Source organism: Triturus cristatus, chromosome 10, assembly GCF_964204655.1.
Source record: "Triturus cristatus chromosome 10, aTriCri1.1, whole genome shotgun sequence".
NCBI lineage: Eukaryota > Metazoa > Chordata > Amphibia > Caudata > Salamandridae > Triturus > Triturus cristatus.
The window spans coordinates 540,111,333-540,623,650 of NC_140593.1; the positions used below are offsets into that span (position 1 = coordinate 540,111,333).

A 512,318-nucleotide genomic window follows, 5' to 3' on the forward strand; every position below is an offset into this window, starting at 1 on the left:
CATAGCACACCGGTGGATGTACTGGAAAAAGTATGAGGCCCCTCTTGACTAGGGGTGAATGTTTTGATTTGTTTTGCATTCCGTCCATCTATTGTGTGTGTTTTGCTTCCTTGCCCTAAGTGTGCCGGGTATGCCCAGACATGGGTCCCGGGCTCACTGTGCCACTGGATTCAAGCTATCCTGGCTGATGAGGGGAGCAACCCCAAAACCGGTCCTAGGATGCTTGTTTCCGGTCCAGGGAGGACCTGGCTTGGCAGTTCGGGCTGGACTGTTCCCATGAGGCATGGGGTCAAGACTGATTTGCATATGGCCAGGTCTAAAGTGGGGTGGGATGGTGAGCAGAAGAATGATGGATTTAACCCAGATCTCTTGACTGGGGGTGAATGTTTTGATTTGTTCTGCATTCCGTCCATCAATTGTGTGTGTTTGGCAAAAGTATGAGGGGCAGAATAGCCCTGTAAACTAGATGTGGAGATCTGCTGCATTACGGTTCGAATAGGAATGAAAAAGTCGGGAGCAGGCGGGGGCCGCCCGTGGCTGAAGGCCTATATGAGGCAGTTCCGCACTAGCCCGTTGGCATGCTTCAAAAGGCCACGTGAAACAGTGGTAGTAAGCTGCCACATGGTAAGTCAGATGGGGGTAGCTGGGCATAAGCATGCTCGTACTGGCTCTGTAGTGCGCTGGATGGTCGGTCCTCAAGAAATGCGATGCTAAAAGGGTGTAAGTGGGCCATACGTCTCAAGTGGGAGGGCAGCACATGGGGGTGCAATCGGGGGTAGAAACGTGGGCCCCCAGTACATACTTCACTGGGTATTCACGAAGCACAGGACTAAAAAGGCCATGTGGGGAGGTAGACGGAAGCTGCCGCATGTGTATTAGGCCGGGGCTAAATTTCCGTTCCGCTCGCAGAAATTGCGATAATTTGACATTTTCGCGTTCCGCGGAGAGCGCAAAAATGTCAAAATTTCCGCATTCCGCAGCTTAGCGATAATTTGTTTCTTGCTCGCGCTATAAAATAATACATTCTCGCGCGATCGCCTTACCTGAATCCCCACGTTCGCCGACAAGTTTTCCCGATCCGGTCGCGTTCTCCACGAGATGTTGGATTGTTGGTAGCCATTTGCGCTGTCTCGCGACAGTTCGCGCCCACAGTAATGTCATTGGTCGCGCCATCACGTCTTTCTTCTCGCGATCATGCACCGCGAGAAGAGTGAAAACAAGATGGCCGCGCCCGCGAGCAACTGCATGGGTAAGTTGGCGAGCCGCGACCACACAGAAAATACCGCGAACGGGCGGGAAAAAAACTTCTGCATCTTCGCGATATTTCTGCGTGTTTGCGGAGATTTTTAACATTTTCGCGATAATTTGCGAAAGTCACTTTCACAAATTCCGCCCACCCCTATTGTGTATACAGGTGGGAATGGCTAGGCAGAAGGATATTGAGTATGCCGGTGACTGGATACTAGCACCGATTAGTATGCTAACAACACAAAGAGAAGGAAAAAGTGGGACGCCACATGGCAGTTCTATCGAAGGTGGAAGCGAGGGCACCCAGGGCGGCGGAGCTTTCCGAGTACGTAGATGGCGTCTGGTTAGGTGAGCTCCCGTAGCCAACGGAACAATACTGCATTATCCTCTTGTCCTAAGCCCACCTCATCCTGAGAAAGCGTAATGTGCGAGCCAAAGAAGGTAGCGGCTGCAAGATACCCTGAGATTGAACAAACATAGATGAATTGCCGGGGCTGGAATCGAAAGTGCGGCCTACCTACTGACGCGCACATAAAAGCTGCAGCGCCGAGAGGGTAAACGTTCGCCGACGCCTGGAGCATGACCAGCAGCGATAGCCAGTGAGCACGCAGGGAAACCATATCGTGAGTGAAGAAACAGCTGGGCCACATTGTGTGGGAGAGTTGGTAGCGGAGCACCCCCACACGACTGGCACTGAAGAAGGCCGCAGGAAACTGGAAGGGCCTTCGGTGCACAAAGTTATCCGAACGGAGCAGTAGTGCATCAGGTAGGCCGCAGCATGCCACAACACAGCACTAACCACCTCATATAGAGAGAGGCTTAGTAGTGGTCACCATACGGACTTCTAAAGAGGCATCCGGGAGTGGTTGTGTGAAGAGGGATCTTGACGAGACATAGCGTAAGGGAGTAAGCAGCAACTAGCGAGCAACCTACTTCAGTGAGGCATACAGACACCTAGTGGGGGAACGCCCTGAAGCCTGGTCGGACGCCAGTCAGGTAACCACTGCTGAAAAGGGCCACCAACGCTTAAGAGACTCTCTGAGGACACGGTTTACAAAAAACCAGAGCGCTGGGTATACTGAAACTCTCAGTTGCTGGAGGCTGTAAAGTGTACCGAGATGGGCAAGTCAGACAAGCTGCAGTCGAAACTGCAATTCGAACTGCGTAAGACGCCGAGCTCGAGAGATGCCTCCATCTTGGAATCGGAGGACCCACCAGTAGGGGAGGAGACGGATGCGCTAGCGGAGTCTGATTTCAAACAAATATTGTGCGTCATGCAACAGAGCCCTACGAAAATAGACAACAAAATAGAAGCCATCACATACAGGTTGGACAGAATGTTGGAGCGCATAGATAAGCATGGTGATAGATTGGACACGGTAGAGCAAAGAGTATTGAATGTTGAAGATACAATACACACCGAAGTGGAGAAACATAAAACAATAGATAAGCTCCTTAAGGTGCTCCAAACCAAGGCAGATGACTTAGAAGCCAGGTCGCGGAGGAATAACATCAGAATCCTAGAAATTGCAGAGACGACAAGCATCAGCAATATGGAGCAATGTGTGGAGCGTTTACTGGTGAACCACCTGGGCAGAAACGCTTTCTCCGATCTGTTCGTAGTGGAGCACGCTCATCGCTCGCTTGTGCCGTGACCAGCACCAGGAGCAACTCCGAGACCAATCATAGCAAGGCTCCTAAATTATAGAGACCGAGACACGGCCCTGCGGAAATCGAGAGAGCTTGGATCGTTTTGGATGGAATGGATGGAGATCTCACTATTCCCCAACTTCATGCAGCAAGTTCAAGAGGCACGATGCCAGTTTCTCCCAGCAAAAAAGAAGTTGTGAGAACTTAACATCGTATACAGTATGCAATACCTGGCGAAGCTGCTAATACAATCAGAAGGTAGATCCCAGTACTTAACAGATCATCAGAAGGCACTAAAGTATGCAAAACAGTAGGAACGGGATAAAGGCAGACGAAGCCCCTCAAGAGCTACACCGAAAGAGGAAAATAGCGCACAAGCTCTGGAAGAACAGTGAGCCCCAACGTCAAGGCTCATAATAAGGCATGGACTGCTGATTCAAAGGTGCAACTGGCACTAACCTTCATGTCCAGGGGGGTAAGGAGGTTGGGAACATCGACACACTATGGCGCGCCCAGGTAAGACAGATCATTTATTTGGGGGAAGCGTGTAAACCTGCTGGAACTTGGACAGTTCCAGAAACTAAACGAAACAGTAACTGAGCAGGGCATGGCGGGACATTGGGTACATCGGGTACATCACCTTAAGCACTGTGGGTGAAGGGGTGAGACGGTTATACGAAAAAACCAGGAACATCTGCCCCCCAGTGTACATCACTAAAAATAATATAATTTATTTTGTTTAATGATAACGGAATGTTGAAGGGTGGGGGGGGATGCAGAAGGCTATGTAAGTTGGCGTCTTGCATAGCATGGGTGGGAATGTTGGATATGTAACTGATGTAGTGTTAAAAAAGATAGAAAAGAAAAAGGCGAGTCAAGATGTAGCAGCTCTACGGGTGAAAAGATCAGACGTAAACATGAGCATAGTGGGCGATAGAGAAGGCCGACAACTACGATTATTCATGTGGAACATTAGAGGGTTAAATGACAAGAGAAAGATTAGGAAGGTGGTGACATACCTCAAGAGACACAATGTAGACATAGCAATTTTGCAGGAAACGCACCTACACGCAAACAGGAAAGTGCGCATACTCAATAAGTTACAAGGGCAGTGCTTCGCAGCAAGCTACACCTCGCACACTAGGGGAGTACTGATTTGGGTCGAACGCCACTCCGGGGTGGTAATGTCGGGACTATAAAAGGACCCAGGTGGGAGATACGTAATAGCGCAATGCAGGAAAGAAGATTTGAAGTTCCTGCTAGGTGGAATATATGGCCCGAATTACGATGATCCCAACTTTTATCAAACAGTAGAAGCCAGAGTACATCAATGGGCAGCAGTATATGGGGAGGAGATTTCAACTGTATACTCGACCCCAGTGTGGACCGGTCCAAATGCTGTCCCAGGCAACTCTCAGCAGCAGCTAAGGTAATACTAAATATGATGCAGAGGCAGACGCTTACAGACATCCGGAGAAAAAGGTCAGCAGACAGGGCAGGATACACGTATTATTCAGCAGCGTACGATACGCATGCCATATTGACTACTGGCTAATATCCAACGAATTGAGAGTGGGTCTCGGATTGTGAGCACCTCCGCAGAACTTATTCCGACCATTCCCAGTCACACTTACATATACTGCACCTAGAATACCAGCTTTTACATGGAGGTTTCCACCATACTCCCTATTAGACTAGATTAGAGTTGCAGCAAGCTATTGAGGAATTTTTTGAAAAAAACAGGCAGGTTTTGTCCCCAGCCGGAATCTAACTTCAAACCTGCGTACGTTATTCGGAGTCATGCAGCGTCTGAACCCAGAGGTCAAGGCTGCTGTGGTATTCTTGGATGCTGAGAAGGCTTTTGGCTCAGTGGAGTGGAAATTCATGTTTGAAGTGCTCCGTAAGATAGGAGAAGGGGAAATATTTATGAGACTGATTGCAACACTATACACAACACCGACTGCCCATGTGTGCGTCGGGAAGATGGTCTCAGATTCTTTTGGAATCTCTAGAGGCACTAGACAGGGCTGCCCCCTATCCCCGCTGCTGTATGCGGTAGTTGCTGAACCACTCGCATGTGCATTGCATGAGTACCACAGTCACAGAGGACTCTGCTTTCCGGGCTATAGGCTAATTATATTGGCCTATGCTGATGACACTCTCTTATACGTGAACAACCCAAATATTAACCTTACCCCAGTACTTAATGAGGTAGTTCAGTTTGGAGTGTTATCCAGCTTAAAAATAAATTGGGATAAGTCAATCATCTTCCCGCTTACCCCTGTCATGGAGGCACAAGCCTTGGCGTATCCACTAATGTGGACTACAGAAGTGGTGCGCTACCTGGGGATCCAGGTGCATACAGACCCGGAGGTGGTACTATTAGGAAACTATGGGGTAGAAATACAAAAACTGAGTGAAAATGTAGAAAGGTGGATCAGGCATCCACTATCGTTGTTACGCTGCATAGCTGAAATGAAAATGATGGTGCTGCCCAGATTATTATCGCTCTTCCAAAACATACCAATATCTCTTACGCAGCCTGTGTTTAAACGTTTACGCACTTTGGCAGTGCGGTTGGCTTGGGCAGTAAAGCAACCGAGAGTCAAGTCAGAATTATTAACTCTACCATATGAATCGGGAGGCCTCAATGCCCCTGATCTGGAAATGCATTATAGGGCAGCCCAGAGCATCTTTGCCCACTACTGGATACATGGACCCCATTCATACCTTGAGAGAGAGGTATAAATGCAGCACATATTGTAATGAAACCCAACACGGCAGCATGGAGTATTTGACTCCTTGACGACCACGACACAAGCATGGCATGCACTCCTTAACAGACAGAGTGGGGCACCACTGTACTCACAGCACATCCCGCTACACTGGTGTCAATGGTTCGCCCTGGGACAGGATGGAGGGGCGAAAAAGGAATTACGCACTGCAGGCATCAACAAGATAGGAGACTTCTTCACCGAAGGGGAGCTTGACATTCTGGAGAGAGTACAGGAAAGACACCTCTAGCTAAATATCAATAGCACAGAGCTAGGCACAAAAGGCAGGAACTAATGGGGAAAGAAACACAGGAGCCGCAAGATATGGGGGTACTCTCCACAATGATAGTCAGAAACGCTGTGTAAATTAATCACAAAATTTTACACAAGCGCGCAGGAGGCGCGGAAACCATTCATGTTGAAGGTGCGGATAGACAGACAGGTTGACCTAGGAGAGCCTATAAGCGATAAAGATTGGCAATACTGTTGCTCCAAGACTAAATCAATTTCACTAAATGGGCAGCACAGGCTTATACACTTTAAATATCTGCATCAAGTGTATTACACCCCAGAGAAGCAGCACAGATTTGGGTTGCATGAAGATGCACGTTGCAAGCGGTGCTGGAAGGAAGAAGTGGGATTCCTACATTTGGCCTGGATATGCCCAGAGATAAACGAGTATTGGCATACAATATTTCAGGAACTAAGCACTATCACAGGAACAACTATAGTGCCAGATGCAAAAGTGGCACTTTTGGGATATGTTTTGGAGATTGCAAAGCCCATTAGACCTCTGGTAGCTATTGGTTTGCTGCTAGCAAAGAGACGGGTAGCTTTGAGATTGGGGAAAGGTCCGATCCCCAAGACAGATGACTGGCACACGGACCTTCTGTACTGCAACACACAGTCGGGAGTATACAATGAGCTATTGCCTCCGAAAAGTAGACCTAGGAACTACTGGGGCCCATACCAAACGTACCCGATAAGTAAAAAACACTGGAGCAGAGGATGGTGTGGCAGACTATGCAGAATAAACTGAGATGGTAATAATGAGAGGGGACGCTTGCAAGTTGAGAAGTGATCCTACCTGCACATACAAAATGCTGTAATTACGATAAGGAACACACGACGGTGTACACAACCCAAAATGTAGAATGTGATATAAGTACAGAGAAAAGAACAATGTAAATGACGTGATTTGTCGTGCCTTACAGGATAGGAGTAGAAAGTTTTACTGTCAATGACGAAAAGTAGTGTTGCAACGGACAACTGTTATATATGATGTTAACTGGTAATAATGACCGTATCCTTTCATTAAAAACAAAATTAAAAAAAAGCGAAAAGGAGACAAAAATAGAATACCTAAAAAAAAGGAACTGGACAGTCAGTGAAGTTATAGTGCTGAGTAAGAATCGATTAAGCTGGAGACCGTGTAGCATCTGTGCATAAAGAGTAGACAGGCAACTAAACTCAGGGGCTTGAGAACGATACATCGGAACTACATTAGAGAGTGAACAGTGATAAAGATGGGTCCTTGTTGGGTGAATGACAGATGAAAATTCTAACTGATGCCTTTTTTAAGTTCTTTCTTAACTTCCATGCATCTTTCGACTTTTCCATTTACTCGAGTAGTACAGGTGTAAAATAAAATATATATATATATTGTCAGACTGTGCTTTTCAAATCTTTGACATTGTAGAAATAACGTATTCAGGCACCATAAATTCAGAGTAATTAAGGTATGCAAAATGTGAATTACTAGCCCACAAAATCATATGTCCAGAGTCCCACTTTGTGTACCTGCGGCAGGCGCTCTGGGATCCAGTCTGACGTGCGCTGTCCACTCTGGCCAAGAAGACAGTCCGCTCCATCAATTAGCAGAGTGATAGTGAGTTGCCGGCGCATGGACAGTGAGATGCTATGCAGCAAGGAGTTGAACTCAGACACAAGGCCACTAGAGGGAGGGACATGGAGGGCAGAATTACAGATAGTGCAGGAGTGAAGATTTTTCATATTTCTAAGACAAGAACAAATTTACTGGTGGTTACAACCTTATCCCTTAAAGCGCCTGCCTCTAGTGCAATAAGAAAGACGAAATAATTAAATGTAACAACAGTTTACTACCCAGAAAAAAAAGGAAAGAAATGAGGGCACCCAGTACTTACCGAACTAGAGGTTCTCCGAAGCACGGGACTTACCCGCGTCTGGCCGTCACCGGAAATACCTGGAGCAGGATGAGTGCGGTCTTATCCTTGTGTGGACGTAGGGAGCAGCAAGACTAGAATACTCCCGTATACTATAGGGAGTGGGAAAACAGGTGCCATATTTAAAAATAATGACTTTGAAGTTAAACATATCTACAATGAGATGGCACCATTTTTTGAAAATGTTACTTGCTGGCACCGTTACATAGACGATATCATCTTTGTCTGGAACGGTGCTAAGCAAGATTTAGAACATTTTCTGGAATGGATCAATCTTGGTGATCCCAATTTAAGATTCACGGCCCATTTTAGTCATTCAGAGGTCGAGTTTCTTGACATAAAAATCAAAGACGTAGGAAACGTCCTCAATGTTGAACTTTACTCTAAACCAACGGATAAAAACACACTTCTGTTATATGGCAGCAACCATCCACGTTCCCAAAAAGATAATATTCCCTTCGGGGAATTTCTTAGATTAAGGCGCAATTGCACAACTCTGGCAGATTTTTATTACCACTCAGATTTAATGAAGAAAAAATTAGCTGCAAGAGGTTACCCCAAGAAACTAATTAAACATTCCTTCAAAAGGGCGAGATTTTATAATCGCGATCATTTGTTAGAACAAAATAAGAATAAAAACAATGATAAGGTAACAGGACGTGTAGTCTTCGTTTCTCAATTCTCTAATCTCAGTAATCGGATCAAAAACATAGTTAATAAAAACTGGAAGATACTCAACTATGGATCAGAAAATCCACTGGAGAAGCCGTTGTTCTCATTCAGACGCAACAAAACCTTACGTAATGCATTGGTAAAAACATATGACAGTAAACAAGACTCCCAAATCACCTTGAAGGGTGAAAAAGCTATAGGCAACTATAAATGTGGAACTTGCTCCATTTGCCCCCAATGCCTTGAGGCGAAAAACCTAAGCCACAACAATAAAACAATTTGGGCTAGCAGCCTAAATAACTGTAGAAGTAGAAATGTAATTTACTTCTTAATCTGTCCCTGCGGCTTGGCGTACGTGGGAGAAACCAGTAGGGAACTTCGGATTCGCCTATTGGAGCATAAATCCGCGATTAAAACCAAAAAGATCAATGCCCCACTGACTGAGCACTTCATTGAAGCAAACCACAGTTGGGATTCAATCCGGTGGTTTATTCTGGAGAAAGTGACGGTCAATAGAAGAGGAGGTGACGTGGACAGTAAGAGAAAAAAGAGGGAGCAATGGTTTATATGTTTTTTCAATACGGTAGAGAGAGGTCTGAATACTAAAGAGGACTGGATGAGTATCATCAGTTCGCAATAGAATAGGTATTTCCAATGAACAGTAAAATCTTTCTTTATAATGACCCAATAAATTGTGAGATTACAGCTGAGATTATATATGTCCTGGTGTTATTCCTACAAATAGACTATTATAACCCTTTCTGTAATATTATCTATAGTTTCCTTAGTTTTGAGTATCCCATCATGGGCATGAATGGGATTATATTATTATAAATAATCACACACCATAAGGAATACTTATATCATCCCAGCTTTATCTCAAAATGACGCTTGATGGTAATGTATTTATATGAACCGTTATTATCACTGTATTATGGTGAAGTTGACCAGACAAAATATATCATGTAAAGCAAGACTTAAATGTAAGGGTGGGTTGACATCGATGCTTCTATATTTAAGTAATTATGTCGATCTGTGGAGAATTAAAATGTATATCCGACAAGGGTGTGTAAATGCACGAAGACCAAATGCAAATGAAATGTTTGTATAGAATACAAAGAGAAAGATATGATGTCATTTAGCGATTTTTGTAACAAATTGTCGGTGTATAAGTATGTAAAACATGAATGCATAAGGCTGTTTCACTGTATTTTAATGTTACGTTTCGAGGTCAATAGTCTAAAACACACTACAGCTCACCATAAGAAGATTGAGTAATAAATATATAATACGGGACAATAGGAATTAAATTGTCAGCAGTTAGATTCTGAATTAACCGATGGATAAAGTTTTCCCCTCCTCCTTTTTTAAAAAAAACTCCGTGGAAAACACCAACAGCACATGTGATACGAACCATGTGGCTATTTTTAACTAATCAGGATCGGGGTCTGAAAACACCAATAAATAGAGACCTCTCACAAAGAACAGGGAAGCGAATTGAGAAACACTTCCGCGTACGAAGCCGACGGTTTGAGGCCCCAAGGTGAGATTGTAGAGTTAGTCTATACTTTGTTCCAAACAAAAATGGTGATTTTGAGATCGCATTTTAGTCAAGATTAACTTCTATAATAGCACTAATACGAGTGCTTTGACTTTTTGACTTCCCGTAATAGGTGACGAAGAATATAGGAGGAGTAACTTGGACCTCCGTCACCTGGGTTGTAATTGACGACTCCACTACAAGGTGAGACCATTTTGCTCAATGATAGTATTAGCTGGTCCGAACCTTTATAAATATCGGCGAAGGTTCACCACCCCTCAAATAGGAGTAGAGTGTGAGCAGTGCTCATAGGAGCAATTATATATTGTCACTTCCCTCTTTATACATTATAGGTGAGAAGCATTGAAGGTGATATGCCATGTACCTACGGCTTCGAAAATAAGTACCTGTGGCAGGACGAATAAAAAAACTCAGTCAGTAAGTAGATAGTCATATCGAGTTTTTCCAATGTAGCGCGAACAAGTGCTTGCTTGTCTTAATCAAGCTATGACAGTAGTATTACTTATGTTGCAGCACTTAAATAGTCACAAACTGCAATGTACCATTGAGTGGACTTTGAAGTGAAAATTATATCGGAACATTATAATGTTATAATAACGACGTGAAACGCAACCTCACTTTTAATGATTACGAAGTATCAATACAAGTGTAAAGAAGTACATTAAATATTTCTCCCTAAAGAGAGCGAATTAGATATAACAATAAAAGCTATTAGCAAATATATATTATAAAAATGAATCTAATAACATTGATTTCCTTGATGTAGGTCCCTGTAATATAGAGGAGGACCAAAAGCCTACTATATGTCTTGATAAAGATGGAATAACAAGAATAACCATCGAAACGCGTCGACGCATTGAAAAATAACGCAATCTAAGGGAGAACTGTGGTTGACTGCGTGTAGATATAACGGTGTATATATATCACCAACCACAGCAGTTACATGACCCACTAGGATGCGTAATTAATGACAAAGTGTATTGTCTTCAAAATTTCTTCTGTTATGCGGGCTCATAACAGTTTTGTGGATCATATGATGATTTGTATTTGTTATGTTTTGTGTTTTTAAGCTCATGTATTGGTATCATTGATTTTATGAACTGTATGTATATATTTTTTTTTAAATAAATGCCATGAACATTTAATGTCTTTTGTTAATGAATGTTAGAGTCTTGAGTGTGGTACTATTGTGTCAGAGTATAGGGATTGTGCTTTTTCAGGTGTAAGCTGTACCCCATTCCCTTCAAAAGACAAGGGGTCTCTCTCGGTTTCTCCGATAAAGAAATGAGGGCACCCAGTGCTTACCGAACTAGAGGTTCTCCGAAGCACGGGACTTACCCGCGTCTGGCCGTCACCGGAAATACCTGGAGCAGGATGAGTGCGGTCTTATCCTTGTGTGGACGTAGGGAGCAGCAAGACTAGAATACTCCCGTATACTATAGGGAGTGGAAAAACAGGTGCCATATTTAAAAATAAAAAGTGGGTGTCATCTTGAAAAGGTGTATGTAGGAACAACAGGAGTATACCCATAAACCTGGTTGAGATTAGGGTAATTTAGAGTGCATAAACAATAGTATTTCAACTGGTAGTATTTATAAGACTAGTAAAACAGCATGCAGACAACATTGTAAGTGAAGAATATAGGGAGACTCATGATTTAGTTAAACGTGCCAGAGGCATCATATATTGAATTAAGTCAGAACGAAACACAAAGTGTAGAGGGGTACAAGATAATTTAAAACAGTTGTTACAGCACTGTAAGCAATAATTACAAGTGTAACCTGAAGAGTTATGTGCACACAAGTGCTCGTGACACAGTAAGTGGACAGCGCAGGTGACAGGTGGACAGCGGTAAACGTCGCGGGTGAAAAAAGTGACAGTAATTTATAAACAACGTGAGGTTCACAGAAGGGTATTTATATAGATTGATACAAGGTTAAATTGTTTTAGTGAACCAGAGTGACATGCGCCACAAATTGCGCTGTGATGTCGACGACAATTCGATCCAATTGGTTAAGGATCATCATCTGGACCGGGTTACTGAATCAGGGGTGCTGTTCACGGGACTCTGTAGATAAGACAAGTAGAGGGGCCAGTGAAGCTTGGACCCAATGATGGCGCCATCAGGTAAGAGAAGCAAGTTATGATGAGTAAGTCACATCAGCAAAGATTTCAATCCTATGGTGTGAGCCCCGTTGGGTCTCGGGTGAGGGGAGAATTGGCCGGCTCGTTGTAGACACAGTTGATTCAGGTTCGTAGGTAACGGACCAGGGTGGTGGTAGCAGCGCTCTGAAGGCCAGCCTGGGTCTGCGCCCCGATTCGCAGGTGACCGTCTAAGTGATTGGCAAACTGACTGGATGAAGAACAACTGCCTGCAGCTGAATACGGACAAGATCGAAGTACTGATCTTCGGCAACAGCAGCAATACATCGACGACTCTTGGTGGTCACTGAAAAAAAGCTCACCATGAAATCACAGATCAATGCAGTCTCCTCCACCTGCTTCCTCACTTTGCGCATGCTACCCAAGATCTGCAAATGGCTACCCCTACCCACAAGAAGCACCGTGACACAGGCCGTCATCACCAGCCTACTGGACTAGCTCAATGCCCTCTATGTAGGAATCGCCACACACCTCCTACTGAGACTTCAGACCATACAGCATGCCGCAGATGGACTTATCCTCGATGAACCCACATCACACCCCACCTCAGGCCACTCCACTGGCTTCTCATACAGTAGAGATGCCAATTCAATCTGCTGAACAAGGGTCTACACAACCCAGGACCTCCTACATTAACCACCGCCTGAACTTCTACCAACCGTCAAGAAGACTACACTCCGCCTCCCTTTCACTTGCTTATACTCCCTGCATCTGCAGAAGTGGACGATGCTCATTCTCCCACATCGCAGCAAAGACCTGGAAAAACCCTATGAAACTCTGGTCCATCCCATCACTGTCAGAAACAAACTTGATATCAAATTTTCCACAGGAGCAGAAGCTTAACCCCCTGAATCCCTCCGGTGACTGCTGACACAGATCTGAGTATTTTCTTAAGACCTGTGCCTAACATCCAGTAGGGGGAAAGGGGAATGACGAGAGACTGCAATCTGGTCCTGGATTTCTGCCAAAACTATCCCTCTATCATTTCCTAGATGATCTTGCCGAGAACTGGAATACTATAGAAGGACTCTTAGCGGCTACCTGCAGTGGAAGACAAGAGTAATGAATGAATGTGAACTTTATTCGGATAAACATTATATCCATAAAAGTACAGTTAAAAATAACAGATTGACACAATATAAAAAATACAGTTAATACGAACACATCAAATAGCGGAATTATGTCAAATACATAGTATTTCGAGAATATACCGCTGATTTTAAAAAGGATCCAACTCTAAAACACAGATCATCATTGTTGATAGCAAGCACCATGTCATAAGCAATCTTGTAGTCCGAAACACATTGTGACTTAAAATATGGGATCAAAAATTTTTTTGTGAGTGAAGAATAAAAGGAACAGAAAAATAAAAAATGTAACATTGATTGGTTAGAACTATTATTACATGGGCAAAGGGAGGATTCAAGGTTGGCTGTGTAGCCAGTAGGGAATGATAGCAAATATTTCATTGTATCTGTTCTGAGTCTGAAGAATAAGCCCCTTTCCCAGCGACCAACAGGATTTAATAGATATTTAGGCATGTCTGGGGTTACATACTCGATTTGCATATATCTAGCAACCGAAGTTTTGTTATTTTCAGTTGCTAGTCTAATTTTTTTAAAAGATGCATAGAGTGATCTTTCTATGGATTTGATGTTAACGGGGCTATGATCTAAAGGAGTTAAGAACAAATATTCCATGTTTAAGTTTAACAAACTTTTATGGACACCTGCCAGCCATGGTATATCCATCCCTCTGTCACAATTCAAACAGTCCATAATTATCTCTCTGGTCAATTGTGCAGCCTTATTCTTCCAAATTCTTATCCAGAACAGTGTCGGGCGAGCCTTTATAAAATCTTCTATATACGGCAAATGTAATTCGCTATGGCTTGCATATGTGGAAGAGAAGAAAGGAGCTCCTAGAGTTTTGCGACAAAATCTATTCTCTTCACACTGAATTGGTGTGCAGACGGAATTCCCCCAAACCTCTGCACCGTATGTAGCAGTTGGTGCACATTGTAATCTGTAAATTTTAATGATAGATGGAACTACCCCTATGTTTTTCGGCTTTGGTAGCCTCAAGATTGTATTAATAGAGTTGCTAAATTTCCTTTTACAGTGAGCAATGTGATCATTCCATAGACCATTTGATGCGAATACCAAGCCTAAATAAGGAAAAGTGCACGTGCTTAACAATTGATTAGAGTTTAAAACAATTGAAAAATTAGAGTATTTTTTGGACCCACATGACATTAAAAATGATTTTTTAAAATTTGTACATAGGCCCAAGGTTGCCATGAAATTCACAAAGCCGTGGACCAAGGCGCGCAAAGCTTTAGGCGTGCGCCCCATCAGCACGGCATCATCGGCATAAAGCAATGCGGGGATCTTATTTCCCTTGATAATTGGGACGTCTTCAGTTGTAGTTAAAAGTGATTTGGTTAGATCATTGATATACAGTATAAAAAGAAGGGGGGCCAAGACACAGCCCTGTCTGACCCCCCTACCGATTTTGATAGCGTTCGAGATCTCACCATTCCTTCCTATGCGCACCCTAGCTTTCAAGTCTCTATGTAAATATGCCAAAAAAGAGACTAGTTGGTCATCTAGCCCAAGGTCCAGAAGAATTTGCCACAGCCGTGATCTGTTGACAAAGTCAAAGGCTGACGTGAGATCCATGAATGCTAAGTACATTGGTGTTTTTTTAGCTATTGTATACTTGCCAATAATCAAGTTACGGTTAAGGCACTGTTCTACCGTGCCAACGTTACTCCTAAACCCCAGCTGGGATGAGTGCAGAACCTTATTTTCCTCTGCCCATAGATTGATCCTATTGAATATAACCCTACCCAAAATTTTTAGGGTGTTGTCGATCAATGAAATGGGCCTATAAAAACTTGGGTCCGTCCGGTCCCCCTTTTTAAAAATTGGGACTATAGTACTATAAGACCAAGAGTCGGGAATAAGTGAATCAGTAAGATTGTTAAAAATATTAGTAAGAAGTGGTGCCCAAAAGTCGGGTTTATTTTTGATTAGGTCGATTGGAAGACCATCTGGTCCTGGTGCTTTGCCCCCTAAGCTTTGGCTTATGGCATCTTCAACCTCAGTTAATTCAAACTGTAATCCAGAGGTAAGGGTGAATACTCTTTCAGGTTCGTTAGGGATTTGGGAGGCATAGATCTTAGTGAAGTGAGCCTCCCAAGATTCGCTGGATATGTTACATCCAAGCGGTGAGGAGATGTTTCCCACATTTTTCATGTCTTTAACTGCCTTCCAGAAAATCTTTCCGTTTTTTAGGGCGTTTGCCCGCAGAAGATTAGCCCAGTGGTCGTTAGTGAGCTCCTCCTTTCTGCGTGTGATAGCTTTCTTGTAACTACGCCTACGTAAGGTCACAAGGGAGCTTACTCTTGGTTTACTTAGGAGAGCCTTTCTTAATTCTCTATTGGCCACTGAGCATTCTGTATTAAACCAGCCAGGTTCAGAATCAAGTATTCTAGTAGGTTTAGATAGTATTAGTTTAATCCCTTTACATAACTTTGAGAAGGCATCAACTACCTCTATATTTCCGATGCTAAACATCAGACATGTATTAACTAAATTGAAGTGAGATTTTATCACTGTTTCAAAGAGGGCATTATTGTCAATGTTGCGCCAGACAATTCTAAGATTATCTGTAGTTGTCGCTAGATCACAAGCCCCGGGCGTGCGATCGTACACTGGACGATGCGAAAAGCTCAAAATAATGTTAATAGGGTTATGATCTCCTTGTATAGTGGGAATGACTTCAGCCCTTAATACATGGCCTTCTAAAGGGGTAGTAACAAAAATATAGTCAATAGTAGAGGTAGAGCCGCGGCTTCTGTAGGTTGGAATCACACATTCATCTGATAACGGGGTACCAGCAATCTGCATAACATTCACAAAGTTATGCGTACATAAAAGATTCATTAGCTGTTCCCCTCTTTTGTTTGATGATGAGTTAGACAAAAGCCGTATAGCGGAATGGATGTCCTTTGGGATTTTAACATTGAAATCTCCGCCTAGGCATATACCCTTAGTTTGGGTACCACAATTGGCTAATTGTAATTTAAGAATAAAATTAAACAACAAAGAAAAGTTCACATTGGGGACTGATTTAAAATCATCATTATAAAAATTAATCAAGTAAATAGACTCCCCCCGAGTATAGAGGGTTACTTGAAATTTGTCACAGTTTGTGGGTAGAATTTTGGAGCGTCCGCCTGACTTAATATTTATCCAGGTTGATAATCCACCGACGGGTCTTCCGGATATGGGAACGGGGGACAGAGTGTTAATACATTCAAAGCCCTCCATATGCAAATCTTGGGTAGCCCAGGTCTCTTGAAACATGACAATATCTTGAGAATTAATTAACTCTTTCCAGTCTGGTAAATGTAACTTAGATTTCAGACCGGCTATATTCCAACTTAATATTTTGAGTAATTGATCTTCTTTTGTTTTAATTAAATGGTCGGATTTAAGAGGCTGAGAATTGCACATGGTTGGTACTAGTATAGATTGGACCATACTTTCTACTCTTGTTACTAGTGTGGGCAGTCAATCTTGACAGTCTAAGCCTGATAATAATGAGAATTTATTCGAAGTTGGAATAGGACTATGCATATAACGGGTCATTGTCATTGTCTCACATACGGGTTTATAAAAATAACCCAATGGTAAAGTACATATGCTAGTGCTGTGGCTAGTCTGGTCCCTCTGTAATGTCAATATGTTTTTGGCTACCGATTGCCTCCGGAAATTGATAATAATGCAATCACCCTTAATGTTTTTGCGAGATTTTCCTAGCCAACCCACTCGTCTTACCATGATGATTTCACCAATTAGTGAGGGTCTAAATCTCCTGTGTTTAGTGAGCCAATCGACGCATTTACAGCGTAATTGCTCCCAGGACTCTGTTTGATCATCTGTCAAAGGGGGAACCCCCGCTAAGGTCACGACATATGGGCATGCCTCAGGGGGCAAATTTAGTACCACGTTGCTGCCCTCAGTGTTGTCTATATGGTCAGGATCAGTTTCATCTGCTTGCACGGTCCTAACCTGATCATCACTAAAGGGTCTAATGGTGGAGAGAGTAGCGGCAGGTATCATGTTATTTGTTAGTTTGCCGTTATTATGATTGAGTATATAATCTGATGAACCCTTAGCAACCATGTTTTCCCTTATTTCAAAACAGGTACGAATCCTATTACAGGTTACACAATCGTTGGCTCCCTGAGTTTGAGGTTGAGGTACATGAGTATTTAGAAGTGGGGTGGGTACACTATTTATAGGATCGCATGCGATGGGCCTGCTACTGAGGTTGGGATCAGATATAATGTCATTAACCTGGGGCACTTCATTCAAATGCTGCAGTATAGGGTATACTTGCTGGGCAGGAAAGGAATTAACAATACGCTCGCATAAGGAAGGGAGTAAATTATCTAAAGCCAATTTAACACAATCAGTAATAACAGTAGACAGGTAGCTAATATCAATAGCGCTATTTAAATTGGCATTTTCAATGAAGGGGAATAGACATTCACTCTCGGTTTGAGTTCCAATTGTGTAAGTAGATAAGTCAATCGGCGGGGTATGCACAAGAGCCTCTGTTGCTTTTGTGGTTGATGGTGGTGGGTGAATCCATGACTTTAAGGTAGATCTAATGGAGCAAGGACGGATGGGTTGTTTCCTCTTCACATTTACTGGTTTCCCAACTTTCCTTTTGCACTTAGCCCCTAAAAGCGGGGTGGTATTCGGAGTGTTAGTTGCAGAATTTAAATCAGTAAAATCAGATGTGATAACTTCGTTAGCCTCCTCACTGTTCACATCAAAAATAACTGGGGCGCTTGTTGTGGAATCAGTACCTTCGGCAGTATGCCCAAGGGGTGGTGCAAGTTGTCCTAACCCGAGGGACAAACGCCTCTCAGTGAGCTCGATTTCGTTGCTCACAATGCTAACAGCCCTCTCCAACATGTTTTCAATGCACGTTGTGGCCGATTTGGATACAGGAACATTTGTGCGCCTCCCCATCATTATTACGACAGGAGATAACAGTGATGATGCAATACAGGTTGTATCAGTTACTGCGAGTCAATGTGTGACGATAAGCAAAGCTCACCTTTCCTTACATGAAGAGGGTATGGCCAGTCCAGTCTCTTCCGGTCTATGACGGGCAAGGACGGGCCCGCCCTTGGCCCGGGCTTCGCCCGGGCGCTGCCCGCGGGCGTCCCGCGCTGCGGTGGCACCCGGCGGCTTTTCTGATGTTCCGGCCGACCAAGGTGACGTCACCCGCTGCGCCGGAAACGTGGCGCGCTGGAAGATGTAGTTCAGTCTATGCCGTTCCCCTCACGGCGTCGGTGAAGACGGATGGAGCAACCAGGATTCCCCCGCTGGCAGGAGCCTCCCCTACGCAGCAGGTCAAGGTAGGCTTTAGGTAGAAAGATACCGGCGTCTAGGCGCGCGTCCCGCGCTGCGGTGGCACCCGGCGGCTTTTCTGATGTTCCGGCCGACCAAGGTGACGTCACCCGCTGCGCCGGAAACGTGGCGCGCTGGAAGATGTAGTTCCGTCTATGCCGTTCCCCTCACGGCGTCGGTGAAGACGGATGGAGCAACCAGGATTCCCCCGCTGGCAGGAGCCTCCCCTACGCAGCAGGTCAAGGTAGGCTTTAGGTAGAAAGATACCGGCGTCTAGGCGCGCGTCCCAAGAGTAATGTTGCGTAACCCCTTCCTAACTACTCTAGCTAACATCAATCTAAACTATCAACCATTCACACTTCTAACTACCTGGACTTTGAATTGGCTTGCCTCCCTCTTGCATAACTTTCTTTTTGAAGTATCTTGTCATTTTAGCTTATCTTCTTTTTCTAATGTGCTTTAAGAAAATACTGTTGGCAAGTTAGTATTTAAAAAAATATTAGTTACTGAATAACAATATTCTTCACTCTCTCTCCTACTGTCCCTTGACAACTGATGTGGTCAAGTCTGAAGAACCTCTGTAGTCGGTAAGCATCTCTGCAAACTGCACTGAATCTTCTTCAATTGGTCTTGGAAGCGCGATTTTTAAGGACTCCTATTCTAGGGATATTAATTCCCTGGTGTACACCGCTCCGAATTGCACGAAGCCCACAAATTAATTAACCTGACTCAGAGTTCTCCAAACAGGCTCAATGTCATGAACTCTGAATAACTTCTTTACACGGAGCAGACGTCCAAATGTTCACTAAATTGTATCCTTCTGGATTGTGCTCTCTCACAGAGGGCACATCAAACTGAGTACACTCTTCTACCGCCCCTCGCTGATTTCTGACGAGTGTGTTAACAATGTTTACTTAATCCTAAAATAACTATTTAAGTTGTTCTTTCATACGGAGCAGACGCGGCAACATTGTCTCTGTTTCTGCAGTTATTCTAGTCTTTTTCTCTTGAGCGATCGTAGAAACGCTGCCTTCTAGAGAGAAAAGACAGTTGAAGTGCACCGCTTCAAATGCCTTGCACACAGTTGTTAAACTAGCAACAGTGCGAGGTAAAGACTAGAATGCCAACCTTAAACAACATGGCGGCCGTCATGTTGAATTTATGCGCTCCTTACATAGCGCAAGAAACACGGTAATAACCTCCAGAGATGAGGGCATCTTCTAAACCAGCGTGGATATAGTGCAGGAAATATCTGATGATGCTTAATAGAGGGAGAGCAGAGACAAGCAATCGCCTTCCTGACAATCACTTCCGGAATACAACATTTTCCAGCTATCACAACAAGAATTTTTGATCCTATTAAGGACACGGAGGCAAGGATTGAGAGTCAGGACTGTTATTTGGTTTTTGGACACTTGAAGACTGGTTTGCAAAGAAAGAGGAAGCCAAGATGGTGCCTCATTATTTTGTAGAATGTAATGTGTGTTTATTTGTTGTTACAGGAGGCGTTGTTCAAAGCCTCATGGGAAATGAAGTTTATACTAAATGTTACTGTTTTTTCATTGGCTGCTGCGAGTCTGTTAAAGAAATTGAGACAGCATAATCTGAAACCTCCGGTCCTGCTATAGAATTCTGAATGGCTCTCAAGACCTGGCTGCTCGAATAAGCCTCTGGGACCTGAAAGAGCCTGGATACCCTATCGGATGATTAGCCACACTTTATAAATCCTGATAGATTATTTATTTTTTGCAACGTTTAGCAATATTTTGGTCAATAATATTTTGGGTATCAATATTTGTGTATTTACATTATTTAAAGTGCTTTCTCTATATTTGGCTCTATATTTTTTATTGATATTGGTATAGCTACAATACTTTGTTGATACGTTTGGTGTTGATAATTATGTCATCATAGTACCTTAAGAAAGTTTATATTCTGGATATTGTGACAACCCTCTCCCAAATGGTAAAATGCAATACAACGGTACCACTACATGGTAGAAAATACAAAACATTCTTCCTACGTTGACTGTCTTTCTGCACCATGTGTATTTAGAGAACAAGTGTGCATTATAGGTTATTCAAGCAGCATACACTCCGAATTTACTCACTCCAGAACTACAGTGTTAACTGTTTAGAGTGCTGGGTTATAAAAGAGAGAACCTCCACAAGGTGACGCCCACCTACACTTCATCTATTGAAAATATTTTCTTCTCAATCCATGTTTCTCGATACAAGAATCACCCATTTTTGCTAATGAGTGGATTGTCATGTATAGTTGTTTAGGGTAAAACTTAGGAAGTGCTCACATTTTCAACACAGATTAGCTTTAAGAGTGGCGTTAAATAGGAAACTATGATGAGTTAAGGATAATATTGACCAACAAAAATGATCAAGTTGCCTCTACAAGGCTGGATTGATTACCTTAAAAAGGACCTTCAGGTTCAAATGTATACAAGTTGATTCTTACGGAATGTGTGAAAACAGAAGACTACATTGATACCCTCATAAATAAGTGGAAATTAATACCACCATATCATACAAAACTTAGGACACCGCTTTAGAGATGCTAAGGACTTACATCTGCACCAACTCTAACAAAATGTGACACATAGAAAGTACTGAACGTTCAGGAAGTCCAACCCAAAATCCACAAGGACTGAACAGCCAAGATGAAAAGGAACTTCAAAAGATAAATGCCATACTCCAAGGAGATTCTGAGGGGAAGCAGAAAAGCAAATGAGCGGAAAAGAGAGGCGGGTGCGAACAAGATAAGAGTAGGGACAAGCAACAACAACAACCTCAAGACATTGCCATGCGCTGATTCTATCTATTGATTGCTACTTACCGTCTCTAACTGCCTTAACCTGGAAGTGACCACCCGTGTTCCAAATCTTCCGTAGCCTATGATGGTTTGAAATCATAAATGTAGTTTAGGCTTTTGTCCCTTAGCACAATGTATTCTTAGATCGGATTCTGACTGGTGACTTGTATGCCTGACAATAAGCCCCAAATAATTGAGTGCTGATACCAGTACATGCCATAGTTCATTTAAACCAATGGTCCACATTCAGGGAAAAGACTGATCCGTTTTTTGAGTGAAAGTGGCAGCTGTGGGGATCACGTTCATAAATTATAATATATAAAAACAATCTTTTTCAACACCTGTTCATTTGCCTTTATTCAATCATTCAATTACAAGATTAGATTAGCGAAAAACCTCTTACACGACTGCCAATCTGGCTTCAGATCTTGCTGCAAAAACAACAACTGAGGGACAGAATGCAGAACAGTGTCATACATTCAACTCAGTATAGAGATCTGGGCCTAAATCCATCTTTTTTTGCTCACCATGCATTTCCAGTTTGAACCCAGCCATATGCAAATCAGTCTTGATCCTGTGCCCAATGGGAACAGTCCAGCCCAAACTGCCAGGCCAGGTCCTCCTTGGACTGGAAACAAGCATCCTAGGACCGGTTTTGGGGTTTCCCCCCTCATCAGCCAGGATAGCTTGACTCCAGTGGCATGGAGAGCACGGGCCACACGTCTGGGCATACCCGTCCCACTCGGGGTGACAAATATAAAAATAACAATTATTGGACAGAATGCAGAACAATGTCGTACATTCACCCCAGTACAGAGATCTGGGCCTAAGATTTGATCATCCGCCGGGAAGTCTTTGGTGCGGTCAAAATAGAATAACCACGCACGTTTGGGATCCAGATGGTAGAGTCTCTCCTCCTGCTTGGAATGGTGTGAAGGTGGGGAAAAAGGTGGGCAAGGTGATAGATTGTCCTACATGAAATGGTGTAACCACTTTAGGAAGGAACAAAGGCCTAGTTCTAAACACCACTTTATCTGAACGCACAAAGAAGAAAGGGGACTTGGAAGATAGAGGCTGAAGCTCACTCACCCTGCGAGCAGAGGTGAAGGCAACAAGGAAGGCAGTCTTGAGAGTGAGGAGCCTGAGAAGACAGTTATGAAAAGGCTAGAAGGAAGCACACATAAGAAATGTGAGAATAAGATTCAAGTCCTACTGGGGCAATATGAAGGGAAATGGAGGAAACGGATGAGTAATGCCCTTAAAGAATCTGTTAACAATAGGAGACTTGAACAAGGATGGCTGATCTGGCAGCTGAAGAAAAGCAGAGCTAGCCGCAAGATAACTTTTGAGCGTGCCCAGAGCAGAGTCCTGCTGGGCCATAGAAAGTATATACAGAAGGAACTCTGAAAGAGGGGCGAAAGGGGATCCACAGCCTTTGCTGTGCACCATGCCATAAACTTGTTCCATCTACAGGCGTATACCGATTTAGTGGAGGGACGCCTGGCTGCCAAGATGACATCACAGACTTCGGGAAGAAGGTCAAAAGCTGCCAAATGTCGCCGCTCAACCTCCACGCACGGAGTTGGAGACTGGACAGGTTCGGGTGAAGAACCGTCCCCTGCTGCTGCAACAGAAGATACTCCAGAAGAAGCAATCTGATTGGAGGATTGATGGCCATGCTCAGAAGGTCGGGGTACCAGACTCTTCATGCCCAGTCCGGAGCCACAAGAATAACTTGGGCCGGTTGCACCTTATCTTCTTGAGCACTCCAGGCAGAAGTGGTACAGGCGGAAAGGCGTACAGGAGGCCACAAATCCACTTGCAACGAAAAGCGTTGCCAAGCGAGTGGCGCCTTGGAAACTCCAACGTGCAATACTGCTGACATTGCGCGTTTTCTTAGGTGGCCAACAGATCTAACCAAGGCTCTCCTCATCGCTGAAAGAGACCTTGCACCACCTCCGAATGAAGACACCATTCGTGATCGCCTGTCGTCGCGATAGGGGAAGACTGGAACCCTTGAACTGCACAGATGAGCTGCGACCACCGCCATCACCTTTGTGAACACCCGGGGGCACTGGTAAGGCCAAAGGGGAGCACGGTGAACTGAAAGTGCTCATGGCCCACCGTGAACCATAGATAGCGACTGTGGGCTGGCAGGACGGGAATATGGAAATAAGCATCCTGCAAGTTCAACACCAACATCTAGTACCCGGGGGAGAGGGCAGACAGGACCCGAGCTAAGGTGAGCATCTTGAACTTCTCCTTCCGGAGGTAGCAGTTGAGGGCTCGGTCTAGAATAGGACTCAGGCCTTTGTACTTCTTGGGCACCAGAAAGTAGCTGGAATAGAAACTATGACCTACTTCTGGCTCTCTATAGCTTACTTGGCCAAAAAAGCTGAGACTTCCTGGCGGAGCAGTGCCAAATGATCCTCCGACATGCGATCGTAAGGCAGTGGCATGGAGGGAGGGGTAGTCTCGTCGAAGGGGAGGGAGTAGCCCCTTGGACGATTTGCAGAACCCACCTGTCCGACGTGATGGATTGCCAGTGGAGGAGGTGACGGCTTATCCTGCCTCCAAGTGGCTGAAGATGGGCCTGTAACATCAGACTAGGAAGATTTGGATGGAGTGGTGGGGGGGGGCAGATGCTGGACTGGCCCGCCCGCTGGCTCCTAGACCCGCGAGAATGGTGGATCCCTCATCTGCGTCCACGCAGAGGCTGGACAACTTGATTGAACCTGTGGCTAGACTGGAACGGATGTGGTTGGGCGCCCCTTTTGTAGCCACAAAAGGGACGAAAAGCAGACTGGAGTGGATGGGAAGGCACAGTGAGCCCAAAGATCTGGGCGTAGCACGAGAGTCTTTAAAGCACTCAAGCACCAAATCTGCTATGTCGCCAAAAAGACGACGGCCATCAAAGGGCATGTCCATCAAGGTTGGCTGGAACTCCCCCGAAAAGCCAGATGTCCTCAACCAGGCGTAGCGTCTAAGGGCTAACGATGTGGCAATCGCTCTGCCCAGTGAGTCGGTGGTGTCCAGCCCACACTGAATGGCGAATTTGGCTGCGTATCTTCCATCCGCAACTGCCTAGGAGAGAACAGCCCGGGCCTCCTTCGGGCACTGAGGCAGCACCTGCGCAACCGTATCCCACATGGTATGGAAGTAGTGGCCCAAAAGGCACGAGGTATTCACCGATCGCAGTGCCAAGATGGAGGAAGAGAACATTCCTTTCCCAAGATGGTCCAGCTTTTTGGATTCCCTATCTGAAGGAGCAGAATGGAAGGCGCCCTTAGAAGAAGAGGGATGGACCATCAATCTCTCCACAGAAGCCTCTGTGCTGGGCTTGGACCAAGTGCCCAGGAGGACATCAGTAAGGGGCCTCACTGAATGGCAATAGGTGTTCAGAGGAAGAAGCCGCAGCCTGAAGTACCTCTGTCAGGAGGTTAGGCCTGACTGCCGTCGAAGAGCGCTCAAGGCCAAGGACCTGAGCCGCCATTCTCACCACCACAGCATAGGACGCTCCCACCTCCGTAGCCACGGTAGGGGGAGAAAGCAAACCAGTATCTGGAGAGGTGTCCAGACCATTGGCATTACCCAGGTCCTCTCGCTAGTACGGTTCTTCCAGCTGGCTAGTTAAAGGGTCCAGCAACCCCTCACAGTCCTCCTCACCACCCTCTGGTCGATAGGGAACACCAGGGATGAACAAGGGAACAAAAGTACCCACCGGCGTCGGTTCCGACGTTGGTCCGGCTCAGTGTCCAACTTGGTTACGAGGATGGGGATGGCGTCGGCCGTGGGCACAGCTGGCGTAGTAGTTGGGATCGGCGCCAGGGAAGGTCGAGTGAGATCAACTGGCGTCGATGCAGATCCAGGCCTGAGCCACCGGCATCGGAGACCCGGGACCCCCAACCCGCTCTGCAGGGCCCAAAGGCGCACCAGAGGAGTCGGGCTGACCAAAGACGAGGTGTAAGGCCTCGTAAAACTGTCGAGTTGGGCAGGAGATGCTCCCGCTCCAGGAATGGGTGGGCGGCGCAGAGTCATCTCTGAAGCAGGCACCGGAGACAGAGCATTCGAGCAACGATGCTCTGAGTGCCTGTTTCTGAGAAGGTGAAGAGCTCCTGTGCTTCTTCACCTTCTTCTTGTGCTTTGAGTTACCCGAGCACCTCGACAACTTAGAGTAGGAGTGGGGGCTCCGCGAACAGACTCATGACCTTCCTCTCGAATGAGACTGGGAACAATGCAGAGCCGACTGCTGGGCATCCAACAACTTTTGGGACCGCTTCTGCAAAATCTTCGCATTCATGGCCCGGCAGTCCGAGCACAACTTCGGGTGATGGTCGCGCTCCAGACACCACAAGCACACGAGGTGTGGATCCGTCACAGACATCTTGTGACAGGAGCTACAGGGCTTGAAGCTGGTCCAACGTTGGGACATCCCTCGCGTACCAGGAGTCCAAGACTCGAATAAGACATTGACAACAGTTGCATAAAGCTAGCCGAAAATGGCTAAGGGGTAGCTCTCTCCGGATCTGCGTTAGGCCGGCGCAGAAAAAGAAAGAACTGACGTCAGCGCGCAGGGACAGCGTCTAAGTTGGCCCTGCGAAGCCATCCCGGTGGCCACGACACCGACGATGGACGTGGAGTTAACCAACGTCACCTACCGACGTGTAGGGGTACTACTGAAGAACAAATCTCCAGATCGAGACTGACGCACAGGGAAAATTCTAAGGTAAGGAATCTACAACTAAAAGTCTCTATCAGATACTGCCGTTCTGAAGTGACCTTTAAAAATCAAGCAAGGGCTGGGTGGCTTATGTGTCTGGGGGGAGAAAAGGCGGCTGAGGAGAATGTAGAAGGCGTGTCTTGTCCTCTGGTTTCAAGACTGTGTGTAGTACTATCTTAAACATTTTTGGGGCACTGGGTAAGTACTTTCCCTGTTCGGAACAATTTTGAACTTGTAACTGATTTTCAGCTAATTCAAAGACTCCTGATGCCAGACAAAATTAAATTATATCTTAAACCTTCAGAGCTTAGGCCACACAAAAAAATCCTGAACAAACAAGATTCCGAGCCCCTTCATCTAAGAACAAGTATTGCTAAGGCTGCATCTTTTAATGCTTGCTTCTACATTTTTTTGGGTTCGCAACAACAATATTTTACAAAAGTTTCAGTCAGTGTTCAACTACCCTGTTCGCCCTATTGTAGAAAATACACAATAAGGGCGACTTGGTGGATGTTTAGAGTGTACCGAGCAACACTAAATGAAACATATTCCACATATAACTTCAAATTATAGCTTTCCCATATATTTGCGATTGCAAATAAATCCCCCTTGACAACTGAAATTCTTGCTGCCACAGTGAAAAATCAAAGCACTTCAAGGATTTCATTATTGCATCAAATGAAATATGCAAATTTTCTCCTTAATTCTCTTGCTCTGCCTCGACACCCCCTCCCCACCCCCCTTCCTCTGTCTACCCTGCTCATCTAGTCTTTGGCTAGATAGTGACTTCCAACTCTGCTGAATAAGAGAAATAATAGCAGGTCCTGAGATAGGAGAAGGACAGAGAGATAAAGAGAATGGTATAGTGAGACAGGTGAAGAAGAGGAAAAGGGAGGCATTGAGAGGAGGTAGCTAGATCAGTGAGACAGGGAGAGATTAAAGTTAAAGAAAGAAATGGGAGGTAGCCAGAAAGAAAGAAAATCAAACTTAGAAAAAGTAATAGGTAAATTGAGAAAGCGATGTTGAGATAGAAGGTAGGATTTTAAAGTGATTTAGAGAGCGACAGAATAAATATAAGGTGAGAGGTGTGTGGTGCGCTAAGAGGTGTAGTAGAGAGGTAAGACAACAAGAGGTGGAGTCAGAAAGGTAGAGGGACTGAGAGGCAGAAAGGTGAGGAAGGAAAAGAAGTATAGATAAAGAACAGTGTAGCAGGAAAATTGTCAAGAGGCATAGAAAAACAAGTCAGGTAAAAAGAGTAGTGACGAAGAGAGAAAAAGTTGAGGGATAGATAGAGAAGCGATATAGGTAAAAGTGATGAAGCTGAGAGAGATGAGGTAGAGAAAGAGAGGTGAGGTTGATATAGAGGTAAGCAGAGAGTGTGACATAGAGAGGTGTGGGGTAGAGAAAGAGTTAAGGTAGATAGATAGATGTATTAAAAGAGGCAAAGAAAGAGGTGTCGGGTTCAGCAGAGGCCTGTGCGCATGCGTAGATTACCAAAACAAAATAGAAGTCAGGGTCCCAGATCTATGTGAACTTGGACACTCAGGGCAGGGGAACATGCCTGTACACCATGCAGGAGGCATTTCCATCCCAACAGGAAGTAACTGCAGGACGTGGAACAAGAAATTTAGTAATAAATTATCTCATGTAATTTGAAAAGCTCAAGCAGGTCATGTGATTAGTTCAGTCAACATTGTGGAAAGCAATAATCTTTGGGACACAATGAGAGGGCTAAAACTGCTGTGAACTTAGCAGAATGTAAAATTTGATGATACTGATCAAGCTGATGCACAGATTACGACATTTGCCTTAACTTTAGCTGTACCAAAATTACGAGGACCGTCTTTCTGTAACTATTGCTACATCTGTCAATTTCTTATGAATCTTAAGTTATGAAAAGCAGTGTAGGTGAGTGCTTTCGTTTTCAAATCCTAGAGAAAACTACCTAAACTTGTCTTAGTTCGGGGCACATGGTAATGCTTCAACATGGTTTAAAGCCTGCTTCCATGTTATCAACTTTGAACACTCATTCTGGAACCCTTTAAGGAAACAGTGATCGCAAAAATTATGGATTTAAAAATGTTGACTCCAGTTAATGCTTTGCACATGGCAATTATATTACCTAAACAAATACACCCTTCTCAAAGGGTTTTTAAAAGAACGATGGGGCCATTTAAAACATATTTTTTTACTTTATGGATCTTAGCAGGCTTATTTATTGGACAATTGTCCCAGGACAAGAGGTACAAAATAAAGGGGAACCTGACAACCCCAGAGTGGGTGCTATGTAAGCACCCAGAGTGGTCTGGGCGCTTACATAGCTATCTCCCCAAAAATCTCAGAGAGAAATGTTCTGGTAATTATTTGTAATTCCTCTATATAGAAGTTGGTAGTCAAGAGTGATACATATCTCTAAACAATAATAAGTTAGCTCACAGGTTGTTACTAAATGCCACAATATTACATTTTTGAGCAGGATACACCAAATAATTAAAGTTAATGCAACATATGCAGAGAACAGGCAATTTGTATACCCCACACACTATACAATTCCCTAATCAACACAAGACTTGCTAAGACAGGGTTCAGCACTTTATGACATTTATCATATAGAACAGGATGGATTGTCAAAATAGTAGGAATGATACACAATGGCGGAGTGTGTATTTACTTACAGCTGATTTTTTGTAATGTATTAGCTACATTTCTTAACTAGCATTTATTTGCGATTAGTTTAACCCTTTTCATTTAGAGATCCACTCATTCTAAGTTTCTACCTTCATCTAAGTTTGCCGGCACATTAGCAGACTTGCACATATCCCGGTTGTAATTACGATCTTAGTGTATCATGGTTGTCAGCATTATTTAAAGACAGATGGTAGATATTTTTGTTGTAGTATTATGCATCTCCCTTTTAGCACTGGAGTTGTGAGGTATGGCTATTTGTGCCCAAACACAGTCAGTCATTTTGAAAGTGAGCATTGTATTGCTCACTCTTCTAAAATCCAAATCTTCTCAATGTATAGGAATCAGAATTCTTCACCTTTGCTACTCTCTCTCTACCCAATTTATTCTTGTAGCGCAAACTAAAATCACAGTAATCAAAGGTTTTGATACTGAAACGTATTCTGGGAGCTCATTGTGGGATATCACTGATCACATCTTGGTAATTTACTTTAATAACAAAATTGGCTTTACCGTCGGGAAATTATTAGTAGAAGCAGTTCTTAAATAATAACTATTTTACTTTTCTCTAACTTCTCAAATTTAAATTCAATCTTGTACAACAAGAATGGGTTGGTTATGACATTTTGCGGACCAACTTGTTCAGTAATTATCCCTTGTCAGATGCCCTACCTCTTCTGTAAAACACTTATTATTAAAAAAGCGTAGCCTTTTCTTATTTTACAGCACACCAAAGAAACCATAGAAAGGTGACTGGTTAAGTAACATAATATCTACATAAGCTAAACAGATATAGAAAAGAATCAATGGATTACAATTCAGAAACACGCAATTGTGATCTTGTGTAAAGTTATTTCAGCAGAAGTTGCATAGGCTAGTTTTGTTACACCACAGGGGTTATAGAGCACAGGTCCTGCAGGCCTTCAAAGCAAACGCGGAGCTTTTTGAAACATAAAGGTATGCACACCTGAGGACTAAGAATTATATTGACCATATGAAAACCAACAAGGACAACTTTAATGAGGCACTGGATACACAGCGTACCTAAACTGCCCACATTAGAGACACCTTTGTTCCGAAGTAGGACATGCATTGCTGAGGTAATTATGATTAATTTTGGAATTAATTTTAACCCCTTCCATGCTCATGACGGAACGGTTCCGTCACGAGCATCGGTTGAGCTGTGCTCATGACGGAACCGTTCCGTCATGGCCCCGCCCGCGCTCGAACCCTTCAGCACCGCGGAGGAATCCGCGCAGCGCTGAAGGGGTTAAAGCACTTCATGTTTATCAAAACATCACATTGTTTTTGCTAAATATTGATCTTAGTGCACTTGGCTTCCCAAATTCACATCATCTCCCTCATTATGCAAGGTATAATGGTTCAAGTTTGTTTTCCTTTTCTTTTGCTTTTCCCTTTACCATTTGTCTTGTTATGAGGTGAGATGGTAAAGACTGAATGGCCAATGGTTTATATTGTTATTGTGACTGGCCAAATAATTGTCATTTTATTCATGTGATGTTTTTTGGCTGAAGTGATCCGTAACTATACAGTCATTAAGCCATGCTGCTATCTTTTCTACATTTGGTCTCATCAGTCCTTTGTATAATTACAGCTGTGTTCTATAACCAACATATCAGATATGCAAAAACAAACACTGTTTAGTGTGCTCTGGGTAGGAAGGGCTCTTGATAGTAACAGTACGTGAAGACTGTAGGCCCTGAATGACATACTAAGTGTAAAGTTTCCTGCAATTACAATGAGTGATAAATGGATGCAAGCCACAAAGACAGGGTGGTAGCACTGTGTCCCAGGAGCTTTAATTTACATTGCCTCAAGATGCAAATGGCCAAACATTCAATGACCATTAAGTGTTTCAACGTCTTACTATACCATAAAAAAGGTTTACATTCCAACATGTACCTTAAAAATAATATTGAACAACGCAGAAAGCCATTAACGAGTCCTGTGTAATAGACAATTGTAGCCATGCCATTGTCTTTTTTTTTTTTTTTTACATTTTATTCTTAGATTAGAAGAAACAAATAGTATAAAACACTATAATCAATCTCTCATAACACTACATTAGAGTGCATGGTATTCCAATTTTACATTTACACATATAGGATCTCCAACTCCTCCACCCCGCAGACCTCGCTTATTTATCTAAAGTTTGTGGCACGTAATTAGCCTCTATCCAGAGTCTTGATTAAAAGAGAAGAAAATACATTTTACACTTTGATAAACCTCAGGTGTATCTACCAGGTGTCAGCGTACTGTACAAAGAATAACTCTACAATGGCGATCTCTTACAAATAAGCCAATAACTCACTCATACCATAAACTAATAAAAAGATTAATACGCTTAAAGGCATCATCCAAACAAATCTTGTAGCAACAAGGAAAAGCCATATAGGGTAGTACTCAAAATGGAAGGTGAAGGAATGGAAGGCAGGGTATGCGGGCGAAGCAGTGTGGGGAGGAGAAATGAAAAGGAAGGGAAGAAGAGGGCTCCTGGAAGGAGCCATGAAGAGAGGATGGGAGGCACTGTTTAAGTGGAGCGAGTTACTTCTCTAAATTTTAAGTATATTGTGAAGTGAGTTCCACAGGGGGAAGGTTGCGCAGAACCAAGGCTGATTTGAGGCTGTTTGTTGGTTAATTTTTACTTTTTAATTCAAATGTGGAAGTGTCCTTCCTCCTCAGATCCTTCATTCCACAAGAGACTTTCAATGCTTGATGGAGGTAGCCTGGTTGTTGAAGATATAAGACTTTAACATGATGCATGTCGTTTTAAATTTGATTGATTCGTCTCAGGGATGTAAGTCAAGCTCCCTAAAAACAAATGTAATGCAATAACACTTTTTGGTGTCGGATATTAGTCCGGCTGTACAGTGGAGATTTACTAGGGTGCTCATAGTTTATTTCTGTTGCTCAACAAGGTGTCATTGCCATGGTTAATGTAGGAAATGAAAAGCATTTGTGCAGCAAGTGTTAAGTCAGATGTTTGTAGCAGCACTTTTAGTATTGGTTTCTTTTTTTTTGTACAGTCAGTTAATAGAGGGTTAAACCATAAACCCAGAGTTTTGACTTCAGATTCCGTCCATTGATTGAATCTAACTGAATAAACTTTACATAGTCAGTTTACATAATCACTGTTTTTGGTTTTCATGTGCAGAAACATATTTTTAGGTGGGAGTTTGAATAAGAGCTGTGTCAGTTTTTCACGTTTCTGTATTGATTAGGTGTATGGACAATGGATCACACAGTGGTCAGGCTTGGAACAAGTTAATTTCTTAGGGCCTCTCAATTCTCTCTGGACTTTAGAAATGGGTTTTAAAACTGATTATGGAAATGAAGCAAAGGAACAGATGGTATATAGGAACATTACTGGCTGTTTTTATTGGTGTGGTCTAGAGGGCAAGGTACAATGTCTATTTGATGAATCTGACTTGTATACAGCAGAAATGTCATTACTTGGTCAATGCATTTCACTTGACTAAAACATTTGTGTAGCATATATGCTTCCAATACAGGGGGAGGAATCACAAAGTAAAATATAATTTCCCATCTGCGTTTAAAACAAAATCAAACACTTATAGGTCAAAAACTCATTTAGCTTTTAATGCAACTTGTTTATTTCAAATAAATCATAATATAACATACTAACAAATCCAACAAACATTACAAATAAAGGGCTTACAATCTTATACAACAAAAATAAATTATTCCTCCATCAATTAGCAGTCTTTAAAATTACTAATCAGTTTATTCATCTTTGTTATTTTCATGCTTCGTAAATGATTGCCCACAGAAAGCAATTTGTAATAAAAAGCATGAAAAACTGAAGGGAAATCCTGTTAGAAAGAGCAGATGTTAAACTTTAAAAGGCAGAAAAGTTCTTGTGCAAAACCAGATTTTCCTAAACTGAACTAATATAATTTGGTAGCTCAACACCTAGAAATAAACAAATGCAAGAATACATAGTCTGCATACTGCCAGTTGTTAGTGTACAATAAAAAAGACCATTCTTTAAGTGGACAATGATTTATGCTTGCAACATTGTTGATACATTAATAGTCCACAAATGATATGTGGCGATTAAAAACACTAAATATTGGAAAATTGCATATTTTCTCAATATTTCTAAACTAATGTTTACAATTGGTAGTCTTGCTTTGATCAGTTACAGATTAAAACTGTGTTGCTGGTGTTCCTGAGTCTCGGTCTGATTTCTCAATTGACACTCATACCCTGCACGAGAAACTTACATTTTCTCAGTCATTACAGGAATCAAATCACTGCTGATGTATTATTCAATTTTAAGGCTTCGGATTTGGTACAAAAATATATTTCAGTAAATAAATAAGAAGCCTTTCATCAGACAATAGATAAAACAACTAAAGATCATGCATTAAGTAGAAATATTATCGTAGTCAGTCTTATATTCCATATTTAAATATATTAAAATTAGTATAGTATCAAAGTGGCTTAGAATTCACAGGTAATGAAAATATTCGGTTAATTTCAATTGTGACCCTCATTTCAAGATAGGATGAAGATAACTTGTCGATGCAAAGAGTACAAATATAACTAATTTGGAGATGTTTAGCATTTTTTCTCTTCACTGGGATTTGAATTATTTCAGACATTTTACATTTTAAAATAAATACATGCAAATGACTGCAATTTGTTCATACCCACGTGCCTTTCAATTTGGTGATGTGTGAATGGGTCGTTCAAACAAATTGACTGAACAATTACATTGTTTCTTACAGGCACACTTGAAATATATTTGTTATCAACAAATGACACCATAGATGAGCATTTGTTCATATCTTGCAATACAGCAAACCCATGGTGTGTTATACACAATTCAAAACAAGAGCCCAAATTAAAGACATAAGAACATGAATATTGGTACACATTACGCAATTCTCTAAGGACGGGTATACAATCATTATTAATAAGCAAAAACAACAAGATTAAATCTATAACACATTGAAATTAATATTTTCACTTAGACCCCCTACGATTGGCGCCAATAACCAAATTCGAGTTTATGAAAACAAAATGGAAAAAACTTCAGCTATCGTATGCTATTTTCATAGGAAGAATCTTGTCAGGACAAGGTCTTGAGGGGTTTAGGCATTACACCAAACAACTAACTTGTAAATCTCCGGGATGTACATCATTTAGCACTGAAAGTTTGGTTATAATGTCATGAGCAACTCGATATAGATAGTCACACAGGACTTCATGCTTTCTTTAACCCTTTGCATTCTTGTTTTTTTTTATTTTAACAGCTCTGTAAAGCATTCAGTAAACCTCCAACAAAAAGGGCTCAAGCTACGCAAACGTCAGGCTTGCCACTTTAAACATTTACAACATTTCACTTGCCATGACATGGGCTGTAAGGTGCTATTTTAATTGCCTCTTTTGTGTTCTGCAGTAAGTACTTTTGAGTGCTTAAATTGAATTGCTGAATTCATCTATTTGTACTCGCCACATGATGCTATTAATTGCTAGGCATTGAAAAGTCCACAGAAATATTCCTTTGATTTCAAAGTGCATGTTGCAGTCCAAAATTACATTTGCATCAGTATCCAATTTTAGGAGCCATAAGATTTGTTTTTAATCTGCATGCATAAGAGATGACACACATTTAAAATCAACAAATGATGAACTACAAATGAACATACCCAGGCAAGGTTCGCAAAATTAAGTGCTACATATAAAATCGAAACAAATCCAAGTGCTTGTAAAACCAAATACCAAAGCCCAAAGTCCAAACAGTTTGATGGTGCAGGTATCAAAGATTTACTTTATCAAAAGTATAACATATCCTTATCTTTATGTTTAGGCATTTGGAGAGTTTGCAGCTCCTACACTCTCTATGTAAGATAAATATTCTGCAATAACAAGTCCCTCTTCTTCTAGAGTTAAATCAAGATAATCCTCTTCATGCTCTGGGATATCATCCAAGATTTCCTTCACTGAATCTTCTTCTGCCTCTTTTGCACTTTCTTCTCCTTCCTTTGAGGTTCCTAAAATAAAATGTAAAAATAAAAATAAACTATTTACAACTTGAACCCAGAAAATGTCTAAACAAAGATGAAGTTATTATACTAGCACATTTTAAATTCATGCTAAAACAAAAAACAAAATATAAAATACATCCCGGCTAATAACAATAAATATTAAATATCCAAAATGTCCATTTGATGACATATCTTATTGACAGAGCCTATGTTACTTCTAGGTCCAGTGCTTTATTGGGTTTAATTCATAGTGAAAACTACCTGAGATTTTTTCTGTAAAGTTGAGAACCCAAGGTACATTGATTCCTGGTTGGAAAGTGTGCCATACTCTGAATGCGACAGGCTCTGACCTTCAAAGGATAGTTATTGAAGAAAAACACAACGCTGTTCAAATCTCACGTTATGTCCTTCTCTCTTCAAAAGGCAAGTACTTACTTTATATGGCATTTGAAACAACTTGACTAAACACGTCAAGTTAATCGTAAAATGGATATCAACACAGCAACTCCTGACTCCAATGACAATTCATTAATCATTAATGAGTATGTTATTTACACAATAGACATCTGTCCGTGGCATGTAGTGCTGCAGAGTCACATGCTGTGCATACTCCCACCATCTAGTGTTGGGCCCATATGTGTGCAAATTGTTTGTCTTCGAAGAAGTCTTCCGAGTCACGAGGTTTGGTCATTCCTCCTCTTGCTAGTATTGAGCATGGGTGTCAACTCCATTGTTAGATTGTTGTCACCAGAAAGCGGGTGAGTATAGAATATAACGCAAAGTGATGTATAGAGAGATGTCCATGCAAATGAGGAAAGTAATATAGAACTGGCTAAAAACAAGTAAGTAACATTTTACGTTTGAGGCATGTGTGGCTGTAGATACACATGCTGTGCATAGACTGTATAGTAGTCCTCCAAAAGCGGTGGCTAGCCTGTGGGTGTTGCAGTACTTTAAGAAAATGTACAGAGTACTGCCTGGCCAATGTTGGCGGGCTATGAAATTCACACTATAGTGTTTCGTAAAGGTGTGTGGAAGAGACCACATAGCTACTTTGAAATGTCAGCTAATGGAACATTCCCCAGGAAGGCCATGGTGGCTCCTGGGAAGAACAGGTAAGGTTCTCTTAGCTTTTGCATAGCGGGCTTGGAAGCATTTGACTATCCACATGGCAATGCCTGATTTGGAGACGGCCCTCCCTTCTGCCACTGACGCTGGTTGAGGGAACAATACAGAGAGTTCTATGGTTTGGTTCAGGTGGAACTGAGAAACCAATTCAGGAAGAAATGTAGGGTTACTACGGAGGACAATCTTATCCCTGTGTACTTGGAGGAAGGGTTCTTCTAGGGTCAGGGCCTGGACCTCACAGCAACGCCGAAGAGAAGTGATGACAATAAAAAAAAAAAAAACTTTCAGGAGAGGACCTGGAAGAAACCAGGGTGGAGAGGCTCAAAAGGGGGACTCATAAGTCATGTGAGTGTGATATTGATGTTCCATGATGGAGCTGGTGGGGTCCGAGGAGGGACTACCCGTTTGAGTCCTTCCATGAAAGCTTAGATAACTGGTATTTTGAAAAGGGATATTTGTTCCCTATTTTGTAGGTAAGCAGCCACAGAGGCTAGATGGATCCGAATTACCCCTAAGAAAACAACTCATGCCTCTTTTTCGGTTTTCCTAAGGGAGGTACTGAAGGGGTTCCTCCATTTTAACCCAGATGGCTCTGTCATATCTGTTCAAGAGTCCCACAGTATTGGTAATATGCCAGTGGTTTTCAGACTGACCCACAACTCATTTCCCTGTTGTGTCTAATCGTTTCCTTTCCATATCCGGCCGGGGGAGCGTCTCTGGTTGTTTGGGAGTTGGCCCTTTTCCGTGCCATATGAACTATAAGGGAGTAGGGAGGAAGCTGGCCCCGAATATGAACAGGATCTGATGGGGATGATTTATATATTTATATTTTATATCAAGTCAGGGAGTAATTAGAGGAGCCCGTAATGGACCCTAAAAAATGTCACCTGTGTTGTGCAACATACCATATAGCATGGGGAGGTATTGAGTAGTGCATTGTGTAAAGGAGAAGGTCTCGAAAAGGAAATCCTCCTCGTTTGGGTCTGAATAGAGGGGAAGTTTAAAGTAAGCTGCTGCCCTGCAGAGGAGTTCCTTGAATATGGAGGAATAATCTCTGGGGATCAGCAAGCTGGGTAAAGGTCAGGGTCAGTGTCCCTTGGAGAGTCTACGTCATAAGTGTCCCAGGGATCTGGCTGTGGGAAAACATGAATAGGGTCCTCCCCCTCTATGTCTCCTATGCATGGAAGAGGTGACCCCTGTGGAGTGTAGGGTAGAGGGGATCTTTATGAGAGGAGTGTGAAGATGGTGACTTCTGCATTTCCTGTGGTGGTGATGGAGGAGCAGGAAGTGAACTGGTGTCTTTTTCTACTCTCTTCCTTTGCTTGAAAGGTGGAGCAATATCCGAAGCTTCCTGGAAAGAAAGCTTACGTTTTGGAGGCTGTATGGCAATTCCAGGTGGTCATGCGATAATCTGGCCCGTCTGCGGATGGATAGCGAAATGCTTCTGTTGAGCATTTATTTTCTCTTAGAGCCGATGGAGGAGTGGCTCGACTCTTTTGGCCCGGACGGTGGTCGACTTCGACACTGAAGGTTTCTGTGCCGGAGTGGTCTTTGGTGCCAGGACATTAAAAGGAATGTGGATAGCTGTATCCCTGACTATCCAAAAATAGAGCATTAATCTTGGGTCTAGGTTCCTACAATACGGAGAAGTAAGTAGTCTTTAAAATTTTGCTTTTCCTAAGTTGGCAAACATATTTTTTACAGCTTTCCTCAATCATTAAAAGGTTGATTTAGGTTATCATTGGTGATATCACACTCCTGGGTCTCAGACTGGATTATGCTTACTGTGTGAGCCTGTTCATTTGTATACCTGGCCTTCAATTGCTGTGAAGTCTATACACCTGGTATGAGACAGGAAAATATAGTTTGAGCTACCCTCAACAGGTTCCTCATCCTCCATCTACCATGCTTCTTCAGGTAACGAATGATGAGGTAGCACATCACAGAATTGTCTGTATGAATCACTCTGTTGCATGGGATTGCTGATCTGAATGTCTTCAGAATGGGGGTGGGTCGAATGTAGTCTAATGATGAGATAAAGGACTCCTTTTGGCTAGCCCTACCTAGAGAGCAATAGAACACTGGCAAGGGAAGCTTCTAGTGTGGTGCTGTCCACCTTAGGTTCATTTGTCTGCCAGGTGTGATGGTTATGTAAAAATGCTAGCTGGTTGCCTAGTATGCCAGGCAGCTTATTTTGAAAATGATAGAGGCTTGGAGGAGGGTTTAGCGTAATTCCATCAGGCAGGACTGATGCACTCAAAATTCTTTATGCCTTTGATGAGAGGTGCAGCCACTTTCAGAGTGCCTTTCATGGTGAAGCTTGCAGATAGGTTTTCTTGGCAATGTAATATTTGAAGTAGACGAGTAAATGGTGAAACCAAGTGATTTTGTGGTTGCTATCAGATGGGGTTAATTTATCCAAGTCCATGCCAGAGAGCCAGACTCAAACTTGTGATTGTTTGTGACTATTGGTGAACAACAGAAATTCTATTATTGTCGGGTAAAGTTTTAGGAAGTAGCTTCAATTCTAGATAGGAATGAGCCAGGTTTTGAATTGATTGAGGTCATGAGTAGTGGAGATTTTCAGGTAGAGTTGAGTTCAATGCTGTACTAATGGATCATGATGTTGGTGTTAGTAAGTAGGACTTCATGAGATTCCATGTGGGATCAGGAGGGAGTCCTGAGCCAGTCTGCAGGAGAAGAGTAATTTCTGGGGTCTTCACTTCGAATTCCCATTTGGACGAAGTGCTGTAGGTTAGCGAGGTAGGAAGAACTATTGTAGGACCATGTTAGAGAAGCCAGGCATGATGCAGCACATAGATTAGTGCTTGGTGGTCAATGCTGTGGAAGGGCGAATACAGGTTAAGGACGGTCAAGAGGTTGGGTCATTCAAGGCGGCACTGCTTCTGCCACAGATAGATTTAAAACCAGATTGACAGCCCTGTAGGAAACTTTGCTGACCTGATACTGTAATTGAATGATTACATAAAGAAAAAAATAACATGAATTCAAAAACCAATGTTTTAAGAACATCATCCCCCCTCTCACATCATTAAACAAAAACCTCAGAGACCGGTGTCTTCCCTTGCTTTGGCCCATTGGGTTTTACGGATTATAGCTTATATTGATACACTAATATTTAGGTCTTATTGTCAGGTATAAAAGTCTCTACCCACAATTTTTGTGCTGTTCTCCTTTTATGTTCATGTACCTCAGCTGTGAGCAGACTTCAACTTATTTATTAGCTTTACTTTCAAGCTGATTGTGCCCACTGATCCTGGTACCCTCCTAGAGATTTACTGCTCCATTTTTGTCATGGTTTTGGACTGTCACCAAGATGTGGTGTATGTTCTGGTTGACAATAGGATAAATAATGAAAATAACATTAGGCAACACTTGTGGGCTGGGAAGGAAAATCACCAAAAGGGTAATGAAGCGGACAGGTTGTACGAGAGGACAGTGAGATAGGATTCTTTATGTAAAATGTACTAGAATATTTAATTATATTTCAAGAGGTATAGAATAAGTTGAGTTTGAATAATAATTTTACAAGGACCTACTGATGAGCCATGCTTTTGGTCCAGTGAGCTATACACCTTCAGATATCTCCCAAGCCTCTATGAAAGATGCTACTATGCTGGCGAAAGGTTTACAGACAATACACATATCTACGATATGAGAAGAACTGCACTTGTATTTCCTTAGAGACCTTGAGAAACTCACAAAGCCATGATAACAGGAGGAAGGCCGCTTTGGGTAGCTTGATTGTCAGGAGGTGTTGTGAACAAATAGGGGATAATCATCTCCACATTTCAGTTAATATAATTTTAATAATTGCACAGGGTATACGAATGGGCATCAAATATACAGAATACAGGAAAAGGTTTACAAGTGTGAGACGTCAAGTGGAGGAGTGTAGATTTCATCATATGATCTGGCAATATGTTGAGATACAACAATTGTGGGGGGGGGTACAGCAACATGTATTTAATGTAATCTGCAGGAAGATGATGAAGGGCAAATCCAAATTTAGTCTGCCAGGCATCCGGAAAAGGTCATACATCACAGGAGGGTATTTGTTGCTACTGAAGCAGACCTAGCTAGCAGCCATGAAAGATATGGGTATTTTATAGGGAGCAGCTACTACACCCACACTTACCAGATTTCCAGATGGAAGCAGTGAATAGATTATTGTATGATCCTGGAGATGATGGTAAGGAAGCTAAAGTGAATCTCTGAAAGCTAAAGCTTCAATCACTCCAAGATGTGGTGTGGGATTAAGCATTGAGTGCCAAATACCCCTGGTCCTAGAGCTACTTCAGGATTCGAGTGATCTCTCAACAAGAACTCATCTGGTTGTCAACTAGAGGAGAGGACTTGACCAAAGCCATTCGGTGCTTGTCCTTTTTTGTGCCACCTATGCCTCAGGAGAGAGCGAGCTCATACACAAGGACTGGTGGAGACATGCCACTTTCACTTTCTTTCGAGGCAAGACCTCTTGATGCCTGACTCAGCAACATTTTACCTCTCAACAACATCCTATAGTTCTAATCATGGCTTTAACACTAACCTGAAAATGTGATTCTGTGAGTTACTTAATTCTCCTGTGCCTAAAACAGTAAATATGTGGAAATGTATAAAAGTGTTAAATATGTCAAATGTAATGTCATCTAATGATGTTTTGGAGATTGAAGATGTGCATGGCATCCACCAAAAGGCTACCAGCCAGACCCTTTATACATTCTCCACTTACTATGCGGGCTTATATTCCACCACAGGAGCAATAAATCCAACACAGATAGTAGAGTACCCAGAGGTCATTGCATTGGGATGGTTGAGTGATGCCCAGTGTCTATTCCTAATGCAGTCATGTTGGCCACTATCGCTGAGCAATAGCGATGTTAAAATCTTTCCCAAGCTGACTACTAGTTGCTTAACACTCCTCATACAAGAATTGGCAAGTCCAGACTAGTCTGGTTTAATTCCGGGCCGCTCACAGCTCACAATCTGCACACCTTGTCGCCTTATTGCAGCACCTTTATATGAAGGCAATTTGTTTTAAAAGCCTCCAAGGTGTTCGATTATTTTGAATGGGAATATGTGTTCACAATCTTTCAACAGATGGGTATGCCGCATCTATTTTTGCATTTTATCTGACTACTTTACACTTCACCAATAGCAAGAGTGCGCATCAACAATATCTTATCTGAACCTAGTGCGATCAAGCATGGGGCATTAAAGGATTGTCCCTTCTCCCCCATCCCTTTTGCATGCGCCTTGAAACCTCTAGCCGCAAAGCTGCGACAGTTGTCTTTTGAGTATGCATATTGGTACACCATCAGATATATTTTCTAATATCCTTGTATACAGACGACATGACACTATAAATTAGGAATCCTAGTGAGTATCTCAATAATATCTTAAGCAAATATATTCAATTTGGAACATTATCAGGAGTCTTTATCAACTGGAATAAATCCACAAACTTTCTTCTGACTGACAAAACTGCTAAAGTCATACCCGACTACTCATTAGTGGGGTGTACAGATTCTATAAAATAACTGGGAATATGGATCAACTGAGATAGGAAAGTTGGTATGCGTAAAAAAATATAGCACAGTGCTAGATAAAATAAATGATTCAATAACAAACTAGATTTTATTGCCACTTTCACTTGAAGGTCGTTTCAGGAAAATTAAGATGGTAATACTTTTGAAGCATCTTTATCACTTTGTGAACATACCTATTCCACTCTCTTCCTCCTTTTTTCCAAAAACTCAGAACATAACTAATCAGGCTGGCTTGGGAAGGCAAGCAACCTAGAGTCAGGTGGAACACTCTTATTAGCCTTTCGTGGGGGATGAGGTGGTTTGAAGCTCCAAATCTGTAACTACACTACCGCTGTGCCCAGGCTGACTTTGCTATATACTGGCATCAGCCTTCACCCTATTGACCATACTGTGGTAGAAAGGGACGCTGTACCCCCAATCCACCTTTCATCTATGATTGGAATACTAGTCCCACGATATACTCGATCTATTGCCACTACCACATGCACCGCAATTGCCTGGGATAGTCTACACAAAGAAATGGGGTTAAATATTGCCTATTCACCCGCATGTCTCTCAGCCATCACCCACTATTGCTGGTTACCCATAAAAGGAAGGCAATACCACAGCTAACTTTCCTGTGGCTTCATGAAATGGTGGAAGAAGCTAATTTTATCACACTAAGCAAATTTAAGGGAACTAGATCATACACACCTCTTGGTGTGCTTCTATGCTATAGGCTGCATAGTATCTGCAAAAAAAGTCTCCCTATTTCCGTGCTTAACCTAAATATTTCTCTAACCGGGAATTGGTGTTGGGAGCCAAAACCACCAGTCACTTATTATCTACATTATATCACTCGGCACAAGACGAATTGCATTTGCCACTCCTGCGTGGGCTGGGAGGTAGAACTGGCAGATTTTGAAAGAGGTTTGGTGGTTTTGTGGAACAAAAACTAGGATGATCTCGTCAAGCACTAAAGCACAAGTTACTTACCTTCGGTAACGATATATCTGTGAGAGACATTAGTTAGTGATAGATTCCTTACCTTAGAATATCCCCAGGCGTCAGACTGGATCCGGAAAGTTTTCGTCAGGAGTACCCCTGCGCGTCGGTAGGCGTCGTCGTGTAGCTCCGCGTACATCGCTGGCGTCGTAGTCGCAGAGATGACGTCGCTGGAGCTACTTAGAAGCGCCACACCCACGCGCACCGACGTCGGTTCTGTACATGACTTTCCGCGCCAGGAACGCAGAGCCATGCAAGATACTGACCACTGGTGCATTGAAACTAGGGCCCTGAAAGGGATGACCTTAACCCTAGAAATCAGTTCGCAGAACGGGGAGGATGGGTGGGTCGGTAAGGAATCTATCACTAACTAATGTCTCTTACAGATATATCGTTACCGAAGGTAAGTAACTTGTGCATCTGAAAGAGACACGTTAGTGATAGATTCCTTACCTTAGAATAGATCCCCCAGCAATACTAACCCCAGTGGTGGTCACACGGCCAAAGAATCAGTCTCTCCGTACTTGGCTGTCCAGGCAATAATGCTTAGTAAAAGTGTGCAGTGAGGCCCACGTAGCTGCCTGACAGATGTCTTGCAGTCGGACCCCACGTCCCAATGCAGTAGTAGCTGCTGTCGCCGTGGTAGAATGGGCGCGTAACCCCACCGGAGGTTCCTTTTTAGCCAGAGATTAGCAAGCTTCAATACACAAGACGACCCAGCGGGAGATAGTCCTCTTGTGTACAGCCCGGCCTTTCTTGGCGCCTACATAGCCAACAAAGAGCTGGTCATACACCCGGAACGGTTGTGTGCGATTCAGGTAAAATGAGAGCGCACGTTTTGGGTCCAGACGGTGGAGCCTCTTTTCCTCTCTGGAAGGATGCGGAGGCGTAAAGAAAGTGGGAAAGGTGATAGTTTGCCCAATGTGAAAGGCAGTAACGACCTTTGGCAAGAAGGAAGGACGAGTGCGAAGCACAACTTTGTCCGGATGAACAGACAGAAAAGGAGGTTTACAGGAAAGAGCCTGGAGCTCACCCACTCTCCTAGCGGAGGTGATGGCAACCAGGAAAGCAGTCTTTAATGTCAATAAATGAAGAGAACAATTGTGCAGCGGCTCAAAGGGAGCGCACATTAAATAGGTAAGAACCAGATTCAAGTCCCACTGCGGCATCACAAAAGGACTAGGAGGGAAAAGGTGAGTAATGCCTTTGAGAAATCTATTTATAACAGGGGACTTGAAAAGAGAGGCCTTATCAGGGAGCCTGAGAAAGGTCGAGATTGCAGAAAGGTAGCCCTTAATAGTGCCCAGAGCAGAGCCCTGCCGGGCCAAAGACAGAAGGAACAAGATGACTTCTGAAAGAGGGGCAGAAAGGGGATGCACAGCCTTCGCTGTGCACCATGCAACAAATTTGTTCCACCTGCAGGCGTATACCGATTTAGTGGAGGGACGCCTGGCTGATAGAATGATATCACAGACTTCAGGAGGCAAGTCAAATGGAATCAACTGTCGCCGCTCAATCTTCACGCAAGGAGGTGGAGGCTGGACAGGTTCGGGTGGAGTACCGTCCCCTGCTGCTGCAACAGAAGATCCTCCCGAAGAGGCAGTCGGATCGGGGGATCCGCACTCATACTGAGTAGGTCGGGATACCGAACACTTCGAGCCCAGTCCGGAGCCACAAGAATGACTTGGGCCCGGTCGCACCTGATCTTCTTCAGCACTCTGGGCAGAAGTGGTATAGGTGGAAAGGCATACAACAGACTGCAACTCCACTCGTGGCGAAAAGCGTCACTGAGAGAGTGCCGCCTTGGAAATTCCAACGCGCAGAACTGCTGCCATTGCGCGTTCTCTTCGGTGGTGAATAGATCTAACCAAGGCTCTCTTGAAAGAGACCTTGCGCACCTCAGAGTGAAGATGCCATTAGTGATCAATCATGCAACTGCGGCAGAGTTGATCTGCCCTGGCGTTCAAAGAACCTGCCAAGTGTTGGACCACCAAGGAAATGCCTTGACGTTCCAGCCATGTCCAGAGACGCAGGGCCTCCTGACATAAGGTTCACGACCCCACCCCGCCTTACTTGTTGCAGTACCACATGGCAGTGGTGTTGTCTGTGAACACCTGCACTACCCTCCCCTTGACAGAGGGAAGGAATTCCTTAAGTGCAAGTAGGATCGCCCGGAGCTCCAGAAGGTTGATATAGAGCCTGGACTCCGCCAGAGACCAGTGGCCTCTGATCTCCGCCTCTCCCATGTGGCCGCCTCATCCCAGGAGGGACGCATCAGTCACCATTGTGTACTCCGGTTGGGGAAGGGAGAGTGACCTGCCGCTGACCCATTGCTGGTTCGTGAGCCGCCACTGCAACTGTTGTGCAGTGCCCTCTGAGATCTCGACGTACTCGGACAAGTTGTCCTGATGTTGCGCCCACTGGAACTTCAGGTCCCACTGCAGAGTCCGCATATGCCAACTGGCATGATTTGTTAGCAGGATGCAGGAGGCCATGAGGCCCAGCAGCCTCAAGGTCATCCTGACCGGAACCCAGGACAAGGGCCGAAAGATCGGAATCATAGCCAGAATGTCCCGAACTCGCTGTTCGGGAGAATAAACCAGAAACTGCGCCGTGTCCAGAACTGCTCCGATGAAGAGGAGCCTCTGAGAGGGAATCAGGTGCGACTTCGGCTTGTTGATGGAGAACCCCAGCAAATGCAGGAGGTCAGCTGTAGTCTGGAGGTGGGAGACGACTGCCTGGGGTGAGACTGCCTTCAGCAACCAGTCGTCGAGAAAGGGAAAGACTGAAACCCCCGATCTGTGCAGATGAACTGCAACCACCGCCATCACTTTCGTGAACACCAGAGGGGTGCTGGTAAGGCCAAAAGGGAGCACGGTGAACTGAAAGTGCCCGTGGCCTACCGTGAACCGGAGGTAACGCCGGTGGGCCGGCAGGACGGGGATTAGAAAGTAAGCGTCCTGCAAGTCCAACGCTACCATCCAGTCTTGCGGGTCTAGGGCAGATAAGACCTGAGCAAGTGTGAGCATCTTGAACTTCTCCTTCCGGAGGAAGCGATTGACGTTCAGAAGGTCCAAGATAGGACGCAGGCCTTTTTCCTTCTTTGGAATTAAGAAGTAGTGGGAATGACCACCATGACCTGCTTCTGGCGTCGGAACGCGCTCGATGGCCCCCTGGGCCAAGAGGGCCGCAACTTCCTGCTGGAGAAGTGCTAAGTGATCCCCCGACATGCGGTGGTACTGAGGTGGCATGGCTGGAGGGGTAGTCTTGAAGGGGAGGGAGTAGCCCCTTTGGACTATCTGTAAAACCCACCTGTCCGAAGTGATGGTGCACCAGTGGGGGAGATGATCGCGAATCCTGCCGCCCAGTGGCATTTGGTGGGCCTGAAACACCGGACTAGAAAGGTTTGGAGGCAGTGATGGCAGGGGAGGTGGTGGACTGACATGCCCGCTGGCCCCATGACCCACCTCGGCGGGTCCCACGTCCACGCGGAGACTGTTGCTGCGCAGGCCTGTGGCTTTGAAACTAACGTGTTTGAGTGCCCCTTCCTTGACCACGAAAGGAGTGAAAGGTAGACGCCGAAGGAGTGCGTGTAGCCGACAGGCCTAAGGACTTAGCTGTAGCCCGCGAGTCCTTAAAGCGCTCCAACGTGACGGCGTAGCGCCACTGTCGTGGAAATCGCTCTGCCTAGCGAGTTCGGCGGTGTCAAGGCCACAATGAATAGTGAACTTAGCTGCATCTTTCCCCTCAGCAATTGCTTGAGAGAGCACCGTACGGGCCTCCTCCGGACACTGAGGCAGCACCTGCGCCACCGTATCCCACACAAAGTGTGAATAACAGGCCAAGAGGCATTGGGTGTTCACAGACCGCAACCCTGAGCTGGCGGAAGGGAAAATCTTCTTCCCAAATTGCTCCAGTTTCTTAGATTCCCTGTCCGGAGGTGCGGAAGGGAATGCGCTGGGTGTCGCAGAGGCTTGGACAATCAAGCTCTCAGGGGTTGGGTGTTGGGAGAGGAAAATGGGGTCGGCCGGGCGATGGCGTCGGGCCACGTTCCTACCCACAGGAGCCACTGTGCTGAGCCTGGAACAGGTGCCTAAAAGAACGTCTGAAAGTGCGTCATTGAAGGGCAGCAGCTTCTCCGCGGAGGAAGACGCTGGCCGAAGCACTTCTGTCAGGAGGTTAGTCCTGACGGCCACTGTAGGGAGCTCGAGGTAAAGAGCCTCGGCCGTCCTACGTAACAACTCTGAATAAGTACCACCCTCCTCCGTAGCCATGGTAGAAGGAGACAGTGCGCCAGGTTCTGTAGAAAAATCCAGTCCACCTGCGTCCTCCAAACCCTCTTCCCAGTCCGGCTCCAACTCAAATTGGGCTGCGAGAGGGCCTTCAGACCCCTCCCAGTCCTTCCCATCCTTGGTAACCTGCAGAGCAGGTGGGAAAGAAGGTGGGTGGATAAAGGGAAAGAAATATCCCATCGGCGTCGGAATCAGCACGAAGAGGGGTCGTGGTCGCGCCCCAGGCAGTAGAGATACTCGCGGTGCGGGTCTTTCACCGACATCATGCGGGGACAAGCCTCGCAAGACTTGAAACCGGGCATCCCTATACACCAGGAGTCAAAGACTCAAAAGAACAGAGACAAAAAGTCCCAAAAATCACAGTCAAAAATTCACTGGGGGTACCGCTGTCTCTGGATGTGCGCTTGCTGGCGCAGAAAAGGAAAGAACAGACGTCAGCGCACGTGGGCGCCTCTAAGTAGCTCCAGCGACGTCATCTCGGGGACTAAGACGCCAGCAACGCACGCGGAGCTGCACAACGACACCTACCGACGCGCAGGGGTACTGCTGACGAAAACTTTCCAGATCAAGTCTGACACCTGGGGATATTCTAAGGTAAGGAATCTATTAGTAACGTGTCTCTTTCAGATCTGCGCATCATACATTATAACTACCTTCAAACGGCATATTACACTCCAAAGCTACTCTGGAAGCTTGGCCTCAAAGTAGATTCTAACTGTGCACAATCCAGCTCACTGGAAACAGGATTTCTGCATCTAGCATGGTCCTGTGCTGGGGTACATCTTTACTGACGAGAGATCCGGCAGCCTTGACTGCCTTAGCCGTGTGTATAATCCAGCTGGATCCCATAGTAAAAGCTCTAGAATTTCCACACTAGGGGTTTATCACACTGGCTCTCTTACTTGTAGAAACGGCAGGTAGCCTATCACTGTGGAAGAGGCAGATTCCCTCAATTTAAACAATGGCTGTCTGTTCTTGTCTGTTCTTGTCTATTGCAATAAACAGCTAGAATTTCACACAGAACGGATGCCACGGTGGTCCAAGCCCAGGGATATCTGGGATTCTCTTAAAACATACTTGCTCAAAGCTGTTATGAGATAGGATTGCCCGACCTAAAAGGGCAGACAGATGCAAAGCCTAATTCTGTAACATCATGTGCCCACTGTGGTTTGATTAGGGATGCGGCGATCCGGCAGGCCACTAGATTTTACTGTTTTTACATAAATATGTGAACTGTGCCTTGGTGTAACAGATTGGAGACATTCCTCATGCGGGTACTGACTTCCTTAGCAAATACAGTTATTAAAAGGTGCCTCTTTGCAATGACTGATATAACTTTACCGCTGTTTGTTAAAATGGCAAATAAAAGAAATGTAAAATTCACTGTCCAATTTAAATGTCAAAAGCACAAATTTATTTTTACACTCTTGTATTGTTTCCCAGCACCACTATTAATGTACAGTGATCTACTGCTGCCCATCTGGGCACAGAGTTTTTAAAAGGGAAATGGTTGTTGAGTCAGAGAGCAAGAGGTGTCGTCTTAAGAAAAAGTGAAAGAGGCCTGTCTCCATCATTCCTTGTGCATGATCTCACTCTCTCCTGACGCACAAGTGGCTTAAACAAGCATTTGCAATGCAATAGGTCTCACATTTATGCAAGTTTGAGCTATTGACATTGGAAATGACAATGCCTTTTATTTATGTTTTAAAAACGAAAACAAAAAAAAGAAGGCATTGTCATTTGCAATGTCACTAGCTCAAACTCTCGTAAATGTGAGTGTTAGACAGACAGAGTGTTGGACAGACAGACAGTGTGTGAGATAGACAGACAGTTCGATAGACAGCCAGTCAGAGTGTTAGACAGACAGAGATAGCAAGAGATAGATAGATACATACATAAACAGAGATAGACAGACTGAAAGAGAGATAGAGAAAAAGAGAGAGCAATAGATCGATCGATCGATCGATCGAGAGACATCTATGCCGATGTCGAAACTTTATGAAGAAGTCTGACTGATTTCCTTTACTTACTTCAGACCAATTATTATCCCCACCACTTTCAAAAACTACAACCCCCCACACTTTTGAGCAAATGTGACAGGAAGCAGAGGGCAGTGTATGAGCAAGGAAGGCAGTGTTTGTGTGTAGAGAGGATAGTGTGTTGGAAAAATGAACAACATTCTGTAATTGTAAAAGGAAAACATGGCTTACATGTCTCATCCCCTTCCGATTGTAATTCATCACAATTTATATTTAGAATTGTAACATGAGATGCCGCCCCTCAATAATTTTGTGAACCTGGTTTCAATCCCCATTGTACAGAGGCATGATCAGCCATGTCCGAACGATGTCTGAAACAAATAAGAGGGTGATACTAGAAATGGACTGCCTGTGGAGAAACGGAGATAATGGTGGATAGGCAGCTGGCTCTGACGTGGGCGTGTGCAGGGGAAGCAGCCGCATGTCAGGCCTTCCTGACATATGAGTGGATCTTTAACTTTCCCGCCAGCCAACTAAATAAACATTAGGCATTCGCTCCATTTCTTTTATACTATTCTCTTTCCGGATAAGACTTTCAACTAAAAAGAGGCAACAATATAACCAAGTGATCTAATTATGTATGAGAACAACTCGATTTGCTTAGCGCCTGCTAAAGAACTGTTGACCGCTCCGAACTCTATAATTAACAGGTGGACTGTTATTGGAAATAGTCGCACGGTTCTCATTTTATCGACTCCAAGAGATGAAAGGCAGAGTTCCCCCCACTAAGATCTTAACACATGACTTGCAGATGTCACCAGATGTCAGCAGCTAGTGCTGACTGAGCCAATGCACGCTTCGGATTCTAATAACGTTTCAATAAATTAGTGTGTGAAAATCTCTCTAGAACATGTCGGATAATTAGGATGCATAGATTGAAGTTAAACGTATTTGTTGCTCTGTCAAGGGCGGGCTTGCACGAGAAAACAAATCCCATTTAGCACAATATTTTTCTGAAAATAACGTGCCTAGAACAGATGCACGCAAATGAAAAAGAGAATGATGGCTTGTTATTTAGTGATTACTACTGCATAGATTTTCCCTACGTCTAAATACCTTTTAATGATAAATCCTGTTTTCAGTGCACTTCACAAAAAATAAACTGGCCAGTTTTGTAATCAGAAAGTCCTGCCTATATCACGGGCTGCCATAATTAATCTTTATGTCAGCGCTGCGGTATGGCGTCTGGCGAGCTAACTAGCACCTTGGGCCGGAGGTGACAAGTCAGCAGGCCCTCAGGTCCGGCCTTTCTCTGGACAGGGAGACTGCGGACTACCCGACCCTCCCTCGGCAAGTCTCTCAACGCCAGGGACGCGTGTTACTCGTGACAGTGCTCCGTTGTCAATGAGCACATCGCCTCAGTGAAAACCGACCCTCCTGTCTCTGAAACACCGCAATGGGTGACACTGCATCCACCGCGCTGCAAGCGCATTAGCTTTCTTGCTCGTCAGCTGCTCTGGCTCGCACACGCCTTCCGTGGCACAGCATCTCACGTGCACACCCACCTCTGCATAGCATCAATTACATCTCTGCATCACAAACTCTCGCCTCTCTGAACAGCATGAAATTCCCAACCACAGAGCCTTCCTTACACACACATATACATACCTCTGCACAACATTACTACACACAACTGTGTTATACACACACACATATCTTTGTGACGCATTTCAAAGCACATGACGCCGCATATGGCAGCTATTATAAACACAAACAAATAAAAGTCGCACACAGCGTTCCAACAGTCCCCCTGAACCCTCTCCACACAGATTCATTGAAACACACCTCTAGGCACAGCATCTCACAAACACACACCTCTCGTATTAATTTGCTCCACCACCACCGCAGCACAAGTAACACAACCAGAGCGCCTCTAAAATGGAAGTCACTTGGCGTCTGTGTACTTTAGATAAATGTTTGGTTTTCTGCAGCATTCCATACCGCCTAATGATGCTCTTCCTGTGAACCGAAAGGGACTCGGGCCCAGAACACACATCATACATGCAAGCAATAAACACCAGCCTATGTTTATACACACAAGTAACAGACAACCATCAGTGCCCATCACAAGCAACAATAGCGGTGCCATTCCAGAGGTAGTATGATTACAATCCTTATAGCAATCGCTCGAGTAGGGAAGCAATTCGGCGCGTTACTGCTGACGCCTTGAAGGGTCCCCGGGAGCTTCCGATATGATCTGGAGCCGACGGGGGGAGGGAGGGAAAGTGAAAGTGCGCCATGCGCGCGCTGTGTTGAAATGCCAGCCCTACGCGGAGACAGGAGATGTGCACGCGTACGGAATGCACATCTCCTGTCCGTACGCATGCACATGTCCTGTTCCCCTTCGGCCAAGAAACCGACGACAATAGATATCGCCAAGGCGAGCTGCGAATGCGCTGCGTCGCAAGGCGAGACCTAAGAACAGAAACACAAGCACTTAGAAGCTTTGGTAAAGTCTTCCTCTCTGGTTGACAACAAGACTTCTTATTGGGAGATCTCTCATACCCTTGAGCTGCACTAGGCCCAAGAGATATTAGAATGTCCACCCAGAAGTGACAGAAGCTTCAGCTTGCAGAGTCTCTTGATGTCGCGTACCATGATCTCCAAGATCATTCATTAATCTATTCAGTGCTTCCATCTGGAAACCTGGGAAGTATGGGTGTAGCATCTGCTCCCCAATTTACAGATATAGCTGCACTATATAAATACCTATACATACATATATACATACATTGAGCTCTGTCCAAGTTCTTAAAGCACTAAGACAATTAGATCTTGGTGCACTGGTCAATCTAGGACTTCAGGGCACTCACAGTCTCAGGTAACCAAGTACACAACAGATTTCTTCCAATAACTAACTTTTCCAGATGAGTTTGATTTCAGTTTTACTGCTCAAGGCCTCAAGTTATGTAAAACAAAATTAACACTGTATGTTGGGCAATGTACTGCTCTCCAGATGCAACTGAAGGAAATGCAGCAGACTGAATTTTCACAGTTGATGAATGTGTAATGGGGAAGGCAAAGTAAAGTGTAGGAGCCGGGAGGGAATCCTCTTTTTCTCAGCTGCTTGTTAACACACACATTGTATCGTGATGAAGCCCCAACCAGAGTGAGGTACAATACAAGAGATGGAGACAAATAATGGATTGAAAGACCCATTAACAGAAAGATAGACCTAGGTCCATCCTTACCTGCAATGGAATCTGTGGAACTCTCTCCCTGTTCCGGCAATTGCGACAGCATGTTTAATAGTTCAGGTGCAAGAACCCCTTGATTGTGAACCAACGTTTGTGCTGCCAGTTCAACGTTCCCTCTGTACAGCTGCAGAGCTTCCTTTGCTGCCTCTGGACTGAATCCCATGTATGTTAACTAAGAAAAAACACAGTACAATGTCTCAAAAACATTACTTTCATTAAACAAGATAAAATGCATCACTACCGGCACAATTCTGCAGTACGGCAGGTAGTAGCAGTGGGCGATGCTTAAATAGCGTATCTGCTGCTACCCATAAAACAAGTTTCTAAACGTATTTAAAAGTGTTGGTCCGAGCTTTGTAATTCTATTATTCACCGTCTATCAAATATATATCTCAAAATTTTCAAAACAAGGGGTTGATAAACGTTCAAACAAACAGCACTAGCTGTGACAAATTCTTCCTAAAGTGAACCATTGCTTTCATGGCCCAGGGAGCACATACCGTTAGACTTCTTGCTGACTGTCCCAGTTTTTCTTTTGAAGAGAGGACAGTTAGTTAATTAATGCTGGTCAGGGAGATGCTAAAAAGAGAATCAGCTGTCTTCTCTGAGAATTGTCTCATAAATAACTGAAAGTGATTCATTCTTTTAATTCATTCTTTCTGGAGCTATGCTGTGGTATGAGTGTACTTGGTACACACAGGCCATTCCATAATGAGCCACCTTCAAAATAATCCACAAACCTCTCATTTTCTTTGCTCAGTGGGATGGAATACAAGTATGACCCGGTCCTCCTGGTTGTGGGGTAAAGCCTGGGATTGGGAGGTGTGGACTTTTCATTGGAAGTTGGATGATGCAAAAGAAAGATCTGCTCACCTTAATATGCTTGCAAGACGACCAGTGGCGTAACGTAAATTGATAGGATCCCCAGGAAACTGTAAAGAGGAATCCCTTAGTCTGCTATATCTGAAGATGTTCATTGGCCTTGGACTGAATGGGGGCCCCATGCAGAGTTGGGGAGCCCCTGAAAGGGCACCTCACCGCAAGCGCTTGTATTACTCCGCTGAAGATGGCCGTTGGCTGTCACACTGGTGCATGGTGTTACCATGAGAATGCAAAGCGCCCCAGATGATGCGGTTCCACCCAGCACATAGTCATTTATGAGTGGCAGCATCATGGTGTGGTACATATAGGCAAACAGTCAAAAACAGGAGAGTGAGAAAGACGAGCAAATGGATGACTAGAAGAAAGAAGACACAGTGAGATCTCTGAAGGGTGGGAGAAAAAGGTCTGCTAATGCTGAAGACTGCGCTGACCACTGTAGTGATTTCCTCAGAATAGGAACAGAGAAAAGGAAAATGTGAACACGTTTGTTTGTGATTTGGTTGTTTTGGGAATATAGTCAAGGGGGGACTCGAGATTGTGCTTTTTTGGGCTCGTGCTGGGCAGGCGTGCCATCAGACATTACCAGGCTTCAATGCCTTTGAGGCATTGCAGTACTGAATTTGTCACTGTGCAGGGTGAGATTTTGGGCATTGGGTTCGTGGGGGTGACCTTTTCACCATAGATCAGGTATTTGGCTCTGATTTTGATTTTTAAGGGATTTGCCAGGGCAACATAGGCACAAAGACACACATATATGGATCACGCGATGTTCAAGAGACTGCAACGTGTTATATGGGGAGGACAAGGGTGCTACTGGGACTACATGCTACCCTAAACTTTGGGATTCTATTGAAGATCCCAACACTGAGTAAACGCATGTTGGGATGAAGACTAGGTGACCTCAGTGACGGGTGGCTGTATCAATAGTGCTAATTTGAGGCCAAATGGGCAAAGGACCACCCCAGCATCAGGATACCCGGAGAGGCCAGTCCTGTAGCTGCTGCAGTGAGGCATACTGGGAAGCATGCATGGTCTTTGATAAAGGGCATAAAGGATTGGGCCATAAGGTCGCCAAGAGGGTTGGCCTCAAAGAAGCTACTTGCAACCAGACTAGGTCTGTTGATGGGCCTGAATAATGCTGGTCACCGGGTGATTCCAGCTATATAGGGGCTGACACGAGGAATCCCAGGGTTGTTTATCATTTTCCAGAACTGGTAAAAAAACAAAAACTAGGACTCGTCCTAAGGTCTACCATGTAGTTTAAGAACTAGAATAAAACACTCTTTCTAAACTATATGCAATGAAGACATGACAAGCAAAAAAGCGATTGTCCAGGATTAGTACTGGATGCCAGCTTTATGAAAAGGCACAAAGGAGGCACCCATAAACTTACAAAGTCCTGCACTGAGTACCAGAACACTGGTCAGAACACTGGTGCCTTTGTCACTAGTACAAAAGCACAGAAAAATCCTTTTATGAACTCCTTTATTTGTCTACACAAGAACAGAAATGGAGCAGTCTGTTCTCTTAAATGAAGAAATTGTTGCAAGTTGGATTTTTAGGGTGGATTTGGCTACATGTACGAGATATGTTAAAAGCTATGTGAGCTGTGAAGAGCCCTGGTGCATGTCCATCTCCTGGTACTACTGGCAAAATCTATTCCTTATCAGTACATGTATTCAGGTCATGGGATCCAGCTTGATACATCCTGGAGATATGCAGGATTCCAGGTGGTCTTGTAGAGGAGGGCACACATGCTTATGTGGCCCCTTCTATAATATTAATCATGCCAGCACACATTATGAGCGTGCAATCCAATGTGGTGTTTGTAGGAGAGAAGGATCTGCTTCTTACAGTTACCCCCACTTTTTGCTGATGTTTCACTGTTTTTCGACTTAGTCTGACTGGGATCCGGCTAATCAGGACCCCAGTCTATCTACTTTATCTCTAAATTGATTACCAGTACCTCAGGTACACTCCAGATTGTATTCTGGGGTACCCTTATAAGTCCCTAGTATTTGGTATACTATATACCTAGGGCATAGGTACCCCAGAGGCCTCTCAGGGGCTGAAGCATGTATTATGCCACCCCTAGGAGACCATTCAAAATGACACAAGAGGTCTGCTACAGCAGCCTGTGTAAGGTGGCGCATGCACCCCTTACTTAGATATAGGTTCACAATATCTATCCATATCACTGCACATATAAACCTATCAGTCACCCCTATGGCAGGCCTTATCAATCCTGAAGGCAGGGTGCTGGGTTTTATGTGAGAGGGTGCCCATGCATGAGCAGAGCTCCTCTGCAGCCTTCGGAACCTCTATTCTGGGGTTGTTTGTGATGCAGCCATACCATATATACTTAAGTGCATTATAACCTCGCGGTAAATGCTAACTTTAAAACGGCTGCATGAAAACATGCCGTGTTTGGTGTCAAACACCTTTGAATCATACCTCCACACCCGTAACTGGTGTGGGAGGTATGATTCCACCCTACTAGAGGGAGAAATATGACAGCACCGGTACACCTGGTACCAGCTTTGTAAACCCTGGCATCACAAAATGGATGCATCCAGCCACAGACACGAGTCTGCCCTCCTGCTGCTGGACGAAACTCCGTCAGGGGTCGGCTGGACAATAGGTTTCCTGTCACAGGGAGATGTGACCACCTCCCAGACAGGCTTTAGTGAATTGGGGCTGGGTGGGTGCACTCAGAGTGCTTTGATGTCTGCACTGGGGGCACAATCGGTGTCCCTGTGCATAGTCCAGCTCAAACCGGTTGCAGGGGCTACTAGCCCCTGCTCTGGCGCGAAACTGGACAAAGGACATGGGTGTAGCCACCCCTCTGTCCTGACCCTCCTATAGGTCGGTTCCCAGAGTTTGTCCCAACCCTTCCTTGGGCATAAAGTAGGAACCCCTGGCTACAGGACTTTAAATTTACCTGGACGAAATTCTGCTACAGACACCAAGTACTTCAACTATCTACACTACGCTGGATGACCGAAGAATCTCCCTTGAAGTAAAGGAGTTACTCCCCTGCAAGGCAGGCACCTAAAATGCATCTGACCGGTTTGCATCTACGCAGCTCCTGACCGACTCAGTAGATTGTGCAACACAGGAGGTGGGTTCCTAAGCTTCCCCGAGGCCAACCAGTGCTCTCAGCAAACCTGAGATCCGCAGCCCTCGTGGGGACCGTGCAACCCGAACCCCTGGACACAGTGCACATTTGCAGCAGCATATGCTTTTTGGCGATCCCTGAGGCTGTGCTTGGGCTACTTGTAGTCTAGACCCCGAGCAGTAATTCCACTTAAGACTACTGGCCTACACTCCACAAGTGTTCCGTGGGCTGGTATTTAGTGATTGCTCTCGAGGTCCCTTCGCGGTCCCTGGTCCGTCGACCTGAGGGTCCCTGATGAGGGGACTGTAACTTTAAGTGGGCTTACCTGGTTGCTCCAGACCTGCCCCGACTCTCCATTGCTTGGGGAGTCCTCAGGACCTTGCTGGTCCACACCGAAGCATCTTGTCTCTGCCCGCGTGGGTTGCAGTTGCCAAGGCTTGTTGGTCTCCAATCCGGACACTGACCCCCACCAGCACTCGACATCCTAAGTGGAATAGATCGCCTGCGGACTTTGTTCATCGTCGACGTCTCCTGGTCCCCGCGGCTGCAGAGTCAAGCTTCACCTCATCGCACCTGAAACACCCGACATCGGTGGGCATTCGTTTATCGTGCCCCTGGTCACTGGCAAGTGACCCAAACTCTGTCCCCTCTGCTTTCAGGTTCTTCTCATCTTCGATGCAGGCTTGGATCACACCGGACACTTCTCATCTTCCCGGCAGTAGCACTTTGCAGCATCTCGCCATTGAAAACAACGAAGATTCCCGACACCATTTGGAACCTATGCACCCGGCTTCCCTGGGTTAGGTAACACGATTACTCCGGTGCTCACATGGGTGCTGGCCTTAGAACCTTCTAAGTATGAAAGGGTTTGCTCAAAGTCCTCTCCTAAGTGTCCTTATTCTTTAAAATTCCAACCGCGACTTTCCCATAGGAATGTACGGAGCTCGCGGCTGTGTTCTCACACTGCACACATCCCCCGTGCGTCCCCTGTGGCACTACCTTGGGTGGATCCTTGGGGTCCCAGCGATTCTACGTGCTCTAGGCACTGTGTCTAGTCAAGTCGTGGTTCTTATACCACTTTCTTAATATATGGTTTTGTCTCCCCCTGGGGCCCACTGTGTATTGTGCTATTTATTGTCGTTTTAGAACTGTAATATTGTGTGCCTTACTCTCTAATCTCATAAAGAGGTTAGTAGAGAGTGTTTAGAAATAAATACATATATTTTATATATATATATATATATATATATATATATATATATATATATATATACACACCTTGTGTGGTTCTCCCTTCATTTGGTCATTCAGGAGGTTATAATCTGGTAAACCAAGCTGCTTTACATTCCTTCGAGACTTAGCCTGTAGGCTGCTCTCCATAGCTACCACTAGGATAGCTTTCAATAAAGGTTGTCTTTAACCTAATCATCAATAAGGGTTGTTTGGACTGGTACAAGGTGCCCCCTATAACTAGTGGACAGCATATACCAGGCCAACTTCTCACAGTGTTCCTTCATTAACATGAGCGCACTGCCCTAAGCAAATGAGGAAACAATTTGCCTTTGCATCCATGCCGTATTACAGCAGAGGGTGCAGTAGCAAAAATATGTTGGGAAGCACACTGATTGTGCCACGTAGAGGTGGCACACAGTCAGTATGTCCTCCGAGGGCACTTCTACGGAGGGTAACGTGGGGTCTAAGGAAAGCCCCCAGGCATCAATGTCTTTAAACATAGGATGGTGTAGCTCCAGTGAAAAGTCAGAGCTGCAGCTTCAAACCACGGCTCTGCCATTCACTTATATGCTCTCCTCAGAGTAGCCGCAAACTGTCAGTGTGCCAGATACCTAAATCAGGCCAGGTGCTTAGGAACCATGATGTCCGGTGAATAGATTGTGGTGAAAGAATTGACTCTTTCATTAGTAATAATCGGGACTAGATTGGGGCTGCCAACTGATTCATGGCAGCTATCCTTGCAGGTCCACCACCACCATCCAGTCTCCATGGTCGAGAGCAGAGAAGACCTGGGCCAGGGTGAGCATCCTGAATTTCTCCTTTCAGAGGAAGAGATTAAGAAGGCGCAGATCTAAAATGGGCCGAAGCCCTCCTTCCTTCTTTGGCAGCAGAAAGTAGTGGGAATTGAAGCAAATTCCTACTTCCGGCACTGGCCTGCTCTCTATAGCCCCTTTGGCCAAAAGGGTTAGTAGTTTCTGCCTCAAAATAGAGAGATAGTCCTTCGTCAGTCGTGAGGCAGACGGCATAATGTGCAGCGGAGATGAAAGGAAGGGCAAGGCATAAAACATGCAGACAATTTGACGGATCCCTATCTGATGTGATCGCTTGTAAACGTGGATAGAATCAGTGGATTATGCCTTTCACTAGGTGGATGTGACACTGTGAGGGGAAACTAAAAGAGGTTTGGCAGGTGGGGCTACTGGGGGTGGACTGTGGTACGCTGAACTTGGCCAGCGGGGCGGTGTGCACCACAAACTGCTGGGGTCAATGCTGCAGTAGGATAGTCTGACTTCGAGGGAATGCCTCTTCTGAGGCCACAAAAAGACCGGAGGAATTGCTGCTGTTGGGGAGGTTGGGTTAGAAAGGTTGCGCGAGAGAACAGTAGCCTGAATCACCTTGAAGCATTCAAGGACAAAGTCAGCCATGTGCCCAAACAAAGGAGTCCCATTGAACCCCATGTTCACTAGAGAGGACATGACGTCGCCTGAGAACCCAGTAGATTGAAGCCAAGCTTGGTGGTAAATGGCAACACTTGTGCCTATGACCCACCCAACATAGTCAGTGGTGTCCAAGCCACACCAAATTGTGAACTCTGGGAAGGACTTGTGCCACAGAGTCCCAAAGTGCATGGGTGTAGTGACCTACCAGACAGAAGTCATTAACCGATTGGTGGGCCAAGTTGACTAAGGAGAATAGCCTCTTCCCAAATGTCTCCACTCTCTTAGACTCCCTTTCAGGGGAGTGGTCGGGAAATGGTTGGGGTAGGTCTGGCTAGTTCAAGCTTGCACTACAAGACTCTCTGGAGAGGGGTGCTGGGACAAAAAAGACCTTCGTCAGGTTGTCCGTTAACTGGTGGGTCGGTACAAGGCTAAGCCCAAGCTCCTAGGAGGGTATTGGTCAAGGCCTCATAGAATAGGAGAAAAGGATCAGAAGCAGTCTGGCCAGGCGTCAAGGTTTTGGTCAGTACATTTGAATTCAGGAGGTGGAGGTCAATCACTTCTGCCACTCTAAGCAGAAGGTTTGTGTAGAATGCCGATTCCTCCTCCAGGACGGTCCTGGAGGACAGAAAATGGCAATTTCCAGAGGGGTATCTAGCCCACTAGCGTCTTACAAGTCCTCATGCCAATTGTAGTCTATATAAGGCTGAGCAAACTCATCACTCCAGTCACCATCATTGTCTGAATCCATTTCAAGGAGGAAGTGGAAAGAATGTTGTCTGCATTGAGGTAAACTGAATGCCAAGACCTCGGTCTAATTCGGTTGCGACGTATGACCAGATTCGAATTAACATCAGAAACTACGATGGGCGCCATCAATTTAGGCAGCAAAGTCGACATGGGCGTTGATGTAACCGCGTAACTTACTGGAGAAGAGGGCAGAAGTGGCTGGGCGGTTTTTCTGGTGCAACGGGTAAATGCACCTACGGTAAGCCAGGAGGAGGGCTTTTCCGCTCTGTGGGACCCGTAGGAGTGCCAGAAAGAGTAGCAGAGATCCAAATAACTAAAGCATAGCTGCACAGAACTCTTTTATCTTGCACGGTGTGACTGAAGGCCACGGAGATTCGGGTTGTGCAAGGAGCAACTGCAGAATCCGCTCTGAAGTTGGTAGACTTTGCGAGCAGGAACAGGACTGTTGGTGCGGTCTACGTGCTTGGTCAGGTGAGTGGGGATGGTGAGTGGGAATGGACCGGCCTCTAGAGAGGCTTTGGGAACAGGACCGGGTATGGGATTGAGCCTTGGGGCAGGAATTGGAGAGTTCCAGATGCAGCTGCTTCTTGTGCTTGGTGATGTACATTTTTGCCTCTCATTCCCTGATGGCCTTTGGGTTGATCGAAGCGCAGTGTCCCCAGGTCTTGGAGTGGTGGCTCGGACTCAAACACAATAAGCACACCTGGTGGGGAGCTATCACAGACATTTGTTTGCAAAAGTCCCTACAGGGCTTAAATTCTGTTGTTTTAGGAGGTGGTGTCCCTTGCACACTGAGGACATTTGGTCAAAAAGAACAAGTTACTTACCTTCGGTAACGATGTATCTGTAAGAAACATTAGTTAGTTAGATTCCTCACCTTAGAATATCCCCAGGCGTCAGACTGGATCCGGAAGATTTTTCGTCAGCAATACCCCTTGCGCGTCGCTAGGCGTCGTCTGCGGCCCCGCGTCCGTCGTCGGCGTCGTGCGCCGGAATGACGTCGGAGTACTTAGACGCCGCCCTCGCGCGCTGACGTCAGTTCTTGTACATAGCTTTCCGCGCCAGGAACGCAGAGCCATGCAAAGACCGACACCGGTGCCAAAAATAAAATCTAGGGGCCTGAAAAGGATAACCTTAACCCTAGATGTCAGTTCGCAGAACGGGGAGGATGGGTGGGTCGGTGAGGAATCTAACTAACTAATGTTTCTTACAGATACATCGTTACCGAAGGTAAGTAACTTGTTCATCTGAAAGAAACACGTTAGTTAGATACCATCCCCGGTGGTGGGTCTGCGAACCAAGATCACATCAGAAAGTCCTGGAGGACAGAACGGCCAAAGAAGCCATCCCTCCGGACTTGGCTGTCAAGGCAATAATGCCTGGCAAACGTGTGTAGCGAAGCCCACGTCGCCGCCTGACAGATGTCCTGCAAAGGGACACCCCGTCCCAAAGCAGTAGTAGCCGCTGTGGCCCGAGTAGAATGGGAGCGCAGCCCAACAGGAGGGTCCTTTTTTGCCAAGGAATAACAAATTTTGATGCACAAAACGACCCACCGAGAGATGGTCCGTTTGTGCACAGCTTTCCCCTTCTTAGCACCCACGTATCCAACGAAAAGTTGGTCGTCCACCCGGAAGTGCTTTGTGCGGTCCAGATAAAAGGAGAGCGCACGTTTTGGGTCCAGACGGTGGAGCCTCTCTTCCTCTTTGGAAGGATGCGGAGGCGGAAAGAAGGTGGGCAAGGTGACAGACTGCCCAAGATGAAATGGAGTCACCACTTTCGGAAGAAAGGAGGGACGAGGCCGAAGGGCAACCTTGTCCGGATGAACAGAGAGAAAAGGAGGCTTTGAAGATAAAGCCTGGAGCTCACTCACCCGTCTAGCCGAGGTGATGGCTACCAGAAAAGCAGTCTTAAGCGTCAGCAGACGAATAGGACAATTATGAAGAGGCTCAAAGGGAGCGCACATGAGAAATGTGAGAACAAGATTCAAGTCCCACTGAGGCATTACAAAAGGGACAGGAGGAAACGTGTGAGTAATGCCTTTTAGAAAGCGTGTAACCACAGGGGACTTGAAAAGAGAAGGCTGGTCAGGAAGCGGCAAGAAGGCAGAGATGGCAGCAAGATAACCTTTCAAGGTGCCCAGGGCAGAGCCCTGCCGGGCCAAAGAAAGAAGAAAGAGGAGAACCTCAGAAAGAGGGGCGGAAAGGGGATCCACAGCCTTTGCTGTGCACCATGCCACAAATTTGTTCCACCGGCAGGCGTATACCGTCTTTGTGGAGGGACGCCTGGCTGCCAGAATGATATCACAGACTTCAGGAGGCAAGTCAAATGGCATCAACTGCCGCCGCTCAATCTCCACGCGTGGAGGTGGAGGCTGGACAGGTTCGGGTGGAGGACCGTCCCCTGCTGCTGCGACAGAAGATCCTCCCGAAGGGGCAGACGTATCGGAGGATCGGTCAGCATACTGAGTAGCTCGGGATACCAGTACCTTCGTGCCCAATACGGAGCCACCAAGATGATTTGGGCCCGGTCGTGCCTGATCTTCTTCAGCACTCTGGGCAGAAGTGGTATAGGCGGAAAGGCGTACAACAGACCGCAACTCCACTCGTGACGAAAAGCGTCGCCGAGCGAGTGCCGCCTTGGAAATTCCAACGCGCAGAACTGCTGACATTGCGCGTTCTCTTCGGTGGCGAATAGATCTAACCAAGGCTCTCCCCACTGCTGAAAGAGACCTTGCGCCACTTCGGAGTTCAGACGCCATTCGTGATCCATCATGCACCGGCGGCTGAGTTCGTCTGCTCTGGCGTTCAGAGAGCCCGCCAGATGTTGAACCACTAGGGTGACGCCCTGGTGTTCCAGCCACGTCCAGAGGCGCAGAGCCTCCTGACAAAGGGTCCACGACCCCACCCCGCCCTGTTTGTTGCAATACCACATGGCGGTGGTGTTGTCTGTGAACACCTGCACGACACTTCCCCTGACAGAGGGAAGGAAGGCTTTCAGTGCAAGTCGGATCGTTCTCAACTCCAACAGGTTGATGTGGAGACGAGACTCCGCCGGAGACCAGAGGCCTCTGATCTCCGCCTCTCCCATATGGCCACCCCATCCCAGGAGGGACGCATCCGTCACTACGACATGCTCCGGTTGGGGAAGGGAGAGGCTCTTGCCCTTGACCCAATCGCGGTCCGTGAGCCACCACTGCAACTGCCGTGCAGTGCCCTCCGAGATCAAGACATGGTCGGACAGGTTGCCGTGATGCTGGGCCCACTGAAACTTCAGGTCCCACTGCAGAGCCCGCATGCGCCGCCTGGCGTGATGCACTAGTAGGATGCAGGAGGCCATCAGCCCCAGAAACCGCAACACTAGCCTGACCGAAACCCAGGATAGAGGCCGAAAGATGGGAATCAGGGCCTGAATATCCCGGACCCGCTGTTCCGGCGGATAGACCCGGAACTGCCCCGAATCGAGAACCGCTCCGATGAAGAGGAGCTCCTGAGAGGGACTCAAGTGTGACTTCGGCACGTTGATGGAAAATCCCAGCAAATGCAGGAGATCCGCCGAAGTCTGGAGGTGGGAGACGACTGTCTGGGGCGAGCCCGCCTTTAACAACCAGTCGTCGAGATAGGGGAAGACTGGAACCCCCGATCTGCGCAGATGAGCTGCGACCACCGCCATCACTTTCGTGAACACCCGAGGGGCACTGGTGAGGCCGAAGGGGAGCACGGAAAACTGAAAGTGCTCTTGGCCCACCGTGAACCGCAGGTAACGCCGGTGGGCCGGCAGGACGGGGATGTGGAAATATGCGTCCTGCAAGTCCAACGCTACCATCCAGTCTCCAGGGTCTAGGGCAGCTAGAACCTGAGCCAAAGTTAACATCTTGAACCTGTCCTTCCGGAGGAAGGCATTGACGTTCCGGAGGTCCAAGATAGGGCGTAGGCCCCCTTTGCCCTTCTTGGGAACCAGAAAGTAGTGGGAATAACAACCACGACCTACTTCTGGGCTCGGAACGCGCTCGACGGCCCCCTTGGCCAAGAGGGCCGAAACTTCCTCGTGGAGAAGATTCAAATGATCCCCCGAGATACGGTGGTGCTGCGGTGGCATGGCTGGAGGGGTCGTCTCGAAGGGGAGGGAGTAGCCCCTTCGGACGATTTGCAGCACCCACCTGTCCGATGTGATGGACCGCCAGTGGAGCAGGTGATGGCGAACCCTGCCGCCCACTGGCGTGGAATGGGCCTGAAAGCTCGGACTAGGAAGGCTTTGAGGCGGATGCTGCCGGGGTGGATGTGGGCTGACCGCGTCGTCCTCCAGAACCGCCTCGGCGGAAACCACGTCCACGACCGCGCGCTGGTTGGTTCTGCGGCTGGTGGCTAGGCGCACGTGAGGAGGCACCCCTTCCTTGGCCACGAAAGGGGCGAAAGGCGGAAGTTTGCGACCGCGGGGCCGAGAGGCCCAAGGACTTGGCCGTAGCCCGGGAGTCCTTAAAGCGATTCAGCGCACTGTCCGCTTTCTTGCCGAAAAGGCGAGTGCCATCAAAGGGCATGTCCATGAGGGTGCTCTGGACATCGCCCGAAAAGGACGTGGACCGCAGCCAGGCGTGACGTCTAAGCGCCACTGAGGTAGAAATCGCCCTACCCAGCGAGTCCGTAGTGTCAAGCCCACATCGGATAGCATGTCGTGCCGCATCCCTCCCATCGGCCAGAGCCTGGGTAAGTCGTGTCTGGACCTCCTCCGGACACAGGGGCAGCACGTCCTCCACCGTATCCCACAGAGAGTGGGAATAACGGTCCAAGAGGCAGGCGGTGTTCAAAGACCGCAGACCCAAGCTAAGAGAGGAGAACAGCTTCTTGCCGAACTGTTCCAGCCTCTTGGAATCCCGGTCCGGCGGAGCGGTCGGGAAGGAGGATTGGGAGGTAGAGGCCTGGATAACCAGGCTCTCGGGGGTAGGGTGTTGGGACAGGAAACTGGGGTCGCCCAGAGCAGGGCGGTGGCGCCTGGCGACGTTCCTATCCACAGGAGGAACTGTGGAGGGCTTGGACCAGGTGCCCTGCAGAACGTCAGTGAGGGCCTCATTGAATGGCAGCAGAGGCTCAGTGGAGCTTGCTGCAGACTGAAGCACCTCAGTGAGGACGTTAGTCCTCACAGCCACGGCAGGTAGCTCGAGCCCAAGGGCTGCGGCCGCCTTGCGCAGCACCACAGAGAAAGCAGCACCCTCCTCCGAAGCCACAGTCGGAGGAGAGATGAATCCAGTGTCCGGAGAGGTATCCAGACTACTGGCCTCCCCAGTTCATCTGCCCAGTCCTGTGACAGTTGAGCCTGAGCGGCCATAGGATCCTCGGATCCCTCCCAGTCGCCCCCATCATCCGATTCCTGGTATGCAGGAGGAAGGATCGGAGCCGGGCGATAGACAAAATGTGTCTCCAGCGGCGCCGAACGCGGCGTCCATTGATGCCGTATCGGTGCCGGGCCCGGACCGGGGCTGAACCGGGGCTCGACGTCGAGCGGAGCTGGCGTCGGAGGTGGTACCGGTGTCGACGCCGGCAGAGGAGGCGTGACGAGGTCGACTGGCGTCGGCGGGGACTCGGGAACGGGTCCCTCGGGCGCTTACGGCGTCGAGGCCGGAGCCGTCGGCGGCGCTGGGGGCGGAGCCGCCGGCAGGCAAGGTTGCCCAGTCGGGTCCGCGGGGCCCGAAGGCGCGCCAGCGGGCGTCGACGGCGGAGCCAGGCTCCTCATGGCCGAGAGGAAGGCACTGACTTCCGCCGGCGTCGCGTCAGTCCCAGGGACCGGTGGGTATGGGGACTTGCGCGGTGCCTGCGGCTCCGCCGGAGCCGCGGGGGTGGAACCACCCTGACCCTCGGCCGAGTTGCGTGACCGGCGAGGGGAGTCCGAAGAGCGGTGTCGCCTCTTGGACTTCTTGGAGTGCTTCGACTTACCCGAAGACTTGGATACCGACGACCGATGATGACGTCGGCTGCGGCTCCACGACCGATCCTTGGACCTCCTCCTGGACCGGGATCGAGAGGGGCGCGGAGCCGAGTGGCGAATCTCGAGAAGCTTACGGGACTGCTCCCGTCTAGCCTTCGAAGTCAGGGCCTTGCAGTCCGAACACGACTCCGCGTCGTGGTCGAGGCCCAAGCAGTAAAGGCACCGGCGGTGATGGTCCGTAACGGACATCAAGCGGCTACAGTCAGCACAGGCTTTAAAACCAGGCATCCTACCGGCACCGGAGTCGAGACAAGATCAAAAAGGATCGAAAAAGTTAGTCAAAAAATGACTAAAGGGGTAGCTCTCCCGGATCTGCGCTTACTGGCGCGGAAAAAAGAAGAACTGACGTCAGCGCGCGAGGGCGGCGTCTAAGTACTCCGACGACGTCATTCCGGCGCACGACGCCGACGACGGACGCGGAGCCGCAGACGACGCCTAGCGACGCGCAAGGGGTATTGCTGACGAAAAATCTTCCGGATCCAGTCTGACGCCTGGGGATATTCTAAGGTGAGGAATCTAACTAATGTGTTTCTTTCAGATCCATAGGTAAAGTTGTCTCAGAGATGACAGGAAGCTCCGGATTCACGTTTGGTGGCGTGGAAAGAAAGGAACTGAAGTCAGCATGCGGAAGTGGCACCTATGTAGACCGTGCAAGTCATTTCCGGAGCGGAATGGTGTCAGTGTGGAGCTGCAAGGCACCAAATTCCATAGTGCAGAGGAACTATGGAAATATTTCTGGAACCAGTCTGACGCCTAGGGAATATTCAAAAGGTGAAGAAACTGCAGCTAGAACGTTCTATCAGAAGTGCTTAGTACATTTTTGACATAGTTCTCATTCCCTTCCCTATTTGTCATATCTGTTATAATGTCTTTTGTGTAGGAGGTTCAGTTTCTTCCATTTTCCATATTCTCTTCGCTATAGCTGTAAGTGATCAGGGCAGGAGAAATTGTCTCCTAGGAATCTCATAGTTCTCAAAAGTAATCAATTGTTCCACATTCATACAGATCTCCTGCTGAGGCAATACTGCTTCCCCCCCCCCACATCTGTAGGTGCCACTCCCTACTCTTGGTGTGGGATTCAAGGAACTCCCAATTGCAGAATGTTAGGTGCATATGGTATCATCTTGTGTGAGTGCCTAAGGCTCCATATCCAGCCATACTTGAGAACTCTTATTTGAAGTTTTTCTTTAATTAATCTCTCTGGGGGTCTAAGGAGAGCCTTGCAACCCTAGCATTTGAACACACAAAAGGTGATGAGAGGATGCTTGCAATAATTTTAACCGCTGGCAGTCGCTCAGGGTAGCATTCCAACCCATTGTTTTTTCTCTACCATGCTACCTCAGATTAGATCGAGCCATGTACAAATCAGTCTTGACCCTGCTCTAATAGGAATAGTCCAGCCCGAACTGCCAAGCCATATCGTCTCTGACTTGAAACAGAAGCAGTTTCAGCAGTTTGGGCTGAATTGCTCCTATTAGAGCAGAGTCATGATTGATTTGCATATGGCTGGGTCAAAACTTAAGTGATATGGTATGCAACATAACGGTCGATTGGGATACGGCCCTGAGTAATTACCAGTGGCTGAGATTAAGTCAAGTATTCCATCCATCACTTTTTTGTATAGGTCAGTGCTAAACTCTAAGTGGGACTGGTATGCCCAGATGTGGATCCAGTGAACCAATTTATACCCAAATGGTTTAGCCCTAAGGGAGATACTGGTCTTGGGTTGCGTGTATTCCCGCATAGAGAGGACTTGGCCTGGCAGTTCGGGCTGGATTGTTCCCTTTGGAGCAGGGTCAAGACTAATTGTATATATGGGACCAAACTGAAGTGGAATGGTGTGCAAAATAGAATGGGATGCGGCCAAGAGTAATTACCAGTGGCTGAAATTAATTCAAGTATTCCATCCATCACTTTTTTGTATACATTGACTCAAGCATTTGCCCAGTTTTCATAGGATTGCTTAAAAAACTATAACAATTCCCTAAAACAAACACATCCATGGTCCAGTATATAACAGCCTCTGATCCACAACAACTTGTTAGTAGGCTTTTCTTTAAGGAGGAGATTGTGGGTCGTTTTACTCATGGTCTCTGCCAGCCATTCTCAAACATAATCAGATTGTTGCTCCTCTCCAGCTTTGGGCGTCAGTCTCTATAGAGGTAGCATCATGAACCTGTGAACTCCAGTAGTCTTCTGTGTAGCTCATCCGCTGTCCTCTGAGTCACCATGGGCAATGGGTAGTCACTCTCTGTGGTGAGCACTGAGTTTAGGTCTGTACTTGATTTACCTCTGAACATTTCCATCATAGATGTTGAGCCACAAAATGCCAGGGGGTAGCGGAAGTAAGATCATACATCCTTTGACCTTAATGGCATCACAGGGAGTGACATTATCAATACTTTTGACGTTGAATCTTACCAGGAAGTGATGCCACATGACCTTGATGACATCATAATCTTTGGAATGGCCTAAGTACCTTAATAACTACATAATTAATCTAACACAACAAACATTTATTTTAGATACTGCCTATATTAGGGTGCGGATATGATATTCCAGGGGGACTTTACTTCTTTCTCTTTGCACAGACACGGGTCTCAATCGCTCTGTGCCGCAGGACACCTGTGGATATATGCCACAAAACACCGAACAGTACCAGGAGCCTAAATTACTTATGGTATAAAGATTCATGGTAATAGTTACCCTAGTGGATAGCACTATGGGAAATGTATTAGTACACCATGGGGGGATTTTAAAAGAATCAATAGAAGTTAAGTTCACATGTATCCATTCATACGCACCAAATATGGAATATGAATGTTATTAACCTTCGTTATTCATTATTGTCAATACATTATGGTTCATGATCATTTGCAAGGCTCTATCATTTGTGCAAAACACAGAGGTGAAGATTTAATTCACATACATACTTTTGCATGTTTTCACAATAATGAAACAAAGCTACCAGTTGTTAATTAATGTGTTCATTATTTTGTTATTTTTTATTTAATTGGAAGAGCATACATTGCACTGCTGAAATTATTTATTTTGCAAAACCGAAAAACAAATGTCCTGGACCCAGTGAAAGCTGCAGAAAGTAAACATGGCTCATCAAGACACTGTTTATCGTCTGTTCTTGCAGAGGCAGCTTGTGAGTTATGAAAGTAGCCAGGACATAACAGCTGCCCCGATTTGTAGAGAGGGAGTAAAGTGACTGAGCCTGACCACTTCTAAGGGAGAACATTAAAAAAATTAATGGTGTCAAATAGTGCATTATAAAGCAGAATTATGACTTTAATTTGCCTAAAAAGTGTATGCCTTGAAAAGGCACTCATTGAATCTTCAAGTCCTTTCATGGACTACACTTTTTCAAAATGTGCTATGGGTGCACATGTCAAAAAATGCCCTCATAATGCCAAAGCCACCCTTTATTCATGGATGTCCTCCCCCATATGTCATAGGTGTTCCCTTAGGCCAAACATTACATACAATATGCCAGAGCTGGAATTTTACTATTAGTGGTGACCATATACCATAGGTGACCCCTGTGTCAAAAACTACCTCTAGTATGTCAATGTCAAAAGTTTGTCATGGTTTCTCCTCCCTCCATCCAGTGTGCCACGGTTGTCTTTACATAAACCAGGATTTACCATTGGCTACTGCTAGCATTTTGCCATGGGTGACCCCATGCCAAGAATTTGCTCCAGTATGTCAGCAACAGCATGTTTCCCTCAATAACCCTATATGTCAATTAGTACTCTTCCATGTTAGGGCCAGTATTTTGACATGTTAGGTTTTGTCTCTAGAGTGCTAGCGCAAGAATTTACCTTCAGTAAGTCAGGGCCAACTGCAGACTCACAACCTTAATATCAAATTCTCTCTCACACTCATATTTACTCAAACTCGTTCTTTCATACTTGCACTCATTCTTACACTTACTCTTCTTACTCTCACTCACTCTTTCTTATTTATTCTCACATATTGTCATCTTGACTGACCTGTTCTCGTTCTTTTGCACTCACTCACAAATTAATTCTTACTCACTCATACTTACACTCAATCTTACTCTCATTCATTGTCATATACTCACTCACTCTGAAGCATTAAGGTCTTGCTCTCAGTTACTCACTCACTATCATGTATTCCCTTTAGCACTCCTTCACACAGTCTAACACGCTTCACTCTTTATTTTTCATTCTCACTCACTCACCTTCAATGCCAGTAAATCTATCACTCACTCAAACTCACTTAATGACTCTCCATCTCACTCGTCTGCACTCACTACATCTCCCTCATTCTCTTGCATTCATTTTCACACTAACACACACTCACACATACACATCCTCTTTCTCACACAAACATGCTCTCCCAGCACACACGAACACATGATCCCTTGGAAAAAAACATTGTATTCATTAGTATGCTAAACAAGAAAGCCAGAAAACAAAACAAGGAGGGTGGAGTCCTGATGCCAATAGGGTGATTGCCCCCGCGTTCTTGGCAATGTTTTTGCCACTTCGTAGGCCAGGGGGCCACAAAAGCAGTGCCAGGGGTTGCAAAGGTAAGCCAGGGTTCATAACTATGACCCCTGATGACCCCACATCAATGTTCATTTTGCCAACTCTCAGCTCTTCTTTCTATCCAGTTTGCCTCATTACCCCTCTCTCTCACACACATGTATACCTCTCTCTGCCTCTCTGAGCACCCCCACACCACTTTCTCTATAGTACTTCTCTTGCACCTCCCCCCTATTCTCCCGCTCTCTCTTTGAACTTGGTCTCATCCGTCTCGCACGCCTTTTATTTAGATGTCTCACCTGTTGACCCTCTCTGCTGTCTCTATCTAAACGGTTTCTTTGTGGTCTTTGTCACAAATGTCTCTCCCTCTACATCTGTCATTTTTCTGCCGGTCACGTCTCTCACTGGTGTTTCCCACTTCTGTAGTCTCTTTTTAGCCTTTCCCTGTTATTTCTCAACTTACTGGTGTGACCTTTTTCTTTGTTCTAGTCTCTCTACTCCCCCTGGTCGTCAGTAAACACTTCCTTTTGCCTGATCTGTCTTATTTCCTTCTCAACTGACAATGTCAAGGACAAGGAGGGACATTCAGACACCTATGCCACGCACTCTCAACTAGCAACACTAAATTATGTTGCAATTGTTATTTTCAGTTTGAGCACACGCCTTCACAAAACACTAAGGCAGGTCAGGACAGAGCCATCAGTTCAGGGATAGTGGCAACATTTTGTTTCATTGCAGTATGAGTTCCACTGCTGAGTTTATTAGGGTCATCCAAATGTCCCTGTTTGCTGTAGGATAAGAGAGTTTATAATGGCTCACAAGGGCACTGTTGAACTTTTGTTCCTGGCAGCGCTTTAGGGACATTTTAGGGAAGATGTACAAGTGCCTGTGCCAGGTGTTCGACAGGGAAAGCCAGCAGTAGCAGTTGCAATCCCTGGCAACCCCTAAATGATGTTCATGTTTTCCATAATTCCCTCTGATGCGTTTAGGTATTTAGTTAGTCAATTCTTGCTATACTTTTGCATCTGTTGTGTTGGTGTCTTATTTCATGTTCCTCGATGTTAGGTGCCTCTTCCAATGCAGTTGCTTCCAGTTTCCTTTGCCACAGCCATATTCTTCTGTCTATTCCCATGCTACCGGAGGGTCATTAAAACAAAATGTTGTTATTGTGGGGCACTATTTTCAATTTGGCTGGGAAAAGTAAGGCATTCTTCATATTTATTTCTGTGAAGCCATGATTTTAAAAAAACAACAAAAAAATTGAAGAATCTGTACTCAGTCTTTGGAATTTAGTAATCTGGTCACTGGTGGTCTTGCAGGTGCCCCAGGTGGAGGCAGTCTCGTTGACAACCAATGCACTTTCAACAGTGCATAGAACATAGTGCCACAGGTGCCACTGTCTGGTCTGGACTATCACCGCTCCAGAAAGCACACCATGTCAGCTACTTCTGTTACTTATGGGAAGCCCACTCTGCGTATGTAATTTTCCCTTGCACACCCTTCTGAATCGTCAGTCCCGTATTCTAGATATCATACTCTTCCAGTGAGAACAAGTACTTATTCGCAGAGATCTCTGGTTACCGCCTGTAGTTCTTTCATTGAACCCTTTGTCTTTCCAACAAGTTCAGACATTTTCCTAAGGTCATCTCTGTGGAGTCCCTGGTCAACGACTACTGCATCAGTTTTAGGTTCCAGAAAAGCTCTTGTACGTGTTATGGTCACCACTGTTGTGTCTAATTTTTCCACTGTCTACACATTCTTGAACACGCCTGATCTACATTTGCAAGAGTCTTAGGGCAGCCATATCTGCATTACCAGTTTGCGGCAGGTCTTGGACATTCTTTCCCTTTCCCAAATTACTGTAGCTTATTGCAATTTTCAGATTTTTCAGTGTGGTTCTCTATGGGGTAGGGAGTATTTCTCAGAGTGATCACTTATAGTTGTCAGTACATTCTTTGCTGCTCAGGTCAGCTTTTCGGCTATCTTCAGGTTAGACCTTGTGGGCTCCATCAGGCTCAGCCCTCCTCTACTTCACCATTTCTTGTTTCTGGGCAAGCGCTTATGGTGGAAGCAGTGCTTAATTTGAAAAAATAAATAAATGGCAGGGCTTTCGTCAGGAATCCACTGCAGCTTGCACCACACATTGCCCCTGCTATGCTGTCAATGATAGTGACAACACAACTACTAACCATCACACTGCTATAAGTGTGACAATTCAAACTATTTCAGGCCCCCAAAGCTATAAGAAGGGCTTGGGGCAGGTAACAGACATTTTTAATATACATTGAATTAATAATTTATTGTTGTTGATGTCAGCTATGAATTAGCCAGACACCGCCACCTTGTGGCAGACTGTCGCAAGCACCAGTGTTGACAAATCACTGCCAGTGCCGAGCAATAGAAACCACAGGCTCAAATTAAGCACTAGGTGCAGGGTATTCTGGTGCCCTGCTGACATTGCTGCTGCCAGACATGTATTTGGTGACAGTAAATGCTCACCAAGTTATTCCTTCCTCATTGGGCCTGAAGGCGACTCTCTATACCCTAGTCCAGGGCACTTAAACACCTCAAAAGTGTCTTGCTCATTCTACAATCATTTCATATGTCATTTAAATCTATTCTCATAATCATTTTTCTATGTGCTGTCTCCACTATTAGCTCGCAAATTGTCCCTCTACAGCATTGTTCAGCGTGCACTGATGCCTCAGAAGTGCTTCCCCATTTCATTGAAGCTTCTCAAAACATTACACTGCTTGTCCTGCAAGGCATGTTATGCAGGAGGGTACCTCTCCAGCTCCTCATTCATCTCTCGCCACCTTGTAGGTTTGCAGGCCATCTCTGTTTTTTTGCTGGAGGGCTAGTTTGCTTTAATGGAGCTGTGAGTATGTATCACTTCTGTCCTCCCTCTGGCTGCCCAGTGCTTCAGAGGATTGGAACGGTTTGCACGATCCTCTCGCCTTCTCTCTCACTCACTGTGCAGGTGTTCAATGCCAGCTAGCTATGGGACCTGGCCCCCATTTTATTTCTTGGTAGTGCCACTATTGATCAGCCACACTGCTTTCAGGGCCTCAGTCCTGTTTGGATTTCAGTGCCTGCGGTTCCACTCACTTTCTAACATCTGTTCCGGGTGGATGGCTCAATTACATGCAGGATTAGCTATGCTCGGATCAGCCAAAACAGCGCTCCTCAGAAATGTCGCCTCACTGCATGGGTGCCAAGCCAAGTCCCCTTGCCAGTACGCTGTTAATAATTTGTCTATAGCCATCTAGTAAATTAACTTCCACATAAACAGTTTTTGCTGTTGGTTCTATGATTTTCTCCCATGTTTCTATTTTTATTTTGATTCTCAGGCTCCAAGTGAATCTTTTCCCACCAGTGCCTCTTTACCATCCCATTTGTTTTCTAGAGAGGTCTCTTGATCTCTGATGTTGAGTGTTGTACAGTTCCCCTAGCCTAAAAAAAAAAATGATGCCACCAAAAGGGAAAGAGCAATACAATAAAGCACATAATGCGAGTAGGCCATGAACTGGAAAAGGAGATAGGTTTTTAAGAAAGATAATCCTGATAGACTTTTAGAGAGTAGGGAAAGAAGAACCACAAAGTTGGAGGCAAAGGCACAGTTCTCATTGATTGTAGTTTGAAGCATGTCGGCCTCACACTACTGGTAATTTCTGCCTCTCACTTTCCCTAACAATGTTCCTGTTGTCTGCTCTCTTGTCCTCAAAATGGGGTCTAGTAAATGAATAAGCTCAGGGCACATCTTCCGTCACTTCTTCCTAGGGTGGTAAACACAATTACTGTCTTCCTTCTTTGTTTGGTTCTAAAGCGTATGAAGTGTCAGAGATTTTGAGAGAATTCAATCCGCAACTGCTATTACACTCTTGCATTGATGAACAACTCAGGCATGTTTGGCCCTATCCAACCTTATAATTCTTATCTAGTTATAGGATTATAGCTGAAAATGGGTTATTCATTTATCTCACATAAGGCAGCATTGCTTCTTGTGTGTGATCAAAGGGAAGTTAAATTTGAGGCTCTTTCGAAGTTGCAAATTTTAGCAATATCATATGGGGCAGTGAGAGGATTGGGTCTCATCTGCCGTCTCTTCAATTGTTTCTCCACAGACCTATTCATCATAGGGGGATTCAGCAGACTTATCCTTGAATTTCTCATCCCTGGGACACTCGTGACAGAGGTACAGTCTTGTCTGAGAGATACATGGGTGCTGGATTGTAGAATTAAAGCGGTGGAACTAGGAGTTGTGTTCTATAATTAGGTAGTGGTGTAAGCGTGACATGATTAAGGAGCCTTCTGCATTTAGTATAAAACAAATCAATCATCTACCTCAGTGCATGAAGGAGTCTGGTCGCTCTTGGAGCCCATTTAGCCATAGGCCTATAAATCATGGACTTAGAGGATAATGCTCATAATAAAGCTATTCATGTACATGCTGGAAAAAAGGATCCTCCACATTCTGTTCTTCATCTTCTGTTGGTCTTCCATTGACCCTGCTTACTTCAGTCACCCAACATGAGATCAATATCTAGCATGTGAAAGATATGAAGTGGCATGCATAGACCTGAGATATGGGTAGGCGGTTTGACTGACATAAGAAGGTTTCAGTAAGAAGTAGAGGATACCAGCGAAGTTACAGATGCAATTAATGTGTTATGTGCAATTTTCATTGAGAATGTAAGTCTTTTTGACTGCGTTAGCAGGATCATCGATAAAGTGTGCACAAGTGTTTCATCAATGAGGAAATGATCAAGGGCAGGAGGAAAGTCCTGGATGCCATTGGCACAGTTGATTTAGTCAACAAAGATGATCTTGTTACAAATGTGGTGTTAAGGGTGGTACCACTGAGGGTGACTTTGAGGCAAAGAGGATAAACCTTTGATCACAAATGATGGCCCACTCAGTGAAGTGATCAATGACGAGCTGACGTGTGGCTGAACCTATTTTATCACTGACCTAGGATGACAGGCTATTGGGGGGGGGGTCAGGAATAAAAAGGTTTTTAGTACTTAGTGGGGGTTTTCAGGCCTTTCAAATGGAGCTACAAAGCTTAGATAGCGTGGATAGTGTTATGTCCATTATAGCTGCTTTATTCAGTAAAGAAACCCTAACACTTTTAACCCCTTCCAGTGTATCCTCTACATATAGGGGTAAACGAAGTAGGAATAGATGGGGCTGCAGAGAAACAGCACCCTTTAAAACAAACATTAGTCACATATTGCTCTAACTTTGAAAACCCTGGAGGAAAGAACTTACATTTGAACAGTCACTGGTAGATAGCTGGAGGGTGACTGTACATAAACTCTGTGTATGGATCATGTGAAAATATATTATTCAAGCTGCAAAATGTGAATTGTTTAAAAAGTTCTTTGTGGCCTTGACAGGTGTTTCAGTTATGATCTCCTGACAAATATAAAGACATATTTTTCCCTCTCTGTGCAACAAAGATCCAACCATAGGCTCAAAAGAAAAGCCCTAAAGTCGGCCATGGGTACAGTTAAAGGAAATATTAAAACCTCATGCAGAAACGTTTGAAATACTTATTATCTGAAATGTTTGTCCTTTCTTTGATCAAATTCTGTGGTAAACACGGACCAGACTTTCATATGTTGCTGTGAATAACCAGTTTCTGGTGAAGGTCTGCCTCACAAACGAATTACAATAGGAAAAAAAGAGATGTACTGCTCACAGGGGAGAGTTGTTGAGTGCACAAGATCTCATTGGCCGTAAGGTAGCCATTTGCACTTTAACTGGTAGGCTACTAAAGAGACACTGCTGTATTGCATGTGTGCATGTTAATGCTGTTAATATTGCTATTTTGAAATGCCACTGGAGATTCCTAGCTTGACAATAAGGAATTATTAAAGCATATTAAATACCCAGTGCTGAAGAACTCTAATCAGCAGCATCAGCCAAATCACCACATCACAAATCAGCTTAAGACAGTCAGGGAAGGTACTTTATTTCTATGCCCACACAGCTGACTCTCAAAAGTTGCAAAATGAAGAGACAAAGTGTGCCAATACTAGTACATTTATAGTTACAAAAGTGATGACATTTGTGCTAGTACCATTGGATACAGTATTTAAAAGAAAATCAGCAATGACAAAATGGCACATACCTGATCAATACTCTCTTGTGGAACTGTAAATGAGCTACTTAGCCCATCATCATCGTTTGACCATACTAGCTCAGGATGATCAAGCAGAATCTAAAACAGAAACAAATTGATAGTTTACTACAAAAGTCCAAAAGAGGCGTTCTACCACCCTCTGTCAATTCAGAAAGCAACTTAAAATCCACCTCTTCATGAAGCACCTATGCCTGGACACCTAACAGCTCAGGCATTACTCTAAAAAGCCTTCACTGGCCAACATTACCCTCAACACTTTAAATAGACATTTTCTTCCCCTTCGACCCCTCTTCATCCAGTATTGTTGATACTTTTCTTCTAAGAATAGTGTGTTGATTTTGAAACTGGTAAAATTATTTGTAAACCTAGATTTTCAAAATGAAAAATCAGAAATGGTCAAGTAGCAGTTCATCCGCAGTTCAAGGTTTAAGTCGCCCCTGACATATGTCAACAGAACATTACGTACATTTCTCTATTGTATGCACAGAGGACACAAATTTTAGTGTGTGTTTATAATTTTACGGTACTACAAAAATCATCTATAGGGAGGAGAAGCCTAGTGCGCAACCAAGATGGCCGCGTAGGTGCGAGGCTCCCGAGGACCTCCGCAACCTCCTACGTTTATCCTGTCTTCATCCTGCATTGGTTGAGGGGACTGTGTCGGTGAGCCTGAGCCGAGGTGGTACCCGTTTTCCGTTTTTGAATCGGACCCCGGGTGCCGGGGTGAGCACCGACTGAAGTTTGCGGCCTACTTCCCTCCTGACCCCGGATTCGAGTTTGGGGGTAACCCAGTGGCGAAGTGAACAACAACGGCGGGCTGGGCCTGGCGAGTCGCGCACCCCGCACTTTCACTTTCGCTTTTGACTCCCCTTGCCATCATCGCAAGTGGGATTACGGCGTTTCTTTGTGTTGGGGTGGCCTCGCTGGGAGACCCTGCCTGCCTGCCTGCGGTGGCCCGCTCTGCCGTCCTGGGGTGACCCCCGGGGCTCTCGGCCTTGATTGATTGCTTGCTCTCCACTGCGTACCTGGTGAGGTCGCGAGCCACACGACGATGGCCACGAAGCAGGAAGGGGATCGGTTGAACGCCAAGTCTACCCGGCGTGGCACCACGCATCAGGCCAACATTATGGACCGCTACACCCTCCCGAAGGGGTCTCCCGGCGGATCGCACAAGTCCTCCGAGTGCCCCTCGGATGCCCCGGATTTGCCTGCGGATCTGACTTTGCAGGATGTTATGGGCGCCATTGCTGAGATGAAGACCTCAGTGGGCCAGCAATTCGACACCTTGGCACATAAACTCGACGCGGTCCTCATCGACGTCAACCTTGTTAGAGCCGATCTCTCTAAGACAAACGACCGGGTCGACTCTTTGGCCCACACCGCGTCGGGCCTCAGGACTGAGGTAGCGGCCCTTCAGACGGAGGTGCATCGGCTCCGTCAGGCAAGTGCGCTCCTGGATCGGCGCCTGGAGGACTCCGAGAGCAGGGCCCGGAGGAATAATATCCGCATTATTGGAGTGCCCGAGGGACGGGAGGAGTCGGCGGCGGATCTCTTTGTGGAGGACCTGATCTCTACCCATCTCCAGCCTAAGGGGCTGAGTAAATTCTTTGCGGTGGAGAGGGCCCATAGAGTTCCCGGAGGCAGGCCGAAGGTCGGAGCCCCTCCGCGGCCTCTTATTGCCCGTATTTTTAACTTTCGGGACAGGGATGCGATTCTGCAAGCTTCCAGACTGCAAGGGCCGATTAAGCTGGAAAACATGGAGGTGAACTTTTATCCTGACTTCACGCAGGCGGTCCAGAAGCAGAGATTGAGTTTCCTGGGTGTCAAGCGGCGGCTTCGGGACATGAACCTAAAATATGCCATGCTCTTCCCGGCCAGGCTGCGGGTGGAGGCTGATGGTCGCACTCACTTCTTTGACCGTCCTGACATGGCCGGGGACTGGCTGGACACTTTGTCTGGGGGACATGGTCGGGATGGGGGGGGCGAGGGGAGGTGAGCGCTCACCAGACCGGGTCTGAGGTACTGACACCGTGGCTCAACCCGGGTGATGCCACTTTTGGCCATGCTTAGGGTCTTTTGCCTATTGTGCCTTGTTTCCCCTCCATGGGAGGTTGTGCTGGGTCTCGAGGGGGTTCTCCCTCCTCCTCTAGGGGGGTCTTAGTAGTTCCATTTACATAGGGGCGACAGGCACACTGCAAGTTGGGGGGGCTGTTTGGGCTCATGCAGGGGTGCAGGGAGGGGGGAGTTTTGTTGGGGCTGTTGGGTTGGGGTTGGGTATTGTTTATTTGTACCACAAGGCAGATGTATTGTTGTGCTACTTCTACAGTGCTCCCTGGGGGGAGATGGCTCGATTTCGGCTATGATGGGGGGTAGGGGACTGAGTCTTTTGTCCTGGAATGTCAATGGACTGGGGGACAGGATAAAACGGGGTGTGGTCCTGCAGTTTTTAAAACGTATTTCTCCCGATATAGTATTTCTGCAGGAAACGCACCTCATTGGAAACTCCTTTCGTGCTATGAATAGACGGGGCTATCGCCTTATAGCCCACTCGGGCTTCACTTCTGGTTCGAGGGGCGTGGGAATTATGGTTAAAACTTCGCTCCCGTTTGAGATGGATGAGGTGTTCCACGATGACAGGGGACGATACACGGCTCTGGTGGGTAGATTGGAGGGTAGAGTGATTGTTTTAGTTTCTGTTTATGTTCCGCCAGGGTTGCAAACAACTACTTTCACTGATCTGGGACGCCTCCTCCTTGGCCTTCCGGAGGGGATTCTAGTGGTTGGGGGAGATTTTAACGCTGTAGTTTCCGGTACTGAGGACCGTCACCCTCCCAGGGATCTCCCCCGTGCCCAAGCGTGGCTGTCCGGCCTCTTGGATACATTGGGGCTGGTGGATTGTTGGCGGCTGAAACACCCTACGCAGATACAGTACACCTTTCATTCCGGGGCTCATGGCAGTCTTTCAAGGCTTGATTATGTTCTGATGCCAGCGGCACAGGCGGGGAGGGTTGGGGAGGTACGACATTTGGCGCGGGGTATTTCGGACCACTCCCCGCTCCTGCTGCATTTCGACATTGTCCCGAGGGGGGAGGGGAGGGTGGTCCCGGTCAATCCCTGGTATCTGCGTGACCCCACAATTCGCGCAGATTTGGTTAAATCTCTGGAGCGGTATTTTGAAGATAATGTGGGGTCTGTATTGTCTGCGGTCTCTCTGTGGGAGGCGTTTAAGACGGTAATCCGGGGGGAGGCCCTGTCCCTCATTTCCCATTCCCGGAGGCGCGGGCGGGAGGAGGTGAACCGTATTGAAACTGAGATAACTGAATTGGAGGGTGATCTGGAATGTGGGGTAACGGATGATAAACTGCATGCTCTCCGACTCAAACAGGCGGACTACAAGGCCCTAGTCACGGAGGCAGCCAGGGGCCTGAGTAGAGAGCAACAAGGGCGACTGTATGATGTGGGTGATAAGGCTGGTAAATTGATTGCGTGGCTGGATAAAAAGGAGAGAGCGAGTCGAGTTGTCCCGTCGATTGAGAGACTGGATGGTGTGTGTGTCACTGAGCCGGAGGAAATTGTTGAATGTTTCGCTGAGTATTTCCGTGGGGTGTATTCCCCGGTATCTTCCTGTTCGGAAGAGGATTCCCATGACCTGCTCAAAGACATTGCGCTGCCTTCCCTTTCGGAAGAGGATAAAGTGTCGTTGGATGCCGCCCCTACATCTGAGGAGATTGCCCTCGCCATACGTTCGGTCGCTTCCGGCAAGGCCCTGGGTCCTAATGGCCTTCCCATCGAATTGTACAAGCTGCGACCGGATACGCTGGCGCCACATCTCCGCGCTATGTTCCTCGCGGCCCGTTCGGCGGGCTCCCTCCCGCTGGACCAGCGTCTGGCCACTATCGTGGTTATTCATAAGGAGGGGAGGCCGCGGGATCGGGTCACGTCCTACAGGCCCATTTCTCTGTTGAATGCGGAGCCCAAAATTCTCGCCAAGGTGCTGGCTAATCGGCTGGTTAGCGTGGTGTGCGATCTGATTCACCAGGACCAGTCCGGCTTTATCCCTCATCGCAACACCGCGCTTAATCTGCGGCGTCTGCACGGGGTGCTCGCGTGGGTCCCGTTCATACGAGAGCCAGCCGTTTTGGCGTCCTTGGACGCCACTATGGCGTTCGACATGCTTGAATGGCCGTATATTTGGGCGATGCTGGCGAAGTTTGGTTTTGGCCCGGGATTCATTGGCTGGGTGAAACTGTTATACTCCGGACCTCTGGCGCAGGTGGTGGTGAACGGTAGAGTGTCGGCTCCGTTTTAGCTGGGCAGGGGTACGCGGCAGGGCTGCCCGCTGTCGCCGCTCCTCTTCGCGCTTGCCTTGGAACCCCTGGCGGAGTGGCTGTGGTGGGAGCCTTCCATTCGTGGTCTCCGTTGGACCCCTGAGTATGAGGATCGCGTATCTCTTTACGCAGATGATATCCTTTTATACCTTGCTTCCCCGCGTAAATCGCTGATTGTATTAGTGGATGTTTTGCATTCCTTTGGCCGTAATTCTGGCCTAGTCATCAACTGGGCTAAATCCTGTGTGTATGTCCTCTCCGGGGAGACTCCTATCCTACCGCGGGGCTGCCCTATCCAGGTCGCCTCGCAGGGATTTAAATACCTGGGTATCTTTATTACCCTGGATGCTGAGGCCCGATATAGACAAAATTTGCTCCCCCCCTCCAGCGCCTGAAGGAGGACGTGGCGCGTTGGAGGCGCCTGCCGCTCTCGTCGCTTGGCCGTGCGGCATTGTTTAAGATGATGTCGCTGCCACGTTTCCTATATGCTTTACAGAACACGATGGATGTTGTCCCGGCGCGCTACTTTCGCGAGGTAGAGAGTTTGCAGCGCCAGCTATTCTGGGATGGGAGGCCGCGTATCGCCCTTGCGAAGCTGACACTCCCGTGGTATGACGGGGGGGTCGCCCTCCCAGACATAAAACGGTACTACTAGGCCTCCCAGCTGGCCGCGATAAACCACGGCCTTTACGGGCCTGCTTTAAACCCGGCCTTTGAGATGGATAAACTATTACTGCCGGGTGGTGACTACAATCGGGCGCTTTATTCTCGATCGCTCGACGCGCGTCTGACGGGCCCTACGCGGGTCATGGTACGGGTGTGGCACGCGGCAAACTTGGTGATGGGGTGGAAGGATCGATTGACCCGGGCGACGCCACTGTATGCCTCTGAGCGGCTGGGCTCCCTGTGGACCTCGAAGGGCTTTGAGAAGTGGGACATGATAGGCATCAGCAGGGTGGGCGATCTCTGGACGAGGGGGGGATTCAAAACATTCGATGTGCTGCAGACGGAATTCCAGTTGCATGACAGGGAGTACTTTCGATATCTACAGGTCCGTCACGCGCTGGTCTCCGTATTCCCGGATGTTGCCTCCATCCCGGAGTACTCCCCTCTGGAAGATAGAGTGCTAGATGGGCATGTGCCGGATGGCACGATTTCCTTGATTTACAAAAAGCTCATCAATGATCGCTCGGGACTGTTGACTAGCCTTCGTGAGGCGTGGGTCGCCGATAGATTGGAGCTGGACGACGAGGACTGGGTGTCTGCGGTGGCCTCCCCGAAAGAGGTGGCCATACCGGCCCGCCTTCACTTCGTCCAGCTCAAAATACTCCATCGGGTCTATGTTACGGGGCCTGGGTTTGCTGCGTATGGGATATTCCGTGGATGGGTTGTGTAAGCGTGGGTGTGGTTCATTGGGGACCTTCGTCCATATTTTGTGGGAATGTGCGGAGGTGGCGCGATTCTGGCGCGGTGTGCATGCGGTGTTGCGGGCGGTCACACATGTGCCGCTGCTTCCTGAGGCGAGGAGGTGTCTGCTAAATGTGTGGGAGCCGACTGATTACTCAGTGCCGCAGACGTGGTGGGTGACTCTGGGCTATATGGTGGCAAAGCGTGACATAGCGCAACGATCTCGGCATGGAAGGACAACATGGATTGGTGTATGTTTCGGGAGAAAGTGGTGTATGTCGCGAGAGGTAAGCCTGGGAAATGGGTAAAAGTGTGGGGCCCCTGGAACTCCTACCGTGGCGGAATTTGTACCCCGCCGCTGACGCCTGAACTGGCACTGGCCCCGTCTCCCTAGTCTCCTTGTCTCCTTGGTTCTGGGTACGGAGTCCACTTTGTCTACGCTCTGGCCTGTCCCCCCCCGCTTTTCCTGTGTATTGGTAGAGTCCTCCCCGGGGGAGCGCATACTGCTGCTTCGATTTTTTGCTGCCTTGTGGATTTGTTTGTTATTTCTTACATAAAAATGGAACCGCCATCTGGGGGGTCCGGACGGTGTGGCCGCCAATGTTTTTTCTTTCCAACTCCTGTGATCTCTCTCACGCTGCAGCGTGTGTTTCCCACTTGTATTCTATGCTCTTATCGTTTGCTAGCGGCCGGCCCGAAGGTTGTAGGCCCATTTTTGTAACTCTTTTGACTTCTGTAATAGAGGTTTAAAAAAAAAAAAAAAAAACCATCTATAGAATTTAAAGCAATAAAATGCCTCGAATTTTAGAACAAATACCCCATTTGTTTTTATTTCACATCTGGGTTTGACCTTTTATTGTTTGCAGAAATATATCTCCGTTCTTGTCTGTCCAAGTTGCAATATTATAGGAGCAATCAAGGTTAAAATAGCTGTTTAAATCTTAGAACACTACTTTTTTTGCTCATTTTACGTCAGATCTGTAGGTTGATAGAGTGTGCTCAATTGTAGCCAAACCAGACTACTCTTTCTTGTAAATTGGACAAGCACTGGCAAATTCAATAGGTCTGACGTGGGCAAGTGGCACATTTAATATAGTTTTCCAGGTATGTATAAAAGGAGCTGAAAGATTAAAAGTATTTTTTTTTTTTTAAAGTAAAAAGTGGCAGATATAAGGTTGCAAAAAAAATAATCTGCACCCTCACAGCAGGTGGCCATCTTGAAATGGTAGTGCATACTTATAAATGTTATACTGTTCCAAGATGGCCACCATATTTAAACTATTTAGCCCAAAGATGTGGCTTCATTACGGCAATCCTTGGAAATTATGCAATGGGAGATGCTGAAATGGACCAGCCTACCTTTCTCAAGTTCTAGCTTTCCAAGGCTGCCAGGTGGTCATGTGTGCAACCGTTTGCCAATGATGGTGGTTAGGGGACACCATCTTGCATTCTGTAATTTTTATTTTAATATTCTAAAAAATGCCTCGAAATGGCAACATTCGTAGTGTTGTTGGTTCGAAGGCTGGAGAAGACTGTTTGTCAGACAAAGTGTGGTGCCCCTTGACAGCTATAAGCATTCATTTCTCAAATGGTTTTATGTGATTGCATACAAAATATGCATCATGTATCTTACTGTGTGTTCTGGATCTTTTCACAAGTAGGATAGAAAGACTGCTGCAGAAATCACTAGCATTTCTGGCATGAGGAATACTGCGTTAAATCTTGCTACCTCTAGGAGGGAAAAGTTATTAAGGATTTTAAAGGTGCTCCTTGGAAAGCAGTTATAATTCCATCTTTAAATTCTGATGGGCTCAAATTTAATATCAGTATATCTCTAAAGCAAAGGTCTTGACCTTTTACAGATGGAATAATGAAAACAAGTTTCTGAATCCTCTAAAAGTATGGTAGGTGTGCAGGATATACACACATGTGAGAACACAGAGATGATAGGTTGAAGGGATAAGTGAACAGTAAGCACACAGAGCAGTATGCATGTTCTCACAACACACCAGGAACCCTGCATTTGGGGTGCTTACCTGCAGGGCGTAAAAAAAGTAAATTACCACATGCGTGTAGAGAAATATCAAGCAAGAAAATGAAAAAATGCATTTTCAGACATCACATCACATATGCTTTGACACAAAGAATTTAACCACAACTATCACAACCAACCATGAAGATTTTAAACTGCAACAAATACTTTCTAGCCCAAATCATTGCGCAAGACACACACTAGATGTCATATTTGTACCCTTAGTACAAGCCATAGTTACAGACAACTCTCCCATAAGCTGGAGCGACCAAAATATCATCACTTTCAAGATCCACACACCTATCAATAACACTTTCGAGAGAACAAAAACCAACAATAAACGCTCGCACAATGGAAAAAACTGGACAGCCAGACACTCAACGTCCACCTTGAAAAAACCCCAATAAACATGCGGACGAAAGAAACACCTTCTGCAACTGGATCTCCCCTGTATTGGACAAACAGATTCCAACAAAAACCACATCCAGAATTGACCAAAAAAAAAAAAGAACAGATGAGTTAAGGCAACACCAAAAGAATGAAAACACAACTCAACACACTACGACGCAAATTGAGAAAATCAGAATATGAAACAGACAAAAGCGAATTACCACTGGATAACTCTTCTGGACCTGAAGCCAAACCTTATGCGAGAGATCTGCTTAAGGAACTGGCAAATTGGGTGGAAGAAGAAAATTGAATACCCTTCTGTCAGACAGGGTTCAGGCAAAGTGCCTCGACAATTGATACAGTTGTTGCACTTGCATATCTTGCTTGCACACAGAGAGTCCAGAGCCAACCAACCCCAATACTAATGTGCTTTGTAGACTAGTCAGCACTACAATACGCCAACAATCTAGTCATCTTGGATCAAACAACAGTAGGCCTTCAGCAATCGCCAGATGAACTACAGATTACAATAAAAAAATATTGGCTGGTGGTAAACCCAAACAAAACTAAAGTCATGGTCTTTGGGAAGCTCAGGGAGAAAGCAAAGGAAGTTTGGAAATGGATCTCACAAGATTAGAATACTCAAAAACATTCAACTGTTTGGGTAGATAGAGTCTCTACCAGATAAGGAGTTACCGAAGGTCAATAACTTGTTCATCAGATAGAGACTTATAGCTGCAGATTCCTTACCTTAATTTAGATATCCAAGCAATACCTCTCCGATGGTAGGTCAAAATACTTTCACACCAAAAAAGTCCAGCAGGACTGACCGGGCAAAGTGCCCGTCCTGATGGACATTTTGTGAACACGTGCAAAGAGGCCCAAGTTGCTGCCTGGCAGATGACCGGGACAGGGCCTCCACGTGCTAACGCAGTGGTCACAGCCTTAGCTCTGGTGGAGAGAGCACGCAAGCACTTAGGGTTTGCTTCTTGGTCAATGAGTAGCAGATTTAAATGCAGAGCACGATCTAGGAGATGGTCCACTTCTGCATGGCCATACCCTTTTTCGCTCCGACATACCCGACAAAGAGTTGGACGTCCACCCGGAATTCTCTTGTGTGGTCAAGGTAGAACAACAACGCTCTCATTGGGTCAAGTCGGTTAAGTTGCTCCTCTTCTTTAGAGGTATGTGGCAGTGCGTAAAAAATTAGGCAGGGGGATGGAGTGAGCTACATGAAAGGGAGTGACGACTTTCGGCAGAAAGGAAGCTCTAGTGCATATAACCAGCTTCTCTGAGTAGATGTTCAAGTATGGAGGCCTGGATGACAAAGCCTGAAGCTCACTGACCCTCCGGGCACATTTTATTGCCACCAGGAAGGCCGTCTTGATCGTAAGAAGCCCGAGAGGTCAATTGTGCAAGGGCTCAAAGGGAGCGCAAATCAGGACTGTCAGGACTAGATTAAGTTCCCACTGAGGCATGACGAAGGGAGAAGGAGGAAATATATTTTGAAAACCTTTTAAGAACCAATGTACAATAGGGGAATTGAAGACAGATGGCTGGTCAAGTAACCCCAGAAAGGCTGAGCTAGCAGAAAGGTAACCCTTTAAAGTGCCCAGAGCAGAGCTCTGTTGGGCACGGAACAAATTAATAGAATAACCTGAGAAAGGGGAGCAGAAATGGGGTCAACCTGTATTTTTCTACACCCCATACCACATACTTGCCTCAACAGTAGACATATACTATTCGCCTGGCTGCCACAATAACATTGCATACTTTGGGCGCAAGGTCAAAAGCTGTTAACTGTCACTGCTCAATCTCTGCGCGAGAAGGCGGAGAGTTGACCGGTTCAGGTGGAGAACCTTCCTCTGCTGGTGCGACAGAAGATCCTCCTGAAGAGGCAGCCTGTTCGGACGACCGATGGCCATGATCAGCAGCTCAGGATACCAAACTCTCCCAGTTCAGTCTGGGACCACAAGAATGACTTGGGCCCGGTCGTTCCTGATCTTCTTGAGAACTCTGGGCAGGAGTAGTATGGGCAGAAAGACATACAGGAGGCCTGAGTTCAACTCTAGACGACAAGCGCGCAGAACGGATAACATTGCGTATTCACAGCTGTCGCAAACAGATCTAATCAAGGCTTACCCCATGCTGAAAGAGATCTTGCACCACCTCCGGATGGAGACACTACTCGTGACCCGCTAGGCATCTGTGGCTGAGTTCGTCAGCCCTGGTGTGCAGAGAGAAAGCCAGGTGTTGAACCACCTAGGATATGCCCTGATGCTCCAACCATATCCAGAGGCACAGGGCCTCCTGACAAATGGCCCACGACTCTACCCCGCCCTGTGTGTTGCAGTACCACTAGGCGCTGGTGTTGTCCGTGAACACCTGCACTAGCCTTCCCTTGATGGCTGTTAGGAAGGCTTTCAATGCCAGCCAGATCGCTTGGAGCTCCAGAAGGTTGATGTGGAGTCCAGATTCCGCCAGAGACCAGAGGCTTCTGAATCTACCTCTCTCACATGGCTGCGCCATCCCAGGAGTGACACATCTGTCACCACTATCACATCTGGTTGGGGAAGGGAGAGGGGTCTGCCGCTGATCCAATCGCAGTTCATTAACCACCACTGCAGATCTTCTGCAGTTGTCTATGAGATCTGGACCATATCAGAGAAATTCCCCTGATGCTGCATCCCCTGGAACTTCATGTCCCTCTGCTATACCTGCATGTGTCACCAGCAGGATGCCGGAGGCCATGAGGCTCAGCAGCCTCAGAGTCAGACTCACCAAAATCCAGGATAGAGGCTAAAACATCAGTTTATAGCCTGGTCTGACTTGGGAACATGGATAGTGAACTCCAGCAAATGCAGGAGGTCTGCCGTAGTCTGGCGGTGGAAGGTGACAGCGAGGGGTGAGCCAACCTTCAACAGCCAGACCTCGAGATAGGGGAATACTGGCACGCCTGATCTCCACAGACGAGCTGCAACCACCGCCATCACTTTGGAGAACGCCTGAGGGGTGCTGGTAAGGCCAAAATTGAGCATGGAGAGCTGAAAGTGCTCGTTTCCACCGTCAACCGCAGGTAATGCCTGTGGGCAGGAAGGACGGTAATGTGGAAGTATGCATCCTGAAAGTCCAACGCTACTAGTCTCCTGAGTCCAGGGCAGACAGCACCTGACTGAGCATGAACATTTTGAACTTCTTTCCCCAAGAAGAAATTGAGAAGGACCAGGTCAAGAAAGGATGAAGGTCTTTGTCTTTTTTGGGCCCCAGAAATTAGTGGAAATAGCAACCACGCCCTACTTCTGGCATCTGCATCCTCTCTATGGCTCACTTGGCCATAAGAGTCATCCCTTCCTGGTGGAGCAAGGAGAGATGGTCCTCTGTCCGCTTGTCTACAATCAGGTGGCATGGGCGGTGGGCTAGGACAAGATGGGGAGGGAGTACCCCCATCTGGACGGTTTGGAGAGCCCATTGGTCTGATGTTATAGACCACAAGTGGTGCAGATGATGGCATATCCTGCTTCCCACTAGGTGCCCATGATGGTAAGAGGGCAGATTTTAAAGGTTTGGAGGTTGCAGCTGCCGGGGAACTGGCCCAACCTCTGGCTGCCCGGCCCACAGAGTCTGTGGGTTCCGTGTCCTTGGCCCCGCAGAGGCTGGGAAGCCTACGCGCCGCAGTGGCTGGGAGGGCATAGACATGGCAGGAAGCCCCTTTGGTGGCCACGGAAGGAGCGAAAGGTTGATTGGGGATGACGATAGGCCATGGGAAAGCCCAAGGACCAGGCCATATCCCTACTGTCCTTAAGATCGCCAGAGCTGAATCCGCCTTGTCTCCAAAGAGACGGGAGCCATCAAAGGGAATATCCATAAGTGATGCTTGGACATACCCTGAAAAAGTCAGCTGTTCTCAGCCAGGCATGGCACCGTAAGGCCACCGTTGAGGAAATCGCTCATCCCAGCGAGTCAGTGGTATCCAGCATACATCTGATTGTAAACTTAGCTGCATCTCTCCCAAAAGCAACAGCCTGTGAGCCCAAAAGGCATGTATGGTCACGGACTGCAGTGCCAGGCTGGTGGTAAAAAACATCTTCGCCTTTAAGGTGTCCAGCCTCTTGGACTCCCTATCGGTGGGGTAGCAGGGAATGCGGCAGGAATCACATGGGTGGTAGAGGCTTGGACCACCAAGCTCCCTGGGGTAGGGATGAAAACTGGGTCTACTGGGGCGGGGCTGTGGCGGCGGGCAATCATCCTTCTCACAGAAGCCAGTGTGCTAGGCTTGGACCAGGTCCCAAGCAGGACGTTTGTAATGGGAGGTTCTGAGGGGGGGGTCACTCAAGGCTGAAGCACCTCTGTCAAGATGTTCGTCTCGACTGCCACAGAGGGCAGGCTAAGGACCAGGACCTCAGCAGCTCTTCCCACCACCATTGCAAAGGAAGCTCCCTCCTCTGTAGCCAAGGTTGAGGGGAGAAATCATGCCAGTATCTGGAGTGTCCAGTCCACTGGCTTCTGACAAGTACTCACACCAGTCCATGTTTGGGTCAGAAAGCTGGTGTTCGTGATGCTCCAGCGACCCCTCCTAATCCTACTCGAGTCCTAGACCATAGGAATAGAGCTCAGGCTCCTGCCTTCAAGGCATAGATCCAGTCGGTGTCAGACGACGCCTATCTGGCTCAGTGTCAGGCATCATAATAGGGATGGCGGTGCCAGGAGTGTCTGCATCAAGACCGGCACCAGGGAAGGTTGGAGTGGTATGATTGGTGCCGGTCCCGTTCCATCCATGGATCCAAAGGGCCGAACTGGTGAGGGGGACAGAGCTGCCGGTGTGGATCCATTGGGGCTTCTCCCAAAACTGCGGGCCTGAAGGCATGCTGGCAGGAACAGACACTCAAATCTGAGGCGCATGGCCTCATAAAATTCTTGGAGTTGAGCGGGGGTCGCTCTGGCTACTGATAAACTTGAGGAGGAGCGGAGTCGGCCCAGCCACTGGCTCAACAACGTAGCCAGACCTCGAATGTCAACGCTTTTTGGTCTTAAACTTCTTCTTTTGATGGGACTTACCCGAGTGACCCGATGACTTTGAGTGTGACGAAGATCTTAGCCTCTGACACCAATTCCGGGACATTCTTTCGACTGGGATCAAGACCGTCCCGGCGTTGCAAGTCGAGCCGCCAGGAGCTTGAGGGACCACTCCCTGAAGGCCTTTGGATTCATCACGCGACAGTCTACGCAGGTTTTGGCATCGTGGTTGCGCTCAAGGCACCAGAGGCAACCAGGGTGAGGGTCCGTCACCGATCGGATACAGGCGCTGCAGGGCTTGAAGCTGGTCTTCCGAGATGACACCCCTGCCACACTAGGGGAAGTTTCTCTCAAAAAAGACTTCGACAAATGTCGAAAAAAAAAAGCTAGTCAAAAAGTGACTAGGTAGTTGCTCTCTCCAGTTCTGCGCTGACTGGCAATGAAAGAAAATAACAGACACCAGCGCACTGGGGTGGAGCCTATATAGGCACCGCACACATCACTTTGGCATTGACGGTGCCAATGACGCCTCACGGAGCCGAATGACACACCTAACTGCGCGCAGGTGTACTGATCACAAAACGTTTCGGGATCCAATCTGACGCCTGGGGATAATTCTAAGGTAAGGAATCTGCAGCTAGAATGCTCTCTTACTTTTATACAATCAAAGTATACAATCAAGACAAAAGCATGCTAAGGCACTACAACAGAGCCTACAAAAGACTCACCAGAACCTAAAAAAGAAACCACTACTCCATATGCATAACTGAAGCTGACAGCCCTTCCCAAGAACTCCATAACATTCTAAAATAATTCCACAATCCAGAGTGCCTGAACACATACATAACGATCACAAGATTTCCATGACAAAATCTCCACTAAATTAATCTCAAACGTTAGAAAGATTGAAAATTACCAGAAGAAGAACACTGACAACACAACTATAATGCAGGACTTAACCACTACAGAAAGAGAAACCAATAACCATGAATCAATGCATACTTTCAATACCCGGTTACAAAAAGATTGCTTCAATTTTATTATTGCAGTCAGCTCATCAGGACCACCAGCACCGTCAAGAATCTTTAAAAATATAATTTGCTCAACCTGTGCAGGTAGCCAGATGCCTACTAAGCAAGTTCCTGGAACTAGGTTCATTCCCACCTGAACTCAAAACCTCCTACATCAGACATCACCTCAAACAGAAAAACTTTGACCCATCTGATTCAGCAAACTACAGGTCCATATCAAATGGGCCACTGTTAGAGGGTTTTGTAAACACTGCTTTCTCAAACATATTTTCTAACTTTACCAAACATTATGGCTTACTGTCAGACCAACAGTCCAGTTTCAGACCAGGCAGAGGCACTCATATCCATCTGGGATGATCTAAAATTCACAGGGGACAAAGATGGACTAGCTGTTTTATTACTTCTGGATATATCTGTTGGATTTGACACTGTTCATCACTACACACTACTGCAAAGAGTTCATAATATTGTAATCTGTGAAAATGCTTTAAAGTGGATTGCTTCTTATCTCACAGACAAAGTGTAGTCTACATACTTCCTTTCACATCACCTCCTTACTTACATACAGCCTCACCTGTTTCAACTATGCAGATGACACCTAAATCATATAAAAAAGGATAATCCAAGACCTCTACAATTAAAAACTCAATGCCTTTGTGCCATAGACGCATGGATGATGAATAACCATCTAAAGCCAAATATGGCAAAGACAAAGATTATGGCATGCAGACAATGGCAAACCTTTCAGCCTACCACCATATGGCCTAAGGAAATTGAAGCCCCTACAACAACATCAAGAGAAGTTAGAAACCTAGAAGTAACCAGAGATTTAGAACTATCCTTCGTACCGCATGTTAAAAACATCACAAAGGACCTTTTACACCGTGAAAACTCTATGTCGGATCTTCCCATACCATGCAAACCAACACAAACTGCAAGACCCCCTCATGCTCGTAATCTTCAAGCTCGACTATGCATGCCACCAGCCTATACCTTGGCCCACCGCATCCATTGTATGCAACATACAGCTCATCTAAAATGCTGTCGCAAGGCTTCTTCTCCACCTTCAACGAAGAGAACGCATGACTAGAGTTCTGCATCGCTCCACTAACTGCCTACAGCTAGAAGGGCAATGTTCAAGGCACTCTACATTGTCCACAGAGCCTTCCAAGGAAAGGAGAGCTACACCTAGAAGTTAAATTAAAGCAACACAAACCAAACAGAACAGAACAGAACACAGTGCTCCATGCTTGCACCACTTATCATAACACCTTACCATAAGTATCCTTCTCAGTACATGCTCCAAACTCTGGATCACACTGCCAGCCAGCATTAGAACTCTCAGGAGCATATACACTTCTGAAGTTGAAAGCTTGGCTATTTCCTAGATAACTGCACTTCAGCATTCCCAGGAACAGACAGAGCCCAGAAAACAGTTGCACCCCCAAGCGCAAACCTCAGCTTAAAAAACACGAATTGCAAACAACGCAACCAGCAAACTGCTTTCATTATGCAAGTAAGCAAAAAAAGGCTGACCTATGGTTTACTGAGGCATTAGTTATTTCCTTCAATATGTTATGTTAAATGTTATGTTAAAAGCATTTATTAAGCGCACATACACCAACGGTTTCTTGGCGCTCAGGGAAAGGTCACGGCAGTGAGCAGGAGGATTGCTTTAATCGGTGTAGGCCTGAGTGAACAACCAAGTCTTAAGCTGTTTTCAGAATTGGGCCAGAGAAGTCAGAGACCTAATCTCCGCCGGAAGGGAGTTCCAGAATTGTGGGGCAAGAACGGAGAATCTTAGTCCGCCATGCTTCTTTCGTTTAACTATAGGAACTTCCAACAAGTTCAGATGGGAGGATCTAAGATTGCGAAAGGGGGTATAGCGGTGCAGGTGAGTGTAGGAGAGTAGGGTCTGCAATCCTATGATCACCCCAGATTTTTGCTTTTTGCTTCATTGGTTTACGACTTTTCCTGACTGTGGGCCTGCTAATCAGACCCACAGCCTAGCTGTTCTCTCTCTAAAGTGACACATGTACCTTAGGTGCATTTACTAATTGGAACTGGGCCACCTTATCAGTCCCTGTATCAGCATACCTTAGGTATCCAGGGCCTAGGTGTACCCAGGGCCTACCAGGGGCTGCAGCATGTATTATGCCACCCCTGGCTGGCCACCCAAATCTGACACAACTGGCTGCACGACGGCTGGGGCAAGGTGGTGTAATCACCCTTTGCTTTAGGTATAGTATTCCTATGTCTAACCCTAAAATGGACACATGTATTCCTATCAGTCACTCCTATGGCAGGCCTTATCAATCCTGAAGGCAGAGTGCTTGGAATTATGTGAGATGGTGCTCTGGCATGAGCTGAGCCCGTCTGCAGCTTGCGGAACCAAGTCCTAATAGCTGTTCCAGGATAACGCGTACCATCTACTCTTAAAGTGCATTATAATCCTCGCGGTTATTTGCTAACTGTGGTATCGCATTATCAAAGCATGTCGAGTAAGGTGTCATACGAATTGGGATACTAACCCCTCGCCAATTCTGGCTACGGGGTTAGCATTCCACCCTTCTAGAGGGACACGACATGCAAGTAACTGTGAACCCCGGTTAAAGTTGACTCGAGCCTCAGCATCACAAAATGGATGCTGCCACCACAGACACAAGTCTGACCTCCTGCTGCTGGGAGTCCTTCCAGCGGGGAGAGCTTGGACAAAGGGTTTCCTGTCGGGGGCGGTGCCCGGGCCATCCCAGACAGGGTTTTGTGTATTCCAGGTAGGCAAGGCTGAGAGGAAGGTGACTGCAAGTGGCACCCCGGTGCTCACTGTGTATAGGCCGGCTTGAACCAGTTCCAGGGGCACCCCAGCCTCTGAGAGACCGGACAAAGGAGAGGGGTGTAACCACCCCCCCCTGGTCCCACCCATAGGCAGGACCTAGTCACGGGCCAGCCCCTTTTCTTAGAATAAAGGTAGGAGCGGGCCCCCTTCCCAAATTGGATAATTCTGAATCTTGAACTACTTTCCATGAAAGGAACTCTTGACTTTTTCTGAAGACTCTCCCTTGTGGCTAAGGAGTAGCCACCCTGCACCAGCAGGCACCACCTAAGCGCTTGCGGTTTGCTGCACGTCCATCCTCCGGATCTAGACTGACCAGCTCGACGAGACCCGGATTCCCTGCCATCTCTGACCTCTACCTGCATCATCAGCCCAGCTGAGATTCGTGGGTGTGACGAGACCTGCGGGACCGGCCATCATCAAAACCTGCACGACGCTTGCGTAGCACGACCACCGAGGGACCCTCGAGTGAGTGCTCCTGGGGTTTGAGAAGCCCCAACCTTGAGCAGCTCGAGCACCGAAGACCAGCCTCCCAGCATCCCCGAGATCTGCGTGGGGGCCCTTCTGCTCTTTGCCGCTCACCGCGTTGTTCGGTCACTTGCCGTTGGCTAGTGGCCCTCCTAACGACGCACCACGACATTTCCGCCGCTGGTCTGGTTGCTCCAGACTGGCCTTGGCTCCCCTCCAATAGAGGAGCACCCCGGACCCCTCTGGTCCACTCCAGACGCCATCTTGACTCCACCGCGTGGGCTTGCCTGTGCCAAGGGTTGTTGCCCCATCCTGGGTCCAGCATCGCCGACAGCAGACACCTTCGTGGGACAGCTCGCTCCTTCTGCCTGGTCGCCGACAACGCCTCCTGCACCGAGGGACAGCAGAGTCCAGCGTCACTCACCCACCTGATCGCGGTGACTACCTCCGGTGCCATCCTGGTGCCAACTCAATCACTGGCTAGTGATTAAGAACTGAGTCCCCTCTGCTTTCAGGTTATCTCCATCACCGATCCAGGCTTGGATCCCTCCGAATATCGACACTGGTCGCCTGCCAGCAACTTCTTCTTTCAGGCTCCTGAGACTAAAACGAGGACTCCCGACATCTTGCTGAACCTCACGCAGCCGCAGCTTCAGGGCGAGGTAACTCGAGCATTTCGGTGCTCCATCGTAGGTTCGCTCTACAAGTGTCCAGCTCCTCTTTCGTTTAGTGCCACTGATCGGATTTCTCCGGGATCAGTAACTTTAGACTCTAACCATTCGCAGTCCACTTTTAGTGTAGATGGTTTTTCGTGCCCCTCGGGCATTTGTGTAAATTGTGCAACTTGAAGTATTTTCATAAGAGTTTTGTAGTGTGCTTAGCTCCCTGACTCATAAAGAGCCAGGGTAGTCTTGTTATAAATAAATATCCTTTATTTTCATAACAACTTGTGTGGTGTCCTTTCACGTGGTGTTCAAAGGGTAAATGTGGTGGTAAAACAGCTGGCTTAACACGCCCTCTAGAGTTTAGCCTAAAGATTGCTCTTGTCCATGCTACTAGGATAGCTGGTCTATAAGGTTGACTTACAACCAATCATCAATAAGGGTCGGTTGGAATGATACACAGTGATCACTAGAATAGTGAGCACTACATATCAGGCCAACTTCTCACATTGGTGAGCAGCGGTTGGGATTTGAGCTTGCTGTGTTTTGCCACCCACGTATCCTAAGAACATCGGTTGAAAGATAACATAAGTACCCAGGTACATATAACTTAACTTAGAATACTCTGAGTTCTACTGAACCAGCTGTTGTAGTGTAACAGGGAGTAGCACACCCCGACTACAGCTCTTAGCAAGGGATCAGTAGGAAAACACATAGTGTAGGTAGGTGCATCACTTACACCTCACTAGGAAGCATGTCTAACCACGGAGAGTCTTCTGAGACTCCCCTAGTGGCCATTGACCCTCCACAGGTCACGTCCAGATATGCAGCTCTTAGCTTCACGGAGATGAGACAACTGTGTGCCTCCAGGAAGCTAAACCAGGGTTCTAACCCTACCATCACATTATGATGCGAGGAGGGCCTCTAGCACAGGCCCCCCTGATCAAGATGGGAACATGCCCCCCTTAGAGGGAACCCTTGGTGACCCAGACCTCGACCTCCATACAGAGGAGGAAGATGAGGAGGAATTATCAGGAGACGAGGCAAACAAAGGTCCAGTGGTAGTCAGCAGGCTTACGAGGAACAACTTAAGCAGGCATGAGAAGGGAACTGGGGGAGCCCCGGGCCCACGCTCAAGCAGGCCTAACCTTGGGAACGGACGAGCCAGGTCTCTCTCCAGAGGCTCTAACAGATCTGTTCGAACACATGTCTCTCAGGCATCTTCTCAGAGAGGAATGACGTCCCCTCAGAGAAGGGAGCATGAAGCGAAGATGAGGGAAGTCAATCTGAGGATCGAGCGGGAAGAACTTGCCCTCGCCAAAGAAAGACTTGCCTTTGCCCGAGAGCAGAAATTGAGTGGGTCAGACCCCACTGGTGGCAGCATTATCATTAGAGAGAAAGACAGGGGTATAGACACTAGACACCTGAGTAAAATAGTGCCCCCTCTTTAAACAAGGGGACGACATCCACAAGTGGATAACTGCTTTGGAAAGGGCCTGCACTGTCCAGTGCGTCCCCCCAAGTCAGTGGGCAGCTATACTGTGGCTCTCCTTTGAAGGTAAAGGAGGAGACAAGCTCCTCACTACTAGAGCTGAGGATGCTAACAACTACCAAGTCCTGAAGAATACACTGATTGATGGGTTTGGCTTAACAACTGAGCAGTACAGGTTGCTGTTCAGGGACACCCAGAAGATTCAGTCTCAGGATTGGACTGACTTTGTCGATTGTGCCACTAAGGCTTTGGAAGGCTGGTTGCTGGGTAGCAAGGTTACTGATTACACAGGATTGTACAATCTTATCATGAGAGAACAGATTTTAAACAACTGTCAGAACCAATTGTTGCATCAGCACCTTGTCGACTCGGATCTGACCTCTCCCCAAGAATTGGGAAAGAAGGCAGACAGATGGGTCAGAACAAGGGTCAAGCAGAACCAGACTCAGAACCAGGGTGGTCAGAAGAAAGCAGACCAAAAGGGTAGTAACAAGAACGAACAAAATGACCAGAAGTCTTCGACAGGTCCCCAACAAACCAAAGAGGGTGGGGGTCAGGCTTCACAGAAGAAGAAGACTCAAGAAGGCCAGTCAAAAAGGTGGTGCCAATACTGTAAAAGTAAGACTCACTGGTTTAGTGAGTGCACCAAGAAAGGAGGGCAAACTCCTGCCACTGCAGCCCCTAAGGCACCTGCACCCCCTAGTACAGTCAGCAGTGGTAGTGCGCCCCCCAAGGCATTAGTTGGGTTAACCTTGGGAACCGAGGGGGGTGACGACTTAGTCGGCACACTCACTCAGGCCGTCCTTGTCTGTACAGGGGATATGGATATGTCCCCTGATGCCAGTCCCAATACTTTGGGCAAATACAGGCAGACACCTTTGATCAATGGAAAAGTGGCTCAGGCCTACAGGGACACTTGTGCCAGTGTCACGATGGTGACACCTAACTTTGTGGACCCTGGACAGATCATGCTAGGTACCGATTACCTAGTGACCAATGCCAGCAATGTCACTACCAATCACAGTATGGCAGTTGTTGATTTCTCCTGGGGAGGGGTAAGTGGCCCAAAGAAAGTTGTGGTTAGTTCAGACCTCCCCGTAGAATGTCTGTTGGGCAATGATTTGGAAACGTCAAAATGGTCAGAAGTGGAGCAGAGGACTCACATGGAAATGTTAGGCTTGCCAGCACATGTCCTTGCTGTGACCAGGTCACAGGCCAAAAGATGCCCCACTGAACAGGTGCTGGATCCTGGAAGAACGGACCAGACACCTTCCAAGAAAAGGAGCAGTAAGGGAAAGGCCTCGCCTTCCCCCTTGCCCCAGGTCGTGGATCAAGTCTCTGAGGAGGCTGACCTTAAAGAACTGAGGGAAACTGAGCCAAAAGAGCTTGAACCTGGTCAGGTTGAGTTTCTGGGCTCAGGGGGACCCTCCAGGGAAGACCTGGGGAAGGCACAGTTAGACTGCCCCTCACTTGAACCCCTCAGACAGCAGGCGGCTGCTGAGGCTGCAGGGAACGCCACAGGTACCCACAAAGTGTACTGGGACGATGGACTCCTGTACTCCGAGGCAAGAGACCCCAAACCTGGCGCGACCAGGAGGCTGGTCATCCCCTTGTCTCTGAGAGGTTTCCTTCTCACCTTGGCCCACGAGATTCCCCTTGCAGGTCACTTAGGCCAGAATAAGACTTGGGACAGAATTGTTCCACACTTTCACTGGCCCCACATGTCCGAAGATACAAAGGAGTTTTGCCGCTCCTGTGTCACTTGCCAAGCCAGTGGTAAGTCAGGTGGCATGACAAAGGCCCCCCTCATACCACTGCCGGTGGTGGGGGTACCCTTTGAACGAGTGGGGATCGACATTGTCGGACCAATGGAACCCCAGACAGCATCAGGGCACAAGTTTATACTGGTGGTGGTGGACCACGCCACCAGGTATCCTGAAGCTATTCCCCTTAGGACCACTACAGCACCTGTAGTGGCCCGGGCCCTAGTTGGAGTGTTCTCCAGAGTGGGCTTCCCTAAGGAGGTTGTCTCTGACAGAGGTGCAAACTTTATGTCGGGATATCTGACTGCAATGTGGAAGGAGTGTGGTGTCAACTACAAATTCACCACACCCTATCACCCACAATGCAATGGGCTTGTTGAGAGATTCAACAGGACCCTAAAAGGGATGATTCATGGACTACCGGAAAAGCTTCGGCGGAGATGGGATGTCCTGATACCCTGCCTCTTGTTCGCCTACAGAGAGGTCCCGCAGAAGGGGGTTGGCTACAGCCCTTTTGAACTTCTGTTCGGACATCCTGTAAGGGGACCCCTTTGTCTGGTAAAGGAAGGATGGGAGAGACCTCTCAGAAAGCCGGCATCAAACATTGTGGACTATGTGCTCGGTCTCCGCTCGCGGATGGCGGAGTACATGGAAAAGGCATCTAAAAACCTTGAGGCGAGCCAAGAATTACAAAAAGCTTGGCACGACCAAAAGGCTGTCCTGACTGTGTATCAGCCTGGACAGAAGGTGTGGGTGCTGGAGCCAGTGGCCCCGGCAGCACTCAAAGACAAATGGTCTGGGCCCCACACGATCATTGAGCAAAAGGGAGAGGTCACCTACTTGGTAGACCTGGGAACTCCCCGGAGCCCCCACAGGGTGCTCCATGTAAACAGGCTCAAGGCATATGTCGACGGGGAGGGCATGGGCTTGCTCATGGCCACAGATGAGGGACAGGAGGAGGAGAGTGACCCTCTCCCGGACCTGCTCTCTCAGAACCCTGACGATGGGTCAGTAGATGGTGTTGTCTTTTGTGGCAGCCTCTCTGGACATCAACAAAGGGATTGTAAACAGGTTCTTCGATCCTTCCGACATATGTTCTCTCTGACACCCAGTCAGACCAATTGGTGTACCCATGAGGTCGACACTGGGGACAGTCTGCCCGTAAAGAGTAAAATCTATCGACAGCCTGATCATGTCAGAGACTGCATCAAGACAGAGGTGCAAAAAATGTTGGAGCTGGGAGTCATTGAGCCCTCGGACAGCCCCTGGGCTAGTCCCGTAGTTCTCGTGCCGAAACCTCACACCCAGGGCGGTAAGAAAGAGATGAGGTTTTGCGTGGACTACAGAGGCCTCAATGCAGTCACTAAGACTGATGCCCACCCAATACCAAGAGCAGATGAACTTATAGACAGGTTGGCTTCTGCCAACTACTTAAGTACATTTGACCTGACAGCTGGGTATTGGCAAATCAGGTTAGCTGAGGATGCCAAGCCCAAAACAGCAGTTTCTACCCCTGGTGGGCATTATCAGTTCGTGGTAATGCCCTTTGGTTTGAAGAATGCACCTGCCACCTTCCAAAGGCTGGTGAATCAAGTTCTCACTGGGTTGGACGACTTCTGTGCAGCGTACCTTGACGATATAGCTGTCTTTAGTTCCACCTGGGAGGATCACCTGGTCCACCTGAGGAAAGTGTTAGAGGCACTGCAGAAGGCAGGTCTCACTATCAAGGCCACTAAGTGCCAGATAGGGCAGACACAGGTTGTATACCTGGGCCACCTTGTAGGTGGAGGCCAGGTTCAGCCATTGGAGAGCAAGATACAGGCCATCCAGGACTGGGCTCCTCCAACCACCCAGACTCAGGTTCGAGCTTTCTTGGGCCTGACTGGATATTACAGGAAATTTGTCAGAAATGATGGGTCCACTGTGACCCCCCTTAATGACATGACAAGTAAAAAAATGCCAAAAAGAGTTCAGTGGACAGCGAGCTGTCAAAAGGCATTCGATGACCTAAAGCAGGCCATGTGCACAGCACCTATCCTAAAGAGTCCAGACTACTCCAAAACATTCATTGTCCAAACAGACGCTTCTGAGTTGGGTGTGGGAGCTGTTCTATCTCAGCTGAATTTTGACGGTCATGACCAGCCCATTGCTTTTATTAGCAGGAGGCTGACCCCCAGAGAGAAGAATTGGTCAGCCATTGAGAGGGAGGCCTTTGCTGTGGTTTGGGCCCTGAAGAAGTTGAGGCCATACTTGTTTGGCACTCACTTCAAGATTCAGACCGACCATAAGCCCCTCTTGTGGCTAAATCAGATGAAGGGTGAAAACCCCAAACTACTTAGGTGGTCCATTTCCCTACAGGGGATGGACTTTACAGTGGAGCATAGACCTGGCACTGATCATGGCAATGCAGATGGGCTCTCCAGGTACTTCCACTTAGAGCAAGAAGACTCACCTGGTCAAGGTTAGCTTATTGTCCCAAAGTTTGGGGGGGGGGGGGGGTCATGTAGGAGAGTAGGGTCTGCAATCCTATGATCACCCCAGATTTTTGCTTTTTGCTTCATTGGTTTACGACTTTTCCTGGCTGTGGGCCTGCTAATCAGACCCACAGCCTAGCTGTTCTCTCTCTAAAGTGACACATGTACCTTAGGTGCATTTACTAATTGGAACTGGGCCACCTTATCAGACCCTGTATCAGCATACCTTAGGTATCCAGGGCCTAGGCGTACCCAGGGCCTGCCAGGGGCTGCAGCATGTATTATGCCACCCCTGGCTGGCCACCCAAATCTGACACAACTGGCTGCACGACGGCTGGGGCAAGGTGGTGTAATCACCCTTTGCTTTAGGTATAGTATTCCTATGTCTAACCCTAAAATGGACACATGTATTCCTATCAGTCACTCCTATGGCAGGCCTTATCAATCCTGAAGGCAGAGTGCTTGGAATTATGTGAGATGGTGCTCTGGCATGAGCTGAGCCCGTCTGCAGCTTGCGGAACCAAGTCCTAATAGCTGTTCCAGGATAACGCGTACCATCTACTCTTAAAGTGCATTATAATCCTCGCGGTTATTTGCTAACTGTGGTATCGCATTATCAAAGCATGTCGAGTAAGGTGTCATACGAATTGGGATACTAACCCCTCGCCAATTCTGGCGACGGGGTTAGCATTCCACCCTTCTAGAGGGACACGACATGCAAGTAACTGTGAACCCCGGTTAAAGTTGACTCGAGCCTCAGCATCACAAAATGGATGCTGCCACCACAGACACAAGTCTGACCTCCTGCTGCTGGGAGTCCTTCCAGCGGGGAGAGCTTGGACAAAGGGTTTCCTGTCGGGGGCGGTGCCCGCGCCATCCCAGACAGGGTTTTGTGTACTCCAGGTAGGCAAGGCTGAGAGGAAGGTGACTGCAAGTGGCACCCCGGTGCTCACTGTGCATAGGCCGGCTTGAACCAGTTCCAGGGGCACCCCAGCCTCTGAGCCGGGGAGAGACCGGACAAAGGAGAGGGGTGTAACCAACCCCCCCCCTGGTCCCACCCATAGGCAGGACCTAGTCACGGGCCTGCCCCTTTCCTTAGAATAAAGGTAGGAGCGGGCCCCCTTCCCAAATTGGATAATTCTGAATCTTGAACTACTTTCCACGAAAGGAACTCTTGACTTTTTCTGAAGACTCTCCCTTGTGGCTAAGGAGTAGCCACCCTGCACCAGCAGGCACCACCTAAGCGCTTGCGGTTTGCTGCACGTCCATCCTCCGGATCCAGACTGACCAGCTCGACGAGACCCGGATTCCCTGCCATCTCTGACCTCTACTTGCATCATCAGCCCAGCTGAGATTCGTGGGTGTGACGAGACCTGCGGGACCGGCCATCATCAAAACCTGCACGACGCTTGCGTAGCACGACCACCGAGGGACCCTCGAGTGAGTGCTCCTGGGGTTTGAGAAGCCCCAACCTTGAGCAGCTCCAGCACCGAAGACCAGCCTCCCAGCATCCCCGAGATCTGCGTGGGGGCCCTTCTGCTCTTTGCCGCTCACCGCGTTGTTCGGTCACTTGCCGTTGGCTAGTGGCCCTCCTAACGACGCACCACGACATTTCCGCCGCTGGTCTGGTTGCTCCAGACTGGCCTTGGCTCCCCTCCAATAGAGGAGCACCTCGGACCCCTCTGGTCCACTCCAGACGCCATCTTGACTCCACCGCGTGGGCTTGCCTGTGCCAAGGGTTGTTGCCCCATCCTGGGTCCAGCATCGCCGACAGCAGACACCTTCGTGGGACAGCTCGCTCCTTCTGCCTGGTCGCCGACAACGCCTCCTGCACCGAGGGACAGCAGAGTCCAGCGTCACTCACCCACCTGATCGCGGTGACTACCTCCGGTGCCATCCTGGTGCCAACTCAATCACTGGCTAGTGATTAAGAACTGAGTCCCCTCTGCTTTCAGGTTATCTCCATCACCGATCCAGGCTTGGATCCCTCCGAATATCGACACTGGTCGCCTGCCAGCAACTTCTTCTTTCAGGCTCCTGAGACTACAACGAGGACTCCCGACATCTTGCTGAACCTCACGCAGCCGCAGCTTCAGGGCGAGGTAACTCGAGCATTTCGGTGCTCCATCGTAGGTTCGCTCTACAAGTGTCCAGCTCCTCTTTCGTTTAGTGCCACTGATCGGATTTCTCCGGGATCAGTAACTTTAGACTCTAACCATTCGCAGTCCACTTTTAGTGTAGATGGTTTTTCGTGCCCCTCGGGCATTTGTGTAAATTGTGCAACTTGAAGTATTTTCATAAGAGTTTTGTAGTGTGCTTAGCTCCCTGACTCATAAAGAGCCAGGGTAGTCTTGTTATAAATAAATATCCTTTATTTTCATAACAACTTGTGTGGTGTCCTTTCACGTGGTGTTCAAAGGGTAAATGTGGTGGTAAAACAGCTGGCTTAACACGCCCTCTAGAGTTTAGCCTAAAGACTGCTCTTGTCCATGCTACTAGGATAGCTGGTCTATAAGGTTGACTTACAACCAATCATCAATAAGGGTCGGTTGGAATGATACACAGTGATCACTAGAATAGTGAGCACTACATATCAGGCCAACTTCTCACAGCGAGCCGAAATGAAGATCGGACCAATGCCTTGTAAAGCTTTGAAAATGGTGCAACCCATCTTAAAAACGCCGCGCATACTCACCGGAAGCCAATGTAGGCTTTTCATGAGAGGACTAATATGATACCATTTAGGCTGTGAGAAAATCAGCCTAGCTGCCAGGTTCTGAACCAGTTGGAGACGCCTGAGTTGATAAGCTGGGATGCCAACATACAGTGAGTTGGCATAATCCAGGCGAGAGATCACTAGTGCAAGGGTGGCCAGAATCAGAGTCTCCCTGCTCAAAAATCTGCTAATCTTCTTCAATCTGCGCAACTGAAAGAAGCCAGCTGAGACAACCGAGCCGATAGCCTTCATCGAGAGATCATTGCTGATAATGATCCCCAGGCTCTTGGAGGAGGCAGTAGGCACAGGAGGATTACCGAGTTTAGGGGGCCAAAAATTAGAATGCCAAGGGTTTGCGGTACCTCCTGTCAGGATCAGCTCAGTTTTATCCGGGTTCAGCTTCAGCTGATTGTTGTTCATCCAGTCACTTATGAAGACCATCGTGTCTTGGACGTTGGCTTCAGATGAGGCAGAGGTATTAATATTAAACACCAGTTGGAGATCATCTGCATAATTAAAAATTTCAACATTTTTTTTCCTCAATGAGTGAATTAAGGGAAGAAGATAAAGATTGAAAAGGAGCGGGGAAAGAGAGGAGCCCTGGGGAACCCCACAGGTGATGTCCCTTTTTTTAGAAGAGAAACCAGTAAGGAGCACCGCTTGAGACCGGTTGCTCAGAAAGGAGGAGAGCCACCCCAAAGCCATACCCCGAATTCCAGCATTAGCGACACGGCCTATCAGGATATCATGATTGACTGTGTCAAAAGCTGCCGACAGGTCCAAAAGAGTCCGGGCCTAAGGGGCCTCTGAATCCGCCCCCTCCCTGAGCACATCCATAATAGAGAGGATGACTGACTCGGTCGACTGAGCAGGTCTAAATCCGGCCTGGTGGGAGTCCAGGATCTGAAACTGTTCAACAAAGGAGCTCAGGCAGTTGGCTACATGGGTCTCTAGGACCTTACCTAGATAGGGTAGCAGAGAGATGGGACGATAGTTGCTAAGAACTGTTAGGTCAGCGCCCGGTTTTTTCCAAATAGGGATGATTTCAGCTCTTTTGAAGGAGACTGGGACCATGCCTTGCTCCAGCGAGTTGTTCAGAAATGATCTAGGCGAGTCTGGGCATATGGTGAATGCTTCCCGAAGAATATGAGGGGGACAGCAGTCCAGGGGAGAGCCTGAGGTGACCCTATTTAGTAGGGTCAAGAACGTCTCCTCGGGGATGGGAGGAATGCGGTAAAGATGATGTAGGCTCCGCTCGCTGTTGGGATCGTGAAGAACACTAGCCCCGAGAGGGATACTAGCCTTAATGGTAGCTATCTTCTCCATGAAAAATGAGTTTAGAGAGTCACATAGAAGTTGAGAAGGGACAGGTTTAAACGTGACTATCAGATTTAGAGAGTTGGTAAACTACAGAGAAAATCTCTTCGGATTTATTAGAGGCCGTAATTATTTTTTGCGAGAAGGAGTTAGTCTTGGTTTGAATGATCAAATTTTTGAATTCTTTCATCAGGTTTAAATAAAAAACTTTTTTTCTGAAAGATAATGGCGGCGCCATTGGCGTTCGGCTTGTCTGAGTTCCAGTTTCTTTGATTTGAGATCTTCCGAGAACCACCGTTGAGCGTCGTAAGGTCTCACAGTCTTAATTTTTTTTAGGGGGGTGACTTGATCACTGGCTGACTTTAGCCAGAGTTCTATACTCTCTGCCTGGGTCTGGAAATCTTCTAGGACAGAGGGGGAAGTGCTCTTCAGGCATGACCGGAACTGGTCCAAGTCTGCTCGTCTCCAGTTTCTAGATAGTTGGTTCTTAATTAGTTGGAGTTTGGGAGAAGGAATACATCGGAGAGTAAATCGAATCAGATAGTGATCGGTCCAGGCACACAGGATATTAAAGGGGTAGAAATCTCTAAGTTAGAGGTCCAAACTTGATCCAAGATGTGCCCTTTTATGTGGGTGGCCGTCCTCACGTGTGGGGTACAATTCATCCCTGCAAGTAGGTCAGTAAATTCTCTCGAACTAGGACTCTCCCGATTATCGGAGGGCCAATAATTGAAGTCCCCAATTATGAGAACTCTGGCATAGTTGATTACCAGATGAGAAATCATCTCTCCCAGTGCTTGTGGTAAGTTGGGCATATTACCAGGGGGTCTATAGAAAAGAGCACAGATAAAAGGTGACTGAGGAGAATCGAATTTTAAAATCAAAGAATCCGTTGAAGGCAAACCAGTGGCCTCTAGGCTAGAGAACTAAAGTTCCTTACGAATATTGGCAGCAACCCCGCCTCCGGCTCTCCCCAGAGGGCGGTTAGCCTGAAGGATATAGTAGCCATCTGGGACAGCTGCTAGGATGTCTGGGGTACAATCATCGGTCAGCCAAGTTTCCGTTAATAGGAGGAAGTCTGGGGCTTCTGATTGTAGCAACAGTGAGATTTCAGCTTGGTGTTTCACCAAGGATCGGGTGTTTAAATAGCAAACTGTAAGTCCTGTGAATTTCTGAGCCTTAGGAGAGGAAACAGTGGGTCGCAGTATATTTTTAATAGGGTGACTATCCAGAACAAGTTCTGGAAAATCAGTTCGATATATGTAAATTTCCTCTTGTTCAAGAATACGTTTGTTTTCCTCGGTGATTTGAAAATTATCCTGCCAAGCTTTCAATACCTTAGGCGAGTAAGAATGATTAAAAAAATGGGCATTAGGAGTGGCCCCTAGCCCTGGACGGCCACGGACGGGCTTGCCTTAGGCGCGCCCGTCCGCGGCCGCATTTGAGAAAGCATTTCGTTTTTAACTTCCCACAATCCCGCCAAGCAGCTGGCCAATCAGCATGAAGTGGGGGTGGTTCTGGAGGATAGAGGAAGTAAGCCTGGCGCGTTTCTCCGTACAATCGGCACCAGGTAGCCGTGACGGACCGGAAACGTAAGCTCAGGCATGTGAACCGCTGTATATGAGAGCGGGCGTAAAATGAAATTGATTTGTGCAAAACACGCAATTATTTTTAAAAGTGACGATCTTTAAAACAAACATTAACAAGTTGAAAACAGTCAGACACTTATTTGAGAGCGATCCGATGTGACCCAGCCCTGCCAACCGACCTTAATCCGCTGCGCGGAGCAAAGCCTCCCGTTTTTAACTTCCCACCATCCCGCCAAGCAGCCCGCCAATCAGCATGAAGTGGGGGTGGTTCTGGAGGGTAGAGGAAGTAAGCCTGGCGCATTTCTCCGTACAATCGGCACCAGGTAGCCGTGACGGACCGGAAACATAGCGGTACAAAAGGGGGTGGTGATGGACGGAGCATCAGAACCAATCAAACACTCACACCCAGTCAACAGATCAGGGTTTGATCCATCACCGTTCTTTAGTCCACTCTGCCACCCCAGTTCAGACATGGCCATATGCAAATCAGTCTGACCCTGTGCCTCATGGGAACAGTCCAGCCCGAACTGCCAAGCCATGCCTTCCCTGGACCGGAAACAAGCTTCCTAGGACCGGTTTCTGGCATTTCAGCCGTCTTCAGCCAGGCTTGCTTGAATCCCGTGGCAAAGTGAGCAAGGGACTCACGTCTGAGCATACCCTGCCAACTTATGGCGAACAAAGCGGTACAAAAGGGGGTGGTGATGGACGGAGCATCAGAACCAATCAAACACTCACACCCAGTCAACAGATCAGGGTTTGATCCATCACCGTTCTTTAGCCCACTCTGCCACCCCAGTTCAGACATGGCCATATGCAAATCAGTCTGACCCTGTGCCTCATGGGAACAGTCCAGCCCGAACTGCCAAGCCATGCCTTCCCTGGACCGGAAACAAGCTTCCTAGGACCGGTTTCTGGCATTTCAGCCGTCTTCAGCCAGGCTTGCTTGAATCCAGTGGCAAAGTGAGCAAGGGACTCACGTCTGAGCATACCCTGCCAACTTATGGCGAACAAAGCGGTACAAAAGGGGGTGGTGATGGACGGAGCATCAGAGCCAATCAAACACTCACACCCAGTCAACAGATCAGGGTTTGATCCATCACCGTTCTTTAGCCCACTCTGCCATCCCAGTTCAGACATGGCCATATGCAAATCAGTCTGACCCTGTGCCTCATGGGAACAGTCCAGCCCGAACTGCCAAGCCATGCCTTCCCTGGACCGGAAACAAGCTTCCTAGGACCGGTTTCTGGCATTTCAGCCGTCTTCAGCCAGGCTTGCTTGAATCCAGTGGCAAAGTGAGCAAGGGACTTACGTCTGAGCATACCCTGCCAACTTATGGCGAACAAAGCGGTACAAAAGGGGGTGGTGATGGACGGAGCATCAGAACCAATCAAACACTCACACCCAGTCAACAGATCAGGGTTTGATCCATCACCGTTCTTTAGCCCACTCTGCCACCCCAGTTCAGACATGGCCATATGCAAATCAGTCTGACCCTGTGCCTCATGGGAACAGTCCAGCACGAACTGCCAAGCCATGCCTTCCCTGGACCGGAAACGAGCTTCCTAGGACCGGTTTCTGGCATTTCAGCCGTCTTCAGCCAGGCTTGCTTGAATCCGTCCATCACCACCCCCTTTTGGACCAGAAACATAAGCTCAGGCAAGTGAACCGCTGTATATGAGAGCGGGCGTAAAATGAAATTGATTTGTGCAAAACACCCAATTATTTTTAAAAGTGACGATCTTTAAAACAAACATTAACAAGTTGAAAACACAGTCAGACACTTTTTTGAGAGCAATCAGATGTGCCCCAGCCCTGCCAACCGACCTTAATATATAGTAGTTATTGGCCACACTAATACTGAAACAATAATAATACAAAGCTGTCAGCAATAAATTGTAACTGATACCTATTAAATTCACACAAGACATATTTGCAATGAGGGTTGTCCATCACCAGCACTATACAGTCAAACATCACCAAATGAACAAGCATGGAATAAACGGAAGAGATCCGTCACACATTATTGAACAATTTTGGAGGAATTTAATATAGCCCATTCACTGCAGGCTCCAAATATCTATACAATCCGAACGCCTCTTTACATCTAAAAATAGACACTCAGATATGGGATAATAAAATGTCTATCCCATCTATCCGTCCACTTCTCTCTCACTCCAATCATGCCAGGTCAGGACCACTACTAAACACAAAATTTTAGAATGGACACCCCAGTGCAGTAGTCTGTTAAGCACACTGTGCAAACCGCATCTTATGAAATACCATAAAGGGATCGGCAGAGCTGTTCAAACCTACCAGCATGCTGAGAACCATAATTTATTTATTTATTTCAGACACTTAGTATAGTGCACGACTCACACCCGATATACGGGCAGGAATGAAGATGAAGAGAAAGTTTATTCCAGTGATATGAGGGTGCATGAGAGATGAATCTGCCCCAGGTCTTAAAATACAGATGCGTGGGGGTCACCAGAAGCGCCTTATCTTAAGACCCAAGACAACTAGTGGGCAGGTAAAGTTTTAATTGTGTGGACAGATAGGCTGGGTGGGCCTTCTGGAGTGCCTTGTGCGTCAGGAAGCTTAGTTGAAAAATGACACAGCAGTGATGCTTCCTAAGGATCGGAGAGGAGGGCAAGCAAGATGGAAGGTTTCAAATCAGCCGTGTATCAGTGTTCTGGACCACATGCAGCTTAGACCACAAGGCGTCATTTACTGATACTAGCAGAGTGTTCCTGTAGTCCAGGCAACTGATTATAAGAGCTTAGCCAAGAGTTTTTCTGGCAGTGCCTGGAAGCCACAGGAAGGCTTTTTTAAGAGCCTCATAAAACTGTGCGCCAATCTCTTACACCTCATCATCCAGAACACTGCTATGCACTGCATCCCATAACACGTTATCTGCACTGTGGTGGTCATCATGCGCAACACAGAAACACTTTCCACTTGAACAATACTAAAACAACATTCTTCCAACCACACACCCTTCAGGGTGTAGAGTGCTACTAATAAAGGCAAGTGCTTCAGCGCTGCACATAGGCGTAGTAAGCACTATATAACTACTGCAATACAAAGCAATACAATACCTCAGAGCCTACCAAAGTCCTAGAAAGGAAAAGCTAGACACTACCATACCATCACCACCACCACCACAGATGTGCCACAAGACTATATTGTTTGGTGATAAAACCACACCAGACAGGAGTGCAAGAAAGTGGAGGCAGCATGAACATTTGTGGCATTAGGGTATTTTCAAACTGTTGCATTGACAATTCCATTGGTCTGCTTCAAAGATATGACAGGAATCAAATGGAGGAGATGAAGACATTGCTCAAACAATTCCGAGAAGCATACAGCAAAAGAGCAACAGAGATAGTATAGAAGGGAAAGCTCATCTCCAATGCTACATCCGGTTCGCACTGGGCACAGCTCCCAGGCATGTGAACCCCAGCATCCCTCTGGCATCTGCACTGTGGTAGAACACAACCTTATAAGTCTGCCATTTGATGGAGAGCACCTCTTTAGGCCTTAGGTTGATAGGATTCTGGTGAAAATCAAGAAAGGTTACGGACGCTGCTAAAACCATGGGAGTCCTTCAACAATGGAGCCCCCCAAATCATTTTTTTGTCAATAATGCTCCTTGCTGTGGAATGCACAGAAATACAAAAATCCAGGCAGGAACCCCCCCCCCCACACTTGTTTTTGTGTCACATTGTACTTTCACACACAGAACTTGCAGGTGTTTTTGCGTTCTGTTCTTTCCTGGGATTTAGTCTGAACACAGCAGACAAGGTCAAAAACACAATGTGCCTTGTCATTTTGTTCTGGTCAGGTGCTACCACCTAGAAACAACACGAGTGCAGCGGCTGTTTGTGAACATACAAACCTTTTCTTACAGACTTTGAGAGGCTCTCATGTCTTTTAGGATAGTGGCAGGGTCAAGACTGATTTGCATATGGCTGGGTTTAAACTGGAATGGCGATCAAAAAAACGATGGATTTAGGCCCAGATCTCTGTACTGGGGTGAATGTATGACATTGTTCTGCATTCTGTCCATCAATAGTTCTTTTTGCAATTGTCACCCCGAGTGGGGCGGGTATGCTCAGACGTGGGTCCCGTGCTCTCCATGCCACTGGAATCAAGCTATTCTGGCTGAAGAGGGGTGAAACCCCAAAACCGGTCCTAGGATGCTTGTTTCCAGTCCAGGGAGGACCTGGCCTGGCGGTTGGGGCTGGACTGTTCCCATTGGGCGCAGGGTCAAGACTAATTTGCATATGGCTGGGTCCAAACTGGAATGGCATGGTGAGCGTTGGATTTAGGCCCAGATCTGGGGTGAATGTATGACATTGTTCTGCATTCTGTCCATCAATAGTTCTTTTAGCATTTTAGGATAGTCCCGTCATGTATACCCCATTTTTACATACATTGTCCCATCCACACGACAATAACGATTCTAAACAGGTGACCTTTTACCTAGTAGCTTGCTCCTGTCTCTTCGACTCAAGGCTCTAAGCATTCTATCATAATCCCTGTACCTGACGTACATAAACATGTCCCCAGGCACAGCAGAATTATTCATTGTAAGGGTCACCACATTTTTTCATCCTTGGCCAACAACCAGCTGGGCATAATCGCATTTGTTTAGAAAAGCATCGGTGACTGTTTTCAAAACATTTATGATTGTTTTCAAAACATACTGATGCTAGAAAAAACCCTGTAATCACCACTTTAGTATAAAAGACCCTCACTTCCCCCTACAAATCAGAGAATAATTCCTTCCAAGCTCAGACGGGGTCCTGCATGCTGAATCTCCGTCACGCAGCGGTCTGACATCCCTTGTGGTGTGTCATCCTTGACGCAGAGATGGGGTCCTTCGTTATTAACCATCAGGGGGCTGGTTCTTCCGTAGTGGTTTCTTGGCTTCAGATACACATACACATGCTACACATACAGATCTAGGCTAGGTTAATTTAGGCAAATTACTTGGGGCATGCATTTTATGAATATGCAAGTGCTACTGTTTTTATCTGAGCTGTTTATGTTCATCTTATTAGCACTATGGTAGAAATGTATCTACTTTTTACTATATTGGTACTAGCAATCTCTTTCGTATGCTTCTGTCTCCTAATTGTCGCAGCACATATGTTTTACACAAGGTTGTCACTGGACCAATAAATACTTATTGAAACGTCCTAAATCGCCAACCTGTGTATTTTCTGAGAGTAAGCAAGCACGATTATCTGAGCGAAACGTACTGTACTGTTTTTCACGATCCCTGAGGAATCAGGGTTGTCATGTTCAGTGGTTGCCAGAGACTACCTACACCACTGCAGAATACAGTCGGGGGAAGTGGCACTGTAGAGCTAGCTGGTCTAATGGCGGACATATCCTGTGGGGGTGTCCAAAAGCAGTTGGGGCACCAAGCCCTCAGTTTAGGTCATCCAAAACACGCAGGTCCTGGGGGACTCCTAGGAACTACACGACAAGGCGATCACGGCTGTATCTGAGATGGAGAACATCCACCTGTGTATCCTAGGGTACTGGGTCTGCTAATAATCCCAGAGATCTTTATTGTATAATCATTTCGCTTCTGTAGCAGATGTGAGGGGTTAGGCTAATCTGTTTTATAATATGACAGGGCTTTTCATACTATATGGTTTACTAACTATGCTGACTGTATATTCATTAGGCATTTGTTTTCTAATTGTGGCACGAATATTGCATTCAGGAGCACAATAGTTTGAATAAAAATTTCAAGCTTCCTTCATGTCTCTGTTATATCTTATTGTGGACAAGTGTCAGAGCGAAAGGGAGTGTCCTGTTACCATGATCCCTGAGAGGGTCGGGAGTGTTGTATTGTGTTCTGGGGTGTCAATTCACTTGTCTCTGAATATGGTTAGGAGGGCAAGTGAGACACTATAGCTAGTCGGACTCGGGCTCATGGGTACTGAGGGGATATGGTGAATCAGTCCCTGCCTACTGATGTTCTATGGTTCCCAAGCATAGTTCTGTTCCTGATCAGAATCTCTGCAACACCATCTTTGGTCGCCATCTCGAGATTCTTTTATTTTTTTTGTTCCCTCCTTTCATCTTTCTGGTGGAGGTGACGGGTTAGCTTGTGAATACGAAAAAGTCTTCATGCTGCAAAACTACTCTGACAGGTAAGAATAAGTTTTGCAGCATAAATCTTTTCTGGATTCACATGCTGTGCATTGACTTTGTAGCGGTTTGTTACTACAGTGGTGGTTGGGTTGAAAATGAGAACTGATTTCTAAACAGACGTTGCAAAGCCTTTTGTCCCACTTGTGGTTCTTTGTTTATCTGAATATCTACAAAATAGTTTTTTGTGAAAGTCTGCACTGATGACCATGTTGCTGCCATACAAATGTCTTGTAAGGGAGTATTTGCTATGAAAGTAATAGTGGCTTCTTTCTTTCTAGTTGAATGTGCCCCAGGAGTGCATTGTAATATTTCTCCTGCAGTCTTGTGGCTCAACTAAATAGTATGTGTTATCCATTTTGCAATTCTGTTCTTGGTAACTGGTCTTCCTAGAAAACGCTTTGCTAATGACACAAAGAACTGCTTTGTCTTTTCAATGTAATGCATTACCGCATGTCTTGCGTCTAAAGTATGTAATGTCCCTTCTGCGTGAGTCTTTGTTTTCTGAAGGAACCTTGCTATCTGTATACTTTGATTCAAGTGGAATTGCGAGATGACCTTTGGCATGAACAGAGGGTCGGTTCTCATGACAATCCTGTCCTTGTTTACTATGAAAAATGTTTCTTGCACGGCGAGTGCTTGTAATTCACTAACAGCGTAGTGAGGTAGTGACCACTAAAAAGGCACACTTTAGCGTGAGCATCTGCAATGTAGCTTTGTGTAAAGGTTTGAATTTTGCCTTCATCAGTCGTGTGAGCACTACATTTAAATTCCACGCAGGTGCAAGTACCTTATTAGGAGGTGAAATTCTCTTTGCTCTTTCCAGGAATTGCTTAATTACTGGTGCTGTGAAGAAAATTCTTCCAATGTGGACTCTTGTGTACATCGCTATTGCTGCTAAATAAACCTTTAAGGATGTATAGGATACCAAAAGTAGTATCTTTTCCGTTTTGCTATTTAACACTTTCTAGTTGTTGGATTCTTTGCATGTCTTAAGACAACCACTGTATTCTCGGATAGCTTTAGGTGTCCAAATTCTATGTCTCCAGGAGCCATGCTGCCAGGTTCAAATACTCTTGTTCTGGGTGAAGCATACTTCATTCTTTCATTGACAGCAGATCTTGTACGATTGGTATTTTGTGAATACTTTCCTGAGATAGTTGTATTAGTTCTGAGAACCATGTTTGTCTCACCCACTGTGGTGCAAATAGTATCAGGGTCATAAAACTGACCTTGCATTTGCTGAATACTCTGTGAAGTAGTGGTACCAGGGTAAAAGCGTAAACAAATCTCCCTAACCAATCTATCAACAGTGCATTCCCCAGGGGTTCATGGTAATGGTGCCCTGCGTCAAAAATTTGGCATTTGGCGATCTGTGGTGTAGCAAACAGATCGATTTACGGTGTTCCCCATATCTGAAAGATCCTCGAGTAATGTTTGGTTGAGCTCCCATTCGTGGGAATAATGAAGCTTCTATGCTCTGTCTGTCTCCCTCAACAATGTCCTTTCCCGGTAGATGAACTGCTAAGATTTCCATATTCCGATGAATTGCCCATTTACATAGTTCTTGTGCTAATCTTAACAGTGGTAGAGACTGTGTCCCTCCCTGTTTGTTAATATAAAACATTGTGGTTGTGTTGTCCATTGGGGTCAATAATGTATTTCCCCAAACCTCTTTCTGAAATGCTTTTAAGGTTGGGAATACGGTCTTTAGTTCCAGGATGTTGATATGTTGTATTGCATCCTGTTCTTTACGGACTCCCAATTCCTACCTTGAGATTGTTCATGTGTGTTCCCCATCCCATCTGTGAGACATCTGTTGTGATGGTCACTGTAGGAGTTGGTTGTGCAAATGTTCTCCCTTGTGTTATATGTGACCGCTCCATGTTTATTGAGAAGCCCAGCTTGTATAGAACTCTCATTACTTAAAGAATGTGTTAAGTCACATTTCGTGTGTGAGTTTACCCTTACCAGTCAGTTGTCTAGGTAGGGATAAAAGTATATGTCTTGTCTCCATAGGTGTGCTGCCACTGCAGCTAGGCACTTTGTGAATACATTTGGTGCAGATTTTAACCCAAACGCCAGCACCTTGAACTGGTAGTGTCTTTTGTCTACCACAAATCTGATTAATCTTTTGTGGCCTGCATTCGTTGGAATGTGTAAATAAACATCTTTCAAGTCTTTTGTTGCCATGTAATCCCCTACTTGCAATTGTGGTATTACCTATTGTAGGGTTGTCATCTTGAATGTTTGTGTTTTATTTAAAAAAAAAATCTGAACACACAGGACCAGCATTGGCCGCAGTGTTCCATCTACATTTGAAATACGAAAATATGTTGAGTAAGTTTCTTTGTTGAGTGCTGTCTTTGGCACTAGTTCTAGTGCATCTTTTGCTAAAATTTCTTCTACTTCCTTGAGTAGACCAGCTGATTCCTCCATTGAATGCACATTTCTCTTTGGCCCCATGCATGGTGGTGTCTAGTCCAATTCTATGCAATATCTGTATTGTATTATGTTTAAAATCTATTTGTCTGAAGTGATCTTCCTTCACCCCTGAAGGAAGTTTTTTATTCTGCCTCCTACTGGTTTTGTATGTAGAAGTTCTTGGTGTTCTGTTTTTTACACTCTTGGATGTTTGTAGAGTGCCCTTATTGAATGTTGCCAAGTCACTTATTGGCAGGAGGCACCTCTCCCCTTTGTGGCGATCCTCTTCCACGGGGGCCTCCGCGAAAGGATTGTCTTCCCTATTGGTACTGCCAACCTTGTTGTTGACTTGACTGATTACCTCCCTGATATGTTTGTTGGAATGTCTGGTGGGATGTTCCAGGATGGAAGGTGCCCCTTCTTGTGGGTCATTGCGAGGGTACAGATTCCCCCATGTTGCCTCTGAACGGCAGACCCCCGATTGACTTTACTGTCTCAATATCCTTTGTCAACTGATTCAGGGTTTCATCGATCACACTCCTGAAAAGTTGTTTGCCACCGAATGGAGCATTCAGACTGTTTGCACTTCAGGTTTGAATCCTTAAATTCTCAACCAGGCATGGCGTCGCTCTGTAATGCCAATAATCATCTGCCTGCTCTATGTATCCGCTGCATACAAAGCTGATTTTAAACATCTATTTTCAATGTTTTTGCAATTCTATACCAGGTGAGCTGCCCTCGTTTGGTACTGTTCCGGAAGGTGTCTCATAAGCTCTCCTATTTCCTCCCAATGTTAGTATGCATGGCGATTGAGTAGAACATTGGAGTTAGCAATACGCCACTGATATGCAGCACTTCTCTCCACTTATCAACCCATGAGGTCCATCCTCTTGCGCTCCTTGTCTGGAGGAGGTCCTGATGTCCTTGGGACGTTAGCTCTCTTCCTTGCAGTTGATGTAATTATGGGATCTGCTAGAACCGTACCTTTTGTGTATATGGGATCTTTGGAAGAGGGCTTATATTTCTTCTCTGCCCTAGGAATAACTGCTCTACATTTGGCAGGTTCTTTAAAAAACACTCCTTTCCTTGGTCCAAGACACTTGGAAGCATAGGCAAGAATTGACTTCTTGATTGAGTGGGCAGGAGAGTCTCCAATAGAAAACAAGACTGAAGTTTCTGGACCCTGTGCCGATCTTCTGCCTTCTTTATGACCTGATATGGTCTCCCTTTTGAAGGATCCAAGGGTAATGTTCTCTCTGGTCATGACTGTGGTCATAGAGTGCTTCTATGCTAAGGATCCCTTTGAGGATTATAGTGGCAGATTTTCGTGACCCAGGTAACATCTTCAAGGATGATGGTTCTCTTAGGACGGTTCCAGATGTCTTCTTGCCCCCTTTTGTGTCAACGATCAGCAAGTCGACCTACGTTTCACCTTCTGGTCCTTCGGCGACATTCTCCTCTTCGTCGCTTGAGAGACCCAAGTCTCATAAAGAGAGGGGGTGGATGTTGGCCTGCTTATTATAGTGGGCTCTTATCTGCTGCTCTCTTAACCTTAAGGTCTCTGGGGTGAACACCGAACTGGCGTTTGCATCCTGACTTTGGTTATCTACTAGTAGGCAGAGGTTGCAGACCAGATGTTGGTCCTTCTGAGCAAACTTTGTGATGGCAAGTTTTGCAAAACTGAAATGGTGTCTTTGGAGCCCCCTGCACGTAAAATTCTCCGGGTCCGTCAATGAGAAAATTCTCCCTTCTCACGTACAAACTTCAGCAGTAGCTTCTTTAGGTGTTTCCTTCACCCCAGTCGCCTTTCGGTGAACTTCTCATGATTTTCTGGAATCAAATTTCTTCCAATTGTCAGAGTGCCTTCAGCATGCATCCAGACCTAATGGCGGAAAAAAAAGAATCTGAAGATGGCGACCAAACGTGGGAGCTTCTGGAAGAAGCATGATGACATCACAAGAGGACACCTAATGGAGGTCCGTTGACACCCGCCAGCAACAAAAAACAAAAAGAATACAAAGACAAACGGTTTTTGGAGAGAATTCTGGACCAAACTACTAGATGGTGGAATAATATTCTGCAGGTGAAACCAGAAAAGATTCGTGCTGCAAAGGTATATAGTTGTGGCGTGATTCCATTTAGGACAGCCATGCTATCTGTGACCAAAAGTCAGGGACACTAAACCAGCATTTTATTGCATGTGGGCACCATCAACTCACAGAAACCCCAAACATGTGTGGTACCCTTAAGCTCCTCAAACCCAGTGGAACAAAGTTGGTGGTCAGGTTTTTGCAGGGATATGTTTCTGCACAAAGGATAGGAGAGCAAATTACGGTTTATCAAAATAATTGCTAAAAAGCAGAAAAATGCTACGGTCAACGTGTTCTACTGGCCAGAAAGACAGGTCAAGGGAAGTCAGGATGTCACCAATACATTTTTAGGTCATAGAGTATTTGAGAATATATAATTTTTATGCATGTCATATAGTTTTGATTTTGATATCTGTAATCAAATGAACAGTGCAACATAAACAGTGATTCTGTCACAATTTCATGACCTGTGTCAATATCACATAACTGATGGTGAACCCTACATTCAGTTTGAAAACCCACATACATTTGGTATTGTTGGGCTCCAGACTTTCACTGCGATATTTCAATGGTTGGCATTTCAGGCTTTTTGTTATCAATTTGAGAAATGCAATACATTATTAAGAAAATCTGTTAAAAAGGAATGAAACTATCTGCACATTTTTCATTAGATTTTGGTTTGCAACAGTACATAACCCTGAATGCGCCAAGAAACACTATATAATTTGTGTAAGTGCACAGAGAGAGACCAAAGAGGTACATAAGCTTTTATGACCTAATGGCGATTTTTCCAAAGAATCTCAAGCACAGGGTTGTGCAAACTCCCAGACAATCAAAGGGTAGTTTCTGAAAACTTTAAATGGTGCTTTAAATGGTTGGCGTGGAAATGTTTGACTCTTTTGACCACAAGTTTATCTGGCACCTTGTCCCAGCAGATTAATTGGACAGTATGAGCCCTAGACGAGCAGCAACCACAATCCTTGTCACAGTAAGGCACAAGCAAGCCCTAAATAAACCTAGCTCAAACCCTCGGGTAGCTTGTTACAGATCAGTCAGGCTTAACTTAGAGACACGGACTGGCGGGCTTGTGCTTCACTTTGGTGGTCCCCCGTGAGCAGACAATACTGTGGTGCGAAAATTTGGGCTGGCTGCACTTCGAGTTGCTTGTCAGTGTAAGCAGCGTGTTCTCGGTGCGAGCGGGTTGGTTTGCGGTTGTGAAGAGCCCAAAAGTTTGATTTAAGCTCACCGAGCCACACCAAGGGTCCAAGACCTGATGGGCACCACTTCGGGGTCAGGAACTCGCTGAAGCTGGGTCCAGGGGCTGGTTCAGGATGTTTGGGAGGCTTTTATATCCCTGAGGCTCAGATTAGGAGGCCGGAGACTAGCCCTTGGAGTCACTCTGATGCCCTGGGTTCATGATAAAGTTGCAAGTCCAGTTCTCCTTCCCCAGACAAGAGAGCAGTAGGCAGCAGGGCAGGCAGCAGGTTAGCGCAGCAGGACCTTCAGAGCAAAAGTCCAGAAGAGTGGCAGTCCTTGTAGCAGCAAAGCAGTCCTTCTTTCTGGCAGTATCCACAGGTCCTGATGTGCAATGTAGAGTAGGTGTCTGAGGTCCAGTATTTATACACAGTTGTGCCGTAAAAGTGAGGAGAAAATTCTAGAAGCATGCATTTGAAGCACACAGATGCCCTGACTTCCTGGCCCCGGCACCAGCCTAACAACAGGGAGTATGAAACCCTTTGTGTAGAGACAGGAACAAAGCCTATTCAAATATAAGTGGGGTTTGTGCCCAGTTCCTCCTTCCCATCTGTGAGAAAGTGGCTCTGTATATACTGTTCCCAAATAGGTACAGTGTGTACAGAGTCCACAGTCCCCAGAGGTTTGGCAGAGGCTAAAGTTAGATATAACCTTACTCTCTAAAGTGGTAGCTTGGTCGAGCAGTAAGGCAGTATCAGAGGACAGTGTAAAGCATTTGTTGTACACACTCAGTCAGCAAATGGTCTCACACACTCAATAACTGAACTCTAGGCCAATTGTTTATATAAAAAATATATGTTTGTTTTATTTTAGAACCAACAATAGGTATTAAAATATACTTTCTCAGGATGAGATGCTTTAGGTAAATACTTTTGCAATATGCAATTGACTTTTGTAAATACTGGTTACAGGTTGTTGCAATAGGCAACACAATTTCAAACACAATAATGCATTGAGCTCAATGGAAGTTTTAAGTTATTTGCAATAGATTACTTTCAGGATTACTTTTGTAACTCCAGGACTGGATCCTAGATTCAGTCCTGGGACAGTTCTTAGAAACAAATGATAAAAGTCGACTTAGTTACTGTTGTGATTTTTAGGCAATATTTTGCTATTTTAAAAGTTGACAGAAGAAATTTCATAGAAAAACAGTCAATGATTCCCTATGGGAGAAAATTCAAGTTGCAGGTAATGTATGTTCTTGTTACTTTTGTAATCCAGTACTGAGCTCCTAGACTGGGACCTCTATCTAAAACAGGTAAGTAATTAAGTTTTCACAGTTGGTATGATTTTTAAAGAACATTTGTAGTTTGCAAAAATCGACACTTAGAAGAAATTTCACAGAAAAACTGTCAATAATTTCCTATGGAAGAAAATTGGGTTAATGGTAAGTACAGTTGTGAATATTTTTCAGGGTCAGTGCTGGGCACCAAGATCCAGCTTTGGAGCCTTTGGGCGCTCAATGGATTTCAATGTGAAAGCTCCTGGTTGAACAAAGGCTGAAGCTCGGGGACGAAGATTCTTCGGGTGCCACCAGTACTTCGAGAGGTAAGTTGTGTAGTTGGAGGATAGGTAGGTACCCAGGAGTAGGGCACAGGGGGCCGCAGGGCGCCGGGGTGCCTTTTGGTATCGGGAAATCTTACCCTCTGTCGATCGCGGTTGGGGGGTACCTGGTACCGTCAGGAGCGTCGAGGTGAGATCTTGGGTGCCGGATTCGGGGTCACAGTCACCGGGGGGACGTCCTCGGGGTCTTTGTACACTCCGGCACAGGCCAGGCTTGGCGGGTGCAGAGTGTGCAGGTTTCGCGGTTCCGGGCTGATGCCAGGGGTTAAAAGCTGGTTTTGAGCAGAGCCTCTGCTCATGGGAGTCCCAGGTGCTTAGAGCCAAAAGATAGCCATGTCCTCTGGGGTTTGTGAGGTTGCTGGTCACAAGAAGTGCCGGGATGTAGCAGGAGCAGGTTCGAGGGTCGACAGGCCGGTAGGGCTGGGGCCAAAGCAGTTGGTGTCTTCCTCTTCTTAGCAGCTGCACAGCAGGTCTTCTTTCTTCTTGCTCTTCTTAGTTTTTCGGAATCTGGAATCTAAGGAAGGAAGGTTCAGGGTGCCCCTAAATACTAGATTTAGGGGTGTTACAGGTAGGTAAAGGGTACACCCCCTATCCTGCCACCCTTCTGTGGGAGGGGGGCAGTAGCCTAGTCCTGATTGGCAGGGCTTCCCATCATCAAGATGGCGAGCGCCCGGAGATGTGCTTCACCTCGACTCCCCCCACCTGAGGGGTGGGGTTGGCAGGCTGGCACATACCCTGTCCTTTTTGGGGTTTTCGACCAGGCTTCCTGCCAGAGTGGGGGCAGCAAGTGGCCTGGGGAAGCTCACAGAGGCGGCGTGCCTTTGAAGCTTCCCCCTGTCCATCCTGGGGGAGGAGACCTAGCACCTCGCCCAGGATGTGCATTGTTGCAGGCCCAGGAGAGCGGGGGCTCTCCTACCCAGGGGTCCAGCAACATGTCTGCTGTGTGGCAGCCTAGGCAGCTTCCCAGACCAGACGTGGATTGTAGGTTAGGTTTCAGGGGGCATCTCTAAGATGCCCTCTGTGGTGCTTGGTACATTAAATCCCACACTGGCATCAGTGCGGGTTTAATGTGCTGAGAAGTTTGATACCAAACTTGTCAGTCTTCAGTGTTGCCATTATGGTGCTGTGGAGTTCGTGTTTGACGAGCTCTCAGCACCATGTACTCTTAAATGGCAGCACTTCACTTACAGTGCCCAGGAATGGACCTGGGTACTGTAGGGGCACAGGGCTCATGCTCCTGTGCTCACACCACTGGCATAGGGCACCCAGCTAGAGGGGTGGCTGATGTATGCCAGGGCAGTGAAGGTGGTGGGCATGGCACACAGGGATGTGTGCCATGTCGACTCTTTGTTTTGTCTTGTACCCAGACACTCAGCCTGCAAGGGCAGTGTGTGTGTGTTAGGGCACAGGGCCTCTAAGGGTGGCACAATGAGTGCTGCAGCCCTTAGAGGCCTTCCCTGGTCACAAGGCCCTGGGTACCTAGGGTACCATTTACCTGGGGTTGACATGTGGCCAGGGTTTGCCAATTTTGGGTTTGAGGTTTTTAGGGAAGGAATATAGGCCCTGGGCACCTGATTGACAGGAGTCCAGGGCACACTCAGTCAAAGTACATTCAGCAATTCAGCAAAAAGTGGGGACATACCATGCAAGAAAGATGGCACTTTCTCACACCATCCTGTCAGTGATTGCCATCCAGTCACACCTAAGCTCCTCATTGTGTGAGGCTATCTAGGAGGAATATACAAAGCCCAACTGTCAGCTACTCCCAGTCATGTGACCTAGACACAGGCTGCATGCACCAAATGGCTAATCAAAGAAAATGCCAACTTTCTAAAAGTGCCATCTTCAGAATTGCAATTTAAAATCCAACTTCACCATGTTAGGGTTACCAGGACATGTACAACTCAAAAGTACCTGTCCAAATTTTTAAATACACTGCACCCTGCCCTTGGGCTGTCCAGGGCGTACCTTAGGGCGGACTTATATGTATTACCAGCATTTGCAATGCATTAGGTCTCACATTTGCAAGATATTGTGCTATTGGCATTGTAAATGACAATACCTTTAATTATGTGTTTAAAAAACATGCAATAATAAAAGGCATTGTCATTTACAATACCAATAGGTCAAAGTTTTGAATCTGCGAGACCTATTGCATTGCAAATGCTTGTTTCCTTTAAAACGGCTAGAGAATGCTTTTTAAACTGCACTGTTTCCTTTTACATTAAAATAGGGCTGGTAACTGCATTTTATACTACACTATGTCCTTTTAAATTAAAACAGAGCGGATAATTGCATTTCAAACAGCACTGTGTCCTTTTAAATTCAAATAGGGCTGGTACGTGGTGCATTTTAAACTGCACTGTGTCCTTTTAAAGTAAAATAGGGTGGATAAATGCATTTTAAACTGCACTGTGTCCTTTTAAATTAAAATAGGGCGGGTAAATGCATTTTAAACTGTGTTGTGTCCTTTTACATTAAGAAAAGCTTGTAAATGCATATTAAACTGTGCTGTGTCCTTTTATATTAAGAAGGGCTGGTAAAGGCATTTTAAACTGTGCTGTGACTTTTAAATAACAAGCATTTGCAATGCAATAGGTCTCGCATGTATGCGAGTTTAAGCTATTGGCATTTTAAGTGACAATGCCTTTTATTTATGCTTTAAAAAAGAAAACAAAAATAAAAGGCATTGTCATTTACAATGTTAATTGCTCAAACTCGCGTAAATGCGAGACCAATTGCATGGCAAATGCTTGTTCTTTTTCTTTTTTAGCTTTCAGCCATGCTGCACAGCAGCTATGATATTGTACACCATGCCTGAAAAAACATTGACAAAGCCAGTACCTCCCATAAGTGAGACCTACTGGCTTTGCCAATGCTTGTTTTTAATGCACTTCGACCCCAGAAGGAAATGCATCTCCACAAACGTCAGACAATCCGAACGGGTGGATCGCACATTTCCAACTGTATTCACAAATAAACACAACGCAGTATATAGCCCATCTTGCCCCTCAGAACCCACCCCACCTAGCTTTACTCAGTCACTGTAGCACTCATTGCCTTCGAACCTGTACAGAGCTCCGCAGTCTTTTCGATTGGTTCACGCTATTTAAATACCACATGCATGCATATATTACACATTCCAACATGAAGACTTGTTATTGTTAAAGCTACCGTAGAATGTACATTTGTGTTTTGATACTCTTTTAACAACATTTTTATTGCTGTATGGCTCAGCACCAGTAGTTCTAAAAAAGAAGGTACTGAGAGGGGTCCTCATCGGGGTCTCAAGATTTCTTTTTCACCCCGCGGATAATGGTAAAAATTTACTCTAAAGCAGTACCAACATTCACTGCCTTTGAGGTGTCTTCAAAGAGACTCATAGTTCTTTCAGTCTCATTTCAAAACGGAAGCCTTATCATTGTTCTGTAAAACTAATCAATAGTTTTTGCTTATTAATCTTAGGCAACCAACAACCATTGACAAAGTCAATAGTTGTGGCTTGTTGTAGGTGTATTCTTACTTGTTGTATTATGTATCTGGGTACAATGACAGAAGCAGCAAAATACCGTTGGGCCGGTCACTGCTAAGCAAAGATTTTAAGCTTACCAGTTTTTAAGACACACCCTTTTATTATATCAGTCTTACCCCCTGGAGAGACTTACCCTTCCCTCCACACACACAGTTCTTTAATTCGACCTAAAGCGCTGGGTAAAAATATTAAAGGTCCGTACATATAATTACATCAATAATTTAAAACTGATTTCTGGAGACTATCGCAACAGACACTTTAAAACAAAACCAATGGCATGTTTATTGAGCTGAAGAAACAAAGATCCAGTTGAAACCTCAGGATTCAAAGTCAGAACTTGTAGGTTTCTTGTAGTAGTGTGGCACTGCATCACAACATACTGAAACCCTTCCCAGCACCGGAAGATGTGATCAGCAAGCTAAATAAGAGTTCGATTAATTAAAAAAAATATATATATATATATATATATATAAATAATGGAAGGGAGATTCTGCTTCTGCTGTATGTTATTACACTACACGTTTGTGACCTGTAGGTTACACACAAAACTCTTGCAGCAGGCATATTAACCCTGTTGGGTTATTTTACGGCAATTTAAAACCGTGACCTAATTAAACACACAGTTCCCTGCAGAAAATGGATCCAAAATTAGCTACTTTACAAGGATCATATTCCTTAGACCTGCTGGATACAAGTAGATGTATTGTAAAGCAGGTGCATTTTTCCCCTAAAGTCGTCTTTAACTGCTGCCTGTCGATGGCCAGTATCCTAAACTTGACCAGCTTTTTAATCTCATTCTTCCATGTTTAATGTTGTTGGGGGTGGAGCAAGAGCCTTTAAAATTAATACTTATGCGAGCCAAGACTATAAGCTGTCATTTACTGCCTCACGTCTCCGCACTCTATACTCAATTTGTGGGTTGTCATGCAGCCATTTTTCCCCAGCAACGATAGGATTGAAAGTTTAAATAATGCAATATTAAACATTACATTGATTCAGATACACAGCATTAACATGTAGTTGAAAATGTCACTTTGTTGAGAATACTTGCACTAAAACATTATATACAGACGTCGTCACGGACGCTTCTATCCCACCCCTTACCATAGATATCGTAGAAAAGTGTCACCAGACAGACGTGGCTCTACATAAAACAACTCTGGCAATCAGGTGTGTTAAATTGCCCTGTCGTATTTAAAAAATATTCAGAGACTCGCCTTTCAAGAGCCGAACTAGTCGCCCAACCCCGACGTACAAGTTTCATAAGCTGTCACACATGCCTCTCCAAGCGCACACAAGCTCTACCGTTGGCAACAAACAGACAGCTCTCTTCCGCTGTCACCCACCCCATGCATCACCATCCCTCCCCTATGGCGAACCGTTCATCTCGATGTCATAATCCTGCATATCGAGTTTTGCCTTGCGGCCCTTGTTTTACTGGTCTCCAATGCATGGGGTTTCACGAGCCTGTGAATAGTCACTAGCCTGTCACAGCAAGGGCGAGACATCACAGTTCTACATTGGGGCAATACCTAAAGTTTCACGGCTCCTCCGTGCTCAGAGTTGAAAGGGTTAATTCCTCCAGCATCCGCGCACCACCGCAACAAAGTACGGAAGTGATGTAAGGCTCAAGACAAGTGGGCGCTGGCTGTGTCCTTATAGTTTTGAATAGTCTTGGAAATTTAGCGCGGAGAGGGGGCGGGTAAAGACTTTGAATGGGCGGGGCACCAGGGAAGCAGGTAGGTCTCCGCAACAGTGGGGTGAGTATAATGCTTAAAGTACATTCCACTTGACTTGATCAGAATTTAGGACGGTCAGACATTCGCATTAAACGTACGTGCAGTCCAAAATGATGCTGTATACTGTGGTTTCGGGACAAACGGTCTGGTTCGCTTGAGGCTGCTGAAGGAAACTGAAGACCTAAGGTGATTTTGAACGCTTCTTGAGAGCGGTGGGTCTCCCGGAAAGAGAGGTGTTGCTCTGGTCTTGAATTTATTTTAGACACTTTACTTTAACTATCTGTATTTCTTTTGGAAGAAACCTCGAACTATAACAATTGAAAATCAGATATGTTGAATTTTTGACGATTTACCTGAAAACAAACGAATGGTGGCTTTTTGTCTTTTGCAAGATCGAGTTCAAAGTAGCGGAGTACATTAGTGCATGTAATTCCACATATTGTGCGGAAGTTCGGGGCCTTTAAATCACAAAACATTGTGGCTTGTTTAAACGAGTGGTGCGTGCGCGCCACAGCAAGACATGTGGTTTTCAATTATCGCGCCCGTGTCTGGGCATGACAATTGAAACCACATGGCGGCGGTGCGGGTAACCGACACCAATAGGCCATAGGCGGAGCAATGCGCCCGCCTTTGGCCAATTGCGTGTTGTCTTTGATAAAAAGACACACGCAAAGGCCAATAGTGTGACCCAAAAGGGTCAGTTTTCAAACCCCCTACAAGAGGTCTCTCGCTGCGCGAGCAGTGCTACGCACTGCAATGCTAGGCACAAGACCTAAAAAATGGACTGGTAAATGCATTTTAATCTGCACTGTGTCTTTTTAAGTTAAAATAGAGCAGATATATGCATTTCAAACAACACTGTGTCCTTTTTAATTCAAATAGGGCTGGTACATGCATTTAAAGCTGCACTGTGTGCTTTTAAATTAAAGTAGAGCAGATAAATGCATTTCAAACAGCACTGTGTCCTTTTTAATTCAAATCGGGCTGGTACGTGGTGCATTTTAAACTGCACTGTGTCCTTTTAAATTAAAATAGGGCGGGTGAACGCATTTTAAACTGCGTTGTGTCCTTGTACATTAAGAAGGGCTGTTAAATGGCTTTTTTTCCCCCAGAAAATGCTGTGCTGTGTCTTTTAAATTACAAGCATTAAAAATGCAATAGGTCTCGCCTTTTATTAAGATAAAGCCATTTGCTTTGCTATACAATACTATTAGCAAAGCCAATGGCTTTAACTTAATAAAAAGTGAGACCTATTGCATTTTCAATACTTTTTAAATCCTGCATTGAACATTTGTTGGCCTCTGAGACACGTGGCAGCTGTTAATATTCTATTCAATGGCAAGTGGGGTGATACAAAGAAAAGAACCAAAACACAAACTCCCAAAAGCGTTCTCAAAATCCCAAATCCCCGAAATATAAATCACAGAATTAAAATAAAGCTTTCCGTTCATTAACCTTTTGTGCCCTTACTCATAAATTCACCTTTTCAAGGAGGGAAATGCCCTAAAAACACGAATAAATAATCGCATTTATTTTCCTAAATACATAGTGTGACATAATTATCAAAGTCATTAGCATGGCCACACTGGGAAATGCCAAGATGAAAGGCAAAGCTAATCAAATGCGCCTTCTAAGACACCTGCAGCATCGATTCGCCCAGCTTTTTGAACCGGACAGGCCCGGCTCCTCCAGCTGAGCGCTGTTTGTGAGCCCGGGCCTGTTGCCTAGCAACCAGGCTCCGCAGCTGCCATGCGTGGCAGGTCTGAGGGAAAGGAAGCACATGCTTGGGAGGCAGGGTGGGGCCCCAGCTCGGTACCATCCCGCAGCAAAAAATTTACACTGTACCCACGACAAGAGACCATCAGCAAGAGGGCGCCTCGACTCCACACAGCGCTCTCTGCCTCGCAAGGAATCAAAACCACCTGAAACAAAACCCAGCCAGCCCTGAGCACTGCTTTGGATTTAAAAATAGACGTGTGAGTGGGAGAGAGCCAGAAAGCCGCAGCGTTTAAGGCTGCTTAAAAATCGAAGGGTAGGCGGGAAATAAACCAATGGCGCTTGTCACTTCCAGCTGTCTAGATTTGGCAATCCGAATGATGATTCTCCCTTGCTTCTCCATGTGCCTTTTACTCTGTGTTTCAAGCAATAAAAAACGAGCGGTCGGGGGAGGAGCCTAGCGCGCAACCAAGATGGTCGCGTAGGTGCGAGGCTCCCGAGGACCTCCGCAACCTCCTACGTTTATCCTGTCTTCATCCTGAATCGGTTGAGGGGACTGTGTCGGTGAGCCTGAGCCGAGGTGGCACCCGTTTTCCGTTTTCGAATTGGACCCCGGGTGCCGGAGTGAGCACCGACTGAAGTTTGCGGCCTACTTCTCTCCTGACCCCAGATTCGAGTTTGGGGGCGACCCAGTGGCGAAGTGAACAACAACGGCGGGCTGGGTCTGGCGAGTCGCGTACCCCACACTTTCACTTTCGCTTTTGAGTCCCCTTGCCATTATCGCAAGTGGGATCACAGCGCTTCTTTGTGTTGGGGTGGCCTCGCTGGGAGACCCTGCCTGCCTGCCTGCGGTGGCCCGCTCTGCCGTCCTGGGGTGGCCCCCGAGGCTCTTGGCCTTGATTGCCTGCTCTCCACTGCGTGGCTGGTGCGGGTGCGAGATACACGACGATGGCCACGAAGCAGGATGGGGATCGGTTGAAGGCCAAGTCGACCCGGCGTGGCACCGCACATCAGGCCAACGTCATGGACCGCTACACCCTCCCGAAGGGATCTCCCGGCGGATCGCACAAGTCCTCCGAGTGCCCCCTGGATGCCCCGGATTTGCCTATGGATCTGACTTTGCAAGACGTCATGGGCGCCATTGCTGAGATGAAGACCTCGGTGGGCCAGCAATTCGACACTTTGGCACACAAACTCGACGCGGTCCTCATTGATGTCAACCTTGTGAGAGCTGATCTCTCCAAGACGAATGACCGGGTCGACTCCTTGGCCCACACCGCGTCGGGCCTCACGACTGAGGTAGCGGCCCTTCAAACGGAGGTGCACCGGCTCCGTCAGGCAAGTGCGCTCATGGATCGGCGCCTGGAGGACTCCGAGAGCCGGGCCCGGAGGAATAATATCCGTATTATCGGAGTACCCGAGGGACGGGAGGAGTCGGCGGCGGATCTCTTTGTGGAGGACCTGATCTCTACCCATCTCCAGCCTCGAGGACTGAGTAAATTCTTTGCTGTGGAGAGGGCCCATAGAGTTCCCGGAGGCAGACCGAAGGTCGGAGCCCCTCCGCGGACTCTTATTGCCCGTATTTTCAACTTTCGGGACAGGGATGCGATTTTGCAAGCTTCCAGACTGCAAGGGCCGATTAAGCTGGAAAACATGGAAGTGAACTTTTATCCTGATTTCACGCAGGCTGTCCAGAAGCAGAGACTGAGTTTCCTGGGCGTCAAGCGGCGGCTTCGAGGCATGAACTTAAAATACGCCATGCTCTTCCCGGCCAGACTGCGGGTGGAGGCGGATGGTCACACTCACTTTTTTGATCGTCCTGAAACGGCCGGGGACTGGCTGGACACTTTGTCTGGGAGTCATGGTCGGGATGGGGAAGGGGGACGGGAGGAGAGTGCCCACCGGACCGGGTCTGAGGTACTGACACGGGGGCTCACTCCGGATGATGCCACTTTCGGCCAAGCTTAGGGTCTTTTGTCTGTTGTGTCTTGTCCCCCCTCCATTGGAGGAGGTGCTGGGTCTCGAGGGGGTTCTCCTTCCTCCTCTAGGGGGTCTTAGTAGTTCAAATCACATAGGGGCGACAGGCACACTGCAAGTTGGGGGGGCTGTTTGGGCTCATGCAGGGGTGCAGGGAGGGGGGAGTTTTGTTGGGGTTGTTGGGTTGGGGTTGGGTATTGTTTATTTGTACCACAAGGCAGAAGTATTGTTGTGCTATTTCTAAAGTGCTCTCTGGGGGGCGATTGATCGACTTCGGCTATGATGGGGGGTAGGGGACTGAGTCTTTTGTCCTGGAATGTTAATGGACTGGGGGACAGGATAAAACGGGGGGTGGTCCTGCAGTTCCTAAAACGAATTTCACCAGATATAGTCTTTCTGCAGGAAACACACCTCATTGGAAACTCCTTTCGTGCCATGAACAGACGGGGCTATCGCCTTATGGCCACTCGGGCTTCACGTCTGGTTCGAGGGGTGTGGGCATTATGGCTAAGACCTCGCTCCCGTTGGAAGTTGATGAGGTGCTCCATGATGACAGGGGACGATACACGGTTCTGGTGGGTAGATTGGAGGGTAGAGTGATTGTTTTCGTTTCTGTTTATGTCCCGCCAGGGTTGCAAACGACTACTTTTGCGGATCTGGGGCGCCTCCTCCTTGGCTTTCCGGAGGGGATTCTAGTGGTTGGGGGGGATTTTAACGCTGTGGTTTCCGGGACTGAGGATCGTCACCCTCCTAGGGATCTCCCCCGTGCCCAAGCGTGGTTGTCCGGCCTCCTGGATACCTTGGGGCTGGTGGATTGTTGGCGGTTGAAACATCCTACGCAGATACAGTACACCTTTCATTCCGGGGCTCATGGCAGTCTTTCGAGACTTGATTATGTCCTGATGCCAGCGGTACAGGCGGGGCGGGTTGGGGAGGTACGACATTTGGCGCGGGGTATTTCAGACCACTCCCCGCTCCTGTTGCACTTCGACATTGTCCCGAGGGGGGAGGGGAGGGTGGCCCCGATTAATCCCTGGTACCTGCGTGACCCCACAATTCGCGCAGATTTGGTTAAATCTCTTAAGCGATATTTTGAAGACAATGTGGGGTCTGTGTCGTCCGCGGTTTCTCTGTGGGAGGCGTTTAAGACGGTACTCCGGGGGGAGGCCCTGTCCCTTATTTCCCCATTCCCGGAGGCGCGAGCGGGAGGAGGCAACCCGTATTGAAACTGAGATAACCGAGTTGGAGGGTGATTTGGAGTGTGGGGTGACGGACGACAAATTGCATGCTCTCCGACTCAAGCAGGCGGACTACAAGGCCCTCGTCACGGAGGCAGCCAGGGGCCTCAGTAGAGAGCAACAGGGGAGACTGTATGATGTGGGTGATAAGGCTGGTAAACTGATTGCGTGGCTGGATAAAAAGGAGAGAGCGAGTCGAGTTGTCCCGTCGATTGAGAAATTGGATGGTGTGTGTGTCACTGAACCAGGAGAAATTGTTGATTGCATTGCAGAATATTTCCGTGGGGTGTATTCCCCGGTATCTTCCCGCTCGGAAGAGGATTCCCATGTCCTGCTTAAAGACATTGCGCTGCCTTCCCTTTCGGAGGAGGATAAAGTGTTGTTGGACGTGACCCCAACATCTGAGGAGATTGCCCTCGCCATACGTTCGGTCGCCTCCGGCAAGGCCATGGGTCCTAATGGCCTTCCCATCGAATTGTACAAACTACGACCGGATACGCTGGCGCCGCATCTCCGTGCTATGTTCCTCGCGGCCCGCTCGGCGGGTTCCCTCCCGCTGGACCAGCGTCTGGCCACTATCGTGGTTATTCATAAGGAGGGGAGGCCGCGGGATCGGGTCACGTCTTACAGGCCCATTTCGCTGTTGAATGCGGAACCCAAAATTCTCGCCAAGGTGCTGGCTAATCGGCTGGTTGGCGTGGTGTGCGATCTGATTCACCAGGACCAGTCCGGCTTTATCCCTCATCGCAACACCGCGCTCAACCTGCGGCGTTTGCATGGGGTGCTCGCGCGGGTCCCGTTCATACGAGAGCCGGCCATTTTGGCGTCCCTGGACGCCACTATGGCATACGACACGCTTGAGTGGCCATATATTTGGGCGACGCTGGCTAAGTTTGGTTTTGGCCCGGGATTTATTGGTTGGGTGAAACTGTTATACTCTGGACCGCTGGCGCAGGTGGCGGTGAACGGTAGAGTGTCGGCTCCGTTTGAGCTGGGCAGGGGCACGCGGCAGGGCGCCCGCTATCGCCGCTCCTCTTCGCGCTTGCCTTGGAGCCCCTGGCGGAGTGGCTGCGGTGGCACCCTTCTATCCGTGGTCTCCGATGGACCCCCGAGTATGAGGATCGCGTATCCCTTTACGCTGATGATATTCTCTTATACCTTGCTTCCCCGCGTAAATCGCTGATTGTACTTGTGGATGTTTTGCATTCATTTGGCCGCAACTCCGGCTTAGTCATCAACTGGGCTAAATCCTGTGTGTATGTCCTTTCCGGGGAGGCTCCTATCCTTCCGCGGGGTTGTCCTATCCAGATCGCTCCGCAGGGATTTAAGTACCTGGGTATCTTCATTACCCTGGACGCTGAGGCCCGATATAAACAGAACTTGCTCCCCCCCCTCCAGCGCCTGAAGGAGGACGTGGCGCGTTGGAGGCGCTTGCCGCTCTCACCGCTCGGCCGTGCGGCATTGTTTAAGATGATGTCGCTGCCACGTTTCCTATACGCTTTACAGAACACGATGGACGTTGTCCCGGCGCGCTACTTTCGCGAGGTGGAGAGTCTGCAGCGACGCCTGTTCTGGGAGGGTAGGCCGCGTATCGCCCTTGCGAAGCTGACGCTCCCGTGGTACGACGGGGGGGTCGCCCTCCCAGACATCAAACGATATTACTGGGCCTCCCAGCTGGCTGCTATAAACCACGGCCTTTATGGGCCCGCTCTTAACCCGGCCTTTGAAATGGATAAACTATTACTGCCGGGTGGCGACTATGGTCGGGCGCTTTATTCTAGATCGCTCGACGCACGTCTGACGGGCCCTACGCGGGTCGCGGTACGGGTGTGGCACGCGGCAAACTCGGCGATGGGGTGGAAGGATCGGTTGACCCGGGCGACGCCGCTGTATGCATCTGAGCGGCTGGGCTCTCTGTGGACCTCGAAGGGCTTTGAGAAGTGGGACATGATAGGCATCAGCAAGGTGGGCGATCTCTGGACGAGGGGGGGATTCAAAACGTTCGATGTGCTGCAGACTGAATTCCAGTTGCAGGACAGGGAGTACTTTCGATATATCCAGGTCCGTCACGCGCTGTGCTCCGTATTCCCGGATGTTGCCTCCATCCCGGAGTATTCCCCTCTGGAAGATAGAGTGCTAGATGGGCATGTACCGGACGGCACGATTTCATTGATTTACAAAAAGCTCATCAACGATCGCTCGGGACTGCTGACTAGCCTTCGTGAGGTGTGGGTGGCCGATGGATTGGAGCTGGATGACGAGGATTGGGTGTCTGCGGTGGCCTCCCCGAAAGAGGTGGCCATACCGGCTCGCCTTCGCTTCGTCCAGCTCAAGATACTCCATAGGGTCTATGTTACGGAGCCGGGTCTGATGCGTATGGGATATGCCGTGGATGGGTTGTGTAAGCGTGGGTGTGGTTCTTTAGGGACCTTCCTCCATATTTTGTGGGAATGCCCGGAGGTGGCGCGATTCTGGCGTGATGTGCACGCGGTGTTGCAGGCGGTCACGCATGTGACGCTGCTTCCCGAGGCGAGGAGATGTCTGCTAAATGTGTGGGAGCCGACTGACTACTCAGTGCCGCAGACGTGGTGGGTGACTCTGGGATATATGGTGGCCAAGCGTGACATTGCGCAATTGTGGGGTTCCCAGAGGTTGCCAACGGTCTCGGCGTGGAAGGACAACATGGATTGATGTATGTTTCGGGAAAAGGTAGTGTATGTTGCAAGAGGTAAGCCTGGGAAGTGGGTGAAAGTGTGGGGCCCCTGGAACACCTACCGTGGCGGAATTTGTACCCCGCCGCTGACGCCTGATCTGGCACTGGCCCCGTCTCCTTAGTCTGCTTGTCGCCTTGGTTCTGGGCTTTGAGTCCACTTTGTCTCCTATCCCCCCCCGCTATTCCTGTGGATCGGTAGGGTCCTCCCCAGGGGAGCTCATACTGTTGCTTTGACTTTTGGCTGCCTTGTGGATTTGTCTGTCGTTTCTTATATAAAAATGGAACCGCCATGTGGGGGGTCCGGACGGTGTGGCCGCCAACGCTTCTTTCAACTCCTGTGACCTCTCTCACGCTGCAGCGACTGTTTACTGACTGTATTCTATGCTCATACTGTTTACTAGCGGCCGGCCCGAAGGTTGTAGGCCCATCTTTGTATATCTTTTGAATTCTGTAATAAAGGTTTCAAAAAAAAAAACGAGCGGTCTTCACTTTTCAAGCACTCGTGCTTGTGGCGGCATCTTGCGGGAGCGAGCAGCAGACATATGTTTGTAATTAACGTGGCCGCGCCGCTGCTCGCTCCCGCAAGGTGGATGCCGCCACAAGCACGAGGGCAGTGCTTGAAAAAGTGAAGACCGTTGGCTAAAGGCCCTCCTAGACAGCACATGCGCACTGCCTAGGCGAGACCTTAAAAAGGAAGGTTTGGGCTCGGAAAAAGATTTACTTTGCCAGGTCGAAATGGCAGTTTAAAACTGCACACACACACACAAGCTGCAATGGCAGGCCTGAGATATGTTTAAAGGGTTACTTAAGTCGGAGACACAATCAGTGTTGCAGGCCCACATAGTAGCATTGCTGAAAGCCCGAAACCAGTCCTAGGATGCTTGTTTCCAGTCCAGGGAGGACCTGGCCTGGCAGTTCGGGCTGGACTGTTCCCATTGGGCGCAGGGTCAAGACTGATTTGCATATGGCTGGGTTCAAACTGGAATGGCATGGTGAGCAAAAAAACGATGGATTTAGGCCCAGATCTCTGTACTGGGGTGAATGTATGACATTGTTCTGCATTCTGTCCATCAATTGTTCTTTTTGCATTTAATTTACAGGCAATGGGCACAGGTAGTGCCAATTTACTACGGAGTTTCATGTAAATTAAATAGGCCAATTGGGTATAAACCAATTCAACATGTTTTATGGAGAGAGGAACAGCCACGTTAGCACTGGTTAGCAGTGGTAAAGTGCACAGAGCCCTAAAGACAACAAAAATAAACTCAGAAAAACGTGGAGGGTAAAAGGCAAAAAATCTGGAGATGACTCTGCAGAAAGGGCCAAGTCCAGCAAGCACATATGGATACCTATAAAATAATTAGTTTTTTACTCCCTAAAGACCACACACCTACTGATGTACACATGAAAACACTTTAATTTTACCAATATTTACAGTTAAATAATATGTAGTGCAGTGATCATTTTGCACCATTAGAACAAACTTCACATAATGGTCTAGGGGTTCTTACCTATTGTTCTTTGTTATATTACTACATAGGTTGTGGATTTCAAAGCTGAATTCTGGGTGATGAGATTGCCTCCTTTGTCTTGCTAGGTTCTCCCACACATACATGGACTGTAGTTGTGCCCCTGTTCAAGAAGGCAAGCTAAAGGTCTGTTTCGAGCACATACCCCATCACGTGGGGCTAAGAAATAGCAAATGGATTCACACACCAGTTTAAGTAAAAAACGTAAACACATGCAGATTCCTCCCAACTCTTTGCATTAAACTTAGAAGCCTTATATAATAAGCACATGTAAATAGAAAGCAATGGCTAACCTTTAGAGCTTGATCTAGGTCTCCATTTGCATTATGTAGGGCTTCAGAGGCAGTCCGCTCTGAATAGCCCATGCTTCTTAATGTATTGATTTTATCCAGTCTTTTTCTTCGTTTCGCTCGCTCCTCTTTTCTGATTCTTGACTTTTCCTTAAAATTGATAGTAAAAAACAAAGCAGAGTACATTAGTAAACTGAATCCATAATTAGTAAACCAAAGAACATATTTTTCTTATTCATAATGCTGTTATTGTTCAGTTATGTAATTGTGTGCCTCGCTCCAATGCTCTACAACGGACTTTAAAACAATAAGGCAATCAAAAATAAAAGCATTTGTATGTAGAACCGGAAAGCATCAAAAATGCAACTGCTATTATTTATCCTTGGAACACCATCTCATATCTTATTTTGACAAAAGGATGTACACTCCAGGAAGATTCAACATATATTTAACATTATCTCTTTACATTATTTGCATAATTCAAACCTAGACACATATTTGTATAATGCAAGCACAGAGGCTAGGTTAACAGAGGAAACATCACATGAGAGTGCATCGGAAAACAGAATAACGTTTTAAAAATTAGTGAACCTTAGGTCACAAACTACACCACTGGAATGAATAAGCTAAGGCTAAGCTCGATCGCCATGTTAAGCAGCCCCACCAGTTGATTCACTGTCAGGGAGACATTTTGACGGTCAGCCACCACCACAGCTCATCACATATAGAGAGGACTCAGGACAAAATTCTGCCCCGCTTGTTGCAATACCACATGGAGGTCATGTTGTCAGTCAACAACTAGATCGATCTGCCCTTGATGGACAGAAGAGCATTGAGGGTCAGGAGGATGGTGTGCAGCTCCAAAACACTGATGTAATAACACTGCTCCATGGGAGACTAGAGACCTCTGGAGAGACACGTCTTCTAGGTGACCACCCCAACCAAAAATGTATGCATGTGTCACCACTGACCCCTCCAAAGGAGGAAGGTAGAATGACCTATCAAAGCTCAGGTCGGCATCACAGAGCCACCACTGAAGATGGCCCCAATAAAGAGAAGCCATTGAGAAGGCTGAAAATGAGACTTGGCTCACTGATGGAAAATCCTAGAGCAAAAAGTAATGATATTGTCTGATGCTAGCTGAGGGGGGAGGGTAGTAAGCACACTACCAGTCTAGGGACACTATCCAGTGCTCTAGATTCAAGGCCATCAGAACCTGAGCCAGTGTTATTAAGACTCTGAAGTCCTTCTTGCAGACCAGAAAGTACCTGAATTACTCCTTTTGCCAGGGGAACAATTTTGTACAATCCTTTGGCAATTGAAATCATCATGTACAGTGCAACACTGAACGAGCCCTTGCTGAAGTCTTTCCCAGATCTGCAATCAGTCTGAGCAGAATCTGACACCGGTTCTTTTGGAGCTGGGGTCAGCGCCAATAAAGGAACAATCAATGGGGGCCAGTGGCAAAGAAACCAAGGCACAGCCCAGCACTTGAAGCAGAATGGGATGAGGCAGTACAATGTCTTTCAGCACCAAGGAAGGACCTGCTGGTGGAAGCCCATCTTGAGGCCCTGAAGGACCCATTGGCTCTAATGTCACTCCTTCCTGAGGGTCCAGAAGAATTTGTAGAGTTACAAAATGTCCACCATGAAGGCTGAAATGTGACAGAGTCAACGACGGACTTGGGATCTCAGACACATCAGCTTCGGGACCAGAATTAGATCAGAGACAGAATTCATTTACAGAGGTGGGCCTTTAAAGTGCTGGCTAATGGACCACTCACTAACACAACAGTATAAAGAGAGTGAAGAGACCCATTCCTGATTTTGTGTGTTTTCTCTTGAACGTGACTCTCAACCTAGTCTTGGAGAACCAGAGGATGGGGAGCAGGATTGGAAATGAACTCACAACTTGTAGCAGGATCAACCTTAATTTTTATGCATGTCAACATAAAGATTAGCTTCTTGCACCATGATTGTCTTAGGGTCCCTCGTGAAGATTTGTCATAATCGTACAGTTTTGAGCCAGAAACTTGCATAAAGCACAGTTTAAATCCTGCCATTTTGTCAGGCAACATCCCTGGACACTGTTAAAAAATGGTTTAGATAAAAATTCAGAGTTTGAAAATCAAAGAAGCAAGCTCAGGATTCACATCGAAGTGCGTAGTTAAAGAGGAACTAACCTCAAGGGGGGCATCTATATGAAGCGCTGTATCATCTTGTCTGAAGGCAAGACAGACTCACAATGGAGGCCAATAGTGCCACCTACTACCACACCTACCTACCACAGCTATTCTTGCAGAGGCTATTGCAAGAATTCCAGACCCAGTTGGGCACATGGGGAGATTTCACAGGGTGAGGAATCTAGGATTAGAATTAGCCAACATGAAAACAATGACTTCAAAAGGTAGAGATAGAGAGAGATATTTTTATTGAGGTATGTACTAAAAGCACCTACTCTATGCCCTGGATTTCACTGCAAGGACAACAGCATGGGGAAAACTTCACTATCAGCAATGCTTCCCTTTCCTGCTCTCCATTCAGTGAAAGAGTGAGTGGGCTGATGCAATGGATGCCCTCTTGTGCCGCTGTGTAATGCATGCAAGTGGACTGGTAAGGAGATATTAAAGTAATGGGCAATAGCATCAGGTAGTTCGCTGGGAATGCAGAGTGCAAGTCTACAGTGACAGCTTGACAATATTCAACTATAACAGTCACCACCTCACCCCAATGCCCATACAATGCATACCTAAATAATGCTCAGTAAAGCTATACTGAAATGCAGCTAAGCGATCCAACACTTTCTTCGTGAGGGGCCTGGTAGGTCCTTTGCAGCCCTTGCTGTGTCAGTTGACAGCATTTTGATCTGCCACCTGGGTCTCTCTCTTTTTGGGTGGGCTCAAACTGGGACAGGGAGGCAGGCAGCAATAGCAATCATGGAGCAGACAAATAGTGTGGGCCCTGGCAAGGCAAGACTTAATCAGGCATTGGATTGTTGAATATCCAGTTCAGCCTTCTTTTAGGCTTTGTGCTTTCCACTCTCCAGAGGCCCGAACCCTGCCAGTGGGAGTTAGGGGAAGACAGGTATAAACCGGATTCTCACTGAAGTTGAGTGTGTCCCCGCAAAGCGACCTATCCGCCACAGCTTCTGCTTCAGGTATGCACTTACCCTTCAACTAAATCAGATTGTTAGCTGTGGTTCACGTTACCCTAAATGCCCCGGCCCAGGATCAGAAAGTCTGGAGGAACAACAGAACATGAGCCAAGTACCCTTGCCATTGTGACATGTAACCAACCATGTGCAGCTTTCAAATAACATTGTTAACCTCCATCCCAGACCTCTTGTATGTGCCATTCAGAGATTGGAGCCCTCACCTAGCAAGTTGAAAGTGTCATCTATTACCTCCTTGACTTGCCCTGCCCAGTACCTAAAGAGTCTTCAGGATACTTAGGACATAGAAGTGAGCACCACAGGGCAGAAGAGTGCGATTCTGCTGAACAACACACACCTCACCAGTAACAACTTTCTTGGCTTGGGCGTTGAACAAGTTACTTACCTTCGGTAACACTTTTTCTGGTGGATACAGTATCTGCCTGTGGATTCCTCACCTTATGAATACCCCCTGCGCCAGCATTCCGCGGAAATTCTTTCCTAGCTCTCCCACGTCGACGAGGACGTCGCAATAGCACGGCTCAGCTCGCGACACCGTATAACGTCATCGGAGCCATAAGAGGACCTCGTCAGCGTGCTGACGTCAGTTCGACCCATTTTTTCCGTGCCACGAGGCAAACGGGCGGACCGACACATTTTCAGATGTAAACATAGCATACCAAATATGTACACATTTATAAACTCACCAATGCATAATCATTAAAGACATAGAGAAATAGCAACTGAATAAGCATTTCTCATTATTAAAATATCAACATGATTAAGACATATTAAAATAAAACATTTTTTGGTAGAAACAGGTGGACAACGGGGAGGCGGGCGGGACAGTGATGAATCCACAGGCAGATACTGTATCCACTAGAAGAAGCGTTACCGAAGGTAAGTATCTTATTCTTCTGATGGATACTTCTGCCTGTGGATTCCTCACCTTATGAATAGACATCCAAAGCCGTACCTCTCCTTGAGGAGGGTGTCCACCTGACTAGACCAAAAAATCTTGCAAAACAGAACGAGCAAAATGGCCATCCCTCCTAACCTCAGAGTCCAAGCAGTAATGCTTCGCAAAGGTGCAGAGGGAGGCTCAAGTTGCTGCTTTACAAATGTCAATAACAGGAACACCTCTAGCCAAAGCAGAAGACGTAGACTTAGCTCTGGTGGAATGAGCTCTGATACCTTCAGGAGAGTCCTTCTTGGCCAAGTCGTAGCAAATCTTGATGCACAAGATAATCCACCTGGAGAGAGTCCTCTTGTGCACAGCCTTGCCTTTCATCTTCCCAACATAGCCCACAAAAAGCTGATCGTCCAGCCTCAGATCTGTAGTCCGATCCAAGTAAAAGCTGACAGCTCTCTAAGGGTCCAAACGATGCAGTCTCTCCTCCTCTTTGGAAGGGTGAGGGGGAGGACAGAAGGTAGGTAAAGTAATGGACTGTCCCAAATGAAAAGGGGTAACCACCTTGGGAAGAAAAGCAGCCCTGGTCCTTAAAACCAACTTATCCGCAAGAATGGTCAAGAAAGGAGGTTTCGAACTAAGAGCCTGAAGCTCACTTACCCTCCTTGCCGAGGTAATGGCAATCAAGAAAAACGTTTAAAAGAAAAAAGCCTCAACGGGCAAGTATGAAGAGGCTCAAACGGAGAACCCATTAAAAAGGTAAGAACGAGATTCAAATCCCACTGAGGCTTAATTAAAGGTGTGGGAGGGAACTTATTTGTAAGGCCCTTAATGAACCTCATGACAATGGGGGACTTAAACAAAGATGGCTGGTCCGGCAAACAGAGAAAAGCCGACAAGAGCGACAAATAACCCTTAACAGTGGCTACAGTACATCCCTGCTGTGCCAAAGAAAGTAAAAACTCCAGAATATGAGACAAACTGGTCAATGTCTCGCTCTCCGCACCACCTAACAAATCTGGATCATCTGGAAGAGTAAACAGACTTAGTGGAGTGTCGCCTGGACGATAAAATAACATCCACTATATCCGGCGGGAGAGAGAAGGAGCTCAGGTTGCCCCGTTCAATCTCCAGGCATGAAGGTACAGGCTCTAGAGGTGGGGGTGTAAAACCTGCCCCTGCGACTGCAAGAGGAGGTCTGCCCTGAGAAGGAGACGGAGCGGAGGGTGCGATGAAAGGTGAAGTAGATCTGTGTACCACACCCTTCTTGGCCAATCCGGGGCGATCAATATGACTTGGGCCCCGTCTTGGCAAATCTTCCTCAGAACCCGAGGAATCAAGGGTATGGGAGGAAATGCGTAAATGAGTTGTGAGCTCCAATCCAATTGAAACACGTCCCCTAGCACTCCCTGCATCGGAAACTGGAGACTGCAGAACAACGGGCAGTGCGCGTTCTCGTGGGTGGCAAACAGGTTCAACCGCGGAGACCCCCACATCTGAAAGATGCAATGGATCACCCCCGGATGAAGCCGCCACTCGTGATCGGCCGAGTAAAGCCGACTGAGACGGTCTGCACGAACATTCAGCACACTGGCCAGATGATTTGCACTCAAATTCGATGGTTCTGAGCCCAGGGCCAGAGCCGCAGAGCCTCTTGACAGAGACAAAACGACCCTACACCTCCCCGTTTGTTGATATACCACATCGCGGTAGTGTTGTACGTCAGGACCTGAACTGACTGACCACGAAGGGAAGGGAAGAAGGCCTTTAGTGCCAAACAAATCGCCCGCAATTTAAGAAGGTTGATATGAAGCAACCTTTCCTCTGGAGATAAAGACCTTTAACCTCCAGATCCCTCAGATGAGCACCCCACCCTAGAGTGGAGGCATCAATGATCACTGTGGCCACCGGTGGAGGGGGCTGAAAGGGCTTTCCTTGAGACAGGTTGCCCTGCACACTCCACCAAATCAGCTCCGCTGCAGCTTCTCTGGAGATCTTGACCTTCTCCCCGAGATCTCTGTTGTGCTGATACCACTGCCTGCGGAGGCATCACTGGAGTGCCCTCATGTGGCAGTGTGCATGGTTGACCAACAGAATGCAGGAAGCAAACAGACCGAGCAGGCGAAGAACCTTCAGGTCTGGAACAACCGCTCCATCGTGAAATAAAGGAATAATTTCCTTAATGTCGAGAATCCTCTGCGGAGGAGGGTAAGCTCGAAACACAGAAGTGTCGAGTATTGCTCCTATGAACAGGCTGCGCTGAGAAGGCACCAGGTGAGATTTGGGTACATTTATCGAGAAACCCAATTTGAACAACAGATAAGCTGTTACTTGCAAGTGGCCCGAAACCAACTCCGGAGACTCCGCTTTCAACAGCCAGTCATCCAGGTAGGAGAAAACAGGAACCCCTGACTTTCTGAGATGAGCAGCTACCACCGCCATCACCTTTGTAAAGACTCGAGGTGCGGAAGTAAGACCGAACGGAAGAACCGCAAACTGATAATGTTGCGACCCTACCGTGAACCGGAGATACTTCCGATGCGACCTCAGGATGGGAAGATGAAAATACGCATCCTGTAGATCGATGGACACCATCCAGTCTTCCCATTGCAGCGCAAGAAGAACCTAAGCCAAGGTCAACATTTTGACCTTCTCCTGTCTGAGATAGAGGTTAAAAATCCTGAGGTCCAGGATTGGCCTTAAGCGACCATCCTTTTTGGGGATCAGGAAATACCGGGAGTAGCAACCCTGACCCCTTTCCTGCTCCGGAACCACCTCTATCGCAACTTTCTGTAGCAAGGTAAGAACCTCCTGCTGTAAAAGCAGTAAGTGGTCCTCCGAGCACCAACCCTGGCGAGGAGGGTAAGGAGGAGGAAACTCCAAAAAGGGAAGGGCGTACCCATTCTCTAAAGATTCAAGACCCAACGATCTGATGTGATCAGTCTCTACTCTTGTAGAAAGTGGGACACCCGACCTCCAACCGAACCAACAAGTTCTAAGATGGGATCTAGAACTGCTTTCCTGATGTACCAATGGTGGCGGGAGGAGAAGTAGAGGAAGAGGAGGAGGATTGTTGAAGAGCTGCTCCCCTGAGACCTCTTTTATTCTTCCCTCTGAACGACTTGTACAAGGGATTCTGCTGTTGCTGGCCCTGTTGAGATCGCTGGCGGCTAAAAAAGGAAGCAGATCTCCCAAATCAACGATACCGCTTGTAGCCATATCCTCTGGACTGCACCTGGAGGCCTAGAGACCTAGAGACCTTGCAGTAGCCCTACTGTCCTTAAAATGTTCTAAGGCTGAGTCCGCCTTTGAACCAAATAGTTTGACCCATCATAGGGCAAATCCAGCAAAGTCACCTGAACATCAGGTGGGAAACCAGACGATTGAAGCCAACCCTGTCTCCTTGCCGCCATAGAAGACCCCATCACACGAGCTACAGAGTCAGCAGTGTCCAGGCCTGATTGAGTCACCTGATGTGCCGCAGCCTGTGAATCAGAAAGGACTTCCAAGAAATCAGCCCGATCCTCCTCAGGCAACTTTGGAGCCAGCTGCATGACTGAGTTCATCAAAGCATGGATATACCTTCCAAGAAGACAGGTTGCATTAGTGGATTTAAGAGCCATACTTGCAGAAGAGAACACCTTCTTTGCCGCCTGCTCCATTTTTTTTAGAATCCCTATCACCAAGAATGGTAGGGAAAGAACCAGAAGATTGCTTCGAACAAGAAGCCTGGACAACTAAACTTTCCGGCATAGGATGTGAGGATAAAAAAGCCGGATCACCAGGAGCAGGCCTGTACCTCCTAGAGATGGAACGAGAAATCGCAGGAGCAGATAAAGGCTTCTGCCACACCTCCATTATTGGTTTTGTCAAAGCATTCGTAAAGGGAAGCAACGGTTCAGAAGTTGAAGAAGAAGTGTTAAGAATCTCCGTAAGAATATTAGATTTCACCTCAGCCGAGGGAAGCTGTAGACCAAGCAAATCAGCCGCCTTCCTTATGACCATATGATTAGGAGCAATGTCTTGCACAACACCAGCATTCACAGATGGGAGATTATACTCAGGAGAAGTATCCAAGCCACTAGCCTCGCGAAGGCCTTCAAACTCATCCATAGGATCAACAACCTGTCCTTCCTCCTGATTCTGTGCATATTCCTCCTTTTCAAGGAGCCTCTGCGCCTCTCTCCTAGAGCGTTGCTTAGGAATCAGCGTCGGCGGCGCCACACGCGATGCCGGTGAAGGCATCAACGACGTTGACGGAGGAGCCTCAGCTTCGAACCTCGACGCCGATCGAACTGGAGGCGGTGCCGAGTCAACAGCCGAAGGAGTCCGAGGAGCCGGAGTGGAGGACCTCGGCGCCGGGAAATACCAAGCCGGAGGCAAGAAAGGCATAAAGGGTGCCTGGGGATAAAATTGAGGAACAACCAAGTTAAAGGCCAAAGGACCCACGGGGCCCGAAGGCGCACCGGATAGAGCAGAGGCCCTGGCAAACATGCCAAACATCGCATTAAGGAAATGCGACAAATCTGAACCAGGAGCAGGAAAAGCAGGATATGGGTCCGTATCTTCCTGAGGTCGAGGTGGAGGCTGCGGAGCCAGGGACGGCGCCCGCACAGGTGAAGCCACCCGACCTGGAGACGACTCCCTATGCACAGAAGACATCTCTGGAGCCGGTGAATCTTCATGCAGCGAAGAGCCTTTTGAAGCCGGCGATACCGGATCCGGAGATGGAACCGGCATCACCTGAGGAGATGGAGAAACTAAGTCCTTTCTTCGAGGCTGCTCAGCCAGAGTCGGCGACCTCGACCTCAAGGCCCTGGTCTTCGAAGAACGGTGTCGAGAGCCATGTCTCCTCTTGGACTTCTTATGTTTCTTCGACTTAGATGTATGGGAAGACGAAGACTTTGCCCTCTTTCGACCACTCCTCTACTTTTTGGCTTTGGCCATAAACAACTTAGCTTCACGCTCCTTAATAGCCTTGGGATTCATCTTCGACATTCTTCGACGTCAAGATCCGAAGATAAACACCAGAGGCAATCTTCATGCGGGTCCGTGATTGACATATGCCCGCCACACTCTCTGCAGGGTTTAAATCCGGTCTTCCCGGAAGTAGCCATCAGAAACCAACAAGTGATACAAAGTTTTCTTCGAAGAAAATGGAGAGCCCCTAGAAAAACCGTTAAGCGTTGACGGTGCGGAAAAAAGGGAACTGACGTCAGCGCGCAGACGAGGTCCTCTTATGGCTCCGATTACGTCATACGGTGTCGCGAGAGGAGCAGTGCTATTGTGACGTCCACGTCGATGTGGGAGAGCTAGGAAAGAATTTCCGCTGAATGCTGGCGCAGGGGGTATTCATAAGGTGAGGAATCCACAGGCAGAACTATCCATCAGAAAAGGCTGAATATTTGTTCTAACGGGACATGCACAGATGTGCCCCCCCCTCCAAAAAAAACTTCCTGATTAAATGTAGCGAAATCCAGCAAAGTCAGCTGGATTAAAGTACCATGCTCCTCCACTATTCTCATCTTCCTATCTACTTCCATGACTGTTTGGAACTGCTCCTTACATCCCTGCAAACCAGCTGCCCGTGTTGACCAGGGAGGTGGAAAAGAGAGGGGGGACAGAGGCTGCACCTTCAGTTCATGTGCGGCAGTCCTGTACACACAGTTTTAGCACTGGAGCAGAACACAGAGTCTTCTGCCCTCACCAGCACACACCAACAGTAAGATTAATCTGCTTTTGTGATAAAAAAAAAGTGATTTTAAAAAGCATAGGAAGGAGTCAGGGGTGGACTGTATGGAGGGGCTTTGTGGATGGTGCCACCTGAGATGAGGGGATGTCCTCTGACAATCCAATTGGGTTTGCACACTAGACAGTTTAACGATCACGGCTCTAGTTGATGCACAATTTGTCAGCTCCTTGCTGATCTGTCATCACTGTGTTTCTTAAACATGATTGCCCCACTCTAAGCAAGCTGTCCCAAAATGTGAATGACAATCCGATGTTACAGCTAATGGGGCACACTTATAAGTTCCAAAAACAAAGGCTGACAGAAAAGCGTCTACCTTTCCCTGCAAGAAAAGTTACAACTACTAACCAATGAATTGTTGAGCTGCTGTAAATATCTCTGGCGAACAGCTAAAGCTATCACTTTACAAAACTAATAAAATATGCAGTACCCTGCATCACAGACAGCTCTAGTTAGTTTTATAAATGAAAAAGGATTGCTTAGAGCAAGAGATCTCCTGAGAATTCCCTCACTTTAATGTTAGCGAATACATCTGAGTAGCCGGTGACAAAGTTGCTGGTATATACGTGCAAACAAGCCCTACTAGATATTAACATTTTTTCCACAGTGATGGAAAAAAAAAATACTTGATGTACTAATATTTGTATAGCTCTGTATACAAAAGACTAACATGCAGTTTATACTTCTGAAGGACAAGTTACTTACCTTCGGTAACGTCTTATCTGGTAGAGACGTGATCTAGCGGCAGATTCCTTACTTGTGAACTTCCCGGGCGTCAGACTGGATCCAGAAGAAGATAGGTAGCGTCGGTCGACTCCACGTGACGTCGGCATCTCTGTCATTGTGATGTCCACATTGTCTATACAGGTCCCCCCCTTGGTGTGCTGAAACAGTACTTTTCACGACTTTCAATGCCAGAAGCGCAGAGCCATAAAGTTGACTGACAATGGTGTGTTTAGACAACGGAGGTTGCGGAACTTGCGTGGTCCCCTGGCTAGGACAGGCTGGCGCTGCGGGAAGACCCTTCCGTAGCCACAAAAGCGGCGAAAGCCAGATGCAGGTTGAAATGATATACAGACGTCCAGGGACTTTGCCATAGCCCGTGACTCCTTGAAACGTTTTAGCGCCGCGCCAGCCCTATTTCCAAAGAGACGAGATCCATCAAAGGGCACGTCCATAAGGTTGGCTTGGACATCCCCAGAGATGCTAGATGTTCTTAGCCAGGCATGGTGCCCAACGGCCACTGTTGAGGAAATCGCTGTTTGCCTAGTGAGTCTTTCGTGTCAAGGCCACAGCTTATGGTAAACTTCACTACATCTCTCCTGTCTGCAACAGCTTGGGAGAAGACAGTCAGGGCCTCCTCCGGGATTTGTGGCAGCACATACACAACTGTCTCCCGTAACGAATGGGAGTAACGGCCCAAGAGGCATGCAGTGTTAACTGAATGCAGTGCGAGGCTGATGAAAGAAAATATTTTCTTGCGGAAGCAATGCAGCCTTTTATATTCCCTATCCGGAGGCTGTGGAAGGGAACGCGCCACGAGAAGTAGAAGCTTGCACCATTAAGCTCTCAGGGGTCGGGAGAGATATGATGAAAGCTGGGTCGCCCGGTGCAGGGCAACGGCGGCAAGCAATTGTTCTATTCACAGGAGCTCCTGTGCTGGGCTTGGACCAGGTGCCCAGGAGAACATCAGTCAAGGCCTCATTAAATGGCAGCAAGGGTTCCGAGGTGGAGATGCCAGGCTGCTGGACCATTGTCAACACATTGGTCTTGTCCGCCACAGTAAGCAGTTGCTGGTCCAAGACCTCCGCAGCCCTACGTACCAGCATGGCAACAGAAGCTTCCTCCTCCATAGCCAGGTGTGGGGGGGTGGGGGGTTGGGGGGGGGGGGGGGGGAGAGCATGCCTGGCTCTGGAGAGGTATCCAAGCCACTGGCACCACCCGGTTCCTCACACCAGTCCATCTCTTCAGAATAAGGCAGGACTTCTAAGGGGTCCTCCGTCCCCTCCCAATCTTCCTCCAATCCTAGGCCCCTTCAAATAAGGCTGAGGATGCAACACAGATTTTAAGGGCTCTACTGTCGCCAGACTAGACATCGGTGGACGCCCGGCCGGCTCCGTGTTGTCAGGAATGAGACTGACGCGGTCCGTGTGCATGGCGGCGGTGGTAGTGTCGCCACCAGGGAAAGTTGAGAAAGTACAACCAGCGCCACGCCGGATACGGATCCATGAGGAGCGGAACCAATGGAACTCATTCTGCTGAGCCCAAGGGGCCCAAAGGCACGCTCGTGGGGCTCAAAGTCGTACCAGCGGGTTAGGCCACCTAAATATGGCACACATGACATCATAAAATTCCTTTAACTAGGCGAGGGTCACTCCCGGAAAGGAAGGGAAATGCAGAGCCGACCCAGGCACGTTCAACAGAACGAGGCCTCGAACATAGCGACTCCTCCATTGCGTCAGGTGATGGACAGGGTGAAGTTGAAGCATGCTTCGACTTCTTGTTTTTTTGTGTGATGCTTTTTACCTGACCGCTTTGAGGACTGCGAAAGGGAGGATGAAGACTTGGAGCCCCCAGTGCAGTGCTTGGACTTTCCTCTTGGCTGACACTGGGACCTCTGAGGAGAGATCTTCAAGGCAACCGACACCAGGCGGCAAGCAGCTTTAGGGACTGCTCCCTCAAAGCTTTGGGAGCCACGGCACGGCAGTCCGAGCACGACTTTGGGTTGTGGTCGCGCTCCAGGCACCAAAGACACACGAAGTGGGGATCTGTGACCGACATGGCGTGGTGACCTACACACAAATGAAGAAATGCTGACAAAATTTGAAAAAAGTCTGTCAAAAAATGACAGGGGGGTTGTGCTCTTTAACGGATCTGTGCTGGCTGGTGCAGAAAGAAAAGTACTGACGTTAGCATGCCGAGGAGGCGCCTATATCGACACCGTGGACATCAGAATGACGGAGAAGATGACGTCACACAGAGTCGACCAACGCCACCTATCGTCTTGCCAAGATACTTCTCAAGAAATGTTTTCCAGATCCAGTCTGACACCTGGGAAGTTCACAGGTAAGGAATCTGTGGCTAGATGTCTCTCTCAAATATAAAAGGGACGGCTTGTAGCCATAAAACAAGAGAGTTCTGAATTAATAAATATACACTTTTTGAAATGTATTATATGAATACAATATGTTTAATGTTAGTGATGCATGTTCTATAATATACAAGAAACATCAGAAATTACCTCTTTCCTGTTAGCAATATGATTGGCAGCATGGTTCAAATTTCCATCACAAGCTCTCAAACCAAGTCGAGCCTCTTGAGGTGAGCATCCGAGCTGTAACAAACTGTTGACTTTTTCAGGATCTATGTAGAGCTCCTTGTATAAACTGTTTGCCTAAAAAAATAAACCACAGCAGTGAGTACAAAAGTTTATATTAGGGAAAATGGCACTGTCATGCCTTCAACTTACATCAAACAGCTGGGAGAACTTGTCTAAACCACTGGCAATTGATCTGGACAATATTCCAACCCACCTCTCATTGACCTCTGTACCACACTAGACAGAGGCCCGCCTTATGCAAATCAGTATTGACCCTACTCCTCGTGTGAATAGTCTATCCTAAACTTTGGGGTGATGTCCCCTTCAGGAGGGAATTGGTGGAATGGTTTTGGGATGTGGCCTTGAGCGACTGCTGGTGGCTATGATTAATTCATGCATTAATTCCATCACCTTGTTTATTGCAGTTTAAGCCCCAAGCGTGAAGGGCATGCCTTTACGTGGGCCAGTGGGCCACAGAACTCAGGCTATACCTCAATAGCAAGGTTTAAATTGGCTGATAACAGTCTGGGTTGCTTGTGTTCCTATCTAGAAGGGTCCTAACCTGGAAGTTTATGCTGGACTGTTCCTATTGGACCTGTACTAAGACAGATTTGCATATGGTAGGTCTCTGCCTAGACAGGCATAGTGAGCAAAAACAGAGGAATAGAATGTGGTTTGAGCAATCACCAGTGACCAAGATTATTCAAGCATTCATTCCACCACCTTGTTGTTTGTTGCAGTTGATGCCCTACGTAAAACAGGCATGCCAGTATACGGGTACCATAATCACTGTGTGACAGGACTCATGCCATACCTCTCACAAGGCCTGCAGAGACTAAAACTGGTCTTGGGTTGCTTGTGCTCCCATCTGGAGGTGTCCTGGGATGCAAGTTCAGCTGGAGCATTCCTACTTGAGCAGGCAAAATTACTTTTCAGTCACTTAGTGCACTAGAGATGTATTTTGCAACTATGTTTGCTTTCCAGGGGATAACGACATATGTCCACAATAAAGATCACATTTACTGTCATTGTGCCTTTAAAATAGTAGTTCTCTTTCATTTCAAATTATCTCCATTGCACAAGTCCGTTTTCTCATTATGTTCTGACCACAATACAACTTTTTATATGAGTTCTGCTGTTTTAAACATGAGAAAAGAGTAATTGACACAAAAAAAAGATTACGAGAATCTGGTGGAACACAACATCGATCTGTGGTAAGACTTTTTCAGTTTGATGAGAGAATATTAGAACACACCTCCTTGATCCACTAAGTGTCCACCAACGTAGCAATATTTGGCCAGCCAATAAGGGACACTTTCCCTACAGTTCCTTAATTGAAACTTACCAAGCCAGAGAAAAACAAGAGTTGTCAAGCCTTGTTCTGATGTCTAATCTCTTAGTGTCAGCACTGAACATCCCCCTCAGTGCAATAACCTCTGATAAAAGCAAGTGCTTCCTTTGTACTAAAGCTGCTCTTAATGCCACAGAGAAAAGTGCATTGAGGAGGAGCAAGGATTTGCATAGGGAGAATGTGACAGGGTAAGCAGAAGGAGGGCTGGGAAAAGGCATAAGGCTGCTGGTTATGGGTTGCTCCTGGAGTTACTAAAGAGTCTTTACTAATTACTTCTGCAGGAGACGGTGTCTGCGGAGTCCGAAAACACACCTGGCAGATCTGTGCAGTGCTGAGATTTAAGGCCTTTGCTGTAGCAGATTCCTTGGCTAATACAACTCAAGAAGCCCAACTTTAACTCTAATTCTCCAGTTACTTAACAGCCCTTTGTGTTACTCTGCTATACATCCTGCAAACAGGTGTCATGCTGAAGTGGTACAGAGAGCATGAGTTACCCAAATCTGAAGTTGTAGTCACATTGAAGGCAGGGCTGAAACCATGGAGCAATGATTGCACAAAAGGCCAGCACCTACCTCAATGTAAACAACCAAGACATTTGGCGAAATCACCATAAGAATGACAAAATATTAACAAAAGCATAAGCAAAAACAGCAGACTAAAAAGAGAAAACGCTTCTCGAAAGATAGACATTTCTAAGGTGTATGGACTGCAGAGCGCATCATGGACTATAATGGCTATCCGAGAGTAGAGCAAGAAGTCACTTCACAGTGGAGTTGTAAAAAGTACACAGGGTCAAATGCTTACTTTTGGTCCCTTGAATGAATATATATACCTTTTCAGTTTTAAAGTTTATTCTGCAGTCTTGAGTGGTGTCATGGAAAGATTTCAAAGCTCTTCAATGACAGAGGTTTTCTTTAGAGAGAGATTTGCATCTCAAAGAACTAGCACCTGTGCATTATCACGTTTATTTGCGAACAAGAGAATGCCCAGTTGTGAGATTTGTCTGACTTTATAAACCCCAAGACCACCTCGTCCTTCTTTTAATTTTCATATAACAGTACACAGGTGACAAGATCAGAAATCAATAAATAATGACATTTCAAAGGAACTTATGACCAAGTTAAGGCATGGTCCTGATCTACTTAATGATTTGGGAGAAAGTCATTACAATTTAAAGTCTAGAAAGGGATCCCAGCAGACTTGAATCATTGATAAGTAAGTTGGTTTGACTTCCTTAAAGGTGTGCAAACTTTGGAGGGTTCTAGCTATGTAACAGTTTGTGTGAAGGAGTGGTAGGTTTCTGTTGGAAAGAATATGTCAACTAAGAATTTAATTGAGGTGCACTGGAGGGATTGATTTGTATGTAGTTTAAAGAAGCTTTTGTGGAGAAGGGCTACTTCTACTTCTTGCTCTGTCTTTTGCCTTCTGGTTATCTAAGTACACTGTAGTTTTGAGTGAAGTTTTATGGCGAGTTGGGCAGTATGAAGGATACACTGAGACCTCATACAATCAAAGTTTCTGCCTTTGTAAGTATATCAAATGCGTTGCTCTCTTTGGGGTCTCAAACGTCTGATACGTCATTTCTTGCAGAACCAACTTACGTGGATTGCTAGTGAGTGTAGTATCTCTGCTTAGTCATATTAGATTAGTATGTGTTTGATATGAATACTGATTATTATATTTGTAGTGCTAAAAGTATTTTAAAAAGGAAACACTAAAACCTTGTGGCATTGATGTCACGTAACACAGACTCGGTCTCTGATACACAACTTGAATGTGGGTACTTGGTGACGTAGGGCTTGGAGTCTATAGGTGGAACAATAGGTTAAGGTCAGTCGATGGAGGCACAGTTGTCAGCTGCAGAGTCGTTGATACATAGTGTAAGAGTTGATGTAAACTAATCTTTGATCATCTTAATTAAAAGGCTACAAGATGGCCCAAGAACAGCTTCTCTAACGGCACTCATGTAGAAAATAGGCAACATGAGAAGAACCCTCCTAACATGTGTATCCCTTTAGGAAATACACAGTAAGTGGAGAAATAGATTCCTCAAACATGTCCCAAAGGGAACCTGTGCAGGATATTTACATTTGCTTTCTTGCTTTCTGTTTTCTTTGGAGGGTGCAGGAAATGCGAAAGATTGGCAAAGACTTCGGAAAATGTGGAATGCCACTTCAACATGGCACAAGCATCTGATTTAAGAAAATGTAAATGCTAAGAAATTCACAGTAGCTCCAGCATAGACTGTTGAAGGGCAGTCACCGCCTTGCCAGAGTGCAGATGATCTCTGCAATCGAGCCACGCCTATGACATCTTCTTCAGGCCTTGGTTCCGGCAGCTCAGGCTTATATTTGCATCTGCTCTGCATTCCTGAGCAGCCCAAGGAGATTCTAGCAAGAGTAGGTAAGACGTATAGCGAACTCAGAATTCCTGGATTCTTACTTTCTCCTCACTGTTCCTCTTTCAGCGGTCTGGTTTGCTTGGGCCATGTGCGGCTATCTGACTGTTCCCCCGGATTTCCACTGCTGATATCCCTTTATCTCCTGGCACTACTTCAGATAATCCAGAGTGATAATTTATAATTTTTAAATGGAAGCTTTGTCGAAAAAACACATTCTTATCTGGCAGGTGAGTCACACTCCTTTGTGCAATGTGTTCTAGTATCCAATCAGCGCAATAAGCCACACTTGTGATATAAAGAATTCATCTGAGCCCAAGCAGGATTTTTTGCCCATTTGCTTCAATAAAGATGTGATCCATATCTGGTTTTGAGACATAGCTCAATCTCCAAAAGTAGAGTCTTTGGAGAGCTTAAATTGTTTTTACAAGTATGGTGTTGTCTATCACCTATGTTACTAATGCTACGCTGGGGGAGATTTGTGCCAAGAAATATTCCTGCGATCCTAAACATAGGTCTCTGAATAAAAGAATTTTCTTTAAGAAATCCCCAGTGCAGAAAGAGGAAGATGATGCCACGGAAAAGTAGCAGAGGTAGCAGATGGGCTAAGAATATATGCCCAGTACCCCCACCCTGTTAATTGTTCCATTATAGTTAAGAGTCAGATCATGTAATAATGACTACAGAGAGGCCATAACACAAGGAGTTTGGTTGCACACTAGTTACTAATGACACAGGGTAACTCAATATTTCTCGAGTCTGTCAATCAGCAAGATGTTTTCTGGTAAAACATAGGAACAACTGACCTTGAAAGGAACAGTGGACAATTGAGAAAGGATGCGGCTTGAAGCCTATCAGCATCTGGATCCACCAGCGTAGTGGTACTGGGAGTGTGTGGGAGGAATACAGTCAGAGATAGTCAGCATCTAGAGAAAATAATCCTTCTACCCTGTGTTTTAGTCCACCTCAATGTTCCTGCTCTCACACTTGCAAGTGATGAGACTTGATTCAATGGGCAAGCAGCAGTGCGCTTGTCAGTGACACCATAAGTCAATATTGTCCCCTTTTCTGTACACTATCCCTTTGGCCAAACATGGTCTTCAGCACTTCAACAAGACAATTTCTGTCTTTGTTGCCTAAGGGTCTTAGATCCAATGAAAAAAGGTACAGAAACTGAGAAACAAAATGAAAAGTACTGTCCCTGCAAGGACAGAAACACCTGAGAAAATTGTCTACATGTTATGACACCAGTAAACTGAGGCTGCAAACACACTTCTGTTAGCAATAGGATGTGAGAAATAAAAGAAAACGGATGGTGACATTTACGAATAATGAAGAGGGAGCGGAGTTCTGTAAGAGGAATGTGTGTTTGACAAGCCTCTGTCATCTGAGGATTCAGAAGTCATTTATTGTTCTTGTTGTGCAGTGGTATGTTTCCCCTAAGAAAAGAGCAGGACTGAGATAGATAACCTCGTACATTCTGTAAATATATATCACAAATACAAAAGCTGAAAGCAAAAACATCAACAGTATTTTCCGTCTTCTTTATTCCAAATGACATCATGTATGAACATAGGATACAGTAACATGGTCAGTTACCTTCACTAACTCTCTGATTGATACTCAATCAAACTGTGCATTCCTCGCATTAAGGTTATTTCCAGGCACAAGAGGGGATCTAGATTTTCTATAGCAATTGTTTTTGCACACCGACAGGTCACAAGGCCAAACTCCACAAAGACCTTACTCTGCCCCACAACTGATTGTGCGGAGCTGCATGTAAGTGCCAGTCCTGTATGCTGGTATAAGTTTTGCTTTGCACTTTACTAATCCAAGAGTCCACACCACAGAAAAGGCAGAATGGACAGTGATGAGGAATCTGGCTAGAGTACCCACCAAAATAAGCATTACTGAAGGCAATTAACTTGTTCTTCTGATGAATACTTCTAACAGCAGGTTCCTCACCTTTAAAATACATATCCAAGCAGTGACTCCCAAAAGGTGAAGGGTCTGAGGAGTGGCCTAATACCAAAAGTTTGTGCAGAAGCTTGCGGTCATAATGGGCTCTATAGACTTGACTGTCGAGGCAGTGGTGCTTGGTGAATATATGCATGGACACCTAGGTAGCCACTTGGCTGATGTATAGGACAGGAACACCCCTTGCCAATGCCATCGGGGACTGAACCCCTAGAACCTCAGGGGGTTTCTACCTCACCAGGGTAGTGCATGTCTTAATGCACAGGATGATCCACCTGGAAAGAGTCCTTTTTCACACTGCTTTCCATTTCCAACACTAGAAATGTCCCAAAAAAAACAAACAAAACACAGTAGTCTACCGAGTATTCCTTATTGTGTTCTGTATAAAAACTGAGAGCTCTGCTCAGATCAAACCAGTGGAGCCTCTCCTTCTCTTTCCAGGGATGTGACGGAGAGAAACAAAGCAGGAAGGGTAATGGACAGACCCTCCTGGAAGGCTGAAACAACCTTTGGCAGAAAAGAGGCCCGTGTGCTAAGCACCACTAGGTCAGGAAAGAGGGTGGTGTACAAGGGTTGTTTTAATAGCGCTTGCAACCCACTGACATGGCACGCAGAAGTGATTGTGATAAGAAAAAACAGTCTTGATGTTAGGGAGACAGAGAGCAACCTCTCATAGGCTCAAATGACACGCAGATCGGAAAACTGAGAATGAAGCTACAGTCCCAATGAGGTATAATGAAGGTCTTTGGCAGAAACAAGTGTTTCAAACCTTTTAGGAACCTCATCACAGGAAACTTGCATTATCAAGGTTACTCATCACAGGAAACTTGCATTATCAAGGTTAGTCACGCAAACATAAAAATACAGAGAGGGCAGCAAGGCTTTACAGAGGGCTGACATAGCCTTTATCCCCTGGGTCCAATGCTGAAAGATCCTGGGCCACAGTGAACATTTTTTAATTTGACTTTCTGTAGAAAGGTATTCAGAGGGCAAAAATCCAAAATCTGCCTGAACCCTCCGACCTTCTTGGGCAGCAGGAGTAAAACCTCCCACCTTTTTCCAAATCTGGTACTCTCTTGATGGCCCCTTTGGCCAAAAACGACTTGAGTTACAGCAGATGGATCATGAAACCGGAGTAGAAATGGGTGGGATGCAAGGGAGGGATGAAAAGAACGGCAAAGCATATCTTTTATGAACAGTATGTAGCACCCACCAATGTGAAGTGATAGATTTCCAGCTGGTTAACCTTTCCCTTACTGGCTGTGTACAATAAAACAAGGGGATATCAAAGCAGCTTAGAGGCCACTGCAGTAAGGGAGGAGAAGGTGGAGGACTGCTGCTCTTGGTGATGCGCCAACCTCCCCCATAACCATGTTCTATGGAACCGCAAACTGTTACTTGACTGTGACTGTCAACTGCCTAGACTCCTGCATATAGCCTCTCACTTTTCTGTATTACTGGTAGACCTGGCAGCCAGGTCAAAGCAAACCTAGGGAGCTGGCCAAAAAGCAACTGCTGTTGAAACGTGCTCATGCCAAATTTGACGTCTCTTCAGAGAGTCTGGTTCCATCAAAGGGTATGTCCATTAGAGATGTCTGAATGTCACTGGGAAAAACCAGTAGGATGCCTGAGCAAAATACTGATGCCTCTGGACATAGGCTGTTGTGTCAAGGCTGGTCCACAATATGTATTTGGAAAAATCTTGCTAGTCCTGAATTATTTGGGCAAGGGAGGCTCTTAATTTGTCATGGACAGCTAAAAGGATCTCGCTGGCCATGGGTACATATATAACAGCCCAGTAGACATACACAGGAAAAACTGACGGAGGAAAATACTCTTTTGCAGAACTCGTCAATGTTACTTGATGTCCTTTTTAGCAGCACAGAAGGGAATATGTTTGGGTTGGCCATACTCATTGTTTATCACTAAACATTCCAGTGTCGGATGCTGGGTGAGAAAACCTGGGTCACCAGGGGATAGACTGTTTCATCCATCTAGCTGCTGGGCAACTGACAGGGGGAGCCTAACACAGCTCTGTCAAAGTAGCCATTAAGTGTTTGTTAGGGCATTAGTAACAAGCTGCAAGAGCTCTGATGTGGCAGACCCAGGCTGTAAAGTTTGTGTCAGCAAGTTTGGTTTCTTTTCAATAGTAGATATTAGTAAATCAAGTACTTCTGCTGCCCTGCAGACAAAAAGGAGGGAGACGCTATGGATCAACCAATTCTGGAGGCTGCACCGATTTCATTGCGTGACTTGGTATAGTGTGGGCCATTGTTGGCTCAGGCTGTCTGGATCAGCTCCGGAATTGGCATCTGTATGGTCAGGACCAGTGTGGCCTCAGTGGCTGGAGTGGAACGGAGGACTGGAGATGGGAGGCAGCCAGTGCAGTCTGTTGGTGTACAGTAAGGATCTGCCCGCAGAAGCGTAACTGGTGGTTCTCGCGGTTACGTGGGGCCAAAGGCACACTAGAGGGAGCCAGCATCGACTTGACAAATGTAGATCATGGCTTATTTGAAGACCTCTATCTGCTGTGGGAGTTGGTGACAACCCAGGACAATGGGGCGTACCTTGTCCAGCTGTGACTATCCCGCCTTGACTAACCATACTGGGACCAACGAACTTGGGTTTAGGCTTACCAGAAGACATAGATTGAAAAAAGGGACTTGGTGCAGAAGTGGCCTCACGATTTGGAGCACCACCCCTATGATTATTCTAAATGTGACTGCTTCTTGTGCTCTGCGATGTAGAGTTTCGTTTCTAGCTCCAGGATTGCCTTCAGGTGAGTCAGGAGCATTTGTCCCAGGACTCTGAATCATGATCAGAAACTTGGCATCAAAGACAAATATTGTGCAGATCTGTGACCAACATCTCCATTCCTGCATTCGCAGCATGGTTTAAAGCTTGTTGGCTAGGGAAGGGGAGCACTCTTCCCCTTAGCACACTGTATACAATGAATTTTGACAATGGTATAACTGACAAAATTGGGAGCAGAGCTCAGGATCTGCATCGAAGGGCCATCACTTCCGGGCCAGCCAAAGCCTTCACAGAGTGTGACAGCAGCACATACTGCATGTGGGAGCAATTGCTGTTGAAACTCCAGATCCAGTCTGGCACCCTTGAATTTTCTAAAGTTGGGGAATCTGTGTTTAGAAATATCAATTACAACAAGCCGACTAACCTTTGAGAGTGATTCGGCAGACTGATTTCCTTTACCACTGTGATACTGTACAATTCCTTGAAGTAGATGAAGTCTTAGAAATAACACCTTCTCACGCCCATAACTTCCCTGATGAAATAAAAAAAAACAAAGATAAACAATCATACACAGTTCTGGTTCTGCACTTTTTCCCCAAAAGATCTGTACAGTTCACATTTCTTCAGCATTATTTAACTGTTTTCCATTTCCAACAACTGCTAACATGACAGTGTCATACAAATGCGCCTTGGCAGTTAGAAAGTGAAAAAGAAAGAAAAGGAACACAGACTGAAGAGAACAAGGAGTCTCTAGTAGAAAAAAGAATGTAATGATAAAGAGGGCCCAGGTTTAAGGAAAATGAGCCACAACAGTAATGTCTGAAGTAAGTACGTTTGCAAGGCCTGTCTATCAACCTGACAGATTTAAAAGGATGTACTACTGCAAAACTGATGTAGCTATTCAACTTGCGGTGGAATGTGCTATTATTTCTTTATAGACACTTGTTCAAGTCACCTAGTAAGCATGTATTTATACACAGCACTATCCACCTGAAAAGTGTCAGTTTCAAAACAATTCCCCTCTCTTGGATCACCAAACACCATAAATGGCTGTCTATCCTCATGGTATTCTTTATTAAGAAATGAATATATATGTAAGAGACTCTCTGGCATCGGTCCACTGAAATTGCTCCTTTAGTCAACTTGTGAAGATAAACATGAAGGCTAAAACACTGAACCCACATGCTGAAATAACCCAGAACACTTTCCCCAATCAGTAACTAGACGTGCCTACCAATCTAACAAAGAACTACCATTTCTGTGAAGTGTGTGTCATCTATTCAGTAAACACAAACCTAGGGCTCCTTCACAGGTTTAAGATGGGCCACAAAACTTCTGTGACGGTGGAGGTCCCACCACCCCCAGCCCATTGGTGGCCTTCCAACAGCACAGACAAGTCAGGAGAAGAACTTGAGACAAAAATGTAATGTCATGCTGGCCACCAAGGCACAGCAGACAGCCCAGCATTGTTTTTGTTTTTTAGGACCAAACCCAAAAGAGTGTGGTTGTTACTGAAAAACAAAAAGAAATGTCCCAGATGTGCTGGGACTGTTATTCCATTGCAGCACGGACAGTTCAGCATTATTTTTATTTGGGACCATCACATTTTTCATGGTGGTTGATAACAAGAAAAAACAGTATATGAAATCCTGCTACAAAAAATGTGGGCATTTCAGTTCTGTTCAACTGGTGGCTATGTGACAGATGGACAACCAGCAAGTAGTTTCCAAAAGCGTAGCCTAAACAGACAGGAATTCAATGGTTCCATGCCTCTAAATGAATCAGAGGAACCAAGTGCAGTGAGAATGGGGCATTCATTGTTTTCTGGTAAAGTATTTCTGGGCATATATCCCTTCATTTTGCTATTGGCAACTGGGTGGTATCTAGGTATATATTATGTGGTTTCCAAAAGGTCAGGCTACTTTCTGGCTATCCACATAGTTTCTTCCTTTGTTTTGAAAAGAGGACTTTGGTAAGGGTTTCCAGTTAAAACCCAATTTGCTTATTAAAGGCTGATGGTACACTATGCATACCTTTCTAATTAACCAATGGCATATCAGGTTTCTGAAGCAGTAAGAAACAATGGACATTTTTCTCCAGCGGCCCAATTTAATTTTTCTAGTCATCTCTCTGATGTTATTGGGTTGCAATAGGTTCTCAGATTTCTCACTCCTTGCCAGAAGTTGTTTCGTTTGCAGCACCATCTCTTTCATGGATCTGTTGAACTGACTGTTTAAAGAGTTTTGATGCACAAATAGATAATGCGGTTTGCTACCCTCTGTCATTCATATATATTTTTTAAACTTTTATTTATGTTTTTAAAGTTAAGTGCAAACTAACAGTACAGTGCATTATGGGTAATAGGCTACATAACATAGTGACCTGTGCACACAATTTCAGTGTTAATACAACCATAGATACATTAGCGTAAAAGTTAAAGGTGGGCATAACAGCTATAATGGCTGTTTAGGCTACAAGATAGACATTTAAATACATCACATCAACCTGTCACATGTAGTCCCATGCCATATCCAGCATAGATGCATTGTCAGGCAACATTAAAACAGCATTACAGCATACAGAGACCATAACTATTTCATTAGGTGGTTACTCCCTTGGGTGTAAAGGCATCTCCAAATAGCCTCTTAGTGGATCTCGAGTAGCTTTAGGCCTACACGGGTGCAGTTGTAACATTGCATAGCTATCAGTGGAGCCATTCCAAAATGCCGCATCCCGAATCCATGCCATAGCTACTCTTAGACTGGCCAGTAGTAGGAGCATGGCTGCAAGTATTCTGGTTGGTATGGTGACATTCTCCACATATCTCAGAAGTAAGAGTCAACACCATTGTACATCCTGCAACAAGCCGCTGACCCAGAGAGTGTAGAACCTACATTGGAACGCCTCTCTGTGCTGCAGAACTCCACTGGATGATGATAGGCAGAGTGAGAGCTATGGCACTATGTGGCCATCTTGGTGCATGGCTGGCCATGCCCCGCCATAAATTTAGAGATGTGAAGCTTCAATACTGAATGGGTTTTATTGAATTCCAGAAGACAGTGTTTAGGATCACCTGTGGTGGTTGGTCATCCTGTATTTTAGAATCTCTATGGGTACCCCCCCCCCCCCCCAAGTGGTTTGTGGGTCTTCTCATGCGGTGATTTCTAGGAGTACTGGGCTACCAGAAGTAGGTCCTTTATACGGAGATTGCATTGTGCCCTTATGTGTTGTGGAGACATATTCACAGAATGTTTGTACATAAGCACCAATCCTGCCATTTCCTACTATGTAGAATCCAAACTGGTGTTATGGCTGCAAGACAGACTGTTTGACAGGGATGGACCTACATCAAGTTTTGGTAAATCGTGTGGCATTAGGACATGTCCTCCACCCTGACCAGTTTGCTATGTCTTCTACTAGATCCTCGATACACCAAGAATAGCACCCCCTGGGCCATGACCACAGACGGAACTGATTCATATCAATGCCAAGTGAGTACACAGCCGTGAGAACCAGTGAATGACCAGCACTACTTTCCCTCCCATGTCCTTGAGGTGTAGTGATAACTGTGGTGAGACGTATGCAATCTCACCTGTGTGCCATGGCAGCTTGGTCACCATTTATTGTACTACAGAGTACAGTGTAAGGCCACAAAATGAAGAGAGAAAGATGGGCGCTACGGACTTCATTCTCTCATGTCACCCACTGATTCAGTCCATCTGTACAGACACACATACACTTCCCCTCCATTTCCAATTAAACTATTCCAAAGGAAAAACTAGACTATTAGCAATGGAGATAGCTCGCTGGTTATTTTTTTAAAACATGTTTGAACAGAAGACTTTCCAAATGACTGTAGAAGTGTGCAGAGACATAGGCGGTGATGGTACTACAAATTGCTCAACTTACTTTGAAACCTATGCAGAAGACAGCAAAGATTTTGGAGGGCAAAGAAAGGAGGAAGATGAAAAGAAACAAAGAAAGGAGGAGAAAAAAATAACAAAAGTAAGGGGCTGGCGGTTAGCCACATTTAAATGAAGAGGCTACAATTGTAGAACAATGAAGAAATATAGGGAGACCCGGAGAAATCCCACATATTTAAAAATGTAAGCTTGTAAGAACTATGTGCAATCTCTTAGTTGCTCCAAGAGGTCAAGTGAGGTTCATAGAGTGAAAGGCTTTTACAAACTAAGCGATCAACCTGTTGCATGTTCCGGATGTCTAACGCGTGAGGACCATATCCTTTTAAAGATATCCACTTAGACATGCACATAAAACTCTTTCACACTAAGCCATTCAGCAGAGTTCAACCAGCCATTTGCCAAGTGTCTCAGTATGCAGACCTTTCCAACAGCCAGAGAAGTGGCAATGCACCCTTGCCAGTGGGACTTCTTCTGGCACATAAATTCTAATAAAAAGTGAAAACTTCAGATAGGAGTGACCAAAAGGCATAAACATAGCTAGACCATAATTGCATGCAGCCATGTCTTGTAATTACCAGACCTTTTTGGAATTATCTTCTTTTTCATTGCCAAGACACATTTTGATTTAAACACACTTGTGCTCTTGGCCAAGCTTGTCCTGGGCAGACCTGCTTTTCTCTGATGAAAAAATGATCTGCTTGTACAAGCAGCAAAATAGCGATTTATTTTAAAAAGCAGGGCTATCGCCTGCTTGTGCACTTAGAACCCGAGGAAGCACAATATCACCTGCAGGAAATGATGTGGAAGATCCTGTAGAGTTGTCTAGCTCCCTAGCATAAGCCAACTTTACCCGTACAAGCCATTGCAGATGCAAAGATCTAAGGTGTCACCACGCTATTGTGGTACTCATATTATATTGTTTATTTCTGCCCTCCCTGGCTGAACTCTTTGCTGCAAAGTTTACAGGTCACATACTTGCAGACACCTCCTTGGCACCTGGCCACATTTCAAAGAATTGCCACACCAAGGATTCCTTGGGGGACTGTGTTGGTGCAGAAGCCTCTGGATGTTCATCTGAATCAGATGAAGATATCTTTTCTGTTCAAAGTGAAACAGGATAGGTGTACTCTCACCAAAAAACAATAGTGAAATAAAGCAAAATGGGAGGGAATCATCTCCTTCTAAATAAAAACAACCATATAAACCAATCAGAATCCTTCCTTTGGGTGGGTTTCCTCCTATGGACCTCTTTCAAGAAAAAATACTTCCTTTACATCTCCTGTAGAACAGTACACAATCATTCTACCTTAAACAACATGTCTAATGTTCTACTTTGTTCAAAATTGCAGTAAAACACTATAATTAACTCAATTGTAAATGCACGATCTCTGCGAGTTATTTATGAGAGCCAAACAGGAAGTACAGTCCACTCTTAGTCCACGAAGGCGTTGTGCATGTGGCTACTGCGAGTGCCTCACAAGGGCCATCACTTTATTATACAAAATAAATAAATATCCAACCATCTTTTATTCACTACTGTATTATAGATTAGCATTAAATAGCAATTTAAAACATTATAGAAGGCACTGAAATTTAGACCTTTACGATCTCATGAGTCCTGCAAGCATCTCGCGAGAGTAAGGACACCTCAAAAAAAGATTGTTGGTGACAGATCTCAGAATCAGAATTCAAATACCTGAGCAAATAAACCATTTCTATTGAAAAATGTGAATGTATGACGTTACAATACAAATATTTACAACGCATGCCTTTACAACGCAGTTGTTACATCGCAGCATCCATTACAACGCATGATTTTACATCGCATGCCATCACAACGCATTTTTAGATACTACATTTACAACGCATACCATTACAACGCATATGATTACAACGCATATTACTTTTAGGGCAACAGTAGGGAAAGTGTTGGATAGTGTAGGGGTGAAAATTACTATTCCCACTCCAGTGAGTGCAACAGTAGGGTAAGTGTTGGATAGTGTAGGGGTAAAAATTACTATTCCCACTCCAGTGAGTGCAACAGTAGGGTAAGTGTTGGATAGTGAAGGGGTAAAAATGGCTAATCCCCATTATTTACCTCATAATGCGTTGGAATGGCATGCGTTGTAGTGGCATGCGTTGTAGTGGCATGCGATGTAAAGGATGTTGCATTGTAACGACTGCATTGTAAAGGTAGTACGTTGTAATCACTGCATTGTAAAGGTTGTTTCCCGAAAAAGGTATCTGCTTAATTCTCACACACATTTTACAAAGATTTTGCTAGCTATGAACTATATTCTGTTTTGTAACAATTAAAAAAAAACATTTTACTAAAATAATGTCTCCACACAACATATATTATACAGTCATTCTATCATACATACACTCACCCAAAAATAATTTTACTTAAAAAAAAAAAAAAGTCCTAGAAATTCATTGAAAAAACTAAAGGTTAAAGTACAGTCATAGTTAGGTGAATTTCTCAGTTTCCACACCCAGGACATTGCAGTTTGCTATGGATTCCCGCCAAGCCATAGCATACAGTGTGCTCCGCTTTGAGCAAGCGAGAGCATCTTGCTCTCATTTTCTCAAAGCAGAGCACACTTACTTTTACACACACGGAGCTCCATGTAAGCAGCTCCCTATGTGTAAAAGCAATGCCAGCTCCCACAGGATGAGGAGAGACAGCAGGGACCGGGGGTCTTCAGACTCCCCCACGGTCTCCATCTTTGATGAGTGGGTTCCCTGGGTGAGACCAGGGCACCCACATTAAAGGCCGAGTCCCGGGGGATGGGGTCCCTGGGGTCAAAATCAGCCCGGGATGTGGGCTACGCACCTGCTCCCTTGTTTGACAAAAAAAAAAAAAAAGAAGCACAGGCCCAGATGAATGGGATGCCCGGGCCATGATCGGCCCAGGAAAGGGGGGCCCCCCTTAATTTAACAAAATAAAAGAAAAATAAGAAACGCTGGGCCCCGGGGTGGTAGGGTACCCAAGCCGTTATCTACCCAGGGAAGGGGGGGAGGGGAGTCTAGACAGGTCTCCTTCCCTAAAAAATATAAAATACACAAAAAAAAAAAAAAAGCAACCCCGGCAAATCGCCGGAGGCCACAACCTCTCAACCACCACTCTACAAATGCATCTCCCGGCGCAGTGGTGGTTGGGGTATGAAGTCTCCTTGAATGTGGAGGGTCTTTGGGGGCCGGCAAGCTCTCTTGTTACATCCAGTAAGTCCCCTACAGCCAGATTACTGAGAGGACTTGGAGGCCATGCCCCCTTTCTCCACCACTCTGCAAACGCACCTCCTGGTGCGCTTCTGGTTGGGGAATTAATTCCACTTTACTCCTGAGAGCCTCAGGACTAAGGTGGACTTCTTCCCCCAACCAGTAGTGCCCCAGGAGGTGTGTTAGCAGAGTGGTGGAGGGAAGGGGCGTGGCCTCTGACGACCTCTCAACAATCCACCTGTGTGGGTCCTACTGGAAGTAACAGGAGGGGCAGACCCAGTAAACTGTCAGATTATAAGGATTAAATAACAACAAAAAGCAAACATGCCGGGCAGGACACCACATCATGTTACAAGTGGAAACCAATACAAAAATACATCTTCAAAGATCATTAACTCTTCCCACTACATCAACAATCATAAAAACCTGCATTAAAATATTTGCAGAGATTTGTATGTTAAAAGTCAGTACTTGCACTTACTCATTGTGAACTTACTTTTATATGTACAAGTCGCTCGTGGTTTTCACCATAGCATTTTGTGAAACTTTTCTGGGCAATAGTTAACTTTTTTTCTGCATCATCCAGGCAGTCAAGTTGTCCCAAGCGAAAGTAACACCATACAATATCCAGCTGCAGTACTGCATAATTGTCCACGGAGCTCAGAAGTTCAGTACCACATTCACTAAAACAAACATAGTGAATTTAAGAACAGTGTAAATACCAAAAGATTCTTTAATTGTTTAGGTTAACATATATGCCATGGCAATTTATTAATATGTCAACAGAATTAAAAAATAGATTCACATATTAATGCAGAAGACAATATCATTTAAAGATGTAAACCATATTGAAAGACACAACATTGTATTCATTTCAGTTCTATTTTAGTGGTGGTATGTATGAAGGGTAAACTTAGCCCAAAAGGGTAGTAGGTCATTTTACAAGAAAAGCATGAATACAATCAGATGCATCAACAACACAGACTCATTTATTGAGACAGGCAACAAGTAAACATAGAAACATACACATTTAGAAAAATATCACATAGCTGACACAGGGAGGAGTTTGGAGGAGGTGATGAGAAAAGAGGGGGTTCTTGAGTTCTATCCCGAATGCCCAGAGTGTAGAGTGTAGGGGTGGAATCAGGACTGTAAGCAGCAATTAATGTTTTGTAAAAATGCAGTGTCTGCTGGGATCAACAGGGCCTAAAGTCATCTACACTGAATGTATCATTCTGATTAGCATTGTCAACAAGAGGCTTTTTGGATAAAGGATAATATTTTACGTCATTCTCACAATTTAATTTTGCCATAACGTTGCCAGAAAAGAGGTCAGACTAGCACATAATGTTTACTGAACTCCCTCCCCACACAGATTGGGAAGAGTTGGTTTAGGTGTCAGTGCAAGTAGTTAGACTTATTGTAAGTATCCTCCCATCACCATTGTGTGTTTAATGCACCGCTCTATGTGGCCAAGGTATGCCAAGACGTTGGGAACACGTTCTTGGGTTCCTTGTATTCCATTTTGGAGAGGACCTGGACTGTTCCTACTGGAGCAGGGTCAAAGCGGATTTGCTTAGGCGGGGCAAAAGAACAATGGGTTGGAATACTACCTAGAGTGATTGCCAGTGGCTAGATGTACTGCAAGCATCCTCCCATAATCTTTTGTGTGTCTGTTGAACCACTCCCTTAACCAGGAGCCAGGTAACAAGCTGAAACTGGCAGTTCATAAAAATATTATAAACTCTTGTCCGAACCCATTCAGGTGGGCCAAAGGCAAAATACCTCAATATATAACGGTTGAGGTATTTTACCTTTAATATCCCAGGTCCGTTCTTTTATGGCTCTGCAAACTTTAGTTAAGGACTAAACAATCAAAAACAGCACAATAACTGATTGTCCAATCCAGTGCTTTACTTTCAAAGAAGAAAAGTACTTTAATGCACACTAGAACAGAATTTAACACACATTATATGCAAGATACAATGTATTGTCTAGATCAGCTGCACCTCTATTTGCCATCTCTCATGGTTCCCTCCATTTCTGGTCTAAGCAGTTCTCCCCGAAGTTTTAGGTCACGAATCAGATTCAGGTTGACCCTTCTACTGTAAAATGAATTCAGTTTCTTACATTTCAACTGCTCAGTTCTTGCTTAGTTTGGTTGCTCAGTTCTTCCCACTCGTGGTGGATCAGTGTGTTATGGCAGCCACTCGTTTTAGTCTTTGCATACCCACTCCTTCCAGCTTCTGGGAGGGAAAGCCCACAAACCGGCAGCTCCATCAGGATTTCCTCATTGACAGTGGGTATTCCCCTGGCAGACATGTCTACAGTACTGCTGCACATTTCCGATGGCTGTAGGTGGTGGTCTCGCTGGCAGGAAAAGCAGTGACTTTAGTCCCCTCAGAAAACGAGACCACACAGAGCACAGGTAGGCACAGAATTTGGAAATCTTGCAGCCTCATGTGCCAATCTTCACCTGGTTATGCAGCCATGCAAAGGCCTATTTCTGACAGAAGGTGTGACCATGCACCGGCCAAATTCCTCTAGGCAACAAGGCTGCACACAGGCATAACCTCTTCTAGGCAAGGCAGCTTAGTTCAGGTCTCACTTCTTGGCACTAAAGCTTAGGCGAATCAGTGATTTTTCTTGGACCTAGGGATTAGATCCCAGCCCCAAATTCAACGATCTTCGGGCTGAGTCGTCATGGTTTCCACCAGGACTGCATGTGTGGGCTTTTAATTCACCTACTGCACCTGACTGACATCTGCCAAACTAAAAGAGTGCTAGGGGAAAGAAGAAATGCTGGCTTCAACTAAGGGGTCTATTCTTTCCCACCCTTCACCACTACCACAAATATAATAGCAGTGCTTCAGGCAGACTAATCAGTAGCTCCTGGCTCAGCAAAACTCTATAATAGAGCTTTGGGGGCCATTATGATGGTGGAAGGACCGCCACCGCCGGGCTGGCAGTCCTTCCACCATCACATGGTGATTTACCCACCACCAAATTCGGATGGTGGTGGGTACCGCGGCGGACGGAAAGTCCGTCCGCTGTTTTTCCGCCAGAGGCAATCGCACCGATTGCCTGGTGGATGGAGCAGGGCCACTAATATGGTCGCGGTACCTAGCAGGCACCGTCCGCCATATTAGGATGTGGGTTTTAGGAGGCCTTTCCATGGCGGCGATGCTGCCATGGAAAGGCTGGCAGGGATTGGGTTTGCGGGCCCCCTTCAGGGGGGGGGGGGGGGTCGCTGCAATGAGCCGTGCACCACGTGGCAGGCACCGCGTGGTGCATGCCACCTGGTGCAGGGAAATACAGTGCAAGCACCTTTATCATTGCGGATGGTGCTGCAGCCTGCCATGTTATAGGCCCATCCTAATAGCAGTGGTGGGACTGCCGCATGTCTGGCGGGCGGTTCCAAACACCGCTATGGTGGCGGACTTTCCGCCCACCATCATAACGAGCCCCCATGTCACCTCTTTCCTCACTTTAGTCTGTAGATCTCATCCTTCTAGCTACAGGAATGTCACCAATACACTTCTAATTATTTGGTTGCACCTTGACCTTCATGAATGGTTTGAGCAATGGAGCCCCCCACCCCCCCACCCCTCTTCCCCTAAGTCTTCAGGGACTGCAGGCAAATCTTGCCAATTATGTCCCAGAGGGCATAAGTATATCAGCCATAAAGGCACCTGGTATTGACAAACCTCAAGGCTAGGCTGGCCAATGAAAACATGTTTCCCAAATGCTACACTTCTCCTTGATTCTCTGTCTGGGATAGTCAAAGGAAATCATTTGCGGTTCACCTTGCTGATGGATGCTTGAAACACCAGACTATCTAAAGTTGGGTGTTGTGTCAGAAAATTGGGGTCGCCTGGTGTCAGTTTGTGGCATCTGGCAACCTGTCTGTTCACTGAAAAGAGCAAGAACAATGCTTCGCTCAGTTGTCCATCACTGCCTCGTTAAAGGCTTAGTTGAATGGTAGCAAAGGCTCAGAGGCAGGCTGCCCAGGCTATAATACCTGTTTGTGTAAATTAGTCTTTACCTGCGCAGAAGGGTGTTGAATGTCCAAAACCTCCGCTGCATTTCAGATCACCACAGCAAAGGAAGCGCTTTCCTCCACTGGTAATTCATGGGGGAAATCAACTAGGAATCAGGCGAAGTAGCCAGCCCACTGGCCTCTTGGAAGTCTTTCTAGAGAATATTTTCCTCATAATGAGAGGAAAAGTCATCATCATCATCATCTACGAAGACTGACTGACTTGGATTAGAGTTGGAGGCAGAAAATTGGTGGTTCGCCTGTGGGTGGCTGCGTGGCAAAGGCAGTGTTCTATCTTAATCCGACAGGATGCATCAAAGTGAATTTGAGACCCAATCTCGGGCAAGGCAGAGATGATTTCAGCTCTAAGCTGGATACCAGTATAAGTACAGGGTTCTTGTCTGGCAACAGCGGCATCAGGCCTGTGTACATTTTGGCATTGGTACCAAAGCCGGTGTGGAACAATAAGCAGGTTCAAGAAGCACTGAAGATGGCAATAATTTTCACAGAAAAAAAACCCAGTTTTTATATGACGTCAATTGAAGCCTCAAAAAACTCATTCAAAGAACTGTTTGCCACAGTGAAAAAACTTACTAAGCTTCCAGAACCTATAAATGCAAATGTCAGGTAAGGGTTTTGTAAATCTGGCAGCTTTCTATCAGGACAAAATCAAGGCAGTTTATAGAAATTTCTCAAGCCATCACTTTCCTGGGCAATCTTTGTCCCAGAGATTGAAGACTGCTAATTCCAATTAAGACGATATTTCTGACACGGCAGGAGACTATTAACACCCCCCCTCCATCATCTTTTTCACATCTCACCATTGCTCAAGTCAAAAACCTGCTCTATCAAACAAAGTGAGGCCCCCCATTTGACCCCTGCCCCCCTAAAATATTGAATCTAGAGCCTGATACCATCGCAGAGCATCTCCTAACCACCTTCAACCAAATATTTTCTTCTGGCATCTTTCCTACCAAAGGGAAGCTAGGATCAGTTCTTCCACTTTAGTCTAACTTGGACAACACTGATCCAAATAGCTGCCGACCAATTTTCAGACTCCATTTCCCTGCTAAAATGGTAGAAAAGGCAATGAACACAGAAATCTCAGACTTTGAGACTCATGGACAACCTGACCCCACCCAATATGGGTTTAGAAGCCATCACAGTACCTGACCTGCCCTGATCACAGCATTAGAGCAGGTTAGACAGACAGTAGACGCTGGGGGGGAATGCGCAGTGATGCTTTTGGACCTCTCAGCAGCGTTCAATATGGTCAATCACAATACACTATTAGATCGTCTTGCCACAATCGGAATTGAGGGACATGAACTTTTTTAATTGCTCAAATCGTTTCTTGCTGATCGGGAACAATTTGTTGCCTTGGCAGATTTTAATTCACCTACTTTCACACTTCCCTGTGGCGTCGCCCAGAGCTCTTCATTGAGCCAAACTCTTTTTGATATTTACGTCCCTCCATTGGCAAAACTGATCCAGTCCTTTGGGTTCTCAGTTGTATCCTACGCCGATGACACCCAAATCGTAGTATCAGTGGCCAGCAACACCATGGACACTACTAGAAGTTTTCACAACTGTCTGTCAAAGTCAGGAATTTGATGGCCTCAAATTGTCTGAAGCTTAACTCCAATAAAACGGAGGTCCTACTCTTCAGGAACAATGTGTCTTTTTTGTCGCCAACTCTGTGGCCGCAGCAACTCACCTTTCTCCCTACACCAGTGAGCAAGGTGAAGAACCTGGAAGTAACCTTTGATAGGAAACTTTCATTTGAGGGCCACGTTAATACCATTAATTCCAGCGCATTCTTCACATTAAAACTTCTTAGACAGGATTTCCCTTTCATTCCCCAGAATTTACAAAAAATGGTAACCTCAGCCCTTGCAGTATCCAAGGTTGATTACTGCGATGGCCTATTTGTCAACATCAGGAAAAAGTGTCTCACTTAAATTCAGATTGTGCAAAATGCAGCCATCCAATTACTTCTGGGTATTTCGAAGCATGAATCTGCCTCTCCAGCGCTTAGATGTTTACACTGGCTCCCAATGAGGAAATGCATTGACTTTAAGGCTTTGTGTATCGCCTTTAAAGCAATGCATGGCATTGGCCTGAAATATTTTAAGCACATCTTTCAGTGGTACACTCCACCTCAGACGCTGAGGTCTGCCTCAGCTCAAAATCTTGTAGTTGCTAAACCCAAAGAGTCTGGCAGGGTCGGCAGACATTTACTGGTGGGAACCACCAGACTTTGGAATTCTCTCCCCTTGGAAATAAAAAATGAAACTCAGTTGTTAAAGTTCAGAAAAGCGCTAAAAACCTGGCTTTTAATCAATAACTCAATTGTCTTAACTTCTGCGGTCTCCTCCCTGAGTTAGTGCCTAGACACCCATGAGTATTAGACACGCTATATAAATTATCTTTTCATTTCATTACGGTTTTAAAACCAAGCAACAATATAACTCAATTTGGGGGGAAATTGACGCACTGGACACATGTAAGGGCAAATGTTCGTACAGTGAGTGTGTAATATGGTGTGTTGTGGGAGAGTTAAACAAAATATGACAGTATTTTGTTAATAGGCACTTAGGATCTGTGTTCGCATTAAACCTGTACAAGGCATTGTTAACAAGCAACACGTTAACCTACCGCTCTGGTAGAGTGTGTTTAAGGCCACCTGGGCTCTTGCATGGAGGGCCTAAAGAACTCTTCAGAGCCAGGGTAACGAAACCAACATACTACAAGTACACATCCACATTGCCAGGCTGTTTGCAATAGCACCACAGACAGATGTTAAAAGAGGTCCTGCTACCCCTTTCGCTCCCTGTAACTAAGGGGGTGGTACTAGGAGGGTCATGCAAAGGGTAGGGGTTATAATCTTTAGGTCAACATTTGTCTTTGAGGACAACCACTCTCAAAATGTTCACGTCGGCACCTCTTTATTGGTGGAAGAGATACAATGAGGCTCCTGGAGCTTGTGTTTGTCCTTGTGCATGTTCCTGTAATTGGAGCATGTAAATGGGCAAAGGAGATTCTCATTTGCCAATATGTAAAAGAGGATGCCACAAACTTAATTTTCTCCAGCATATTCCACATTACAGAGAGACCCTGCAGTCCTTTGTACAAAACAAGAGCCTGATCAGATCACAGGGTGCAGTCTGTACTTGACGCAGGGGGCGCAGTTCTGATAAAAGAAGAATCTCAAGATGAAGGAAGGTCACACTCTTTGAATCTAATCTGATAGTAGACCCAAACTAGCATGTGAGTAACTGCAAAGATCCATAAGCAAAGGAATATTACATGACTGTGCTACGTTACACATACTGAGAGTTTCTGTGTGAACAACTGCACCATAGTACTTTTGCAAACTATGCACAGTGGTCCAAATGGAGGACTTGAATGGAATAATGTTTTTAAAAAGGGAAACAATAGGCTAACATCAAGTCTGATTATGGAAGGGCTTGTATTATTTCAATGTCTGGATGGTAGCAAGTCTGAGTATGCCATCTTCCTCATTATAACAGAACATGGCTATGGAAAAGGCCCAATTAATGTCAGGCCTTTATAAAGGCTCTTTACATATGGCTTCTGTGTAGACCTGCGTTGTAGGCTATGGAAGGGCTTCAAATACGGCACTATTCTCATTATTCTAGAGCTCTGATCACAGAAGACTTCTGGATATGCTACAGTTCTTATAATGCCATGGCTTGCTATTTTACCACATTGTCTGAGAAGGGAGATCTTGAAAATTGCGAAAGCAGAAGAGCGCGTGGCAGTTTGGCCTGGACAGCTCAATTATCAGCAGGGCCAAGACTGGTGTGGTTGCTAGTGGCTGAGACAATTTGCAAGCATTATACCAATCCCATTTGTGTCTGCCTCAGAGGAACACATTTACCTTAACAATGTCAGTTCACTTTTCAAAATGTTTCTGCAAAAAACTAAATGAAAAAACGCAGAGTATATTTCCTCTCAAGGAGACTGTTACAGTTTGACATTTTCTCCCTCACTACATTGTATAATCTTTGACAAACCCCATCTTCTCACTGTACCTCAGTTCCCTTGTATGTCAAAAGAGTGTTAATTTACCAAGCGCTGAATGAATAACTGACAATATATAGTATATGCATTTCTTTGTAGATATTACTGCATTGCAGGCAAGGTATTCTTTACAAAGAGACAATTGAATTTCTCTGAGAACTTAATGGATTCTTGGGGATCCAGTTACATTAGCTAGGTAGATACTAATCAAGGACACTCCCTGCACTGCCAAGAAGTTGTGCTTTCAGCAAACATGCATGCACTGCTTAAACATTGTTCAATGTTAAACAGCAAGTTCAGAACACTTTGTTATTTAAACAAGCCACGGAAATCAGGTCTCTGCTTTCATCTTTTTGCAATTGGCACAAAGAGCAAGGGTGGGCCTGCTTTTATGTCTCCCATAGCTCCACCCGTTCTCAGCTTTTCAATTAGATGGACATGCAGATATGATATGAGAGGTAGCCACACCTTGTTATACTCTGCAACTCTGAAGCACCAGAGAGGTGACGTGTAGCACGTTATAAACTTCTAGACTAAATACAAAAGGAAATGCACATTGTTTCCACTATGCCATTACTGCAAGTTGAGCTTGGAGCTCACAGTACTTACCCAAACTTCAACACCTTGGCCTTAATAAATCATAGATATGATATTTATCAGCTTCTCCAATTGGATACAATGTATTTTGAACTATGCAACACCGAAATGTTCTTTGATTTTACCATATGGTGGAACCCTGAATTAGTAGAACAGGGTTTATTTCCAGGAATAAGGTATAAGAGAATAGACAAAAGGTGTTCTTGTATATGTTCACAGAAAATGTGCCCTCGGCGTTGGCAAATAAGAATTCTACACTAGGCACAGCACCTTATCAGAAGTCCTTCCTTGGCTTCTATATTTGTTTATATTGATGTGTATAGTATGGGCATTATACCAAAGGATGTTACAGCGCTTTACATGGAATACATGGACGCAAGAAGATAATTTCTTCACAATTTAAAGTGGCTCACAAGTGTTGAATAAATGGATATTAAGAAGTAACAGAAAGTGCAATGGCTCATAGCATAGAAATCAACATCTATAAGAAGTTCAATCGGAGATGGGGGTGACAATGGAAGACACTAGAGTAAGAGCCATTTGTAAAAACTGTATAGTATTCTATGTAGCTCGTTTGTAGATGCATTTCAGAGTGGCTATGAGTGACATGAAGGCATGATAAGCATGCTTGATTCATATCGAGAGAGTATACAAGACCACATCAGAAAGCGGTCAGCATTTTCAGGAATAGGTAATTTTCAGACTTAAAAATAAATAAATAGATGAAATAGTAGTCATGCCTGATACTCGCAAGAATTACATTCTGATTGTTGGAGACAAACTAGGGAAGGAGCAAGTTACTGTGGAGTCTTTTTTTCCAATTTGAGAATGCTGAGGCAGGGATGAGGTCTCCGGGCCTAAAAATACAAGTTGTTTTTCTGACAAAAGTTTGGAATATATTGCAGGCAGATCTGAAAATGCAGGGGGTTTGGAGAGGGAGCCGTTTGAGGCTGGTGAGCATTGGTGTGATAGGTTCAAATGTCCTTCTGTCTTAATCAATCTTTCAGCTGCATAGTAGACAGCATTACATAGGGCTCTCCAGATAGCTGGATAGCAGAAAGGCCAGTGAGAATGGAGACACCATAAGTCCAGTGTGATCAGACATCAGATGTGGCATCTGGACTCAACCCCCAACAAGGAACCCTGGGGTACTGGACTATCACAGACTAGCATTCTAGTGGCTGTGCAGGCCACTTCCTTACTGGACTCAAGAGACAGCTTATAGGAGGGATGGGGTTCTCGATCAGGAGGGGGAAGAGGACGCCGGAGAATGGAGTATCGCGGACAACTACAGCGAGAGAGCAGGAAGCAGAGCGGAGAGACCGGGAGCAGGAGACACGCATCAGAGGGACTGGTACTGATCACCGGAGAACGGGAAAACCTCAAGGCAGGTGGAGAATCTGATACATCGACACGAGCAACCACCGCCATCATCATGAGAGGCAGGAACCATACAAGAAACCCCAGGGAAAGGCGACTTGGATGAGACCACTGTGACTCGAGGACAGAGTCACAGTCTCAGGCGAGTATCGCAGTGGGCTTTACGGTGGTTGGTCTGGTTGTCTCTGACACAGAGCTATCAAGTGGGAATGTAAAACAAGGGTATAGCTACGATGGAGTGGGGTACAAGACGCCTCTTACCCTGAGGAGCATACTGCATGGGGAACACTAAAAGCTGCAGAGCACAGTAAAAGGAGGCTGGTTTTACATGGGTCTCTGGTGAAGGAGCACCCCTCTTTTCCCCTTCCTCTTTATATTTCATTATCCGAACACAGAGACGTCTATGTCACTGACCCTGCACCCCATCAGGAGTCCTGAACTGTTGTAGTGTGGTGGAAGATTCTACAAACCTGGTAGAGTGCTGTTTTCTAAGGTCTCCCCTTGTTTATGTTTTCCCTGAGGGTCTGTTTGGAGATCAAGGGAAGCCTGAAGAGTAGAACCAGCTGGGCCAACGCTAAGAAGGAAGTCCTGAAGAACCAAGCACTCCTAACCCATCTCGAGAACTCCCTAGACCAAACAAAATATGTTTATGCATTAATAAACAATCCTAAACAAACTTGACTGGTCTGGATTAGTCCATGAACCCCATTACATCCAGTCTTGAGATTACAAGTACCTACACAACATTTTCACTACATTCTTTGGGAGTTGGTGTTGAGCATCTTTCACCAATGATTAGGTCTCGCCTGGCGATAGCAGCGCAAGCGCTGTTTCACCATGCGAGTGCCTTTTGCAATCGATTCTCTGAAAGCCGTACATGCACGCGTAGGGATGGACAAAGATGGCTGCTCTCGCCATTTTTCCAAACCTAACAGCATGTGCGTGTACATACGGACAGTGGACAGTCCAACGCCATCTTGTGCCATTAGACATTTCTTATCTGCTTGTTTATTTAAGAAACAGATAAGAAAAGTCTTCATGACGGCTGTGAAGCAGACGAGCTACAGCGCACAGGCATTCCGAGGGCGCCTGTTCCAGCACTTCCCCCTCCTCTCCCACTTGTTAATCTTTCGTCTAGTTATTCCACGTTAGCACCTCCGCCGCACGGACACAGGGCTCCTGTCTCTCCAATGCAGTGCAGAGATGCCTGTGGAAACCTATCGGACTGGCAAGCAGCAACACCGGCAGCCAATGAGGGGCAGGCTCCTGCAGAATCCAGCACATGCTCTCTGAGGCGCGGATACTGTCACCGCCGCCGTTTAGCAGGTTCCTGGGCTAATTATAGCCGTTTCCGAGCACGGGGCTGTGGAGGCATGCACCACCTGCACACTGCGGTTCAAGAATCATTTCCTCTCCTCTTGGCCACTTCCTCATTGTTATGCATGCTTAGGGCTGTGCCCTTCAACTTTCTCCCAAATGGCATGTATTTTTGTTTTTTTCATGGGATCTCATGATCGAATACCTATAGGGAAGTGTGCTAAGTAAAAAGGAAGAGGGGGAGCTTAATCCAGAGCACCTCATGTATTGCCCGCACAAACCTGACGAGCTGACAGAGCAGTGGTCTGCGTGGATTTGAGGGGACCCATTTACTTACAGGGCTAAAGAAGATAACTACCATGTCAGACTGTGGCCCTTCTGTGCTCTCCAAGATGCACAGTTGCATGTCCCTCTGTACCCATTCCTGGCACCATCTTCCCTCACTTCACACAGATGAGAGGGAGTGTGGCACTGATGCGCTCACTCTACACTGACTCCTGACTCCAGCTCCACCTAGTATATACTTATTCGACAAACTGGGCAAGAAACAATGTCGCACATTTAAACAAAGATGGCAGATTTCAGCCCGAAAACACTTTACTCCAAACACAAGAGGTTTTAAGGGCAATAACCGAGAATCCACCACCTTCTGGTGATAGACCAATCAAAAACGAACACAAGCTCTGCTCAAACCGCGGAACCACAAGATAACCTTTTAATCTTCTTCAAACAGAGCAGGCACTGCGGTGGCGGCGCTGTCACCGCCTCCCACGGTTATCTGGGATGATTAGATATACATTTCAAAGGGAAAAATCAATGGCCTCTCAAGCAATTCAAGAAAGCAATCCAGGCTGCGGGTTGTCGACAGAAGTGATCAAATAAGCACTGGCTTTGCAAGGGGTTCATGAGCAGGAAACAACAGCAGCGCCAAGAACGGTGGGTAAGGTTACCACTGAAGTAAACAAGGCAGCAAAGGCCTGAGCTTGCTACCAAGGCGCAATCACTGGCCCCGTTAAAAAAAAAAATCATATTATACTTTGCTTTGGAACTTCTGAAGAATAAACGTGTGACTTGCACATCAAGCACCGATGTCAGTAGAGGCCTCAGCTCGCTGGCTTAGTTCAGACAGCCAGTACTGGGGCTCAATATGGTAGCAGCTTGTTTTCTTAAAAGTAAAAATGTAGATGACCATGCAGATGTCCCAGGTAACGCTAGTAGGATGTCACGCCAGAAACCGTGCTGAAACTCCATGTTTCTCCCCGATAACCATTTGTTTTGGATGTCATAACTAAATATACACTGAAACTTTAACAAGCATTAAAAATGCAATAGGTCTCACCTTTAATTAAGTTAAAGCCATTTGCTTTCTATACAATACCATTAGCAAAGCAAATGGCTTTAACTTAATAAAAGGCGAGACCTATTGCATTTTCAATGCTTGTTTTATATAGGTATTTGGTTGAATCTGTTGCCTCACCCAAGGCCTTAGACATGGCATTCAGTACTATCTCAAAGGGAAGACCTGAGCAAACATTTTGCATTGGTGAACTCAGGGTGAAAGTAGGTTACCATAAATTCTGGTTTCTTTTGATACAGGTCTAACTTCTGCCAGTTCATCCACATTTGCATTATAGAAATGTATCATCTTAATTGGTCAATGAAGTTGTTTTTATGTATACATACATATTTTAATGATGAACACATCTAAGGATTCCTCAAGATGTTTGAGATACAAGTTTAGTAAGTTAAGTACTGAATCTAACGGGACCCCAAATGTTGTTTCATACAGTGCAAGTAGACGTCATATTTTCACCCTCTGGTACAGACCATTGCAATGCATAATTTAAACCTCTGAAGAATCATCCTTACAATACTGGCATGTGAGGAGAGGGTGTTGCGGAATACACCCTAGTCAACCGGATCAAATGTTGCCAATAAATAATGCATAATTAGTAAACCAATTTCATTTTTATTCGTCTTCTGGAAGGTATTAGAGGATGTTGATGGTGGCTTGATCATTGCTACCACTTGAGTAAAAGCCTGAATGCTAGCTCTCTAAAAGGTCGTTTTTTGTACGAACTGATTTAGTTGTTTAGCTACACACTTCACCAATATTTTCTCCACAATAGGTAGCCTAGTGATGGATGGTAGTTTTTGGTGCAGTTATGGTCCGCTTTTGGTTGTTAAGTTCCTGGCTGACTATTCCCTTCTTTAGGGAGGTATAAACAATTAATTTTTTCAAGGGAGGCACTGACAATGTGTTTCCATGAGTGAAATAGGTAAGGGTTTGCTTATTTAGTGAGATTTGTAGTCAAGGTCAGGTAATGATTTTGTTCAGATATCCTTTAGAGGGAGGGATAAAGGATGTTCAGCTGTTAGCTGACAAGTAATTGCTGGTGTGTCTTAACGTCAGTTAGATCAAAGGAAATATCTGCCATCTGCATTCTGATTACCCATTTTGTTTCTCTTGTCCTAAACTAATGCATCAAATTTATTTCAGCAAATATCTTGTTGCTGAGCACTTGCTTTGGATATATCTGTAATTTTAGCTCTCATTCTAACAGTTTTCTGTTTGTTTTTTGGTTGTGTTTATTTGGTTTACAAGGATTCTTTAAAAAATATTTTCTATATCACCTTGGATTTTTTCCGTGGGCTTTTTCAAGATCGCTTTGAGAGTGTAGGCTTGCTGGATAGCTGGACTAAATAGTTTTCAAGAAGGAATGGTAAGTGCTACGAGAGAGGAACTTTCTTTGTCAGTCTAGTTGAGACTGAAGCCACCAAAAAGTGTAGGTGGTTAGAGTACAATGACAATGCTGTGGTAGTAAAGTTAATCAGTTGTTTAATGAAGACTTTGGTGTAGGTTAGGGGAAATGTATAACTATAGAATTTATTAGTCAAAAGATGTAAATGCTACATTTCAAGCTTTAGAAGGATAGGAAGTGTGGCGGTACTAGCAGGGCAAATCTAATGTGAACAATGTGATTTAGGACTACTTGGCATCCATTTATCTGTCTTTCTGCAATATTTTGCATCCTTGTGGAATCATGAAGTCAGTGAATGGGTGAGCTGAGTGTGCAAGGCAAAAAAGGAATTTTTCCTTCAGTTACATATTTCTGGTGGATACATAATCTTCAGGCAGAATCCTCGCCACTTGAATTAGCTCTGCTAGGCATCCAACTGATCTTTAAAAGTTTTCCCTGCCCGACTCACTACTAGAAATGAAATCACTGACGTACATTAGGTGCCAACCTGCCCTCATATAGTTTCTAAACATTATTTATGCCCATCAAATTGTGCAGAGAGGAGTTGAGAGAGCAGTGACAGTGACAAATACATAACATTACGTCAGCATACTTGGCATTTTAGTCATGCTACTAAAAACGCTTACAGGAGAGGAGGAAGGGACACGACGATTTTGCAGAGATTATATATAAAAGACTAAAAAATACCTTTACAGAAGGTAACATTTTCTTCTGAAGGACATCTTCATGCAAATTCCTAAACATACCAATGAGTCACACAGCAAATACTCCCTGGGATCATGTCCGGAACTGCACCAATAAAGGTCGGCATATGAGTAAAAGAAAGGTAGGACTTTTAGGTGTTGATGGTAAACAAGTCATAAATGGACAGTCATTATCTGCTGAAAATGTTTCCTCACCAGCAGGAGGCACTCTGTTTCACTAACCAGTCGTCTAAGTACAAAGGTATATAGACTCCTGACCACCAGTAGTGAACCTGCCACAACAGCCAGCATTTGTGGACTTGCATAGCAATTGTGAATCCCAATAGAAGAACCGTGAACTGGGAGAGCTTGGATCACACCATGAAGTCGTATTACAACTGTGGGTGGGAAGAAGTGGAAGATGGAACAAGGGGTCATGGAGATCTACAGATGCCAACCAGCCTCATGCATTCCGGTCAAGTAAGACTTGACTGTGGTAATGTAAATGAGCAGACTTCCTCAGAGGCAGGATAAGAAGGGTGAGGACGACCCTTCTGGTTAAATGTCTAAGCACTTCAACAGTACCAGTAGTATAACGGGGAAAATTATCAGCCTGTGAGCCCACCTCTGCCAGCCCATAATTATTAGAGATTGTTCAAGGGTCAGAGCTAAAAATCTTCTCCTTCCAAACAAATCTCCGGACCACAGGGTGGTGCTTTACCAAGGGATCATTAAACAAAACGTGTATTGAATAATCATGTCTGCAATTGGTGGTGCCTTACTTATAGCAGACTAGCAGTTTAGAGGAATAACAGTTGGTTAAGTTACAGGGTTTTGATATTTATTAGTTCCCTGCTTTGCCTTATGTGGAAGCAGATACGTAGTCTCTTGTTTGGATATTTGCCGATGCTGTGGCATTGTGTTTCCTGTGTTTTTTTAATCAGTTGGCTGCAGGAAACGTAGGCTTTTATGGTGCTGTAGATGTTATGTGTTGGGTTCTCATGTGTTAAGTCAATTTTGTGAGGGGGAAGAGGAGGTGTTAGATTTGGATTAGTAAATGAAGCAGTCCCAATTAGAGAAGTTGGTTGTGATGGAGTCCGTGATTGGGGGAAATTTCACTCAAAGTTTATTTTGTTTATAGCTGTAACTACATTCTGAGGTATTCAGCTGCTAAAAGGAGTATATTATGCAGTTACATTTGTTTGCCAGGGCTTTAATAGGATCCATGTGCCATGGCTAGACTGCAAAGGTTCTGAATCGTGCCATGTGTCTTAGAAATACCAAATGGAGTGAGGGCTGTTAAGTGAACCTGCAATGAAATTCTTTACATGAGATTGGTCTACGAACTGTACGGTGTGTAGTAGGTTAGTTATATTTTTCTTCTGAATATTTGAGCAGTATCATTAAAGAGTTCAGGTGCCAGGGGTCATTGCGACAGATGTAAGTTAGCTAGCTGCTTTTGGTTGAGCAGGTTGGTTATGGTTGAGTTTGTGTTGACTTGTTCAACATGATTTTGGAAATCTTCCAGCAGGTGTAAGACAAACTGTGACACAATCTGATTGCACTAGGTTTCATAAGTAGACTGCATAGTGTAAATTCTCAGTAAGATGCAGTTTTGTTCAGAATCTGTTGTAAAAGTATTGGGGGCATGGAGAGAATGAGGCAAACGAAAATAAAAAAAATATAGCTATAATGTGTTGGCAATCTTATTCAGGTCTTGGTTTGCAGAAACTGTCATTACGTAAGTCAGAGATATGGAAAGAACATGGTCAATACCGTGGAAAAGTCAAATATTTATATATTTTTTTAAAACATCAACATCAATGTACACATGATTACGCGTTTGTGTGCTTTTGAGAGATCAGCTAGATGAAAGAATGTGTATTGTATCGCAAAGTTTCATCGATCAATGCTGCCACTAAAAATAAAAACAAAGAGGTAATCAATATTACGAGACATCAAGCTTTCTGTTAACCACCGCACTTGCTTCATTTTCTTGGTATTGCATTTATTTGTTAATTTGAAAATAGAAGAACACTAGATTTGAAACCAAGCAAAATAACACAGATGATGGCCAATCAATGTATCCAAAATGCATCAATCTGAGGAACACTGTGAAAAGTAGCACAAGAACAGTCAATAGAAAATAGCTGCAGTAGAATGACATGCTCAGAGAACTATCTTTCAGGGTTGGAAATTTGAAAGAAAATCTCAGCATTGTACATCCATATAAACATTGCCTTAAATATTTTTAAAACATTATCTTTAAAATACTGTTTAAAAGAGAAAAACATTCAGTAACGACACCAAAGCTTTCTTACCAGAAGTGCTTATCAGCATCCAGTAAGAATGAAAGCGCTATTGCATATTCTGTTTTCTTGAATAGTGCTCTTCCTTTTTCATGATAACCCATAGCCAGCATGAGAGCCTAAAACCAAATGACATCAAGGAAACACTCAAATTAACAATTACTGAATAGGATTTATATGCTGCTCCGTGTTTTTCTGCCTGTTTTACAGACTGAACAAATAATAGATTAGAATGTGTGTTGAAAGGTCTTTGCACGTTATGTCTGTGTTATCAATTATTTTTCATTTTGTCTAGCTCAAGCAGGTGGTAAATGTGAACATAGCTGATCTCTCTCTTAATAGGTCCTACTGCCATAGCCAGCACAAATGTTATGGGACGCGCGCTGAAGCCTACTTACTCACCGTGAGGGGAACGGTTGTTGCTGGTGCATCTGTCGCTACTCCTGCCTTGCCCCGCACCGCACCTGTAATTTCAAAAGCCGTGAGGGGAACGGTTGTTGCTGGTGCATCTGTCGCTACTCCTGCCTTGCCCCGCACCTGTAAACTCGAAAGCCGTGAGGGGAACGGCTCTACTGAGGTCGTACTACAGTCCCCAGAGGGCTTTGCGCAGTCAGCGCGCCGACGCAGCTGAGAGGAGGAAAGCCCTCAAAAGATCTGGTCGCCTCCCGCAGCGCGGGACGCGCGCTGAAGCCTACTTACTCACCGTGAGGGGAACGGTGGTTGCTGGTGCATCTGTCGCTACTCCTGCCTTGCCCCGCACCGCACCTGTAATTTCAAAAGCCGTGAGGGGAACGGTTGTTGCTGGTGCATCTGTCGCTACTCCTGCCTTTCCCCGCACCTGTAAACTCGAAAGCCGTGAGGGGAACGGCTCTACTGAGGTCGTACTACAGTCCCCAGAGGGCTTTGCGCAGTCAGCGCGCCGACGCAGCTGAGGGGAGGAAAGCCCTCAAAAGATCCGGTCGCCTCCCGCAGCGCGGGACGCGCGCGGGCTGCGCCCGGGCCAAGGGCGGGCCAAGGGCGGGCCCGTCCTTGCCCGTCATCGCCAGGAGGAGGCAGGGCTGGGCCACCCCTCGTAGATCCTCTTCCCAGCACTTAAGGTACTGTGGTTAAGTTGAGATTGTGAACATTACTACGTGGTGCTTCTAGGATAGTGTGCTACTGGAGTATTACACCCCCTGAGGACGTATACCTGTTCCATTTTCTATCTCAAGTACATTCTGTGAACAATTTTTGGATTCTACACCATTATATGTGGGTGTATTTACTCATGCAATTTTATGAACATTTGTGTTTTAGAGTTATTTTTAATTTATGTTTTTCTCTTTCCAGCATAGTCTTACATTTTAAAGCAGTAAATTGACCCCTTGTACCGTTTTACAGGTTGGGTAATGGCAGGGAAGGGTAAACGCACGGGGGGGGCGGGACAGTTACTGGCACCATGGACCAGTTTATAACGCGCGCTGTTTCAGTTTTAGAGCACAAAATCGCCATAACTGAGCGACGGCTCTCTACTGAACCAACGCTGTTAAGACGCTCATCTATCAGGCCTCTAGCACTAGCTAGATCCCCTTCAAGATTAGTCGGGCCTGTGGTGGGTAGCCCCTCCCAGGTAGAGGACTTTGAGATTCGTCCCTCTTTGAATCAAAGTAATATCAGGATTCTAGAGTCCCCTGCTGAGGATGTTTTGGTAGCTAAAAATTTCTCAAGACTCGGTGGTACACCCCCCCAGACACGGGCTAGTAAGAAATCCAAATGTATGTCTAACCCCAAAAGAAAAAGAGCTGATGATATCCAAGGGGGGAGGCAGCCGAAACTCTCCAAAAAGACTACCAACACAAATACTGTTACTTGTACGCTATTAGAGGGGGACTGTGAAACTAATGGCGTGGGTAAAAAGATCTCTCTTGACCGGTCACAATCTGATGAGCTCATCACCAAGATTGAACAGGTGGTACGCTCGTTACTACTTCCTTTGGCTGAGAGGGTCAAAGTGATCAATACAAAAGTCGAGTCCCTGGAGCAGACGATGCTTGATAATTTCTGCTCCTTAAAAAATGTTATCAAACTCGTAACAAGTGAGAGAGTTAATTCTAACTTTACCCAAATCCCTGTGGCTGTACCTACAATAAATACCATAGATACCCCTGTTGTTGGTCCTGTGATCACCCCTATAGATAGGTTAGGGACTGACCCACCTATTGCCTTGGATAACATTAGCCATACTTTGCCACGTATAAGCTCTACCAAAAGTAATAACGGGGGCAATGACATTGAAGAAAAGAACTCTAATGGGATAAACAGGGGCCCGAAGGCAGGACCCAGCAGTATTATTCGTACAGATCCTGCGAAACCTGTAAATGTTCACCTTCATCTTCCCCCAGCCTCTCTTCCTTATGTAGCAGTATTAACTGGAGTTCCTGAATTAAAGGATGGCAAGTCTGAATCCTACCCAGAACTTAAAAATAAAGTGACCTTCTGGCTAAATAAAAATAGACCTAGGCACTCTGGACTGGATGGTAAGATCCTATTTGCCAGAAGGGTTGACTGGGTTGGAACAAGGCCTAAAGATGTGGAGGGAGACGCCATTGTTGTAAATTTCCAAGATAGACGTATAGTGCGTCTTATCTGTGACGATATTTTATCCGGGGGCCAGTTGGGGATAGGGGTGCGCGATCTTGGATATTTTTACAATGTACCCTCCTACAGCACTGAAAGATTTTTCCACCATTGGGGAGTGCCTAGAGCGCTCCCAGAGACCATTATTCCCCATTCTGATTATTACAATCCTAATTTTAATCGTAATTTAGGTTATTTTGATTGACCAGATTTTCATTCTCAAAGGGAAGCTACGGTAGCGAGTGCTGACACTTTGAATAATAGGGTTGTAGCTGAATTCCCTTTATCCGGGATATCAAATCTTCTTAGCCACTCCCCTTTGCAAACTTATTCAGAGCATTCAAACCATCATGACAGTAGCCCTAATACTACCTGTCAGTCTAATTTGTCGGGAATAGGGTTGGGCTCAATGATCTCGTGGAATGTTGCTGGCCTAAAGTCAAAAATGGATTCCCCGGAGTGGGTCCAATTTTTGGGTAATTTTGATGTCTGCCTCCTTCAGGAGACTTGGTCCTGCGAGCCGCAGTTTCTCCAAGGTTTTCTGAATTTTTATGTTCCTGCATCTAAGGGACCCAAAGTGCGTCCGATGGGTGGGTTAACAATATGGGCTCGCCAAGAATTATTCTTGGTGGTCAATGAAATCAACACAGGCTCCCCTGACATTCAATTGGTCAGACTATCCGCGGGCCCATTGGGTGACGTGGACATCTATAATTTGTACCTGAGGGGGACTAACGGGACGAAGTCCAGGACTCTGGTTGCACTGGATTCCCTTATCGCACAGCACTCAAGTGAGAGGGGAGTGCTTGCTGCAGGGGATCTGAATGTAACTTTCGAACCGCTTTTAAGTTCAGATTCCTGCTGGGGACTTGACCCTGAAGAAGATCAATTATGGGGTATCCCTGGCCTTGATATGGACCCAATAAAACGTTGGTCCGAGGCAGCAGTGCAGGTCAACGCCCTCTGTTATGAAAGAGGCTTGAGGGCTTTGAATGGAAGAACCCCTGGGGATAAGGAAGGGGCCTACACTTTTGATAATGGCCGATACAGGAGCAGAATCGATTACGTACTCTGCAGCATGAGGTTATGGCAATCTGTAAAAGACATGGTTGTAGTACCCAGACCAGAAAGTGACCATAACCCTTTATGTGTAACGCATCGCTGGTGGAAAAGTAGCAATGTAGAACCAGCAGTGGCGTCATCTACCCCACCTGAGGTATTTCCCTCTAACGACATGCGCAGGCTTAAGTGGAGTGCGGTTAGGTCTAACGAAAAGGCAATTGATAGCATTAATATATTGCTGTCCGAAGTTGTTGTGGAGCTTGAAAGTTGCAGGCTCTCCGACCAAGGTGTTATGGCAGCCACCGGCCACCACGAAATTTTCTTCGAGGAACTACGCCAGTTTTTTCTTAAACCAACCAGGAGAGGTAGTCGACCACCCTCTAAACGCTTGCGGTGGTATGACGCTGATTGTAAAAGTGCCAGAACTAACCTAATCACAGCCCTCTCCAGTGGCAGTATTGGTCATGTGAGGGAAGCTCGCCAATTATATAAGAAATGCATAGCTTTGGCCAAAAAGAATTGGGACGAGCAATATTGGACAGACTTGAAAGATGCAAGTGATGCCAGGGACTCACGATTATTTTGGAACATCATCAAGTGGGGCAGGGGAGGGTTGCCAGATAGACCAACAAATCATGTCTCACAAGATGACTGGGTAAATTACTTCAGGCCCCAATATGCATGTGACCCCCAGACAAACCCTACAGGGTAAATATCCCTTGTTTTCTTCTCTAGTGGCCCTTTTTGCATTAAAGACACCCAAATGGCTCTGGGATCTGTAGCAGCTGGGCGAGCTCCAGGTCTTGATGGGATTCCATCTGATCTTTTCCTTGGTAACAAAAAACCCTGGAGTGAATACATTACCCTTTTGGCAAATGCAATTGCTGTTGGTGCTCCAGTTCCTAAATCCTGGGGGGGGGCTGTTATAATTCCCGTGTTTAAAAAGGGTGACAGAACCCTCCCTGGGAATTATAGACCAATCAGTTTAATTAACACAATTCAGAAGGTCATTGGGAGGATGTTATTGAACCAGGTGTTAGCGTGGGCTGATGATATGATTCTCTCCCCCCTTCAAGCTGGTTTTCGTAAGTCAACCAGCACACTGGATCAGGTCTTTAGATTTGTGCAACTCCACTGGAAAGTGGTTACTCTGGGGAAAGGCAGTCTATACGTAGCATTTGTGGATCTGCGAGCTGCCTTTGACCTTGTCCCTCGTCATCGGCTATGGGTTGTCCTCAATAAATTAGGACTCCCGGTAGAAATCTTGACAATGATAAAGAGGCTCCATGAGTCTAATTTTGCTAGGATCCAGTGGGGAGGAGCAGGTGAAGTCACCCCAGAGTTTCCGGTCGAGCGGGGTGTGCGGCAAGGCTGCACCATGGCTCCAACCCTTTTTTCCTTATATATTAATGGGATTACCCAAGCTATGCTCAATGCCACTATTGATGCCCCAAAACTTGCTGGAGTTACTACTCCGATATTAATGTTTGCGGATGATACGTTAATCGTATCAAAAACTCCAAATGGCTTGCAGAGAGCATTAAAAGTTTTTGAGGAATTTTGTCTTGGCCATGGTTTGGAGGTAAACGTGGCCAAGACTAAACTCATGGCCTTCAATCCGCATCCAAATCGTAGAGTGAGTAAGTTTTTCCTGGATGGGCAACAAGTAGAAATGGTCTCCAACTTTGTTTTCTTGGGTATACACATAACTAGTACCAGCAAGTGGGATAAGCACATTGAGGTCGCTGCCCTGAAGCTTAGGCAAATCTCAGGAACCCTGATAAGAGAACACAAAAAGTCTTTTACTAAGCCCGTTAAACCTGTACTTCAAGTTTACGAGGCAAAGGCCCTGGGTTCAGCTTTGTACGGGGCAGAATTATGGGGGTTTAGTCGGCTGGTTCCCCTAACAACAGCAGAAAACTCTTTTCTCCGTAGTATAACAAGCCTCCCGCAGAGTTCACCTATGGTCCCTGTAAGGTATGAGCTTGGCAGAAATGCCGTTGCAGACATCGCCAGATTACGCCCGATTTTATACTGGCGAAGGCTCTGGACTACTCCCGAGCTCTCCTTGTACGCAAAAGGGATTATTGATGTTATAGATCTAGATGTCTTTCATAAAATTGAATGGCTGAGGCAGCTCCGCCAGACCTTAACAGTCATGGGCATGGCGGGGCTAAGGAGTGACCCTAGAACTGCGCAGTTTCCCCCAAAGAAAGTTATGAAAGCTATTTATTGGGAGCGGGTTAACCACCAGGTGTGGAGTTGTATAAATCCTAACGGGATGGCTGGTCGTTATCTAGAGGCGAAGTTCACACCCGCTTTTGAACCTTACTGGGACCTGATCACAAAGCCTAGAGACAGGAAGCTGTATTTTTAGCTGCGAGCAGGTTCTCTTCCAATTAAGTCTCTTACGGGCAGATGGTCTAGTGCAAATGAAGAGATCTGTCCTGCTTGTGGGGTACATGTAGAATCTATTGCCCATCTACTGTTCGTCTGTCCAGCATTAGCTGTTCCTAGGCGAGTGTGGTTGTCACCATTGTGTAGGAACCTGGGTACCATGAGCAGTGCCATTGCTTTAAGAATTCTATGCACCAGCGCTTCTCCAACCATTTCTATCCCATTAGCAAAATTTTTGGGATGGGCATGGAATCTAAGGACGAAAGCCTCTAGCAAACCACAGAATTCCTCCTCATGCAACCCACATCGCTGTTGCCTAGTGTGAAACTCTGTAAAACGTTTTTACAATGCTGTAGTCGATGGGGGTTTATTAATTATATATTGTTAAATTTGTTGTTAGCTCGATTAGTTTAATGCTTTTTTAGAATCAATTTTTTAACTTATTTATTGATGAACTTAACAATTTTAACGTGTTTCTATATGCAATGTTTTGATTTATGTTTGTGTCTTTTATGATTTTGTCAAATCGAATAAAGACTAATGGAATGGATATATTTTTTTAAACACTTTTTATTAAGCGTACAACTTGGAACATCATCTCATACAGAATTAGTTACGTGTATAAAAAGTTAGAGCTTTTGTGCTACAACTGATTTCTCTAGCATCCATACACATTTGTCACGTGATTTTCTTTGTTAAATTTTCCAGTATTTGGTACAACGTTGCTTTAGCTGACATCCAGCGAAAATTCTCCTGGTGGCAGAGTATAAATACTCCCTCTAAATTTGTTCTACCCTCCCCACACACGCTTGCACTTCTTGGGACACCCTATATGCACATATACTGCCTTTTCAGCCACCATAGCCCAGTCCATGTCGTTGCACCACTCCCCATATGTTGGTGCATTTTGTGCCCCCCAGTGTTTGGCAATGTTGCGTTTTGCTATTGCCATGCCCAGTGTCACCCAGTCTTGGGCCTTGCGATTGAGGTCTGTGACTTCCCATATGTTCAGGAGACATCGTTTGTGTTCTGTTGGTACCAGAGATCCGCTGACTAGTGTTATTGTGCTCCTGATTGCTTCCCAGTATGTTTTAATCTCTGGGCACTCCCATATCGTGTGACAGAACGTGCCCACTGCTCCACATTTCTGCAAGTGAGCTGAGTGTCGGCCTTCCCTATTTTAGCTAAGGTTACCCTAGATAGATACATCCTGTGGAGCACTTTGAGTTGTACTAATCGTAGTCTTGAGGGTATTGCCACCTCTCACGAGGATTCTAGCGCTTTCTGTCAGTCAGTGTCATCTAGTTCTCCAATGTCGACCTGCCATTTTTCGTGGATATTCTGTGTAGCGTCTGGTTGGTTATTAATTATTGGTAGGTTAGAGCTATGGCTCTTTTATCTATGTGTTCCGTTAGTAGCCTATCCTCCAGTGGGGAGGTCTCTGGGAGGGTAGTGTCTGGTTGAATGGTGGCCTTGAGTGCATGTCTAATTTGAAAATAGCAAAACAGTTCTGTGAGTGCCATATCATACTTATCTTGAAGCTGTGCAAATGTAATAGCTTTCCCCTTGAGATTCCTATTAAATCCCACTGCTTAAACCCTTTGCAGCTGCTCAGTGTATCTAGTTTTCCGGTCTCCAAGAGTGGGTTAGATTGTGTCATTGTGTTATCCCAGACCAGTTTTAGAAGTACTGTATACCATATTTGGACTGTGTGTGCAGTGGGTCCCATGAGATCTGGCCTGCGAGTTTTGTTGTATAGTGCCCTCATGATCCCTCCCGCTCCCAGGACGTGCCTATCCATGCGGAATGCGGGTTCAGTCTGAAGGGAGTGAAGCCACAGGTTGAGCACAATAAGTTGGGAGGCCCAATAGTATATCTGTGTGTTCGGGAGTGCTATATCGCCATCGTACCAACCTCTGACCAGTTTGTTCATGGCTATTCGGGCTGGTTTCTGGTCCCAAAGGAGGCTGCGTACTTCCGTTTCTATCGCCCTGAAATACGATGGAGGAACCGGGAATGGGGTATTTAGCAAGGCGTAAAGAAATCTGGGGAGTGCCATCATTTTAAAGAGCACAGCTCTTCCTAGTAGAGTCAATGGTAGGGAGTGCCAAGGCTTGGTATCTCGACGTAGTGTTTTCAGGGGCTCTGGGAGGTTTTTACTCATAAAATCGTCTGGGTTCACTGTGATGTAAATCCCCAGGTATTTAAAGCCATCTTCTACCACTCTCACGGGGACCACTCAATACATACAGGATAGACTTGTTCCAGTTGATTGAATACCCAGAGTACCTCCCATACGTCTCACAGATGTTTAAAAGTCTGGGTAGCGAACGTCTTGGGGATGCTATGTACAACAGGACATCATCTGCATACAAGGATATCCACTCCTCCCACTCCTCTGTCCACCTGAGCCCGCGGACAATAGAGTCTTCTTATCTAGGCCGCCAGTGGTTCCAGCACTAGGGCGATGAGGAGTGGGGACAGAAGGCAACCCGGTCTTGTTCCATGTCCCAAGGGGAATTCACCCGACATTCTTCCGTCTCAGACTGAGCGCCGTATTCCTGCCCGGCATAGATCCAAATTGGTCTGGATGCACTAGTTTATGGAGGTGGGGGGTCAATCTGTTGGCCAACACTTTTGCCAAAATTTTGGCCTCCGCATTGAGCAATGATATGGGGCGGTAGGATGTTCAGTCTTGGGTCGGCTTCCCCGGCTTGCGGATGGCCACTATTTTTGCCATGCACTGGTCTTTAGGGAGCTCTCCTTCCTCTAGGCTGGTCTCGTACATAGTCAGTATATGTGTAATTTTTAATATAACTGGATCGAGCCTACTATAATGTTACACTACCAGAATTATGAAAACTCCTGCAAATAAAAAAGAAACATAAAGTGCACCAAATTGCTTATCATTTCACATAAATGATATCTAACTATCTCTAGTCTAGCGCCATTTCAGTCTATCAGGCTGAACAATGTGTGATATATTATTTACTTAAAAAGAAAAGCAACTTAAGGCAAGTTTGAAACACACACCTGCAAAACTAAATTCCTAAGTTCAACAGGATCTAACTCCAGTAAAAAATACTTGAAGTAAGGGACTCTGTCGTCAAAAGTACCAAAGGTTCATAAATCAAAACAGTCTTCACAGGTTCAAGTTGTACACCGCACTTAGTACAAATACTAATAGTACATTTTATGTCCTTGAATAATGTATTAGTGTGTTCCATTGTCCATCAATATCACATGCATAATCTTATTTTCTTTCATACAGTTGAAGGATGAATACATAATTTTCCCACAGTTGAATATGCTACTGAATAGGATTAAAATAATTCTGGAGACCAATGTGTTCATTTATGAAGAAATGTGGTATAGGTATGAACATGGCTTCATGATGGGCTCGAGGTTTGCCTCCCCTTATGTCAACCTATTTATGGGTTGTTTGACATTGGCCTTATCTAGGCTAGTACTTAGGATTTCTGGACATATAAAATATTAGATAGGGGCAGATTTATTGATGATACATACATGATATGAACAGGAACCGAACTGGAGTATATAATAATAGCAATAATATAGAGTTAACAACACCACATGGCAAGATAATTACTTTTCTGAATGTGGAACTGTATTTAAACTGTGTGCAGAGGTAGGATTTATAACAAGATATCATGTAATCCAGAACTGATTATGAAACGTGCATGCCCTAAATTTCAAATCAAGTCTATCCGATATGAGAAAATGATTAGGTTTTGAAGGATTGGTAGGGAGTACTATCACTTTAAAACAGCAGTTTGTGACTTGGTGAAAATGTTCCTCCAGAGAAGTGATCATGACCAAGATATTATACAAGCCAAGAAGAAGATTAACAATGTTAATAGGAAAATAACTTTAAAACAAAAGTTAAAGATGACCAAAGAGGAATTTGATAAACCTATGCTATTGGGCTTTGTACTAATTAAGGTGTGCGGTTTCACCTGTGAAGACTACTTTCAACTTACGTTCAGCACGGGTAAAAAGAGAAAAAAACCTGTTATTGTCGATGGTGAATTGTTTTGCATAGCCCTTTATTAGTTTTTCATAATGGTATCCAATGTACATGTATATGTGAAACTTGATGCAGTGTCGTAATTGGCTGGGAGAGTCTGGGAGCATGGGTGCTTCTTGTGCTACCAATGACGAGTGAGGACAGAGGAGAGGAGTGCGGCGGCGAAGTTAAGTTAATTTTATTTATTTTTTTCATCCCTCCACCCCACCACACCCATTCTGAGGCAGCCGGCACTGAGCTCCATCCCAGAAGTGATGCATCTGCCATGGCAGACAGCTCTGGTTGGGGAAAGGAGGGGGATCTGCCACTGACCCAATCTCGGTTTGTCAACCACCACTGGAGATATTTTGCAGTTCCCGCCAAGATCTGTACCATGTCAGAGAGATTCCTCTGATGCTGCACTCACTGGGACTTTTGGTCCCACTGCAGAGCCTGTATATGCCAAAGGGCACAAGGTATAAGCAGGGTGCAGGAGGTCATGAGGCCCAACAACCTCAGGGTTATTCTTGCCGAAGTCCAGTCCACTGGAATCAGAGGCTGAACTCGCTGCTTTGGAGGACAGACCTAAAACTGTCCAGAACAGCTCTGAAGAAAAGGAGCATCTGAAAAAGAGTCAGATGTGACTTAGGCACATTGATAGTGAATCCCATCGAGTGCAGAAGGTTTGCCATAGTCAGGAGGAATGAGATGACTGCCTGTGGTGAGCCCTCTATCAAAAGTCAATCATCAGGGTAGTCAAGGTAGGGAAAGACTGGAACTCCTATCCTCTGCAGATGAGCTGCATCCAATGCCGTCATTTTCGTGAACACCTGAGGGCCACTGGTAAGGCTGAAGGGGAGCACAGCAAACTGAAAGTGCCCTTGGCCGAACCATTAACCGCAGTTAACATCTGTGGGCAGGCAGGACAGGATGTACAAATAAGCATCCTGCAATTTCAACGCTACCATCCAGTCTCCTGGGTCCAGGGCAAACAGAATTTGCACGATCGTGAGCATCTTGAAGAGACTAAAAAGGTGCAGGTCTAGGACAGGACGAAGGCCTCTATACTTGGACACCATAAAATAGCAGAAATAGCAACTGCGACCTACTTCTGATGCCAGAACCCTCTCTATGGCTCCCTTGGCAAAGATTGCCAGCATGTCCTGACGGAGCAAGGAGAGGTTGTCCTCCGTCAGCAGTCTTAAGTTGGTGACATGGGTGGAGGGGCAGTCAAAAAGGGGAGGGAATAGCCCGTTTTGATGTTTTGAAAAACCAAACATCCCACTGTTACTGACCACCAGCGGTGCAGATGATGGTGTATGCTGCCCTTTACTGGATGCCCATGATGGTCAGAGGGCAAACTTAGAGGTTTGGAGGCTGCGGCTGCACAGGGGGGTGGTGGGGTGGCACGATCTCTTACTACCTATCTAATGTGGTCTATGTGACCTGCGCCCTTGGCCATGAAAAGACTGGGAAGCCTGTTGGCCGTGGTCGCTGGGAGGGTATAGACATAGTTGGGGCCTCCTTCCATGGCCATGAAAGGGACAAAGAGGGACTGAGGGTGACGAGGGGCCATAGACAAACTAAATGACCTAGCGGTAACTCTGCTGGCCATAAAGCAATCCAGCGCCTTGTCTGCCTTCTCTCCAAAAAGACAAAATCAATCACAGGGCATGTCCATTAGTGAGGCTTGGACATCTCCTGAAAAGCCAGTCGTTCTCAGCTGTTGCTCTACTCAGCGAGTCGGTCGTGTCCAGTCCACATTGTATGGTAAACTTTGCTGCATCTTTCCAGTCAGCAATAGCTTGGGAGAGTATGGCTCAGGCGTCCTCCAAGACCATTGGCAGCATTTGAGAAACTCCAGATCGTATGGGAAAATCAGACAAAAAGGCATGCAGTGTTCACCGACCACAGTGCAAGGCTGGTGGAAGAGAACATTCTCTTGCCAACTGGATCCAGCCTCTTGGATTCTCCATTCGGTGGAGTAGTAGGGAATGTGCAGGGGTTGATCCTAGAGGTGGAGGCTTGGCCCACTTGCTCTCAGGGGTGGGTTACTGGGTAAGGAAACTAGGGTCCCCAGGTTCAGGGTGATGATGGCGTGCAATTGTCCTATGCACAGGAGTCACTTTGCAAGGCTTGGCCTAGGCCCCGAGTAGGACATTAGTAAGGGTTTCATTAAAGGAGGGCAAAGGTTCAGAGGGGGCGACTCCCGGCTGAAGCACCGATGACAAAAAATGTGTCTTTATTGCCACAGAGGGTAGCTGAAGGTCTAAGACCTCAGCCGTCCTACGCACCACCATAGCGAAAGAGGCTCCCTTCTCTGTAGCCATTGTAGGAGGAGAGACCAAGCCAGTGTCAGTTGAGGTGTCTAATCTACTGGCCTCCGTCAGGTACCCATAAAAGTTGTCCTCATTCTCATTTAGTGGATGCTGGTATTCATAAGGGTCCTCATGCACCTTCCAATTGACTCCCTCTCCAGGCCTGTCTAATGCAAAAGGGACTTGCTCCGATCCGGAAAGCATGGCTCCAGTCTCAGCTGGAACCGGCATCGGGCAAGGCCTGTTCGGCTCCGTTTCTGAGTCAGGAATGACAATGGGACTGGTGCTACCATGGGTTGTTGGCACTGGAGGGGGCACAGAGAAAGGTCTCGCCAGCGGCTTTGCTATAGATCCAACATGGGAGCCATGCCATGGTGTCCCGATTTGTCCTGGGGCAAACAGACAAGTGTGGATCCAGTAGGTGTAGCTAACAAGCATATGGTGCATAAAGGAGCACCAAAGGGGCCGGGCTGTCCAAATATGAGGTGCATGGCCACATAAAATTACTTCAGCTAGGTCACTTCAGCTCCAGGAAAGTCAGGGAAGTACGGAGCAAACCATGATTCAGGCTCAGCCGAAGCTCTAAGCTTGGAGTGCTTAAGCTCCAGCACCTTGTCAGAAGCCTGATGGGCACTGGGAAGTCTAAAACCCTGTCGACTTCTTGTGTTTGTGGGACTTACCTGACTTCCCAGACGACTTAAGAGTGCGACGATACTCGTCGGGTGTGGCTCCGTCAATGATCCAGGGACATTCCGCACAACCGAGAACTTGAGTGTTGCGGGATCAGCTGACATCAGGCATCGAGGAGCTTGAAAGATCACTCCCTCAAAGCCTTAAGAGTGCATGGCGCAGCAGTCCTCAGAAGTCTTGGAGGCGTGGTCCCTTTGCAACCACCATAAACACACCAAGTGTGGGTCTGTAACAGACATCTGCCTGTGACAAGCACCACATGGTTTCAAACCAGCCAGTTTCTTAAGGGACATCCTGTCACACCTGGAGATAAACTCTCAAAAAAGTGTTGACAAAACTTGAGAAAAAAGTCAGTCAAAAAACGACTGAGGGTAGCTCTAATGGGATCAACGCTATCTTGTGCGTAAGAGAAAGTACAGACGTAAGCATGCCAGGGTGGTGCCTATATAGTTATCGCTAACGTCATTTCCAGCGCATATGACGCAGACACAGAGCCACCTACTGGCCCACAGGGGAATTGCTCAAAAACTTACTGATCCAGTCTGATGCCTGGGGAATATGCTAAGCCAAGGAATCTGTAGCTAGAACTAGCTCTCAGATTTATCGGTTCTTCTGCATTGTTTCACTGGAGTAGGCATTATTAGCACTGAATCTGTTTGTGGCGTGTCAGATAGGAGGATCAGCATTGATCTAGTTCTCAACTACCCTGAAGGGCATTGCCCTTCTGTCGATTGCTTCATTAATGGTGTTTAGCAGTGCTTGGCTTTGGCTCATGCAATGGGTTAACTGTGTGTTTTGCATTGGGACTTCAGTAGCATATGGTCTTGGCTTCCAGTAGCATACTTTTCTTCCATTTTGTTTCGAGTCTATGAAGGGAGAGTTTGTTACCATCAAGGTCTTCTGAGTACCAGAGTAGTAAAAGGTTTGTGCTGCACTTACTTATTGTAGTAGGAGTATAAATCATTTTGAATTGTATTGAAAGCTGTCATGAACACTATGACAGGGCCTTTTAAATCTGTTCTGTTTTTATCAAGGGCTTGTCCACAGACTCTAATCTCTTTTTACTAAAAAAGTGTGAAGTATAGACATGTGCAGAAGTGTTAGCATCGAGGCCCCCTCCTATCTAGGCTGACGTTTTTTGTCGTTTATATTATAGTCAATGCCATGTTAATTTGGATGCTAACAGCAGAGGCTAAAATCTCAGCATGTGAACGCATTTATCACCAGACTTATTTTGTCTTTAATGTCGTCAAGCTTACAAACATGAGAAAAAAATCTATGATCAGGTGCTATAAAAACCCCTGTATTTGGCCATCGCTTAGAGAGGCTTTGCAACGGAATTATATGGCCAGATATCACACCAGTTTGCTGAAAACCAGCCCCTTACGGGGGTTGCTACGAGAGTCCGAGAACAGCACAAAGAACTTACCTTCAGCACAATACTGCTTATCGCTTCTGGGCAAGGGGTATGATAGAGAATAGCTAAACATATTTCTGCCATCTTAATTATTAGCCTTGCTATTTTCGACCTTTGCTAAATTGTAGTGCTTAGTAGTGATAGGGTATTAGGAAGCTACCAACTTGCTAACCATGTTTGAAATGTTCGCATTGTTTTGCTGGCCATGTTATGCATTATTGCATTTATTTTCACATTCTGTGTGGTTCCCATTCCTATTTTATACACCAGACTTGTATTTTAGAAATAAGCATTTTAAAGTTGTATCCCATGACTCTTAGTGCTATTTTGAGAGTGTTATTTTTTTACGAAAGAGGATTTGGAGTTCTGCTGTGTCCTTGAACTCATCTAGAGGGACTAATCGTGACCTGAGAACACCACTCTCTTCAGTATTGTTTACTGGGGTCTGTATGGGTCACAGTACAACTGGATTTCTAATTCATGTTGGGGTATTAAACTAAATCCTCGGCCCAGGAGGTTATAAATCCAACCACAGGTGCTCTGAGGGGGGACCCCCAGATCGTGACAAGATGTAAGTGATGATCGGAGGACCATAGATGATTGAGATTGAGGTTGTCAATGTCATGATCTTTGATGGATCTAAAAGTTTGTTCTCTTTTAGGCTGACCTCAATGTGTTGGTTAAATGCAGAGTATAGAGATGGGGATAGTAAATGCTCTGTTCTGTCCATCTACACAGGATGATTGGTGATGTCCGCACTAGAGGCCTAGGAATTGGGTAACACGGTGTGCCAAGCTATGTTGAGGACATTGAGGAGTATGCCTCATGCCTGCATTTTCTGCAAGGTAAAAAGTCTCCAAGGGTGGTGTGGGCTTGCCAGATGAAAAAGGTAGTCTTAGGCGATCTGATAATTTGTCTAGGAAAACTGTTCAGTCCAGGAGGCCGATAGATGAGGTGAAAGAACTCTGACTAAGTGGCAGTGAATAGGAAGTGGCATGTGAGGCTCTCCATGGAGTTATGTTGCATGCTTATGTAGGGTGATTGTCAGGATGGATGACAGAGAGACAAATGTGACATCACTGATTTTCAAACACAATCACTGGTGTTGGATCTGGAGAATTCAGTGATGTCACTTCCTCTACACAAGGATCTTTGGCTTTTTCTTTTAACAATGGTTTTGGTGGGAAAGTAGTTCGGTCCGTTCAGCCCCAATAATTGTGATACACAGATGCTGACAAAGGGTGTAGCAGGTTAAAGATGTTGGTGTTGTGATATGATTCAATAATTGGGGCAATCAAAACCTTTTTGCTTTTCTGGGTGTCCTTTCTGGTCATAGTTTGAATACCTCAACATTCTTTTTATTTGAAATGGATATGTCAACGTTTTAGGGTTTACCTGAAAGTATTGTCAGAAAGCAACATTCAAGTGAGTGTCAAAAGCCCTCTAATATAATCATTGCAAGAGAACCTTAGGCCAAGAATATTATCAAGGGGATATCAAGTAATGCTAATTGCTCCAGTTATTTGGGATCTACACCCTTAAAAGCCTTGCAGAGCTTGTAAAGGGCTATGAAACCAACCCATATCCCCACAGGTGAAAGTTAAGGCATCATATGAGCTCAGCTTGGATTTTTAGTGTCGGCTCATACTCATGATTAAAAAATCTAAACATATTGCATAATATTCTTGAAAACACCTCATAACTATTTTGAATAACAGAAAGAACCAAACAATATTAAATCTAGAACAGCCCTCAGCCGACTATCTTCAAACATTCCAAGAGTCACACAAATCTATGGTATCCACCACGACAATTTGAAAGTACACCGATTCCCAACTATAAATAATTGGCAACAAAAATGAAATCTTATACCAAACACCTACCAATTGATCAAACTTGAATCCATCATGGTCCCTCCTGTGGTCCCTTGAGTCCACCATGGTCAATAACTAGCTGAAACTGAGCTTCTCCTTTGATAACAGTGCTTAAACATGCAATGCGTAAAATATTGTTCTATGCTGTTGGTGCTAATCATCTAGGTAATGCTTGATTGCACTTTTGGAAACGTGCTATCCTTATGTGTAGTATCAGGGAATATTCCATTCTAAGTGATACTTTTGAAGGATCAAAAGTTAGGTCTTGGCACAAAAAAAATAAAAAATAAATACAAACATAACTTTACAGCAAAAACAAAGTGATGGTGCCATGTACCAGTGCCAGTGACAGTACTGACTACTTCCATATTTATCTTAGCACCACCCACTGTCTGTCATCCAGATTCAGACAGCATAACTTAACACAACAACTTAAGAAAAAGGAAGCCATCAATGAAGGAAAGATACATATGCATAAACAATAAATGTAACTCACTTTTCTTTCAGCATGTGGAATCTTGATGGAATAACCAGTTTGATTTGTAATTTCTAAATATGGAGTTGCGTCTGGATCCATCGCACTGTCATCTGCAACAAAAAGAGGGTATCGTAAATACAGAATTTCTTGGCAAAGATTTGGCATGTTGACTTAGGTTTTGCTTGCCAGTCTAAATAATCCTATCAAAATAACCGTCATATAGCAATATATGCACAATACAATATATGCACAATACAGATAATGGACAAGCATTGGCATAGCCAATAGGTCTCGCCTTTGGGACCTTATAAGTGTTTAGCCATGCAACAGCTGATGTGATTGCACCAAGGATTTTGTGCTGCATAACTAAATACTTATAAGGTCCCAAAAGCAAGACCTATTGGCTATGCCAATGCTTGTTTCCGCTTTCCATGTGCACTGCGTTCTGCAGCACACATAGGAAGAGGAAGATGCCTTGTAGGATTGTTTTACGCACCTGCACAAAAACAATCCTGCCTGAAACAGAGGCACCCTTGCACCATGGTACAAGGGTGCCTGCATTGGCGCTAGGCTCCAAAACGGCACCAGCACAGGCAGAAAGGACAGGAATGCACCATATGGCATAAATACGGTGTATTCCTGCCCTTTCACTTTGGCATAGGGCAGAACAGCAAGGTGCCTTGCAGTGTTGCCCTATGCCAAAATCCCATAAAAGAGGCCTTGAGAGTCTCAAAGACACGTTAGACAAATTATCATGGCTAAAAATAACAGCTGTTGGCAAAAAGACCACTCATCTTTTACTTAGAGAAATCATTAACAATCTGCAGGTAAGAGATGTTTGGAACCTTCAAGTTATCCAGTCACTGTTCAAAAAGGCCGTGAACATCAGCTCCTGGTACCTAAATAGATTAGTGGTCAAAAACAAACTGGCGCGGCTTTCTCACTCCTGGATGAAAATTAACTCTTACATAGAACTGAAAAAAGTCAACCATACCTTACGCTCGGTTACTCAGCATTTATAGAAAGAAAGCTTAAAACATTTCACATAGGAGGGTTACCCACATTGGACCGCACCCCAAAATGGTTAAGAAATGTCAAGGACAACCTGTGCAGGCTTTGCAGGGGCAAAGTGGAAACATTTACGCATACTGGGCCCATTTCACAAAGGTAAAGTTAGACCAAAAGTCTAACTTTACTTCTTTTCGGTACTCACAAAGGTAAGTTACTACTAGTAACTTTACTAGTAGTAATTTTACTGGAAGTGAGTTCACTATTGGTAAAGTTACTAGTAGTAACTTACCTTTGTAAATACAGAGTATTAGTAAAGGTAGACTTTTGGACTAACTTTACCTTTGTGAATCGGGTCTATGGTCTGTATATTTTCAGACGTCCTCAAGGCCCAAAAAGAGCTACTGCGTAAACCATTTAATGATTTGAAGGTTCAGCTGTCCAGACAAGACGTTATACAAGCAATGAACCCAGCCAACATTCTACTAAACATAAGATTGGTCAAATTTATCAAAATAGCTGTGAAGAAAGCACAGCCACCAAGGAAGTAAGCTAACCAAGGTTGATGTGCATCTTCGAGCCTGGGTCAGGTACTGTTTACCTTCAAAGAGCACGTTGAAGATTAATATGAACTGTGGCATTCAGGGCTCTATTACTGCTCGTCAACTTGATTTCATTTATTCCAAATGTTTGACTGTGTTGTGTTGTAAACAATGTATTTGAATAGTTTTTAAGGGATTGATCCTATATAGGAATATGAATTGACTCCTGATTTTAATGTATTCCAACTAAATGCTGTACTTTAATTGTTGTTCTTTCTCTCCGATATATTTTTTATGCAATGATTTTTAATTAATCGTGCATGATTTAAATAAATAAATGTGTTGCTTTATTTTGGGATTTTCTTTCTAGGACAGCTTGAGGCAACAGACACAAAGAGCCCAACTATGACCAAACACTTCCTCTAACAAAAGTCAGACCTAGTCCTGGTTGTTACATTGACCCACTCTCCTCTCTATCTCATGTCCCTTCTTTTATAGCTGCCTCCTTCCAATCAATACTTGTAACGTGATCAGCCTGGAACATGAGCCCGGGGATTCCACACCCAGAGCAGACAGGGCCGTGGCTGACCTCCCGGAGCCCCTGGGGCTGCGCAGGAGGCACGTGCGGTGGGGGAGGGGTGATATAAAGTCAGCGTGCTCGGTACCGGGGATTTATGTCCATGAAGTGGTGCACTCTGCTTGAATAGCACGTCCTGCCAGTAAAGCAAAGACATCCGTTCTGTATGCACAGCCCCCTCGAGGCAGAAGGGACACACGCCTCTGCCCTCTCGCTTTAAGATGGAGCCGCTCCTCCGAGGTGCCGAGAATATGTCCCTGGACATGTCTCACTCTCACACCAATGGTCACTCCAGTATCACTCAACCGACGTCTTCCGTTTGCTGTCGGAACCCCCGCCTGTTTGTCCTTAATAAGATGGGATATTAATGGGGAAGGAATGGGGGGGGGTGGGAGAGTGTGTAAAGAGGAGAGTGGCAGAATCATAGAAAGGGGCTTTATGGACAGAAAGGCATCGGTTTCGAGAGGGCCAGATTCGAGTGAACGGAGAGACAGGCGTGGGGAGGGAGAAGAGAGTCACGAAGTCAATAAACAGACTAAGTAAAGGGAGGTAAGGCAGAGAAAGAGGGTAAGGATGAAACAGTGAAAGGCGGAGAGGTGTGTCAACAGGGAAATGGAAGACAGACTAGGGGGTGAAAGGAGGAGGAAGAAGCAATGAGAGGGGAGAATGTGGGGTAGATGGTAAAAGGTGAAAAACAGAGGGAGTAGGAAAGTGAGGAGAGAGAAGCAATAGCAGAAGGGGACTAGGAAGAAACTCTGAAAGCAAAAGTGATCGCGATCGTGATGACGCACTAAAGCACGCTCGGGATGCGCGCGCCACAGCGGGGGGAGGGGCGGAGGCAGGGAGCAAGGAAGAGGAAAGACAGATGGTGCTGAAGGCTGGTGCAGAAAAGGCAGATGCACGAGCACTCAAGCTTGTAGCCAGCCAGCAAATGCCTGGGTAGCACTTTCGAGATCCCCTTTACTAAAAGTTGAACAACAGCGCATGTGCTGCTCTAGGCTCGACCTAAAAAAAGGACTAGATACTCCAGTCATAAGTAGTGTATTGGATTTGTTGGAGACATTGAAAAATAGATGCCATTGGTTTAGTCCAGGAAGGAGAGTACAACGTTGGTGTATCCCTACACACAAAGAAAAGCAAAGAAGAAAGAGAAACAAAAAAGTGACCCTACCAGACACAATGGTACGTCAGCACTCCAGCTGCTTTTCTAGTTTTAATCTCAAGGCTCGCAAAGCTATGGGTTTGTGAATCGGTCATCTATGTACAGACTAAAGCTCTGAAACTTACTAATACAAAGAAGGAAACTAACAAATCACCTTGCATTACGGAAGGAAGTAAATTCCTGAACCAAATTTGACAATTTCCCAAGCAATCTCCAGTTCAAAATTGATCTTCTCTGAAATTTTCACATAGTGCTCTGTTCCCCCATGTCATCTGGGAAGAATTTCATTTGTGACCTGTAAAACGATTTCCTTGTAGACACATGATGGTTACATTATCGTTGTACCTGACCAACTCGTTAATCACACAAATGGATGCCACTGTTCACTACTGCTCTTTAACACAGTTCTAAAACAACACTAACGATGAACATAACCTGGTATCCGTTCCGTCTTGGTGCCTCGACCAACGACACCAGAGCAACAGACTGAACAAAGACACAAAAATGCTGGAAAGTACTGGCTTGCACCAAGCTGTACCGGGTATTACATTCACTAACTCCGGTTTGCCCTTAATAGGAAAGCATCCATGCAAACAAGCACTGGCTTGTTCTCACCTTCTGGAGAGTTCAACTAAACTAAAGACAGCATAGCTCATCAAAGATAGGTTAATACTGAAGGACAAGCACAACAGAGGTATTTACTTAGGAGCGTAGTCATATAAAAGCACAAGACTATCTTCCAAATTACTTCACAACCCATGCTTCCATCAGTATGCGGCTTCAAGGATGGAACACCTCTCATAGCCTTACATAGAATACTAACTCATCAGACATACACCAGACCACAACCATGCATCCTCCTAACCATACATGCTACCAATCTTGTACTAAATTGGACAGGGGAACAGGTTTGCAAACTTCATGTTAGGGCCATATGAGATAAGATAAAGCAACCTAGCTCCAGCATGCACTTCAACAGACAACACGGCGCTACAAAGCCAAGGCAGGAATATTGAAAACAAATACAATACATACAGTAATATTGATACAGCATAAATATAAGAAGATAAAAAGATCATGAAGCACAATCCAAACAACTGTTTCAGGATAAATAGATGGAGCTGCCAGGGCATTCTTCAAGGGGCTGTGAAGAAGGGAGGAGCAAAACAAAGAGGTTGTGTATCACTGGCTTCAGTCTGCCTGTTCAGTGGTAAGGGCACTATATACTATCTCCCGGTTTAGACCCTTGACTGTCCTACTGAAACATATATAGGTCAAATTAATATTTACCAAGTAAACCATTATGGAATACTTGTACCACATAGGCTCCAGACACAAGCACCAAGTGATGGACTGGTGTAATATTTTGACAACCTCTGTGCAAACATTACAGAAAATATCTTCCAGACTGAGGCAGTGAAGGGATTAAAAGTAAACAGGCTATTAATAGCCTACATGTACAAGAAATCCTTTGGAGGAGATGCACTTAGCCAGTAGCTCAATTGAAATGGTAAACGGGGACGATGTAAGGGAAGAGCCCAGAGAAACACCACATTCTGAATGGTGAGGGAGGTGATGGGTAAAAGGGTAAGAGATTGGAATAGACTGGAGATAAATGATTTAAAGCATGAGTAAGCAGAGATGGAAATCACAACTGCCCATATTCAATCCCACATGATAGACTGATCAATTGTGCCAAAAGTCACAGACCTATCGAGAAAAACCAAGATGCGGACACTTTCATTATCAGAGCTTTCCTTGCCTTGCAAACACAGTTTTTTATGGAGTTGCACTGTAATTTCTGAAACTAGATCAGTGTGCAACCACTGTGCTTCATACTGTGAAAGGATCACTCAGGATGCTGACACTTCAGATGGACGTACACTATAACTTCTCCAAACAAATGCGCAGGTTACACAGTTCTATAGTAAATAAAAAAGTGTTAAGTTCTCAGAGCAGAATACACTTGGCATAGATCAGATGATGGTTATGCTTGGCTTGTTTACAAGTCATCTATGCACAGTTCCAAACATTTTATACAGCATGAAGCGGTCTTAAAGTAAAAGTATTTCTATTCCACTAGGATGTGCTTAGCCCACAAACTCAGAAAATGCTTTTAAAACAGACTTTCCAGACAGACACGCTCTTTGTCCCTGTGTTATACCTTTTCAAGGATATCAGTAATTCAAGAAAATCACTTCTCTAGAATCCTCCAGGTTAGAATCTTTCTTTTCTCTCTCTATCTGCTGATGCTTTTCTGCGTGTAATATCTAAAGTTAAACCTAGTTAAAGCACCAGTTCCTATCTGGTCACAATCTTAATTATTTAAACGAGCAGTACTTGATCCAGCGATACATCGTCTTATTTGTTCCCTTTCACAAGGGGTTGACCAAAATCAGTTTACATTCTCCTAGATCATACCAATGTTAAATATACCTGTGCCAACCCTGCCGATAAGTGGAATTATTAACCAATATCGCTCATCATTGTGGTCGCAAGCTCCTTGAAGACATCACTGAAGGTTCTGTCAAACTCTTACAATATGGGCTGTGGAAATGATGTTGAACCTAATAAAGTAAAGCCCAAGGATAGGTAAACGTTTATCAATCAAGGATACCTCTGCATAATAAAAATGAGAGTGTCCTTTAATATGGGTGGCGTCCAGAAACCTTTCTTAATATTTAGACATATGACAATATGGGAATTTCTGGGTTACCTTATTCACCCTGAACTTAAAATATATAATGAACATAAGCAGGGCCAGCTTTGGCGCAGGTGGTGCCCAGTGCGACAATGTTTGTTGCCGCCCCCACATCCATGGTGGAGGTAGTGACCAGCTCCACCACAGATTCCCTCACCTCCACCTTTTAAAAGTGCCCCTCAATCATACATGTGTAAATCAGTGTAATGGAAATGTTATATAAGCAGGACTACAAGGTGTAGGAGTAGCATGTCATCCATACTGGTAGGCAGTACAGTTTAAGAGAGCTTGGTCTAGAGAAACACAAACTCAGAACAACATAGTTGGAGGCTCTCTTTATTAATAAGAATCGATTTCTACCCAAATTAACCCTTTTTGCAACATTAATATATGCTCCAAGCTATACTTTGCAGTGTGCATGCAGTTCTTTGATGACAGTTAATAATTCACTGATCTATATTGGGATTTTAACTTATAAACTGGAAGTAACAAAAGGATGTCTCTTAGAATAGCAGTCACCCACTCAACGGAGATATGTCCGATAACAAAAAATGTTCTTAGTATCACCATTACCGATCATATTTTGGGTCGGAGTTGCGGGAATCTCTAGAATTTTGGATCCCGTAATACGGGTTGATTCACTCTTATCATGGAGTGATACTAAGAAAAAATGTTGTTATCGGACATATCTCCGTTGAGCTAGGATTTACATTGGATGATCATCAGCGTTATTTCTGATTATCTTACTAAGAAATTGTCCTATGAATATCTATGGAATTATTTATACCTCATGACTCCTGGTGATTGCTAGAAGTACTCCAATTTGCCCTGAAGAAGTTCTTATTTTTAGAACGAAACGCGTTGGCTGCGCTATTACCGCACTTTTTAATATTATAAGAATAAAGGAAATTAAATGGACTTCATTTTGGATTTGGTCTTTTTGCTGGTGCACCTTCCCTTTTGTTTCAAGAAAATCCATTTTAATCATTGAAGACTGGCAAGACAAAAAGGAGAGTAAAAAAGGAGAAGAGATTTGAATAAGCAAAATGTCATCCCTCTTAGATTGTGGGGGGCGGGATCAGACATAGAAACAGCATAACAAGATATGCCACCTTTTTTTAAAAATCAATGGACAGTCCAATCTGAAGACAAAGAAGCTGGTAAGTGCCACTGCTGAGATTTCCAATGTGCATGAGGTGCCCGTGCAGCACTAACGCGCATTAACACGCAGGCTATCCAGGCCCCGTTTGGAAGCAAAGCGCTCCGCAGACGCCTACAGACACAGACAATAATTACCATTTCAACCCGCCTAATTCTAGTTGCTCACACTTTTGTCCTGAAGATGAACTCGATTAATTGAGTTTGAAACGTCGTCGACCCCTTACAACCTGAACTCCTTAAACTGTGCAACAAATCTTTAAAGGAGGTTCTACTACTGTTGTCAATGCGATGTCTTTATTTTAAGTTTACCCTCACTTCACGCTTATTGTCACTTATTGTGTGAGCACCTAAATTCCATCAATATGTAATAAATACTTTTCATACATTGACCTACATGTCCCTCTTTATATGACCTACTGCTCTCTTCTGAGAATTAAGTTCTTATACCTCTACTGACCTCATTGCCCCTTACAGGGTCAATTCTCCCTGGACCTTTTTAGGCCAACTAGAACCATTGTTCCTTTCTACCACGTATGACCCCAGGTTCGCATATTGGGGTTCCCTTGTCCTACTAAAATACTTGACTGAATAGAAAGCCTGCCTTGAGGGGATTGCTTATGGGTATCTACACAAGGGTAGGAAAGGGAGGATTTACTAACAGCCTTCATACTAATGGACATAGAGGGCAGACCAGTCCTCCAGTTCAGTATTAGCTCCTGTACTTAAGAGGACACATTCAGAAGGGAAAGTCTTTCTGATTTAGTAGCATAATACTGTAAAAAGTCATACAGCATCACCCCCTTCTCCTTATTTTATATTGAGACACATAAGTAGAAGAGTGTTCAACCCTCTGGTATGAAAGAAAAAGTAACTTTTAAAGTGTGAAATTTACTTGAACTGTTTAAAGAGTTTATGAATAGGCAACTACTTTGTCAAAATATTTAGGAACTGATTTTTTTTGCCAAATGTCTTAACAAATACTTCTCCACAATTACATCACGTGAAAACATGCATTTCTAAGAAGCCTTACTCCCCAAAACATAATTTTTCCTAGTTTTGAGCTTTGCACTTTGGTCCTCTGTCATGGAAGCCAAGGCATCAGTGTTTAAAGATAGCAACACCGTAAAGATTATACACGTAGCTGTCTGGCCTCACACAGAAGACAGGGGTGCAGCCTTTAAACTAAAACTTCACATATACTGCTCCCTTTTCATACATTCTGGTTTGCACCTTTGTCAGGTGGCACAGTAGCAGGCTAGCTCTGGGAAATGAAAAAGCATCTGGGACATGAGTGTATGATACGAGTAACCAAGGCAAGATGAGGGAAAGGAAGGGGGTCAGAGGAAGGGAAAGCAACAAGCGACAGCGAGTGTTTTACCAACAAGGGCATGAGTAGCCAGAATGGCTGTGCGCAACCCTGTGAGCAACCCTTGTTAATCAAAATGAGCTATAAAAAGATCAAAATGTGTGTGCTGCTCATGCTATTTTCCATGGAACTGCTTGCTGCTGTTCAATTAGTTACATACACCCTGCTTTGCGCCTCATGTCAAGTCAAGTCAAATTTATTTATTGGTTTGATAAAAGTCACAACAATATGAATATACAAACCTGTTTCCTATAATGGAAGAAGATAAAAAACTATTTACACTTTGGCATAAGTCTATTACAGTGTTCAGATTAGTTATAAAAGTAGGATTCGTTGCACATTTAAAGTCTTGTGGGCAGATGTACGACCGTTTTTAGTGGTCGCAAACTGAGTTTTGGGCCGTTCGCTATTACCAACTCACAAAATAGGGTTTGCAAGTCACTATTAAGAAGGTGTGTCAAGGATGTCTCTTCCTAATAGCGAGTCGCAGGGGGATGTGCACTATTTTGCGACCAGAATGCGGTTGCAAAACAATTGCAGTTTACCACCTACTTCAAGTAGGTGGTAAGTCAGTCAAAAACGGGAAAGAGTCCCAGGGGGACCCTTCCTTCTGGTGAATCACAGCAAAAAAGCCTTCTAAGGACCCACGGACCACTGCCCTTCCTTAAAAAATGAAGCAAACGTTTCATTTTTCTTTTTAAAAAGCATTCAGTTTTCCTTTAAGAAAAAAGGACTGCATAAAAAAAAAAAAGTTGCTTTATTTAGAATTTAGAAGTAAACACGGACATGGTGGTCTGCTGTCCCCAGTAGGCCACCATCCCTGTGTTATTGCCCATTCCCAAAGGGTCGCAAATTGTGACCTGCCTCATAAATATTGACGAGGCAGGCCAACTGAGACCCCATAGGAAATCACTAATGTATCTGAGACACATTAGGACATTTCATTTTGTGAGTCTCTAATTGCGAGTCACAAAATATTGCAATTAGAGACTCGCTAAATGGCCCTTAGCGGTAGTAAATATCCTATGGAAAATTAGTGGATTTTTTTTTTTTTTAAAGTCAGTACATGCATAAAGTGCACTTTCTTCCTGTTCCTTCAAACAGAAAACAACAAAGTGAGGCAACGAAATAGAAATAGATACTGTTCAAACCTAAAAGAGCCAAGAAATGAGAATTGAAGAGACTGCTACTAATGGGGGAGGGAAATTTGAGACCCGGTGACCAGTTGCCTGGGCACGTGCGAGACAAACAAGTTACTTACCGTCCGTAGCAACCTTTCTGGCATAGATTGTCTAGTGGCAGATTCTTCACCTTTTGAATATTCCCCAGGCGTCAGACTGGATCCAGAAAATTTTCAGCAGTACCTTAGCGAGCCAGGAGGTGACCCCTTGTGGTTTCGCACTGATGCTGTTCCATTCCAGAAATAATGACGAGCAGGACCTATATATATATATATATATATATAAAGCCTATATAGAGCCGCTCCCTGACATCAGTTGCTTTCAAGACTGTCCGTGCCCCCAGACGCAGAATCCTAAAAGCAAATTGGTAGATAGTATGCAGATTCCTAGACTTGGGATCTTACTGAAGGATAAAGTCCAATCACAGAACAGATGGTAGGATGGGTGGGTCAGAGAGGAATCTGTGGCTAGATACACTGCAACGTACCAATCTATCAGGGACCCCCTATATACCAAGGCCAACCACCACCCCCCTTTTGGCAATACCCACCATACCAACAGGGACCCCCTCAATTCTTTAACAATGGCAACTCCCCTTTTTTAGACAGAGGTTGGGGCAGAGGAAGAGGCTCACAGAAACAGGTCCAATGGCAGGACCAACCCACGGGAGGCATGGACACCCGGAGCAAAACACAAAGCAAGAGGAATTAGTGGTAAATCGGTCTCATCGCATCCTCACAGCCACAGAGCAGGCTGTATTACAGAAAGGCCTGGGCTTTGTCCCCACTCCTAGAGAGGACAAGTTTAGGGATCTTTGTGAAGTACAAAATCTATTTAGCAAAATACGACTGAAATCTTACTTTCAGGATAGACCACCTACTGAACAAAACGACTCGGGACTAAGGAACCCCTCCACTTTCACTCCCAATAATACCATGATCCCAGTAGACATACTGACGTTCAGGAAGGCAGTGCTTAAAGATCTAGCACTAACACATGATCCCTCCTCCTTTCGCAACCTTTCCAAAATTGAGTCACTCACTGCGAGGGACCTTGCAGAAGACAAAACCATAACCATTAAACAGGCCGACAAAGGCGGGGCCACAGTTATTCAATCCACAGTTGACTATGATGAAGAATGCATACGTCAACTGTCTAATGACCAATACTACACCCCCATTACAATCGACCCCACACCTCGCCTCACTACCTCTATCTCTACGATGGTACATGAGGCAGAGATCAATGGTTGGATAAGTCACAAAGAATCAGATTTTCTGGTTGCTAAGGAACCGAGGGTCCCCTACTTCTACACCTTACCTGAAATACATAAAGGTACGACCCCGGTTCCTGGCCGACCCATTGTTTCAGGCATTGGCTCTATACTTGAGCCATTGTCTAAGTTCTGTGACCATTTCCTACAGCCTTTAGTGAGGGAAACACCTTCCTTTGTGAGAGACACTACGGACATGCTCAGAATCATCGAGGAAACTGAGGCCACTGACGAGATCGACCTCCTAGTCACGCTTGACGTGGAGACTCTATATACAAATATTCCCCAGGGAGCGACCCTCACGGTCATAGAATCGGCTCTGAACTCTTTCGATTGGCAAACTCCTACTCCCATCTCTTTTATCATGGAATGTGCGACCTTGGCCTTAACTGAAAATGTCTTTGAGTTCAAAAAACAACTATACCATCAGCGCCAAGGTACTTCGATGGGGAGCACTTTTGCCCCCAGCCTAGCCTGCCTGTACATGGCAGCCTTTGAGAAGGATGTCATCAGCAATGACAACAATCCTTACTATAATAACTTGAAACTTTGGAAGCGCTTCATAGACGACATCCTGATCTTTTGGCACGGTACTCTTGCCACTTGATATGCATTCGTGGAGTGGATAAACCACCAAAAAAACTATTTGTTTGAGGGGAATTTGTCTACCTCCCTCTACAGGAAACCCACTGATCGCAACAGTTTACTCCTGTATCAAAGTCACCACCCCAAAGCGCTTAAAGGATAACTTACCCTTTGGTCAGTTCTTGCACATCAGACGCAACTGTACAACGACCACTGACTACAAAAAAGAATCAATCACGTTAGACGACAATCTCAAAGCTAGAGGTTATCCATCCAGAATAGTTAATGACTATGAAAAGAGCAAGAAATAACCCCAGAGAGTCATTATTTGAGATCCACCCAAAACCCACTACTGACCTGATCACTTGTGTTACATCTTTCACTCCTAATTCAGCCACGACCAAATAAATCATTTTGAAACACTGGGGCATCCTTAACCCAGGGGAACTGCAGATACCGAGGCCTAGATTTGCGTACATGAGAACTCGGAGTTTGAAAGATATGCTGATCCACACAAGACCGAAACTTCAGACGGTCAGTTCACAAAAGAACTTGTGGGACCGGCCACCATTAAAAGGACACTATCCTTGTGGTTCCTGCACAGTGTGGAAATACACGACAGTAACCAAAGAGGGTTCCCTGCTTACCAACTTCAGATGGTCCCTCCACAAACACACCAATTGCAACACAAGACAATGTATATATTTGTTCACTTGCCCCTGTGGTTTGCAATATATAGGGATGACTATGCGAACAGTTAAAACCAGAATAATCGAACATAGGAGCAACATTCGCTGCCAAAGAGTTACAACCAGACTATACAGACATTACACAGAGGTACAACATCCTCCAGATTCAATACACTGGATTGTACTGGAATCCCACCCACAGATTTCTAAATCTTCCCTGTTTAGGATTGAACAGAGATGGGTCCATAGACTTTCATCCCACACAGAAGGTCTTAATGACGATATCCCATGGGGCTCACTTCTCTAAATCATTACCTTCTGTGGCATATATCACACCCATTGCCTTTTTACATAGTGGCTATTCTGGGCCACCCAGACCAAGTGTCTCACTTTTGTCATCTGGTCTTGATGGTCTTAAACTCACTCGACTATTCAACACTGTAATGATTAATTGATCCCCTGTAGTCACCTTTGTACCACTACCTATTGGCCGCCAAACCAGGAATATAGTTGCCATTATTATTCGAATATTAATATTAGTGCCGCCATTAGTGTTTGGTTGTCATGTCTGTCGATATTGTTGATCAAATCCTCTCATCGCCTTTACTTGTAATTCCTTGTGCAAATGACACTGCATCACACTGTGCCCACTATGCTCTAACTCCACTCCAAGATTGCCGCGGGATTCACCACCCCGTTGCATTGATCCCATCGCGCGACCAGGCATGCGCGAGCAACGCCCTGTGTGTAACTCCTCCCACGGCCAGATTAGCACAGACTATATCCGCCCTCCGCCATGGTTACCAGCTACCATCTCGTTTCCTGGCTGCAGGGTAGGTCTAAGGCTTGGCATTACTAATACGCAGGTGAGTACTGGCTACAATCCTTTCATTATGCGGGCTCCGACCCGGTCGCTTCCTGAGCGAGCGCGACCTGGGCGCTTCTCGTGGGTGTCCGGCGCGCCTCCCCTCCCGCTTCCATCCCTTCCGCTACCGTTAGAAACGCGACCAAGTGCGCATCCCGTACGGTCTCTCGGCTGCTGGCATCATGGTTTCATTGATCCCACCAATACGGGGGAACGCGGACCACCTGAGTTGTTCACCCCCGTCGCGCCACTCAAGGCGGGCGTACCACAGAACCAATATTGTGAACCACCCTGCTCCATTATAGCCTAACATTTTCCTTGTTGATTATGTGTTACATGACCCAATCGGTGTCCAGTTTTATGTTACCGCTAGGACTGTTGCTAGCACTTCTAAGCAACAGACCAGGTGAGTCTACCCATCTGTCGCCCATTCCAGTCTTAAGCTTTACCATGAGGTTTTATTGTTGAATTATTGTTTCCATGTATTTTATCTTTTCATTCCTCACCATCCTTATTGTTAGCACTCCCACTGGCACTATAAGGTGATACCACGCTTTTAATGATCATACACAGTACGGGGACCCATGCCTAGATCATTTCTACCATGATTGTGTTAACACCGTACCCCACTCTATTACAATACTTGTGTCCCTAAGGGCAGCCGAGATACGATATGACCATTAATAATATTGTGTCTAACATTCATTCATGTTTACATTTCAGGTCACGGACCTGTGAACGTGGTATGTAGAGTACACTTAACCACGCAGTGTAGATAGGTTTTTTGTTTCTTGATCCTGAAGAAGTGCCCAGATCCTCCTGACTAAAGAGGCATGAAACATGTTGATCTTGAGAGTAGAGCTAGATGACTAGACACCTTACATCTAGTACTCTGCCACTCTCCACCCTTTTAATCAGGCAGTTCACCTTATGAATAAAATAATGGCTAGGATAGACTGACCTGTTTTAATCCACTTTCACTCACATCTACAAACACTAGGCCCCTCACCCCCACTGCACCAACTGGCAGGAACAAAAGATCCCCGCTAAAGAGCCACGGTTCGGGAGCCCGTCGGGTATTGCAGCGCCGACCCGACGAGGGGCAAGCTCATATGATGTAGCATGACACCTAGCTCACTGGGTGTGTGAGAGCCCTAGTTCCACCAAGGGGAACCCCCCCTTTCCGTTCCCCTCACCTTTCAGTATCTCCGCCCTGCTCCCTTTTCCCCTTTTTCTATGGTTCTGAGGAGCATTGTACCTTGTTTGCATATAGTCTCTACAGAAAGAGCACTTCTCATGGTAAGTAACTTGTTCTTCTGATAGAGACTTTTAGCTGCAGATTCTTCACTTTTTGTATAGATACCAAAGGAGTACCTGGCTTAAGTTGTGGATGGAGGTCTGTGCCTTCTTTTAAGTGTTGCGAGAGGAATAATTTCCAAAACTCCTATTGTTTTGTTTCACAAAATATGTTGTTTTTAATGACTTGTTCTAAAAGTGAAATCACACAAGAAAAACAGAAGACACGTGTTTCACCCGGTGGCCTGTTGGCAGAGGGCTTTCTCAGGGTGGAAGGTTCAGTTACCGTTCTAAATCCGAGAAAATAGCCAGCGCGATGTAGTCTCTGCGGTCCCAGGAACAAAGGAATACCTATTGGAGACGGGTCCGTGTAGGCACTCAAACCAGAATATCAAGCAGGACTGAGTAGGCAAAATGCTGCTGTGGGCGACCCAGACTGCCCAGACAATAGTGCTTTGTGAACATGTGGAAGGACGCCCACGTAGCTGCCTGGCAGAAGTCTAGGAGCGGGACCCCCCCCATGCTAACACAGTGGTAGTGGCTTTGGCCCTGGCAGAATGAGCACCCAGGCCTTTTGTAGGCTGCTTTTTTGAAAATGTGTAGCAAAGCTTTATGCAGGGCACAAAACCAGCTGGAGATGGTTCTCTTCTGTGCTGCCTTGTTTTTTTTCGCTCCAGAGAACCCCACAAAGAGCTGATCATCCACCCTGTGTTTTATTGTACCATTTATGTAAAAGCTCAACACTTTCTTCAGGTCTAAGCGGTGGAGTCTTTCCTCCTCCTTAGAGGAATGAGTCGGAACATATAATGCCGACAGGGTGATGGTTTGACCGATGCAATGACATGGTGCATGACAGAAGGCAGTGTGGGTCAGCGGGCATATATACGGGCGCGCAATGGAGCTTCCCGAGTACCAGACAAGAGGAAACCAGGCTAAAAGCTAGCTGTCAAAATCGACATGATACCCTTGGCGATGTGAGTATATCCTTGACTTCGGCTCTAAGGTGAGCGGATGACGCTGGACTTTCCAGTATCAGTTTGCATAGCCTTATTTTGATCTTGTCTCTCCTTTTTGTTTCCTCCAACTATATACTACGAGTAGAGTGGCATGCGAAATTTACTACTTCTGTGACATTATATCATATTCTGATGTTTTTGGTCACATAACAGCTTTTAATTGACTCACCTGACAATATTAAATAAGAAATCTAGAGCCCATGGACTTTTTCTCTATTTCTTATCAAAGTCACACACCTATACAGATGCTCTGCGCGCGACAGACACACTTGTAATGGCAGCCCAGCAGCTTTGCTGAAAGAAAACCTGCAGTGTATGCCTCATGTTCTCACTCACCGAAAAATAGGTAGCACAGTCTTAATACTAGAGACCAGGCTCTTTCAAAAGTATTGCTACTAGAATCCTTTGGTCACATTATAACGCTTTGGCTGATAAAGGTTTCCTTGCATTGTTGGCTCAGGGTGTCAAAGAGTCAGCTAGCTACATTTAGAGGTCGCAAGTGTGTGAATGTGTCACATAGTGTATCTTAAAAGAGGATCTGTTTTGAGGGGCAGTTAAATCCACAATAGCATAATTATTAGCAGCAACCTTGTTAAATGCTTTGCGCTTATAAAGCAGGCTTAAGAGACTGGTCAGAACTTAATGCTAGTTTGGTGAAAGTTGCAGATGTTAGTAGCTACCAAGAGAATATCGCTTATGGAGGGAAGAGCAGGAGAAGAGGAAAGCAATAGAGCAGCTGTAGGGCAGAGTCCTTTTCTGTCAATTAGGGGTCAGAGGGGATTGGGATGCGTGCTGAAAATGACCCACTCAATGAGTGTTCGTGTCTCAGCCAGTTCAGAGTACCTGTGTGCTTGTGTCAGTCTTCTCAATGTCCTCAAGGAAATTACCTAGGAATGACCTAGGAAATGATTTTGCTTTCATTACAGAAGAATAACTGGATACCCAAAATATTAAAAAATGTGGCATCTAAAAATTAGATTAGGTGCCAAAAGTACTTGGTTGGTTGCAACTGGCCATAAAGGCAAGAAGTTAGCCCCAAACCTTGCATTGATGATAATCATTTTGGAGTAGGTTGAGAGAAAACCAGTCTGAAATATGTTCAAACTCCCTCTAGAGACCTATCGTTTTAGAATGAAATGTGTTAGTCATATAATCAAGAAATGCACAACTGTGAATGCATCAAATACTCATTCTTAACGTTGTTTTGATCTTCAACCGTTTCTTGCAAATATGATAAGCAAGCGTATGTGAATAAACATATGTTATTTAATCATTTCTGCTGAAGTATATAATTGTTATTCGTTACAAAACATATAGAGCTTCTAGAAGAATAGTGTCTGCAGCTACATTTTGTTTCTCTCAAAGAACATTTTTCAATAATTTGAAATGCCTGAAAAGGCATTGCTCTACTTATTATTGATTGCTTATCCTAACAACCCATCAATAGGTCTCTGCTAAAGCATTATAAGAGTGAGAGTGGAGGGTTGCACATTAGAAAGGAGATCTTCGATTAGAGATACAATGACAGAACCAGCACAACCTCAGCACCGATTTTGGCAGCAAGTGGCCTTCACCGCCTACTTAGGTGATTAAGGGTGCCTAGGGCCTACGTTAGTTCTTTGATACACACAGCTGCGTAGCAGCAGAAATAGTAGCACTGCTATTCAGACAGAACAATAAGTGTGGTTGCTCACAATCAGGAATGGAGTGTGCACTACCTTTGAAAGTTAGGATAGGCTAGTTGTTCACTAATCTGCTAGAGCTAGCGTAGGGCCAAGAAGTAGCAAAGAAAAGTGTTAAACTCTAGAAATACTATATCCCAGTTAGAATATTTCCTCCCGTTCAAGGAATTAATTAATTCACTCCGTGCTTTATTGTTTATATTCTATGTGGTTACAATTCATATACCGGCACATGCATCAAGCATTTTACCAGCCGCAAACGGGCCGTTTCGCAGAATCGGGTCGTTTGCGGCCGGTAAAATGCCATTTCCAATGCATCAAACCCAAAACCCATTCGCAATATAGGTAATCGCAAATCTTGCGATTATCTAAATTGCTAAAGCTATTAGGGAATCGCAAATTGTGATTCCCTATTTGGGATGCATCAAAGCCTTTCCTAAATGAGACTTCGCATTTAGGAAACGCTAATTACCATCAACTGCAAGTTGATGGTAATTTGCAAATACTTTGAAAAATGCACAAAAGGGCATTTTTCAAAGTGCCATATGGTGCACACATATGCCCTTAGGGCATATGTGTGCGCCACATGAGCATACATGCCAAATTTGGGGGTGCAGCAGGGTGGCCTTTAAGGCCCCCTAGCAACCTTCAAATTGCGAATGCAATTTGCGACTACCTTTTTGGAACTCGCAAATTGCGAATCGCTTCCCATTCATTCCTATAGGCCGCTAGGCCCATAGGAATGAATGGGAAGACATTCCTTAATTGCGAATCGCTATTTGGGATTCGCAATTAAGGAATGTGTATGAATCGCAAATATTTTTGCAAAACCTACATGCATAGGCAATTGCGATTCCTTAATAGCGATTCCTTAATAATCGCTATTAAGGAATCGTAATTGCCTAGCTTGATGCATGTGCCTGTATGTATGTACTAGATTGGGCTTTAAAAATTCATGTTTAAAATAAACATTCTGTTTCGCAATGCTCCTAGAGTGTGTGATTTATTTATGAAAAAGGATTTGGGTTTTCACTAAAGTGTTCCTGGCTTGTCTCAAGGGACTGATCATTATCAGAAATACATCTTACACAAACATTGCTCAATGGGTTGTGCATTGGCTGCAGTCCAACTGATCTTCTGGATGTCACATTTACTGAGTTCTTAATGCCTGTGGCAGAATATCAAATCTTGTTGTATAAAAGACTCTAGAAACATATCAAAATGAGCAATTGTAAATCCAATAGGCCTGACTATCTTCAGCAATGCACTGCCTCATATTTCTACATGTTCTACATGTAACTACCATATACCCACGAACAGCCTCCTATTAAAAGGCACGGTTGTCTTCTGTCCGAGGACAAATATCATAAGGCAGGTGCTGCCGCATATGCTCAATTAGAAGTAGAAAAACTGAGTTAAATGATCAAATACTACCATTACTTTCCAAAGGCAATGTCATCATTAGCTAGGTTTCGTGGCTCGGTGGAGTAACGCATGCATTCCAAAGATCTCGGTTTCACCACAGGGTTGAAAGGTTAGAATCCCAGGAGTCACACTCTGGTTTTCATCCTTCTGAGGGTGATAATACGGGCACCACCAAGTTGGATAAGAATAAACACCAGTTATCTGTCAACAATGCCAAGAGACCTCATTGGGGGTAAATGTTGCACTCTACAAATAAGTTAAGCGTTACACTGTGTTTATGTTCTCCAGCAAGTACAACCTCATAGCCTAGGTACAGTCTTCATATGTTAGACACAATGTCAACTGCAAAGATACTGCTAAAACATGGCAGATGCATCAGTATAAAGAGATGCACTGCCTTAACATGACACATGCAGCCCTGTACACAAAGGAACAGCTGCTAAGGCATAATCTCATGCGCAGAGGGAAAGCCATGTATGCACAAGCAGTGCCATTACATGTGAGATGCAATTTAGTAAGTCCATGCACTTCCATCACAGTATCCTCTGCCTGCTGCCACCCTCCGTATGCTCCAAAAAACCTTCAGATTGATCCTCGTCAACATCAGAAAAACTGTCAATCAAGCCTGCTGGACTATGGAAACACGCTCTACGCCGGAATCACAACCCAACTCCTCAAAGAAGTCCAGACTATACCGAACTCAACTGTCAGACTCATCCTCAACTCCAAAAATGCACCCACATCACCCCCCACCTCATGAATCTTCACTGGCTCTCCATCCAGAAGAGATGCCAGTTCAAGATGCTGACACATACCTACAAGGCCCTCCATGACCAGGGACCACCATACATCAACTGCCGACTGAACTTCCATCAACCCACTAGACACATGCGTTCTGCTCCCTCGCACACACTCCCCACATTTGCCGAAGCTGCAGTGGAGGTCGTTCCTTCTCCCACCTCACAGCCAAGTCCTGGAACGACCTACGCCTCCACCTGGCTGTTCAATGGAGACCAGCGAGATCTTAGCGCCTGGATACCCTCAAGGGTAAACAGCTGTGCTTGACAAATACTGACTGACTGATTGATTGATCACATGATTTGCAGAAAGGTCTGCAAAGAAAGGGATATACCTATGTATAACTCAGTAATAAAGACAAGGCAGAAAAACTGAGAATTAGGTTGATGATGGAGAAACCTCCCATGGCGAAGGGAGCATTGTAATTTTTTTCTTTTTTGAAACCCTGTTTAGGATTTTTTTTTTTAAAGAAAAAAGATTGCTGTTTGCTAAATGCATTGTCAGGAGCCGCCGTGACGGCTGTTCCTGCCAGCGTTTTTATAAATAACTACCTGATTGGCGGTCCTTTATGAATTTGGCTGGTGGTCTCTCGGTCTTGGGGACAGAGTAATTAAATCCATCCCCAAGGAGGAATTGCGGGCCGCCTGCCGTTCTATACATCGGGCTCTCTGTCTCTTGCGAGAAAATACGCTCTACATCTGCATTTGAATATGGCCGAACGTAAAGTGTGTGTCGCTCGCCAAACGCACCACAAGTTAGTAGATTAAAGATTTGTGCAGGGATTTAGTTGGATGAGTGCTAACACGTTTGCAAAACAGGAAGGAAAAGGAGTGTTGACAGCAACTGAGATCAGTGAGAGTTAAAAGCCTTAAAGGTCACTGATGAGACAACGTCTGCTATAAAAAGATCAACCTAAAGATAGTAGAAACTCAAACTCTGTAAGCCAAAATTCAATATGTTCACCAAAAGCAATTGAAAATCGAGCCTGAACTTTTTACTTCAACAAATATGTACCTCTCTGGGCAAGAATTTCAAGTCCTTTCTTAGTTCTCATCATCTTTTTCTTAATAGTTTCATCTCTTTCCTCAGCTTCTTCCTTTTCTTTTTCTTGCTCATTAGCCTTCTTCTTGGCTTCCTCTTCTGTGTAATTTAGTTCAAGCACCATAACCTTTACATTATGTGTCACACCTTGCTCTTCAAGAGTTTTCTCTGCAAGTATAAAAGTAATAAAACATACAAATTAACCAAATTCATTTTTGCTAATGATCTACGGAATAACATTTAGAGTTCATATTCAAACGTGAACGGAGCCATCCAAGAGTCAGTGGTATGAGTTAATACATGCTATCCAATTCAAATCACCCACAAACTCTTCTTGAGAAAGCAAATGTGACAAATTCATTAGTGAACCTAACAGCAGAGGAATTTCAGACACTATTGGTAAGCCTTCTATTCATATTCGAGTATGTTCACATTTGAACCTTCAAACTTGTACTTTAAGAAAACATCAGTTCCTAATTGTGAATTTTTCCCCACATATTGGTGAGATTGTAATGATACACAACAATTTTTTGAATTTGTGAATTGAAGATATAGAACATAACTCAATCTTTTAACAATGTCACTAAAATGCTATGCACACAGAATCTGTGTTTTTCATGTAAATTGCACCAGTAAAATGTCTGTGCTGCTAACGTCTGCAGCTTCCAAGTTTTTAAACACAAATAGAACTGAAAAAAATCCATTTCTTACCAATACCTCATAGCTTTTATGTGTCTCCTATAGACAGCTTTTAGATGCCTGTAGGACAAAGCATCGTGTGGATCATCCCAAAGACCTAAAGTAGGATTAGGCTTATTGGTTGATTTTGTGGTTACATTTACTTGCTTTATATTAGTTGGCCTACTTTCTTTTACTTGCGTTTGTTCATCCCCTGCATCATCTTTCCCATCTTTTTAATTGGCTTACTAGTCTCCTTCCACACTCACGTGTTACCATGTCCTTGGGACTTCAGTCTTGCTTCTCCTGGGCCAGTTTTGGCCAACCTACTCTCTTGGAGCTGTAGAAGGTTGAGATGAAAATCTAGATACTTGAGCTCCCTCACTGAAGTGGAGCTCTTCTCACTCCCAGATGTGGAGGCATGGCGTGAACAAACTGTGGTGGCCACACTCTCACTGTTCACCTCACCTTCCTCATCAAAGAGATTTCTGACATCATCCTCATCCCCACTGTCAGGGGTAATCACCTCAGCAAGTTGAGCCTGAGCTCTCCTGCCTTCTTCCAAGGCTCTGAGGGCCTTTTCCAAGTCCTCTTTCTTGGCATTGACCCCAGACTTATTTTTCTGTTCATGCACAGCACCCTCAGATTGTTGATTTTTAGTGTGGGCAAGATGGCCTAGTTGATTTCCATATCCTTTGGAGACTCAGCAAAATTTTACCAAACCTTTTGTAACTTTGCCAAGTTTTTGTGAACTTTACTGCAAGTTGGCAAAATCCTGGAAAACTGACCTTTGATATTCCGAACTTGGCAAAAACTTTTAAAACTTTTTCTCGCCGTCCTCTTGGCGAATTTTCCATGGTTACCATCGTATTAATTATCTGGTACAGCTAAACACAGTTTCTGGATCCCACTGCTGGGAATCAATGTTAGGACTGTGGTGTATTATATGGTGTGCTTGTGCAGCCTCACCATGTAATACATTCTCAAAACCATTTTGGTCCAGTCAGGCTCGTTTGTAAATCCCTTGCTCAACCCTGGGTAGTTGTGGCTTCGAGCAGCAATGTTACTCAAAGGAACTAGTTTAAAGCATTTACAAGCACCAAACAATGAAATAGGAAAGTCATACAGCACGAAAGTAATTCAACACAGATTTATAAAAATAGATATTTTTATCAGTTTTAGACACCAAGATTAGCAAAATCGACTAAAGGATTACGGAGGTATAGACTTTTCAGTAAAACGTAAATCTCAGTTTTTCAGTCCAAAGCGCAAACACGCACTGGTACCAATAAAGTTTGGGATCTTTTGAAGAGTTTTAAAGAGTTGTGTTTGGCGAATCCAGTCGGGAACTGGGTGACGGTCGAGAGAAGGTCAGGGTGGTCAGTAAGTAGTATTTGGACAGTTATCTGGTCAACGAAGCAGTCTTGAGTCAAGGTCCATGCTTTACATCAAAACCACCATAGACTTCAATGAAGTGGTCTTGAATCTGGGGATGCAGCATGCAGAAGATGCTGAAAGATGCCTCTGGTGCTGTGCGGTCAACAGAGGCCTTCCTGGGGTTATTCCTCGGCCCATGGGTAAGGTGGGGCAACTTTGGCAACAGGTGCTGGAGTCCCTCAAAGTTCTCTTTGAGTAGTAGAAGCTCAGCAAAGGCTGGGCTACTGATCCCCGGTCACAGCTGGCCCAGCAGTATCCTTTAGTGAAAGCTAGTGTCCATCTTTGGCAACCAATTCACACTCTGGGGTCAAGCAGACAGGGGTCCAACTTTTGAGTCTTAAGAGGAGGTCTTCTTGGCTGATCGTCGGCGGTCAGCTGTGATTCCATTGGAGATAGCCACTGACTGCCTTGGACAGGCGACTTTAGCTGTTATGGCCCTGGCGCTGGAACAAGGTGCCAGCCGACTGACCCTTGGAGTCATTACTTCGGCCTGTGGCTCGGCAAAGGCTTTTCCATGAGCCAGGCATCACAGGCATAGTCCTCTCTATACTAGCCCAAGGAGCAGCAGGTGCAGTTGAGTGGTTGGTGCAGCCCTCTCTTACCAGTTCCAGGGGTCAGAAGGCACTCCTTCAGTCCTCTCTCCAGTCCAGATATTATCTAAGGTTCAAGGTGCCATATTTATGCCCAGAAAGTTCCCTGGGAGGGGGGGGGATGATGCAGTTACTACCCAATGGCCGACCAGGATCCTTTGCGCCTTATGATTACTTTCGGCTATATGTGGCATCTGGCAATTCCCGAATGCACTATTCTGCCCACTCCCAAAATGTCTGAACCCTTCCCTGAATGTTATGAGCTTGGTAACCCACCCTAGAGGTCTGGCTACCAGTGGACTACACACCCCAGGGAAAAAAACGATTGGAATCTGGTTTTCCCTCTCTGTTCCCGCTGCCAGCCCGTCTAACTGAACAAAAGGGCAGCACTACTAGAGTGTGATCGCCATTTGCCCAATAAAAGCGGCTTCCGCTTTTAAGCGGGCCTTTTGGTCCAACATCCGGTGTGACTTCCTGCAAAGGATGGGTAAAACCTCACTCTCTGGCAGGACTCTATTTTTCCTGAGCTTTGGAGTCCTTTACTCTACTCCCTCAGAGGGCAGAAGCTGTCTGATGGCCAGCAACTTAAAAACGCCACCGGATACACCGGGCAACAGAGTGGCAACTTTCTGAAAGTTGATTTTCCTCACAAATGACATTAAACTTGACTTGGGTATGAAGTCGGCTTTACTGCCACAATTAATTTGATACTGGAGCAGCGTAATTTTAGACTCCACCTTCTATACATCATTTATATGCATTTACATGTGATTCATATTTTCAATGGGTCTAACATTCTTTGAGGTGTGCTCCACTTTAACAAGAATTTTAGTAGGTTATCACTTCTTAGCCTGTTGAGATGTCATACTAGATTGAATGATAATCAATGTAACCGCTATTACAGAATGTACTTACACTTAAAAATAATCGTTTGATTGCTAAGGATGAATAATACTGCAGTGTATTTCCATTTTGATGTTCGTGTTAACTTAGCCTGACTCTGGGCCTTAGATGAGTATTTCACATTTTAAGTTTACCAGTGTCTTGTTTCTCTTTCCTTTGCATGTGGGTTATCGGGTTCCTTGTAAGCTAGAGAAAGGTTTACTGTTATGTATTAGACTGATAGTGAGGACTGGGAAGAGAATACTGGCAGCAGACATGATAAGATGACGGTGAAAGGAGCCTCCTGTACTCAACATACTAGGAAGATGCAACTCTCAAGGACATATGTGTACCTAATTGTGTGAGAGTGGGAATGCAGGGAGTCTACCAGTTCTCGGCAAATGCCGCCACGGGATTGGTCTTGGACTGTGGGAGCGAGATACGGATTTTCTGGAACCTTTGGTTTTGTTTTTAGTAAGTGTTACATAGTTCGAGGCAGTCTCTACCCTGACTTAGAAGATAGCATGTGAAGCCTCTTGAATTCTTTGCATTCTCAATATACTTGAAATGTTAGCTCCCTTTCAACACTTGAAGTCAACAACCAAATGTCCATAAAACCAGTGGGATATTCTGTTTGATGATTTCACTAAGGGACTATGGTTCAAATGTCTATCATGTGATAGCGATCAGAGGACAGTTTGTCACGGACGTCTAGGGAGCTAGAATAACCTGGGTGAAATCTGTAATCGCCAAAGCGCAGTCCATCCCCTGTTTGGAAGATCAGTGGTATTGGAACCAGTTTGAAGGGGTTTGAGGTAGCTGAGGAGTGAGTATAACCCAGAAAGGGGAAATATGAGCACCTTTGAGTCTCAATTTGGTCTTGGGTTGCGGGCGGAGATTAGCATGCACATTCAGAAGAATATAATAGGATGGCAGAACAAGCTATTAGTGGAGATCCTTCTGTATGCAAAATACTACAGTGATGAACAGATAACGAAGCAGAAGCAGCTTAAGGAGAAGTTTATGTTGGCCCAGACCAAATTGGCTCATAAGGGATTTTAGAATGGGCCTTATGTGGGAAATGTTAGTGGAATGCAAAGGCAGAGGCTGCGGTGGTCCTGTTGATCCAAGTAGAGGGACTGATGTGGCGACGGTGAAGAAATCAAATCCATGACATTATTGTAACAAGTTTGGGCATTGGTAACGGGAATGATGCTTGAATCGCAGTAAGGGGCTAAATGACAATCAAGTGTCAAACTTCATTTACCCGCAAATACAGAATGTTAACTTGGTGCAAATGCTGAATAACCAAATACAGAGAATGCAAAAACCTAATATGTCTTAGGCCCCAATGATGCAAGTTGCCCAAGCCCCGATACCACAACAGAATGTGGGGAATCCTAGATTTAACTTTAAGTTCCTCAAGGCAATTCGAAACCTTTGTTCAAACCAGTGCACACCACTCCCCAGCTTGTCTATTGCTTCCCTCACTCCTACCACCTGGCTTTATCTGTTGTTGTAATTTTTTTTTTTTTACCATAGTCTTTAAAGAAACCATGCCTGCCGATGTGTTGCTCCCCTACACTCTATGGCTTCAGTGACTACACTCTGTTCCCACCAGAAACCGCTAACCTTTCCTCATTTGTCCCCCTCTGCAATTTTGTTTTTTTCCTATTTTGAAGGTCTCCGAAAGCTGCAATTTGTTACCGCTCCTTTCATATTGATGACCTTTGCTGCATTTTTGTTTTAAGTTACCACTAGAAGATTGCCGTCCATCGTCTTGGAATGGCAAAATAAATGTGAAAAAAGTGCCTACAGCGTCATGATGCATATATGTGCAAGCCTGCTTATGTAGGCGTGTGTGTATATCATCCTGGTGTGGCGATGTTTTGTTTTCATTGATGCGGTTACTTATCCAACAGAAAATACGTTATTTTTATCCTCATGCAATAAAGCATTGGCAAAAATTAAAAGATTGGATAATGAAAGCTGATAGCTATTAATTTTGAGAATGCTTGTTGTTTGTAGCCATTTATCGTTACAGTTTTCAGAAAGGACAGACTGTTGTATATCTGGAATAGTCAACTTTTTTCCATTTAGTGGAGACTATACTACAAATGGTCAGGGCATTCAGCGTGTTTTTAATTTGCAGCATAATCTCTACAATCTTAACATTGCCTTTTCTACTTTGTAAGGCAGTCAATACATTTTGAATACTTGTGCATTTGAAGGTAAGACGGCCAAAATCACAAAATTAAAATGAGAATTTCAATGTAATCCCATCCTCTGGTGTGCACCCTACTTCAAAGATTGGGAATCGTGCAAATGAGGTAACTGAAGAAAAATGAAAATGTGATCCATGCTTCAGATTTCTTTGCAAAATGTATTATTATTTTAGGTATTTTGTAGGATGCCACAAATTTCCCTGCAAGCGGATTCAATAGTTTTTCGAACTTGGAGCAATAGCCACCTGTACAAAAACACAAACCTCAAGACAGATTAGAAGCAGGTTTCTTTTACATCTTTAAAAATACATATATTGTTGACGTGTGATTCAAGCATAAGGGGATTTTGCATTTCACGTGGTAGGAAAGTGAACGTTTTATAATAATCCAAGCATGTTAAATCTCACATAAGAAATACAATGATTTCAATCAAACAAACCTACCAATTTCAAGTTGTTTCCGATTTATTATAATTTTTATATGATGTTCTGAAAGTCCATACATCTGTGCTATCCTGTGAAAACGGGCAATATAATACAGGAAGTTAGCAAAGAATAACTTTATTGTGTTGATAACATTCATTACAAATGAAAATTTGCAAAGTGGAATCTGGTTATTAACAACAGTTGCATAAATGCCATCAGTATCAATGCCGACTCACCCTCCTTTCATGCACACAATAAGCAGTATTTGTGATCTCTGTGTGCTACAACTAACTGAGCATCAACGAGTAGACCAAGATTTAGGGTGTCTCAACAGTGAAAAATGAGACCACCTATTGACTGAGGGAATGAGGTTTAAAGGATACTCAAAGAGCAAGTGATTGTCCATAACCTATCAACATATGACTAGTGCTGCCAGGTGATCTAGAAAAGTATTTGCACTTGAGCCAGTAGAGCATAGAAACCCAACTTCTTCCATTCGAGGGGTGGTGGCGGGCGCTGCGTAGGTGAAGGGGGCAGGTAGGTTCTTTCACCAGAAAATGTGTAGCCAAATAATGAATTAGGGCAGCTTTATCACATAAATTTGATTAAAAGAAAAACTAAATATTCCCAAATGTGTCTCAAGCAAGCCTGGCCCTCCATAAGAGTATTTGGGGTGCAATTCCATTACAAGCAGAATCTGAGACAACATCGCGCATTTTTCAATTTTTTTCTTATTAATAATAAGTAATTTTAAAAAAAGAATACAGAGGATACAGGCAGTTCACAAAAAAGAATATCACTAGGACAACCAGGTTTCATACAATATTACTTCAGTACTACATTTCCCTTCAAGCCCCCTACTATGAGAGACTCAATTAAAGGTTATGAGTCAGAATTGCATTGGAACAAGCAGGGTTTAAACTTACAAAACTGACCACACCTCATAACCTCAGACAACAGACAGAGTTTACAGGCTCATGTAACAGGGCTATCACTCAGGTTATGTCACCCATCAAAGATTGAACGTCGAGCAGGTCAGAATAATCTTTCAGGTTAGGGTCTCAAACAAAAGTTGTGATTATTATTCTTATGTCAGCTTTAAGATTTGGAACTGTAAAATGTCTACACCCAAGAATCAGCTTGACAGTTAAAAAAAAACTACACGTGCACTAAATTAACAAAATAAAGACAAAGCCCCAAAGAGAAAGCACCAATTGTTTGGGGGTACTTAATCGTTGGCAAGCTCACTGCCACCCAATTCCAGTTTTTATTTTTGTGAAATTCAAGGACTATGACAAAGACAGTATGGTTTGAGAGCATCCCAACCTTTTAAATAAATGACTAAAGACAAAGTAGTGAGTCAATTTAACCATTATGCTTATGTTGTATGAAATATCTTAATTACCAAAAATGTGATCACAGATCTACATTTCTGTTGGAAGGAATGTTTTCAGAATTCAGGAGGCAATAGGTTCAAAGAATAAGCATACTTTTTATTCTTACACCAAAAGTGTACCAAGCGGGGGGGCTTCTGGTTCACCCAGCCTCGTGCCAGAGACTTATGACCAAAAACTGTGCAGCTGACAGTGAAAGGCCAGATGTTCCTTGGAACAGGTTTATTGGTCGCAAGTTCTACAAAACCCGTGCACTGACCAAAATATTAGGGACTAATTTGTTGTGTACACTGGACTATTGTATGGCCTTTACTGCATGCACTATGGGGCCATCCTTTCTAATGTATGCAACAAACAAACATTGGAAAAGGAATCTTCACAATATAAACCACAATGCACTAACCGCTCTATGCAACAACAACTTGATCCCACAGACCAACATGGAGGATGTCAATGCCCCTACAGACTACTACAATATTTCTATGTGGGAAGTCATGGACTCCAGCACACCCCTACAACAGAAAAATATTTCCAATAAAAACTCAAAGCCATGGTTCAATGACAACTTGAACACAGAAAGACGCAATCTAAGAACAGCAGAAAGAGCATGGAGATACTCCCCATCCGTGAAATCGTTAAAACGCTTAAGATCAATGAGGAACATTTACAATAGAAGAATAAGAAAAGCAAAAGTTAATTTTATCAGAACTCAACTCGACCAAGCCAGAAATAGACCCAAAAAACTATTTGAAATAGTCAAACAGCAGTCACGCAACACATCAAACCCGTTAGACACCGGATCCAGCAGCCTGCCAAATTGCGAAGAACTGGCCACCTTCTTCAAGGACAAAAACAACAAAGATAGAGAACAAACTTCAACTAGCGAAGGAACTACTACCGGCTGCACCACTCAGCTTCTCATACAACTCCCAATTTACGGAAGGGAAGGAACCACCCTGGCCCCCCTCCAAAAACAATGCCACTTGGAACACCTTCTCTCCAATCTGCGAACAGGAAATGTACAACATTCTTTCTTCCTTAAACCCATCTAACCACTTCACGGACCCTCTACCACACAGCATATTCAAGGAGAGATCAAAACTTGTATTCTTCCACTATGGTCAAAGATTGTAAACGCCTCACTACGTCAAGGCACTATTCCAGACTGCCTGAAATGCGGGGAAGTAACACCCATCTTAAAAAAAACCTATGGCAGACTGCTCCGATACTAACAACTTCCGGCCCATCTCCAACATCCCCACGCTGGCAATGCTCTTAGAAAAATGTGTACAGAACCAACTCTGCAATCACATAGAAAACATTCCACTACTCGATCAACACCAATCAGGCTTCCGTCAAGATCACAGCACAGAATCTGCCCTTACTCATATTGTAGATGACATACTAAAAATGCTGGATCGTAACGAATCATGCCTTCTAATATTACCTGCTGCCTTTGACACCGTCAAACATGACAATCTACTGAAACTACTGGAAGAATGGGCTTATAAGGGGTCGTATTACCTCCGCAGATTAGGCACCTGCTGGGCCAGGGATAGTAGCCCGGGGCATTCGGTCCATACATCACTTCCAGTCTGATGCCCTTGCCCCCCCTTCTGAGCACCGCGCAACCAGAAGCATAATCCGGAAGTCTTAACCCGCTGGCCCTTATTATTCGATGCTAATATAGACAAAGTGTACCCCTGTTCTACCCCCCAGTTAAGAAGAGTTCAGATCGTTATTCTCAAGTATAGCATCAAGTCACCTACTGGGCTAGCATTGAGAGCTTACGCCCGGTCTACAGTACAGGCCACAGACCATCTCTCATGGACACATGCTCTATACCCATGTACCTCCTTGCATCAGCGATGCTACCTACTGAAATGATGGATGAGTTATACGCTATGACATTGCTATAATTAACACCATGGTGTACAAGTAGCATGATGTTTATTTCTGTGATAACCGATTCATATGTACTGTATTATACAATGAAATGCTAATAAAAACCATTTAAAAAAAAACAAACTAATTCAGGGGTCGTATTACAATGGTTCTCTTCATTCCTCCAAAACAGATCCTTAAGAATCAAAATGAATCAATCTCTCTCTAAGGCCCACGCCATAATACTCTTGGTGTTCCCCAAGGATCCTCTCTCTCACCCGTTCTCTTTAACCTATTAATGGAACCATTAGCAAACCTCCTAAAATCGTCTAACATCCACTACCATATGTACGCGGATGACCGTTATATCTCAAAATTGCCTCTCCTGATGACATTATATCCCTCAATTCCATCCTACAAAATACACACCTCTGGCTCACGGTTAACCACCTCAAACTCAACGCATATAAAACTGAATTTCTGCCGAATAACTAACCACCCCAAGATTGATCTGTGGGTGAATCATCTTACAGCCTTCAAATGCTCGCCCCACATCATAGACTCTGTCAGATCTTTAGGTATTAAATTAGACAAACACCTAAATATGCAGGATCACATTAGTGTAGCCACCAAAGGAGCAAACTACCAAGTGATACCAAGTGAGCATTCTGCGGACACTTAAACCCTACCTACCTCATGAAGATCTAAAACAAGCGATCCAAGCCCTAGTACTACCCAGATTGGATTATGGGGGTGCCACAGCATGTGGCCTACCTAGATACAAACTCTCCCCACAAGGAGCCTCCCTCAACTCAGCAGCAACTCTTGTCCTCGGAACCAAAAGTAATGAGCACATCTCACCAGCCCTCAAAACCTTAAACTTGCTACCATACGAAGCAAGAATCCAACTCAAAAATGCTTACATAACGCACAAAGCGTTACACTTCAACACCCCCAGTTACCTGGCCCAAACGCTAGAAAAATCAGGAAGCAGCAGATCCTCACGAAGTGCGTTCACCTTGCTTCAGAAACCCCAACGAACTCAGAAAAAGATAACTGGGGCTAGAGCATTCTTGGCTATCGCACCCAAGATATGGAACTCTTTACCACCGAACCATCGCCTAATTCACTCTACCTCTGCCTTCAAAAGAGAAGCCAAATCTTATTTACTGACTAAGTTCTTACCCTAAGTCAATATATCAGTGACAATGAAAAGGTATAGATACCCAACTCTTATGTACACTGTCCTTACTAGTACTGGCTCTATTACAGACCCACCACTGTTTATCCTATTGTATTGCATGATAGGTGTTTGGCTCTCACACTTATGTTTGCATGTTGATCAGACCAATGGCTAATTGTATTCTCTTCATATAAAGGGCTCTGATACCCTCTAGAGTCACGTTCGCGCTATACAAAACTTTCTAAATAAATAAATCTATTCGTAGCGTGTAGTGAGGCAGATTCACATGCTATGCATACTCCTGCCATCTACCGTTGGGAACTGGACTCTGAAAGTTGTTTTTCCCTCAAGAAAGTTTTATGATCTGCATTGTGCGTTCTCTCCTCCCCCTCGAGGTATTGCGCATGTTCAATGGCTCCTTTGTTTGAAAATGTTTTTTCCCTTTGCCATACAGGGAGTGAGGATATAGTCTGCTAAGTTAGCTTTGCTGTTGAACATGTTTGTGTATATTTGTCACCATCTAATACCCATGGGGGTGGGGAGATACATGTATATCTGCAACACTACACACTAAGAATAGATTCTTACAGGGTAAGTAACACACTCCTTTTGTAGCATGTGTTGGTTGCAGATACACAAACAAAGTATTTGACATTTATGAAGAGGTTCAAATGGTGGCCCCATGAGTCAAGTTAACACACTGTTTAAGTTCCATGTAGGTACAGGTGGTGTACGAGGGGGAATGACTCTTTTTAATCCTTACATAAAGATTTTGATGATAGGAGTGTGGAAAAGGGATTGCTGCTTCCCGTTTTGTAGATATGCTGCAACATAGGCACATGTAACAAGTAATAAACTAGTGGATGTTCTGTTGGAGAGGATAGATTAATGTTTTGGGACACACAATAGTGAAAAAAAACATTTCCATTTAGCAGCATAGCATGCCTTGTGGTTGGTCTTCTGGTCCCTTTAAAAATATCCATGTAGATGGGAGGAGCCTAGCGCGCATCCAAGATGGTCGCGTGAGCACAGGGCTCCCCGGACCCTCGCTGCTCCTCGGAACTTATCCTGACTTTATCCTGACTTGGTTGACGGATTCTAGAAGATGAACGTTGGCTGAACCCTAAACTCCTTTCAGAAACCAAAACGGACCTGGGAGACCTGATCTATGGTGGTTTGAACTTTTGAGGCCCGGCGGATGGCTGTGCCCGGTGCGGGGGTGAACTGTGGAGCCGGGGCATAGTTGAACAACAACGGCATCGGGGCTGCGCCAGCGGCCGTCTCAGCACTTTCGGTTTCACTTTTGGATCTCTGAGTGGCTGGACAGTGGAGTTGCCTTGTGCGGCTGGGTTTTCACTCGGCCTTCGCTTCGTGTCGTTGCCTCCGCCTGACACCAGTGTGCTCATTGACTTTGATCCTCTCGCACCGCCACACTGCGGTCCCTGGTAGGGCCCGTGTCGGCTTCGCCTGTGCCACTTTGACGCTTCCTTGGTGGTCCCCTTCGGTGAGCGTGGTTCCACATGGGAGGCAGGGGGGATCCCGAGAGGCGTAGGACCAAGACATCCCTACGGGGGGGACCGGTCCAGACCAACAACATGGACCGCTACACTCATGGTAAAGGGTCCCCTGGGGCGGCCAGTGTTCTCCCGGACGACGCTGGGGGTGTTCCGTCGGCCCCTCCGGATTTGTCACTGCAGGACATTATGGGCGCCATTAATGGCATCAAGGAGACCATCGCTAAGCAGTACGAGGCCTTGGCCCGTAAAATCGACACAGTGGCCATTGATGTTACGCTAATTCGGGCGGATCTCTCTAAGACCAATGAGAGGGTTCAATCGCTGGATTTGCGGACGTCCACCCTTGGTACGGATGTGTCGGACCTGCAGACTGCTCTTGGCGACCTCAAGTCGGCCAACGATCTGATGGCCCGGCGGCTGGAGGACTTCGAGGGACGGGCTCGACGCAATAACATCCGCGTCATAGGTGTTCCAGAGACCTCCGACAATCGCCCGGTGGATCTTGTGGTTGAGGAACTCATCCTCAAACAGCTTGCCCCCGCTGGCCTGAGTAAGTTCTTTGCCGTGGAGCGGGCTCATCGAGTCCCAGGCGGTCGGCCGCGACCGGGAGCTCCCCCGAGGCCTATTGTTGCAAAACTTTTTCACTACAGAGACCGCGATGCGATTCCGAGTGGAATACGAAGACCGGACAACCTTTTTTGACTGTCCTGCGACCGTGAGTGACTGGCTGGATTCTCTGCCGGACCGGGGTGACCGGCCTGGGCCTTCTGGTGGTACCGAGAGTGGCGGGCCTCCTTCGGAGTGACTTTTGGTCCTTGACTTTGACATTTTGTTTTGTTCGGCTGGGTTCTACTTCTTTTGTACATTTTGTTTAACTATGATCTGTGTTGGGGGCGGGCAGGGACGGGTCCCTTTCCTCCTCCGGGGTCTTTTCGTAGAATGGGGTTTGTAGGGCGACAGGCACACTGCAAGTTGGGGTGGTTTTCTGGACCGCAGGGGTGCAGGGTGGGGGGAGTTGAATTTGGGGGGGGTTGGTGGGTGGGTGGGGTTGTTTGGATTTGTGTTTTTTTGTTTTCAAGGTGAGGTATGGGCTCTGCTTCAGTTTCTAGTGTCGCGCTATTTGCAGGGGGATCCTTGATCTACTGGAGGGGATGGGGGGGGACGGGTTGAGACTGATGTCTTGGAACGTCAACGGATTGGGGGATCGTATCAAACGGGGTGTTGTGCTGCAGTATTTGCGTCGTTTGACTCCTGATGTGGTATTCTTACAGGAGACGCATCTGGTTGGTAATGTTTGTCATGCCATGAACAGGGGGGGGATACGGACTCGTGGCCCATTCCGGTTTCACCACTGGCTCTAGAGGGGTGGGTATTCTCATACGATCTTCACTTCCGCTAGAGATCACCAGGGTTGTCCTAGACGATAGAGGGCGCTATGTGGCTCTGACTGGGAGGTGGGAGGGACAGTCCCTTTCCTTGGTTTCGGTTTATGTTCCCCCGGGCCTCCAGAACTCCACTTTCTCAGACTTGGGTCGTATGATGCTTGGGCTTCCTGACAGTCTTTTGCTTATGGGTGGGGATTTTAATTCGGTTGTTTCGGGTGATTTGGATCGTCACCCGCCCAGGGCCCTCCCTGCTGCCCAGGCGTGGCTCGGCGGATTCTTGGATACCTTCGGTCTGATGGATTGTTGGAGGTTAATGCATCCGACACAGTGTCAGTACACATTTCACTCTGGGGCCCACGGGAGTCTCTCCAGATTGGATTATTTTCTTATGCCCGCGGCCCAGACTGCCCGGATTCGAGAGGTAAAGCACTTGGCCCGAGGTATCTCTGATCATTCCCCACTTTGGTTGCTTTTCGACACCGGGATGCGGTCCGCTGGGCGGATCGCCCCTATTAACCCTTGGTACTTGCGAGACCCCAAGATTCGTGATAGCCTTGTTAAGTCGATTGATCAGTATTTTCTCGAGAATGAGGGGTCGGTGGTGTCCTCAGTGTCCCTGTGGGAAGCCTTCAAAGCAGTGCTCCGCGGGCATGCCCTATCCCAGATAGTGGAGGCTAAGAGGGTTAAGAATGAGGCGGTGGTGAAGCTGGAGACTGAAATATCGGGGCTGGAGGCAGCCTTGGAGACGGGTGTGACTCAGGATGGGCTTCATGCCCTCAGCTTGAATCAGTTTGAATACAAGTCTCTTGTCACTGACGCTGCCAAGATTATGTATAGGGAGCAACAGGGTAGGTTGTATGATGCCGGGGACAAGGCAGGTAAACTGATTGCTTGGTTGGATAAGAAGGCGAGAGTGAACCGTGTGGTCCCGGAGCTTCGGGTTTCGGATGGAGTGTGTGTGACTGACCCTGGTGAGATTGTGGAGTGTTTTGCGGACCACCTCCGGGCGGTATACTCCCCGGTGTCTGATAGAGATGAGGATGACTCTCGTCTCTTGCTGCGGGATATTGCCTTGCCCGGCCTATCCATAGAGGACCGTGAGCAGATGGATGCCTCTCTGTCTGTCGACGAGATTGCTGCCGCGATTCGTTCCCTCCGCTCGGGCAAGGCTATGGGCCCCAACGGACTGCCGATTGAACTGTATAAACTACGCCCGGATAAAATCGCGCCCTTCCTCCGTCGTATGTTTCTGGAGTCGCTCGAGCGGGGTTCCCTTCCCGACGACCAGCGTCTGGCTACTATAGTTGTTATTCCCAAGGACGGTAAGCCACGAGACCGCTGTGCCTCATATAGGCCTATTTCCCTACTAAATGCCGAACCGAAAATCCTTGCCAAGGTCCTCGCTAATCGCTTGTTGAGAGTTATATGCGATTTGATACATCCAGATCAATGCGGCTTTATCCCTCATCGTAATACCGCTCTCAACTTGCGGCGTCTACATGGCGTCCTCGCTAGGGCGGAGTACTTCTCTGAACCGGCCATATTGGTTTCCTTAGACGCCACGATGGCCTTTGACACCATCGAGTGGCCATTCCTTTGGGCAGTATTGGCGAAATTTGGCTTTGGGGAGGGATTTATTAGTTGGGTGAAGCTCCTCTATGCTGGTCCAATGGCTCAGGTTGTTGTCAATGGGCGGGTTTCTCGGCCCTTCGCTCTCGGGAGGGGTACTAGGCAGGGGTGTCCGTTGTCCCCTCTGCTCTTTGCTCTCGCCTTGGAACCGCTAGCTGCCTGGCTCCGCTGGGAGCCCTCGATCAGAGGGATCCGGTGGGCCCCGGGCTTCGAGGATTGGGTCTCGTTGTACGCGGATGATATTCTTATGTACCTCACCTCGCCGCGGAAGTCGCTCACCGTGCTTTTTGATGTTCTTACTTCCTTCGGGAGAAATTCGGGTTTGATAATTAACTGGTCCAAATCTTGCGTGTATCCTATCTCCGGTGGCCTTCCTCTCCTGCCGCCGCGGCTTCCGCTCCAAACATCTCAATCCGGCTTTAAATACTTGGGGATATACGTTTCGTTGGATCCGGCGGTCCGCTACGAGCAGAATCTCCTGTCTCCCCTCCGGCGTTTGAGGGCGGATACGGCCCGGTGGTGTACGTTGCCCTTGTCTCCGCTTGGTCGCGCAGCACTGTTTAAAATGATGTCCCTTCCCAGATTTCTTTACGCACTCCAGAACTCCTTCGATATCATTCCGGCGGCCTACTTTAGGGAAGTGGAGAGTTTGCAGAGGAGACTGGTTTGGGACGGTCGTGCGCGTATCGCTTTGGCAAAGCTGACTCTTCCCTGGTATGACGGGGGCATCGCGCTCCCTGACATTAGAAGGTACTATTGGGCCTCCCAGCTGTCTGCCATTAACCATGCTACGTACGCTCCTGGCTCGAACCCGGCTTATGAGATGGATAAATTCCTGCTTCCCGGCGGTAACTATAACAGAGCGCTTTACTCTCGATCTGCCGGAAGGACCTTCACGGGCCCTACTAGGATTGCGGTACATGTGTGGAAGGCGGCGATTGTAGCTGTGGGCTGGAGTGAGCGGTTGACGTGTGCTACTCCTCTGTTCGCCTCGGAGCGCTTGGGAAGCCTCTGGACAACGAAAGGCTTTGAGCACTGGGATACGATCGGCATTAGCAGAGTGGGGGACCTATGGGTTAAAGGCGCGGTTAAATCCTTCGCGGCGCTTCAGAGCGAGTACGAGCTTAGTGAAAGGGAGTTCTTCCGCTATGCCCAGGTTCGGCATGCCCTGCTCTCGGTCTTTGGGGAGGGGACCACGGTCCCGGTCTCTTCGCCTCTCGAGGACCGTATACTCGACGGACACGTCCCTGACAGCACTATCTCCCTGATTTATAAAAAACTCATAAATAATCGGGCTGATCTCTTGGTGCGTCTTCGGGAGGTATGGACGGGAGATGGGGTTGAGTTGGACGACGAGGACTGGCAGTCTGCGCTGTCATCCTCTGGTCCAGCTTAAGATTCTCCATCGTGTCTATGTGACGGGTCCCCGTTTGGTCTCGATGGGGTTTTCTGACGACGGGCTCTGTAAGCGTGGCTGCGGTCTCAGTGCCACCTTTCTCCACATCCTCTGGGTGTGCCGCGAGGTGGCGGAATATTGGCGCCAGGTGCATGATGTTATGAAACGAGTCACTGGGGTCGCTCTGCTGCCGGAGGTGCGCCGATGTGTTCTGAACGTGTGGGAGCCCAATGACTATAATGCGGCCCAGGCTCGGTGGGCGGCCCTTGGGAACATGATCGCAAAGAGAGATATTGCGCAGCTTTGGGGTTCCCAACGGCCTCCCGCCGTGTCCGTATGGAAGGAGAACATGGACTGGTGCATGTTCAGGGAGAAGACGGTGTATGTGGCCCGTGGTAAACCCGGGGCGTGGGGTAGAATCTGGGGTCAGTGGAATGTGTATCGAGGGAATATCTGTTCTTCCCCCCTGGTGGATACGTCTGATGTTGCCTTGTCCCCCTGATCCTTGACGGTTCCTTGCTTAATTAGTTCATCTGAGTATAGAGTTGGTTTGCCCGTGGCCCCCCCCTCCCTCTCAGACCCCCCCTTTTTATCGACCACCCTAGGGTGGTCCTGTGTGGAGTTCTTCCGCTGTGGTTAGACGCCCTTTCAATGTTTCTCGCCTTGCTTTTTGTTTTTCTTTACTTTCGTTGATATTTCTGTAAAAAGGGTGTATCCTGACTTTCCTTATGTGCAGCCTGATCTCCTGTTATTTAGCGGAGCCCCCGCGGGCCAGTCATTGTTATTGAATTGCTTGCTCATTTCTGCATACTAGCGGCCGGCCCAGGTGGTTGTAGGCCCGTGCTTGTACCCCTTTTTACCTGCACAATAAAAATTAAAAAAAAAAAAAAAAAAGAAAATATCCATGTATTCTGGAGATAGATTTAAGTATCCAAACTAAGACCCTGCCCCTGCTGTGAGAGAGAAGGTTTGGATAGTTGGGTAGCTTCTCGTGAGGGACTTGGGATAGCTCTACTAGTGTTGTGTACCATGGTTGTCGAGCCCATGTGGGAGGTAGGAGTATCAAGGTTAAAGAAGTCTGTCAGAGTTCCCTGACCACTTATGGAATGAGTGGGAGAGGTGAAAAAGCGTATGCAAATTTCCCTGACTAGTTCATCCATAGTGCGTTCCTCTTGGATTAAGGGTGTGGGTGTTTGGTTGCGAAGCTTTGGCATTTTGAGTTTGACGGTGGCAAACAGATTTATTGTTCGGGTGCTCCGTTGGAAGTATTGTTGTAGTAGTTGCATGTGTATTTCCCATTCTTGAAGCTGTTGCTGTGTACTGCTTAGCAGGTCCGCAAAACATTTGTCCTATCCTGGTTTGTATTGTGCTAGGAGGTGAACTTTGTGACTGTTTGCCCATTTCCATATAGTCTGTGCTAGGCGTGACAGTTGAATGAAATGGAGCCTTCCCTGTTTCTGAATGTAATACACTGCGGTAATATTGCCTGTTCATAGAAGGGCATTTTCTCCTGTTATGTTTGGTAGGAATGCTTTGAGAGCCATGCAAACGGCTAATAGTTCCAACATGTTGATGTGTTATGCCTGTTGTTGTGTGGTCCAGTGTCCCTTCCTTTCAGTATGTTTGAGATGTTCCACCATCGTTGTGCCAGATGGACATTGGGTGAAACAAACACTAGATCGTCCATGATGCCCCCACTTGTGACCAGCGGGATGCTAAGTACTCTTGGAGGGGTCTATTTATTTAAAGAGTTTAATATAGCGCTGGCTAGACCCGAAGGTATCAGAGCGCTTTACATTAGGTTCCACAATGTAACAGAAAATTATCACAATTACACATTATGTCAAAAAATAAGCAATACATTGAGAGAGGAAAGAAAAAATAGTGGAGAGGGAAAGGGAAGGTGAGAAGAGGGAGGATGAGGGAAGAGCGAGGAGAGATGAAAGGAAGTCTGTCTAAAGACCGACTGGGTAGGTGACGTCCAAGGAGGGAATCCACGGCCCGTCTCCCCTTTAGCTAAACAAGGTAACTCCATCGGGCATCAGTCAAAATAGCTGGGTCTCGTGTGTAGTCTTGCGTGAAGCACTATTGCTATGCATGAAGCCATAATCCCTAGAAGGCGCATCACCATTTTGACTGGTAGGCAACAATCAGGCTAAAAAAGTTCCAGTTGGGTCTGGAAAATGAGAACCCTGTGTGGATTGTGGTATACCATCCCCCGATACTGAATTGAGTATCTCTCCAAGATGGGGCGGTGTTTGGAGCCGTTGGAGATGGGACTTTGTTGCACTGATTGTGAAGACCAATTTGTGTAACAGGCTGATTGTGCTTTGAGTGCCTTTTAGACATTTGACTTTGGTTGGACTCTTGATCAGCCAATCGTCTAGATATGGAAATACATGTGTGTTTTCCCTTCTTAATTTTGCTGCTTCAACAGCTAGGCATTTTGTGAAAACCCTTAGGGTTGTTTTCACCCCAAATGGTAGCACTTTGAATTGATAGTGACGTCCACTTACCACAAACCGTAGGTACTTGTTATGTGCCGGGTAGATTGGGATGTGGAGGTATGAGTCTTTCAGATCCAACGCAGTCACAAAATCACCCTCTTGTAGTGGCGGTATCACGTCCTGCAATGACATATGGAAGTGTTCTGACAGTATGTATCGATCGAGCGGGCGTAGGTCTAGGATGGGTCGCAGTCAGTCATCCTTTATGTTCTGAGGAAGTAAAGAGAGTAAACTCCCTTGTTGAGATGTTTTCTTTGGAAAGGTTCTATTGCTCTTTTTTAGTAACAATGCCTTTACTTCTTCCTTCAGCAGATGTAGATGCTGTGAATTTAGTATGTGTCTTTTTGCCAAGATATTCGGTGGCTGTTGAGTAAGTTCTAAGCAATATCCCTGCCTGATTATTTGTAGTACCCAGAGGTCTGATGTTATAGCTGGCCACAAGCGGTGTAATTGTTGCACTGACCCCAACTGGTGCTTTGTGACTGGGGGGAGAAGTGTGGGCAAGTCACTGTTTAGGTGTAGAAGCCCCCTTTTTGGGTGTGCCTCTACCTCTGCCTCTGTTTTTGTATCCACCTCTATAGTGGCCATTGTTTTGCTGGTGGTACGGTTGTTCTTGGTGTTGATATGAGGTGTTGTCACTGGTAGAAAGGTTTGCGGCCCCTTAACCTTGGTAACGGCGAAAGGGCTGCTGCTTCTGAGGTGTGGTTTGTAAGACACCCATTGATTTGCCGGTATCAGTGTATTTTTTTTATTTTTTCAAGCTGCGCATCGACAGCGGACCCAAAGAGGTTTTACCCATCAAAGTTGACATTCAGAATTTGTTGCTGCACACTGAAGTCCGAAATGTGTAACCATGCATGTCTACGCATCATGATGGAGGTATTGATGCCCCTCGCAGCTGTGTCCACTTGTCTAGTGTACATTTGATTGGGGCATGAAATATTTGCCTGCCCTCATTTAAGAAGTCTTCTTCTCGCTTTTTTTATTCATCTGGGAGATGTTGCATCAGTTCCTGCATCTCATCCCACGTTGCTCTGTTATTATGGGAGAGTAGCCCCACTGAGTTGGCAATCTTCCAATGGTTGGCGTGCCTAGTTGCCACCCTTTTGCCTGCAGCATCTATCCCCTTTATTTCTTTATCTGAAGGAGGTGCTTCTCCATTGCCCTGTGCTGCAGCTCTTTTCCTGGCAGTTGCGACAACTAAAGAGTCTGTGGGGGTGACCCCTGATGTATATAGAGTCAGTCAGTGATGATCTATATTTCATGTCAATGTGAGGTGTTAAGACCCTGGATTTGACTGGGTCTTTGAAGATGTCTTTGGATACCTTCTGTACAGATATTATCATGGGCAGGTATTGAAAGGTGCACTCAGTGCGCGAAAGTGCGAAATCCGCTTGTGCAGCAGTGGTGTGCATTGGGAGCTAGTGGTACTCTGACGCTCTCTGAATGACACTGTGATATTTTTTTTTATAAAACTTTTTATTAAACAATCATCGACTTGATCAATATACGATACATCACAATCATGTAAGATTTTTCTTATTCAGGCATGTACAAAGTTAATATCATCATAACATTACCTACACTGTGGGGTAATTCAGGGTGAGGGTATGTCATCCGGGTCTGTATGTAGTGGAGGGGTACGAATATTCCCTCTGTATCGATTCCACGGTCCCCATATCCGAGACCATTTTTTTGGGACATCCCCTGGCCACATAAACGGTCTTCTCATGGAACATGCACCAGTCCATGTTAACTTTCCAGTCTTTAAGCACTGGAGGGGCCGCCGCCCCCCAAGCCTGCGCAATGTTCCTTTTGGCGATCATGAAGCCAAGAGTGGCCCATTGAGTTTAGCATACGTTTAAGTTGGTGGGTTCCCATATGTTAAGCAAGCATCTGCGCACCTCTGGGAGCAAGGGGTTCCCCAGGACCTCTCCCACCACCCGATGAACTGCACTCCAGTAGGACTGGATACGCGAACATTCCCAAATGATGTGTAGAAAGGTACCCAGCTGACCACATCCCCTACGACATTCCCTGGTGGGTGCCCTCCCCAGCAACACCAGTGACACTGTGATATGAGGTGTCATCTGGTGGTGATGCCTTTGATGTTACTAGAGGTTCCACGTCATAGTCATCTCACAGGTCTGTGGGGGTGGTCAATGCCTTGTGCCTCCTGTGAATCTGTCTGGGATCTCCCCCTCTTCATGTGTAGAACATGGTTGTGTTTGTGGGAAGCCAGTTGGGCTAAAAGTCACTGGGCTTGTGGCTCTGTACTCTAGTGCCACTGTTTTTTGATGAGGGTAATGGCAGATCCTGCTGTTGTGCCTGGATTTTGGCAGTCTCTCTACATTTTTTCTGCATGAACTGTTGCAGTCCCTCAAAAACTATGCCCTAGTCCTCAGTCAGCATATGAGCGTGTCTTTTTTTTCTTCTTTGGAGACGGTGGAGTATCCTCAGAAACTATCTGTTGCTTTGTAACCTCAAATGTATGGCTTTTCTTCTGTCCGGAAGTGTGATCATAATGTTTGTCTGTCCTCGGAGCCGAGGGCTGCTTCGTTTCTGAGATGCTTGATCCAGAACTTTTCTACGGATCTGATGTTTTATGTGGAGTAAAGACGATTTTTGTAGCTTTCAGTGCCGATGTGTTTATCGGGGCCAACTTGTGCTTCGGTGCGCATGTGGTGCTGGAGCCGACCCCGTGATGTGGCCTTCTTGACGGATTAGCATCAAGAATGTTCTTTCCCATCTAGGATCCCAGGCATGCTCACGTGTCTACCTGAGCCCGGGGGCTGTGGCACACCGTAGCATGGTGGGGAAGGTGTGTGCAAGATATCCTTAGCACATGATGGATCAACTGTACTCATGGTACTTGGCGTCGCCTTGGTCCTTAGTCCGACACATGATTCAGCGATGGCAATGTGGGCCCCTCGACATATACAGGAGCTTGCTCATCACCGGAGGATGAATCTGAGGCAACAGTGAGGGCTGGCGAGGACTACCCCACCTCCTGTTGGTGCACCAGCCTCAATTTCTTCCTCGTCATCATGTGAGGAAATCCGCCTCGGCTGCCATCTTCATGGTGTGTGCCAGACAACTATCCCTTCGGGTCCAAAGTATCTTTTTGTTTTTAAATGTGCAGGCTGTGCGCTCGTCTTCTTTGTGCTCGGAGGACAAGCACAGATAACGCACTTTGTGAATGTCGGAGTGTGCATACTTAGCCCCGCACTAAGGGCACTGTCCGAAAAGGTCTTTCTTTTCGTGACAGGCATTCTCGACTGGTGTGGATATGTCGCTCGATGGGTACTATCCCCACATTTTGGATCTGTTACACAAGGTGACCTAAGCTTTGCTGACCGCTGAAGGCCGCTCGTGGGGACTCCATTGCCCACAACTCTGTGCTCCCAGGAGGGAGGAGACTACATCACCATCGCGCTCAAAAAGCGCCGAGGAGTACCGCAGCGCGGGACGCGCTACACAAGGTGACCTAAGCTTTGCTGACCGCTGAAGGCCGCTCGTGGGGACTCCATTGCCCACAACTCTGTGCTCCCAGGAGGGAGGAGACTACATCACCATCGCGCTCAAAAAGCGCCGAGGAGTACCGCGGGGCGCGCTACACAAGGTGACCTAAGCTTTGCTGACCGCTGAAGGCCGCTCGTGGGGACTCCATTGCCCACAACTCTGTGCTCCCAGGAGGGAGGAGACTACATCACCATCGCGCTCAAAAAGCGCCGAGGATTACCGCAGCGCGGGACGCGCGTGGGCCGTGCCTGGGCGAAGCCCGGGCCAAGGGCGGGCCCGTCCTTGCCCGTCACAGCCCGGAGGAGTCTGGTCTGGGCCACACCTTTGACAACTGAAGGCAGCCAGCGATCGCTGCGCAGGTGAGCGCCCCCCACCCTCATTTCCACTTCATTTGACTTTGTTACCCCCCTGTAATACTGTTGCACTGTCACTTTGGAAACTATGGGGAAGCGCACTAACGCTCCGGTTACGAAATCAACTACCACTTGTATTGAAAACATGTTGGAAAGGGCAGTTAGCATTGTAAGTAATGAAATTGAACTTACGGAGAGGCGGTTATCTCTTGGTTTGGGACAATCTGCTCCACTTATTGCACCACTCATTGGATTCACTGGTGAAATTAGCGACCTTTCCGCCAATAATTCCGCAGCCCCTGCATCTGTTTGTGAAGCGGCATGTGACACCATTACATCTGATTCACCTGTACCAAACCCAGATGCAAGAAACGTCCTCACATCTATTATGGGGGCTAAACGTAAAAGGAAAGTTGGAAAGACTGCAAGCGTGAAGAGAAAGCAACCTAGCCGCCCTTGCTCCACACGCTCGACCTTAACCTCATGGTTTCACCCACCCACTAATCAAATACCTGAAGAAGTTCCTCTGGTTGATATGATCTCCCGCACGGTTGGAACTCAAACAGACAATAATTGTCCTTTCTCCACTATTGATAATGACTTTGTAAATAGAGTAGTTGACACTAGTTATCTAGTAACTGTTATCACAGATCATATTAAGCCAGTTCTCGATAATTTCCTCTCCTCATTACAAGATCGCATTAACAGCTTCCTGCGTGTTCAATCTCCTAATCCGGCACCACAGCCTTCGAATGTGGTACCTCAAGCAGCCGCCAAGAAATGTGACCGTGCCAATATTGACGGGCGAACTGCTAATATTCCCTCAAATAGTAAATTTACTTCCCAGCCAAATACTGAAGCGACACCTAATCCAATTCCGGGACCTAGTAATTGCGTGACTTGTAACAAGATTCGCACCTGCTTTGATGTGAGAAATACTAGGGATGCCAATAGTCCTCTGGACCATATTATCGAAATTTCTGATAGTAATGCATCAAATAACAAGACACGCACCATAAACGTACCTAGAAACCAAATAAATAAAACTATACAAAAGGCCGATATTAATCCAAAGCCAACAATTAACTCCGTGGGCAATAAGGAGGTGTTAAATCTGCCCCCTGAGGCATGCCCATATGTTGTAATTCTAGCAGGCGTTCCTCCCTTAAGGGAAGATCAGACTGAGTACTGGGAGCAACTACGCTGTAAGTGCGTGGATTGGCTTACCAAACATAAGAGATTTAGGCCCTCATTGATTGGGAACATAATTATGGCACGACGAGTAGGCTGGTTGGGGACTTCACCCAAAGCTATCGATGGTGACTGCATTATTATCAATTTTCGGCGACAATCAGTGGCTAAAACTATTTTGACACCCCAGATGGAACAGATGGGACAAGACACTAATATTTGGGCTCTACCTCTAGGCTATTTCTATAAACCTGTATTTGAAGTATCACCTCATAATATGTATGATTACACTTCAACTTATAACAGATTTACCTCGCTGTCGGGTTTGGACTGTCAAGATTGACTGCTCACCCAGTCAGCGAATGTTTCAAGAACTGATGCCACACTCCTAGTACCAACCCAAGATAGTCCACACGTTCCCATATTGGATATATTACAAACCAGGGAAAATAACCAGACACTTAAAATATTAAGTTGGAACATAGCTGGTTTGTCATCCAAGCTAAATTTAGTGGATTGGCAAGCACTAATCAATCAGCAGGATGTTGTTATGTTCCAGGAGACTTGGGCAACCCAGGAGTTGTATATGGAGGGGTTTGAATGTTTTAATATCTTGTCCCCCATCCCCACATCAGGCAGACCTGCTGGAGGTCTCTCAATTTGGATTAATATTAAGGCAGGTGGTCGTTTCAGAATTATACCTACGAATAGTGACAAATTTCAAGCAGTTCTTTATACTAGAGGAGTTTCAATGTATTTGATTAATTTTTATAACGATGATTTTAAAACTGTGCCCAATATGAACTTTTCATCTCTATTTAATTTTGTTTTAAAATTACAATCTAATAGGTGTGATGACCAAATCATGGGTATATGCTTGGGTGGTGATTTCAATGTTAAGATTCACAAAGACATTTTTTCTGTTATTCGACTTGACACCCAAGTTCCTCTGAGTCAACGAGGGGAACAACTAGTGAATCTTTTAAGTTCCCACAATTTCCTGAATGTTATGCAGATTGCCGACTCCTCCCTCCCCGATACCAGCACAATTCCTACCTATAGAAGCAGAGGCTCCACTTCTATTATTGACTATATATTTGTAACCGCCTCTTTAGAAAGTTATGTGTTAAAGGCAGAGGTGATTCAAACTATGCAAAGTGACCATAACCCGATTAGTACTACCATAAGCTTTTCACGTCGCCCAGCGCATGATTTTGCGCTCGGTGCACGTGATCTGGTGGCATCAAATGATAAACTTAGAGTAGTTTGGCGTAACATTGATAACAACACTTTATTTGAAAAAATGATAAAACACCATTTAAATCTGGTGGACATCTGTTTATCGCCTTGCTTTTATAATATAAAGGTAGTTAACGCCTTTTCAGGGTTATGCTCTGGCATTAAAAATATACTGTCTAAACCAATTAGGGAGCCGAATCATGAGTCTGGTTGGTTTAACGCGGAATGTTCTGCGGCTAATAGAGCATTAAGAAAGGCCCTAGTAAGCAAACCCAGAGTGGCGTCCGTTATATCATCACTCAGGGCAAACTATAAAAAAGTTACAACACACAGAAAGGAAGAGCTTACCAGTAACGATTGGGCAAATCTTATGCAGGCTAATGTGTTAAAAAACAGCAAGAATTTTTGGAAGGCAGTTAAGGACATGAAATCTATGGGCAATACTTCCACACCAATTGCTTGCAACATTCTGAGCGAATCTTGGGAGGACCATTTTAGCAAGATTTATGCTGCCCCAATTTCCAATAATCCCAAAAAAGAATATATACACACTGGTGGGATATTGATTGAATTATATGAGGTCGAAGAAGCAATAATTCAAAGCCTGGGGGGCAAAGCCCCCGGACCAGACGGTCTTCCTATCGACCTTATTAAAAGCAAACCTGATTTTTGGGCGCCACTTCTTACGAATGTTTTTAACTATCTCACCAACTCATTTATCCCAGACACTTGGTCACTTAGTACAATTGTTCCAATTTTTAAGAAAGGGGACCGATCCAACCCGAGCTGTTATAGGCCAATCTCATTAATTGATAACACCCTAAAAATTCTGGGACGGGTGTTATTTAATAGAATTAATTCATGGGCTGAGGATAATAAGGTCCTGCATCCGTCCCAATTGGGTTTTAGGAGTAAGGTAGGCACTGTGGAACAATGCCTGAATCTTCATCTGATTGTCAGTAAATACACTACAGCTAAGAAAACACCAATGTATCTGGCATTCATGGACCTTACCTCAGCCTTTGATTTTGTTAACAGATCCCGGCTGTGGCAAACCCTTCTAATTCTTGGCCTTGACGACTCACTAGTCTCCTTTTTAGCTTATATACACAGAGACCTGAAAGCCAGGGTCCGCATTGGAAGGAACGGTGAGGTCTCTAAGCCAATTGAAATTGGGAGGGGGGTCAGACAGGGTTGTGTCTTGGCCCCCCCTCCTATTCATATTATACATCAATGACTTATCTAAATCTCTACTGCCCCTAACTGAGGACGTCCCAAGCATCGACGGGAATAAAATCCCCGCGCTGCTTTATGCAGATGATGCTGTGCTAATGGGGCGTACCCCTAACGCCCTGAGAGCTTTGGTCCATAGCTTTGTGGAATTTATGGCAACATTAGACCTGTGTACTAATTTTAAGAAATCATTTTTAATGTCATGTGGGACCAAGAAGCATTTTAACCTTTCTATTGTATCTAACTCTATCAGATTGTCTAGCACCAGTACTTTTCCGTATCTGGGCCAGGTTTTCGCATCTAACGGTTTATGGAATGATCACATTGTCCACTGTAATAGGAAATTTACCAATTCCATTAATACAATTCTCAGGCTACCCAAACCCAAAAACATAGAGGTAGTGCCTGCTATTGTTAAAATTTACAGAACACAATGTATCCCAACCGTTACATACGGTGCAGAGGTATGGGGGAACACTGCCAGCTCACCTATCCAACGAGAAGAGAACAGGTTTTGTCGCAAAATACTGGGTGCCCCATTTTCATCATCTATGTATGCTTGCCATAGCGAGCTCCATTTACCTTATATAGAAGACTTTATTAAGGCACGCCCGACATTATTCTGGCTTAGGATCTGGAAAAACTCGGCTGCACAACTGACTAGGGAAATTATTTCGGATTGTTTAAAATGTGACAGAGGGCTGGATACATCATGGTTGGCCGAAGTCCACAAAAGCTTAACTAGCCTGAATTTGGAACATCTTTTTCTAAACCCTTTAGCCCACAACCCTCTAAGCATTAAAACTGTGGAAAAACTACTCTATGCATCCTACAAAGAAACTAGGCTAGCAGCTGAATGTAATAAAACCTCTGTTGCTAGATATATGCGAATAGAGCATGTATCCACAGCCATGCCTAAATACCTCTTAAAACCTGTTGGCTGTTGGGAACGGGGTTTATTCTTCAGGCTAAGGACTGACACCATGAAATATCTACTGTCTTTTCCCACTGGTTATTCCTCGAACCTTGATCATACCCCCTGTCCATGTACCCACAATCTGAAACAATCAATGTTACACTTCTTATTTTTCTGTTCCTTTTATTTAACGCTTACGAAAAAATTTCTGATTCCGTATTTTAAATCCAGATGCGTAACGGACTATAAAATAGCCTATGAGTTGACGCTTGCAATTGATAATGACGAATTATGTTTCCGAGTTGGATCTTTTTTAAAAATGGCTGTACGTTTTCGTAATTCCATGAATTCGGACTAATTTCTTTTATGTTTAATTATTAATAATGTATTTTTAACTGCACTTTTATGGATATTCTGCTTTTATCCGAATAAAGTTCATATTGATTGATTGATTGATTTGGATCTGTTGGATGTAGTTAACTGGATGTCCAGTTGAGTTTTCTTTACCATAGGCATCGAATCTTCGAGAGCTGCAACGCAGTATTTCCGAGCCAGATGGCAGAAAAAAACACTCTAACAGAACCGCAGTTGAACAAGAGCAATATCTCAAGGGGGAGAGCAGATGACGCACAACGCAGAGAAAAAAGAACTTGCTAAGTCCGACCCAACACTAGATGGCAGGAGTATGTATCTGCAGCCAACACATGCTAAGAATATCATATCATTATCACCAACAGCCAAAGCAGAAATTCATGGAGGTGACGCAATACTGAGTGGATTTGAACTATTTCAAGAAAAGCCCTTCACTATAGGGGAGGTGATCTCGCATAAACATAATGTCTGTTTTCTATCCCTTTAAAAAAGGTGTCACATGTTTGGGCACTTATGTACACTTACATACCATCTGAACACTTCAAGCTGAATATTAAGAACTGTGTTAAATAATCATTTTTATGTAACTATTTACTATGTGCGCGTGTGTGTGTGTGTTTTGTGCTGATTGGTCTATAATGATTAGTTAAATCTAAGAGCTCTGTAGTGGGGTGACTATCTCCAACCACCATTACAAATGATAATCTTATACAAACAATTAGTGTAAAATAGTGGTCAATCATCACAAATGTGGACTACATGCCCCCTCCTTAACAATAAATTGTTTGTTCTGCATCCTGAAAATTAATAAAGTGTGTGGCCTATACCAAAAAAATGTAATTGTCCCTTCGTGTTTTAACATGATCAGAGTGTTAGCCACACTCGGTCTCGGAAAAGGTCATTTATTTCTAACAAGAACTAATTGCCAAATGGGAAAAATTATTGCAAGTGAGACAGACCACTGACAATAAATGGCATATCGAATCAGTAGAAAAACAGTACCTTGGTACCAATACTTTCAATGGTGACCATAACAACTGTAATGGAAAAGAACAGACTATGCACTCTATTCAACTAACCGTATTTTTGTCTAATAAAACAATTAATTTTGGGTGCAAACCTACCGGGACTTCAAATCCTTGCCAGAGATGTTTAGCTTAGTCTCCAAACTGTTTTTCTTTCCCTGCGATAAACAGATTGAAAACACTTATAAAATGACTAGGTTTCTAGGACACATAACTATATTAAGAGATTATAGCCCGAATTTTTATTTAAAAGACAAATGTGAATAAAATACTTGCTTTGCATTGCTAGGTCTGGTTACATCATTTATATGGAGCGCTATACACCTCAAAGGTTGCCTGTTTAGGTCTACAGAGCGGGAGAAGGGTTGTGCTTGTAATGTATGCTTGAACTTGAGAAACACTTTTCCAGGTGCAGTGGAGCTATGAGAGAAATCCAAAGCCAGACTTCAGAACCAATACATTGGTCCTCCGTTTAGCTTAAAATATTTCAATGCTCGTCCCAGCCAGTAAACAAAAGGTTAGAGTATAAATAGCTAAGCTTTGACCTAATGACACAATCTGTGCAAAATGCAAAGACTCTTGATGTGGATTCTTGATTACAATGGAAGCCAGCAAAACATGGTCCCGTAGAGTTGTGTAAGGAATTAAGTGGCATGGTCTGCAGTGGAATTATGTGGCTAGTAGTCCACTGATTGCACTGTCTAGCCGAGACCTAAACTTTTATATTTTAGGCAAATCAACAGGACTATGATGTAGTTAGTCTCATAAGGCATCTACAGAAACATGGACAGAACATTATCAAGGTAAAGCTAAGGCCTAGTGTAGTGGAAATGATCTGCTTAATTCCCGGGGTATCTGGATGGTAGAAGGAAGACAGGTGGTTGCTAAGGCTAGCAGCAGCGAAAACAGGACAGGCTCTGTTTTGAACCAATTTTGCTGCAACTGGCTGTGAGCCAAACAAAAGTTCATCTTCTTAGAGCATGTAAATAGTTTATTATAATCAAACTATTCCCGCGTTCGCTGACAATCTGTGCACTGTCCGCTTCAGTATAATAAAATCAAGTTATACCTAAAAACTGGATCCATGATGGGTTGAATGAAAGCAGTGAGGGTGCCCGGGAAAGGGCTGCTTTATGTGGGCATCAGATGATTAAGACATTGAAGGTCCCACTTTGAATGTCAGCTTATGGTACCACCAAGAATGTGAACCAGGACAATGACCCCCTTGTCATGCCTTCCACCAGTTTGAGAAGATTAACCTACAAACGGTCAACCATTCCAAAATCTGGGCAGAACTCTAAAGGATAATTTTTCATGTATCAATAGTTTCTTGTTGAGAAGTCATCCCAGTCTGAAGAGTTGTTATGATAACAATCAGGGTGGATACAAATTTCTTTGGCTCAACAAGTTGAAGCTAAGTGCCCCTTCAATTTACAAAGGACTACTCTTTCCTTTACTTACTAAGAGCTCGATGTACTAAACTATTTAGTAGAGCCAAACAGTACAATTCGCAATATCAGAGGCTCTGTGACTAATAAAAAAGTATATATATATATATTTAAAATTTACTGAAAAAAAACAAAGGATAAAGTAACACTATAGTTAGACAAAATGTTCAGTAACAATGTAACGTTTTAAATTCTATAAACCACTGATATTCATCAGTTATAGTTATCTCAATTAACTATAACTCATGGCCCAAGGTAGCTAAAACTCGTGCCACGCCATGCACATTGATATTGTCAATGATGTCATAGAAAAAGTCATGAGTGGTGTAATACCCGGGAAAATTAACAGTGCATGACGAGGGCATCAGTTATAGCTACCTTAGGGTACGAGTTACAGTTACTTGAGATAAATATAACTGGCAAATTTCAGTGCTTTTTGGGGTTTAAAACGTAAAGTTGTTACTAAACATTTCCCGTAACTATAACTTTACTTTAACTTTTGATTTTTTCAGTGAATTCCTAGGTTTTAAAGAAAAATATTAAGAAATATTTAATTATCATATGTTAACCCAAGCCCCTGTAGCATTCGTACGGACCCGGCCTGTGGCCAGGCCCTGCGGCCAACCCGGTTCCACCCCCTACATGCAGCCAAACCATCGCTGCGCAGGCTATGCAGTCGTGAATAGCAGGGGCTGACAACAAGGCCTGAGGCCAGGTCCTGTTGCCAATCTCCCACATGCAGCCTACCCCACGCTGCGCATGGCCTGGGCCAGGCCCTGTGGCCTACCCCCCAAAAGCCAGCCAACCCCACACTACACAGGGTCTGACCAGCGCCTTTTTGATTCGTTTTTTTTTAAGTGCGGGGGGCCATTGGCACCCCTTCCTAATCCTATTTTGACCCCAATTCCCCAGGGCCCGGCAACATATTTAAGGGAGACGGGTGACGTGTGGCCCTCCTCCCCGGGCCAATTATAGCCTTGGGGGACCCAATCCCCCGGGGCTCAGGACCATATTCAAGGGGGACACGTGGCCCACCAGGCTGATTTCAGGCCAGCACCATATTCAAGGGTGAGGGGGGCACGCAGGCATCTTCCCTGGGCCGATTTTGGGTCCAAGAACTCCATACCCTGGGACCCTGCCAACAAAGGTTGGGTGCCCTGATGCCCACGCAGGGCACCCACCACAGTATCGTTGCGGGCCGTGGGGGGAGCCAAAAGGCCCCAGCTGCCTTGCTCCATCCAGCGTGAGACAGCACTGTTCACACTCATAAGAAGCAGCTCATAAAGCTGCTCCCTGCTGGCGGGAGTACCATCTAGATCTTTTTCCCAGCCGGTATCACTGCAGATCCGCTCCCAGTGGGTGGGAGGATTTTTGAAGCTTCTGCCAGCCGGGAGAGGACCTGGTGTTTTGCTCCCACTTGGTGGGAGATTTGAAATTGCTCCCAACAAGTGCGAACAAACACAGGTTTCCCTGTCCATGCCAGTGTAGGCAGGGAAACTGCTATGTCCCAGGTGTGGGCTACTCGGGAGATAGCCTAAGAGCCAGCCCTGAGGATGGGGTCCCCAGGGCCATTAATGGTTCAGGCAGGGGGGCCCCCACCCTTTACAACATGCGGTGGGCACCGGGGATGGGAACATGGCCCAGGGAGGAGGGCCATGTGCCCCCTTTACAAATGAGGCCAGGCTCCAGGGGATAGTCCCCAGGGCTGAAAGCGGCCAGGGAAAAGGGGCGTACTGCTTCCTCATCCTTTACATATGCGGCGAGCCCTGGGGGATGGGGTCTCCGGTGCCGAAATCAGCCCAGGAACGGGGCCATGTGTCCACCTCCCACTTTACAAATACGGCCGGGTCTCAAGTGATGGTGTCCCCAGGGCAGAAATCAGCTGGGGGGAGGGGGGGGGGGCGTGCAGCCCTCCAGCAGAAAATTGCACTGGGCCCTGGGGGAAGGGGTCCAATGTATTCCTATCCTGTCTCTTGTATCTTTTTTTTTTTTTTTTTTAGGGCTCGGAGTCCCAAGTCCTAAGATGACTGCCACCACTTCTTGGTTGAGGTGGTGGCATCCAATAAGATCTCAGTTTTAGATATGTCAGGATCCGTGTCAGGATAAGCATTAATTGCTCAAAATTTACTGAACAGATTTACACCAAAACACAAAAAGTACTCTTTCGAGACCCAGGTCTAGAGGGCTGCATTTTCATCGTGCTGGGATGCTCTTCTTTATTGGACGATTTTACTGAGAGCAACTGACTTTTTGCTTGCCCTTTAAAAACATCAGCAGGAGAAATTGACGTGTGCGGCTACAAGTTCTATCATACAGGGTGGTGAGATGCTGCAGGAGCGGCTGCTGGAGACTGAATGTCCAGTAATCCCTGAAATGTTTCCACGCTCCATCCATCATCTCCTTGTGTTTGCTTTGTTCGCCCTAAGCTGGCAGGGTATGCCCACACGTGAGTCCCTTGCTCACTTTACCACTGGATTCAAGCTGGCCTGGCTGATGAGACCACCTTTTCCTTACCCTAACCTTGAATTCTAAAATCAAGAGATGTAAAGATATACTCCTAGCATCTGATATTGCAGTACCTAGGAATAAAGGTATTAGTCTCAAGAGGACAGGATGAAGTGTCACTGCTGAAAAAGGTGGTCAAAGCCAATAAAGAAAGTTTTTGGATATGCACAGATCCTGAAGCCCCTCCACCCCGAGATCATAGTGGTGGCCTTTGGCAAGATTACATCAGCCGTATCAGCCAACGTAAAAGTGACAAACAAGGGGACTAAAAAGCAGAATAAAGGCTAATTTGATCACACAGGCTAACCAAAACCTAAGAAAGGCTCAACAGTCAGGTACATGGGACAAGAAAGAGGTCAAACAAGCCTGGATAGCGCTGGGGTATCTGGAGACGCCAAATTATTTTGGAAAATAATTAATTCCCCGCTCTTAAAAGATGATTTAGATCTAAAGATGGAAACAGTTGTGGCTCCGACAGATTGGATAACCCACTTTGGAACATTTTAATCCAAGAAAAGAAGATTCAAGCCATACCATAGGTTAACAAAACTTCTATCCCATTTGTCCCTTTGTAACTGGTTAGCATTGAGCAGGCTACACGTGCTATTACGAATCTGCCAGTGGGAAAGTCCCCGTCCCCGATGGGGTCCCAGTGGATGCCTTTAAATCTACCACTATCTTATGGGCTCCAATATTGATGCTTGTCTGCAATGCAGCAGCCCAAGGATCTATTCCAGCCACATGGACGATGATACGGTCTGTATCATCGTGCAGATATTTAAAAGGGGGACAAGGGAGATGCCAAATGTTATCTCCTTATACCTCTACTGGATTTATGCGCAAAGACAATAGGGAGAATCATGCTTGATAAGCTGGATACCTGGGGAGCCGATAATCATGTGCTAACAGACTCCCAATATGGATTCAGGAGAAACATTGGGACTGTGGAACAGTGCATTAATCTCAATCTTCTCATTGGCAAATATACGTTAGCAATGAATCGACATCATCAGTCTGGATCTGCCCGCCATCCTAATCTGGCGGGCGGTGAATCCACGTTCGATGACGGCGAGCTCGCCACCGCGCGGCTGGCAGTGGCGGGCCTTCTGCCATCGTAATCGGCCCCTAAGCCTTTCAGATGTCGATATTGGTTTCGTACACAGATGAAAATGTTTCTCCTGTCCTGTTCTTGCAACTGTCACCAAATATGTCTAAATATGGCTCATTTGGGTACCTTTTTTAACAGGGTGTCGTCCACTGAGCTAATCATAGGTTTGGTACTTTTGCTGATGTCTTATTCGTAATAGCGCATTCACCTGCTTTGATTCTGAGCCCATTTTGAGGACTTCCTAACAGAAGCAATACAAAGAGAGACCTACATGGGCAAAAGAAACCATGAATGATTGTTATGAGGAATTAAGAAACCATTTCTCATATTTCACAAGAAGATGCTTAATCATGGAGAGATAGTGGACATCCACGTATTGTGGATGAACGGGATTTAAAAACGATAACCAACATTGCCAATCTTGGTCTACAGGAATGACTGTACAATTATGGATGTGGTTGAATTTCTAGAGAACTTCACAACATGAAAAGTTGTATTAGTTTCTTTGAGGCACATTAAATTTCACGTATGCCCAGGCCGCAGCATCAGAGACGGATAAGATTTCAGCACGAGGTTGCAATGTATTATCTTTCTCCTTTGGAATAACTGTAGCCAACATCATTTTCAAGGACCTTGTCTTTGTCTGGTCTCAGAAGGAGGTCAAGGTAATAAAATATCACCATCCACATAGGGGAACAGAGTTTCAGAAATCCATGGCAGGAGGAATCAGAAGGTAAGTGATTCATCTGGCACTTTTAAGTATACCCAATAGTAGTGGCACAATAATTTGCAATTTGGATTTATTGGTGTGCCTCAGTGTCATGCTGGAAGTATGAAATCCTTAATCCTCCACAAGTTCCTAGAAATTTCTTAATCAAAGGAGGTCTCATCTCCCAATGACTGATTCGGAGTAAAATTAGGTTAAGGTTTTAGCTCAAAATACTCTGTGCAACAAAGTATTTTTGGACAGCACCTCTTTGAGAAGGGCTGAAGGAGATTTGATGGTTAGATCACCTTTCTCTATTTTTAAGCAGTTGATAGGTGTAGGTAATGGTACTGCCACCAGGCAATCTTTTGAGGGAGTAATTTAAGTTCCTCTGGTTGCTGTATCCCGCAATTTCATCTAATGAGGAATATGAGCATTTGTCTGGAAAGCTTATTTGTTTGGTGCTCTCATAGAGCCTGGATTTAAAATCAAGAGTAAAACGGCACATACTTTGAATATGAAAACATTCTGACCAAAAGTAAGCATTTGTTTAGTATTTGTTTTCCTTATTTACATTGCCTTCATGTGGTGGATTATCTCCCAGAAATTTGGCCAATACACTGGCGACCAATGATGTTAAAGGCTACTTCATTTGAGATGATATTTGTGACAAAGTGTAAAGTGAGGGCATGAGCAGTGCACTGAGGTGAGCAATGGATGAGCACTTCACACTTTTGGGTGGTCTTAATATCGTACCACACTATACTGAGATGTGAGTAAACAGCCACACATTATTTTTTAAAAGCAAAGCATTGTCACTGGATATATACAGTTAACAGACTATAATATTGCAGTATACCCATCTGTTACAATTATACACGGGTCACAGTGATGGAACAAAAATTTGTCAAAGAAGAAGGTGATTCAAATCAGGTAAAAATGGGTAACCAATACATGAACAAAAATATAAATACTGGAAAAATAGTAAGTTTTACAAATAATTGCCTTTTGCTTCCCCTACAAATACATAATAAGCAGAGGTATGAACTCATCTGTCTATGTCAATGTCCGCAGTATGGCATTAGTTGCCTCAGCAGAATTTATTTTTTATGTACAACTACCTACCTGATTTAACTTTTTAGGCAGGAAAATATCTAGTGTAGCTACGCCTTTTGTTTTAAATGCTTCATTTCCACTTCCACGCTGCACTGCTTTCGACCTCAATTCCTCCATAGCGCACTCAACCTCAGCTGCGGAATAGGGCAGCTTGCTGGAATATTTCTCAGCAAGAACCTAAAAGAAAAATGTATTTTTGTTATTTCATTTAAAACACATTTGTACGCCAGCATGGAAAAACAGATGTTACATTTTTCTACTGAAAAATATTTGTTCTCCAGTCTTACGCCATATTGTTCATCATCATCTTAAATGTAAATTATCTTCACTCCTAGAAGGTTCACATTCATGGGCTAAGTATCTGGCACACAGTTCGAAAAGATGTGTTTTCAAAAGTTTCTTCAAAGATTGCAAATTTTCAAATGGTCGAAGACCTACAGGAAGATTGTTCCATAATGAGATTGCTTTACGGGGGTAGCTTTTTCCCTGGTTTGGACCTATAAATCCTATGTTGAGTAAGAAGCATTTTACTTTTTGAGCAAGACTCCCTTGATCGTTGTCAGATGTGCAGTAGGTAATCTTTCACGGATCCATAAGTTGCTTTATGAGCCAGTGTAAGCATTTTGACAGCCCCAACTACGGGGTTTTCAAGACCTGCATTTTCTGAATAGTGGCTTCAGATGTTCATAAATAGAGGGCCTTCCAGCCTCTTAAATTCATTGCACAAACTATTGGCATACATAGTTATTGAAACTAACCTAGCATTTGTATTAGATATTTGCGGTCTAATCCTAGTTAAATAGAATGAGATCAGTGCCTGAGGAATCTGAAATCTTTTTATCTCATTTTATGTATAAATGAAATAGTCTATCAAAAATGGATTTCCAAAATCTAAAAGATGTTAGCGTGAACACAACTAAACCCATTGAAAGTACTGCCAAGCGTAGAGGAATTGTTTTGCAGCATAACAATACCTGAACAATGCTAACCACAGTTCTTTATCAAACATCAACTCCACCCACACTTTATAAACTGACATTTTGGAAAGGACGCCAGCATAATCCAGGGATACCTCAACGGGAACTATTATTGAAGGTTCAAAATTCATTAGAAAAACTATCTTCTTGAAAATCATGGCTCTGGAGTTCATCAAAACCACAATTTCACAGGATGAGAATCCCGAGATCCTCAGAAAGGCACTGGGCATGTGATGCAGACTTATACATGTTCCAACTGAATTTATCAATTGTTGTACTTGACCAGCTCTCACCTGTAATGATTGTATTTTCTAAAATTATTATTCCCAAAACTTAGCCTCAGAACCTGTTTCATGTCCAAAATGCGTATTTTCTTGCCAGTTTTTTGTTATATTTCAAGACATTTTATTGAAGTATTCTCATACGTATACAAGGAGTGAGCATAGTACAAATATGTCAGTTTACTGTGAAGTATTGTATTATCAGTTGTGGTTGTATTGAGATAAAATCACTGATTCTCTGAGTTTTTTTTCTGAAACTATTTTATTGGCTGTTTTCATAAGTCAACTACAAATTAAAGAACACAAAATACATCAAGAGTGTGAGAAGTCTCCTTCCAGTTGTACATTTGTTGCAACAAATAAATAATTTAAAACAATAAGACAAATAATCTCATAAAACAGGTTCAAACTGAATGGGGGGTGGATGAGGTGAAGAGGCAGTATAAGACACAAGCCAGAGTGCAAGGTACTCCAGTGTGCAACCTTTGAAGAGAATATCTCTTAAGGGAAATATTATTTCAAAGATACCCTTGGCAAGGCACAATGATGGAAAACACCCCTTCTGATGTGCAGATCCAAGAGTTAGAAGTTACTATTGAATGTAATAGAGATATACATTTTGGACATCACCCTTTATGCCGATGATAATAAACATTATACACTAGCCAACTGGGGGAAAAAACACCCATCAAACTACCACATAGTCCTAGGAACAATTTGACATATTGGAAATTCTAAGATTCAGCATGAATTGTTTTAATTTTATTTTTATATAGGAATTTTGTGACCATAAACAAATCACTGCCAAGAGGCTACCCAATGGGTTTAATTCACCAATCCTTGAAAAAGGCATGGATTACCAGTACCAAAAGGGCTCTCTCTGAACACAATACACACACACAACAAGATAAGCTAGTGTGCTTAGTCCTACCAGTAATTAGCTCAAAATACATGAGAACTGCTTTTTTTCAATTCAAGGAATTTTAATTTAAGTGTGATGGGAGGGATTTCTGAACAGGACAATCATTGTATTTCAGTGTGTGCAGCCTACTTTAGGAGAGCTGTGAATATTAAAAAAGTAGTGAAGACTTACATAAGTGCTATGCACCTGTCAATGCAATGTGAAATCTTGCTCTTCTAGGTGTTGTGCCTGCCATTTGTCTGTTAAGCCCATCTGAGTGAACCATTCTTGTGTCTGCTGTGAAAGTTCCACACCCATCTGATCTAAACAGGGAGCTAGCATTCGGTTCATCACAGAGTTTGGTTTGTCTTCAATTAGGTCTCTCTTCCTTCAAGCCCTCTATCACTGTTTCCATGCGTAAGGAGTTTTAACTTGTGTTGTATGCATAGATATTCATAAGACCTAAAATGTGCGCTCACCTCAAAGCTCAACATCAGCCACTTGCCTTGTGGATCCTTCTTGACTCAGATTACCTCAACTTTACTGTGCCACTCTATGAGCACAGCTCATTTCTTCTCTGAACCGCTAGAGAAGAATTGTCTGGGCAATCAAAGGGACCCCAGTTTTAACCAATTCTGTTGTATGAGATGAGTTTCTTGGCTGAAGGAGACATCAACCTCCAGGTATTTCGGTAGGCAATGAATGCCTGTCATTAAGCAGGGCTGTTTAGGCTTTCAATATTCATACTGACAACATTCACCTGGACCGCAGCTGCAGGATGGCATTGACTAGTTTTTTTATTTCAGGGTGTTTTGGTTCTAAAGGATCCAATGTTCAACAAAGTCTAGGGCGCTTAATATGCATCTCTTCCCCTGATGCAGCATCTTTCCCTCACCCAAAATAAAATTACTGTTCAATTCTGTGGTGTCTTTCACTGGGTCTACCACTCTGGTTTGGTACCCTCCCTATTCCCCAAAACCCACCTATAAACTCTTGTTATCAGCTATTTATTGCTGCCAATGTTGTTTCTTTTAGGTCTTATCTTCTTCCTCTTCCGATCTGGCCTCCTCATGCTACTGCGTTGCTTCGGGCTGTTTTTCACGTTGCCCAAGTCTGGTGATTGAAGTCTCTCTTTTCTTTAAGTGTTTTGCAGTGATCGCCGCCCAATTTTTGCCATCCTTGTGACCCATCTCTAACATTGCTTTTGATGGCTGGTGGCCGACTTGTTATTGTCCGCTTGTGGAGCCTTCATGTCTTCAGATGGTTGACTTAGTTCAAAACAATTCTGGTCTCAGAAAGTGAGCTTATAATGTACATTTTTCATTGCCATTGGACTACGGGTCTAAAGAAATGGCCCTAGTCATAAGGTATCCTCTTGGTTCTTAAGAAATAGACTTACTGAAATTTCACTTGCTAAGAGGCCATGGGAGATTTGGATCTCAACACTCTTCATATGAGAGGTCTCCTATCTTTCTTGCAGCCTCCATCAATTTCTCTTTGGCCTGGAATTTGTGTACTGGTGATTAGTTACTGTGTGGCGGTAGGAGGAGAGTTGTCAGTTTTTCATTGTTTCTCTCTTTCATTGGTCATAGCCTCCTTCTTGGGCTTCTTCACACACCTTTGGGCGGTGAATCTGATCCTGTAGAAACCTGCTTACAAAGTTGTCCCTTCGTCTGCTGACCTTAGGGTCACTTTTGAAGCTCTAATTTGTCAGTGCTGAGGGAAATTGTGCAGTTGTTGGTATGAGGGAACAGAGGAGAGAGAATTCTCACCTTCTCAAAGTGCCATTTGGACCAGCCCATTTAATTACATTTTAAAGTATAAAATTGCATAGAAGCAGATGCCACTGTTGAGTTTAGTTCAGATGCACTTTCCAATGAAAAGGTACATTTTGATTTGCCTATACCTTTGGACCCTTTGGATGGATTTGGTTGAAATTTAACAAATCTCTATTTAAAATCAGCCAAGGTCAGGCATGCAATTCACATGAAGATGAGTGCAGGGTTAAAAATGTAAAGGGGTGGGGTAGAAAAAGAAGTAATTTCCTATAATTTTGCTCATGCCTATGGCACAAACCATTTGACTCATTTACACCAAACTTGGCATGAAAGTAGACCTTTACACAAAGTGTGCATTTGTTGGTTCTGTTTAAATCCATTCAGTAGTCTGAGACTCTGGCAATTAAATAGGTTGCTAAGCAGGCTTTAAATGTTTTTCTATATCCCTTCCATTTTAACTCAGAGTCATGACTAGTGAATCCTGTCAATCATATTTGGATTTCATAAGAAAGTTGACTCGGTCAATTTTCAGGCATTTCTAAAATTGTAGCGACTCGGTAGCTGTGTGAGGTGGAAAAACAAATTGCAGAGCTATGAGAACCCATGGCAGTGCTCAGCGGCTTAAAGGCGGCGTGGAAAACTCATACCAGAAAAAAAAACAATGAAAACAGCGACCAATTTGCAAGTCAAGAGAAAATCGTGAGGTCACTATCAGCTATTTTGGGTACTGAATTGAACAGCCATTTTGTGAAAAGCTGCAAGTCGTATGCAAGTTGCATGCTTCAAAAAGGGTGAAAATAAGTCAGGGCGCATACAAGTTAGAGTGATAGGGATGTGTGCAGTGGTGGATACCCACTCTGAGCAGGTAGGGTGTAGGTGTGGCATACCGCTGTGGGGGCTGGGTGCTAGTGGAGGGCCTGCGTCCAAAGGAATGCACAGCTGGGGTTGAGTGCTCGAGGTGGTTTGGGCACAAGCAGGCCAGGTGCCCAACTCCCACTGCACACGACTGAAGGAGGGCTTGGGTGCCATAACTCACAGTTTATGCAACACACGTAACACCAATTTTCAAATATCAGCTATGAAGACAACATCATGGTCGATAACGTAAGTTATGGCATGTGAGGACTATGTTAATAAACTTATCTGCTGAATTTCAGTGTTTTTCTGCATTTGAGCAAGACACACAACTCACTTTTGTACTATGTGTTTTTTCAGCAAATGTGTTTATGTATTTATGCTGAAAAACAGTTAAAATTAAGTTATGGTTCTGGCTCAAACAGGTAAAACCACTGAAATTCGCCAGTTATGGCATGTGTTTGCATCGATAACCATAACTGTTTTTTCTGTGACTTTAATTTTTTTTTTGGATGCATCAAAACTGTTCTCCAATTTCTTTATATTAGGCAACTTGTGACGCATCTAGTTGCCCATTATAAAGAAATGACGCAGCCGCTCAACTGTAATAACTTATTACAGTTGGGTTCCGACGTCACACTCCCTGCAGTAGAGCCAGCAGCCGAGAAGAAAGGCAGGTCAGGTCACGGAGCATAATTAAAGTAGCTGTTTAAAGAACAAAAACAAAATGTGGCTATTCTTCCTTCTGTTCAATTTTTCTGATGAGCAGAAAGGAGATATTTATGGTAATACGTTTTTTATTTGTTGCACTCCTTGGGTAATTATAGAAACGTTTGAATCTGTCTGCATGTTTCTACACATTCAGAGCTACTTCTCCTTTCTTCTTTAAAGCAAAAAAACTTGACTTGTATTAAACTGATTCGGATATCTATATGCAACAAATTTAACTTTGCACTAGAGATTCTATTTTTAATAGTCATGTTTGCAAATATGCTCTCGTTCATTTGAAAGAGCGGCTCACCAAAGATGTATGGGGTTTGTGGTGATGGTGTAAACTACTGCTTTCAGCAAGGGAATGAATATGCGTAGTCTTCATCTTCAAACATGAGGTTCTGTCATAATGACTAGGGATGCCCAAGTAAAATATTGGTCTGAGCTTATCATTCTTCTTCAGAAATACTGAATATATTCCTTGACATTGCTCCAACATGTTCCTCCTCCACAAGTCTTTTTTGGGGCAACACTAGAATTTCATTCATTAACTTAATGAGTTATTTTCCTGAAAGACGTTTCAGTAGTACATTCCTTGATATAGCTAATTTTACTGTAGCATTTAAAGTGCTTATCGTACATCACAAGGGTGAATCCTCAGAGATATTACTGTAAATGAGAAGAAAAACAGATACAGTGTTTGGAGGAACAAATATCTTATCAATAACATTGTCTAAAACCAACAAGCTGAAGTTATTTTAGCTAACATCTTAGAAACCAACTGTGGCTTTTCTTTGGCACAAGTGTTGCAGTTAATGGCAATGTGGCAACTGTGGTTTGGTGTGGAAGACATCCTTCCTTAGTTGTCCTTAAATACACCTGTCTGTTCTTTGGCGGCTGGTTGCCATGTCTGCCGGGCAAGTGGTAAAGTAAATGACTGATAAGCCAAAAAGCTTGGTTTTAAACTGATTTGAGGGCTATTGCTTGGACCTAATTACTCTAGTTGCCACACCGTATTGTATGCAAAAACAACAGTTGGACAGAATGCAGAACAATGTCAAACATTCACCCCAGTACAGAGATCTGGGCCTAAATCCATCGTTTTTTTGCTCACCATGCCATTCCAGTTTGAACCCAGCCATATGCAAATCAGTCTTGACCCTGTGCCTCATGGGAACAGTTCAGCCCGAACTGCCAAGCCAGGTCCTCCCTGGACTGGAACCAAGCATCCTAGGACCAGTTTCCGGGGTTCATCCCTCTTCAGCCAGGATAGCTTGATTCCAGTGGCATGGAGAACACGGGACTCACGTCTGAGTATACTCGTCCCACTCGGGGTGACAAATGCAAAAACAACAGATCTCTGTACTGGGGTGAATGCATGACATTGTTCTGCATTCTGTCCATCAATAGTTCTTTTTGCATTTGTCACCCCGAGTGGGACGGGTATGCTCAGACGTGAGTCCCGTGCTCTCCATGCCACTGGAATCAAGCTATCCTGGCTGAAGAGGGGTGAAACCCCAAAACCGGTCCTAGGATGCTTGTTTCCAGTCCAGGGAGGATCTGGCCTGGCAGTTCGGGCCGCACTGTTCCCATTGGGCACAGGGTCAAGACTGATTTGCATATGGCTGGGTCCAAACTGGAATGGCACGGTGAGTAAAAAAACGATGGATTTAGGCCCAGATCTCTGTACTGGGTTGAATGTATGATATTGTTCTGCATTCTGTCCATCAATAGTTCTTTTTGCATTGGTCACCCCGAGTGGGACGGGTATGCTCAGACGTGAGTCCCGTGCTCTCCATGCCAGTGGAATCAAGCTATCCTGGCTGAAGAGGGGTGAAACCCCGAAACCGGTCCTAGGATGCTGGTTTCCATTCCAGGGAGGACCTGGCCTGGCAGTTTGGGCTGGACTGTTCCCATTGGGCACAGGGTCAAGACTGATTTGCATATGGCTGGGTCCAAGCTGGAATGGCATGGTGAGCAAAAAAACGATGGAATTAGGCCCAGATCTCTGTACTGGGGTGAATGTATGACATTGTTCTGCATTCTGTCCATCAATAGTTCTTTTTGCATTTGACACCGTATTGTATGGCACCAAAATCATTAAAGATATGGTTAAAACAAATGACTGTACAGTCTTCTAGCATGTCGCCTATAGATAAAAATATTGTAATTTGTCTGTGAATGGTTTATATGTTGGTGTCCTTCTTAATCCTATCACTTCATCTACTTGATGCCCAAAGAGTTGTTTCCGTATAAAGGACATGCTGAGAAGGATTGTTAGATCATCTCGACGAAGCTGAATTACTCATAGTCAAAGAAATCTTTAAAGTAAACCTCTGACGACCTGTTAATCTGGCATTGGCTGCATTTATTGACACTCTAATTGATGGGTTAGCGAACATCTACCAAATACATTCTGCTTTTTTTTTTTGTTCTAGTAAGGGTCCTTCCATTTTCTCCCTCTGGTGATTGACTATCTGCTAACCAGTGCAAGAATGTTAATCCTCAAATTCATTACAGTTCCTATCGCCACAAACCTCTCAGTGGTCACTAACTTCTTGCTTTTATCCTCTAGTGAAAGTTCGCCAATGCCACTAGTTTTCTGGAATTTGTATTCATGTGTACTACTACAGAAGCTGCAATAATATTGGTCTTGATATTAGTCTACTGTGATTTTCAATAGCTGGCTTTTAAACTACCTTTTTTGTGCACAAGATTTAATTTGTCTTTTCTACCAGAGTTAGTTTTTCCATTACGAAATTATCCACATATGCATCTGCACTCCATGCCATCATCCACATCCACATATGCATCTGCCTGCCATCAGAGTAACAGAATGATATGACATAAACTTCCCTAGTGAAGACTCACTTCAGGCATCACATACATTTCTAATATTATTCTACAGTTTATTTGATTAGCACAGTATTCACCAATTACATAGTATCTTAGCCCTTTATGTAGAGTTCCCTCAGTATTTGAGATTCATCCTGCAGGACATCCCTAATGCTGGATTCCTATGCAAATTTCAGATTGATACTGGTGGGTGTTTTGCAAGCTGTGGGTTAGAATTATGAAGGTGTTACCCAACGGAGAAAAAGTGGGTAAAATGGAAGGAGTCTTCAAACTTAGAGTGAATGGTTATTAGACAGAGGGTTGTATATGTGTGGTGGCTTGAAGTGAGGGTTTGGGTCTTGTAGCCCTATGCCAAAACGATCTGTTACTATTTGCCAGATGCAGCTATGCCTGATGAACAGAACACATCCATGTTAAATTAGTACAATGGCTAGGTGTGGATAAAGTGAGTAGATGTATGTTGGTGCTTCAACTAACTATTTTAGATTAGGGGTGTGGATCCGGATGATGGGTTAGGATATGGTGTTTAGGGGTCCTTTTGTTTTATTGGTAGATACTAGTTCATGCTTACTTTGGGTCTGGAGTGCCTGGTGTTTACGTAATGAGGTTGGGTGGTGAACCTTGTCCTAGTTTCTAGATATACAAACTATGGTATTTTGTACTTTGAGTTGTTGTGGTTCTTCTGTCAAGAGTGAGGTACAGAAACAAAGGACTCTGGGAAACACTCTCAAGGGATAGCTGTCCAGTGCGACACAGGGTGGAGGACTGAACAAGTTATAAGTTTACTATCTTTGGGAGGAGGGGTTCATTTGGTTCCTGTGTAACTCTATGCCCCATTGGTCCTCACCAAAAAAGTGACTTATCATGGGCATTTTTGAAGACCGGTATTCGTAAGACAAGAATTACACTTGCCTGTAACAAAATAGAGGGAGATATGGCATGGTGGCAAGGAAGCAAGTAGCTGAGCTTTCGAATGGAGCAGGGATTGTTAGTGGAAGGCAAATAGAGAACATAAGCAGTCAGCTACGAATGTGGGTCAGAAGCGATGTTGTGTGAAGTGATCGCTTGTGTTGTTGAACAAAGGTTCGAGAGGTCAGGTTGTGTTGGGCGTGGATAAAGTGGTAGAAGGCAGAAATAGCGTCACATTCTTGTTGGATATCGTGCATCAGTAGATCAGAGAGGTGTAATGTGACAAGGGTGTAAGGGGATGACGTAGAATTGTGGAAGTAGTTAGTAAGTATACTTTTGGTGCAGCATTTAAGCATTCTATGGGCGAGCATTATGTGGGAGAAGTGTTACAATTGGTGTTTGTACAAGTTAAGGTACCGGTGGAATAGTAGTGTATAGGGAAATGTTGTTTTAAGCTTATATCACGGAGGGAGTAAGTGCAGTACTGTGTGATATAATTTGGTGTAGGGCGGATGGTGCACGCAGAGAGCTTGAATGATGGTATGACGTTGAGAACTGGTTATGTTGGTTGGTATGTTACTCATTGTGCTGTATACTGAATTGCTTAAGTGTCATGGAAAGGGATGTGAATGTATAATCCATGGTATGGCATGGTACATTATGTGCAGAATGCCAGGTCATTTTGTAAGGAGTGGTGCCTCTTCAAAATATGTACAGTAAAAGGTGGAGGCGGGATTAGTAGATGGTGTGGAGAAGAGTTGAGGGAAAGGCTTGAAGAGATAAAGATGACATAAGGAGAGGATATGTGCCGGTATTTCATGTGAGCACGGTGGCTTGGAAAGATAGGCTGGCATGCGAGGATGAGGTGATAGAGGATGGCGTCAAGCGACAAGGATCAGGGATACGATTATGCACCTGCAAAGTTATTTCTCAGGAAAATTGCAATGCAATATATTTTCTAGAATACTTCACTACAATAGTCAACTTCTCCATGCTCTTGGTAATTATGTATGAAAGACTATCTTTTGCAGAGATGTACATGTATTTTTGGTCTAAAAAAACCTGGGAATGGAAATGTCAGGCTAAGCTAAATATTGTTACTTGGTGATAGTCCATGATTGGCCACCCTGAACATTCTTTTCATCTTTGATATCTTGCAGTGGTTTAACTGCTCTAGTGAAGGTCTCTTTGTAGCAGAATAATGGTGTTGAAGCCGGTCAACAAGATGTTCCAGGACCTGTTTGAGATCCATGTCTTTACTTCAGCACTGATCTTCCGTTTAGCATCAATTTCAACTCACAAAGTTGTTTAAACTGAAGTCTAATTTGTATCTTTCAAAGACGATGCTGTAGAGTTATCTTTTCGCTTCAAGGCCAATGGTATTAATTTGGTATAGTTTTAAATATGGAAACTTCCACCTGCTATATGAGTTTAGAGAGGTTTGATATAGTCATATTATGCTTGACAGTAGAGGAGCAGGACACTGAAGACCACAATGTTCAATTTAGCCCAAGTATTTGTTTCGTGAGTCCTAACAAACTCAGCCCACTGCCTCGATTACCCCAGTCCAATATCAATCTTTTTTGGGGGGGGACTTTTATATACCGCACACTTGAACCGAAGATACCAAAGCGCTTTACATGAGCACCAGTTGCATTACAGATGGACACTTTAATTTTCTTAGTCACATGGAGATTAAGTGATTTGCTCAGAATTACTTGATGTTGAATGTCCCTGCCGAGACTAACCCAGTTCTCCAGCTTCGAGGTAGACTTCTCTAGCCGTTAGGCCACATCCTCTCTCTAAGATTCTTATGCAGAATCAACTGAGACCTCAATAGCTCTTGGCTCAAAGGTCTTATGTGAATACTCTCATTGGTCCTGAGCTTAGTCTTTTTGTTACGATAGAATGCACATACCATACACTTGCCATTTTGATCCCTTTGCAGACATTTAAGGACCAAATTACTTTCAAAGCATGAAAACAAATAAAATGCATGTTTTTCATTGTTCAATATGGATCTAAAGAGGGATAATTTCTTTTTGTGTACTCAATCATATTACGAGACCTCCTTTGACAAAACAATTTTTAAATCAAACATTCTGGGATCTGAGCTTTCACACTCTTTTGGATTCTATTCTACAGCTACATAAAAAAGCTTAGTAAATAAGGACTCACATCAGATGAGTCTCCTGCTGAAAGTCATACAAATGAACAACACGACAGAAAAAAGATAATCTTAAAATGAAATCTATAAGCACCTATTTGTGGTTTCTGGTCATGTCAGACCCCGTTCGTGAGGGTCAGGGAGCAAGCAGAGACTACTGGGCTTCAACTGTGTGGTTAACCTCTTGAGTGCCCATGACAAGCTGGTCTCGTCATGGGCCGCGGTTGCGCTGTGCCCATGACGAGACCAGCTCGTCATAAACCCCACCCGCTAATGCAACGGCCGGCACAGGGCGGGGAAAGGGGCGGGCACTCAAGGGGTTAAAGTCAATTGCGTTTGATGTCTAAAGGTTCACACTACTATGGCTCTGCAAACTGGACAAAGCACAACCCCTTCAGTATTTGACTCTCAGTGGCAGCAATGGTGGGCAGTCACAGGCTTCTAAGGGAGGTAGTGTGGAGGTGCTCAAGCGAGCTCGGAGCCCAGCAATCACACAGCAGTGCAATAAATGAATGAATGAATGTATTTCTTTATGGCACGATAACTTAAAATCATTACAAAAAATGCATGATAAAAAAATTCTGCAATAAAATGTTGTGATGCACAATTTTACATTCATAAATTCTGTAAAAAGGTGAATCTCACGATATATTAAAATGAATTAGTAAAAAGTCCATAAGGAGCATGATGTTTTTACCCCTATTCTTGACCAGCGTGTTAAAAAGAAAGTGGTGGAGTGTCTCAGGGTACTCTCCAGTAGCTGATTGGGCATTATGCACTAAGAGGGGATCTGTTACGATCTTGTTCTGTTGCAGCCTGCACAAATTTCACAACGCTAGTGGCCAGTTGCGCCGATTTCCCTCTCGACCATGCTTCTAAAGCTTCCGGCAAGTTTGAATATTCAAAGTGCGCCAAATTGGTTGAAGCCAAAATTTCCTTAATATCGCCAACTCCTCGCAGATACATAGCACATGGGTCAATGATTACTCTGCATTTGCACATATGCGGCATCACCGATCGTTCATCTCCAGGTTCCTCCGTCCATAACCCATAGGACTTCAGTGGCACTAGACCAAAACGCAGGCCCATTAGCTCTCTTTTCATTGTAAGGTTGAGGGGCATTGACCCTCGCTCAAAGGTTTGAGGCCAGATTTTTCACTGCTTGTGCGTCCAGGTCTGACGATTTTAACCAAGCTTTATTTGTCAGTAGCTTTGCAAACAACTGGACAGGGATGTAAGCAGAAAGCCCGCTTGAACATAATGGTTGTGCTTCTAAGGACTCTAAAGCGTGCATTAAAAACGTGTGCCAATTTGTTGCTGGGTTGCCTATAACCTGCTAGATTGTATTGCACAGAGTGTGCTACTGTGCCTGCTTTGTTTTGAGCATGCGAGGTGCATCTCGGAAGCTGAAATACTATGCAGTAGCAAGATGACTGTGCTCCACCCAGCCAATTGGTCATTCTGCCTCTAAATAGGAGTGCCCCATACTCCACTATAGCTTCAGGAGGGTGGTTAGGTCTGGAGTATTAATTGATTTTTTCACTTTACAGAATGCCCCTTCAAGTGAATTTGCTACCCCTTGTTGGGCCGTGATATGTGCTGTGGAACGGCCTCTATGGTCTTTGTAGGTGGTCACCACCTCAATGGCCTTTCCCTGGATAAACCATGTCCCCTTTTTGCTTGCTACTGGGAGATTATCACCTCCTTTGTTTTTGCTGTATTCACTTTTAGGTGATTGGCCTTACAATAAACTGTTAACGCCTGGAAAAGTCTCTGGAGGCCAATTGGTGTTTGGTCTATGAGGACCGTATTGTCTGCATACTGGAGCGTTTGGATTTTAGCGCCGGCAAATTTAGGTGGAAATGCTCTCATTGGCGTTAGATGGTCAGGTAAGTAAGCCAAATACAAATTAAATAACAGCGGCACCAATATGCAGCCTTGCTTCAGACCTTTTTTTGTCAGAATTCCACTCATAGTGGCCCATCCGATGTTCACTTTTATTTTTACCCAGGTATCCGAAAAAAAGGTAAAAAAGGCTTTTGAGGGATGTCCCAGTTGCTTACCTTCGCCCAGAGTTTAACCCGAGACACACTGTCAAACGTGGTCTGAAAGTCAACGAACCCCACATACAGGGCCCTTCCCTTAGCGGATAACGTGGTTTCAATAGATGGGAAATACAAAATAGATTGTCCTCTATGTACAAGCCCTTTTCGAACCCGATATGGGACAGGAGGATCAGCTTCCTTTCTTCCACCCGAGTTTGGAGCTCCTAATTTAATATTCTGGCATAGCACTTGCCATTCAGTGTCCAGTAACGCTATAAATCGGTAGTTCCCCGGACCCGATCGCGGGCCTTTTTTACTGATCAGCACCAAGAGTGAGCCCCTCAATGTGTCGGCTATACCTCCTCCTAGTCTGCAGTTCTGTAACAGAGGTGCAATCACTGTGGCCCAACGAGACGGCGTCCACTTGTATACTGTGGCAGGAATGCTATTTGGGCTGGGCGCACCTGCGGCACACATTGACTTGATCGCTAAGGCTACTTGTGCTGAAGTTATTGAAGGGGTATCTTCGCCGTCTGGTGTTGCAACTATTCTAATATCTTCCACTCCATATGGTAGTTTCATATGGCCATCTGTTTTTAACTGGAGATCAGAGCTGGATATGGGCTACTGTTGGATCCACGTAGAGAGGTTTGATGCAAGTTTCCCAATCATCAGGTGCAATGTTTGTAACGGTCGTCCAATGGTTTGATCTAAAACATTTATTTACCCAAAGCCAAAACGTTCTTTGGTCCCTAGATTTTATCACCTCATGTGAGATGATCCACCTCTGAGCTTCTTTTTCCCTCTTTTGGGCAAATTAATGTCTGACCAAGTACTTCTCTTTCTAGATAAAAAGTATGTTAATGCACACTAAAAATGGGACATCGCATACAAAATCATATACAATGTAGTGCCCTTGCAGTTATCAGGTGGTGTTTTGCCTCTAGATCCGTCTTCTGATAACGATGCGGTCTCGCACAGGCCAGTCTTCTCATTATGATGTGCCCATGGACAGGCAGACTTTCTACTCAAGATCACAGAACAGTGTTGATCACAATGTGACTCTTCACGATTCCCACTTGGAACCGCCATGGACAGACAGCAGACCCAGACACTCCAGCGTCCAAAGAATGTTTTCCTCAGTCATCTCCTTCTAGATGCCCCGAAGATGCCTGGGACAATGCTGTACCTTGATCCTCCTGGACATACATTCCATCTGCAAGGCAGGCAGACTCCTTCCCCTCTCAAAGCAAGCTGGCAGCCTTTTAGCCACTTCAGGACAGGTACACGGCTATTCCAGCAAGAGGTCATACTCAGGTGAAGACTCCCTACATCTGGCAAGCATGCGGTCAGGCAGACACCAGCTCTTAGGAGTGCTCTACGGAACCCTGCCTTACTTTGCCAAATAGGACTTGGCAGGGTAACAAGCAGTGGAGTAGCGGGTTCACACTTTTGCACAACTAAACAGACAGGAGACAAGTATCCACTATCTACATCTTCAAAAACAGTTTGCGGGTGGTTCATCTTTTTCAACTGCCCTTTCTATGCTGCTCTCTATGCACAGCCTTTGTTTAGCTTGGTGTTTCTCACAACAGGGAAGACTCCAGTCGGTAGCAACCGCAATAGAGGCACAAAGTGGGTGGAGGTTCCTTGCCTGGCTGTTATCAGTCAACTGATAGTGTAATCAGGTCAAGACAAAAGAGTGGCCTCATCTACAGGTTTCCCTCATCTTGCACAACAGAGTCTGCTGTCCCACAATTCATTCCCACATCCTCAAAATGGCAGTGCTCAGGAAGACTAATCAGTAGCTTCTTGCTAAGCAATAGGCCTAATGAATTTCCAAAACGAGAACGGTCTTTGCTCCCCTCACTTCAGTATCTAGGTCTCCTTATTCAGATTCAAGAGTGTCAGCAATACACTTCCACTGTCTGGTAAAATAAGCCCAAACTACATCTTGTGCAAAGTTCTGGTATTGGGTATCCAAAATGGATCACACAGACCTCCATTGCTGGCTCACTCATACACACCATACATGTACCGCACAGGCTACATACACAAACACGCACAACATACAATTGGGACATTATTGTTAGAAACAGGGTTAGTGCATGGAATAGAACTTTACACATGTGGGTCAGTAGGCTTCCACTCCAGTGACATAAATAGAAAGGTCTGATCACAACTATGAACTCACTTAACACAGTGCGATGCCACCTCCACTCATGTGCTAAAGCCATAGAAGGGACAGTAGTTTACTGTGTTAAGGAGGGCACACTTGATGTGTCCTTTCAGGTCACAGGACCAGTCCAGAATCTTTCTCTGGTCAAGGGGCAGACATAGGCCTCCGTACACACAATAGATTAGCCTCAGGCAAGAGCCAAAATCAAAAACCAGGATACCAGATATTCCAGCTGGGCACTCTCGGCAAGGGAACACGGCTGTACACCAAGGGGGCATTTCCCATTTCAACAAGTCGGCATCAAGGGGAGATATTCTAGAAAAGCCAACAGATAATACCGAAAAAAAATCAAAAGTTGCACTGTCCAAGCACAACCACTGGAGAGTGAAACATGCACAACAGGTGAATCTGTAACAGATTCATGCTGCACAAATTTAGTCCCCCGAGATATGCTAATGCCTCTATTTATGCTATATAGTTAGACCAATCACAATAATGCAAACATATGTGCAAAGTTAATATTTAGAACTAAAACAAACATGACAAAAAATAACCAAAGTGTTAGGTGGCGTGTTCCGATAGCCTGAATAAAGTCAACAAGGTAGCATATTCCTTCTTTTGCTTACAGAGAGGCATTGTGTACAGTCAAATTACAAGATGAAAATACTAGAACTACGAATATCACCTGAGGAAGGTGAAAGGAGATGGGGCAAGTCTTGAGCAGCCAGAGAGGGAAGAAGTCACTGTAGACACTGATGAAAAGGAAGCGATATAGATTTGAGCTAGATTTTGCTGCCACTTAGAAATGCTTAGAAATGGTCCCTTGCAGGTTTTAATTAGCAATCAGCTGAAATTCACATGCAACTATACATATGTCATAAGGATAGCTAAATACCAGAGGCCAAAAATTTCCTCAACAGAAGGATGAAAAGGCTTAGAAGTACAGATATGCAGAAAAATCACTGTAGTCATTATAATCATCATACTAATTAAGCACTGCAACAAAGTTTGCTTATTGCTACAAACAACTATACACAAAACACACTATTTAGAACTCTTGTTAGAAAAAAGAATGCAACTGAAGTACAGCAATGTCCTTCTAGAAAAATGTTGTCAATGTCTTTCTCTGTGTGCATACCACCAGAACTCAAACACAGGACACAAATCTTTGCTTGTTGTAGGGGTTGTTCATTAGTTCAGCTTCCCCTAGTTAGCCTGGGGCAGAGAATTCAGAGGAGTTATGTGTGCTTTAAAAAAGTAGTTCTTAAACATTTGACTTCAGTATACCCCTACTGAATCATTACTGTGAGCAGTGAACTCCTGCCTAGACAACTTCTATGATTTGAGCCTCAAAACAATATATAACAATTCAGAAATAAGTATAAATCAAATAAAGCCACATTCATACAAAACTAATCATGCGAAAATCAAAAGGTTAAGTTTAACAAGAAGGGTCATTTCTAGAAGATGAAGCGAAATGCTAGTCTCTACCATATCACTGTCATTTATTTCTCCTTTACTTGCTCTCTTTTTGTTGAAGCATATCAATGCAGGTTCATTTGGGACCACAAATCATCCACACTAGACTCCTTTAGATCTACTTGAGTTTCTCCCACGAATCAAAATCAGGATAGCAACCTAATTTTTAGCTGCCAATGCCTAATTCTTTCACATTTACGAACATTTTAAAAGTTTCAATTTAGCTTTTTAATGCATAGGCACTTCAATAACCTGCTAATATTAAACCATCAGCCCCCTCCTGAGAATGAACTGTGGAACTCCAGGGTAAGAACTGCAGAGATGTGGGAACGATATAGGTCTGTTCCATTTTGATTTAGTATAAAGCTTATAACTGATCCCTGTGATCCATGCTGAGAATGGCTCAGAAAATTAAAATGGGGGCAAAGAAAATAGTTCATGCCCACTTCCCAGACATTGTAAGTTCAGTGTACACATGTGATGGGATGAGACTATATGAATGGGCGACTAAATCATATTTCTGATAGCCATTCATCTGATAAACATCTGTTATTCAGCGCCAAGATGCCTATGGGTGAACGTGCGCATTACAAATACATGTCAGCTTATGCTATGTTATACAGCTGTAGACAGCGGACAGAGTCCCTTTCCTTTCTGTGTGCACTTGTGGGGGGACATAATAATGAGCAATAACAACGGTTTGTCTCCATGTTAAATTCAGTGTATGGAATTGAGGGTATGTAACCACATGGCTGTGCTGATGCCTTTATTCTGATGCCAGGTGTTAACATATGTTATTTTCCCTTTGCTTTCTCTGTGTCCTTTCGCCATACGCTGGGGCCCACAATTACATGTTGGGAATTAACAGCTGTTGATGCTCATTGGGGACACCAACACTTAATTTCTCTTCTTTGTATAAGGTGGTTGTTATTTTGCATCCAAACAGGTTTGTTTGAAGAAGCTTTAACTGACTTGACAATACCTTTTCTCATAAATAATATTCCTGACGCGTAAGGGAAAAAGCAAGAGACTTGCTTTCTTAGGATCATGCTTTTTACGCTTCAGGTACAGATCAGACTCTTGGTTGAGTGGAATCAATCTCAAAATTAAAAGTTCCGAAAAATGGCAAACTGGCGACCAGCATGATCATCAGTCCTGTGAACTACAATACATGGTTACCAGGTGAAACCACATAACAAATAGATATGACAAACACAAACCTTTAACTCTGGGCCAACTTCATTGTTTTCATTAGTAAAGGGAGGTTTCCAGAGCTGAATTCTTTCCTCCCTTAAAATATTTTTAAGATTTGCCATGAGGTAATTCTTCTGTGCCATCCTGTAAACAAATTAAAGAATACAAAAAGAGGGATTACTCAGTTTACAACGGTAAGGACAAAAGAGGTTTGATCTTGCCTATCTTTGATCAAGGCAGTCAGTATGATGTGTTAATGCAAGCTTTCTTGCTTACATTCATGCCAATCCAGTCAGTGTCATCAATGGAGTATTTACAGGGACTGGCAAAGGCAATTTTGAAATAAGCAGGTAATGGATTCAACATGCTCAATGGTTTAAAAAGCATGACCTAAATAATAGCGTAATATACAGATAAATGGTGACAAAACAAACTATATTTTATGAATTTGAGTGGTGGACCTGTGACTCTTTTAGCTGAATTTAAAAGGATAATGGGGGGAATAGGGGGATGGAAGACGGAAGAGTCTAGAAAGTGTTTATTGGGAGCCCTTAGTAGTAAAGTGAGGTTTGGGATGAGTATAAGGAGAGATGGAGGGAAGAGTCTCTAGAAAAGGATTAGGGAGATCATTGTAGTAAAATGAGTTTTGGGATGAGTCAAAAGAGGGATATGTGAGGGAAGAATTTAGAAGGGTTGTTTGGGAGATCATAGTAGTAAAATGAGGTTTGGAGTGATCCTAGGAGGGATGGAGGAGGGAAGAGTCTAGAAAGGGTTATATTGGAGATCACAGTAGAGAAGAATGAGGTTTGCGATGAGTCAGAGAGTGAAGGGAGAAGATGTGTTGAGAGCGGTATAGGGTGAAATATAAGGTAGTGCATCGGAGAGAGTCAACTTTTTTTTTACAGTAGAATTAAAGTAATAAATACATAGATACACAAGTACATATTTATATCAAGAAATACACATATCCAGATACATATGTATAATCAAATCAAATGTTTATATACACAGAATATGCTGCACATTTATGTTTGAGTATGGTGGTTATGTAGGAAAGAGCCAACGTTTGAGTAGTCTTTTGAAAATAAGATAGTTATCTGTGGATCTTATGTTTGGGAGTAATACATTCCATCTGCTTGAGCAGAGAAATATGTGCCACCCATGTTTTTTCTCTTGTATGGGGGGAGATGCCAATCTGGAGCGGGGGTTCCTTTGTTGAATGTATTTGGCGATTTTATGCCTGATTAATTTGAGTAGGTTATCTGATCTATTTGATCAGTGCAGGAGCTGACTGTTGTGTCACTAACACCTGAACTTTTCAGTGTGCTTACAGCTTTACCTTAATGGTCATCTAGGCATTGCTACAGTGAGAGGATCAAGTAAACAATACTACAAAAAGTGCACAAGGCCATCATGCTGAAGAGATTCTTGAATATCTTCAATTTTAACTATCTAGTCTGAAATAATCCCGGTGAAGAACTAGTCCAGTTCCCAGCAATGGGTAAGTCATTGTGCTTTCTGATCTGTAACTGCCTGACAAATATTTTCTGAGAAATGGCCAGGCAGGTGTTTTCCATGTTCACCATGAATTCTAATGTGGTCAACACATATTTATAAATAGATTTAATCAAAAGGCCTGCACCACTTTAAGCTGACCGCATCAGCTTACTCTGCTAAAGAAATACGTTCTATTGTAAAACCTCTTCTTCTTCAGCAGGAAGCCAGTCGACAACAGAATATTCATTCACAGTAACTGTGATTATTTAGTCATTTTTCAGGAACGAAACAACTACATTTATAGTAATTTTGCCTCCTAACTACCCCACGAATTCCCTATCCAATTTCAATACTACCCCTTCAGCACTCTCCCAACCTTCCCAGCTCTTCTTCCAGTTCCTATCTTGAGCCCTTAGCCCTGCTGTCTGGATGATATTTACTCAAACCTTTTTGTTTGTTCCTCGGGTTCAACGAATGGCCTTTGCACACCACATATCTTGAAGCTAGGTCAGGACACACACAGTCCTTTTCTCTGCCAGCTTTTTAATCTCTTGCATCTGGTACAGTTCCTACTAGCTTGGAACGAGGTAGTATTATTTATTACTTTGCTCAAAAAACCATCTGCGGATCCTTTGGTCTTATCCAACTGTAGACCAATATTGTTGATTCCAGCTATCTCCAAGGTCCTAGAAAAAATGTTGATCACTAAGTTCTCAGACTACCTGGAAGTCAAACACTTGGTAGACTATTCTCACTCTGGACTTAGACCCTCCTACAGCACTGACACTGAATTAGTGGCTGTAACCGAACATCTACCTTCCGTTCTGGACAATGGTGGCTCAGCTGCATGGATTTCATTAGACCTATATGCAGCATTCAATAGAGTCTAACATCTTATTCTTCTAGACCGACCCTTTAACCTGGGGGTCTGTAACAATGCTTTTAAATGCTTTCAATCTTTTCTAGCTGGCCAAAAACAGGAAATGTCCTTACACCATTGCACACCTGACCCATCATCTCCACTATGGGGTCCCTCAGGAATCCATCCTGAGACATACATTGTTCCAAACCTATAGGACCCCTATGGTTAATCTGGTGCAAACATCATTACAGCCTATCCAGACAATACTAAAACGAATAGTTTGATCAGAGGCAACGAAATGGTTACTAACCAGTATTTTTGCAGCTTGAAGAATTTTCTGGATTCACGTGCTGTGCATTAATCCACCATCTGGTGGTTAGGTCCAGAGCTCTTGTCTTGTAGAAGTCTCTCTTTTTGTACCTCATTCAGTGATATGTCACTATTGTAGTTTCAAATCAATTTTATCTTGTCATAGTAAGACGTGTATGTTTATATATGTATGGATAAAGAGACGGCGAGAGAAGTATATATGAATGAGTTCCCCAGATAACAACTAATATAGGAGAGGGACAGGGAGAAGAGAGCACAGAGAATAAATAATAACACTCCTCCAAAAACACGCTCGACGGATGGCAAGAGAGGCACTGGTTGTTGTGACCTGCATGTGTAGCACAGAAATTGGTAAGGAGAAACCATAGAAGAGCTACAGTTTTGTGGCAACTGGATTGATACATCCTAAAAAGCAAATTGATGTGATGAAAACAGTGTTCAGAGCAGTGATTGCAGCAATGGATATTAAGAAGCTTGTGGGGAAGAGTGTGTGAGTGCACAAGTGAGTGCTAATGTGTGAGAAAGTGTATTTTTGTAGGGCCCTGAGATTTGCTCTGCTCATGATTGAGTGAGTAGAAGAGGTTATAGGGGTGAAGACGGGATTGGGTACTTAATTCTTCATATTGCAATGTGTGGGACTCACCTTTTGCTAAAGTATCAAGAATACGGAGGGTAAACAGATTCAGTGGTCCAACTCAAATGTGGTGCTCAGGAGTTGGTGTGATTAGAAATAGATGTATCTTGTTGGCCCTATGGAAAGCAAGGTGTTCATAAATTTTTAGAGCTGGAAATGAATTTTAATTTTGACGTTTTGACAGAAAAAGTAAAGCCTTTCTGTAGAGATCTACTGAAGGTAGGCATTTCTATTCTGAGATGGACATTTGATCGAAAGCTGCATTTAGCAGATGGACGCGAACACGTATTTGGTGTGAAGTGGATCCTTTTTCACGTCAGGGAATGTGAGAGAAGCAGTAGGAAGTTTTTCCTGCTTACAGGGTGCCAGTGCAGAACCTGCAATGATAGGGAGATGTGCGCCCATGACTGAAAATAGAAAATCAGTTTTACTGCAATGCATAATATCCCTTAAAGTCAGTGGAGAAGGTATTTGCGGATACAGGATACATGATAATTTTCATCCCATTGTATCCGTTTAAAGGTCAGCTTTAAAGAATTCTAGGGCAACAAAAAGAAAACAATCAATTAAAAAATAAGGGCGTGTTAACTATGTAGCTAAACAAAGGACAACAGAGGCACAACAAAAATAAATTATTACGTGCAAGGACACACCCCTATCTGTGCCGTACCACCACTGTTTGTTCCTTTCGCCCAGATATGCAATACCTCCCTTCTTGAGCCATATTGTGTGTGAGCTCCTCTAGATTATTAGAGCTATTGAGTGCTGTTGGTCCTGGCCATCCCGCTGTACCTGGTACTATCCCAATTTGGGCAGAAAGACTCCCAAATCTGCAGAACAGCCTCCATCATAATGAGTGGAGAGCTGAGCAACTGAGCAAGCGGGTTGTTGCAAAACATTTTGGACTATCAAAGCAGAACACTCTGGCCTTCCAAGCCTGTATACGTTGGACCTCCACAATGAGGTGTTCTAAGCAGCTGCCGGTCAGAGAAATGTGCTTGGAAAGATTGTGGAGGTTGTTCTACAGACTTGTGCCTCCTGTTAACATTTCTGACAGTCCAATGTGGGATACGCCGTTTTGCCGGCTGCACAGCTCCCCACGTGTTTTCTTTATGGAGGAAGAATTGCTCAATCTTGATGATGATCCTGTAATTGTGATGGCATAGAAACGTGGTCAACACCCGGCACTAGACCAGTGCTAATATTATTACATTTGTGTATAAGGGCACTGTCCATAAGTGATGATACCTGTATTTTGCATCATTGTATCACTGATTGAGCATCGCACACCTTCTCACCTCACTGAACATCAGTTATTGGATTTATTTCTTGAATAGTAATGATTTACAGTTTGAATATTAAAAAGGGTTTGAAAAAGGAATTCCGTTCTCTTTTCTTTTACTGCTTACCATTTGGACCATTGTTTGTAGTAATAGGATATATCTCCGGTCCTTACGGAATCTTGGGTTTTTCCTTGTTTTGGATAACTTTAAAAGATATTACATATATGGCTCCTTCTTTTGCAGCCAAGCGCATATCACAATATGTACCTTCTCGTGCTATGCACTCATCATCAGCAAATTTGAGGATTCCAAGATGTACAAAAGTAAGATCAGTGGGACAAAGTTTTTCTGTGCTGGGACCTTTACTGTGGAACTCCCTTCCAGACCAGCATTGTGCTGAAACTGAGTTTAAGTCTTTTAAATAGCGTCTGAAAACTTGGCTTTTCAAATCGGTATATTCATATTGATTTCAACTAAATCTGGGTTGTGTGTATCGTCATTTCATGATAAATGAAAAGAGATAATTTTAGCACCAAGAAACCATTGGTGAAACTGAGCTAAGGAACTGAGGAAGAGGTGTGGTGCCGCGGCCAGGGCGACTGACTCCGGAATCTGGGGATCATGGTACGATCCCCGGCGCCGGTGGTAGATTAGCCCAGCACCATGTGACTCTGGGCAATAGCTTGCTTAATCTTCCCGACGGCCCCCAGCGCCTTGAGACCCTTACGGGTGATTGTTTGCGCTTTACAAATGTGGGTTATTATTATTATAGCTAGATCAAGATTTGTTAATATGACATGTCTTCCAGCCATGATGTGATGCATCCTGTATATGGCTCAACATACCAACTGGGAGATAGCATAATTTGACTCTTGTGCGAAGGCAACAACCAATTATTCTATTTAATATCTGTAAGCTACACTAGCTGTCAACACTGGTACTGAAGCCTTTAATACTCCTGCAGTCCATAGAAGAACATCTGCTCGGTACATTTCCAGCCTCCACTCTCTTTGTAAATGTCCAAGAGCACATGTAGTTTCTTACTATGCTAGTTGCCTTACGTAGTGTAAACAGTGATGCCATTTGATACGATCACATGCGTAAAGTCATGAGCAGAGCATTATAACTGTTACTGTTGCGCAGTCGATCACATCTAAAGGACTTCAGTGGTATTTAACAATAAAATTGCAATTTTAATGTCAATTCAACTGACGTTTTAAGGTGTACATGCACAAACACTCACATGTCTTATGTAATAGTACATTACAGAGTTATTTTGCGCATTTACCATTTACTTATTCGAAAATGCTAATTTCCTTCTACACCTTTGTAAGGAAAGTGGACTATTAGTTGTGCATGACGTGAGTTCTGCACAAGTAACAGGTCCACAATTATCCCCTCACTGGGAACGCAACACCCCATTGTAGCACTCCCATTCGCTGGCAAGCAACAATACAATTAAATAAATGATTGTTCAGTCTGTGCTTTGTCTTTGAAAAATAAAAAGTACATATATTACACACACTACTCAATTCTAGGCAGTAATATACAAATATATACGCATGGTTGGTGGAAATGCCTATATGTCACATTCTGAAATCATATTTAGCCCCTAAATGGTCATGACCAGTGATCCCTGTAAGGCGTGCGCTTGCGCGCACTGTAGCCTCCCCCAGCGCGCAAACTGAATTGCGAAGCGCGCATATTTCACAAATCATGCAATAGATGGTTTGCTGCTGCTTCTAATAACGTGAAGCTGCATGAAACAAGCATTGAAAATGCAATAGGTCTCAGCTTTGATTAAGTTAAAGCCATTTGCTTTGCTAATGGTATTGTATAGCAAAACAAATGGCTTTAACTTAATGAGGGCAATTTAGTGCAAACCTCTCAGGATGTGCCACTCCTAATCTGGGGTCACACGAAGGAGCAGGACAAAGGCCATCCGGGGGCGAGTGCAGTGTTTGCCCCTATTGTGTGAACGCATTAGAAGGTACTAATCACCCTTAGCCGTCAGCACACACAGACAACCGAGACATTCCAGACAACCCAGGAACGCGCAAACAAGTCTGCAGGAGCAGGTTAGGAAAGCTAGAGGCAGGGGCTTGTTAAACGTGTCTCCCCGGTGAGACTGAAGCCAGTGTGGGGGGCCCCTGGAGCAGGAGCAGGAGGTCTGAGGCCAGAGGGGCCCGATGAAGGCTCCGCTGTGGTTGGCACAAGCAGCAGGACCCTGAGAAGAGGGCTTTCGGATGGCACACGGTGCTTCAAGGCTGGGGGGTGACTGGGACGGTGAAGTGTTTGAAGGTTAATATGTCAGTAAAACACACACACAAGCGGCCGAGGGTGCACCCAGACGTAGGGACCTGCTCTGCGCTATAATACCCCGAGATATTACCCCCTCGCACGGATTAGGTTTGATGGGTGCAACATCCCCTGTCCACCCCACCCCCAAACAGAGATCCTCCTCCATGGTGCAAGCGCACGCCCGCAGAGCCTATAATAAGATTGGGCTTCGCTGCAGCCCACCCCATGCATCCCCACCGGACCAAGAAACATTGTGCATCGCGCCCTGGAGAAGGGTGCGGGGCTTGATAGCCCTGCTATCTGTGGGTGCAGACACCACATGAGGGGTGGGGGTGCCACGCTAAATGCGGGAGGCCGCCCTCGCACACACAGGGGCAATAGGGACCCTGAACACTGCCGATCTCCACACCGGCCGCAGGTGTGCACTGCAGTAGACGAGAGCTGCGACGCCGCCAAGGCCATTCCACGCCGGGATTAATCCATCACGTGCTCGAGATCAGCCGAGACACCACAAAGCGCATTTCACAGCGCTCAAGGCAAAGGTAAGCCGAGCTGTTAACAGGGTAGCCTGTGACCCGGGCGGCCACGGCACCGACCAGTGCCAAAGCTGGCATCAGAGGCACTGCAGGCCTCTGCAATACAGTGCGACATTCAACGCGGTTCTCGCGCCCCTGCTGGCACCGAGGTAGTGCAGGTCTGGTAACAATGGCACCGTAGGGCTCTGAACTAGCATCCGAGGCAATGCAGGGCATGCAGGCAGACTGGCACCAGCGACCAAGCAGGGTACACACTTGTGATGGCACAGAGGCATTGCAGGGCACGCAGGCAGACTGGCATCGAGGCAATACACGACTGGCAACAGCAGCACTGTAGGGCTTCACAGTGAACTGGCACCCGAGGCGACGCAGGGCGCGCAGGCAGACTGGCACCCGAGGCAATGTAACTAAAAGGTGCGATTGTCTGCCCTGAGCTGCAAACTGCTGCTCGTGCTGCTGAAAAGTACAAGCGCGGCACGTCATGGGTGGGACAGAAGATGTGCACGCAGGGATTGGATGCTTTACTGGCGGCGAGAAAAAAAAAGTTCCCAGTGTATCAGGCCGCCAGTAAAGCATCCAATCCCCGCGTGCACATCTTTTGTCTTGTCTCCCCGCGTGCACGCTGGAATCATATCGATTCCAAAAGGTCCTCTGCATGGCAGAGCAGAGCATGCGCTGCTTTTCGCAAGGCCGAGACCTAAAAATGGTCACTTGCATGTTGGAGAACCGGAGACAATATAGTGTGAAGAAGCAGCTCACTGTGGAAGAGGCAGGGTGCGGAGGAGGGGGCCTGCAGAGGGTCACACGCATTGCTGGCCGGAATGGATTGACTGGGACTGCAGAAAGAAACTTTTGATTGTTGTGGGGGCTGGTGTCGTTGTGATGTGATCGCAAGAGGTGTGAGGAAGATGGGAGGAGGGCAAGGGGTTGATGGGGTGCTAACAATTACTGAGGTAGGTCTGTCACAAGGTGCACACATGCTGCTTGCTTCATAAGTTTTGCTGATATAGGCGATGGCTACAGGGATTTACAGGCAGAAGTGGCGCCTCTGATGAATGTATTTTTAACTGCCATGCATCAATTGGCATTATTTTAAGGCCTGTTAAAAATGTTAAGTTTAAAATGCTCTGTGCATTCTTCGTATTTATGTGTCTTTTGCGGAGCATGTCGTGTGCAATACATGCTTTTTGACGTTTAACATACTTGTCTTCTTAAAGGTCAAATTTGCAAGTACAGATTTTCTAAGCCAGTAAAACCTAGGCGCGCATTTACTTTTATTACTTATTATGAGACCTTTGGCTTTAAATATGTGCAGTAGGTTTGTTCCTTGCTCTTTATTAATACCAAGCTGTTTCATTCCTCTTTGCAACCCCCCTCAAGGCTCCCACCACACACGGGAACATTTACCTCACTTCCTCGGAAGTGGCAAACAATCTCCATAGCAATACATATGCCCTTAGCAGCTAATCACCCCCCTTACTCCTTTTGGTCCTGTCTGCCCGAGAAACCCAGAAATCTTAGTGGTGCGTCAGACCAACATTTAATACCCGTGGACTTCTTGTTCCCCATTGTAAGCACTGTCCTTACACAGTGCGCACATTCTTCCAGGACTCAACAGGGCGAGAATCTCTGGTAATAGTAAATGTGTTGTTGCCAGACGGGCACGGTGAACACCTGCCTGTTTCACTAACCAGCCTTAGGAGAAGGGGCCCTGGAGGAAAACAAAGTGCCTGTGAACCAATACAGAAGTGCAACTGTGTTTGGCTGAAAAGGGTTGGGTGGAAGTTTCAATAAATAGAAACATTAGCTCACAGATTCTATGTGTTTTAAGCTCTACAGAGCATGGCGCGTCATGTTTTTTTTGTTTTGTGTATTAATGCCCAAGATTAATTGTTTTGAGTTTTATTTTTACTAAGCCCTCAAATACTAGTGGGTGTCTTGGCAGTAGTCAAATAAGGCAGAGAGTAAATTTGGAGTGTAAACAGATAATTTCTGAGCAGCTTACAAAAAGTAAGCAAATGGGGTGCTGAATGGATAAAAGGTAAAAGGGGAAGTAGACTAGTTCAGGTTAGGGCAGTGGCTGTGGAGAGAGCATAGCTGCCTATGCATGATGTTTTGGAAGAGGAACCACCACAAAAAGAGTTAAAAGAAACAGAATTTAGTAGTACTTTAGTGGTAGTACAATAGTACTACACAATGATATTCACAAACCTCCTAGTGTAAATCTCCACCTCGCCTATCTTTTCTGTAAGGGAGATCCTCACTTATCTAAGTTTACTACTAAGTTGTACATGTGAGAGGAGTCAGGAGAGTGGCTGGAAAAAGGGGACACTTACTGTTAAATGGGAGGGGTTTAGGGAGGAGTAAGGAGGGTTTGGGGCGGCAAGGGAAGGGGTTTCGGGAAAGACATATATAGCAAAAGTACAGAGGCCCAAATACCTGAGAAGGTAGGATTTGATTTTCTAAAGACACCCAGGGTATTTGAATTGTAGTACCTGACAAGTAAGTGCTACAAATGTTTTAGGGTCATTTGGCAAATGCAGAAAGCGCTAGGATTGTGTGGTTTGTGTCAGTGTGCATTGTCTTAAGGCCATCATGATCCTATATATTTATACAGACATACCCTTATATCAATGACCTAACTCAGGATGTACATTAATTTTATTGCATGTGATTACTCTGAGATCGAGACCTACTACCACTACTTTAAATAAGCCTTGACCTCTCAATGTAGATACATTTGGAGAAGCAAGTGTACAAGAGCAGTAACTTGCTTACCCTGTTGCAGCTTAGTAATACCCAAGGTCCTAAGACACTCCTGTTAGTAGACAAAACCCATCATTGTTACAGCTGAGTAAACACCAGCTGCCATTGGGCAACGGCATCAGATTGAGTCACATGGATTAGCTCTGCAGAGGTCTCCATCTGTCAAGGGGGAAGAGTACTCAGCCCTTGTCGATGGCCCTTTATTTCTAAGCTTTCCTTGCAGGGGAGTGGTAATCAGATGTTGGCTATAGTTTTGAGAGCAGGAGAAGTGGCTTGAAAAGTAATATTTTGTTAAGGCTCTCTGCCCTCCTCTATGATATCATAGGCAGAATCTTCCATTCAGAACCCGCCCCAAACTTCACACTGCGCATTACACATCAAAAGGTTTGTCATGTTCATATATGCCTTTAACAGACCCTCCCCAAATTAATCACGCTCTTAGATTTGGCTTAGTCCTTTGTTTTTATCACTGGGTTCTTTGATCATGCTTTCCTTAATAATTCAGAACCTAAAATTTTCTCTGACAATTCAATTGTGATGCAATAGACTTGTGACACGTTTGTGACTTTATGCCACTTACTGTATCATTTCATGTAGGATATTCGAAAGGCTCGGATCTGGTTCAACCCTCCCTATGAATTTCCAGTCTTGCATAGCTCTCTACCTCTCATGCAGCGTGAATGCCAGAGAAAAGCTGCATCACAGAAGGAGTAAAACACAATGCAGGTTTATAAATCTGTTTAGCGTAATAAATGCTAATAAAGAAAAATGTGAGTACCTGCCTGTTTGGCTTAAGTTGAAATCCAGGTAACTCTTGCATGTATGGCCAGTTTCTTGGCGCACATAGCCTTGGCTGCAGTGCACAGAGATGTTACATTGCCGCACACAAAGGAAATAATTTAGATGGAACATTGGTCATGACCCAAAAAGAAAATTACAGTACCCCCCACACCATAACAAATAGCACATTACCATGTAGGAGGATGTCACTTTAAATAAAGCCAGTCTATTTGCTTTGTCAAGGATACCACATACAAATACCAAAGACTCATGTTAAAAAAACACCTCTTTATCACTGAAATGAGTAACCATGTTTTACATGCAATCATTTGAATTGCAATATGTATCACAAATCACTATCAGCAATATGCTCGAATAAAGCATTGTTAAATAACATTACATGTGGCTGTGTCTTTCTTTAATCACTTTAGACCACATAACATGCTGTCATAGGACAAACGACTAGAGGGCCCTGCACTCCCTTGCTGTAGAACAAAAGTTCTAGCCTTAGGAGAGCTTGAAACTTTAGTTTAACAGCTGTGCGTGGAGGGGGAGGGGGGGGGGGGGGGGAGGTCACAGATTCCGTAACACTGGAGACTTATGGTCACCTTTCATACTCCTTTGGGGAGGGGGCTGCTACATTCCTGCTGCCCACCATAACTCTTTTAAGCATTGGTGGTGCCCCTGCCCTCCTGGGGCCAACACAGGGAAAAAAGCTCCCTCCTTAGAGCATGCATACTTAATAAGTGACTTTGGCCAATCGATTTTTGGGTGCGAGGACCTTCGCGCCCCATGTCTTCTTTTCTTTTTGCTTCTTCATTTTTGTTCCCAGCAGACACCCAGGTGTTTTTTGTGTTAGGGGCAGTATGGTGAACCCAATTCCGGCCAGCACTGCTATTGCCAGTACAAGAGAAGGCTGTGTTCTCCCTATCCGCTTTGTGCAGATAGGGTGTTGATGTTGCTATGGACACCCTTTCCCCCCACAGACACAGTCAGGGGGAGGAGGAGGGGTGAGTGCACCGTCATTGACAAGGTATGGGGACGGGGAGAGTGGAGGAGGCAGCACTCTCCCTTCCTTCTGTTGCTTCGGAGTACCAGGGATGGGGTTTCGGGCCCACTCCTTTACCACACCATCTTTTAGTGTCTTCAGGGCCCCACTTGTGCATACAACAGTCCAGGGATGGGGCCCCCGGGCCTAACAGAACTCTAGGGACAGGACCCCACACATACCCCCTCCTGGTTCATAAATAATTAAAAATGCTTGTGCTGACCCCCAGGTCCTGGCCCACCCTGAGGATATTTTGGAAACTTGCGGTAGAGCCTCACACACTCCTCCGCATGAGCTGGGGGATCAAAGGTTAAAACATTTCCCCTTAGACATCTCGGGCACCACTGGGCAGATCTGTGTGATCCTGGACTCATCTTGCTCCTGGTGACAACCAACAATTACCTGGAGTCTTACCAGCTGTGATCCTGGCCTCTAAAGTTGCACACTTTGCAGTGAGCTTGTACCATTCTCTCCCTGCACCAGCTTTTGTCGCTGGTGCTTCTTGCATTCTGCTGGGGTACAGAAGTCCATATCTTCTCACAACTGGTCCTTAGGAGGGGCAAGGGAGGCTGCCTCACTGGCTCTGGAGAGACCAACTGGTCCTGAGATCAGCTGTAGGCAGAGTCCGTAGTCCATTATGTCATCATAGGACTTGTCCTTCCAGCTATCTGTGGTGTTGCAGATGTCCAATTACAATGTCCAACTCTTCTGTCTCTCCATTCTGCATTAACTTTTAAGTGGTGGTGGACAGTTCTAGATGCAGGAACCCCTGGCCATCCTCTGGTACCACATCACCCCTCCACCCCTGTCCCAACACTCCTGCACCACATGCTGGGAAAATCAAAGATGGCACTATCAAATGTTTTCTTCGCACATCTGCCCTGGAGAATTCAGGGTCTACCCTAGCTCACATCAATACCAAGGACTTTCCCAAAACAAATTCAAAGTTGAGCCCCCTCCTGCGCTGGTCCCAGTTTCCTGGGATTCCTCCTTTGTTCAGTAGGCCTAAGCTGTCCCAACCCTGGTACAGTGTGGCAGCAAATTAACTGGTGCACACTTTCTTCCCCAGCCCTTCCTCCTCAGGAGCTAAGTAAAGCACTGTTAATTGTTCTTTTTGTGTGGGGAGGCCTTTGTTTCCTCTGCTGGGGACCAGAGTAATTAACTTCATAGAGCAAGATCTCAAAAGTGCTGGAATCTGATCCTAAGCAGAAACCTTGAAATATGACATTTCTGGACGACCCATAAGGTGCACATGTAGGTTCTTGGGACTTGCACATTCAAATTTGGTGTACATGTTTCACCCCAGTTGGACACCTCTCTGGACTTTGTAGGCTTAGAGAAACAAAACTGCAAATTAAGACAGATTGCCCCCATGTGCATAATACAGTTACACTGCAGATAAACCAGTAGACACTCCTACCCACTAATATCATAAGGCTTACGCCAGGTCAACATCTAATCTTTCAGAGTCCCCTCTTGTGCCAAGCTACCTGTGTTCAATTACTGGGCTGCACACAATGGTAGCCTCACATGTACAGTCCTCACACATGTGCATGTGTAACCAGCCCAGTGCCTGTTAGTCTAGCTGTGTCGCAGCAGCCTGATCTTAAAAGGCGAACACTGGAGGTAACCGTGAAGTCCAATTACCATGTGATTACTGTGGGTGAGACCCAAGAGACCCAACCACAGTTAAAAGCATAAAAACCGAGAGTTCAAAAAAGGAAAAATTAGGTTGGATTAAATAGGCAGAACCCATTTCGCTACAACCTCAAACTTGCAGTAAGGGACATCTAATGCGACTTGTGAGACGAGGGAACCAACTCATGAATTAATAAAAAAAAGAAAGATACAAAAATGCACTAGGGGGTTTTAACATCCAGGGCCCCTTGCACAATCAAGCAGCTGGGACGGAATCTTCTGTGGGTGAAAAATATCCCTCCTTCACAACTTAAAGGTCACAAAATGGTGACGGGGGAGGATTTTACATTGCCTCGCCCATCACCCCTGGAGGGGGCTGATAACGCAACTCCCCTGCCCAAGGTAAAGAGTATAATACCTTGGCCTGCATGGTTAGTGCCACACTTTTTCGAAGTCCCCAGCCCTCACTAAAGAGCTGTTGAGTTTTCACACCCACAGCTTCCTAAGAAGCGCTCTGCTTCACTACCCAATGGAGGCTGGTAATAATTTGTGTGACTCAATCACAATTCGTTGCTTAGCCAAGCCACAATTGGAATTGAAAGGGCACCTCTACACTGTGTCTCTATTTCCCCCTCCACCTCTCTGTATCATAAAGATATGCTACTAAACGTCAAGTAAGCTGTCAGCTCCGGCTAGCCCACTCATCAAGCACTCACTAACCTGTCAAAGAACACTCCTGTTTCCCATGGTTGGTGGTGCTCAATTTCTCCATCCACTCCACTTGAACAATTGGTCGACCAGCGAAATAAGCTGATGGTTCCCACTGGCTGAGAGTCATAAATGTCAACAGTAAAAAACATAAGCCAAAATGAATGCTTTTACCTATCAACTCCTTGAGGGAGCAAAAACAAGGAGAAGGAAATGAGGTGTAAAAGAGGGCAAGGGGAAAATTAGCGGGAGAAGGAAATGAGAGGGGGTGTAAACAAAGCGTTTTGAGAAGCAGGAGTACAGTGTGAGAGTGAGCACAGGAGTCTGCGGCTGGACCAAAAGAAGCGGATGTCCTTGTATGTTGACTGTAAAGGAGCCATGACCTAACTATGTGGGATAATATATTTTTTTATAACTAGGGAATTTGTTGAAACCTTTTACCTTACTGTATAATAAGGGGGCACCCAATATTCCAAACGCATCTGGGTAAAGCAACAATCACAGAAAACAGAGTGATGCGAAGGAACAGATCAAAATGATATTTCTCTCAAAAAATATGAAGGATACCACAAATTACTCCTTCACAACAAGTTACTTATATATTGAAATAAATCATCTATTAGTCATATCATTGTTTGGACACAGTTTCACTTGATAAATCTCTTTATCAACATATCAAATACAATTTCAGATATTCATTTCGAAGAAGGGAAAAACCAAAAACATACAAAACAAAGGACATTTAATCCATTCCTTATTCCCCTACAAAAAATAATAGATGTAACCACTATTATCATGAACATTCCATTGTTTAAAGAGGCCCCATGGATTAGTACTAGGGGGAAGAAACAATTACACCCCTATCGCAATATATTAGTACTATGTATATCTTGATTCAACAAAAAAATTTAAATTCTTCCGGGGCTCTTAGTATTAAACAGTAGTCGACGCGTTTCAGCCCAACTTGCTTGTGGGCCTCATCAGGACTAGGGTATATAAGGATATATCTCCTGGAACAACATCTACAATGTAAACACAAATTTTTTTTTACAATATGTACAACTATCTATATATGTACATACAATGTATACAAAATCTAAAAGATATGTAGAACCTCTCTGGGGGTGGCAGTACCATAGGGTCACCAGTTATCACCAACTATAAAGTTCAAAATAATATATAGAAAGAAAACAACCACCAAGAAAGTCCTAACACCCGTGCAGTGAAATCTCATAGCTATCAGGAAAGCTCCTAATGAAACCAACAAAAATGCCAACCAAGAAAGTAGTGTACTATATACAGGTACGTGGGGACACCGACTACAAAGCACTCAGATTACCAAATCCGCAGCAATCCAAGCAGTCTAATTCTAAAGCAGTCATATATCCATGGCGAGAAGATGGTTCTGAATAGACAAATCTAAATTGAAAAAACGGAGGACTAAATCAGATCTCTTATAAAATTGTAACAGAAAATACTATGAAGACACGCTAAAAAAGCGAGAACTAAAATCTTACCTATTGGGCAAAAGCCTGTGGGGTCAAATTCAATGCGCGCAGGGCTAATAACTCCTGTCGCCGCAAAATCGTCTGTTCATATTTTACAATCTATCGGGGAAGGAAGGAGAAGTGACAGGCTATGAGTACAGGACGACAAGTGAAACGCGGGCCTACCCTGATTCTGAAAGAGAGCCATAGACTCCGTAGCAGGTTGCAGCTTGAAAAATTTGCAGTCTCCCGCTGGCAATCCAACTCTCCGTGCGGTTCCAGATTGGAATCACGGAACCGAAAAACGCGAGAGTTTAAATACTAAAAATGGAGGGCAGACTAGTAGGACGCCAATCCGGGGTCTAACGTGTCTCATGATAGACATAGAAAAAAGAAAATGAAAACTAGGAACATCGCATCCTTACCCCAAAAGAAATTCAAAAATTACGCATTGATTTCGGGCCAGGGCAATGCCAGAAAAATATTATTGCATTAATCAGGAAAATCACACAAATAAAAATCGGGAAAACACCTGATGTAAAATGCACTGCCACCCCGTACAATATTACTGAATGACAAAATAACGGCTATACAAGCATCATCAATGGTGTCAAATAAAATTCCCATGTGGGAATTTCCTTATATGTAACATTTATTACGACTCACAGTATCAAAAACCCAAATACACACAAACACGTGTATTCGTGATGCAGAAAACAATGAGACTTGAAAGAGGCAGGTTACAGAATACCAGCATAAAGGCAGATATCGGTAATATTAGGGATCTTGAATCAGTGACCACATTTCGTCCCTATCATTAAGGCCTAGTGTCGCTCTATGGTACTTCTCTATGAGTCTTGCCTCTGCTCTATTCAGTTTCATTTGGAGAATGTCTTTATTCGAATCTTGTAGAACCAGCAATACAGACCAATGCAAATCATTTTCTGTATGGTTGTGTGAGAGAAAATGTTGGACCAAGGGAGCTCCCTGCGTCCCACATTTAATCCTGGACTTGTGTTGCAAGATCCGTTTTTTAGCAGTCTGAGTCGTTTGTCCAATGTAAAACTTTTCACATGGGCAATTAACACAATATATGATATTACTTGTGTTACAATTTGAAAAAACTCTCTGTTCGTGATTGAATCCATTGATGACTATGTGCTTCGAATCACTAGTCATTTTACACGCAACACAGTTTTGACATCTAAAATGTCCTACCACTGGTGGAAGACTTAGAAGGCCCCTAAGGTCTTTTCTTGGAAGATCAGTAGTTCTTGCAGCCCGCACCAGGTGTTGTCTGATGTTTCTGCCTTTCTTAAATGCAAACAATGGCTTCTGAATGTCTAGAGTATCAATGAGCTTCCAATTCGATAGAATTATCTTTTTGATCTTGTTAGCTTTTGGACCATATGTCAGAACACATGTGAGGGGTGATTTATCTTCGTGTTGTTTAGGGGTAAGTAAGTCTTCACGTGGTGTATACCATGCTCTTTTAAGAGCTGTCTTGGTCAATTTTTTGGGATAACCTCGCATAATTAACTTATTTTTTAGAATTTCAGCAAAAGAAAAATAGTCCTCTTTATTCGAGCAATTCCTCCGAATACGGAGGAATTGCCCATATGGCAGATTTTCTTTCAAAGTGCGTGGATGTCCACTGGTAAAGTGGAACAAGGTGTTCCGATAGGTGGGTTTTGTATATAGGCTGACTTTCAATTGACCATTCTGGTGTTGTACAAGGACGTCTAAAAAATTGATCTTATCTTTGTCTTTGGAGATCGTGAATTTAAGCTCCAATGTTCTAACATTCAGCCAACTATGAAAGTCTGCCAATTCGGACTCGTCGCCACCCCAAATCATAAAAATGTCATCGATATAGCGACACCAAAAACAAACCCGAGATTTGAAAGGGTTGGTGTCGCTATAGATCCACTTTTTCTCAAACTCATCCATAACCAAATTGGCTATCTCTGGTGAGAAGCAACAGCCCATGGCCACTCCCATTATTTGGAGGTACAAAACATCTTTGAACTTAAAAAAATTGTTTTTTAAACATAAAGTAGCAAGCGAGATTAAGAAATCGCCAATACATCTGTACCTTATAACTGTCCAGCTTACGTAACACGTAAACTCAGTATCTTATGCAAACTCAGAAACACCAAAAAGAAACACGGATCTGCTACTTGAAATTCTCAAAATGAAGAAACAAACAAAAAGAACACTCAACCATCCTGCTTAAGGGCAGCACTCAGACTCTGCAATAACAACCTAAGTGACTGAGGACAGCCCTTTCATATATATTCTACAAGAAAGAAACAAAGAACTTGAAGCTAACTGATAAAATATCCCCATACATTGACTCTACAGTTCTGAACTATAATTGCTAGCTCAAACCTTTTCAATCTGATAGGCTTTACAAACAACAAAATAGACCTCTTGCCAACAACCCGAAAACTTGAGCTAAATAAAAGGTATCCCATTCCCTGGGATTCTCATCATGTTTGCGCCACTCCACCACATCAACGCCTGCTTTTCGATCTTAGTCCAAATACCCATCTCTACGGTCATATCCACATACATATGGTTTTCTATCAAGGACAGTACTTACCAGGCTGTTAAAGTTATTTGTATAGTTTATGGATGTGTTTTTTTCTGCCTTTGGTAACCAATAAGAATCAAACCCACATTCTCATGATTTTCTGTAAAAGAACATAAGTTTTCCTTTGCAAATATTTTCCTTTATTGAATTGCCACTTACAAAGTGTGTTGCTTCTACCAAGTGTAAACAACTCAGACCTCAACATGTGGCCCGACTATAAAAATCTTAACAATAAATAAAGGTATATTGGACCTGCAGAGACGTGCTGGCATTGTCACTCCAAAAGCCCAACACATCACCTGAGAAGTTCTGGATTGCCATGTGCAATTTAAATAATACCTATCACCTCTCCTTCATTTGAAAGGAATCGCCCTCTTTTTGTTGATATTTGACGACAAAAAACAAAACAACATGACTATACAGTCATCAATACTGTCACGGTCTTTGCAAACGTGCACCACACTCCTAAAATTCTTCTTCCTAATGGGATCAGTACCACACATTTACAAGTTATACAAATACATTTTAGTGCTGGTGTTCGCCTCACACTAAAATGAGTTAGTCATGTATAATTGAATGAATGAGTGAAACATATTTGTTATAGCGCAACAGCTACTCAAAAAGAGTGTCATGGCGCCGACAGAAACATGTGGCAGGGAGATGGAATACATAGCTAAGTTTTAAAAAGCCACATTCTCAAGAGTTTCTTGAAAACTGAGAGTTCTGAGACGGCTCGCAGAGTAACAGGGAGTCTGTTCCAAGCCTGTGCCCCCAGGAAACCAATTGACCTGCCACCCATCTGGGCCAAGCATACTTTGGGGGTACAGGCAAGGTCAGAGGAGGAAGATCTTAGAGACCATGCTGAAGTATAGCGGTTAACTCGTTTGCTAACGTAGCTTGCTCTTTTTCCATGAAGGGCCTTGAAAAAGACAGCAAGGGCTTTGAATATGATCCTTTCTTTCAATCGCAGCCAATGGAGGGATTTAAGAAGGGTAGACATATGAGACCTTGGTTTGGGTCTAAGGATCGCCCTGGCCGCGGCGATTTGCACTACTTGCAGGCACTGTGTAAGGCAGCTGGGAAGGCCCAGATACGACATATTTGCGTAGTCCAGTCTTGACGTCACTAAGGCCTGGACCACTATTTTCCTAGTCTCTATTGTCAGAAGTGGAAGAATTTTTTTTTAGCATACGCAAAATGCCGAAACAGTTGTCAACCAGAGTTTGGACCTGCGACTTCATGGAAAGGGTAAGTTATTTTTGTGTGATGAGGAACTCCAGCTCTGTGGGGTTATGCAAACGTCAGTAATCATCAGGGTCACTGGAATTATGCGATTGTGTGACTGTGGCTTTTTAGGCATAATTATAGTTGTGCTTAATTTGCCACATAAACCATCACCTGCTGCATAATCTGCAGAATTTAACAAAAAATAGTTTCTACCTCAAACAGTTCAAAAGTTACTGAAAACGCAACAACACGTGTTACTGCACAGTGAAAGGACCTTTGCAAAGGTTGACTGGTCATCTTTCTGTTGCTTATTTCTATGTTTGGGTGTTAAACTGGTACTAAGGAGGTGCAATCCGTGCACAGACAGTGTTAACAAATGTAATGATGACAAAATAATGAAGTGTTACTATCAGAAAAAATGCTGCATTATTTGGCTTTTCTTGCTGCATAATTTAATCAACCCTGTTGCATAATTTGTCCCTCTCCTGCTGCATAATTCCAGTGGCCCTGGTCATCATGTGCTTGCAGCACTGCCCTAGGCCTAGCAGTTACAAGCCAGGCCCAGGTTGAAGGGAGGTGTCTACCTGCTAGGGAAATCGACCTGGGTCCGGCTATGTTGTTTACTTTGTAATTAAATGTCAATAATTCTTCTTAAATGTCACTAATTCTTCTCTGACTGGCCTTAAAGTCTGTTTGTTTTCCACGCTACCAGTAAAGTGTGACTCAAGGTGGAGAAGTTTGGTCGAGCTGCAGCCGAGAGAGGGAACCGAGTCCACTCTTACTTTTCTGGTAAGTTCAGGTTATAAGTGGGTGTTCCTGAAAGAGCACAATTAGGAGCTCTGGAGCAGAGGACCAAGGCAGTGAGGGCTTCTCACAGCACCTATTGGTGGCTTGTTAAGGTGTTTAGAGCACATGTTCATCCAACAAGTGGACTCTCTAAAAAGGGCTTCAACGCATTGTTGGGGCAGAAAGCGCTATATAAGTGAAATTACATTTACTACAACTGCCAAATTTTCCAGGTCTATTAGTGCCATTCTCCTCCAGGCCAGTTTTCTCCTTGAGTTACGGGACTTATAATCCTGTTTTACAATGTAATATACAAGACTACAAGTCATACAATCAAAGAAGAAACCTGGACAGGAGTTGCACATCACGCATGGACCTAGGAAACTTGCCAGTGTCTGGATACTGTAACAGAAAACTTACAGAGAGGCACTCAAATACATGTCATTGCCTTAATTTACACACAAGGTGTCAGACATTTGACAGAAGTATGCCAGTCATACGCCAAATTAAACCATACAAATGTGACATATAAGCAATATGAATCATGGCAGGTACCTCTTAAATATCGTTCTTTATCAGTCTTCACAAGCCAATAGATGTTGACATGTCTCTAAAAACGCATCATCCCTGTTGAGAAGCGCTTAAAGAGTCCCTAATAAAAAATATTACGGTCCTATGGTAAGTGCAGGGATTAAATGTTAACATACTGCATGTTTGCTAAGTGCAGAGGCGATACTGTGTAACTGAAGATATTTCAGTATTTTAAAAATTACATGATGATCTACTACAAGCACATTTTACCTGCGGTAGCCACTTCTCCACTACATACAAAAATCACCGATGAATTCAGCCTGTCTGGTTCCCGTTGTTTTTCTTTTAGTGGATTATGTTTTCCTGCATTTCAGAACTTCCGGGTCGCCCAACAGCCAATCCACTGGTCGAGCATATCTTTGCTGTAGACAGGCAGTGGGAAGAACTCTCAATGTGTGTAAACTGACCTAGAATTGGAGTATCCACAGCCAATCCTAGCGCGCTGGATAAAAATCGGCGTGCTCATTAGCTAGTAAATCCGCACGTGCCTCTGCTGTAAATAAACACATTATCGCGCTGTTGCTTCCGCTCATGATTAGAGGGGAGGGACAAGTGAGGAGACACTTTAGAGCAGGGAAACCCCAGTAAGCCGACAGTTAAAATCAGGGCAAACCCTAAGCGGCGAGAGTAGCGAGAATCGGACCCCTGTTACGCGGATCTGCTGTAAGGTCATTGAATCATTTGAATTCAAATGGACATTAGGGTGCCGAGGATCACACGCTCGTACTATGTGTCTCAAGTCAGTAGGCTTTGACTGTATCGGCGTCTGGTGCACAGTATTAGCCCTGTGTTTTGAATAACAACTTTGTCTAGGGCTGCGCACTTACAAAGAGAACTTTCAGGGTACACCCTATTTATTTATGCGTTTTTATACAGCTCAGACATAATTACCCAGAGGTGCCCGAGCGCTTTACAAATAGAGCGAAGAACATTACCTGAGAAATTAAGACGAGTAACAGGGTAATAGGTGACAATACATATAGCTACTGTAGTGTCCTGTTGGACAGGTGTTAGTGTCTCAGCAGACACTGAATTGGTTAGCCACTCCCTTGGGGGAGTGGACAGACACACACCCACCCCTCATAGACGTCACAAGTGACATGGGCCTGTCAATAAAAGGACACGGGTGCACATGCTCGTGGCTAGTTCCAGTACCATAGTATCGTGTCCGTGTGGTGCTTTACCCAGCATGTGGGCCTAGGGCCCAAGACACAACAATGGCGACGAGGGCGGGTCGGACCCCGCGATTGCTAATCCTCCTAAGGGGAATGTCAACCCTTGTCTCGGGTACCCCCTACACCCGTCACCAGTGCAACAGCTCATCAAAGCCGTACCAAGAGGAAGATCCCCACCAAATGTATGGCCCGCGGCGCTAGGAACACTGCTGTTGCCTGCATATGAACCTACAGCCTGCTAGCTGAAGCCACTCTTTCCTGCACCTACGGCAGTCGTCGTCCTCACCGGCTCTGCGGTGGGCGAGAGAGCCTTGTGAAAGGGAGGAGTCCCGAAGCCAGCACCACAGCCAAGGTGTCTTCATGCTGCCAACACTTTCTGCAAGAGATACGGACCCCTACCATGCTCCGGCAGGGCCTGCATTGATGAAGGGCAGCACTGTGTTTCGAAGTGCTTGCACTCTGTCGTCCGACACAGTGAGAGACTGCCCTGCCTGGAGGTGAGGAAAGCGCTGCTTGGCCCTGCCATGTTCAGCACGAATGCCACCCCTTAGAGCACATTGAACTGGGGTCGGCAAGTAAAAAGGTCCACAGAACTACAAAGGCAGCCATAGCATACCCCCCACGTCAAGCTATCACCCATTAACCTGCAGGTAGCGGCTGCTACAGGGACCGAGGGAGAAAGGATAAGCTGTTTTTCCGCATTGGCGCTGCGTTAACACCCGCACCAGCGCGGCACCGAGAGCCCCGCACCGGCGTCTGCAAACCAGCATTGCCCGCAATCTGACTGCCTGCCCGCCGCCGTGGTGCAAGAAGACGGGGTACGCATTGGCATTAAAAGAAGCTAACAGTAGCGGCCAGCAGTGGGAGAAGAGTGCGCCATAGGAGGCCTTCCGGCTGCCACTCCTGCTGAGAAAGGACAGCCTCCCGCAATTACAGCGCCACCTAACTCTGCAACACCGCACCAGCCAGGGCGTCTGCTGCCTCAATAGGATACTCTTGCCACCTCTGCAATAAATACACAGCCTGCATGTGAGCCCTCGCGGGGCCCACAGTCATAGAAAGCCTGCTGTGGCCGGTAAAAGAAACAAGCATTGACATAGCCAATAGGTTTCGCCTTTGGGACCTTATAAGTGTTTAGCCATGCAACAGTTGATGTTGTTGCACAAAGGATATTGTGCTGCATACCTAAATACTTATAAGGCCCCAAAGGCGATACCTATTGGCTATGCCAATGCTTGTTTCCCTTTCTAGTCATAGTGACTTGTTAGTCTGAGCAGCTTGACCAATCCCTTGCTAATCGTCAAGTTGCCCGCCAATGTATTGCAGTGGATTAATCCCTTAAATAGATGTTGAAAATAGAAATTTGCTTCAGGTGTCCTGCTGAAGGACAGAGAATACATCATCCCCAGTCCGAATTTCTGCTGTGAGCTGAAGTAATATCACCAGCCACAGTCCACAACACTGCAAAAAGGGCCGGAGAGATACTACCATATCATAGCCCATAGCTATCATGCGATCTCAAGAAAGAAAAAAGAAAGCGAGAGCAGCAAAAGAGAGAGAGAAATGGTGAGAGAGAGCAGAGAGAGAGACGAAAAGAGAGAAAGTGAGTGAAACAGTGAGAGAATACAATCCCAGGCCCATAACCCTAATGACCAGACTGGTACTCCCTGTGGAACTGTATGGGAGGTTTAGAGGAGCAACCCCAATAAGTGCTGCAAGCTGTGATTTGAATGAACTAAAACCTACAGATTCTGGTAACAATGATAGGGGGATATGAAGTAGACGAGATATACACTGGAGGATGGAAGTTTGTCTGTTGAAGTTCAGCATTGCATCCCTTTGGCTCTCTCTCAAAGATGGTAGAATAGCAGTGGTAACACAAACGCCAGAGGGACAGCAATTCTAGATATAACAATAAGCAGACACAATTTGTGTATGAAAATAAGTGTATGTTACAACTCAGCAGTGCGTTCTCTTCCGCACGCCGACAACAGCGGGAATTACAAGCCGCGGGCAGCATGCCTTCCAGCAGCGCGTCTTCCCCATAGCTGCCAAGGTTTGTGTGTGCTTATAAGTGACATTACCAAGTGTTCAGTGTGTTCATATGTGACAATTTCATTACATGTGGAATAAGGCAAATCTGAACATGCAATGAGATCATCAGACATGCACTCGTTTTGTCCAATTTTGTGGTTTGAATAAGCCTTAAAATTGTCATAAAGCTTCTTTCAGTTTTGTATGTAGTGTCACTGACCTGCTTCCATTTCAAATATGTTCATGCTTGAAGCATCACTAAATGGACAGATTAGGGTGAGGGTCCAAGCTGCTTCAAACATCCCTCCGTAGCCAGAAGCACTGCTCATTGACTGCAGGTTGACAAATCCATGTTTTTACCTGTGCAGCATTCCTGCCTACATGGATACCTCACTACTGAAGAGTACTGCTTGCTTGCTACTGGAATGCATACTAGCCTAAGGTACAACCCATCCGGTATACAGAGAAAAGATACCATAATCTAGTTAGAAAAGAGAACGCAGGGATCCAATGAAAGACATCAGTAAGATTACCAGATAACTCCTTGTCTGTTGGAGATGTTTAAGAACACAGTGCCACTACGCAGACTCTGTGGTGAGGTACACCTCTTAGTAGGAATGAGCATTCTAGGCAAGCAGAGCAAAGGCTCAGCGGCAGACCCTCTTCTCTGTCGTCAGTAAAATGTGACGGTTTGCACAGACTCCAGCAGCAGACACGCAGCCTCTGCAACATTTGGGATAAAAGTAATGGGCGAATTGTGCACCGTCTGCAACATTTGGTCTCAGCTTACTACAGTGGTAGGCTTCGGTGTGTGGGAGATCTGATGGTGCAAGTGTATAAGGTGAAATAATGGTATGTCAGACTTACATCCCTCACGTAATTCGTCATAACAATCGTCATAACTTCCAAAGAAGCAGAAAGGAGGAGAGCTACACCCACTGCATTATCAGACAAACAGGTAGTCGCTTTGGTCCTTGATATGATAGCAGTATCCGTTAAGTACAGCACTGTCAATGTTAGCACTAACAAATATTTTTTATAGATGCAGTTGGCATGAACCCAGAGTACATGTAAAAGAGCTCTGAATTATGTGACAAATAATTTAAGTGCGGCAATGCAGGGAAGGTAGAGTTCAAGCACTCAAGAGGGCTGCTTCCTTCCTTCAGGAAACCTATCCTATGGCTGCTTGCAACAATAGGCAGACACAATTTCTGTATGTTGCAATGCAGCAGCACGCTCTCTCTCCTGCACGCGGACAACAGCGGGGATCACAAGCCGTGGGCGGTATGGCTTCCAGCTCCTCACCTTCCCCTCCCACTGTCATCAGCAGGATAAGAATAAGTATATGTGGCAATGCAGCAATGAGTTCTCTCACATACACCAAAAGGTGCGGGTGGTATGGCTTCCAGCAGTGCATCTACCCCTGCCGCTGTCAGCACGATGAAAATAAGTGCATGTGGGAACACAGCAGCACATTCTCTCCGGCATGCTTAAAGCCCTGAGCGGTATGCCTTCCGGCAGCACTTCTTCCCTGGTCATCTGCAGGATCGAAATAAGTGTATGTGGCAATGCAGCAGCAAGTTCTCTCCCGCACGTCAAAAGCCACGGGTGGTATGGCTTCCAGCAATGCGTCTTCTCTGGCCATCAGCAGGATGAAAATAAGTGCATGTGGCAAACGAGCAGCGCGTTCTCTCCCGCACACCAACAACAGGGGGAATGACAAACCATGAGCGGTATGGCTTCCAGCTCCTCGCCTTACCTGCCATCATCATCATCAGCAGGATTAAAATAAGTGTATGTGGCAGTGCAGCAGCGTGTTCTCTCACACACAATCAAAGCCACGGGCGTTATGGCTTCCAGCAGTGCGTCTACCCCCACCGCCGTCAGCACAATGAAAATTCCCTGGCCAACAGCAGGATGGAAATAAGTGCAAGTGGCAACAGGGCAGCATGTCCGTTCCCACACGCCGACAACAGGGGAAATCACGAGCCATGGGCTTCCAGCCGTATGTCTTCCCCGGCCTGCCGCCATGAGCAGGAGCAGCCTGGTTTGTGCAGGGTGTACAGACTGCACAAGTGAAGGCAGGAAAGAGAGAGTTGAAACACTTCAGCGGACTTCTGCCGCCCTTCAGGAAAATTAGCCTAGGGCAGCTGGTAACAACAAATATATAAACATTCATTGGCCACGCGGCCGTAAAAGTAACGGCCGCGCGGCCGTGAAAGCGAAAGTGATCGCAGTGAAAGCGAAAGTGATGGCGATCGCGAGGATGCGCTCTGTGGTGGGGGAGGAACAGAGCAAGGTGCGCTGTGAGGGTGCCTCGAGGAAAGCCAGATGGTGGCTGTGCGCATGCTCGCTCGCGTAACCGCAAGCTTGAGGCCAGAAAAAGCATGTGGTCGGACTTTTAAAAGCCCGCTTACTAAATTTCTCGCCAGAGCAACGCATGCGCTGGCTCAGGCGAGACCTAAAAAGAAAAGAAAACTGCAAAGAGCCCAGTGAACAGCAGTGTCATCTAGTGACCAGTAGTAATTGCTGCACCAATGGAAAAGGGAGCAGTCCACATAGAAACAGCCTGCATATGACAAATACTACAGTGATTCATTAAGGTAACGTGGTAGCACCACTTACCATGCAAATCGTGTGCGGCGGCCATGCTGGAAATAGCTACAGCTAGAAACTGGAGACTTCGCCAGCATTGCACATGCCCCACACTGCATCTCAAGCACCTTCCTGCACGCTCCTGCCTGAGACACTTCAACAGCCTGACTGAAATGGTGGCTGCAACACCACCTAGTGGTTGCCTGGTGCACTGCACCGTAACTGAGTAATTAGGCAGCCCGATCAGGTGAACATAATAGAATTGACAAGCTGCAATTTGCATGGACTCAAGCCTTGCAGCATAGCACAGAAGAGTTAATCACACTGACTGCCCGCTGCGGCCGACATCAGCAGTTGAGAGCGGCAGTGCATTGAGAAGTGTGGCTGCAGTGGCACCCAGCAGGTGTCTTTTTCACCGCACCCTGTTTCCTTCACCAGCAAGAAATAACCGTCCCAGCATCCCCTCGCATAAGCAAAAGACCCTACTGTAGGGCAGCTGCCCCAGCACACGAGGTGGCTGCAGCGCAACCTAGTGGTGAAGTATCACAACACGCCAAGGCCCCAGCTTCAATCAATCAATGCTGCTGTGATCTGCATCTACACACGGGAAAGGGTAAGCCAATAGCCTGCTGCCCGCAGGACCTAACAAACTCAAAAATAGACAGACTGTCACGCCCCACCAAGAAGCCCAGGGCTGCACCAGCCCAGACAAGCGTCAATCAGACAAGAAGACAGCAAGCGCTCCAGGAAGTACGGAAGAACATGCACAGTGCGTGCCCACAGCAACAAAGAAGAGCAAACACACCAAGTGCCAGAATAGGGCACCCACGAAGAGGATGAAGCGTGCGAAGTCCAAGGTGCACGGTACAGGCACCCAGAAGTGTGTCAGCACAGGCGAACGCCCAGGAGAGAGAGACCTCTCCAAATAGAAGACACAATTGCTGAAGGCAGCAAGAAGAACATCCACATCTCCACTGCTCCAGCGAAGTCCCGCAGTGGGCCAAAGACAACACAGTGTCCTCCCTCACACTGACCCAAGACAGGCAAGAGGAGAGTTGCACACTCCACGTGGCAAGCAGCCACCACCCCACATTGCTCCAAGGACACGCAACACATGGCCGGACGCCACATGCATACTGCTAACAGGGCTGGACTGGCCTTAGCGGGCACCGGGCATTTCCCCAGTGGGCTGCCAGGGTTGGGGACCGGTTTTGGGCCCCTGGGGGCCGATTTTATTACAGGGCCGTTTTTGCAGCATAGCTACAATATCGGCCGCTGTAATGAAATCAGCAGAAGCCGACCCTGGTAAACAGCTCGTCGAGCACTATGCCAGGGCCGGTTTTGGGTCCCAGTCCGGCCCTGCCTGCTAAGAATGCCTGAACAGAGGCAGAGCCAGACACCACAACCGGAAGAAGAAATACAGAAGTCAAGTGGCTGTACACCAGCCAGTACCCAGGAAGAAGAGAGAAGAGTGACGGGAGGTCTCGCCCACATGGTCCAGAGACTGTTAAAGTTGATAGGCCCAGTTAGCCTGATTGGATGAAGGTGCATGCTATATATAGAACTGAAAAGAAGAGTGACAACCCTCTCATAATGAAGAACCGGACAAACACAGGTGTGCTGGAGAGAACAAGAGGAAAAGCACAAGGACTCGTACCACTGCAAGCCAAGAACGCACCCAGCTGCACCAGACAGTCACCAAGGCGGACCGACGTCACTGGAGAGAGCCCCATGGGAGAACCAAACGTAAGCCGCAGCAAGCGCAAACCGCGTCTCTCCCCAGCGCTTCCCGGTGCGACCATCCATCCCCGATGATCGGCAGCCTAAGTCGTCCAGCATCCCTGCTCCTGACCACAGATGCCATGGGTGAAGCAACAGCCTCAGCAAGGCAGAGGCATGTAGCTGCGAAGTCCCTCCACACATCTCCTCTCCTAGAAGATCATCACTACCTGTTGTCCATGTTCACTGGCAACCACATCATCATTGCCATGTGCATGACACGGCACCCAGCAGGAAGTGTGGAAGAAAGTGTGGGAGTATGACCGGAGGGTCTACACTAAGAATCTGACAACCGACCAAGTTCAGGAGGGGAAGTCATGAGTGGCCGGGCCGGACGTCGAAGAGAACTTGAGCTGCTAAAGGAGCTCATCCCGACACACCAACAGCAAGCAAAGTGGGTGACAATCAGAGAATGGACTGGCGACCGCCCAGCGGGAGACCGAGCGTAAGCCGCAAGCCTGGTTGAACAGAGTCTTATGCCTCACGTTTCCTCAGCGTGTCCATCATGCCACTGTCACCGACATCCCCGTAGCTCAAGAAGTCCAAGTGCAAGGATGCAGATGCCTCCCCAAAGGAAATGGAAGCACCTGGCCACCCCCACTCTCAGCGATCGACTCAAGAACGAAGGCCTGCTACCATCACCGCAAGTCATCACCAACTGCTGTCCAGATTCACCACACACCTTGCAATGCCATCACGCCAGTCCTCGTCAAATGCATCAAACACTGCCATCTCAAGAGTACCAATGGAATGGAGTCCTACACCGTTGCTAAACCAGCCGACAAGCAGAACCAGAGGCTACCTGCTAACCTGGCTTACACCTGAACTGCGGCAGTGAGAGCATATCTTGACCAAGACTCATCCACCCCTGAGGTTTGCCCCCACGTCGGCACATAAGCAGCCCCAGCGCAGCCTACAAGCAGTCCCGTCGCAAACCCAACAAAGGTCCTCCCCAGGAGGGAGAGTTGGACTAGATATTGCCCCACCGATGGGTTACCGGATACAGCAAAGTAGTTTAACAGAGACTTCAGTAGATCAAGCAACACCTTTGTGAACCTTCACCCTGGACTCCAACCATGCTCTTGACGCACCCTGTTTATGAACTGTTAGAACCCACCACAGACCATCTTCAATGCCAGCGAAGGGGAGCAGTTTTCCACTGGTATGCTACAAGAGTGCAGATGACGTCTCCAAGCCAGCATTCGTGTCCTGAACCATTCAGTTTAAATTATGAGTGCCAGCCAAAATTGTCCTACTGCAGTCAGTCACCAGCCCATGTCTGCTGTCTTCCTGCTGCCCGATTCGAGAAACTGATGGACCCTGTGGTGTCTTGTTAATTGTTTACCCCTACAGGTTGGACTGGGGGTTGTTTTGTTTTCCATTAAAATTTGGGAGGAATGTAGTGTCCTGATGGACACGTGTTAGTGTCTCAGCAGACACTGAGTTGGTTAGCCACTCCCTTGGGGTAGTGGACACACACACACCCCACACCCATCCCTCACAGGCGTCACAAGTGACATGGGCCTGTCAATAAATGGGCCCGGGTACACGTGCTCGTGGCCAGTTCCAGTACCGTAGCATCGTGTCCATGTGGTCCTTTACCCAGCATGTGGGTCTAGGGCTCAAGACACAACAGCTACTTCGGTTATTCATGTGAGAATTATGTATTTACAAATTACGTATTTCATTACAGATGGCGCATTTAGAACAGTTAAAGCGAGTTGGGTTACACAAATGTCCCGGTTACTTACCAGTAGTTTTCATTACTCTGAGTATTGTCTTCCTTGCCACATGAGTTACAAAGTGAGCTTCAGCTCCACACCAGAACCCTCCAAAGTAATTTACATTCTATGCCTCCCATCCCTCACCAACATGGCCCCCCACCATCACCCTTGACACAGTACAAGAGGAGGGACGACCCACCCCACTTCCTTTAGAACTACCAAGCCCCGAAAGCTACCTCAGAAGCAGATAGTAAAACAGGGAAGGAGGGATGGGAACTCATTTGGCGAGGAAGACAATACTCGTAGTAATGAAGATTACCGGTAAGTAACCAGGGCATTACCTTCTAGTAAGTCTTCTTGGCCGCCAGAGTTACGAAGTGAGCACATACCCAAGCCCAGCAGCTTCATGATTACTCTTAAGAAGCCGCAGGCCATAGGATAATGCAAACAGCAGGTTTAATCCAAACAACAATACTGAGGAAAAAAAAACAAGCAGACACCCACAGAAGGAGCGACAATCAAGAGCAGGAAGAGCCAGCCTGGAGAACAGCCTTAGCAAAACCCCCCGCAGAAGGACCACCCAACACCACCCGATAGTCATCCATGAATATGTGAGGGGAGGCCCACGTAGCTGCCCTACAGATATCCTCAATCGAGACCCCCTTGAAAGAGGCCCAGGAGACAGACAAACTCCAGGTAGACAGGATCCGGGTCGACACCTCTGACCCCTGGGAATCATAGGCCAGCAGGATTGTCTGCTTAATCCACCTACTCGGGGTGGAGAGAGAAGGCATATGGCCCGATCTCACCAGGCCAAAAGTGACAAACAGACTATCACAGTTGCAAAAGGGCAAAGTTTACTTCAAAATACACCAACAATGCCTGCCGGACATCCAGCAGAGAGAGACCAGCATTCACCCTGTACCCAGGGACCGGAGTGAAAGTAGGCAGAATGACCTCCATGGGAAAGGTTGGCAAACTAAGGTACTTTGGGCAGAATCTTGTGATCGGGCGAAGGACAACCCTGTCCGACAAGGCATGTGATTCAGCGCGAACCCAATAAATTGATCAGGGATAAATACTCAATAACTTCACATAGTTTGGCCCATACACATTCACCAAAATCCCTTATGCGCTGGGATCAAGTTTTGTTATCTTTATTTCAACTTACTTTGTTACTCAAGTTTATATTATTAACATCCTTTACGCATATTTAACTCATGCTAATCGACTTTTCATCTACTTGGTCGATGAACCAATTAGCTGAAGAGTTGATGGCAATGGAAATTCTAAGAACATGAACAATTAATAATTGACTAATATAACCACAGACTCTCTGTGAGATTTAATAATTTTATCTAGTAATAATAAATGCTCATAGCAATCAATTTTTTATAAATTCAAATACTGGAAACCTCATGAGAAAGAGTAACAAACTAATCGTAGCAACAACAGAAATAACATCTCAAATATACGTTGCAAAGAGTGGATAGATGAAGAGACATTAGATGCAAATAAAATATATCGACTTTAATCAACAATTTCGGAGGGATAGATGAAGAGACAAAAGCACAGAGAAAAAAAGCATCGATTCTTATACCCTAAAAATACGTGTCCGTCCCACATTAGTTGCTAACTTCACATTTTGTAGCTAAGGGATTGGTTGGATTTTAGGGGTGGGATGTCACCCCACTATGAAGCCATCTACTTTTGACTACATCATTGTTCTAAATAATTACTTATACAGTCATCAATACAGCTTCTCTCTCATGAGTACACATGTAACAATTTGTTATACAATTTATACAGGTTCCGTTCCAACCCCCTTTTCAATTTTGTGACCTAAATACTGAACTTCCTGTCTGCAGTATTGCAATATAGATGGTGACACTTTATGTCCTCCTTCAGATAAATGGTTCAGTAAAGCAATTGTGTCTGTTACACATGCTTCTCGTGTTTTTGATGCCACCAGTAGGTCATCAATATATTGAACCAAAACCAAATATCAAGGCATAACCAAAGTCTCCAAACATGTTTTCAAGATCTAATTAATGATCAAAGGATTCTCAGTGTACCCTTGAGGAACTCCGCACCATGCCAAGACACGGTTTGCGAACAAGCGAACAAATATTGACTCTCCGGGTGCAAAGGAATGGAGTAAAATGTCTGACACAAATCAATAACGGTGTACCATTCTGCATCACAAGGAATTTGGTAAAGGATTACTGCTGGATTTGGCACTACTGGACAGCATGGCACTACAATTTTATTCACCTTTCTCAAATCTTGAACTTTTCTATAGTTTCCGTTGGGCTTTTTAATTCCAATAATGGGTGAGTTACAGGGACTGCTCATAATTTGCTTTAGAAGTCCTTGTTTAATCATTTGGTTAATCACATGTGTGACTCCAGCAATAACATCTGGACTCATTTTGTACTGTGGGGTATTTGGATATATAGCACCATCTTTTACTGTAATCTGAATAGGATCTACATTTTGCATTAACCCAATCTCTTTTCCTGTAGAATCCCACACATCTGACCTCACTGTACTTTTTAATTCTTCAGGTAAATCTTCCTCAGTGAGGAGTGAATATAATTCACTCACTTCTGTCTCTAGTTGGGCCATCATCATTTTGTACTCAGCATCCTCATCAGGTGTCTTAAATGCCACACCATCCGGTGTGCAATAAATAGTGCAATTCATTTTGCACAACAAATCTCTGCCCAAGAGATTAACGGGACTGGAATCACATACCACAAACTGATGCATGTCTTTAAAATTTCCAATATGAACTTCTATTGGGGCTGTGACAGGAGTTCTTATACGTTTATTTGCAACGTCTCCAACTTGGATTGTTTCTCCCGATGGGGTAGGTTTGTGATTTCTGCTGCTCTCACAGTAGAACAGGAAGCACCAGTATCCAACAAGAAGGTGATATCTTTACCTTCTACCTGTCCATCAATGAATGGACCTGCCTGATCTACCGCTAAATATGCGCCAAGTACGCACTCTTCCTCCCCCCTCAGGCACCGTCATTGAGATGAATCCAAATCACTCTCATTGCACTGCACCAAATACTGCAAAACGAATGGATTTTTACCAAACTGCTCTTCTCCGTGGAATCCAGAACTTGCACTGTACATCTGCATATGAGCATTCACATTACGAGGTATATGAGGTTGAGGCACCTGTAACTGTGGAGTAACTACCTGCTGCTGCTGCTGTTGATTCCCAACCACCTCATTCTGCATCTGTGGATTTAAATTTTGATTTACTTCATTACCCCTTTGACCAGATCTACACTCATTCTTCCAATGTCCAAGCTTTCCGCATGCATGACAAGGAAATTTCTTTTCAGCTTCTTCCTTACTCATTTAAAATTTTCCTTTACCTCCACTGTTTACCCGACCAACCTGATTTTGACCTTGTTGCACGTTGCTATTTTCTTGTTGCTATTCTGCCATCTTCACTTGAGCCCACATCATTTTCTCCTTTAACTTTTTAAGCCTTGAATCAATGCCATCAATACAGTACTTTGCATACCTCTGAATTTCATCTATTGACTTACTTTTCCAACATATCATATGCTGCTGTATCATTGCACTAATCTCAGGTTTCAATCCATATAAGAATCGATACACAAAATGTCCCATATCTTTGTCTCCAATATTCTCAAACCCACTGTACTGCTTAAACACCTGTAGCAATCTCTCATAATATGCGTGCACTGACTCGTTGGGCTCCTGGGTCGTCCTATCTGTTTCCTTAGGGGAAATTTTCCCTTTCAAGGAAGCAATGACCTGATGATACTTCTTCATCACCTCTTCAGATGGTGCACCTGTTTTTGCATCTCTGGGATGTTCATCCTTAGGCCAGTCAACAGTCATTTTACATTCTGTCCACAAATCAGCCGGCACCACTATTTCAAAAAGACCATCTAAATTTTTCAACAACACTTTTGAAACTTTTACAAATCTGTCCACTTGTTTATACCATTCAACAGGTTTCTCTCGCAATCTGGGAAAATCATTGGTGAATGACAATATATCCTGTCTAGTCCAAGGGACATGAACATATCCACCACTTGGAACCTGTCTCATTGGACATGCCCTTTCAACTTGCTCTGTTTCCTTTAACAGAAACATGGAAGTTCTCTTACCAGTAGTTTCTTCTTTCTTTTACATCCATTTACTCCTCCGTCGTTCTACATTTCCCCATGTCTTCAGAATATTAATTAATTTCTTTATCTGTAATCTTTTTCCTGACACATTCAAACTCTCTAAATCCTTGTCAGTAAAAGCCATTCTGTACGTGTTCTGCAACACTTTTGATTTTTCTATATCCACACTAAACTCACTAGCAGCTTCAGATAGTTTCTCATGAAGATGCTTCGCACTCCAAGTAATACTTTTACATAAAAACAGCAGCTCTTCATCACTGTAAGTCCCTAGTCTATCTGGACTCACTGTTTCAATAATCATCTCTTCTAAGTCTACTTTCAATTGACTCACATTTATACTCTGAGATTGAGTTCTTGGCCTGGTCATTTCTTTTATCCAATTATTTAATTGCGGAGAGGGACCTGCCGAACTCCATGCTACTGGAGTAATATTTGGCCCTATTTTTCTTGGGTCTAATTAAATACTTCTCCTCAGGATTTCTGCCAATAAGTCACCGACCGGTAGGTCTAACAATGTGGTATTTTTGTTATCTTGTCTAATTTCATTTGTTACTGACACTATTTCACTCCTTACACTATTTCTTGGAACTGCCAATGTGGGTACTTTTTGCAATGTCATTTTTTTCTCCAAATAATGGAACCACAGGACCAATGGTCACTGGTACCATCAAGGCTTCTCCATTTAAATGTAATTTATTTTATTTCTGTACCTGTTCCATTCTAGCTTTATTCAACAGACTCACTTCATTTTCTCATACTATTCTAGCTATTTCAGTAACTTGAGGAGTTAATGGAGTTACATTTACTATTTGTGGGACACTTGGAGTCACCTCCCCTGAATTTTCTTCATTTGGCGGAGGTCTTTTTGTCATAATCTCTTCTAATAGATCCTCATCAGATTAATCCAAGCCTTCTCTTTATGTTTCTATATTTTTCCTCTTCTCTTTACACTTAGTACCTGTCTAACTCCCTTCTATCAAAACCGGATATAGACCCTCGGTCACTACAGCGCTTCTCCATCTTTTCAGTTGATCTTCTCCCCTCTCAAATGGATATCTAGGAAAAAAAACTCTATATCTTCTACCACTTCTATCCTTTTCTCGCTCAAAGGCTTCTTTTTCCCATTCTACCAACACTTCATACTGGGTAAGTCTAGGATTTGGCTCCAATGAGTTCATTCTATCTCTCAAGTTCTGTAAAATCCATACATTGAACGTACCGAACTCAGGAAAAGCTAACATCCCATCATCCTTCGTATATTTCCTCCAGTTCTCTAACCAAACACACGTATGGTACCCTCGGTCCATCATCATATAAGAGGCAGGCGTTTTTGGGGGAGGAATTGGAATTCCCTCTCTCGTCACAACTGGTCTGTCTTTCTTAAGGAAACTCTTTATTGTCTTTAGCAAACCCATTTTCAGACTCCTTTACTAGTAGTTTTCAACAAACAGAATAATAAAACTTCTCCGTAATTCTCCTTTCCTTATTAGATAAGCTCTGTCCCATACCAGCGCGACTCACACCAACCAACCAATCTCAGCTCACTATGTAACCACTGTCTTAACCAATATCAACGCGATTTACACCAATCAACCAATCTGGGCTTTGTTCACACCCGCTATCTGGCTAATGCCAGCGCGGCTCTTCATGACGTCAGTTTTTACTCCTTCTACTGGCCCTCCCTTTACAATCTGCTTTCGATACACTCCCGCTGGCTTGTCCAATACCAGCGTGGCACTTTTTTGATGTCAGTATCACTCCTGCTACTGACCCCTCCTTCACAAAAAATCCTACGACAATATTTTTCTGAGTTTTCTTAATCAAAATTCTGTTAGTAACAGCATAAAAAGACAATGCTACCTTGTCTGTTCCATTAAATAAAGAGATAGTTTTCACCCTTTCCAAGAAATCCTTACTCTGTAAGCAATAATAACGACCAGTGTTATCTCACTTTTCTAACAAGCTCCGGGGAGACCTGTTACTCCTCTAGGGATAAAGCCGAAGTTTCACAAGAGGACTTTTTTGGCAAAAAAAGATGTCTTGTTACTCCCCCGGGGATACTGCCAGAATTTTAAAAGTGGACCCTTCGCTATTTCAGACACTCTACTTACACACAAAATTTCCCTAAATATAACACTGACAGCCCTACTTAGCTTTTCAGTATTACTATAACAGACAGAGTGTAGTGTGATTTCTTTACCACACTCTTCTTCTGCCTACTTCAGGCAAATTCCTTCCCGGGATTCCTCAGGTAACTCCGTACCTGTACTTCTAGACAACATAAAACAGGACACTAACTCATCATGTTAAAACATATAATCAATATTCGGTAACCATTACCAAACCAATCAGTAATTAAACGGTCCTCTTCTGCCAAGTAACTGATCTAGCGCAAACCCAGTAAGTTGATCAGGGATAAATACTCAATAACTTCACATAGTTTGGCCCATACACATTCACCCAAATCCCTGATGCACTGGGGTCAAGTTTTGTTATCTTTATTTTAACTTACTTTGTTACTCAAGTTTATATTATTAACATCCTGTCTTTTACGCATATTTAACTCATGCTAATCGACTTTTCATCTACTTGGTCGATGAACCAATTAGCTGAAGAGTTGGTAATGGAAATTATAAGAACATTAACAATTAGAAATTGACTAAAATAACCACAGACTCTCGGTGAGATTTAATAATTTTATCTAGTAATAATAAATGCTCATAGTGATCAATTTTATAAATTCAAATACTGGAAACCTCATGAGAGAGAGTAACAAACTAATCATAGCAACAAAGGAAATAGCATCTCAAATATACGTTGCAAAGCGCGTGGATAGATCAAGAGACATTAGATGCAAATAAAATATATCGACTTTAACCAACAATTTCGGAGGGATAGATGAAGAGACAAAAGCACAGAGACAAAAAGACAACTGCACAATATGTCTCTACAATGCTAAATTAGGCTAAAAATACAAACCCAAAGGATCTGTAAATGGAAAACCACCAGCCAGGCCTAGGCAGTAGTGAGGGACCCCTGAACCAAGAGTCAGGGATCAAAGACTCGAGAACCAGGACAGGGACAGGACAGGAACATTTAGGCCTCTCAGCAAACCGACAAACAGCGTCGCACCCCTCTCTCAGACACCTTCAGCCTAAGCGATCTCTAACCACACCCCCAAAGCACCTATTCTTATACCCTAAAAATACGTGTCCGTCCCACAATAGTTGCTAACTTCACATTTTCTAGCCAAGGGGTTGGTTGGATTCTAGGGGTGGGATGTCACCCCACTATGAAGCCATCTACTTTTGACCACACCATTGTTCTAAATAATTACTTATACAGTCATCAATACAGCTTCTCTCTCATGAGTACACATGTAACAATTTGTTATCGACTTTATCAAATTCAGCGACTACAGTTTCCGATCTCACGATGAAACTGGCTTTGACTGGCCGTCAACGTTTTTGTCCTTCACCAGGTCAGGCTTTCTCAGCTTTGCACCGCAGTTCAGTGACTTGGTCACATGATTCCTGCTCGCATACAATTCCACCCGCCCTAAGCTAGGCTAACTTAAAGACATGGAAGACTCGTCCATTACTAAAAGAACGGAAAATAGACATTTATTAATGATATGATAATGAAATTCTCACTATTTACCACACAATTTAGCTCTACTTCATTATTAACGGTTAGCCTAGCATAGCATAAACTGAAAAACTTTATTAATCATTAGGTTATGGCAACACACACCATGCATTTTACTAATACACATGCGGCCTTACCATGAAAATTCTTTAAATTAGCTCTAAACACAAAATTATTACATTTCCGGTTATTTACGTATTAATTCTGGTTAGTTCATGCCATTGGCAAAGTAGGCTTCCCAAATATAGTGTGCACATTAGTTGTTCTAACGCTACTTACTGTTAGTACGTATGATAGGGGTGTTCAATTGAGCAGGTTTCCTTCGCAAAATCCTGCTCCATCACACGCAAAAAAGGAGGAGATCGCAAAAGAGCTCCCAGCTCCCCAATCAGACTAGTGGACACAATGGCCACCAGAAACACCACTTTCATAGTCAAGAATTTAATGTGCACGGACCCCAAGGGCTCAAAAAGAACCCCCTGAAGAGCCTACAAAACCAACAGAAGATCCCAGGAAGGGGCAGGACAAATCGCCCAAGGACCTTGAAAAAAACAACTCCGAAGCAGCCGGTCCACCAAAGGATCTAGACCGTCCAACTGAGGACTGTGTAACGCCCGCAAGAATGCCCACTGAGCCCAAAGCGTAGAAGGAGCCAGGCATAAGGCAAATCCAGTACCCTCATTGGGTCCACAGAACCAGAGTCCAGTCCCTTAGAAACACACCACTGAGAGAAGGACCCCCAGTGGCGGAAATGAGATTGAAGAGTCACCAGACAACAAGAACCATGCAGCAAGTCAACCACCTCCACGGAGCAGCCCCGAGACAAGAGGCTTACCCTCTCAAGAGCCAGGCCTGAAGATGGAGTCTACACAGAACCCCAACAGGAAGATGAGGACCCCATAATGGGTACGTAAGATCGGGGATCGCCCAACACTCCTGGATGGCCATCTCCCTCAGCAGAGGAAACCACAGACGGCGAATCCAACTGGGCACAACCAGCAGAACAAACGTCTTGTCCAGACGAATCTTGCACAGAACCCGAGCAATCAAAGGGATGGGAGGAAATGCGTAGAGCAGGGATTTCGGCCACCGGAATGACATTGCATCCTCCCGCTATGCCTCCGGAAATGAAAGACTCATTCAGAAGTGGGGCAGGTGAGCATTGTCCCTGTCTGCAAACAAATCCACCGTCGGGCCCCCAAAACCTCGACTGCAACACCTGGAACACCTCCCCTGTCAGGGAGATTGAAGACATGGGGGAAAACACTCTGCTCAGCTGGTCCAAAGCACAGTTCTCTCTCCCTGCGGGATAGACAGCCCAGAGGGACAACGCTGTGCCCTCCACCCAGGTCAGAATCTCTTGAGCCAAGAGCCACAGAGACCGAACCTTGCAGCCCCCTGGTGATTGAGGTAACCCATCACAACTTGATTGTCCATCCGGACCAGATCATGATGCCCAGGAAGGGCTGAAGCAAACTCCAAACAAGTCATCTGAGCGACCTTCAGTTCCCAGAAGTTGGATGAGCAACCAGCCTGCAGGCGAGCCCAAAGACCCTGCACAGATTGGGACTCCAAAGTTGCCCCCCAGCCCTACTGGCTGGTATCCGTAGTCACCACCCAGGAGGCAGACATCTGAAAGGGAAGACCCCTGGACAGATTGGACTCCACAATCCACCAACCCAGATCGGACCGAAACTAAGGGGACGCCATCACCGGCAGATCGTAAGCCGCTGAGCAAGGGGACCAATGGGACAAGAGATGGTTCACCAATGGGTACAGATGTAGACAACCTCAAGGCAGTACATATATCGCGGCTGACATCAAACCCTGCACCGTCAACCATTGATGCACCGCAGCATAATCCAAGGCCAGTAGACAACCCAGGTCCCTCATTAAGGTTGCTCTCCTCCCGGACGGCAAAAACACCAAGCCCTTGACCATGTCCAGGTGCTCCCCGATTAACACCAAGTCCTGAGTGGGAGCCAGATGTGACTTTTGTGGTTGATCAGGAAACCGTGCTTCTCCAGAACTTTGCACACCCTTTTGACATGAAGAGTCAACTTAGAAAAAGAAGAGGCAGAGATCAGCCAGTCATAAAGGTACAGGAATCCCCGAATCTCCTCCCTGTGGATGAGCTCAACTAAGGGGGCTAAAACCTTAGCAAAGAGCCTCAGGCAAAAGACAAACCAAAGGGTAGTACCTGGAATTGGAAGTGCTCGGTCCCCACACAAAACCGGAGAAACCGCTGAGATGCCGGGTAAATGGGTACATGGAGGTAGGCATCGAGAAGATCCAAGGAAGCCATCATGTCCCCCTGAACCAGTAAACGAAGGATCACCTGCAAAGAGAGCATCTTAAATTTAACATGAGGGACACATGAGTTCACCCTCTTCAAATCCAACACTGGACAAAAGTCCCCAGTAACCTTTCTCACCAGGAAAAGAATAGAGTAGCCCCCAAGACCCCTTTGACAAGCCAGGACCGTACAAATGGCCCATACCTGCCAAAAGCACCTCTCTCTTTGGCGCGGCTGAAGGCAATGGACTATGAATGAAAAAGTCTGGAGGAGGGGAATCGAAGACAATTGAGTAACCCTGCCGGATAATTCGCAGAGCCCACTGGTCCGGGACCAATTCTTCCCAAGTCTTTATGAAAGTCAACAATCAAACCCCCACAGGAGCTCGATCTGCAGGAACCCACGGATAGCCAGGACTTGGATGAGGGGCGGAACCGCCATCCGACTGCTGAGACCAGGGTTTATTGGAGAACGGGACGCCCCGGCTGCGACCCCTCCCTCAAAAGGGCAAGTCCCTCTAGGAGCAGCGATGGACCAAAGGCTCTCTTGGGACCAAAGAACCTCCCCCTAGAAGGACGGACAAGAGCCAACAGCTTCCTACCCTCAGCCGATATCTTCACAATCTCTTCCAGGGGGGAGCCAAACAGCCTGGTCCCTGAAAAAGGGATCTTCATAAGAAGGGACTTCAGGGCTGCTTCAGCCTTCCTGTGGCGCAGCCAGACCTGGTGCCGAGCTTGAATAGCCCACCCCCTGCAGCGGCCGTGGCCTCCAAGGTATCAAAGGATATATCAGACACACTCTTGTCTGCTGTGCCATGACAGCCAGGGTAGGCAGGACAGTCAGACCCCTGTTCCGTAAGTTTGGCTAGGGATTGAAAATCCTTCAAAAGAGATTCAACTGTGTAGGAGAGGTAGGCGGAGGCTCTGATGGAAGACTTGTCCGCTTCATAAGGCCTTTTAACTGCCGCCTCCACTCTCTTGTCGAGCAGGTCTGAGGGGGAGGCGTCCTCCGAAATGATGGACCCATGAGAAGATAACCCTGCCATTAGGGAGTCAACCTTCACAGAGGGTAAATCTTTCGCAAAACCCTGAATGGCTTAGTTCTTCAAGAGATAGCATGGGAAGGACTGTTTGTCCACTTCCCACCACTCAATGTTAATTACCCTTTTAATAGAAGGGTGCAAGGGCAGAGACACAGGCTCCCGTTGCTGGTACTGCATAAAAAAATTATCCTCCTCTTTTTCCACCACAGTACCTCCTTCAGTTCGTGTCGTTGCACATATCTGCCCCGGAGAGCCTCCTCCTCCCCATCAACATCAGCGCTGGTGGAAGGCTCCATATGCTATTTTTTAGGGAAAGAAGGGCCATCCCACTCTTTAAATGCTGCAGCCACAGCAGCTTGAATAATCTGTTGAATGGCATGGAGCGACGGAGGCTGGGCCCATCCTCCACTTGGGGAGCCTTACCAGGATCAATCCTGGCGGATCGCACAGAATGAAGATAATCCCCACCCCAGTGTGAGATGTAAAATAAATAGTAAAATAATGTAGTGAAAACAAGCACGACCAACAGAACCAGACGGTTGCTAAGGCAACCCAAGGTGACACACGGGAAGCCGGCCGGCCGGCCGAAGCACCACCCCCGTGAAGGCAGGAAGTCTGAGGCGTTGCGAAACATCCGATCGCCTTACCGCAGCTCCGGGAACAAAGAGACACTTGAGAGGGCACCTCGTGGCCAATGTAAGCGGAACCACGCTAGTGCTCAAGATGGCCCCTGGAACAACCCCTCCCGACAGGAAAGAGAGCTCCCAGACGCCGTGAGAGAACGGGCAGACCAAACTCATAAGGAAAATGAGTCCGCTCTGCAGGGCCTCCAAATACTTTACTGAGCTTGCTCTGCCGAGCCTCTAGCAAAGGCAACGAGGGTGTGGGGAGCAATAATCCGAGCCTGCTTCAGCAGATCCTCCGCCCGGGGCATACGGGTCGGCTAAGGCACGACCTCCCCCCACTTACCTGTAAACGCGCTCTGGAGAGTCTGCAGCGCAGAACGGAAAAAAACAGGAGGTGGGGTGGGTCATCCCTCCTCTTGTCCTGTGTCAAGGGTGATGGTGGTCGGCCATGTTAGGGACAGATGGGAGGCATAGAATGTAAATTGCTTTGGAGGGTTCTGGTGTGGAGCTGAAGCACACTTCGTAACTCTGGTGGCGAGGAAGACTTACAAGAAGGTAATACATATTACATATTTACAGGTTTAAAGCGGAAAGGTTTTTATAGCTCTGGAGAGTGTCATGTAAGCATGGGGGCATTTGCCTGGTGGGGAACTTGGCAAGGAGTGTAATTGAGAAAACTGTCTTTGGAAGAAAAGAGTTTAAAGGTCAGTTTCGAAGATCCGGAAAGAGGTGGTGGTGCTAAGGTTTGGAGGTAGTGAGTTCCAAATTATAGTCGCATTACCTGAGAAAGAGTGCACCATAAGTCTTTCCCTTTTGAAAGTTGGTGGTTTGAGCAGCAGATTTTCAGCATTTCATGAAGGGCTAGAGCCACCTGATATCTTAGTTTGTTTGCTAGGTAGCAAAGGGTGGAGGTGTGAATGGCTTTATAGATGATACAAGCAGTCTTGTATAAGGCCCTAGCTTCAATAGGAAGCCAGAGAAGAGTTATCAGCATAGGTATGATATGGTCTATTCTTTTGACTCTGTAGATGAAGCTTCTTCTTTGGGAGGCATACATGTAAATGTACGCAGTGTAGGTGTTTCCGGAAAGGGGAGGGTGTAGGGCTTGAGCTTTGAAGGGACAAATAAATAGGATTATTTGCAGGCAAGCAGCACATTGGCACAGAGGTTGTGGCATTTTAAAGAAAGGCCACCTTTTTCGCTACTTGACTGATCAATGTGCGATTAAAGCACTGCTTTCTGCAGTACTTTGTCAAGAAAGGGTAATTAAGAGACAGGTCTAAAGTTGGAAAGCACTCCATGGTCCAAACCTGCTTAATTAATGATGGAAAAACCAATGCCTATGCTGTTAAAGAGGAATTAACAATGGCTCTTGCCCAACTTAGGTAAGTGTTTTTTGTATAGACTAGCAGGCAAAGGGTCTGCTGGAGAACGAGAGGGTCTCCATTGAATCAATGGAGACAAGTACTCTTTGCCCTTGAAAGGAGAGAATTCAGTGAACGTAGGTTACTTCAATAAACTGTTAGAGCAGGAAACCGTAATTGGGAATGCCTTATGCATTGAAGATTGAATATCTCCAAATTTATGAATGCAAAAGTTGGCAATCTGACTGTATTTCTCATTAGGCGTGGCAATCGTTCCTTGAAGGAAGAGTATTTTGACAGCAGTTTATCACAGAGAACAGAGCCTGAAAGAGATTTGGAGCTTTCAGAATTTTATCCAAATAAAAATCACATTAGAATTCTTGAATCACCCATTAGTAAGCTGTGTTTAACGTAGGGCATTCACCTTTAACTCCAAGATCATAAATACAACGCCACCAGCATTCTGTAGCTCTCAGTGCAACTTTCATGGTTTTTAGTTCTGAGAAAAAACACCTTTTGAAAGGTTAACGTTTCTTGCTAGTTGATGTAGCTGGGGCCAGCAAAACTGTTGCTGTTTGGAGGAGAGTAAAGTGCTTGATGACTACAGTAAAAGCATCATTGCCAAAACCTAAAGTTAGAATAGTATTACATAGATCCTTTGCAGAAACATTCCTCAAGTTCCTGCATGAGATGTTCTCTAATGATGGTAAGACATACTATCTGCGATGGCAGCCTTCCCAAAAGAAAGTAGCACCAATAGAATCAGTCTAAGGTAATGGGCAAGGGATACAAGGCTGGCAGTAAGGAGGATTAAAAAAACCAATGCCTAGGCAATGACCTTGAATATGAGTACTTAAAAGAAGACCAACTTTGAGATCGAAGATGTTGATCCAGGTATTTGATCATGATTGTCAAAGGAGGTTATTCAAAGTGGATATGTAGGTCACCCAATACAAAAGATGTGGATTTACACCTGCATCTTCTCTCAGCGACACCACAGACTCTTATAGTGTGGTGATGGGCTTCAAAGAGAGGGAGAGGATGTGGTCCGTCGGCTAGACTGATGACTTTGGTGCTGGAAACCAGTGTTCGAGCCTCGGGGTCGCGTCCACATCCTGTGATTCTGGGCGAATCACTTAATCTCCCCATGCCTGAATGTGTAATGTAAATACGGTGCTCATGTAAAGCGCTCCAATACCTTCGGGTCGAGTTCGCGCTATATAAATATGCACCAAAAAAAAAAAAGATAGAATAGCCTTCCGGAATAATATTGTATAGGATGTCAGGAGTGACATTCTTGAGCCAAGTTTCAGTAATAGCCAATAAATCCAAATTCAAATCCAGAATTACGTCTCTAACAGAATCAGCGTTCTTAACAGCGAGGAGCCACCAAGAGTCCAGTAAATGAGGCCATGTGGTTGATCTACACTACAGGCAGATAAAGGGTCCAGGACACAAAATAATTCCAGACTAGAGGCTGTAAAGTAAGAAGCAGAGAAATTGGTAAATACTTTCGAGGAGAATGATTCTGCTAGGGCAAAGAGACGGAACAGAAAGCCAAATGTATAGGCACTCGGAACAGGAATGTTCTCGTCCCTTCTGAGAGATAATGACAAAAAAGTCCACCTGGACAGAGTACATAGAGGTGGCCCATTTCACCCGCAACACACTCAGAAACCTCACGATGGGGTGATAAAGTTTAATATTATCAACATTACTTTATTCGGTTGCACAAAACCATAAAAGCACGTATATCATCATAGGCAATAAAATTCATACTTGACATATATGTTTTAAAAATAGATTAAAATATGACAGTTACAATTATGTTGAGCCCGGGAATCCCCACTCACAATTAGAATTTACATCCACCAAAATAAAAAGAAAGAATAAAAACCTCAAGAGAGAACACATACAAGATAGTTATTTAAAAAATAGGAATAAGAGACAATACAGTCTATTTCATATCTTTAGCCCTAATGGCCCAGCTCCATTGAAAATATTTGGACACAGCACATACAACAGATTCTGTAGTTTCAGTGCAAAGTAGCCAGAGTGTTGGACGATTTTGCCTAAATCCCAATGATCCAATTTTCCCGATGGCGAATATAACCTGTGCAGAAAAAAACAAAGTGCGATAAGGATTCTTCTGACTTCAGGCATACCGGGCACGTAGAGATTGCATTACTGTTGGAATGCCTTTTTGAGGTAAAAGATCAAAGGGGCAGGGTACCGTATTGCAGTTTGAGAGGTACATTTCTGGCTTCCTGGGCTACCAAATAATCAAGGAAGGGCTCAAATTCTGTGTTGGGATTTCAATTGCAAAAAAGCATCAGTGAGAAAGACACAGTTAGTCCTTTGCATATTTGTCTCCCAATTCCGTTTCCAAAATGGTCCTTCAGTGCTTCCCTTGAGAGAGGTGGAGAGCCAGCGTCCTAGTATTTGCCCACACCTAGTTCTGTCAGGGAATCTTTCAAACAGACTAGCCATTTAATGGTGCGAGATTTGTCTAAGGTCGCTATGTCTTCTAAGACATGGTAGTAATCAAATAGTTCCAGGGTACTGAGGGGGGGAGGGGGTGGTACTTAAGTCTATGGCAGAAGAGGAGATGCCGTAACTGGGCTTTTGAAGCTACAGGCTCAAGGTGCAAGTCATGTAGCAAGGGTACTAATGGGGTGCTGTTAGGAAGATTAACTGATGTACGGAAAAAGTAGTTTTCAGCTATACTCAGTTCCATTATGTTTGTGCATCCCCAAATCTCTGCCCCATAGAACGCGGTAGTCTCTGCCTTGGCCCTATAAACCTTTCTGAAAGGTGAAACGCGATTTTAGAAGATTTGAAAGGTCTAGGATAGCTGTGGCATGATGTGTCAGGTTTAAGGCACTGTTCTTGACCTAAGTAGATCAGAATTTTTTGGGGGATAGCGTGATTCCTAAGTAATTAAAATCTGTTATTTTTTCTAATGGCTCACCACCAAGTATAATAGAGCCAGTGAAATACCTGTGTGGGCTGATGGTCATAAATGTTGTTTTGTCATGATTGATCACTAGCCCTCTTTCATGACAAAATGCCCCAAATCAGTTAACCATTGTTTGGAGACCTCTCGGGGTCTTAGAGATTAGGAGCGTGTCGTCAGCAAATAGGAGTGGGGGGGGATATTCCTATTTGCCAACTTAGATGCATCATTCATGCAATCTTCCAAACAGAGAACCTAGAACCACACTGTTTAAGTGCATGGAGAACAAAGAAGGGGCGAGGACACACTACTGGCGTACACCCTTATGGATTCCTATCTGATCCGCTAGTTCACCCTTGGAACCCCAGCGGACCTGTGCACTGGTGTCCTGATGTATGTGCCTAATAATGTCCAGGAGGTCTGTCGGCATCCCACAGGCTTTGAAACTTCCCACAATTTAGAGTGGGGGACCAGGTCAAAAACAGTTTTCGGGTCCATGAAAACCATATATTGGTGCAATTTTTCAAAAAGGACAGTCTTCCAATATATGGACGTGAACCTGAAGACCTGGTCAATGGTACTTGTCTGGCTTCTTAACCCCGCTTGCAGTAAAGATAGAGCCGAATGTTCTTCTATCCATTGCACAAGCCGGTACAGAATCTGCTTGCTAAAATGTTTTGGGATTACATCAATAAAGCTGATAGGTCTATAGTTTGCTATTAGTTCCTTTGGCCTTTTTTGTGTACAGGGACAATTTACACCACCTTCCAGCTTTGGGGGATTTCCATTGCATATAATGTAAAGGTGGTTAACATGTTTATATATTTGGCCCAACACTCAATGTCGGATTGGAACAGATCCCGGGAACCCCCTCCTGCTCTGCATATTTGCTTGTAACTAGGGACTTTTGCCCTCACTGTCTCGCTTAAGCCTATAGTTAATGAGCAGGATGAAGGGGCTTGTGAAATATTCAGTAGGATTTCATCACCAAAGCTCTTGGCTGGAATGGGCCCATAGAGATCTCAGAAGTATTTATGCCAGGTCTCCGAGTGACTGGAATCAGCTGGGCGAGTTGTAGGTTGCGGCCCTTTATCGGCTACCAGTTGCCAACATTTCCTAGAATCCTTTTTAACTACAGCATCATGTAAATCGTCCCAAAGCAGGGCGTTCTAGTGATTCTGAGCTTTACATTGGATCTGCTTGTATCGTTTCCTACTGAGTCTGATGTCAGGGACATCCCCTTTCACAAGGGACTTCCGCAATTCAGATTTTGCCCTTCTGCAGTCTTTGTTAAACCAGGTGCGGGTTGGTTTAGGGCCACTACCTGTGTTAATACAGTTGGATGTAAAGCACTCACCCAATTTACTGAATAATGTACTATGTATCACTGGTATTGCGTGCAATCTGCTTTCTATGGAGTGCAACTGTTCAAGCTCAGCTGTAGCTGTGAGCAGCACCCTAATTATTTATCCCTAAAATCTGGATGGGGGGCTCTTTAGCCCATTTAATTCTCCTCCCATCATTAGACTGTTTCACATCTGAGGCACGTGGAGGAAAGATCAACTCAGGCTGTCTAAGGACAATGTTCACGGAGCAATGCAAGGCATTGTGAGCTCTGTCAGATCTAGATAATACCCTTATGTCCACTACGTCATGCCAGATTGGGAGGGCTATCATTATGTATTCTTCTCTGCAAGTGGCGCCAGGGAGATTAAAGGTATGGGATGCTTTGCGGTCCGAAAGAGTGCGACCATTACATGCCCTTAACCAAAACATGGTAGCGAATGATAGGATCTGGTAGGCTACCTCTGTCCAGGTCCTTACCAGGGGAACATCAATAGGTGGAATACCCCATGTTTCATCCTCAACATCAAAATCAGCATAAAAATTGTACAACTACTACTGTACAGGGTCTCATATGTTGTGTTGTGTTAAAGGCCCCTGCAATGATAAGGCTGTCATGTGACACATATGAATTCCTATGAGTGTCAAGCTGGTGCATGGTCTGAGATTCACCACCCCCTCTGATAAAGTTTAATACTTTGTAGAAAAAGTGGTGGAGTTGCTGACCACTTGAGGTCAATGTGTCCTTTCAGACTTTCTCCTGAACTGTATTCCAGAGCATACTGAAAACCAACTTTCAAAAGAAAAATACCTTCACACACTTCATGAAAAGAGTTTGCAAAGACAAAACCTGCTACTGGCATTTGCACTTGGGATCACAAGCAAAACTCATCGCTTTACAGAAAGATCTGAAGCAGCAAAAGTCCTGAATGTTGATCTGTCTCTCTCAGGCCATGCAGACACGTCAGATGAACCATCCCAAGATACCTTTCTAGATCAATCAAATAGAGTGCATGCTCGTGTCAATGACTGTATACCTGAGTGAGTATGGGTTACTATCTGTATGAGTAAGTGGGTGGGTTTGTAACTGGGTGAGTAAGTGGCTGTGTGGTTGACTATATGGATGAGTGTCTAGGTGTCTGAGTAGTTCTAGGGGTGACTCACATAGTTTGTGAGTGCCTGTATGGCTGTATGAGTGAATATGTCAATAGCTGTAGTAGTGAGTAAGTGGGTCTATGAGTGGCAGTATGGGTGAGCAAGTGAATGTGTGTGTAGATCAATTAATGAGTGAGTGGATGTGTAAGTTCTGGTATGGCTCTGTGAATGGGTTTGTGAATGGTTGTGTGGGAGTGGCATTGGATGTATAAAAGATCCTATAGGGGTGTGAGTGGGTGCATCAGAGATGCTTTGGATGATGTCATCAGTGATGTCATTTGAGATGTCATCAGTGATGTCACTGACCATGCCATGAGTGCTGTAATATGTGAGGTCATAAGCAGTGCATTGCGGGTGCGTGAGTTATAGTTAGCTCAGCTAACTATAACGGCTGAATTTCTCTGGTTTTGTATGAGTCAAATGTCAGCCTAACTATCACATCGCTGTAACCTTTTGTTTTTTCCATGAATTTGTAAGGTTTTTAAATGCAAATTTCTAGCTATAAAGTCCCTGAAACCTGTGATTTTTTAGTGAATTTCTAAGGTTTTTAAAATGTGAATTTCTAACTATAACATCCCTGAAACCTGTGTTTTTTTCAGGGAATATCTATGTTTTTTAATTAGCAGTTGCGTTTGCAGAGTGGTCAGGAATTTCGCTGTGTAGGACTTACAGGAGGTACCAGGAGGGCTTCTTGGCCCCGAAGGTCCCTCAGGAGTAAAGTGGACTTCATCCCCCAACCAGTAGTGCGCCAGGAGGCACGTTTGCAGAGTGGTGGAGAAAGAGGGGCGTGGCCTCCAAAATCCTCTTGGCAATCCCACTGTGCTGGATTTACTGGAGGTAACAGGAGGGGTAGGGGTAGTTGGCCCCCAAGGACATCCTTGGGGGCCAACTACCTCTCCTATTACCTTCAGTAAGTCCCACACTGCAGGTTTGCTGAGTTCTGATACCAGCACATGCCCACTTTGTCCACCACTCTGCAAATGCGCCTCCTGGCACGCTCTTGGTTGGGGGATGAAGTCCCCTTCGCTGCTGGGGGTCCTTAGGGGTCAACTAGCCAACCTGTTACCTCCAGTAAACCCCACACAGTGGATTGTTGAGAGGTGGTCACTGGCCACGCACCCTTTCTCCACCATTCTGCAAACATTCCTTCTGGTCTCCTCTTGGTTGGGGATGAAGTCCTCTTGAGGGTCCCTGGGAGGCAACTAGCCCTCCTGTAACCTCCAGTTCGCCCCACACACCTGGATTGATGAGAGGTGGTCAGAGGCCACGCTTCTTTTTACACTACTCTGCAAACGCGCCTCCTGGCACACTGCTGCTTGGGGGATGAAGTCCACTTTAGTCCTGAGGTCAAACACAAGGAGATGATGGACGTAGCGTTGAACATTTTCAGACACTTACCTCAGTCACAGAACTGGGTTGAATCCATCATCGTTCTTTAGCTCACTTCGCCACCTCAGTTCAGACCCAGCTATATGCAAATCAGTCATGACTCTGTACCTCATGGGAGCAATCCAGCCGGAACTGCCAAGCCATGTCTTCCCTGAACCGGAAACAATCATCCTGGGACCGGTTTCGGGTGACACCTCTCATCAGCCAGGCTAGCTTGAATCCAGTGACAAAGTGAGCAAGTGACCCACCAGCAGTGCGCCAAGAGGCGCATTTGCAGAGTGGTGTAAAAAGGGGCATGGCTTCAGACCACCTCTAAGCAATTCCATAGTGTGGGGCTTACTGGAGGTACCTGGTGGGCTAGATGGCCCCTAAGGACCCTTAGGATTCAAGGGGACTTAATCCCCCAACCCAGAACGTGCCAGGAGGCGCGTTTGCAGAGTGGTGCATGGAGGGGGCGGGGCCTCCAGTGAGATGCCGGCTTCTCTTTTCCTTTTTTTTTTTAGAAGGGGGGCTGTGTAACCCCCCACTTCTCTGAGTATTTTTTGGGCCCTGGGGACCCCATCCCCCAGGGCCTGAGCCATTTGTTTTTGTTTTAAACAGAAAGGGGGCAGCGCGGCCCCCATCCTGAGGCCTTTTCCGGCCCCGACTTTGCCTCTTTTTAAAAATTATTTATTTATTTTTTCATGGGAGGGGGCTGCCTGGGTCACTTTTGGCCATGGGGACTCCATCCCCTGGGGCCTGGTCTCATTTTGGGGACTGCGGGGGGAGCCCCATTGCCCCTGCAGTCCCAGCCGGCTTCATGCCTCCTGAGGGAGCCGGGATTGCTTTTGGGCAAAAGGAGCTACTAACATGCAGCTCCCTTTGCCCAAAAGCAATCTGCTTTGCTTTATGGAAGCTAGAGCAGGTTTCCTGCTATCGCTTCCATGAAGGAAAGCAGTGTTTTCTATGGCAGGGTGGGAGCCATGCTCCCGCCCTGCTGTAGCAAACTGCAAGTCCTGGGGGTGGGCACCCCAGGGCATTGCTGGAGCCGGCCCTGGGGGGTAGCGGTCCCCAGGCCCCAGCTCAGCGCGGGCTGTATATTCACACAGTGTGAATATACGGCCCACGCTGATAAAAGAAAATCACGTGGGCTGTTTGAAAATCAGAGAGATTGCCTCCCGTGATCAAGGCTCCTAGAGCTTAACGTTGGGAATAGGAAGCCTCTTGCCTTTGTGTCTTTTCACCATTAAAGTGTTCGACTGGCAACCTAATCAGTGTCGGTGTACCTTCTTTTAATGAAAAGGAGGAATGGTTGGAATTTTTTCTGCAAGCCCCGCAGCAGATGCACTGGCCGCCCTCTGAAGGTTCGGGTTTTTTGCGTGGCAATTGTGGTGGATTGTAATTGTTTGGAGCCCAACCTGCTTGCCCCCTGGGATTGTGTTCCAGTAATGTGGTGAGTTTGGGAGCAACAGGATGAATTTCCGAAGTTGCAGATTGGAGTTGCTCGTCTTTCAAGTGAGTGAAAAAAGAAAAACAAACTGTGCAATCAGGCTGACTTAATTTCTGTGCTCAGGGACAGGCATATTATTATTAAGAAGTTTGGGTGCAACATGGTTATGAAAATGTAAAAGAGCATTAAAATAACAGCACCTGTAACCTTTAAAAGCCGTAAGAATGTTCCCTTTGGGCACTCTGTGTGAATATACGGCCTGCGCTGATAAAAGGAAATCACGTGGGCTGTTTGAAAATCAGAGAGACTGCCTTCCGTGATCAAGGCTCCTAGAGCATAAACGTTGGGAATAGGAAGCCTCTTGCCTTCGTGTCTTTTCACCATTAAAGTGTGCAACTGGCAACCTAATCAGTGTCGGTGTACCTTCTTTAAATGAAAAGGAGGAATGGTTGGAATATATATATATAGATATATATATATATTATCTACTGGCGGTCGCCAGTAGATAGTTATAGTTAGGACCGTGTTTCCATAGGAAATCTGAAAATTCTATTTTGAATAACTTTGGCGCCGGTTGACGAATCCTCGCAAAATTTTCAAAACTAATGGGGCGCTCCGCTCAGCTCCTACCCTGAAAGTCTCGGGGCGATTCGTCAAGTGGGGGCCGAGAAAAAAGGGGGGTCCCAAAACACATTTTCCCCATGCATTTTCCCATAGGACCTTTAGTCGAAGGTACAGCCCGAACGCCTGAACAGAATTACTTGAAATTTGGCAGAGAGGTAGTCCTCAGGTCAGGGAAGGTGTCAATCTGTTCAGTAGTTCCTGAGAAAATAGCATTTAAAAGCATATAAATATCTATAAGCGCGTACCGTGCGCGTACCGTGCGCGCACCGTGCGAGCACCGTACGAGCACCCTAACGTGCGCGAGCGTAATTCTGATTGGTGGTTACATGTTAGTCAACGTTCGAATTGGTCGAAATCAGGAAGTGTCGGCCGCCATTTTGTTTGTTTTCAGTGCGAGAGTGAAAAAGGAAGGTGGCGAACGTGAAAAGGGGGCAGGGTAGAGAGTTCCTGACCCCCTAGCCTTTGTCAGGGGGTCCCTGAAGGACCCCGAAGGCAGAATTTTTAAAAAAAAATTTTTTTTTCAAAATCGAGGGAGTGCGCGCACCGTGCGCGCACGGTGAAAATCAAATAAAAAATAAAAATTAATACGTAGTTTATTGTAAAATAAATATATAAAAAAAATAATAATACATACATAACTTAGCATTTAAAAAAATTTACAAATTCACTGAAAAAACCATAGGTTTCATACACGTTATAGTTAGGAATTAGCATTTAAAAAACCTTGCAAATTCACTTAAAAAACCATAGGTTTCACACATGTTATAGTTAGGTGGATATTTCACTCGTAAAAAACCAATGAAATTCCCCCGTTATAGTTAGTTCAGATAACTATAACTCGCGCGACCGCCACTCTATCACAAGGATGATGTCATCAGTGATGTCATGACTGATGTCACTGACCATGTCATGAGTGATGTAATATGTGATGTAATCAGCAGTGCATTGCGGGCGCGCGAGTTATAGTTATCTGAACTAACTATAACGGGGGAATTTCATTGGTTAATTACGAGTGAAATATCCACCTAACTATAACATGTGTGAAACCTATGGTTTTTTAAGTGAATTTGCAAGGTTTTTTAAATGCTAATTCCTAACTATAACGTGTATGAAACCTATGGTTTTTTCAGTGAATATATCTATATATCTATATCTATATCTATATATATATATATATATATATATATCTCGCTCCAAGGTTTTTCCTCTCTCCCGTCCGGGAAGAAGATAGCTGCACTCGCGGGTTAGGTTGGTAACCAGTTTTTTATTTAGCGCTTCACAAACGCGTTTCGGGTCTTCCCTTCGTCAGTGTGTTGTATGACAGACACAGCGCGGCGCCATTTTATATACAGAAAATACATCACAATCACCATTGCGGTCACTTGAAAGTAAGGAAGGACTTCTGCCACATAGTTTATATGGGCGCCATCTTTCAATGTACATATATCGTATTCACACTTGTTTGTCAGTAAAGTTTTGTACAATATTTACAAAAAGATTTTCAACATAATTCATTCTGTGTCAAGTGTAATTCATCATAGGTTAAATCCTAATGAAATGCATATCTCGCCGTGGATCGGCCTTAGTGGTTCCATCGAACCACCCTATTCCTCCTCACTTTCTGTTATCTCGCCGTGTATCGGCTAAAACCCTAGAGTGTGTGTATTTTATTAAGAGGTAAATACAGTGTCTATCCTTCTCATTTATCACCTAGATCCCCAGGTGCACCGTTAACTCTTCATTGCTATTCAAACCTTTCGGGCTTTTAGTTTGTAGGTCAATTATAAATCTCGACTCTAATCTCCTCAATTTAAGTACCCTGTCCCCTCCTCTGATATGAGGAGGCACATGATCCAGCCCAAAAAATTGAAGTAAGTTTCTGTTACTTTGGTGTTTGATAGCAAAGTGTCTCGCCACTGGATAGCTCATGTCCCTGTTTGTTATGGCACGCATATATATATATATATATATATATATATATATATATATAGAGAGAGAGAGAGAGAGAGAGAGAGAGAGAGAGAGAGAGAGATGCCCTTTATTCCTTATTCCATCATGTGGTTTCCAGTTCCAACGAATCCAACATGTGTCTCACGAAAATCTCACTTGTTCAGGGCTGTCAACGTAAAGTACAGACTTTCAGTATAAGACATAATCATATAATTACCAAATTACCAAAAATCAATATACATTAATAATAAATAAAATAACCATGTAATGTAAATCAGAATAGTACACATGAAACAACATGATATATATGTAAATAAAACAATATTTACCAGCAGTTTTACGTGGTAATGTACAATGTAGTAAACCAATGTATTGTAAAGGTACAATATACTGTAAAAAACACGCTGTACGTTACCACATGGTAAATGACTGCATGGTAATGTCTTACATTCTTCTAGTGAAAGACCCACCTGATCTAATTCACAATGATTAGAGCAAATTTATCAAGGGCAGACACCAATATGACAGTTCACAAAGAGCAATCAACCTGGTAAAAAAACTCAACAAGAAACCAACGCAGACAGTGTTGGTTTCTCTTGATGCAGAAAAGGCTTTTGGCCAGATGGCAAGTCCTTTTTCAAATAGATATTGATATAGATGGGCATTGGCAGTCGATACAGTGACGTGACATAGGCCAACTATCTAAGTCTCGAGGCACATATAGCAGTGATGGTCCATCGCTCATAACCATGTTGTTTTTACAGAGGTACCAAACAGGAGTTTCTCCTATCCCCTAGGTTGTTTGCGCTTAGTATTGAACCCTTCCCTTGCCAGAACAAGACCACTCTAGAAGTTAAGGGGATCTTATTTGGTGCAACTGAACATAAGACAGTATTTTACACTGATGATGTCCTCCTCACATTAGGGTTGCTTGACACATCGCTTCCAGAAGTTGTACAGTGGTGCCAGATTACAAAATAAACCTAGTTACTATGGCTTACCCTCCAAAACAGATAGTAAGCTGTGCAGTGTTCGGTGTGTGTTTTTGTTATAACATTCTATTACTTACAGTGATGCATTGCTAATGAAAATGCAAAGCTACAGGCACTAAAGTTTAAAAGAAAACAGGACTTGATGTTTCTCTCTTCTCCATGGACTATTTGAGATATATGTGCAAATGTATAGTTCTCTGCTTCATAACCAATACAAAGAGTTCAGAAGTAGTGGAAAATCCCTGCTTGGAATGAAAATTGTGGTCTGTATGTAGCATGTTCATGAACAAGTTAGGTTGGTTGCAGAGGGAATAGGTTTGTGAATCACTAATTTTTCTTTGAGTTACATAATATGAAGGTATGCATGTATTGTGTGACAGAAGAGAAACTGACTTTCTAGTGTAGTTCATACTGCTTTATACCATTGTGTACTCACATAGGATGCACGCAAGGTCTCACAGAACATGGCCTGATGAGAGGCAGAAAGGTATAGTGGCTTAAATGATGGCTGATTGAAGTTTAGAGTAGTAGTGAGCCTTTGACAGGGATAATGTCAGAAATATCAGGTCAGAGAAAGGGTGACAGAGAAAAATGAAAAGTGATGCAGAGGTTTGGAATGGAGAGTGATTAAAGGGCCGGGCCCATAGGTTCTAGACTTGTCCCGGGGTCATGATCTGATGGTTCTTTTTAGCAACATGTAAGCATAGAGAGGAGAAAATCATTAATAAATCGCCAATTCACTTAACTGGAATTTCTCTGAACACATAGTAACCACAGACAACTACGTAAAGTTAGTTAGTTTATTACAACACCAAAAATAATTGGGCGTAGACATCTCAAAATGAGGGTGTAGAAATACATCAGAATCAGCATAAAGCCAAATTTGTGTATAAAGTTGAGGTGATGTAACATACACAAAACAATTAGGTCAAGAAAAAGAATACAGAAGACCAGAAAGCATGAGTCCAAGTTCCACTGCATCAAGGTTAGGTGAGTATAGAGCATTAATCTATCCCTACACTAACACTAAGATGACATCTCGTTTTAAGCATTTTCAGGAAAAGATCTAAAAGGTGTCAATCTGCAGAGTTTTTCTAAGAAGTCTCTCCACCATTGATGGGTCAGTTAGCATAAAGCTACTGGAACAGAGTTTGTTCTAAGATGCTCCTTCTCCAAAGACAGAGAAGAAGTGGGCACTGTCCCCACTCTAACATTGTATTATTACAGGTATTTTTCCAAAGAGTCCTTGCAGGTCACACCATCTATTCTGAACACAGTGTCATAGGTAACTTTCCATGGGATAGCAGTGTTCCTGAACTGCAACATGTTGACCTTGATTCCCAGGCCTACTCGGGTGTGAAACACAGTAGTCTCTCTTATCGGCTTAGCTCACTATGTATCTCCTTCTCTCCTTGCCTGACTAATAAAACAAAGGCATTATTCTCACTAACGAAGGTGCTTCTTCTACCTGCAACACAAAACGTGAGAAAGGACAAAATCCACAGCACACACAAAATTCAACTATTAATTCTAAAGCAAGAGGTTCCAGGGAAATTGCATTTCAGGCCTTAAATGGTTCAGCTAACATATGAAACAAGCATTTGCAATGCAATAGGTCTCGCAATTGCGAGATTTTGAGCTATTGGCATTGTAAATGTCAATGCCTTTTATTTATCTGTTTAAAAATAAATGCAGTAATAAAATACATTGTCATTTACAATACCAATAGGTCAAAGTTTCTAAAATGCGAGACCTATTGCATTGCAAATGCTTAATCAATGGATGTGGACTCGTACAAAGAAACGGCTGGTGAACAAGTAAAACTCCACACGACTGACACATTCAACACCCAATGACAGTGAGTGGGCTGAAAGGGACTACCTCACTGCCTCTGTGTACATTGTGTTGACTGTATTAGCTCTTATTTCTTGCACACAGCTAGAGGTGTCTATAGCTAGACTTTAAAAGACGGCTGATAATTGAACTTGCAAATAGTTATTTAATTAGACATTGCAGAGTATACTCGACATTGTAGCACAAATAGTAAAAGCTTAATATATTTAAATAGAATTTCGTGTAAGCTGTCTCAAATGGTAAAAACTAGAAAACATAACAAATAGTCTGTCTTTCACATGGGCCTCTGCAGTCTCCAATATCATTCTAAGTGTAGTTCCTGTAGGTCTAAATTACCACTCCAATCACATCATGGTTCTATTTGATGTGCATCAGTCCTCCCTTCAACCAGATTTGCCCCCGACTTTCCCTATGTAATAAAACATGCCTGGAGTTTCAGTAACACCGTTATTGTGTGCGGGAATCAATAATTGCAATAAACATCTCTGGTGAACTTAGGGAAACAAATACAAACAGAATAACAAAAGCATTTGCAATGCAATAGGTCTCGCATTTGTGGCAACTAGAGCATGCACTGCCCAGTCACGACATAAAAAAATCAGAAAACACTACAGTCAGAGTCATTATCCAACAGCAGGAGGTTAAAAAAAATTCTGAAACACTTCTTATTTCAGCATCACTTCAACATTTGAAATCTCTGGAAAACCAAAACTTTGGATTTAGGTACAAAGGCTTAAGATGTAAATATCTTACCCGATTGACAGAACTGCTTTATTTATTCTGGATATATATATATGTATATATATATTTTTTTTTTTTGGGTGGGGGCGTTTTTGGTGACTTAAGCCCACTTCCCTCAATCTGTAGGACTCCTCGAGATTTCTATGACCCCCAGTGCATAGCTTTCTTTACACTCCCTGAACTTGATCTGTCACTCCGAGGGAGGCCCGATAACCAAGTTTTTGTCGAGCACAGAACGCCAAAAGCCTACTTCCCACCAACCACCCCAAAAAAAGTATCCTGTAGAGGAAAAAGTGAGAGGCCTGGATGTCAAGGGAGGCTCTTATCAGGGGCCAGCTTTTTGAGGGGTCCCTGAGGAGGGTAGTGGCAGAATAAATACGGATGGGAAGCGGTGCGAGAGTGCAGTCTTGACATATAGGCGCCTAGACGTGTAGAGACACTGTCATATCTGCAAACGCGAATATCTGCAGGCAAGTTACAAAGACTGCTGAAACAGGCATCTTTCTAACCTTTACCCAGGAATTTGGGTAATTACTAAGGATGACAGCTGCACATTGTAGCTCATGTGTTGGTCACTGCATGCAGATGGGGCTGTGAAAGGGCTTGCACTGGATGCGTGAGGAACGATTGAGATATTCATTCTACTGAGGTCGATAAAATGATTTTCTGTCACATGACTAACAGCGCCACCTTTTCACTAGAACAAAGGAGCAATTCAGTTTATGGGGCACAGCATATAGGCGTTCAATATGTTTATTTATCCAAAGTGCATGCAAACCTTTTATGAAGTGGCCACTTTGTGGGAGGGACTATCACTTGTGCAAGATTAACAGAAAGACTCGGTTTTAGGGTCCGAAATGAGGGGGTGGGTGTTGAAATATAAGCCGAGATTGCCCCTCCCAAGAAGAAATATGCAGCTCTACATTTTCAAAAACGATCAAATAGTGACTGGCATGTCAGCGAGTCAATCCTTTTCCGAAGCAGTGACTGCCCTAGATCGTATCTGTGACAAAAGCTTCTTTTCATATCAAGAGGTCAGAAGAGGCTGGAGCGCCCACCATCCATTTCCCTTAAACTTCATTTATGTCCATGAAGCGAGGTGTGGGCGAAATGGTTAAACTTTGCCAACTTGAACTGCGTGAAGAAGTTATAACTTCATAAACTGACTGCGCCAACTGCAAGAAGTTTTTTCTAAAGAAGAAAGGTTCAAATAAAGCTGTAAATGAACGCATAATATTTTCAGCGGTGAAATAAAAGTTCATATTTTCCAGGGCTAAAAAATCACTTTAAAAAAACAGCGCTTCGTGCCACACTGCTTCAAAAAACAAAGCACGTCGTTGTGCCTAATGTAGGAGAAACTTAATAAAGAAAAAAGTACACGTACTGTGTAACAACCAAGTAAAGGGGCCAGTAGCCATGGGAGGTTACAAATAAAGACATGGCCGTACTAAGGAGGGACGAACAAGCCTATTTAGGAATCAGAAGCCAGCATTTACAAAGGACAAAGACACAAGCCAATGAAAAATATAGGCGGGGCTTCTCTGCCGTACTGTACTACAACAGATCATCGCCAGAGCAGCGCTTGTGCGCTGGCTCAGGCTCGACCTAAAAATGGCATATAAGCTTAATGAAATGGCATAGAAAATAATGCACATTCAATTAATATATTCACCTATATGAAAATCTTCACAACTAATAAACACTTCTAATTCACGAATAATTGCCAGTTGCATAACACACATTCTTCAAGTTAATGTTTTCTGCTAGTTACAGTTACTTTCTACATTAATTATTTCATGTGACATCCAAATGACCTAAAATACATCACGTTTGGGCTAATACATTTCACAAATCTAGCACTTCATGTTAACATGACAAAGGATTATATGCAATTGTGTTCTTGACGTGGGATTATAATGCACCCCTACAAATAAAATGCAGTTTCCACTACATCAGTGATAAGGAAAATGTAACAGAAAAGACAAAAGTGGCAGGAAGTTCTAAAGAGGAGTAAATGACAAACAATTTGATGAAGTTTTCTTTCAAATCTCAAAGGAACAGCATTGTTGAGAAGCTAAACTTTAAATATTATTACTTCTTGTTTTAACACACACACACCACTGCTTTCTTGGCATTGAAACCTATTTGTGAGTCACGAGAGAAGGCAAAGTAAACATTTGAAAGGTTGTCTAAACAATCAGGCCATTAATCATTCCTATAAGGCAGAATTTTGGATTCTGTTCTCAAGTGAATAGTAGAGAGTTCCACAAGGTTGTGCACAAAAGGAAGACCTCTGCCCTCACATGGTTACATTTGCAATTCTGGGTATTTCAATAAGATGTGCTGAAGCAGAGCGCAGACTGCGAGGACGTATATATCCGTAATTCTGCTTGAGATGAAAGGTGCCAGGTTGTGAATGGCTTTAAATCCTATAGTTTGTGGGTAACCAAAGTAGTTGTTTCAACAAGGGAGAAACATGGGCTTTTCTGGGTAAGTAGTAATCAGTTGTGCTGCTGTGTGTTATACAGTCTATATGTGTTTTTTGTTTTTGGCTAGAAAGCTCAAATATGATGAATTAGCACAATCCAGCTCTCAGCAAATTAAGACAGCTACTGTACAGCTACTGTATATTTAAAAGCATCTGATCAAAAGTATGGTGTAACACTCTTAATCTGACTAAGCAGATAAATGCATTTAGAGACTACTGAGCTTTGTGCTTTAATAGGAATGTTCCCATCAAGCCACTCTAAGGCTCTTTCCTTAGGGTTTTGGAACGGGTGACATTCCTAGTTCAGACTGCCAGTACATAATGGGCTGTAGGTCTGTTTTACTTTTCAACACCATCACCTTGGTATTGTCTGCATTATGTTTTAGGGAATTTAGGCCTAATCAGGGCCAAATATATCCCATTATGTTCTGAAAAATAAGTTGTGAAGTCTGTTAACTTTCAAGTCTCACCAAAATGTGTGAGTCAACCACAAACATGTATTATCTGCAGCCCATGGTAGCAAGATCCTTTGCTTAAGGTTGAACAGATATGCTAAATAAGGTAAGGAGAGAAGAAGGATTCCTGTGGGACTCCACATGTTACAGGTCACCATTCTCACATCAAAAAGGAGAGTTGCACTGCCTGGAATCAGTCAAAAAGGACTAAACTAGTCTTCTGCCAGGCCTCTGATTCCTGCCGTCTTGTCACAATGTAAAAATATTTGTGGTTGATCATGTCAAAGGTGGCTGAAAAATAAAGCAAAACCATAGCATTTGTATGTTGGAGATAATTGTCTCATCTGAGATCATCTAATAGGGACAGCATTGCTGACTGATTGGTATGTTTTAGGAGAAATACAACCTGGAATGTGTCAAGGAAATTAGGCTTTTGTAGAAAGTTGCTTACAAATCTAGCCACATGGGCATCCATTATTTTATTTTGGCACCATATGGGAGTAGGAAATTGGTGTATAATTTTTAAAATGGCAGGGCCAAAAGGCTAATCAAGACATTTTGAGCAGTTGGGCCGTGGCTGACCATAGCGGAAATAGAATAGAGTGAGAGCAAGGATCTAAAGGAGACCAGATTTTATTTTACAGGCAATTTTAAATAAAGATGCTGGGTACAATTGCAGAAATTTGCTTAAGTATTTCTCATTATTCCCGTCTTCCATATGAACAGGCGGAAAAGACCCTTGAAAGATTTATTTCTCAATTGTGCCAATATTATCAATAAAATAGTCACTAAGCAAATGGATGTTCTTGCACCATTTTTAAAAACTCTTTCTTTGTATTAAAGGCATTTTTCATGTTAAACAGCTCGTATTTGTAGCTAGCAATTATTAAAAATAATGTTTTCCTTTCAAACGTAATGCCTGCGACACTGGCGCTCTAAATGACATAGCCTGGTTTTTTTAACCTTGACCACCTCAAGGATAAAACTAATTGTTGGTCTTTACTCTTTTTTAATCTGGTGTCTATTGACAGGAACATGGTTGCATATGGCTGGGTTCAAACTGGAATGGCATGGGGAGCAAAAAAAAGATGGATTTAGGCCCAGATCTCTGTACTGGGGTGAATGTATGACATTGCTCTGCATTCTATCCATCAATTGTTATTTTTGCATTTGTCACCCCGAGTGGGACAGGTATGCCCAGACGTGGGTCCTGTGCTCTCCATGCCACTGGAGTCAAGCTATGATGAGGGATGAAACCAACCCCGAAACCAGTCGTAGGATGCTTGTTTCCAGTCCAGGGAGGACCTAGCCTGGCAGTTCGGGCAGGACTGTTCCCATTGGGCGTAGGGTCAAGACTGATATGCAATCAGATCATGGACCTTTGATAGGAAGCTCATACTTGATAAATCATATCAGGAACGGATGTCGGTCTGGATCCCAGAGTTTTTCGAAATCAATAGCTCCACTGCACCGGTTGGCATAGTCTGGGATACTTTTAAAGCTGCCTTGCGCAGCGAAACTAAGAGAATTGCATCCTATCGCTGACAAACAGAACAACAGACTGTCAAAAGCAGAGTAGCAACGCTCCAACAAGCAGAGCTGGATTTAAGTACTAATACCCGCAGGGGCGAAGCCAAGGCTAATCTTTTGGATCCTCTCTATGAGGACATAGCAGCCAAATATTTCCAATTTCGATCTTCAATGTATGAGGTGGGTGAAAGTGCTGGAAAGGTCCTAGCAAAACGTCTACAGCAAAAGGCAGTAGCTAGCCAAATTCTTAGGGTTAAGGATCAGTCAGGTACAATTCAAGACTCACCTAGGGGCGTTGTAGATACGTTTGTTGATTTTTACTCGATTCTTTACACCGAGGAGTTGAATATAGTTGAGCAGCAGCAAACCCGGCTGGTGCAACTTTTTGAATCACTTGACACTCAGAAGGTCACTGCTGATCAGAACCTAATTCTTGCAGAACCCATTAGCTGGGAAGAAATTGCGGATGCTATAAAATCTCTTTCTAACGGTAAAGCAGCGGGGCCTGATCTTATTCATCTCGAATTCTATAAGACTTTCTCACATTTATTTAAGCAGCAGCTGCTAGAAGTTTTTCAACTCGCCCAGACGGGGGTTATCCCTGATTCTTGGCGGCAGTCGACAATTGTATTGTTTAAGAAGAAGGGTAAGGATGAATTAAACCCTATATCATATCGGCCTATAGCATTAATAAACACCGATAGTAAAATTTATTCAAAGATTTTAGCTTTACGACAAGCGCAAATAATTTCTCCCTTAGTTTCCATCCGTCAGCATGGGTTCATCCCTGGCAGAGATACGACCGATCATATTAGGCGGGTTATTGCCCTCCTAGATTGGGCCAAGGTGACAAATTCTCCCCTCGGGGTGATCCTGTTGGACGCCGAGAAAGCGTTCGACAGGGTCTCGTGGGGGTATCTATAGGCTGTCCTGCATTGGAAGGGTATAGCGCCTGAATTTATTCAGGCTTTACAAACTCTGTACATATCTCCAATTGCTAAAATACGTATCTCAGGAAATTAATCTCGTTATTTTTCCATTAGTAGGGGCACCAGACAAGGATGCCCCTGCTCTCCCCTTCTGTTTGCTCTATTCATTGATCCTTTTTTGTCTCTGATAGAAAAATCCCAAAATATCTCTCCAATTATTGTTCGTGGTGTCGAATACAAGGCATTAGCATATGCCGACGACATAGTGGTATTAACAGACAATGTTGCTGGCTCTTTTGCGGCATTGGAGACCTTAGCAGCCCAATTTGGCTCAATCTCGGGCTATAAGCTAAATATCGCAAAGATGCAAATTTTACAAACATCGACTATGCCAATATCCCAGGTCCCTATTAGCGCACAGGCAACATACTTGGGCATTCAGATTTCGGCTGAAATCGAACAAATTTCCGATTTGAATTATCTTCCTGTCATTGATCTGCTTCATAATAAGTTAGAAAGGCTAGATCATCTCCATCTTTCTTTATTTGGGCGCTGCAATGTCCTTAAAATGTTTGTCCTTCCTAAATTTTTATATTTATTTAGATCTATTCCACTCTTAATTTCTAATCCTACTTTAACAGGAGCTCAAAGGATCTGTCAAAGGTTTTTATGGGCATATCGTAAGCCAAGAAGGGCCACCAAATGGATTTGCCTCCCGCAGGACCGTGGAGGGTGGTCAGTCCCGAATTTAGCATATTATTATTGGGCAGCCATGATACAGCAATTTGCTTTTCCACTATCAGGGGAGACCGCCGAGATATCGCTGCATCTGGCGCCATCAGTATATTCAATTGCACTAGGAGACGCCACAAAAGGAATACTAACACGCATTCTTGAGCCAAGTTATTTTAAAAAAAACAGATTCAAGGTGGCGTGGGCATTATTTACGATTTGACAAAAAGTACGGCGCCATTTTTCTATTCCTAAGCTTAATTATTATACGCCATTAAACGCCTCTGGATTACTTCCAGTAATATTTCAAGAGGGTGTAGTCTCCATCTGGGCCTCTCAGGGTTTGCGGGATATCGGAGATTTGGCTGATTCCGGCCTGATGGCCTCTTTTCTGTTTTTAAAATATAAGTTTCAATTACAGTCCAATCATTTCTTCAAATATCTGCAAATTAGAAGTTTTCTTGATAAAAAATTCTTGTTGAACCCAATCTTGTTTGAAAAAATTCTAATTGTGGAATTAGTAAGAAGGAAAGCAAAAATTGGGATTTTATACCAATCTCTTTTGTCTCAACTCCCAGATGACTTAGTCGATCACAATAATAACTGGGCGATTAAATTTGGCGTACCCTGTATTGATTTAAAACTCCCATTGATGTTAGCTAGGACTGCTTTGGTCTCTGGTACACTTCGTACTCAAAGCTATATGGCCATTTTTAATCTCTTTTACACGCCAGCAAAATTGGTCAGATGGGGGACCGTTAGTGGGGGTAAAAGTTCATTCTGTGCAAGATGTAAACTCCCATCTGCAGATTCCATTCATATGTTTTATGACTGTCCTGAGTTGTCGCTTTTTATTAATCAAATTGAAATCTTTCTTATACAGATCACTCAGTCCTCAATTAAAATCTCTGCAGAAATGGTAATTACTGGCTACCAATGTTCTACGGCCCCTGAGAGATCAAGATATATGCAGGCTTTCTTGTTTATTGCAATGGCAATGGTTAGACTTTGTATTACCTCCCTCTGGATAAATCCTGAGCCTCCTACTTTTTGTCACTGGCAGGCCAGGATGTTGGCTTGGTTCAAATTAGAGACTGCTGTACAAAAGTTCAGAGGAAAGACACGACGTTTAATTGCTTCTAAGAACTGGGCTCCCTTTCAAGAATGGTTGGCAAATTAATAATGTACCTCAGTCTATGTGTTGTTTTCTATGTATATATTTCTGTATGATTCTGCTTTCAGTTTTTAATCAATAATGTATTTCAGTTGTACAATTTTCTATGGACATATGTTTGTATGATTTTGGTTTCATTGCTAATCTCTCTCCCACCACCATGGGGAGAATGTAATCTAGAAATCAAAATAAAATAATAATAAAAAAAAAAGGAAATTCACATGACCATTCAAAAATAGGTGGGCAGACATAGACAACACCTACTTATATGCTCCCCCTGTCCCTTTCAAAGGCTATGACTTTAGATATCAGAGCGATCCTTCTGAAGACTCAAAATTTGCAGAATTAGATATACCAGTGCAGAGCTATACTTAAAGTGCAAAGAACTCACAAGATCAGGTCTCACACATCAAAGCTTTCCCTCAGGTTAAACAGGTCTTGCAAGAATTTGCTTTAATACAACAGAGGTGAAACAGCTTTTACAGGTTTTGCCTTGGAAGGCAGAGCTGTCTCTTCAGTGCCACTGAACTTACATGTTTTGCAATATAGAAGGGGCTTTCTGTGAGGCTATAGGAGTTTGCAGGCTCAGTCTGCTTTCTCACTGATCCAGGTCTTAGAGGGCAGAGCTATCCCACTGGGTAAATTGCTCCTGGCACATGATATGTTATACATAACATAGACTGAGTCAGTTGGCCTGAATCTCACATAGTGTCAGCAAGGAGCTAGGAACTTTACATTTGGCTGTAAATCACAGAGGTGTCTGCTGGACCAGTGATGTTGGTATTCAGAGTTTGCTAGTTTCATTACTTGTATTAGTTTAAATTCACAACACTGCGTTTTAATGCAAAGTATTTATGTGCAACTCTATTTTATCTTGCCGCTCTATTTTGTTGCCATTTGTCTCATCACCTCTCCTCTGTTTCTGCCCTACTCTCTTCTTTTTTCTCATTCTCAGAACTCTCCTTTTAAAGGAGAGTGTCTTCATAACTGGAACCCCACCGTGGTGCTGGAACAATTTTCAGAGTGGGCGTGCTGGTATCAATGTTACATGACTGTAGTCTTTGGGATTGTGAAAAATCCAAAAGTCGCACAAAGAACACGTATAGTAAATGAGCCATACCCATTCAGCAAAGGAGTGGTAAAGGTGTGGTGTGTAGCCGTTGGTGCATTTTGGAGCACGCTGTTGCAAATATATTACGAAAGTAAGGTGTGGTAGGGAACTGTCATTTACCAACAGCATATTTCCATGGAAATGGCCACAAAATGTGCACTAACATGCAGTATTACTGATAAAACAATATAGCACACACATGATAATGCGTGGAAATCGTTTTTCAGCAAATATTTATAATTTGCACATCACCAAATAAAGTGTCTTGATTTGTTTTGATCCTATCAAAATATTGGTTTCCATCACTGTTTCGGATTAGAAAAAACGTGATTCATTTCTGCTTTCCTAACTGCTTTTATTTTTTGAATTATTTGTAGCTATATTACAACTATTTAAATGTTGTTGTGTGTTAGAAAACAACTGAAATCCTACAGCCTTTCCTTTCACAATCCTTGTATACCACCAGCTAGATTATCAGATACTTCACTTTACAAAACCCTCTAACTATTCCGTCAGAGAATGAAAAGTAATGATCAAACTCCATGTTAAAAGAATAAGCAGCAATTTGTCAGAAGACATAGCTGGACATTTGACCTATGTATTTAAATTCATAGTACATACGACAAGATAAAAATAAAATATAAAGGCATCTTTATTGCCCATACAACTTCTGAATTCCATCATAGCTAATTGAAGGTGCCACACCCATACTTCCAGCGCCTATAAACCCCACACCAACCTCTGCAAAAAGGAAGTAAAAGGTTGTTAATCTCAGAGTAAAACAAAGGAGGGGGCATCCAGTAAATTAGCAGATTAAGCTCTCTAGCAGCCACTAGTAGGACTGGCCATTTTAATTTATAAAAAGTTAATTGTACCACATAAAGGCTATTTACTATTAGAAGAGGGAATTATACAAATGGCACATAATCACAAGTATTTTCACCCCTCCTCCCCAAACTTTGTTATGAAATGGGTCCTTCCTTGATGTCAGTGTCCCTGTGGAGGCCAGATGACAGATGATTCGATTCACAACCGACAACTTACCTAAGACTCTGCTGTCCACTGAATGCAGTGCTGGGGCTCAGGTCTGATTGGTGACGGGTGTACAAAGCACAGCATGTGCAGAATATTTCGCATTTAATTACACCGGATAGTCCATTTGTCCATGTGCTTTCTAGCTACGTTTCAACCACCTTGCGTAGTTTACATTCTGTAGGGCAACCGTACACCTAAGGGCTTCCCTGCTGATGTTCATGTGCAGGAAATTGCACTAGTTTGCACTAGTAAATGGTGCATATTTTTCATCTCTTTGTTTTTGCAGTTTCTACAACAAACAACACTTTTTTTCTAGAAAGAGAATAACTGCAGATCTCTGTTCCACCCTATTTCTTTCCTTACCAACAGACACAAAAAATTAATTGTACAATAGATATGCAATTTTTTATTTTATACACCCATTTGTCTACAAAATGGGTTCCTCACTAGAGATTCCTTTTTTAATCTGTTTCATGCTAAAAACTGAATTATATGTAAGTGATGGTAATATTTTGACAACGGCAAAATACTCCTAACGCCTTTTGGTTGATTGGTGGTGAACCGTGTATTTCAGTAACCAAGAAATCATAAATTACAATATGTTTAATAAACTGTAATTCTACATTGAACATATGATGGAGGGGTGTGCTTGTGCACGGCATGTATTAGCAGTAGAGGGTGTTAGTGAGAAATAGATGTTGAGGGGAAGGAAAAAGAGACAGCAAATAAATTAATTTGTTAAAGCACAACAGAATTCTTGTACTTTGAGTAAGTTCAAAATTAATGACATCTCAGTACCTCAATAACTAGATGATTCTAACAACTAGACCCATAACCACTACTCTCTGACTGTCATAGATCAAGCATTTAGACAGAGTACCACAGCTGTGTTTTCTGATTCACGCTTCATACAATAAAATTAATAAGGCTATTGTTGATTTCACTTAGATAATAATAGAAGTGTTCAGGTATGTATTATAGACAACTTTCCTAGAGTCAATGACATCAAACAGCTAATGTCCTATTCCATTTAGAATAGGACATCACTGCTCTCAAGATATTTTCTTGTCATGATGTAGAATAACTGCCCACAGAAGCACAAGTCTATCTAGTGACCTGTTTCATTATCCACATGATCTTTTCCCCTGGTGATGGGAGTGGTTTAACACAATTAACCAACATAGTCTGCTGTGAATCCACCATCAGTGTAGTTTCTGGCATGGAACTCTGATGTCTGTGTTGTCAGAGCGTTGGCGGTGCAGTTGTCCTGTCACTTCACAGGCAATTCTACTGAGATATGGAGTTCCCTACGATTTTTCCATGTTATCACCTCTCTATAATGCCTACAAAAGCTTGCGGCCAATGCTCTTCCTCTTTTTTGATTTTACTCAGTATGCCAGTGCAGATGGTTCATTCAAATTGTGCTTCAACTTAAGTGCTGCTGGGAGAGTACTTAGAGGATACGGACAGAGGTCCATGTTTCAATGGAAGCACAATGAAATCTAAGTTGTAAAGACTGATGACATTTTACAGCTGGGTTGGGAAAACATGCCATTAAGGTGTGTGATGTACTACTGTTGACCAAGTACAGAACCTGTAAATTATCATGGACAACCAACTATAGTAATGGACACAAGATTAAAAGCAAGTTAATGCAGTTTCATTTGGTCACTGGTTATCACAAAAAGTGGTAAAAGTGTACATCTATGTATATGGTATCCAGGACCAATTATATGTTCTGTCTGTTCCATCATGTGAAACCAAACCTCTCACATGCGTTTGCATTCCAACTGTGTCTTTGGAAGGGTCAAATAAATGAGCCATTTAAATTCTCTACTCTTAAGGCCATGGCTTTAATGTCCTCAACAAAGGTGTTCTTCAGTCCTTCTTACTTCCAGAGAAAATAGTGGAGTGAAATGAAAGTTTAATACCAAGGACTGTTGCTCGGGTTTTTGTCTGAGCAAAGCCTTTATGACCTTTGAATTAATTTACTGGCCTTCTCTACAATCACTTGTGGTCGTACCTGCATTTGCCAAAATATGTAAGATTAGATTTCAAATGAAAAACATCTTAGCAATATTGCTGGCTCATTTTTAAGTAGGTGTTTGCACTATATACAGTTGTTTTTATATTGCAGCACATATGAATAAAAAAAGAACTATAAAACTTTAGAGCCCAAAGAGAACCATTACTATGTTGAATATAAATGCTGCTGTCAATGCGACTGTAAGGTGATCACCAGCATGTTCTGAATATGCCCCACATACCAAATTCAGAGAAGAATTGCAGACGCGGGAATGCATTAGGGAGATGATGTCTTCTGCTGTCCTTGTGTTCATGAATATGGTGTGTGTTTGAGAACTGTCTAAGCCTTGCAGTCAGCAAAGGTAACACAGGTTCCGAGGTAAAACGGGGCAAACAGATGCTACAAAAACACAGAGGGGTAGTAATCTTGAGATAAATGACTTTGAAATGTATGTTATCAAATCATGATACTCTTGATAAAAATGAAAAGAAATAAACTTCTATTACAGAAGGAATTGAGGAAATGAGCATCGACTGAAACTCTGAAACAGTCTTTACAACAAAGTCTTGCCCACGCCATGTTTTTATCACATACGTAAGTACCACAGAGGTAACTATTTGTACTTTTGCCACACATGCTTTTACACACAGAAAATTACATATTTCATTTAAATAACATAATGATGTTATTTAAAAAAAAGTTTAAAAGTGGGTAGTGATTAAGGGAGGTAATGGAAATAATAGGGTTTTGGGGGCAGCGGTAAAGGGAGGTTAGGGTAATTTTAGGGTTTAGAGATGGCTGGTGGTAAAGGAAAGTGAGAGTAATATAAGGGTTAAGGGGAAGGTAGCGTTAAAGGGAGCTAATGCCAATTTTGAGGTGGGCAGTGGTAAAGGGAGATAAGGGTATTTTTAGCATTTGAGGTGGGGCACTGGTAAAGAGACATAATGGTAATTTAGGGCTGGGCAGAGGTAAATGGAGGTACCGGTAAATTTAGGGGTAGGCAGTGGTAAAGGTAGGTAAGAGTACTTTTAGGGCTGAGTGGTGGGTAGTGAAAAAGGGAGGTAAGAGTAATTTTAGGGTTTAGGAGGGACAAGGTAAAGGAAGGTAATGCTAATTTTAATGTTTACGGGCGGGTAGTGATGAAGAGAGTTAAGGATAATTTTAAGGTGTAGGGGTGGGTAGTGGTAAATGGCATGAAGGTTAATTTTAAGATATAGAAGTGGTTAGTGTATATGTGTGTATATACATATATATATATATATATATATATATATATATATATATATATATATATATATCTCTCATAAGTCATTTAACAAAATAACTTTAAATATACTTACCATGTGTGCTACAGGCATGTGCGGTAAAATATCTTCCTGTTAAAGGCTGCGTGGAAAAGGCATGTGCTCTAAACACATACATTCCAAGAACCTTTGTGACCTCTACTGGTCTTTAAGAAAAATTAGGATTCTGTCCAGCCGTACCTCCTACTTCGAGAATTGATATCTTCAGTGAGAAAATTAATTATAGGGGAGACAGCATGCACTGTGAAAAAGAAAGAAACCCTAACAATGGCAGAAGGATAAGGGCTATATGGGATACAGAATGACAAACTATTGAGGTCAAACCAGCTGATAATAGTGGTTTCGCAAGTAGGTCGCTCCCCACGCCGCGGTACTGCCTCGGTTGTACTGGTGTTTTCTCATTCTGCTGCACTGCTTTGACTGCTTTGACTGTACTTGTCTTGTTGTAGCTTGCCTAATTTCCTTTTTCCCCTCCTGCTAGTTTATGTGCCCTGCTTGCCTTCTGTACCCCCCCCACCGTCCGTCACCCTTTTTTTCCCGCTCTTCCCGCCGCTGCGTTCCTGCGGCCCGTCACCCTGCTCACCCATTCGTCGCCCCGCTCCCACCTGCTCCTCCCTCCCAATTCCCCTTTTATGGAGGCCACACAGCAGTGAAAGGAGCGATCTTTGACCCTGCTCGCAGGCAGGTCGCTCCCCACGCCGTGGTACTGCCTCGGTTGTACTGGTGCTTTCTCATTCTGCTGCACTGCTTTGACTGTACTTGTCTTGTTGTAGCTTGCCTAATTTCCTTTTTCCCCTCCAGCTAGTTTCTGTGCCCTGCTTGCCTTCTGTTCCCCCCCGCCGTCCATCACCCTTTTTCCCGCTCTTCCCACCGCTGCGTCCCTGTGGCCCCGCCCCCCTGCTCACCCATTCGCTGCCCCGCTCCCGCCTCCCAGCTGCTCCTCCCTCCCAACTCCCCTTATATGGAGGCAGCAGTGCGCCAAAGGCGCGCCTAAGGCAAGCCCATCTGTGCCTGTCCGTGCCTGGACCGCGCCCAGCACCAGAACCCTTGGCCCCCGCAACAGCCATGACGCCTGACACCACTACAATGCCAGCACCCTCCATGCACTCAACACTGGATGATCACACACCTGCTTCCTGGCTGCCCCGAAGTGCACCCACGGACCTTTCACCTGCCGGAACTGCAGCTTCACCAGCATCCGCCCGCCAAACTGCCGACCAGGAAAGAACCCAACTACCTCTGATGCATCCTCCTCAACACCCGCTCCGCCCGCAAACACGCCGTTCAGCTATGGGACCTACTCGACTCAACCACCCCAGACGTCGCCTTCCTGACGGAGACCTGGCTGAACCCCGCCTCGGCACCCGACATCGCCATAGCCATCCCGGAAGGTTACAAGATCACCCACAGGGACCACACCAACGGAGTAGGAGGAGTAATCACCATCGTCCACAGGAACACTCTCAGAGTCTCGACCAACACCGACGACACCCTCAGCACCGCCGAACAGCTGCACTTCCAGATCCACACTAACCCCAACACCACCGTCAGAGGAACCCTCGTCTACAGACCCCCCGGACTCCGACCATAGTTCAGCGACTCCATCGCCGACTTCGTCAGCACACAGGCCCTCGCCTCCACGGACTACATCCTCCTCAGTGACCTGAACTTCCACCTTGAGAACAACAACGACACCAACTCCACCACCCTGATCGACAACCTAGCCAACCACCGACTCAGACAACTCGTCACAACTCCCACCCACTCTGCCGGCCACACGCTTGACCCCATCTTCTCCGCAAGCCCCCACGTCTCCTTCAACCACACCACCGAACTCCACTGGACCGACCATCGCTGCATCCACTTCACCTTCAAGAAGCCCACCACGCACCACGGCACCCAACAGATGCCTCGCCGCTGCTGGAGCAAAATCACCGAAGACCAGCTAACCACCACCCTCGCCCAGAGCCCACCCACCGACCCCCGACACCACTGCCCGCAACCTCAGACAGGTGATTGATGACTGCGCCAACACCCTCGCCCCGTTCAAGAAACTCTCCAACAGACACACCAGCAAGAAAGCCAGCTGGTTCACTGAAGACCTCCAGGCCTCCAAGCAAACCTGCCGAAAACTGGAGAAGAACTGGCTCCGTGAACGAACACCGGGCAGCTATGCAGCCCACAAGAATGCCACCCGCAGACACCATCACCTCATCAGATCCGCCAAAAGGGCCTCCTTCAAAGACCGCCTAGACAGCAACGCACACAACAGCAAAGAGCTCTTCAACATCGTGAAGGAACTCTCCAACCCCAGCTCCAACACCAATGACGTCACACCTTCGCAAGACCTGTGCGACTCGCTGGCCACCTTCTTCCATCACAAGATTGCAGACATCAACGACAGCTTCAACGCCACAACCGCCCCGACAACCACCGAGACCTCCACCCCCACGACCACCATCCGCACCAACCACCTGCTCTCCTGGACCAACATCACCGACGACGACACCATCAAGATCATGAACGCCATCCACTCCGGATCTCTGTCAGACCCATGCCCACACCACATCTTCAACAAAGCCAGCACAGCCATCACACCCCATCTCCGGAAAGTCATCAACATCTCCGTCGAGACAGCAACCTTCCCGGAGAGCTGGACGCACGCTGAGATCAACGCCTTTCTCAAGAAACCCAAGGCGGACCCCAAGGACCTCAAGAACTTCCAGCCCATCTCCCTGCTCCCGGTGAAGGTCATTGAGAAGACCGTCAAGAAGAACAGCATCCTGGACCCTTCCCAGTCCGGGTTCCGCAGCAACCACAGCACTGAAACTGCCCTTATCGCCGCCACCGATGACATCAGGACCCTGCTAGGCAACGGAGAAACAGCGGCCCTCCTCCTTCTGGACCTGTCAGCTGCCTTCGACACGGTCTGCCACCGCACACTACGAACATACCTCCATGACGCCGGGATCCAAGAGAAGGCCCTGGACTGGACCATCTTCTTCCTCTCCGGCAGAACACAGAGCGTCCGGCTTCCCCCCTTCTGCTCCAAAGCCTCCGAGATCATCTGCAGCGTACCCCAGGGCTCATCCCTCAGCCCAACGCTGTTCAACATCTACATGGCACCACTTGCCCACGTCGCCCAACTGCACGACCTCAACATCATCTCCTATGCCGACGACACCCAGCTGATCCTCTCCCTCACCAAAGACCCCCACACCGCCAAATCCAACCTCCACGAAGGAATGAAGGCCGTTGCCGAATGGATGAGGAACAGCCGACTGAAGCTAAACTCGGACAAGACGGAGGTCCTCATCCTCGGATCCACCCCTTCGGCCTGGGACGACTCCTGGTGGCCGACCACACTGGGAACATCCCCAATACCCACCGACCACACACGCAATCTAGAGGTCATCCTCGACTCCACCCTCTCCATGACTAAGCAGGTCAATGCCGTCTCTTCCTGCTGCTTCAACACCCTCCACATGCTCTGCAGGATCTACAAGTGGATCCCCACCGAAACGAGAAGAACGGTCACCCAGGCCCTCGTCAGCAGCAGATTGGACTACAGAAACGCCCTCTATGCAGGAGCCTCGGCCAAACTCCTGAAACGGCTGCAACGGATCCAGAACGCCTCTGCACGCCTGATTCTCAACATCCCTCGCCGCAGCCACATCACACCCTACCTGAGAGACCTGCACTGGTTCCCCGTCAACAAGAGGATAACCTTCAAGCTCCTCACCCATGCACACAAGGCACTCTACAACACCCGAACAGCGTACCTCAACAGATGACTCAGCTTCTACACCCCCACCCGCCAGCTCCGCTCCACCGACCTCGCCCTCGCCACAGTCCCCCGCATCCGAAGAGTGACCTCCGTCGGCAGATCATTCTCCCACCTCGCCGCCAAGACCTGGAACACCCTCCCCACCCACCTACAGCAGACCCAAGACCTGCTGACCTTCAGAAGACTCCTCAAGACCTGGTTTTTCGAGCAGTAGCAGCATTCCCCAACCCCCAGCTCCTTGAGACCCTCACGGGTAAGTAGTGCGCTTTACCAATGTTATGATTGATTGATTGATTGATTGATTGGTTTCAGAATAATATCGAACAATAGCCACAATGTACAAGAGGAGATAAGATAACTTAATGACTTCAAAGGTTTGAAAAGACTGACATTTAATACCACTGAACTATTAAAGAGTTGGTTGGGAGACTAAATGATTTAATGGAAACATGAACAATTGATGAAGATGCAATCAAGTTCCTTCTAGTACTACATCTGATTACAAATACCATTTACTTTCTCACTAAGGTGCATAACAATATTGACAATCCAATGTGACTACCAGTGGTCTTAGTATGCTCACCCCTATTTGAACAGACCTCCATTTATGTTCCTGTCTCAGAAGCACTGGTGACCTCTTTCAACATCTCAAACATGTCACATGGAAAGAAAATCATAAATTCTATCAAGGAATGTGGTAGCTCTTTATACATCCACACAGCACACAAATGATCTAAAAGCCTGTAAATATTTTCTTAATCAGTGGAAATTAACGAATCTGAAATACACAAATATTGTCTTGGAAGTCTACACTATCCATCAGTTATTCAGGCTGCATGCAGTGGCGGCCGGCACGGGTAAGAGCGGTGGTGAGGCGGAGGCAGGGGAGTGAGGGGGAAGTTGACAGATGACAGATAGGTAACAGTAAATACCATTTTTTTAAAAACCACTTACCTTGTGCTCACTGCATCACCAACTTTCAACTACATGTTCCATATTTACAGATCAGAAAAACTGCTCACCTCATTGAAATTGTACATACCATACAAGAAATCAACCCCATTGTTCATATTTGTGGGCTCAGTAAATCGCCACCAATAATTGCGGACTTGTTTGACACACATTGCATCAGCTTTCTCCTCATTGACCAGTAAAGGAAAAGTGAGGTTCTAGCTGTGAATTTCAAATTTATTTTACCCTAAATGTAACAAAGAAAATGGGCTGGCTATTCAAAACACTCATTAAGTCCATGAAAATCTGGACGTCAGTGGGCTGCTTTTACGGGTGGATTGCTTTGGTTTCTTTACCTCATGCAACCCCTGGATCAGACTTGACGGAGCAGCACTTACACTTCTTTAAGACACATATGTGATTTATTTGAGTGGAAAAACAATGAATCTGTGCACTGTACCAGAACATGATTTTCTTTGATATTTTGTGGCATTCGCTTCAGAACTGTCTCTTGGGAATATGGATCTTTAACTAATACATTTGTTAAGTGTGAAGTAATATTGATTGACTGTGTCCACTTAAATAATAAGGTACTTGAACCCCTTAAAAAGATGATCACACATTTTACTGCAAGTTTTATTAATTTGAAATAGAGTTGTAAAATCCCAATTAACTTCCTTGCTCCTACTTCAAGAAAGTCGTATCGAAATATGATCTCCCACAACTTAGATGCTTCCGCAATAAATCAAACTTGGAAAATACTCAAAATAATAATTACAAGCGCTCCTGCTCCAACTGTTAATAAGCCAATCAAAGTCGAATGGTTCCATCATTTTTAGATCTATTTTTAATTTAGCATCATTCACATCCACATCAAAGTGCTTAAAAACTGGTAAAAACTGCTAAAAATCTTGACTTCAGGCCCCAATAGTTAGAGTAACCAACTTTACTTTTGACTCCATTTTCTCAAGGTATAAAATCGTATAACAAAAGTATATAAACATTATGCCATAAATGTTTTATGTCATTTCTCCTTCAAACTGAAAAGATATTCTATCAAATATGAATCCCCATGGCATATCTCCATGGAAAACACATTATTAAAACCTAAGAGAAGGTGCAGAGCTGACAAATTGAGGAACCTTCTTATCGTACTCCATAAGACAAAGGAAATCTATGCATCTAACCTCGTATTCCCAAATCGTTATCATCCACAACCAAGTAACTAAACTGCAAATAAACTAAAGGTTTGCTCGAAAAAAACTATGAAGTCAATAAATCAACTTGCAAACTGTACTTTTACGTGCCATGACAGGAGTGTGTATGCTTTAATAAGTAGCTATCTAGGTATGGATTAAGGTGTCCTCAATCATTGACTTTTAGCAAGTCAAAACTAGAAGAACAATCAATTCTTGCACTGGAGCACACCTTAAAATTGAATATTGCGTACAAAAGGTTCTACAAAAGGTTTCCACCTCCAGACCAAATATGGATTGAAGATTCTACATAGATTGTGTTTTCATCCGTGAGACCAAGCTTCTTGTTTTCCTCTTGCCCCTTAAATCCAGGTGAAGACACCACATGCCAAGCAAACTGACAATTATGCTTATTTTCAAATGCACCCCTAAAACATCCAATATTACATCCCTGTGTAAAGTCTAAATTATTAGATTTTGTTCCAGACCTCGGATGTCTCATGAGTAGCGATGACAGGCACAATCTATAACCATCCACACAAGCCCTTAGACTAGTTTAGAGGTTACAAAATGCAGACAAAGAAGCAGCATAATGTTGCCACTGAGCAGTGGTACCCAATTATTACAAAATGTCTAGAAAACAGCTCTTGTTTAGTTTATAGGGAATGCTGACAAAGCTCAAAATTGTATTTTCCCTGGAGCAATGAAATTCTTTGCACTGCTCTTGAAAAAATACTCTGTGTAATAGTACAAGCATACTTCAGGAACTAATATAAGTGGCTTTGGCATCTCATTAAAGAATGGCTTTCATATATAAAGAAAAGTGAAATAGTGACTCTTGTAGTTTCAAATAATGGATTTCCAGATAACTATCGACTTATTGCATCCTCGGCTGAAGCTTTATTGCCGCAGTTTTAGAAATTATCAAGCTCATGTTATGTAATGTAATGTTATGTTACGGAAATTTATATCGCGCACGGCTACTCATGAGTGTCCCGGCGCGGGAGCCAAATAGAAGACTGTGGGGAACTGTGTGTCACTGCAGATTAAATAAACAATAAAAGTTTTAGTCTCTTCCTGAACAGACGAGGGTCATGAGTGCTCCGCAACTCAAAAGGAAGGGAGTTCCATGCTTTGGCCGCTTTAAAATATAGAGAGCTTCCTCCAACTATAACAAACCAAAAGCGAGGTACCTTGGTAGTTCTACATTTAATTTTACCTTTTTATTTTTCATGCTTTAGGGTTTTCAGGATGAAACCGTTAGGATAGCTTCAACTGTCAGTTAACCATATGTAAACAAATGTGTGCCACCATGACACTTGTGGTGAGTATATGGTCTTTAGCTCATGGATCGGTGTGCCTCTTTGGGAACTGAAGCAAGTAAAGTATTTGAAGATACAAAAAACATATATAGTAAAGATTTAGGTTTAATGGTGGGGCCTCTGTATCAATTTATGCCCCCCTGTACCACAGTGATGACTGCGTCATACCAACTTTAAGCTTTACCTAGTCCAGAGCCTTTTATTAGTTCCTCTGGTTACTTATAAACCATTAATAAAGGATCTGTGTAAATAATAGAAAGCCTGATCCCAACTGTTCAGTACCAAGGGCCTTATAACAAGTTCGGTGGTCTGACCGCTGTAGGGCTTCCTCTGCCCCCGCCAGCAGCACACAGCGCTGGCGGTCCAAAGACCGCCGACGGTGTGAAGGCGGGGATCTTGCAGCTGTGGTGAGTACTATTACCATATATATCGATGCCTGTGTGTGCATTTCAACTGGATATGTGTCGGATACACAAATTTGCATGATATATGTAGAACAATGCCATATACCCATTACCGGGGTTCGGTTCATATGTGGACAGTCCTGGCAGTGGATAGGAAAAGGACTCACCTGTAGATCGACATACACAGGGTCGTAATCCTTGGAGTGAAGATCCTGCTGTGGAGGGGGGACCTGGAGAAAGAGATCCACGTTGGAATCTGCCTGGAAGAAGAAGAAAGGAGCCACTACACTCCCCATATCCTTCGTCACTGCCACCTTAAAGGAGGTGGTTGGACCTCTGCGGTTCGCTGGTGGAAAAGGCAACTCGTAATATGCATGGCGCTGCAGCTCCCCTGTAACACCCTATGGCAACTGCCTTTCTCCGAGTGCGAACCCGGCAGTTGGTGGTCTGCTGGCGATCACAGCGGTCCAGCGGCAGACTTCACAAAGCCGATCCGTCCAACTCGTAATACGCCGGTCAGACCGATGAGCTCACCGCGCTTGGACCGCAGCCGCCAATACAGTGGTCCATGGGACCGCCAAACTCATAATAAGGGCCCAAGAATTTTATTTGATCAAAGAAAAATTACAACATATAGTCTTCCTACATTATATGGTAACAGCTTTTGGTGGTACACTCTCATACTTCGCCTGAAGAAGCAATGACGCATATTGTGGATGCTATCAAGTTGGAACCAACTTTGCAGATGGCTCCCATTCAAAGCATCATAACCAAATCCACCTTCATACACTCACTCACTTAGGCTTTCATTCATGCAGGTAGTGTTAGCAGCAGCCAGAAGACACATCAAGTACCTTCTAACGGGTTTGAGTTTCTTGCCTTCTCTAGGGGTCAGTTTACCACTTTCAACGTCCAACAATCTCACATTTTGTTGGCTAGAGAAAGTTAAGACCTCAGTGCCGCCTTCGACACGGTGAACCACCGTGTCCTCCTGTCTCGTCTTAAAAAACTGGGCGTCAAAGACAGGGCACTCATGTGGTTGGAGTCCTTTCTTGGTGACAGATCCTTTAAGGTCTTTACAGAAAATAGCTGCTCTCCATCAATGCCATTACAGTGTGGGGTGCCACAGGGCTCCTCCCTCAGCCCCACACTGTTTAATGTTTATATGGCGCCCCTGGCAGAAGTAGTTGCCTCCTTTGGGATCCAACTGGTAAGCTATGCTGACGACGCCCAGCTAGTTGTTTCTCTTAATCAGTTGGAATCCTCCCCCTCCAGGCTCTGTCACTGCCTGGAGGCAGTAGCAAACTGGATGGACCTGTCCCACCTGAAATTGAATGGAGGTAAAACGGAGCTGATGCTTCTAGGAAAACGAGCCACATTTGACAACTCGATACATTGGCCCGCCTGTATGGGTCCAGGACCCACTCCAAAGACCGAGATAAAGAGTCTCGGCTTCTGGTTGGATGCAGAGTTGTCATTTAAGATCCAGGCAAGGAAAACAGTAGCCACTTGTTTCGGACTGCTGAAAACAATCCGGAAAATCCTTCCTCAGTTACCCGAGGCAGCAAAGAAAACCATTGTCCAGTCCCTTGTTCTATCCAGGTTGGATTATGGAAATGCGCTCTATCTTGGAGCCCCCGTGTCGGTTATCCGGCAACTTCAGGTTGTCCAGAATTCCGCAGCACGGCTACTCACGGGCACTAGCCATCGTACATCAGCCAGGCCCGCACTTGGCACCTTGCATTGGCTCCCCATAAAGGAGCGAATCTATTTTAAGACCCTCTGCACGGTCCATAAAACACTCTATGGGAGTGGCCCCCCCATTCTAGATGATATGATCAGACCTTACAATCCTACCAGGAATCTTCGCTCGAACCAACAAAATCTGCTGACAGTTCCTAGGATCAGCAGATCCCGCACAGGAGGTCGCCTGTTCTCGCACAACGCGGCTGGGCTGTGGAATGCTCTTCCCCCACCTCTCCGCCAAGAGCCTAACCTCCTTGTCTTTCGAAAAAAGTTAAAAACTCTTCTGTTTCCAAAAAACTAGTTAAAATAACTCTTCATTTTTAACCCATCTCTGCTTGGTTAGTCTTAAGCGCTGGGATGCTCCCGAGTAGCCATGCGCTATATAAGAGCCTTTTAATAATAATAATAATAATAAGACAAATTTAAATAATGTTTGAATATCTTTGCACTGCGTAAGATACACCTTAACTTCTGTTGGACAGCTATGAAATTGGGCAACTACAGTAATCCGTTACTGAGACTAAAACTCTAAGGAAAATAACCTGTCACACCTTGGGGTCCTATTACAGATTAGGGCGATCATGAAAAGGATTGCAATGGCTCCAAAATAGAACGTTATCTCTAGCAGAAGTATGTGATATCAGATGGTAAGATTCTGCAGGGAAGGGTCCTTAGAGTTCCTGCCTTTCTTCAGCCTGCCATACCCAGATGGACTACCTACTCCATCAAAGATCCACTTCAGTATTTCAGCAACCCACAGGTTAGGCAATATAATACAAGTAAGTCCAAAATAGATTTTTAATATACATTTAGATAGTCGACTGTTTGGCGAAATTCAATTCTTAAACAAATATCCAAAAATGTATGTTTAGACTTCTCAGCATAAAGCAATCTTTCACGTTGTGTAAAACATTGCTTTACACTAACCTTAGTATAAATGATCCGTTACTACAAATTACAGTGAGTGTATGCTAATATTTTTGATAAATACATACATACAAACAGGACATAGAATAATGAGGACATTGAAGACTCACCATTTTACATAAAGTGCAAATTTTTTATGTATTGATGCCATACACACATGTATATTATTCATAATTTAACATACATTAAAGGACGAGTCAATGAATTATGCCCTATGCTGTAGAAACAAAATACACTAGAAGATAGTGCTTGAAAGATCTGTTGCTTGTGTAATGGAAAAATCAGTTCTTGGAGATGCTGCTGAATGTCCACAGATCTGGAAATGACCATAAGGCACATTTAAAAGGCTTCCAAGTGAATGAATGAATGATAACACTTATATAGTGCAGTAATACCCAAGAATCTCTTGGTCAGTATATTATTATAACATGAGCAAAAGAAGTACAACGATTCTACAAAATGTTAGTTATTAAGGTCAGTTGTCTCTGAGGTGAGGAGGCTATCTTAAACACGCCCAGTAGTGAATCAATTAGTGTGGCAGAGTTTTTTACATGGGATGTGTCCAACATCAGCCCAGGAAGGCTGTACATTATTTCAGCATTCTAACATAAAAAATATTTACATGCAATGTATCTAAATGGAACGCAATAAGATAGTGGATATCATGAAAATCTGGCAGAGGGTGCAGATATCCTGGACCTAGGTGGGGCACTCCTGTTTTGCATTTTAAAAAACATGGCAGTCTGAGGTGTTAAAATGGAAGTCATATTTGCATATTAATCCCTGGCAACGGTAGGATGACATTCAGAATAATACACGGCAGTTTTACTGTACAATCAAATGGGAGACAACCATCTCCTAGTAGAGAGACAGGTGATAAATGAAGAAGGATTTTAGATGCTGTTAGTATGACACATCAAAACACTGTAGTGAATCCAGGACCATCAGGAAAAAACTAGCATTAGGGTGCTATAGAAATACAAATTCTCCGTAGTGAATCATGAACCAGTGGAAGTTTACTGTTGAAGGCACACCACCAAAAACGCTCTCAGACATGTGTCTAACATCATAAGCACTGTCTTCCGCAACTATTTCCAGTCCATGCTCATGCAACACCTTTGTTTTGGGACCAGCTTACTACCACTCTTGACAAGCATGTCCATCCTTAAACTTCTTGAGTACCTTACCTCTCCAGGCTGTCCTCTCTGTTCTTTAAAGATCCCTCTCATATTTACTTCTCAAACTCTGAGCACACATCACTGCAAAGGGAGTCCCTCAAGGTTCTATCATCGCTACATCCTACCCGTGTACTCAAGCTCTCTTAGTGATATAAAGTTCTTGTCCTAATTTTCCTACCTCATCTTTGCCAGTTACACCCTCCCCATCATCCTCTCCATATAAACATATTCAATCGTCCTATCTTCCCCTCCCAACATCATTCCCCAGTGACCCTCTACCTCCAAACTTGGAGCTCACTCTGTCAGTCAGATTCGAATTCCTCTTTCAATATCTTGACTGACAGCTCTGCCCACTATCACCTGCCTCATATTTGTAAAACCAAAAAAAATCTCAATATCCCAAATCTGAGCCCTACACCTTGTGCCAAAGATCCCACTCCTTAATCAAACACACTTCCTCTGTTCATTATGCCAACACTATCAGAAACCACACTGACCTCCGTACTATGGAGTAGTTTTGATCTTTTTCTCTTCTTGCTCACCTACACTACAATACTCCCCCAACTGATTTAATAGCCTCCACTCTCTTTAACACCTTCCCAAAACCTATCTCCTTTAACTCAAACGTTTTGATGAGGTCCATTCTTCCTACAGATGCAGGACAGTTTATCGGAGAGATAATTGACCGTCACATGTACTGTTTATCAGCAGACACATTTTAGTTGTACCATAAGGTCATCAGTGATTTACAAAGAAATACATAGCACAGATTAAAAAAAGGATGGGAATCATCCAAACACATGTACTTGCCCGCAAATGGTCTTTAATCGTGAATAGGCTCTAATTAAATGCACATTTCCATTCAAGTTCACAAACTAACAGATAAGGCATAGCAATTAATATTCACCAACTCACCAATTTGGACATAGAGACAAACACCTCTAGGCCATCTCGTTTCGCAAAATTGACTCTCATTAAAAGACCTCTCAGTTATTAAATATAAACGTAACTTTCAACGTATGCAGGGCCAAATTTCATGTGAACCTGCTTTTTCTGAGTTAGTAGGCTCTAAGAAAAAATGTCTAAGTGCCTAATTTAGAGTTGGATGGTTATGCAAAATCATCTTATTTGAGGAGCTTAAATCTACAGAGAATTAGCCATCAAAATGTGTTACATGGTGGAGGATTATTCTGCCAGCAAATTCCCCTCCAGCCTTAGTACTTCCTGAACAAATTAGAGAATTTACCAACAAACTCTAAATAAGGTCATGTACCATGTACAGTGCTCACAGATTGTACTATTTTCTTCAGTGGAAACTCTGTTAAGACTCACAAGAGTGCCTTTATAAATCATTCTGGCAGCATCAGTTATATTTCTTCCTTGAATATCTTGCTCTCGTTGGCAAAAGATGACTTTCTCCCCATTTGCATCATTCTCAATGGTCCTTTAGGGTGCTGAATCTGATTCTGTCATTCCATTATTTGCCATCATACATCCTTTCTAACACATTTGATTGCCTTGCTTCATACATCATATACGTGCATCCTTTGTGGTAACTGTCATGCATGAAGAAAGAATCTGTACTGTCCAAAAAAACAAATTACTATATCATCTTTATCCATGTTCCTATAAATGTTATCAGAGTTTAGAACAAAAAACATTTCTAGGTCTAGTAAGATAACAAGCAATCTTTTTAAACAAGTGTCAGGATAATCTGACAGCAATATAAAAAGCTCTTTCAAACACGCTTGTGAACCCAGAACATATACAACACACAACCACACTAAATATTTGTTCTACATAATCATGACAAGGTAACAGTTATTACTATGAATTCAGACTTCATCTTATAGCATCCTAACTAATCCGAAGTCTTTTGGAGTTTGCTGGTGAAGAAATTATTCCTTTTCAATGTATTGAAAGCAATACTTCCACCTCTAGTCATTTACTACACATCTGAAAGACACACACAGAAATGTGAAAATTAATCAGTACACAATGAAGATCCATAATAGTGAAGGAGCCAAAGTGACCAACACAGAATTAATTGTAAAGGAAATCTTGTCGTCTCTGGAATTCAGTTGCTCATGACAACATGAACAACCCAATTTCCTTACCAAGGCATTGTAAAGTTTTTTTAACTGATTTTGATTGTCAAGAAGGTTCAAGTGATTTCCCAAGAGCGAATCTGCATATGCGTAAATGGGAGAAAAGTTTTCCTAGCAACCTGTGTCAAAATAACACAGAAAAACAAAATAGGAGGCAATGTTCAGCTCTGCCATTCAGGTTGTGAATCATTCATGTCTATCCGGATGAACACAAGCACACGCCAACCTTGATGCAGCCAGACACAATGAAAACTACAAAGGCAGCTAGGTAAAAAGTGCCTTGAAAGAAGATCCTAGAATTTCAGGAGCAGAAATCTCTCTTTCCCTTGTTTGTTTTTTGTTGTTGAATAAGATGGTCCCACAAAGGTGTTTTGGCAAACATCAGAGGAACAATGGCTGGCCTTTCTCCATTAGAGCGTTCCACCTTGGGCGTTTCCTGCATCTCACATTTCTTCTTCAAGAAACATTAGACAGTGTTTGCCTAGTTAGTTCAAATATTTGACTGAGTGACATATAATCCAAGACGCCTGGCAGCTTCTGAAATCCTGGGTCCTTTCTTTTGAGGGAAAGGGTAATAATATAGTTTGTTTGATCCTGACATCTGATTAATGGATGAGAGTTGGTGATGTATTAAAGAAGTGGTTGTCAGTGGTTTCCATGAAGGCTTTCTTTGAATACTTCTAAATGGTCCACTCTTTTCTTCGGTGGGACTGTCTATTAAGAGGGGGTGCACAGATTCAGTGTCCCCATTTCCCTCCAAAGTCATCATGTCATCGTCAAAGCTAACCTGTTTGTGTTTATCTTGCACAGGATTGAATGCCTGACTCGGGTGCTCAACTTGAACCAGTCGGTGAATATCTAGATGTATGTGCCATGGATCGATTGGGTCTTGTGAAGTAGCATCGCGCAGTATTTCTAGGGTGACTCCTCTTACAGGAATTCGCTCCTCAAATGCTTTCGGTTTTTGCACCTTCTTGTTTACGGGAACTGTTGTAACCAGTGCTTCCGTGGTCATAGGATCATCCTCACCTGTAGGGAGAGCAATAAAAAAAAATCATTACACACAGAATTAAAGTTTTCATTAATCAACTAAAAGCAGGTGTGCCAGAATATGAGGTACAAGTCAAAATCATGATTTGGTAACCAGAAACAAATAAAAGGAGAATAATACCTCCCACACCATTCCACACCATTTCCCAGACAATCAAGGTAACAAATGTATTCATTCATGTCAGGATTGATTACTGAAACACAATCTAATTAGGAATCACAAAGAAAACCTGAATAGGTTCTACCATATACAAAATGATGCTGCATGCTTGATATTTGGCTTTAAAGGTTTTTTTCAGCATCAGGTGTATTGCAGACTCTACACTGGCTGCCAGTAGGAAAGCAGATACGCTTTAAAGAACTCTGCCTGATCCATAAAATCCATCACACCTCTCAAACTACCAAGTTAGCATTGAAATGCAAAATAACACAAACCGCCTGTCAGTTGTGGTTCACAAATCGATCTCCTGATCATCCCCAGATTAAGAGAAATCTTATGGTTTGGAAATTCCTTAAGAGTGATTGGAAGCTAAATAGAGAAATAAGCTCCCATTGCCCCACAAACTCATGCCTGATTATGTGAAGTTTACAAAGGCTTTCAAAAATTGGCTATTTGTTTGCTTTATCGGGTTCAAGTAATTCAACTGTTTCATCTAACACAGGTGATGTTTTCTGTTTACCATCAGATTCTTGCATTCACTAGAGTTGTATGCTTTGTTTGGAATCTAGCTCCCACAGCGTCCACAGACCTCTCCAGGGGGGCATGTTTTGCACTTTATAAGTAACCACGCGACTAAACTACGCGCCTCCTCACCTGCCTCAGGGCTTACTCCCCCCTCCCTCCTTCCAAGGAATATCATTATAAATAAACTTTCTGGTGTCCTACTTGCCTTCGTAACCTTGCAGCAGTCCCTACTATTACCCATAATATTGTGTGAAAAAATTTCTAGTCTCCCAAACCGGAGGCGTAGCTAGAGCTTGTGGCGCCCGGAGCTATCCCTCAGATTGCCGCCCCTGGGGATGGGGGAGGGGGGTTGCTGGGGAAAAAGGACGGCAAGCACTTGAAAGAGGACCGAGAGACACGTAGTATCGCCGCTAATAGTTACCTCGATCATGCAAGTTACATGCACATACATGACACGGTCCAAGGCTACACAGTTGAATACACCGGTGACTGGCAGTACAAAAGAGAACACCCAGACTGCATGATCTATCTGGGGACTCAGAAAAACCGCATGTGACATCCATCAGAGAGCTGCGTGAACAATTACCTGGTAATCCCCTCAGCACAATGCAAACATGCACATACATGACACTGTTCAGGGATCCATAATCTACAGCTGACATTAAATGACCATTCATCATGGTCCCCCCATTAAAGCAGTGCACTTTGTGATCTGCATGGTACATGTTCTTTGCAGCAGGCACATTAACCCTCTGTGCTACCTTTCCAGGAGTCAACCCTTCCATTCGACAAAACTCGGATCTCTCTCTCGGAAGAACATTATTCACCGAAGTTATCATGACATTTTTATTGTTTCTGAAAATTGCTGGAGTCCAGGAAGGAGGCAGCAAGTTTTTTTTAAACCATAATATACTTGCAAACACTACGCACCCACCCGAAATAAGTACCCAGTGCGGTCACACCGTTCGCACCGCCCTAACCTGCTCAAGGTTCATGTGACCTCAGTGACAGAGTCACAGTGACTGGATCACTGTTGCTCTAGGGTGTGCTGCTTCGTAGGCCTGCCCGCAAGACTGGAGATGAACTTCAGTATGGATTGCGGTGGACAGGCCTTCAAGGTTAACTCACAATTGACACCGCTAGGGTTCACCTGCTTGTGCTAAGACATCAAGCCTTCTAAGGTCTAGGGGGGCCTTGTAAGGTCTAGCATGGGAATATGCTCCCTCAGTAGAGTAGTCTGGTGGACTGGGCATGAAGGCTGAACCCAGTTCCCCAGTTCCAAATTCGACAGCTCTGGCCATAGTGCCACATCCTCTCCCCCACTGAACACCATACTGCCCCACTGAGAGAAACTCTCACTGCCTTCAGCTACAACTTAATTGTGCCCGCTATAAACACTTGGATGTGGCTCAATTCAAATTATGCACTTGATAAGAGTAATATGCTGTCTAAAAACAAAAAGTAAAAGCAAACACTCATGGGGAATGCAAGATTAAGTAAAGCATGTGAAATGTAAGCAGAAAGAACATGGTTACCTTAACGATCTCTCACTCACTATTCAGAAATCAGCGAGTGGTTTTACCTGAAAAGTTAAGGACATGACTACAGGGCCCTGAAGGGAACCGTTTCAATGTCCATTGCTTATATCCTTAATAAACGTAAGCAGTATGGTTTAAAAAGACCAAATCCATAAACAGAGCTATGGTACGCATTTTGTTTTCCAATCCACCCATCAACCAGGTATTGCAGTACCTCCAGGAATGGTGCACTTGCCCACCTGGGGACAACAATGCTGTTCAAAGAAAGACGAGAAAACAAAAGTAGCGCTTCACTGCAAAGTCTGTAAAGTGAGGCTGATGTGTTTGGATGTGAATAAAACCAATCTGGCCACTTTGCAACCACTCTGTCTTCCTTTATTTAGTTATGTATTTATTTTTCATATTTAAAACCTTCTATTTCTCTCCATCCCCCTGCACTTTGGAATAGAAAAATGTCAGACAAGCATTGGCATTGCCAATAGGTCTTGCCTTTGGGACCTTCTAAGTGTTTAGCCATGCAACAGTTGCATAACTAAATACTTATAAGGTCCCAAAAGAGAGACCTATTGGCTATGCCATGCGATCAAGCATCAAAGCTGCCGCGAAAGTGAAAGTAATCGCGGTCAAGCGCGCGCGCCCGCGCGCATGCACTGTAGCTCTAGACTCGCCTGGAAGCACTTTTTGGAGCCCTATCAAAAAAGGGCATTTCCCGCAAGAGTGTTTTTCTTTTTTGGATCCATTTCACAGGGAAGCAACTAAATGAAAGAAGGAAAGAGGTTGTGAACCGCTTCTTCAAGTTATGGTTTTCAGTAAGTGAGGAGCAAGACAGAAAGAGAGGGAATAATAGGAAGAGAGGGGGGGGACAGCTGCCAGCACAAAAAAGAAGAGGACATTGCCCGAGTCCTATTCCTTCTCTGCCCGTCCCCGAACGTCCACGAAAGCAAGCTGAGCCTTATCTGAATGCCTTTGTCCGCCCCAAAATAGTGCCGCCTGGGGTGGACCGCCCCACCGCCGCCCCCCCCCAGCTAAGCCACTGTCCCAAACTTTCTCATCTTATTATAGTCTTTAATCTCCTACCCTCCACTGTGCCATGGAACCAGTCTCTTTAAAAGTAAAAGCATGCGCCATGCTCAATGGTGGCTGTTACACCTGGCCACGGCTGAGCCAGGTAAACATCTGTCATCTCCTGTGGTTCTTTTTAGACTCACAGGAGCCAGTGAAAATGGCATTTGCCAATGCAAGATCATCACCTACCATGCAGTATGTCTGTCTGTGGCGATCCAGGGATGCAGAGGAAATAGGGGTAACAGCAGATCACCATAAAATATTCCACCATTTCCCTAAGGTTTCTGAAGAAGTCAGGAAGGGCGTTCATCAGCATCTGCCCTTCCACCAGTTTCAGTAAGTCTCTGCGAGAAGAGGAAGGGCCATTGTCCACCCTTTGTCATAAGAGAAGTGAAAATCAAATGTATTTTTTCACTGCTTTCTGTCAGAGCAGTACCATTCATGTATGTTTATTGAGTAATTTAATAGCTTTTTATCTGAGGGGTTGAACTAGTTGAATCCCAGCAATTCTGTCTCTTCCACACCTATCCACATACACCCTCTAACAAGCTTCCATACACAGTACACTCAGATAAAGAAAACAATGGTCCCTGATTAATGGTTGTTCATTAAGGTAATCATTTTTCACATAATGTCAATATTTGTTATGATGAAATCATTAGTAGGTTAATTATGAGGTCATGGCAATTCTAGACAATGAGGACCTGGTTATACATCCAGAAAGCATTCCCTGGCTATAACAACTTCCTACAAAGGTTTTCTAAACAGTAAAGGAGTCCGACGAGCTGGACACGGTAGATGTGAAACAGTGGAGGCACTGCCTTTGGTACTCAAACCCACCATGTTTAATCTTCCCCAACAATTAACTGGGGAATATTTGCCAAAACTGCTTATAGTATAATGGTAGGTGCACTTTTATGCTAAAGATGGCCCATCTGGTGAGTCATTTGGTATCTACTTTTTGTTTTTCAAAGGCAAACCCTCAAAGTAGAGGTCTGTGCAAAGTACTGAGAAACAAGAAGCGGATCCTTGAAGAAGTTCTGTAAGACCGTGCCTTTCCTTTGTATTTGAATAGACTTGTTCTGACCTCTGCTTCAAAGTTCTGTTAACACAGCCAAAGGAGCAAAAGCAACACTTCCTATGAAAGGTTTAGCTTTTAAGTAGAAATACAGGCATACATCCAGAGCAATGGCCTTCTATCCTAATGGAGCAGTGATAGTATGTGCACTTTAGTGTTTCCTAATTTCCATTGTGCAGAAAAGAGAGTACTCTGTCCAGAGGCATTTGCAAGATGGTATCTCTTCTTGCGATGCTGTGCACATATTTTCCTGGTCTTATAAAATATTAAGAACAAATGTTGAATTTCTATGTGTGCATCTAAAATATGAAAAATGTAATTTGAAGATTAGCATTTTTTCTGCCTGGCCTAACAGATGACAGAGGTGCAAACTAGCTATTTAGAGATTCATTCTCCCACCTAGTAACATAAGTTGCCAACTAACTTACAATTTATAGTATTCATTATTCAGGGGACTGTATTATGACATAGGTATAGTTCTAATGGAATATTACGATTCAAACCTGTTGTTGGTCCTGGAGTCAGTTGAGACGCCAGGGAGCTTTGGGTTACAGTGAATAAAGGAGTTTTCTATCATTTACCTGTTTCCAGGGGGATTACTACAATATTTGGTAACAAGTTTCACTGCAACCCTACCCACATGTGCAGAGGAGTCGTAGAGCATCCAAATTCCTGGTGATTGCCTAGCTGTATCGTATTTACAAAGGGTTGTCGAACTAAAGCAGTTGCCTTGATCGTTTAAGCCAGGTTATTTAGTATTCATTAATTTTGAGCTTGAGGCCTCATTGTGGAGGAGCAGTCTTAGTACAGAGTGGCCTCAGTGCATTGTCTAGCCATGCTGTGGAGGAGGAGGAGCAGCCTTAGTGCAGTGAGACAGCAACAGGTGAAGTGTAGAGGTGTCTCCAGATGCCATTTTAGTTTTGGGCACGATTCCCAGTGCCATTTTAGATCGCTTTAAATTTGTGGACAGCACCATTTTGGTTTAGCGTGTGAAGCAATCAAGCAACGCATCCTCAACCCAGTCCTTTAGTCATTGAGCTGTTTTGGATTGACACCAATCCTATAGTCATCATGACATTTTGTATCAGGTGTAGAGAGCGGTTCTGAAATCATCGTAAAATTGTTGTATAGTTGTTGCACCATTTGAGATACACTGCCAAAGTCATAATCGGGCCTTTAGTATTTAGGTGCTGTCGATGAAAATAGATTTGTTGCTAAATGCAAGTTGTTTATATTAGAACATAATCTTGGGTTTGCGGGGCAAGCTGTACTTGAAGATTCGCTGCCTTTAGAACTTGCAGAAGGAGAGGATGGTCTAGATAAATTTGAGGATACTGCAGCTAGGCTAGAAAAAACTGTTTGATATACAACCAAGTCTGGTCATGCTGAGGCACAAATCTTTTACCAGAGAACCTGATGAGGGTATTTATGTGTATGTTGCTGCTTTATGCATATTGGCTGCTGACTGTGAGTTTGAAGGATTTACGTCACAGTTGATAAACTGTTGCATGGTGTAGACAAGGGAGTACAAGAGAAATTACTCACAATAAAAAATCCTTCTTTGCAAGAAACTATTATCATAGTAAAAAGTATTGAGTTTCCTGAAGCTGCATCAAAGGAGTTAGTGAAGAATGATAAATTGGCAATGGGTTAAAGAGCAAAATGTAAAACAAAACACTACAGTAAAGTCCAACAAGAATGCCATACCATTTAGAATGAGAGACAGGGGTAATATTTTTATTCAGAGTAATATTTGTTTTCTGTGTGGGTTCTCATCAAATTTCCCGAATGGACGTCCATGTCCAGCAAAGAATGTGACATGCCGCAAGTGTGGCAAACAAGGTCATTTTGCCAAAGTTTTCAAATACAAGTATAAAATTAATAGTGTCAACCAAAATGAGAAGGATTTTGAGATGAATGAAAGCATAGTAAACACTATGAATGATTTAGTTCTGGTTGTCAAAGATGAATCTGACAAATGTATTGATCCATATCCAAGCAATTATGTAGATGGTAAACCTGTCGATTCAGGTGCAAGAATGACAATGATCATGGAAGAACTATTTGCTGAGAATTAGGATAACAAACACCTGGAACCACAGGGTAAAAATCCGGTGTCATACGAAGGGAAAGAAAATAGAATTAAAAGGACACATTTGGAATTTAAAAGTCTCATAATTCAGGGCCAAGTGTGTGCTGCTAAGAAAGGCTTGAATATATTGGGGTGGTATCACCAAAGGTTATTCGGCATGACATTAAGACCAGGGAGCAAGTGTCTTTTGTGGGTGATGAGCATCATGGTGAAGCAAAGTTTTGGACTAACATGTATAAACATTATTTGCTGACAAGCTGAACCACATAAGGGGGTTTGAGGCAGGAAATCAAAGTTAAGGAAAATGCCACCCCAGTAAAGCAAAAATTGCGCAATGTGCAGTTTAGCATGAGAGTCAATTTGGGAGATGAGTTGAAAAGAATATGTGAGACAAAGGTTTATTGAACCCAATGAATCGTCATTATGGTGTCTCAATTGGTTGTGGCAAGGAAGAAAAATGGGGCGTAAGGGTTGTGTAGATTTACGTAGACTCAACAAATAAATATGGATATATTCCCATCCCTTACCGAGAATTGATTACATTGTAACTACATTTTCAGGTCCTTAGGTATTATCAAAATTAAACTTAGCTTCAGCATATCACCACGTGGAGTGGGATATCAGTTCCCGACATCTTACTGCTTTTGTTTCCCATGATGGCATTTTTCAATTTAAAAGAATGCCATTCAGATTAGCCTCAGCAGCCTTGGTTTTTCAACTCGTAAAGGAGAGGATTCTGGAAGAAGTGGTAGGCACTGTAGTTTTTCAGGATGACATTTTAGTGTCAGGTAAAAGTAAAATGGAACATGACAAAAATCTGAATATGGTTCTGACAGTGATGCAGGAAGCAAGCATAGTGGCTAACAAACAGAAATGTGTTTTTGCAACTAGCTCCATTGAGTATTTGGGACATTTAATTTCTCACCATGGGATGGAGCCACACCCTAGGTTAATTGAAGCAATTGTCCAAGTACCCAGCCCTACTAGCAAGGACCAGGTCTAGTTGTTTTTAGGGGTATGTGAATTTGATAATTTTTTTAGTGCAGAGTTCTGCGGCTAAGACCAAACGTTTAAGATCATTATTAAGAAGGGGAACACCTTGGTTTGTGGGATGAAGAATTTCAAAAGGAATTTGATCAAGTTAAGAAGGAACATGCTTTACGAAACATTCTAATTCCATTTGATGCTAACAAAGATTGCATTGTGTCAGTCGATGCAAGCTTATGTGGTTTGTGAGAAAGGACTACCCAAATGTGTTGAGGCAAAGAATGCACTGTAGGTTTTGCTTCCTGTGCGTTACGCCCAAGTGAAAAGAAATCAGCTGTGATGGAAAGAGAGTTATTAGCCTACTTTTTGGCGGTGGAATGATTCAATAGTTTTTTGTGGGGCAAGTTCTTTTGGTTGATGACGGACCATAAACCCCTCATTTATATCCTTAGGCGCAACGTTAATAGAGATTATACACCAAGGATCACTAGGTTGAGCTCTAAATTACTACAATGCAATTTTAAGGCTGAATATATACCCGGTGGAAAAAAATATTAGAGCAGACTTTTTGTCAAGATCACCAATGCCCATAGTGATGGATGAGGCTGACAGCCCAGAGGAAGACGAACCATGTTTGATTGCAGCTTTGGATGTCTGCTCTTCAGGATGATTCTCAGCAGGGGAATGGTTTGAAGAGTCGAGAAAAGATAAAGTGTTGAGTGCATTGGTTAAATACATAGTGAAGGGGTGGCTTAAGGAGAAAAGTCTTCCTAGTGAAATGCAACCATATTTGAAAATATCTGAACAATTCTCCTTAGAAGAAAAGAACATGATAACATGGGGTGACAAGTTTATCCCTTTGGAGGGTTAAAGGACACGTATAATTGAGTTAGGTAATGAAGGTCATCTTGGCCAAACCACTACGAAACGGAGAATCCGTAGTGTCTTCTGTTGGTCATCGATGGATGTCCAAATATCTGAAGAGGCTAAAAAGTGTGTGATTTGTTGTACCAGTGATAATCTGATCAAGACATATTCTCCTCCATGTCAACCAGTGGAATTACCTGAGGGACCATGGATGAAACTAGGAGTAGATTTCATTGGGCTATTCCATGTTTTGCCAAGCAAATATAAATTTGCGCAATGGTAGCAGACTATTACAGCAAACTGTAGGAGGTTCAGTTTATGACAGATTCTAACATCGAGGGGGGGGAATGTTAAGTTTTTCCAAAACATATTTGCCAGGGAAGGTTTTCCAAAAGAAATAATGTCAGATAATGGAGTACAATTTGTTTCAAAGGAAATGAGTTAATTTCTCAGACAATCTAATATTTTTCATCACAGAGTTGCTCTTATTATCCGCTAGCAAATGGTTTTGTGGAACGGATGAACCGTATGTTGGCTGAGTGAGTAAATGTCGCGATCACGCTAACAACGAGAAAAACAGCAAGGAACTACAGTACCCAGAAAGCCCTGGGACAGGCCGGAAGGACTCGCGTCATCCAAGTACGCGTCCACCGATCCCATAAAGGACCGCCTCCGCTAAGAGGAGGCGCTTGACAATTTTGCCCCAGTTCCGGTTTTTTGAATCAGCGAAGAAGCATCCACGAGTGCCGTGTGTGTACTCACCCCCGGCTTTACCCGTTTTCCAAACACCGGACCCCGCCATATCTATTGACGACCTCGGAGGTACTATTTACGTGGGAGGTCAGCGCGTAGACTGCAGAAGCCGCGCTGAACGACTACGGAGCATCGAGGCAGACCGACAAGAATCAGGTAATCAGCACTGGTGCCCGCAGTCCCCTTCTGGTCCTGGTTGCTCACGCTGTGAGGAAACAGTGGAGGAGCACCGGGGTACTCAAGCGCTCACGCTGTGAAAGGAACAGCGGATGAGCGCGTTTGCAAGGAACGCCATTCATCCTAACCTCTTTGGGGGCTCCCGCGGTGAAGGAACCATGGAACAGCCCTGAGGTAATTGACCCACACTTCCTGGGGCCCATAGGCGTGAGGAGGACAAGACGCCGGATTGTAGGGGGCCGGAGAGCCCTCCCTTGTCCTCCGTTCACGTTCCCTAAACAACGTTGCTTGCAGCACAATTACAATCCCTGAGAACTATTCCTTTGAGGCAAGGGCTACGCCTGGGGAGTCTATTGAGAAGGATTTGGACTCTAGCCCCCTGGCAGATTCCCTCTGATGACAGGCTGGAAGAACAACCTACCAAGTTTACAGTGAGTAAGCGATAGTTGGGGGAAGGGTGTGAGAGACTTCCTTTCCTTAGGGCCGTGTACTCATTGTCTGTTTTCTTGTCCCTAGTACCTGTGCCACACCCCGCCTAGAACTCGTCCCTTACCTACCTGCATCCAGGACGAGGACTTGCTCTTACGCCTGGTTATTTTCCCTTCTCCCCCCCTTGTCTCACAATCGCTTTCCCGCACTACTCTGGTTTTCTTCCGTTGGTGTGTGTCAGCGGAGGGGAGAGGAAGGGGGATATTCAACTCAAGCATCGTTCCTGCTGGCTGGCTAAGGTTAGTGGGTTGTATACTACTGATGCTCTGACGCATGTACGACAGATTGTCAAGCCCAAGATTGCATCCCAGCCCGAACGATGGATACCGGCGTTGTTCTGGCGTCTCTTCTAGAGAGCCTCACGGCTCTACAGGCAGAGGTACATGCCTCCCGCGCTGAGAACCGAGACCTAAAAGTCGAGTTAGGTACCCTACGTAGAGAAATAGCGGGATTATCCCGCCAAGGCAAATCCGAACCCAGAGGAGCGGGTGGTTACATAAAGGACTGGACCCTCCCTCCTCCTGGTATGGGACAGAGACCAGACCACCCTAAAGGGGTTGGGGTCTTTTCCACTCAGGGCCCTACTTCCGTTACAGAGAATGTTCCCACGGTACATGTATTACAGAACACTGGCATACCATTGGCACCCCCTGAAAGGTTCTACGGAGATCCCAAAAAGTTTGAGACATTCCTCAATCAATGCAGGTTGCATTTCCTCTGTAAACCTGCGGTGTTCCAGGATGAGGCCGCAAAAACAGCGTTCACGATGTCCTACATGGGAGGCAACGCAGCCAGTTGGACAATACCCTTGATGGAAAGGAACGACCCTGTGTTGCATCACTTCTCCGACTTCTGCATTGAAATGAGGAAGTTGTTTGATAGAAAATCTCATATGCTTACCTTGGACAGAGAGCTGATGACCCTGAAGCAGGGATCTCAGGATGTCCTTACATACATCACCACCTTTAATCGCTTGGTGGTGGAGACAGATTGGCCACAGGAAAAGCGCACCTCCCTTTTTTATCAAGGGTTGAGAGGAGATTTGAAAGACGTTCTTTCCCAGGTTGTACAACTCCCTCCCACCTGTGAGGAATTCATTACGCTCACGGTTCAATTTGAACATCGCCTTCAAGAAAGAAAAGGAGACAAAAGTAGGGGTGATCAACGTGTTCCCTGTGTCCGACCTAGAATATCCTCAGGTGACACACCAAAACCTGCAGATCCTTCCGAACCAATGCAGATTGGAGGAATCAAGGGACCGTTAACAACCGATGAAAGGGAAAGAAGGCGAAAGATGAGACTGTGCCTCTACTGCGGTAAGAGCGGGCATTTTATATGTGAATGCCGAACAAGAATGCGACTCCCAGAGAAAACAAGCACCCAAAAATGCAAGTGTCATCGGTGCATCAAGAAGAGACATCGGACATCGGAAAACTAGCACACCCGAGTCAGGAGGAGATCCCTGGACCGGGTGGGAAGCAAGCAGCGATCTCCCCCTCCGTAGCTAACACCATCCAGCCTGCGGTGGCGCATCTCAATGTAGGGATTACCCTCTGGATTTGCCCCGATACCCCGTTGGACATACCTGCGATGTTGGACTCAGGTGCTACAGGGAATTACATGGATCTAAAATATGCCAACACTATTGGAGTTCCACAAGAGAAGAAGAAACACCCAGTAGATGTTAAAGCCGTGGACGGTACTGCCCTATCCTCTGGACCTGTCTTATTTCAGACAACCCCGCTCCTTATGAAATTTGGGAAGGACCACTACGAAAATATTAGTTTCGATCTCATTGACGCACCACACTTCGGACTCATATTGGGTATGCCCTGGCTAACCTTGCATGATCCCATCATTCATTGGGCCGCACGTACCGTCTCCTTGACGTCCGCCTACTGCATTGAACATTGCACTCACCAAGTCATGTGCCAGAAGGGGGAGGTGGAGACACAAGCAAGCCTCCTGGCTTCCGGTTGCGGGGAGCCTGGGTTTTGCTGTACCATAGCCTTACCTGACGTCTATCAAGACTACCTCCAAGTGTTTGACAAACAGAGAGCAACACGCCTCCCTCCACATCGCTCCTACGACTGTCGGATTGACTTGGTGCCAGGAGCTGCAATACCATGCAGTAGAGTATACGCTCTCACGGAGCCTGAAACAAAATATTTACAACAATACCTCACTGACAACCTGGCCTCTGGATTTATAAGGCACTCTTCTTCACCTGTGTCATCCCCACTTTTTTTTATACCTAAAAAGGATTGCGATGAGCTACGTCCGTGCATCGACTTCAGAGCCATAAACCGAGTCACCATCAAAAATCGATATCCCCTGCCCCTAATACCCGTGCTATTGGATCAACTCAAGGGAGCACGATGGTACACTAAACTCGATTTACGAGGGGCGTATCACCTGGCCCGCGTAAAAAAGGGGGATGAGTGGAAGACAGCTTTTAGAACTAAGTTCGGTTTATATGAATACATGGTGATGCCTTTTGGACTGTGTAACGCCCCGGCAGCATTTCAGTATTTTATGGACGAGGTGCTTCGAGGATTCCTGGAAACTTTTTGCGTGGTATATATAGACAATATCTTGGTCTATTCCAGCACTCTAGAAGACCACGTGCAACACGTGACAGCGGTATTGAACAGATTGCAACAACATTCCTTATTTGCAAAGTTGGAGAAATGCTTGTTTCACGCAGAAGAGGTCACCTTTCTGGGTTATATCATCAACTCCCGGGGGTTTCAGATGGATCAAGGCAAGGTACAGGCTATCACGGACTGGAACACCCCACACACCGTTAAGGCGGTGCAGAGATTTTTAGGTTTCGCCAATTATTACCGGCGATTCATAAAAGACTTCTCGAGAATAATCACCCCCATATCAACACTACTGAGAAAAAACACTCCGTTTCGATGGGGAACCGAAGCGGAACAAGCCTTCCAAGCCCTGAAGGAGAGGTTTACACAAGCTCCCATCTTAAGGCACCCTGATACACAACTCCCTTTTATTGTTGAAACGGATGCCTCGCAATACGCCATTGGAGGAGTACTCTCCCAACGACATCCTGAAACGGGACAGCTCCATCCCGTGGCCTATTACTCAAAAAAGCTATACCCTTGTGAGATCAATTATTCCGTCACGGACAAGGAATTGTTAGCGATTAAACGAGCTTGTGAGGAATGGAGACATTACCTTTTAGGAGCCCAACACACAGTCGAGATTTTCACGGACCATCGCAATCTTTTATTTCTTAAAACAGCGAAGGCTCTGACACCCAGACAACTGCGATGGACTCTTTTTTTTGCTGACTTCGATTTTGTTATCAAGTACCGCCCAGGGCCTCAATATAGGAAGGCAGATGCGTTGTCCAGGGTAAAAGAACCTGAAGGTCTTATGGAAACGGATGAGAAGGACCCACCTTTTATCCTACCAGATAAGACGGTACCTGACACAACAATCGCACTCATCACCTCACATGAGTTTTTGGAAGACCTGAGAATAGCCGTGGCAGAAGTGGACACACAAAACTGGATAGCCGAAGACCCTGACAGACGACATGAAAAAGACAGTCTTCTGTACCACTCCATCGCTTTGTATATTCCGGACCCCCTTTTACAAAACAGGGTACTTACATGGACACACGATACACCTTTAGGGGGTCATCTGGGGGTGTATAAAACCATCTCATGCCTAGAGAGATCCTATTGGTGGCCTACATTGCGAAAGGACACGCATGAGTACGTGAGAACTTGTTCAGTGTGTGCGCAAAGCAAGGCAAGTCATAGAAGACCTACGGGATACCTAAGGACCCTTCCTATTCCACCTCGACCATGGCACACCATCTCAATGGATTTCATCGTTGAAATGCCCCCCTGCGAGGGATATACAGTGATCCTGGTACTCATTGATCATCTGACAAAGATGGGGCATTTCGTCCCGTTAACGAAACTCCCCTCATCAACAGAGCTAGCTCTTGTCTTTCTGCAACACATTGTCAGGGCCCATGGAATTCCCAGTGTTATCATCACGGACAGGGGATCCCAGTTCACGTCCCGGTTCTGGAAGGCTCTCTGTACCTCACTCGCTATCGATGCACGAACATCTACGAGCTTCCATCCACAAACCGATGGAAAAACTGAACGTTTGAACCAGACCCTTGAGCAATACTTGCGATGTTTCACATTACAGAATCCCATACAGTGGTTCCCCTTACTATGGATGGCAGAATTCGCGTATAATAACGCTGAGCATTCCACGTTGGGCTGTTCACCATTCTTTTGCCTGTATGGACATCATCCCAACATGCTCCCCTTTGAATGGCCAGTACATTCTAAACTACCTAGCATTCAAGAACATCATGCTCACCTCCGAGCAGTATTAATAGATGCCAAACATAATTTGGCGGCAGCACAGGCAGCGCACAAAAAATGGGCCGACAGGAGAAGAGAAGAAGAACCACAGTATACAGAGGGCGATAAAGTATGGCTATCCACACGCAATCTCCAGCTAAAAGGGGTAAATAAATTGAAACCCAGATACATAGGTCCCTATAGCATAGAAAAAGTCGTAAATCCTGTAGCCATCAGATTGTCCCTACCCCTCGCTTGGCACATACATCCAGTATTCCATGTGTCGTTGTTACGACCCTGCCATGTCAACATGAGACTTCCAGACAGACCTCAGCCCATAGACATAGACGGTCAGGAAGAGTATGAAGTACAAGAACTGCTGGACTCTAGATTAGTGAGAGGGCGGGTCCAGTATTTAGTAGATTGGAAAGGATTCGGGGTGGAGGACAGAACCTGGGAACCGGCACACAATCTCCATTGCCCTGACTTGGTGGACGCCTTTCATAGAGAGCATCCTGGAAAGCCGGGACGACCACCGGGACGGCGGTCCTTGAGAGGGGGTCTGTCGCGATCACGCTAACAACGAGAAAAACAGCAAGGAACTACAGTACCCAGAAAGCCCTGGGACAGGCCGGAAGGACTCGCGTCATCCAAGTACGCGTCCACCGATCCCATAAAGGACCGCCTCCGCTAAGAGGAGGCGCTTGACAATTTTGCCCCAGTTCCGGTTTTTTGAATCAGCGAAGAAGCATCCACGAGTGCCGTGTGTGTACTCACCCCCGGCTTTACCCGTTTTCCAAACACCGGACCCCGCCATATCTATTGACGACCTCGGAGGTACTATCTACGTGGGAGGTCAGCGCGTAGACTGCAGAAGCCACGCTGAATGACTACGGAGCATCGAGGCAGACCGACAAGAATCAGGTAATCAGCACTGGTGCCCGCAGTCCCCTTCTGGTCCTGGTTGCTCACGCTGTGAGGAAACAGTGGAGGAGCACCGGGGTACTCAAGCGCTCACGCTGTGAAAGGAACAGCGGATGAGCGCGTTTGCAAGGAACGCCATTCATCCTAACCTCTTTGGGGGCTCCCGCGGTGAAGGAACCATGGAACAGCCCTGACGTAATTGACCCACACTTCCTGGGGCCCATAGGCGTGAGGAGGACAAGATGCCGGATTGTAGGGGGCCGGAGACCCCTCCCTTGTCCTCCGTTCACGTTCCCTAAACAACGTTGCTTGCAGCACAATTACAATCCCTGAGAACTATTCCTTTGAGGCAAGGGCTACGCCTGGGGAGTCTATTGAGAAGGATTTGGACTCTAGCCCCCTGGCAGATTCCCTCTGATGACAGGCTGGAAGAACAACCTACCAAGTTTACAGTGAGTAAGCGATAGTTGGGGGAAGGGTGTGAGAGACTTCCTTTCCTTAGGGCCGTGTACTCATTGTCTGTTTTCTTGTCCCTAGTACCTGGGCCACACCCCGCCTAGAACTCGTCCCTTACCTACCTGCATCCAGGACGAGGACCTGCTCTTACGCCTGGTTATTTTCCCTTCCCCCCCCCTTGTCTCCCAATCGCTTTCCCGCACTACTCTGGTTTTCTTCCGTTGGTGTGTGTCAGCGGAGGGGAGAGGAAGGGGAATATTCAACTCAAGCATCGTTCCTGCTGGCTGGCTAAGGTTAGTGGGTTGTATACTACTCACGCTCTGACGCATGTACGACAGTAAATGGGCAGTGAGTAGCTGGATGGATGTCATGAAGATGATACAAAATATGGTATGGGCACACCACACCACACCAAACTGCATTTCTGGAAAGAGATAGTTGGAAATGTTGAGAGTGAGTGTAGTTGCGTTCGAAATGTGTCCTGCTTGGATGAAGACGTGGGGTTTATATGTGGCTCCTGAGAAAAATATTGATTTCAAGATGAAGCCCAAAGAGATGTTGGACAGAAAGGTAGAGAAAGAAAGAAGGGAGGGATGTACAACAAGTAAGGGATCCAAATTGCAAGTGGGTGTTTGGATTAGAATTAAGCACCCATACAAAGTGTCTAAAGGTTTATCTAAATTTAGTCCTGTGAGTGTGGATACTACATCTCGCAATGTGTTTAGGATCAAAGGGAAAGATTGGTGGAGTTTATCAAGAATATACAAATTGCCTGATCAAGTCACACTCATAATTTAGGGTCTAGAAGGGGTTAAGGTTGATGATTGTGGTCAACAGAATGTGCCATGCAGAAGTGGTAGAAGAGTGTATGCTCCATAAGGGTTTGGAAGGTGAATGACATGTCAGGAACGTCGCTGGACAAATATGTGGGTAGGATTTAGCATTTTAGAAGCGTAGGTTGTCATATTCTATTTTGTTTGTAACAGGGTAAACAAGCAAAATTGCCCAGCGCTACTTCTCAGTTCCCTGTTTTCCTTCCAGGGAATATCATAAATTGAATCATGTATTGAGAATAAAACAAATTTCTACTGAGATAGTTAATTGAACATATTTATTGTTCACATTTATTGCTTGTATATTTAAAAAGTTCATCTTCATTGCGTTCATTCTTCAAATTGATGCAAAATTCTTCTTTCACAAATACAGAGAAATACAGCCAAGCCAACACATGTTTCGTGAAAAACATTCACTTCTTCAGGGCTGTCGATAGGAGAATACATTATATTAGATTAAAAAATGAAGTATTTTGAATGGAGACAACATAATTCATTGAAAATTTACCATCATTTACAATACCCTAAATTCATGCAAGTTACAAAATAAATAAGATGAAAGAAAAAAGGGGGAAAAAGGGAAAACAAGGGTAAGAATTTTACACATTAGAGGACAAAAAGTATAAATACATATAGCAAATCTTCTCATCAAGGTAAGTCATCACTAATTCACAATAGATTGTGCCCCACTTATAGTCTTAGGCCAATATAAACTCCACCCTGGGGGAACATCCACTCTTCAACATAAATAAGAGATACAGAATATTACTGCTAGCTGAAGTCCACTCGATGTAATAATATTATGGTTGACTAATTCGTACATGCACCATGGGCATAAGTCAAGAAAAATAAGAGGATGTAAACCTTTAAAATGACACTAACCATTCTGTGTCCATACGTTCTTACATATAGCACATCGCTCCCAATGATAAATTCTCCTTGCGGGATATTTCACAATAACTATATAGAAAAAACATATATAGGCCTATCGGTTAAGAGTTAATATAATAAAGGTGATGTGAAAAGCAGATACATATGCATTACTACCTTAGTAGACTAATGGATATATAGACATTAATACGTTCTACTATCCCATAAATTATATCAGCACCCCAGTACCATACATTTTTGCTACAATGCTCCTTCTTCTCTTACTCATGTTGACACTCTCACAGAGAAAATATTGTGCGATGCTCATAATTTTCTGTCACATTTCCAATCTATATCCCTCAATATAACAGATTATAGCCATGCAAACAAAATATAAAAAAGTTTCTAAATTCCGGACCTATATGTACCATGGACGTGACTTCTATCTCAAAACTATAATACCAAAAAACCACCATCATGGTGAAACTCGACCCCATACATAAGCTAGGAAATCCAAACAAACAAACAATAAAATATTGAATCAATATTAACAGAGATATATGCTAGGTCTGCCTAGTCCTCAATAGAGTAAACTAAAGTCGTAAAAACCATCAAACTATTCAGAAAGAGCTCTGTAACAGCAAGAACTTACTTGATACAGGCTATAACCTCCCTCCGTAGCGCGCTCGCCAGTTCTTACATACCCTAAATTACAGCGGTAAATTACCAATTGTGCCCTCAATTAAACATTCAATTATCTCAGACATGGAGAAGATTTAAAAAAGCATTAACCTATCTGCATCAAATATCCGCAATGATTAGAAAGACCCTTACAATTTGACATTCAATAGAAATAGATCCTTTATGTCGGACCAAACCTTCATGGTAGTCAAAATGCTTGTGAAATTGTACATATTGAATCTCTATACACATTTAATGCTGTTAAGATACAATGAACAAAATTCAATACTAAAGTTCAAAAGTCAGGATTTGAACTCCTGAATGCCACACTGGATCTTAACCCATTAAGCTACTATGCAACACAATCCCCTCTACTTAAGTAATCCTAACAAAGTATCACATACAAATTCAACATCAACTAAAAACGTAATCAATCTCCACATCATAACTCCCTCGATTATCAACATCAATAATACAAAATTCGAAATTAAATACGAAAAATCAATATTCCAACCCCTATTTTTCCCGCACTATGCATAGGGTCTTGACCCGTTGAGCTAATAAGCGGCACAAGCAACTTATCTTATTTCATCTTCACCAAGATGTCACGTCCTTTTTCATACGACAACTCCCAAAAATCAGACAGCAATATCTTCCTAAATCAGCCACTTGGGGCATAGTAGGCATTTGGAAAAACGTTAACAATATTGGAATCTTCACTCCTATCATCTACATCAATAAAGCACATATACAAACAATAATCATATATCTTAATCTAGACCCCATCTTATAAATACAAGTTTGATAAATCTAAATTGCAAACTGTATCTCACTTAACACAATAGTAGTACGAAGATTTTTCAATTGGGATAAAAATAAAATACTGACAGAAGTCAGAGTCAGGATTTAAAACCTTGCAATAGGTAAGATACTTATTCATTACCCATTAAGCCATGAAAGTGATATGGTTACCCGACCTAGTAATTAAATCTCATACTAAGGACATCAGATTAACACGCACCCAAGATATAGATCAGTGTATAGAGCTCTCTGTCTAAATTCAATCCAACAGATGCTGTATTAAGTTTATTTTTTCCCCAACTTGCATGAATTTAGGGTATTGTAAATGCTGGTAAATTTTCAATGAATTATGTTGTCTTCATTCAAAATACTTCCTTTTTTGATCTAATATAATGTATTCTCCGATCAACAGCCCTGGAGAAGCGAATGTTTTTTGCGAAAAACATATTGGCTTGGCTGTATTTCTCTGTATTTGTTAAAGAAGAATTTTGTATCCAGGCTTGGCTGTATTTCCTTGTATTTGTGGAAGAAGAATTTGGTATCAATTTGAAGAATGAACACAATGAAGATGAACTTTGTGAACATGCAAGCAATACATTTGAACAATACATTTATTCAATGAGCTATTTCAGTAGAAATTTTTATTAATTTCAGTACATGATTCAATATTCTATTTGGTGTTAAGCTTATTTTTATTTGTTTATTCATGTTGTATTTTTTCATGTAATGTATATATTATTTTAATAATCATTATTTTTTCATGGTCTGAGGCATCAAGTTGTTAAATACGACTATTTAAAATATTTACAACATGTCTTTACTTCGTTAGTTATGCATATGGTAGATTTTATTTATTTGTAAAGAGTGTGTTGTAGTATTCATTATTTATAGAACTCCATTATGACATAAGTATAGTTCTAACGGAATGTTAGGATTCATACCTGCTATTGGTCCTGGGGTCAGTTGAGACTCCAGGGTGCTGTGGGTTATAGTAAATAAAGGAGTTTCCTATCACTTACCTGTTTCTAGAGTGATTACTACATATTGCCATAGCCTCCACTTATTTTAACTAAGTAAAGCTGGCTAACAGGCATTGCACGTGCATGGCTGATGTATGTTGCACACAACTGATTGATATACAATACACAATACTGCTTGTTGGGGACTGTACATTACAGAGCGATGAGAAAAACAAAACTCTTGCTTCATCAGGCACATAGAAACTTCATGTGCTGGAGTACAAATCCCTATTTATGCGACCCTTCACCCTCAGTGTTGCCACTGCAGCTGTAGGCCTGCTTTGACAGGACACCAACACACTAGGTAACCCCTGAACAGTATATGAGAATTAACAATTGGCATATTATAAATTAGCATTCAAAGAGCATACATTCTGCAGTTACAGAACTAGAAATTTAAATACATTCGCCCATATTTCTGAATTATGTCTGTGATTTAATAGATATAAATGTAATCTTTGAGCATACAGGATTGTGGGTGATATCTCAGGGAAATAATTAAACCATCAAATTTTTTTATGTTGGCTGTGGGGGACCTCATATTCAAAACTTAAATGCCCTTGTCCTTGGAACATGTACATTTTCCCATAGATTTAACACCCAACTTTTAATTTAGGACATGTAATCAATTGTATATTTGCTGCTGTTGCTAATCAGGATTGGCTTCAATCGAATATTTACTTTTCTGGGCTGAGTGTACTGTGCAATAGCTCGTACTACTGCACCTAATGGGATAACAACCAATAATGGTTATTCAAAGGCTTCATCCAAGCAAAAGGGCGGAACAAATGGAACAGCCGTTAAGGGAATAACCCTTTTGGCAGAAAGATATTAACAACCCGTGTCATAAGCCAATTACAGTTAAAAGGCATGCCTAGCAATTCTCGACTCCAAGAAACCATAGGCTTTCTAGCTAGTTAATTCCTATGTTTTCTGTTGAGTTGTTTGAATGGGAGAATATATGGCTAGTCTAAATGTCCAAATATCACAATATTTTATTTAGCTGTAAAAGGGAAACTGCAAAGGGTCGGAATTATTTTAGCATTGGCTACTTTTTCTCTGTCTATTGCCTAGTGGACAAGCTATTCCGTACCACTCTTTCAGTGGTCAAGATTTGAAAAAGAGAAAAAGAAGGAATAATATTCTCTGGACACCTGTGAATGAAATACCTCAAATGTGGTAGACCAACCATGTTCTCTACTTTGGAAACACTTGTTGAGAAGCTGAAACTAGCCAACTCACTGGGCTTAACTCTTCGGATATTGAGATAGTCTGCTTGGAAGTTGTTTGCCTCTTGGGAAAAAGATATTTCTTTAGAAGCTGAGTCCAGAGGAAGTTTATGTCCCGTGCAGCATGTCAAGATAACTGGGAGTGTTGGAATCCTGTAAGTGCACTGTAACAAATTGCACTTATTTGGTTACACTTGTGTGAAATGTAGCCTAATAATAGAACATTGTTGCAACTATTGATGTATGTGGACAGGATCTCCAGAGACCTGTGCTGAGTTTTTGAAGAAACTACTAGTTGAAAATAATTTTTCTAATTTTTTTAACCTGGACCTCTATGTGCAACACAGAACCACAAAGCACAGTGCTTGAATTTGTGACTTGGAACTGCTCAGAAGGAGTTTTCGTACTACTAATCCACAAATGCTTAGGAGCTCCCATAATTTCTCTGTGGGCTCCTGCAGCCCAAACCCAGACACAGCTTGTAGGTTTGCCCCAGCTACGGCTTTTTCTAATATCTTTTTATTGGCATTTCTATAAATAATACATACAGAACACTGCTATTCACTGACAGTACCATGAATCTTTTTGACACTATGACATCCTATTTCCAGTCGTTCTACATTCCCCCCACTCCCGCACACAACTGACAGAGCTCACAGAGGTGGCACGGTCATCTGTTTCCACTTCTACATCAGCGGAGGCAAGGACGGCACAAATGTTCCCTCTATATTCAATCCAATGCAGCAGGAGTTTTTTAGACAGAAATATTCTGGTTAACCAAGTCCTCGTGCTGGGGAATTTCCAGCCTTATGCAGTCAGAATCAAACACAATATCCAGTTTGGGCCCACAAAAGATTTTTTATTTTAAAATCCTTTTTCAAAGGTAAATGTGAGATAAACCAAATTCCACATGTTTCCTATGCTTACTCTGAAGTCAGCCCCATAGGGCGCCTCAGTCACTAGTCTTGATGTTATACTTTTTGATATTTATTTTTGCTGGTGATTATCTGTTCTTAACTTTCATTTTCTATTTATTTTGAATGTGTTGCCTCTTAGAATTTGGAGTCTATTGGTCTTATGATTGTTTTGGCTAGTCCTTGATGATGAAGTGGTTGGGAACCTACAGATGATGTTACCCATCTGAATGTTGTTGTACATGTATTCACCTCCTATCTGCACCTATCAGAGTGAAGGTCACTTTTTTCTATGCATCTATTGTGATAAAGAACTGAAGGAAACGTATTCCAGCATTGGAAAAACCCATTTGGAAAAACATTTTTGGAGGTAGTGTAATGTTAAGAACAAAAGCATAATACTTAAGCAACCAAATGACCATTGTTGTCCCCATATATTGGGTTTTTGTTTTTTAATATTGACGTGCACTTACATTGACTCCATGATAGTGACTACCAGCACATCATTAAAGTAAGTAAATATGGAGTTAAGAATGGTAAATCTATACTTTCCAAGATATGCTTACCTTGCCTATATGATAGCAGTCAATTATGGATTCGACATAAATTCAGTTTGATATTATTCACAAAGATATTTTGACATAGAGTGCTGATTTAGCCAGGTCATTGTATTAGTTTGTGTTATTTATGATTTCATATCATTTAAATTAAGGCACATACAGAAACATTCTTGTATAGTGATAAAACATTCCAAGTTTTCCATTTACAGAGATGCAATTAGGCACGCCTTTTGTAAGGACAGCGAAAAGCGGGGGTGAAATACCTAAATTAATATCAGTCACTAATAATTATTTTGTCCTTTATTCCAGTCCATTACTTTTTTGCTCTCACATGAACCAACCCCCTGTAAATCAGGTAAGGTACTGCTTCACTACCAACATTCGAGCCTGAACTGTTAGACCACATACACTGAACAAGAGCATAAGTAAACACTGACTAGTTTAAGCCTTGCTGGGCCTGTTTGGTCAGGTGCAGCACAAGCGCTATGGTATAGTGAGCTACTGACCCATGTATATACATATCCATGGCAATTAAGCCTCTCAGTTAGCAGAACAGAATAGTGAAGCATGAAATGTTTGAGATAATCTCAGCCACTGATAAATATGCTTATTTTTACTGTCTCAGTACAGAAAAAGCCCTGTCAGCCTTGATCCTATTCTTCCAATAGGAACAGCCCAGACCAAGCCACTTGGAGGGGGGTCAAGATTGATTTGAATAAGGTTGGTTCCTGCCTGTAATGGAAAAGAGAACCTAAAACAAAGGAAAGGAACATTCCCCGGTCGTTAAGGTTAATTCAAGCAGTCCATCCATCACTTGTCTAAGTGCTACTTCTTAAGCATGAGGGATAAGTTCAGAAGTGGTCTGTGAGCTTGTGGTGTCTTAAGTGTCAAGTTCCACCTCAGTGTGAGTGCCAATAAGGCTGAAACTAGTCTGGGGTTGCTTATGTTTCCCATAATTTCCAAGCGCTTAAAACTGAACGATTCCTTTTGGAAAGGGAACTAGACTGGTTTGCATAGGGTTGGCCAGTCTGACACAAAATACAAACAACACAATGTAATAGTAAGCATGGCTGAGATTAATTCAAGCATTTCAGTAATTACTTTCGTTGCCTATTTAAGTCAGACGTAGTAGGATGGGTATGCCCAGATTTAGGTCTTGAACTCACTCTGCCATAGGACTACATTTTAACTTCTCTAGTGCAACTGAACAAGACTAAAACCGGTCTGAGGTGTGCTTCTGTTAATGTTCAAAACGGATGTGACCTAGCAGTTTAGACTGCAAGAGCTAGGCGAAGACTGGCGTTCATAGGGTTGACCCTGTTTGCAGTGGAACAAATGAGCTGAAAACGATGGACTTGAATGCAGCTCAGATTAATTACCAGTGGTTGGGATTAGCTCAAGCATTTACTTGATCATTTTGTATATTGTCTATAAAGGTAAGAGTCATTATGCCTGGTTACTAGTACCGCAAAGTGAATTTACAGCAGCTCGGCGCTGTCAGCAGAAATACCAGAATTTGTTCATTAATATGAATGCTGTTTTGTTTATGGAATATTAGATACAAATACTTAAGCCAAAGTTTGAAATTGCACTGTACATCACATCCCAGTCCAAGATGTTCTTACAGTTTTCTGACTTCCTTTCTATCAGTGCAGTGCAGGTCTCAAGAAAGCGAAGTGTATTAGGAAGAAAATTTGCACCAAATACTTTTGACATTACAATTGAAAGGATCCTGGTCCTCTTCGGTAACCGGTCATCAAGGCTGCCCTAAAAGTGGGGCTAAAGTAGGAACATCTTCAATTGGCTTCAACGCTGTGCAATCAAGTTTGGGCAATATTCCTGGGGGACGTTAATCTTACAGCTGAGAGTCCTTAAACTCCCATCTTTGGCCTGGCAAAGTAGGTTGCACTTGTAAAAGGGTTAGGATTTTCTCGCACAGGTATTTGGATGTACCTACAGCTCCTTGGGAGCATGAGGAGTGGGCGTTCCTGTGCACGTGTGCCCCTGAAATTTGAACATGAATACCCTGGAACTTTGTGCACACCCACAAACTGAGGGTATTCAGGGGACCCCACTCAGGGGGTCCCGTTATCATTAGTAAGATGTTTACTCCTGTGAATAGTAAGCTTAAATCCCTTTCCCTTTTCAGGGTGGCAAGGGATCCCTAAATTTGCTAGTGGTGTAGGAAGAAAACAACTATGTTTTTTATAGCATTCAAAAACGTGCATGTGCATATTTTCACATGAACATGAGGAATTTATTAACGTTTTTCAGGATCATGCATTGAAAGCTGCGCCTGGCATACGATTCCAGGAGAGCTGGCCCTCCCTGACGGTCAGAACTATGCACCCCTGGCATGTAGGAAATCCGCAGGAATACATTAGTAAAGAATGGGGGCCTTCCTTTATTTTTTGCCTCCACGGGAAGCCAGTGTAAATTTCTGGATTCAACCAACAAGCGAAATAATATTCGACTTTTTAAATCCTATATTAACTAGCAACAATTGTAAATTTAGACATAACTGTGGTGCTTATGTTCCAACTGAGTTTTTTTTTACTGCTTGAATACTGTGGATAGGTAACAAATTGTGCCAGCCAGGCACTCGTCGGCTTACATAAACGATTAGATGTGTAGACGTGGCAGGGCTTGAAGCCATTTGAACTGAATCCAAAAGAGAAAAACAAATAACTCGCTGTACCAGCAAGATGTCGCAGAAAACAGACCTTCCTTTTTGTGTAACCAGAAGCCAAACCATGTGAAAAACAGTCACAAGTCTCCACCTTATACTGCAGTATGCATGTTTCCCACCCAAGTAGTATATAACATTACATATATTTGCCCAGTGTATACATTTTAATCAAGTATTTTTATGAAGTAGCAGACAAAAGCGTGGGAGTACTTACCTACAGTTAGTATTCCATTAATATTCTGAATGTATATATTTACTCTACTTAACTCCACGACTGCATACCATGACAGTAAATATATGGTTAAGGTACATGTATGTATTGTAATTGCATTTGTATAGTGCTTACTACCCCTGATGAGGTGTCGAAGTACTTTTTCGGTGAGTAACACACTACTCCGGAACCCATAAAGGATTAGTGGTGAATTAGTATAGTGAAATATGAAATAAATTAACTTTAGTGGTGGATATGTTGGTCTGTTATTTGGATTGAGAAGGATAGTGGGGGGATAGAAGAGGGAAAGGTTTGCATTTATATAGTGCTTGCTACCCCTGTTGAGGTGTTGAAGCGCTTTTGAGTAGCACGCTACTCTGGAACCAAAAAAGGATCAGTGGTGAATTAGTCTGGGGAAATATGAAATTAATTTGAACAGTGGACATGTTAGTCTGTTATTTGGATTGAAAAGGATAGTGGAGGGATGGAAGAGGGAAGAGTTTGCATTTATATAGTAATTACTACTCCTGATGAGGTGTTAAGCGCTTTTTGGCGGGTAGCACACTACTCCAGAACCCAAACAGGATTAGTGGGGAATTAGTATAGGGAAATACTGGTGGGTATGTTAGTCTGTTATTTGGAGTTAAGTACAGTAAATGTATATTTGCCTATACACTTAGCTTGGCTAAATGTAGCAATATTCTGGCCATGGTATTAATGTAGGGTGATAATATAAAATCTAACATCACCGAATACACTCTGGAGAGCCTGAATCCTTTCCCACTGTTTATTTATCGGTGAGGAGGAATGCAGTTTTCTACTGCTCGCTCATGCAGAGCTCAAATTAGCACCTGGAGTGAAATGCTCCCTTTACTGACCTAGAGCTTCCATTACTGGTCCCTTGGGCTGTGTTCCATGGTTAGCAGCTCCCTACCCCTCCAGTGTGCTACCATTTGCTCTGTTAAATTGTTGTATGTTGTACATTAAGGCCCGACCCCAACTCCTGCTTTGTCACACTGCTGCTGCTGAAAGGAGAGCCATTCTTCCTTTGAACTAATGGCATACTTGCTCCATCCCTCACTTTGTTGAGTCGTAAAGCAAGCCAGAATGTCCCATTTAAAAAAAGCCCAGAGGGTTTGTTAGGTTGTTTTTTTTTGTTTTTTTTTATGACTTCAGTGTTATTAGGTCTTACTTTCCACCTCAACAAAGTGAGGGGTGGAGGTTGGGCCATAGCTTTTCTTTCTGATGGATACCTGTAACTACAGATTCCTCACTTTTTTCATCCTCTGGGGTGCAGGCCTGAATCCAGGAGCTAACTTCTGCAGTCGCTCCTGCAATAACTCCTGCATGCAGATGGGTGGTGCCATCAGCTACAGTTAACTCTCTTTTGCCTCTGGATAAGACGACGCGCAGCTGCATATATGCGCCAACCATGCATGCTGATGTCAGTTCCTTTTTTCCACGCCCTTCGGCAAGGACCAAGTGACCACCACTACAGTTTTTTTTAACTAAAGTTTTCTTTCAAAATATTTTGTCAATATGCAAAGATGATGCCCCTGAAGAGTACAGAGTTCAAACCTTGTTGCAAAATGATGTCACTAACTGTCATCCACATATGTTAATTTGTGGTGTCTGTTCAAGTCGTGCAACAAATGCTCCCTGAGGCACCTGAAGACCATCAGGTAACATAAAGCTAAACACTATTTTGCTGAACAGAAGAAACAAGGTCGGTCTCATTCAGGTCGCTCTTTTCAGGGAAACTGAAGGACAGAGTGAAAAAAGAAATAGGAAGCTTAAGTGTAACTCTGATTCCAGGGAGAATTCACATGGTCAGCATTCTAGGAAACTAACTCTGGCTTCACCTTCCTCATTGGGTCTGATGCTGACTCTGGATCCAATGTGACCTAAGTTCCCCGGGCCATCATCAACGCTGCAGCAAATTGCAGCTTTTAACGAGATCATGCTGCAAACATCCAACTACACTTCTACTCCCTGTGGCACCCCTTCCAGACCCAAAGGCCTGGCAGGGCCTTCAGTCGGCCTACTATTGGCAGGCCTGACCTGGAGAATCCCTGCCCCCCAACAGAAGAAAGTGCCTCTTTTGCTGTAGTAGTTCAGAGAGCTGCAGAGATCTTGGATTTACCACTCACAACTGATGACATCAAACATAACATCTTAAAAGAGATATTTCAATCTGGGCCTTCCACTTTGTAGCCTCTATTACCAATTTTGACCCAATTTTAGGGACCTGGTCAAAAACCTTTTCGTACCCCCGTCGTCAGTCGATCCATTGTTAAGTGCTATAGGAGGCACCTTGGCACCCAACATTCCTGATGCAAAAGCCTACATCAGAGAGCCTGTGGTGCGAGAATCTACTTGCAAGGTCAATCTAAACTCCTTTCTAGAACACTCCACCAGACAGAAAGTTCAAACCTATTGACATAATCAGCAAGATAGTTTTCCCCTCGGGTAGTTAGTTAGGCACTGCACTCTTTCAGCACTTCTTGCCTTCTGACTCAGTATTGCCAGGCTCCTTGGGGAATTGTAAGTAAGGTCTGCCCATGCTGCCAGAGGACCTTTGAACTCCTTTGCTCAGACATATCGGCCTAGCCACATCTTGGCCATCCTGATCTTATGCTCTGGCTTGAAAACGCTTAGTCAATTGCCTTTGCTAAGGCAAACAGTGCTAGCATCAAAAGGAATGCCTGTGTGCACTTCACCAGATTGTCCAGAGATCTCCAAGCATCCTTGAAAGAGATACCCTTTGACGGATCTTCGGCAAGATAGATAATTTGGCCATGGAACATTTTAAGAACAGCGGGGCACTGGTGAACCTGCTGAGCTACTCTATGGGCCTAGACTTCTGTCAGCATCAGTCTCTAAAGCTGATCCAGCCCACATAGATTTTTGTGATTTGGGGATGGGGGGGGGGGCAAGAGATGAGGTCAACAGCTGCAACAGTCCTTTTCTTTCTCCAGATAACATATCTATGTTACTTCAGTTCACCCTCAGCCACACAACTGTGACCAGTTGGTGGTCGGATTCAACATTGCCTACCGGACTGGCACGGCCATGTTGGACCAATGTGTCCTATGAATTATCCAAGCTGGCTATGCCGTTTCCTTTCAGGACACCTCAACTCATAATCCTTTAGTTTACATACAACTGTATCCTTTTACTTACCTGGGAGGTTGCTGATATAGCTCGCCAAGACTGCAATCAAAATAGTACCTGAAGTGAAGCTTGGGACGGAATGCTTTTCACAGTACCTTCCAAAAAGACTGGTGGCCTGAGGTTAATACTCGACTTGAGAATACTGAAATCATTCCACAGAAAGGGAAGTTTAAAAATGATATTTCTAGCACAAGTTCTGTTGGCCTTGGCTGACTAGGATTGGATGCTGCATGAGTGCCAGTCCGGCAGTCCCAGAGTAAGTACCTCTGCTTTGCCAACCACTTTCAGTTCACTGTCCTATTTTTCAGCCTCATTTCGCATGTCAAGGATACATGTATTCCTGCACCTCAACAACTGGCCCTAAGGTGAGTTTACCCCCAACTAAAGTCAGATCATCTGCCAAATCTGTCATTTTCCATAAACAAGTCCAAATCCCTTTGACATGGTTCTTTTTTATATCATACTAGACACTGTCACTGTGAAGGCTCTTCCACCTTCACAGTGAGTCTGTCGCATTCAGAGTAAGATGCCAATGTTTTAGGTGAGAACTTCTGTTCCTGCCATGATGGTTCTGAGTCTCCTTGGTCTACTACCATGATGCATCCAGCTGGTGTCTCAAACATTCGGTGACACATGCAAGCCCTTCAAAAGAACTTGCATCTGCAGTGGGGCCAACAGTGGGGAGGTCTCTAGAACAGAATCCATATTTCATAAGGGTAGCTGTAACTTCATTGGCTCTAGGCACCAGAGTAAGGAAGCACCCACACCCTACACTCAATATGCACACCCTCTGAAGCCACATATCTACACATTTACATGGAACACACCAATGTACTCTGCATCCAATACCACTGATCTGTCAAATCCTCCCATTTGTACAAAACCACTCTTTCCACAGCACACATGGGTGTACCAGCACCATATAAAACATACAAAACACCTCATACCAATGTACTCTGCCTCTAGCAGAACACACCTGTCAAAACATCACATTTTTACACAGCGACAGCTGATTTCGGAGCACACACCGAAGTAACCTGTGACTTTCAGCCACAACACCAAAAGATACTACACTTCCCCAGGATTCCTCTTATGAAAGCGTAGTCGTCTTCCCCACATTTACAACACTAGGATACTGTACATCTTCACAATTGCACATAAACACAATGAAGCTACATTTGCCCACTTGCTAAACACCAAGATTCCTACAACATGACAGTGCACTCCCCTTCCTCACATTCAAACACCTGTATTTGCACCTCTTGTACATATCTCCATACATCATGCAGAAGGGTACTTAACTCCACTTCCCCTATATGCCATTCAGATTCACATGTTTCTTAGTCAACAACTTGCAGAAGGGTGCTGTCAACCTTCCCCACCTTGCCTTGAATCAAAAAACTTTCACACAACAAATGCTTCAACTAAGTTTCACCTCCCTATTTTCCTCTCTGGAGACATGATAATTAAGCCTTTGGTGGGACTTTGGCCACAGATATACATTTCCACCTCTGCCACTGATCCGTCTGGTCCTAAAGAAAGTCGAACGGAAAGAGGCACAGCTGATGCTGGTAGTCCTGGATTGGGCTCTGAGTTCCTGATGGTCACGTCAAACCAGAGCTTCCTCACTTTAGAATACTCCCCAGGCACCAGAATTTATCTGGAGATTTTTTCATATCAGTTCTCATGCGCACCGCAATGTAGCATCATGCAGCTCTAAACTGGCTCTACACGGCCCCGTAAATTATAAAGTAGAGCCGCATATGAGCTCCACCCCTGTGCCCTAATGTCATATTCTTTCTTTCTGTGGATTTGAACAGGAACTCCGCTTCAATGTTTTTTTTCCCTGGGGGATCTATTAACGATTTTACTCACTGCATCTAATCCTAAATGAACGAGAAGTCTCAGTAAATTATTTTTTACACATTCTGGTGTGTTCCATTCAGAAAATAGTGCAGAGTTTACGGTAGTATTTGAAAGGAAACCATCTAACCCTGGGGTCTTGCAGGGCTGAGGTCAGTGAAAGCTTTGCCCACTTCCTCCAGAGTGAGAGGTTGATCTAGATCCTCTTGTTTAGAAGCTGTCAGTCGAGGCATCAGCAAGTCAGTGATCAGTGGGGAGTCACCTTTTCGTGTCAGCGAAGACCCGCGGCATAAAGAGGTTATTGCTGCATCTGTTCTTACCACCGTACCGTACCCATCAGTGTTGTGTGGAACCACTCTAGATTCCTTATCTTTGCTGGCTAATCAATATAAAAGTTTGCTTGATTTATCTACACATTCATATACCGGCCTAGTGGAGGTCACACAACATCGACAGGTCTCATCCAGGCAGAGCTGGCGCAGGGACGCTCTGTCTAACTCTAGGTGATGCCTTGCCTGCTCCATCTGATGACCCCGGTTACTACATTCTAGTTTTAAAATGGCTATCTCAAGGTCTGTGATCTGTGCGTATTTCTCTTACTTCCTCCTAATGATGAGCTTACAAGCTGCCCAAAACATCCTGGGTGAATCCAGTGACCCTTGGTTAGTGTCTAAGAATGTCTGCAACTCACAGGCATTAAGACATCACATTGGTCTCCCGGTTGCCAGAATTAAGTATGACAGGTGCATGATCTGATACAGCCCTTGGTAGAATAAGGGTGGCTGCCATTTGTAAGAAATCCCGGGGCCGGGAGCTTCAAGGGGTTGATTCAAGAGAGCAACCAGTGAGCCACTAATGCATGGGTTGAGCCCTGGACCACTGGATTCCAGACCCTCCAAGCGTCACACAGTCCCAAGCTCTTCACCCACTTGGTCAATCCGTTTCTCATCTGTTGCATCACCCCTAGGGGTCTGGATGAGTCAGTGGGTTCAATGATGTCATGCTGCATCACCCCCAGTGTTCTGAATGAGTGAGTGTGGTTCATGATGTCATTGAAATCTCCGCCAGTGATTGTCGTAGCATGGGGCATGTCTACTAAAAGATTTTTAAGGGTCATCATCATCGATTTGAGCAGTAAGGGGGGAATGTAAAAATTAAGGAGGCTACCATAGGAACCTTCCAGAGAGCCCTCAAGAAGCACATATTTCCCTACGATATTACGAGAAATCTGGGTGGCCACCAATGGTAAAGTCTTGTGAAGCAGGACCGTCATTCCCCTAGATCCTCAGGACTGCTCCACATGGTACACCCTGCCATAGATATACCTAGATAGGAATGCCCACCTGGTGCCCAAGAGATGGGTACCTAGTAACATCAAAATTGCCAGTACCTGGTGCTGCATGATGTAGTCGAGGAGGTAATTTATGTTCTAAGACTTTACTGTGTATGCACGCATATTGGTTGGGATAAGAGGTAATGTAGTGGGGTATGGTGGATTACTCGCAGAATACTTGAGTCCCCCTGCTGTTGTTGAGGCATCAGCTAATCCTTGCTAATGAGAACCCCACTGAGAAACTAGGCGGTAAGCATGCCTCCCCTGCATTGAGAGAAGCACATGTAGGGTATGGTGGTGCTGGCATCCAGCAATTTATGAAACCAAGGTGAGCTGTCCCCTGTGATGGCCTATCTCTGGGCCAGTTCAGTGTTCGTTGTCGTTTAGTGGCAGGTATTCCCCAGGCCTTGTGTTATCACTCGGCTCACGCATTCTCCCTCGAATTCCTAGGAGGCCTCAGCCTTGCCGGGACCCTGTCGCCTTCTCTCGGATTTTTTAGGACAACCAGCAGGCTCTCTGACCAGTGGACCCAACGACATTATCAGAGAGGGGCACGCCATTGTTGAACTTTGTTCAGTGTGAATTGTCGCTGCTCCGTTACCCACTCCCAGGCCACCTCAGATGTCTCGAAAAGTGTGATTTTGACGCGTGAATCACCCACAATTTTGCTGGGTAGAGGAGCATGTATTGTAGGTTCATGGTGCACAGATTTTGCTTAACGTGATGATATGATGTCCACTGTTGTTGTAATTGGCATGTTTAGTCTGGGAAAACCATAATGCTTCCAGATTGGAACAATTTTTCCCTCTTTTGCCTGAGTTTTATACTTTGGCGATCATGGAGCTGGATGGGGAACCCTATGGGGGCTTCTGTGCTAGCGATCTGTGCGCCCATTCGAAGATGAATCACAACGTCAGGCAGTGGGTGCCCATCCATGACCAGATTCACTGTTTCAGGAATATTTTGGTTATCAAGCTTCGTCTTTCGGGTTATTTTTGAGAGCTTTCTCCTCTGCATCTTCATCTGTGGGGGTCTTCGATGCCATGGCCAGTCGGGGACTGCAGGAGCTCTTGCACTGTGTCCTGTAGCTCAGAGATCCTTTCATCCACCTCAGATCCTCTGTCAGTTTGATTTTGGAGATCCTGCCTCAGTAGGACCAGGATTCCAGTGTAGATTGTGAATCTTGAATAGCTTGCAGGATCACTGAAGTGTTGCTGCCTCCCTGCAGCCCCTTTTGAGCCCTCAGTAGGGGCTGTAAATGTGTCCATCTTGTTTGTGTCTGTGAGGACGGGGACTTGTCAAGTCCCAAGCCGCCTTAGTCCCTGTGGTAATATTGCCCCTTCGACTAGGGGGGCTACCTGTGTGGCAACTAGAGCCAACTGGATTTAGCACCGCTCCACAATATCTGGAGGGGACTTGAACTGCTTGCATCGCACGGTTCCACAAGCCGTGGGCAGCATAAGCAGTCAGACCCAGTGGCAGCCCGCAACCAGTGCTGGGAGGCACCTGTCTGCAAAGTCCAAAGGATGGGAGGGAGTAATCGCCACACGGGTCAGGTCTCAACACAGATGGGGCCCTCAAATGTGGAAAGGAGGAGGATAAAGAGGTTCTTCACTCTTCCATTCCCCCATACCCAAACAAGCGGCCCCATGGTACGTCATGCCCCATAATAGGGCACTGAAAAACCGAATCCGCCTTGAGCCAAAAAGGCCACCAGGGCAGGGGGGACCCATGCAAATTGAAAGATGTCTAGGAGTGAACATCTTGAGGAGACAAGCTAAGGGGGGAAGCCCTGGCAGACATGGGAAAGGTTGCTGCTCCTCTGCTCACACCTCCCACTGGGGTGCTGCGCCGACCCTGACCGGTCGCGAGCTGTCCTGTTTGAGGGCCCGGGCCTCCCGGCCCGTCAGTCGTCGAGCTATTGGTTACAGTACGGGAACCCAATCATATCTCCCAGCTGTGATATTGGGCCGTGCACAGTAGGGCCTCTGCTCAAGTTCTCACCGGCAGCAGAAGCGCGCCAAAGCCAGTGGGCACCTGATACTCCCAAAGGCACCAGGATATCATGGGCAACGCCGATGAATGTGGTCGGGTTTGGCAGCACCTGGTAATGCAGGTGCAAGCAGGATCCGGGTTGAAGCTCAGAGGAGAGCGTTCACCATCTGGGCTGTCTAGGCCACGCCTTGTTGGGGGCAACGTTAATGCTAAGGGGCACATCCTCAAATCCCATATTCAACCTTTACTAACCAGTACAGCTCAATCTATTACAAAGTGACCCAAGCACCCTTTGTCAACACTATATCAGAAACGTATCCTGGTTTGTGGTGACTGTATGTCTGCCAGAGACCTTTTCTTGATGAGAAATAAATGTAATCTGCTCTTTTGACTAATTAATGTATAGTAGTTCACGCCAGTCATCGGATGTTCCCTTTCCTTGGCTAAGTGGAATCTCAGGCATACAGCTTTAAGGGAGACTGGTATGAGTTGAAACTGGCCCTACCAAAAGATATGTGAGAAGTGTAAAATGATCTTGTAAAGGTTTTAGTAATATGTTGTTATGTTACTCTCCATATGCTTGAGGCTGTGATACAGAAGGTGCAGTTTCCACAATCTTAGGTCATTCCTGTTAGGGATCCTTCCCTGTTGGCCCACTGTATTTGACATAGGCACTCAATGTTTATTGTCTCCAAGGTCACAGAACTAAAATAGACAAGGTTGCAATTATGAGTGTTCCAGGACAAATTATGTTTGAGTACTCAGGTTGGTGTTGATTGCATTTACCAAACCTGAGATCCAAACCAACAGTGATTTAACATTTGTATTTGAAAGAGTCATGTTATCTACAGCAAAAGCTGGCAAAGCCTCAGTGGAACATGCATGCTGTCTGAATGGTGAAATTGTGTGAATGACCTATCCCTTATCACAGTTTTGATAACTATCCCCTGTCCATATATGCATGCTGTCCTCCACTAGCACTGCTGACTTGCAATGGTTTAGTTGATAATTTGACGAGTCCCAGTGACAGACTAGTGGGGGATAGAGGGCAGGCCTGCAGTATTGACAGCTATACAGATAGGCCAAAAGTAGACTCTTTTACAAAGCATAGGGGCCTGGGTCAGCCAACACCAGAGGTGACAATCCATACAATTAGCAACCACACACGGTAGCTGGAGTTTTCTCTGGTTTGTCACAGTGACCCATTCAGACATTAGATACATATCTGTTTTATCGTCTTTGCTCGATAAAAATCATAGCCTCAGTTGGTCGGTTTCTGTTCTGTTTTTGCCTATGGTAAATCCTCTATAAGCAGGTGTTATCTGCTCTTGTATATTCCACTGTACAAAGAATAGTTTGCAGGACAATCAGCGGTTCCTTAATATAGTTATTCACGTGACAATGGGGCACATGCATCATTGTAGGCAATTGTGATTCCATAATTGCGGTTATTAGGGAATTGTTATTATGGAATCGCTATTGCCTATGCATGTAGGTTTCCCTAAAATATTAGCGATTCCTACATATTCCTTAATTGGGAATTGCAAATTGCAATTCGCAATTAAGGAATAGCTTCCCATTCATTCCTATGGGCCTATAGGAATGAATGGGAATTGCATGAGAAATTTGCGAGTACCAAATAGGTACAGGCAAATTGCGCATGCAATTTCAAGAGTGCAAGGGGGCCAAAAGGCCACCCTGATGCACCCCTGAAATTTTCTTGGGATCACATGTTGCGCACACACATGCCCCAAGGGCACTTTGAAAAATACACTTTTGAGCATTTTTCAAAGTTTTCACAAATTACCATCAACTTTAAATTGAATGTAATTTGCAATCCCAAATTGCGAAATCGCAATTTTAAAGTGCATCATGCATTGCATTTAGGGAATCACAATTAGCGATTCCCTAAATGCATTCACAATTTAGGTTCGCAATTTAGGTAATCGCAAAATTTGCAAATACCTAAATTGCGAGATTTCATTTGGGTTGATGCATCCCAAATGCAAAAATACCATGCGAATCTGCCCCTTTGTGACCGGTATTTACAATGATGCATGTGCCCCAATGCGTTTACAAATTATTTTTACCAGTGGGTCAATAATGGTTAGCAAGTCTATGGGTCAGTGGACGATGAATGTGTTGAAAGTGCTATCCATCCACATGCTGCTTCACAGGCAACAGAGGACTTTGCATGAAAATGCTCAGATTTAAAAAGAAAAAAAAAAGAAAAGATGATATACAACAAAGTTCCACCTAATCTCCAAAGCAATTTGTACACTGTAGACCCAATTGTGGAACTCTTTCACAATATGATAGGAGCTCAGCACACAATTTGGTTAGCATCTTAGGAAATTGATGATGAGATGACTCCTTCAATTCCACAGCTTTCGACTCTCTGGGTCTACGCCCATACATCTGTGATGAAACTTTGGGAGTCTGATTTCCTTTTCTCTGAGGGATCTCACCAGATGGCTGAAGCCTGGCATAAGCCCAAAACTGTTTGATAGGAGAAAATGAGACTGAACTGTATCCCCTCTTTTACATGGAATGGGTCTCCAAAATATTTTCGTGCCTGGTTTGTTGTCAAATCGGATATCTTTATTATAAGATACACATTATTTTAAAGACTCTGTGCAGTGTAATTGATCCCAGCTCATTGCCAGCAATACCAATACACCATTTTATGCCATACTAGAGAAAATATATGTGCACTAATAAATGTTAAAGGAAATTAAGTTACTTGCATTCACATATGTTAAACTGAACGTCACTAGTGCAAGTAACCTGAAAATCGCTACTACTGCCTACAGATTCCAAGTTACAATCACTTTATAGAGGGAAAAAACTATCCTAGAGCAAAGTTTGCTAGATGACCCAATGTCATCATGACACCATGTGCCCCGTTAATAGAGAAAGTAGCAGAGAAGGTGGCTCACCACAGGAATATTATTCTTCCAACTTTTTAAAAAGTAGTGCAATTTCACAAGCTGCTGGACTTTCATCACCTAACAGTACAAATGGACAATATCTCTTGCAGACATACCACTACTAAATCAACAAGCATTTGCAATGCAATAGGTCTCGCATTAGTAAAAGTTTGAGCTTTTGGTGTTGCAAATAATAATGCAACACCAATAGCTCTAATTTTTAGTAATGCGAGGCCTATTGCCAACAGACAGCTACACAAAAATAACGATGAACACAAAAATCACTCTCAATAGAAAGCAACAAGCTCCAGACTCCAATGCCAAACAATTGCTTAACCTCAGGGTGACGGGGTGCCAGGTCGAACATTCGCAAAATGTTTCAGTTACTCTCTCCATCTCGACGGCAGGATACAGTATTGTTGCATAATAACAAAATAATTAATCATAAATAATTTGTAAAACGTGAAAACTTGTGCCGTGGTTGCGTTGAAAGGTGGGCCAGGCGTTCCTCCAGTGATTGCGGCCTTCAAATGCACAGGATGTCTTTTTAATTCAACTGCTGATTAATATATTTAAATTCAATTAAAGAAACGAAACAAAAAGTTGAATGCTGGCAGTACTGACCCAGCCTGAATCGCCCGGGGACGCGTGTAGGTTTCCAAGAAATTTTTGTTCCATTTACTGCTGCGCTGTGAAAGGCGTTAACGAAGGGGTTGTGTGGTGCCCGAGGCGGATTCTTAGATCTTAATCATAAAAGCCTTACGCACGCACACCCAGATTGGGGGAACAACCTTTACAACGCAACTTTTACAACGCACTACACTTACAACGCATTTTTTACAACGCACAATCCATTACAACGCATGACATTACAACGCATGACACTACAACGCATTTTTAAAAACTACCTTTACAACACATTCCATTACAATGCATACTACCATTACAACGCATACCATTACAACGCATAATATAGTAATTTTTACCCCTATACTATCCAACACTTACCCTACTGTTGCACCCCCTGGAGTTAGAATAGTAATTTTTACCCCTATACTATCCAACACTTACCCTACTGTTGCACCCCCTGGAGTTAGAATAGTAATTTTTACCCCTATACTATCCAACACTTTCCCTACTGTTGCACCCCCTGGAGTTAGAATAGTAATTTTTACCCCTATACTATCCAACACTTACCCTACTGTTGCACCCCCTGGAGTTAGAATAGTAATTTTTACTCCTATACGATCCAACACTTACCCTACTGTTGCACCCCCTGGAGTTAGAATAGTAATTTTTACCCCTATACTATCCAACACTTACCCTACTGTTGCACCCCCTGGAGTTAGAATAGTAATTTTTACCCCTATACTATCCAACACTTACCCTACTGTTGCACCCCCTGGAGTTAGAATAGTAAGTTTTACCCCTATACTATCCAACAATTTCCCTACTGTTGCACCCCCTGGAGTTAGAATAGTAATTTTTACCCCTATACTATCCAACACTTACCCTACTGTTGCACCCCCTGGAGTTAGAATAGTAATTTTTACCCCTATACTATCCAACACTTACCCTACTGTTGCACCCCCTGGAGTTAGAATAGTAATTTTTACCCATATACTATCTAATACTTACCTTAAATGCAATTTAATATTATGCGTTGTAATGGTATGCGTTGTAATGGTAGTATGCGTTGTAATGGAATGCGTTGTAAAGGTAGTTTTTAAAAATGCGTTGTAGTGTCATGCGTTGTAATGTCATGCGTTGTAATGGATTGTGCGTTGTAAAAAATGCGTTGTAAGTGCATGCGTTGTAAAAGTGTGCGTTGTAACGTCATACATCCCCCAGATTGACTTAGATAGAGTGGCACAGACATCCATGCCCATGCACTTTTAAAGAAATACACAAACCCGCACACTCAGCTAGAAGGGAATTCACACACAAAGGCGGCCAAAAAGATTACATTATGGACTTGGCCCATTTAGAGGTGCTAGCAATGGTAAAATCGACCGAAAATTATGTTTTTACTAAATGTAAATGCAGGTACGTAGCTTCAGATGGGCTGTTTGGGCGGGACACCCCCTTATGATTTCTCAGTCCGGTCATGCTGCGAATTGCCATGCCAGGGTGCAAGGCGGGCGATCAATGGGCAGGTACCGCCGCCATGGCACCTCATTTACGAAGAGTCAAGAGAACAGTTAATGCTATTTACAACCAGCTCTGATAATATGAAAAGACAAGCGTGACCAAGGCGGACCGCACTGAAAGCGGACCACGCTGAAAATAAAGATACACAATACCATCACAAAACACATGCCAGCAGGGGGAGGAGAGGCTGTCAGGCCGGGGACACCCACCTTCCTGCGCAGCCGCAGCTGGCCGGTAAGGATCGCCAGCAGGGTGGGGTCAGGCTCCTTCACACTCACGCACACATGCCAGCACGGGGTGTCAGGCCGATCACGTGCACATGCCAGCAGGGGGTGTCAGGCTTGTCCACACTCACTCACACATACCAGCAGGGGGGGTGTCAGGCTCGTTCCAACTCACTCACACATGCCAGCAGGGGGGTGCCAGGCTCGTTCACACTCACTCACTCACACATGCCAGCAGGGGTGTGCCAGGCTCGTTCACACTCACTCACACATGCCAGCAGGGGTGTGCCAGGCTCGTTCACACTCACACATGCCAGCAGGGGGTGTCCGGCCGATCACTCTCACATGCCAGGAGGGGGTGGGGAGGGTGTCTGCCGGGGGCACCCACCTTCCTGCGCAGCCTCAGCTGGCCGGTAAGGATCGCCAGCAGGAGCATCTTGAGCAGCAGTGTGTTCTCCATCCTCGTGGCCGTGCGAGGGCTGCTCTCTGCCGAGGGTCACCGAGCAGTGCGTGGCTGCGCTGGGAAGAGGCACTAGGTAGTCAAAGGGGGGAGGAAGGTGACTCAAAGGGCAGGGAGTAAGACAAAAGGGGGTCGAAGAGGAGGCAGGGAGAGGAGGGGAGAGAGCTGCGAGGGAGGAAGAGAGGGGGCCTCAACGGGCGGGAGAACCTGAGCGTGGGCTGAAACGCCGGAGGGAGGGAAAGCGAAAGCACGCCATGCGCGCGTTGAGGGATACGCATGCACTGGCTGAGGGCGGCTGGTGCGTGTGTGTTTGTTGGCGCAGGGGGCGTAGAACTCGGCGAAGCAGGCGCTGCAGGAGTTCAGCAGGTGAGAGCAGGCCAAGTCGGAGTACAAGATGACCAGCGGGTCTTCCCGGGAGTACATGCCGGCCCAGCGACTGCGAAATGTTCGTTGTTGCTTTGAATTGCGCTTGCATTAGTGGTTTGCCTACCAGGCACTAGGACCGGGGGCTCATGCCGATATGTTTAGCTGCCCGGGGACTGCCCCAGGGTAGCCAGCGATGGGGGTGGCTGGCCCGCTTTGGATTACACTCGGGCAAGACTGCCCGCGAGTTCTCTCCTCGCTTCCCCCTTCAGCCAGACCGGGTTTCCTGACAGCCGGGATCACAGATCCTTTATCCTGTCCCTAGGGGGGGTGATAGCGCGACGGCCTAGGGGTGCAAGGCACACTACACGCGTTGTGTAGAGCAACACAACATAATGGCTAGAGCGTGGGACTTTGAAGCTGGGGAATCCAGTTCGAGTCTCGGCACCGACCCTCAAACATCCGGTGATTCTGGGCAAATCGCCTAGCTCCCAGCGCTAAAAAGGAATGGGCCCGCTTGTTTACGCTTGAATGAAGAAGGCAGTATAGGGCGCCCTGAGCACCAACCCTCCCGTTCGCTATTAGCGGATGTAGCGCGGCATGTAGTATGACGGAGCGCGCATAAGGCTCGAACCTGTTAATATGTACACATTGAAATGGCGCAAGGGGCGCGAGCACTGGAGTTCGAGGGCTAGGTAATTACCGCAGCATGTGGGTACCAAGGTACAGGTGGCGCAGGTCCATCGTACCTCTCTGGTGTGGTTCTTGTATTTTTACCGCTGCGCCATAGCCATAGTTCAGGAATTGAGAGGGGCCCGAGTCTTTATGAGCGCGTTCACAAAGAAACTACTGCCTCGAGCCTAATTAACACGGCACCAAGCACCAGCTGTACACGTTACATGCAAGCGCCAAAAGCCCTGCGGATGCCCAAATGCTGCGTTTTTAACGAGAGTATGTTCACGAAAGTGAAACTGCATGCTGACTTGCGAGGGAAGGGGGACAGGAGATGTGCACGCCGCGTGGCTGTAAGCGCGTACACCAACTCAAATCCGCCAAGAGCCTGCGCGTGCCCATCTCCTGTCCCACTTCCGAGGCAAGTCAGCAACAATAGATCTCGCTGGCGACAGCGCTTCGCGCTGCGTTCGCCAGGCGAGACCTAAAAAGGAATTCACAACACGTTTACAGGATTACATTTTGAAAGCTGCCACTTGAGCAGAATTTCAGAAAGTTGTAAATCAGCACCAGTGCAAGGTGGTAGATGTTCAAGTACAGCTTTATGACAATCTCTGTGAATCTGGTGCTTGCTAATAGTGGAGGGTTGACAGAGGAAGCTCTTTCTCCTACCTTGCCGCAAAGACCTGGAACAAACTGCCCCTCCACCTCAGGCAATCAGCGTCACTGACCCAATTCAAGAAGGACCTCAAGACCTGGCTCTTCGAATGAACTCCACCCAGAGGGACCAGCAGCCCCCCTCCCTTCCTCCCCAGCACCTCACGGGTGAGTAGCTGTGCTTTATAAGTCCCTGAATGATTGATTGAAATTAGCAAAGCTGCTTCGAGAAAAGAGATGTATTTTTAGTGGCTTGGACCAAAGTCACTGGGAGAGACTTCAATGAGAGCAAACCCTAGCAGAGTGATTGCCCTTCAGTCTATGGGCGTGGTAAGTCTCCTGCTTTACAGAGCACAATGCATTCTTTCACAATCCAGTGTTACCACTAGTAAGCCAAATTGTATGTTAATAATAATAATAATAATAATAATATGAAATTTATAATGCGCTCAGCTTACCCAGGGGCGTCCCGGCGCAACAGACCAGAGGGGAGACTCAGCTAATCACTACTGTGGAAACAAGTGGGTCTTAAGAAGTTTCCTAAATGGTAGGATCTTGGGCTCTGAGCGAATCCTGATGGGCAGAGAGTTCCAAAGAGACGCCACCTGCACCGAGAAACGCCTACCCCCAGAACGAGCTTTTCTTACTCTGGCTGACTGCAGAAGGTGTTTTTGGTCCGAGCGCAGCAGACGTGGGGGTTTATAGGGACGGGCCATATTAGCAAGGATAGGGGGGCCTTTGCCATGTAGAATTTTATGGGCAGTACATAGCGCCTTAAATTTCACCCGCTCCTTCACGGGGAGCCAGTGAAGCGCTCTGAGGGCAGGAGCAGCAGACTGCCTTCTGGGAACATCCATAAGGATTCTCGCAGCTGCGTTTTGCACCTGTTGGAGAGTTTTGAAGGTCGCTTCGGGGGCACCGAGAAACAGCGCATTCCCATAATCGAGCCTCGATAGAATTAGGCCACGTATCAACAGCTTCCTTGCTGGATCAGGAAGCAAAGGTAGCACCTTTCGGGCTGATTTTAGTAAGCCAAAGCAAACCCCTGCGGTCTTCCTGGCATGAGTCCTGAAGGACAGATCTTCTTCCAACCATACTCCCAAGGACTTGATCTCCTTCTTGGGGGATGGTGGGTCACCAAGAGACCGGGGCCAACCGGTCGCAATAATGGAGGGACTGGGATTGCCCAGGAGCATCAGCTCGGTTTTACCTCCATTGAGCTTTAAGGCAGAGATAGACATCCAACGATAAACATTGGCGAGGCAGTCGTGTAAAACCTCAGGTTGTTCCGCCAGCTGAGTGAGGCCAACCACCAGCTGAGTATCATCAGCATAGCTGATGATCTTCACCCCCGAGGGGGCGACCACTCTTTCAAGTGGAGTCATATATATATTAAATAGAGTAGGGCTCAGCGATGAGCCCTGCGGGACTCCACATTGAAGAGGGATTAGGGCAGATTGCTCTGACCCCTCCCAGACTTGGTAGAAACGGTCAGATAGAAAAGATCCCAACCATTTCAGGGCCGTCCCTGAGACACCTACCTCTGACAGACGTTGGAGGAGCACTTGATGACTCACAGTGTCAAAGGCAGCACTCAAGTCCAGGAGGATCACTGCCACTGACCCTCCTGTATCTAGAGTGCTCCTTGCCTCCTCCACTACTGCCAGCAAGGCAGTGTCTGTTCCATGGCCGGGACGGAAACCAGTCTGGGAGTCTCCTAGCAGGTGGTTAGACTCAAGATGGTGAGAGAGCTGACGGTTAACCAGCTTCTCTGCAATTTTTGAGAAACCAGGCAGAAGTGAAATTGGCCTAAAGTTGGTCAAGTTGGATGAGTCCATTCCTGGCTTTTTCAATAAGGCCTTCACCACGGCCTTTTTCCATCTCTGGGGCACTATGCCCTGCGTAAGTGAAAGGTTCAAGAGGTCAGTCAGAGGAGTTGACAAGATGTTAGCCACGAGTTTAAGATGTTTTATGGGGACTGGGTCACTCGGGGAGCCACTCTTCATCTCTAACAGGACTTTAATGACCTCCTCTTCCGAAAAGGGGCCAAAAGACGCTAGCTCAATCAGGCAACTTGTAGGACTAGCAACCGATTCATCGCTTTGAGGGATAGTAGGTAAGGAGGATAATATTTTCTCTATTTTAGAGTGGAAGAAGCTGGCCAGTTCCTCACATTTTTCTTTGGGATTATCGTGCAACACTGGAGGGACCGGGGCTTTCAGAAGTTCCTTGAAGATTTTAAACGATTCTCCTGAAGAATTGCTTGCTCTCTCAATCCGGTCGCTAAAGAAAGTCTTTTTAGCGTCCTTCAGTGCGCTTTTATATTTCCTTAGTTCCCTTTTATAATTGGCCCGGCTTTCTTCCGTCCGCTCTCTCCTCCAGGCACGTTCAAGCCTTTTACAAGAGGTTCTGATGCACCCAAGTTCGGGGGTATACCAGGGGGCAGAGCCAATTCTTCTCTCCCTGACAAGCCTTCTTTTATTTGGGATCAGTAAGTCCAGAGAGTTGGTAAGCCATTTGCCCAAGAGCTGGTCAGCAGTGTTGGGGTCATCTGTGAGGTGAGGACAGGTTCTAGATAGCTCTTCCGCCCAACTGTCCACCGGGAGCTTCGACCAAAGTCGTTCCACAGTATGTTGTCTAGGAGCGGGGTCTCTGCGGTTCCCCAGCAGCCAGCTAAACGGAACAAGATGGTGATCAGTCCAGGGGAGAGCCAACATCTGGAGAGCCTGCAAGTTCACAGAGTTAGCAAAAACTGCATCAAGCTGATGGCCTCTGTTATGGGTAGCTCCCATATTAACAAGATGAAGGTCCAGTGCACCAAGCGAGCTTACAAGCTCCCTTGCCACTACGTCATTGGGGTCGTCAAAATGAAAATTGAAGTCCCCAAGGGTGACAAAGTAGGACGAGGCAGCAGCCAGTGGGATAACAGCCTCCATGAAGGAATCCACGAAATTCCCTAGAGTAGCGGGAGGCCGATACACAAGGAGGCCAGAGATAGAGACAGTTGAGGAGATGCAAAGGGTAAACTGACAACTTTCAGCGTTGTTGATGCCACAGTCGACTGCTTTGCATACAAATGTGTCTCTGTAAACAATGGCCACTCCACCCCCTCTCCCATCCGGCCTATCAAGATGGAACATGAGATACCCCGAGGGGAGAGCGTTGACGATATCGGGGTCGGAACCTGTAGTCAGCCACGTTTCCGTCAGAAATAAAACATCCAGACTATGGTCCAGAAGGAGGGAATGAACCTCGGTAGTATGACAAGGCAATGATCTACAGTTGAGCAATGCCATAGTAAGAGAGTTAGGGTGCTTGCAAGTATTGTACGGGCGACAGTCAAGACAATGATTAAAAACGGAGCCCTCAGCCCAATAATAGCAGCAGCTGGAGTGTCTGGGCGTGCGTAAAGCAAGCAGTGTGTCCCGTGAGTACCTGTAACAGGGAATCTGAGGGCAAGAGGTGTTTAGCAGAGTGGTGTGCCCTGGGCCCGTCTGGGCCCGGACGGGCACAGACGGGCTTGACTCTGGCGAAACTCCGGCGATAGTCCGGCGATGACGCTGCGTGATGACGCTGCGCGTCAGCATGGCTGGCTTTATATTCGCCGAGCGCGGGACACTAGGGACACTAGAGCGCTACCTGCGCCTCCTGCAATTTCCCCCCTCCCAAGATGGCCACCAACACGAGACAGTGGGCAGGGACCCGCTAAAACGCGGTGCTTTGACCAAATTTAGGTAAGAGTAAGGTGGCAGCAGTGCAGGTATGCGAGTGGCTCAAATTTAAAAACAGGGGAAAAACGAGTAACTAAGATTAAAATAAAAGACAAAAACGGGACGTTTAAAAATGAATTACAGCAGCAGCCAGCAGCAGAATAGCGGTGAGTGCGAGGCTATCCTAACGCTAATGGTCAAGATGTTAAGGTTATGTTTAAATATATTTGTAAGGGAAAGCTAGTTAATGTACATTAAACAGTCAACACACTAATTCACTTGAGTCTGATGCAAGCGGGTCCTGGAAATGTTTCACCAAATAAGGTGGAAAGTCCACTGCTTGTGATTCTCTCTTTCAACCACAAAAACAGAGGAGGTTTAGCAGAAACATAAAAAATCACAAAGAGTAGTGACAAGAACAGAATGTACAGATACTAATGCTGACGTCACCCAGAATTAAGTAAGATTTGCTAAGTGTGTATGCTGCCTAAAACACAATTTACACTTGGATCTAAAGATGTTAGTGTTTACCTCTCCTGTTGCTTCTTTTACATATTTATTTGAAAACGCCCTTTCACATTACTTTCCAAACAGATAATTATATCACTAAGAGGCAGGCATTCCAAATATTGCTGCCAACTCTGTCTCTGGAAATTCCAGCACGTTTTGTCTGTGATCAGATCTCCCCAGGCAACATGCCGAAACATGTTAACATAAATATAATGTGCTAAATATCGTTTACAAACATACCATCCCGCCCGGTGTGAGTCGTCTATTATTAAGTCCATTTTGGTGTTATTTTTTATAAATGATATTTAGGATATACATTTATCAAGCAAATGTTAGACCACAATATTCTGGGTACACGCCACGGAATAGTTCACAATGCTTATAATCCCTATTTCTGTATACAATGACATTTACTTTGGCCCATCTTCATAAGGCTGCACCAGTCACCTAACCAAATGAGATCCAGGTACACAAATCTACTATTAACTTACCTGTAATTCTCTCACGTACGTGGTGGAAATCACCTTATACGCAAACATGTAAGTAACAACAAAGATGAGGAAGAGGAACATAGAAGGACTTGGAGGTAATGCGTTTGTAGAATGTCATGTAAGTGTGCTCCAGCTTCTAAGCCATAGGCATACAATACTGTGGTGCTGTGTAGGTAATAGGATCAGTAGTCTCAACTTTCTGCCAGAGGTGAGGCCATGATACCTCAGCTCTTCAGACACATACAGCCCCAATGTAACTGAGATTTGTGTGTGCTAGATAACATACCTCAGGCGTGGGTTGGAATAGCTTTTCGGTTTCATTAATTTGTTGTAGTGCCTCCACTCTGCCTGTACTACATGTGGGGAATGGGAAGAGATATTCCTGGCCCTTGTTAGTTATTTACACTCCGCAATTAACAGATAATGTCCACATTTATATCTTTAGTGTATACCATTCTATATCATTCTACTGACTATACATTATTTACAAAACAGCATTAAGGCATCCCATTCATTCACCAACTTTGTTTTTTTTCTGTTACAGATGCTGCAAGTCTCACAAAAATTGTGAGGCAACTGGCACACCCCAGTTTCCAAAAAGTGCTTAAACAAATCAGTACTAAAATTATATTTGTATCTTCTAAGGGTTTTCCATTTCATTTACATTGATCTTTCATTTACAGATTTCAACAGTAATGGTCCTTCCTCAGTGTATCCTTGGGGATTGTAGTACAATCCAAAAAATACTTGCCCTTTGAAGTGTCAGACTTTAAGGGCTGCTCACAAATTATTCTAAGAGGGGGAGGGAAAGGAAGACAGAGGAAAGCGACCAGTGAGGGATGCTTTTGCTTCGCGAGTCCGCCTTGGTGGGCAGTGGGAGTGCATCCGGTACCAGTCCCGCGACACAACAACTGGCATATGGGCTCTAGAATGTTAGGGGGCATTCCACTGTGCCTACCACTGAGGGGTTTCTGTGCCTGATCAGAACTCCTGAAGGAAGGAAAGGTGAAGGCTATTTCTAGCCATGCATTGCATTTTGAATATGTGCAAATTCATTCTGTGAATATGTATAAGAGAAAAATCTGCGATTGTTCCCTGATTCACGCTAGTGCACAAATCAAAAAAAGAATTATGAAGACTCGAACGACTGCGAAGCTTTCAGGATTATGTGGCCATTACGTTTTATTATCAGTTAGCACAATAATCGACTCAACGTTTTTTTATCCACTCTTCCTTGCCGAATCCCAAAAAAATCTTGAAACACCCTATTAACCGAATGGTTTGTTAAAAGTACATAAACACACGTTCAACAATGTATTTTATGAAAGAGAATCAGCAAAACATCCTCCTGGATAAAATTATCAAAAGCGAAAACAATCATATGTACTCGTTTTGGTCTTGCAACATCTTGTACTTTATGGTCCGTTGGATTTTTTAGAGGAAAATGAAAGAGTAACAAACATAGTGGTTTAGGTCCAACTTTTTTTTGTAGATTAATTTGTTAGACTCCAAAATGTCACAGACTGGCTTTTTTCATAATAACATTTTTTTTTTTTACAACAGTGCTCTTGTCAAATATAAAACACTGTGCAGGAAGAGACACAAACATTTGTTTCGTTGTCGTTGCATTCTACAATTTTTATGGCCTGGCCTAAGGACAACTTTACTGTCTTGCCAGCTTCATGTTTTCCAAAACATATTGTAGAAAAATGTGTAAGCATTTATGGTCTCTCAATCAACACTCATTGCCATTAGTCTGTTCCAATGTCATTCAAATTATTCTCCCTCCTATTACAGCAAACATTATAAGTCAGTAGACTAGCCCTCTTCAGCCACTAGCTGCCCACACTTTGAGAGACTCCATTTTTCCCAGTTGCCCATATATACAGACACCTAAAAAATAGCTCTCTAAGAACAGAACTTTTTGGACACCTGTACATCCCAGTGACTGCTAGTTACTATGTATAGCAGGATGTCATCAACTATTTCCATAACCCTCAAGATATTTATTGTATGTTGCAATGTTGACTCAACACCATGAACCAACTTTTTGTGTATTGAGTTATCCTTTGGAAAAGGAACAGGAAGTATTATTATAGCAAGTTTATATGCAAGTTTCTAGGTTGCAGAGAAGTCCCCCTCAGCTTTGCGATTGACATTTCAAGTAATTTTATCTGACTTGAGAGGGACCTTTAGTAACAACATGCCGCAGTTTTGTATTCTTTTAGATGAACGGGAGTTGGAGTTACAGGTATTCATTGTGTGCAAAAATGTAAGGATGTAAAAGCCATCTCAGAATAGTTGTGCAGTTGACATTGTAAATAGGGATGCACGTCCTAATTCCTAAACAGAAAGGTAACATTTAATTTTGGAAGTCATCCCATGGTAAATGTGATCTTACAGAAGTTAACATGTTTGTTTCTGGCACTAGTTTGAGGAAAACCCGGACCTATATACAAAGCAGTGCATTAAGTATTTTATCAAGACGTCACCGTTGTATTCCTTTTGCATTACTTGCTGTTCCACTTTGTGAGCATGTGCCCCGGAAGGGCTATGACACCACTGTACTCTTCTGTGAGGTCCTCTGCGGGTAGAGTAGGGCAACAAGCTTTCCATCTCCATTGCACTCTTTTGTGAGGAGCTCTGTTGGTAGTTTAGACCACATGTAGTTTTCCATATCTATCTCCATTATACTTTTCAGTGAGAACCTTTGCTGCTAGTATAGTGAAACAAGTTTTCCATCTGCATAGTACTCTTCTGCAAAAACCTCTGTAGGCAGCATACCACAACTACAGCTTTCTGTCTCCATTACCCTCTTCTGGGTGAGAACCTCTGTTGGTAGTAGGGTGCACCTGTAGCTTTCCATTCTACAGCATCTTCTGTGAGGACATCTGTTAGTAGTATAGTTCAACTTAGGCTTTTGTGCACACTTGTATTTTTCTCTGAGGACATATATTTGCAGTACAGTGCAACACGCTTTCCATCTCCATTGTAGTCTCCTTACCAACATCTGTTGGCTGCATAGAGGGTTCTTCAGCTTTCCATCTCCATTGTAGTCTCCTTACCAGCATCTGTAGGCTGCATAGAGGGTTCTTCAGCTTTCCATCCATTGCAGTCTCCTTACCAACATTTGTAGGCTGCATAGGGGTTCTTCAGCTTTCCATCTCCATTGTAGTCTCCTTACCAACATCTGTAGGCTGCATAGACTGTTCTTCAGCTTTCCATCTCCATTGTAGTCTCCTTACCAGCGTCTGTAGGCTGCATAGAGGGTTCTTCAGCTTTCCATCTCCATTGTAGTCTCCTTACGAGCATCTGTAGGCTGCATAGAGGGTTCTTCAGCTTTCCATCTCCATTGCAGTCTCCTTACCAACATTTGTAGGCTGCATAGGGGTTCTTCAGCTTTCCATCTCCATTGCAGTCTCCTTACCAACATCTGTAGGCTGCATAGACTGTTCTTCAGCTTTCCATCTCCATTGTAGTCTCCTTACCAGCGTCTGTAGGCTGCATAGAGGGTTCTTCAGCTTTCCATCTCCATTGTAGTCTCCTTACCAGCATCTGTAGGCTGCATAGAGGGTTCTTCAGCTTTCCATCTCCATTGCAGTCTCCTTACCAACATCTGTAGGCTGCATAGGGGTTCTTCAGCTTTCCATCTCCATTGCAGTCTCCTTACCAACATCTGTAGGCTGCATAGGGGCACTTCAGCTTTCCAGCTCTTGCCTGAGAATCTGGAAAGCTTAGACCTAGATTCTGGGCAGTGCTGTATGCTTTTCTCAAGGTGCCAACTTTTTCACTACATACTCATGAGTTTGTTTTGTATGCCACACGTGTGGTTTTGCATTTATACAGAATAAATACAGAGGTTGCATAACCCACTCTTCACAAGCCTATGTATAAATAGTGGAAGAAGGTCATTTTTTTCATTTTTTGTCTGGCATTGCTATTCCTGTGTATAGTTATTAATAAAAGACTGCAAATTACAGAATGCAGATAAAAGGTTAACTGTTCACATAGGAAGAGCTGTAACATTCAGAATGTGCTGCCAACATCTGAATCATATGTCCCCTGCTGCCCTCCTTCGGCATTAATCTTTCATAAGACGCTGTTTAGCACTGCTCCAGCTCATTCTCCTCACACATTGTAATTGTATATCAGTATACCAGTCTTCCCTTTAGTACAACTGCAATCCTTCATATTCTGCGAGCACATCTGTTGTTAGTATAGCACAACTGCATCTTTCCATCTCCATTGTATTCTTCTCTGAGGACATCTTTGGCTACATACTGCAACTTCAGCTATCAAGCAATAGTATTGTCCTTTCAAGACATATGTCGTCTGAATAGTAAAATTGCTGCTTTCCTAGTCCTAGCTTGATTGCCAGTAGCAACCCCATGGAGCTCTGGAAAAAAGGAGGACCAGCCTTTTACATCTTTGAGTTGTGCAAAGACTCATGTCTCCTAATCCACCAATGACAACAGCAAATAAAAAAATCCTGCTGCAGTGCAAAACAAAAAACATTGCTTGGTGTATATACAATCCATGAATGAGATAAAGGATTAAATGTCTGATGAAAGACTCTGCTTTTCAGATATGAAAACAAATTCATACATTCCACAAAAAACAAAAGGACACATCCAAGCTAATATAGAGACATGAGACTAAAACAGTACTATGGATGATCTAAGATGTGCTTAACAGTATCTCAATCCAGTATAATAACATCAATAACACACAAATACTCAGACAGAAATAAGCTTCAAAAACAGAATCTTACACACAGGTTAGTCACCGCAATATGTGAGCTATGGTATGTATGATCTGATCTGACACATTTAAACTAACTGCAAACCTTCTGCTCCTAATGGAGGGTTGCTGTTTTCTAAAACTTTAATGAACTTCACAAAGGCTGTCAATAACAGGCCATCTTCACATTTCACAAACGTTTCAGCAGCCTTCTCACATGTTCTGACACCAAGTGTACGAAAAGGACAACTTTAAAGGTTGTCTCCTTTTATTACTCAAAGCCAAGCAAAGACGAAGTGAAAAAATCTATTCAATTTTGAGTTGCACAGAATCCATTTCTCAAAAATTACCTAAATTTTCCAACTCTGGGTTGCTGCACTAAAATTGAATAATCCAAATCTTATTTGATGAAAGACACTTTTAATGAACTTTCATTTGGCATATTCAAAATATGACTGGATGCCTGGATCAAAATACGAACCGTATCAGGTTATACACTTTGTTTCTCCTGAGGGTGCAATAATCCTGCATATGGGATCTATATCTCACGTCTTTTTTCTGTTCCCTTTTCCAAGGATTATAAAATATGCCCTTTTTGCAAGGTTTCTCCATTCCAAGCTCCCTCATAGCATTATTAGGTAGCATTAAAGGGCAGTTTTTACAGTTCCCTTGCTTTTGATTTTGTTTCTATACCAGCATCTTATTAATGAGACTTTCCCTGCCCATTGTCGCGGTAGTAAGCCAAACTCCAACCTTATCTTGGCCTGGTGTTTGAGTGGGGAAGACTGAATATTCATCTGAGTAGATTAGATTGAGCCAAATCTAGTCAGAAAATCTGCTCAAAAATACCTCCTTTCCATAACTTATAGCTGGTAGAAATTTGTCTCATATTATTTCAAACATGGTTTCCAGAGATGGACCTGTAAAATCACTGGCCAGACATGAAATCATAGTGGACAGCAAAATGCTTTTGGTTTTTAATTTGCTAAATGCTTCCAGCGCCTGCCACTTTTGTGGAGCAATACACTAATGGATTTTTATCCAGTGGCCTGGGCAATAGGATCAGCCTAAAATATCCAATCGCCAGCTCGCTTCATTGTTCTTAACAAATACTACAATGTAAGTTATTAAAAAGTTGTATGTGAATGGTTATTCTCAGAGTAAGACTCAAAATAAGTAAGTAAGCTTTGCAGACCAACACACGCCAAATCTAACAAAATAGAGTTGTCTACATATTGGAGAAGTGGCACTGCATAGCAGCCTAGTCTTTGAGGACATAACCAGTCATTCATGAAGGCAGATACCAAGTCTGCTACATACAGATAAAAGACAGGGAGGAACAGCGCACTGCCCTGATTCAGACTTGCCTTTACCTAGTTAGAATATGAATTAAAACAATGTTCCCTTCTTTATGAATCAACCCCCTTCTTTGGCCTATACGACGTCTGTGGCCATGGCCCAACTCTTCTGTTACTTCCAAGCTTCTTGATGCGTGATTGAGGGACTTTTTAGAGAGACAGGGCAAGAGTTAGAGGAGGTGGGGTCTTAGTGGGTGCATGACAGTTAATGGTAAGTATTTGAACTCTCACCAACTAGTAATCAGGACACACCTATCTATATTAGAAACACATTTGCAGAACAGGAACACACCAACTATGTAAAAAGAAAGATTGTACTTAAAAAGAAGGAAAAACAGTCATTCCACTACTACAATGTGACATAGAAAGAAAGTGCTAGCATTTAAATCAAACCATATTTTTAAGTCATATTTATATATAAATTAACCCCTTCCATAATAAAACTGAATATTTTATCATACCAAAGCCTGCAGCCATAGGCAGTATGTACTAGTGATTGGTTTCTCCACTTCTCAACTAATGGTTCTCAAACATGTTTACAAAGTTGGCCTGGTTGAGAAACTTGATTATCTTTTTAAGGAGGGGAAAAAACAAAATGTGAAACACTCTGGTCTGAAATGTGAGTTGCTGAGGGCACTCTGAGTACAAGTATCTAATACACTGTGTGCTTTAAAAGTCTTCAGAATAAGCCATTGCAAGACAGTTTGAATAATAATTGACAATTGGCAAAAAATGCCTTGACAATTATTTTTGTCATAATTAGGGCACTTCCTTACTGGATTTTTGCTGGTATGTTTGCAATGTCAATATAATTTGTAAATACCAGAAATGTTATTTTAGATTCAGCATAATTTTTTTAATAATTTTATTAAAGCTTTTATAATACTAAAGAAATGAAGAGTATGATTGGCATCAACTGCAAAAATAACAAACATTAATTAACCATTGATTAGGGGTGGCTCCCCCATTGGAGTGGAGGAGCGTCGTCACACTTAACTTACCCCCAAAACCCCAGAGATGAAAAAAAAAATGATAATTGTTTTTTTTTGCAGAGTTTTATATAGCTCAAACTTGACCCAAATCCAATCAGGTATCAGAGCGCTTTACATAGCACCAGTTACTTTACATGAGGCCACACATTCATTTAATAATTCATTACCATTTTATTTTTCATCCCCGTCTCGAACAGAGTGTCGAGGCGGGGCGGGCATGCTGAGTGACAGCAGCAGGGAGGAGTGTGGAGGGTGGGCTCTATGTACACTGTTTAAAGTGCGCATCTCTTTTTGGCTCAGTACACCTCTACGATCCAGGTTGTCTATTTGTGTACGTACATAACCAGAAAAGAAGAGGACAATTACAGCAAAATGCATATCAGGAGTTGCACCACTATAGTAGTACAAGCGAATACATTGACCATTGTACAATGACCAAGAAGCCCAGGTCAGGGGATAAAGACGTCTTAAAAAATTAGCTGTATTATACCTAAGTGCACCATCCACAATGCAAACCAAGGCTAGAGGGAGAGAAAAGGCAATTTAGACAATGAACTGCAAGTTCAAGTGATTACTGCTAGTGTGATGGAGTACTCTCATGAGATGGGAATTAACTGGAAACTTGTATAGCTGTGCAATAACCCATGAAACAACCCTTGGGGCGTCTCATAAAGTAGATAAATGAACGAAAGGGGAGACCTGCAACTTGCAAGACACTTGTTCCTATATTACTGCAATATACTGCACAGTGATAGATCTTTGTAGTTGTGCAAAACCGAATTTACCTTGTGTTTTTTAAAGTTTGCACAAGAAACTAAGATAGGATATCTATTTAAAAAGCTTGCACTTTAGGTGAGCAAATATTGTAATCAAAGGTCATCGCTGAAAATAAAACGCCTTGTCAAGCTCTCACAACTTATCTTCAGTTCTGTAGAAAAGACGAGATAACCTTCAGGAAGTCATTGTTGTACACCTTTCGTCCTGTACATCCAAGATACTGGTTTGTGTTCGGCTATAGGAGCACAATGTAGCGTTTAATATTGAGAGTGTGAAAATCCAGGGTAAATAATACCCCTTTGCCGCCAGGTGGTGTGTTAATAATCCAGAATCCCGGTTTTTCTGCCTATTGATGTGGAATAACCTATTTAATTATGTTTCTTTAGTTTTTTTCAGAATTTACAAATGCAGAGTTATAACGGGTCCTAGGCAAAATTGTGTGCATGCTGGCATAATCTTTCTTGCATAATGTCCGGCATTTTTAGTTATGCTTGTTAGGAAATTATGCCAAGTTATGTTGCTGGATTATGTTCGGGAAAAAATTATAGTTCAGAAATATGGGAAAAATGTATTTACGTCACACACTATTATGCTCTATTTTTTTGGTGCGAAATGTGTTCTTGTTTCCAAAACGTACACCCAAGACGCATTTCGCACACAAACACAATTGCATAACATTGTGCAATTTTATCTAGCATGTGCTTAATTTTCACAGAAGAAATGTGGCGAATTTTGTCCCGGCCTAGTTACTACCATCTATCTTTTTGTGTCACGTTATTTCTGCTCTATGATACTGTTTCTGTTCGGCCCAGCGGTGTGAATGCCAATTTATTGGCCTGTAGATTGAAATGCTGATACAGGATGCGATAATATCTGATGTGGCAGTACTGTTTTCAGTATTACCAGAAGCTCTAAAAGCAGAAAAGGTAATGTTGGTGTCGATCATACCCCACAAACACACACTTCACAAAGCACTTATTGGACATCCAGCAAGTTCAGAGAAGTGGAAAGGTCTGTCAACCGCAATCCAAACACACCTATACTTTACTGCGAAACAGCTAAGGCACCCACGCCTCCTGAGTCCCGCAGAAACATCCATGCAACATGTGCCCATCCCTTCCACTGTGAGGACCCAGAAATGCCTGATGGTCATGTGGGGGATAAGTTAGAAAGCCAACATTCCACCCCATAACCAAGAAGTCAAGAAGCATTGGGTGGTGGAAGAAAGAGACTTGAGGTGAAATCAACCCTAGGCAGCCTTCATATTCTGCAGCCCTAAAATTTGGCAGCACTGGTGGTGTGCTTTTAAGACAATCTTTGAGCTGATAATGTTTGCAGGTCCCCTGTGCATGGTGCCTCCCCTTTTGTCTGGAATGTAACTCCTGTGTAGTATGTGGGAATCAAGTGCTGAACCTAAAAAATATGTGTGCACATTCATTGATTAGTGCATTTTCCATTTCTGGGAGACATGCATCAATTCAAAGGGTGAAGCCAGCGAGATATATGTGCAGTTAATTGCACCAATGCAAGGGGCCTATGTAATTTTTGAGTTCTATATGGGACACCTGCTCTTCCTACAACTGATGGCTTTAAAATGGAAGCGATGTGTATCCTTTGCATCCTTCTGTATCATTGCAACCTCCTTGTGCCACCCTCCTCCTTAGAAAAGGCTCTTTCTTCACACATGCTAACCAGGCTAGTTTGTAAGCTTTTTAATGTTACTATTGTAAATGGTGAAACTTGATTGCCTATGGAAATTCGAAATAGTGCCCCAATTAGTTATCCAAACTCCCAATTAGCATACTTGTTTGCAGTTGAGTCTCTGATCCTGAATATTTTCCTCAGTAGCTTGTATTCCATGGAGCTTAATTTGTGGTTCGCCAACATGCTCCCCAGTTAATTGGCATACAGAGCACATATCATTGAATTAGAGATAATACGGTAGCTGCCCATATTACTGTTGAAAGCAGATAGTCCAACCTTTGAATGCTCAAGAGAATATTTACTCTTCGCAATATGGCTGCACCATTTCAGGTTAACCACACATCTAATGCCAAAAGAGTTTAATTAAAACTTCATCTTCTTGATTTATCTTTGGCATTTCATATTATGTCTTTTGAACACATTGTTATTTTTCAAAGTTGTTAACATAAATGATAAAAAGTAGGATTTACTAGAAAGACATCACTTTTACGGCCATATATGGCTAATCTTACTCTGCTGTTCAGCGTAGATACTGAGTACACAGCGTAGTAAACCATGAGTTAGTCCTAAGACGAACAGGTTTTTCCAAAGCTTACTAAAATGCAGGCGTTATGCCCATAAATGGCAGATATGCATCTTGGTTGGCAGTATCCACCTGCTTTAACTGCAACCTGGGAGATGTTGCTACATCACTCAACTTGGCTCCTATTAAGTTAAAACTATATTGGCACTTTTCCCCTTTTGGCTGGTCTCTCGGTCCAGTGCTTTAAGTGTCTCTGTAGTATTGTTGCGAATAGCTTAGCATGGTCAGAGATTGGAGTATTACGCGCAGGATTTGATTATCAATCTTCATTTGGGAATATTTACCAAACATCAGCCAATCTTCAGGATTCATTGATCATGCTCAAACTGAGCATGGGCGCCTGGATCCGAGATCTTCTACTTGATTTTACAGATATCAGGCAGGATTCTATGCAGGACTGCTACATTTCCAGTTTTTTTATTTTTCTAGTTCTTTTGAAGTGAAATGGATGCCTGAAAAATCTAAGTTTGGCTATGCAAATGCACACACAATACAAGCTGGCCAACAGGCCCAATTTGAAGGCCAAAATGACCATTTTTAACCAGTATATGTCAAATGCTCACATGTGATGTCAAACACGTTGCATACATTAACTTGAATCATCAGAATGGCCTAAGAACTGTATTTTCCAAGCTCCTTGGGCAGTGGCCATCTTAGGTACCATGATGTGTTAAATAACAAAGACTCTACAGAAAGGAACCTCGTTCGTTCCCACATACCATTCTAACATCTTGGAAACACAAGTTTGTATGTTTAAATTTCTACGATCTTTACGACTTCGACATTTCTTCTCCAACATCATAGAGAAAGAAGATGAACCGAAACAAGACATTCTAATGGGATTAAGAAACAAGAGCAAATATGTACCACCAGTTAGCCACAAAGTACTTGACGCTTTTGAAAAGGTTGTCCTCAAGGACATGGATCAAATCTTCAAACAACCTAGACCTAAAACCACCAACATTACACAAAAAGAAAAACAAGCATTAAAACAACTGGCCTCCAATAAAGACATTACCATACGGCAAGCAGATAAAGGTGGAGCTCTCATAATCATGGATACTGATTTTTATACAATGAACGTTAATGAACATGTCAATGACACAGAAACATACATGAAACTAAATACGGATCCTACCAACGAATTTACAATTTTTTTAACTCAGATCATCAATTCCGCGGTCAACCGCGGCACAATCGGCAGCAAAGAAAATGAATATTTACTTAAGACAAATCCAGCCATTCCGTACATCTACATGACCACCATTTCGACCAATCGTCTCAACGATCAACTCAATACATGAACCCATTGTAAAGTTCATTGACAGACACTTGCAGTCTACAGTCAGTAACATGTCTACATACATAAAAGACACTACACATTTTTTAAACATCCTGGAAAATCATAAAATTCACTTTTCCAAAGACATGATCATGTGTACGATTGACGTCAAATCGTTATACACTTCTATTCCACACGATTTGGGATTAACAGCTGTAGAAAGCCTCCTGGTACTAAGTAACAAGGATGAAGATCTTAAAATATTTTTGATGGAGTTACTTCATTTTACACTTTACCAATGTTACTTTCAATGGAACAACCTATTTTACGTACAATCATCTGGTACATTGCTGGGAAATTGTGCCGCACCCAGCTACGCAAACATTTTCATGTATCGATTCGAACTGGATCACATATTACAACAATCAGAATGGCAACAAAATTTGATCTTGTATAAAAGATACATTGATGACATTTTTATTCTTTGGAAAGGATCAGAGAGTACTCTTATTACCGCCATTCAAAACTTGAATAAGGTCAATGACAGAATTTCCTTCACATCTAACATCAGTGAACACCAAATATCTTTTTTGGACGTATTAATTACCAACATTAACGGTACATTACAAACCAGTATCTATAACAAACCTACAGACAGAAACAACTTATTACATTTTCACAGCTTTCATCAACCATCACTCAAAAAACACTTACCATTCTCACAATTGCTCTGAATTAAAAGAATTGCTTCTACAGAGGAAACTTATAATAAACACAAAGTGATTACCCTGAGCAAATTTAAACAGAGAGGATATCCTGAACCCATACTAACAGATGCCATGGAAAGAGTTCAAAAACTGGAAAGAAAACAATTACTCAGATCTAAATTTAAAAGTGATGAACAAAGGTCCGTTTTTGTTTCAAAGTACTCCAGCAGAAGTCACAGAATTAAAAAATCCATTCTAAAACACTGGCCACTACTTACATTGGAGGAAGATTTCAAGGGTATTTTTTCATCAAATCCCAGATTTGCGTAATTACGCATAAACAACATCAAAGAATTATTAAAAGAAAAAGAAGACATGTCTACACCTCCAAAACCACATCGTGGCACCCTCCCATGCCACAATTGTGGCAACTGTAATGCGATAATTAAAGGAAACGAAATATCTCATCCAACAAAGGGCACCCCCATAAAACTCAAAGTAACAGGAACTTGTGATAGCAGCAACTTAATTTACATGTTGAAATGCCCTTGTGGAGTAGCTTATGTGGGGAAAATGCAAAGGAAAATTAAAACACGAATAATTGAACACAAGAGCAACATTCGATTAAACAATGTTAAATCCACAGTCGCGATTCATTTCAACCAGTTTAACCACAACCCCAGTCAGCTACGCTTCTACATTTAGAAAAAAGGTCAACATTACCCGGCAGGGACAATCAGCAGCATCTTTTAAGAAGGGAAATCTTCTGGATAAATCATTTATCGACACTACAGCCCAAAGGCATGAATGAACGTTTAGATTTTGGATGTTTTTTTATAAATCTGATTTTTTATAATTGTTATAATTTTGTTAACCAGCATAAACACGTGTCAATGTTGCAATATGAACACACCAGAATTATCGTAAATATCATGTTTTGGAATTCACAATTATCCTTTTGCTGAAGCTTCTGAGGGTTACAATCATTCAGGACATTGAAAATATGGTGAACAAGACTGTTTATATTTTACATGTCGTTTTATCGTTTCTCTGCACCATATCATCGTTATCATTATTACACGATTAGAATGATCGTTCAAATCCCTTGTAGCAGCATAAACTCATCGAGTCATGTACATTTACATTTTTATTTTCCCATCATCACTATTTTTTGATTATTTTTAACACTGTGAATCAAATGAGCAGGATAAACTTTATTGGTACACACGCACACACAAATGTACAAACGCAGTCTGTTTTCTTTATACATGCTGTATGGAACCTGCCGTATTTTCTCGCTTTCGGTAAAAAAAAAAAAAATTGACTCAACAGTCGGTTAAGATATACATTTGTTAGTCATTGCAAAAATCACATTAATTTTATTTAATTTCATTTTCACATTCGTTCGTATACACGTATAAACGTTGTCTGTTTTCTCCACTCACGCCGCACGGAACTTGTAGTACCTTGTCACTATCAGGTAACACCTGACTTGAAAGTCAGCATCCACTGCCGTTTTATGCAAATCACGAACTAACACACGGATCCTAACTTCCGGTACAGGCGCATAACCAGCAACCGAAGGTAAGCGTTTAGCATTTAGTCGCATGGACCGTTTGTAACCTCTAAAAAAAGTTTTTAGCGGGTACGAGATAGTAACTAATATCACGTTTCGTCCACAGGCGATTTACACTCCTGATTTTTAAAAATGTGTGACCATTACGACGTTTAAACCAGGTCAGATATTTATATTTCTCGTGCCACTTTTATTAAGCACGATGTTACTCGCAACACCACGGGTGTTTTTCACCAGCACCACCGTTTATAAACTAGACGTATCACACTGCTAACACACCATCCGAGTGGTTACCTATTACGATAGCACGCTCAATTGAATTTTTTTTAAAAATCAGCCATACACATTTCACATTGTGACCCATTGGTTACAATGATAGCACGCTTTTCACACGAATACCGTTTGAAGCACCATAAGATATGTTCAGCATTTACCAGCAGGATTGTGAATTCAAAACGGGCATCTGTTCATGCACTTTTTCACCGTTTTTTGATAACTTGTTTAATGACATTTGTGAATTGTTCTTTAGAGCATTGTTTTCTTCCAACTTTATCACTCTTGTACTTTAAGAATGTAAGTCCCCTGAAGAAGGGCTCAGCCCGAAATGCATTAGGTGGAATCAATGCTACATTTATACTTTGAATGCAATAGTATGAAACCATTCAAATGAACAAATCTAAGAAAAGAAACTAATAATATGAAATAAAGCGAAAAAACTATTGAAAATATTTGTATGAAACTTTATTGAAACATACTCAAGGAGTGCAAAGTTGGGGACGTTACTCCCAAGGGAAATAACGCACATCTGATCAGTGTTAAATAACCCCCCAGAAGGAAGGTGCATGCCAGGCAACTGGTTGAGGGGCCTGGCTGCAGGAAAGGATTAAGGGAAGGCTTTCCATTCAGGTTGCAAACCACTTCCAACTAAGATAATGAAGGTGCCACTTCCCCCCACAAAAATTGCATATATCCATTAAAGTCTTTGACTCAAGCCAGCCAAAATGTATTTGAGTCTTGTTAAGTGCTTTGACTGAACATTTTGTATACGCCTATTGAAAATGTGAACAGATTGGACAAACACTGAGCAGAATACTAGCAAAAAGTGCACATAAATACAATGGGCAACACAAAACCAAGTCTGCAAACAAGATTGCTATTCGAAAGAATTGCAAATAAAGATTGCTAGTCACAAGTTCATAGGATTAATGAAGAACCACAGAATGAAGATGCTAGAACTGAGTTGTGTGACAGAACAGGAACAACGATAATATATGAACGGCTATGTGACAAGCATGTTTACAGAGTTAGATAGAGTAGTTAGATAGAGTAGGATCAATAGTCACATGGGAACTAACAGGACACAAATCAACAATAAAAGTTCAACAGGCAAGCAGGGATCTATAGCTATGAAACTAGGAGTTCATTGTAGTTTAAAACTAGTTAAGGTTGCAGGCTACCTTTGCAATTGTGTTTTATATTTCAATGTATGACCAGGTCCTCTACTAATACTAATACTATTGACTTTGCAGTTGAGCATGCTATTAAACACTACTCATTTATCACCATTTACATAAGTTATATGCACTCCTATCATTTGCTACCACCATCCACTGAATGGTTAACCATAGCTTCTTCCTTCCACTCATATAATATGGTATCCTTGCTATCTCCATTGAGGTCTATAGCCAGACAATTAAGATAACTGGGCTTTTGCTACATTTCTCTTTGGGGATTTATTTCTAAGAGAGATCGACAAGATGCCTATTTAGAAATTTTGTGTTTCAGTGCCGGTGACGCAAGGCTAAGATGTAGTTGAACCCTCAGTGGCTCTTGTATCAGGGGCCTAAGCTTGATAATGCAAAGCCAAAGCTCCTTAAAAGAGTCCTGGATAAGCCTCAATTGCTTCTAAGTAAAAGATCCTTAAACGGATTTCCATGTCTTCACTTCCGCTCTCTCTGTTGTTTTCATTCTCTTGCTGTACCTCCTTTAACTCATCACCATCTCTTTCGTCTTCCTTCTCCTTTTAACTCTTTGTCACTACCCCTTTTCTCTCATTTGATTTCTCTCTCTCACCCCCTTTCTTGAGTAGTAGGTTAAAATTGATTCTGTTTCTCACAGAGATCAAATGGAATCTAAGAATAGAAGAAATATATGTACTTTTGAAGAAACCTCAGACTTCTAGTTTGCGATGAGTTTGAGAGAATATTTGTAGTAAAAGTTGTAAGAATAGGTTTGTTAGGGTTTTGTAGAGCTCATAAATTCAACCATATGGGTTTCTTAGTGGTGGAATTATTTTTAAGTTTAAACAAATGTATCCCACAATCCTGGATGAAGAAACTTTAAGAGGAATGTGGAAAAAGCCAAATCATCAGCGACTTCCTGAACTTCTGCAGGTCAGATTCTTCATGTGAGGCAGGAGGCAGTGGGAAGAAGGGGATGCCCTGAAAAGGGCTATAGCCTATCACAAAATTTTATAGTTTCTATCACATAACTAAATTCTCACCAATTACAAAAAAGTACAGGACTGAGATCATGAGAGAATGGGCAGACAGCTTTCCAAAGTTGCAACATTGTACACAGTTTTGGTGGAGCACGCTGAATTAAAAAAGTGTATCCTTGATGGCCAAAACACTTCACCTCTTCCCTTAGAAGATAGGCACATCCGATGAGCAGAGTTAACATAAGCAGAAAATATGGCACTTATTCTTAACTTTTTTCAAGCACTTTATGAAAAAATTAGATTGAATTCACTGGACCTTCCGTATACCTTATCTGCTATGAATGAAAAACAAGTTTTTGAGAGTTTTCTGTAAACAGAGATTTATGATACTTGAACCTAGTTCCATCTGTGGCTCTGAAGGTTCTCTCTGATTATGCAATGAATAGGCTCATCTCCTGCAATGATTTTCCATATTACTTGATCAAATTACAATTCCACTCAGTCAAGTATGCCTTAAATCTTGAATGAAATTATTTGTAATATAACATGAAAAAGATCTACAGCTATCAAGCCTTTTTAAACACTACGGGGGATATTCTCAAGAACATGTGAAAACTACCTCAAAAGTAGCTTAACGCAACTCTTCACATCGCAGTCTATTGCGGGAAAAACACCGTGTTAACGTGGTATTCACAACACGGCGGCACCATGCTATCGACCCACCACAATGCGGCAAATGAACGCGTTAAAATCAACGCGACTCCGCAAAAATGCAAAACACCAACACGAAAAAAGCGGCGATGACACAATTCGCGATACAGAAATCAGAGAAAACCAGCCACAGGCCTGCAATCCCCACGCGACATGCGGGACAATGCACTACAAAAGTTGGAAAAAAACACATACAAAAGCACAATGGAGGCAGCCGGAGCAAGTGCAGAGGACAACCAGAACCCCACAAGCCCCCCGGAGGACTAGCCTGGGACCTCGGGGTCAGGGAAGGACAAGGAGAAGAAGAGTAGGAAGAAAAGGTTCAGTCCGCCGGAAAACAGGATCCTGATAACGGAGGTGATAGAACACCATCAACTACTGTTCGTCACCTCCACTGTGTCACTGGCAACTAAAAATGGAATATGGCAGACCATCGTGGGCAAGGTGAATGCAGTGTGAGTGCTGAAAAGGACACTGGAAGAGGTCAAGAGGCGCTGGAATGATGTCAAGCGCAAAACCAAGCAGAAACTTGCAAACAACCGGAAGGCAGCAATGAAGACTGGAGGTGGGAGCCCAGCGCCACAGGAGGAGCTGGATGGTGTCGACAGTCATCAGTGGGGAGACAGTGGCAGGAGTTGGGGGACCGGACACTGCTCAACATGACCGGACATAACAGCAACAGGGTGAGTAACAACCAGGGACTAGGGGGATGGGGGAGATGGCCACAATGGCACACATGCACAATTAAGCATAGCACAGCTGCGGACAAACCATGTCCCAGAGTCCCAACTCCCACCAAGAGCCCAATGTATCCAAGTATGCAACATCTCAGCACTGTATAAACACAGAAGTCAGAGGCACACCGCATGTAAGGGATAAGGGGCAGCCAAAGCAGAGCTGCAGGGGCGATGCCCCCAAAATGCGACACACATCACTTGCAGAGCACATCAACATTGACAACGATGTGGCACAATCCGCAACACGCCCACCACAGAACAGAGGACACAACTGGTGCCGCTTGTGTGCAGAAACTGCCCAATCACTTGTGGCATAGCAGGTAAATGTGAGTTGACAATGTACAAGTACAAACACACATCCGTGATGTTGTCGGAATGTCCACTGTCCAGCATCACATTGGCATCTCCCCACAAACAATGTACACTGGCATGCAGTCTGAATGTACAATGCGACAACATATATGTGAACACAATGTTAAACTGCATCTCCCCTTCACATTGCAGAGGGAAATTCAACACCTCCTGCAGAGCAGTCCCAACCTCTCTTCTCTGATGACGAAGAGGACCACGACACCTTTGACTCCGACGCCCTCCAACAGCTCGTGAACAGCCTCCACAGCCCACACCAGGAGCAGGGCAGCCCATCTGCTACGAGGAGAACCCACACCCTGCACAGAACACACAGCAGGCAGCACCCACCACCACAGCTGCCTCCCAGGACCCCCACGACAAACACCGGGCCTTCCAACGCTGTGTGTTGGGGTGCCAGGAGAAGCTGGCTGAACAGGTGCAGGTGGGGTTCGACTGTATGGCAGACAAACTAGACGCCATATGTGGGTGTCTAAGCCCCATCAGGGACCACTCATAGTCCTTAACAGACACCGACAGTCCGCTCCATGCCCACCAACGAACTATGGCTGACATCGCCAGAGTCCTGACTCTGAGACAAGAATGACTGTCTAGTCAGAGTGGCTCCAGTGAGCTCGCCTGGGAGTTGGGACTCATGCGGAGGCTCATGGAGAACATGGAGCGGACGCGGGTGGAAAGATCATGGAGCGGACGCTGGTGGAAAGATCGGCTGCCATGGCTGCACATGAGCGAGAGGTAGCTGGGTCACTCAATGCCATAAATACCCTCTTCATGGCATTGCTGCCACAAGGCCTGGCGCTGATGCATGCTGCTGCTACCACTACATCCACTTTCCAGGCCCCTGATGTGTCAGAGGCCACACAGTGCTGGAGACAGAACACCACCACCCACATGTGAGGCACCTGAAACAGCAGAGGATGAAGATGAGGATGAATCTGCCTTCCTGGTCAGAAGGAAGCAGTAGCATTCATCCCTGCCATATGGCCTGTTTCTGCTTGGTTCTGCCCTCTGCATCATCACCTTCCACTGTCCCCCGATGCACACTGCGACACTCACCTTGGACCTCGACATGGACTGCCATGTTCTGTTTGGTCACCAATGACACAGCTATCAGACTGTGGACTGGACTCCTCCTCTTCTGATGTACTTGTCATTCCCTGAGGGACTCTGGCTGACCCTCCACGGGCTATCAATGTAACGTGGGTTTTGAATGGCCCTGTACTGCTCCAGCTACGACACTCCATTGAATGTGCATTAAACATTAATTGTCACACCGATGTGTCATGCCTATGATCTTGCAAATGTGGAGGTATAGATGAATGTAGGGTCAACGATTCCCCCTTACGTACATGTTGCTCATGTTGTGGGACTTGGGTCACAGGGTGACACATTGCCGATTGCGTTCCGGGTGGCGCCGACACTAGAATGGAGACACACGCATGAGTCACTTCCCTGTCCAGCCCAGAACAGAAGCACACCTAGAGCCCTGGGGTCATGGTTCACACCCTTACGCTGGACTGGCATATGCCAGGCCAGCCCACTCCGATTACGCTCACAGGGGGAGGCGACAACGCTACATGTCCCAGGTGTTCCCTGTAGGGATCTGCTGCTTACAGGTCTAGTTGTCAGCATGCCACAGTCACTCCCTCATGGCTGGTTCACACCCACACCACACCCATTCAGCACTGGCATCATGTGACCCTGCCAATAAAAAGGGCCTGGCGCACACGCTGGACGCCATTTCCACTCTCCAACTGGGTGTCTCCGTGTGGGTATCATTTATGCATGAGGGCCTAGGGCCCAGGCACAGCACATTGCCCGGTGCCTGGGGTGACATGATGGCATCCGCACCACGAGACTCAATCATAAAGGGTCCATGGCTTGCGGTGCACAGACTTGGTGGCACCGGATACACTGCGGCAGGCACAGGCACACAGCCACGGGACGGTGTCTTTCGGTGCACTGAGAAAGGGGCACCTAAAGTTCTGAGCGGGTGTGCGGCCTGCGATGATGCGCCTTCCTGGCGGTCTGGAATGGTGGCATTGGTGTGAGCCCTGCTGGACATTCATGTCTCTGACAACTGTTTCAGATGAGGGACCTGGGGGACTGTAGTGTGTACCGGCATGTGGTTGGAGACTCACCGGTGGCTGCAGGTGAGCAGTGAGGCCTGGGTCTGCAGTGTCGGAACTCTCTCTCCCTCTCTTTCTCTCTCCCTCTCTTTCGCTCCCTCTCTTTCTCTCTCCCTCTCTTTCTCTCCATCTCTTTCTCCCTCTCTCTCCCTCTCTTTCTCTTACTCTCCCTCTCTTCCTGTCTTCCTGTCTCCCTCTCTTTCTCTCTCCCTCTTTCTCTCTCCCTCTCTTTCTCTCCCTCTCTTTCTCTCCCTCTCTTTCACTCTCTCTCTCTGCACTTTGATGGGCGTGTGACACACCTTCTTATCTGTATTTCTGTCTTGCAGGCTGTGACTTACAGAATGCCCGGAGAAGACCCACGTGCCTCTTCAAGATTGTTGTTTTTTGTTTAATTTGTAATAAAGTTTTTGGGGGTATTATATGATTTGGATGTATGATTTCCACCAGTATGTTAGGTGTTGTGATTGTGCAACTTCAGGCGATTTGTTTGGTTCATGGTTTTGTGGTGTTGATGTGCATTCTCTTTGTCCAAAGGGAGGGGGGGGGGCGAGTGGTGGGGTCCTGGGGTGGTGGCGGTGGGTGTTGTTGCCCTATTGGGGCTCCGGGCTGCATGTTCAGTTGCTCGGGGGTATCTGTTGTTCTTAATGTTTGGCTCTGGGCTGTGCTCTCTTGGCTGCTTCCGGTTGTTGTCCGACTGTACACCAGGTCAGAGCAGGTGTTAGTTTCCTGCTGCTAACGCGCCTTATCATCTGTTTTGTGATCTTATCGCCGATGTGGCTGGTCGTTGAGAATGTTGTGGAGTGGTGTTGTCGCAGCTTTTTGCTCTGGAACGTCTACTCTGCATCTCATTAGCGATAGTTGCCGGGGTCATCTGTGGCGATGTTTTTTGAGGATGCTATCTCCGGAAAACTGGTAATATGGGCTGTTAGCACCAGCTTGTGAATGGAGCGGTAAATGTGTCGCGACTTTGGCTGCGATGAAGTGCCGATACCTCGGCGATAGCTCCTTGAGAATATGCCCCTACGTTCAGTCTTTATGTCAATAATAACAGATCAGTTGAGCCTCACCCAATTATGTATGTTTTGGATCAAATACTGAAAGAGCAGCAGATCCAGAGCAAGAGACCAGGATATTTTAAAGAGTGAGAATTCATACCTAAATATATTGTTGAATGATAATATCTATCGTTTGAAAAGATGCAGACAGAGACAACACCAACATGTTGCACTGCAGTGTCCAGGTCAGCTTTTGAGTCTAAGTGAAATCACTGTGGGAAGTCTGCAGATGGACATACAATGCTGGTGACTTACTATGCTAAACATCCTGCTACATATTTCTTTTATGCTTCTACAGGGGTTCCCTTCCTCTGTGACCTGTCAAACTTTGCAGGGATTTTTCTGTCTCCCATTCTACTCATACTGCCATCGTCGGTGGCCATTATCATTTGGTAGTCCCTTTCACCTCTTTCTGTTTGCTTTTGACACCTCTTTCTGTTTGCTTTTGACTTTAGAACAGAGTTTTGCTAAGACATGGAAAAAGAAAACAATAGTCGCTTTGTGTCCCATCTCAATATTTGGACCTTTAGGTCCCAGTATACCATTAGATCCTTGGCCCCTCTTTTGCTGTTTGTGGAAGTGCCCTGTGATGGATGCAGTCACTGCAGCAATCACTGCACTGCCTTTCAGAAAGTCACCTACATGGAGTCTGCAGTAATTTAAGCAGATGTATATGTCCTTAGTACCTAGGAGTCTTTACTGGTTACAAACATACCATGCTTGAAAAGGCTTGTGGATACATTGGCCAGTTCAGCCAATCTGAAGCGTAAAAGATTAGAATATAAGTCAAAATGTAAAATAGGAATTGATTAATTAGAGCCTAACTAGACCTTCTTGATTAAGGATTTTCTCCATATGTTTTATTAAAAGACAGTCTCCAGGAAGGTCAGTTTAAAGTTTCTAAGTGAATGGATTTGATTTGTTAAAACAGCTAGAGGCTTACAAATCTAATGTTTCAAAAACATGCTCTCTTGTGGGGTATTCTTAGCTTGGGTAGGCTTTTTGATGCTAAGTTTTGTCTGCTGTTGGGAAAGGGAAAGATGGACTTAAACAAGCAATCTTTTTCCAGATAATATTACAATTTAAAAGATTTGAATAGAAGCTGCATGAGATTGGCTGGATGAGAGGTGTCTCACTATTTGAAGAGAAACTAAATCAGCTGTTTTACAGGAAGACAGCCCTTTTTTAAAATTTACTCAGCACTTACTGAGGTGACTGAAAAGAAAACGCATATTCAAATTTGAGTGGCAGGAACAGCTTGGATTCTTTTCATAACATATGTACTAGTTTAAATCTTTTTGCTATTTACAAAAGATTTTAGGTCCTGGTTTGTAAAAGAAACAACACCTTTTTTGCCAACAGTGTGATTTTTGGTGAAATTAGTACTTCAACTGGGAAAACAACACAGTTACAGGACCTACAAAATAAATTGGCAAGTGTTCCAAAGCAATGAAGAACTGAAAGTTAAAGAATTGCCACAGGGGTAAAATGGTTGGCAAAAGAAAAATATGTATGACAATTGAGCTTTGCGACAATTGCTTCTGACAATTCTCAGATTTGACGCCTAATTCTTTTTACCCTTTAATTTGTACACATAGATCGTTCCATGAAGTGTTCAACAAAAGGATTTTCTGGAATTTTACTGGTGTTTGTGTAATGGAAAGCCATTTTCTTTTCAGAACTTTAAATGCTTTAATGGACATTTAATATTCAGCTCATACATTTTAGTACTTCGGGGTTCTAATTTTACTAGACTACTCATCAGCTCATTGTGAAGTGCTTTTCGTTCAAAGTTGGAACCAAATTAAATTTTCGAAAGGACCTTGTACATGCTATTTGTCATATCTGTGTAACAATTCTATAGAAATTCCCTTTTGAGAAAGAATTTAAGTTACTTTTCTAGTGATTACGCAAGAATATTCAAAATAGTGCTGCATTTGTGCTTTTTTTAGAAGCTGTATCAGGGGCCATCTCCATATCTGGAGGAATAATATAGAAGCAAATGATTATAATATGTATGATCTGTTTTTCCCAAAAAAGAAATATGACTGCAACTCTTATTGAGAAAATTTGCAAAGATATGCTTGATCATTTTTCCACAAAAACACAAATATCCTTATTGCCTTTGAAAAAAGAGAAACTATACTAATCTATGTAATATGTGTTGGTTGATGGAAATGTGGTCAATGAAAATAAAACCTCTTAAAAGTGTACTCCATGTTGAACTTTTATGTGAAGAAGCTATGCAATTGATAAGTAATATGAACATACCATATAGTGTTATGTAATATATATTGTGAGTAGTTCCACAAAAACTATTAGACAATCAATTTTGTGACTTGCTAATGCTTGCTGTTAGGAGTTGGGTGTGTGGCAGGAGGTGTTTTTGAATTTTAGTAACACATTGTCTACTTCTAACGAATTCAAATTCAGGGCAGTTTGATTATGTGCAAGGTGGTGAATCTGTGAACTGATGGTGAACGCTTGCAAACGTGTGCTTGTATATCAGAGAACAAACTATCTTTCACAATGTTACCTATTGGGAATGCAAAGGCCTAGTGTTCCGCTATCAAGATTCAGTTGGTTCCATCCGTAAGTATTTTGGTATCAGGGCTGCTCCTATGTTTTTATTTCCAGTAGTTGAGGAGAGGATACACTTCTTTAAAATGTTCTTATTTTCTTGAATGGAAGACAATGCAAGTAAATGAAGAAAGGGAAAAGGAAATGTGCCCTCCCACCCACTCCGCAACCCAGAATCTCTCCCTTTCCCACGCTGATAGTATCCTGTGATTAAATTACCTACCTGGACCCCATTCATCCGGTTGGAGTAGCCTTCCATGCTCGATTAATAGTTCATTATCACTGAGTACCAAGTCCCAAAGATGTTTTAGACATGTAAGACTCCTGTAGTCTTTATTAACGTATGTTAGGGCAGGCTTCCACATCTAATCAGATTTTTCAAGTCATAAGTCAATTTAGGGCCAAGTGGAATCATAATCTTTGCAATCATCGGTCATGTGTTGGGATTATCTTTTGGCACCACAAAGACAGACTTACCTATTTAGCTGCCAGGAGCCGCTGGGAAACTGTTTTCCTCTTGGCCGAGTTAACAGGGTATATTCTGTGCCGAATGCACCTAAAATGATTAGCTCTAGACATTTATCTATGTCTTCACCCCCCATTTGGACGATACTCATAAGGTTGTCATCCCAATAATGTTTGAGTTTTGGATATGCCTATAAAGTGTGGATGATCGATTCCATCTCCCCACATTGTCTTTAGCCTTCCCGGGATTTCATTTTGTTGAATGTATGTAATCTTTCCAGGTTGTAGTGCCAGCTGTATAATATTTTCAATTTTGCTTCTTTTCCTTGGGCATGATGAGAAAAATTGTTGGAATTTATGAATATTTTATCCCATACACTGGGGTCTAATTTTATGTTCAGATCTTTCTCCCGTTGTCTCTGTTAAGCGAACTTAAGTGTGGTTTGATGTGTGTTAAGGATTGTATATATCTAAGATACCACATGTCTGTCAGATTTAAGGATCCCATGAAAGCGTTTGAATTTCATGAAGGTGCATATGACTCTTGGCTTAAAAAAGGGGGTGCAGGGCCCTGTGACAAAGTAACTGAAGCCTTTTGTTAAGGCGAAACGCGTTGGGCATGGCAAACATCTGAAATAAAACCGCCCTAATTCCTGTACACAAGTGAGTGCGTTTCTATTATTTTTAAAGCGAGGCAAAATCCTGCATTCATATATATATATTATATATATATATATATATATATATATATATATATATATATATATATATATATATATATATATATATATATATATATATATATATATATATATATATATATATATAGTTTCTCACCCCGGTATAGTTTACAGGTCCACAGTACATCCACAACAGTGAGGTTGGCTAGATTCTGATTAATGGAGTACAATTACTTGTCGAACTTGATATGAGGCCATTCTGTCATGTGGCATAACCAGGAAGCCTGGTAGTTATAGAGGGTGTCCAGCACCCCTACCCTGTTTTATGCATGTTTCCTAGTTCAGTCGAAGCCTTCACTGTCCCTAGACAAAAGCGTTACAGGTATTTTGGAGATCTGAGACTTCGTCCATCATTAATGTCAGGGAAAGGGTTTGAAATAAATAGAGGATTTTGGGGAGCAGCGTCATTTGGAGTGCTGCCTCCTTACAACCCAGGAGGGAGTATAGTTTTGCCATGATGCCAACTACACTTTTTCCTCCTTCAAGACTGTTTTCACATAGCTACTCACAAATATGTGGAGGTTTGGTGTCCACTGGATGCCCATGTACTGCATATTTTCCGTCAGATTTTAGATGTCTGGTGTGGATGACCTATTGTGTAGAATATAAATAATTACCAGGGGTTTTGCATTCAACTACTTTCTTTTCATTAGTTACATTTCTTGTCAATCTCATTTGCTTGCTACTTATTCAGTGGATACATTCCTCTTCTTGTTTTCGAACCTACCCTGGAGCAAAGCTCCTTTACCATCTTTGACCAGATAACTTGTATCCTTCGAATGCTTACATTTTAGGGGTCTACTTTTTCTTTTGCTTTCAGTATTTCATGGGAGTGATTGTGTTTTCCTGCTATTGGCCACTCATGCCTGAATGCTGCTTCCCCTTACTGCCAACCCCTCTGGTTAATCAGCTGCTACCCTTTATTAGAGGTGGCATTTACTTACCCCCCCCCCCACCTCCTACTCGTCGGTTGTTCCCGTCTCTCCCAGTCTCTTTTTAAAAATTAAATATTCTATGCTTTTTCCTTTTACTTTTTAAGAGGTACTGGCAGTTGCAATTAGATACTTGGCTCCTCATTTAAATGCACTTTCGCACACCTTATATGTATATTTATTTTAATTTAGCGCTCCAAGATGGGTGTCTGCCATTTCGGAAAAGTACATTTAAAAAAAAGCTACATGGCTGCTGTGTCATTACCAATGCATGGGCATGCATGGTGACGCATATGCAGGCATATGTAATCATGCTGGAGCTGCTACGCATGTGCACATGTATGTTATCAACCTGTGTTTTTCTTTATTTTTTGCTGAAGCTTTTCAGCATTGGAAGTAAAAAAATTAATTCTTTTTGCTGAACAGTATAAGCACAAAACACAGGCAAAGCCAAAAGGCGAGATCCATTGCCTTTGCCAATGATTCTGCGCAAGCAGCGCCACATGCCACCAAACAGCAAAATGTCAAAGCCGGTTATAAGCACCGATGATATGGCCTCCTTTGTAAACATGTTACAAAATAATCAATTTCACTTTTAGGTTACATGTTATCCTCCATGCTTTTCATTTTTTCAGATGTACTATCTCTAATTCAAATTTCTAATTTATCAGGCCAATTGTTGCCTATTGCATTTATTTACACATGTTTTATGTGGCATTGTGTCATGTTTCAAATGTCATGTAACTAAAGAGGGCACACCTTATTATGCCATTTATCATCAAGGATAATAACATCAACACCAACCAAGAAAACTCCTTAACCGAATGTTAAACTCTCACGAGAGAAGACCCATGCCCCCTGCACATCAACAACCTGGGAGCAGCACCAATCAGTACCATCCAGCCACATTCCCTGAAGACTGGGGGCATTCTGCGGTCAACGTCCTTCTCAAGAAACCGTCGGCCAACCTGAACCACCTGAGTAACATTCACCCGATCTCCCTTACCCAAAATGATAAAGAAGGCCATCAACAAGCAATTCACAATTTGCTTCAAACTACACCACCTACTGGACAAAACTCAATCAGCATTCAGAAAAGAAACAAAGCACTGAAGCCACCAATGACATCTGGACCATCCTAGACTGAGGAGAAACATGGGACCACATCTTGCTTGACCACTCTGCATCATCTGACATAGTCTCCCACAACGGATGTATGTCGTTACAACGCACACTTTTACAACGCATGCACTTACAACGCATTTTTTACAACGCAAAATCCATTACAACGCATTCAATTACAACGCATGACACTACAACGCATTTTTAAAAACTACCTTTACAACGCATTCCCATTACAACGCATACTACCTTTACAACGCATACCATTACAACGCATAATATTAAATTGCATTTAAGGTAAGTATTAGATAGTATGGGGTAAAAATTACTTTTCTAACTCCAGGGGGTGCAACAGTAGGGTAAGTGTTGGATAGTATAGGGGTAAAAATTACTATTCTAACTCCAGGGGGTGCAACAGTAGGGTAAGTGTTGGATAGTATAGGGGTAAAAATTACTATTCTAACTCCAGGGGGTGCAACAGTAGGGTAAGTGTTGGATAGTATAGGGGTTAAAATTACTATTCTAACTCCAGGGGGTGCAACAGTAGGGTAAGTGTTGGATAGTATAGGGGTAAAAATTACTATTCTAACTCCAAGGGGTGCAACAGTAGGGTAAGTGTTGGATAGTATAGGGGTAAAAATTACTATTCTAACTCCAGGGGGTGCAACAGTAGGGTAAGTGTTGGATAGTATAGGGGTAAACATTACTATTCTAACTCCAGGGGGTGCAACAGTAGGGTAAGTGTTGGATAGTATAGGGGTAAAAATTACTATTCTAACTCCAGGGGGTGCAACAGTAGGGTAAGTGTTGGATAGTATAGGGGTAAAAATTACTATTCTAACTCCAGGGGGTGCAACAGTAGGGTAAGTGTTGGATAGTATAGGGGTAAAAATTACTATTCTAACTCCAGGGGGTGCAACAGTAGGGTAAGTGTTGGATAGTATAGGGGTAAAAATTACTATTCTAACTCCAGGGGGTGCAACAGTAGGGTAAGTGTTGGATAGTATAGGGGTAAAAATTACTATTCTAACTGCAGGGGGTGCAACAGTAGGGTAAGTGTTGGATAGTGTAGTGTAATATTATGCGTTGTAATGGTATGCGTTGTAATGGTAGTATGCGTTGTAATGGAATGCGTTGTAAAGGTAGTTTTTAAAAATGCGTTGTAGTGTCATGCGTTGTAATGTCATGCGTTGTAATGGATTATGCGTTGTAAAAAATGCGTTGTAAGTGTAGTGCGTCGTAAAAGTTGCGTTGTAAAGGTTGTTCCCCTCCCACAACATATGCATCAAAAGACTCCATGAGATCGGCAGCCATGGACCTGCACTAAAATGGATCTGTTCCTTCCTCATGGGAAGAACACAAAAAGTCAGACTGCCACCCTTCACATTGAAATCCGAGAACCTGATATGTGGAGTCTCTCTGGGATCATCCTTAAACCCTACCCTTTTGTCACCAGTTGCTTGAAACTGGCACATAAAAACTACTCAGAGTGGTTACACGTTTGTTATTTTCTTTATTTAGACGTATACAAATGTCTTAATATCAGTGGAATAAAGTCTTTATTCAGTTGTCCCACTCGTCTTCTTCTTTTCCCAGGTACTTCGGAGTTCCTCTCCGCTAGTACCCTCGACAAAAAAAACCAAAGGGAGCAGGTATGCGTCTGCCCTTGTTTTATAGGAGTAATGTCTATCTGTGCTCTTATGGAGGGGGGTGGGGGGGTGGTGGGTTGCACTTATATAAACCTAAAGTACCCTGCTAATTAAACTGAAAAGAAATTCGTTTTATCCCCAAATAACAGTTATAGTGTTTTGATCCTTAGGCCCCCTTTTCTCACTCTGTCTTCTTCTCTTTTCTTTGTCTTTTTCCCCTTCCCTTTCATCTAGGCCCCCCCTTCTTTTACTCGTCTTTAATGGTGGTTTTTATTTAAAGAAATGAGCACGCACCTGGCGAAGCTACGCCCCTCCTGGGACACGGCGGTTATGTTTGGCCAACTGGCGGTGAGGTGGCTCTGTCTTGGCTTGGGCTCCCAACTTCCCCTTGGACGACATGGGCTCACTCTTCGCTGCTCCTTCTCGAGGGGTTTCTTCTCCTTGGTTCCCTCCTCCATCTCAGGTCCTCGTCTTCTTTCTTCTTGGAACACCGGCGTAAACTCCCGTCCTCCTTTGGTTGCCTCACTCCCGGGCCAGGCAAGGAAGAACGGGCTGGCTGCTGTGTCGCTGTTACTAGGTAGGTGACAGATCTCCATCCCTGGATTTTCCTGATCAGGAAAAAGGGGAAAGCGTGATAGGAAATCTGGTCCTATAAGGTCTCTCCCTGATTTATGGAGCACATCAAACTGGAAAGGTTGTAGTGAGAGAAACCACCTAAGCACCCTGGGGTTATTCACCTTGTTTTTGCTAAGCCAAGTGAGAGGAGCGTGGTCTGTATATAACACAACAGGTTTACCCTCGAGATAATATCAGAGTTTTTCGACTGCCCACTTAATGGCCAAGCCCTCCTTTTCTATTGTGGAGTAGACAGTCTCACAGGAGAATAGCGTTCTGCTGATATATAAGATTGTTTTTTCTACTCCCTCATTATCCTTGTGTGCGAGTACAGCCCCTATACCCACATGGGAGGCATCCGTTTGTAGTATAAAGCCCTTAGTGAAATCCGGTGCAATGAGAACTGGGGCAGATGTGATACTTTCTTTCAGGGAATGGAAAGCTTTCAGCGCTTCGTTGGTAGGTTTTTGGAACCGGGTAATAGATATCCCTGTTTTTTAAGAGATCAGTCAAAGGTGCCGCTATGATGGGAGTACTTGGGTATGAATCTATGATAATATCCTACTAGCCCTTGTTGTTTGGAAAGGGTATTTCAGTGATGGCCCTGATTTTCTCGGCTTGGGGTTCAATTAGCCCATTGTCCAGCAGGTAGGCCAGGTATTTGACTTTGTTAAATCCTACTCTTGATTTCTTTGCGTTTATTTGAAGGTTGGCCTTTTCTAAGTCAGTGAGGATTGAGCGTAAATGTCTCAAAGGGTCATCCCATGAGAGACTGAATATTATAATGTCATCTAAATAAGCAGAGGAATATTCAAGATGGCTTTTTAAGATTATGTTCATTAGCCTTTGGAAAGTGGTGGGAGCTCCATGAAGTCCAAAAGGGAGCACTGTAAACTGAAAAAGACCAAACGGTGTGGAGAAAGCTGTTTTCTCCTTGTCCTCATTCCTCAAGGGGACCTGCCAGTACCCTTTCGTAAGGTCGATCGTAGTAATATGCTGAGCATCTCTTATTCCTTCAATTAATTTGTCGACCCTTTAGTATTTGTTCTGTCATTACTGCTTTTCTCCTGGCTGCGGGGATGCAATAGGGCTTTTGTTTTACCACACTTCCTTTGGGAGTGTGGATAGAGTGTTGAGCTAGATGTGTTTTTCCTGGGACATCGGAAAAGATCGAGGCAAACTGTTGTAATACTCTGTTTAGTTATTCCTTTTGTTTCTCAGATAGGTCATCATTGATACTTAGCTGTTCTAGGGTGGATGGAAAGTCAGGTTCTAGGCAGCCTAGGTGTACATTTCGAGGTAGAGGACCAAGCCACTTTTTTAGGAGTTTTATATGGAAAGTTTGTTCCCTGTGCTTTCCCATTTGTAACTTGTGACAGAGGTCACCGACCTTGGCTGTAATTTTATAAGGGCCTCTCCATTTGGACTTTATTTTATGTGAAGAGGTGGGTAAGAGTACTAAAACCCAGTCGCCAGGTTGATATATTCGTAATTTGTTTCCTCTGTCATATAGCTATTTATGTTTGTTTTGGCTTTTCTCTAGGTTCTTCGTTGCTAGTTCTCGGAGTTTCCCAATATTTAATTGCTGGGTGTATTCTAGTAGGTTGTCTGCTTTGGGTTTTATGTCGTTCTTCCATGCCCCTCTAGTGATTTATAGAAGGGTTTGGGGTTTTCGGCCATAGAGCAATTCAAAGGAGGAACAACCTAAGCTGCTTTGGGTTTGGCTTCTTAGCACAAAGAGAGCTAGTGGAAGCATTTGGTCCCAGTTTCTTCCTTCCCCTGACAACATTTTTTTAGAAGTAATTTAAGGGAACCGTTGTATCTTTCAACTAATCCATCAGTTTGGGGATGATATAGGAAGGTTTTTAAATGTTTGATATTCAATTGTTTACATATTTGGCTCATGAGTCGTGATACAAAAGGAGTGCCTTGATCGGTGAGGATTTCCCTTAGAAATCCAACATGGGAAAATAGCTCTATCAGGTGTTTTGCAATGGTCTTGCTATTAGGAGCACGAAGGGGGGAGGCTTCTGGATAGTGGGTGGCATAATCAACTATGATGAGAGCATATTGGCATCCTCTACTAGTTTTTGGTAAGGGGCCAATTAGGTACATCCCGATTCTCTCAAACAGGGTGCCTATAATTGGTAGGGGTTGAAGGGGTGCCTTAGGAGGTAAGTGGGGGGTTTTCTTTTGGCACACCTCGCATTCTTAGCAATATTTTTTTATATGGGCGAAAATACCAGGCCAGTAGAAATTTTGAAGGATTTCTTTGGTTGTTTTCTCCTAGCCCAAATGTCCAGCTAGTAAATGGGAATGGGCATCAAACATTATCTGGTCTTGAAATTCCTTTGGTACCAACAACTAAGGGTGATCAGTGGGTCCTGGGATTTGATACAAAAGTCCATTCTTTATTTGGAAATGAGGAAACACCTGGGTATTGTTCTGTCGGGCTTTGTCCCAGATAGGTTGTAAGAGCATATCATTCGCTTGAGTGAAACAAAAGTTACAATCACTCATCCATGGTTCGGGAACTAGAAGAGCATCTTTGGGGATAGTATCTTGTTTCTTTTTTAGTTGGGTCAACATGGTAAAAAACGTTTCTATGAATTGTGGACTATCAGCTCCTTTGATGAGATCTTCGGGTAAGTTATGGAGTACTCCTACTTCTACAACGGTGGACCTACAAGATGTGGAAAGTTCAAATCTTGCAACGGGATACTGTTTGACATCTCCATGTACACATCTAATATGTACGTTTTTCTCTGGTAAAATCTGGTAGGGCAACACAAGTTCTGCCCTTATAACGGATAGTTTGCAACCAGAGTCTAACAAACAGTTGTTGACTTTTTGTTAACCTGTACACTTACAGGCAATACGGGACCCATCTCCTGAGTATAGTAAACGGGGCTTGGCGTGTAATTGATCTCCATCAGTTCTTCTGATACTTTTTTCCGTTTTTACAAAAATGAGCAATATGGCCCCATTCACCGCATTCAAATCATTGGGGACCAGATGGAAGCTGAAGATCTGGTTTAACCTGGTTGGCTCTTCTACTCTCATTGAGTGTTCTGCTTTGTTTTCATTTGGAGGCAGGATTAGCGGCTCTGGGGTTATTTCTGTGAGGCCTTTCTACCTCGTGGGAAGATAATCAGGGCTGAACCCGTGAGAATTAAGTGGCCATTTCAACAGCTTGCTCGCTATTGAGTCCTGAATGCTGGCATAGCCATCGTTGAGTCTGGTGAGGGAGAGCTTCTATGAACTGTTCCAAACAAATGTTGTCCACAATTTTTTCTTTGGTGTGGTCATGGGGTTTTAGGCATTTGTCAACAGCCATTCTCAGTTTGAAATATAAGACCTTCAGGGTATCACCCGGTTTACCCCTCTCTTGCCTGAATTTTAATCTGTATGCTTCCTCGTCTAGACCTGCCCTGTCTAGCAGTAATTTCTTTACTTCCTCATAGGTAGCAGTGCCTTAAGGATTGGCAGTTTGATATGCTGCCTGGGCGTCTCCTGACAACAACGGAGCTAAGTAAAAAGGCCATCTTTTAAGCGACCATGCACATGCCCTCGCGGTACGTTCGAAATTCATCAAAAAGGCATCAAGGTAGTCACCGTGTAGCAGTTTTTGCAAAGTCACCATTGGGGCATTGGGTGGTATTGTTTTGTAAGTTGTTAGTCCTGAGGTCACTTGTACCTACTCTTGAGCCAATTTGGCCAACTGAGCTGTCTGGGTTTTTAGAGTGTCCCAAAGCAATTCCCGATCTGCTTGGGCTGAAGTCAGCTGACGTTCTAAAGCCCACTCGAGTTTCCGTTGCCCTTGTGCTAGATGTTCTTTTAGGGGTTCCATTTTTATCAATGGTAGGGCTTAAGCCCGCACTCTCCACCAAATGTCACCAGTTGCATGAAACTGGCGCTTAAAAACTACTCAGAGTGGTTACACATTCGTTATTTTCTTTATTTAGACATGTGCAACTGTCTTAATATCAGTGGAATAAAGTCTTCATTCAGGTGTCTTCTTTTCCCAGGTCCTCTTCGCCAGTACCCTCGACAAAAAAAACCAAAGGAAGCAGGTAAGCGTCTGCCCTTGTTTTAGAGGAGTAATGTCTATCTGTGCTCTTATAAAGGTGGGGGTTGCACTTATATGAACCTAAAATACCCTGCTAATTAAACTGCAAAGAAATTCGTTATATCCCCAAATAACAGTTATAGTGCTTTGATCCTTAGGCCCCCTTTTCTCTTTCCTTCTTTCTTTCCTTTAGCCAAACTCTGTTTTATCCTCCTTTCCTTATTTCAGAGTGTCTCTCTCTTTATTTTTTTTTAGGTTCCTATCTTAGGGTTTTCTCCATTTTCCTTACTCACTCTGTCTTCTTCTCTTTTCTTTGTCTTTTTCCCCTTCCCTCTCCTGCACGTCCCCCCTTCTTTTACTCGTCTCTAATGGTGGTTTTTATTTAAAGAAATTGGCACGCACCTGACAAAGCCACTCCGCTCCTGGGACGCGGCGGGTATCCTTGGCCAACTGGCGGTGAGCTGCCTCTGTCTTGGCTTGGGCTTCCAACTTCCCCTCGGACGACACGGTCTCACTCTGTGCTGCTCCTTCTCGAGGGTTTTCTTCTCCTTGGTTCCCTCCTCTGTCTCGGGTCCCCGTCTTCTTTCTTCTCCTAACACCGGTGTGAGCTCCCGTCCTCCTTTAGTTCTGGGGCCGACGTGACTCCTCCCAGTTGCCTCATTTTCAGGCCAGGCAAGCAAGAACGGGCTGGCTGCTGTGTCGCCGTTACCAGGTGGGTGACACCTTTTCAACATCTACATGACACCACTCACCAACACCATCCAATCCCAAGTGTAAGAAATTGGGTTGTTGGTTGACTGGGGCAGGAGCCCTGGTCACACAGAAACAACAACCTTTGTCAAGGTGAGGCACAATACAACTCTAAATTAACCTGTGCCCCTCACCTGGTAGCTTGGCACAGAGTAGTCTGGAATATCTTGGAGGCAATGTGTACAGTATTTGTGGAGCACTTCAAATAGTAATAAAGTGAAAAACACCACACAAAAAGCTTCCCACACCAAGTTAGAAACAGAGTAATTTTGAATAAATAAAACAAGACTAAAATGACATGAATCCAATCAGTAGAACCAGAGATATACAAGTTTAAAGATTTTAATGAAAAGCTCGAAAAAGCACAAAGCACCAACTGTGAATATTTGGTCACATCGGACTGGGACAAAGTCACAAGTTCGGGCCGGTCGCGATGGAGTGCCAGCCAGCTACAGGGACCCAATTAGGCCTGCTGAACAAAGTACCTGAAATCCTGGTTTGCGGAGCGTTGCGAGGATCCGCGTCGAAGATGCGTCACACAATTGAAGCGATGCATTGCTTCCAAGATCCGAAGAAGCTGCGATGTGAGAGTCTGCATCGCCAAGGCTGCCTTCGATGAGGGATGCGAAGGCCTGCACTGAGAATGTGCCATGCAGTGGCGGTTCTGATGAGGCTGCCCAAGCGATGTGGATCTTTGCAACAGGTCCAATCCATGCAGCAGCGGCGATGTGGCTATTCTGCCTGTGTTTGCGACGTGCAGCAGGGGAGATGAGTCAGTACCTCTGGATACACAGAGGCTGGCAGAGAACCATAAGCCTACTTCCAAGGGTCCAGGACTGGGGTAGCACCACTTGGCAGGTTAGACTCCCAGATGACAGGGTCAGGTTCAGGGTCAAGTTGTTGGAAGACTGTTGTGTCCCTGAGGCTTCATATCAGTAGGCCAGCCACTGGCCCTTGGAGTCACTCTGGGTTCTAAGTTCAAGAGATGCAAGTCCAGTCCTTCTCACAAAGGTTAGAGGGCAGCAGGCATCAGGTCAGCACAGCAGGGTAGCAGTCCTTCAGAGCAGAAGTCCAGCAGAGTGGTACTCCTTTCAGCAGACAGAAATCCAGAGTTTGGAAGTCACAGGACTTCTTTTGCACATCTGAGGAAAGTCATCATTTATGGAAGAGAAAACTTCACACACATAATAGTGTTAAGCTTCATCATCAGTATCCTCTCCCCACTCTGGTAGGTCAATGCCACCTTGGCAGACTCAACCTCCTTGAAGACTTTAAAGGAAGAAGTGAGTTCTTAGATAGAAACTACAACCATGGAACAACAAGGTATTTTACTCTGAATCCCACCTTGTCCAGTAGTTTTTATCTAAGAACTCCCTCCTTCCTTTAAAGTCTTCGAGGAGGTTGTGTCCACCTAGGTGTCATTGACCTACCAGGATTGGGAGAGGATACCAATAATGAAGCATGACACTATTATGTGTGTGAGGTTTCCTCTTCCATACATTATGACTTTCCTCAGCTGCATGGCAGACGTCCTGTGACGTCCAAACTCTGGATTCCTGATTGTTCATAGAATATTAGGAATCAACATATTTTCTGTGGTTTTCTTTACTTTTCTGGCGCTACCGTACCTGTTTTTGTGATTTAACTGATTCTCTGGAGGGATGTACGGTGGCCTACCCTCCTCCTCTCTTATAAGTGATATTGACTCCTTTCAGCAGCACAGGGGTCTTTTTTCCTGGCAGAGTAGCCACATGTCCAGAAGTGTACTGAAGTGGCGGTGTCTGGGGTCCATTATATATACAACCACTTGTGCCTTTGAATTGAGGAGAAGCTTCTAGAGGCAGGCCTTTGAAGTGCACAGGTGCCCCTGCATTCCTTGCCCTGGCTCCAGACTAACTACAGGGGATATGCAGCCCTTTGCATAGGGACAGAATACAGCTCATTCAAGTGTAAGTACGGCTGGGCCCAGCTACTCCCACCCATCCTGCCAGTGATGGCCCATCTAGGCACACCTAATCTCCCCATTGTGTGTGGCTGTCTAGGAGGAATACACAGAGCCTAACTATTCACTACACCCAGTAATGTGACCCAGAGACAGGTTGCAGGCACCAAATGGTTATGGCAGGAAAATACCAAATTTCTAAAAGTGGCATTTTCAAAATTATGATTTTAAATTTGACCTCACCATAAGTTAGGATTTTTCATTACAATTCCAAAGAAATCAGACATGAACTGGTTACCTGTTCCCATTTGTAAACTACAGCTTATTAAATGTAATAAGGTAACTCCAATTTTTTCCTATGAGAGAGGTAGGCCATGCAGTTGTGAAAAACGTAGTTAAGAGTTTTTCACTACCACTACTAAAACTTAAACGTACAAGGCCGACTCTTTAAATACACTGCACCCTGCCCTCTGGACTGTCCAGGACCTACCCTACGGATGACTCATATGTATTAAAAAGAAAGGTTAGGGCCTAGCAAAAGGTTTGATTGAACATTGAAAATGGCAGTTGGAAACTGCACATACACAGACTGCAAAGGCAGGCCTGAACATATTTAAAGTGCTGCTTTAGTGGGTGGCACAACCAGTGCTGCAGTCCCACTAGTAGCATTTAATTAACAGGCCCTGGGCACAGGTAATGCCACTTTACTAGGGACTTACAAGTAAATTAAATTTCCCAACTGGGTATAAGCCAATTCTACCATGTTTTAAGAAGAGAGCACAAACACTTTAGCACTGGTTAGCAATGGTAAAGTGCACAGAGTCCTAAAGCCAACAAAAATAAATTCTGCAAAAAGTGGAAGTTAAAGGCAAAAAGTTTGAGGATGACCCTGTAGAAGGGGCCAGGTCCAATACCAAGGTATCAACATCATCTCCTACATCGGCAACACACAACTCATCTTCTCCCTGATAAACAACACGAACATCATCAGAACCAACTTCACCAACTGCATGACCATGGAAGCAGAATGGATAAGAACCAACTGCCTGAGGCTTCACTCCAACAAGACGAAGTACTGGTTTTCGGAAACAATACCTCCCCACGGATGCCACCTGGTGGCCAACCGAGGTAGGACCAAAACCAACAGACTAAGCCAGAAACTGAGGATCACTTCGGACAGGAAGCTCAACATGACGGCCCAAGTCAACGCAGTGACCACTGCCTGCTTCCACATCCTAAGCATGCTCCAAAAGATCTTGAAATGGCTGCCTCAGAACACCAGACAAACCGTCACACAAGAGCTCATCCGGAACAGACTTGAGTACGGAAACACTCTCTAGGTAGAAATCTCTAAGCAGCTCACACACAGACTCCAGATCATCCAGAATGCAACCACAAAATTCATCCTCAACCTCCCATGCCACACCCACATCTCACCTCACCTCAGATAGCTCCTCTAGCTCCCCATGCTCAAATGTCACTGGTTCAAACTCCTCACACACACATACAAAGCCCTGCAGAACACTAGGCCAGCATACCTGAATAACCAAATACACTTCCATCAACCAGCCAGACACATACTCAGCCTCACTCTCACTCACTTTTCCAAAAGCACAACAGGAGGCTGAGCGTTCGCCTACATCGCACCCAAAACGTGGAACAAACTCCCACAGCACATGAGAGCCTCCTCCTTTACTTCTTGAGTTCTACAAGCAACTGCAGACATGGCCAATGCCGATGTTAGGGTGGTGCGACTAGTGCCGTCACACCGGGCACCGCGCTCGGGGGCGCCAGGTCAACTTCACATGAAATAAGCTCTGTTGCCAGTCTTTTATTTCCACAACATCAATCATCATGGCAATTAAAGGCGGCCAACCACGCTCACCTGGTTCTAGATGGCGATCATTGTTGCCAGATTGTTCTGTATTTGCTCCACAACCATACAGATGACCTGCTCCTTCCTAGTCGTTTGTCCCCTTCATTCGCTCTCATGTTCACCTCTTACCGTCTCCCTTCTCTTGTGGCTTTCATAAAGACACCTCTCATTCCCTCTGACCTTTTCTACACAAGCCAAGAAGGATGGGCTGTACTTGTACATCCTGTCTTTTGGCATGGCTGCATAAAGGTAAACATTTTTACTTGAGGGTACAAAGACGTTTACCTGCACTGGACTCCATAACGGGTGTATGCTAAGTTGTGCTGCCTGATTTTAAGGCAGCCCGTATGTAATGGTCGAACATGTTTATGCAGAGTTTAGAATATCTGGCACTAAGTAAACTACATAATCTCAAACCTTTCTGATGGAACTCTGATGCCCGATTTCCTCGGGATACTAAATGGGGGTTAGTCAAGTTTAAAAAGCTTTCTCTTTTGTAAATATCGGTAAGAATAAACCTGTTGAAATTCTTCTGCTATCTGGGGCTTGTGGTTCGTTACTTGGATAAGCTGTTTTCTTTGTTGTGTCTGCTATTGTGTACAGTACTAGGGCAGGTAATAACCTGTTTACGGCTTACTTTCTACCACATTTGATGCAGTTTTGGCATACTGTAAATAGCAGGTGTTATCAACCTCTGAAGAATGAATGCAGTGTATGTCAGGGTGCCCTGCTATATGGTTCTACAGTTGTTTTCATACCTGGGAGCTCTCATTACAGTTTTGAAAGGTGAAGTACTAAGCTTTAACCCTAACCTTTCTGAAAAGTTGTAAATATTGAGAATGAAAAATATATCCTAATTTTACGACAAAGGTTAGAAACTTATTGTTTTTTCTCAATATTTCCCTGTTCTAAGATTGTGAAAAAAGCGTTATTATGGGTAGTGGTAAACTCTCATTGGTATGGACAACCCCAACCACTGTGTTACGTTTTAAATCCTGAGTTTGTGTTTTTTCGGACCAAGCACTCGTAATAATGCTTACCAGTATGGATGATATGCAATGCCAAAACTTTATAGCCCTAATTGCCTTATGTACCTTTTCTATAAATTGATTCAATCTTGCATTATTCCGCGTCCGTGTATAATGTGTGTGTGATGTAAAGAGCTCTGACACCCTACATGGGGATGAGTACCTGTATAAAAGAAATTAAATTAAATAAATGTGAGGAAGGTGCTATGGAGAGACAAGGGGCACCACTGAGTGTTACTGTAAGAGAATCAGCTGAGAAGAAGCTGGTTTTGGGAAGGGGGCGCTAACAAAGATTGTTGCACAGGGCGCCACCAAAGTTAAAGGTGGCCCAGGACCTCGCTATTCGAATAACCTTACCAGGACCTAATCTTGGCAACCCTATAATTTTAAGGAAAGCCTTAGCATTTCCCCTTTCTTTTGGGACCCAAATACCCGACCTTTCCCCTGGAAGTCCTGTTGGTCAGTTTCCGGATGGATTCAGGCATTATGATGGATGCTGCCCTGTTTCTAGATAAGTTCCTTTCCTTGTTGTTTGCTTTGCACTTCTGCTACAGTTGGTGCGTGCTCTGCAGATTTTGCAGCTCTCATATAACCACATCCAGAAACCGGTTTGGCTTCTACTTTTTTCATGTGGTCAAATTTGACTTGCAAGCAGCTTGATATCCTGGAGGCCTAGTGTTCTTTTTGAATGATAATTAGGCAACAGGGCCTTAGGCTCTCTTAGTATGCTATCTTGGCCGCGAGTCTCTTTGGTCTTTTTACTATGTTTATATTTTAATATATGTGTGTATATGTGTGTGAGGCTTGTGGTCGAAAAGCATCATCCTGACATGCTAAGACAATAAATTCTCTTTATTGCATCTTCAACTGGAGTCTGTGCCCTTGTTTGGCCCACCGCGGTCGTTCTTTGGGATCTTGGTTTTATATATATATATATATATATTTATATAAATATATATATATGTATCAGATTGACAAAGCCTGCTGCGCAGGCGAAACGCGTCTCTTTTTATGCGGGGGTCGTGGGAGACCTGAACAACAATAAAGAAGTCTTATCTATGCATACCTGGAGTACGTGCCTCTTCGTTTGGAGTAGGATTGTTTTCTTATATATATCTATATGCACATAGAGACGATACAGAATAATTGCTATCATAAACACTTCGACGAGGTAAAAGTAATACAAATTTGGTGTGTGAAAAGTCCAAAAAGAGAGCATGTGAATAATTTATCTGATGGAATTGGATGGGTAAGAACAAGCACAAACTGTACCAGGGAATGTTGAATGGAAAACTGGCAGCTGCGTAAAACCTTTGACGTGAATGTGTGTACCTTACACTCTTCTTAAACCTCACCGGCTGCTTCTCATTATGATGGGAAACTTCCATTCCTAACAGGCAAGGAAGACGGGTGCCAGTGCCCTCCCTGTCCATGGAAGCGCGCCCTACCTAGAAATATAGAGCATTATGAGGTAGAAAAATCATCCAATGATAATGCCATATTTATGACCTAGTTTGCGTCGCTCTTGCACCACGCAACATGGTGCAAGAGCGACACAAACCTTAAGTCATGGAGTACTGCAAAGGAGCGCAAATCAATGCGTTGTATTACTTTGCACCAGATAGGTGTTGCGTGGATGTTCCACGCAACTCCCCTGGTTTTTTTTTTTTGGTTTTTTTTTTAAAGACCTTTATTGAGAGATACACAATACACAGCTGACCGCCTACAACCCAGTGGGCCGGCAGCGGAAGTAATCTTATATGTGTAGCCAAATAACACAGCCCTGTGCCGTCAACCCGGGGGTACGGCGGCGTTAATAAACAGGTGTATCACATTGTAGGGAAGAAGGACATATGTCTCAGGTCTTAGTTTCTCTTAGAACCACTTTTAACACAAGCATGTGCCCCAACAGGCGTAAACGTGTCTAACAGTCAAAACTCCCCCCCCCCACCCTTCCCAACTAACGGTCCACACTGTACGCACTGTAGACCTTACTGCCCGGTGGTGCGACCTACGCATCACTATCTTAACCCTCGGAACTCCCCTGGTTTTTGATGCATTTGTAGATTTACCAAACTTGGTAAACATGGGTATGCACAAAAAAGATATGCCTGCCTAGGAGAGGCGTAAGGAGGGGAAATATCTTTATTTCTCCTCTTTTTTTCCTCTTTCTATGTGTGCTGTGTTCTGCAGCACACATAAACAGGAAAAAGAGTCAGGATTGTTTTTGTGGCGGAAGTTGCCCCTTACTGTACAAAAACAATCCTGCCTACAACACAGGCACCCTTGCACCACAGTGCAAGGGTGCCTGCATTGGCGCTTCGCCGCAAAAACGGCGCCAGAGCAAGGAAAGAGGACAGGGGTGCACCGTATTGGATAAATATGGCACATTCCTGCCCTTTCCCTGTGACCCAGGGCAGCAAAGTTCAACAAGGTGACGTGCTGCGCTGCCCTGCATCACAATTGTCATAAATATGCCCCTAAGTACTCAGTACCCAGTCGTGGCGTGGGAGCGTTCTGTGTGATCTTCAGCATACCATGGATCAAAATCCAATCCAACCTCTATTACGGTCCATAAGCCCATAACAGAGCGGCTCGTATTAGAATAGAAGTATAATTGCAATAGTCATCAAAAGCAGGGCCGGCTTTAGGGCAGTGCGACTGGTGCGGTCCCACTGGGCGCTGACCTGTGGAGGGGGACGCTGTGACCTCAGGGGGGCGCTGTGTTTAGCAATATCTTATTATGGGAGAGATTAGGGGCACTTTTGCAGGTGGTAGGGAGAGACTCCGAAGAGGTGGTCATGGGATGTGGGGGCGCCAGAAGTGATTGTCACACAGGGCGCCAACAGCGCTAAAGCCGGCCATGATCAAAAGCAACATAGCCAAGCATGCAAAAGAGGCAAAACACATTACATATTAAAATGTATTGCGCCCAACTGAGGAGATGATCATTTAAATGTACAACCTTCACATGCTGGGCATTTAGGACTTTCTCATGCATTAAATGAACAACATCACGTTTTCCTTTGTGTGTTCTTCATTTCACCAAGAGCCAACAGATGGTGAACGTGCACAGAATCTGCTCAGAAGATATACTCCTCTCACAACTACACAAATAAGATCAAAGCCCCAAGGGTTAGCTAGGACTGGAGAACAAGGGAAAAATATGGTTAACACTTCAGTGTTTGCTTTTAATTGAAATGTAATGAGCTACACGCAGTGAAAGAACGTTTGCAAACTAAAAATGTATCTGCTGAGCCATACAAGAGTGGTGTGGGTGGCAGTATATAGGGTCGCCTGGCCTGACACTATGTGGCCATAATCAATCCTGGACCATGATGCTGCAATTGTAATTCCTTAGCTATGTGTCACCAGTGCAGAGTTGAAGAGGCCATAAGTGCCGTATGGGCACACAGCATGGTCTGGAGCAGAGGTCCCACAGGGTCACTGATATGGCCTTGTCCGAAAGTTGACAATGAATCTGAAGAAACCATCCTTCTGTGCGGCGCTGCACCGTCCCCAATTTCTAACAAAGGGAAAAAAAGGGGCAACCCTGTATTTCTGGAACCTGGGTATTAATAGAGCATATGAGTGCAGAAGTTCCCTCATATTCATTTAAGCAGGAACAATTTTTAATTTAACAGATGCCAGCCTGTGCAATAACATCAACAAAAAACACACATTTCTGTTGAACATATTTTAGAAAAACATATATTTATATTTAGACAATTTGAATAGAACAAGTAGATGCTCCATGTGACAGCTCATTGTAGGTGATTTGTAAGATATGTGTCAAAGTGCACAGTTGAACAGTGGAAAAAATATACGAACTATTAGCTTCGTCAACAATTCTCTGTATTAAAGTGCTGACCACAACGCTGGTTCAGACTTTTTGTTCATGAATTGAATGTCCAGCCAATACATTAGTTCTGTCAATCTTTCAACACCGTGATCTAATGTTTGCTTATGTTATGTTATGTAATTTTATGTTGTGTTAAAAAGATTTCTAAAGCTTGCAGCTGCCCCAAAAGAGCCTCAATCTACCTGGAGAACAGCCAGGTCTTCAGCTGTTTCTGGAACTGTAGGAGATTTTGAGTCTTTTGAGGTGGAGTGGCACAGAGTCCATCAGGTTGGGGTTAAGACACGGAAGGAGCGGCCTCCCATTCTGGCTCTGCAGTGACGTGGGAGATGAGCCAGGTTCAGATCAGCAGAGCGTAGTGCTCTGGACGGCCTGTAGAATTGCATCAAGGTGGCTAGGCTGGATGCTCCTTGCTTGTATAGGATTTTGTGGGAAAAATATAGGGCCATGAACTTTGTTCTTTTACCTATGGGTAGCCAGTGGAGCTTATCCAAAAGATGGGAAGCAGAGCTGCATTTAGGGAGCGTAAAGAGAAGCCTGGCGGCAGCATTTTGCCCTGCCCGCAATCGGTTCAGGACAGATTTCTTTCTCCCCAGATAGAGGATGTTTCAGTAGTCGAGACGCAAGTTGACTAGGGATTGTACAATCAGTTGGCATATTTGTGGGGAAAAGATTGCCAAAATTGGTTTGAGGCTCCTTAAGATGCCAAAACAGGGACCTGCTTCAGTTTTGTCTTGGGTCTCAAAGGATAAAGAGTTATCCATCCATACCTGAAGGTTTTTCACCACCTATTTAGGATCAGGAGGGGGCCCTACTGTTCCCGGCCACCACTGATCACTCCAAAGATATATATCTCTGCCTAGCGGGAGAGACTCCGTCTTTTTTTAAACAGTTGTCGTGCTGCTGTTAAACAGTTTTTGAAGTTGATGCAGCCACTGGTCGTCCGAGCTGATAGGGATATAATCAGCTGAGTGTCGTCAACATACAACACTAGTGAGATTCAGAAGGATTTACTTTCTTGGCTAGGGGTCTGACGTAAATGTTAAAAAGAGTGGGGCTGAGCACCGAACCCTGAGGGATGCCATGTGTCAATGCTCTTTGGGATGAGGCAAAAGGGAGGGATATTACTTGAAAAAACACTCTTTTAAGAAGGAGATGAACCAGGTCAAGGCTTTGGTGGATAGGTTACCCCATCATAAACGTGGCCAATAAAAGTGCCTAAGGGGGCATGGCTTGGCAGCCAAACATGACGGTCGCTCTCTGAGGAACTCCGCTGTCCTGTGTCCAAAATCCACTGTAACCACCCTGCTCAGCTTGAGTTGTCATAGGTGACCGACATTCGGCACCACACTTGCACCAACTGTTGGCCTGAGACAAGGTAAAAAAGGGCACTCAGGATGGCTTCCGACATTGCCGGTTGAGCACTCCTACAGCCCGCAGAGTCGTGCTGTGGCTGAGGTGTCAGCCCATTCAGTAAACAGCGAACACTGAACTTGAGGCTGAGTCCAACTATTCCGCATAGCAGCCGGGAGGGCGAGGGGGCTTACCCTCGGTATCTGCAGCCCACCTTCTGACAATCTTGGGCAGGGCTGCACGCAAGGCCTACATCTCTCAACAGAGATGCCCAAGGCAGCTTCACCCATTCCTGGGGGCAGGGCTAGGACCTGTGATGGTGGTGGCATAGTCCTGGTGAGGCCAGGGGACTTGAAAGGCAGGCGCCTGAGGGCCAGATGAGGTTAAAGGAGTGGAAGCCCATCGGTGGCCACAGAGAGGTGAGCCATGCTTGAGCCGCTGGACGGACAACCTTAAGGGGACTTTACCTACTGTTGGGCCCTGCAAATATAGGGAGCTATGCTGCCTGTGCACCTTGAAGACCTGTACTGGGGCACTGAGGCCATTAAGAGCCTCCAAGAGGGCTAAAGAGTGGTTGCCATAGGAGTGGCCTTGTTCACTGGAGCCTCTGCCTTCCTCCTCTTGCTCCACTTGCCCCCTGACCTGCTATGTGGTCATTGTGTGTAGTCTGCTTCTCGCCTTTGAGGCGCTAAGGAAATTCATAGGGGCCAACTGTCTGAACTCAATTTGGCGGAGTTGGGCTTGCCCCACTGCTCATTTGGCAAGGAATTGATGAGACCTACACAAATACTAGGAGTCAGCTGTAAAAAGACCAGGGACCAGAGGGAGGTCTGAACATGTGCACTGTGACAGCAAGCAACTCCAGTGCGGCGGTGAACTGTGAATGCACACAAACAGGTAAGGGCAGAGGGTGGGCCCCAACCCCATTGTGGGTCAAACTTTGCTCTCCTTGCTTCCTCCTCCCCCTCTATTGATCCCTCAGATCCTGGGTGTTTTTCAGTGGAGTGGACATCACCTAATGACCTGCATCGAAGCTGGCAATCGAGCCCCAGAGCTGTGGAGGGGAGCTGTTGTCTGAATAGGGAGATGTCTCATGCTCTATGAAACTTTGAGGAATACTGTCTTGCACCCCACTGGTACAGGGGTGCGTGTCATAGTAGGCGATCCTGTGGCAGCTTCTCATTACACTCTCTTGGACAGTGCCTCCAATTGACCGCATCATGGTAAGAGATAAACCAGCAGCCACCGCCTCCCAACATAAGATCGACAAATTTACCAAACAAACTGTCCCCGCAGATAAGACAGAGGCGGCCGGCGGCAGCCCTTCGACGGACGAAGGGTCACAGACTGCCCCCACACTACATACAATCCAAGATCTTAAAGTCACTTTTGAGGGCAAGATGGGTGAATTCGAGGTTTATCCGGCAATGATCAGACAAGACTGGTGGAATACAACTCATTGGGTCACAGAAGTAGAGGGCCTGAGACCAAAGATGCAGTCAAGTCGCATGAGACTCGCTGGTAAATCTACAGTGCTTGGTGAGACAACTAGAGGCCCACACTGAAGACGTGGAAGGAAGATCAAGGGGCAACAACCTGCGAGATGTGGGCATCCTGGAGGGTGCTGAATGGACTACGCCCACCGTGTTCATACACAACTGGTTGCTGACCTGGGTTCCCACAGGTGAGGTGTCGAACTGTTTCATAATCGAGCGAACCCATAGGACACTGATTGCCAAGCCCCCAGTAGGCGCACCACTTTGCCAGTTCATAGTCCAGGTGCTAAACTATGATCTTGAAGCCATTCTTAGAGTGGCGTGGAAGACAGGACCTCTGACCTGCAAATCTTCTCCTGCGATGATCTTTCCAGATTACACTTTAAAGGTCCAACAGCAAAGACGATCCTTCCATGAAGTGAAAAACAAACTAAGGGTCATGGGAGTCAAGTATATGCTTCTCTTCCCAGCCTGTATGAGGTAATTTCGAAGACAAGACATTCTTATTTGACACTCCTGACTGACTGGGACTGGGTAGAGGAGCGCCCGACACTGAGCACCGGAGACTCTCAATCATGGGGGATGGCAGGAGGAGCGGGGAGTACTGGGGTTCTCCTACAGAATGGCACACAGTGCTGAGAAGCAGCCATGCCACAGAGACTGGAAAGCCCAGTTCTTGGGAGCAAAACAGTCCCCCAGGCAAGATAACTCTTTGGCGGCAGCAGAAGTCTCAGCTTCACTAGCTACAAATGATGACCCCTCATAGGCCAAGCAAGACACTCTGTGATGTAAATGTGGATGCAGGTTGTTAGTGCCTTTGCAATATTCATTGTTGATATGAGGCTTTTACACAACTCACAAGCTAGCCCTCTTTCCATTTTTTTCTTTCCCCCTTCTTTTATTTTCCCTTCCCCTTACATTGGTTGGGTTGGTTTTAGTTGGGGTGGGGGTATGCACGGCAGAAAAGATGCACATCTCAGGTTAGCCCCATTGGCTAAGGTCCCTAGATGCACCACGATAAGTACTTCCAGTTCAGGAAGTATGGGGTGGGAGTTGAGGGATTGGTTTATAGTTTCTTCTCGTTTGGCATTATTAGACACAGACAGGCGACAGGCACTTATGGTTCACTGACATGGTTAGATAATGACTGATACATCGGAATGCTTGGCTGGGACACAGCAGTGAGGTCTCCTAGGTAAACTTACAATTCTCTTGTGGAATGTTAGCGGCATGCTCAACAAGATCAAAAGGGGGACGATATTCAGGGTGGCCTTAAAGATGGACACCAACATTCTGATGCTCCAGGAGACCCATCTTCGGTGCAACCATTGTCCTTTTCTGGTCCGCAGGAGTTATGATCAGGTCTATCACTCAGGTTTCAATCGAGGCTCCCAAGGCACAGCCATTCTGATCTGAAAATGCTCACCCTTGGTGGTGTCCAAAGTATGGCATGATAATCTGGGCCGGCACAATGCAGCAATGGGCACCCTTTAGGGCTCCAGATTTTTTGGTTGTATGCCTACGCCCCCCTGTTTCTTACAGCAAGATTCTTAGATAGGCTGGGTGGTCTTATACGTGAGCTCCCAGAGGCACCATGGCTACTAGAAGGGGATCTTAATGGGGGGTGTGACCCTGACCTTGATCGCTCCTCTACCCTCTCGATAGCAGGTCGAGGTCCGATGCTGTTATCGACTTTCTTGCACAACTTGACCCTGGTTGATGTGTGGTGAGCACACCATCCTGGAGAGAGGGGGTACACCTTCTTCTCTTGTGCCCACCGGTCATTTTCCCCGACTAGATACTTTTTTCATACCTGCTGTGAAAGCCACTGAATTTTAGATACTTGTTAAATGCACAAACCACACATTATGCTTGGGTTTAGATACTTCCAGTGACATTGCATTCAGAGGGCCCCTTTAAGGAAACAGTACAGCTAATACAGCCTACAGTACCTGTAGGGACCACTAGAAGTCCTAATGCATGACTATTAAAACAACATTACAAAGAGACACTTTATGAAGAAAACAAACTGAAGAAACCTGCAAATTAAGCTTTTTTTATTGAGGTTCAGGTTGTGATAAGGGCGTGGCTGGGCATATGACCGATTAAAGTTAGGGAACAGGTTAGGTTTACGGTTGTGGTTAAGATTAGTGTTAGGGTGAGAAATGTGGTAAATGCTGAACTTAAGTTAATGTTTAAGTTTACTGTTGGGGTTAGGATTAGGGTAGGCTCTGGTCAGTGAAAAGATTTTGGTTGTGATTAAGGTTAGACTTTTGACATGGGTATGGTTAGAGTTGATAGTGGGTATGTCATAGAATTTCTACATTTTGATTTTCTTAATTTCTTGATAAATATTAGGTGTAGCGTTAGCCAAGTCCTATTGATTTTGATTTAATTATATGTATAATATAATTATATATAGCTTTTAGCCGGCACTCGTCTTTCAATGATCTGTTATTGTGTCATTCACATTTTACTTCTGTCCACTACAGTACACAGCATGGGCAATGGATCAGCCCCACAAGGCAATTGCTAAATTAACTGTGACTGATGGCCTTCGGTCATTTCACATGGAGAACATTGGAACACGAAGTAGTTCCCTCAAGTGCCAAGGACTGCTATGCCAATGTGTGCTTTGATACACCAAACAAATATTTTTGCTTTTAGCCAATGCTTTTTCTAGACTGATGAGGGCCTAGAAATATCCTAAGGTTTTGCAAGAACTGTGACAAAATAAACAAGAAATGACAGAGCCAAAAGGCTTGGAGGCCATCTCCAGACTTACTGGCTTTTCAAGCAATTGTTTCCCAATTGTCAAATCAATGATAAATGCATCATCTTCCTGCTCTATTAATAATTACTTCATACATGAATTTTTGAACTCTTAATTATCACACAGAACAGTTACAAATACAACTCTTGCTCATATCACCAACATATGTGTTCTCTCTTCAAGTCAAACTCCATTGTGCCCTTTTCTTTCCAGACAGAAATCCTTGTGAAACCTTTAGGGATGATGGGCAATGTTGAGTAGTTAAATAGACAGAAAGCAAGTTCAGTATCTACAATGAATATTCTTATGCATGTGCTGGGCTGCTCTACTTTTGGAGCAGGAAAGGGGAGGAGTGGGTTGCCCATCTCTCGGGCCGCCCAAACCAGTCATGCACACTTTCCCTGTTCCCAGCCTGCATGGAGAACATGCCCAGGCCCCCGTTCCCTGGTTGAGCGGAGAATCAGGACGCTCAAAAGCAATCACAAAACTGCATTGCAGCGTTGTGATTAGTCAGGGGAGCCTGGGTCCTTACCAATCACAGCGCTGCATTGCAGCATTGTGATTGGTCAGTGGGGCATGCTTCCTGTTCCTCGATGTGCAAGAAGAAAGCAGGACCCAGGACCCGGCCAGAGGCAAGGTAAGTTTATTATTACATCTAAAAAACAATTATTGCACCAAGAGCGACCCCCTCTATTTTCCCCCACCGTACCCCCCCCCCGGCGCGGTTTCCCCACGCCTGCCCCGCCACTCAACAGCCATGCCGGCTGCCACTGCAACAATTTGCATTAACCATTGTTGTAGAGCAAGAGTTGAATTTAAAAACGGGAACAAGGAGCCTAGTAGTGGCTGTAGACAATGTTCTCTTGTTAGAGCTGCAAACTTAATGAAATATGGCTTCTCTGAGCTTCTTGTGCTAAATCACTTAAAGGTCGTTATGTCCTCTGTTCACTTCATGAGAGTCACACAGGACTCCATTCTTTTTATCATTTGTTCTGAGAATGCACTGTGCTATGCTCTAATGAAACAAACCCCCTGAACTATAGCCAGATGGTAAGGAGCTCAAGCGGCAAGCTTACATCCCGATGTCACAGGAAGTATCTTTTTTTCCCCCTCCACTGGCCTGTTTACCAACCGATTACCTTAAAATTTGCAAAACTGATTAACAGAGCCATCAATTAAATGGGGCCATAAAGTTCTCATAAAATCGATCAAGGAATACATTAAGGCAGTGTAATCCTGATATATCATTTTTTGTCTGCTTAATTAATGAAGATGTGCATTTGTTCTGTTTTCTAGGTCTTGTGTTAGCCAAGAACTTTCTATTGTACTAAAATTATGCATATAAAAATTACTTATATGTGTGCTTTTTGACCCAAAAATATTTTTGCTTTTAGCCAATGTTTTTTTTTTTAGATTGATGAGAGTCTAGCAGTATCCCCAGCAATAACGTTTTGCAAAAACCATGATGAAACAAAACAATCACTAACAAAGCCAAAAGGTTGGCGGCCAACACCAGACCTATTCACTTTACGAGTGCTTGATTTCTTGTGTATTGTTTTCTAGTCTTTATCTATGACCTGAATACTGTTATGGGCTGGTTATCAGTTGATCTACTCGCTTCGGGTTCAATTAACAAACCTTCACAGTGCGTAAGTAAAGTGTGGGAGGAAAATGCCAAAAATGCCTCATGGACAAACTGATCCAGATTCAAATAGTGGGATAGACATACTTTTTCAAATGGAGCGGTCACATCAGTGTGCCGATGTTGCACAAGAATACATATTTTATTTTGCCGCCACGACACCTAGAGCATGTTCCAAGGGGAGTGCCAGGGAAACTGTATGTGCAAATGATGTGAACGCACAGAGTTATTAATTTGTGGGCATCCATACACATCTTAAATGCTTTCATTGCAGTTTGTTGCATTTCTAGTGTTACATCTAAATGATCCTAAGGTCCATTGTCCACACAGTGTGGTGAAAGTGTAATGTAATTGCCCAATTTCAGAGGAGTTCCATGGAAAGGTAGAACTAACATGGAAAAATTTTACCCATATTGAAGTAAAAATAAAAAAAGGTTTGGGTAAAAAAACGCTAATTTCCTAATCCTATGCATGTATATTTTCCGTAATGCAGAAATTGTGCTTTGTTAGGACGAACAGATATATGCCTAAAATGAACGTGGCTACCAAATGTTTTTGTGTTCAAATTCCAAACATCGAGGACAATACAAGAGTAATCCTAGTGCTTTCCTAGCCGGCACAGCCATATCACTCAAATAAGAACATCTTTCTTTCATCCACAGACCGACGGTCTGTTGGAACGGTACAACCGAACCATCAAAACTATTTTGATGAAACTGGTTTTAGAAACAGGAAAGTATTGGGATCAAAAACATCCACTAGTATTGTACGCCATCTGTACACAATCCCAATCATCCACAGGACATAGCCCTTTGAAGTTAGTCTTTGGGCGACTAATCCGCACACTCCTGGATATGGCAGCAGAGCACTGGAGGAAGAAGAGGAGGGGGTTTGGGACTTTTAGAGTATGCAACCAATCTCAAAGAAAAGGTACATAGCCTGTGGGAAGATGTCAGGACCTACATGGAGAAAGCACAGGAGAAAAAGAAAACAACATATGATAAAAACAGTAGAGTAAAGTCCACAGCTGTAGGTGAGTTCTTCCCTGCTCAGACAACAAACTACTGCCCCACTTGCAAGTTCCCTATAGAGTAGTCTCCCAGATGACTCTAGTAACGTATAAGTTAGCAATACCCAGCACAACCCGGGGTGAACAGATTTATCATATCAACTTACTCAAGAGATGGGAATCTGATAATAGAAACAGTGGAGAAGGTTCTACTGCTCTGTTTGTAACTAACTGCCATCCATTAGAGATCATATTTAACCTGCCGGAAACGAATAGCAAGAAAAAGGAGATTCGACTTGGGGATACTCTGAGTACAAAACAAAAAGAACAAATACAGACACTTGTGGGACACTATGCTGATGTGTTTTCAGAAAACCCAGGGTAAACCACACGTATAAATCATGATATTGTGACAAAGGGCAATTCAATTAAGAGCAAATAGTATTCCTGAAGCCTGTAGGAGTGCTGTAGAAGCTGATGTTTAATACATGCTCCTGGAAGGAAGTATCAAACCCTTTAATAGTACATGGTGTTCTCCGTGGTCATAGTTCCATAACCTAATGAGACCATTCATTTTTTTATTTTATTTCAGCCAACTAAATATGAGGCCCAAATTTGACATATATCCAATGCCCAGGGTGGATGAGTTAATTGAAAATTTGGGTTCAGTGTCCCGTTTGCAGCCTTGTCCCTGAGTGCCAGAGAGCCTTGAGACCTGAACCCCCCTGTAGGTTCAACCGGACTTGCCCCCAGTCCCTGCTTGCAGTCTCTTTTCATCAGGATCGTTTCTGATTGACTTAAACGGGGCACCCAACACTTAAAAGCACCTCTGCACTCGGATGCCCTAGAGCTGACCGAGGTGACCTATTGGTGCTGCCTCGGACCTTGCCCCATATTTAACTTAACCCCTTCAGTGCCCATGACGAGCTGGACTCGTCATGGGCCGCGGTGGCGCTGTGCCCATGACGAGTCCAGCTCGTCATAGACCCCGCCCGCTAATGCAACGGCCGGCACTGGGCGGGGAAAGGGGCGGGCACTGAAGGGGTTAAGTCCAGAAGAACAGGCTTGTAAGTTGTTGACAAGTGAAAGTATGCAGTATATGTTTCTTTACCAAAGGAAAACATTAGCGCTTCAAAACTACAAATTCAAGTGTATGTTAACATACTTAATAAAGTGATAGCGCGAAAAGTACTTAGTCAATTGTGATAATCTTGCTGTCTAAATTGATATAAAACTCTGTGTTATTTTTATAAATTGGTGTTGGATTTCCTTATTGAGTTTGTGTCTCACTTACTGACTTTGTGTGTGCAATAAATGCTTAACGCTATCTTCTGATAAGCCTAAACTGCTCGCCCACATTACCACAAAAGAGAGCATTTGGGATTATTATTATAGCCCCTGTAAACTGGTAAGGATTGCCTGGATCCTCTACACAGTGTAACTTATTTTGTTGCACTATATAGAGAGCCAGCTTTCTACAGGCAGTGCTACAGGAATTCTAATCAGTAGCCATTTGCTAACAAAAGTGTTTATTGAATTTGTACAGTGAGTCCTTTCACCATCCCCTCACTCTCACCAGTGTCGGCATCCCCTGCCCTCCAGCCCTTGGAATGCAATTAATACACTTCCACTGTCTGGAAGCTGTTCTCACTTTCCATCTTGTGCTGATGCAAACCGGAGGCATTTAAATGTATCTCACTCTGCTGTATAATTAATACTCCGAGTCAAACCTGAGATGAATGCCAGAATCTATTTTTTCAATGTGCATATTATTTCTCATATATTTTCTCGACATATGCGTCCAGCCATTTTTTTCCACTTTCAACCCCAGAGCTGATTAACTGGCCTGGCTGGATCGGTGGTCTAGCAGTAGTCTTGCAATGAAGAGATGGTTTACCTGATTCTAATACCTCTTAAAAACTCCCAACATAGCACAATCTTCACAGAAAAATAATGCTGCTTCTTTCCACATTCTTGCATCTGCAAACTGCATGCTGTCTCAAAAATATTCACTATATTCCTTAAATCCGACATTTAAAAACTGTCCTTTAATTAATACGTCTGTTTGTTGTATTTATTTTTTCTTTTCTCTTTCAAATGTCCCTCTCCTTCCCTACTCTGCATGCCTCTTCTCTCTGGGCATACATATTATCATTACTACTGAAACGTTTTTTCACTTGGTTTTATAATCTCAGACTAGGCTTGTTGTTTTGCAGGAATCAGTCCCATGATTATATTCGAAACGTATGAATCCTAGCATATAAATAAGTACTTTGAAAAAAATTTTTGTGCAGTTTTTATATAGAGCTTACTAAAAGTATTGGAGCACTTTATATGAGCACCAGTTACATTACATAAGGACACATTCATTTTTGTAGACACAGGGAGATTAAGTGATTTGCCCATTATCACAGGATGTTTAGCTGAGGCCGAGACTCGAACCGTGTTCCCTAGCACCAAAGTCAGCAGCTCTGGCTAGAAGACTGTGATTCACAGATTATTACATTTTCTTTTGTTAATAAACCTTTTCAGAGTTCAACTATTGTGTGAGCAGGTTTCTTCAACAGGTGTTATGATATTAGAAGCAATCTTGATAGTGGGGCTATGTGACTTGTATTGTGTGAGAAGCTGCCTGGTATATGATGTCCACGGATGTATGATGCTACAACGCATGCTTTTACAACGCATGCTGTTACAACGAAATTTTTACAACGCAAATGCAGTGACAACGCAAGTCTTTACAACGCAAGTCTTTACATCGACTTGCACTAGATGGCGTGCTAACATTAAAAAAGTGTAATTTACTATTCTAACTCCAGTCCACGTAACAGTAGGGAAGGTGTTTGGATAGTAAACTACACTCTTTTTTTTAATGTTAGCACGCCATCTAGTGCAAGTCGATGTAAAGACTTGCGTTGTAATGGCATGCGTTGTCAATGCATTTGCGTTGTAACAGTTTCGTTGTAATGGTAGTGCGTTGTAAAAGTTGCGTTGTAAAGGTTGTTCCCCGATGTCCACTAATGTAAGTGGTTATCAATAACAGGGGCAGCCCTGTAAACCTGAACCAGGGGCAAACAATATTAGAATACTAACAAGGGTTCAAGTTAACAAAATACTTACATCACATTTTAAACAAAAAATCAAAACAAACTAAAGAAAACATTATAATATGAAAAATATGGAAAATTATGCCAATGAAGACACATAAAAGGAAAAAGGAAAGAGAAAAAGGAGATAAAAAAGGGAAAACCCATGTTTAAATATATACAATTGATAGAAAAAGTTGTATTAACAATGATAAATAATCCAATCTTATAACTAAGACAAAAGGCTCTCAACACAATACACAAAGACCTATAAACAGTGCAATGTGTAAACAGACAAGTGGCTGAGGAAAAAAGGTTTTCAAAAATCAGAAGTTCAGGATAAAACTGAAACAACACAAAGCAAACAATGCGGCCTCTTCAAATTCGTCCACATATGTGCGTCAACGGCGTTTCGACCATAGTGAAACTAAATGGTCATCATCAGGAAAAACTGTAATTATATGAGCGTCCGTACCAGTTTCACTAAAACATCTAAAAACAAAAATATGTAAACATGGGTATCAGACATTCAAGGGTTATATTACAGCAAAAAATGAGAGACAAAATCCCTCTCTATTTAGAAAAAGGAGAGAAGAAACGAAAGATAATGTGCCTGGAAATGACTACCACCACCAAGAGGAAGGGGAGAAAAGACCCTTACACCATCTTCAGCACCTATATATGTGAAAAGAATACATTAATGTGCCAAAATGTCCCATAACTCCAAAACAAGGAGATGTAATAGTCGATTCACCTATTGTTAAAGTAGACCCAACTGAAGGTGCAACAATGGTATGGAGTGCGCCCCGAAAATGACTCTGTAGAATGAAGCTATGAAACCAAAAAAGGAATGAACAACTATTATTGGCCCTATCAACCTATGCAAAGGGGCAGAGAAGGCAAGAGTGTCACATGCCATACTCACATCAAGAGGAAATGCTGAATTATAATCGCAGAAGCTTATGCATAAATTCAAAGGCTCCAAGATTAGGTGAAATAATGGAACAGCCAATTCCTTCAAATAATTTTAAGACTGAAAAGGATGAAAGTAATTAGATACATAAGTATAACACCTTGTAGGTGTAGATGATACAGTACAAAAATCCATTCCAATACTAAGCATCTTATACTTGCAGCCAAATTAATTGGCAGAAGGCTCAAACATCAGTGCTAGTAGATCAGATACATACAGGTGTTTATTCATGAGTAAACTAAAACAAAGGAAGGGGGAAAAAAGTTTAAAAAAATGTATTTATTTTTTAATTTATTAATTATAAAAATCAGTAAGTTATCTAAAGTCTCAAGATGTTACCTGTCAGTCGGCTTTAATAAATTGCCACCAACATATGGGTCACTGGCTTAGTCCAGCCCTACGGGTTCTGAAATGGAACCAAATATGATATTGAAGCTTTTAACTACATTGAAATAGTCAAAAGTCAAATTCCTGAGTTTAAGCTGAACAATATTCAAGTGCAAACAATACAGCTGTAATCAAAAGAATGAAACATGAGTAGCGGATAAGTGCCTAATTTGTTAAACCTCTCAAATAAAAGTGTAAAAAACTTTAATAAATACAGATTCCCAAACAGTATACAAACAATGCTGCTGTAACCCAAGGAATGAGAAATTAATTAGAGACAAGCTCATTAAATGCTAACCATGTCAGATAAAATTAAGACAGCAACAGCTAACATAAGTGCCTCAGTTCGATGTCAATCATTGTTGTCGTAAAGTAGGGGGAATCAAGCTATCGATCTTGTAGTCCTATTAAAAACTGGGCATAAAAACAACACTAGTGATTACTATATGCACTGTGTTGCGCCCATGCAATTTAGAGCAGGAAAGCGCAGTACCATCATGCCATACTGAACTTGGAATGAAGGCTGTGATCCCTGCAAGGAGACAGGCTCATATGCATCTCATCCTGAAGAAAAAGCCTCCCAACCAAGGCAGGCTATGTCTATTACAAAGTCTCAGTAACAGAGCTTGGAGCTATAATTCCAAGAATTAAGTGGGGAAAAATGGCAAGCGTTTTACCTGTAGCATGCTGTCCACACGAATAACTCCGGTAAGGGTATTCGAGCCCAGAACCCGAGAGATTAAATAACACGCTCATGCGCGAGGTCACTTTCTGAAAAGCCTATACAGAAGTGAAGAAGGACTTACACCGCCCTAGGACAGTGTCAGCAATCTTTAAACGGGTCAATGATACTCCGAAACTAAACGAACTCAAAGATTAGAACTACTTGTGTCTATGGGGTCCCACACGAAGGATTTACTTTCTGTTGTCAGATCAAAAAACAGCGCAAGAGCATATCATTAGAGAGTATTTCTCGGTAAGAAAGAACTTACACCACTCTGAGCGAGGTCACTTCCTGAAAAGCCTATACAGAAGTGAAGAAGGACTTACACCGCCCTAGGACAGTGTCAGCAATCTTTAAACGGGTCAATGATACTCCGAAACTAAACGAACTCAAAGATTAGAACTACTTGTGTCTATGGGGTCCCACACGAAGGATTTACTTTCTGTTGTCAGATCAAAAAACAGCGCAAGAGCATATCATTAGAGAGTATTTCTCGGTAAGAAAGAACTTACACCACTCTGAGCGAGGTCACTTGCTGTACAGCATATACGGAAGTAAAGAAGGACTTACACCACTCTAAGCCAGTGTCAGCCATCTTTAAATGGGTCAGTGATACTACTAACCTAAACGAACTCAAAGGATAGAACTGCTTGTGTCTATGGGAATCACTTTCTGTCGTCAGATCAAGAAACTGGCGCAAGAGCATATCATTAGAGAATATTTCCCAATAAGAAAGATCTTACAACATTCTGGAAACAATGGCAGCCATCTTAAAGTATGCAATTATACATAATGGGGTGCATAGTTCACTATTAGTAAAATATGACTTTAAATATCAAAGATTTAATTGCATATTGAATGCAACATGTATGTATATTCATGCTACGGCATAATGCATATAAATCGCCAAAGGGATAGCCAACTCGCATGTAATTCCGGAACCTTCAGAACTTCAAAAAAGAAAAAAAAGAGAAAAAATAAACAAAAAGGAATAAGGAAAATGAAGAAGAAGAAACCTTTTTTTGGAAACTCAATGCTGTATATATCCATCCAAGAATGGTATCACGGTATCAAGGTCACACCATATACAGTTGTATATATAAGTGAATTCCGATCAATATAAATTCAATATAATATATACACATAACATCACAATATTTCATTGTGTCTAATATACAGCATGTACATTTACATAGAAAGCATTTTCATCATAAGGGGGCTACAACCATCTCATGCAATGAGCCCTGTGGAAGTCATACAGGAGTAGGTAATGCTTAATGCAGAGCACTTAATAGTATAAAAAGGGAGATGCGAAGCATTTACACTTACAGTCGAAGTGAGATACAAACATTTCATGCATTACACCAAAATCAGAACATATTGAAATGGGTAATAAAAGAAATATAGCCCTCACAGTCGAAGAGAAAAATAGACATTTCATGTATTACACCAAAATCAGAACATGCAGAAATAGGCAATAAAATAAATATAGCCCTCAGACCATAACCAGCATAACTGTTAGATTCAAAACTCTAAACTTTCAAACAAATACTAGTGCATTACACTCCTCTGGAGTATTCAAACCATTGTTGATACTATCACACCGGAGGATCCCACGGCATTCACCTTTATTCAGTATACCAGCAATGCTACCACCCCTGGGTGGTTTCTTTCTCACTTCAATCACCTGCCAGCGCAGGTCAGAAGGAGCATGGTTATCTGCCACAAAATGGAGTACTAGGGGGGCATGTTCAATTTTGCATTGAATCCGACTCTTGTGTTGGGCCAAACGGTCCTTTATTCGCTGGGTGGTTTGTCCCACATAAATGAGATCAGATGGGCACCAGCTGGTATACACCACATTCTGTGAATTTCAATTTGTATGTTCACGAAGGTCGTAACAGATGGTACCATGAATAAAATGTTTTGTGTTGAGACTGGAGTCACACATCACACAAGTGCCACACCTATAGTTGCCCACAATCTTATTCAGATCCCAGAGAGTTGTTACATCAGGGGCTTCAGTGCACTGTACAGCAGCCCGGACTAAATGGTTGCCCATGTTTCTTCCTCTTTTAAAGGAAAATAAAGGTGGTTCCTTTGTGATGCCCGTCGATACAATGAGAAGACAGTGCTTTTTAATGATGGAGGAAAGCTTGTTGCTTTGTGTGACAAAAGTCATAACACAGGGTATACGATTCATTTGCGATGGTTATACCACGCTCTCTTCAGATCTCTTTTTATAAGTTTCTTTGGATAACCACGATATGTCAATGTTTTCGCAAAGATCTCTGCTTCCCGAAAGTATGCTTCCTAAAAGTGACAGTTTCTGGGAATGCGCAGAAACTGCCCAAAGGGGAGGGCATCCTTCAAGCCCCTAGAGTGATGGCTAGTGTATTCCAACAGTGTGTTGCGAGCAGTTGGCTCTGTAAACAGTTTGGTCACCAGTTTCCAATCATATGGGACAATGGTTAAATCAAGAAAACCAACTCTTTCATTGCTACAGTGAGATGTAAATTTTAGATCAGGATATCTTGAATTGAGCCAGTTTAAGAAGGAAGTCAAGTCCAACAAATTACCAGTCCAAACAAACAAAATATTGTCAATATAACGTTGCCAATGGCGTACGTTATCAAAGTAAGGGTTGTTATCAGAATCATAAATGAAGGTGCGTTCAAAATCATCAACATATAGAATTGCAAAATTGGGGGCATTAGAAGCCCCCATTGAAGTGCCCTTAATTTGTTTCTTCTTTTCTTTTTCTAAATACAGATGGAATTTGTCTCTCATTTTTTACTGTAATATAACCCTTGAATGTCTGATACCCATGTTTATATATTTTAATTTTTGGATGTTTTATTGAAACTGGTACGGATGCTCATATAATTACCGTTTGTCCTGATGATGACCATTTAGTTTCAGTATGGTCGAAACGCCGTCGACGCACATATGTGGCCAAAATTGAAGAGGACGCATGGTTTGCTTTGTGTTGTTTCAGTTTTGTCCTGAACTTCTGATTTTTGTAAACCTTTTTTCCTCAGCCACTTGTCTGTTTACACATTGCACTGTTTATAGGTCTTTGTTTGTGTATTGTGTTGAGCGCCTTTTGTCTTATATGTTTTAAGATTGAATTATTTATCATTGTTAATAAAACTTTTTCTATGAATTGTATATATTTAAACATGGGTTTTCTCTTTTTTCTACTTTTTCTCTTTCCTTTTTCCTTTTTCTATGTCTTCATTCATATCATTTTCCATATTTTTCATATTATAATGTTTTCTTTAGGTTTTTCACTAATGTAAGTGGGCACCTTGCACCAGTCCGGACAAACCTTATGGGGATTTAAGAGGTCTTAGACAATCTTAGAAAGCTCTCTAAGTGGTAGCTGTGGATAGCAGCTTCAGCCTTAGTCCTGAAGGAGTGTAAATGCAATCTTATATTATCGATTAAGTGAAAAAAACCACACAAAGTATTTATAAAAATATGTATTTATTATAATATGCTCTCTAACACGTTTAGACATCTCCAAACCTGGAGATGAGCACAATGCACACAATACTTTGCAAAAAACCACAGTAAATAGCACAGAATACACAGTGGACCCCTGGGGGGTCCAAACCATATACTAAGAAAGTGGTATAAGAACCACGACTCAGGTCAAGACAGTGTCGAGAGGATGAAGAAGTGCTGGGGACCCAAGGAACCACCCAAGGTGAGTAGATAGGAACCCCACGGAGAGCGTGTGCAGTGTGGGAACACGCCTGCATGCTCCGTACAACTCTACGGGTAAGTTGCAGTTGGATTTTTAAAGATTAAGGACCCCTCCCAGGAGACCCTGCAGAAACTCTGTGGAAGATAGAAGATTGGAGAGCCACCCCACCCATGGATACCCTAGTACCCACGTTACCTACACCATGGAAGCTAGGTGCATAGGTGTGCAGTGGTGTCGGATTCCGCCATTGAACCCAATGGATGACTTCAGGAAAGTGCCACTGCTGAAGAAGGAGAAAGTGTCCGGTGGAATCCGAAGGTGGATTCGAGACGGGAGGTACCTGCAAGCAGAGGGGACAGAGTCTATGTCACTCAGGAGTGACCAGGAGACTTGGAAGACAAATGCCCTCCGATGTCAGGTGTTGAAGGATGGATGACGATGACCTTGACTCTCCAGCTGTGAGGAGCCGTGCACAGGCCCCGAGCAATCAGGGGAGCCCAAAAGAAACAAAGGTGACCCTCAACTGGACCCAAAGACAGGAGGCACTGGAGTTGCAGGAGGACATCAAGCAGCTCACCAAAAGATGCAGGCCACAATGCACACAATGTGGTGTGGCTGAAATTCTGGTCATTAGATGTGCTTGAGGTTTTCGCTACTTGGAGCCTGAAGATCTGCTTTGAATGAAGTCAACAAGCCTTTGCAACTGTAAGTTGATGCGGTGCACATTTGGTTATTGCAACCCCCTGATGGATACTGGCCTCAAACCTGGTGAGAGGGCAGGGCAGGCCTCGGAAGCTGTGGAGGACCACCACCTGTGTTGCAGAACCTTACGAAATCCGGAGAAACTCAGGATCTGCAGACTGGTCGACTTGGTTGCAGTGCCTGCAAATGCAGGGGAGTGACTCCTTCACTTCAAGGGAGATTCCTTCGGGTGTCTTTGATGCCCACAGGCCTTGGAAGGTTCCTATATGGAGCACAGGCACAGATAATGCAGCAGACTGGAAGGGAGACGAAGTCGAGCCCAAACGAAGTCCAGGGAAGTCCAGAGTGCCCAGACGGTATAAGAAGGTGTCTGATCTGAATCTTGTCCCACAACGAATCTAGGGACCCACCCACAGGTAAGCCCTTAGGTACCCTAAGGAAAGGGTTGGGACGATTCAGGGGACCCTCCCAGGGAAGGGTCTGGATGGGGGAGGTTACTCCCATGTCCTTTGTCCAGTTTCGCATCAGAGCGGGAGACAATGGCTCCCAGAGCTGGTTTGAACTGGACTAGGCATGGGACACCAAATGTGCCTCTCATGCAGACTGAGTGGCGCTGGCAAGCGCACCCACCCTGCTCCAATATCCTTTATCATGTCTGGGAGGTGCTCACACCTACTTGTGATAGGATGCGTATTGTTCTGCCTTCCCCTGTTCGAACTTGGATCAGCAGCAGGGCAGAATTATGTCTCTGGTCGGTGGCAACCATTTTGTGCTGTCCGGGTCAAGAAGGCTGGTACCGGAAGCACTGAGAGCCTAACGAAGGGCTCCTCCAGTGCTTGGAATTATACCTCCCACTCCGTTTACGGGGTGGGTGTATGATTTCAACATGTTTGATACCTCATTGGATGGGGAGAGGGGTGCCATCTCATTACACATTTCTGCAAAGCCCTTAGGAGTGATAAGCAACTCCGACAGTACCCTGTGTGGAGGGCCTGGGAAGGGGACATGAGACATGGGAGTGCCCATCTCTGACATGGACTGGGAGACGGTGTTGAACCTTGTTCGTACTGTATCCTGTAAAAACTGATTTAAACTTGTGCATTTCCATTTTCTACACCGTAGATATGTCACCCCGTATAATCTCAATAAAATAGACACCATGAGGAATGCTGTCTGTGCGCGTTGTGGGGTGGCTTGTGCTACCCTTCTACACGTAGCCTGGGAGTGTGGCCCAGTTCAGTGTTACTGGACACTTGAGATACCCTGCATAGAAGCGGCCACAGAAATTAGTGTTCCACTGACCCCGCTTGCTTGTCTCCTGGAAGAAGTGGTGCGTCCTAGGGGTTGTAAGATCCCCATATAGGCTAGCTCAGCTGGCCCTACTGTTGGCGAAAAGGCGGGTGGCTGTTGGATGGAAGGGGGTGCAGGCCACGATGATGACTCATTGGCTGAGAGACCTGATGGAGTGGGACTCTGCGGAAGAAAAACACATGCACCTATCACAAATTGATGAGGGGGCGTCTGAGGCTATAATGCAATGGACCCAGTAGTTGGGTATGTTTCACGATGATGGGGACCAACCCACGGAGGATGAGTCAGAAATGGGGAACTGAAAGGTACCTGAAATATTTTCTTTATTTTGTGGTGACTAATTGAGCACTACTATGTTATTGTGTGATATATGGCTCCATGTATTGGTTTTATTTCTTGATGTCTAGGAATATCTTCGGACCTATGAATATTTTCACATGTGCATTTCAAATCTCACTGGATTGTATATGTCTTTACTATTTGTCAGATAATAAATCCATTACAGAATTGCCAATATGCACTGCATGTTTGTTGTTAAAAAAACAAAATAATAATCTTGATAGCCTATGCCAATCAGTGTGACACTTTCATGTTAAAAGTAACTTCTTTGCAAGACATACACTGACGAACTCAAACTTTTTAAAGTTTGCACAGTGATGCAAACCTGCGACACAAGCAACAGGAGAATAGGACACGTTACAAAGCAAACTTTTACAACGCATGCCTTTACAACGCAGTTTTTACATTGCAACAACCATTACAACGCATGATTTTACAGCACATGCCATCACAACGCATTTTTAGAAACTACACTTACAATGCTTTCCATCACAACGCATACCATTACAACGCATACCATTACAAAGCATAATACTTTTAGGGCAACAGTAGTGTAAGTGTTGGTAGTGTATGGGTAAAAATTACTATTCCCACTCCAGTGAGTCTAACAGTAGGGTAAGTGTTGGATAGTGTAGGGGTAAAAATTACTATTCCCACTCCAGTGAGTGCAACAGTACGGTAAGTGTGGGATAGTGTAGGGGTAAAAAATACTATTCCCACTCCAGTGAGTGCAACAGTTGGGTAAGTGTGGATAGTGTAGGGGTAAAAATTACTATTTCACATTACTTACCTTCTAATGCGTTGTAATGGCATGCGTTGTAGTGGCATGCGTTGAAGTGACGTGCGTTCTAATGGCTGCATTGCAATGGCAAACGATGGAGAGGATGTTGCATTGTAATGACTGCGTTGTAAAGGTAGTGCATTGTAATGACTGCGTTGTAATGGTTGTTTCCTGCAGCAGACCAGCGGAAAAGGTAAGAATTATAAATTCAGTTGGTCTTCTGGGCCAAAAATTATGAATTCAGTTTTTTACTGTTAACCGAGACATAGTTGGAAGGACTGAAAAACGTTACTACCATTGGACCAGCTTTAGAATGTTACTAATAAAGTATTTTCGAACCACTCCAAGCTCTTGTGAATGGAGACAAATTACAGAGTTCTTCCACACAAGAAGAGTACACATGATCATATGCATAATTATTGCTTATTCTACTCATGCTACAGGACATGCATAATGACTGATACACAATGGCAGTGACACGAGACCAGCTTATCGCTGCTGTTCATGCATGGCCGAAAAACACATCCCACATAGCATAGAAAAAGATGGATGGAATGCTTTAAGTAATCTCAGCAGGGAGTGATCTTTGAGGCTGCCTTTGGTACTCTATGTTTGAGCTCAACTGTTCATTATCTTCAAGTGAAAGCAATATGCAACTCAGACTTGGCCAGCTCCAAAAGAGAAAGTCCACCCTGATCTGCCAGATTAGGAGTCCTCTAACCAACACACAAGCAACCCCAAACCAGTGCCAGTGTTGTTGAGCCTCAACCAGGAGGTGTAGCTTCAGTCCTATAGCACAGCTCACACTTGATACACGTATGACATACGTGTTGTACTTCAGTTCCCATAAGTAGCCTAAGGTGCAGCGCGTATGAGATAATGTGACAGCATTTGCAGTGCTGTATTTGTGTGGGGACTGTGTAAGTGTGAGACCGCACTGCTGTGAGCAGATCCGGAGAGGAGGATGGCAAGGCTGTAACTAATTTGCTGCTTTCAGTCAATAAAAACTTCCCATTTTTGGACTAATCCCCCATTTCTAGGGATTTACCTTGTCAATTGGGCAGTGCTACTGCAATTTTGTATAAGAAAGTAATTTTAAGTAAAATGTGCATTAATACATCTTAACGTTTTTTAGCTTCATATACAAAATACTAAAACAATCTCCCGATACAGTCTTTCCTTCAGGTCAGCTAAGACTGGAAGGACAATTTAGCTCTTTTTTCCTTGACAAGGTAATCAACATTTGGATTTTGATTAAACATTCCATTAGCAGAACAGGTGCTATACATGTAAGCAATTCTCAAGAAAAGCAACCAGCTGTTTTCATACATTCTAAAAAGCCATTTTTAACTTATCAATGTTTCACCGGTGATGTAAAGGAAATAGTAGTTTTAAAAGCTATTAGGTGTCCACCAGAAATTTCTCCCAGCATCATTATTAAGGATTAATTTATCTTATTGGCTCCTCTCCTGACTGATTCATTCTGTGAACTCCATTCCATTGGCTTAGGTTCCTGAAACCCTAATAAAGATTTTGGTTATGCCTCTGTGGGAAGTTGGCTCTATATGTGATATATCAATAATCTGATATACTGTGTAAATAGTCAAGTGGTTCCCTTACTTATGGACAGAGCACTTTGGGATTGCATAGCAAGCCCTATTAGGGGGCAGTGTCATCGAGCAGCCTTAGGCTTAACACACAGGAGTGCATGACATTTGCAAATGCACACAATGATTAATAGTGACAACACTACTCAAGAAGGAGATCCACACCAATTTATAAAAATTGCAAGTATCTTTATATATTTTTAGGCATCAGAAAAAAATCATTCAGGTAAGTACGTTTTCAGATATAAATTGTTCACCCCTTCCCTTCTTATCTCCCTACCTCCATCTCTCCCTTCTCCTTTCCTCGCTCCTTGTTACTTGTGTACCTGCCCAACCCTTCCCTCCATTCCCTTTGCACAGTGCAGTTCTCCTTTTCAATAGCATACATATATCTGTAATGACAATAAATCCCAGTAAGTTTGTCACACTGTGAGTTACTTATATTGATATATTTTTGCTTTAACTTCCAGAAAAGAACTACGAAATAAAAAAATTAAAAAGTGTACACTGCACTTTTGGCGGTTCCGGAGGTCGCAGGGTTTTATTTTTGGAGATTCCTATGTATAGGTCTGCTGTTCACAGGAGGTCTTGAGTCTTTTTCGAAGGCAGGCAGTCCTCCCAAGTTTCTGGAGACACAGCTGCAAGATGAGTCGACTTTTGTGAAGTTTTTGACAAGGGCTTCAGACAGGCTGGCGGGGATGGGGGCAAGTCAGGGGCTCTCTTCAGTCTTCCCTGCTTTTGCGGCTCTTCGGTGGCCTCTTTCTTCTTAGGTCTTCAGGATCTGCTTCTCTGATGCCAGGACTCCCCAAAATACTATATTTAGGGGTGTTAGGGGAGTGTAGGGTGGTAGTCAATGGGCTACTGACCCTTGGGGTCACTACATCCCCTATATGACCACTTCCTGTAGGAAGTGGGCATAACCCTGTCCCAGAATTACTAGGTATGCCATCACAAAGATGGTTAACTCTGAAAATGTGTGTCCACCTCTCACTTAGCTCACTTTAGGGGTGGACTGGCCCGGGGGTGGCATGCTCACCTGAGTAGCTAATTTTCCCGCCTGTCCTGGTATCAAGTTTGGCTCAGGATGGGGTGGGGTGGCTTCCTCTCTGGTGAGGGGAGCCAGATTCCAAAGGCGGCTGATCTTTTGAAGCTTGCCAGCCCAAGGAGGCTAATCTGCAGGTCATCCTGTGGGAATGGGGTGTTCAAGCCTCTTCCCGGACAGGCTTTTGTTCTGGGCCTCCTGAGAGCAAAGGCTCTGACCCTAGAAGATCAGAACAGCATCTCTGGTGGCAGGCTGGCAGAGGCCAGTCAGCAACTATGCCAGAGGCTAGTAGGTATTCAGGGGGCACCTCTATGGTGCCCTCTGGGTGCATATATTGATAAAAACCAACACTGGGATCAGTGTGGATGTATCAATACAAGATGTTTGATACCAAACATCTCTAATTTCAGTGAAGCCATAATGTAGCTAGGGAACTAGTTTTCACCAGTGCCCAGCATTTCTTAAAATGGCTTCCATGGTCACTTGCACTGGTAGTAATGGAACTGAACAATACAGGGGCATATCTGCTTAGGCAGGTATGCCCTCACATGTAATACTAAGCAACCTGCCTTAGGGCTGTCAGGCCTGCTGTAGGGGTGACTTAAAGGTAGTATGTGCAGTGGTAGGGGACATGGCACACAGGGATGAGTGACATGTTGTATTTTCACTTTTGCTTGCACCAAGAGACACAGCCTGCAATAGCAGTCATGCAAGTGCTTGGTGACCCCAGGCCCTAGGTACCAGGGTACCATTCCCTAGGGGCTTACACTGGTACCTAAAGGTTTGCCAATTGGGGAAACAATTGTACAGTTTTAGGGAAATAACACTGGTACTGGGAACCTGGCTAGCAGGGACCAAGTACACCTTAGTCAAAGTTGCATCAAAAACCAGGCAAAAATTGTGGGGATACTGCAAGAAAAATCCAGTTTCACATTCAAACCCCTGCCCCTCCCCCCTCCCCCCTCCCCCTCACTCCTCCCCCAGACTGTAGACTAGGAGACACAGCCAAACCTGGGAGAGTCTTTCTATTCTGTCAGGCTAGGAAGAGTAGGGAAACAGACTGGATCGTTGCAGGGCCTACTCTGACTTACATCCGCCTGTCTAGCTCATTCCCTCTGGGGAGCTGACCTCCCTCAACAGTTAAATGTCCTTTGTCTATTTCTTTACTGTCCCCACCCAATCAGTTTATTTTGGGATCAGAGGTGTCCACTTCTGGTAATCCTAAAGTGTTCAGGGCAACACCCAGCTTACCCAAAGATTTTACCCACAGCTTGAGCAACCCCACCATGACCAACAGGGACAGGGGGCGTATTTCACATGGGGTCAGACCACCATGCCAAGAACAGTGCAGCCATGAAGACTAACACCCAGCAGAGGCCACTTACAGCTGTTAAGTGCCCAGAACCACACCTTTAGCTCTTCACTGACACTAAAAGAGGCAACATACAAGCTTCTTGGAGTTCAGGTTGCCTGTCTGCTGTATTAAAGTGAGGGGTTACTACCTTCTGTAGTAAGCATCCTTCTTCTGCCCTCTTTTCTGTCAGCTGAAGAGCCACCATCTCAAGTTGAACAGCTGCCTGACTGGTCGGGACTTTTTGTGGGTCAGGTAGGGCTTTATCAGTGCCAACTGTTGAGTTCTCCCCTACTGGTGTAGAATCTCATTGGCTCACTTGAAGTTTGGCTAAAAGTTACCCATTTTTCCTACACTTTCTCTTGTCTGTTTTCTTTTGGGGCTTGCTTGCACTAGCTGCAGGTTCAGTGCCCCAGGCCCACCCGGTATTGATGCAACTTTTCAGATATACAGTTACTTAACAGATGTTCTTTCATAAGCAAATTTTAAAGCCTATCATATCCTTGCACCTGACTCCCCTTTAACCAACCACCATGTGTTTTCAGTGCAAGTCAACGCAGGACTGATGCAGGGTTTTCTGAGTCTCCCTGAACTTGATCTTATTCTCTTCAGTGGTGAGTCTAAAGCCCATAATCAGGGTATTCTTAATGTGGTCATAGAACTCAGCATCTGACTCATTCAATGTCAGGACTCTATCCCTGCATTCACCAGATTACAGTTCCCAAAGCAGTGAACCCCAATACTTCTGTCTGACCTTCATTGCTCTACAGGCTCTCTCAAAATCTGTGAACCATTTAGTGATGTCATCACCTTCTGTATATTTAGAGAGAATCACTTTCGGGATTTTAAGGTCTGGGTTTTCCTCCCTATTTATAATTTTGCTGCCGCCAGAGATGGGTCCTAGGCCCATCTCAGCTCTTTCTTTTTCTATGGCCAAGAGTTTAGCCTTTAATGCTATCCTATAGGCCAGTTTCTCGAGATCTGCATCTTCAGTATCTACTTCTTCTGAGAAACTACTTGGAGTGCTCTCAGGGGTATTGCTGTGTGAGGGGGCAGTGTTGGAATAAAAAACAACCTCATTTGCTACTTGCTCTTCTTCTGCCTCCTCTTCTGCAGGGGGTGTTTTATCCTCACCCCTGGCTCTAGCATTTTCTGTAAGCAATGTTTGCAGATGGGTTTTTTTGGGTCTAGATCCCATGGGGAGGTTCCATGCTTTACACAGGGCCTTACATCTGCCCAGTTTAAGGTTCTTATACAGCCCAAGGATGAGCTCCTGGGAAGTACCTGGTGTATCAGTCATGGTTTAAAGTGAATTGGGACCTTCTCTTTTTTTTTTTTAGGAAAGTGACAAAAAATACCACAATACTTTCTAAAGGCCTAACTTATTAAAAATACTTTTTAAATTCTAAACAGTTTTGCAAAGGGACATAACCAAGGCCCTAGTTGCTATTTTAAAACACTTTTAAATGTCACTAGCCACCACTGCCCATACTTTATACTGGGGTGGGTGGACACAAAATGCGAATGACACTAGGACAAACCAATAGAGGAAGAGGATTTTCTGAAAGCCCCTGTAAATATGTATAGTAAATATATTCTGCTTAAAAACAAAAGGTCCTGCATAACGCCAGATATAATAATTGTGAGTCGATCTGCCCAGAGAGCCATGTGATGCCAAAAAAACTGTCTGACAACAAATTGAGGATCTGCACCCATCTATGATCTTCCAGAGTGGAAACAGTCCTGTCATCAGCCCATGTCACTGCGACAGACGATAGCCGTGATCAAAGCCTACAACAGAACAAACGTTTGGGCAGGGAAAAGGGAGATAAGCATTGTTTGCTTTGCCCACTATGCTCTGCTAAATTAAGCGAAGCGGCAGTGATAACAGTGGTACGGTAAGGTCTCTCTGTCACTGGACCCAGGAGCCTTAAATTGTAACCCTGTACAACCATAGATGAAGGGACAAAAGAATTATATTTAACTCTTATGCTGAAAATCTACAAATATACACTTGGTACCCTCTTTGGCATAACAACTTTGAGCAGGAAATGATTTTAGTAGTACATGGAAGGCTCTATTATGTAGTGTCTATTCTTGCTTGTGTATTAATCATGGCACATTTAAAGTAGACTACATATCCTATAATCCTGCTGCCTGGGAAGGAAGTAACAACACAAGGGCAAATCAATCGTATAAAGTCCTCAATTATCTTCCTCTTTTCGTGCTGCTACTTGAGTTAAGTGTTTTGCAAAGGGGTTTTATTTCATGTACTCTATAACATTGTATTCTGTGATAGCTACAATTGCTTTGCAGGGTTTGAGGCACTTTGCTTCTTGAGTTTCGTTTATGGATTGAATTGGTTACATTGTATCTATTACTGTTTGGGAGGACTCTCTTTGTAGACCATCAGATTTGTGTCTTGAAAGTTGCTTTAACCTTAGGGTCAATTGCAGATTAATCATTTTGTTAAGAGCACCCAGCTGACAGGGATGTCAGTTGCACTTTAAATTCTGTTTGAAGTCCAACACTCACATTTTTGTTGACCTAATTACTAAAAGAGCTAACAGCTCAAAGCCTTGAACACAAGACTGTACGCAAGCAGTCACACGGTTTGCATCCTGGTCCCAAGATGCATTTGGAAAATTATTATTAATTTGATACTGTGATTTTGTGTTTGTGGTGGTTTATTTCACTAAAAATATATAAATGCAGGGGCCTTCGTAGACAATAAGAAAGGGGGCAGCTCTACTAAGGACAGAGGTCCTGGAAAAAAGAGGATGAGATATTAAAAAATAATCTATGCAATTTTATGGATGCCTCAGTGGCCAATTCTAATAAAAAGCGGTATCCACGTCATCTAAAAATGTGGCCACTGATATTAGCAATTCAGTGGTGTATGCTATATCTAATCCTCTGACCCAGGTTACGGGGAGTGGCAGGTCACTTCCATTAGGAGGGGTGGGCAGACAAACTGGGGATAGATTACCAAAAACCAAACATGAGGTACTCAATGGAAATTACCTCTAACGAAAGAGATTGTGGTGGTTCATTTCTGCAGAGGGAAGGTGACCTGTGGTTCCAGACTTGAGGATGATTGGTGGTTCACATAAGACATCATTTGAGGGACTGATTGATCAGTAGGTTCACAATAAGTATGATAATGATGCATACTATCCAATCCAAAACAGCTTTATTCGACATAAGTCATAAAAGCGATACAAAACAGGTACATAATACACAAATAAGTTAACAAAGACACGATATAAAATTGATACTATTTAAAATATTTACAATTTTTTAAAAATGCATATAATACAAAAAAAATCATTGTGGGTTACATCCAGGGCAATTAACACTTTACTAGCTAATACTCTTAATTCTTATAACCCATGCCCATCCCAGAAATTTAGCAACGGCCACAACAATTACCGGGTCAGTGCAGGTACGAAGGAGTCTTCCTGCTTCAACACTCCGTCTAGTACCCAGTAGTTTACAAACAGGTCTCAACCATACACGCCTAGGGACCGCATAGGCAGGGCAAACAAAAAACATGTGTGCTAAAGTTTCCATCTGGGATTTGCAGAAAGGACATGAGTTGCTACTCGTGGACTCCCACCGGGCTACAAAAGAGTTTAGGGGCAACGCTCCCACCCGCATCTGGAAAAATAGTTTCCTATCTAGCACTTTGGTAACAAGATCCCAAAAATGTTCTAGCCTTGGTGCAGTTTTAATGCTCAAGAATACGTCAGTTAGCGAAAGGGATTTAGTTTCGTGAAATACCTTGGCATTTACCCACTCCCAGTATTTCTCTTTCAAGAGAACTTTGGATGGGAAGGTAGCAGCCAAAGGGTTCTCCCAAAGATCGCTCATCCCTAGAGCCTCAAGGGATTTTCTGGTCTCATTAAGCCAAGCAATCTTCCGAGAGCCCACCAAAGACATTATGTCAAGAAAACCCTCCGCATACTGAGCTAAGTCCGGAGTAGTCCACAGGCGACGCCAGTAAAGAATGGGTCGAAGCCTGGCTACATCGGCTATTGAGTTCTTGCCAAGGTCGTATCTTAAAGGAACTAAGGGTGTGCTCTGTGGGAGAGAGGTAATACTACGCAAGAACCTATTTTCCGAGATGGTTAAGGAAGACAGGTTCTCGTAGCCCCACAGTTCAGCCCCATATAGAGCCGAACTCACGGCTTTGGCACTGTAGACCTGTAGCACAGGTCTAATAGGCTTCAAAGGAGACTTCTTAAATACGCCAGTTAGTGCTCCAGCAAGCTGTCTATGTTTTAGGGTAGACAAATCTCTCTGTAATTTCCACGAGAAGTTATTTTGGATGTTAACACCTAGACAGTTAAAAGCCTGTACTTGTTCTAGAGGATTTTTGAACAAAACAAAATTATTTTTAAAAGATTTATGTGGCCTAAATACCATGAGCTTAGTTTTTTTAATGTTTACTTCAAGGCCACGGTCAACACAGAAGGTCTCAAAGATATCTAATGAACGCTGGAGTCCGCAAGGTGTTTTAGCAATTAAAAGTGTATCATCAGCGAACATTAGAATAGGGACCTTGGAGTTGCCAAGAATAGGAGCATCGACGTGGGCTTTCAAAAGACGATCCGCTATATCATTAATATATAGGGAAAATAAAGTTGGAGCCATTGCACAGCCTTGCCTAACACCTCTTTGGACAGGGAAGTCCTCAGTCGTTAATCCCGGGCCTCCCCATCTAATACTGGCAGAGTTATCCGCGAGCAGCCTCTGGATTAAGGACAACAAGCCGCCGTGAAGCCCTAGATCTTTCAATGTCGACCAGAGTTTGGGACGAGGGACTAAATCAAAAGCCGCCCTTAAGTCCACAAACACCGCATACAGATTCCCTTTGCCCAGGACGACCGTCTTCCAATAAAGGAGGATAAAGCGGAATACTTGGTCGATAGTACTAGTGTACTGGCGAAATCCTGCCTGGAATGAAGATGCATACTATAATAATGACGGTGATGTCAATAATGTAAAATATAAATGGTTGAAAAACCACAAACTATAATTTTGGATGCTAGGGACGCTCCTATGTTTGACCCAGGTTTTTCCTCACTCTTCTGAATGGTCCCCTCTGGTGTTGGCAGATAAGTATAATAAGTCTAGGATTAGGAGTCCTATTGACAGGGTGACCAGAACCAAGAAAATGGCTGAATGCCCTAGACCAATTTTAGCAGACAAGGCAGCCATATTCTTGCTCTACACCACAAACAAATCATCATGTTTTTAAGGAGTGGAGGAAGAGATCTAATGAGGGTAGTGGACAGAGCCTGGTCTTTGAGTCAGGACCAGATGTTGGATACCTTGGGTCCAATCACAAAAATATTGGGGCAGATTTACAAACAGATTATTGTACACGTATAAGGCTGCAAACCCTGTGATTTACCAAAATGCAGGGTTGGATACCGTAATTATGTTTTTAGAATTTACTAGGCTCATTTAGTTATTCAGCAACACGTAACCGAATCACTAAATATGTTTAGGAAACTATACTGAATCAGTATTTGGAAGGGTATGTTTAGGGCATCACTTCCACATACCAATTCCTAATGGTATTTATTAATGTTCTGGGGCCGTAATCTGGTACCAAACATTAATATTTTACAGACTACTGAAAGGCAGTGGTAACCCATCACAAAAGAGAATGTGTCCCCAGGAGACACATTCATGTTTGTGCATAGTCCCAAAAATGTTTTAGGGGTAGGTCCACTGCCTACTCTTAAAAAAAGTTTTCAGAACTTCTGTTAATGTTAATGTTAATGTTAATTCGGATCTTTTATAGCGCACGGCTACTCCGAAGAGTGTCCCGACGCTTTGGCAAAAACCCGAGAAGTGAGGCCAGGGCAGATGGAAGCAAACAGAGGGTTACTGGGCAAAGAGCCAAGATTTCAGCTCCTTCCTGAAAGTCAATAAATTATTGGTTTTCCTCAAGGAAACAGACAAAGAATTCCAGCATTGAGGCGCCAGAAAACGAAAAGAACGACCTCCAATTCTAGTCAGTCTAATTGAAGGGACGGAGGCCATGGACAAAAATGAAGATCTCAGAGTTCTGCTAGGAGCATAGAAAGCCAAGCGCTTCCTGATATATTTGGGCCCTACCTGATGGAGGGCCTTAAAGGCAAGAGTTAATGCCTTAAAGGTAACCCTTTCAGACATAGGGAGCCAGTGCAGCTTTTTTAGTAGGTCAGATGCTCTCGCTCTCCGCTGGAGACCGTAAATGGCTCTGGCAGCGGAATTCTGCACAATCTGCAGACGTGAAAAGAGAAGTTTTGGCAGTCCCAGATAGAGCACATTCGCATAGTCAAGGCGAGAGCCTATCAGGGCCAGCACAGTAATCTTTCTATGCTGCAAAGACAGCAGCGGAAGAAACTTGCGCAGCATCTTCAAGATGCCAAAACATTTTCCCGCAAGCCCGAGGATCTGAGATCTGAAGGAAAGATCATCATCAATCAGAACACCAAGATTTTTAGCCTTGGATGAAACATCTGCCAGTGGAAACAAATCAGGGGGCCACCAAGCCTTCCATCTGGGGTCAGGAGAACACCCAAAGAAGAGCAGTTCCGATTTATCGGAGTTACATTTGAGACTGTGCTGTTGAAACCAGTCAAAAACAGCCCCCAAACAATGTCTGATCCGAAGGCCGTCAAAGTCAGAGCCCTTAGCACAAGTAAAAAGAAGCTGGGTATCATCAGCATAGGATATGATCTGGGCGCCAAACGATTCCGCCACCGCCGCCAGAGGAGCCATATAGATATTAAAAAGGGTGGGGCTTAAGATGGAACCCTGAGGTACCCCAACCTCCAGTGGCGGCATCTCGGCGGAAAAAGGTGGCGCCCAGACCGTTTGCCGGCGGCCGGTCAGAAAAGACTTAAACCAGTTCAACACAGTTCCTCGCAAACCAATCTCCTGGAGTCTTAAAAGGAGACCGTCATGGGGGACGGTGTCGAAGGCCGCCGACAGATCCAACATTACCAGGATGGCCTTTCCTCCAGTGTCTAGTACATCCCTGATGGCATCGGTGATTTCCAGAAGAGCGGTCTCCGTGCTCATATTCGCACGAAAGCCCGATTGAGTGTCGTGCAAGATGTTATTGCTCTCAATAAAGGTGGAAAGGGAGACATGCACATGCTTCTCAACCACCTTTGCCAGAGCAGGGAGGAGGGAGATAGGCCTATAATTGGAATGAATTAGTGGGTCCAAATTGGGCTTCTTAACTAACGGCAGGATCAGGGCGTGTTTCCAGGCTTGGGGAACAACTCCCGTGCTCAGGGACATATTGAGCACCGGGTTGAGCAAGAGGTTTAAGGCCGGTGCTAATCGCCCAAGACATTTAGCAGGGCAAAGGTCCTGTGGGGAGCCGGATTTCAGCTGAGTGAGGAGAACGAGTGAGGCTGAAGGAGATAGAGGTGTAAATTCAGAGAAAGAAGAACCTTCAACCACCCGAGATGGCAGCAGGGCCGGCCTAGTCTCAGGTGTCACTACGAGACACATAGGGGAAAAAGTATCCTGAATGGATATAATTTTAGTGGAAAAGAAGATTGCGAGCTGATCAACCCAAATTTCGGTATGGGAATGAGAGGGCACAATCGAAGTAGGGGAGACGAACTCCTTTACAATGCGAAAGATTTCTTTACTAGTATTCTCAGCATCGTCAATCCTTCTTTCAAAATAGGCTTTTTTTCCAGCCATAATGTGGCTGTGATAAAGCCTAATAGCTACCTTATATTTAGTTTTATCCATAGGATCATAAAGGCGACGCCATGCCCCTTCGGCTTTCTTGCACTCTCGTCGCATCTCACCGAGAGAGGGAGTAAACCATGGGGCAGAAACGCGCCGATAGAATTTGCTGGACGTTTTCCCAGGAGCTAACTCCTCAAATCTATCTTCAAGCCACCTCTGTACCAGATCCAGATCCTTCTCTAGACTCCCGGATAGCTGACAGGGGTAGAGAGAAAGAGCATGTGTCAGCATTTCAGAGGACACCCGGTGAAATGCCTGTGTCGTCCCTCCCAAGGCGTCCGTAGGTCTTATGGAAGTCTTAGTGGTAGAAAGGATATGAAAATGTATTAAATAGTGGTCAGACCACAATACCGGGGCCGGGGGGAGCGTGTTAATCAGTGTAGTAGAGAAAACTTGGTCTAGGATATGACCTTTGTTCTGTGTGGGAAAAAAGATGTACGGTGACAAACCCAGAGGGGCTGTAATATCCCACAATTTTACAACAACAGTATCACTGCGCATATCCATGTGGAGATTAAAATCTCCCAGCAGTATGCAGTGTTCAGATTTTAAGCAGAGTACGGAAAGCACAGCCTGCAATTCCTCGAAAAAAAGACCTAACGGTCCCGGAGCTCTGTATATTAAAAGGCCAACACAGGTTTGGTGAGGAGACAAGGAAAGAGTGAAACCGAGGGACTCACAACCCGTGATATTCTCAGTCGGAAAAGTCGCACAAGGAAAACGCTTGTCAACCACCATAGCCACCCCGCCACCTCTACCAGCAACCCTGTCTGACCTGATGATGATATAGTCCGTAGGAACGGCATTGGCCAGATCAGGGCCAGAGCTCTCCCCCAACCAGGTCTCTGTTAGAAAGAGGCCGAGCGGTGTAGACTCAGCTAGCAGGTTGTAGATATCCAAAGAATGTCTGCTGAGAGACCTGGTATTAAGGAGAAAGCATGGGTGGCGTGTGGGCAAAATTGCGGGAGTAGCTGCATTGGGTCCAGTCAGACGCCAGCCACATCCGGAGCAGCTCCTCTTAAGTGCCCTGCTACCGGGAAAGACGCAGCGGCTGTTAGCCGCCTTGCCTCGCAATGAGAGGAGTTCCGCAGAGGAGTAGAGACGCATGGCGACAGGAAGCAGAATACACCCACAAAGAGGAAAAAGCCAGCGTCCGCAATTGTCCACAATCCGGGACGCTGACGGGCGCAGACGGGCTTTCCTTAGGCGCTCCTTCAGCGCGAAAGAGGCACGCCCACCACGCGCGTCCGCTGCGCGGAAAAACAAAACGCCTCTAATTTATAGTCGTTCAGGGTGGGTGGAAGGAGAGCCGCAACGCTGGTCCGCCGACCGGCGTGCAAAAACTCCTCCCAAGATGGCCCCCGTTTCTATCCCCCAAATACCCAGCGGCACCTCGTATGCCAGACTGGAAAAAGGAAAGGGTAAGAAAAGCAAAGTCTCCCCGCGGCGCTGTTGCCACCCAGCACACGCGGAGAAGACCGGAAAAAGAGCAAAGGAAGCGTGAGAATGCACCCGGCTTTCCGCCTCAGGTGCAAAACAGAAAAGGGGTCAGTGGGAAGACACAATCAGGTATGGAACAAACACAGCCTATGCTAGTTAAAAAAATACGCACACAATAGCGGTGCAAGCACTAACAGTCAGCGTGATAGCAAAAATTAAAAATTACACAGCGCGCTGGCTCACAGCGTGAACTGCAATCAATTAAAACAAAAGGAAGCTCCGGTGATATATTAGGAGTGCCACAACACATCAAACCCCAAAAGCACTGCCTCAGGTTTACAGCATGGTAGGGTAGAACAAACTTCTAATATTCTTTTTTCTTTTTAAACACAGCCCAATTTCATTTAAGGAAAATTAGCTCCATTGAAAAATTTTTTTGCTTTAATTATTTTAAAGCAATAACAGACATGTTGGCCCGCTGACTTGAGCAGGCCACCATCCCTGTGATGGCAACAAACTGTACTGGGGTACAATTTGTGACCTACCTAATTAAGATACACAATGTAAGTCAGATTCTGACCCACTATGAATTGGAATTTTAAAGAACTGACCTATTAGTATATAAGTCGATTCTTACAAATCTTTACTTATCACAAAAACGAATGGTTACAAATTGCGAATAGTATTTTGCAACCAGTAAATAGTGCATATAGCCCATTGTACCATGCAGAACAGGCAAAAAAATGGGTGAACCTTTGAAAATGCAGAGATAATATCTAATTGAACCCAAAGAGCAGTGTGTTTATTTGGAAAATGCAAATGGTGGACTTTCTTATGTGAGGTGTAAAGGACTTCTCATACAGATAGATGAAAAACTGGGAGAGATAGCTTGGTCTGATATTGGCTTTATGACTGGATATCTCTGTTTGGTGATGGTTTCATCAGGGAGGTATGGAGATATGTACAAGGTTTTGCTTCCATGGCCAGGGGTCATTCTTCATTGGTAGGAGTGGTTTGTTGGGTCTCTCCCAGAGCGGGCATATTTGGAGGTCAGTTCACCTGCCATGCATCCTTCTTCAGACCCAATTCTACTGTAAGCAATACTGGTATTTCCAGTCATAGTTCTTCCTGCAGAGAAGAAGGCATGTAACGATTTTGCTCCAAAAGAGGACAGGCAGGTAGAGGGGAATCCAAGGCACAACACTAGAGTACAATTTCAAACAATCCTAGGATTCTACAAACAGTTGAGGAATTTCAAATAGATTTCTATTCAACTCTTGTTCAAACTTGTTTTCCCACACCAATACAGTTTTCCATGTGGTTTTAGTTGCATTGGAGGTACAGGAGCTACTCTTCAAGTGAGTGATAGAACCTTGTTTGCTTCACCCCAGAGATTTTGTGAGCAATATATTTCTAGTGCAGAAAAAGAGAAAAGAGTTCCAGCTGCTAATAAATTAGAGGGATCTCAACCAACATGTATTTTATCATCATTTCAAAATGGAAACAGTAGTCGGTCTCAGAGAAAATTCTCCTTCCTGGAGATTGGATGATGCATTCTGATCTGAAGGATGCATATCTAACAGTACCAAATCATCACCATCACATGAAATAGCTACAATCTCTTTGGCAGGGGTAGTCGTTCAGGTACACATCATTACCATGTGGCCTAATCTCTACTAATTCTACTAATTCCAATACACTGCTGCTGCTATTGAGAAAGTATTTGACAAAAGAACATTTGATCTTTAGTATTTGTAGATGAGGCTGATCTGGTGATCTTAGAGTATGTCGTGCGGGGTATTGGGTAAAGCAAGATGACGAAAAAGACTGTTTGCATAAACAGCTTTGTGTACTAAACATACCGACTTGAGTAAAATACACTAGTACTCAGAGAGATAATAAACTGTGCCAAGGACTGGGTACATATGGTCATGTATCAGTTGTGCTGCCACATTTTGAACCAGTTGAAGCTTCTGTTGAGTACCTGGTCTGGAGGTTTACTTAGGTCATGATGTTTTATTTATATATGTATTTGTTGTCTTATAAAGCATGGGCTGCATCGAACCAACCTTCTCACTGCTCTACAGAGAAGAGGTGAAGCAGGTGGCAGAAAGTCACCATGCTTTGACTGTGCTAACACAGCAGACATATTTTTCCAAAAATTACAACATCAGCCATGATATTTACAGTAGAGGGAAACTTCACCCTTTCTGGGGTGTTGACATAAGCAATGAACAATAGAATGTAAACAACAAAAGAGATCATAAGTTCAGCTTCAGCAATAATGTTCCTGCAAAGCAGCAACAAGGAGAAAGATAATATAAATAAATGATTTTCGTAGAACCCATGTTCATTATTAGCATAATTGACCTTGCAAACTACAATCCAAAACTGACAATATCATAATAAAAGATGCATTTGCATCCTCTGAATTAATATAACTAGCTTTAGGTTTAAGGCAGTTCAGCACAACACCATTTTGAAGAGATTAATTTGTGAGGCCACCAATGGTGCAGAAGGACTTGAATAAAGCCTTTGGGAATGGGAGAAGGACTTTGGTCTCCAGAGTATGAGGAGAGCTTGCTATCTAAGGCATCATAAAATAAATTATCTCAGAGATTAAGGACAATAAAATACAATGAGAGATTTGTTTGGAGATGAGATGCTCTATTGAACTGTATGGCTCTGATTTAATAGATTTTTACAAACGTTGAGTTTCCTCTTTGATTTATTTTTTTTGTTGGAGAAGAAGTAGGAGAAGTAATTATATCTGGTGGCACCAGCAGGCATTTATTTGAGAATTAATAATTTCTTAGGTCTATTTTTGGAAAGGTTCATTTGAGGATTCAGACATGCTGCTTTAGCTGAGAGGATGCAGGATTTATAGGTTTTCTATTTGAGTTTGAGTTTGACGTTAGAGTTTTTGTGACTCTCAACAGCCTTTTAGAGATTCTAATAAGGTGTCTTTTGAGGCTGAGACTTGATGAGAATTATATGGAAGCCTTGGTTTTGTGAAAGGCTTTCTAGAGAGAGGAATTAGATCCTCAACAATAGCTATGATGTTTGAAAGAAAAGGTTAACATTTACAAGAGACAGGTGGAAGGACAAAGGTCAAGATTATTTCTTTCTAGTAGTCATGACATCATGTCTGCTCTCATTTGGTTTGAGTGTGAATAGTGATGGTACAGGAACATAAGAGAAAGGATTAAGGAAGAGGTCAAACCAGTTCAAGACGACAGGAATTGATCAACAAATTTGTTCCATCAGGTATTAAAGTCTCCCAAAAACATGGTGTTTAATTGGAGAAGGTTCTAGGTGTTGAGTTTGAGATGGCCATTTAATAAAGAGTGGGTTTTCACAGCAGTGAGTTAAATAGCAACAAGTCTCATTACGATGGCGGGCAGACTGCCACCGACAGGCCGTTGGTGGCGGTTCACCCGACTTCCAGGCCATTGGCCCGACCGCCGGATCACAATACTGGCAGTCGGAGCGTAGAGGCCGGGGGAATGATCGCCGCCTCCAAGATCCAAGATCCCATTGGAGCGGCGGTCAGAATCCTATCTCTACAATGGGGGTAGTGCACTGTCGTAGAGATTAGAATGTCCTTTTCCGATTGCCTTTTCATGGCGGTCCTACTGCCATGAAAAGGCAGACGGAAACAGACTTTGGGGACCCAAGCAAGGACCCCGTCCCCCTTGGGCCTCTGCTGAGTGCACCGTGTGCTAGGCACCACATGCTACCTGGCACACGGTGCATGGATGTTCACAAGTGCCTTTTTCTTCTGCGGCTTGTGCTGCAAAAGCCGCTGTAGAAAAAGGCACAAACGTAATAGGCCGGTGGGACCGTCGATTCATTGTCAGACAGTCACCTGCCCAATACGAAGGAGGTCGACGATCCAACCGGCCACCATTGTAATGAGGGCCATAGTTTGGTGGGACGAGAAATTCTGTAAGGAGATGAGAGAATTGGTTGAGACAGTTTTTAATTAGGAAAAGAATACTGAGAATGCAGTGCAATGAATGTTGGCACAATTAGAATCGCAGATCTAGTGTTAATTAGCCCTCAATCTAGTGGAGAAGAGAATTTAGGATCAAGGGAGATATTGTTGGAAATATCGGTTGTGGGGAGATTCACAGGACAATGTCTTCTATGGGGGAAAAGGTTTCTCAAGGTGGGGGTGTGACTGGAATAGCATGAGAATTAACAGCAAAGCTAGAAGACGAGTTGTAGTAGGGATGAAGAATGAGAGGGAGGAGGATATAGTAAATATAAAGCTCAGTTGTTTAAGCATTAAAAGACAATTTATGCCAGAAGTGTGTCTTGTCAATCATAGTATTTTACACTTAAATTCAACTAACAATAATATTAGAGTGGCAGAAATAGTTTGGTGATTTACCATTGTTTACTTCACCAAATAAATGCAAGTGAAAAGTACAATAAAATGGGATATACATTTGAAATAGCAGTTTTAGACCAAAACATGGTTAAAAGAAAGGAACTGAAAGACACCTCACCAAACACCCTCTGATTAGGCAAACTGTAGCAGTTCTTAGAAATGGGGTGACGCATAACCCATCACAGACAGAGTGAAAATTCACAGCATTATGTTCGCCAATAATTTATTATTTCTCTCAAATTGAATACTCCTGCTTCGCACCACCCCATCTGAGAGCCCACCAACTTTTTGACTAACCCCAGGAAGCTGACTGTAGTCGACAACCACCCAGTAGTAGTACATTACAGGCACCTCACCCAGCTAGACTAGTCTGGGGTGAATGTGCACTGGGTGATCTACTATCCACAATCTCTAGAATATCCTCAGTTCCGTTTCACTCTCCAGTACCATACTGATCTGACATTGGACTACTGCTTCCTTGTACCTTTTATTGATTTTTAGGTTTCACCTAGCGACGCAGCGCATGCCCTGCTCGCCTTGACAAGGCTATTGTTGTCGGTTTGGTGGGCGAAGGGGGACAGGACATGAGCGCACCTGGACAGGTGATGTGCACGCACATGGCGTCTCCTTTCTAGAGATGTTAGCTTTCACACGGTCCCACTGCGTGCTTGATTTAGCTTTCAGTTTCACTGCGCGCTGCAACTATACAAGGCAACACATACATTTCAGAGCTCAAGCATATCAACATCTTTTTTCGGTAGATTCGCGCGCTTGATTTAGCTTTGAGTTTAACTGCGCGCTGCAACTATATGCACGGCGTACGGCGTCATTTTCGGCGTTTCAGGACAGGAGATGTGCACGCCAGGACAGGAGATGTGCACGCGCGGCGTACGGCGTCTCTTTCGGCCTCTCGCGGGACGCTGCTTTGTGATGGCGCACGCTCCTCGCAGGCATCTCGCTTCCTTGTTGCGCGCGCACCACTTGCGGGCTCGCATGCTTTGAACAGCAGCGCAGTGTTGATGAACAGCGGTGCATGGGTGATGGCTTTGAACAGCGCAGTGGTGATGGTTTTGAATAGCGCAGTGGTGATGTGTTTCTGGTCCCAAGGTTCGACTAAGCAATGTATGTTATGTGCTTTTCTTTGGTATTGTCCTGCAGGCAGGCTCTGAAGAACGATGAAAGCCTGGCTTGTCCTCGGTGCTTGAAACCTAGGTTTGCTGCGGACGCACCTGTTTCACAATTTATGGTGCGAATAAGACGCAGTTTTTGTGAAACCTAATGGAAAAAAGCTTTCAATGGGATGTGTCACAGCCTGGCCCAGTTCTAGCCCTCTTGGCTAGTAACAATGAGCTGACTAATTCAGTAAGCAGTTTTACTTCCTCTGCGTTAAGTGTGCAACCGTGGTTACAGGAACAAAAGTACAACCGGTGGAAGAAGGTAGGGAGTGCAAGCATTTCTGAAATGTGCGAGTGTGGCCCGAGCTAGAAGAGGGACGTATCCGACGTGGAGGGTATTGCGTGCGTGAATGCGGGCGTGTGGTGCGTGTACATGCTTCTCACGAGTGCGAGCCATCCTGTGTGTCAGTCTTCCTTCTGTACACATCCTAGGGGGTGCCTGGGTGAGTCTCTGCATAGAGGGAGGCTCAGGTGTCTAATGATTTTACAGACCCCCCTCCCTCCCCATTTGTGAGACTCCATTCATGCCAGTGGAGCCTACAGATGTGGCAAAGTATGTCACAACACCTGGACTCACTGCGTCGGCCAGAGTGGTTTGTTCACAGTCCCACAAAGCACCGGGACACCTACCTACTACTGACTCTGTGCAGCTGAGCCGGCCCGAGCGAACTTGATGTGCAGCGGGCGGCCAGCCACCAGAGAGGCAAGTACAGCCTTGGACCTGCAGCTGCTCTTGAGCTGGTCGCCAGGGGTCCGTCGCTGCAATTCAATCATTTCATCAAGTAGGTGTGTGCCTAGTCCTGGAGTCAGTGAGGGGCATTCACTGAGTTGTGGGTAATATTACAGTTCCAAATATATGCTTGGCTTGCTGGTTTTCTCCTCCAAAGGTTCACGCATACACGAAGTCACACCCCCGACCCGCACTCACAGACTTCCTGCACATAGCGCTGCAAGTCACAGACAACTAGTATCACACATGGCACAACACCTTTCTCAGGCCAGCCGGCTAAAATAAAAATGCTGCACTGTGCAGCTGCTAACAGAGACAGCAGAGTCGGTCAACCTCTCCCGTGCAGGCAGACAACGTGCTCTGCATGCAAAATATGTTTGGAGCCTGCCAGTGCCTATTAATTCGTGCATGATTGATTAAAGGGGCGGTCGACGGAGGCTGGAGGGATCCAAGCCGGTGACTAAATCTAATGTGAATGCACTTTCTCTCTTTTCAGTGTGTTATGTGTTGTCTCATTTTAAGACAGATGACATGGCATACCCTGAAAAACCTGGCCGATCAGAACATAGAGCAGCTCTAAATTAGGTTTTGTTTGCAGCAATTCCATTCCGGATATAATCCTTCACCTCCGGGCCAAAACTGGAAGGATCATTACCCACAGCAGATATGGTGTGAACAGCAAAGTGGAGAGAGGGCTCTGCACACAGCATGCCCCTCCCCTTCAATGTATGGAGGTCTTTACTGCAGATTGTGTCAACAAGGGAAAGTGCACCCGTTATAGAACTAGTGATCCGAATCGACCACTGATCCAGCTTCGGGAACAGACATTTGTACTTTTACACTGTTATAGCACCACACACTGAGACTTCTGGGCACTTGACTAAACACCATGGTATATGCTGAAAAATCACAATCAATCTGAGGACTGACCCATGTGACAGCTGTGCCTCAGTCACACTCTTATTCTGAGGCATGATCATCCGAAACCAAGTGGAATAGCTCATTTTCACAAGTCCCTTAAGCATAAGGTAGCTCAGAGGGTTCAGGCCGAAGATGTGGTTTCAGACTTACCCCTTCTAGAGGCTCCAGAGCACATTCAGAGCCCTCCACAGCCATCTCCAGTCACCTGCATAAACTTCTTATCAATCAATCAATCAATCAGGGGTTTATAAAGCGCGCTACTCACCCGTGAGGGTCTCAAGTCGCTGGGGGGGCAGATCCTGCGCGTCCCTGAAGTCTTTGCATGCGCCATACAAATGGGCAGAACAAAGTTGATTTACATTGAGTGCACTGGCATGAACACAAATATAATGTAATGCACCGTTTTTTTCCTATTGCTGGCAGTTACCAACAAGCATTTGCAATGCAATAGGTCTTGCATTTTCAAAAGTTTAAGCTATTAGCGTTGCAAATGACAATGCCTTTTATTTATGTTTTGGCTTTTAAAACATAATTAAAAAGCATTGTCATTTACATTGTCAATAGCTCAAACTTGTTAAATGCGAGATCTATTGCATTGCAAATGCTTGTTAGGTTTTGCCTGCACACTGCTTGCACTGTGCTTGTGAAGTCTATTGTATTAAATCTATCTTAAAAGGGACTTACATCCCACCTTCACTTCTTTTCGGTCCTTTTAATTGTCACTTTACTTTTTCTCTATTTCCTGTGTTTCACTTATCGGTTTCCCATCAACAAAGGACTGTGTTCATTTGCTTTGTGAGTCTTTTTTTTAAAGCGCTTGCTTGCACAGCGCTTGTGCTCTCCAGTGTGCACCTCGGCTGCACGGCACTTCATGTTTGTTCCCCGTGGATGCACTAGAATTAAAAGCCTTCATGAAACCAGGAGCTGCATGCTCTGATCGCAATAGCACGCATCAGTCCACCCGGGGCAACGCACATCCACCAGTCCTCTCGGGGCCGAAGCAGGCGCCCATTCTAGTGCTAAAGCCAAACAGAGGCTGGCCCTTGTTTTAAAATGAAAACAGACTGTGCAACAACATATATGCCAGTGAGTATATGCTGAGTGTTTTGAGGCTTATTTGCCTTGCAGCTTGTTCCACTCTCTGCTGTTATTTGATTTCACTTGTTGACGTTCTTTAGTCGGCATTCTTTGAACTCTGCATTTCCATAGCTTGGTGAGCGTCTTTCTAATGCATGCTCCTGCACAAATACATTACTGCATGGCTGCTCGCTTCTAGATTTAACCGTTCCCAAAAAGAGTTTTATCCTGTTTGATTGCTGTGTAGTACTGTAATTCTTTGGTTGATTAGTCTCTCAGTTGTATCAATCCTACCTTGTCAGCAGTGCTTTCACCCTTTCACTTCGACAGCCCCCTCACCCACTCCTGTCTGCGGCACTCCTATTTCTCTGCAGCATTTGCACCCTTTGATTGCGGCAGCCCTCTCTCAATTTTCTCTGTCTGCAGTCCTCTCGTCTTTCCCTGTCTACAGTCTATGCATCTTCTCCTGACTTGGGGACTCTGTCCCTCTCCTGTCTGCAGGACATACTGAAGTCAGGAGAGGTGCAAACCTCTCTTGCCTGCAGTCCTCTCACCATATCCAGTCTCTTACTCACTCCAAGCCTCTGTTACTGCAGCTTTCTCTCCTGTCCCATCTCTTGTGGCCATTTGTCTCCACAGCGGACCCCACATCTCGTTACCCTCAGGAGTCTTCTGCCCCTCTGTCTGTATCTTTTCACTCTCTCCTGTCTTTAACCCTTTACTTTTTTCTGTCTATAGCCATCTCTTCCTTTCCTGTATGCAACGCTCTCACCGCTTTCTTGTCTACACCTAACCTCTCACCCATCTAAAACCGCCTCAGTTGAGTTCTTCACCCCTCTCCTCATCTAGTTTGCCTCCCTTTTTTTACCAAAGTCCTTCCACTGTCTCGCCTTTGTAGTCGCTTTAGCCTCGCCTGTCTGCTGTCTTCACTTACTCTCCTGTTTTCAGTCCTCTCACCCTCTTCCGCCCACCAACTCCTCATCTCTTCAGCTCCATTGCCACGCCCTTCCTCTCTGATTAATCTTTCTCACTGCCTGGCAACTCTCTGTCTCTGTCGCCATCCTGTCTTTGGCCTTCTCAAATAAATACAGATCCTCTGTAAAAACACATTAAGGCTATTCAGGAGGAAAAACGTAAAGTTATGAGCAGAGGTTTACATCTCTTCCTAAGCGTACATTATAATTTGATTCCTTTTCCCAAACATTCCCTGTCACACACCTGGAAAGCTGCGTCAGGTGCTGGTATCCGGGTGTACTACTCGGAATGGCATGTGACGCGAAACAGCGGTCCTTAGTAAAGGCCTATCGTTTGTCCCTACCACACGACTGGACAAATTCAAGCTCCATGTCGAACTAGCTGAGTTTTTTAGAAAGCTCAAACTTAAGGCCTTCTTTGAAAAAGTAACACCAGAAGAAACTACCACCAATACCAATCCCAATGAAACAGGCCTTAGGTTAAAATCCACTTTTGTGCCACCTCCTACCAGTGTACCCATAGAAATCTCTACCTTCGAACAAGCAGTCGACACTGACATAGAGAAACTGAACCTTAAAGGAACATACAACAACCTATCAAAGACAGACCGTGACACCATACAACGCCTACAAAGTAACCCCACCATGTCATCAAACCAGCTGACAAGGGGGGTGGGATCGTCCTTATGGATAAAACCGACTACGATCAAGAATGTCGCAGACTCCTTAGCGACACACGTAATTACAAACGCCTGGAAAAAGACCCCACCGCCGAACAGCAAATCACCATACACACCATGGTTAAAACAGCCAGTGACGCTGAACATATCTCAACCCAAGAGGCGGAATACCTGTGTACCAAGAATGCGAAAGTACCTTACTTTTTTATTGTACCCAAAGTACACAAGGGCACCATACCACCCCCAGGAAGACCTATAGTCTCAGGGATCAACTCTCTTCTGAAACCGCTATCTAGGTACTGTGACCACTTCCTGAACCCACTGGTACAAGGAACCCCTACCTACATCAAAGATACTAAACACCTCCTGAACATCATCACTGAAAATGAATTTCGATCAAACCACCCAACTACTGGTGGGACTGGACATGGAAAGCCTGTACACCAGTCTCCCACAAGATGCCACCGTGCAAGTCCTACAAGATGTACTGATGCAAAACCCCTGGATGTACCATACACCACGGCAATTCATCCTTGACTGTGCAGCCCTGCCCTCAAGGAAAACTACTTCGAGTATGATGGCACTTACTACCTGCAAACTAACGGAACCTCGATGGGCAGTGTTTTTGCTCCTAGTGTGGCAGGACTGTATGCTCACCATTTCGAGCAGGAACACGTCATGTCAATGACCAACCCATACTCAAAAAATTTAAAGACTTGGCACAGATATATAGATGACATCTTCCTGATTTGGGAAGGAACACAGGATGTACTAAACGTCTTTCTCACTTGGCTTAATGAGCGTGACCCTTACCTACGATTCACGTGCACCTCCAGTGCCACCGAGCTGGCCTTCCTGAATCTTAACATTCGAGCAGAACAAGGTACTCTGCGCACCACCACCTACTACAAACCAACAGCTAGGAACTCACTGTTGCGATTTGACAGCTTCCACCCCAGACCATTAAGGGAAAATCTACCATTTGGGCAATTCCTGCGGATCCACAAAAACTGCAGCCACCTAGAGACTACAAAAGACAATCCCGCACCTTATCACACAAACTACAGGAACGTGGATATCCCAATGCCATTATTGCTAAAACCAGCAAAAGGGTACGCAATATAAACAGAGAATCACTATTGGAAACAGTAACAAAAGACCAAGATCCACCACCTATGACCTGTGTGACCACCTATAATACAGCGTCAAATCAAGTTTCCAGCATCATCCGCAAACTCTGGAAGATAATCAATTCAGGCACCAGAAAATGGGAGATCCCGCGCTTTGCATTCAAACGTGCCAACAACCTTAAAGACAAACTAGTGTCATCAAGACCATGTGCCAGTCCCAAATCTATGGACAACACAGTCATTAACTGTTGGGGCCTTCCCAAAGTCACTGGACAATATCCATGCAACAACAGCAGTGTGTGCCATCTCACCAAACCAACGAAAACTCTCAACCTTGAACCTGGCAAAATCTGGACACAACACCAACACACCAACTGCAACTCCAGTAACCTTGTGTACCTCATAACATGCCCCTGTGGGCTCCGTTACGTGGGCATGACGACCCGCAAAATCAGGACCAGAGTGGTTGAACACAGAAGAATGATCAAGTGTGACAAAAACATCAGCAGACTGATAGATCACTACCTCAGTGCACACCACACCCCCAATGAAATGTCCTGGACTGTCATTGAACAATTTGACATTCACCAAACAGACAATGACCGGATCCTTCATACCAAAGAACAGAGATGGATCTATCGCCTCTACACGCAGCAACCAGGCCTGGGCCTGAATGACTCCATACCCTGGAGCTCACTAAAAACATGAATTTCTTATTCTTGATTCCCCTCCGTGTTAAATGTCCCTCTGTTGTATTGGCCAGTTATAACACACCTGGCACCCCACAGCGCTCTTTAAGTTCTCTCTTTCCCCAGTTAGCGCTCTTTTGTTTTACAACTGTACACTAATCTGTGTACACTGGGTACAGCTCACCCAGCCATCCCAATGCGCAGGCGCCGACATTCGGCACCGCACATGCTCACAGCAGAGCACACTACTCCCCCGCACATGGGCATGCTCGCAGCAGGATACTCTTCTGGGCATGCTCACAACAGGATACACTGCTCTCCCGCCCATGTGCTGTACAGCCATGACTCAGCGTGTCCTCGCACAGTCTGTCTTCTCTGTCCTTCTCCGCACAGGTGTTCAGAATGATGCAGCCTGCATTTAAAGCACAAACACGGACGAGGACAGCCCAACGGAGGCCGCAGAGACGACTGGAGGCTCAACACAGACACTGACCGAAAGTATCGTGAGTAAACCAAGCGCTTCAGCTACAAGCCGGGTAAGCTCTTTTTCCACAGGTCCCTAACCCCCTAAGCACCCTTTATCTTCCCAGGGTCCATTCCTCTGCCGGACTACTCCATGGGGCATGTTTGGCAACAAGCCAACGTGAGGATAATCTTCCTTTCATGCACTTTCCACCGTTTTTGTGTGTGTTGATGCGCTTACGATGCTTAGCCCACCACAAAACTTCGTGTACATTTGATAACTCTCACCTTAGCCATACCACCAATATGGCTACACCATTTGCTGCTTATTTATCGTCTACACAGCACAATAGATATCGGCAATCAATCTGTCTTGTGAATATGTAACCATACTGAGACTCTCCCCTGTATGTGTGTCCTGTCATACTTGTTGTATGTCCAGTAATGCTCTAAAGGGAATCTCCCTCTCACATGTAAAGCACCTTAGCGAGTGCTACACATTTCTCAAAATTACACAATCACTTAAATCTAAGTAATTTGCACCTACACACTTTGGTCCTGAGGAAAGCCAGTTTTAATCATAAAGGCCTGGCTGAAACATGTAGACCACACCTGGATGTAGGAAACCCTAATTAACATCCCTATAACATCCAACAGCCTTTTTTAATGCTAGCAGTGACCCAGTTATTAAAATATAATTTACCCTCGGGTACTGGGATCTCTGCATAGCTTTTAAATCGTCACCTTCATGTCACTACACTGCACACTCAGATACATACCTGCTCCGCTGTACCCAGGCATCGAAGCACACCCGGGACACACTCGGTGTCACTGGGTGGGCCCGATGATGAAGCATGCCACCAACTAGGTTGGTGGGTGAGGGCTTCATGAACAAACAAAATGGTTTGTACCCTGCCTTACAGTCTTGAGTCTATGTAAATTCACAAATAGGCTAGTCCTTTTTGATCTCACATTGAAAGAAAAGGTTAACATTTACAAGAGACAGGTGGAAGGACAAAGGTAAAGATTATTTATTTCTAGTAGTCATGACATCATGCCTGCTCTCATTTGGTTTGAGTGTGAATAGTAATGGTACAGGAACCTAAGACAAAGGATTAAGGAAGAGGTCAGACCAGTTCAAGATGATAGGAATCGATCAACAAATTTGTTCCATCAGGTATTAAAGTCCCCCAAAAACATGGTGTCAAATGGGAGAAGGTTCTAGGTGTTTAGTTTGATATGGTCATTTAATAAAGAGTGGGTTTTCACAGCAGTGAGTTAAATAGCAACAAGTCTCATTACGATGGCGGGCAGACTGCCACCGACAGGCCGTTGGTGGCGATTCGCCCGACTTCCAGGCCATTGGCCCGACTGCCGGATTACAATACTGGCAGTCGGAGCATAGAGGTCGGGGAAAAGAACGCCGCCTCCAATATCCAAGACCCAATTGGAGTGGCGGTCAGAATACAATGGAGGTGGTGTCTGCGCAGGCACTGTCGTAGAGATTAGGATGTCCTTTTCAGATTGCCTTTTCATGGCGGTCCTACTGCCATGAAAACGCAGACGGAAACAGACTATGGGGACCCAAGCAAGGACCCCGTCCCCCTTGGGCCTCTGCTAAGTGGCATGGGGAGCACATGTAGTGACCCCCACACATCCATGCACTGTGTGCTAGGCACCATATGGTACTTGGCACACGGTGCATGGATGTTCACAAGTGCCTTTTTCTACTGCGGCTTGTGCTGCAAAAGCCGCCGTAGAAAAAGGCACGATCGTAATAGGCCGGGTGGGACCGTCGATTCATTGTCAGACAGTCACCTGCCCGATACGAAGGAGGTCGACGATCCAACCAGCCACCATTGTAATGAGGGCCATAGTTTGGTGGGACGAGAAATTCTGTAAGGAGTTGAGAGAATTGGTTGAGACAGTTTTTAATTAGGAAAAGAATACTGAGAATGCAGTGCAATGAATGTTGGCACAATTAGAATCACAGATCTAGTGTTAATTAGCCCTCAATCTAATGGAGAAGAGAATTTAGGATCAAGGGAGATTTTGTTGGAAATATCGGTTGTGAGGAGATTCACAGGACAATGTCTTCTATAGGGGGAAAACGGTTTCTCAAGGTGGGGGTGTGACTGGAATAGCTTGAGAATTAACAGCAAAGATAGAAGACGAGTTGTATTAGGGATGAAGAATGAGAGGGCGGAGGATATAGTGAATATAAAACTTCAGCTCAGTTGTTTAAGCATTAAAAGACAGACAATTTATGCCAGAAGTGTGTCTTGTCAATCATAGTATTTGACACTTAAATTCAACTAACAATAATTTTAGAGTGGCAGAAATAGTTTGGTGATTTAACATTGTTTACTTCACCAAATGAATGCAAGTGAAAAGTACAATAAAATGGGATATACATTTGAAATAGCAGTTTTAGACCAAAACATGGTTAAAAGAAAGGAACTGAAAGACACCTCACCAACCACCCTCTGATTAAGCAAACTATAGCAGTTCTTAGAAATGGGGTGACGCATAACCCATCACAGACAGAATGAAAATTCACAGCATGATGTTCGCCAATAATTTATTATTTCTCTCAAACTGAATACTCCTGCATCGCACCACCCCATCTGAGAGTCCACCAACTTTTTGACTAACCCCAGGAAGCTGACTGTAGTTGACAACCACCCAGTAGTATTACATTACAGGCACCTCACCCAGCTAGACTAGTCTGTGGTGAATGTGCACTGGGTGATCTACTATCCACAATCTCTAGAATATCCTCAGTTCCGTTTCACTCTCCAGTACCATACTGATCTGACATTGGACTACTGCTTCCTTGTACCTTTTATTGATTCTTAGGTCTCACCTAGCGACGCAGCGCATGCGCTACACGCCTTGGCGAGACTATTGTTGTCGGTTTGGTGGGCGAAGGGGGACAGGACATGTGCGCTCCTGGACAGGGGATGTGCACGCGCATGTCGTCTCCTCTCTAGCGATGTTAGCTTTCACACGCTCCCACCGCGCGCTTGATTTAGCTTTCAGTTCACTGCGCACTGCACCTATACAAGGCAGACACATACATTTCAGAGCTCAAGCATATAAACATCTTTTTTCTGTAGATTTGCGTGCTTGATTTAGCTTTGAGTTTAACTGCGCGCTGCAACTATACGCGCGGCGTACCACATCTCTTTCGGCATTTTCAGGACAGGAGATGTGCACGCCAGGACAGGAGATGTGCACGCACGTCATCTCATTCGGTTTGCTGCGGACGCACCCGTTTCACAATGTACGGTGCGAATAAGATGCAGTTCTGGTGGAACCTAATGGAAAAAAGCTTTCGATGGGATGTGTCACAGCCTGGCCCAGTTCTGCCCCTCTTGGCTTGTAACAATGAGCTGACTAATTCAGTAAGTAGTTTTACTTCCTTTGCGTTAAGTGTGTAACCATGGTTACAGGAACAAAAGTACAACCGGTGGAAGAAGGTAGGGAGTGCAAACATTTCTGAAATGTGCGAGTGTGGCCCGAGCTAGAAGAGGGACGTATCCGACGTGGAGGGTATTGCGTGCTTGAATGCGGGCGTGTGGTGCGGGTACATGCTTCTCACGAGTGCGAGCCATCCTGTGTGTCCGTCTTCCTTCTGTACACATCCTAGGGGGTGCCTGGGTAAGTCTCTGCGTAGAGGGAGGCTCAGGTGTCTCCCTATGTACCCTGCATTAGTCACTGCTGAGGAATGTCAAACATTTGACTTGGATGTCCGAAAGCTTTCAGATTTTAAAATGTTGGGACAAATTTGTGCTGGCACTCACACACCGGGAGCCTGGCTCGCACTGATGCCCTCGGCACCCACTGGTCCAGAGGAGGCGACTGAATGAACAGAACGTTGCCTTGGACTCCTGGCGTGGATTAATACTGAAGGAAGCCAGGCAGGTGGGTGATGATCTGAATGACTGCCCCATTTTGGCATTCTCCAGGATGCTGCTCTATACTTGTACCCCATGGGTTGTCACGGGACAGGTCTCCAGCAGTCCTCGGCTCTATTACTGGGATGACTGTTGCTTTTAATCTTTTGGTAATGGAAAGGATCATGATGTGGACAGTCAAGCCCTGGCAACCAGTCACAGTGACTGTATAGGGCCGCAATTCACTGGCAGTGGTGAGTCACTCCTGTGCAACGGTGACCTGGGTGAGTGCCGGACTCCATCTTTTGATGAACAGGGCAGTCACTAAGCCCAGTCCAGCCTGATCTGCCCTCCTACATATCAAGCTTGAGTCCACATCAGAGAGAACTGAGGAAGGTGGAGCAAAAGGTAATGATTTTACAGACCCCCTTCCCTCTCCATTTGTGAGACTCTATTCATGCCAGTAGAGCCTACAGATGTGGCAAAGTATGTCACAACACCTGGACTCACTGCGTCGGTCACAGTGGTTTGTTCACAGTCCCACAAAGCACCGGGACACCTGCCTTCTACTGACTCTGTGCAGCTGAGCCGGCCCGAGCAAACTTGATGCGCAGCGGGCATCCAGCCACCAGAGAGGCGAGTACGTCTAAAATAATCATGCTGCACTGTGTAGCTGCTAACAGAGACAGCAGAGTCAGTCAACCTCTCCCGTGCAGGCAGAGAACGTGCTCTGCATGCAAAATATGTTTGGAGCCTGCCAGTGCCTATTAATTCATGCATGATTGATTAAAGGTGCGGTCGCCGGAGGCTGGAGGGATCCAAGCCGGTGACTAAATCTAATGTGAATGCACTTTCTCTCTTTTCAGTGTGTTATGTGTTGTCTCATTTTAAGACAGATGACATGGCATACCCTGAAAAACCTGGCCGATCAGAACATAGAGCAGCTCTAAATTAGGTTTCGTTTGCAGCAATTCCATCCCGGATATAATCCTTCGCCTCCGGGCCAAAAGTGGAAGGATCATTACCCACAGCAGATATGGTGTGTACAGCAGAGTGGAGACAGGGCCCTGCACACAGCATGCCCCTCCCCTTCAATGTATGGAGGTCTTTACTGAAGATTGGGTCAACCAGGGAAAGTGCACCCGTTATAGAACTAGTGATCCGAATCGACCACGGATCCAGCTTCGGGGACAGACATTTGTACTTTTACACTGTTATAGCACCACACACTGCGACTTCTGGCCACTTGACTAAACACCATGGTATATGCTGAAAAATCACAATCAATCTGAGGACTGACCCATGTGACAGCTGTGCCTCAGTCACACTCTTATTCTGAGGCATGATCATCCGAAACCAAGTGGAATAGCTCATTTTCACAAGTCCCTTAAGCATAAGGTAGCTCAGAGGGTTCAGGCCGAAGATGTGGTTTCAGACTTACCACTTCTAGAGGCTCCAGAGCACATTCAGAGCTCACCACAGCCATCTCCAGTCACCTGCATAAACTTCTTATCACTCAATCAATCAGGGGTTTATAAAGCGCGCTACTCACCCGTGAGGGTCTCAAGTCGCTGGGGGGGCAGATCCTGCGCGCCCCTGAAGTCTTTGCATGCGCCATACAAATGGGCAGAACAAAGTTGATTTACATTGAGTGCACTGGCATGAACACAAATATAATGTAATGCACCGTTTTTTTTCTATTGCTGGCAGTTACCAACAAGCATTTGCAATGCAATAGGTCTCACGTTTTCAAAAGTTTAAGCTATTAGCGTTGCAAATGACTGCCTTTTATTTATGTTTTGGCTTTTAAAACATAAATAAAAAGCATTGTCATTTACATTGTCAATAGCTCAAACTTGTTAAATGCGAGACCTATTGCATTGCAAATGCTTGTTAGGTTTTGCCTGCACACTGCTTGCACTGTCCTTGTGAAGTCTATTGTATTAAATCTATCTTTAAAGGAACTTACATCCCACCTTCACTTCTTTTCGGTCCATTTACTTGTCACTTTACTTTTTCTCGTTTCTATTGGTTGTAGGTGTTCTATTTCCTGTGTTTCGCTTATCGGTTTCCCATCAACAAAGGACTGTGTTCATTTGCTTTGGGAGTCTTTTTTTTAAAGCGCTTGCTTGCACAGTGCTTGTGCTCTCCAGTGTGCACCTCGGCTGCACGGCACTTCATGTTTGTTCCCCATGGATGCACTAGAATTAAAAGCCTTCATGAAACCAGGAGCTGCATGCTCCTATCGCAACAGCACGTATCAGTCCACCCGGGGCAACGCACATCCACAAGTCCTCTCGGGGGCCGAAGCAGGTGCCCATTCTAGTGCTAAAGCCACTTCAGAGGCTGGCGCTTGTTTTAAAATGAAAACAGACTGTGCAACAACATAAATGCCAGTGAGTATATGCTGAGTGTTTTGACAGGCTTATTTGCCTTGCAGCTTGTTCCACTCTGTGCTGCTATTTGGTTTCACTTGTTGTCGTTCTTTGGTCGGCATTCTTTGAACTCTGCATTTCCATAGCTTGGTGAGCGTCTTTCTAATGCATGCTCCTGCACAAATACATTACTGCATGGCTGCTCGCTTCTCGATTTAACCGTTCCCAAAAAGAGTTTTATCCTGTTTGATTGATGTGTAGTACTGTAATGCTTTGGTTGATTAGTCTCTCAGTTGTATCACTCCTACCTTGTCTGCAGTGCTTTCACCCTTTCACTTAGACAGCCCCCTCACCCACTCCTGTCTGCGGCACTCCTATTCCTCTGCAGCACTGGCACCCTTTGATTGCGGAAGCCCTCTCTCACTTTTCCCTGTCTGCAGACCTCTCGTCTTTCCCTTTCTACAGTCTATGCATCTTCTCCTGACTTGGGGACTCTGTCCCTCTCCTGTCTGCAGGACATATTGAAGTCAGGAGAGGTGCAAACCTCTCTTGCCTGCAGTCCTCTCACCATATTCAGTCTCTTACTCACTCCAAGCCTCAGTGCTCTTGTTACTGCAGCTTTCTCTCCTGTCCCATCTCATGTGGCCATTTGTCTCCTCAGCGGACCCCGCACCTCGTTACCCTCAGGAGTCTTCGGCCCCTCTGTCTGTATCTTTTCACTCTCTCCTGTCTTTAACCCTTTACTTTTTTCTGTCTATAGACATCTCTTCCCTTCCTGTATGCAACCCTCTCACCGCTTTCTTGTCTACACCTAACCTCTCACCCATCTAAAACCGCCTCAGTTGAGTTCTTCACCCCTCTCCTCATCTAGTTTGCCTCCCTTTTTTACCAAAGTCTTTCCATTGTCTCACCTTTGTAGTCACTTTAGCCTCGCCTGTCTGCTGTCGAAAGACATGTTGTTATTTTACAGTGGGCTTAGGGCCCGCCCATTCCTTCCCACTGATTGGTAGGCTTCATTATCATTCTCATTTATTTGCATCTTATTTGTTAGCTGTGCATTTCCTCCTCCTTCTCGTGTTTGTCCCACCTCTGGAGCATGGACCCATTAATATTTCCTTCCACTGCTCCTTTTTAGGTTTCGCCTGCACAGCAGTGGCCAAAAATGGCACCACATCTGATGTAGAGAATCTGCGTTTAGGTTTTCCTGAGCACACCATACTTTGAGTAACACCTTACTACCACACTAAGCTGTTTTTTAACCTTATTTAACTGTTTGTCTTTGAAAATGCTAAGGTATATCAGGCACCGCACAAATAAATTTACCCTATCTTCACCTGTCTGCAAGGACATATTGACAGGCTGCTTTTCTTTTGATTTCTAGGCCAGTGCTACAATCCTCTCAATGTGGTGCGATGGTATTCAGAACTTCGCATCACCATCCAATCCCCTTTATATTCCAGACAGTGTATAAATATGGCTTTGACAACATCACCCAAAGGTACATGATCGCTTTATATAACCACCAGATACTGCACAGTATATTGCATTTCTAAAAAACAGAAGTCATAAGAATTTTACAGAGTTTCTTTAATTTATATTGCACAACTGCTCCTCAACTTAAAACTTTCCGCCAAAAAAATATTATTAATCACATAGGCAAAACCTAATGCATTTACCAATTAGTCCCAGGACTGGGGAGGTGGCCAGTTGGCGTCCTACTGGGTGTTGTGGGTACAATGAAGGTGTATCGCTTAGACAATATATGGTGTGATATAAGTAGGATTTAGGTCACAATGTACCCTGTAACAAATCAGAATCAATTAAAAGAATTTAAGAAAAAACAAAGTAGGCTTTCTAGTAGGCCAAAGTTCAGAACCGTACTATAAATTCTACTTTTAAAATCATAACTATCCACATTTATCACATTTTGGGGGGAAAAAACATTGCATGGCTAGCTTAACATATAAAAAAGCACCCTTTCACCGTAATTTAAAAAGGTTGGGTTCCAATTGAGGCGTTTAAAAGATTTACCTTATATAATCTTAAGATTTTCATTATACATCTGTCTTGGGCACCTTTTTTCGATTACCCCCAATGTCTATCTTTGCACATGTAAAGCAGTGCATGTATTTTTTAGAACACAATATTAATTAATTTGTACCATTCACAAAATATACATCTTTGGGGTATGATCTTGTGATTTATCAATTTGATGTGAACTAGTTCATTTACAGTTTAGTTGTGAGAGAATATGGCTCGTCAAAACGTTTTGAATCAATTGTTGCTGATTTTTGTAATGCTAAATGGAATTTGGAGGTTGGTAAGCTAGTTATGACTCGTATTGAACTTTATTGGTAATTATGCAATAATCACCCAAAAATGAAATATTCAGCTATCAATTAAATCCAAACATGTTTAATTTGATTAATCATATGGTACAAAGGGAGGAACACTTTTCCCTAGGGTATCTACCTACATGATTCCAAATAAAGCGTTCACAATAATTTAGAGCCATTTTTTCATCGGAATGTAGTCTGAGGGGATGACTTATAGAAGGATTCACGACTCGTAAAGTGCAGAGTCCACATTCGGGGTGGAGTCTCTGCACTCGTGTAGAGTCTCCACACTTGTGGTAGAATTTCCCTACTTGGGGGGGAATCTTCGCACTAAAGTGCTCAGTGCAAAAATTCTGCCCCGAGTGCAGAAATTCCGCCACGTGTGTGGACACTCCATCCCAAGTGCGGAGACTCAGTACTCATAACTTTTCAAGTTGTAAGTCCTTTTGTGAATCCGGCCCAGAGTTTAGAAAATAACCCTCCTTCTCTTCTTCATTCTTTTAGGTTGAGCCTAGGCAGCACGCATGCGCTGTCTGCAAGACCTGTTGTTATAGCCTCCATCGGCTTTTGGCATGCCCATGAATTGCCATTTGTTTGTTGTTATGCCATTTACAAATACTGGGCTTTTATTGGTGCATTGGGTCTGATTCTCCCGCCTTTGCATGCTTGGGTCACGCCCAGGCAATTTCACTCATTGTTTGCTTGCGCTGGCCATCCCAATACGTCTGCGGTTCCTCCTGGTCATCCTGATCTGCCTTTTTTTTTTTTTTTTGTAGGCTATCAACATCGTTTTAGGTTTTCAGGCTATTTCACGGAGCAATGCTCTGTTTGGTACCTGCAAAGTGGCAATTTCTGTCTGTTGAGCTATGCCAAAAGCTCCAACTAAAAAAACATGCGAGACCTATTGCTTTTCTAATGCTTGTTTTATATTTTACTAGGTAATATTGAGATGTTTAATCTGCAAGGATGCATTTTATATGCTATGTAGTTAGAGAAATTTTGTATTCAGTTTTATTTTTGAATTGTGTTTACGTCTGATACGGAAAATGTGCTCACAGACAATACATAAATAGAAATTCTGAAAACGAAAAGAGTGCTCTGGCATATGTCTTTAACAATAACTTCTATTCATGTTCTACTTACTTCCACAGATTTGCTATTTTGGAATGTTGATAGTAAGAAATGTTATTATTATTTAATAATGCTCATTTATCCACCTCAGAAAGATGAAATGCCGATTCAGACTTGCGAGGTTTTCAGCTCATGAGCTCTTAACTCGTATTGTTATCTTGATAATTTTTAGGGAATTCCACTGTCATTTCAAATTGTTATTATGGCTAAGTTCGAAAACTGCCTTTGATACATCTTAATGAGACTGTGTTAGTCCATTTGATTTAAATTATTTGGTTGGGTGGGTGACTTGATGAAAGAAATGTAGTGCTTGAGAAAACAAAGCCACCCAAGACCTCCAGCATATGTAAACCCAAATAGAATGTGGTTTAAATCTATTCTTTCTCACACGAGCTAATAGGTTTTTTGTTAACAATCTTAAACAAAAAATCACTAGCAAAAATAAGATTCAACTATAATGTGCAAAGCATGTAGTCTAGGAAATGTAAAGTTCCTAAAATAACAAGTATTGGTAGTGTTCCTCATTGGTGAAATGGAGGACAAAGGAATATCACTTGGCAGCAAGGGAACATGAGTAGTCGGAGAAGAAAAGGAAAAGAAGGATAAGGAAATGAAAGGTGGATTGGCTGCCAAACTTGAGAGCAGAACATTTGGGCACTAGGGGCAACACATCATAAAGGGCTCTGACAATGGGATCCTTGTGTCACTGTAGGGATTGGGTAAAATGGAAGACTAGGCATATTGCTAGTTATGCTGTTACAAGTAAAAGATGGTTGCCTGGTGCGGAAAGCTGTGGAAGTGGAGGTGGTGAGCTGGACATGTAGTGAAGACTGACAAGCTCTGGGGTATGGAAGGTGGAATGTGTGTGTGGGTAAAAGGGTAACTTCTAAAGCATCCAAACATGGAGCTAAGGTAGGATCTGTATAAGTACGCATCAGGGAGATAAAGAACTATCCATCCTAAGAGCCCTGAAGCAGAGAGAGGGAGGTGGGGGCCAGGATAGTTGAGAGTCATGGTCTCTGAGAAGCTAGAGAACTGAGTAGCAGACTTCTATGAACAAGAGAGATGGGGAGTTTAGAGCTGTGAACACGCAGTGTAATGGTGTTCCTACAGAATTTTGTTTTTTTTCTCGACAGGTTTGCTTTTTACCGTCTTTGAATTCTGATGACCACATCACAACCACAAGACGACCTGCTAACATTGTGTGATTTTCAGTTCTGGCACTGTTCTGTCAAAATGAGACTTACATCACACTCTTGTGGGCCCTTATGCTGACACACAGGATATCAAATATTTGGTGCTATATACTTTCACTATAAATGTAGAGTAGAACATCACCTATTTCTTACTGCCTGGCTTCACATGCGTGCCAAATAAAATACAAGCAGTCGTGTACTGACTGATCTTTATCTGAATCTATGTATGGCAGGGCTTGGAACCAGGATTGCAGACAACATTTATCTGAGTTAATTCTAAACTACAGCAGAGTTGATGGTCTGCCTTGGTTTGCATCCTGCTCAGGAGCAGTTCTTCTGAGCCTCGAAGTGCTTACACCTGAATGGATGGAGGATATAGCAATCCACTGGAAAAATCTTTTGATTGCTTAAATGGAGGACTAGAGGACATGAAACCAATGTTGAATCTTGTGGTTGTTTGCATGCGTCTGAATTTGTTTGAACTAGACCTGTAGATTTAGAAAATGTTATCTAAGAAGTACTGAACTATCCTTGTAAAGCCAACATAGAGGATTAGCAACCAACCAAAGAAATCGACTTCAACCCAAGCTCATCATCCTCTCTGAACACTTTTAGGCACTGAGAGCTCTGGTGAATATTTTTCATCAGCTGTAGCTCTCTACTATTGACTTTGACACTTTTGATATCTTTCCCTGCTAGGAAGATGGTTAGAGAATTCTTATTCCAAAAATACCTTTATTAGTTATCATCACATAGTTGCTATATTTTGCTTATTTTTAATATAAATCACCATGGCTCTCTACCTTCCTTTTTTCTTTCGCTGTATGGTTGTTTGCAGAGTGAGTTATGTTACACACCTCATGTCTTTTTCTGAAGGTTTGCTTACTGCTCAAGCCATGTTAGCAGAGGTAAACCAAGTATACCTTTACGGAAAATGGGTTTATCCTTATGGGTCCATATATGCAGGCAGTGTAGGAACTCAGTCAAAGACTTCATCAAGGCTGTGACGTCTCTCCCAAAAAGACAGATGTCTCTGCCTTACGCCAACATTTAAAATAACTTTTGTTCAATTTACGGTTGAGTGGGTGATACACCAACTAAGGCCATGCTTTATAAATGATTAATTCATATGCCGCAAGCTGGTGCGCGCTGTGATGGTCACCCGTTACTGTAGGAGACACTGATCTTGAACTTTTGCTACAGTACTGAAAAAACTGTGGCACTGAACAAACAGTTCACATAAATGTAATATCTTTGCATTTTTGCACCCAACACAGAGTATGCTATTATTTATTGAATACTAATTGTAATATTTATGCACATGTGCTTAGGCTAGATTTTTATAACCAAACTATAAGTGTTAGAAATATTTGATCTTTAGGGATTGCTTTCTAGATCTATTGTGTTTTTACTCTCTCCCACATAGCTTTGTGGTCATATTCCCTACAATAGTGCCAGGGTCTGGGCTGCACATACCTTTGGCTCATAACTAACAAGCAGTCTTTGCAGTGAATATATGAAATTCTACACCAAGGCTAGTGAAACGACACTGTTTATGAAGAAAATGAAGACTGATAAAGCATCTTTGTTTTGAAGTCATGTGCTCTGAAGAACTGTTCAAGGACAGAGGTCTCTCTTACGGCTCCAGAGTGAAAAACTCAAACTATCTGAAAAGCCTTGGAAGAGGAAGGTATATGAGGGTCATTTGTTTCCCAGAAGGAGACTCCATGACCATAAGATTCCCCAACACTCTCATGCCCATGCCAGCTAGCAACTTGGCCTTGGAAGGAGTTTCACTTCACAGTGACCTGGAGAGAGGGACATGCTACATAGGATAAATAGCAGTTTGTCCTTAAAGCACAGGTTCACCTTGCCCTCTAGTCAATAAGGGACTATAAGCACTGACTCGTGAAAGAGAACAAATGAATGAATGAATAGGGCTTTGTTAAGCACGCAACTACTCAAAAGAGTGTCCCGGTGCTATGTGGTGTGTAAGGGAATGATGAGAAAAGTGTTATAGGCACCTCAGCAAAAAGCCAGGTTTTAAGATTTTTCCTGAAAGACCTGTCATCCTCCTTTTGGTGAAATTCTAAGGGGAGCTTGTCCAACCCACAGAGTCCAACTTACCGAGTCCCAGGAGGATGGAGGACCACTCTCCAGCTTCAGAGAGACAGACCCTTGGAACTGTGGCCAGATAGCTATTTGAGAAGCACAGGTTTCTCTTAGAGTTATAGCGGGAAATCCTGGAGGACAAATAGCCAGGCCCAGAATGATGTAGCGCTCTATGGATCAAGAGAGGGGTTTCAAATAGAATACGTTTATTCAGCAGGATTATGTGCAGCATTGCTAAAGTAAAAAGAAAAAAAAGCCTTTGTCACGGCTGCCTGTGTCATTTTGTAGGCACCTGCATGCTGGTGCAAAATGACACATGCTTTTTTCTTTGTAGTTACTAATCTGAGTTGGATCAGGAACTAAAAATCAAATCAAATTGGCAAACGCATTTTTGTAAGTGGGATAGGGCAGCGGAAGCAGCAAGAGGGAGGATGAGGGGAGGGGAATGGTAAAGCAACATGGGGGAGTGTTGGAGTGAGAACGGCAGAGCAACATGGGGGAAGGTAGGAGTCAGGCCAAAGCTACATGGGATGGTATGAGAAAGCAACGGGTGTAGGGCTGTAAAGCATGCAAAGGCAATAGAGGGAGGGCGGGACCAAAAGCAACACAGGAGTTGGGGGAAAGCAAGACAGAGGGTGCGAATGGAGGAAAGCAATGGGAAAATGCAGTTGGGCAAGAGCAAGAAGGAGGAGGGTCGAAAAAAGCAGCCAGGCAACAGAGAGCAACATGGAAAACAGGTGGTGGGACTTACATGAGGGAGACAGTTTGAAAACACACATACTCTTGTAGAGTGCTTCACACAAAAGGAAAAAGTAGTGCTTGAAAATAAATCAGTGGAAGCAGTAATGCTAGCCAATCAAAGAGGTTGTAAAGGGGCAATGCTCCATGGGAGGGAAACACATTACTTTGACAAGCTGAGACACCAATAAGGAGCAAGCAAATGGAAGTGACAAGGAAAGTCAACCAATAGTACGCAATGATGGGCTCCAAACCCTTCTATGTTCTCGTTAAGCAACAATGTGCCTCACAATAGACAGCACATGCACTGTCTAGTAGGCTCTTCCTAAAAACTATGTGCAGCAACTTACAAGAGGCTTGAGTTTTTTTCGTATACTACGGTAAATCCAATTATGCTTACAGGATTTATTTTTAAGCCACGTGCCTATACAGTGACAGTAACAGATTTTTAAAAAAACATGATTAAAGTAGACTATAGACGATTCTACATTTCGGCATGTAATACAAAAAGTTCTAATACATAAAGTTGTAGAGTGTGTGTGTGTGTGTGTATATATATATATATATGTAAGAAAAAATCACATTCCCTGGAAATAGCCTGCGTAGAGGCACGAGTTTCAAGCTGGGAATTTCAAGGCTGCTCAGTGTTTTAAGTACAACGTACCTGTTAATAAATGGCTTTTAAACTTCATTATTACAAAGGTATACATAATAGTAAACTAAATAAAACAACATTTTGTCTTTTCCTTGCTGTTTCACGCTGGCATCGCCTGTTCTGTTCCCTCCAAAGAGATCCGTGCTCCTCAAATATTAATAATAAAATAGGTCTTTTTCTGTAGCGTTTCAGGAAGAAAACCCCCTGCTTCTTTCTCAGCGTTGCTATTACAGGAGCTACAGTGAGATCCCCAGCTCAGCGCTGCACAATGGTCTCTCCCTCGCTTCAAAGCTGTGCGCGCGCCCCTTGCACAGCGCCGAGTCGCCGCCTTTTCACGCTCCCCACAGCCTACCTGTTTTATACACGATGATGTGCGGCTGCAGCTTTTGTTTTTGTTTTATGCAGAGGTACTCCTCTTCAAGCTGGGTTATATCCATGGTGCTCAGCTTCCTGGTGTTGTCAGCAGCGGGCTCTGCCGTCGGAGAGTGACTCACCGACAGAACGTGTCCCATGCACTTGCAGGCTTTCACCATCTGCTCCCACAAGGCACTCAGAGGCAGACAGCAGCAAGACACCATCTCCGCCCGCGGTTGTTTACGAAGTGCAAATAAAGTTTAGAACATTCAGGAACAATGTGAGCGAAGTAAGTTTTCCCACCGGGCACACACTGCCTGCTCCGAACGTCTCTCGGTGTTCCGTCGGTGCGGGGTTGTTCGCTTGCAGCGTCAGGCTTCCTTCCAAACCGTATCAGACTGGCGCGAGCTTCCTAATTTAGAAACAATGATAAGTACCATTCGGGGACTGCTGTTGACATAGGGCTGAACACACAACTCTTCGCCAGGTAAATGCTGCGAAATATAAACCGGCCTTGAATGCGGGAAGGAACACACACAATGGGTGCGTTTCAGTTTTCACGTTTCATTGCAAAGCTGACATTAACCCAAAAAGCTACAGTGACCTAAAGCAAGCACTGAGAAAGTCGATAGGTCTGGCCTTTTTCAGTGAAAGTGTTTTGCTGATTTCTGTGGTGTGTGGTTTTGTCAATTCTATGAATGAATGGGTGAATGAGTTGGGTTTATAGATAATTAAGAGTGTATAGATGTATGAACGCTTTGATCAGAGGATATAGGGATGGTTGATAGAGGGAATAAGTTGTTGAATTTGCATGGATGGATGAGTGAGTGCGTAGGTAAACTGGTGGATAAGTTAGAGCATTGATGTATGAACAGGTGAATGAATCTATGGGGGGTGCTTTTGAGATTTCCTGATCCTTCCGTATCCCAGAGGGTGCTTGCTTGCCTTAGCTTCCTACTCCAAGTCGGTATGCCAGAGAAAACAACCAGGCCCACCATGGCTGCTGCCAAAGGTGTCTGTGGGCAAAAAGGTTTACATTTGGCACATGTAAGTGGGCACACAGGCAAAGTGCTAAGGTGATGATTAGAAGGCTTTGAGAAAGCAACAGAAAATGTCTTGAAGGCCATCACTAATAGAAACATAGCCTCTAGAAGAACAGTTGCCAGGGTCGGATTGGTAAGGCAGGCACTCGGACGATGGGCCTGTATCTGAGTTGCAGCTCTGGACCGCTTTGTTGGGCAGCGGAAATGGCCGATGTGCACTGTGTCTGCTGTGATGTTCAGATGCCGCCAGTAGCCCAGTGGCAGCCTGAGCATCCTTTCCAGACAGAGGTAGATGGGCCTCTATTACCTCCCTTTTTCCAACGGGCGGAGGTGTCATTCCAGTCTCTCGCTGGGCCAGCCCAATAATGTATGCAGATTGAGCAGGGAAATGGGGCCTGAGTAGAAATGGACTCACTTATATTTAGGTGAACTAATCTGTGCACAAAGAGTCCTTGCAACATTTGCATTGTTTTTAAGTTAGTGAAGTTAAGAAAACATGCCTCTTCTAGAGAAACCCCCCCTCCATCTTTTCATAATATTTAAAACACGAAGAAGTGTTTTGCGAAAAGGCACAATCCGCAAATGTTTGCCTCTGTTTTGTAGGGAGCCCAGACCTATTTTTGATCCCAGTCCAACACTGGTAGGTTCTAGCACTTGTTTCTCTAACTGAAACATTTGCTTTCCTAGGTATACAGTGTAGACATTTGGGACCCATTAGGAGTTGCAGCCATCACAGGGGTGGTGGCCTGCTGAGGTCAGCAGACCCCCATGTTTGTGATTGCTTTTCAATAAAGCAGTCTTTTGTTAGGTCTTGCCCAGCGAACACAGCGCTTGCGCTGCTTTTGCCTTGACAAGACTATTGTTGTGGGTTTGTTGCGCAAAGGGAGACAAACCATGTGCGCGCACGAACAGGCGATGTGCACGCGTATGGTGTCTCCTCTCTGCCTCACACGCTCCCACCACGCGCTGCAACTATACAAGGCAGACACGCGCTTGTTTATTTTAGTGCCTGGTCCTAGTTCCTTTCCAATTCCGACCCTGTCTATATGTAGTGCCTATTTTCACAGATGTCACTTCGTAGCCCTTACAATATCAGGGCCTGATATTTGTTAGAGTTCAGAAATTAAACCGCGGATTACAGCTCCCCAAACCTGAGCCCCTGTGCGGTGTCTGGCACTGAACGCCTCCAGACCAGAATACGCATAAGAAGCAAGCTTTTTTCACTTAAATTGGCTAGGATGTTACTCACGAGTATTTTGAGAGACGTGTTTTTTAAAAGTTTCACAGTTATTACAAGAAATATCGCTTTGAAGCAAGTCAACAACACCTCCTGGAAAGCCCTTCGGTTGGACAAGTAACCAGCGAACGGATGCTGCCCCCTGCTGTCAGGTTTGATGTTAGAAGCAGAAAAGCAAATGCTCTCTTGGTAAAATGAAGCTTTGCCATGAGTTTCATCTGGTGGTGAGCAAGAGACCGTGGTGAACAATTATTAAATTAAGGCTAAGCATGGGTTGAGTACACTGGAAGAAAAGCGCGCGCATCACATCGCTGCCACGGAGCGACCTTGCTGCATCCAGAGATTAAACGGAATGACGTGTGCGAGAGATCATTTTTTGACCTTCACAGAAAGCATCAGTAAACGACTCGACCAGTGTTAATTTTTTCCTGTTGCAGTTTTTATATAGCGCATACTCGCCCGAAGGTATTGTAGCGCTTTAGGTGAGCACCAGTTGCATTACACAAGGAGACATTTATTTTAAGTGGGCACGGGGAGATTAAGTGATTTGTCCAGAATCACTGGATGTTGAGCCGACGCCGAGACTCGAACTTGGTTCCTAAGTTCCTGAGTGGGCAGCTCTGGACGTTACATAACATCCTTACCCTTATGTATGCATGCTGAACGGCAGCCATATTGTGCAACCATACAGCAACTATAGTGTCAAGTTTTTAAAACCAAGTCAATATTGCTCCAAAGGAGTTTCAAAATCATTCGAGAAAAGTAAGGGATAAGGATCACAGTCCATATTATGAACAGGTAAGAAGATGCTGCATAGAGGAGAATGATAAATGAATTCTAACTTCAGCTTGATGTTTTTAAGCATTTGAAGTGGCTGCAGGTCTTCAAATGAGCACTAGAATAGCCTTTTCTTATGAACTTTTAGTCCCTGTGGGGGTGAGTATGGTCACTGACTCTATTCCTGTTGCGTAGGGTTTCTACCTCTCCCCAGGGCCTGGGACAGGCAGTACTCTCCTATGCATATCTTAAGCCAGGTTGGGGGGCCCTGGTATATGCAGTTAGAGAAGCACTCATCTAATCTACCACGCTTTAATGGGAAGCCAAGACTGGCTGCCCACCCTTTCTTGGGGAAGTCTTCACGGCTTGTACCCCGTAATGCTCCTGTGCGGTAGTGCGCCCAATAATTTGCTTCCTGTGCTCAGTGCTTTTTATGTCTGGCTTGACAGCGGAGCTATCACCATACCTTGGGTGAACAACATGAAAAGAGCTTTCGGAAGTAACACTGCGAGAGAGGCCTACATTTTGATTATCTTGAGTACAGCATTTAATTGGGCCGATGGGTGCTCCCACTAAAAAGGTGTGCTTGTATTTTACCTTTTCTGCAAATGGTTACCACTACCCTTGAGGTGTGAGCACAAAATGAGTGTTTTGCGTCTGTAATTCGGTTGCAAAATATTCATACATAGTCCTGAAATATGGTATTTGAAAGGGACGCCCTAAACACGTCCCTTTCAAACACCGAATCGCTAAACACAAATTGCGATCGGTAACACGTTATATAATCAAAACTCGCGTTTTGTACATATCAAAAAACACAAAAATGCTGTTGTACATATGGCCCAGAGTCTGTTATTCTAGTTCCAGAAGAACAAAGTGTTACAAAAACATGACCGTGTCCACAGGTGGTCCAACCATAGTTACAGTAGGCCCACTTAAAGCCCTGCACACAGCCACCAGGTGTTTCGTTCAAGGGTCTTTTTCAAGGCTTGATTCCTTTATTGTGAAAGTCGAAGGAAGTTTATGGTGTAATAACATATGCAGTGTGGTCAAGAATCACAAGTGAGAAAGATGGTGATGTTCGCATGATAACTGGGCTGGGGAAATGTCAGTCCACGTGATACATATTTCGTTTTGTCTTTGTTTTGAATTCTCAATGGTATAATGACTTAGGATGTGTTTTGAATGGATTAGTGATGGTGTTTATGTAAAGGTGAAGAGAAAATAGAATTTACATGGGAAAGTTACAACTGTGAGCACTTGAGGCACTGGAAGAGGGTATTCACATACAGACCACTGATGCCCACTTTCAGAGCCCCACTCATCTTTCAGACCCCTTGAGCCTGTTTTGTTGATCCAGAGCCTGCTGCTCGGCCCTCAAAGTCTCTGATTTCCTCGTCTTTTTGCTCTTGCACAGAATTGTGGGCACAAGTGACATTTGATGTTAGGGGATTGTTGTTTCTGTTTCAGCTCATGTCTCTATCACCTATTGTCCTATTTCAGACCTGTATGCTTTCTTCTTGAAATCTTCCTGTCCTACCAATCTACTGGGAAGGGAATTGCTATGCAAGCTTTGAGAGTAGAGGTGGTGAATGAAGCAATTGGTGGCCTGCAATCGAGCAAGACTACTGGCCCAGATGGCTTCCGAATTAAATATTATAAGACATTTACCTCAATCCTATCCCCTCATCTGCCTGAACTTCTATCAGGAAGTTTTTAAAATGGAACGCTCCACACCTGAACTGGACCTTGATACTATCATAGTTCTCCATAAACTGGGGCTATCCCCAGCCAATGAATGCTCCTCTTTTTTTTGTTTGAATCCATTGTACAATACAATAATAGTGTAGAATAACTCACAATTGTAGGCAGAACTTCACATAAGCAACAGTGAGGATCATCATGAACAAAAGTCATAGGTTACAGAGCTGTGCAAGAGAATTGGAGATAAGCTGTCAAGGGGGCATGAAAGAATAGGAGTAAATCTAAATATCAACATGTACATGGCCCACCTCGCAGCATGACAAGCAGTCAGTTCTGCTGCCCATCTTCCATTCCTCGGTGTTCCGAGCAGTGCCACTGCTGTTCCGTAAGGGGTCACGTGTCGAGTGAGGTGGAGACACCTGCAGTATCAGCGATATGCCACTAATAGCAGCAACGAGTTGGGAGTTTTTGCTTGTGTACAGTGGTGGAACAGATGTAGGATACTGGGTAGGTTCCACGCAGGGAGAGTCCTGGCTGTGTCTTCCAAATGTTAGCTTGCTAACCGCTTGGCAATCCACTGGATTTGTGAAACAAAGTAATACTGCTCAAACAGTGGCCCAGCGAGTCCGCCCTGAACAGTGGGTAGGCATAACTTTGCCAGTACCACCCTACACCTGGACTTGTTCCAGATGAATTCCAGAACCCGACTATTAAAGGAATGACAGAACGTCGCTGGGATGTACAGGGGGAGATTAGTGAAATGGTACAAAAGCCTGGGCAGGACCACCATTTTTAGGAGCGCCACTCATTCAGACAATGGCAGTATGCACAAAAAAGACCTCTAGGATCTCAGGGACGTGACATCACGAGTAAAGCTGCTGCCAAAGAGGTCCACAGGGCGGTGACACACATGCGCTCCGAGGGAACGGAAAGAGCAAGGCTGCCAATCCATCGATATGCCATTAAGAAGAAAATGTGGGTTAGGGACGTCAGGCATGAAAGAGAACGGGCAGGCCTTGGCCCAATTAAATCGCAACCCAGAAAGGGAGGCACATCTATTGAGTTCAAGGCTATCATGGCAGAGATAGTGTACATATTTCTAAGATAGAGTAATATATCGTCGGCATATAATGTGGTTCCCATCCCCTAAAGGTGTGCCCCACAGTCCATCTTGATCCTGAAGCGCAGTCACTAGCTGCTTGATTGCCAAGGAAAAAAGTAAAAGGAACAGTGGGCAGCCCTGCCTGGTGCCTCTGTGTATGTTAATTGGATCTGAGATAAGGGGCCCTGTTTTGACGTTAATCAACGGTTGGGTATACAACAGTTGCACTAATCAGAGAAATCATTGTATGATTCCATAGCAAGTGTTAGAAATGGGGGTCTCTAGTTGTCAGTGGTATACACCCTGTTCAAGTAGGGACCCTTCCTTCTAGTCTGGATTAGTAAAGTACACATCTAAGTGTGCCTGTGCTCACCCTCTGGTAACTTGGCACAGAGCAGTCAGGCTAAACTACAGAGGCAATGTGTAAAGCATTTGTATATAACCCATAGTAACACAGTGAAAACACCACAAATGGACACCAAGCCAGTTTAGAAAAATAGTGAATCTTTAGCTAAACCAAAACGACAAAAAATCCAACATACACAACTCAAAATATGATTTTTAAAAGGTAGAA

At 44.6% G+C, this 512,318-nt stretch overlaps 2 protein-coding genes across 2 annotated transcripts; both read right to left on the reverse strand.

Moving 5' to 3' along the window:
- Positions 1-32,548: 32,548 nt before the first annotated feature.
- On the reverse strand, positions 32,549-292,738 carry NUB1 (negative regulator of ubiquitin like proteins 1). Its single transcript, XM_085632023.1, has 15 exons — positions 292,612-292,738; positions 271,358-271,475; positions 253,009-253,176; positions 246,216-246,274; positions 223,389-223,459; positions 217,107-217,301; positions 196,784-196,875; positions 179,899-180,005; positions 163,249-163,435; positions 156,032-156,139; positions 147,050-147,202; positions 134,003-134,149; positions 76,237-76,326; positions 52,180-52,357; positions 32,549-34,981 (listed from the first exon to the last, which is right to left on the reverse strand). The coding sequence occupies exons 2-15, from the start codon at positions 271,472-271,474 to the stop codon at positions 34,794-34,796; spliced, it is 1,860 nt and encodes a 619-aa protein (XP_085488149.1). The 5' UTR covers position 271,475; positions 292,612-292,738; the 3' UTR covers positions 32,549-34,793.
- Positions 292,739-352,275: 59,537 nt separating this feature from the next.
- C10H9orf152 (chromosome 10 C9orf152 homolog) lies at positions 352,276-506,286 on the reverse strand. The gene is made up of 2 exons (XM_085632024.1): positions 505,880-506,286; positions 352,276-356,733 (listed from the first exon to the last, which is right to left on the reverse strand). Exons 1-2 carry the CDS (start codon positions 506,103-506,105, stop codon positions 356,195-356,197), a joined length of 765 nt encoding a protein of 254 aa, XP_085488150.1. The 5' UTR covers positions 506,106-506,286; the 3' UTR covers positions 352,276-356,194.
- Positions 506,287-512,318: the final 6,032 nt, after the last annotated feature.

Excerpts from the sequence above, each read along its gene's own strand:
- NUB1 (XM_085632023.1), bottom strand. The coding sequence starts at position 271,474 with ATGGCACAGAAGAATTACCTCATGGCAAATCTTAAAAATATTTTAAGG. Across the intron at positions 196,876-217,106 it reads TGAAATTCTTGCCCAGAGAG|ATGACAGTGCGATGGATCCA; the intron begins GTACATATTTGT and ends TTTTTGTTGCAG. Across the intron at positions 134,150-147,049 it reads ATATTGCTAACAGGAAAGAG|GAAAAGTCAAGAATCAGAAA; the intron begins GTAATTTCTGAT and ends ATCAATTTTAAG.
- C10H9orf152 (XM_085632024.1), bottom strand. The coding sequence starts at position 506,105 with ATGGTGTCTTGCTGCTGTCTGCCTCTGAGTGCCTTGTGGGAGCAGATG. Across the intron at positions 356,734-505,879 it reads CATCATCGTGTATAAAACAG|GTGAGGATGATCCTATGACC; the intron begins GTAGGCTGTGGG and ends CTCTCCCTACAG.